This window comes from Lepus europaeus, chromosome 1 (genome assembly GCF_033115175.1).
Source record: "Lepus europaeus isolate LE1 chromosome 1, mLepTim1.pri, whole genome shotgun sequence".
Classification (NCBI taxonomy): domain Eukaryota; kingdom Metazoa; phylum Chordata; class Mammalia; order Lagomorpha; family Leporidae; genus Lepus; species Lepus europaeus.
In genome coordinates this window covers 176,477,997-177,013,110 of record NC_084827.1, presented here as the reverse complement: position 1 = coordinate 177,013,110, position 535,114 = coordinate 176,477,997, and the positions used below count along the sequence as shown (strand labels likewise).

General features: G+C 51.5%; 8 protein-coding genes and 2 pseudogenes across 13 annotated transcripts; 3 read left to right on the top strand and 7 right to left on the bottom strand.

Moving 5' to 3' along the window:
- The first annotated feature begins 25,947 nt into the window (after positions 1 to 25,947).
- Positions 25,948 to 32,124, top strand: ECEL1 (endothelin converting enzyme like 1). Of its 2 annotated transcripts, none has more exons than XM_062202466.1 (17): positions 25,948 to 26,733; positions 27,094 to 27,162; positions 27,246 to 27,356; positions 27,433 to 27,525; positions 27,670 to 27,794; positions 28,397 to 28,619; positions 29,039 to 29,137; positions 29,369 to 29,443; positions 29,704 to 29,801; positions 29,961 to 30,019; positions 30,090 to 30,141; positions 30,509 to 30,576; positions 30,684 to 30,808; positions 31,132 to 31,197; positions 31,559 to 31,654; positions 31,847 to 31,923; positions 32,025 to 32,124. In XM_062202466.1, exons 1-17 carry the CDS (start codon positions 25,948 to 25,950, stop codon positions 32,122 to 32,124), a joined length of 2,322 nt encoding a protein of 773 aa, XP_062058450.1. The 2 variants fall into 2 exon arrangements, with proteins under 2 accessions (XP_062058450.1, XP_062058447.1); XM_062202463.1 differs by having other exon boundaries at positions 29,704 to 29,807.
- Positions 32,125 to 53,113: 20,989 nt separating this feature from the next.
- Positions 53,114 to 55,928, bottom strand: LOC133763689 (intestinal-type alkaline phosphatase-like). Its single transcript, XM_062197480.1, has 11 exons — positions 55,856 to 55,928; positions 55,643 to 55,759; positions 55,421 to 55,536; positions 55,083 to 55,257; positions 54,837 to 55,009; positions 54,475 to 54,609; positions 54,315 to 54,387; positions 54,074 to 54,208; positions 53,801 to 53,992; positions 53,471 to 53,587; positions 53,114 to 53,394 (listed from the first exon to the last, which is right to left on the bottom strand). The coding sequence occupies exons 1-11, from the start codon at positions 55,926 to 55,928 to the stop codon at positions 53,114 to 53,116; spliced, it is 1,587 nt and encodes a 528-aa protein (XP_062053464.1).
- Positions 55,929 to 66,812: 10,884 nt separating this feature from the next.
- Positions 66,813 to 69,601, bottom strand: LOC133763678 (intestinal-type alkaline phosphatase-like). Its single transcript, XM_062197474.1, has 10 exons — positions 69,349 to 69,601; positions 69,130 to 69,245; positions 68,797 to 68,971; positions 68,551 to 68,723; positions 68,192 to 68,326; positions 68,032 to 68,104; positions 67,791 to 67,925; positions 67,520 to 67,711; positions 67,191 to 67,307; positions 66,813 to 67,111 (listed from the first exon to the last, which is right to left on the bottom strand). Exons 1-10 carry the CDS (start codon positions 69,599 to 69,601, stop codon positions 66,813 to 66,815), a joined length of 1,668 nt encoding a protein of 555 aa, XP_062053458.1.
- A 7,280-nt stretch (positions 69,602 to 76,881) lies between these two features.
- LOC133768021 (intestinal-type alkaline phosphatase-like) lies at positions 76,882 to 82,094 on the bottom strand. Of its 2 annotated transcripts, XM_062202455.1 has the most exons (12): positions 81,835 to 81,895; positions 79,764 to 79,903; positions 79,561 to 79,677; positions 79,360 to 79,475; positions 79,026 to 79,200; positions 78,780 to 78,952; positions 78,421 to 78,555; positions 78,261 to 78,333; positions 78,021 to 78,155; positions 77,748 to 77,939; positions 77,402 to 77,518; positions 76,882 to 77,315 (listed from the first exon to the last, which is right to left on the bottom strand). In XM_062202455.1, exons 2-12 carry the CDS (start codon positions 79,840 to 79,842, stop codon positions 77,014 to 77,016), a joined length of 1,614 nt encoding a protein of 537 aa, XP_062058439.1. In that variant the 5' UTR covers positions 79,843 to 79,903; positions 81,835 to 81,895; the 3' UTR covers positions 76,882 to 77,013. The 2 variants fall into 2 exon arrangements, with proteins under 2 accessions (XP_062058439.1, XP_062058442.1); XM_062202458.1 differs by lacking the exon at positions 79,764 to 79,903 and having other exon boundaries at positions 81,835 to 82,094.
- A 5,706-nt stretch (positions 82,095 to 87,800) lies between these two features.
- LOC133768011 (intestinal-type alkaline phosphatase-like) lies at positions 87,801 to 90,615 on the bottom strand. Its single transcript, XM_062202450.1, has 11 exons — positions 90,537 to 90,615; positions 90,341 to 90,457; positions 90,140 to 90,255; positions 89,803 to 89,977; positions 89,557 to 89,729; positions 89,198 to 89,332; positions 89,038 to 89,110; positions 88,799 to 88,933; positions 88,526 to 88,717; positions 88,188 to 88,304; positions 87,801 to 88,102 (listed from the first exon to the last, which is right to left on the bottom strand). The coding sequence occupies exons 1-11, from the start codon at positions 90,613 to 90,615 to the stop codon at positions 87,801 to 87,803; spliced, it is 1,614 nt and encodes a 537-aa protein (XP_062058434.1).
- Positions 90,616 to 98,085: 7,470 nt separating this feature from the next.
- LOC133768000 (intestinal-type alkaline phosphatase-like) lies at positions 98,086 to 101,028 on the bottom strand (annotated as a pseudogene).
- Positions 101,029 to 108,870: 7,842 nt separating this feature from the next.
- Positions 108,871 to 113,202, bottom strand: LOC133767983 (intestinal-type alkaline phosphatase-like). Of its 2 annotated transcripts, none has more exons than XM_062202442.1 (12): positions 113,187 to 113,202; positions 111,743 to 111,882; positions 111,542 to 111,658; positions 111,341 to 111,456; positions 111,001 to 111,175; positions 110,755 to 110,927; positions 110,396 to 110,530; positions 110,236 to 110,308; positions 109,994 to 110,128; positions 109,721 to 109,912; positions 109,383 to 109,499; positions 108,871 to 109,296 (listed from the first exon to the last, which is right to left on the bottom strand). In XM_062202442.1, the coding sequence occupies exons 2-12, from the start codon at positions 111,819 to 111,821 to the stop codon at positions 108,995 to 108,997; spliced, it is 1,614 nt and encodes a 537-aa protein (XP_062058426.1). In that variant the 5' UTR covers positions 111,822 to 111,882; positions 113,187 to 113,202; the 3' UTR covers positions 108,871 to 108,994. The 2 variants fall into 2 exon arrangements, with proteins under 2 accessions (XP_062058426.1, XP_062058430.1); XM_062202446.1 differs by lacking the exon at positions 113,187 to 113,202 and adding an exon at positions 112,196 to 112,219.
- Positions 113,203 to 122,709: 9,507 nt separating this feature from the next.
- On the bottom strand, positions 122,710 to 518,218 carry DIS3L2 (DIS3 like 3'-5' exoribonuclease 2). Of its 3 annotated transcripts, XM_062193445.1 has the most exons (22): positions 518,166 to 518,218; positions 506,916 to 507,087; positions 462,392 to 462,526; positions 461,708 to 461,865; positions 451,673 to 451,726; positions 445,200 to 445,301; positions 374,390 to 374,624; positions 342,441 to 342,541; positions 336,611 to 336,858; positions 307,907 to 308,080; positions 260,007 to 260,086; positions 225,012 to 225,124; positions 207,684 to 207,791; positions 190,628 to 190,861; positions 156,640 to 156,719; positions 129,168 to 129,351; positions 128,602 to 128,688; positions 126,204 to 126,351; positions 125,823 to 125,953; positions 125,629 to 125,733; positions 124,485 to 124,586; positions 122,710 to 123,165 (listed from the first exon to the last, which is right to left on the bottom strand). In XM_062193445.1, exons 3-22 carry the CDS (start codon positions 462,441 to 462,443, stop codon positions 123,016 to 123,018), a joined length of 2,646 nt encoding a protein of 881 aa, XP_062049429.1. In that variant the 5' UTR covers positions 462,444 to 462,526; positions 506,916 to 507,087; positions 518,166 to 518,218; the 3' UTR covers positions 122,710 to 123,015. The 3 variants fall into 3 exon arrangements, with proteins under 3 accessions (XP_062049429.1, XP_062049437.1, XP_062049432.1); XM_062193453.1 differs by lacking the exon at positions 207,684 to 207,791; XM_062193448.1 differs by lacking the exon at positions 506,916 to 507,087 and having other exon boundaries at positions 518,166 to 518,209.
- On the top strand, positions 308,956 to 309,545 carry LOC133767975 (COP9 signalosome complex subunit 8-like). Its single transcript, XM_062202431.1, has one exon. The coding sequence runs from the start codon at positions 309,066 to 309,068 to the stop codon at positions 309,543 to 309,545; it is 480 nt and encodes a 159-aa protein (XP_062058415.1). The 5' UTR covers positions 308,956 to 309,065.
- On the top strand, positions 509,371 to 510,457 carry LOC133763667 (sorting nexin-2-like; annotated as a pseudogene).
- Positions 518,219 to 535,114: the final 16,896 nt, after the last annotated feature.

Here is a 535,114-nt window from a genome sequence, read left to right as displayed (position 1 = left end):
TCCCGAAGCTCTGTCTGCAGCTTCTCGCATCCCAGCCAAGGGAGAAAGGCCTGGAACAACCCCCACCCCCACCCCAGGGTCCAGGGCCACTTCTGGGGTTGGGCATGGGCGAATCCAGCCTCTCCAGCCTGGAACCCTCAGCTGCCTGGCTCCTGCCATGGCTGATGGGGAGGAGGACAGAGGGAGCAAGCCGCCCCGCTCCACCCCTGCTGCCTGGGCCTCCGCTGCTCCTCATGGCGGCGGAGGGGGTGGTGAGGAGCTCCTTGAGGTACAGTCAAGGGGGCTGGCAAGAGGGAGAGACTGGCGGTTCAGGGCCCAGCTGGACGTTGGCTTAGCTGGAGGCTTGGCTGGTCAGCCAGGGGCTCCTGGGGCGGTGGTTGAGAGGGGGCTCCCGCACGCCCACTCTCCTGGTCCCTAAGTTTGCCAATGTTACCTGTGTCTGCCCGCTGGCTTGAGAGCCGGTGCTGAGTGTGCGGGAGGCCAGTGGCTTCAGGCTTTGGGGGACCCCAGGCGTGTGGAGGGGACACGTGACTGCACCAGCCGCATGCTGCTACGGCAGGCGGGACTGGCCACGTGATTTGCAGGGGCCCCTCATGCAACCATCACGAAGAATTTTAAGACAGTGGGAGCAGAGCATCAGGCCGGGTGCAGGGCCTGGCTGGGCAGGGCTGTGTGTGCAGGGGAGCGCTGAGAGAGGCCCCACAGGGTGCCCCGTTCCTGCCAGCAGCTGTGGTTCTGGGCACCCCCTGGCCCAGGTAGATCAGCATCCCAGTGTCCCTTCCCCAACATCAAAGAAGCCCAGGGTCAAGGGGCGACCCCTTCTCACCCTCCCACCCACAGCTCCCACAGCTCTGCCAAGCTAGGGCAGGGGGACAAGAGCTGTGAACCAGGCTGGAGACTGGTGCTGTCGGGTCGGCACCCAGATGGTTGTAGCCCCGGGGAGGAGGCGACTCAGGACCTGCCTGACTTGGGGCAGGGGCAGTCCCGGAGGGAAAGGGCTCTCCGATGGGCACAGGGAGGGCTGTGTCGTTTCCGGTCCGTCTCCCAGTCTTAGGGATTCCCCCGAGAGCTGATTGCACCACTTGTAGCTATGAGTTCGGTCACTTGTCAGGGCTCAATTCCTGCCTCCTGGCTCTTCACCAGCAACCTGCCCCTCCGCAGCGCTGGGGTCCCCCTAGCCTGCCAGCTCCCTCTCATGGAGTGCTGGCGCCCAAGGCCCAGGCCTGTGCTGCCGCCAGCTCTCATGATTTTTTAAAAAAAGATTGATTTATTATTTATTTGAAAGTAAGAGTTACAGAGAGGGGGAGAGAAAGATAAAGAAAGAGGGGGAGAGAGATCTTCCATCTGCTGGTTCATGCTCCTGATGGCTGCAACAGCCAGGGCTTGGCCAGGCCAAAGCCAGGAGTTTCCTTTGGGTCTCCCACGTGGGTGCAGAGGCCCAAGTACTAGGGCCATTTTTGGCTGCTTTCCCAGGTGACTTTGCAGGAAGCTGGATTGGAAGTGGAGCAGCTGGGACAGGAGCTAGCACCCATATGGGATGCTAGCATTGCAGGCAGCTGCTTTATCTGCTATGCCATAGTGCTGGCCCCTCCCTCTTCTAATTTTTAAAGTTTTTATAGGGGCTGGCATTGTGGCATAGCAGGTAAAGCCATCACCTGTGATGCCAGCATCCCATATGGGCGCAGGTTCAAGATCTGGCTGCTCCATTTCCCATCCAGCTCCCTGCTAATGGCCTGGGAAAGCAGTGGAAAATGGCCCATGTCCTTGGGCCCCAGCACCCATGTGGGAGACCCAGATGAAGCTCCTGGCTCCTGGCTTTGGCCTGGCCCAACCCTGACCGTTGTGGCCATCTGGGGAGTGAACCAGCAGATGGAAGATCTCTGTTTCTATCTCTTCCTCTCTCTGTGTAACTCTGACTTTCAAAGACATCTTTTAAAAAAGTTTTCACAAAGCCTGTGACACATCAAAGTGGGAGGTCAGGTGGACGTCAGGGTCTCGTGGACGAGAGGCCACTGGAGCTGTGACTCAGAGCCCAGGCCTGGGGATCTGAGTGTCGTCCTGTGTGAGTCACTTCCTGTCATGAGCTGAACTGTGTGCCCAGAGAGGTCCCTGCAGCCCTAACCCCCAGTCGCCCACATGGCTTTGGATTTGGAAGCCGAGTTGGAGCAGACGTAATTAGTTAGCCAAAGCCACACGGGGTGAGGTGGGCGACTCAGGGACAGGGACACACAGACAGCTCCTGAGACAACACGGGCAGGAGCTGCTAAGGAGCTGCAGGGGTGGCCAGCGAGAGGCAGGCAGGGCGCCCTGCAGAGAGCATGGCCTACGCACGCAGCCTGGATGCCGACCTTCTGGGCTCCAGAACCGCTGTGGTTTGGAGCTACACCGTTTGTGGTCAGAGGTGAAGGCCGCCCCGGGAGATGACACCAGTTCTCTCTCAATGTCACGTTCAAGTCAGGAAATGGATCATCTGGGGGAGGGGCAGGCTTGCCCCTCTGCCGAGGGCACCTGTGCTGGTCCTGGGTCCCCACGTGGTGCGCGCAGGGCGCTGTTTGCTGCATGAACGTGGGGAGGGCATTGAGGGCTCCCTGGGGTGTGTGTGGCCTGACCCTCGGGGGATGTCTGGGTGGGGCCTTCCTCATGGCTCACCCATCCCCCTGCATTGGCTAGCTTCCCCGCCCCCACCTCGGGCTGAACTTGACTTTGGGAGGACAGGGAGGGGTGTTGCCTGGGGATGGGGGGGTGCTAGATCTGGGACTGCCCCTGGCGAGGGCCCACGGGAGTGGGGTGGCCTGGGGACATGCAAGTGAGGCTCTCCGGGGCTAGCAAGACCCCGCCCCCTACCACCCCAACATCCTGGGCGGGGTCACCAACAAGGATGCATCCAGACCCCATCGAGGCCCCTGAAGCCCGGCCACTACACTCACGAGGAAAAGGCAAGCTGCTTCTCGTTGGGTCTGCTCCTCCTCCTCCTCCTCCTCCTCTCTGTCTTCCTTTATCTCCCCTGGTCTCCCATCACAAAGCTTTCCCTTCTCTCAATCTGGCTTTAACTGTGTTTCTTCCAAATTTGCTAACTTGACCATTTCCCTTATTTTTCTTTCTTTTTAAAAGATTTATTTATGGGGACGGTGCTATGGTGTAGAAGGTTAAGCCTCCATCTACTGCGCCAGCATCCAGTATAGGTGCCGGTTCAAGTCCCGGCTGCTCCACTTCCAATCCAGCTCCCTGCTAATGCACTTGGGGAAGCAGTAGAAGATAGGCCAAGTGCTTGGACCCCTGCACCCATGTGGGAGACCTGGAGGAAGCTCCTGGCTCCTGGCTTTGGATCAGCCCAGCTCTGGTCTTTGCGGCCATTTGGGGGGTGAACTGGCGGATGGAAGATCTTTGTCTCTCCCTCTCTCTCTGTAACTTTGCCTTTCAAAGAAAATAAATAAATCTTTAAAAAACAAAACTCCAGGGCTGGTGCTGTGATGTAGTGGGTGAAGCTCCCGGCATCCCATCTGGGTGCCCCTTTGAATCCCGGCTGCTCTACTTCCAATCCAGCTCCTTGCTGGATGCACCTGGGAAAGCAGCACAAATGGCCCAAGTGTCTGGGCCCCTGCACCCACGTGGAAGACCTGGATGAAGCTCGTGGCTCCTGGCTTTGGCCTGTCATAGCTCCAGCTATAACAGTCATTTGGGGAGTGAACCAGTGGATGGAAAATCTCTGTCTCGCCTTCTCTCTCTGCACCTCTGTCTTTCAAATAAATAAATCAATAATTTTTTTTTTTTAAAGAAAGGCAGAATTACAGAGAGAGAGGGAGAGACAGAGATTTTCCATCCACTCCCCAGATGACTGCAATAGCCAGGGCTGGGCTAGGCCGAAGCCAGGAGCCAGGAGCTTCCTCCAGGTCTTCCACGTGGGTGCAGGGGCCCAAATGCTTGGGCCGTTTTCTGCTGCTTTCCCAGGCACATTAGCAGGGAGCTGGATTAGAAGCAGAGCTGCCGGACTTGAACGGGTACTCATGTGGGATGCCAGAGCTGTAGGTGGCGGCTTAACCTCAGACTCGGACCCTGACCCCTTCCAAGCCTGCTGTGGTCTTCAGGAGTGCCCCCCTCCCGCAGGTTCTCCCCATCACTCCCTCCTGTTGTCGCCTTCGGCGCTCCTCGTCACCAGGTGAGCTGCTAAGTGGCCCGCGATGAAGGCGCTGAGCCAGCGTCAGCTGCTTCTCCACAGCCCCGCGCCCCTTGTGTCCTTCTGCTGACACGAGCTACAGTTAGACTTAGGAAAATACAGCAAAAGTGTCACGAGGGCGCCTACTTCCAGCGCGATTTCCTTCCTCCCATGTCGCATCGGTGCACAAAGAGGCTTCCAGAAATGGCGTCACGCGCTCGCGATGGCTTCATTTTGAGGCGGAGATTTATTCTGCCTCCGGGTTGCCTTTTGCTTTCTCGTTGCTTTGCTTGAATTGTTTAAGAGCAGCGGGCAGCACTGGCACCGCCACAAGCCACAGCCTCCCAATGCCGTGTTCCACCCAGTAAGGGCCGGCGGACGTCCCAAGCTCCAAGAACAAAGTCGGTTTCGTGTTCCTTGATGCACGACAATGCGTTAAGCCTTCATGATAACGGTTTCAGGCCCTGATGTCAGACCCATCTTACAGGTGGGGAACTTGAGTGACATGGCCGAGGCCACACTGCCCGACACTGGAGCAGAAGAGCTAGGACAGGGTTCTGCCTGCTGTGGAGGCACGGCTCTGACCACTGCCCAACTTCGCCACCGGCGCCCCCAGCCCTCCCGAGTGCTATCCCTGCAGGGATGGTGGAAGGTGGAAGGTTCTGGAAATGAGAGGGTGGGAGGCGAGGTTCTGCTCCTCTTCCGGGGCTGTGGATGGCAGGAGGGGGAGGTAGAACAGTTGAGATGGTGTCTGAGCCCAGGGGTCTGCAGGGGAAAGAGGAGAAACTCGGTCCACCGGTGCCCGCAAAACCTCTCCAGCGCCCCTTCTGCCTCCAGACTGGCTCAACCCCTCGGGGCCCTGAGGTCTGGGGGGCCTGGTGGGGGCGCCCCCAGGTGCCATGCGCAGAGTCGCATGTGCCAGTCGCAGTGGTACGTGTGCCGGGGCTGCCCCTCTGCAGGGCCAGCCACCCCCGACCCTGCTGGGCACGTCCAGTCCCCTGTGCAGAGCTCCAGGGCAGGGCCGAGGAAGCAGAGCGAGCTGTGGAGGGTGCAGGGCCAGTGCAGGAGGCCAATAAATCCCCCAAGGCAATTACAGCGGTGAGTGAGGCATAAACAAGGCGCCATGCCTGCCGCAGCCAGCCCTCCCCTGCACGCACGTGTACGGGCGTGCGCGCGCACACACACACACACACAGAAGCTGGCCCATCTGCAGGGTAATGGCTTTGCGACAGTGCGAGCACAGCACCAGAGGCAGCTCAGTGGGCGGGGCAGGCTGGGGGCAGGTGTGGGCTGGGCCAGCGGGAGGCCAAGGGCAGGGGCAGGTGCCCACAGGCTAGGATCTGGCCTCCTGGGCACCTGCAGGGGTGGCAGGCACGCGTGGGGGCTGCAGAGGGAGGGCCAGGTGGACCTGAAAACAAGGCGAAGTGTGCAGCTCCTCGCCCCCAGGCCCTGACCCCAGGGCTGTGTCCTGTCCAGTCCTAGGCTGCTGCACCTGGAGGCCTAGGCAGGCGCAGAGGGTGATGGGAGATGAAAGGGAGCCCAGGAAGGAGGACCCGTGTGCGGGGCGCAGCGCGACGGGGTGGCTGGGTCTGCATGAGTTGATTGTTGCTCTCTGTGACTGTCATGGGATCAGGACTGGGCTGGCCAGCAGGGCTGGGGAGGAGAGGGCTCAGGGAGACCATGGCTTCCTTCCCACGGTCGGGAACCGTGGAACGAACCACCACCCGCATCCTCAGAGGAGACCCCCAAGTGCCTGTGTTAGGCTGAACAGAAGGGGCTAATGTCTCCCCAAGCCCTCTTAGCCAGCCAGCTTTGGTAGGGGCAGCCAAACTCCTGCACAGAAATCGGGCAAGCCGGAGCTCTTGGGCTCCTCGGGACCCCGAGGCTCCCCGTGCGATGGGGGTGGGGCTGGTCCCTGGGGTCCCTGGGGTCCCCGGCTGGTGAGCGGAGCCCGTGAGCCTGACATTAAAGCCGGGGCTCCATGACTCTGGCAGCAGCAGAGCGTTCTGCCCACCTGCAGGCACACCCAGATTGCATTTGCCGAAATAAATTGCTGGAGAAAATAAATCCTGTACACATGATTAATGGGAGGCAGAGAGGCAGCAGCCACCACGAGGAGCCGCTGGGGAACGGAGTGACAGGCGCAGAGCCAGCGCAGCCGCGGGGCCTCCGGGAGAGGGTTCTGGCAACTGCTCGGTCACCAGGGTCATTGTGGCCCTGGCACTGCACGGCAAAAGGGGGCCAGGGACGTGCGCCAGCCCCCAGCTTGGCTCCGCACCACTGAGGGGGCTGCCCTGGGGGCTGGTCCTGAGCTTGGTGCTTTGACTTGGTCCTAACCACCCCTCTGGCAACTGGGAGACCAGCCCACCCCACCCTGCACCGGGCCGGAGTAGGGAAGAAACAAAGCCAGGGGCTCACATGGGATGCCAGCGCTGTAGGTGGTGGCTTAACCTCGAACTCGGACCCTGACCCCTGAAGAGGGTTAGGAGGTGGAGGAAAGGATTTCTTGACTGAACAGCTGTGAGCCCTGGAGCAAATCGCTTCCTGTCCCCGGGCCTCAGTTTTCTATTCTGATAAATGGGACTGACAGCTGTGTCTTCTCCGTAAGGTCACTGAGAGGCTCGGGGAGACCACTGGGCAGAGCACTTATCAGGGTGGCAGGTGTGCAGGGAGCCGTGCCCGGCCACAAGGCCACCGCCAGCAGCCATGTCGCACCGGATCTGTGCTGGGACTGTGTGCAACCCCTGTCCTGATGGAACCCACGGGCTCCACGGAGGCAGCAAACGTTGACGCCCTGGGGTGGAGAAACACTCTGAGTGCTGGGGCCAGGGGCGGGCTTGTTTAAAACCTGGAGCTCAGAGCAGATCCCTGGGGACGGAGGGCACTGGACACAGGTGAGTTTGTGGCAAAACCCAGAAGCCTGACGGTGCACTTGCTGGGAGCGTCTCGCTCACTGCTTGTGGGAGTGTCCAGTGGTATCCGCCCGGTGAGGGGCCGTGGAGATCACTCCCCAGACACGCACTGGAATGGCACCCCAAAGTCTTCAACCAGTGCTCCTAAAGGGGCCAGTGCTGTCCTCCCACGCCGGGGCCGTTTGTCCGGCAGGTCTGGACAAGAACAAGCTTGTTGACACACGGACAAGGACGTCCAGGCAACACCGTTAGTGAGAGCGAGAGAGGCAGCCACCATAGCGCCAGCGTAGGCACGCATCCAGGGAGGACAGGGCTCAATGAACGCCGTGCAACAGTGCGATGGAATAGTATGCAGCCCTGAAAAGGACCCAGGAGTCTCCTGTGAGCTGCAGAATTGAACGAAGACACCAAGAGCGGTGGGTATAGTGTGCTACCCTTAGGTTTTGTAAGACAGGAGAAAAAATAAGAACACATATTCTGATTTTCTCTTGAAGACTAATCACAAAATTAAAGTAGCCAGCTAGAGGTCAGGGGTGGGGGAGGAGCTGTGTGTGTGCAGACTGCGGGAGCGGGAGGGACTTACCACGAATTGCCTCGTTCTTGAATCACAAGGGCGTATCATCCACAAAAAATTAAAACACGTGCGTGTGTATTTCAGAGGCTTGGTTTCTTCCTCTAGGGCAGGGGGCTCACGAGTGGCCTCCCAGCTCGGGACTGACAGCTGGAGGGGACGCCCACTCCGAGCTGACCAGGGGCCCGGCCTGGGTTCACCTGGGAACCTTGTAGGCCCGGGGGTGGGGGGAAGTGAGCAGTCTGGCCCAGGGCCCGGAGTCCTAGGGTGGGGACTGAGGGTGTGACCAGTCTTGGTGGGACTCCACCATCCGGGCAGGGGGCTGGTGGCCCAGGCTTGCAGCACTGGGCCCGGGAGAAAGAAGGGGTCACTTTAGCAAGGACCGCAGCCTCTGCCCATCGTGTCCCGAGGAAGCCCCTCCTCCTGATGGCCTGGCAGGGTCCCCAGGCCTACGGGGCCGAGCAGGCGCGGAGCGCCCCCTGGTGGCGCTGGGTTAGAGTCGCGGGAGGGCTGGGACAGCGCGGGACCACATTCCAGAAGCCCAGGAGGCCTGGAGGGAGTGAGAAGGGGGCCGGCCACAACCAAAGGATCAGAGCCTGGTGATTCAGAAGTAGGCCCTGGGGGCAGCGCCTGTGGCTACCGGGTGAGACCCCAGCCCAGGGCTGTGGGAGTCGGGTTCAGGAGCAGCCCCTCCACCTGTGACAAGCCCCCGGCCCCCGCTCAGGTCTACCCAGCAGTGCTCTGCTGCAGGTTCTCCTGGGCTGGGGGGGGGGGGGCAAGCCTATTGCTTTTGCTGCCCCCCCCCCCCGCCCCATCTCCCACATCCCAAAGCTGCCCGCCTTGTTTCCAAATCCCCGCTTCCCGTCCCAGCAGCTGGCCTGGGGCAGCTTGGCTCGTGTGTGCCATCGGTTCCATGGTTTTCAGGACCCCTTTATTCAAAAATTAAGAATTTCTTTGCTATTTCCTATTTATTTGAAAGACAGGCAGACAGGCAGAGATTTGCCGGTTCATTTCCCAAATGCCTGCGACAGCCAGGGCCGGGCCAGGTCAGGGCCAGGAGGAGCCTGGAGTTTGGTCTGAGTCCCCCATGTGGTGGCAGGGGTCAAGGACTTGAGCCAGCACCTGCTGCCTCCCAGGGTGCAGACAAGCGGAGGCTGGAGGAGGAAGTGGAGCCGGGGCTCAAACCCAGGCACTCCCATATGAGATGGGCACATCCTAACCGCTCTACCAAGAGCCAGCCCCGGTTACTCAGAATTTCACGGCGACAACAAGGCTGCAAGCCAAGTGTGGGCAGCACCCAGGAAGCTGGGGGAGGGGCAGGTGGTGGAGGCAGCTGGGCCCCCACTGTCCATCCTAGGGGTGGGATCTGGGGCTCCCCTGACCTCATGGCTGTATCTGAGCACCTCTCTGGGGGCTCCCACATGTGCAGGACAGTCAGGGAGGGCTTCAGAGCAGAGGGCCGGGGTATCTGGCCGGCCTCCGTGGGCTTGATGAAGTGCATCCATGCTCTACTGAACCCCACTGCAGGCCCACTTTGCAGATGAAGAAACTGAGGCATGGAGAAGCCAACAGCTGGACCAGGAGAGTTAGGATTCGCAGGCCTGTGCAGGAACCACTGGGAGAAAAGGAGGGGGAGGGGATCTGCTTATACCTGCCTGGGGAAAGTCAGAGTGACAGTGACTTGGGGAGAGATGGAGGCATTTGCAAGTGGCAGGGGTAGTGCACAAGGGAAGCCTGGTCATCACCCCTTGCTCTATGGATGGGTGAGGCAGGGAGCTCACACCCCCTGCTCTGAGCCACAGAGCAGAGTGGGGCCCGGCTGGGATTTGAACCCAGGCAGGCAGGAAGGGGTCTGCTCTGTGGGCCACCTCTGAGCAGGCAGGGGAGCAGGCTGCCTGTAGCTGGCCGGAGCCCATCCTAGCCCCGCTCTGCTCTTGCAGGCCCTGTCTCCGGGTGCTTCGGTCTCCCAGAGACCCCCGCCCCCTGCCTCTGCTAGCCTTGCAAGGCCAGACCCAGGCTGGGGGCGTCCAGGCTGCATCGTGGTGGGGCTCGCAGAGCAGAATGGGAGCTTAGGCTGGCTCTGGCTCCCCTCCCTGGGGATCAAGCAGGGGGCTGTCAAGGGGCCAGCCTTGGAGGACGGGGGACCTGGCCCCACGGGTGGCTGTCCTGGCCAGCCTGGGCCCCTGTGGACCCTGTGTGCAGGGTCTGCTCTCGGGCCTGTTCCCCTCTCTCCAAGTCTTTGTGTCTCTGCCCCCCGCCCACCTGTGTCTCCACCAGCCCTGCAGTGAGCCCCTGTCCCTCCCTCCCTCCCTCTCCACTCTATGTCTCTGTAGCTGGGCACCTCTGGGGCCCGTCTGCCTCCTCCCCCCTCTGAGACCCTCACCCCATGTGGAAGCCCCCGGCCTCTTCCTCGGCAAGGCTCCTTCCCTCTCCAAGCTCTTCCCGGCCTTCGGGGCTGGTGGGGGGAGCACACTTCCCGGCGTCGCGCCTAATATCTTAATGCAAGGCCATCACTCAGGCGGAGCCCAGGCAGGGCAGGCCGCTGCCCTCCTCGTTTGTCATCCAGAGTGATGCGTCCGCGTCGTCCCTCTGGGATCAGATTAAGGGACTGACGGGCGGGGTGAGCGGATTTAGCTGCCGCCCCCACCCCCGCCTCTTGGCTCCCAGAGCTGAGGGGGAGGCCTGGGGCCCCAGGGTCCTGCTTGTCACCCCCTCCTCCTGCAGACCCTGGCAAGGAGTGAGAGGTGCTGGGAGGCTTTTCTCCTGAGACAGGGAGAGAGGGGACAGGGGCTGGGGTCCACGCAGCCTGGACCCCAGGGCACTGGCGAGCACTTACGCACACTATGAACAGCTGACACTGTGGGTGGGCTTAGCCTGCCGGCCCTGCGCTCACTTATTCAATTCTTACAGAAAGCCCCCGAGGTAGGTACCAGTTCTGGCCCGGTGTGCCGGAGCTCTGAGAGGCTAAGCCACTTTCCCGGGGTCACACAGCTGGGGGAGTCTAGGTGTCTGGCACAGCTTGGTGTCTGGGAGGGGAGGGGCGAGGCTCATTCCCATTTTGCAGGTGAGAATACTGAGATCCAGAGCCCTCTGGCACGGCTCCGGGCCCCACCACGGTCCTGTCCTCTCTCTCGTGTTCCGGGACAAAGGCCGGCTCAGCTCTGCCATCTGCAGTTCATAAGAAGAGCGGGAGGCTCTCTGGCCTGTGTTTGCCTGCCGATCTCATCTTTGGGATCTCCCCAGGGCTCTTACTTTGCAAGGGCAGTGTCCCGGATAACGCACCATCAGGCCACCTCTCTCTGGCCTTGTCACTGTCACCTGCCACCACCTGGACCCAGGGTCTGAACCAAGAGCTGTCTCTATAGGAGGGGCAGCGAAGGGGCCAGGGAGCCCACCCAGAGCTTCCTGTCGCTGCCTGGACATCAACTCTTCCCACTTTCCACATCAGCCCGTTCCCATAGTAACCACTAGCTTTCTGTCTCCTAGCAACCAAGTGGTCCCCCGAGGGGGAGGCACTGTAGTGGAGATGGGCTGACATGGAGGCCGGAGCAGTTGGGTTCACATCCCAGCTCTGCAGCATCATCGCTGTGAGTGAGGTCTTTGGCAAGTCACTGGACCTCTCTGGACCTCCACTTTCCCATCTGTGAAATGGGAATGAGACTGTTCAAGGATAAGGATGCAAGACTGAATGGACAAACCATGGAACTCTGAAGACCACGCAACAGTGTGGGAGTCATGAGGGCCAGGGAGTGAACCCTGGGTTCAGATGGGAGCCCTGGGGTGCATGAGCCCCCGCATCAAGAACTCCATCCTGGCCCCTCCTTCGGGTGGCCACAGTGGCTACCCTTTAAGTGGGCATCTTTGTGGAGCAGCTCTGGGGTGAGATTACAGCGTGCTGGCTCCCAGAATCTGGTACCCTGCCCTTAACTGTACCCGCTGCGGCAGGGACTTTTCTTACTTCCGGGGTCAGGTGTGGAGAGGTCAGAGGTCAGAGAGGTGGAGTCAGGCCCAGGGTCTCCAGCTGGTCACATCTTTCCCGGGCTGTCTCTGTGGGCGGGGAAGGAAGGGTGGGGGCAGAGGGAGGAGGTGACCAAGGATGGAGGGAGGCAGGGACCCACTGCGGAGGAGCCCCGAGGACCGGGGATGGGGCCTGGACCAGAGCCAGAGCGCCACCCCCACCCCGGGGGGCAGTGGAGGGAAGGGGACAGGGAGGGGAGCCAGTCGCCTTTCCCAGCATCTGGGGGCGGAGGCGATGGCTCATGGGAAGGGGCTCCACGGGAGAGGCATGGGGAGGAGGAGCTGCGCCCGGAGCCCGCGGCTGGGGAGGGGGTTCCGGCGCCCTGGTGGGAGCCGCCCCGCCCTCCTCGCCAAGCCTCTCCCGGAGGTCGCCCAGCCCCAGGCCTCGGCCACACCGCGGAGGGTGGACATGGACCCGTATTCAGACAGCCCCGTTCCCCGCCCCCAGTCTAGGCGAGACCCCCGTCCCCTCCCCCGCCCAGCCCCTCCCGGGGGGGGGGCGGGATAGAGGTCGCTGCGGCAGCTCGGGCTGCTGATTCAATTAACTAATTCCCGACAAGACAGATGTGCAATTGCGCTTCGCCAGCCGTCAGGCTGAGATGGAACATCTCGCGGGCGTGGGGCGGACACGCGCGGGGGCGGGGCAGTGACGTCACAGCACGGCGGCTGACGTCATGGGCACCGGGTGGGGTGTCCCGCAGTGACCTGCCCTCCGCCCCCAGGTCTTGAGCAGTGAGTGTGCGTTTCGTGAGCACACCTGTGTCTTTTGCCCTCGGGGGGGGAGTGTCTCCCCTGGGGCCGGTGGTTTGGCCCAACTAGGCTGACTCCCAGGGTCTGGCGCCCCTGCTCGCCCCCCCTCCCGCCCCCGGCGGGGCCCGGGTCTCTTACCTCGGCGGTGGCTTCTGCGGGGCGCGCACGGTTCCAGGTCCCGCCAGTCCTGCGCACACGCGCCTGCCCAGGGGCCCGGGCAACGCCTTGCAGAAGCTTGGGGAAGCCTCAGCTGGCCCGCAGCCAGGCTCCTGGGCCTCCCAAGGAGCAGGAGGGCCAGGGCCAGGTTGGGGAAGGGGCCGGGGAGGGGGGAGGGAGCCTTGTCAAGGACACCAGCAAGGGAAGAGAAAAAAAAAAAGATGAAGTAGAAGAAATAAAATCAAAAGGCTTTTAAGGCTGCTCTCCCCAAGTAGTTGATGTCTTGGCTGCGATTGCCAGCAATGAAATATTGTCCTCTCTGATCGCTTAATGCACTGAGCCCCGCAGCCCTCTCCCCCTGCCCGCGGCACTGCCTCCCCTCCCCCCACAGCCGCCCCTCCCCTCCTTCAGGCAGGCCTGCCTCCCTGCCCCCAGAAGGTCCCACCGGAAAGAAACAGCTGGTGCCCACTTCCAGCCTAGCACTGACCGCCCTCCCCCCACACACCGCTTGGCTGGGAGGGGAGGACCCAGCTGTGCCTGGGACCCCTGCCCAAGCCTGGCAGTCCTGTGCCCAGGGCTCTGGGGATCTTCAAGGTGTGACATCACCCCCGCCAGAGGAGCAGGAAATGAGGTCCCCGCTCCCCGGCTGTGGCTGGTGAGCGGGCGGGGGGGGGGGTGCCCCAGCCAAGGCATCCTGAGGGGCTGGTGCTGGGGCCGCGCTGCTGGGCCGGGTGTGGTGCCAGCGGGGATGGGTGCAGGAGGGTGTCCTGGCCTTGTGTTCAGCCTGAGCTGGGATGAGGTCAAAGGCTGGCTGGACGCCTCCGCTCCCATTCCAGCGCCAGCACTTGCTGGCTCCGTGACCTTGGGCGAGCGTGGAGCCGCCGTGCCCGCTTCCACACCGGGAAGGATGGAGCAAATAACAGAAGCGGCCTCGCAGGGTTGTTGGAGGATTAAAGAGAAAATATATGCAAAGTGCTTAGCACAGGCCCAGAGCACAGGAGGGGCCGTAATGGGGCTAATTATCTCCCTAATCTCCCCAATGGCTCCACCCCCTCCTGCCCCGCCAGGAGGAGCCCGACTGGGAGCAGGGCCCAGGGCCCCTTCTCCTCCTGGCCTCCTCCTCTTCCTCCCCCTCTCTCACCCTGGCTCCCACACCCACCCTGCCCCCAGAACCGTTCACTCTGCGAGCCTGTCAGGGCCGCCAAATTGGCCAAATCTCCGTAATGCTAAAAAATTGGTCCATTAGCTGCCAGGGAACATTGACAGGAGGGGGGAGCAGTAAGCACTGCCACAGCTGTGCCAGGGGCCGGGGAGGGGGCAGGGATCCCTGAGGAGCCCGCCTTGCTGTGCCTGTGTGTGCCTGAGTGTGCACCTGTGGCCGGGGCACACTCACAGCATCACTGCGTGTAAACCCCACGGCGGCCCTGAGCGGGTGGCCTCTCTTACTCCCATGTTACAGATCAGAAAACTGAGGCTCAGGGGCAAGGGCTCCAGCAGGGTGGCTCCGAGTGTCCCAGAGAATCTCACCCCTGGGCTGAGATCCCACTGGCTTCCCCCAAACCCTCTTCCTAGATGCCCCAGTGACCTCCAAACCTGCCATGAACCCTGATCCCGAGGTCTCTGCCCTCCATCCCTGCGCGGGGCTTGGCCCTGGGAGCCTTTCTCACTGCACCGGGGCAGCCAGCCTAGGAAGGCTCACCTGCGAGGTACCAGCCAGTGGCTTCTCCGAGGGCAGAGATGGTGGGTATGGGGAGGAGGTCAGCAGGTGCCTGGGTGTGCAGGGGTGGAAAGCTCAGGGCTTTGGGGGCCCCCGGCTTCCTTAGACAAGGCCCGCTCACACCCCCATTTCCTGACTTCTGCCCTCCTCCTAGGGGATCAAATTTAGACCTCAGACAGCTGAGGTCCTCAACACCATTGTCTGCACCTGTGGCTTAGAGAGGCCTGGTGGCCTGCTCACGGTGGCGTTCGCTGGTGCCAGGATTTCCTCCAGGCTGGGCTCACTCCAGCCCTGGGAAGCCACCTCGCTGGGTGTAGCATCCATCAGGGGGCAGGTGCAATCCTGAGAATGTTTTCAGTCATTCTTTCACCCCTAGGGCTGGCACTGGGCACTGGGGACACAGAGATGAACAATGCCAGGGCTGCTGCCTGCAGCTCGGGCAGCCCCTACCCACTCCCACAGACCCACAGGGTCCCACCCCTCACTCCAGGTCCGGTCAGCAACCCCTGCCTCTCGCCCTCTCCCTGGCTGCCTCCCTACCTTCCTGCATCTCCTTCTCCCCACATCAGCCCAGGTTTGCTGAGTGGTGAGGTCACCACCCCTGCCTTTAAGAGGTGAGCATCTGGAGTAATGGGTTAAAGCCACTGCCTGCAGCGCCAGCATCCCACATGGGCGCCAGTTCAAGTCCCGGCTGCTCCACTTCCAGTCCAGCTCCCTGCTAATGTGCCTGGGAAAGTGGCAGAGGATGGCCCAAGTCCTTGAGCCCCTGCACCCATGTGGGAGACCTGGAAGAAGCTCCTGGCTCCTGGCTTTGGATCGGCCCAGCTCTGACTATTGTAGCCATCAGGTAGGGAGCTGGGTACCTGGCAGGTCCCTGAGATGCGGCAGGTCCCTCCATGTGTGATCAGCTCTTCAAGGCAAGTGCCCTGGGCTGGGTCCAGGGGTAAGGGAGGCTGAAGGGAGGGAGGTTGGTAGGCTGGGGAGAGAATCTCTTCTCTTGGCCATACCTGTCCTGTGTCCTGAGAGGTCCCCAAGAGCCCAGCTGGGCTACTTAGTGCTCTGACTGCAGGTGCCCATCACTAAGGTGATGGTGTCTGCAGATGGCACCTTTGGGACGTGACCAGGTCATGTCAGGACAGGTCAGGGCAGGACGAGTGTCCTTCCAAGGGGAGACACAACACAGCTGGGGTCCTCTCTGTTCTCCACCAGGCAAGGCTACGCCCTGGGATGCAGAACGTGACCTTGACACGACACCTTGACCTCCTCGGCCTTCAGCCTGCAGAACCTGGAGCAATGGTACAGCAGCCCCACATGGTCCTGCCCTCGGCCTGGTGAGGCAGCCCCCAGAGCCAGTGGGGCCCTGGAAAGCGAGGCTTGAGGGAGGTGGGGCAGCCTGGCCTCCCCTGGGCTGGAGCCAGAGTGGCCATTCAGCTTCTCACGTCCTGGTGGCTTGCGCAGCTTCTGCAAATCTCAGCCCAGGGGAGGCTCGGTCAGACTGGCAGCTCAGAAGTGGCTGGCTCCAGAGGACTCCCCGAGCGCTCTCCAACTTCCTTTCCCCCTCATGTGTGGTGGCTGTGACCTTGACCCCGGGGTTTCAAGCAGTTGAGGTCCGGGTCCTGCCTCGGCTCCCCACCGGCTCTGAGACCTGGGGTCTGCTCTTCCTTTGTAAGCCTTGGCTTGTCCCTCTGCACATGGCAGGGTGATAACACGGAGCTCTCGGCGAAGGTGGTGCTGGTGGAGGGTGACAGCGGCGTGATGGTGGAGAAGGGGAGGATGAGGAAGATGAGGGTGAGAGGAAGCTGGCGAGGCAGGAGTTTGGAGCGGGAGGGGCTGCTCAGTGGACCCAGTGCCTGTCCCACTCCAGCCTGACTCTGGCTGGCGTGAGTCTGAGCTCTCACACCTTTGGGAAATGTTTGTGAATCGCCAGAGACTGGTCAGCAGGGGGCCATGGGTGCGCCCAGGGGAGGTGGACACTGCACAGCCATCAGCAGGGGTCCCAGGGCTGTGGCCGTTCCCACGGGGCTCCCAGGAGGGTCTGAGGAAGGCTGTGGACTCTGGCAGACTCTGCAGGAGGGGCCGAGGCATGGGCTGGAGGGCAGATTGACCCAGCATGTCCATGGTGGGGTTAGACCCCTTCCAACCCAGCTCCCTCTCTGACCGGCTGAGGGTGTTGGCCATTGCTTCGTCTCTCAGAGTCACAGCTTTGTCACCGTCCCGCCACACAGGACAATAATTGGCTGTGCAAACTGAGTGGTCAGCGGATGCACCTGCCTTGAAGAGGTGGCCCCGAGATGTCCCTGACTCCATCAGCGTGGGCTTCCTGCGCTCTGGTGGGCTTGCCCTCACTCAGGATGCCCTGGGGCTGCCCAGGCACTGGGCTGGGGGCCCCTGGCAGGTGGTCTGGGCTCGGATGTCCGACCCGCCCGACCCTCTATGAGCCTAGGCGCCCGGCTCTCTGCTGCCCCCGCCTCACAGCCCCCTCGCTCCCGCTCCACAGGCTGGCGAGAGCTCTGACGTGTGAAATAAAAAGGGATTTTAATTACCTCTCAGCAAAACAGCAATTAGAGAGAATCACAGCACAACAGCCGTCCCCTCCTCCACTCCCCCGCCAGGCCTGCCTCCTGCCCTCCGCTGGCCCCCGCCCATGCTGAGGCGGGATGGCACCGAGGCCCTGGCCCTGGGTCTGGCATGGGTGAGCCCGGCTCCGTGCTGGGGAGGGGCCGGTGCAGGGCACCAAGAGCTGTGCTGGGGCAGCCCCTCAGAGGTCAGCTGCCGGTCCACCGAGCAGGGCCACCTTGGGGGTGGCTGGTAGCCCGTCCTTGGGTTCCGAGGGCACCATAGGACTAGGCATCCATTTCGGGTCCCGAGCACGTGACGGGCACACGTGGACGCTGGGTGTACGCGGAAACCTGTCAGCAGCCTGGAGCAGCCGGCGCAGCCTCAGCCCGAGCTACCCTGCGCAGGCTTTTAGAATAATTGCCTGTGACCCGGAGCACTTCCTCCCCGCAGCGGCCACCCCCCGCCCCAGGCCCCTGCTGCTGGGGTCACAGCGCTGTGGTCTGCAGAGCCGGAGGCACCTGTGTGGCGTTCAGGGAGGGGCCTGGGAGGGCAGGAGGGGTGTCCCCACGGGTGGCCCGAGGCTGGGGGCGGTGGTGGTGGTGGGTGGCTGATTGAAGCGGTAATTGTAGGCAGCAGGCCCTGGCTAATGCGTGTTATGATTAAGCCCCATTACCGAGGGAGGCAGCTCGAGCGTGGGGGCGGGGGCGGGGGGCGGGGAGCCTGCTGGGGGGATTGACAGCCTTTCTCATGGGGAGGGGAGCCAGTGGCCACTGCCACCTGTGCAGTCCCCCCTCCCCCCCGCCCGCCCCAGAGCTGCAGCGGTAGGAGCCTCCTGAGGTGGGAGGGGGCCACAGACACATGTGCCTGCGCTAGGCAGCGGCTGCAGGCCTCCACCCAGTGGCCTGCCCCGGGGAGCAGCAGCTCTCTGGCCATTAACCCTGGGTGCCGGTGGCGGTGAATGCTGCCAGTTCACTGCAGGGGATCATCATCACGGTGGCAGGAGTCACTCTGGCTGTGACTGGACGGCTAGCATTGGGGTCCCAGTCCCTCCCTAGGGCCGCAGGTGCCACAGACGCCAGTGAGGTGCCCTGCGTCCCTGGCTGTGGGTGAGGGCAGATCAGCCCGCTGCTCCCCTGCAACGTGTGCAGGGGGAACAGGCCTCAGCTTTGGTCCTCTCGGAGGCTCAGAGTAGGTACGCGGCTTTCCCAAGGACACACAGCAAGGGGTGGGTCAGACCCTGTGCTGCCCTCAGCTTGGCCACCCAGCAGCTGTGAGGGTCACTCTCTTGGCATTAGCTGCCTCCTCTGTAAGGCAGGGTAAGACAGTACCACTCCTCGGATTGCTGTGGTGATGGCACGGTGATGGCTTGGCCTGGGAGGCCGTACTAGCTCGTCCTTGTGGTCGGAGGAGGGCCCCTGGGATTCCTGGCCCCGGTGAGCCATGCCCTTTTCCCCATTATTGGACTGAGCACGGATCTGGGCACTGTGAGGGAGGGGTCTTGGGGCTGTAATTAACCTTCCAAACCGGTGGACCTTAGCAAAGGGAGATTGTTGGGTCTGGCCTGACCTAATCACCCTTGCAGAGCGTGTGCCCGGCTGGTGGCCTTGGGGAAGACAGAGATGGCCGCACAGGGAGGATTTGGTGGGGGCGGGTGTCTGCTGGCTCTGCAGACAGAGGGCAACAAGGCGAGGGGTGCGGGCAGCCTGCAGGAGTGGAGACTGGCTCTGCCATTGCAGGACCCCGGGCCCAGGAGCACCACGGCCCTGGCTGACTCCTGGATCCTGCTCACGGAGACCTGCGCAGAGACTCTTGGCACAGGTGCCTGGCCCACTGGCCTGCAGAAGCTGGGTGCGCCGCACCTTACCAGGGTGGGCCGAGGGGTGCCCAGGTGTCACAGTCATGCCCGAATCTGGAAGTCTTTTCCCAGAGTCCCCAGTCTCAGCTTAAGGACTCTCTGACAATGGCCCCAGATCACACGCAGTCTAGAGGGAGGCCCCCAGAGCCCCTCCGTCTCCCATGCCCCTGCAGTCCCGCACTCCCCTGTGAGGGACAATTAGTGGCTTGGCTTTAATTAGCTAACGATCCCCTTCAGCTCCAATCACTTGAAATGATGACAGCGCAATGGGGGAGGGGACCTGGGCCCAGCAAAGCTGTGAGCAGAAGAGGCCCTTCAGGTCCTGTTGGCTTCTCGGCCATGGCAAGCCCCAGCTGTGGGCCGCGGTGACCCTGGGAGGAGGGTGCTGTGGCCCTGGGGTCCGCGATCCCACTCCATGCAGCCCAGGTGGCCTTGTCTGCAGCAGAAGCTGAGCTGCCTGTGTCATGCCTGTCCATCAAATGGCTAGAGCAGGCCTCAGACCCTCCACCCCCTCCCTCCTGGCCCCCATGGCCACCGCCCCATGGGGTTCTGCCAGCCTGGCCCCCACCTTGACTTTCAGCCTTGGGGGTCAAGGCTGGGTAGGAAGGATGAGGCCGCAGGAACAGCTGGGGGACATTATCGTGACCATACAGTCACCAAGTAATGTCCAGGGGACAGAAGCACTGTGCAGGATGTACCCCGCACAGCAGGCACAAAACCCCAGGGTCTCCTCAGATGGGGAGATCCAGGAAGGGTTTTTGAGAGCGGGGGTATCCAAGGCCCCAGCTGCAAGCTCTAAGATTGCTCCCAAGGTCTCTGGGCAAAGCCAGCCATGGCTCCTGCCCTGTGCTGGCCCGGATCGGCACCCCCAGCACAGTTCTTGGCCTGAGAGAACAGTGTGGGGTGGGGGTGGGGTGGCAGTTCTGAGCTGCCTTTACCTGGGTTTCACCCGTGCACCTGGGGAGCTGTCCTTTGGTCCGTTAGCTCACGGTGTGCATGTCCCTGAGACCGTGAGTGCCACAGACGTGGGCTCAGATCTCAGCCCCAGAACTCCTGAGCTGAGTGACTTCCTTCCCTGCTCTGGGCCCCAGTTTCCCCTCTGAACTGGAGCCAACCACAGGGTGCACTCGGGGGGCCTCCGGCAGCACTGGGTGTGGAGGAGCAGGTGGAGGGGTCAGTCTAGGGCCTGGCACTCGGGGGCTGCTTCCTGCATTGTTCCAATGGCGGCCCCTCCAGCCCTGTGCACCTCCCAGGGCTGTGCCCCAGGCTCCGGGCTGGGTACGAGCTGCAGGGACAGGGACAGCCACCCAGCAGCCGCTCAGCTGGGGAGCCGCATAGCCCTGCAGCCTGCCCATCAGGATGGCCCTAGATGGACCCAAAGGAAGGACACAGGGCCGGAGACCAGGCCCTTGGACCACGTGGATGGCTTGAACCCAGGCATGGAGGCTGAGGAGGAAAAGGCAAGGAGCTTGGGGGCCAGAAGCTGGGCTCAGACCATGGGGCCTCAGAAGCCAGGGGTTCACAGGGGAATGAGGCAGAGGGGCAAGCTTGCAGTGGTACCCTGGACAAGGCAGGAAGAGGGACTGAAGGCCCAGGGCTGGAGCCAGGAAACAGATGAGAGGCTGGGATGCTGGCCACAGAGAGGACTCAAGGAATTGCTGGGGAGGTTCAGGTACCACCAGGTACAGCTGGGACCAGGGCCATGACACCTGCACACAGCAACTCAAGAATGGGGGAGGCAGGGCGGGGCTGGAGATGACCATGAGAGGCGGGGCTTCCGAATGAGGGTCTGGAAGAAAGACAGGTATGGGCGAGAGGACCCAAGTGTCCCTAGGTGGAGGATGACGACCCTGCAGGTGGGGGACCCCAGCAGGGGCCTCTGGGTGCTGATGGAGGAAGCTCCTCCAGACAGACAGCCACGTGGGGAGGCAGGGCCCTAAACCCCAGGGGTCCACGTGGGCCTGCATGATCTGATCCCACAGCCTGGGGAGAGCTGGGGAAGGAGGGACTTCACAGTCATCCTCGGCACACCTGCGTGGCTTGAACCTTTACAAACAAGAACATGGTCCGGGAGCCCAGAGCCGGATCAGCGCGAGCTGCCGTGGCTGCGAGAGGAGGCTGCCTTCCTCCTCTCCTCCTCCTCCTCGAGCCATACCTCCCCTGGGAGCGGGAAGCCGCAGCCCCCGCAGGAGGGAGGTGAAAAATAAAAAAACAAACACACACACACACACAAACAAGAACATGGTATGTGCAATAAAACCCTGATCTAAAGATTGGGAGGAGATTCCAGACAGGAGGCTGGGGTGGGCCATGGGAGTAAGGGGTGCAGGGGAGTGTAGGAGCAGCCCCTTCCCATTATCCCAAATGGGCCCCAGAGCACAGGAGAAGAGGCCTGGGCAGGGTCACAGGTGGGTGCTGTGCCTGGTACGCAGCCTGGCACTGGGGGATACCATGGTGGGGCAGGGGAATTCCCACAACCTGATCACAGCTGTCCCCCGAGTTTTTCCTACACACCCCTGCAGGGCTCTGGAAGGGTTGTGGGCTGTGCAGATGCAGGAAGAACAGGGCCCTCACCAGGGCAGACCCCAGCATCTGGACAGTGGCGACCCAGGGAGGATGAACTCCCAGCCTGTGGCCAGAGGGAGGGGCTGCCCCTGCGTGGCCCAGACGGATGACTGGGCTGATGGAGGACGTGGCAGACAGCCGGAACAGCAAGTGCTAAGGCCCTGAGGTGTGAGAGGGCCAGCGAGGTTCTGGGAAGTGAAAGTAGATCGGAGTGACCGGAGGAAAGAGGCGGTGGGGGCGGGGGGCAGAGATTGGGAAGGGCAGAGAAAGACGAGGAAGGCAGAGGGAGGGCTCTGGGAGCTGGAGGCCAGGGCAGCTGTCCAGAGTGCAGGGGGCATGGCAAGGCGTCAGGGCCAGGCAGAGAAGCCCAGCTGGGGGTCTGCACAGGGTGGAGGAGACGCGAGTCCAGCCCGGTGAAAATCAGGCATGGGCCAGGCCAGGGAGCCCAGCAGCTGCCCAGGGCCCCCGGCAAGGGCTCAGGCAGGACCGATGGGCACTGCTCAGCCCAACTGGCCACAGCACTAGGGTGAGAGGCAGCACAGGAATTTTGGGGGAGGGCCCAGGTCTGCAGAGGGCACCCGGCTTTCCAAGCAGTGCCTGAGTCAGCATCGCCATGACTGCCCGGCCTTCCTCCACCCCTCCCTGCCACCCTGGCCACTTGGGAGAGTCATTTCATTTCTCAAATTAAACATCCATTTGGTGCTCTGAATAATAGATGGGATGAGTCCCCAGAGGAGGGTGGGAAGCTGGGGTGGGGAGTGTTTTCCAGGCAAGGAGGGTATCTGTTGGGATGGGGTGGGGGTTGGTGGCACAGGGGGCGGCCAGGGGATGTCCCAGGGCTGCCTGTCGGCCCCCACATGTGAAGCAGGGCTGGGGCTTCCTCCCCGCGCACGTGCAGCCCAGAGCACAGCAGGTGGTGTGAGCACGCAGGGCCACAGCGGGACTGGCCCAGCTCCCATCAGCAGCCCTCCCGCAGGGCGGGGCCCAGGGCGCCTCACTTGATCAATACTCAGCTGTCCAGGGACACTAGCTGAGCACTGCTGCTCCCAGGCTGCGCCCTCCCCGGAACCCAGGCCTGCTGGTCCTGCGCAGGGTGGCTGGGGTCTGCCCACGGGGAGGAGACGGGGGTCAGCTCCTGAATTCCTCCCCCTGCCCCTCGCTCCCCCTTGAGCCTGTTCCCTCCCCTCCGAGGAAGATCTGGCCACAGCTCCTGCACTGGGCTGGGTGCATCTGGGCACACTGAGATCTGCCATTCTCTTGCTCATCAGTCAAGGGGTGGCACGGGCAGGTGGGGCGGGGGAGCCCTGGAAACCTCAAGAAGTATGGGAGCTAAAGGCCAGACCCCCGGCACCCTCCCACTAACCCCTCCCTCTGAGAAGGGGTACGAGAGCGAAGAGAAGGTGGGTCTTGGCCCCTCCTCCCCCTTTAGAAATTTTGAGAAGTAGACACACACACACACAGTTCCCAACAGCCGAGGGTTGGCCAGGGCCAAAGCCCTGAGCCAGGAACTCAATCCGGGTCTCCCAGCTGGGTGACAGGAACCCAGCTACTTGAACCATCACGGCTGCCTCCCAGGGTCTGAGCAAGAAGCCGGAGTCAGGAGTCGAAGTCGGCATCCAGGCACTCTGGTGTGGGGCCCAGCCATCTTAACTGCCCGGCTGAAGGCCTGCCCATCACAGCTTTGTTGGATTGACACATGGTTATAGTATTTATGGGCTACTACGTGTTGTTTCCATACATGTAAACATTGTGCTATGATTCAAATGGCCCCTTGGTGGGCAGGACTGACAGCCCAATCCTAGTGCAACTCCAGTTGGCGCTGGTGGCTGCCTGGGGGCCTGGGTGTCGGGATGGGGGTTTGGGTGTGGGGGCTGAGACTCTAAACAGAGCCAATAAGATGGAGCAGGGCAGGCTGGGGGCCAGGCTGGGAGGCAGCGGCACGGCAGCAGGTGCAGAGCAATTGGGTCTGGGAGAGGCATGGCCAGCAGAGGGGTCCAAGAGCTGGCCTGGGAGGGCAGGGAGCGAGGAGAGGCTGAGAGCCTGTGTCCCCCATCCCCTCCCCGGGGCCGGCACAGGACAGTCCCCAGGGAAGCGTGTGTGCCTCCGCGCTCTGCTGTCGGAACCGAGACAATATCCATTTTTATATTTCTTGGAAATTTCACGGCATTCATTTCGGGGAAAATAAAAGCTGTCATTGCTGGAGAAATGATACCAATCAGGGCCTGAAAAGGCTGCAAAATTACCCTCCTGGAGCCGGAACGTGGAGGGGGAAAATGCAGATTAAAAGCACAAAGAGCCACTTTGCCACCGCCCTGCCCTCCCCTCCCCCACAAGGAATCACCACATTTTGCGTAATTTCATCTCTCCTCAGTAGAATTAATTGAGCACAAGCAGAATGTATGGGACAGAGCAGGACCTCGGGAGGCAGAGAGAATCCGGAGTGGGGAGACGCACAGACAGGAGACAGGAAGTCCCTGTCCCAGCAGCCAAGGGGTTGAGCAGCCCAGGGGAGGGGACAGGACTATGGGTCTGTCCTTTGAGTCTCCTCCTTGTCCTGTGTTTTCTCGGAGGGACCCCATGGCTGTCATAAGCAGTGTTTAAGGTCTTTCCTGCCGGCTGGAGCTGTGAGGCCTGGGAGCGCCCAGTTAGGGACACACAACGGAGAGGGAGTGGGCAGGCTCCGGCTGGGGCTGGAAGGCAAGAAGAGCATCACTCGCCCAAGAACCCCACATTCTGGTTCATGTGGGCCAGGACCCGGGGGTACAGAGGTGCAGACAGGCAAGTTCAGCTGCAAGAAGGGAGTGAGTGGACAAATCCAGTCTCCCTACCCAGCCTCTCCTGTCCCTCAATTCACACAAACGGGGCCCCTGATGAAGCCCAGGCCTGTCTGAGCCCCAGGCTGCTTGGGGCACAGGGCGCCCCCTCCCCGTCTGCAGCAGCAGGGAGGACCTCACTCCTTCCTCTCTGCTCTTTCCTCCCTACCTGGGCCGGGGGCTTCCCGGGCAGCGGTGCCAGGGCCGGCCAAGGAGGGAGGGGCACAGTTTCAGCCTGAGCCTCTTCTCCAAGCCTTCACCCTCCCTCTCCGCCAGAAGCGGGGTGAAGGGTGCATGGCCAACCAGGACCTCGGACAGGGCTCAATGGCGGGCAGGCGTTCACAGGACAAGGGAGCGCCCCACGGCGGGCCCGCTCTGCGACAGCCACGGAGCCGGGCGGATGCGGGCGCTCAGCGCCGCCCCACACCCTTCGAGGGAGTCCTCCAGGGCGGTGCCCAGTCCGGAGGGCCCACGCGCCTCCTGCGCTCCTGCTGGAGGCCCGGTAGCTGGCTGCGAGTAGGGGGCACCGGAATAGAGGGGGATCCCCCTCCAGGGAGCAGCGGCTGCGCCGGCTCCTCCCGGAACGCGGCTGGGCCGGGAGTCCCCGAGCGCGAAGCCTGCGCACGCCCCTCGGGAGCCGGGCTCCGCAGCAGCATCCCCACCTCCGCGCCGCCGCCGAGCTGACAGGTAGCCGGGAGGGAAGCCGGGGAAGGAGGGGCGCGGGGGCGGGCGGAGGAGGGTGGAGCCGCCGGCGCGCCCCCTCCCCCGGGGCCGGCGGGCGGCGCGGCGCGGCGGCAGAGAAGGCGGCGGGCGCACCGAGACAGCGGCGCCCGCCCCGCTCCGCTGCGGCTGCGGCTCCGGCCCCAGCCCGGGCCCGACCGGCTCCGGCCCCGCCCGGCCTGGGCGCGCACCTCCCGGTAAGTGGCCCCCGAGTTCGCCGCCGCCGCGGCCACCGCCGCCGCGCCGCGCCGCCCGGCTTTGTCTGCGTCCTCTCGGCTCCAGCTTCAGCTGCGACTGCGGGCTCGGCTCTTGGGCTCCGAGGACTGCGCGGACCGGCGTGGCGAGCGAGGCTCGGAGCCCCGGGTTCGAGGCGCACCCTGCATTCTTGCTGAGTGTAGGGGGTGAAACTTCGCCCAAGTTTGGATTCCGGGAAGAACCTGTTGAAGGCGGGAGTGGCCCAGGGCGGGGAAGGGGCTGGGGACCGGACCGGTCTTGGTTCTCCGTACGGATCAGCGAGGAGGGTTTGTCTCCCGGACGCTGCGCCGCGAGGCGCGCGCGGTTTAAGAAAAGCGCCGGTGGCATTCGGGCGGCCGATCAGAAAACGCCAGGGACTGGACGAGGTTGGTCCTGCGGACTCCGCCAGGACAAAGTGTGGTTCTTCGGCCGCGGACTCCAGCATCTGGGTCCAGTGCGGAGAGCTGGAAGCAGTCTAGGGGCCGCTTAGACGCGCCCCTGACCGCACCTCTTCTGCGCTCTTTGTCCTCCCCGACCCGGGACAATCCTGGACGAGGGAGGAGGAAGAGGCGTTCCGCGAAGGCCTACTACGTGCTCGAATCCGTGCCCTGCGCTCTCTTGCTTCCCACCAGGGCCCCTCCCGCGCCGCAGAGCGCACGTGTGGGTAGAAGGCGGGACTGTGCGGGGACGTGGTGGCCACTCTGAGCCTTCCTGGGCGGAAGGAGGTCAGACAAAAGCCCAGTCCGCGGCGCCCCTCCTCGCCCCGTTGGTGGTCGCCGTCGGGCTGCAGCGTCTCTCTGAGCCGGCCTCTGCCCTTCCCGCAGCGGCGACCCCAGGGCCATGCGGACGCCCGAAAGGAGGCCGGCGGCTCGGCGTCTGCTGTAGCCCAGGTGGCCAGCGCCCGCTCAGCGGCGGCCTGGGAGCCATGGAGGCCCCGTATTCGATGACGGCGCACTACGACGAATTCCAGGAGGTCAAGTACGTGAGCCGCTGCGGCGCGGGGGGCTCGCGCGGGACCTCGCTGCCCCCAGGCTTCCCGCTGGGAGCGGGCAGAGGCGCCGCCGGGGCCCGGGCCGGGCTGCCGCGCTGGAACCGGCGCGAGGTGTGCCTGCTGTCGGGGCTGGTGTTCGCCGCCGGCCTGTGCGCCATCCTGGCCGCCATGCTGGCGCTCAAGTACCTGGGCCCGGGCGCGGGGGGCGGCGCCGCCTGTGCCGAGGGCTGCCCGGAGCGCAAGGCCTTCGCGCGCGCCGCCCGCTTCCTGGCCGCCAACCTGGACGCCAGCATCGACCCGTGCCAGGACTTCTACTCGTTCGCGTGCGGCGGCTGGCTGCGGCGCCACGCCATCCCCGACGACAAGCTCACCTACGGCACCATCGCGGCCATCGGGGAGCAGAACGAGGAGCGCCTGCGGCGCCTGCTGGCGCGGCCCGCGGGCGGCCCGGGCGGCGCGGCCCAGCGCAAGGTGCGCGCCTTCTTCCGCTCGTGCCTCGACATGCGCGAGATCGAGCGGCTCGGGCCGCGGCCCATGCTCGAGGTCATTGAGGACTGCGGCGGCTGGGACCTGGGCGGCGCGCCCGAGCGCCCGGGGCCGGCCGCGCGCTGGGACCTGAACCGGCTGCTGTACAAGGCGCAGGGCGTGTACAGCGCGGCCGCGCTCTTCTCGCTCACCGTCAGCCTGGACGACAGGAACTCCTCGCGCTACGTCATCCGGGCAAGTGGCCGCGGGGACCTGGGGCGCGCGCCTGGGCGGCCGGCGCGGAGGGGAGGGATGCCCACGGGCAGGGCGCCGCAATTTCCCGGTCCTCGGGCAGCTGGGGCCCCAGCTCTCCGCGCAGGGCTGTGAGTGCCTGGGCCTGGCGAAGAAAGTGGGGGCTTTACGGGATGGGGATGGCACCCCCTGCAGCCTCAGGCACGCCCCTCAGGGAAGGGCTTGCACAGCTTCTCTGGAAGAGCGGCTGGGGTCTGTGCGCTCCTGGGGTTGGGACAACGGTGCCTGGCCTGTCCACGCTCCAGGCATCTGAGTGGGGATCCAGTCTGTTGGGGTGACCCCGGCCCCCGTCTCCCTCCCCAGATTGACCAGGACGGGCTCACCCTGCCGGAGAGGACCCTGTACCTGGCTCAGGATGAGGAGAGTGAGAAGGTGGGGCTGGGCTGGGGTGCAGGGAGGGCCTGGGCCCCGGGGGGCGGGGTCCCCAGGCTGAGCAGCGCCCGGTCCTGGTGCAGGTCCTGGCAGCCTACAGGGTGTTCATGGAGCGCCTGCTCCGCCTGCTGGGAGCAGACGAAGTGGAGCGGAAGGCCCAGGAGATCCTGCAGCTGGAGCAGCGCTTGGCCAATGTGAGAGGGGCTGGGCCTCCTGGGCTGGGGGAGGGGATCAGGGCCTGGGTGGGTGAGCTGTACGACCCTCCCCTAGATCACCGTGTCCGAGTACGACGACCTTCGCAGAGACGTCAGCTCTGTGTACAACAAGGTGACGCTGGGGCAGCTGCAGAAGATCACCCCCCATGTGAGTGGCAGCCCCTGGTGGCCAGCAGGGGGAGGGGACGCTGGCCCCCACGCCCCAGGGGCGGGCAAGGCCTTTGGTGGCCCCGGGCTCCCGTGTACCCTCACTGCTTCTCCCCGGCCCCCGTGGCCCTGTTCCGGCCCCCAGCTGCGGTGGAAGTGGCTGCTGGACCAGATCTTCCAGGAGGACTTCTCGGAGGACGAGGAGGTGGTGTTGCTGGCCACGGACTACATGCAGCAGGTGTCCCAGCTCATCCGCTCCACACCCCGCAGGTTCGCCGCACACCCCCGCCGCCCCTGGAGCTGGCTGCTGGGCGAGCGTGGCGCTTCCACCCGCACGTCTGTGCAGCAGCCTCCGTGAGGGGGGCAGGCCGGAGCGCTGGAGTAGGAGTCTGGATCCCTTGTTCTGACCGTGGCCCTGTTGATTTCCCTATGGGACCCGGGGCGGGGCTGTGAGCTTCCTCACCTGGGGAGGTTAAGGCTGAGTGAACATGGCTGTCAGAGAGGAGACCTGTGGCCACAGGTCTGCTGCTCCAGGGCCTGCCTGGGGGAGGAACGGAGGCCTTTCAAGGCCAGCTCTGAGGTCACGGTCACCCTGGAGAGCCTGCTTTTCCCTCCCATAGCTCGTGATGAAATGATGCTGGCCCTAAACCCTCAGTCGCAGGGCTCTGCTTGTAGCAGGAGCCGTGCTGTGTGTGATTTGAGCACAGGATACTTCAGATCTGCCTCTGCATAGCCAGGATGACCACGTGCACGTCCTTTGTGGGCGCTGGGTCCGACCCTCAGCAGGCGGCACGGGGTGGGCCAGGCGGTACCCAGTCTGGCCCTCGTTCATGGCTGTCCGCACCCTTCCCCCTGCTCCTCCTGGCCCCCAGGATCCTGCACAACTACCTGGTGTGGCGCGTGGTGGTCGTCCTGAGTGAGCACTTGTCCTCGCCATTCCGCGAGGCTCTGCACGAGCTGGCCCGGGAGATGGAGGGCAGCGACAAGCCCCAGGAGCTGGCCCGTGTGTGCCTGGGCCAGGCCAACCGCCACTTCGGCATGGCACTTGGCGCTCTCTTTGTCCATGAGCACTTTTCAGCGGCCAGCAAGGCCAAGGTCAGGCTGCCCTGGGTTTAGGGTGGGGGTGGGGGTGGGGTTGCTGCGCTGGGTGTGGTGTCCTCTGCTGGTCTTGGTCCTTGGATGGGAAGCACCATACACCTGCCTGCAGGTGGGGGCCCCAGGCTCAGCCCCTCTGAGGTTACTGCTGCTCCTCACCAGGCTTCCACCTCCGCAGGTAGAAGCTGCAGGTGATTTTCCCACCAACCACTGGGCACCTCCTTGGTCATGCTCAGTACTAGGAGGCACAGATTAGAGTGCAGGGCCTGGTTCCCACCTCTGAAGTCTCCCCTTTGCACGCAGCACCAAGCCCCAGGCTTCAGCTCTGGCACTATCATGGGGCAGCCCCCTTTGTGCTGGGCGCCGGGAGTCCAGAGCCTTCTTGGTTGACCTGTGACCCCTTACCTCTGACCCGGCAGGTGCAGCAGCTGGTGGAAGACATCAAGTACATCTTGGGCCAGCGCCTGGAGGAGCTGGACTGGATGGATGCTGAGACCAAGGCGGCTGCTCGGGCCAAGGTGAGCTGGGACCTGGGCCCACTGGTTGGTCCCACAAACATTTCTTGAGCACCTACTGAGTGTCAGATGCTGGGGAGAACGGGAGACAAGGTGCCTGTGGGAAGCTGACATCACCTGGCCTGCTCTCCTGCACCTGGCCTCCTGGGCTGGCTGAGAGCCTCTTTCCCTTAGTGGCTTGGGGAGCCATCTCCCCAGGCCCTGGGCCACTCGCACCCTCCCTGTGCTCCACAGCTGCAGTATATGATGGTGATGGTTGGCTACCCAGACTTCCTGCTGAAACCCGAGGCTGTGGACAAGGAGTATGAGGTGGGCCGCATCCCCCGCTCTCTACCCGGGGTTCACTGGCCAGGCTTCCCTGGGGCCCTGGCCCAGACCCGGGTCTGCCACGTGGGTGGCAGGGACCCAGCCACTTGAACCATCACCTCCCAGTGTGCACATTAATGGGAATCTGGAATCAGAGTGGAGCGGGACTCAAAGCTAGGCATTCCGGCAGGCATGTGGGCCCCCACGCTGTGTGGTAACTGTGGACCAATGCCTGCTTCCCCCCGCCTCCCCCCGCCCTGTAGTTTGAAGTCCACGAGAAGACCTACTTCAAGAACATCTTGAACAGCATCCGCTTCAGCATCCAGCTGTCCGTCAAGAAGATCCGGCAGGAGGTGGACAAGTCCACGTGGGTGCCTGGCCCTGAGCTGGGGGTTGGGGGCGGGACATGGGGAGAGGCCGTGTTGTCAGGGGAGGGCTGCGGCTGGGCCCTGGGGCAGCCGTCAGACAGGTGGAGGCTAGGGTCTGTGGGCACCTGGCCGACCCCAGCCTCCCTCCTCAGGTGGCTGCTGCCCCCCCAGGCCCTCAATGCCTACTACCTACCCAACAAGAACCAGATGGGTGAGTCTCGCCCTGCAGGGGTGGCTCCCACAAGTGGACGGGCCTCCCCCTGACCACGCTTTCCCCACAGTGTTCCCGGCAGGCATCCTACAGCCCACGTTGTATGACCCGGATTTCCCGCAGTGAGTACAGGACAGGGCCGAGGGCTGGGCCAGCCGTGTCTGGGACAGGGGTGGGCTGGGGTTCAAACTGCCCCAGCACTGGGCAGGGTCATGACGGCTACAGACCCTGGGTCCCTGTGGTCCCACCTCATTCTTGGTTAAATTAGAAAGGGGGGGAGTTCCTTGTATGAGGAAGTGGAACAGGCCCCGTGCGCCCATGGGCGCCTCTTCCTCTCCTGCCCCACCTGCCCTATGTGAGTGTTTCCTAAAGCTCTGGACAGGTACCCACGGGGACACTGAGGCTCCCGGAGCCTCCTGGGCCTGGGCAGCAGCGCGGGGCTCCCAGAGGGGAGGATGCAGGCCCCTGACGCAGCTGTCATGCCCCCAGGTCTCTGAACTACGGGGGCATCGGCACCATCATCGGCCACGAGCTGACCCACGGCTACGATGACTGGGGTGAGGCCCGGGAGGGCCTGGGCGCTGGCTCAGGGAGGAGGGGCGGCAAGGGGACCGAGTGCTCTGGAGGGAGGCCGGTCTCAGCCGCCCGCCCGGGGTGTTCGCAGGGGGCCAGTACGACCGCTCAGGGAACCTGCTGCACTGGTGGACCGAGGCCTCCTACAGCCGCTTTCTGCGCAAAGCTGAGTGCATTGTGCGCCTCTACGATAACTTCACAGTCTACAACCAGCGGGTGAGGCCCTGCCCCTCCTGCCTGCACCTGGTGCCCCTCAGAGCTGGCTGGGCGTGGAGCGAGAGCAAGACACCCACGGGTGTCTGAGTGAATGCAGGTCCCCGCCCCTGTGCCCGGGGCTCCCGCACATGCTTACCTGGACATGGGAAGGGGGCAGAGGGACTCACCTGGTACAGGAGTGCCAGGCAGGGGCAGGGGGCAGGAGCCCCCCTCAAAGTCTCTGGGAAAGGAAGGAGGGGGAGGCAGGGGGCAGGGACCCCCGGGAGCCAGGCCCGAGGGAGGCCAGCCAGACCCCATGTGTCCCCTGGCTTCCTTTCTCGCAGGTGAATGGGAAACACACGCTTGGCGAGAACATTGCGGACATGGGCGGCCTCAAGCTGGCCTACTATGTGAGCTGCCCTGCCTGGCCCCGGGCCCTGTTGGGGGACGGAGGGGGCTGTTGAAGACCCCAGGCTAGAGGCATGGCCGCCCCTCCCTGCCCATCCTTTCTGAGCTCTGGCCTAGAGTGCTGTGGGGCCTTGGCTGGTCACAAGGTCCAGCAGAAGAGGGAGGATCCATAGGCCTCACCTCATCTTTGCCAAGAGAGCAGGGAAGGCTGCCTGGAGGGGGTGGCACTGGCCAGGCAGGGATATGCAGCACAGTAGGTGGTATGCAGGGTGGGGGCTGCGGAGGGAGGGGCTGATGGGTGATGGAGAGAGGGCAGCACACGGGGCAGGGTGGGCTCAGCAGCTCCGCACCCTGCACCCCCAGGCCTATCAGAAGTGGGTGCGGGAACACGGCCCAGAGCACCCGCTGCACCGGCTCAAGTACACGCACAACCAGCTCTTCTTCATCGCCTTCGCTCAGGTGGGCAGGGGAGTGGGGGCCCAGGGGGCCCAGCCCTCTCTTGCCCTTTCTCTTGTGGCCAGCCCGTCTCCCATCACGTGTCCCCTCGAAGGTGATGGCCCCGTGGGCTGTGGCACTGGGGTGGGAAGATGGACGGTAGACACCTGGCTTCACCGCGCGCTCTCCTCCCCTCCACCCGCCTCTGCGGCCCAGAACTGGTGCATCAAGCGCCGGTCGCAGTCCATCTACCTGCAGGTGCTCACCGACAAGCACGCACCTGAGCACTACAGGTACGCCTGCCTGCCTCCCTGGGCCTCCGCTGTCAGCGCGGGCAGCTGGGGTGGCCTGGCCGCTGGGCCCCACACCGTGGGCGTCTCTCCCTTCACCCCAGGGTCCTGGGCAGTGTATCCCAGTTTGAGGAGTTCGGCCGGGCCTTCCACTGTCCTAAGGACTCGCCCATGAACCCTGCCCACAAGTGCTCCGTGTGGTGAGCCTGGCCGCCCGCCCGCCCGCCTGCACGTCCCCACCGCCCACCCCGCACGAATTGCCGGCTGCCGGGCAGGCATGCACCTGCTGCCGGGCCCATCCTGGCCCCGCCACCTCCCCAGCCCCTCTGGGACCTGGCCCCGTGCTGTCCCTCTCTCCAGGGAGCACAGTGGGGACACACTGGGGCTGCCCCACCCCCAGGCTCGGCTCCAGGAAGCCAGAGCCCCTGGCCAGGCTGCAGGGTGCAGGCCCTGGCTTCCCTGTGTGTGCTGCTGAGTCTGGTCAATAAAGCCACTGTACTGTCGCCTCGGCCTCTTCCAGGGTCCCCAGAGCAGGGGGGCTGCAGGGGCCCCTCCGGGGGAGGCTCAGGCCCATGGCCCGAGAGGGGACCTTCCTGATGCCTTCTGGGCACGCTGGCCAAGCCGCCTCTGTCCCACCTCCCTGAGCGCCTCTGTCTTTCTCACAGCCACCCGTTCCTCCCTGGCCAGGCCTCCTGCCCTGGGTCTTTGCACCTGGTGCTAGGGCCCCAGCGGGCCTGGTGGCCCAGTGACCTGCATTTCAGGGTGGCCCTGGGACCTTGGGAGTCGAAAGCAGCAGTTTTTGCCACATCTTACAAGGCCAGGCCTCGGCCTCCCCTCCCCCCTCTGAGAACGTGGGTTCAGGCCTCTCTGTGATGGCGTCTCCTGAGGCCTGGGGTGTGGGCTCCCAGAGTGAGTGGTGGAAGGGGAACTGTCCTGGCTGGGCAAGGCCGCCCACCCCACACTGCGCTGGTGTGGAGGGCTCAGCCGGGCAGCCCCACCGGGGGACCCGGGCACCTGCCTCCCTCCCGGGTGTGTCACCCTCCCTGAGCAGGGCAGCCCCACTGGGGGACCCGGGCACCTGCCTTCCTCCCGGGTGTGTCACCCTCCCTGAGCACTGCTGGGAAGGCCTGGGCCCGTTGGCACAGCGCAGCCCGGGGCCGCGGTCATGTCCAGAGACGTCTGCCCCAGGAGCTCCTGCTGCTGCTTCATGAGCCCCTGTTGTCTGAGGAGGGCCTGGGGCCGAAGGAGACCCCCCCAGGGGTGGCCAGTCTGGGAGGGCCCCTGTCGGCCTGTGCTGCTCCGAGGCCCCTGGCCATGGCTTTGGGGGCACACTCCTTACAGGTGGGGCCTGTGAGGTGCAGGCCCCATGGAGGCGCAGTTTCTGGATGCTTCCTCCAGCCTGGGCACCTGTGATGTCCCTTGGGCAGCTGGAACAGAGGGGTTTTCTGCTGTCACCTGGGCCCTCCCCCACCTGGGTGGGGCCTGGCGGCTCGGGCTCTCCATGCCCATTTCTCAGCCCTGCATCCCCAGCACCCCCTGCCCCCCTCTCCTCCCAGGTCCCCTGAGGGGACCCAGCTGCACCCACAGTAGATCTCTCCTGTCCCCCTGCTGGCTCAGGGAGGGGGCGCTGGGTGAGGCCCGAATACCAGGAGTCAGCCCCGCTCCCGGCCACCTGTGCCTGCTGCCGATGCCAGTGGCCTCGGTGCAGGGAGAGGACCCCGCTCCTGGATGCCAGGCTGGTGCAGAGCACGTGGCCTGAGGCCCAGCGTCATTGTGCATCACCCAGGATCTCCCGAGCTGCTCTTCGGTTGAGCACTGGGAGTGGCTGGGGCCGCTGCCCAGCACAGGGCCCCACTGCCAGCCGCGGCACGACACAGATGTGTGTAGCTCGAGTCTCCTGGAGGCTGAGTGTCGGCTGCCTGGCTCTGGACGCGTGTGGGGAAACACGCAGTGCTGACGGCATTCGCTCCTTTGTCCACCAGGCCCAGCGGCCACAGGTGGCAGTGTGTGGCCTCCGCGAGTCCCGCCCCCAGCTGCAGGTGGCAGTGTGTGGCCTCCGCGAGTCCCGCCCCCGGCGAGCAGGGAGGGGCACGGCACAGCTGCGGGGCGGTGGGGCCGGCTCTGCCCTCCCATGTGGTGGGCATCCTCCGCGCGAGGCTCCTGGCAGGATGACGGAGAGCGCGGTCCAGCTAAGCGTTTAGCGGTGGGCAAATCTAGGAGCAAGAGCGGGACCCACCCGGACCCACCCCCTCCAACCCCGGCCCCCACCTGTGTGTCTGCGTGCCGTGCGCTAGCTGTGCCTGGGTCCTCAGAGGCTGGCTGGGCCCCTGCTCTCGCTGCAGTCCGCCATCCTCCACAGCTTTGCCACCAGGCTGTGAGCCTAGAGGGAACCCATCAAGAAACAGCCGGCCACAGATGAGGGGTGAAGGGCCTGTCCGCCCTGCCCCCTGCGACCACTGATCCACAGGAGCGCCCCTGCTGCTGCCTCCATGGTCCGCCGCCAGACAGAGACCCCTCCCCAATATGGGCCCCCAGCAGATCCCTCAGAGCCAAGGATGCCACATGCCCCCCGCAGCCTGGCCGCTCCGTGGGAGTCACCTGTGTGCCGACTGGGGCAGGACCCGAGGCCTGCCAGGGGCCTGGGCTGGTCTCATTCAGCAGCCCTGAGATTTCTGGGGAGCCCAGGAAGGGGTCTAGGGCGCCAGGTGCCACCCAGCAGGGCCGAACCCCAGGCCGGCCTAACCAGGTCAGTGGACTTGGGGCCCAGTGTCTCCCATGCCGCCGGTGGCTGGTTTGGTGCTGACCTGGGTGTCTGGTGCCCTTGGCCCCAGGAGCCGGGGCGTGGGAAGGCCCTGCCTACCAGCATTCTCAAAGACAGCCCAGTCCTCTACAGGCAAACTCCTCTGAGGAGGGGGCTGCCCAGCCCACCTGGCCTCCTCGCGCCTCCTTGCCGGGGGGCCGGCCCTTTCCCGCCCTCTGCAGCACCCCGATTCTTTCCCTCTTGGGGAGCCACCCACACAGGCTTTGCTGAAGTTCTGGGCACGGCCATCCTGCCCCGTGCTGCGATCTGTGGCCTCTCCCTCCTCCCCCAGAGCCTCCCTCCTTCCCCAGGGAGCCTTGAGAAACTCATTTACTTTGCTTTATTAAAAGGAGCAATTTCCGCTCCTCCCGCTGGCTCCAAGCTTCCTCGGAGGCTGAGCACTGTCTCTGGCCCCCGCCCCCACCCCCACCCCCACCCCGGGACAGGGCAGGGGAGGGACAGAACCAGAGTGTGCCCGTGAGACTACAGAGGGCAGATCTGTGTTCACAGACATGAATCACGGCTCCTCCCCGCTCTCACGAGGCAGACGGGACGGCGGTCCGGCTGTGAGTGAGTGGGCACGTTCTCCTTGCGGGGGTCGCAGGACACAGGCTGCAGGGGTGTGAGCTGAGACCCCGGGGCTGGGGGCCCAGCAGCCAGCCCTCCCAGCTCCGGGTCACTGCAGGACGATGGATCCACAAGGGGCGGGCCCTGGGAGTGTTTTACAGGGAGAAATGCAAGCCACCAATCGGGCTTATTTATTTATCCGTCCCTTATAGGATAGACTGCTTCGGGGCAGCGAGGCGTGCAGCGCCTCCTCCCAGAGGAAGCCCTTGCTCCGTGCGCTCACTTGTCGTTGTACTTGGAGTCCATGGATTCGGACGGCACATGGCTGCCCGAGCCCTTGGCGGCTGCGCCAAGGAGAGCAGCCCTTCTGATGTGCACACTGCCCCTTGCCGGCGAAACTGCGGGGGGCATCCCCAAGCCCCCTTCCCCTCGGGGACAACTTGAGCTGTTATCTAGCCTTGGCCAGCCCTGGTCTGCAGATTAATTTAATAATTAATTAAATTATTTGGAAAGCAGAGAGAGAGAGAGAGATCTCCCACCTGCTGGTTCACTCCCCAAATGACCATAACAGCCAGGGCTCCAGGCCAAAGCCAGGAGCCAGGAGTTTCTTTTGGGTCTCCCACGTGGGTGCAGGGGCCCATGTGCTTGGACCATCTTCTACTGCTTTCCCAGGCAAGGTAGCAGGGAGCTGGATTGGAAGAGGAACAGCTGGGACATGAACCAGCGCCCGTATGGGACGCCAGTGAGGCAGGCAGTGGGTTAACCCACTGCACCACAGCGCCACCCCCTCCCTGGTCCTAATGATACAGATTCCACACCCCGCTGTCTCCCCCTCCTGGCCCCCATAGCTCTACTCCATTTGGTCCAAGGCGAGCCGCAGGCTCCGGCCTTCACAGGAAGTTTCTCACCTGCAGGCCAGGACCCCTCTTTGTCCCTTCAGCTAACAGGGCTTGGGGCTCCTCTCGGGGCCTCTCTCTGCCTTCAATTGTGACCCATTTTACCCCCACCCCCGGCTCAGATCACCCCAGCAGACGGTGCACTGGGCTGCTGTAGCAGACATAACCAAACCCACGGAGCATCACAGTGGATGCTGCCTCCTGCCTGCCCTCCCCCGCCTGCTACCCTGGGGGCAGGGTTTGAGGTGTCCAGAGGGCTGTAGGGGTCACTGGGTCCAGGTCCCAGCCCGGCAAAGCCCAGCACGAGCTCCTCAGCGACCTCAGAGGTGGTCCAGGTTCCGCCCGGGAGCCGGGAGCCTCTGATTCTGGCCTGGCAGCAGCTCAGACCCCAGGTCGCTGTCACACTGCGCCGTTAAGCCCCATCTCTCCACGGCTACACTTTGCATAAATAATAAAACAGCCTCCCTCCTCCTGGGGGACCGGCTGTGGGAACGCTGCCAGGGACGTGCGTGGAGAGGTGTGAGGGCAGCTCCCACAGGGAGAACCTTCATCCCACCAGAGGAATCCCTGCCGGGGGTGGGGGTGGAGGTGGAGACCCCATGCTGGCTGACAACGACAAGTGTACAAATCTAGTGAGCTAAGACAGGGCCAGAGCAGAGCACAGGGACCCGGGTGCTCCCTGTTAAGGGTGAGTGGTGGCTTCACCGTCTAGGGCGGGCCGGAAGTGTCCTCCTGCCACGTGATTGGCTCCTGGGCACCATGCCAAGGGCATCTGCCAAGACCGGCGTGCTCGGTGGCAAGGAGCTGCTCCTTGGCGTTGTGGATGGGTGCTGGTGCTGGGAACAGCTGCGTCAGAGGGTCCTGGGGCCACCTTTCATGTGAGGATGAGGTTGTAAACCCTGCGTAGCCTCTGCAGGTCCGGGTTTGGGGGTTCCTATAGGGCAACATCCTAGCATGCAGATGCTGCTCCCCAGGGGGGCCGATGTCAAGGTCAGGAGACAGACGCACCTGGTGTCCTGAGTCCTCATGAGAGGCTATGAGGCAGCGTGTCTGTGTCCACCAATCTCGACCCTTCCTGTACCAGCCCTCTGCCTCCGAGCCAGGTGGGGCAGGGCCTCCAAGGGCTCCAAGAGTCCCCAGGGTCTGGGACCGAGCAGATGGTGCCCTCCAGGGCCCCTGCCCAGCTCCAAGCTCTGCAGGGAGTGAGGTGCCCACCGTCACAGGACTCTGCCTGAGCGTCCTGCCCGGGGCCAAGCACGCCTGGCTGCACCTGGCCCTTGGGCTTTGGTTAAAGAGACATCAGGCCTCCTGAGTGCTGGGCTCCCCACACCCCATGTCCCCTTCACACCCGGCCCCAGCACCGAGCACCGAGCAGCAGGCACTTAGGTGGGAGAACACGCTCCTCATATTTGTTCTGACGCCCCTTCAGCCAGGCAGCCCCACCCCCGGGGTTCTCAGATGTCCCAGGGGAAACGAACGGGGTGCCACAGGCCCGGGGCTCACGCGCACCTTCCGGTAGATTGAGACCTGCTGGAGCTTCCGGTGTCTGCCTAAGTGGATTATGGGTTACGCGATCTAGTTGTAACCAAGCTAATCCTCCACCGTGGTCAAGTGGCTTACAGAGAGAGAAACCACAAATCGCGCTCCCCACGCACGGCCCCGGGAGCAGCAGCCCAAGTGGCAGGGCTGCCGGTCACCAACCCTGTTACAGACCTGGCGAGAAGTCAGCCCTAAACACGCAAACCAAACCATTGGGAGCGGCCCCCTGCATTGCTCAGTGGCACCTCGGCTGCCTGTTTCTTGAGCAACGGCGTGGAATGCTGACGGCTAAGCAGGGCTTTTAAAAACCAAGCGTTCAGAACACAAAGACAAATCCTCGCCTTTTTTTTTTTTTCTCCCAGCGATGTTTGAAGTTCCACGCTTTTCAATCGGAGCTGTTTGCTACTTCCCTAAGCAATGATAAACATTTGGGAAGCTCTTTTAAAGTTTCTTGCATCAGACGAAAAACACCTAGCCGCAGGCGAGCACTCGGTCTCTCTGCCGCGGTAAGATGGCAGAAACAATGGACGGTGAGTGATCTGTTCACTCACCGAGAGCCATTTCTTTGTCAGCAAATACGGCTGGAAGATGGAGAGGGAACGCTGCCGGAGCTCGGACGAAGCGGGTGTCAGAGCTGCGGCCGGTGTGGGAGGTTTGCCGAGAGTACAGATGCTCCCCGCACGCCTCAGCTTAAGGTATTTGCGGGTTCTCTTCTGATGATGAAATGCACAAACTCTTTTTTTTTGTTTTGTTTTGGTGAGGCACTAAAGGAAAGAGATAGAGCAGATCCATTGCCAACGGTGTCTGGTTTAATAAAAACGTCGCATGGAGGAGACGGTGCAGGGATACCTGCTCAGAAAGGATCTTTTAAGTCCATTTCCCATCCAGTTTAAAAGCAATTAGAAAATGTGGGGCCAGCGCTGTGGTGCAGTAGGTTAATCCTCTGCCTGTGATGCCGGTTCTAGACCCAGCTGCTCCTCTTCTGATCCAGCTCTCTGCTGTGGCCTGGGAAAACACTAGAAGATGACCCAAGTCCTTGGGCCCCTGCACCCACATGGGAGACCAGGAAGAAGCTCCTGGCTCTTGGCTTTGGATCGGCACAGCTCTGGCCATTGCGGCCATTGAGGGAATGAACCAGTGGATGGAAGACCTCTCTCTCTTTGTCTCTCACTCTGTTACTCTACCTCTCAAAAAAATAAATAATAAGAAAAAAATGTATTTGAAAGGCAGATAGAGGGAGCGAGAGAGAGAGAAAGGGGGGGCAGACTCCCCCAAATGCCCACAGCAGCCAGGGCTGGGCCAGGTGGAAGCAAGGAGCCAGGAAAGCCATTCTGGTCTCATGTGGGTGAGTCGTGGTCCGCTGCCTCCCAGGCACAGTAGCAGGAGGCTGGATCAGAAGCAGAGGAGCAGGGGCTCAGATAGGAGCTCTGCTGTGGCTGTGGCCGTTCTGCATGGCGGCTACAACTCTGGCCCCGCTCACGTTTTTTGGGGGGGTGACAAAAGCTGCCAGTTTTAGGCACTGCACACAGCGCTTAACAAAGGAAACACATGTTCCCTTACCCTGCCTCTTCAAGCTAAAGATAGCCTTTTAATAATACCAATACTAATACTAATACAATAATAATACTAACAATAATAGAGACGGGGAAAGTAACTGTCTTTGCAGGAAAACCCAGGGCAAGGGAGCATACCTTTGGAGACAGATGTTTGAAAACGTTTTCATTGACACTTACGCGGGGCCAGCGGTGCTTCTGAGTGATGATGCCCTCACCCTGAGACCAGAAGCTGGCCGCTCAGGGCTCTTGTCTTCGCCCCACGAAGAGTTCAGATGTGAGACAGCGGTGGTCAGTGAGGCAGCCCAGTTCATAGGGAGAAATAAAGAAGACAGGGCAGCTGCGAGGCCAGGCTGGCATCTCGGCAGAGGGCCGAGCGCGCAGCCTGCATCAGCCCAGGGTTGTCAGGGACCGGGGGGTGGGGCCCTGTTTCTTCTCCCCTGCTCCCTCTTCTGGGAAATTGTGTGGATGTGGCAGTCTGAAAATCCTCCCAGGACCGTACCGTGTGGTGTTATCAGACCTAACAGCCCCTTGGCACCTGCAGGGGGCGCCCCTGAGCTGCCCCAGGGAGAGGGCTGGGAGCCGGCTACCAGGGTCTCACAGGAGAGCAGGTGTAATGGCTGCTCTGCCTTCAGGGCTTGCCTCCTCTTTTCTTTGCACAAAAACTCATTTTATTTTTCCTTTTCTAAAAAATTTATTTGAGATGCAGAGCTAGAGACAGAGAGAGGGAGAGACAGAGAGGAACATCTTCCATCCGCTGGTTCACTCTCCCAAATGGCTGCAATGGCCGGAGCTGCACCAACCTGCAGTCAGGAGCCTGGAGCTTCTTCTGGGTCTCCCATGAGGGTGCAGGGACCCAAGGACCTGCTGCATTCCCAGGCCATAGCAGGGAGCTGGATCGGAAGAGGAGCAGCTGGGACTTGAACCGGTGCCCATGTGGGATGCTGGCACTGCAGGTGGAGGCTTTACCCGCTATGCTGTAGCGCTAGCCCCGGTCCTTGGTTTCTGAACACATTTATAAAACACACACATGCAGCAACTTCCCATTTATTTGGAAAAAAAAAAAAGACCTAGCTAATTGACAAAAGGGCATACAAAAAATTACAGCTATGTTTCATTTCATCGGTGGATGGCATTTAGGACAGATGTGATGGCCCGGGAATGCCCAGCTGATGACACCTGATTGTATTCTGCTCCCACAGCTTTGTGACAGCCACTAAACCCAGAATTGAAATAAACAGGCCTTCCCACTGATGTCTTACGGCGTTAGATCAAGATTTTAGCAAATAAGAAAGCATGTTCAATCATTACTATTTCTAGTGAGAGCAGAATGGTTTTTTTGTACCTTCGTAAATGAACAAATAAATTTGCAATACTGCAAAATTGGCTGAAAAGCGTGGTGGATTTCACCTTTCTATAATTCTTCCAAATGTTCTCTCGGAGGCAGGTGAGCAGAGCTATGTTGGAAGGAGTGCTCCAGAACGTGTTCAGGTGGGGGTGAGAAACGGCGGGGGTGCACACCTGTTTCCTAGCTCCCATTTGCACCCTCCTCTACAAAAAAGGAAAAACCCCTAGGTTCTGTTCCCAGCAGCGGGTTGGGGGCGGGGGGGCCTGGCTATGTTCTGCCCCAGGGCTGGACCCATCAAAGCCTGGAGTTCACACCCTAGTCCATGGAGTTCAAACTCCTTCCCACCCCACCTCCCACCCCTCCTTATCCCTGAGGCTCCGCTCCCCAAGTGCTGGCAGCAGGGCCAGGGCAGAGCCTCTTCCGGTCTCCCACGTGGGTGCAGGGGCCCAGGCACTTGGTCCATCCTCCGCTGCTTTCCCAGGCCACAGCAGAGAGCTGGATCCGAAGTGGGCAGCTGGGACTCGAACCGGTGTGCATATGGGATGCCATCATGGCATTGTTTACTTTTTTATTGCTGTCTCTGGCAGGAGAACGGAGGCGTCCAGAGGGCCAGGGGCCAGGGGCTGCCCTGGGCTGCACCCCATGGGGCTGAGTCTCCTTCCTCCATGAGCCCTGCGGGGCTCCTCCGAGGGGAAGCGGGGAGCGATGCCGGCCAGGACGGAGTCGCGGTTCCAGAGGTTCCGGCCCCTGCAGCCTCCCAGGCCAGTAGGGTTGGTTGCCAGGGGTGGGGATGGGGGTGGCGCTCATTTGAACTTCCCCTGTGTGCGCCAGGGACGGGCGTGGTACCCCGCGGGGCGCCTGTCGGGACCGGGACTTTGAGATGAGGGAGTCGGAACCACGACCCGGGGAGGCTGGGCACCGTGGGGTGGGAGCCGGGCGTGGGGCCGCGTGGGTCAGGGCGTCCCCGCCGGCCATGGCAGGGAGGGGCGCGCGGCGCTGGTGCGGCCGCCAGGGGGCGGTTGGGAGCAGTCGGTATAGGGCTCTAGGACCCTGCGCTATGTAGTGCTGCAACAGGTGCGCCTGCGGCCCGCGGGCCAGCACCTCCACGTCCTCGGATGACACGGGCCGGTTCGCGGGGTCCCTGCAGGAGCGCGGCGGTCACGGGGTGACCTCCTCTTCCTGTGGTCACCCCCCATCCCCAGCCAGACCGCCAGGGGCACTCACTGCTCTGGCCTCTCAGTGCATAGCCTGGGCCGTTGCCATACAGGATGGAAATGTAGTTCTTACCGTCCTGGGCCTTGTCCTGGGCCAGCCCTGCAGGGGGAGGGGTGGACACTTGCGGTCGCGCTGACCACAGTGTCAGGCCGGGTCCTGGGTGCCACGCACCTGCACCTGTTGCCTCTGCCCCGGCCGAACCCTCACGAGGACCCTGAGAAGCAGGTGCTCATACAACTCCCGTTAGACTGGTGGGGGAGCAGGGCCGGGGACCGTCCACCCCCGTGAGTGCAGCAGCCCCCGACAGGTGGAGGCTGACCCTTGACCCTGAGCCTCCCACCCTTTCCTGCTCTGGGGTGGGGCTGCCCCTCACCCTCTGCGAGGAGGAAGAAGCCGAGGGGGTTGCGGCTCAGCAGGTGCACAGCGGCCTCCGTCATCTCCATCAGGGAGGGGTGCTGTGGGCTGGGAACTCCCCTGGCAGGGTCGCCCAGCCTTGCGGCCACTCCCTGAGATGGGCTTCTGGTCTGTCTGTTGTCGGGGAGGAGGTGCCTGGACCTCTGGGGCGCCTGCAGCTTGGTCACCCACTGGCCACTTGTGTCCTGGTAGACACCAGGCTCTGTGCTGCCCAGGCTCGGTCCCAGCTCCCAGCAGGGAGCCCACCGCAGGCACGGGAGCAGCAGGACAGGCAGAGCCGGGTCCACCCCGTCACCAGCTGCTGCTGACCGTGGGGAGGATGACGCTGCCCACCCCTGCCCTCCGGATCCACAGCCCCCTCCCTGTGGCCCCTGTGCTCAGGGAGGGCCGGCAGGTGCTGGGACCAATGCTGGTGACCAGGTGACAGTGGCGGCACACGAGGGATCTCGGGGAACAGAGTCCTGCTTTCCTGCAGAGAGGGCGCATGACCCCGTCCTTCTTGTGGGGAGAGTGGGGTCACAGCGCCTGCTCCTTGTGACCCACTCGCCACCCATGGCACGTGGGGGCTCGGGCACTGCTGACCTGACGTCCACACACATCCTGCTCCCACTGCTCACCCAGTCCTTGCCCGCCTGCCCCCAGAGCCCCGGGGCTCAAGGCTCAGCAGCTCCTGGCCCTAGAGGTCTGTGAGATGCGGCACTTAGCCCAGCGCTCCTGGAGCTCAGTGGCCCATTGGGCACAGACGGGAGGGGGACCCAGCGTGTTCTCAGGGTGCAGGCGAGGGCGCTGGTGGCAGGGACAGAGGCAGAGCCCTCGCTGTTCTCTGTCAGCACAGTGTGTGTGCGTCTGTCCCCATTCCTGTTGCCACCATGGGATGCTGGGAACCAGGCTCCCCACTGCCTGGGGCCCATGCTGCTGACCACACAGACAGCCTGGGTAGAGCAGCTCCAGCCCTGGGGGTCCCAGAACCAAGACAGCATGGATGTGGGGGTGTCGTGGTCCTTAGAGGGGTGTTTGGTGGAGCTGGTACATCTGAGAACCCCAAAGCTTCAGGGCACACATGGGGTGCAGCCTGGGGTCCCCGGGCTTCGCCCTGGGCCACGTCACTCACTCTCACACCAGGAGTCCTGACCTGCCCCAGGGCCACCACCAGCTGGGCATCTGGGCTTAGAGAGGCTGCCAGCTGGCAGGAAGGCCCTGTGAGAGCAGGGTGAGCAGAGGGAGCCCATTGCAGCTGCCCTGGAGACTGAGGTCTGGGAGGGGTGCGGAGTCCTCAGAGGCTCCTGGGCTGGTGCAGCTGCCCCCACCCCCAGTGCCCCCAGCCGGAGGAGGCCTGGCCCCTAGGGGAGGCCAGCCTCCCTGGGGGTCTCAGAGGCAAGTGTGGAATTGTTTGAAGGGGCCGGTTTCATTCGGTTGCAGTCTTTCCTCTCCTTGCTGGCTCCTCCCTGGAGCCCACTCATCATGGCCACTCCCCAGTGCCCCTGGTTCTTCGGCCACTCTGTCAGTCCTTGCTGTCAGCTATCCAATCTGCTGGCCTGAGCCTGTCCCTTACAGCTTCTCCACCCAGGAGATAAACAGGGCGATGACTGTGGGGCAAGGCGTCCAAACAATGTGGCATAACCCGCCCGGGCGCTGTGACAGATGCCACGATGAAGAGTCGGAAAACTGACTTGCTGAAGGAGTTGGTAAAAGGAGCTGGTGGCGGGGTGCAGTGGCTTAAGCCGTCACTTGCGATGCCAGCACCCCTGCTGGAGCACTGCTTGGAGTCCTGGCTGCTCTGCTTTCTATCCAGCGCCCTGCTAATGCGCCTGGGAAAGGTGCGCAAGGCGGCCCAGGCACTTGGGCACCTGCACCCATGTGGGAGATCAGGGTGTGGTTCCCGACTCCTGGCTTCAGTTTGGCTCAGACCTGGCTGTTGTGGACATTTGGGGTGTGAACCATTGGATGGAAGATCGATCTCTCTCTCTCTCTGTCTCCCTCTGTGTCACTCTCGCTCCTCTTTCTTGTTCACTCTCTGTCATTCTGCCTTTTTTTTTTTTTAAAGATTTATTTTATTTATTTGAAAGACAGAGTTACAGAGAGAGGAAGAGACAGAGAGAGAGAGAGCAAGCTCTTCCATCCGCTGGTTCACTCCCCAGATAGCTGCAAGGGCTAGAGCTATGCTGATCCGAAGGTAGGAGCCAGGAGCTTCTTCTGGGTCTCCCATGTAGGTGCAGGGGCCCAAAGACTTGGGCCATCTTCTACTGCTCTCCCAGGTCATAGCAGAGAGCTGGATGGGAAGTGGAGCAGGTGGGACTTGAACCAGCGCCCATATGGGATGCCGGCACTGCAGGCACTGGCTATACCACAGTGCTGGCCCCACATGGGGTGTGTTTCTTTAGCCACCTGAACTCCCTGGCCCCAATCCTAAGTCAGAGCAATAGTGGGGGCTCTGTGTGCGCCATTCACCCCTGGGCTCTGCCCGGAACCCGTCACGAATGTTACAAACACTGGCTGGGTTAGAGAGTGGTCTGTCTCTCTGTGCTCATTTATGTATTTCAGAGAGAAAGAGAAGGAGAGGGAGAGGGAGAAGGAGAGGGAGAGGGAGAGGGAGAGAGCGAGCGAGGATGCGCTAGGCTGAAGCTGAGAGCCACAGTGCAGTACAGTCCAGGTCTCCCAGGTGGGCGGCAGGAACCCAGCGCTCACTGCTGCCTGCAAGCTCTGCATTAGCAGGAAGGTGGATCGGGAGCCGGAGCCGGGGACGGAACCCAGGCCCTGCGTGTGGGACAGGAGCGCCCTAACTGCTAGGCCAAATGCTCACTCCCAAAGGAGCCTGTTTTTAGTTATTCCAACAAGTCTTTTTTGTTTGTTTGTTTTTGAACAGGCAGAGTTAGACAGTGAGAGAGAGAGACAGAGAGACAGGTCTTCCTTCCGTTGGTTCACCCCGCAAATGGCCGCTACGGCCGGCGCTGTGCCGATCCGAAGCCAGGAGCCAGGTGCTTCTCCTGGTCTCCCATGCGGGTGCAGAGCCCAAGCACTTGGGCCATCCTCCACTGCACTCCTGGGCCATAGCAGAGAGCTGGCCTGGAAGAGGGCAACCAGGACAGAATCCGGCACCCCGATCAGGACTAGAACCTGGGGTGCCGGCGCCACAGGTGGAGGATTAGCCTAGTGAGCCAAGGCGCCGCCCCCCCCCCCCCCTTTTTAAGAAGAAATTTATACCTGTAAAGTGAATCCCTATTGGGAGCTTCTCTCTCTCCGCTCCCTAATTTCCTAGAAACTTCTACAAAGGGGAAGGCAGAGACTTGGACTGGCACAGCCAGCCTCACCTAAGGCTGATTTGTCTTGACTCCCACCTTTGACCTCTCTGGGTCCAGGCAGAGATTGGTTTTTATGCCTGAAAACCAAGTCCGTGTCTTGGAGATGTAAAATTCCTCCTTTGCGGTCTGTGGAAATGTGGTGATTTCTTAACTGTCATTGAGGAATACAGACTGTCAGCAGAAAATAAACAAACAAACAAAGGAACTGCTGGAAGGGAAACCTGAAAAGCCCCCTCCGTAAAAGGCTGTAAAACGGCTTTCCCCACCTGAGCAGGTGACATACTGGTCCCGTTTGCTAGCGACCTGGCTGGCTTGCGAGTCTCCAGTGACCAAACCTGGCACGTGGCCCAAGTTTTGAAGCAAAGGCTGATGCTGGGCTTCGATTGCGTAAGTCTGGCTTTTTGGTTACTGGAGTGAAATAGCCGAGGCAGGCTGACTTTCTAAAGAAAAGAAGTTCCTCTAGCTCACAGCTCTGCCCTGGCGCTGGCATGGCCTCACGGTGGATGCAGGAGCCCTGGAAAGCAGGAGAAACCATTTCAGAGAGCTGGGAGCCAGAGAGAGACTGAGCTAAGCACCTCCCAGGAGGCCCCACCTCTTAAAGGCCGACTAGCGAACCAAGGGCCAGCCCCGCACAACGCAGCCCCCTGGAGCCAAACCACAGCCGTGGCAGAAAATGTGTGCACAGATCATGCGTATGTGGTACTTTTCTACTTCTGCTCCAACATACGGAGTGGAATTATTCTCACTTAAAGACAAAAGAAAACAAAGTGCTTACCTAAAGTATTATCTCAGAAAAACAGAAACTAATCCAGTTGTCTTTCAGTTCGGGTGACTTGCATAAACAAGCCCATTTGAAGATTATACAATAAAATAAAAACAGGAGTGTTTTCCGGAATTAGCTGCAATGTAGGCATGCCTCCCCTTATTGCCTGCAGCCACTGGCCAGACAGGCTTGTTAGCTCTTAGCTTACGGCCATAAAACCATAAATCCCACTTCAGAGCAAGCAGAACAATGTGTCAATTGCATGCCAGTCACGGGAGGAAAAAGTAAGGAGCGGAGCCATGTTCAACTTCTCAGCGGGTTTGCTTCTGTGATTTTTGAAAAAGATTTATTTATGTATTATTTGAAAGTCAGAGTTACAGAGAGAGGAGAGGCAGAGAGAGAGAGTCTTCCATCCGATGGTTCACTCTCCAATTGGCCACTACAGCCGGAGCCAGGCCAATCCAAAGCCGGGAGCCAGGAGCTTCTTCTGGGTCTCCCACATGGGTGCAGGGGTCCAAGGACTCGGACCATTTTCTGCTGCTTTTCCAGGTCACAGCAGAGAGCTGGATCAGAAGAGGAGCAGCTGGGACTAGAACCAGCGCCCATATGGGATGCTGGCACTGCAGGCGGCGGCTTTGCCTGCTACACCACAGTGCCGGCCCTAGCTTCTGGAGTTTTCTGATGCCTGCCTGATATGTCAGCCAAGTTATGTGGGAATTTTCCTGAGCAACTACGGGCCTAACGTATTTGTTTTCAAGAAGGTTCATGCAAGGGACTCTGGTAATGAAAAGTTCTGCTCCCTTTAAGACCACAGCAGGGGACTGGGTGAGTGTCCCCCGATGTCCCCTGGTTCCTGAGAAGCTAAGCCACCATGGAGCAGTGCACGAGCTAACGACTGCCATCAAAATGCGTTGGCAGAGCTTCCGGCCACGTCAGTGCTGAGATTCTGGGGGTGTGCCAGGCCAATGTGAGGGACACCTGGGCAGCCGCCGGGTCCCTCCCGCATCCGGACAGCTGCACGCCACAACTCATCGCAGGCCAGAGTCGAGCAAAGATGGGGGGAGATATTGGCGGGAATGACAGTTTTCAAATGGCTGAGATAGCTTAGCGACATTTGGCTGGTGGAACCCACAATCCTGGGGCGACGCCGATGACCGCAGGTAGTAATTTCTCCACTGGCTTGGCCCATTTGAACATTTCCAAATGAGCTTCACTTGGCTGCCACCTTCAGTGGGGCCCCAGTGTGGTCCCCAAGCCAATGCTGTGACGGCAGCCAAGCAGCTGGAAAGTGTCGCTCCTTTATGGGCTGACCCCAGAGAAAGCTCCTGGTCAAGGAGCTGATCTTAGTGGGCAAGTTGTAAAGTTGTTAAATAAGGTATGTGGACAGCAATGGCGTCGCGCGTCCCTGTCACGCTCCTTCTCCTGGAAAGGTTGAAAGGACAAATGTATTTTCTTTTTTTTTTTTTTTTTTTTTTTTTTTTTGACAGGCAGAGTGGATAGTGAGAGAGAGAGAGACAGAGAGAAAGGTCTTCCTTTTTGCCGTTGGTTCACCCTCCAATGGCCTCTGCGGCCAGTGCTTCATGCTGATCCGAAGCCAGGAGCCAGGTGCTTCTCCTGGTCTCCCATGCGGGTGCAGGGCCCAAGCACTTGGGCCATCCTCCACTGCCTTCCCGGGCCATAGCAGAGAGCTGGCCTGAAAGAGGGGCAACCGGGATAGAATCTGGCGCCCCAACCGGGACTAGAACCCCGTGTGCTGGCGCCGCAAGGTGGAGGATTAGCCTGTTAAGCCACGGCACTGGTGGACAAATGTATTTTCAAACAAAACTGGTGGGGCCGATGCTGCGGTGCAGGGAGCTAAGCTGCCACCGGCAATGCCAGCGTCCCACATCGGAGCTCCGCTTCTGATCCAGTTTCCAGCTCGCTAACGTGTCTGGGAAAACAGCAGAGAATGGCTCAGATCCGTGGGCCCCTGCCACCCACGTCGGAGGCACAGATGGAACTCCAGGCTCCTGGTTTTGGACATTGCAGGCCATCTGGGGAGTGAACCAGAGGATGGAAGAACTCTCTCTCTCTCTCTCTCTCTTTCTCTCTTTCTCTCTGTTTCTCCTTCAGGTAAATAAATAAATCTTAATCAAATCAAAGCAGCAAAGTTAATTGAATCAAGTGGATCGTCTTGGCCAAAGTACTTGGGTGGCTTATGTATTGTTTCCACTCTTAGTTCCCCTGGATGCCACTTCAAGGGATACGTGGGTGGGGGGGGGGCTGGCTATGTGGCATAGTAGGCTAATCTGGTGCCTGTGGCACCAGCATCCCACGTGGGCACTGATTCGAGACCCAGCTGCTCCACTTTTGATGCAGCTCTTTGCTATGGCCTGGGAAAGCCATGGAAGATGACCCAAGTCCTTGGGGCCCTGCACCCACGTGGGAGACCCAGAAGAAGCTCCTGGCTCCTGGCTTCAGATGGGCCCAGCTTGGGCCATAGTGGCCACTTGGGGAGTGAACCAGCAGATGGAAGACCTCTCTCTCTCTCTGTAATTCTACCTCTCAAGTAAATTATAAATCTTTTTTTTTTTTAAAGAATTTCTTTTGAGAGAGAGAGAAAGGACACCCAAGACATGAAAGTCTATGAGCCAGGTATTGAGGGTGCCGCCCCCACGGCGGTGACTGACAGCAGCGCTGAGACCCCAGGAAGAGCAGTTCCATTAAACCCGATTCGGCCAGAGGGCGATGCCGCCTTCCTGGTCAAGTCCTGACCCAAGAAACCGCAGCAGGGGGAACACAGAACCCGGCTTAGCACGAGCCTGGATGGAACCCAGGAGGCTGCCTGCGGGCCTCCCTCTCGGCTCCAGTCCCGCAACGCCGCCGCTGCCCGCGCGGCCCGTCGGAGTGCCCCGAACCTGTTCTGAGGACTGCGGACAGGAAGCTGTCCCTGCGCGCGAGCGCCGCCACATCGGGGGAGCAGCGGGGCTGCGACGGGCAAGCGATCGAGGCCCGAGGGAAACGTTCCCGCTCGCGTCGCCGCGGGCTGTGCAGCAGCCGGGTCTCAGCTGCTGAGAGCCGGCCCGGAGGCAGGGCCCGGCTGGACGCACCCCCAGCCTCTCGCGGGGATGCCTGGGCTCCCCGGCCCCGCGCGGAGGGCTGAAGGCGGGTTCAGGGCCCGGGCGGAGGGGGTCCCTGTCCGCACCTCTTCCTCCAGCCGCCGCCCTTTCCCGCTCGCCACCTGTGCGGGGCAGCTGGAGGCCACCCGAGCTTCCTCTTCCAGAGCTCGCCTCCAGCGTTGCGCGCTTCCCCGCCCCGTCTGGCCGCAGCGCCTCTCTGAACCCGCCTCTGCCCTTCCCGCAGCGGAGAACCGACGCCCGCAAGGAGGCCGGCGGCAGCCCCGCATTCCACGGGGGCGCACCACGACGAGAACCCGGAGGTCGAGGACCCGAGCCACTGGGACAGGCGCGAGGGTGCCCGCCGCCTGCCGCCCCCCCGGGCCCCGCATCGACCCGTGCCAGGACTCGCGTGCGGCGGCCAGGACTCGCGTGCGGCGGCTGGCTGCCGCGCCAGGCCACCGCACCGTCGCGGCCGTGGGCGAGCGGAGCGAGGAGCGCCTGCGGTGCGTGCGGGCTGCGGTGGCGCGGCCCAGGGCGAGGTGCGCGCCCGCTTCCGCTAGTGCGCGACGCGGGGTCCCAGACCTGGGAGGCGCGCGGGGACCTGAACTCTGCTGTGCAGGGCCCAGGGCGTGTGCAGCGCGGCTGCGCTCTTCTCGCTCGCGGTCAGCCTGCAGGACAGAGTGTGCACGCCGTAGCATCCGTGGGAGCGGCCACGGAGACCCGGGGCACGCGCACAGGCGGCCGGCGCGGAGGGAGGATGCGCGCACTGGGAGTGCTTGGAGCCCGCCTGATGCCCGGGCACCATCCCGCCGCCAGCGCTCTGGGTGGCGCGGAAAGTGAGGACTTGGAGGGGGGCCTAGGGGAACGGCTTCCCTTGCAGCCCCAAGCTTCGCCCTCAGGGAAGGGAAGCTTTGTCCAGCAAGGAGGGGTTGGAGTCTGTGCCCTCCAGGGCCTTGTGACAATGACGTCCTTTCTCCAGGCATCTGGGTGGGATTCAGTTGGGGTGACCCCTGCTGGCCTCCATCTCTCTCCCAGATTGACCAGGACGGGCTCACCCTGCCAGAGAGGACCCTGTACCTGGCTCAGGGTGAGGAGAGTGAGAAGGTGGGGCTTGGGCTGGGGTGCAGGGAGGGCCTGGGCCCGGGCTGCGTGTGTCCCCAGCCTGAGCAGGGGCCTGGGTGGTTGAGCCGTACGACCCTCCCCTAGATCACCGTGTCCGAGTACGACGACCTTCGCAGAGACGTCAGCTCTGTGTACAACAAGGTGACGCTGAGGCAGCTGCAGAAGATCACCCCCCATGTGAGTGGCAGCCCCTGGTGGCCAGCAGGGGGAGGGGACCCTGGCCCCCACGCCCCAGGGGCGGGCAAGGCCTTTGGTGGCCCCGGGCTCCCGTGTACCCTCACTGCTTCTCCTGGGCCCCCGTGGCCCTGTTCCGGCCCCCAGCTGCGGTGGAAGTGGCTGCTGGACCAGATCTTCCAGGAGGACTTCTCGGAGGACGAGGAGGTGGTGTTGCTGGCCACGGACTACATGCAGCAGGTGTCCCAGCTCATCCACTCCACACCCCGCAGGTTCGCCGCACACCCCCGCCGCCCCCGGAGCTGGCTGCTGGGCGAGCGTGGCGCTTCCACCAGCACGTCCGTGCAGCAGCCTCCGTGAGGGGGGCAGGCCGGAGCACTGGAGTAGGAGTATGGATCCCTTGTTCTGACTGTGGCCCTGTTGATTTCCCTGTGGGACCCGGGGCGGGGCTGTGAGCTTCCTCACCTGGGGAGAGCTCGGCTGGGCGTGGCTGTCAGAAGTGTGCCCGCAGCTGCGTGGGCAAGGCCACCATGGGCAGGGCCTCAGAAGGAAAGAGGACTGTCAAGGCCAGCCGTGAGGGACACTTACCCCTGAGTGTCCACTGTCCCTCTCCGTGGAAAGTGGCGGGATGATGCTGGGCCTGTCCCCCAGCCACAGCCATCTGCAGCAGCAGGGATGTGTCGTGTGTCAGAAGCTCACGGGGCTGCCACTTCAGCCTCCCCACACCAGGGATGACTGCTCACACCTCCCTTGTGGGCTCAGGGTCCAAGCCTATACCAGGAGCCCCTTGGAGGGCAGGTGGTACCCCGGGGGGACCCATATGCATGACCGCCTAGCAGACCACAAGGATCGTCTGGACCCATGAGCCTATCCAGCTGCCTGGGGGTGGGGGTGGGGGTGGGGGTGGGGGTCATCCTGAGCCGCACTTGTCCGGCAGTGTGTAAGCTGCTGCCTGAGCTGGACCAGGAGGGGGGGCAGGGACAGCGCCAGGCCAGCTGGGTCGGCCTGGACCAGGTCAGCTGCCACATGGGCAAGCTGTGCCCTTTGTCCTTGGGCACTTCCCAGCCCCAGCGGAGCCCAGGTGAGCTGGGCTGGGGTGAAGGGATGGGAGCAGGTGCCCAATGGGTGTGGAGCCCTCACATAATCTCTGTCCAAGACGGGGACCCCACCCACTCCCCCTGCAGGTGGGGCCAGGTCTCGGCTTAGGGCTGAGTCTTCTCTGAGGCCCCAGGCTGCCCCTCAGTAGGTCTCCTCCTCCAGGAAGCCCACCTGGTGTGTGAAGGCTCTGTTCACCCTTCCCGGATCAGCTCAGAGGAAGGGACTGGGGATGTGGGGATGCTGCTGGCTGTGGGGGCTTCCCCTTCCTGACCGGGAGCTGAAGGCCTGGTGCAGGCCCCCCTCTTTAAGCCGGGCCTTGGCACTGCGGATCTTCCCATGTCCTGTCATCTGAGGGACCCCAGATGCCCCGTGCCCCACACTAGTGAGGGTGTTCCTTCTAGAAGGTAGTCCTGGCGCTGGATTGTACCTGGGTTTATTTTCTTGCTGCTCCGTGTCTCCCAGGAGAGTGGGGGTCCCAGTGGGCAGGGAACCTTCTGTCTCAGAGACCCATGGCAGAGCCCTGCAGGCCTGGGGAGGGGCCAAGGGCTGCTCTGGGCACCACCCTGCACCTGCAGCTTCCTGGGTTTGCTCTGGACGCCCTGGCCTGGACGGCCATTTCTGGGCAAGAAGGGGAGGGACTGGGCCTCCCTCCCTGAGGCCAGTGAGGGGCAGCCAGACAGTGCACCAGAGCCTGCTGGGATCCAGGCACATCATGGCTGGTGCAGGGTGGCGGGACCCTGCCACTCCCGGGTACCTGCCATTATCCTGCTGGTTTGCCCAGGACGGGAGAGGTGCAGGGATCAGGCCCTCGGTTGCCAGAGTGCCCTGAGCAGGTTGTGGCTGCACCGTGTCGTATGGGAGGGTGGAGATGGGGTGCTATGAGCACAGTCCAGTGACTGCAGTGGGGGGAGGCCCACAGCAGCCCCCAGGGGTGTCAGGGCCTAAGGCTGCAGGGTGCCCACAGTTCTGCCCATTGAATGACAGCAGGGCAAGGAGGGAAGGACCATTAGGAGGGAGTCCGGGTTAGCGGCCAGAGTGAAGGGGGCCGTAGCACCCATGGGTGGTGGAGCTGGGGGGGTCAGCCTTGAGGGTAGGAGGGAGGGGGCTGGGGACTTTGAGCTCCGGGTCTGGGACACACCAACTGCGAGGGGCACAGGAGCCCACACTGGGGACCCTGGGATCCAAGCTGGTGGCCAGTGAAGACCACATGGTGGTGGTGGTGCAGGGTGAGGGGCCCAAGAGCCACACTGGGCGCTGTGGGGTGTCAGCCTGGCATGCGGCTGCGTAGCTCAGGGTGCAGCAGCTGCTCACAGCAGCAGCAAGAGGGTTGCGGCCAACACTGTCAGCCAGGGCCCTGCGGATGGCCCGGGGCGTGCCCCACTGTTGATGTCAACAGGGGGCGTCACATCGCAGTCAGTGTAGGGCTCCAGGCAGGCGGCGAGGGCCATGACGTGCGCGATGTAGCTCTGCTCCTGCACGCCGTGCAGCAGGTGCGCCTGCGGCCCGCGCGCAAACACAGCCACGTCCTCACCGCCGTGGGTCTCAGACAGCAGGGGCACGGCTGACTGCTGCAGGTACCCGGGGTCGCCTGAGGAGGGTGGTGGTTAGGGGCGGCCACGCCTTTGAGCGGTGACCCCATTGCTCCCAGACCCATCAGCACTCACTGGTCTCGTTCTGGGTGACACTGGGCCGGACACCATTGCTGACAACGTAGCCTGGGCCATTGCCATACAGAATGGAGGTGTAGGTCTTCAGGTCCATGGCCAAGCTGGGGGCCAGCCCTGCAGGGGGAGGGGTGGACCCTTAAAGTCGCACTGACAGCAGTGTCAGGCCGTGGCCTGGGTGCCCCACACCTGCACCTGTAGCTTCTGCCCCGGCCGAACCCTCACAAGAAGCAGGTGCTCATACAGCTCCCGTTAGACTGGTGGGGGAGTGGGGGCGGGGAGCGTCCACCCCCCTGAGTGCAGCAGAACCTGACAGGGTCCCTGGCCTACCGAAGATGGAGCTGCCCCTCAGTGTGTAGCCCCCGAAGCTGAAGACGTGGGAGTGGTCGGCGGTGACCAGGGTCAGCGTGTCCTGCTCCCTGGTGAGCTGGCCCGCCCTCTCAATGGCAGAGTCGAACATGACGGCCTCAGTGAGCGCCCGAAAAGCATTGCTTGCGTGGTGACCGTGGTCGATGCGGCCCCCTGCAGGACAGACAGGTGGAGGCTGACCCTTGACCCTGAGCCTCCCACCGTCCTCTGCTCTGGGGTGGGGCTGCCCCTCACCCTCCACGAAGAGGTAGAAGCCGCGGGGGTTCCGGTTCAGCAGGTGCAGTGCGGCCTCAGTCATCTCCAACAGGGAGGGGTCCTGCTCAGGGTCTCGCTGGGTCTCATATTTCATGTCTGAAGGCTCAAAGAGGCCTGAGGGACAAAGGCTGGGTGAGGGCCAGCAGGGGGCGCCGTGGGAGGGGCACATCGGGGGTTTCAGGGGGTCGGGGCTGCCAGGGCAGGAGGTGGGGGCCGTTACCCATGAGGTGGGTCACGCTGGAATCCTGAGTCGCCTGCAGGAGCTCTGCACGGTTCCACACGTACCGGGCCCCCTGGAGGGACACAGCCAGACCTCAGCCCAGGCCTGACACCCCAGCCCCGCCCTCCTCCTGCTGGGCCCCGCCCCTACCGCCCCTCACCTGGTGCTTTGTCAGCCACTCCTCCACCAGGTTCCGCCCATCCAACCTGGTCCCGGTCTGGCTGGGGTCAGTTGGGTACTCAGGGTCTGGGGTCCCACTGGGAAACATGTACTTGCGGCCCCCACCCAGGATCACCTGTGGCCAGCATCAGGGCAGGTGAGTGTGCAGCTGGGCTGGAAATGCCCCTTCCACATGGATGGTCTACCTTCCCGTGCCAGGTCTTGAGAATGGGCCATTCTAGGCTGGGTCTTCTACCCTATCCCCCCTGCTGCCCCACCCAAAGGCCCTGGCAGGGCGGGGAGTTCAGGCTGCCTGGCCTGTGACCCGTGGGTGCCCCGCCCCTCCCCAGGAACGAGGCGCACGTCGATGTCCATGTTGGAGATGAGCTGCATGGCGATGTCCTGGCAGCCCTCCTGCCGCGCCGAGGCAGGCATGTTGGCGTCCGAGTACCAGTCGCGGTTCACTGTGTGTGCGTAGGTGCCAGCTGGCGAGGCGTGCTGCACCCGTGTGGTGGTCACCACCCCCACGGACTTCCCTGAGGGAGGCACAGGTCAGCGTGGGGCCCAGGTGTCTCCCCTTCCCCATCCCACGCCGTGTGCCCAGCCCACCTGCCATCTTGGCTCTGTACATCACCGAGAGCACCTTGTTGCCCTGGGTTGTGTTGCATTGGTTGTAGCGGGCGGCTGCGCTCAGGCCGATGGTCCCGTAGTTAGCCTTGACCCCGCACAAGTAGGCTGTGGCTGTGCCAGCGCTGTCGGGCACCTGTCTGTCCACGTTGTATGTCTGCAGAGACCGAGACGGAGACCCCCCCCCAGCTCTGCTGAGACCTGTCCCCAGTGCCCCCAGTCCCTCCCTGACCCCAGCACCCAGGTCTCGCCCTCTTGCCTGGCTCCCTGCCCAACCCTCAGGCCTCTCTTGTGTGGCACTCAGGTGGCCCAGCCCTTACCTTGGACAGAGCCAGGTATGGGAAGTGGTCCATGGCCAGGGGCGTCTCGGGTCCCAGGTTGCCATTCATCTGCCCCTTCAGGATCCGCGCAGCTGTCACCGTGGGCACGCCCATCCCTGGATGATCAGGGCCCCATCAGTCCCCGGGGCTGACCCTACCCATGATGGCTGCAGTGCCTGGGCTGGGAGGGAGGGCTCTGGGGTACACGGTGCTGCCTCTTACCATCTCCCAGGAAGAGGATGAGGTTCTTGGCGGCCGTCTGGATGGGCTGCAGCTTCTTGGCGTTGGTCAGTGCCTCATTTGCCTTTTTGTTCCAGAAATCTGGGTTCTCTTCTTCCTCTGGTGGTGGAAGGGAAGCTAGGTCAAGCGGTGGTGGCGGGGGCCGGGGTGGGGGGCAGCAGGCTGCATGGGGGCGGGGTGCTCCGGGCTCCTTACCCGGGATGACGCCCAGGGCAGGCTGAGGCCTCAGGCCCAGCAGCAGCACCGACAGCAGCCAGGCCCCCTGCATGTCTGGATGGCTGCAGGGTGGCCGGGCCGGGTCACCAGGCTTCCCCGGACCGCACGCGCTGCCTGCCCTTAAGTACAGGAGGACTTTGTCCTGGGGTGTGAAGGTGCCACGTCCTTCCCCGTGCCCCTGGTAGACACCCCACCCACCCCTCCCCTTTGATCTGTAGCCCTAGTCATTGCTTCTCACGTGCTGAGGCTGGGCCATAAGGAACACCCAGGAAGCAGAGTTTTGATTGTTTCGGGTGCACTGGTCTAGCTGAGCTGTGTTGTGTATGTGTATACGTGCAACCCAGGGTAAGCGTGTACACACACACACACACACACACACCCCTGTGCTTATCACACCTTGACTCTGGGGACAGTCCAGGGCCAGGCCAGGAGTGGGTGGGGTCTATCGGATCAGCCTTGTGCAGGAGAACTTGACCCCTGTTCCCTGACTCAGGCAGAGGAGCCCAGGGAGGGTCTGTGCGCTCACAGCGCTGATCCTGGCCCCAGTGCGGCCTGTGATAAGGAGCTCAGAGCCTCGGTGGCCTCAGGCTGGGTTCAAAGTATCCCTCCTGTGTCCAGCGGAGGGACAGCAGGGGCAGAGCAGGAGGGACGCGCACACGTGTCAGAGCATGGCCGCGTGCACACATGGACACGGCCCTCTCCTGCAGGCCAGCATCGCCCAGCCCTGCCCCAGGCCCCAGCCCAGGTGAGCCTTGAGCCCACCATGCTAAGTGAGGTCAGCCAGTCACCCAGGACCAATCCTGATAGCTCCACCCACAGGGGGCCCAAGAGCAGCCTGGGCAGGGCAGCTCTGGCCTGGGAGTCCTTGAAAGAACCGAGACAGCATGGATGTGGGGGTGTCGTGGGCCTTAGAGGGGTGTTTGGTGGAGCTGGTACATCTGAGAACCCCAAAGCTCCAGGGCACACATGGGGTGCAGCCTGGTGTCCCCGGGCTTCTCCCTGGGCCACGACACTCACTTTCACACCAGCAGTCCTGACCTGCCCCAGGGCCACCACCAGCTGGGCATCTGGGCTTAGAGAGGCTGCCGAGCTGGCAAGAAGGCCCTGTGAGAGCAGGGTGAGCAGAGGGAGCCCATTGCAGCTGCCCTGGAGACTGAGGTCTGGGAGGGAGTGCGGAGTCCTCAGAGGCTCCTGGGCTGGTGCAGCTGTCCCCACCCCCAGTGCCCCCAGCCGGAGGAGGCACTGGCCCCTAGGGGAGGCCAGCCTCCCTGGGGGTCTCAGAGGCAAGCGTGGAATTGTTTGAAGGGGCCGGTTTCATTCGGTTGCAGTCTTTCCTCTCCTTGCTGGCTCCTCCCTGGAGCCCCCCATCACGGCCACTCCCCAGTGCCCCTGGTCCTTGTCAGTGCTTGCGGTCAGGTTTCAGATCTGTCCGACTTGAGCCTGTCCCCTACTGCTTTTCCACACAGGCGGTAGCCACACATGACAGTGACCTTGGGGAAGGGAAGAGAGCTCTCCACACATCGCAGCCTGGAGCTGCAGGAGCTGTCCCACGCTGGGCAAATGGCCTTGGGGATTGTGGCGCCCCTGCTGAGTGTGCCCAGGGTGCCAGCACCCGCGGGTGCGAATGGCAGCAGAGTCTGCAGCATCGTCATGAGTGGAAGTCTACAAGGCAGTGGGCATGCCGGGGCTTGCGGGTAACGCGACAGCCTGGGTTTGGCCCTGAGGACTGAGGGCTCCTGGCCACACTGCGCCGTGGCGTGAGGCTGGCAGTAACGAAGTCCTTGTGTGGGTTGTTTTCTCGGTGCATAAAAAGTTTAATTTGTATTGTAGTCTTTTTGTTGTGCAATAGCATTATGCCTGCCCAAAGCACTTTGCATACCTTAATTCTCAAATACTTTATTACTGAAAAGTGCTAACAGCCATTCGAGCCTTCAGGGACTTGGGATGTTCTTGGCAGGCGAGGGTTTGCTTGCTGACTTCTCCGGGTGGTGGTTACCGAAGACTGGTGTGGCGAGAGCAATTTTCAAACTAAGACAAATTGAAGCTAAAAGAGAAATTGGTGGGGTTGCTGTAAAGACGTGGCAGCCTAGTCTGCCATTTGTGAGGCTGGCGTCCCTAGCAGAGTGCTGCCTCGAGTCCTGGCTGCTGTGTTCGGATCCAGCTTCCTGCTATGGCCTGGGAAAGCCCAAGAAGACGGCCCACGTGCTGGGGCCCCTGCACCCGCATGGGAGACCAGCGTGGAGTTCCTGGCTCGTGGCTTTGGCTTAACCCAGCCCCAGCTGTGTCAACCATTGGGGAAAGAACCAAAGGATGGTAGCACGTTCTCTCTCTCTCCCTCATCATTCTGCCTTTTGTATAAACAAATCTTTAAAAAATGTGGTTAGTACATATTGGAAGCAGAGGGAGTTAGAGCTCTGATTTGCTGGTTTACTCCCCAAATGCCCTCGCTGGGCAGGACCGGGCCCTGGGTGCTGGGAACCCAAACACTTGAGTCCTCACCATTGGATCAGGGCCAAGACTGGAGTGCGCGCTCTGCTGCGGGCCTGGGGCGCGCGCCTGACCCCGAGGCCGCCCCGCCCATGCCGTCTTCCTTGTTGAACACTTCTCGAGGCAGAGGCGTGGTGCCATTTGCAGGGTGGGGGTTTGCACACAACGGGACTTAGCGAGGTGGAGGTAGTCCTGTTCCCCCGGCTGCCTGCGACAGCCCCTCAGGGATGGTTCTGCTCCAGTCTGCCAGGTGGGTGACAACGTAGCCCTGTGCTGCTGAGGTATGAACTGCAAACTTTGGTCAAGTTAGAAAGTCAACAAACCACTCAAAAATATATCAAAACAAAATGAGAACCCCCGAGGTCATTCGTGGGGTGCGTGGCGCGTCCCCAGGTGGGGTCCTCCTGAAACCGAGTCCTCTGCCCCAGGTGAGAGGCGGCCCCTCTGCGGCTCAGGTTTGACCGCGGGCTCCCAGCCAGCATCGGCTTCACACTGCATTTATTTTAAAGGTTTATTTATCATTTATGTGAAAGGCAGAGTGACAGAAAGAAGAGACAGAGAGAGCGGGATATTTATGAAATCCACTGGTTCACTCCTCAAATGGCTGCAACAGTCAAGGTTGAGCCAGGCTAAAGCCAGGAGCCTGGAACTCCATCCGGGGCTCCCACAGGGGTGACAGGGGCCCAAGGACCTGGGCGCTCCTCTGCTGCCCTCCCAGGCGCATTAGCAGGGAGCCAGATCGGAAGTGGAGAAGTGGGACTAAGCTGGCGCTCCTCTATGGGATGCTGGCAGTGCAGGCTGTGGCTACACCTGCTGCAGCACCACGCCCGGCCCAGGCTCCCCCTGTAGCTCTGGTTCTCTTGCTGTCTGCAGGGCATCGGCAGTGACTGCCGCCACTGAAGCCTTGAACACTTCGCAGTCGTCCACCTGTGCTGGAATCCACTCTTCCCAGCTCCCACTCAGACACCGTGACCTCCTGCCGTGAAACACAGGATGCTGTCCAGATCGCTGAATGCCTTCCAGGAGGTTTCCATTCACCGGGCCATTTCCATCAGAGGAGCCACTGCACACGGCCACATGCATTTCTTGCACGCCGTCCTGCCGGGGCTGCTGCGTGGATCCTGGAAACTGTTCATCTCGCACTGGTATTGAGCTGGGATGTAAGGATGGGACTGGTTTCTTGTGAGCAGCGGGTCTCAACGGTGGGCTTCCAGTGGTCAGTGAACCGTGCTGTCAACCTGATGTCCCATTGTCAGAGCACGGGCACAGGAGACAGCGCCGCTCTCACGGGCCCTGGGGGTTTTCAGAGCAGCCCCCGAGGGCTGCCTTTCCCGTAGCCACAGCTGCAGCGGCCCCTAACCTGAGTGGGCCCCCGGCCTTGGAGCTTCAAGGCCAGACGCTGGCTTCTCCTCTCCGGCTGTGAGAGCCCCGCCTGGCACCTCCTCCCTCCCTGCAAAAGGCTGCTTTGCGTGCATGGGAAGTCTGTTGGGCGAAGGCCCCAGCCTCCGTGCGCTCGGCTGGACCTGTGGGGCTCCAGGCGCCAGCACTGCCTGTCCCCCTGCACTCGGATGTTGTGGAGACGACCCTGTTCCTGACTCCCCAGGCCGCCAACCCCTCCTCCCGCTGGGCAGCGAGGCTGTCTGCCGTGTTCCTGCGTGGCCGTGGGCACGGCCCAGTCTCCTTCCAGAACTTTTCCTTTGCGTTCAGAGCTTGGCTGCTGGGGGCAAGAGGCCCAGCATTGGCTTCACTCGTGCCCTCCCCACTCCCCTCTATCGTGTCCGGTGCTTGGTCTCAGCTGGACATTTGGGCCTCCTCCTTCCCCCTTGAACACTCACCAGCCATTGTAGGGTGGCTCCTGGCCTGATTTCAGGGTCGCTGTGTCTCAGGAGGACGGGGAGGCCCAAGGAAAAGGGGCGAGGCAGGGAGGGGTGTCACTGGAGCAGACAGGGACGTACAACATGGATGGATTCTCTGGGTGCAGCTTGTGGCACCCCAAAACAAATTACCATAGCAACATCAGAGATGAGTGAGCACAGACCCCTGACAGAGGTACAAGAGGGCACAGGTGTGAAATGGGGCAGGAAGTACCCAGATGGGACACAGGGACACAAGCTGATGGGAGAATGGCACCAACAGCCGTGACGGACGTGGGGCTGCCACAAATCTGCAATTAGCGGAAAAGCCCATCTTTTGCCAGGGCAGTAAACTGAGGGGCAATGAGGCAAGGCGTGCCTGCCCACGGATGTCACAAACAGGCAATGCAGTGGGAAATGTTTGGCCAACATAGCAAGATAAGGCGTTATAACAATGTAGTGCGTCTAGGATGGCATTCTCCTCACGGACAGGAAGTTTAACACAGGCACAACCAAGCTCCAGGAGTTATAGGGGCTCCAAAGAGAGCAGACAGGGAGCCGGCACCAGCGAAGGCATCTCTGCCTACGATGCTGTCCTACCCTGCGCCGGCTGGAGCCCTCTGCTAGGGGCTGATCCAATCGCAAACCATTCTCTGCTCCAGGAAACTTGGCTGAATTTAACCTGGCTCAGGGCTTTCTTTCCAGCACTATGCAAAAATGCCGCGGCTCCCTTTGGGGATGAGGGAAAGGAGGCAAGGACAGGGGTGGGGAACCCTGGCCAGAAGTTGTCTTTGGATTGGGGTGCTGGCTGCTTTCGTGGGCAATTCTGTAACTGTGCTTTATGCTCCGTGCACCACTCTGGATCGATCCACCTAAGGAAGAAGGAAACTGGGAGAAAGAACGAACCGGCCCAGAGGAGGGGCTTCTGTCCCCGTCTCCCATCCTCATCTCAGCCAAGGTGCCCACGTGGGAAGCGCCTGGATTCCCAAAGTGCAGCTTCCAGAGAGTTTAAGGCAGAAGGGGCCATGTTTACCTGCCATGCAAACAAGACATCAAATAGCTAACACGGGTTAGATGGGTGGCATTGGTGGCTTTGTATAGAGAGGAAGTGAGACCTGAACGTCCTAGAGCTTAACACAAGCTCTAGGACCTGTGGCGGAGCAAGCAGGCTGTCCCGGAGGTTGGCACCTGGACGCAGGACTTCCCGGCCCCCCGCACCCTGAGCTAACCAAACCTATATCATTGGAACACTGCCCGGTCTCAGGCATTTTATTAACACATCCCCTAGTGGTGCCACTCCCTTTCAGCGAAGACCAAGCACACGTCATTCTGAGCCTGCACGCCACGGGGTCCAAGGACAATGGGAAATTGCTTCTTTTTTTTTTTTTTTAAGATTTATTTATTTATTTGAGAGGTTGAGTTACAGACAGAGAGAGGAAGAGAAAGAAAGGTTTTCCACCCTCTGGTTCACTCCCCAAATGGTCTCAAAGGGCCAGAATGGGGCTGATCCAGAGCCAGGAGCCAGGAGCTTCTTCTGGGTCTCCCATGCAGGTGCAGGGGCCCAAGGACTTTAGCCATCATCCACTACCCTCCCAGGGCAGAAGCAGGGAGCTGGATGCGAAGAAGAGCAGCCGGGACTTGAACTGGCGCCCACATGGGAAGCTGGTGCCACAGGCAGAGGCTTAGCCTACTAGGCCACACCCGGGCTCCATGCTGCTTGTTCATTAGGAGCACCCACTTGCCTCCCCTTTGTGCGAGAGGTGGCGATCTTCCATTTCTTAGAATTTCCTTTTCTAAGAAATGTAAGGAAAAACTGAGCTTGTTCACAAAAATTTTGTAAAAAATGTGCAGGCAGTACGGCACTATGGCAAAAACACGTGAGGGGGCGGCACCCACTCCTGAGTTGAGAAACACGGTCTTAGAGCTTCCACAGAGCTCAGCGTCACTCACCGGCATGCCCGGGTGCCCTGCGGAGTGTCACCGCTCAGGTTGTAATCTCCCCCTGTGTGAAAGGGGAAATGGTAGAGCCCACCTCCCAGGGCTGTGGTGGGGGCTTCAGCCTGAGGACTCTGCAGGGTCAGTGCCGGCAGGGGAGGAGGAGACGAGGAGGTGAAACCCTGGTCTTTGAAATGAACACATTTTAGGGGCCGGCACTGTGGCATAGCGGGTAAAGCCGCCACCTGCAGTGCCAGTTCGAGTCCCAGCTGCTCCACTTCCAATCCAGCTCTCTGCTATGGCCTGGGAAAGCAGTTGAAGGTGACCCAAGCCCTTGGGCCACTGCACCTGCGTGGGAGACCTGGAAGAAGCACCTGGCTCCTGGCTTCAGATCAGCGCAGCTCCAGTTGTTGCTGACAATTGGGGAGTGAACAAGTGGATGGAAGACCTCTTTCTCCTCTCTCTCTCTCTCTCTCTTTCTCTCTCTCTCTCTCCCTCTCCATCTCCTTCTCTCTCTGTGTAACTCTGGCTTTCAAGTAAAATAAATAAATCTTAAAAAAAAATAAAGCAATAAATGCATTTTAAAAGGGGGAGCATCATGTAAGAAACTAATCCCCAGTGCGGTCTGTGTAGCCGGGCCTGTCAGTCCCACCTCCAGGAAGGGCTGTCCACACCTTCCCTTCCACGCACTTGGGGTGGAACAGGGGAGGGAGGAGGCACCCTGCCCCACATCCCTGCAGGGGGCTGCAGCCGGTGCCCCCGGGTCTCAGCCTGCGAGTGACAGGGCTCCGAGGGGCCAAGGAAGAAGGGACGCCCAGCCAGTGGGCCCGGAGGTGAGCAGGACCAAAGAGGTAGAGGCCAGACTGCTGGTGGCTTGCTGGGACGTCTGCCCATGGAGGCGTGGCTGAGGGCGATCTTGTTCTTGTCTCACGTGGAAGGATTAATCCCACGCTGACAAGCCGCTCAGGAAAGCAAGATTGACTAAGAAACCTCCCAGCTCAGCGGACAGGAGGGGCTTCCAAGGGAGGAGTTCCAGGCAGCTGTCAGAGCTGGCTGTGTTATACACAAGCGGCTCTCTAATCGCGGCCCCTTTCTGAAAAGTACAGATTTAACCAATCCAAGAGAGAGGCAGAATAACAACCAATCAGGGGCAGGGATAACTACCAATCAGGGAACGGAAAGCGCATGCTAATGAGGCACACCATGCCACCCATCAGGGACCTGACACTGGAGTAGCCCGTTTTGCACAGAAGTGTGCGGAGTGGGAATGTGTCTACAGCCTCAGCATCTGAAGACGACTTGGGGCGTCCCCGGCTGCCTCGCGCTTCCCTCAGGGCGCCTGCACAGTCACATCCCGCGTTCCTTTCTCTCCTTGCCAGGGGTCCCTGCACCCCTAGCAGAGGCGCCCCCCGCAGCACCGCTTTCCCCAGCCTCCACTGCCAACTGCGGGCGCACACCTGGCCTTGGGCGCACACCTGGCCTTGGTTCCCGGGGTGGGCCTGAGCGGGGAGAGCCGCCACTCTGAGCTCCCTCTTCCCTCCCTGCGGAAGGAGGCCAGGCAACAGGCCCTGGGGGCACCAGGCTGCCTCCAGCCTCAGGACCCAGGCCTGCGCCCCTGCACGGGCCGCTCCAGGCGGCCATGGGGCTGCAGCGCCTCTCTGAGCGACCTCGGTCCCACGCGGACAGCGGTAAGGAGGTCGGCGGTCTCCCCGTGTAGGATGACTGCGCGCGCTGGCGAAGTCCAGGAAATCGCTTGGCGCGGGGCGTGGGGCACAGCCGATGCAGGGTGTTTGTCGTTGGGGCTGGCGCTTACACACCTGGGCCCGGGCGCGGGGGCGGGACTGCCTGTGCCGGAGGTTGCCCCCAGCGCACGGCGTTTGCGCCCGCTGCCTGCTTCCCGGCCGCCAACCCAGGCCCCGCATGGACCGGTGCCAGGACTCGGACTCCTTCGCGTGCGGCGGCCCTCTGTGGCGCCATGGCATCGCCGCCGCCGAGCTCACCCACTGCACCGTCGCGGCCGTGGGCGAGCGGAGCGAGGAGCGCCTGCGGTGCGTGCGGGCTGGCGAGGCCCAGGGCAAGGTGCGCGCCCGCTTCTGCTAGCGCCAGGACTGGTGCGAGATGCGGGGTTTAAGCGGGCTGTGAGGGCCTGGCCCTGGGAGGCGCGCGGGGACCTGAACCCTGCTGTGCAAGGCCCAGGGCGCGTGCAGTGCGGCTGCGCTCTTCTCGCTCGCGGTCAGCCTGCAGGACAGAGTGTGCGCGCTGTGGCATCCGTGGGAGTGGCCGCGGGGACCCTGGGCGCGCGCACGTGTGGCCGGCGCCGAGGGAGAGGGAAGCACGCAGCAGGTGTCGCCCCCTGTTCCATAGAGCTGCGTAAATTGCAATTTCCCAGGCCTGGGCCCCAAAATCCGGGTCCCAGCTACAGGTTAAGGCTTTTTGAGTCTGGGTCGGCAGGCACGACCCTCAGGGAAGGGGCTTTGCGCTCCTTCTCTGGACTGAGGGCGTGGCTGGGGTTTGTGCGCTCCTGGGGTTGGGACAACGGTGCCTGGCCTGTCCACGCTCCAGGCATCTGGGTGGGGATCCAGTCTGTTGGGGTGACCCCGGCCCCCGTCTCCCTCCCCAGATTGACCAGGACGGGCTCACCCTGCCGGAGAGGACCCTGTACCTGGCTCAGGATGAGGAGAGTGAGAAGGTGGGGCTGGGCTGGGGTGCAGGGAGGGCCTGGGCCCCGGGGGGCAGGGTCCCCAGGCTGAGCAGCGCCCGGTCCTGGTGCAGGTCCTGGCAGCCTACAGGGTGTTCATGGAGCGCCTGCTCCGCCTGCTGGGAGCAGAGGAAGTAGAGCGGAAGGCCCAGGAGATCCTGCAGCTGGAGCAGCGCTTGGCCAACATGAGAGGGGCTGGGCCTCCTGGGCTGGGGGAGGGGATCAGGGCCTGGGTGGGTGAGCTGTACGACCCTCCCCTAGATCACCGTGTCCGAGTACGACGACCTTCGCAGAGACGTCAGCTCTGTGTACAACAAGGTGACGCTGGGGCAGCTGCAGGAGACCCCCACCCCGCCCCCGTGAGTGTGACCAGGCCTGGAGGGCAGGCAGGCTGAGGTGGGCACTATGGCTGCGTGGAGAGCATTTGGTTCCCTGGTCACCTGTGTGTAGGGGTCACCAGGGGGAGGGAGGCCGGGGGAGGACTGGACACCCAGGATCAGCCTCTCCCTGCTTGGAATGACTTCTCAGGCCTCGTGTGTGGGTGCTGGGACAGAATCAGTCTGGGGCCCCATGGTGCGTGGGCAGTCCCGACCACATCTGTGCGCAAACCTGCTGTGTTGCCTGGCCCGGTGTCCCACATAGTGACCTTGGGGGGGGGGTGGCAGTCATCCCGAGCTGCACCTGTCTCTGCATTGTGTGAGCTGCTGCCTGAACTGGACCAGGAGTGGGGGGGCAGGGACAGCGCCAGGCCAGCTGGGTCGGCCTGGACCAGGTCAGCTGCCACATGGGCAAGCTGTGCCTTCTGTCCTTGGGCACTTCCCAGCCCCAGCGGAGCCCAGGTGAGTTGGGCCGGGGTGTAGGGATGGGAGCAGGTGCCGAACTGGGCGTGGGGCCCTCATGTCATCTCTGTCCAAGATGGGGACCCTCACACTCCCCCTGCAGGTGGGGCCTGGTCTCGGCTTAGGGCTGAGTCTTCTCTGAGGCCCCAGGCTGCCCCTCAGTAGGTCTCCTCCTCCAGGAAGCCCACCTGGTATGTGAAGGCTCTGTCCACCCTTCCCGGATCAGCTCAGAGGAAGGGACTGGGGATGTGGGGGATGCTGCTGGCTGTGGGGGCTTCCCCTTCCTGACTGGAGCTGATGGCCTGGTGCAGCCCCCCCCCCCCCTTCAAGCCAGGCCTTGGCACTGCTGTTCTTCCTGTCTTTTCTCAACCATGAGACCCCAGATGCCCCGTGCCCCACACTAGTGAGGGTGTTCCTTCTAGAAGGTAGTCCTGGCGCTGGATTGTACCTGGGTTTATTTTCTTGCTGCTCCGTGTCTCCCAGGAGAGTGGGGGTCCCAGTGGGCAGGGAACCTTCTGTCTCAGAGACCCATGGCAGAGCCCTGCAGGCCTGGGGAGGGGCCAAGGGCTGCTCTGGGCACCACCCTGCACCTGCAGCTTCCTGGGTTTGCTCTGGACGCCCTGGCCTGGATGGCCATTTCTGGGCAGGTAAGAACAGGACTGGGTTGCACTATGTTGTATGAGAGGGTGGAGAGTGTGTGGTTTGAACCCCCTTGTTTCTTGGGGGGTACCCAGCTATGAGCACAGTCCAGTGACTGAGAGGGAGAAAGGCCCACAGTAGCCTCTGGGGGTGTCATGGCCTAAGGTTGCAGAGTGCTCCACAGTATGCCCACTGAGTGACAGCCGGGCAAGGAGGGGAGGAACCTCTTGGAAAGAAATTGAGTTAACACCCAGAGTGAAGGGGGGCGGGTAGCATCCCTGGGTGGTGGAGCTGAGGGGTCAGCCTTGGGGGTGGAAAGGGGCTGGGGGCTTTTCAGATCTGCATCTGGGAGACACTACACAGGGACAGGACCAGGAGCTCACGCTGGGGACCCTGGGTGGGAGCCAAGCTAGGGGTGGGGAAGGCCTCATGTTGGAGGTGCAGGGAACAAGGGGTGGGGGCCCAAGAGCTCCACACTGGGCGGGTCAGGGCACAGCAGCGACCCCCAGCGACCGCAGCAGGGTCTTGTCCAGCAGCGGCAGCGAGGGTCCCGAGGTCGGCTCCAGGCACTCGGCGTTGGTGCTGCTGTCAGGGGGCAGCAGGCCGCAGTCGCTGTAGGGCTCCAGGCAGGCAGCGAAGGCCATGACGTGCGCGACGTAGCTCTGCTCCTGCACGCCATGCACCAGGTGCGCCTGCGGCCCGCGCGCAAACACAGCCACGTCCTCGCCGCCGTGGGTCTCGGACGACAGGGGCACGGCTGACTGCTGCCGGTACCCGGGATCCTCTGCGGGAGTGTGGTGGTCACAGGACGGCCACCTCTTCCTGTGTCACCCCCCCACAGCCAGGCACCCGGCGGCACTCACGGCTCTCATCCTCGGTGACATCCGGCCGTTCACCATTGCTGACCGCGTAGCCTGGGCCGTTGCCATACAGGATGGAGGTGTATCTCTTGCCGTCCTTGGCCTTGTCCGGGGCCAGCCCTGCAGCGGGAGGGGTGGACCCTTAAAGTCGCACTGACAGCAGTGTCAGGCCAGATCCTGGGTGCCGCACGCACCCACCTGTTGCCTCTGCCTTGGCAGAACCCTCACAAGAAGCAGGTGCTCTTACGGCTCCCGTTAGACTGGTGGGGGAGTGGGGGCGGGACCATCCACCCCCATGAGTGCAGCAGCCCCTGACAGGGTCCCCGGCCTACCGAAGATGGAGCAGCCCCTCCATGGGTAGCCCCCAAAGGTAAAGACGTGGGAGTGGTCGGCGGTGACCAGGGTCAGTGTGTCCTGCTCGCTGGTGAGCTGGCCCGCCCTCTCAATGGCAGAGTCGAACATGACGGCCTCAGTGAGTGCCCGATAAGCAATGCCTTCATGGTGACCTTGGTCGATGCGGCCCCCTGCAGGACACAGGTGGAGGCTGACCCTTGACCCTGAGCCTCCCACCGTCCTCTGCTCTGGGGTGGGGCCGCCCCTCACCCTCCACGAAGAGGTAGAAGCCGCAGGGGTTCCGGCTCAGCAGGTGCACAGCGGCCTCGGTCATCTCCAACAGGGAGGGGTCCTGCTCAGGGTCTCGCTCGGTCTCATATTTCATGTCTGAAGGCTCAAAGAGGCCTGAGGGACAAAGGCTGGGTGAGGGCCAGCAGGGGGCGCCGTGGGAGGGCACATCGGGGGTTTCAGGGGGTTGGGGGCTGCCAGGGCAGGAGGTGGGGGCTGTTACCCATGAGGTGGGTCACGCTGGAATCCTGAGTCGCCTGCAGGAGCTCTGCACGGTTCCACACGTACCGGGCCCCCTGGAGGGACACAGCCAGACCTCAGCCCAGGCCTGACACCCCAGCCCCGCCCTCCTCCTGCTGGGCCCCGCCCCTGCCGCCCCTCACCTGGTGCTTTGTCAGCCACTCCTCCACCAGGTTCTGCCCATCCAACCTGGTCCCGGTCTGGCTGGGGTCATTTGGGTACTCAGGGTCTGGGGTCCCCCTGGGAAACATGTACTTGCGGCCCCCACCCAGGATCACCTGTGGCCAGCAACAGGGCAAGTTGGTTGTCAGCCGGGCTGGAAATGCCCCTCCCACCCTCCCACTCCTGCTCCCACCAGGTCTTGAGAATGGGCCATTCTAGCCTGGGTCTTCTACCCTATCCCCCCTGCTGCCCCACCCAAAGGCCCTGGCAGGGCGGGGAGTTCAGGCTGCCTGGCCTGTGGCCCATGGGTGCCCCGCCCCTCCCCAGGAAGGAGGCGCACGTCGATGTCCATGTTGGAGATGAGCTGCGTGGCGATGTCCTGGCAGCCCTCCTGCCGCGCCGAGGCAGGCATGTCGGCGTCCGAGTACCAGTTGCGGTTCACCGTGTGTGCGTAGGTGCCCGCTGGTGAGGCGTGCTGCACCCGCATGGTGGTCACCACCCCCACAGACTTCCCTGAGGGAGGCACAGGTCAGCGTGGGGCCCAGGTGTCTCCCCTTCCCTATCCCACGCCATGTGCCCAACCCACCTGCCATCTTGGCCCTGTACATCACCGAGAGCACCTCATTGCCCCAGGTTGTGTTGCACTGGTTGTAGCAGGCGGCTGCGCTCAGGCCGATGGTCCTGTAGTTAGCCTTGACCCCGCACAAGTAGGCTGTGGCTGTGCCAGCGCTGTCAGGCACCTGTCTGTCCACGTTGTATGTCTGCAGAGACCGAGACGGAGAACGGAGACCCCCCCAGCTCTGCTGAGACCTGTCCCCAGTGCCCCCAGTCCCTCCCTGCCCGAGCGCTCAGGTCTCGCCCTCCTGCCCGGCTCCCTGTCCCACCCTCAGCCCTCTGCTGAGGGTGGCCCAGCCCTTACCTTGGACAGAGCCAGGTATGGGAAGTGGTCCATGGCCAGGGGCGTCTCGGGTCCCAGGTTGCCGTTCATCTGCCCCTTCAGGATCCGTGTGGCTGTCACCGTGGGCACGCCCATCCCTGGATGATCAGGGCCCCATCAGTCCCCGGGGCTGACCCTGCCCGCGATGGCTGCCGTGCCCGGGCTGGGAGGGCTGTGGGGTGCACGGGTGCTGCCTCTCACCGTCTCCCAGGAAGAGGATGAGGTTCTTGGCGGCCGTCTGCTTGGCTTGCTGCTCCTTGGCGGCATCCAGGGCTTCCCTGCCTTTTTGATACCAGAACTCTGGGTCCTTCTCCTCCTCTGGGGGTGGGTGGCAGTAGGCTGTGTTGGGGCAGGCTGCTCGGGGCTCCTTCCCCGGGATGACGCCCAGGGCAGGCTGAGGCCTCAGGCCCAGCAGCAGCAGCGGCAGCACCAACAGCAGCCAGGCCCCCTGCATGTCTGGATGGTTGCAGGGTGTTTGTGCCAGGACACAGGCTTCCCCCAACAGCACGTGCTGACTGCCCTTAAATAAGGCAGGAGCAGGACTTTGTGCCAGGGTGTGAGGGACCCATGTCCTTCCCCGTGCCCCTGGCAGACACCCCACTCCACCCCACCCCTCCCCTCCCCTTTGATCTGTAGCCCTAGTCGCTGAGGGAACGGCAGGTTGCTTCTCACATGCCGGGCTGGGCCGTGAGGAACACCCAGGAAGATGTTTTGGTTGTTTCTGGTCATCTGGGCGAGCTGAGCCTGTGTGTGTGTGTGTGCGACCCAGAGTAAGTGTGCACACACAAACACCTGTGCTTAGCACACGACAAAGTTGGGGACAGTCCTGGGCCAGGCCAGGAGTGGGTGGGGTCTATCGGATCAGCCTTGTGCAGGAGAACTTGACCCCTGTTCCCTGACTCAGGTGGAGCCCAGGAAGGGTCTGTGCGATCACAGCGCTGATCCTGGCCCCAGTGCGGCCTGTGATAAGGAGCTCAGAGCCTCGGTGGCCTCAGGCTGGGTTCAAAGTATCCCTCCTGTGTCCAGCGGAGGGACAGCAGGGGCAGAGCAGGAGGGACGTGCACACGTGTCAGAGCATGGCCGCGTGCACACACGGACACGGCCCTCACCTGCAGGCCAGCATCGCCCAGCCCTGCCCCAGGCCCCAGCCCAGGTGAGCCTTGAGCCCACCATGCTAAGTGAGGTCAGCCAGTCACCCAGGACCAATCCTGATGGCTCCACCCACAGGGGGCCCAGAGCCATCCCACTGCCAGTGAAGGGAGTGGAGCGGGGCTGCCAGGCCTGGGCGGGGGATGGGCTGATGCGGTTCCTGGGCTGTGCTAGATGGAAGAGCAGGGGGTCTGTGCCCAACCGTGGCCATGAACTTAGCTCTTCTGAGCCACACCTTGGATGTGGCCAAGAGGGGTCCTTGCATGTCCTGTGTCTTTTCCCCAATTCAGGCTCGTTTCAAGGAAGAAATGCCTCCCCCAAGCCATGCCCAGCACTGCCCACCCCAGCAGTTCTTCCCCCCCTCAGGCCTCGGCACCTGAGCCCCAGGCAGGGCCCCTGACCCAGAGCCCCTCAGATCCGCCTGTGCCGCCTCACTGCCCGCCACGCCCACATGCCCTCCCCAGGCAGGGCCTCCTGGGTCTCCCTGCCTGTGCCCACCACGCTGCCTGCTGGTGACCTGCAGCTCTCGGGGAGCCCCTCCCCCTCTGTTATTCATCCATGTCCCTGCTGGCTGGGCTGCTGTGCCAGGAACAACCTGACTAAAGGTCGGGGAGCCTGGTGCTGGGCTGGCCTGCACTGCTCATGGGTTCTGTGCGCGTCTAAAGGTTCCCGACTCCACGGCCCACGGTCGGCCGGAGGACAGCCCGGGCAGTCACCACTCCCCTTGCCCGCCTTTTAAAGCTGAACTCTGGTGCGGCTGTGGGTCCTGTGCCGTCGTGAGCAGCAGGACAGGAGCTGCCTGCAGGCCGTGCCCAGTGCCCACCTCCACTGATGGAGCCGGCACCCATGGCCCTGGTGTGCACCTGCTCATTGGCCAGTGTGGCAGGGATCTCTACTACACTGTCACCTGGTTCAGTCTGAGACTGCCCCCGTGTGCAGGACCCTGAACAGCTCCGCCCCACAGGATCCCTTCAGAACCCCTCCCCGACCTCTGTCCCTGACCACTGTCAATCAAGATCCTCCCTCCCCCTCGCTATTACCTCAGCGCCATCACGCACCTGTAAGCCTTGTGTCCAGCTCCCCCCAACACACACACAACCCTGGAGCCTCACCAGGCGGGGCCAGTGGTTGGCTGCTCTGTGCAGCTGAGTGGGCGTCCATGAACCGGCCGGGACCGTGCGCTTCTCCGTGCCCTGCAGTAGCTCTGCCCGGTGGAGCTAGAAGGCTTGTGGGCTCTGATGAGCGCAGCTGAAGGTGACGTTCACACACAGCTGTCCCCCGGGGGCATGGTGTCACCCCAACCTGATGTACCCCGGAGTGCACTTGCTGAGTGTCACGGCGGGGACCAGGACAGAGCCACGTGCAGGGTGGCTGTGCCGTCCTCCATGTCCACCGCAGCGTGGGAGTGACCCAGCTCCCCCTCCTGGCACCGTGTCCGGTTGTAGCCACTCTGATCGCTTGTTGCCTGACGTCCCAGAATGCTCTTGTTCCAATGACCTTATCTGAGTAGCAGCCTCCCTCTCACCTGGTGCTGGTGAGCTTCAGCACGTGCCCAACGGGGCTGGAGACCCCACACTCCTCGTGTCACCTGCAGGAGCACAGGAGGTTTCTCCACCTGCCTGCACGGGGCCACCTGGCCCCTGGCCTGAGTCACCTGACCAGGATGTCACGTGGCCCCACCCCTTCCCAGGGCTCAGGGTGATAGACAGCAAGCTCTGGAGTGGGTCAGAGCCGAGGACCCTCCTTCCGTGTGGCTGGGAACTCCCACGGCCACCGTGAATGGACGGCTTAAAGGACCACTCTCTGGGTGGCTCCCGGGCTGTGTGTCCTGTGGGGAGAGAGGCCTGGGTCTATGGATGTTCTCAGTGTCCCAGTGAGGGCACTGGTGACAGGGGCCAGAGGCAGAGCCCTCACCATTCTCTGTCAGCAGTGTGTGGCATCTGTCCGGTCAGGTGATGGGACCAGGCCCCGCCCTCCCTGACACCCATGGTCCTACTGAGACAGCCTGGGAGGGGCAGCCCAGCCTCAGGATGCCTCAAAGGAACTGAGAAAAGCATGGGGGTGGTGGGTCAGGGTTCAGGCGGACACCTGTGTGAGCAGAGTACATTAGGATCGGAAAGGCAGGCACACATCGGGGTGCAGACGGGAGCCCTGGCGTGGCACTGGGCCACGTCACAAGAAATCTCTACCTGCCCCCAGGCTTGCACCTGCCAGGCATCCGGGCCCAGAGAGAAGCTGCCAAGCTCAGAGGCAGGCCCCCAACAAGAGGGTTGTAGTGTGTGCTGCTGACCCATCACGGGCTGGGCACCAAAGACTGGCATGGCTGGCTCACCTGCCACTCGTGGCTCTGGCATCAGAGCACGGTTCCAGCCCCTGGCCATGGTGCTCCAGATCCGGTTCCCTGCTAATGTGCCTGGGAAAGCAGTAGAAGATGGCCCACGTGGGAGACCTGGATGGAGCTCCTGGCTCCTGGCTTTGGCTTGGCCCAGCTCTGGCTTTTGTGTCCATTTAGGAAGTAAACCAGAAGATGGAAGGCATTTCTGTCTCTTCTCTCTGTGTGCCTGTCACTGTCCAATAAGTGACGCTTACAAAAAAAAAAGAGTAGTTAATATATTTTGGAAACAGAGATGGCCGGTGCCGCAGCTCAATAGGCTAATCCTCTGCCTGCAGCTCCGGCACACCGGGTTCTAGTCCCGGTCGGGGTGCTGGATTCTGTCCCGGACGCCCCTCTTCCAGCCCAGCTCTCTGCTGTGGCCTGGGAGTGCAGTCGAGGATGGCCCAAGTGCTTGGGCCCTGCACCCACATGGGAGACCAGGAGAAGCACCTGGCTCCTGGCTTCGGATCAGTGCGGTGTGCCTGTCGCAGCAGCCATTGTGGGGTGAACCAATGGAAAGAAGACCTTTCTCTCTGTCTCTCTCTCTCACTGTCCACTCTGCCTGTCTGAAAAAAAAAAAAAAGAGAGAGAGAGAGAGAGAGAGATAAAAGAAAAAAGAAAGAGAGAGAGGGAGTTAGAGAGAGAACTCTCATTTGCTTCACGCTCCAAATGCCCACGGTGGGAGGGACTGGGCCGGGGCTCAATCTGGGTGCTGGGAACCCAAGCCAGGTCTCGCGCACGCGTGGCCAGAACCCTAGCACTTGAGTCCTCACCATCTCACCATTGGATCAGGGCCAGGGCCAAGACGGGAACGCGGGCGCTCTGCGGAGGGCCTGACCCCGAGGCCGCCCCGCCCATGCGGTCTTCCTTGTTGAACACTTCTGGAGGCAGAGGCGTGGTGCCTATGCTGGGTGGGGTTTTGCCCACAAAAGGGACTTAGCGAGGTGGAGGTAGTCCTGTCCCCCCGGCTGCTCGCGCTGCACCAGCACCCGAACCCCCGAGGTCATTCGCGGGGTGCGCGGCGCGTCCCCAGGTGGGGTCCTCCTGAAACCGAGTCCTCTGCCCCAGGTGAGAGGCGGCCCCTCTGTGGCTCAGGTTTGACCACGGGCTCCCAGCCAGTCGCAGGCTTGAGGTGGACAGGTGCGGGACCCAGGGGCTCCAGGCGGCGCCCATGCTCCAACTCAGGGCGCCTGGGGCGGAGCCGGCAGCTGTGTGAGGCTGCGGGCGTGCAGCACCATGCAGGACTGTACTGTGCCCAGTGCTCCCTGTGCGGACCGCAGGATGCGGCGCCGAGGGCAGCGCGTGGCCAGGGCAGCAGCGCCTGGTGTCCGGCGGCTCCGCGGGAGCCGCAGTGGCCCAGGTTTGGAGCAGAGGGAGAGAGCCCTGGGGCTGCCCTGGCTCCCAGGCCCAAACCCTGCCAGTGACTCTGCAGGCAGAGGACCTGAGGATGGACAGGGCCCGGGAAGGGCGCCCCCTGCAGCCCGAGGCCCGGCACTCGCGGGAGGGGTTCCCGCAGTTCCTCTGGAAGAAGGGGCTGGGTGTGGGTGCTGTTAGGGCGGTGACAGAGGTGCCTGGCGTGGCCATTCTTTGGCCTTTGGGTGGGAATTCAGTGAGTTCGGGTGCCCTCTTGTGGCTGAACGATGAAGGCCCCCTCTGTTCTCGTCTCGGTCGGAGATGTCCAGCAGACAGGGCCAGTGAACAGAGAGAGACCTGGCCAGCAGTCAGGAGGGGCCTGCAAGACAGGAGTTGCTGAAGAAGCCTGCCAGTGCTGGCTCTTTTATACACAAAGTGGCCCCCTCTGATTGGCCCCTTTCTGAAAGTGAGCACAGATTAAACCAATCAGGGGAAGAGACCAACAACCCAACAGAAGGCAGGGATAACGAACGACTAATCAGGAGGCCAGAATGACAACCAATCCTTGTTTTTTTTACAAGACATGAAAACTTTGTTTGCAAAAAGAAATGTATTTTACATAAATCTACAACACAGAATTCAAACGTAGAAAAGATAAACTATATCCGGGACACGGCCATCAGCACAGCCCCTGAGGGAGCCGTGGCCACCAGAGCCAGAGCCGGAACCTGGGTCCCCCGCACCCCTACCTCTCCCAGGCGCAGTCCCAGGGGCCTGACAGTGGGGTCGGCTGCCCCACGGCCTCCACGGCCCAAGCCCTGCCCATCCCGGCCTCCACCCAGGCTGAGGTGGCTGGGATGCACCGCGGGCCCAGCCAGGAGCCAAGCTTCCTGGAGCTGCCCCATCACAGCGGCCCTCACTGCACAGGTGTCGGCGAGCAAACCCGGGCTGGAGCCCGGAGCCGACGGCAGGCTCCCGCGGCCGCTGAGCACCGAGCCTCGTCCCGGGAGGTACCCCTGCCCCTAGAGCCCTGCTACACCAGACTCAGGCGCTGGCGTCTCCCCCAGCACCAGGAGCAGCACCAAGCCCGCGCTTGGAGGAGACCCTTGCACTCCCGTTCCCTGCCACGGGGCTGGCCGCACCCCCAGAGAGACCACGCGGCACCCCCTCACCCAGGCCTCTCCGCAAAGCAAAGCCCACACAGGGGATGCAGCTGCCCCAGGGGACAGAGCCCAGGGGGCTGGGCTGGCCAGGGCTGCAGGAAAGGAGGGGCCAGGGCGGCGGCAGGGCATGGTCGCAGCAGGTGCACTGGGCAATGAATATAGCAAGAAAGGCACAGGACGATTACAGAAAGACACAGCTCACGAGAAACTGAATTTCACCCTTTGAGACAAACGAGAACTTTGGACAACCCGTCCTAAGGACAGAATAACACCCAGACAGGGAACCGAGAGTGGACACTAAGGGGGCCACACTGGGTGAGAAATTGGAGTAGCCTGTCTTGCACGGAAGTGTGCAGTACTCAGGTGTCTTGAACAGACTCAACACCATCTGACTGTTACAGATGCCACCTGGGGTGACAAACTCCCTCCCTCAAGCGGGCACCAGAGACAGTGGAGCATCCAGAGCAGTGTGTGAACCCCAGGAGGCTCCGCTGGGGTCGCCTCCTGAGAACCGAGCATCCAGCCCCAGTACCTCCCGATACCTCCAGGGTCAGCAGCATCGCCCCTCAGCTGTTACAGCGCTGGTGCGTTTGAGTTGCAGCCTGCGTGACTTTGGGCCGCACGTCGAGTGGTCGCTGGGTCCGGTGTGTTTATGAAAGAGGTACCTGGGGCAGATTTGGGACTGGAGTTCCAGAAGCAGAGCTCAGGACACCGTCCCTCCCTAGACAAGCTGACCGGCACAGCGGCTTCACCAGATGATAGGGAGCAGTCACGTTTCAAGGTCAGTGTCGGGTCCACTTTCCTTCCTTTGTCTCTGGCTCCAGGTATGTGTCCTCTCGGAGATTACAATTGAGTAGTTTTTCCCAGTCTCCTGTCTCCTACCCTGGAGAGATCTTGGGGATCACACCCTGTGTTTTCAGCTGTGCCGGCCACACCCCAAACAAGGACCTTCCCAGAGATGTCAGCTCAGTGTCCAAGCTGCAGCTGCAGGAGACCCCCCTGCCCGGTGACTGTGACCAGGCCTGGAGGGCAGGCAGGGTGAGGTGGGCACTTTGGCTGGACACCTGCTGTGTTGTCTGGCCCCGGTGTCCCACATAGTGACCTGGGAGGGCGGGGGGCGGTCATCCCGAGCTGCACCTGTCCCGGCATTATGTGAGCTGCTGCCTGAGCTGGACCAGGAGTGGGGGGGTAGGGACACCGCCAGGCCAGCTGGGTCAGTCTGGACATAGTCAGCTGCCCCATGGGCAAGCTGTGCCCTCTGTCCTTGGGCACTTCCCAGGGCCAGCGGAGCCCAGGTGAGGTGGGCCGGGATGTAGGGGTGGGGAGCAGCCTCCTGGTCTAGCGGGGCTCCTGCAGGCTGGACAGAAGCTGGGCGTGCTGAGCCTCCCAATGTGCCTGTATGGGATCCCGGGGTGGAGCCAGGCAGGGTGGGCTGTGGCTAAGGGTGGGCCTGTGGGGCTGGGGGCTGCTTGGCCAAGCAGTGCTAGAACTGGGGCTGACTGGGTGGCCCAAGGCGAACACTCCCCTGGGGTGCGCATGGCTGCAGATGGAGTGGGAGGTGGTGCTCCAGAGAGCTGATGGTGTGGGTGTCCCGGCCTCCACCTCCCAGGTACCCTGCAGTCCCGCCCAAAGAGGGGTCGCAAGGCTGGAGGCAAGGAGAAGCAAGGCTGGAGGAAAGGCTTTATTGCAGGAGAAGTGTGGGAGGGGCCCGGAGGTGGCAGGCCAGGCAGGGACAGGACTGAGGACATCCTGGTGGCCCAGGAGGGAACCCCTTGGGGGGTGGGCGCAGGAGCCCCGCACTGGACCCTGTGGTGGGAGCCAGGCGGGTCAGGGCGCCGCCGCCCCCAGCAGGAACAGCTGCAGCAACATCCCCGCCAGCATCAGAAGCCAGGGTCCCGCGGCTGGCCCCGGGCTGGCGGAGTTGGTGTGGCCGCCGGGGGGCAGCAGGGCACAGTCGGTGTAGGGCTCCAGGCAGGCGGCGAAGGCCATGACATGGGCGAGGTAGCTCTGCTCCTGCACACCATGCACCAGGTGCGCCTGCGGCCCGCACGCCAGCACAGCCACGTCCTCGCCGGCGTGGGTCTCTGACGACAGGGGCACGGCTGACTGCTGCAGGTACTCGGGGTCCCCTGCAAGAGCACGGCGGTCACAAGGCAGCCTGCTCTTGTGTGCTCACCCCACCCAGCCCCCAGCCAGCCCCTTCCGCAGCACTCACTGCTCTGGCTCTCGTTCACGTCCCTGCGGCTGCCGCCTCTCACCGCATAGCCTGGGCCGTTGCCATACAGGATGGAGGTGTAGTTCTTGCCGTCCTGGGCCTTGCCCTGGGCCAGCCCTGCGGGGGGGGGGGGGGGGGGGTGGACACTTGAGGTCTCGCTGACAGCAGTGTCAGTCTGGATCCTGGTGCCACGAGCCTGCACCTGTTGCCTCTGTCCCGGCCGAACCCTCACGAGGACCCTGAGAAGCAGGTGCTCATACAGCTCCCGTTAGACTGGTGGGGGAGCAGGGGCGGGGACCGTCCACCCCCCTGAGTGCAGCAGAACCTGACAGGGTCCCCGGCCTACCGAAGATGGAGCTGCCCCTCAGTGTGTAGCCCCCGAAGCTGAAGACGTGGGAGTGGTCGGCGGTGACCAGGGTCAGCGTGTCCTGCTCGCTGGTGAGCTGGCCCGCCCTCTCAATGGCAGAGTCGAACATGATGGTCTCAGTGAGCGCCCGAAAAGCATTGCTTGCGTGGTGACCGTGATCGATGCGGCCCCCTGCAGGACAGACAGGTGGAGGCTGACCCTTGACCCTGAGCCTCCCACCCTCCTCTGCTCTGGGGTGGGGCCGGCCCTCACCCTCCACGAAGAGGTAGAAGCCGCAGGGGTTCCGGTTCAGCAGGTGCAGTGCGGCCTCGGTCATCTCCAACAGGGAGGGGTCCTGCTCAGGGTCTCGCTCGGTCTCATATTTCATGTCCCAGGGCTCAAAGAGGCCTGAGGGACAAAGGCTGGGTGAGGGCCAGCAGGGGGCGCCGTGGGAGGGGCACATCGGGGGTTTTCAGGGGGTCGGGGGCTGCCAGGGCGGGGGGGGGGCGTTACCCATGAGGTGTGTCACGCTGGAATCCTGAGTCGCCTGCAGGAGCTCTGCACGGTTCCACACGTACCGGGCCCCCTGGAGTGACACAGCCAGACCTCAGCCCAGGCCTGACACCCCAGCCCCGCCCTCCTCCTGCTGGGCTCCGCCCCTGCCGCCCCTCACCTGGTGCTTTGTCAGCCACTCCTCCACCAGGTTCCGCCCATCCAACCTGGTCCCGGTCTGGCTGGAGTCAGTTGGGTACTCAGGGTCAGGGGTCCCCCTGGGAAACATGTACTTGCGGCCCCCACCCAGGATCACCTGTGGCCAGCAACAGGGCAAGTTGGTTGTCAGCCGGGCTGGAAATGCCCCTCCCACCCTCCCACTCCTGCTCCCACCAGGTCTTGAGAATGGGCCATTCTAGGCTGGGTCTTCTACCCTATCCCCCCTGCTGCCCCACCCAAAGGCCCTGGTAGGGCGGGGAGTTCAGGCTGCCTGGCCTGTGGCCCGTGGGTGCCCCGCCCCTCCCCAGGAAGGAGGCGCACGTCGATGTCCATGTTGGAGATGAGCTGCATGGCGATGTCCTGGCAGCCCTCCTGCCGCGCCGAGGCAGGCATGTCGGCGTCCGAGTACCAGTCGCGGTTCACCGTGTGTGCGTAGGTGCCCGCTGGCGAGGCGTGCTGCACCCGTGTGGTGGTCACCACCCCCACGGACTTCCCTGAGGGAGGCACAGGTCAGCGTGGGGCCCGGGTGTCTCCCCTTCCCCATCCCACGCCGTGTGCCCAGCCCACCTGCCTTCTTGGCCCTGTACATCACCGAGAGCACCTCGTTGCCCCAGGTTGTGTTGCACTGGTCGTAGCGGGCGGCTGCGCTCAGGCCGATAGTCCTGTAGTTAGCCTTGACCCCGCACAAGTAGGCTGTGGCTGTGCCAGCGCTGTCGGGCACCTGTCTGTCCACGCTGTATGTCTGCAGAGACCGAGACGGAGAACGGAGACCCCCCCAGCTCTGCTGAGACCTGTCCCCAGTGCCCCCAGTCCCTCCCTGACCCCAGCGCCCAGGTCTCGCCCTCCTGCCCGGCTCCCTGTCCCACCCTCAGCCCTCTGCTGAGGGTGGCCCAGCCCTTACCTTGGACAGAGCCAGGTAGGGGAAGTGGTCCATGGCCAGGGGTGTCTCAGGTCCCAGGTTGCCAGTCATCTGCCCCTTCAGGATCCGTGCGGCCGTCACCGTGGAAACCCCCATCCCTAAGTGAACAGGGCCCCATCAGTGCCCCGTGGCCGTGGCGCCCAGGCTGGGAGGGCCGTGGGGTGCACGGGTGCTTCCTCTCACCGTCTCCCAGGAAGAAGATGAGGTTCTTGGCGGCCGTCTGGCTAGGCAGTAGCGTCCTGGCAGTGGCCAGGGCCTCCTTGGCCTTTTGGTTCCAAAAGTTGGGGTCCTCTTCTTCCTCTGGTGGGGAGAGGGAGGCAAGGTTAGCCGCCGGGGGGGGGGGGGGCAGCAGGCTGTGTGGGGGCAGGGCGCTCCGGGCTCCTTACCCGGGATGACGCCCAGGGCAGGCTGAGGCCTGGGGCCCAGCAGCAGCAGCAGCACCGACAGCAGCCAGGCCCCCTGCATGTCTGGATGGCGGTGGTGTGACCAGGTCGAGACGCCAGGCTCCAGGGACTGCAGGAGCTGCCTGGGTTTAAATGGCGGAGGGCTTTTCCCCAGGAGCCACCGCACCCACCCCTCCCCGTGACCTTGGGTGCTGCTGGTGGGGGAGAGACTGGGTGTGGTGCGCTGCCTGGGGCAGGGTCCTGACAAAGAAGGACCCAGTCTGAAGCAGACTTGGAGAGGACGCCCTCGGGGAGAGGCGCGGCCCCACCCCTCCACCCCCAGTGCCGCAGGGACCTATAACTCAGCGCTGACACCTGCTTGTGCAGGATTTGTTGGGGGACAGCTCCCCTGGGCTCCATCACAGCTTCTGAAGGGAGGTGTGTCAGCCTTGCTCACCTGGGGCTGGGAGCCTGGCTTTGCCCCCTGGATGACGAGCGCCCTAGAAATGGGAGAAGGAGGCACCAGGGAGCGCCCGGCGCCCTCTCCGCTTTCGACCAGGATTATCCGAGCCACGTGGCACCCAGGAAGCTGGACCAATGTGTCTGTGGGGTGGTGATGCCACTAGCGGGGCCCCACTGTCTGCTCTCAAGGCAGGCGCACGGGCTGGGTCCTTCCAAGGGGTAGAGGGCTGTGTGCTTGAACTTCTCCCTGACTCAGGTGGAGCCCAGGGAGGGTCTGTGCGCTCACAGCGCTGATCCTGGCCCCAGTGCGGCCTGTGATAAGGAGCTCAGAGCCTCGGTGGCCTCAGGCTGGGTTCAAAGTATCCCTCCTGTGTCCAGCAGAGGGACAGCAGGGTCAGAGAAGGAGGGACGCACACACGTGTCAGAGCATGGCCCTGTGCACACATGGACACGGTCCTCACCTGCAGGCCAGCATCGCCCAGCCCTGCCCCAGGCCCCAGCCCAGGTGAGCCTTGAGCCCACCATGCTAAGTGAGGTCAGCCGGTCACCCAGGACGCATCCTGATGGCTCCACCCACAGGGGGCCCAGAGCCATCCCACTGCCAGTGAAGGGAGTGGAGCGGGGCTGCCAGGCCTGGGCGGGGGATGGGCTGATGCGGTTCCTGGGCTGTGCTAGATGGAAGAGCAGGGGGTCTGTGCCCAACCGTGGCCATGAACTTAGCTCTTCTGAGCCACACCTTGGATGTGGCCAAGAGGGGTCCTTGCATGTCCTGTGTCTTTTCTGCCGTGCAGCCTCGTTTCAAGGAAGAAATGCCTCCCCCAAGCCGAGCCCAGCACCGCCCACCCCAGCAGTTCTTCCCCCCCTCAGGCCTCCACACCTGAGCCCCAGGCAGGGCCCCTGACCCAGAGCCCCTCAGATCCGCCTGTGCCGCCTCACTGCCCGCCACGCCCACATGCCCTCCCCAGGCAGGGCCTCCTGCGTCTCCCTGCCTGTGCCCACCATGCAGCCTGCTGGTGACCTGCAGCTCTCGGGGAGCCCCTCCCCCTCTGTTATTGATCCATGTCCCTGCTGGCTGGGCTGCTGTGCCAGGAACAACCTGACTAAAGGTCGGGGAGCCTGGTGCTGGGCTGGCCTGCACTGCTCATGGGTTCTGTGTGAGGCTAAAGGTTCCTAACTCCATGGCCCACGGTCGGCCGGAGGACAGCCCGGGCAGTCACCACTCCCCTTGCCCGCCTTTTAAAGCTGAACTCTGGTGCGGCTGTGGGTCCTGTGCCGTCGTGAGCAGCAGGGCAGGTGCTACCACAGGCCGTGCCCAGTGCCCACCTCCACTGGTGGAGCCGGCACCCATGGCCCTGGTGTGCACCTGCTCATTGGCCAGTGTGGTGGGGATCTCTACTACACTGTCACCTGGCTCAGTCTGAGACTGCCCCGCATGCAGGACCCTGAATGGCTCTGCCCCACAGGATCCCTTCAGAACCCCTCCCCCGACCTCTGTCCCTGACCGCTGTCAATCAAGATCCTCCCTGCCCCTCGCTATTACCTCAGCGCCATCACGCACCTGTAAGCCTTGGTCCAGCTTCCCCCCACCACACACACAACCCTGGAGCCTCACCAGGCGGGGCCAGTGGTTGGCTGCTCTGTGCAGCTGAGTGGGCGTCCATGGGACCAGCCAGGACCGTGCGCTTCTCCGTGCCCCGCGTATCTCCGCCCGGTGGATCTAGAAGGCTGTGGGCTCTGATGAGCGCAGCTGAAGGTGACGTTCACACACAGCTGTCCCCCGTGGGCATGGTGTCACCCCAACCTGATGTACCCCGGAGTGCACTTGCTGAGTGTCACGGCGGGGACCAAGCCAGGCACAGAGCCACGTGCAGGGTGGCTGTGCCGTCCTCCATGTCCACCGCAGCGTGGGAGTGACCCAGCTCCCCCTCCTGGCCTGCAGTGGGTGTTGGCACCGTGTCCGGTTGTAGCCACTCTGATCGCTTGTTGCCTGACGTCCCAGAATGCTCTTGTTCCGATGACCTTATCTGAGTAGCAGCCTCCCTCTCACCTGGCGCTGGTGAGCTTTAGCACCCGCCCAGTGGGGCTGGAGACCTCACACAGCTCGCGTCACCTGTAGGAGCACAGGAGGTTTCTCCACCTGCCTGCATGGGGCCACCTGGCCCCTGGCCTGAGTCACCTGACCAGGATGTCATGTAGCCCCACCCCTTCCCAGGGCTCAGGGTGATAGACAGCAAGCTCTGGAGTGGGTCGGAGCCAGGACCCCTCCTTCCGTGTGGCTGGGAAGTCCCACGGCCACCGTGAATGGACGGCTTAAAGGACCACTCTCTGGGTGGCTCCCGGGCTGTGTGTCCTGTGGGGAGAGAGGCCTGGGTCTGTGGATGTTCTCAGTGTCCCAGTGAGGGCACTGGTGACAGGGGACAGAGTCAGAGCCCTCACCATTCTCTGTCAGCAGTGTGTGGCATCTGTCCGGTCAGGTGATGGGACCAGGCCCCGCCCTCCCTGACACCCATGGTCCTACTGAGACAGCCTGGGAGGGGCAGCCCAGCCTCAGGATCCCTCAAAGGAACTGAGAAAAGCATGGGGTGGGAGGGTCAGGGTTCAGGCGGACACTAGTGTGAGCGGAGTACATTAGGATCTGAAAGGCGGGCACACATCGGGGTGCAGACGGGAGTCCTGGCGTGGCACTGGGCCACGTCACAAGAAATCTCTACCTGCCCCCAGGCTTGCACCTGCCGGGCGTACAGGCTCAGAGAGAAGAAGCCAAGCTCAGAGGCAGGCCCCCAACAAGAGGGTTGTAGTGTGTGCTGCTGACCCATCACGGGCTGGGCACCAAAGACTGGCATGGCTGGCTCACCTGCCACTCGTGGCTCTGGCATCAGAGCACGGTCCCAGCCCCTGGACACGGTGCTCCAGATCCGGTTCCCTGCTAATGTGCCTGGGAAAGCAGTAGAAGATGGCCCACGCGGGAGACCTGGATGGAGCTCCTGGCTCCTGGCTTTGGCTTGGCCCAGCTCTGGCTTTTGTGTCCATTTAGGAAGTAAACCAGAAGATGGAAGGCATTTCTGTCTCTTCTCTCTGTGTGCCTGTCACTGTCCAATAAGTGACGCATACCAAAAAAGAAAAAAAAGTAGTTAATGTATTTTGGAAACAGAGATGGCCGGTGCCGCAGCTCAATAGGCTAATCCTCTGCCTGCAGCTCTAGCACCCGGGGTTCTAGTCCCGGTCGGGGTGCTGGATTCTGTCCCGGGTGCCCCTCTTCCAGCCCAGCTCTCTGCTGTGGCCTGGGAGTGCAGTGGAGGATGGCCCAAGTGCTTGGGCCCTGCACCCCATGGGAGACCAGGAGGAAGCACCTAGTTCCTGGATTCGGATCAGCGCGATGGGCCAGTCACAGCAGCGATTGTGGGGTGAACCAATGGAAAGAAGACCTTTCTCTCTGTCTCTCTCTCTCGCTGTCCACTCTGCCTGTCCAAAAAAAAAAAAAAAAGGCCGGCGCCACGGCTCAATAGGCTAATACTCCATCTTGCGGCGCCGGCATACCGGGGTCTAGTCCCGGTCGGGGCACCAATCCTGTCCCGGTTGCCCCTCTTCCAATCCAGCTCTCTGCTGTGGCCCGGGAGTGCAGTCGAGGATGGCCCAAGTGCTTGGGCCCTGCACCCACATGGGAGACCAGGAGAAGCACCTGGCTCCTGGCTTCAGATCAACGCAATGCGCCGGCGCCGGTGGCCATTGGAGGGTGAACCAATGGCAAAGGAAGACCTTTCTCTCTGTCTCTCTCTCTCTCTCACTGTCCACTCTGTCTGTCAAAAAAAAAAAAAAAAAAAGAGAGAGAGAGAGAGATAAAAGAAAAAAGAAAGAGAGAGAGGGAGTTAGAGAGAGAACTCTCATTTGCTTCACGCTCCAAATGCCCACGGTGGGAGGGACTGGGCCGGGGCTCAATCTGGGTGCTGGGAACCCAAGCCAGGTCTCGCGCACGCGTGGCCAGAACCCTAGCACTTGAGTCCTCACCATCCTCACCATTGGATCAGGGCCAGGGCCAAGACGGGAACGCGGGCGCTCTGAGGAGTGCCTGACCCCGAGGCCGCCCCGCCCATGCGGTCTTCCTTGTTGAACACTTCTGGAGGCAGAGGCGCGGTGCCTATGCTGGGTGGGGTTTTGCGCACAACGGGACTTTTCGAGGTGGAGGTAGTCCTGTCCCCCCGGCTGCTCGCGCTGCACCAGCACCCGAACCCCCGAGGTCATTCGCGGGGTGCGCGGCGCGTCCCCGGGTGGGGTCCTCCTGAAACCGAGTCCTCTGCCCCAGGTGAGAGGCGGCCCCTCTGCGGCTCAGGTTTGACCGCGGGCTCCCAGCCAGTCCCAGGCTTGTCCTGGACAGGTGCAGGGCCCAGGGGCTCCAGGCGGCGCCCATGCTCCAACTCAGGGCGCCTGGGGCGGATCCGGAGGCTGTGTGATGCTTGGGGTGTGCAGCACCATGCAGGGCTGTACTGTGCCCAGTGCTCCCTGTGCCGACTGCATGGTACGGCTCGAGGGAAGCCCATAGCAAGGTCAGCAGCGCCCGGTGTCTGGCGGCTCCGCGGGAGCCGCAGTGGCCCAGGTTTGGAGCAGAGGGAGAGAGCCCTGGGGCTGCCCTGGCTCCCAGGCCGAAACCCTGCCAGTGACTCTGCAGGCAGAGGACCTGAGGATGGACAGGGCCCGGGAAGGGCGCCCCCTGCAGCCCGAGGCCCGGCACTCGCGGGAGGGGTTCCCGCAGTTTCTCTGGAAGAAGGGGCTGGGTGTGGGTGAGTTAGGGCGGTGACAGAGGTGCCTGGCATGGCCATTCTTTGGGCCTTTGGGTGGGAATTCAGTGAGTTCGGGTGCCCTCTTGTGGCTGAACGATGAAGGCCCCCTCTGTTCTCGTCTCGGGTCGGAGATGTCCAGCAGACAGGGCCAGTGAACAGAGAGAGACCTGGCCAGCAGTCAGGAGGGGCCTGCAAGACAGGAGTTGCTGAAGAAGCCTGCCAGTGCTGGCTCTTTTATACACAAAGTGGCCCCCTCTGATTGGCCCCTTTCTGAAAGTGAGCACAGATTAAACCAATCAGGGGAAGAGACCAACAACCCAACAGAAGGCAGGGATAATGAACGACTAATCAGGAGGCCAGAATGACAACCAATCCTTGTTTTTTTTTTACAAGACATGAAAACTTTGTTTGCAAAAAGAAATGTATTTTACATAAATCTACAACACAGAATTCAAACGTAGAAAAAATAAACTATATCCGGACACGGCCATCAGCACAGCCCCTGAGGGAGCCGCGGCCACCAGAGCCAGAGCCGGAACCTGGGTCCCCCGCACCCCACCTCTCCCGGGCACAGTCCCAGGGGCCTGACAGCGGGGTCGGCTGCCCCACGACCTCCACGGCCCAAGCCCTGCACGTCCCGGCCTCCACCCAGGCTGAGGCGGCTGGGATGCACCGCGGGCCCAGCCATGAGCCAGGCTTCCTGGAGCTGCTCCATCACAACGGCCCTCACTGCACAGGTGTCGGCGAGCAAACCCGGGCTGGAGCCCGGAGCCGACAGCAGGCTCCCGTGGCCGCTGAGCACCGAGCCTCGTCCCGGGAGGTACCCCTGCCCCTAGAGCCCTGCTACACCAGACTCAGGCGCTGGCGTCTCCCCCAGCACCAGGAGCAGCACCAAGCCCGCGCTTGGAGGAGACCCTTCCACTCCCGTTCCCCGCCACGGGGCTGGCCGCGCCCCCAGAGAGACCACGCGGCACCCCTTCACCCAGGCCTCTCCGCAAAGCAAAGCCCACACAGGAGATGCAGCTGCCCCAGGGGACAGAGCCCAGGGGGCCGGGCTGGCCAGGGCTGCAGGAAGGGAGGGGCCGGGGCGGCGGGGCGTGGTCACAGCAGGTGCACTGGGCAATGAATATAGCAAGAAAGGCACAGGATGATTACAGAAAGACACAGCTCACGAGAAACTGAATTTCACCCTTTGAGACAAACGAGAACTTTGGACAACCAGTCCTAAGGACAGAATAACACCCGGACAGGGAACTGAGATTGGATGCCAAGGGGGCTACACTGGGTGAGAAATTGGAGTAGCCTGTCTTGCACGGAAGTGTGCAGTACTCAGGTCTCTTGAGCAGACTCAACACCATCTGACTGTTACAGATGCCACCTGGGGTGGCAAACTCCCTCCCTCAAGCGGGCACCAGAGACAGTGGAGCATCCAGAGCAGTGTGTGAACCCCAGGAGGCTCCGCTGGGGTCGCCTCCTGAGAACCGAGCATCCAGCCCCAGTACCTCCCGATACCTCCAGGGTCAGCAGCATCGCCCCTCAGCTGTTACAGCGCTGGTGCGTTTGAGTTGCAGCCTGCGTGACTTTGGGCCGCACGTCGAGTGGTCGCTGGGTCCGGTGTGTTTATGAAAGAGGTACCTGGGGCAGATTTGGGACTGGAGTTCCAGAAGCAGAGCTCAGGACACCGTCCCTCCCTAGACAAGCTGACCGGGCACAGCGGCTTCACCAGATGATAGGGAGCAGTCGCGTTTCAAGGTCAGTGTCGGGTCCACTTTCCTTCCTTTGTCTCTGGCTCCAGCTGTGTGTCCTCTCGGAGATTACAATTGAGTAGTTTTTCCCAGTCTCCTGTCTCCTACCCTGGGGAGATCTTGGGGATCACACCCTGTGTTTTCAGCTGTGCCGGCCACACCCCGTACAAGGACCTTCCCAGAGATGTCAGCTCAGTGTCCAAGCTGCAGCTGCAGGAGACCCCCCTGCCCTGTGACTTCGACCAGGCCTGGAGGGCAGGCAGGGTGAGGTGGGCACTTTGGCTGGACACCTGCTGTGTTGTCTGGCCCCGGTGTCCCACATAGTGACCTGGGAGGGCGGGGGGCGGTCATCCCGAGCTGCACCTGTCCCGGCATTATGTGAGCTGCTGCCTGAGCTGGACCAGGAGTGGGGGTGGGGGGGCAGGGACACCGCCAGGCCAGCTGGGTCAGTCTGGACATAGTCTGCTGCCACATGGGCAAGCTGTGCCCTCTGTCCTTGGGCACTTCCCAGGGCCAGCGGAGCCCAGGTGAGGTGGGCCGGAGTAGGGGTGAGGGGCAGCCTCCTGGTCTAGCGGGGCTCCTGCAGGCTGGCTGGAAGCTGGGCGTGCTGAGCCTCCCAATGTGCCTGTATGGGATCCCGGGGTGGAGCCAGGCAGGGTGGGCTGTGGCTAAGGGCGGGCCTGTGGGGCTGGGGGCTGCTTGGCCAAGTAGTGCTAGAACTGGGGCTGACTGGGTGGCCCAAGGCGATCACTCCCCTGGGGTGCGCATGGCTGCAGATGGAGTGGGAGGTGGTGCTCCAGAGAGCTGATGGTGTGGGTGTCCCGGCCTCCACCTCCTAGGTACCCTGCAGTCCCGCCCAAAGAGGGGTCACGTGGCCAGGAGGCAAGGAGAAGCAAGGCTGGAGGCAAGGTTTTATTGCAGGAGAAGTGTGGGAGGGGCCTGGAGGTGGCAGGCCAGGCAGGGACAGGACTGAGGACATCCTGGTGGCCCAGGAGGGAACCCCTTGGGGAGTGGGCGCAGGAGCCCCGCACTGGACCCTGTGGTGGGAGCCGGGCGGGTCAGGACGCCGCCGCCCCCAGCAGGAACAGCTGCAGCAACATCCCCGCCAGCATCAGAAGCCAGGGTCCCGCGGCCGGCCCCGGGCTGGCGGAGTTGGTGTGGCCGCCAGGGGGCATGAGGCCGCAGTTGGTGTAGGGCTCCAGGCAGGCGGCGAAGGCCATGACATGGGCGAGGTAGCTCTGCTCCTGCACACCGTGCACCAGGTGCGCCTGCGGCCCGCGCGCCAGCACAGCCACGTCCTCGCCGGCGTGGGTCTCGGACGACAGGGGCACGGCTGACTGCTGCAGGTACTCGGGGTCCCCTGCAAGAGCACGGCGGTCACAAGGCAGCCTGCTCTTGTGTGCTCACCCCACCCAGCCCCCAGCCAGCCCCCCCGCGGCACTCACTGCTCTGGCTCTCGTTCACGTCCCTGCGGCTGCCGCCTGTCACCGCATAGCCTGGGCCGTTGCCATACAGGATGGAGGTGTAGTTCTTGCCGTCCTGGGCCTTGTCCTGGGCCAGCCCTGCAGGGGGAGGGGTGGACACTTGAGGTCTCGCTGACCACAGTGTCAGGCTGGATCCTGGTGCCACGCGCCTGCACCTGCTGCCTCTGTCCCGGCCGAACCCTCACGAGGACCCTGAGAAGCAGGTGCTCATACAGCTCCCGTTAGACTGGTGGGGGAGCGGGGGCGGGGACCGTCCACCCCCCTGAGTGCAGCAGAACCTGACAGGGTCCCCGACCTACCGAAGATGGAGCTGCCCCTCAGTGTGTAGCCCCCAAAGCTGAAGACGTGGGAGTGGTCGGCGGTGACCAGGGTCAGCGTGTCCTGCTCGCTGGTGAGCTGGCCCGCCCTCTCAATGGCAGAGTCGAACATGATGGTCTCAGTGAGCGCCCGAAAAGCATTGCTTGCGTGGTGACCGTGGTCGATGCGGCCCCCTGCAGGACAGACAGGTGGAGGCTGACCCTTGACCCTGAGCCTCCCACCCTCCTCTGCTCTGGGGTGGGGCCGGCCCTCACCCTCCACGAAGAGGTAGAAGCCGCGGGGGTTCCGGTTCAGGAGGTGCAGTGCGGCCTCGGTCATCTCCAACAGGGAGGGGTCCTGCTCAGGGTCTCGCTCGGTCTCATATTTCATTTCCCAGGGCTCAAAGAGGCCTGAGGGACAAAGGCTGGGTGAGGGCCAGCAGGGGGCGCCATGGGAGGGGCACATCGGGGGTTTCAGGGGGTCGGGGGCTGCCAGGGCGGGGGGGGGCCGTTACCCATGAGGTGGGTCACGCTGGAATCCTGAGTCGCCTGCAGGAGCTCTGCACGGTTCCACACGTACCGGGCCCCCTGGAGGGACACAGCCAGACCTCAGCCCAGGCCTGACACCCCAGCCCCACCCTCCTCCTGCTGGGCCCCGCCCCTGCCGCCCCTCACCTGGTGCTTTGTCAGCCACTCCTCCACCAGGTTCTGCCCATCCAACCTGGTCCCGGTCTGGCTGGGGTCATTTGGGTACTCAGGGTCTGGGGTCCCCCTGGGAAACATGTACTTGCGGCCCCCACCCAGGATCACCTGTGGCCAGCAACAGGGCAAGTTGGTTGTCAGCCGGGCTGGAAATACCCCTCCCACCCTCCCACTCCTGCTCCCACCAGGTCTTGAGAATGGGCCATTCTAGCCTGGGTCTTCTACCCTATCCCCCCTGCTGCCCCAGCCAAAGACCCTGGCAGGGCGGGGAGTTCAGGCTGCCTGGCCTGTGGCCCATGGGTGCCCCGCCCCTCCCCAGGAACGAGGCGCACATCGATGTCCATGTTGGAGATGAGCTGCGTGGCGATGTCCTGGCAGCCCTCCTGCCGCGCCGAGGCAGGCATGTCGGCGTCCGAGTACCAGTCGCGGTTCACCGTGTGTGCGTAGGTGCCAGCTGGCGAGGCGTCCTGCACCCGTGTGGTGGTCACCACTCCCACGGACTTCCCTGAGGGAGGCACAGGTCAGCGTGGGGCTCAGGTGTCGCCCCTTCCCCATCCCACGCCATGTGCCCAGCCCACCTGCCTTCTTGGCCCTGTACATCACCGAGAGCACCTCGTTGCCCCAGGTTGTGTTGCACTGGTCGTAGCGGGCGGCTGCGCTCAGGCCGATGGTCCCGTAGTTAGCCTTGACCCCGCACAAGTAGGCTGTGGCTGTGCCAGCGCTGTCGGGCACCTGTCTGTCCACGCTGTATGTCTGCAGAGACCGAGACGGAGAACGGAGCCCCCCCCCCCAGCTCTGCTGAGACCTGTCCCCAGTGCCCCCAGTCCCTCCCTGACCCCAGCGCCCAGGTCTCGCCCTCCTGCCCGGCTCCCTGCCCAACCCTCAGCCCTCTGCTGAGGGTGGCCCAGCCCTTACCTTGGATAGAGCCAGGTAGGGGAAGTGGTCCATGGCCAGGGGTGTCTCAGGTCCCAGGTTGCCAGTCATCTGCCCCTTCAGGATCCGCGCGGCCGTCACCGTGGAAACCCCCATCCCTAAGTGAACAGGGCCCCATCAGTGCCCCGTGGCCGTGGTGCCTGGGCTGGGAGGGCCGTGGGGTGCACGGGTGCTGCCTCTCACCGTCTCCCAGGAAGAGGATGAGGTTCTTGGCGGCCGTCTGGCTAGGCAGTTGTTTCCTGGCAGTGGCCAGGGCCTCCTTGGCCTTTTGGTTCCAAAAGTTGGGGTCCTCTTCTTCCTCTGGTGGGGAGAGGGAGGCAAGGTCAGCCTGGGCGGGGGCAACTGTCTGTGTGGGGGCAGGGCGCTCCGGGCTCCTTACCCGGGATGACGCCCAGGGCAGGCTGAGGCCTGGGGCCCAGCAGCAGCAGCAGCACCGACAGCAGCCAGGCCCCCTGCATGTCTGGATGGCGGTGGTGTGACCAGGTCGAGACACCAGGCTCCAGGGACTGCAGGCGCTGCCTGGGTTTAAATGGCGGAGGGCTTTTCCCCAGGAGCCACCGCACCTGCCCCTCCCCGTGACCTTGGGTGCTGCTGGTGGGGGAGAGACTGGGTGTGGCGCGCTGCCTGGGGCAGTGTCCTGACAAAGAAGGACCCAGTCTGAAGCAGATTTGGAAAGGACGCCCTCGGGGAGAGGAGCGGCCCCACCCCTCCACCCCCAGTGCAGCAGGGACCTATAACTCAGCGCTGACACCTGCTTGTGCAGGATTTGTTGGGGGACAGCTCCCCTGGGCTCCATCACAGCTTCTGAAGGGAGGTGTGTCAGCCTTGCTCACCTGGGGCTGGGAGCCTGGTTTCTAGCGCCCTAGAAATGGGAGAAGGAGGCACCAGGGAGCGCCCGGCGCCCTCTCTGCTTTCGACCAGGATTATCCGAGCCACGTGGCACCCAGGAAGCTGGACCAATGTGTCTGTGGGGTGGTGATGCCACTAGCGGGGCCCCACTGTCTGCTCTCATGGCAGGCGCACGGGCTGGGTCCTTCCAAGGGGTAGAGGGCTGTGTGCTTGAACTCAGGCAGAGGAGCCCAGGGAGGGTCTGTGCGCTCACAGCGCTGATCCTGGCCCCAGTGCGGCCTGTGATAAGGAGCTCAGAGCCTCGGTGGCCTCAGGCTGGGTTCAAAGTATCCCTCCTGTGTCCAGCGGAGGGACAGCAGGGTCAGAGCAGGAGGGGACGCACACACGTGTCAGAGCATGGCAGCGTGCACACATGGACACGGCCCTCACCTGCAGGCCAGCATTGCCCAGCCCTGCCCCAGGCCCCAGCCCAGGTGAGCCTTGAGCCCACCATGCTAAGTGAGGTCAGCCAGTCACCCAGGACGAATCCTGATGGCTCCACCCACAGGGGGCCCAGAGCCATCCCACTGCCAGTGAAGGGAGTGGAGCGGGGCTGCCAGGCCTGGGCGGGGGATGGGCGGATGCGGTTCCTGGGCTGTGCTAGATGGAAAAGCAGGGGGTCTGTGCCCAACCGTGGCCATGAACTTAGCTCTTCTGAGCCACACCTTGGATGTGGCCAAGAGGGGTCCTTGCATGTCCTGTGTCTTTTCCCCAATTCAGGCTCGTTTCAAGGAAGAAATGCCTCCCCCAAGCCATGCCCAGCACTGCCCACCCCAGCAGTTCTTCCCCCCCTCAGGCCTCGGCACCTGAGCCCCAGGCAGGGCCCCTGACCCAGAGCCCCTCAGATCCGCCTGTGCCGCCTCACTGCCCGCCACGCCCACATGCCCTCCCCAGGCAGGGCCTCCTGGGTCTCCCTGCCTGTGCCCACCACGCTGCCTGCTGGTGACCTGCAGCTCTCGGGGAGCCCCTCCCCCTCTGTTATTCATCCATGTCCCTGCTGGCTGGGCTGCTGTGCCAGGAACAACCTGACTAAAGGTCAGGGAGCCTGGTGCTGGGCTGGCCTGCACTGCTCATGGGTTCTGTGCGAGGCTAAAGGTTCCCGACTCCACGGCCCACGGTCGGCCGGAGGACAGCCCGGGCAGTCACCACTCCCCTTGCCCGCCTTTTAAAGCTGAACTCTGGTGCGGCTGTGGGTCCTGTGCCGTCGTGAGCAGCAGGGCAGGTGCTACCACAGGCTGTGCCCAGTGCCCACCTCCACTGGTGGAGCCGGCACCCATGGCCCTGGTGTGCACCTGCTCATTGGCCAGTGTGGCGGGGATCTCTACTACACTGTCACCTGGCTCAGTCTGAGACTGCCCCCGCGTGCAGGACCCTGAACGGCTCTGCCCCACAGGATCCCTTCAGAACCCCTCCCCCGACCTCTGTCCCTGACCGCTGTCAATCAAGATCCTCCCTCCCCCTCGCTATTACCTCAGCGCCATCACGCACCTGTAAGCCTTGTGTCCAGCTCCCCCCACCACACACAACCCTGGAGCCTCACCAGACGGGGCCAGTGGTTGGCTGCTCTGTGCAGCTGAGTGGGCGTCCATGGGACCGGCCTGGACCATGCGCTTCTCCGTGAACCGCAGTAGCTCTGCCCAGTGGATCTAGAAGGCTGTGGGCTCTGATGAGTGCAGCTGAAGGTGACGTTCACACACAGCTGTCCCCTGTGGGCATGGTGTCACCCCAACCTGATGGACCCCGGAGTGCACTTGCTGAGTGTCACGGCGGGGACCAAGACAGGCACAGAGCCACGTGCAGGGTGGCTGTGCCGTCCTCCATGTCCACCGCAGCGTGGGAGTGACCCAACTCCCCCTCCTGGCCTGCACTGGGTGTTGGCACCGTGTCCGGTTGTAGCCACTCTGATCGCTTGTTGCCTGACGTCCCAGAATGCTCTTGTTTCGATGACCTATCTGAGTAGCAGCCTCCCTCTCACCTTGCGCTGGTGAGCTTTAGCACACGCCCAGTGGGGCTGGAGACCCCCACACAGCTCGCGTCACCTGTAGGAGCACAGGAGGTTTCTCCACCTGCCTGCACGGGGCCACCTGGTCCCTGGCCTGAGTCACCTGACCAGGATGTCATGTAGCCCCACCCCTTCCCAGGGCTCAGGGTGATAGACAGCAAGCTCTGGAGTGTGTCGGAGCCGAGGACCCCTCCTTCCGTGTGGCTGGGAACTCCCACAGCCACCGTGAATGGACGGCTTAAAGGACCACTCTCTGGGTGGCTCCCGGGCTGTGTGTCCTGTGGGGAGAGAGGCCTGGGTCTGTGGACGTTCTCAGGGTCCCAGTGAGGGCACTGGTGACAGGGGACAGAGTCAGAGCCCTCACCATTCTCTGTCAGCAGTGTGTGGCATCTGTCCGGTCAGGTGATGGGACCAGGCCCCGCCCTCCCTGACACCCATGGTCCTACTGAGACAGCCTGGGAGGGGCAGCCCAGCCTCAGGATCTCTCAAAGGAACTGAGAAAAGCATGGGTGGGGGGGTCAGGGTTCAGGCAGACACTCGTGTGAGCAGAGTACATTAGGATCTGAAAGGCGGGCACACATCGGGGTGCAGCCGGGAGTCCTGGCGTGGCACTGGGCCACGTCACCAGAAATCTCTACCTGCCCCCAGGCTTGCACCTGCCTGGCATCCGGGCCCAGAGAGAAGCTGCCAAGCTCAGAGGCAGGCCCCCAACAAGAGGGTTGTAGTGTGTGCTGCTGACCCATCATGGGCTGGGCACCAAAGACTGGCGTGGCTGGCTCACCTGCCACTCGTGGCTCTGGCATCAGAGCACGGTCCCAGCCCCTGGCCACGGTGCTCCAGATCCGGTTCCCTGCTAATGTGCCTGGGAAAGCAGTAGAAGATGGCCCACGTGGGAGACCTGGATGGAGCTCCTGGCTCCTGGCTTTGGCTTGGCCCAGCTCTGGCTTTTGTGTCCATTTAGGAAGTAAACCAGAAGATGGAAGGCATTTCTGTCTCTTCTCTCTGTGTGCCTGTCACTGTCCAATAAGTGACGCTTACAAAAAAAAAAAAAAAAGTAGTTAATGTATTTTGGAAACAGAGATGGCCGGTGCCGCAGCTCAATAGGCTAATCCTCTGCCTGCAGCTCTAGCACCCGGGGTTCTAGTCCCGGTCAGGGCGCTGGATTCTGTCCCGGACGCCCCTCTTCCAGCCCAGCTCTCTGCTGTGGCCCAGGAGTGCAGTGGAGGATGGCCCAAGTGCTTGGGCCCTGCACCCACATGGGAGACCAGGAGAAGCACCTGGCTCCTGGCTTCGGATCAGTGCGGTGCGCCGGCCGCAGCCGCCATTGTGGGGTGAACCAATGGAAAGAAGACCTTTCTCTCTGTCTCTCTCTCTCTCACTGTCCACTCTGCCTGTCAAAAAAAAAAAAAAAAGAGAGAGAGAGAGAGAAAAGAAAAAAGAAACAGAGAGAGGGATTTAGAGAGAGAACTCTCATTTGCTTCACGCTCCAAATGCCCACGGTGGGAGGGACTGGGCCGGGGCTCAATCTGGGTGCTGGGAACCCAAGCCAGGTCTCGCGCACGCGTGGCCAGAACCCTAGCACTTGAGTCCTCACCATCTCACCATTGGATCAGGGCCAGGGCCAAGACGGGAACGCGGGCGCTCTGAGGAGTGCCTGACCCCGAGGCCGCCCCGCCCATGCGGTCTTCCTTGTTGAACACTTCTCCAGGCAGAGGCGTGGTGCCTAACTGGGTGGGGTTTTGCCCACAAAAGGGAGGTAGTCCTGTCCCCCTGGCTGCCTGCGCTGCACCAGCACCCGAACCCCCGAGGTCATTCGCGGGGTGCGTGGTGCATCCCCAGGTGGGGTCCTCCTGAAACCGAGTCCTCTGCCCCAGGTGAGAGGCGGCCCCTCTGCGGCTCAGGTTTGACCGCGGGCTCCCAGCCAGTCCCAGGCTTGAGGTGGACAGGTGCGGGGCCCAGGGGCTCCAGGCGGCGCCCATGCTCCAACTCACCGCGCCTGGAGCAGAGCGGGTGGCTATGTGAGGCTGCGAGCGTGCAGCACCGCGCAAGGGCTGTACTGTGCCCAGTGCTCCCTGTGCTGACCGCACGGTGCGGCGCCGAGGGCAGCGCGTGCCCAGGGCAGCAGCGCCCGGTGTCCGGCGGCTCCGCGGGAGCCGCAGTGGCCCAGGTTTGGAGCAGAGGGAGAGAGCCCTGGGGCTGCCCTGGCTCCCAGGCCCAAACCCTGCCAGTGACTCTGCAGGCAGAGGACCTGAGGATGGACAGGGCCCGGGAAGGGCGCCCCCTGCAGCCCGAGGCCGGGCACTCGCGGGAGGGGTTCCCGCAGTTCCTCTGGAAGAAGGGGCTGGGTGTGGGTGCTGTTAGGGCGGTGACAGAGGTGCCTGGCATGGCCATTCTTTGGCCTTTGGGTGGGAATTCAGTGAGTTCGGGTGCCCTCTTGTGGCTGAACGATGAAGGCCCCTCTGTTCTCGTCTCGGGTCGGAGATGTCCAGCAGACAGGGGCAGTGAACAGAGAGAGACCTGGCCAGCAGTCAGGAGGGGCCTGCAAGACAGGAGTTGCTGAAGAAGCCTGCCAGTGCTGGCTCTTTTATACACAAAGTGGCCCCCTCTGATTGGCCCCTTTCTGAAAGTGAGCACAGATTAAACCAATCAGGGGAAGAGACCAACAACCCAACAGAAGGCAGGGATAATGAACGACTAATCAGGAGGCCAGAATGACAACCAATCCTTGTTTTTTTTTACAAGACATGAAAACTTTGTGTGCAAAAAGAAATGTATTTTACATAAATCTACAACACAGAATTCAAACGTAGAAAAAATAAACTATATCCGGACACGGCCATCAGCACAGCCCCTGAGGGAGCCGCGGCCACCAGAGCCAGAGCCGGAACCTGGGTCCCCCGCACCCCACCTCTCCCGGGCACAGTCCCAGGGGCCTGACAGCGGGGTCGGCTGCCCCACTGCCTCCACGGCCCAAGCTCTTCGCGTCCCGGCCTCCACCCAGGCTGAGGCGGCTGGGATGTACCGCGGGCCCAGCCATGAGCCAGGCTTCCTGGAGCTGCTCCATCACAGCAGCCCTCACTGCACAGGTGTCAGCGAGCAAACCCGGGCTGGAGCCCGGAGCCGACGGCAGGCTCCCGCGGCCGCTGAGCACCGAGCCTCGTCCCGGGAGGTACCCCTGCCCCTAGAGCCCTGCTACACCAGACTCAGGCGCTGGCGTCTCCCCAGCACCAGGAGCAGCACCAAGCCCGCGCTTGGAGGAGACCCTTCCACTCCCGTTCCCCGCCACGGGGCTGGCCGCACCCCCAGAGAGACCACGCTGCACCCTCACACGCAGGCCTCTCTGCAAAGCAAAGCCCACACAGGGGATGCAGCTGCCCCAGGGGACAGAGCCCAGGGGGCCGGGCTGGCCAGGGCTGCAGGAAGGGAGGGGCCGGGGCGGCGGGGCGTGGTCACAGCAGGTGCACTGGGCAATGAATATAGCAAGAAAGGCACAGGATGATTACAGAAAGACACAGCTCACGAGAAACTGAATTTCACCCTTTGAGACAAACGAGAACTTTGGACAACCAGTCCTAAGGACAGAATAACACCTGGACAGGGAACTGAGATTGGATGCCAAGGGGGCCACACTGGGTGAGAAATTGGAGTAGCCTGTCTTGCACGGAAGTGTGCAGTACTCAGGTCTCTTGAGCAGACTCAACACCATCTGACTGTTACAGATGCCACCTGGGGTGGCAAACTCCCTCCCTCAAGCGGGCACCAGAGACAGTGGAGCATCCAGAGCAGTGTGTGAACCCCAGGAGGCTCCGCTGGGGTCGCCTCCTGAGAACCGAGCATCCAGCCCCAGTACCTCCCGATACCTCCAGGGTCAGCAGCATCGCCCCTCAGCTGTTACAGCGCTGGTGCGTTTGAGTTGCAGCCTGCGTGACTTTGGGCCGCACGTCGAGTGGTCGCTGGGTCCGGTGTGTTTATGAAAGAGGTACCTGGGGCAGATTTGGGACTGGAGTTCCAGAAGCAGAGCTCAGGACACCGTCCCTCCCTAGACAAGCTGACCGGCACAGCGGCTTCACCAGATGATAGGGAGCAGTCGCGTTTCAAGGTCAGTGTCGGGTCCACTTTCCTTCCTTTGTCTCTGGCTCCAGCTATGTGTCCTCTCGGAGATTACAATTGTGTAGTTTTTCCCAGTCTCCTGTCTCCTACCCTGGGGAGATCTTGGGGATCACACCCTGTGTTTTCAGCTGTGCCGGCCACACCCCGTACAAGGACCTTCCCAGAGATGTCAGCTCAGTGTCCAAGCTGCAGCTGCAGGAGACCCCCCTGCCCTGTGACTTCGACCAGGCCTGGAGGGCAGGCAGGGTGAGGTGGGCACTTTGGCTGGACACCTGCTGTGTTGTCTGGCCCCGGTGTCCCACATAGTGACCTGGGAGGGCGGGGGGCGGTCATCCCGAGCTGCACCTGTCCCGGCATTATGTGAGCTGCTGCCTGAGCTGGACCAGGAGTGGGGGTAGGAGTGGGGGTGGGGGGGCAGGGACAGTGCCAGGCCAACTGGGTCAGTCTGGACATAGTCTGCTGCCCCATGGGCAAGCTGTGCCCTCTGTCCTTGGGCACTTCCCAGCCCCAGCGGAGCCCAGGTGAGGTGGGCCGGAGTAGGGGTGAGGGGCAGCCTCCTGGTCTAGCGGGGCTCCTGCAGGCTGGCTGGAAGCTGGGCGTGCTGAGCCTCCCAATGTGCCTGTATGGGATCCCGGGGTGGAGCCAGGCAGGGTGGGCTGTGGCTAAGGGTGGGCCTGTGGGGCTGGGGGCTGCTTGGCCAAGCAGTGCTAGAACTGGGGCTGACTGGGTGGCCCAAGGCGAACACTCCCCTGGGGTGCGCATGGCTGCAGATGGAGTGGGAGGTGGTGCTCCAGAGAGCTGATGGTGTGGGTGTCCCGGCCTCCACCTCCCAGGTACCCTGCAGTCCCGCCCAAAGAGGGGTCGCATGGCCAGGAGGCAAGGAGAAGCAAGGCTGGAGGCAAGGCTTTATTGCAGGAGAAGTGTGGGAGGGGCCCGGAGGTGGCAGGCCAGGCAGGGACAGGACTGAGGACATCCTGATGGCCCAGGAGGGAACCCCTTGGGGGGTGGGCGCAGGAGCCCCGCACTGGACCCTGTGGTGGGAGCCGGGCGGGTCAGGGCGCCGCCGCCCCCAGCAGGAACAGCTGCAGCAACATCCCCGCCAGCATCAGAAGCCAGGGGCCCGCGGCTGGCCCCGGGCTGGCGGAGTTGGTGTGGCCGCCGGGGGGCAGCAGGGCACAGTCGGTGTAGGGCTCCAGGCAGGCGGCGAAGGCCATGACATGGGCGAGGTAGCTCTGCTCCTGCACACCATGCACCAGGTGCGCCTGCGGCCCGCGCGCCAGCACAGCCACGTCCTCGCCGGCGTGGGTCTCGGACGACAGGGGCACGGCTGACTGCTGCAGGTACTCGGGGTCCCCTGCAAGAGCACGGCGGTCACAAGGCAGCCTGCTCTTGTGTGCTCACCCCACCCAGCCCCCAGCCAGCCCCTTCCGCAGCACTCACTGCTCTGGCTCTCGTTCACGTCCCTGCGGCTGCCGCCTCTCACCGCGTAGCCTGGGCCGTTGCCATACAGGATGGAGGTGTAGTTCTTGCCGTCCTGGGCCTTGTCCTGGGCCAGCCCTGCAGGGGGAGGGGTGGACACTTGAGGTCTCGCTGACAGCAGTGTCAGGCTGGATCCTGGTGCCACGCGCCTGCACCTGCTGCCTCTGTCCCGGCCGAACCCTCACGAGGACCCTGAGAAGCAGGTGCTCATACAGCTCCCGTTAGACTGGTGGGGGAGCGGGGGCGGGGACCGTCCACCCCCCTGAGTGCAGCAGAACCTGACAGGGTCCCCGGCCTACCGAAGATGGAGCTGCCCCTCAGTGTGTAGCCCCCAAAGGTGAAGACGTGGGAGTGGTCGGCGGTGACCAGGGTCAGCGTGTCCTGCTCGCTGGTGAGCTGGCCCGCCCTCTCAATGGCAGAGTCGAACATGATGGTCTCAGTGAGCGCCCGAAAAGCATTGCTTGCGTGGTGACCGTGGTCGATGCGGCCCCCTGCAGGACAGACAGGTGGAGGCTGACCCTTGACCCTGAGCCTCCCACCCTCCTCTGCTCTGGGGTGGGGCCGGCCCTCACCCTCCACGAAGAGGTAGAAGCCGCGGGGGTTCCGGTTCAGCAGGTGCACAGCGGCCTCGGTCATCTCCAACAGGGAGGGGTCCTGCTCAGGGTCTCGCTCGGTCTCATATTTCATTTCCCAGGGCTCAAAGAGGCCTGAGGGACAAAGGCTGGGTGAGGGCCAGCAGGGGGCGCCATGAGAGGGGCACATCGGGGGTTTCAGGGGGTCGGGGGCTGCCAGGGCAGAGGGGGGGGCTGTTACCCATGAGGTGGGTCACGCTGGAATCCTGAGTCGCCTGCAGGAGCTCTGCACGGTTCCACACGTACCGGGCCCCCTGGAGGGACACAGCCAGACCTCAGCCCAGGCCTGACACCCCAGCCCCGCCCTCCTCCTGCTGGGCCCCGCCCCTGCCGCCCCTCACCTGGTGCTTTGTCAGCCACTCCTCCACCAGGTTCCGCCCATCCAACCTGGTCCCGTTCTGGCTGGGGTCAGTTGGGTACTCAGGGTCTGGGGTACCCCTGGGAAACATGTACTTGCGGCCCCCACCCAGGATCACCTGTGGCCAGCAACAGGGCAAGTTGGTTGTCAGCAGGGCTGGAAATGCCCCTCCCACCCTCCCACTCCTGCTCCCACCAGGTCTTGAGAATGGGCCATTCTAGGCTGGGTCTTCTACCCTATCCCCCCTGCTGCCCCACCCAAAGTCCCTGGCAGGGCGGGGAGTTCAGGCTGCCTGGCCTGTGGCCCGTGGGTGCCCCGCCCCTCCCCAGGAACGAGGCGCACGTCGATGTCCATGTTGGAGATGAGCTGCGTGGCGATGTCCTGGCAGCCCTCCTGCCGCGCCGAGGCAGGCATGTCGGCGTCCGAGTACCAGTCGCGGTTCACCGTGTGTGCGTAGGTGCCAGCTGGCGAGGCGTCCTGCACCCGTGTGGTGGTCACCACTCACACGGACTTCCCTGAGGGAGGCACAGGTCAGCGTGGGGCTCAGGTGTCTCCCCTTCCCCATCCCACGCCGTGTGCCCAGCCCACCTGCCTTCTTGGCCCTGTACATCACCGAGAGCACCTCGTTGCCCCAGGTTGTGTTGCACTGGTCGTAGCGGGCGGCTGCGCTCAGGCCGATGGTCCTGTAGTTAGCCTTGACCCCGCACAAGTAGGCTGTGGCTGTGCCAGCGCTGTCGGGCACCTGTCTGTCCACGCTGTATGTCTGCAGAGACCGAGACGGAGCCCCCCCCCAGCTCTGCTGAGACCTGTCCCCAGTGCCCCCAGTCCCTCCCTGACCCCAGCGCCCAGGTCTCGCCCTCCTGCCCGGCTCCCTGCCCCACCCTCAGCCCTCTGCTGAGGGTGGCCCAGCCCTTACCTTGGACAGAGCCAGGTAGGGGAAGTGGTCCATGGCCAGGGGTGTCTCAGGTCCCAGGTTGCCAGTCATCTGCCCCTTCAGGATCCGTGCGGCCGTCACCGTGGAAACCCCCATCCCTAAGTGAACAGGGCCCCATCAGTGCCCCGTGGCCGTGGTGCCTGGGCTGGGAGGGCCGTGGGGTGCACGGGTGCTGCCTCTCACCATCTCCCAGGAAGAGGATGAGGTTCTTGGCGGCCGTCTGGCTAGGCAGTTGTTTCCTGGCAGTGGCCAGGGCCTCCTTGGCCTTTTGGTTCCAAAAGTTGGGGTCCTCTTCTTCCTCTGGTGGGGAGAGGGAGGCAAGGTCAGCCGCCGGGGGGGGGGGGGGGGGGAGCAGGCTGTGTGGGGGCAGGGCGCTCCGGGCTCCTTACCCGGGATGACGCCCAGGGCAGGCTGAGGCCTGGGGCCCAGCAGCAGCAGCAGCACCGACAGCAGCCAGGCCCCCTGCATGTCTGGATGGCGGTGTTGTGACCAGGTCGAGACGCCAGGCTCCAGGGACTGCAGGAGCTGCCTGGGTTTAAATGGCGGAGGGCTTTTCCCCAGGAGCCACCGCACCCACCCCTCCCCGTGACCTTGGGTGCTGCTGGTGGGGGAGAGACTGGGTGTGGTGCGCTGCCTGGGGCAGGGTCCTGACAAAGAAGGACCCAGTCTGAAGCAGACATGGAGAGGACGCCCTCGGGGAGAGGCGCGGCCCCACCCCTCCACCCCCAGTGCCGCAGGGACCTATAACTCAGCGCTGACACCTGCTTGTGCAGGATTTGTTGGGGGACAGCTCCCCTGGGCTCCATCACAGCTTCTGAAGGGAGGTGTGTCAGCCTTGCTCACCTGGGGCTGGGAGCCTGGCTTTGCCCCCTGGATGACGAGCGCCCTAGAAATGGGAGAAGGAGGCACCAGGGAGCGCCCGGCGCCCTCTCCGCTTTCGACCAGGATTATCCGAGCCACGTGGCACCCAGGAAGCTGGACCAATGTGTCTGTGGGGTGGTGATGCCACTAGCGGGGCCCCACTGTCTGCTCTCATGGCAGGCGCACGGGCTGGGTCCTTCCAAGGGGTAGAGGGCTGTGTGCTTGAACTTCTCCCTGACTCAGGTGGAGCCCAGGGAGGGTCTGTGCGCTCACAGCACTGATCCTGGCCCCAGTGCGGCCTGTGATAAGGAGCTCAGAGCCTCGGTGGCCTCAGGCTGGGTTCAAAGTATCCCTCCTGTGTCCAGCAGAGGGACAGCAGGGTCAGAGAAGGAGGGACGCACACACGTGTCAGAGCATGGCCCTGTGCACACATGGACACGGTCCTCACCTGCAGGCCAGCATCGCCCAGCCCTGCCCCAGGCCCCAGCCCAGGTGAGCCTTGAGCCCACCATGCTAAGTGAGGTCAGCCGGTCACCCAGGACGCATCCTGATGGCTCCACCCACAGGGGGCCCAGAGCCATCCCACAGCCAGTGAAGGGAGTGGAGCGGGGCTGCCAGGCCTGGGCGGGGGATGGGCTGATGCGGTTCCTGGGCTGTGCTAGATGGAAGAGCAGGGGGTCTGTGCCCAACCGTGGCCATGAACTTAGCTCTTCTGAGCCACACCTTGGATGTGGCCAAGAGGGGTCCTTGCATGTCCTGTGTCTTTTCTGCCGTGCAGCCTCGTTTCAAGGAAGAAATGCCTCCCCCAAGCCGAGCCCAGCACCGCCCACCCCAGCAGTTCTTCCCCCCCTCAGGCCTCGGCACCTGAGCCCCAGGCAGGGCCCCTGACCCAGAGCCCCTCAGATCCGCCTGTGCCGCCTCACTGCCCGCCACGCCCACATGCCCTCCCCAGGCAGGGCCTCCTGCGTCTCCCTGCCTGTGCCCACCATGCAGCCTGCTGGTGACCTGCAGCTCTCGGGGAGCCCCTCCCCCTCTGTTATTCATCCATGTCCCTGCTGGCTGGGCTGCTGTGCCAGGAACAACCTGACTAAAGGTCGGGGAGCCTGGTGCTGGGCTGGCCTGCACTGCTCATGGGTTCTGTGTGAGGCTAAAGGTTCCTAACTCCATGGCCCACGGTCGGCCGGAGGACAGCCCGGGCAGTCACCACTCCCCTTGCCCGCCTTTTAAAGCTGAACTCTGGTGCGGCTGTGGGTCCTGTGCCGTCGTGAGCAGCAGGGCAGGTGCTACCACAGGCTGTGCCCAGTGCCCACCTCCACTGGTGGAGCCGGCACCCATGGCCCTGGTGTGCACCTGCTCATTGGCCAGTGTGGTGGGGATCTCTACTACACTGTCACCTGGCTCAGTCTGAGACTGCCCCCGCGTGCAGCAGCCTGAACGGCTCCGCCCCACAGGATCCCTTCAGAACCCCTCCCCCGACCTCTGTCCCTGACCGCTGTCAATCAAGATCCTCCCTGCCCCTCGCTATTACCTCAGCGCCATCACGCACCTGTAAGCCTTGTGTCCAGCTTCCCCCAACGCACACACAACCCTGGAGCCTCACCAGGCGGGGCCAGTGGTTGGCTGCTCTGTGCAGCTGAGTGGGCGTCCATGGGACCAGCCAGGACCGTGCGCTTCTCCGTGCCCCGCGTATCTCCGCCCGGTGGATCTAGAAGGCTGTGGGCTCTGATGAGCGCAGCTGAAGGTGACGTTCACACACAGCTGTCCCCCGTGGGCATGGTGTCACCCCAACCTGATGTACCCCGGAGTGCACTTGCTGAGTGTCACGGCGGGGACCAAGCCAGGCACAGAGCCACGTGCAGGGTGGCTGTGCCGTCCTCCATGTCCACCGCAGCGTGGGAGTGACCCAGCTCCCCCTCCTGGCCTGCAGTGGGTGTTGGCACCGTGTCCGGTTGTAGCCACTCTGATCGCTTGTTGCCTGACGTCCCAGAATGCTCTTGTTCCGATGACCTTATCTGAGTAGCAGCCTCCCTCTCACCTGGCGCTGGTGAGCTTTAGCACCCGCCCAGTGGGGCTGGAGACCTCACACAGCTCGCGTCACCTGTAGGAGCACAGGAGGTTTCTCCACCTGCCTGCATGGGGCCACCTGGCCCCTGGCCTGAGTCACCTGACCAGGATGTCATGTAGCCCCACCCCTTCCCAGGGCTCAGGGTGATAGACAGCAAGCTCTGGAGTGGGTCGGAGCCAGGACCCCTCCTTCCGTGTGGCTGGGAAGTCCCACGGCCACCGTGAATGGACGGCTTAAAGGACCACTCTCTGGGTGGCTCCCGGGCTGTGTGTCCTGTGGGGAGAGAGGCCTGGGTCTGTGGATGTTCTCAGTGTCCCAGTGAGGGCACTGGTGACAGGGGACAGAGTCAGAGCCCTCACCATTCTCTGTCAGCAGTGTGTGGCATCTGTCCGGTCAGGTGATGGGACCAGGCCCCGCCCTCCCTGACACCCATGGTCCTACTGAGACAGCCTGGGAGGGGCAGCCCAGCCTCAGGATCCCTCAAAGGAACTGAGAAAAGCATGGGGTGGGGGGGTCAGGGTTCAGGCGGACACTCGTGTGAGCGGAGTACATTAGGATCTGAAAGGCGGGCACACATCGGGGTGCAGACGGGAGTCCTGGCGTGGCACTGGGCCACGTCACAAGAAATCTCTACCTGCCCCCAGGCTTGCACCTGCCGGGCGTACAGGCTCAGAGAGAAGAAGCCAAGCTCAGAGGCAGGCCCCCAACAAGAGGGTTGTAGTGTGTGCTGCTGACCCATCACGGGCTGGGCACCAAAGACTGGCGTGGCTGGCTCACCTGCCACTCGTGGCTCTGGCATCAGAGCACGGTCCCAGCCCCTGGACACGGTGCTCCAGATCCGGTTCCCTGCTAATGTGCCTGGGAAAGCAGTAGAAGATGGCCCACGCGGGAGACCTGGATGGAGCTCCTGGCTCCTGGCTTTGGCTTGGCCCAGCTCTGGCTTTTGTGTCCATTTAGGAAGTAAACCAGAAGATGGAAGGCATTTCTGTCTCTTCTCTCTGTGTGCCTGTCACTGTCCAATAAGTGACGCATACCAAAAAAGAAAAAAAAGTAGTTAATGTATTTTGGAAACAGAGATGGCCGGTGCCGCAGCTCAATAGGCTAATCCTCTGCCTGCAGCTCTAGCACCCGGGGTTCTAGTCCCGGTCGGGGTGCTGGATTCTGTCCCGGGTGCCCCTCTTCCAGCCCAGCTCTCTGCTGTGGCCTGGGAGTGCAGTGGAGGATGGCCCAAGTGCTTGGGCCCTGCACCCCATGGGAGACCAGGAGGAAGCACCTAGTTCCTGGATTCGGATCAGCGCGATGGGCCAGTCACAGCAGCGATTGTGGGGTGAACCAATGGAAAGAAGACCTTTCTCTCTGTCTCTCTCTCTCGCTGTCCACTCTGCCTGTCCAAAAAAAAGAAAAGGCCGGCGCCACGGCTCAATAGGCTAATACTCCATCTTGCGGCGCCGGCACTCCGGGGTCTAGTCCCGGTCGGGGCACCAATCCTGTCCCGGTTGCCCCTCTTCCAATCCAGCTCTCTGCTGTGGCCCGGGAGTGCAGTCGAGGATGGCCCAAGTGCTTGGGCCCTGCACCCACATGGGAGACCAGGAGAAGCACCTGGCTCCTGGCTTCAGATCAGCGCAATGCGCCGGCGCCGGTGGCCATTGGAGGGTGAACCAATGGCAAAGGAAGACCTTTCTCTCTGTCTCTCTCTCTCTCTCACTGTCCACTCTGTCTGTCAAAAAAAAAAAAAAAAAAAAAAGAGAGAGAGAGAGAGAGAGAGAGATAAAAGAAAAAAGAAAGAGAGAGAGGGAGTTAGAGAGAGAACTCTCATTTGCTTCACGCTCCAAATGCCCACGGTGGGAGGGACTGGGCCGGGGCTCAATCTGGGTGCTGGGAACCCAAGCCAGGTCTCGCGCACGCGTGGCCAGAACCCTAGCACTTGAGTCCTCACCATCCTCACCATTGGATCAGGGCCAGGCCCAAGACGGGAACGCAGGCGCTCTGAGGAGTGCCTGACCCCGAGGCCGCCCCGCCCATGCGGTCTTCCTTGTTGAACACTTCTGGAGGCAGAGGCGTGGTGCCTATGCTGGGTGGGGTTTTGCGCACAACGGGACTTTTCGAGGTGGAGGTAGTCCTGTCCCCCCGGCTGCTCGCGCTGCACCAGCACCCGAACCCCCGAGGTCATTCGCGGGGTGCGCGGCGCGTCCCCGGGTGGGGTCCTCCTGAAACCGAGTCCTCTGCCCCAGGTGAGAGGCGGCCCCTCTGCGGCTCAGGTTTGACCGCGGGCTCCCAGCCAGTCCCAGGCTTGTCCTGGACAGGTGCAGGGCCCAGGGGCTCCAGGCGGCGCCCATGCTCCAACTCAGGGCACCTGGGGCGGATCCGGAGGCTGTGTGATGCTTGGGGCGTGCAGCACCATGCAGGGCTGTACTGTGCCCAGTGCTCCCTGTGCCGACTGCATGGTACGGCTCGAGGGAAGCCCATAGCAAGGTCAGCAGCGCCCGGTGTCTGGCGGCTCCGCGGGAGCCGCAGTGGCCCAGGTTTGGAGCAGAGGGAGAGAGCCCTGGGGCTGCCCTGGCTCCCAGGCTGAAACCCTGCCAGTGACTCTGCAGGCAGAGGACCTGAGGATGGACAGGACCCGGGAAGGGCGCCCCCTGCAGCCCGAGGCCGGGCACTCGCGGGAGGGGTTCCCGCAGTTCCTCTGGAAGAAGGGGCTGGGTGTGGGTGCTGTTAGGGCGGTGACAGAGGTGCCTGGCATGGCCATTCTTTGGCCTTTGGGTGGGAATTCAGTGAGTTCGGGTGCCCTCTTGTGGCTGAACGATGAAGGCCCCTCTGTTCTCGTCTCGGGTCGGAGATGTCCAGCAGACAGGGGCAGTGAACAGAGAGAGACCTGGCCAGCAGTCAGGAGGGGCCTGCAAGACAGGAGTTGCTGAAGAAGCCTGCCAGTGCTGGCTCTTTTATACACAAAGTGGCCCCCTCTGATTGGCCCCTTTCTGAAAGTGAGCACAGATTAAACCAATCAGGGGAAGAGAACAACAACCCAACAGAAGGCAGGGATAATGAATGACTAATCAGGAGGCCAGAATGACAACCAATCCTTGTTTTTTTTACAAGACATGAAAACTTTGTTTGCAAAAAGAAATGTATTTTACATAAATCTACAACACAGAATTCAAACGTAGAAAAAATAAACTATATCCGGACACGGCCATCAGCACAGCCCCTGAGGGAGCCCCGGCCACCAGAGCCAGAGCCGGAACCTGGGTCCCCCGCACCCCACCTCTCCCGGGCACAGTCCCAGGGGCCTGACAGCGGGGTCGGCTGCCCCACGGCCTCCACGGCCCAAGCCCTGCACGTCCCGGCCTCCACCCAGGCTGAGGCGGCTGGGATGCACCGCGGGCCCAGCCATGAGCCAGGCTTCCTGGAGCTGCTCCATCACAGTGGCCCTCACTGCACAGGTGTCGGCGAGCAAACCCGGGCTGGAGCCCGGAGCCGACAGCAGGCTCCCGCGGCCGCTGAGCACCGAGCCTCGTCCCGGGAGGTACCCCTGCCCCTAGAGCCCTGCTACACCAGACTCAGGCGCTGGCGTCTCCCCCAGCACCAGGAGCAGCACCAAGCCCGCGCTTGGAGGAGACCCTTCCACTCCCGTTCCCCGCCACGGGGCTGGCCGCGCCCCTAGAGAGACCATGCGGCACCCTCACACCCAGGGCTCTCTGCAAAGCAAAGCCCACACAGGGGATGCAGCTGCCCCAGGGGACAGAGCCCAGGGGGCCGGGCTGGCCAGGGCTGCAGGAAGGGAGGGGCCGGGGCGGCGGGGCGTGGTCACAGCAGGTGCACTGGGCAATGAATATAGCAAGAAAGGCACAGGATGATTACAGAAAGACACAGCTCACGAGAAACTGAATTTCACCCTTTGAGACAAACGAGAACTTTGGACAACCAGTCCTAAGGACAGAATAACACCCGGACAGGGAACTGAGATTGGATGCCAAGGGGGCTACACTGGGTGAGAAATTGGAGTAGCCTGTCTTGCACGGAAGTGTGCAGTACTCAGGTCTCTTGAGCAGACTCAACACCATCTGACTGTTACAGATGCCACCTGGGGTGGCAAACTCCCTCCCTCAAGCGGGCACCAGAGACAGTGGAGCATCCAGAGCAGTGTGTGAACCCCAGGAGGCTCCGCTGGGGTCGCCTCCTGAGAACCGAGCATCCAGCCCCAGTACCTCCCGATACCTCCAGGGTCAGCAGCATCGCCCCTCAGCTGTTACAGCGCTGGTGCGTTTGAGTTGCAGCCTGCGTGACTTTGGGCCGCACGTCGAGTGGTCGCTGGGTCCGGTGTGTTTATGAAAGAGGTACCTGGGGCAGATTTGGGACTGGAGTTCCAGAAGCAGAGCTCAGGACACCGTCCCTCCCTAGACAAGCTGACCGGGCACAGCGGCTTCACCAGATGATAGGGAGCAGTCGCGTTTCAAGGTCAGTGTCGGGTCCACTTTCCTTCCTTTGTCTCTGGCTCCAGCTGTGTGTCCTCTCGGAGATTACAATTGAGTAGTTTTTCCCAGTCTCCTGTCTCCTACCCTGGGGAGATCTTGGGGATCACACCCTGTGTTTTCAGCTGTGCCGGCCACACCCCGTACAAGGACCTTCCCAGAGATGTCAGCTCAGTGTCCAAGCTGCAGCTGCAGGAGACCCCCCTGCCCGGTGACTGCGACCAGGCCTGGAGGGCAGGCAGGGTGAGGTGGGCACTTTGGCTGGACACCTGCTGTGTTGTCTGGCCCCGGTGTCCCACATAGTGACCTGGGAGGGCGGGGGGCGGTCATCCCGAGCTGCACCTGTCCCGGCATTATGTGAGCTGCTGCCTGAGCTGGACCAGGAGTGGGGGTGGGGGGGCAGGGACACCGCCAGGCCAGCTGGGTCAGTCTGGACATAGTCAGCTGCCCCATGGGCAAGCTGTGCCCTTTGTCCTTGGGCTCTTCCCAGCCACAGCAGAGCCCAGGTGAGGTGGGCCGGGATGTAGGGGTGGGGAGCAGCCTCCTGGTCTAGCGGGGCTCCTGCAGGCTGGCCAGAAGCTGGGCGTGCTGAGCCTCCCAATGTGCCTGTATGGGATCCCGGGGTGGAGCCAGGCAGGGTGGGCTGTGGCTAAGGGTGGGCCTGTGGGGCTGGGGGCTGCTTGGCCAAGCAGTGCTAGAACTGGGGCTGACTGGGTGGCCCAAGGCGAACACTCCCCTGGGGTGCGCATGGCTGCAGATGGAGTGGGAGGTGGTGCTCCAGAGAGCTGATGGTGTGGGTGTCCCGGCCTCCACCTCCCAGGTACCCTGCAGTCCCGCCCAAAGAGGGGTCGCATGGCCAGGAGGCAAGGAGAAGCAAGGCTGGAGGCAAGGCTTTATTGCAGGAGAAGTGTGGGAGGGGCCCGGAGGTGGCAGGCCAGGCAGGGACAGGACTGAGGACATCCTGATGGCCCAGGAGGGAACCCCTTGGGGGGTGGGCGCAGGAGCCCCGCACTGGACCCTGTGGTGGGAGCCGGGCGGGTCAGGGCGCCGCCGCCCCCAGCAGGAACAGCTGCAGCAACATCCCCGCCAGCATCAGAAGCCAGGGGCCCGCGGCTGGCCCCGGGCTGGCGGAGTTGGTGTGGCCGCCGGGGGGCAGCAGGGCACAGTCGGTGTAGGGCTCCAGGCAGGCGGCGAAGGCCATGACATGGGCGAGGTAGCTCTGCTCCTGCACACCATGCACCAGGTGCGCCTGCGGCCCGCGCGCCAGCACAGCCACGTCCTCGCCGGCGTGGGTCTCGGACGACAGGGGCACGGCTGACTGCTGCAGGTACTCGGGGTCCCCTGCAAGAGCACGGCGGTCACAAGGCAGCCTGCTCTTGTGTGCTCACCCCACCCAGCCCCCAGCCAGCCCCTTCCGCAGCACTCACTGCTCTGGCTCTCGTTCACGTCCCTGCGGCTGCCGCCTCTCACCGCGTAGCCTGGGCCGTTGCCATACAGGATGGAGGTGTAGTTCTTGCCGTCCTGGGCCTTGTCCTGGGCCAGCCCTGCAGGGGGAGGGGTGGACACTTGAGGTCTCGCTGACAGCAGTGTCAGGCTGGATCCTGGTGCCACGCGCCTGCACCTGCTGCCTCTGTCCCGGCCGAACCCTCACGAGGACCCTGAGAAGCAGGTGCTCATACAGCTCCCGTTAGACTGGTGGGGGAGCGGGGGCGGGGACCGTCCACCCCCCTGAGTGCAGCAGAACCTGACAGGGTCCCCGGCCTACCGAAGATGGAGCTGCCCCTCAGTGTGTAGCCCCCAAAGGTGAAGACGTGGGAGTGGTCGGCGGTGACCAGGGTCAGCGTGTCCTGCTCGCTGGTGAGCTGGCCCGCCCTCTCAATGGCAGAGTCGAACATGATGGTCTCAGTGAGCGCCCGAAAAGCATTGCTTGCGTGGTGACCGTGGTCGATGCGGCCCCCTGCAGGACAGACAGGTGGAGGCTGACCCTTGACTCTGAGCCTCCCACCGTCCTCTGCTCTGGGGTGGGGCCGGCCCTCACCCTCCACGAAGAGGTAGAAGCCGCGGGGGTTCCGGTTCAGCAGGTGCAGTGCGGCCTCGGTCATCTCCAACAGGGAGGGGTCCTGCTCAGGGTCTCGCTCGGTCTCATATTTCATGTCCCAGGGCTCAAAGAGGCCTGAGGGACAAAGGCTGGGTGAGGGCCAGCAGGGGGCGCCGTGGGAGGGGCACATCGGGGGTTTCAGGGGGTCGGGGGCTGCCAGGGCAGAGGGGGGGGGCCGTTACCCATGAGGTGGGTCACGCTGGAATCCTGAGTCGCCTGCAGGAGCTCTGCACGGTTCCACACGTACCGGGCCCCCTGGAGGGACACAGCCAGACCTCAGCCCAGGCCTGACACCCCAGCCCCGCCCTCCTCCTGCTGGGCCCCGCCCCTGCTGCCCCTCACCTGGTGCTTTGTCAGCCACTCCTCCACCAGGTTCCGCCCATCCAACCTGGTCCCGGTCTGGCTGGAGTCAGTTGGGTACTCAGGGTCTGGGGTCCCCCTGGGAAACATGTACTTGCGGCCCCCACCCAGGATCACCTGTGGCCAGCAACAGGGCAAGTTGGTTGTCAGCAGGGCTGGAAATGCCCCTCCCACCCTCCCACTCCTGCTCCCACCAGGTCTTGAGAATGGGCCATTCTAGGCTGGGTCTTCTACCCTATCCCCCCTGCTGCCCCACCCAAAGGCCCTGGTAGGGCGGGGAGTTCAGGCTGCCTGGCCTGTGGCCCGTGGGTGCCCCGCCCCTCCCCAGGAACGAGGCGCACGTCGATGTCCATGTTGGAGATGAGCTGCGTGGCGATGTCCTGGCAGCCCTCCTGCCGCGCCGAGGCAGGCATGTCGGCGTCCGAGTACCAGTCGCGGTTCACCGTGTGTGCGTAGGTGCCAGCTGGCGAGGCGTGCTGCACCCGTGTGGTGGTCACCACCCCCACGGACTTCCCTGAGGGAGGCACAGGTCAGCGTGGGGCCCGGGTGTCTCCCCTTCCCCATCCCACGCCGTGTGCCCAGCCCACCTGCCTTCTTGGCCCTGTACATCACCGAGAGCACCTCGTTGCCCCAGGTTGTGTTGCACTGGTCGTAGTTGGCGGCTGCGCTCAGGCCGATGGTCCTGTAGTTAGCCTTGACCCCGCACAAGTAGGCTGTGGCTGTGCCAGCGCTGTCGGGCACCTGTCTGTCCACGTTGTATGTCTGCAGAGACCGAGACGGAGAACGGAGACCCCCCCCCCCCCAGCTCTGCTGAGACCTGTCCCCAGTGCCCCCAGTCCCTCCCTGACCCCAGCGCCCAGGTCTCGCCCTCCTGCCCGGCTCCCTGCCCCACCCTCAGCCCTCTGCTGAGGGTGGCCCAGCCCTTACCTTGGACAGAGCCAGGTAGGGGAAGTGGTCCATGGCCAGGGGTGTCTCAGGTCCCAGGTTGCCAGTCATCTGCCCCTTCAGGATCCGTGCGGCCGTCACCGTGGAAACCCCCATCCCTAAGTGAACAGGGCCCCATCAGTGCCCCGTGGCCGTGGCGCCCAGGCTGGGAGGGCCGTGGGGTGCACGGGTGCTTCCTCTCACCATCTCCCAGGAAGAGGATGAGGTTCTTGGCGGCCGTCTGGCTAGGCAGTAGCTTCCTGGCAGTGGCCAGGGCCTCCTTGGCCTTTTGGTTCCAAAAGTTGGGGTCCTCTTCTTCCTCTGGTGGGGAGAGGGAGGCAAGGTCAGCCGCCGGGGGGGGGGGGCAGCAGGCTGTGTGGGGGCAGGGCGCTCCGGGCTCCTTACCCGGGATGACGCCCAGGGCAGGCTGAGGCCTGGGGCCCAGCAGCAGCAGCAGCACCGACAGCAGCCAGGCCCCCTGCATGTCTGGATGGCGGTGGTGTGACCAGGTCGAGACGCCAGGCTCCAGGGACTGCAGGCGCTGCCTGGGTTAAATGGCAGAGGGCTTTTCCCCAGGAGCCACCGCACCCACCCCTCCCCGTGACCTTGGGTGCTGCTGGTGGGGGAGAGACTGGGTGTGGTGCGCTGCCTGGGGCAGGGTCCTGACAAAGAAGGACCCAGTCTGAAGCAGACTTGGAGAGGACGCCCTCGGGTAGGGGAGCGGCCCCACCCCTCCACCCCCAGTGCCGCAGGGACCTATAACTCAGCGCTGACACCTGCTTGTGCAGGATTTGTTGGGGGACAGCTCCCCTGGGCTCCATCACAGCTTCTGAAGGGAGGTGTGTCAGTCTTGCTCACCTGGGGCTGGGAGCCTGGTTTCTAGCGCCCTAGAAATGGGAGAAGGAGGCACCAGGGAGCGCCCGGCGCCCTCTCCGCTTTCGACCAGGATTATCCGAGCCACGTGGCACCCAGGAAGCTGGACCAATGTGTCTGTGGGGTGGTGATGCCACTAGCGGGGCCCCACTGTCTGCTCTCATGGCAGGCGCACGGGCTGGGTCCTTCCAAGGGGTAGAGGGCTGTGTGCTTGAACTTCTCCCTGACTCAGGTGGAGCCCAGGGAGGGTCTGTGCGCTCACAGCGCTGATCCTGGCCCCAGTGCGGCCTGTGATAAGGAGCTCAGAGCCTCGGTGGCCTCAGGCTGGGTTCAAAGTATCCCTCCTGTGTCCAGCAGAGGGACAGCAGGGGCAGAGCAGGAGGGGACGCACACACGTGTCAGAGCATGGCCGCGTGCACACATGGACACGGCCCTCACCTACAGGCCAGCATCGCCCAGCCCTGCCCCAGGCCCCAGCCCAGGTGAGCCTTGAGCCCACCATGCTAAGTGAGGTCAGCCAGTCACCCAGGACGAATCCTGATGGCTCCACCCACAGGGGGCCCAGAGCCATCCCACTGCCAGTGAAGGGAGTGGAGCGGGGCTGCCAGGCCTGGGCGGGGGATGGGCGGATGCGGTTCCTGGGCTGTGCTAGATGGAAGAGCAGGGGGTCTGTGCCCAACCGTGGCCATGAACTTAGCTCTTCTGAGCCACACCTTGGATGTGGCCAAGAGGGGTCCTTGCATGTCCTGTGTCTTTTCCCCAATGCAGCCTCGTCTCAAGGAAGAAATGCCTCCCCCAAGCCGTGCCCAGCACTGCCCACCCCAGCAGTTCTTCCCCCCCTCAGGCCTCCACACCTGAGCCCCAGGCAGGGCCCCTGACCCAGAGCCCCTCAGATCCTTCTGTGCCGCCTCACTGCCCGCCACGCCCACATGCCCTCCCCAGGCAGGGCCTCCTGGGTCTCCCTGCCTGTGCCCACCATGCAGCCTGCTGGTGACCTGCAGCTCTCGGGGAGCCCCTCCCGCGGGAGCCCCCTGCCTGTGTGACTCACCCTGTGGCTCCTCTGTCTCCAGCCCTGGCTGCTGTGCCAGGAACATTCCTGACTGAAGGTCAGGAGCCTGGCTGACGGGCAGGCCTCTGGGCCACTCGCCGGCTCGTTCGCGGGTCTAAAGGTTCTGGACTCCAGTCAGTCATGAGCCGGAAAACTTGGCAGTCACCCCTGCCGCCCCTTTAGAGGTGGGCTCTGGTGGGGCTGTGGATCCTGTGCCGTGGTGAGCAGCAGGTCGGCGCTGAGTGCACTCGGTGCCCAGTGCCCCACGCTGCTGGATCCGGCTCCCGCGGCCTCCTTGGCCTGGGTCCGCCAGGGTCTCCTGTGCTGTCACCTGGCTCAGGCCTGACAGCGCCCTGATGTCCAGACCCTGAATGGCTCCACCCCACAGGTCCCTTTTCATTTTTTAAAGAGTTATGTGAGAGGCTAAAAGAAAGAGCCCCTCCATCTGTTGGTTCCCTCCCCAAGTGGCTGCAGCAGCCAGGGCTGGGCCAAGCCAAAGGCAGGAGGCAGGAGCTCCAGCTGGGCCTCACCCGCGGTTGGCAGGGGCCCGAGCACTGCGGCCATCATCTGTTGCTTCCCCAGGGGGATAGGCTGAAAGCCGCATTCAAACAGAGAAGCTGGGACTTGGATCCTCATGCTGATAGAGGATGTGGGCGTGCCAAATGGCATTCTATCCCGCTGTGCCACAGTGCCATCCCCCAAATTCTCTTTAAACCCCTGCCTCCCCCCACTTCTGTCCCTAACCCCTGGCAATGAAGATCCCCCCATCCCCACTGCCATTTCATTGGATCAGCGCCATCACACACCTGTAAACCTTGTGCCCAGCCTCTCCCAACACCCCCTGGGACATCACCAGGCAGGGCCAATGCTTGGCTGCTCTGTGCAGCTGAGTCAGTATCCACAGGACCGGGCAGGGGACCGCGTGCTTCTCCCTGCCCCGCGGCAGCACCGCTCAGCGGATCTCGAAGCTTTTTTTGAATATTTATTTATTTGAGAGGCAGAGTTACAGAGAGAGGGAGAGACAGAGAGAGAGAGAGGTGTTCCATCTGCTGGTTTAGTCCCCAACTGGCTGCAATAGCCAGGGCTAGCCCAGGCTGAAGCCAGGAGCCAAGAGCTTTTTCCAGGTCTCCCACATGAGTGTAGGGGCCCAAGGATTTGGTTCATCCTCTGCTGTTTTCCGAGGCAGAGAGCTGGATCAGAAGTGGAGCAGCTGCGACTTGAACTGGCGTCCATATGGGATGCCAACACTGCAGGTAGAGGCTCAACCCACTTTGCCACAGCACCGACCCCCAAATGAACATATTTTAATTCTGCTTCTCGTGAACTTTTTAAAATTACAGATTTATTTATTTGAAAGTCAGAGTTACAGAGAAAGAGAGAGCAAGCGTGAGCAATCTTCCATTTGCTGGTTCTTTTTCTATGATTTATTTATTTGAAGGGCTGAATGGCAGAGGAGAGAGAGCGGGCTTCCGTCTTCATGTTTACCACTGGTTCACTCCATATGCCTGTGACAGCTGGGGCTGGGCTAGGGCTGCGGCCAGGAGCCAGACCTCCATCCAGGTCCCACGTGGGAGACAGGGGCCCAGGTACTCCGCTCATCCTCCCCTGCTCGCCTGGGCACAACGCAGGGAGCTGGGCTGGAAGCAGAGGCGAGACTGGAACTCCGATATGGGATGTGGGCATCCAAGGAGTCAGCTCATCCCACGGCACCACAAGGCTGGCTCCCCTGGGAGCTATCTGTCCTCCCTTCGTATGTGTATTTCCAAAGTGTGGCAATTTGGGCAGGGTGGGGGTGTTTCCACTGCTGTCCTGACAAGATATTACACAGTATGAGAGAGGGAGAGAGACACAGAGTGTTCCACCTGCTGACTCACTCCACAGATGGCCGCAACAGCCAGGGCTGGGCCAGGAGCCGGGAACTCCATCCAGGTCTCCCACGTGGGTGGCAGAGACCCAAGCACTAGGGCCATCTTCCGCTGCTTTCCCAGGCACATCTGCAGGGTGCTGGAGCGGAAGCAGAGCAGCCGAGTCTTCCAAGGGCGTTCACCTGGATCGCCCGCTGTGTTAGGGCACCGGACCTCCACCCCCACTCCCACCCCCACCCCAGGCCCTCTGTCTTCTTCCACTCCTCTGATCCTGTCCAGGAAGGAATCTCAGTGGTGCCTGGAATGTCTCCAGTCCCGCCCTCGTGCAAGCAGATAACTCGAGGCTGGGGGGAGGGGCTGGTGGGCGTCAGGAGCTCAGGAGGAATGGCCAGCACCTTTTGTTTATCCTAAGACCCGGCAGGCTTCCTCTTGTAGGGAATTTAAGAAAAAGTGGGCTATCCGAAGGGCAGAAATAAAGACAGGCAGTACCCAGGTAGGGAAACACGATGATGGCGGTGACACGCGAGTTACACGGGAGCCCTGGTGGCTGGGAGGTGGTGCTGTCTCTCACCCTGGAGAAGGTTCTGGGCAGGGAGTGGCGGTTATTCCGCGGTTGGGACGAGGGCTGGAGTTCGCACAGGACCGAGGTGAGGCTGCAGATCTCTTGTAAGGTAATCTCTCTTTGACCTTTGGTGAGTTTGTGTGGTTTGGGTTTGTTTGTTTAATGTTCAGAAATCCATTTTTGGGAGGGAATGATCCATTCAACTATTTTCCTTAAAAAATGGTGCTTTCCTCAACCAAGCTCATAAACGGTGCTGTGTTCATGTTCAGAAGTTGCAGCTTGCTCAGTCGGGAACCCAGTTGACTGGAGTCTGAACAAGCAACAAACTCTCACCCTCAGGGCAGCCAGGGGTCAAGGTGTCCCCAGGGGTCAAGGCGCAGAATACAAGTGAGACTGCTGACCTGACCGGGGTGGGGGAGTGGGGGGGGGGGGTCCTTGCTCAAAGCACTTTGCAGCCCAAGCGGCTCTAGCTTGGTGGAACCACCCACCTGCCAGCCCACCCCTGCCAGGGCTATACCCCTGCTGGCCTCAGCCCCTGTCACCTCTGTGGGGACCAGGAGAGTGGGCAGCTCAGGGCCAGGACCGAAATCTATTTAATTTCTTTTTTGTTGTGTTTTTAGTTTTTTTTTTTTTTTTTGACAGGCAGAGTGGATAGTGAGAGAGAGACAGAGAGAAAGGTCTTCCTTTTGCCGTTGGTTCACCCTCCAATGGCCGCCGTGGCCGGCGTACCACGCTGATCCAAAGCCAGGAGCCAGGTGCTTCTCCTGGTCTCCCATGGGGTGCAGGGCCCAAGGACTTGGGCCATCCTCCACTGCCTTCCCGGGCCATAGCAGAGAGCTGGCCTGGAAGAGGGGCAACCGGGATAGAATCCGGTGCCCCGACTGGGACTAGAACCCGGTGTGCCGGTGCCACAAGGCAGAGGATTAGCCTAGTGAGCCGTGGCACCGGCCCGTTTTTAGTTTTTAAGATTTATTTTATTCACCTGTTTGAAAGGCACAGTGACAGAGCGGTCTTCCATCGATGGTTCACTCCCCAAAGAGCCACAAGGGCCAGGGCACTGCCAAGGCCAAAGTCGGGAGCCAGGAACTCCATCCGGGTCTCCCACATGGGTAGCAGGGGCCAAGCCCTTGGGACATCTTCAGCTGCTCTCCCAGCACATTAGCAGGGAACTGGATCAGAAGTGGAGCAGCCCGGACTCGAACCGGTGCCCAGATGCCAGCGATACGAGCAGTGGGTTAACCCACTGCACCACAGCACTGGCCATGGCTTCAGTCACCTCACCCCTAGCCTCACTCCACTGAGCCCTGGAAAGCACGCACACCTCGTGGGCCGTGTCCCAGGGACGGTGCCCATTCCCGACCGGCTGCCTCCCCGATGGGCGGCTGCCTCCTGGCTCGGCAGCTGCCCACCCCAGCCTCCAGGCTCCGGGTCCCACCGAGGCAGCGGGAGATTTGTTGGTGCCGGGCTGCCTCGGACGTAAGCAGGACCCGCCCCGCCACGTGGCACCTGAGTGGAGCGGCAGTGCCAGGCTGCCTGTCCTTGGGAATTTTTCTTGGTTGCTATGATGATGGGCTGTTTAATATGCCCTTTGCTGAGTGTACAAGAAGGCTTTTAAACCAATTTAAGATCCATTCCTGCTAAGGAGAAATATTTATTTTTTTACTTCTATGCAGGTTCCACTTGGATGTAGGGTAAAGCAGTGGACAGATCTATATGGTTTGTTAAAAGAAATCAAGTCAAACCCAAACCAGCAGCTCCGGCTCCCTCCATGAGTCCATCTTGGAGACAATCAGATGTCTCCTCGTGTTGTTAGGCGGGAAGTCAGATACGAGCGTGTGTGTGTGTGTGTGTGTGTTTGTGTGTGTGACAAAGGCACATCTCAAAGTCATCCTGATAACCTTTCAGGGGCAGCCCAGAGTTCGAATCCTGCCCTGCCCTGCCCCCTCCTACCTGCCAGGTGGGGATCCCCGCCCCTTCTGCCTGACAATCTCCCAGGTGCAGCCCAGTATCTGCATCTCAAACACCCTGCTCTGGATCCCCACTCTCCAGGGGGTCCTGCTCACCCTTCCTCTGAACCAAGGACGGCGCCAGCTAGGCTTCCTCCTGTCTGATACCTTCAGGGGAAAACTCAGATAGGAGCTGCTTAATATTTACAGCCATAAAATCCTTTGTTTCAGGAGGAGATGTGTGAAGACAGAGACCCATCTCCTTAACCCCCCAACCCCACCCCCCCACCTCAACCGGACTGCGCGCTCAGCCCTCTGCCTCTCTGCTGAGCCGCCCGTCTGGCCTGCCCAGGTGTGCTCTCTCCACTCAGCCATGTAACCCCGCTCTCCCCCAGTCTGAGCGACTGGGCTCTCTCAGGTTCTGTCTGGAGAGGTGCCCATCCGTCCTTACGGATGTCCCTGCCCTAATAAACCTTGCTACTTCTACTTTCCACTACTCTGTCTCACGCTTGAATTCTTTCTTGCCATTCTCCGGTAACAGTATTTTGATGTTTATCACTTTTTCTAAATAATAAAATTCTTGATTTTTAAGTTTTAAGTGTTATCTATTAATGCTTATTATAGTCTCTTGTTATGTCACGAACTCCTCCCCCCCCCAACCCCATCACACTGCAGTGTGGACGGGGCCCCACAGGGCCAGCTGTGTGTGCTGGGTGTGGACGGGGCCCACGGGGCCAGCTGTGTGTGCTGGGTGTGGATGGGGCCCACGGGGACAGCTCTGTGTGCTGGGTAAGGATGGGCCCCACGGGGACAGCTCTGTGTGCTGAGTGTGGACGGGGCCCACGGGGACATCTCTGTGTGTGCTGGGTGAGGACGGGGCCCACGGGGACAGCTCTGTGTGCTGGGCGTGGACGGGGCCCACGGGGACAGCTCTGTGTGCTGAGCGAGGACGGGGCCCACGGGGACAGCTCTGTGTGCTGGGTGAGGACGGGCCCACGGGGACAGCTCTGTGTGCTGGGAGAGGCCCCAGCCAGGGTGCCTTGTGACTGGTGGCTCGGTCACATGGCTGGCACACTGGGGGTGGCTCTCGGCAGCTGGCTGTGAGCCAGGCAGGCTCCTCTCCAGTGGGCTTCACCCCATAGCCGCCCAGGCCTCCTCACGGCTGGGTCACTTCTGCTGGCCTGTGTGAGCCCAGCAGCCACAGGACCTGTCCTGAGTCGGGGGAGGGGCACAGATCCCATTTCCCGGCAGGGGGTAGGGGAGGAAGTCAGAGTTACACAGAGATGGGGGGGGTGGGTGGAGGGAGAAATCTTCCATTTTCTGGTTCACTCCCCAGATGGCTGCACTGGTCAGGGCTGGGCCAGGCTGAAGCCAGGAGCCAGGAGCTTCTTCTGGGTCTCCCATGTGGGTGCAGGGGCCCAAGCACTTGGACCATCTTCTATTGCTTTCCCAGGCATTAGCAGGGAGCAGGATCAGAAGTGGAGCAGCCGGGACTTGACCCAGTGTCCACATGGGGTGGTGGTTTAATCCGCCACGCCACAGTGCCAGCCCCTGTCGCCATCTCTAAGTCACACGGTCCCTGGAGGAGTGCGGGCATTCAGCCCTGCTCTCACCTCACCGACTGCACCCCTGCCCAGGCTCCACCTCCCAGCATGGTGTGGCCTCACTCAGGCCCCGCCTGATGACCGTGAGCGCCACTGCTGGGGCCAGGAGTCAACTGTGAGGGGTCAGGCCCCCTGCCCTGCACTGCTGCGCCCGGGGTGGACATCCTCTGTCCCGAGCGCTATCCCAGTCCTAGGCAATCCGTCAGTTTCTCAGGTTCCCCCAGGCTCCCCTGCTGCAGCCCTGCTGCCTGTCTGTCCTTTCTCCATTTATGCCTCATCGTGGTGGGGTACAGCCTCCTGAGAGCCAGGGCATGGCACACAATTTTTTTTTTTAAAGATTTATTTATTTGTTTATTTGAAATGCAGAGCCAGGGAGGGGCAGAGACAAGACTTCCGTCCACTGGTCACTCTCCAGATGGCTGCAACAGCCAGGGCCGGGCCAGGCCAAACCCAGGAGCCAAAAACTTCATCCGGGTCTCCCACGTGGGTGCAGAGCCCGAGCACCTGGGCCTTCTTCTACTGCTTCCCCAGGTGCATTAGCAGGGGTGTGGATCAGAAGTGAGGCAGGGGCTGTGGTGTGGTGTAGGGGGTATAGCCGCCGCCCACGATGTTTTGAGTCCTGGTTGCTCCACTTTTTTTTTAGTTTTTTAAAATTTATTTGAAAGGCTTACAGAGAGGAGGAGAGAGAGAGAGAGAGAGAGAGAGAGAGAGAGAGAGAGAGAGAGAGAGAGATCCTCCATCCTCTGGTTCATTCCTCAACTGGCCAGAATGGCCGGAACTGCGCCGATCCTAAGCCAGGAGCCAGGACCTTCTTCTGGGTCTCCCACGAGGTGCAGGGCCCAAGCACTTGGGCCATTTTCCACTGCTTTCCCAGGCCATAGCAGAGAGCTGGATCAGAAGTGGAACAGGGGCCGGCGCTGTGGTGCAGCGGGTTAACGCCCTGGCCTGCAGCACCAGCATCCCATATGGGTGCCGGTTTGAGACCTGGCTGCTCCTCTTTCAATCCAGCGCTCTGCTGTGGCCTGGGAAAGCAGTAGAAGATGGCCCAAGTCCTTGGGCCCCTGCACCCACATGGGAGACCTGGAAGAAGCTCCTGGCTCCTGGCTTTGGATCGGCTTAGCTCCAACTGTTGCAGCCAATTGGAGAGTGAACCAGCAGATGGAACACCCCTCTCGCTCTCTCTGTAACTCCCCCAAGAGAGGGGGGGGGCCTAGCCGAGACTGTGTTCTGTTTCTTTCAGGAGCAGGTGCTGGCCGGGTTACTTCATCACAAAGACGACCAGAAGTTCCAATCGCCCAGGGAGCTTGTGCATCCAGACTCCCTGTGGGGTCAGCCGGCTTGGTTGGGGGACCTCTGGGGTCAGAGTATTCATTCTTCCTTTGGGACGGCAGAGCCCAGCCCATCTCTGGCCTGGCCAAGGGTGCCCAAGGGCTCGCTGGGCAAAGGGGACCGAGGTGGCAGCATCTGTCAGGCCTGGCAGCCCCAGCGCAGGGACCCCGCATGGGGAGAGGCACCCGTGCTGGGCTCTGCAGAATGAGGGTGGGGTCGAGGGTACGGCCGCCTCCTGCCCTGGCACCAGCTGCTGTCGTGGCTGCCCTCTCTCTGCACCCAGCCCAGGGGGCCTGGGGTTGTCAGTCCCCGAGGTCGCGGGGTAGGCCGGGTGGACTCCAGCTGTGGATCCAGCTTTCTCGGGGCTGGTACCCAGGGGCCACTCCGACAGGGCCCTCCTCTCCCTGCTGCCTCCGGGGGGCAGTGGAAGCAGGTGGGCAGTTCCTGAATTCTCTGCTCAGACACCTGCAGGGGTAACTTCCGGCCGCCACACCCCGTCCCAGGGCCAGCTGCATGGCCCTGGCTCCCTCACCCACGAAGCTCCCCCTGGCCACAAGGGACAGCTCCCCCCAGGCCTGCAGGTCCCCTCCTGTGGTGTTTACTTCCGGCCCCCTGCCTTCTCCCGGTCTTCCCTCTTCCTGCCGTGCTCTGGGTCCCCCAGGGGCAGACCACCCACCGTGGCCTTTGAGCCACTCTTGTCCCCGCAGGAGCCCAACCTCAGGGCAGTGCTGTCCCAGGGCTCTGCTGCACTGAGCCCATTTGCTCGATGGCTGGCACCCATCCCCAGGCGCCTTTCAGGCCCTTCCTCACTGGCCTCCCACGTGCTCTGGGGGCACCTGGCGCCGTCTTCCCCTGCGGCTTCTCACCCCTCCTGCCCCGGTCTGGGTCCCTGAAGCCAGCATCCTGCAGGCGACACTCTTGCCCAGGGTGATCCAGGTCCTGAGGAGGCCGGGGACGCCGCCCACCGCTCCTGCAAGGGCCGCCTCTGCCCCTCTGTGAAGTCAGAAGTCTCTCAGCCTCCAGGCCCCCCAGCCCCTTGTCACCAGGCGCGGTGATTTGTGTCTGAGCTGCCTCCCTGCGCCCTGTGCCCACGCTTTGGCCAGACTCCCGCACAAGGCTCGGGGCGGCTGGAGGAAGGAGTCCTCTCCACTCTGTGTCCACCCTCCAGTCCCCTTAGCGTGGGGCCACACAAGGCGCTGTTCCGCGCCTGGAAGCCATGGACACCAACGCCCGGCATTAGATTGAGTCATGATGATCACTGGAGGAATCAACCAAGACAAAGACTCGGCCTCGGGCCACCAGCTTTGGTCCAAAGCCCATGTGCAGTGGGTGGGATGAGGGCAGGCACACTCCGCCCCCACCCTGTGGCTGTGTGGGCGTGGCTTCCACCTGTGTCACATGGGGAGGCCGGCTCAGCTCTCTGCACTTTAGGGCATCGCAGTTGGGCGAGCCCAGCACGTGTCCTCAGTGCCCAGGCTCTGCGGGCACCAGGCGCAGCCCAGGGCCAACAACTCAGAGGCTGGGGCGGGGAGGGGGCGGTGGCCCGGCGACGCCCTGGGCTCTGGGGCGGGGGCTGGGAGGGTAGCAGGTGGCCGGCTGCCTGAGCTGGCTGTGGCCCTGCAGGACCAAGGCAAGGACCTGAGGGCGGGCAGAGCCCCCGCCCAGGCCGGGCGGCAGGACAGCGGCGCTGTGGCACACCCTCACTCCAGCCCCTGCACGACGTCCTCCAGGACGGCGCTGGGTCTCCTTTGAAGAACGTCCACTGTGAACACTCAGATGAGCCGGCAACCCCGGGGCTCCCCAGGTGCGGGGAAGGCGTGCCCGTCCCCGCTCCCCTGGGCGCCAGCGCGGGGCCAGGCCTGGTGGTGCTGAGGCACGGACTTGGGTCATGGGGTGCAGACGGCCCTCTGTGCTGGGTGGCAGGGTGGGCTCTGTCGTCCGGGACCTACTCCGCCACGTGGGGCCGGGCTGGGTGCAGCCACAGGCGTGGGCGGCCGGCCTCTGCGTACGATCAGCTGTCATAGCCAGGAGGCGTGGCTGGCACCAACCTGCCAGGGGGCGGCGGCGGGGGGGGGGGTGCCCAGCCGGGTCTCGCCCCTGGGGCACGGGCCGCCTGGCCGCCCCCGGTCACACCGGACAGCGTTTCACACTTGATTTTATTCCATGACACTGATTCGCTGAGGGCCCTTTCCCGGGCAGGGGCGGGCAGGGCCGCCTGGGAGAGGGGGCTGGCCTCCAGGGGGACCCAGGAAGTGCCGGCCTCTGTCCAGCCCCACCCTTCCCCTCCAGTTCATTAAAAAAAAAAAAAAAAAAAAACTGAGCTGCAAAATAAAATAAAACAGAAAAATAAAAATTAAAACAAACCCCTGAGTTGATTAAAACCAAATAAAAAGTCCCCTTTGGTGTGAAAAGGTCCCGTCCTGTAGGCCAGTGGGCGGGGCGGCTGGCAGCTCAGTCCTCCTCCTCCTGGTCGGCCTGGGCTCCCTCGCCCCGTGGCCCCAGGCAGCCCTCGGCGCCGGGCCGCTTCAGGATGGCGCTGTACTTGAGGGCCGCGGCCTCGGCCTGCAGCACCACCTCCACCAGGCTGAACACCGTGATGACCTGCGGCAGAGCGGGGCGGGGACGCGGGGGACGCGAGCTGTGGTCAGGGCCCAGTGTGGTCAGGTGCCCGTGTGCCTGCCTGTGAGGCGGAGCTGCGCCAGCACTAAGGCCACAGTGCGGGACACACGGGGAGACATGTGGCCTGAGAGGGCCGGGGTGGGCTCTGGGACAAGGCTCTCTGCGGCCTCTGGGGAACACACTTTCATCAGGTGCCCAAAAGGACCCCCCAGTGAGGAAGCCCTGCGCGAGGGGCAGGTGGTGTCGGAAGGCAGGACCGCAGGAGCCCGCAGGGCTGGGGACACTGCGGGTGCACCTGGGGGCAGGAGGAGGACGGGGACACAGAGGGGCTGGGGGGACACAGCGGGCGCCCCTGGGGGGCAGGAGGACGGGACATGGCAGGGCTGGGGGGACCCTGCGGGCGCCCCTGGGGGCAGGAGGACAGGGCACGGCGGGGCTGGGGAGACCCTGCGGGCCACGCCTAGGGGCAGGAGGACAGGGCACGGCAGGGCTGGGGAGACACAGCGGGGCTGGGGAGACCCTGTGGACACCCCTGGGGGCGGGAGGACGGGACACAGCAGGGCTGGGGGGAAACAGCAGGGCTGGGGAGACCCTGTGGGCACCCCTGGGGGCGGGAGGATGGGGCACAGCAGGGCTGGGGGGACCCTGCGGGCCACGCCTAGGGGCAGGAGGACGGGGCACAGCTGGGCTGGGGGGACCCTGCGGGCGCCCCTGGGGGCAGGAGGACGGGACACGGCAGGGCTGGGGGGACACAGCGGGGCTGGGGGGACCCTGTGGGCCACACCTAGGGGCAGGAGGACGGGGCACGGCTGGGCTGGGGGGACACAGCGGGGCTGGGGGGACCCTGCGGGCCACACCTAGGGGCAGGAGGACGGGGCACGGCTGGGCTGGGGGGACACAGCGGGGCTGGGGGGACCCTGTGGGCCACACCTAGGGGCAGGAGGACGGGGCACGGCTGGGCTGGGGGGACACAGCAGGGCTGGGGAGACCCTGTGGGCACCCCTGGGGGCGGGAGGATGGGGCACAGCGGGGCTGGGGGGACCCTGCGGGCCATGCCTAGGGGCAGGAGGACAGGGCACGGAGGGGCTGGGGAAACACAACGGGGCTGGGGCTCTTTATAAGGGGACGCAGAGGGGCTGGGGGGACACAGCGGGCGCCCCTGGGGGGCAGGAGGACGGGACACGGCAAGGCTGGGGGGACCCTGCGGGCGCCCCTGGGGGCAGGAGGACGGGACACGGCAGGGCTGGGGGGACCCTGCGGGCGCCCCTGGGGGCAGGAGGACGGGGCATGGCGGGGCTGACCTGCTGCACCGGCTCCTGCTCGGGCTCCTCTGGCTCCCAGACGAGAGTGAGCTCCGGCTTCTTGCCCACCTTCTGGAAGTGGTGGGAGCGCAGGGCCAGGGCCTGGGAGTGCACAAGAGCACCTCAGCCTCAGGCTCCGGCACCGCCTCCGTGCCGTCCCCCTGGGTCACCCCTGGACAGCTGGAGGGAGCTCCCTGCCCTGTGCTCCCAGCCTGGCCTTTGCCCTCTTGGCCACCAGCCAGCATCAGGGAGGCCCTGCCAGGCCACCGTCCACGGGGGGCGGGACCTGAGGGTGACCAAGCCCTGAGGGGCAGGGCTGCTCTGGGGGTCCTGCGTGCAGGGGCCAGGCGGCTGGCGGCCCTGGCGTGGGGTGTGGAGGCTGCGGGGCTGTGCCCCCTGCTGGTGCTGGCTGTTAGCACCGGCCGGCCGAGGCTGGGCTGACCGAGCGCTGACCTGGACCTGAACTTCCCTCGGCTCAGTGGGCCCAGATTGCATCCAGCTGCCCGGGCTTTCTCTCGTCGACTCGATCTTATTAAGTCACCTCGGTTCCGTGCCGCGTGCTGCGCTGTGCCCTCTTGAGCACTCTGGCCATCGGGAAATTCAGTGCCGGGGCCAGGGGCCAGGTGGGGACCCGCTGACCGCAGGGCCGGCCGCCACCGAGTCCCCTTGGCTGCTGGGGCAGGGGCTGAGGCGGGGCCAGACCTTGGCCTGCTCTTCGGGGACCCGGCTTCCAGAGCGGCCCTGGACCACCCTCTGACCTTTCTCTCCTCCCTCGAGTTTCTGTAAAACACCCAGGCTTGCAGGCCCTGCCTGTGTCCCTGAGCGTCCGTGTCCTGAGGAGGACCAGGCCTGACCTTGGCCTGCAGCCGCCTCCCAGGTGGGCCCTGCTGGGCATCTGGGCAGTGCCCGTCGGTGAGCCTGCTGTGAGGGAAGGGGGGTGGCCAGGGCTCCAAGCCTGCGGCCACTCTGTGCCAGTGTGGGCCACAGCTGAGTGAGGGGCTCAGCGTCCCGGCAGCGTGGGCAGGGATGGCAGAGACCTGTCTGTTCGCCCACTCTCCATGCAAGTCTGCCAGCCGCAGGCCGCCCTGGGCTGGAGCATGGCCGGGGCTTCGCCCGTGGAGCCCGCCCTGCCCCCTGCACTCACGTTACAGTAGATGCGCTTCTGCACCCCGTAGCGTAGCACCAGCACGTCAAAAGCTTGGTTCAGGACACCCATGACCATGGCCTCCGACTCCAGGGGGCCACACTCCTGCGGGCACAGGGCTCCAGCTGAGAGCAGGTGCGAGGTGGGCCGGGGTGGGAGTGGGGGGAGGGGAGGGCGCCCGGCCGGCGGCTGACCTTGACCAGGACAGCGAAGAAGAGGTTGGTGCTGAGCTCCTGCACACGCTTGGCCGCCATGCGCCGATCGTTGCAGTGGTTGGCCTGCTTCTGCAGAGCCTCGGGCTCCACGTCGGGCAGCTCCCTGCAGCCTGGGAAGACGGGTGTGGGGGGTGGAGGGTGTGTGTGTCCCTGGCAGGGTGCTGGGTGTGTGGCCCAGAGCAGAGGAAGGTGGCTTGCTAGGGGCGGGGCCCTGCTTCTGCCTCTGTCCAGGCTGTGCAGAGAGCCCCGCTCTGGCTTCCCCAGCACCGTGCCCAGAGGGCCAGTCTCCAGGCCTCCTTGGGCACAATGGCACTCACTCTGGGGGCAGATTCAGGCTGCCTGGCCCCAGCGTGCCCTTACCTAGTGTGGCCGCCAGGAGGCGGTGCACGATGACGTCGGGGAAGCGGCGGATGGGGGAGGTGAAGTGCGTGTAGAGCGGTACGTTGAGGGCGTAGTGCCGGAACTGCTCCTGGTCCTGCAGCGTCCCCGAGCAGAAGTACAGCGCCATCTGGGGACGCGGGACCCAGGTCTCAGAGGCAGGCCTGGTGGGTGCTGGGAAGCCCAGAACCTGGCCAGGGGCAGACCCAGGGCAGGTCGACCCAGCGGCTGCTGGCAGCTCGGCAAAGCCGGGCAGGTCCTCAGGGGCAGCAGCCATACCGCACATGGGAGCCAGGAGCTGCGGCAAGGCTGGGCAGGGCCAAGGGGTACGCAGGCCCCCTCCTGCTGAGGACACGGACGGTGGTGGCAGCACTGAGAAAGCCCAGGCAGCCCCACCTCTGCTTGAAACAGGGCTGCTGGGGGGCCCCTGTCTCTCGTCCCTAATGGGACATCACGTCCTGCAGGCTGGCGCTCGCTAGGGCGCGTCACTGCCGGGTTCCAGGACAGGTGTGGGCTGTCCCTCCAGCGTAGGACGAAGGAGGACAGGCTCGCCCGTGGCCATGCTGGCCCACGTGGGGGCTCAGGAGGCTGCAGGTCTCTGATGATGCCAAGGCTAGTGCTGGAGTGGAAGACCTCCACCCCACCCTGAGCAAAGCAGCAGCCGGCTCCCGGGCCTCTTCCTTGGGCCCAGGCCCAGGGCCTTGCCTGGGGCGTGGCCAACATCTCCTTGGCTCTGACCTCTGCCTGGCTGAAGGCTACACTTGCACCCCAGTACCTGTGTCCCCCAATTCTTCACCCCACACCAGCCAAGGCGGCAGGTTGCTGGGCTGTCAGCCTCCGCTCACCCTGTTCCTGACTGCCTGGCCTTCCCTGGAGCTGACACAGAGACCTGAGTTCAAACGGCCTCCGACCAGGCAGGCGCCAGGATGAGGGTGCAGGGAGCATGCCCGGCTTCTGCAGGGCCCAGCACACAGGGCCTGAGCCGTGGCCTGGGCCAAGTCCCTGAAGCTGTGCTCTCAGGTCCCCGAGCCGCGCCGGGGAGCAAGAGAACAGATTTCCCAAGATCCCCCTCCCCTCTCCCTCACACTCACGCCCTCCTGTGCGCTTGGCCAAACAGCCCGGAGGGCTCAGGTTTCTCTGCATCTTGGCCCTGGAGTCCAGGGCGCAGCTGGTGGCGACCCGCTCGGCTCCCTAACTCTGCTTCCCTTCCAGCCCCTGCTGGGCTCTGGGTTATGTCTGGGGCAAGTCACAGGGGAGGTGGACGCAGCCTCCACTCCCAGCCATGTTGGGGCTTTGTTTTCAGCGATGGCCCAGTTCCCCAGATGAGCTGGGGTGAGGAGGCAAAGGCCCTGGCTAGCGGAGGTGTCTCGGGACGGTGGGATGGGAGGGGACCGCGGCTTTCCCACCGGGACCAGCTGTCCCTGGAATAGCCCGGGTCCTGTTTCAGCAGCTCACTGGGGCCCCAGGCCTCTCCCTTCTGTGCTGGCTGCCACCACCCTGTCTGATCCCAGCTCTGCCCCGTCCACAGGGCTGGCAGAGGTGGGCAGGATACCTGGGTCACTCCCCACCATCAGATTCCTGGGCAAAGGTGGCTTCTGAGGGCACTGGCCCGAGAAGTCCAGTCCTTTCCAGCCAGGGAGCTCCAGGGCGGGCTGGCCCTTGGATGTGGAGGCTTCCAGAGACTGGGGACAGGACGCCGAGGCCCTGGGAGGGCACTGCCCAGGGGCTGCTGGGTCTTCTCTGCCAGCCCTGCAGGAGCCGGACAGCGGCTGGGAGGGCGAGGTGGCCACGCACAGCCCCTCTGCTGTGGGCGTTCCCGGGGCGTGGTCGGGGCAGACCAGGGACTGGGGACGGGGAAGGGCAGCCAGGCCTAAACGGCCCCGATGGTCCCATTCCTAGCAAAGCTAGGAGGCATCAAGAAGTCAGCTGGGGCGGCTGAGGCCATGGGATTCTCACAAACAGACCGGATGTGCTGAGTGCTGAGCGCTGGAAAGCTCCTCGTCACTCCTCTGGGCTGGGCTGGGCCCACAGCTGGCCCCGTCACCGCCTGTAGCTCCTGCCGACTGCTGGAGTCGCCCCATCCCCAGGGCACTGGGCCAGGAGCAAGCCCACCGCCGACCCCATTCTCTCCCACACAGTGAGAGGCAGGTGCCACAGGCTGGGCACAGCTGCTCCCTGAACCCCGTTGTCCCCTCTGGGGTCCCTGGTCAACCTCAGGTCTATCTGGCAGGAGGCAGCAAGGCAGGCTCTCACGGCGCTGCCTGGGGACGTCCCACTCTCCCCATAGTGCTCTGCTTCCCCAGAGGGGGCAACCCTCTCCCCCCTGCCAGGTCCCCGGGCACAGACGTGTGTGGGGAGGCCGGGGGTGAGGGCCCCTTACCTGCATGGGCCGGGAGTACATGTTGGTGAGCACCTCCTTCCGGGCCAGGGAGTACTTGTCATCGCCAAATGTTTTGGTCAAACTTTTCTAGAAGCAAACCCCAGAAACCGGTGTGAGGATGGTCAGGCTTGGGGAGAGGCTGGTTGGGGGGGGGGTCAGTGGGGGACTCAGCCCGCAGCCGTGGCCCACCCTGGGCCTGAGGCCTGCCCCTCCACGTCCAGCTGGCTGGCTGGACAGGCTGGTTTCGCTGTGCCCACCCCCAGGCTCAGAGCTTGGGTGGGAAGGGTCAGTCTCTCCTGTGGATGACCCTCAGCCCCAGGAGGCCAAGCTCCAGGCAGAAAGTGCCTAAAACCACTGCCACAGGAACACTCTGGCTTTCAGGATCCTGGCTCCCATGCCAAAGCCTGGGGGCCCAAGCCCAGCTCAGCCCTGGCCCCAGGACCCCTGCCCACAGCCCGTGCCCCTCCCCCCCAAGGCCTCCCCCCCCCCCCCAGTGAGAGCTGGCCTGGTGGGGGCGGAGCAGGCCCTGGCCTTGGCCCCCTGCCGCCCCGCGTGCTGGCACTCACGTTGAGGGCGCCCGCCGAGCTGACGTCCACGGAGAGTCCCATCTGCTCGCAGAACTCCACCAGGTCACTGAGCATCTTGGTCTGGGGTGGAGGGTGCCGGCGCAGGAGGGCCCGGTCGGGGAAGGCCCGGTGGATCTTGTGGGCCACCGCCATGTTGGCCAGGAGCATGAACTCCTCCACGAGCCTGCAGGCACAGCAGGGCGCAGGTGACTTTCCTATCTCTCCTCCTGCCAGGCTCTCTAGTGCCGGGCGGGGGTCAGCGTAAAGAGCCCCGCCCCCCAGCCACCCCACCAGGTTTGTCACCATGGTGCTTCCTCTCCCAGCCCTGCTCTCGGCCTCCCTGGGGCCACTCGGCCTCCTGGTTTGCAGCCTGCATGCGGGCTCCCCTGCTGGCTGGTGGCGCCTGTCTCAGTGCCCACATCGGGCCCCTGCTCGTGTGTTCAGCGGGACCTGCAGGATGATTAGACTCCCGGCACCCTTGGGGCTGCCCAGGGCCTGTGCGGGGCTCCCTGGGGTGCGCGGCAGTGAGGGGGAGCCCTGGGGGGCTGTCCCGTGTGGCACGGCAGCCTCCAGAGGAGGGTTTCTGAGTGGCAGGAGACAGGGACAGCCAGAGGGCACACGCTGTCGGGGTCAGAAAGCAGAGGGCACACACTGTCAGGGTCAGAAGGCCAGAAGAGCGACCCTTCTCGGAGCTCGCTCGCTCTCAATGGCTTCACTTGAGCTTAAGAATCGGCATTAAGTATGAACGGACGTGGCAAGGAGCAGGTAGAGGGGCGGGACGGATGGGAGACGGCGGGAGTGGGCCAGCCCGCATCACACAGCCCCGAGCTCAGCCCCTGACCCGCTACTGGGGCGGGAGACCATGCACTGCTTTCCCCACCTGGGGTTCCCTTGGCAGGACCCCTGAGTCACACACTCGTAGAAGAGCTGGCGCCTCGGGGCCGGCGCTGTGGCTCAGCAGGTAAAGCCTCCGCCTGTGACACTGGTATCCCATTTGGCACCAGAGGTGTCCTGGCTACTCCACTTCTGGTCCAGCTCTCTGCTATGCCCTGGGGAAGCAGCAGAAGATGGCCCAAGTGCTTGGGCCCCTGCACCCATGTGGGAGACCAGGAAGAAGCTCCTGGCTCTGGCCTGACCCAGCCCTAACCATTGTGGTCCTCTGGGGACTGAACCAGTGACTGGAAAATCTCTCTCTCTCTCTCTCTCTCTGCCTTTCAAATAAATAAAATAAATCTGAACAAAAACAGCTGGTGCCTCTGGGAAGGGGGCTCAAGTGCCTCTTGGTGCCTGGTGGTGGGGACATGCTGTGTGGGCAATCCTGCTCCCTGGGGAGACAGGGGCCTAGGGGACCTGGCCAGCTCAGGGGACACTCGCCCCTCCTCCCTTCACAGGCTGCAGCAGAGGCAAGGGAGGACGCTCTGTGGCCTGGAGGTGTGCGTGGTTCTGCGGGGTCAACCCTGGGATCTGGCCAAGCTCTAGGGAGGAAAAGAAGCCACCACAAGGGGTGCCTCAGCCTTGGCTCTGCCCCGCCCTGGGTGGGGGGGGCCTCAGCCTTGGCTCCGCCCTGTCCAGGGTGGGGAGGCCTCAGCCTTGGCTCCGCCCCACCCTGGGTGGGGAGGCCCTCAGCCTTGGCTCCGCCCTGTCCAGGGTGGGGAGGCCTCAGCCTTGGCTCCGCCCCACCCCGGGTGGGGGGGCCCTCAGCCTTGGCTCCACCCCGTCCTTGGCTCTGCCCCGGGTCGGGGTGGGGTGGGGCCCTCAGCCTTGGCTCCGCCCCGCCCTGGGTGGGGGGGCCTCAGCCTTGGCTCCGCCCCACCCCGGGTGGGGGGACCTCTCAGCCTTGGCTCTGCCCCGCCCTGGCGCTCCCTGGGGCGCAGCCGTCTCCTGGAGGAGCCCTCCCAGAACGTTGGCCCTGTACACTCGGCGTGGGGACGGCTTTAGGGGGCCCACGGCCCATAGCAGGTAGGGTCAGTTTGGCCACGTGACTGCAGGGGTCAGGTCCCAGCTGGCCCTTACGCCACGCGGGAGCCCCAGCATGTGCAGTAACAGCCTTCCAGCTGGCCGCCTGCACGCCACCGCCCAGTGTCCCCGTGCCCACCACCTCCTGTGGAAAACCCTGGGGTTCAAGCACCTTAACCAAGTACCACGTCTTCTGAGATGAGTCTGGATCCGCCTCCACCACGTTCTCGCTGTGGGACCCAGAGCAAGTCCCAGCCCCTCCTGAGCCTCCTCCCTACACCGAAGGCAGGGCTAGCAGCAGCACCTGGCCAAAGGGCTGCGCTGGGCTACGCAGAGATGACAGACCCCTGCCCTCACGTCCAGGCACTCTGTCCCTGGGGTCTCGCCAGCAATGTGATTCTCACCCCGCCACTTCCCAGCCTTGCTGAAGTCCTGCCCAGCCCTGTCGGTCACCCGTGTCACAAACCAGCACCGCTGGACTCTGCTGAGTGGTTTTCATACCAGATCCTGGCGACCTGAGAGGAGCCCCAGGCTCTGCGGGAGGAAGCGAAACACGCCTGATTGCGTGAGTGCCCCAGGTTTCCGCATCTGTGCCCTCACCCACCGGACAAACACTACCAAGTGCAGGCCCGCTCCTGGCCCTTCCTCCCCACGCAGTCAGGAATCCCTGCGTCAGCAACACAGTCTGTCCCTGGGCTGAAGATGGAGCACCTGTGACCTCAGGGCTGACCCAGGCTGCACTTGGTGAGCCAGGCCGGCAGGTGGCAGCACGGGTCCACAGCAGCAGCACTGCTGCCCCCTCCCCCCCGCAATGGCCAGAGGAGCCTCCCCAGCAGAGCCAAGTGCCCATGGTCTCCCGTAAGGACAAGTACAAGGACAGGAGGGAAGAGACAGGGAGATCCCCCCCACCCCGCCCAAGCCAGGAGCCCAGCTAGTGACAACAGATCCCAGGCAAGCCACTTTTCCAGGGACTCCGCTCCATCCCTGGGCCACAGTCACACAGGGCCACAGTCACTGAACGTCTCAACGGAGAAAAAAATATATGTGCTTGTTAACCCTGAAAACAAAACCTGCTTTAGCAGGTCCCGCGGAGTGTCTGGGTCTTCACCTGTCTCTGCATGCCCGTGCCCCCTGCCGCCGTGGGCTGGGAGTTAAGAGCAGCCGGTGGAGCTCTCTCCCGGTCTGGAGGAATCAAGCCTAACTCCAAGCGCCCGTGTCACCAGCAGGGGAGCAGGGGACGGCTGATTCCCGGGAGCTGACAAGGCTCATTACTGATCTAGGACAGCGGGGGACCATTTCCCCACAGCCCAGCCGTCCTTCCAGTTCTGCCCCCGCAGGTGGGAGAGGGAGGTGCGCAGAGGCAGGGCCTGGCCAGCGCCTGGGCAGTCAGGCCTTCAGAAGCCGGAAAGCGGGTCCCCAGGGCAGCTGGGGGGCAAGAGGGCCGAGCACAGCCACGCCGCCAGAAGTTCCACTTGGTTCCACTGAGTTCAGGCTTCACTCCCCCCCCCCCCCCCAAGTCGGTTCTGAGCACCACAGCAGGGAGAACAGGTCTGAGCAGCCAGAGGGTGGGCGTCACTGCTCCCTTCAGGGGACAGCAAAGGGTCTCTCTCCAGGCTCACAGCCTGGATTTCCTGGGTCAATTCCCTGGGCAGGCCAGCAGGGGGCCCCCAGCGCCTGCGTTCTGCAGGACCTGGGACGTGGCACCAGCAGCTTAGAACCCAGGAACTTGTGGGCAGGAAAGAGCTTACAGTTTATAAACTATGGCCCTGCAGCCCAGGGCCCAGGGGTCTCTGGGCTCCTATTCACTGGTTCTTCCTTAGCCAAAGCTAGCATGGGGGCTGAGGAAAGCAAACGGGTTCTGAGTCAGTGCAGTGTGACGGGGCGGGGGGTCCTGATGGCTGACCCCCTACTGCCTCCCTCTTTTGGGGACTATGTGCACAGGCCCAACGTCCAAACCTCAGATGACACTCACGCTGTCCGGGGTGGTTAGGGCACGCTGAGGGGAGCCAATGCCACGCCCTGGGGCGGAAGGGACGCCAGGCCCGTGTAGGGGCGGAGCCTGCCTCTGGCTTTGCTCCCTTGGTCTTGGCACCTGCCCTCAGTCGGAAGACCCTCCTGCCCCGGTCACAGCACGCGCAGGTATGAGATCACGCAGGCCTACTGGGGAGCGGGTTCTGGGCTCAGCCACGGCCTGACAACTGCTCTCAACAGGGGTTTAGACGTGGCCGCTGGCCAGGATCACCTTCCAGAACTGCAAGCTAAGCCCTCAGAGATGGAGCTGGAGCCTCCATCGCAGCTTGGCATCTGCTGAGCATCTGGGGCCGTGAGCCTCCAGGGCCCCACAACTCTGGAGGTCGGGGGTAGGGCTGTGCTGTGACAGACGGCTGGGTGGCACGGCCAGAGCCAAGGGCACAGGATCCTGGCACTCACTCCACCTGCAGCATCTCCTACCAGTGCTCTGGGCCCCAGGGGGCTGTGGGGAGACTGGGGTGGGAGAAGGGCAGGTGTGAGGGGCTCAGCAAAGCTCTGGCCCCACTGTGGTAGACAGCAAGAGATGGGCGGACGGATACACACACGTGAACACACATGCATGTGTACACACACACGGCAAAGACAGCTTTCCAGAACTGTGTTTCCCAACGTGCATTATTATTTAAAGAACCAAAGCTAGGTATACCTGAAGTGCTGGCCATTATCCACCACCTTGAAGATACTAAGTGCGCCCTGACCTCCCAGAGTGACTGGATGCAGGTCCCTGCACCGCCATGCCATCTGGAGAGGCAGGAGAGACCAGTGGTTACTCCCCAGCAGCTGGTCTGCAACCCCACTCTGCACTTGCTGCGTGGATTCAGACACGTTTCTGAACATTTCTGAATTCATCTGAGAGGGAGGGAAGCAACGTGCTAGTGCCTGGTCATAAGCAAACATCTTACATCTATCGTGTGCGACTGGCCCGAGTGTCTCAACTCTAGGACTTGGGCTAAATCCTCAGCCCCAGCAAGGTTTCTAGAAGCTTCTCCTGCCTGCCCACAACGCCACCCCCCACCCAGGATTCCATCTCTTCACCTACAACCCTCTCTTCCTTCTTCACACCATACCCGGTCCTGTCCCCTCCCGCCGGGCACTGAGGTCCAGGCCCCCTCTGTTCTCTCCCCCTCCCACCCCTAAATTCTCATGGCCCTCCTGGCTTTGGGCCTTCGCACAGCTGCTCCCGTGGCCTGGCATCTCGGGCTGCTGTCTTCCCACTTCTCTTCCCTGGGTGGCTCATCCTCCCAGAGGCAGGCTAAGGGCCACCCTGGCTGCTTCCTTGGAATCTCCTCTGTGCCCCATCCCAGAATTTGGCCCCCCGGACCAGGCGCTCTGCCTCCTGCCCATTCTGATGCTGTGGACTCTGGCAGAATGAAGGCTGCTGGGACGGCACCCAGGCTCCAGTGCGCCAGTCGGGAGGGCTGGGGGCCCGGCGCTCACCTGTACGCTCCTGATGCCCACTGACAGTTGGAAGGACTGAGCCCGTCTCAAACCTGGCTGAGGTTGCTTCCTGCTCTCTCCGCCCCACCCCCCATGCTGGACCAAGCACACGTCTCCAAACAGGATCGGGGCAGGGTTACTGAAAACCCCAGAGCCAGCAGGCTCCGCCCGTCAGGGCCCGTCGCTGTTTGTTCTCGCACTCACTTTCAAACCTCTGCATGCTGCTGTGGCCTCACTGCCACAGCCCTTCCAATCACGTGCACCTGCTGCCCTGGGTGGGGGATCCTCAAGGGAAACAGGCCCCCTACCCCAAAACACACATGCGGCAGTCTGTGTGCCCTCGGTGGCACCCTGGCACTGCTGCCACCACAGCGCCCCAGGAGAGGGTGTCCAGGTACAAGAGAAAGGCCAAGAGCTGGCAAGGGGCAGGGAAATGTCTCACACGGAAGGGATGAACCAGCAACAGCGTGCAGGCACAGAACCAAGGGCAGCAGGCACGTTTGGAAAATGACTTGGGGGCCAGCCCGCCCTGGGAAGAGTGGGGAGGGCGTAGGGAGGGATCACAGGGGCCTGGGCCGCCTGGGCCAGGAGCTGGACTTCGTGTGTGCCAGGGAAGCTGTGCACAAGGGACGGACATTCAAAGGGATGTTAAGCAAGACACAGTGACGGAGCCAGGGGCCAGAGGCAGGGCTCAGCTGGGGATGGCTCCAGCCTGAGGCTTGCAGATGGGCAGGAGGTGGAGGTAGGGCTGGAAGGACACAAGGGGCTCCCCAGGCAGAGGGGAGCTTCCGGGCAGGGGGTACGGGAGTGCACTGTGTTGTGAGAGGCTGAGGCGAGGCAGGGGGTCACAGGCCCGGGAAGGGCCACTGGAGGTGGCAGGTGGCCCTGCAGAAGCGGGGGCAGGGGAGGCTCTGGAGACAGCGGCACAGTCAGTCCACGTAGGCTGAGGAGGGCCTAGGGGAGGCTTCCTGGCTGCTGTTCAAGTGTTCCGAGGACCTGAAGGTCTCAGAGGCTGAGACGCCATCACCGACGGTCTGCTGGCTGCCAGCATCAGGAGGCGGCTCCCACTGGGGAGCGAGGCCCGCTGGGGCCCGGCCACGTCAGCAAAGGCTGCTGTCTCCTGACTGTGCCCCAGGGGCGCCGGCCACAGACCCTGTGTTCCCTGCGCCTCTCGCTCGGCCGTCTGAGATGAGGACAGGATGGGCAAGCCTGTGGACCTGGGCACAGGAGAGACGAGACAGGAAGCTTTGGTCCCGCCAGGTCCCACAGGGACCACCTCACCATGGCCTTCCGCAGGGACAGCTCCCGGGAGCAAAGGCGTGGTTCCCACTCAGGGCAGCTCTGTCCCCTCAGCTGGGCACAGTCCCCAGCCCTAGAACTCAGCAGCTCCAGAGGAGCAGAGGGAGTGGGCCTGGTCGTGGGCTCTCCTAAGGCCTGGCCATGGTGCCGAGGGCGGGCCTGCTCCTGCTGCAGCCTTCGCACTCCCTGCCCTGGCTGTTGTCTCCTCTGCACTGGGCCTCTGACGATGCTGCCTATCCTGATGCACTCCACCAGCGAAATGGCCCTGCCATGCCCAGAGCTCTCAGCTCAGGGCCCACCCAGGCCAGGGTAGGGCAGCGTAGCTGGTGCCCAGACCCGAGGCTGCCTCCATTCTCCAGAGAGCGGAGCCCAGTGTGATACAAGAACAGCCTCTTCGGTCCTCAGCCACCGGGGCCCTGTCACAACTCTGGGGTCTCATGCTAATGAGTTAGGCCTCTCACAGAGACTGTTCAATTAGCTGGAGGGGAGAACTGCTCACCTGGATATTTGATAAGAATTGCTCCCAGGGGCCGGCGTGTGGTGTAGTGGGTAAAGCTGCCGCCTGCAGTGACAGCATACCATATGGGCGCCGGTTCGAGTCCCGGCTGCTCTACTTCCAATCCAGCTCTCTGCTATGGCCTGGGAAGGCAGTGGAAGATGCCCAAGTCCTTGGGCCCCTGCACCCACATGGGAGACCTGGAAGAAGCTCTTGGCTCCCAGCTTCGGATTGGCACAGCCCCGGCCATTGCGGTCGACTGGGGAGTGAACCAGTGGATGGAAGACCTTTCTCTCTCTGTCTCTCCTTCTCTCTCTGTGTAACTCTGAATTTCAAATAATTAAATCTTTTAAAAAAAACGAATTGCTTCCAGCTGGGCTCAAATGCACTTCTTCCAAAGAGCAAATTTTCTCCACGTGGGTACCTCCTCTCTGGGGGCTTGGGAGCCCTGGGGTGGAGGCAGCTGCTGGGCCTGTCACAGGACTGTGCGGCCCCTTCTCCTGGACTGAGCAGCCCATGGGGGACCCGCTGCTCTCCCTGCGGCCCCAACCTGAGTGCAGTGCGGTGGCAAAGCGCCAGGGCTCCCGGCAGCAGGGTGGGAGGGGCACCACACCGTGGGCTGCAGGGGATGGGAGACTTTCAAAGATCTTTGTTGTAGCTTTCTCCTGGGCCAGGCCAGGGTGGAGCTGGTGGCCTGGGAGCTGGAAAGTGCAGGCCTGCAGGGAGGGGGCTGCAGGCAGAACCTGGGGGGCCTCAGAGGAACCGACTGCTGGGCGCCCACCCACAGCTGCGCCATGCGCTCTGCTGCAGGCCTCCAGGCCAAGGGTGCTGTGGCCGCGGAGCCAACCGCAGGTCACAGCTCGGGCCTCTCGCTGACCCCTCTCCCCCCGGGCTTGCTGCAACCTGCTGAACGGTTGGACATTCCCACGAAACCACAGGGAAATGAATGGGGCCGAGTTCACAGGCCTGGAAAACCCCAGAGGAGCAGGCCTCTGGAGCCAGACATAACAGGCCCTGCGGGTGAGCCGGAGCCAGGTTTCCTATTCCGCGAGGCCCAGTCCACCCTTGCTATAGGTCCGGCAGGCGGGGCCCTGCCGCAGCAGGCACGTCTCAGCTGCTTGCTTTTCTAGCACGAAAGGAAGTCTCCAGAGGCTAGCCCTGGGTCCCAGCGAAGGCAGGCCCAGCGGCTGTGGGAGGGAGGGGCAGAGCGCAGAAACCCTTTGTCAGCGTAAAGCTAGCTGGGAGCCCCGCCTGGGGAGCCTCGCTCCCCTCCCAGGCCCCGCTCCCTGCACGGAGGCGCAGGGCAGGAGCAGCGGCAGCGTGGGCTGCACGGCCTTGGGGAGCGGGGCAGTTGGGGCCCGCGGGCTCCTTGATGGTGCTGACACATACACCTTCTCCAGCGCCAGCTTCTGCCCAAGTAGAACTGGCCCCGCAGCAGAGCCGGCGTGGCCAGCCATCGCGCAGAGCACGCCGGGCCCCCCAGTGGCTCTGCTGCCCTCCTCGGGCTGGCGTTCCCTTTCATGCCACAGAGGCTGCTGGCTCTGTAGCCCTGGACCAAAACCAGCTTGGATAAGCCGGGGTGGGGGCACCTCTGCCCTCCCTGACCTCAGGAGGGATCGACTTTAATTTTCCAATTAGGCTCTGGATGCTAAGATATCCAAGGGAGAAGAGTGCTGTGGATGCACAGTCTCTATCTCGCTCACACACACACACACACACACATGCACATACAACAAAGACAGCTAGGTAAGAGAGAGGAAGTTGGTGCTGTCCCCACACGCTTAGCTGGAAGTGTGACCCCCCCCCCCCCACTACCTAGACTCTGCCAACGGGCAAGTGACGAGCAGCCCCCTGGCTTCTCCCTGGAAACTGGGCTGCTTTGCACTGCACGAACCGCACACTTCGCACACCTCTGAAAGCTGCTCTCGTGCCCACAGCTGCAGGGGAGCAGGTGCCCCCAGCCACGCGGCCACTGAAGGTAGCAAGGAAACAACTGTGACTGGCCCCAGCCAGGCTCTGCGCGTTTTCTCATTCACTCCCACAGATCCTCCCCGGGGAAGGGCGCTCTGTAAAGTCGCAGAAGGTGACCGTGTGGCTCTCCTGCCGCAGCTCGGTCACTGGACATGGTCTCCTGACATGGCCTTTGGGACTCTTGGCTCTGTTCTCCACCTCCAACCTTTGCTGGGGAAGGGGCTGCCAGGGTAGCTGCAACCCATGCTTGCCTGATAAGTAGAGGAAAAGCCAGTGGGTTTACAGGGTTTTCTGGAATGGGCAAAGGGGAGTTCTACAGGTGAGTAGCGGTTCCTAAGCCATCGACAGGGGCTCTGGACTCCGCGCCATTCCAGGGCAGGTGCTTCCTCCCAGCCAGGCTCTGGCAAGCCCAGGGGTGTGGCACCTGCACATCTGTGAAGTGACTTGCCTTCCAAGGAGACAGCTGCTCTGCTGGGATTCAAGAGTACCCAGGAAGGGACTGGAGGGTCCCCTTCTGGAAAGCACGAAGCTTCCATGCAGGGCACACATGATCAGGGCCTGCAGAGGCCATGGGGAACCTCGTGAGTGGACCACTTGGGACGGCAGGGCTGGGGGAGGCTTGGCTCACGGAGCGGCCCTGGCGTGAGTGCAGCGAGCTGCTGTGGGCTGTGGCAATCAGCAGGAGAGCCCCCATGAGGGTTCCTTAATCTGCACTGGCTCCAACCCCAAGCCACAGCCTTACTTCCTGTCTGCACCTGTGCCAAGGCTGGGGCAAGGCAGGAGAGGTGGCGGAGCAGGGAGAGCGTGCACTGGCGTGGGACACGGTCAGGGCTGCTGGAGCCGGCAGAGCAGCCAGGGAAGCTCTTGGCCCCACTGTTCACAGACTGTCCGGCTCTGACCTGGCACCTGTGGGGCTTCTCGTCACTTGCCCGTTGGATGTGGCTACATAGCGAAGATGGGGTCACACTTCCAGCTAAGTGTGTGGGGGCAGCACCAGCTTCCTCAAACAGCATAGCTCGTGAAGCCTTCTGGGAAACCATCAGCGCTCCTCCGTTCTTCCCAACTCACAAGGCCAAGCTGAGGGTCACAGCCAGAGGCGCTACATGGTTGAGACCCGGGGGACTGGAGCCAGGGTGCTGATGGGAGGTTCTCCTTCTCCCTGCTTCACTGCACTCTGCTCAAATCCAGCCCAGAGGGGCCAAGCGAGGCGTGCTCACATACCTCCTCCATGGCGCCTCTCGGGCCTGGCCACGTCCTCGCTCGCACAGCGCAGTCTTGGCGTCGGGGTCCCACCCGTCCACACCTGTGATTACCTCACTCGAGGAGGTGGGCACAGGGTTTCTCACTAGCACCGGACCCAGGACCGTGCTGACGGGGCACTCACCACAGGGCCTGCCCCTGAGGCCATGCAGGCACCCGGGGTGGGGGGCGGGGCATCTGTGGTGGTCTGCCACAGTGCCACCATCCTTCCTCCTCTGACGGGCAAAGGCCACAGCAGAACAGAGTGGAGGTCACTAAGCTCCACCTGGCTCTTCACCTGCAGGGCAACTTCTGGGATGGGGGGCAGAGCCTGTCCACAGGGCTGCTGCCCACCCATGTCTGAGGCTGGGCACACTGGGCAGGCCAGCATGCATGGCCACTTCGGGCATGGTTGGGCTGGCTCACTGTCATAACCCTGGAAGCCTTATATATAGACTCTTGCTTGTCCTCTGCCTCTCTCCTGCTGCTTGGTGGGACAAAGAGGGCAGAAACAGGACTTGGCCCCATGCCCTCGGCTCGCAGGGAGAGGCTCCCTCCCGTCTCTGGGGCTCAGCCTGTCTCATGAGCCTGTCTCATGATGAGCACCGACACCCAGGGTTACTGCGTGGGTTTCCTCTGAGGAGCTGAGGGTGCAGGCACCGCCTCCTTCACCCTCCACCCAGGGAAACGGCCGGGCCGCTGGCTCACGGGGGACGGGCAGGGTGTCCATGGGGTGGCCAAGGCAGCAGGGCGGGGAAAACCCCACACCTGAAAACCTGTCTTGGGAGCTGCTGAGAGCCCTGGGCAACCTCACACAGGCCTTCCAGTCTGTTCCAAAAGGAAGCTTTCTCCCTGAACTTGGAGGCAAAGAGCCTGGCACTCTTCATGTTGTCCCCTGGTGAGACCCATACTGGCAGAGTCCTGTAGGTCAGCCCCTTGCCCATGGCCCTCAGAGGGCACCTGGCTGTCATACAGAGGCTGTGGCCCCATGGCCCCTGTGTGCCCTGGCTGAGCTCTTCCACAGCACATGACCTTGACCTTCTGGGCCCCCGGGTCCTCCTGGAGGCCATCCACTAGGCTCTGCTGGGGGTCTCTGTGCTCACCATGCCTGCGCCCACCTTCTCAGCTCAAGGGTGTTTTGGGGTTTAGGGCACCAAGTCCCCTCCCAGCAACCCAGGCCTGGGGGCTGACGCCAGCCCAGAACTCACGAGTGAGTCTGGATGGTTTCTCCCGAGGCCACTTTTCCTCTGCAGACCACAGCCCTGGGGCGGGGAGCACGGGGCCAGGCCCTGCCCATCGCAGGGTTCTCGTGGTACTGATGAAATGTCCGGGGAGCCAATGTGGCTTCCAGAGACGCGGCTTGGTTGGTGCCCCACAGAAAATGTGGAACGAAAAACAAAACCTATTTGGGGGGCAGAGGCAGAGCCCCCCAGAAATAAGGGAATGGAGTGGCAGGGACAGCTCCACATCCTCCCTGCTGCCGGGCAGGCAGGTGGACTTGGCAGAGAGCGCCCAGGGCAGCTTCTGTGGGCCCGGCGGGAACGTGGAATCCGCCCTGGCTCGTGTCCGCTCTCATCGAATCCCCCAGGGGCAGCGGGGTGACGGGGCTCACGTGTCAACTACCTGAGGAATGAATCACCTCGCCAACGGCAGCTCCCCCAGTGCAAACCCCAAAGCCGGCAGATCACAAAAACTCGCCTCTGTGCTGCCGCGCTGCCCCCTGAGCTGGCACCTGCCGCATCTCCTGCTGGCAAGTGAGGTGGAGCCGGGCAGAGCTCTTAGTTACGGGGTTTCTAAAACACTGGCCCATGGTTTTATGAACGAGGTCAGGGTGGTTTAGGAAGGTGTGCTCCCGGCACAGCGGTCTGGCTCCCCCTACATCTCTGGGGACCTGCTACAGACACACACAGGCAGGTCCGGATGGCACGGAGGTGCCCAGCTCTGCCCCCAGCTGCAGCACCATGAAGGTGGTAATGACGCCAGCAAGGACACCGCTGGCTTCCGTCCGCGTGCCTGGCCCTGCGTCTCTGACCGCTGAAAGCTCCCGCCACGGCGGCACATATGAGACTTCAGCCCTCTCCCAGGCACCGCCCTCCACTCTCAATTACAACCAAGGCCAGATGATCTAAAAGTGGCCCCAAGTCCCCCCAGGCGAGCTGGGTCAAAGCTAATCAGATGGTGATGCCAGGGAAGGCCAGAGCCAGCCTGTGCCTGGGGGCTGGGGGCTGCGCTCCGCGTCAGGTCGGGCAGGCAAGGCTGTAGAGGGGAGTCCGGTGTGGCCAGGGCTTAGCGACGCTCAAGGAAAGCTCTCCTGGCACCTGGGGTGCGGACCTGCCACCGCCTCAGGAGATTCTTCACAGGCGGTTCGGGCCGGGCCAGGCCGGAGGACCAGCTGCGGCCCTCCAGGCCCCCCTCTGGGGGAGGGAGGAGACCCCGCTCAGCCCCTGCAGGGCCCTGGGCTCCCTCTCACAGTCAGCCCTCAACTCTCGCCTATGCCCTCTGGTGAGCAGCATGTACGGCCCCCGCCAGCCAGCAGAGCTTCGTGAAACTCAAGCCCGCTCCATAGCTGCCACCTCTGGGAGCGGCCGAGCTACTGCCACACGGTCATCTGCAGCAGCGGGGAGGTGGCCCTGGCCTCCCAGGGCATGTCCAGCGGGGAGGTGGCCCTGGCCTCCCAGGGCACGTCCAATGGCTGGGTGCGGGTCAGGCAAGTGCATGACAGGCCCGCCTCCCAGGGACTCCCAGGGACCAGTGTCCTTAGACTACACCATCTGCCAGGGCAGAGAGAGTTCTGAGGAGGGCGGGGCTGTGAGTGTGGTGGGAGGCCCATGGCCCCTGTGCTGCGTCTGGGACACTCCTAGAGTTTCAAGGAGAGAGGGTCAGGGCAGGCGGGAGAGCCGCTCTCCTTCTGCCTGGGACCCTCAGGGGCCCTGTCCGTCCAGCCAAGCCCAAGAACCTGGCTGGGGGCTGGCCGGGCCTCTTCTCTCTGGGCTCCTGTCCCTGGACCCCACCCTGCCTCCTTCTCACAGAGCACTTGCCTCCTGGGTGGGCTGGGGCTTCCCGGGTCTTCCCCTCTGCAGGGCCCCTCACCGATGCCCCTGATGAGAGGAGGGCTGCCTTGGCTTTCCCACATGGGTGGGCATATCACTGCTCTCCTCTGTCCCCTACCTCATGAGTATTGCTTTAACCTGTCTTTCCCAATGGCCAGTGGGCCTCGGGGGAGCAGCTAGGTCGCTCTCATCCCTGGTGCAGAACCAGCCTTTAGCAGGCGACCGGCAGGGTTTGCTGAGCAAGCAAAGGAACGATGTTTGCGTCTGGCCAGGAAAGCACTGGGCACACAGTCCCAGCGCACGCGGTCCAAGGGGAGACGTTCTGGGCCCCTTCCCGAGTGCTGGGGAATCTCCAGGGGTTGCTCTAAGTTTGGCAGTGGGAGAGGACCCATCTAGCAGGTGCCACATTTCTGCACACAGGGTTTCCTAGGGATTCCCATGGTTCCTGGCTGGAGGCCAGCTTTACTGGGGCATTGACCAGTGCTAACCTTGGGGCTCCATGGAGGCCCGGCCCGGCTGGGAAGCATGGACAAGGAGGGCACGGCCCCCAGGCAGCAGCATACTGCTGTTTCTGTCTCGCTGAGGTCAACAGGGAAGGCAGGGAGTTGTCACGCAGGCCGCCTTCTGGTCTGCTCTGGCCTCTGCCCTGTGCCCTCACGGAGCTGTCCTGGAGATGAGCACAGCTCAGCCGAGAGAAGTTCTGCAGGGCCTGGCGTGTGCTTAGCCATCCCATAAACATCAGTTACCAGCATCACCCTGGAAATGCTCTGCGTTCCACTTTGGTGACAAGAGTCTGGGGTGACTAAAACCCAGAGCAGGAAGGGGAAGAACAAATGCCCAGGCAGTGGCTGAGCAGCCCCCGTGTCCCCGACCTCACACAGGCTGGGACAGAGATGCTGGCCTCTCCCCGGGCACGGGGCTCGCATCAGCCGGCTCCCGCCCTGCAGCTTCCCAAGCAGTCTCTGCACCCTGGGCAGCAGATCCCGCCGAGCACCAAGCGCTCGCCACCCTCTCCCCAAAAAACGTTCCCACTGCGTGGCAAGAAGCTGGTGGGCTCTCCCAGGGTCACAAACCGCGAGGCCCAACAGGTGCTGGCGGCTCCTGGGAGACAGGGCTGTGCTAGCGACGCCAGAGTTAAGTCCGATGACACGCAAGGCCAGGGAATATGCCAGAAAAAAGCCTCAAGGCGTAAAAGTTCCTTCTGCCCCCAGAGCAGAGCACTGAAGAATCCCAGGGTGGCTGCCCAGCATGCAGACGGCGTGAGCAGCTACCCATTCGCTATCCACACTGGCGACGTTAAGGAGAAGTAGGTTTAGATCCGACTGGCGGCCTGTAAGAACCAAGGCAGAATGCCATAGTGTGAAAGGCACCCAGACAAGCCAGCCAGTCCCACGGAATAAGCGCAGTGCCATCTTGCTCATCTGGGACTCATGGGAACTCTGCAGAAACAGGAGACGGGCAGTAGTGCAGATGGCACGTGGCCGCTGCACACAGTGGGCCAGCAAGGGTGCCGCTGGCTTCCTGTGCACAGCAGAAGAGAAGTGACCACCAGCCCTGACAGCCAAGGGTAGACCAAGATGGATGGGCGGGGCCTTGGAAACACTTGGAAAGCACAGAGCAGAGGCAGGCGGCATAGGGGAGTGTGGGGACCTCAGAGAGAACCCTTCTGTCACAACGGAAACGTTTTGAATAATCCTAAATTATTTAAAAACAGGGCTACATTATGTCTGTCTGACACCATTAAAGTACAATGTATAAATTTAAGTTTTAGGGTGCTGGCACTCTGGTATAGCAGGCAAAGACACTGCCTGCACTGCTGGCATCCCATATGTGTGCAGGTTCAAGTCCCAGCTGCTCTACTTCCCATCCAGCTCTCTGCTATGGCCTGGGAAATCAGCAGAGGATGGCCCAAGTGCTTGGGCCCTGCACCTGCATGGGAAACCCAGAAGAAGCTCTTGGCTCCTGGCTTCAGATTGGCCCAGCTCCGGCCATTGTGGCCTTCTAGGGAGTGGACCAGAGGATGGAAGACCTCTCTCCCTCTCTCTCTGTCTCTCTAATAAATAAATAAATCTTCTAAAAAATTAAGCTTTAGGTGCTTAGAAGAATAGATCTTCCATGTATAGACATGGATCTGTGAATATTTCCCTGTATATCAATCTTTTTTTAAAAGAAATTATTTATGTATTCGAAAGGCAGAGCTAAGAGAGAGAGACATCTTGCAATCACTGATTCATTCATCAAACAGTTTCGACAGCCAGGGCTGGTCCAGGCCATAGCCAGGCCCCTGAACCTACATCTGGGCCTCCCATGTGGATGGCAGATGCACAAGCACTTGGGCCATGTCTGGGGCTTCCCCAGGCAATCAGCAGGGACTCGGAACGGGTGCCACGTGGGATGCTGGTGTTGCAGGCGGTGGCCTAAATCACTGTGCCACAATGCCAGCCACTGAAGACTCACGTGGTTGTACAGTGACTGCAGCTGGTCTGCCGTGAGGAAGCAGAGGGTGGTCTGGGCACAGCCACAGGGTGCTCAGAGCAGGGAGCTCGGGAGGACGAGTGTGGCACCCCTGCCCCAGGCCTGCCTCAGGCTCGGATTCTTCTAGATGGCCCAAAGGTCCCAGATGATGAGAACCTGCTCCCGACCCCGCTCAGCACAGCCCACTCTCGTGCTTGGTGCCTACTCCCTGCTGGGCCCCTGGGCCTGGGGAGCAGACCTCTGCTCGTCCTCCACCTAGAGCCTGGCCCAGTGGTGCCTGGCACATCTTTGGGGCGGGCATGTGGTCACACGGGTCGGCCTTGCCCTGCTGTGTGGGCTTTCAGAGCTCGGTGAGCTCTCTCCCCAGCTGGGTGCCCGCCACCAGGGGACAGCAGTCAATGAGTTCAATTCTTCCTCCGTAACTGGAGCAGGTGCTCGGGCACGGATAAGCTCTGTCTGCCATCAGGCACGGCTTCCCTCCCAGCCGCAATGCCCCGGAGAGCTGGGGAGTGGCAGTGAGGATGGGCACAGCCAGCAGCCCAGCGAGCCCAGCACGTTCTGGTCCCCTGCCAGGCAGTGCAGGAGGCAACACCTTTCCGGAGGCTCAGACCCAACCTGCAGTCCTATGGCCCAACTCTCGGGGGGCCTGGGCTCTGGGTGTCCTGGACCCAGGAGAGGGCGCTGACGCAGAGGCACTTGCTGCATTGGCCTGAGGCCCCGCCCATCACACGTCCTGTCGCCATACGCTCATCAAGTACCAGGGCCTCTTCTAGGTCTCCCTGGAGTCCTGCGACCGAGCAAGCCTCCTTGGGTTTAAAACCGCTTGGCAGAGCCATGGGTTTGTAGAGGCTGACAGTGACCTGAGAGCAGTCTTCCCCCAGGGAGCAGATGCTGGTCTGCAGATGGGCAAATACCCAGAGCAGAGCAAGGACATGGGCCGTGCCAGAAGATTCCAGAAAAGGTACAGATGTGGTGAAAGCAGGCCGACTCGCACCGCCCTCTGTCACTGGTAAGAGCATGTCACCACGCGCTATAAAGCATCTGGAAAACAGCCCCAAACACAACACAAGCGAAGGCTCCGAGCCATGCTGGCTTGCTGCAGTCCCAGGAGCTCCCAGAACCGAGGAGCCGACTGGAGGGATGGCAACGTCACACAGAGGAAATTCAGCCTGAGAAAGAAACTGCCGCTTGCTGCGCTGCCCTGTGTGAAATGAACCCCAGAGCGTTTACTCAACTGCAAGGTCACTGGGTGTTTTGAGGGTTTCGTTTCGAGTCCCGGGTGTCCCAGAAGTGTCTGTTTTGTGGGGCAATCTCTAGAGTGCTTCCTTGGGGCTGCAAAGGGAGGCAGTGAGAATACCAGGGGAGGGGGCACTCCCAGGCCCGGGAAGCTCCGTCCCGTCCCAGGGGCCGTCTGGGTCTCTACCTCTCGGTGCCCCCTATCCTCTCTCTAAGTCTCAGTGTAGCTGTATGGGTATCATGACCCTTAAAGGGGGACAGACAGCTTAAAAAAACACGGTCCTCTCCTGCAGCCTGAACAGCCAGAGCAGGGGGGAAACCGTCAACCCCACACCTACCCCGGGGCACCAGCCAGCAGGAGACACACTGGCAGCCCAGATGTGAGGAGAGCAGCAGGTGCAGCCCCTCGGGGTCGCAGGCGGAGGCCTCTCAGTTGGAGATCCCCGGCTGCCCAGCTCCTCCCATGGCAATGGAAACCAGAGGAAGGTGGGCCTGGGCAGATGACAGGGGCAGGAGGAGATGTGGGGAAGGGGTTGTGGAAGAAAGGACCGGGGCTGGTAAACCTGTGGAGTTCAGCGACTCCCCTCAGGGACACCCTGGACAGCAGTGGGATTCCTGTGACCTTGGGGCTACACAGTCCCCATTCTCCCCAGAAGTCAGGGTGCAGCAGGAAGAGCCTGGGCGCTGGCGTCAGACAGCTCTGGTTGAACCCCTGGACATCTGCACAGTTCAGCCATGAGATCCTTCCGTAAAGTGGACTGGGCAACCCCCACCCCCACCCCTGCCAACACACACAAGGTTAAATAAGGACAAGCAGGTGTCTCGTCACAACAGAAGTTCCTTTTCTTTCAAACTGCCTACCCCCAGCCCATAAACCACTGCCATGCTTCAAAGTATTCCAACTCATGCTGCAAACTCGTCTTGGGGAAAAATCACATCAAGCATACACCAAAGCGAATGTCAGTGACTATCTTCGTAATCTGAAAGGAGTTTGTGGGAACTGCTCTTCTGTGAGGTCAGGAACAAGAAACGGATGTCAGCTAGGACTACTTCCACTGAGCACCGCACACCACAATAAGGCAGGAAACACAAATACATCGTAAGAGAGCTGGAAGAGAATTAAATGCTAAAATTGTCAAACTCTACAGATGACACCACTTGGTGTAGAGAATCAGAAAGAATCTACAAATTATTTGAATTTAATAAATAAATTAAACAAGATCCCTGGATACAAGATCAATAAAAGTAGATTGTATTTCATTATATTGCAACAGAGAAAATGAAATTCATAAATACCATTTAAAATAGTATCATAAATTAAACACCATAGAGCAAACCTAATCTAGACGAACAAGACCTCACACAGAAAATTATAAACATTATTATTTAAAGATTAATTTATCTATTTGAGAGGCAGAGTTACAGAGAGAGAAGGAGAGACAGAGGGAGAGAGATCTTCCATCTGTTGGTTCACTCCCCAAATGGCCACAATAACCAGGGCTGGGCCAGGCCAAAGCCAGGAGCCAGGAGCTTTTTCCGGGTCTCCTATGTGGGTGCAGGGGCCCAAGGACCTGGGCCATCCTCTACTGCTTTTCCAGACACACCAGCAGGGAGCTGGATTGGAAGTGGAGCAGCTGGGACTTGAACAGGAACCATATAGGATGCTGGTGCTGCAGGCTGTGGTTTTACCCGCTATGCCACAATGCCAGCCCCTATACAATATTATTGAGAAAGCTAGAGGAGAGCTAAATAGAGGGATACACCATGTCTGTGGGGTAGAATATTCAAAATATAAAGTACCAAATTTTCTCACCCTGATTTATAGGTGCAAAGCAATCTCAGTATAAATCGGATGAGGTCTGTGCATGTATACTGCAGCTGACAACATGACTTTTAATTTTATTATTATTTTCTGACAATCTGATTCTTAAGTGTGTATGGAAATGGAAAGGGCAAAGAATAGCCATGTGCTCTTTACAGCAGAGCAAATGGAAAGTGTAGCTCTACCGGATGTTAGGTACAAAATTAAGACAGCATGGTGCAGGCATGAGGACAGACGTGCAGGGGAAAGTGTAGGGGCTGCTACAGTGGGTTACACAGCTGCTGGTTAAGCCACCACTTGCAGCATCCCACATCGGAGCGCTGGCTCAAATCCTGGCTGCTCGGCTTCCAGTCCAGCTTCCTGCTTGCTAATGTGCCTGGGAAAGCAGCAGAGGATGGCCCACGTTCCTTGGGTACTTGCTACCCACGTGGGAGACCTGGATGGAGTTCCTGGCCCCTAGCTTGGACTTGGCCCAGCCCTGGCCACTGTGGCCATTTGGGAACTGAATCAGTGGAAGATCTCACCCTCCTCTCTGCTCTTCTGTCACTCTGTCAAATCAAACTAGCATTTTTTTTTTAATAGATACATAGATCATAAAAACTGAACGGAGTATAGAAACTGACCAATGTGTAGATGGGCACTTTTTTTTTTTTTTTTTTTTTTTTTTTTTTTTTTTTTTTTTTACAAAGGTGCACTGTGGAACACTGGAAAAAGCTTTTCAATAAATGATGACAGGTTAGTCAGATATCCATATGGAAAAAAAACGAAGTTTGCTGTTCCACATTTAAAAAAAACAAAACTCTGGGTAGATTCTTCTAGAAGATACTGTGGGAAAATGTCCTCATGATTCTGATACAGGTGGAGATTTTTAAAATGGGATACAAAAAGCACTTAACCCCATAATAAAGACTGAGACCTCGAACTCCATTAAAATTGAGCATTTCTGCTCGTGAAAACAATACCAAAGAGTGAAAAAAGCAGGCTGCTGGGTGGAGGAAGACACTTGTACATGAACAATCAACAAACGATTCATACCCAGAATGGAGAAGACGAGAACTGAAGAAGAAAAGCAGAAAACCCGCAGGAAGGCAGGCGAGGGATGGCACAGCAGGTTAAGCCATTGCTTAGAACACCCGCATCCCGTCTTGGAGCGCTGTCTCGAGCCCTGACTGCTCTCTTCTGATCCAGCTTCCTGTTAATGCACCTGGGAAAGCAGCAGAGGATGGCACACGTACTTGGGTTCCTGGACCACACATGGGAGGCCCAGATGAAGCTCCGGCTCCTGGTTTTGGCAGAGACCAGCCCCAGCTGTTGTAGGTGCTTGGGAGAATAAATCAGCAGACGGAAGATTTCTCTGTCTCTTTGCCTCTCAAATAAATAATTAAAAAAAAAAAAAAAACAGACAAGCAGGGGGTGGCGCTGTGGCATAGTGGGTAAAGCCGCCTGCAGTGCCAACATCCCATATGGGCGCCGGTTCGAGTCTCGGCTGCTCTACTTCCAATCCAGCTCTCTGCTATGGCCTGGGAAAGCAGTAGAAGATGGCCCAAGTCCTTGGGTCCCTGCATCTGTGTCGGAGACCTGGCAGAAGCTCCTGGCTTCTGGCTTTGGATCGGCGAAGTTCTGGCTGTTGTAGCCATCTGAAGAGTGAACCAACAGATGGAAGACTCCTCAATCTCTTCCCCCACCCCCGCCTCTCTGTAACTTGGATTTTCAAATAAAAAAAATTTATTTAAAAACCAGGTAAGCAGGCTCGAGGTTTGAGGCGATCCTCTGCCGAGTAGCCATGGAACACACGGACTCCCCTGCGTTGCTGGTGGAGTTGCTATGACTGGGTACGTGTATTCCCAGGTCTATCACACGAAAGAAACACACACACCCATGCACCAAGGGACATGCATGAGAAGTTATTTCTAGTAACTGCAAACTGGAAATAGCCTACATGTCGACTGGATTAATGCCAGCTGCATAAATTGTAGTGTGTTCATACAGAGGAAAGTCTTACAGCAATGGAAATGAATGGATGAAAGCTAGGTGAAAAAATGGGTGCATTCTCTCACATACATAACACAGAGAGAAAAAACACAAGACTGAGCCATCTCATTCACATCAAGTTCAAGGCCAGTGTTACACTGGTGGTATCCTTTTTGGATGAAAGGGACACACGGGAGACCCCTGGGGCTGCCACATGCTATTCCTTGACCTGGGTGTTCTCCCCTTCTAATACTCCCTTGAATTAGAATCTTACGACGTGTACACTATCCTCTGTGCACGTCAGAGTCCAACACCAAGTCTGGGATGGGCATTTTGTGCAGCAGTTAAGACACTACCCGGGCTGCCTGTGCCCCGTATCAGAGACCCTGGGTCTCAGAGCTAACTTGGCTCAGATTCCAACTTCCTGCTAATGTGCAAGTGCTTGGGTCCCTGCCACACATGTGAAAAATTGGATGCTCTTCCTGGCTCCTGGCTTTGGCCTGGCCTAGCCCTGGCTGCTGTGGTCATTTACGGAGTGAACCAGTGGATGGAAGATCTCTCTTTCTCTGTTTTCTCTCTCTCTGCCTTTCAAATAAATAAAAAAAATCTTTAACAAAAATGAGTTTATTGCAAAAATCTATTTCCCACTGTGCACACCACAAAGAATGCAGTGGAGCTGGGAAGTGGCACTCCTGGTGGAGGCAGGGCCCAGCGTGCCCGTGGGTGCCAGCCGCAGAGGGCTGTGGTCAGCAGCCTCCCATCTCGGGGGCTCCCACGCGTCCTCGCTCTGATCAGTTCAGGCCTCAGAGAGCCAGTGGGACTGAGGGCTGGCAGTTTCTGTGAACGGCTGGGCACCGAGGCTGGCAGCTGGAGAACCTCTGCTGAGGCAACTCAGGGCCTGAAAATGCACCTTCAGGCTGCACCCTCCCAGTGTTCCTGGGAGGGGGGAAAGGGTGCACGGCTGATAAGGACCCCTCCTGAGGCTGGGCAGCTGTGGCCTGGAAGGTGCGGTCAGCCCCACGGCAGGCAGCTGTGCCACCCAGTCTGCTCCTGGGCCCTCAGAGCAGCACGGTGCCACTCGTGTGTGGCTGCTCTGCATATCTTGTGGCTGAGAAGGTGTCCCAGGGAGAAGCCAGCTGGACTGGCCTCTTACTCACGGCTTGCCTTTAGCCAGGCCCCTCTCAGGGTCCCTGTGGTCATTGTGCTACAGTGGGTTGCACCGGGGGGGTGGTCTGGGGTGGCTGCGAGGAACAGGTGGAGGACAGAGCTGGGCACCGCCTCCCCACCGTCCCAGCGGCACATGGCCGTGGACAGGGCCTGGCACAAAGTGCCAGCTCAGCTGCTTGGAGACCTGCTGGGACGCCGGTGCGTCACTGGGCGCTGCTGTGAGCACCGGGGAACCCAGAGCCACAGCATCTACAGGGACACCCCGTGCAGAAGGCTAACGGCAAACCCAGGGCCCTGAACAGCAAACTGCAAGGCCCCATCAGCCCTCCTTCCCTGGCAGGCCAGCCACGCCCCCGTGCTGGAAGGCCTGCTGAGGTCTCTCCCACCTGCCTTCCAGGAGTCAGCGCAGCAGGGTCTGATGGGGGCGTGCTGGGTCTGCAGAGGGAGGAAGAGGCAACGGCAGGCTCCCTTCACCCGTGGGAGATGCGTTCCAAGATCCCCAGGGGATGGTTCTGAACACTGACCTCTACAGGATTCTCTTATACATACAACTCTATGATAGAGTTTAATTTATAAATCAGGCAAAGTAAAAGATTAACAATGATAACTGTTAAACAGAATTATTCTAACAATATTCTGTAATAAACTGCCAGCGATGCCACTTGCACATTTTGGGGCCATCATCATTACTATTATTTTTTAAGATTTATTTATTTATTTGAAAGGCAGAGTGACAGAGAAAGTGGGAGACCTTCCCTCCGCTGGATCACTCCCCAAATGCCTGCAACAGCCAGGAGCCAGGACCTCCATCCACGTCTCCCACATGGGAGGCAGGAGCTCAAGCACTAAGGCCCTCATCAGCTGCTTCCCAGACCCATCGGCGGGAAGCTGGATCAGAGGCAGAGCAGCTGGGATGCAAACTGGCGCTCTGATGGGGGATGTGAGTGTCCCCAGTGGCAGCTTAACCCACTGTGCCACAACACCTGCCCATCTGAACATGAGCACTGTGACCCCACAGCAGTCAGTCTGATGGCCAAGATGGCAACCGGGTGACTGATGGGCAGGTAGCGGACAGAGCGTGGATCCGGCGGACAAGGGAAGACTGCATGCTGGGAAGGACAAATGCAATTGAAAATCTGTTTATTTCTGGAATTTTCCATTTCATAGGTTCAGACTGTGAATGATCACAGGAAACCAAGGAGAGTGAAAATGTGGGGTGGGGGGGACTAAGGTATACACACAGAGAGAGAACTGGCTAGCGAGATTCGAGGGGCTCAGTCACGGGGCCAGGAACCTGGGCAACACTTCATCGATGGGGTGTTTGCAGGGATGCAAGTTTTAACGTCCTGGCAGACTAGGGAAGGGTGCAAGCTGATAGGGGTTAGCTATCCCTCGGGATGCCAGCTTCCCACACTGCGTCCCAGCCTCCTGCCGATGCGTCCTGGGAGGCAGTGGGTGATGACTCCGGGGCTTGGGTCTCTGCTGCCCAAAGCTCTGACTTTGGCTGCCTGGTACAGCCCCGGCTGCTGTGAGCATCATGACACATGGACAGTCTCCTTCTCTGTCTCCTCTCTCTCTGTGTCGATCTGCCTCTCGAACAGAGGAACATGAACAAACATTTCTTTTTAACGGCCGAGGGTGGAAGTGAAGGCTGAGCCCGAAGTGCCCTGGGAGACAGCAGAGGGAAGGATCAAGAGGCCGAGAGCAGGGGCTGCTCTGGAGGGGACCCAGCAGAGGGAGCCCACGGGACCCAGGGCCCGCACAGGCTCCTCTGCCATGTGCTGGTGAGAGGCAGGCGGGTGGGGTGTTTCCCCCGCAGGCCCAGGGGACAGCAGGACCGGGAGTCCCAGAGCTGGGCTTGCTGGCACCCACAGGGTGAGGCAGCCTGAGGTCAGAGAGGCCGGGGTGGTGAACAAGGTCCCCCCCCCCCCGCCCTGTCAGTGACAGCTGCTGCCAGGACTTCTTGGACTCTGTACAACCAGGGACCAGCAGATGGCAGGAGCCAGGTGCTCCACCCAGCTCTCCTACGGAGTGGCAGGGACCCACGTACTTGGGCCATCTGCTGCTGCTTTCCCGGGAACATTCGCAGGAGCTGATCAGAAGCGGAGCAGCCGGGACTCAAATCGACACTCTGATATGGGATGCTAGTGTCTCAAGAGGAAGTTTTACTCTCTAGGCCACGATGCTGGGCCCAGGCTAATAGTTTTGGCAATGCCTGTTTCAACGGCCAAAACAAGTTATTTAGGTAGGCAGGAAGAAACAAAAGATTGTGTTTTGCTACTTAAGCTATTAATGTGTCCCAAGAGTGACCAACAGGTAGAGGAGGGAGCCATGAGCCTCACAAGAGACTGCCAGGATCTGCAGGGACACCTGACACGCTGGCAGCTGCTGGCCTCAGTGGGCTGGACCAGGGTGTGGCACCTGCCAGTGGGGAGGAGGAGTGGGCACCCCAAGGCCAGGGCGTGCGTCTCAGGCAGGCACTAAGTACAACCACAGCAGTTATTATGAGGTGCCCCAAACTTATGTGGCCGCACCCCACACCACCTCACACCACCTGCAGGCACCCCCAGGTCCAGATGGCGAGCCGCACCGTGGAGGGCACCAGGGCCTGCCACGGGCGGGGCCAGCTGAACATCGGCTTGCGGCGACAAGGTGGGAGTTCCTTCCTTCAGGCCAGGCTGCCCACCCACCCGGGGTCCAGAGGGTCTGAAAAGCCCCAAATTTGCCAGACAGAGCCCTTGGAGCAGGCCTGCCTGGAAGAGGCTGAGATGAGCACGCCCTCCAGCCCTGTGAAAATAGTGGACTTCTCAGACCCCAGGTCTTTCACATGTGTTTTAACCTGCACGGTTCAGCAGCATCTTGACCGGTTTTACAATGAGAAGTGACCTGGTGAGGCCCGGGCCCAGGGCTGGTGAGCCGTGAGCATGCAGCGGGCAGGAGTTCCCCTCGCTGTCGGCTCCACAGCTCACACGCCTGCAGCCACACCTGGCTTCCACGCGTTACTCTGACAAATGTGACGGTCTTGGTGATTGTCACCACGCTTCACTCTTGGGCAAAAAATGGCAGGCACTTAATGTAAACGCCGCGATCATTACTCCGCTTAGAGCTAAGCCACGTTTATACAGCCTCTCCCGTCCAGGTTAGTCCTAACCAACCACGGAGACAGCGCTCCCCACTTCAGGTTCACGGAACCTCATCCCCCAAGGATCCGAGCCGCCTCCCGCCACGGCTCCCCTCTGCGAGGACACACTCAGGTCTCCTCTGCCTCCCTTCAATCAAGCGTCGCTTTCCAGGTACTGGGCCAAGCACTAATGGCACTGAAACAAACAAAATGAAGCCCTGCGCTCGGGGCCCTGCCTGGTGAAGGCAGCGGACAGGAAACCAATGTCTCGGGTGGCACAGGACCCTGGGGAAGGCACATCTGACTCCGCTTTGCTGAGGGTGACCAGGGGCGGAGTTTTTGGTTGAGCATGGAAGGACAGTAGGGGTTACTGCACACAGGCCAGGGCCGTGAGAGGCTCGTACACCAGCCTCTGCCCTGGCCCCCACGCCGCCGGTGCTGCCATAACGCGTGGATGCAGCCCTGCTGGCGGGAGGAAACGGGCAGCCAGGAGCTGAATGTGCCACTCGGAGGACACGACCACACTCCCAGTGGACATTCCGTGCGCTCAGTGGCAACGACGCACTCTAGGGGACCTTCATTCGTACTCACCGGGTTTTGTTTGTCTTTTTCCATTTGAGGGAAGAAGACAGTGAGAGAGAGAGAGAGGGAGAGAGAGAGAGAGAGGGAGGATGAGCATGCAAGAGCTCCCATCTGTTTGCTCACTCTCCAAACATCCTCTCAGGTTCAAAGACATCGCCAAGATGTTGTCATGGACCCCTGAACTGCCGCGAAGCAGGGCTGCTGCCCTTGTCTGCAATATTTTTTGCAAAGAGCAGAGCCTCCGGCCAGAACTGGAGTCTGTGACACTGCTGGGTCTCAAGATCTCTTTCTGCTGCCACAACCTGCGAGCACGGAGCTGCCATCCACGAAGCTCCAGCAGGCACCCCCAGGACGGCGCTGCCTGGGAGAGGGGCAGGAGGGCGGCCGTGCAGCTCACGGCTTGCATTTCCCCTTCTCCCCTGCAGCGTCTGCCTGGGAACCCAGGGACGTGTCCCCCTCGATCCCTGGACCCTGGTGAAACACAGCCCTGCTTGTCTGCTGTATTCGGGGTTAGGAGAAGCTGGCCGAATGAACAGACTTTGGCACTGTCTTCCAGAGACAGGGCCATGCCGAGGAGGAATGTGGCACCGCAGGATGCTTGGTCAAGCTCTCCTGTGAGTTACTGGTGGGAACAGGGCTCACATGACAGCAACACACGAAGCCCAACGATGATAGAGCAGAGAGCGGGTCCCAAGGGCACCCAGTAACCTGTCTTCTCCCCACAGCAGAGCAAGAGTCCCCGAGCAAGAACTAGGTCTCTTCTGGAAGGTGCCGTCCAAGGCTGCCCGCACGTGCAGACCACTTTCCTGCCCCTGGACACAATGAAGCCACCTAGATATTTAAACAAGGCCCAGGTCTGAAGACCCAGAAAGGAAGGTCGCTGACTGGGTGTCCAAGCTGGATGACAGCTCGGGGCAGGTGTCTCTCTCACCTGTTCTCCTGGACCCTGACACTGACAGTGCGGCCATTCTCTCACGGCCAGGCCAAGGTCCCTGCGGTGAATTCCTCTACTGCCCTGGGCTTCAGGTTCTGCAAATAACGTAAGAACACTCCGAGGCTGCTGGGCGGATTAAGCGGGATTAGGAACGTAAACTCCCCAGCACTGTGCTCAGGGACAGCTGCCACCAGCAGCGGCGTTGTCATCACGAGGGCCAGTCACCCACCACACATCACCGTCCCACAAAGAAGCCACAGCCGAGGAGGTGACGGAAGGGCAGGGAGGCTAGAAAACTGTGCCCGGGCTACCTGTCTGTCTGCAGTGGCCACTAGTCTGTGTTTCTGCAGATGCTCAGACGTCTCCCAGCTTCAAATTCCCAAGGGAGCCAATCACAACAAAACCCGTAATCACAGGCACAGGCAGAGCTCAGGAGCCGGGGGCGGCGAGGACTTGAGACTGGGAGGGGACAGGTGGGCCCGGAACACGGCGAGAGCCTGGGCAGGGGTCTCTCTGGAGCACACCTCTAACACGTGCAACTCCTGCACGAGTGCCTCAGCTCCCGCCCATGTGGCTTGGTGCAGCTGTTTCCTAGTTGGGGGCCAGAGCGCGACCCCTCGGTGTGGGAACGCACACAGCACCCGCCCGGCGCGGCATGGTGACACTCGGCCACCGCGTGGCTTACTTGTTGCTGTCGCGGTACTCGTAGACATGGCATCCTTGGGGCATTCCAGTCTCATGGTCCAGGGTGAAGGCAAGCTTTAGCTAAATAAAGAGAGGAGAAAAAAGTAAGTTTGGGGCTGCATGCTCTATTCATGCCAACAGCTGATTACAAACAAGACAAACCAAACCAAAACAAAATCAAGTAAGCAAAACTACGCTCCGTCCAGCAAACGTGTGCAGAGCCTGGGCCTCCTACCTGGGAGGAGCCCACGTGTGATGGGGACCCTGTTGTCACTGGGGACGGCTATTAGGACTCCCTGTGTTCACACAGCATGCGGTGAGCACGTATGGAGCACCTGCTCCGTGCCAGACGCTGAGCTGGCTGAGGGGAAGGGGCGGCTGTCCTGCAGCTGGCGGTGTCCATCAACACCGCACGTGAGTATGCAGCTCTCCAGAACTCGGAAGGACAGGAAAGCAGGAAAGCTCCCCGGGTCTCTGCAAAAGGAAGAAACAACCTGACCCGGGCAGACTGGCGACGAGGGAAGGGGGAGGAGGCTACCTAGACCACGGGAGCAGGGACCTCCTGGGCACGGAGCACAGCACACACAGGCCCCGGGGCAGAAACTGCGAGAACTGTAGGATGGCTGGTGACACGAGACCCTAACAGATACAGGGGACGGGGCGCATGGCCAGGCAGAAGACACACGGCCTTCTTGGCCATGTCAGATTCTGGCGTTCACCTCAATGGCGAAGCCAAGCCTCTGACCTGCTCTAAGGAAGAGGTGGATGGTGTGATCCAAGTCTGTCTTCCGGCTACTGTGCAGATAGCAGCTGACTGAGTGGGGGGCAGGACAGGGGCTCAGGAGGAGGCACGGGGCAGTCAGGGAGAGTGGTGATGGGCTGGGGCTGCAGGCTGCACAGACACGGACACTCGAGACCCGTTTCCGAAGCAGCAGGACAGGCCGATGGGTTTGACCCCGGGGCAGTGAGGGCAGACAGGAGGACTTCAAGCATGGTTCACATTTTGATTTGGACACCCAGGCAGGCGGATGTTGCACTGCCAAGGGGGAAGACTGCCTGTGGGGTGTGTGGGGAGTCAGAAGTTTGACTGTGGACGTGGGAAGGGTGAGGCGCTCCTTCCTGACCAGGAGCAGGAACTGGGGGAGTCATGGTTTCCTGCTGGATCGGGCGGGGCAGCACTCAGGTGAGGCTCAGGGGGGCGCACGACCTCCACAGTGTGCAAGGAGGTCTTGCGTGGCCTGCAGGAGCGGAGGGCCTGGGTGCAGCTTTCACAGCTCCAAACGGGGAGCCAAGGACTCTAGCTACAACCTCACTGGGTTTTTAAATCACCAGGGAACTTTTAACTAAAATTAACTGCACATTAGGAGGATACACTGTTCCCGTGGTTGTTTTTTTAACTGCAAGGCTGTCAACCCAGCTAATGATCTGCATCATTGGATGCCGGGCGGCTTTTCTCTTCCCTAGAGGCAAAGGCGCTCACAGGAATGGGCTGTCCTCTTGCTGACCCAGATGAAAACACAAAGCCAGAAAACCTTCTTTACCATCATGAAGCCAGAGACTCCAGCGAAGGCACGTTTTCCCTGCAGAGTACTGCTTGCGAGTCCTCAGACCTCTCTCGGTAAAACAAGAAGCAGTTCACTTTTACAACCTATCAGGTGTCATCTTTCTCTTTGCCTCCCTCTTTGCACCTGAGCTCTGACCTACATTCATTCTTTTCTTTCAAAAGTCTGCATTGCTTAGAAATTTTCTTATCAAGTTATGGATTCATATCCGAGGATGGATTGATGGCTCAACAGATTATTAGAAATGTCTGTCTCTCTCTCTCTCACTATCCACTCTGCCTGTCAAAAAAAAAAAAAAAAAAAAAAAAGGAAAGAAAAAGAAATGTAGGAGGCCGAATTTTACTTGCAAATAGGTGCTATTTATTGGAAGGACTCCAGAAGACTGGCGCTAACGGAAAGTTAAAGGAACTGTCAGGTGTGGAATAGCAGGTGGCTGTTAAATGGTTTATGAAGAATCTTCATGAACCTGGGGAAATATCTGGGATGATGAGACAGAGCAGGACACACTTTTGATTACACACCATGAAAACTACGTGAAAAGGCACGGAGACCGCACAGAAGAAAGACTGGAAGGAAAGAGAGGAAAATGACACAGCAGCTACCGTGAGGTGTGCTAGCTCAGGACCCCTTTACTGTCTTCGTGCTTTATAACTCGCCATGAAAAGCACGCATTGCATTGGGCAAAAGACTAACGCTACCGGGGTCAGCACGGTAGTACGGCGGGTAAAGTCCCAGCCTGTGGCTGGGCAAGGCTGAAGCCAGGAGCCAGGAACTCCATCCAGGTCTCCCAAGTACTTGGGCCATCTGCTGCTGCTTTTCCTGCTGCACGTTAGCAGGGAGCTGGATCGGAAGCGGAGCAACCAGAACTTGAGCCGGTGCTCTGACATGGGCAGCTGGAGACACAAGTTGCAGCCTAATCCCCCATGCGACAACGCTGGCCCCTGACTGGTATTTTTACTTCCTTGCAGAATTGTGAGTCCTCTGGGGTCTCCCGAGGTTCTTGGTCCCTGTTCCCACTACTGCTGGTCTTAGACGGCTATCTTCTTCATGTCCCCCTGGCCAGTAGACACAAGAATGTAGTGTTGGGTGTCGGCCAGTATCCAAGTACACTTCCTGCTCCCTTATCAAGCAAGGGGGTGCTGGTCTGAGAGGGCTGCGCCCCCAAGCCGGTGCCAGGATGTGAGGGAGTTGAGCAGGCAAAGCAGCTGTGAGCAGAGAGGAGGAGCCGTGGCAATTCCAGAGCACAAGACCGTTCTACTCTGACAGGCAGGTGGACGCTGGGCTGGAGGAGAGAGACAGTCTGCAGAAGAGCAGGCCTCGCAGGGCAGCGGGGCCGGGAGTGTTGGGAGAAAGCAGAGACACGACCAGCGAGACATGGAAGTGCACACACTTTAAACTCCACGCCGGTGACATCTGGAACGTGCCTCCCAGTCCCTGTCGTCCCCAGATCTCCCAGGACTGAGAGAGGAGCACGTGCTGAGATGGAAGCCACGGCCTCAGTCAGCCAGGCACTGTAGGGAGCCCTTCAGGGTTGAGCAGGACGAGTCTTCCCAACACTCATGCCCTCGTCTACAGGCTGACGTCTTAATGTTGCTTGTTGGTGGATTACGGGAGGAGAGCTGACCTCACTGTGGTGTCTAGGAGATGGATCTGGTGGTCTCTGGGTTGCTGGGGGAGTGTCCTCAGTGGCTGGTTCTCATGAGAGAGCTGATTGAGCTCAAGTTCTGTCTAGCTGTTCTTGCTTCCTGGTTTACCAGGTGATCATTCTGCACCTGCCATGCCCAGTCTCCAGCAGGTACCAGACAGTGGGGCTGCCCGATCTGAACTACACCCTCCAAGCTACGAGCCCACAAAAACTTACTCCTTCCCAAGAAGCCCCTCCTGGGGGATTTCGGTTACAGTAACAAAAAGCTGACTAACCCAGAAGCATAATTCCAGGGGGTTTTTCCAAGTCAGGAACCTGGGCACACACTATCAGTACTTGTGAGGCAGGAGAGGCGGGCTGGGTGGACCAGCACGGGGGAGCACCCATATCCACTGACCGGAAAACTACGTACTGCAACGATCACTTGGATCAGGTGTCACTACTTCCTTCGATGGATGAGGAAGTGGAGGGTCCAGCATTACAGGCCTGGGGATGGCCTGGGGGTAAAGTCCGCAGGAGTGGGTGCGGTCAGAGACGACACTGGGGATTGTCTGCTTTGGGCAGCAGGGTAGATGGTGCTGAAACTCCCCCAGCAAAGAGGAACAGCAAGTTTGGCGACTCAGTTTGGCACTGCGGATTTTAAGGTGCCTGGGAGGCATCTAGTGGGCATGATTGCTGTTAGGCAGCGGAAATTTACAAGGCTGTAATCTGGAGGCACAAGTTTGGGAGCCTGTAGATAGTAAGATGGTGACTGGAGCTTGTTACAGGGAAGGAAATTGTCCAGAGAATGCACAGAATAAAAACAGGATCTTGGTCAGAATTCTGGGAACACCTGGATTTAAGAGCTGGACAGTGGAGGTGGAGGAGGAGTGGCCCTGGAGTTCTGAGTTACGACAGGATGGAAGCCAAGGGGAGGACATACCTTAAGGAGGAAGCGGTCAGCAGCTGTCCATCTTTCTAAGAAGTCAAGTGGGAGAGGACCAAGCAACCAAAACAGGGAGCCCCGGGGCAGAGCAGGAGCAGAGATCAGCACGCGAGGGATGAAATGACCGCACACTACTCTTGCAGCAAACTGACAGGGCGAGGAGATGGGGTGGGGTCAGACGCTAGGGCGTGGGACCGAAAGGGGGTGAATTTGCAGCTCCCAACAGCAAGGAGGCACCACAGTGGCTGGGCAGCGTGAGGGGTGGGAGAATGAGAGGGGAGACAGAGAGATGGCTGAAGAGCCGGGGCCTCTGGAATCCAACACACGGGAGGAGAGCCCTTCTCCACGTGGGGAGGAGGCGTGGCCAGGGAGGCAGAGAGACCTGCAGACTCGGCAGGGGGGATTTGCAATGTCCTAGTGAGATTTTTGGTTTTTCCTGAGAATTAAGAGGTCAAATTATCTGTAAGGAATGGAGAATTTAGGTTCTGGCACTGTGGCGCAGCAGGTTAAGCCTCTGTCTGCAATGCCAGCATCCCATATGGACGCCGGTTCATGTCCTGGCTGCCCATTTCCGATCCAGCTCCTTGCTAATGGCCTGCGAAAAGCAGCAGAAGACGGCCCAAGAGCTTGGGCCCTTGCCACCCACGTGGGAGCCCTGAAGGAAGCTCCTGGCACCTGGCTTCAGCTTGGCCCAGTCCTGGCCGTTGTGGCCATCTGGGGAGTGAACCAGGGATGGAAGATCCTCTCTCTCTCTCTTTCTCTCTCCCTTTCTTCTCTGTAACTTTGACTTTCAAATAAATAAGTAAATCTTAAAAAAAATAAAAAGAAGTGGAGAATTCTGTGAGGCAAGAAGTGGAAGGTTGAGGATAGCGACGAAGGTCTGACGTGGCTTCTCTGGAGCAAAGGGCCAGCAGGTGGCCAGGGAAGGGCCTGCGGCTGCCAGAGAGCATTAGGGACCCACGGAGGCCAAGGCTCTGCAGTCACTGGAGGCACCACTGGCCAGCTGTTGGCTTTATCTGTCCACCTGACAGAGTGCTCCACAGCTGACTGACGCCCGGGACAGGGTGAGGGCAGAATCACGGGGCAAGGGAGTGCAGACCCAACACAGCAACAGATGGGCCAGGGCAGCTGAGGGGACCAGGAAGAAACTGAACATGGGAGGGCCTGACTGGGGAACGCTGAAGGGTCTGGGTGGCAGACGTCTTGTAAGGAGCCAGAATGAACGGAGCCACCTTCCGTCCTCGGCATCTTTAAGCGTGTGAGCTTATCTAACCCTCACAACAGCCCTGCAAGGTTGGTTCCTGCCCCACACCCCACCCCACCTCAGAGGGATTCCAGGATCTGGGCCAAGTTAGCAAGTCTGTGGCAGAACGAAGTGTGGTGCATGCTGCTAACCACAGGCTGCACCGGCTTCCCAGGCGTCTGAGGTCAAGGACAGGAGCCGTGGGCAAGCTGGAGACTGAGTGGGCAGCAGGCTGTGTGTCTGACTCTGGGGAGGGATGGTCACCCACAAGATCCTAGAAGGGAAGTGGTAGGGGCTCCGGGGTGAGGGCGGAGACGGCAGACCTGCTGTGAGAGGTTTGAAACTCGTCCAGGAAGATGACAGAGTCTCCCAGATACACTAAACCGCAGCTGTGCACGTAGGTGCCTACGACGTGCACGGTTCAGTGCACTGACGACGGGTCCAGCTGGTCCCTGGAGCAGGCATGGATGCACAGTAGCAGGCATGCCCTCCTTCCTAATGACACCCTAGCTTCGGTCAGCTAGTCAGCCCAACCTCTAGCTGCAGGCCTGAACCTGGCTGCTCACAGGTCATCCCAGCTGACCTTCAGGGAGTGACTGGAAACAAGCCAATCAGTGCCTAGCCTTTCCCGCCCTGGGACCTGGTTCCGGAATGGACACGTGTGCCCACCAAGGCCAGCGAGTGATTAGAGGACGCGTCTGAGTGCTTTGGTGTGAGGCCACAGCCGCCGCAGCCAGCCTGCTACCAGCCTGGGAACGGAGCAGAACCACAAGACCGCAGGAAAGGAGAGCCAGGCTCCCCGGAGGCAGGTCTGGCCCCTGCTGCCTGCGACCCTGCTGTCCTTCTGTCGCTGCTCATCGCTTCTCCTGAGGCCACTGATACCTCACACGTCCACCCAGGCCTTGGCTCTGCTCCCCTAACGCCCTCTCCACCACGAAGCTGAGCCTCCTTCCTACAACACAAACCCCACAGAACGCCTCCCTCCTTCTAGCTTTTGATGGCTTCCTGCCGTAGGCAATACCAAGATGACTCGACGCAGACAGGTTGGCTGCTCACGTGAACGGGTGTGGACTGTGACGGAGGGCCGGCTGGGTGCCTGTGTGCTGAGGCTGTGTCCATCAGCGACCCTTGGGATAGACACAGGAGTCCCCAAGGCCAGGGCGGGCTCAGGGACCCTGAGTGAGCTCACTGGACAGCTCACTGCCTGAGCCTGGATGAGCTCTCTTCTACCTGGGTGGCCTTCCTCCTGCTGCCCGTCTCCACGAGCCTGCCCCCCTGTCCTGTCCCTCCGAGACCAGCTGTGCCCCTGTGCTCTCTGTGCCTCCTTTCCCTTCCGGAAGCAATTCTGCCTCACAGCTGTCCACCCCCCCAGAGCCCGTGCCCCTAGCTGGGCGGCAGCAGCTCAGATACAATCAGTAGCAGCAGCGGGTCCATCGTGTCAGAGTCCCCCCACAGTGCTTCTGGGATGGCCAGGTCACAGGCAGGCCTACTGGCTGCCACCTCTGCCTGCGTGGTGGCTCTAGCCAAGGCTCAGCTTGGAAAGTTAGCCGGCAGACGGACGGCCACTCAGGGCCTTCACAGGCTCTGTCCCGTCCAGGGGCAGCCACCACACCAAGCAGAAGAGCCCACTCTGCCCGCTTTCCCTGGGAATGGGCTTCCCTGGGTGGATAGTTTCCAAATGCACGCCTCTCCCAGTACCGGGTGAAGGCGGAAGGAAGCTGTGGGCCCAGGGCGGCAGTCACAGGCCACGCTTGCCCTCTGCCAGCAGAGGGAGGAAGCCTTGAAATGGGGCCAGGGAGAGGCAAGGCTTTCGCGGCAACAGAGAACAGGCCACCCTCCACGGGGCAGAAGATGGAAGTCTGCTGCCAAGAGCTCAGGCTGAGAGGCCCCCCGGAGGGGCAGGCCTTGGGCAGTCAGAACACAGGACATCTACTGAGATGCCCTCTGGCCTGGGCCTCCTGCTCCAGGGAATGGCCTCAGGGGGCCGCAGGCATGAGCGCTAGCAGCTGGAGTCGAAGGGGTCAGGACCCCTGCGAGGGGAGGCCCTTCCTCCAGGTTCCGTGGGAGCATCAGGGGCAGGCCTCCTGCGGCCCCTCTGGGCTCTGTGGGTGGGGTGGCCACAGGGGAGGCAAAGCGCCGCTCGCTGAGGACTGGGGAGGCCTCTGCAGGGGCCTCAGGTATTGCCGCTAGGATGACACTGCAGAGAGATCTTACGGGAGGAATGATGTCCCAGGCTAGGCAGGGGGACGGGGGATGTGGTCACTGAGTTTAACTACTAAAAGATATGTGGCTTACTTTGGCTCTCAGCCCAGAGAAGCAAGCAGGCCAGGTTATGTTCACTGTAAGCCACAAAGAGTGATGGGACGAGACAGGAAAGGGTGGCCAAGCATGTGGGCCAGGCGTCCCTTGGGCCAGGGAGCAGGACAGTCTTCGTTCACTCAGGCTCATGGCTGGCCCACCCACACAGCCACACCCCCCTGGAGAACATCACACGCAGGTCACCGGGCACAACGCGACCTCGGTTAAGGTGCTTTTGAAAACTCTTGGCCTGACCTCGGGAGGGCCGAACGTGAGGTTAAAGCTTAGGAATTCCATGCCATGTGCACAATGGCTCCAAGACGACCTCTCCTGGGCAGCTGGCTCTCTCTGCCCCTGTCCTGGAAGGCACTGGTGGCTCCGGCAGGACGGGTGGCTGGTGGTCTCTGCAAGCTGCTCTAGGTTGGAGCAGGGGGCGCAGGCGTCCAGCTGACAGCCCCTCGCGGGGGTGTCCTGGGAGAGGCCGCTGGTCAGAGTCAGTGTCGGTTCTTTGGCCGCAGCTGCTCCAGTTCAGCCCAACACGGGTTCTCTGGGAGGCCTGTGAGCTTTGCTTCAATCTGCTAGCTATTAGGACTCAGGTTCACGCACAGGGCAAGGACCAGCCTGGGAAGCCTCCAGCCTCCCCAGGGCCGACTCTTCCCTCCAGGGCACTGGCCTTGCAGGGTGTCCAACTCTTCCCCGAGCCGAAAGTGGCCGATGCCACCAGAGGGTAACCATTCCGGGGACACCATTCCTGGTCTACTTAAAAAAAGAACAGAGGCGCGAGGTCTACCTGGAGCTCTGGTTTTGTAATTGCAAAATCGTATTAGAAGGAAGTCTTCACATTCTCCGAGGTGATCTTGAGTTTTTCTTCCTTAGTTTTCATTGTTTGGTTTGGATTTCCTAAGCATTATTTCTTTTTTTCCATCTCCTCTTTGCTTTCTTTTATAAGACAAAGATGCTGTGGACTTTGCTTTAACTTGGTTAACAGCGATTCTATGGCCATGTATTGAATTTCTTTCTCCTAAGTCCACTGAAGTCTTTTTGGACTTGGAGAGAGCTTTTTAAGAAAGAACTTGCTCATTCAGCAGGATTTTCCTCCCCACCCCAAGCTCTGGTTCTGACCTGGAAAAAATAAGAGTGAGAAAGAGCAAGAGAATCCTGCAGTCCTGACGCTCAACTTCATAAACCACAAAAAAGGACCTCGCTCCAGTAACGTAATCACGGAGATTTCTGGCACCTTGGCCTTTCAAGAAAAATACATCCATCCGCTGGCACAGGGACCCCTCAAACTAAATCCTGTTCAGCATGGAGTTCCCGATTCATTAGTGCTGGAAGGGCTACGGCGCGGCTGGCGCGCCCACCGACGACGCCCCCCCGCGGTACCGCGTGGGAGCCCGCAGCTGTGTTTTCACTTAAGGCCACTTCTCCCGACTCCACGGCACCTTGTTCCAGAGGCTTGCTCTAGTCTCATTAAGGTTAAAAGTGACAGCACAAGGACTCTCCAATGCCAAGCTCTACTTGCTCAGAAGACAAGCCATTGGCCCCAGGGCTATGGTCAGCTGCTCCTGGGTGAGGAGGGGCCGGTCCCGGACGAGGAGAGCCCGTCAGCCGCCCTTCTCTCTTCTGAGGGCTGCTGCACTGCTCACCGGCAAGACAGGCCAGCAGGGCTCCGCTGTGCTGTCCCACAGGACCTGCCCTCGTTACTGGGTGAGGCCAGCAGCTCTTACGGCGGAATGGTAGCCCTCAGGGCCCTGCAGCTTGCTGACCAGGCCTTCCCTGGTCCCTGGGCCAGGTGCTTGCCTCTCAAACGCCTGAGCAACTTGACCACAGTGAGCGCGGAACATGACGAGCAAGAGTGCGCAGGTCACGTGCCGCCAGCCCTAGCCATCTGCTCACCCTCTGGGGCATCTGGGAGGGTCTTTACGACCAAAGAGGGCGACTGTGTGGGAACTTTACCACATCGGACCCAGTTCTGTGCAGCACTCTGGGCCTCAGGCCAACCTCTGTTCGGGGCTGGAGTGGCTCAGGCCTGTTTCCACGGGGAAGTGTCCGTGCTGGCTGTGGGGACTGCACAGAGGTGGCTGTGTGCCTGGGCCAGTTACTGTCTAGGACTCCTGGTAGACTCTGTCTGCTCTGCCGTCTACGCATCTACTCCCTAAAGCCTGCAGTCCCACCCCAAGCAGCGGAGAACGCCCAGGCCCAGTGCTCCCTGGTCCTCCGGCTCGGCTCTCTCTGTGCTCTCGGCACGGCTTGGGCATCAGATGAGCACCAGGACGGTGGCACCCGCAAGCAGATGAGCTTGCTCGTCAGCAGCCTGGCCTCCTCAAACATCTCTTAATCTCCCTCCAGTCACCAAAGGGCGTCTCCAGAAACAGCCTTGTCAAATCTTGTTCTTTAATGAACAAAACATTAACAAAATGGACGGCAGACATGAAAGACAAAAACTTACTCTTATCATAAATGCAAAAGCTGTCCACTATAACGTCTAATGTCCCCAAGAACAGTCTCACATGACACACTTTTAAAAAAAAATTTATTGATTGATTTGAAAGTCAGAGTTACACAGAAAGAGAAGGAGAGGCAGAGAGAGAGAGAGAGAGAGAGAGAGAGAGAGAGAGTGTGTCTTCCATCTGTTGGGTCACTCCCCAGCTGGCTGCAATAGCCAGAGCTCGGCTGATCTGAAGCCAGGAGCCAAGAGCTTCTTCTGGGTCTTCCACATGGGTGCAGGGGTCCAAGCATGGCCCATCTTCTACTGTTTTCCCAGGCCATAGCAGAGAGCTGGATTGGAAGTGGAGCAGCCAGGATTCTAAACAGTGCCCATATGGGATGCCGGCACTGCAGGCGGTGGCTTTACCCGCTACGCCACAGTGCTGGCCTCGACACTGTTTTAATGCTGGGAAAGATTCCCCAGCTTCCAGTGGGTGAAGCTGCTGTAGGAAACAACCTCATGTGGGCTGATGTTGTGGCCCAGCAGGTTAAACATCCCACATGGGCGCTGGTTCATATCTCGGCTGCTCCACTTCCAATCCGGCTCCCTGCTAATGCACCTGGGAAAGCAGTGGAAGATGGCCCAAGCGCCTGGGCTCCAGCATCCATGTGGGAGGCCTGGATGGAGGTCCAGGCTTCTGGCTTTGGCCTGGTGCAGCACCGGGCTACTGCAGCCACTTGAGGAATGAACCAGCAGGTAGAAAGCCTCTCTCTCTTTCCCGCTTCCTCGCTGTAACCCTACCTTTCAAATAAATAAATAAATAAATATTTTTTAAAAAGAAAAGGAAGGAATCAGCCTATAAAACCTTTCCCCCGTGCCAGGCAGGACCCCGTGCCCACCTGACACGTGCCCTGCTACTCCCGTCTCCTCTCCCAGATTCTGACTTTGTCTCTCAACTGTATTCCCCCTGCTGCCTTTTTCTTTGGCTGTAAACTTCCTGCAGAATCTTTCTGGAAATAGATGCGGGTTTACACCAATACAGCACATTTCTTCAAAATATTAGCCAAATATGCAGAAGGCTAGGAGATGCCGGGCAGTGTGAGTACAGCCTGCCTGAACAATGGTCATGACGGGAGAACTCCGTTCACGGAAGACAGACAATGGGACCTTCCCATGCAACCCTCAGAGCCAGTGATGGGGCTGGCTCTGGTCTTGAGAAAACAGAACAGAATGATCTTCCAGGGAATTGGCCTCAGTTTTCAGGGACTTGAGGAGTTGGGAGTTATATAAGCCAAGCTGGGAGCCAACAGCACTGGCCCAGTGTCTGCTCTCTCCCGGACCACAGATGGTGGTGGGCTTGTGACGACCCTCGGCGGGAGCCTCCACCTGTGCAATGGAGCCGGGTTTCTCCGTGGTGGGCGCTGTGGTGTGTCTTATGGATGCAATGTGAGAGCCTTTCCAGGCTTACCAGAAGAAAGTGCCCACGATAAGCCCCTGCTCTACATGTGCAGGGAAGGTCTGGGCTTCGGAAGAACCAGTGTGCACATCCCGTTTGAGCGGCGAGTGACAGTGAAGAATTCCCCTACGTACATCAGGCTGTCTCGGGTGGGCGGGGACAGCTGTCCAAGTTCACGGGCTGCATCCATGCTGATTCTGCCTCCTTCCTCTCAGACAAGGTCAACCGTCAGGACAACACACCCCAGGACAACAGTGCCATCGTCAGTCCTTCCGCCACACTGCCTGCCCCCTGCTCTGCAGCGTGGGTCAGCAGGCAGCAATGGGTTGGATGTACCTCCTGGCCAAAGGACTCCTGTCTTCTGCCACTGCTTAGTGGGCTGTCCAGCACATCGGGAGGCGGCACCTTGAAGGCCCGTACCTGGGGTTACCCGAGGTTCCTACCCCATCTGAGAGAACTGCTTGCATCTCACTCTGCTTCTTGGTGAAACAACTCATCCGTCCATGACATGCTGTTCTAACTGTGGTGCAAACCAAGGAACACAAGTGCATAGCAGAGTTTAAAGACGGGACAGACAGAAATTTACAGTGGAGAGGAAATGCAGAGACTAAATTGTTTAAAGAGGTCTGTGGAGGGAATGAGCAAGGGCCAGGATCCAGGAAGGGGGGAAACAGTCAGGCTTTCTCCTTGCCTGGCTAACTGTGAAAACTCGGCTTTGGGACAGAGCATCCTTGGATAATCTCACATGGCTGAAAATCACTTAAACTGGACATAATGGCAAATGTTAAAAAAATAAGCTTCACAATAATCTTAGAGGAACATTTTCATTAAGCAGAAACTTGTTTTTCCTCTCCCCTCCATGCACTCTCTCCGGGGCTCTGGGGCTGCGTCTCTGGGGACAGCCAGAGGTTCTCCAAGGCTAACGTGCTGGCCACATCTAGATTTAACTTTCTGCTCATTGCACTAGACAAGTTCTTCTTCTAGCATCCTTAGAAGTTCCTACTTGAGGAGATGGCTTGTTCTGCTTGTGAACACACACACGTTTCAGAAACAACGGACGGGGGCCGGCACTGTGGTATAGCAGGGGGGCCACCGCCAGTGACGCCGGCATCCCACATAGGCACCAGTTTTGTCCTGACCACGCCACCTCTGATCCAGCTCCCTGCTAATGTGCCTGGGAAAATAGCAGAAGATGGCCCAAGCCTTGGGCCCCTGCACCCATGTGGGAGACATGGATGAAGCTCCTGGCTCCTGGCTTCAGTCTGGCCCAGCATTGGCTGTTCTGGCCATCTGAGTAGACCAGCAGATGGAAGACCTCTATCTCTCACTCCCTCTCTCTCTGTAATTCTGACTTTCTAATGGATAAATACATCTTTAAAAAATAAAACAAAAAAACCCAAAACCAAGTGACGCTAGAAGGCCGCTGAACAAGGAAGGTGGGAGGTGGCCTCTCAGGCTGCCTGGTTTTGAACTCGGTGACCTGTGTAACCTCAAGTTGTCTCATTCGTGTGCTTTAGTTTCCTTCTCTCTACAATGCAAATAACAACAGTACCGCTTCACAGGGCCATGGTGAAAATTAAACAAGGAAAAAACACACGAGAACAGTGACCACACACACAAGAACAGTGTCCATACACGAGAACAGAACCACACACACACAGAGAACAGAACCACAAACACAGAGAACAGCACCACACACAGAGAACAGCACCACACACACAGAGAGAACAGCACACACACACACAGAGAACAGTACCACACACAGAGAGAACAGCACCACACACAGAGAACGGCACCCACACACAGAGAACAGCACCCACACACAGAGAACAGTACCACACACAGAGAGAACAGCACCACACACAGAGAGAACAGCACCCACACACAGAGAACGGCATCATACACAGAGAACAGCACCACACACAGAGAACAGCACCACACACACACAAAGAACAGCACACACACACAGAGAGAACAGTACCACACACAGAGAGAACAGCACCCACACACAGAGAACAGCACCCACACACAGAGAACAGCACCACACACACAGAGAACAGTACCACACACAGAGAACAGCACCACACACAGAGAGAACAGCACCCACACACAGAGAACGGCATCATACACAGAGAACAGCACCCACACACAGAGAACAGCACCCACACACAGAGAACAGCACCCACACACAGAGAGAACAGCACCACACACAGAGAACAGCACCACACACACAGAGAACGGCATCATACACAGAGAACAGCACCACACACAGAGAGAACAGCACCCACACACAGAGAACAGCACCACACACACAGAGAACGGCATCATACACAGAGAACAGCACCACACACAGAGAGAACAGTACCACACACACAGAGAACGGCACCACACACACAGAGAACAGCACCACACACAGAGAACAGCACCCACACACAGAGAACAGTACCACACACACAGAGAACAGCACCACACACAGAGAACAGCACCCACATACACAGAGAACAGTACCACACACAGAGAGAACAGTACCACATACACAGAGAACAGCACCACACACTGAGAACAGCACCACACACAGAGAATAGCACCACACACACAGAGAACAGCACCCACACACAGAGAACAGCACCACACACAGAGAACGGCACCACACACACAGAGAACAGCACCACACACAGAGAGAACAGTACCACACACAGTGAGAACAGTACCACAACAGAGAACAACACCCACACACAGAGAACAGCACCCACACACACAGAGAACAGGACCACACACACAGAGAACAGCACCACACACAGAGAACAGCACCCATACACACAGAGAACAGTACCACACACAGAGAACAGCACCACACACAGAGAGAACAGTACCACATACACAGAGAACAGCACCACATACACAGAGAACAGCACCCACATACACAGAGAACAGTACCACACACAGAGAACAGCACCACACACACAGAGAACAGCACCACACACAGAGAACGGCACCACACACACAGAGAACAGCACCCACACACACAGAGAACAGCACCACACACACAGAGAACAGCACCACACACACAGAGAACAGCACCACACACAGAGAACAGCACCACATACAGAGAACAGCACCACACACACAGAGAACAGCACCCATACAGAGAACAGTACCACACACAGAGAACAGCACCACACACAGAGAGAACAGTACCACATACACAGAGAACAGCACCACATACACAGAGAACAGCACCCACATACACAGAGAACAGTACCACACACAGAGAGAACAGCACCCGCACACAGAGAGAACAGCACCACACACACAGAGAACAGCACCACACACAGAGAACAGCACCACACACAGAGAACAGCACCACACACACAGAGAATGGCACCACACACACAGAGAACAGCACCACACACAGAGAACAGCACCACACACACAGAGAAGAGCACCCACATACAGAGAGAACAGTACCACACACAGAGAACAGCACCACACACAGAGAACAGCACCACACACAGAGAAGAGCACCCACATACAGAGAGAACAGTACCACACACACAGAGAACAGCACCACACACAGAGAATAGCACCACACACACAGAGAACAGCACCACACACAGAGAACAGCACCCACATACAGAGAGAACAGTACCACACACACAGAGAACAGCACCACACACAGAGAATAGCACCACACACACAGAGAACAGCACCACACACAGAGAACAGCACCACACACACAGAGAACAGCACCACACACAGAGAACGGCACCACACACAGAGAACAGCACCACACACAGAGAACGGCACCACACACAGAGAACGGCACCACACACACAGAAGCGCGCCCGCCTGCCGTAACACGCAGTGACGTGCCTGGCCACGCCGTCAGCACGAGGGGCATGGTGCACTGAGGATGCTGATGGAGACTCAGCTCTTGCAGATACGCTTGCTCTGCAACCTCAGGACTGCCACCACTGTCACCTGAGCACTCGGTGGCAGGAGGCTGCCCAGGGCGCAGGAGGACACAGCACGTCCAGCCTTGGCTTGCGGGCCTCGGCAGCCCTGGGCTGCACTGACAAGGGCTCAGAGTGTCACCGGCATGCCTGATCTGATTCCCGGGCGACTGCGTCTCCGGGGCTGCTCGGGCCGCGGGGTTCGGGGAGGGTGGGTGCCTCCGGATAAGGCTCTCACTTCTCAAAAGAAAGTTCCCGTGCCCTGCCAGGCTGGCAGGTGTGCCTCGGCACCGGCAGCGACTTGTCTGTTCATCTCCACTCGGGAAGAGGCCACGGCGGCCTGCCAGAGTGTGGCAGGGGACTGGCTTTGACGGTGCAGATACAGGAGATAGCTTCTACCATGCTCGGATTCCTGTCATTTCTTCCCGAGTCGGAACATGTCTCAGCCGGATATCTTCTTAACTGTCATAGATCCCAGCTAGACTGTACACTCCAGTTGATCGCTGCTGGGATCACGAGGCCTTTATTAAATAAAGGCTTTAGACGAAGCTAACTCAGGACACCGCGTTGAGCGCTGGGAAGCAGGGGTTCCGTGCCCAACAGGTGCGGCACCTGAACGGGCAAGTGTCAGGGAACAGAGGCCCCGAGCGGGTAGTGTCTTGCTTGCCTGAGGTCAGGCAACACGTAATTCCACACTTGGCAGCCTGCACCTCCCCCAGGGCCCCACCTGCAGACAAGGGCCCTGTGCTGGAACTGGGACCTCCCACAGCTGCCCTCTCGCCCCCTCTAGATCCTGACAGAGCGCAGTACTAGCCCTTGGTGTGTGGGCCTTCTTGGGGCTCACCGGCAGTAGGGTGGGCTCTCCTTCTGAACACTGCAACTTGAGGCCAGCAGTCGAGGGGGCACAGGGAGGCTGGGCCGGAGCAGCGTGTCTGGGAGGGCCTGCGAGAGGCAATGCAGGCATGGCAGCTGGCAGGACTGGGAGAAAGCTCGACAGAGAGAGGGCTGGCTCCCCTTGTGGCTGGCATAGCTGTCACGCAGCTAGCTAGTCAAAGGAACAGAACTACAGCCAAGGGCTTCTTTCTCTCAGGGTCTGAACAAGGCTACAACAGGAAATGATAGTAAAAAAAAATGCTGGGTACCAGGGCTGCTATTATGGTTAAACTGCAGCCAGCATCTCATATGGGTGCCAGTTCCAGTCCCAGCTGCTCCACTTCCAATCCAGCTCCCTGCTAGTGCGCCTGGAAAGCCGCGGAAGATGGCCTGAATACTTGGGCCTCTGCCACCCATGTGGGAGACCTGGATGAAGCTTCAGGGTCCTGGCTTCAGCCTGGCCCAGCCCCAGCCACTGTGGCCATCTGGGGAGTGAACCAGTGGATGGAAAAATCTCTGCTCCTCCCTATTTTTCTGTAACTTTGACCATCAAATAAAATAAATAAATCTGTAAAAGAAATACTGAGTAGCAGGAATAAAGAAAAAAACTGAAGAAAAATTAACACAGAACCTGTATTAATAGGACTCATATAACCCTTTTCTATTACCTACATCATGGGCCCCTATCTGTGATTTATCTGTAACATGAAAGGCTCAAAAGCCTATTACCTAAGGTTCCCCATAGCACATGGGCGTTCATGAGCCCCTTGCTCAGCACCGGGCCTCACCCAGGGAGAAGGGCCAGGGAAAGGCTGACCAGGCTCCAGGATGAGCAAGCCGCACTGACCCTGACCCTGTGGGTGCTCAGAGAAGCACAAGGGGGAGGCAGACTCTGTGTGTGTGTGTGTGTGTGTGTGTGGATGTGGGGGTGGGGGTGGGCAAGCGTTTCAGCACTGCCAGGGCAGGGGTGGGGCCCATCACGCCTCCCCAGCACCTGCCCGAGTAGCTGGCAAAGCAGGTACTCAGGACATAGCTACTGGGAGGAAAAGCGACCGACAGCAGAGAAGGAAGCCCCTCTGTCCCAGGAGCGGGTAGCAGATGGACTAGCAAGTGAAGAGTGTAAGGGGGCCAGGAGAAGGCGATGTGGAGGATGGGAAGAGAACTTGCTGAGACCGAGCAGCGGGCTCCCCTGCCCCCGCAGCCGTGCTGGCCGGATGCAGTTACTGTTCCCACTTCACCGCTGGACCTGGGGCTCAGGAACGCTGCGAACTTGCTCCAGGTCTCCCATCTGCAGCCCTGGGACCTGAGCCCAGGGGCCCTGACTTTCCCATAGACGCCGGAGCCTCTGTTTACCTCCCACACATGCTGACACCCGGACCCTCTTCCAGGCAGAGCAGAGCCTGGAATGACTGCTCCCTCCTAGCGAGCAGCTCCAGAGCCGAGGGAAAACAGGAAACAACCAACGCTTCTTATCCTGGGTACCTGCAGAGTCAGACTGCGAGCCTGCACAGGCGGGTCCCCGCCCCAACACCCACTTTCTGGCGTGTATCAAACCCGGGTCACCGACACCGGCATAACGTACGTCTAGACCATTTTGCTCATACAAGGGGACCGATGTAACTGCCCCCACCGGGCCACCCTGTTTCCTCGCACCACTCCTAACTCCTGACACCACCTATCTACTCTCCTTCCTTTTCAACCTGTCAGTTCAAGAATAATCCAGAATTAGAGACACACAACACTTTAAATAGCTCTTAAAAGCTATCCTGAGATGAGCCTTTTCTTTCAGATAGGTGGAAGAATATAAAATAAATCAACACCCAACAAGAGAAATGAAGAGCTATCCCACTGCCAGTTCTGCCGCCCTCAGCTACATGATTTTTGGCCAGGAACCTAACCCCGAGTCTCAGTTTCTCCATCTGTAAAAATGGGTATAAGGGCTGAAGGAGTAAACGAGGTAACATGTGAAAGTACTTGGCACCCGGAAAAGCACTCAATAAATCCTGGCTATTTGTTATTATTAATCAAAAGCCAAGGAAGCCTGTGTGCACCAGGCTGTACACGGTCACAGACGAATGAGGAAATGACCAGGCCAGCCCTCAAATGACCCCAGGTCCTTCTTCCCAAGACTCCAATGTGGAAACAACCTGGGGACTTTTCAAAGGCGCTTCCAACAGGCTCCTCATGGTGTGGCCTCATGAGAACGAGCAGCTACCCCCACGCCAGACTCACGGGGAGGGGGGCAGAATTCTGAAGGCAGGAATGACGGCCAAGTGCTCCGCTTCTCCTGGGCAGTCTTGGGAGCGCCAGCCTGGTGCAGGGGCCCCCAGCAGCCCAGTGCGATCAGAGAAGGGGCCAGAGCCAAAGAGGCAGGGGTCAGACGAGTGATCGAATTAGGTGCTGCATGGGTACTCCACAAAGCCCAGCATCACTCAAAGCCTGCCCGTGACGGGGACAATGGCCCGCGCTGCCCACCAGGTCACCTTTATCACGACTAGCTATGGAAATCCGAGAAAATCTCCCCAAAAACCACATATGCAAAGACTCCATTATAGAGTCGGGAGAGCACTCGACTTTGAACCTTTCAGGAGCTGGGAACCCAGCATAAATGCTGGCTATATCTTAAGCAGTATGCCCAAGGCCCATTGAAAATGGGACAAAACCGGGCATTCAGGATCCTTGATGATTTATTGAAAGTAGCATTGTCTGTGCTCTGCATGGCACCAGCAGGGGTGGGACGGAGGGCACTCCTCCTGACGGCAGGGTCAGCCCATGTGTCTCCTGTTCCCTCGGATTTTTCAACTCCCCTGGGCTGCATTCACTCGCCCCGTTTTGCTCCTTTGAAGTTATAGAATACGGCCTCATCTATCACTGACATGTTGGGTTTCAAAAGGACTGGGAGTGAATTCACTCTTTTTCTTCTTTTCTCAACAAACAAGAAGGGCTCAGCTGGGAAGAGAGAGCAGGATTGGTAAGGCGGGTGGGGGACTCACAGGATGAGCGATGGCCGTCTTCCCCCAGCTCCGTGCAAGCCACTGGGTTTGGAGGGAAGGAGCGCTCGTGGTGGGCCACGCACTGGTCCCAAGACCCTGGGGGGCTCCCTGGAACCATCTTCACCTCGCTCGCCAAGCCTGCTTGCTGAACGGGGGAGGTACAGGCGGTCATCTGTGGCAGCGGGGGAGGTGCACAGGCTTCTGTGCCCAGCCGCTTCCCGAGTCCCTCTACTGGGCTGGCCCCAGTGCACCTCCGGTTCCCAAGTGACACGTGCCCTCCTGTCTAGGGGGTGTGGTGGCCCTGCATCCCCCAGCTGCCCATGCAAAAACTCAGGGGTCCCCAGACGTCCCTCTCCCTTTCGTGGCTCTGCCTCCATGCCTCAGTGCGTCTCTCGTATGTCCCTTTCTGTCAGCTGATGGACCTCGGGCAAGGCTTCAAGCCAGCATCTCACCTGGATGATGGCCGCAGCTGTCCCTGGCTTCCTGCATGCCCACTGGTGCCCCTGCCCGCACAGACTCCAGGAGCCGCCATGTGTAAAGCGGCTGAGCAGTGCAGGGAGAGCAAAGGCGGCCCTGAGACTGGTCCCGGCTCCAGCTCCCACAGCATCTCCTCCACCTCCGCGACAGCCACGGCCCAGCGCTGCACCGCCCAGAACACGACCAAACCCCTGCTCAGCCTCGGCCTGCTCTCGCCGCCCTCCGGGATCTTCTTCTTCTTTTTTTTTTTTCTTCCCATTAAGATTCACTTTAACTAACTTTATATACAGAAGACCAACTCTATACTAAGCAAAGATTTCCACACTTTGCACCCACATAGACACATGAAGTATAAAGTACTATTTGAAAACAAGTTTTACAGTTAATTCTCATGGTATAACTCGTTTAAAGACAGAGGTCCGACATGGGGAGTAAGTGCACAGTGACTCCTGTTGTTGATTTAACAACTGACACTCTTATTTATGACATTAGTGGTCACCCTAGGCTCTTTTTTTTTTTTTTTTTGACAGGCAGAGTGGACAGTGAGAGAGAGAGAGAGAGAGAGAGAGAGAAAGGTCTTCCTTTTGCCGTTGGTTCACCTTCCAATGGCCGCTGTGGCCGGTGCACCGCGCCTATCTGAAGGCAGGAGCCAGGTGCTTCTCCTGGTCTCCCATGCGGGTGCAGGGCCCAAGCACTTGGGCCATCCTCCACTACACTCCTGGGCCACAGCAGAGAGCTGGCCTGGAAGAGGGGCAACCGGGACAGAATCCAGAGCCCCAACCAGGACTAGAACCTGGTGTGCCGGCGCCGTAGGCGGAGGATTAGCCTATTGAGCCGTGGTGCCGGCCACCCTAGGCTCTTGACATGAGCTGCCAAGGCTATGGAAGCCTCCTCAGGGACCTTCTGCCTCCCTCCCATTAACTTAGCACACACCACACTCTGGGCCATGTGTGTCTCTCTTTTTCTTTCTTTTTTAAATGTTTATTAATTTATTTTCATCTTCTTGAAAGGCAGGGCGGCGGGACAGAGAAAGAAAAATTTTCCATCCACTATTTATTCCTCAAATGTCCACACTAGCCCTGGCTGGGCCAGGCCAAAGCTGGGAACCCAGAACCCCATCTGAGTCTCCCCCGTGGGTGACAGGGCCCAGGGAGCGTGGGTGACAGGGCCCAGGGAGCCGAGCGAGCCCTCATCTGCTGTCTCCCAGGATGCCTTAGCAGGAAGCTGGAATGGAAGCGGTGCAGCTGGCACTCAACCAGGCACTCTGACAGAGGTGGCCGCTGTGTCACAAAGCCTGCCCCTGGTGGCTGACACAGCTGAGCGCCCGCGGCGTTTGCTGGATACTTCTGCCGCAGCGCAGTTTCCCACGGCAGGCCTCTACTTAGCTTGGCTGAGGCTGGTCATTTCACAGATTTCTATCAAACATCAGCTGCACATCCTTCCCAGGCAAGCGATCCTTGGCCTCTGCCCCGCCTCAGGCTGTCTTCCCACCACACCACGCTCCAGCTGTTCTGAGGAGAACCCCGCTCCAGCGGCAGTCACAATGAGCGGGCTGCCCGGTTGACTGTGAGTTCAGAGCCTCCCGGAGAGGAGGCTGAAGCTGGATCGGGTGAGTCACTGACACGGGGCTTTGCGTGTAATCAGCAAAGCCCTGTGCTGGCACCGCGCGCCATCCTGATTCCGTGCAACACTGGCAAGGCAGACTCATCCACAAAGCTGAGAGGCTGTTCTCTTTTCATCCTACACCCTCTTTACAAAAGATACAATCTTCACTTTATGCCAAAGCCTAAGCCAGAGGAGAAGCCCGGTATCTGTTGCAGAGCCACCGCCGGGCAATTTCCGAGGCAGACGCCTCCTTTCCAGATGGCTCCTGGAGGGCACCGCGCCTGGCAGGGCTCCCAGCGCTGACGTGGTCCCACTGCGCAGGTGGGCCTGACTCTGCCGCGAACACTGTCTTCCAAAAAAGAACCTTCTGGGCCTGTGAGAACTGTGTTCTCAGGAAAAGAGAAACTGAAGGTAAAGGCCAGAACTATAAAACTCCTAGAAGAAGATATGGGAGAGAACCCCTGGGGCCCTTGGTCATGAGTTCTTAGATGATGGTGAGAGCAGAATCCCTAAAAGAAAACTTGCTAAATGAGACTCTGTCCACATTCAAAACTTCTCCTTTTGAAAAGAGGAGAAAAAGATAAGTGAGGGAGAAGGAAGAGCTAAGGGAATGGAGAGACGAGACAAAGCTGAAGGGAATATTTGCAAATCAAGTATCTGGTAGAGGACTCATTTGTAAGAGATATATATTATGATATATTTATATATATACATATACTTATATATCTAAAAAACTCGCAAAACTCAGTAAGATAAGAAACCAAAAACTCAATTAAAAAATTATCAGAAATCAGAAAGACTTGCACTTGCAGAGAGCAAACTTGCACCCAAAAAGCTGCCCAGCATCACCACTCATTAGGGAAATTCACGTGAAAACCACGAGGAAGCACCACCACCACCTATCTGAATGGCTAAAAAAACAAAGGAAAAACTGATAGTGCCTGGTGCATCGCAGTGCAGTGGGATTACCACTCTGGAAAACAGTGATGTCCCAGCATCTACCTGGGCATCTTCTCAAGCAAGACGAGAACGTAAAGGCCATCCAGAAGCCTGTCTGTAGATGCAACGTTTATCATATTGCCCAAAACTGAAAACAAGCCAACCCCCCTTCCATCGGCAACTGGATAAGTAAACCACACACAGCTGTACAACGGGGCGCCGCCGTGCAGTGAGAGGGGGTGAGCGTCACACCCCAACCACCTGAGTGGACCTCACACATGTGTGCACGCTGCGTGACAGAGCCAGACTCACAAGCCTGCTGGCTGAATGCCTCCATTTCCATGACATTCTAGAAACGCCAACTGCAGAGACAGAAAACAGGCTAGCGGGCACCAGGGGTCAAGGGCTGGGGCAGAGGCTGACTACACAGGGGCGCACAGACTCCTCCGGGGCGATGGAAGTGTTCCCTGCGGTGACTGAGGGTGCTTGCAGAACCGTGCACCAAAAGACTGAGGCTCCCTGGACGGGGCTGCCCCTCGGCAGGGGAAGGAGTGCCTCTGGCTCAGTGTGGCCGCTGGGTCCGGTGCTGAAGGTGTTAGGACAGCACACACGAGGGACATGCCAGAGAGAGGGCGGAGAGTGACTGAATCCACCAACAGGGAGATAAATGCAAGTCAAGACAGTCAGAAAACTCCACTGTCGGGGCGGCGCTCTGGTGCAGTAGGTTAAGCCACCGTCTGCAGCACCGGCATCCCACATGGGTGCTGGTTCGAGTGCCGACTGCTCCACTTCCGATCCAGCTCCCTGCTAATGTGCCTGGGAAAGCAGCAGAGGATGGCCCAAGTGCTTGGGCCCCTGCACCCGTGCGGGAGACCTGGAAGAAGCTGCTGGCTCCTGGGCTTTGGCCTGGCACAGCGCTGGTTATTGAGGCCATTTAGAAAGTGACCCAGTGGATGAAAGAACTCTCTCCTCTCTCTTCTCTCCCTCTCCCACTGTAACTCTGGATTTCAAAAAAAATACATCTTTTAAAAAAGAAAACTCTATTTTCACATTAACAAAGGATAAACAAACCCACAAGGACCACATATGCTGTTTCCCTCAGAGGAAACCCAGAGCAGGGGAAGCTTTATTACCGTTATGCTAATTCACAAGTAATCTGAGAGCAAAAAGCTCTGTAAGTACACACTCTCTGTTTACACAGAGGGATGTTACATTTGACCAGTGGCTATGTTTTATATATGAAATCTCCCATCCAGTAATTCAAATACATTTTCCAAAATTTATTCTGTTTCATTTATTTAAGAGAGAGAGAGAGAGAGAAAGAGAGAGAGAGAGAAAAAAGGCTGGAGACCTCCCATCTACTGGTTAACTCCCCTGCTGGGCCTGGCAGAAGCCAGGAGCCAGGAGCACAGCCCAGGTCCAGGCTCTGGACTGGGGGCCTGAGCTCCGTGGATGGGGGGAGGTCCACTTGCAGCGGGCTCCGGGTGGGGTGGGGAGGGGCAGGGAAGGAGACAGGAGGAAGCTCGGGGCTCACTGGAAGTGGGGTACGTCTCTAAAAGGGGCCCCCAGAGGGTGAGAGGCATTAGGATCGGATGTGGGAACCCAGTAGTTCTCAGTGGTATGAGATAAAACAAAAGCAGAAAAAAGCAAGACAATTAAATAGTTTCTCACCACACTAAACCAAGTCAGCGTAAGACTGGTGGGACCCACAAGCTGCTGCCTGTGACGCCGGCATCCCATACGGGCGTCGACTTGAGTCCCGGCTGCTCCGCTTCCCATCCAGCTCCCTGCTAATGGCCTGGGAAAGCAGCGGAGGATGGCCCACGTCCTTGGGAGATCTGGACAAAGCTGCTGGCTTCAGTTTGGCCCAGCCCTGGCTGTTGCAGTCATTTGGGAAGTGAACCAGTGGATAGAAGAGTTCTCTATCTTTCCCTCTCTCTATGTAACTCTACCTTTCAAATAAATAAAATATATCTTTAGAAGGACATAAAAAAAGAGACTGCTCCAGGGGCTAGTGCTGTGTCATAGTAGGTAAAGTGGGTCAATCCCATATGGGCGCCGGCTCGAGTCCCAGCTGCTCTGCTTCCAATCCAGCGCTCGGCTATGGCCTGGGAAAGCAGTGGAAGGTGACCCAAGTCCTTGGGCCCCTGTACCAGCCTGGGAGACTCAAAAGAATCTCCTGGCTCCTGGCTCCTGGCTCTGGATCAGCACAGTTCTGGCCATTGCGACCATCTGGGAAGTGAACCAGTGGATGTAAGATCTCTGTCTCTCTCAGTCTTTCCTTCTCTGTGTAACTCTTTCAAATAAATAAATAAATAAATAAATCTTTAGGAAAAAAAGAGAGACTGCTCCATATTATAAAATTGTGTCTTTTCTTGCTTTGGTGCTAAAATGTTTTCATTTATAAAATACTGGACATAGTAGATGGTAATTGATTTTTTTCAAGAAAATGTCTTGGCTCAGCAAAATAAAAGGCTAGCAACTATGTATCGTGCTCCCAAAATACTTGGGGGAAATCTTATTGGTCCACTCCACCTGCGGGTTCCTGAGTGACACAGTGTAGCAGCAAGCGGGGAGCTTGGCCCAGCAGCTGAGCGCAGGACACACAGCAACAGAGCAGGGTCCTGCCTGAGAAACAGCCCCCAGCTCACTGAACAATAAAAATCAAAGTCACCTGGGCCGGCCCCAAGCAGCAGTCATGGTTGAAATTTAAGGATCAGCTGCAAGGCTTCCCTTTCTCCAATGCAGATTTCACTAACGTCAAAGAATTCCATGTCTCTTATGTAGCTGCTTGGCTCCTGCTCGAGTGACGTGGGGTGTGACATGGGGGCAGGGCAACGACATGCAGCGTGTCCTGAGAATGGACAGGGCAGAGCCCGGGCACGATCAGCCCCAAAGGCAGGCTCCCAGGGCCAAGTTCCGTCCATCTGTCAGGCCGCTAACTTGAACGACTGCCTCTCTCAGGGAACACGGGTGCTGGCTGTGGCCTGCTCGACCCCCCGAGGGTTCTTATAAGTCATCTGGTCAGCGTGGGAGCCTTTGTCTCACTGCGCTGCCCCTGGAGATGCCAGCGCTCATCTGGGCACACTCTCAACTCCATCTGGGAACGGAGTTATCTGCCTTTCTCAGCCCAGCAGAACTAACAGAGTGGCTCCGTCTTATGGAAATTACCTCCATCCAAAGCGAGCCGTGCGCTGATCAGCATTTTGCGGGGGGAGCACTAGGCTGGGGGTCCCTCCTTGCCACACAAGTCAATTCCATCACTGTCACCAGGCTGGGGCATAGTGCCTAATGGTCCCCACCCCAAGAGTATCTTCTCGATTCTACTGCCCCAACCCCACCTTCCATGCTAGGCGCGAGTGCCTCCCTTCCCTGGTGGTACACTGGGGGTCTCTGTGCTGACCCTGGGAGAGCACCCTCTGCTAGGATCCCCTGACAGGGCAGAGCTTGGTCTGGGGTGCGGAAGCTTCCTGCTCCTCACACCTGTTCAAGCAGCTGCACCTTGAGAGAGTCCTTGCTACACCTTGTGCTACAGCTTGGATGCCCTGGCAAGTCCTCTAGGGCCCAAGCATTTGGATCACCTGCCTGATACAAAGGGTGTCCAGCGCTCTTCTATAAATACACTTCTCTTCTGGAGCCACCGCCCCGTCCTCGAACACGGCTCGCAGCACCTGTTTACAAAGGCCAGTGTGTGCGTCGAAGCTGAAGACCCTGAGACGCCTGATTACAAACTGGCACTTTACAGGGGCTGAGTACACAAGACGAATGCCATGCTGTCTTTCTGTCTGAGGGACTCTCAGTCCTACAGGAGACAGGGAGCAAATGGAAGATGACAGGACAGGGCGACAATGTGACAAAGACAGCTGACAGGTACAAAGGAAGTGCTGGGTACAAACGCAAACCTCTCCACCGAGGACGTGGGAGTTTGGTGCCCAGGATGCTGAAGGCTGGGACAGGTGAACCAGTGACACAACATGCTACACGGTCAGGGTGGAGAGAGTAAAGTCGTTTTTTTTTTTTTTTTTTTTTTCTGTAAGAAACGAGGCTGGAAAGAGGTTTGCAGAAAGAACCAGGAGGCAGGCAGGAAGCTTCTGGAAGCGGGGTAGGAGCCAAGTTTGCTTTCTAGAGTTGTTTAAAAGCAGCCCTCAGTGCCCCACGGGGCTGAGCGCAGCCACTGTGATGGGAAGCAGAGGTGCTGGCTGCGGGCGGACGGAAGGGCCCCTGCAGCCAGTTCATGCCAGGCCCGCGCCCGCAGAGCCAGACTGCTAGAAGGTGTGGCTCTCTCTCCCTGGCCACTTCCTACTCCTTCATCGCCCCAGCCAGAGCTGTTCTCTACCTTAACTGCCTCGGGCCTCATTCAAGCTCCCTCCGCTAACAGAGCAGTAACAGAGGGAACACCTGCCTCTCAGCTGGACCTGTGTGCCTATTTCTCAGGGGACCAGAACTCCAGGAGAGCGGCTGGGCACGGCGAACTCCCTGCGCATCGCAGGTGGTCCTCTTCCTCACTTCCACACGGCCTGGCTCAAGCCTCACCTCCCACCTCCACTCGGCCTGACACACGGGGGCTCTGCCATTCTGTGGGCCCTGGCAGCAAGGACCCCGCTCACTTTGGTCTCCCTTGTGTTTCCTGCAGGGACCCAACCAGAGCTCCTGCCAAGTTCACTCCTGGGGGACTCGACAAGCACCTGTCTGGTGAGCGCCGGCGAGCAGGTCCCGACCTGCAGTTTTTGGCAGCGTCCAGAACTACGCTACCTGGATTCCTTCTGAGTGTTGAATTGTGAGTAAATGACCACGTGCCACGATGAGCCTGGGATTACAACAATCAGGCGCTCGCAGCGTGAGTCTGGCACTGCCTGACACACGTTTTATGTCTACGTTAACAAGCCACGGACAGTGGTCAGCTCCCGGAAGTGGCTCCCATCAATGACTTACGTACAGCCAGGTCAGGTTTTCCAGTCGGTGTCTCGTTCATGCCCTTGGGTACATAAACAAGGACCATCTTCCTCGATTCCCCGTGACACTGAAGCACAGAAACTAGATCTCTCTCTCTGGCAACATAAGATCCCACGGCCCCCATGCTGGAACTCCTGCGCTCCCTTGGTCTCCCCAAAGCCGGCGGTGCACTGACCCCTCCCGACCCGTGCCTGCTCCCGAGGCTGCCCTCGTTAGAATGGGCACTGCCGAGCAGCCCGGGACAGCACAGACTCTTGGCTGTTGGGTTTATGTGAGGAATGAGATGCACAGATTTATATGAGACTTTGCTAGTATCACTAGTCTGAAATTGGCCACTGGGAAAAACAGGCAAATCGGCAGATTCATAAATATTCTTCTGCCCTGGCTGACTCTGGGAACACCTCTACGCTGTCAGCCCTGAGCTTCCCGGAGGAGGCTTCCTGCCCTGCTTGTCATGGCCCTAAAGAGAGGCGTGGCAACTCTCCCGGGAGCACGGAAGACACGGAGTGACTGCTTTCTTTAGCCTTAATTCAGCCGAATTTCCTGTAGTTACTCCTGTCGGGCCGACTGAAACAGGGAGCGAGAAGACCTCTGACCCGGAGAACGGAATGAGCCCGCACACAGCCATTCCCTGATCAGCAACTTGCCCCTGTGTTTAAGACCAGGGAGTGTGCCTGAACTCACCACACCACACCAGGCAAAGACACAACAGCAGGAGCAGGACTCCTCGGTTCTTCTTCGTTTTTTAAAGAATTACTTTTTTTTTTAATCTGAAAGACAGATTGATGGAGTGAGGGGAGAGAGAATGAGACAGAGAGAGAGAAAGATCTCCGACCCACTAGTTCACTCTCCAAATGGCCTCGACGGTCAGATCTGGGCCAGGCTGAACCCAGGAGCGAGAAACTCCACCCTGGTCTCCCATGTGGGTGGCAAGGGCCCGCGCTCCTGGGTCATCATCTGCTGCTTTTACAGGCCCGTTAGCAGGAAGCTGGACTGAAAACCAGGGAGCCAGGACTCAAACCAGCATTCTGACATGAGATGCTAGAGTCGCCAGCAGTGGCTTAATCCACAGTGCCATGTCCCACAGTGCCACGTCCCACAGCGCCACATCCCGCAGTGCCACTCCCAAAGTGCCACGTCCCACAGCGCCACGTCCCGCAGTGCCACTCCCAAAGTGCCATGTCCCACAGCGCCACATCCCACAGTGCCACATCCCACAGCACCACATCCCACAGCACCACATCCCACAGTGCCACGTCCCACAGCACCACGTCCCACAGCGCCACATCCCGCAGTGCCACGTCCCACAGTGCCACAACACTGGCCCCGGCCTATTGCTGCTCAGTTCTTTTGTTTGGCTCAGCAGTCTGGACTGCTCATCTCTTGAGAGCTCCTGCACAAGCGGCCTTCAAAATGTTCATGGAAAGTGCACATTACGAAGAGCTATGCATTTTGTACCAAAATAAACTAAAGTCCCTTTGTTAATATAGAGAAAGGACGGAATCAGATTCAATGAAACATGGCATTGGGGACAGGCGGTGGCAGCAATGCCAGCCAGCTTCCTCAGAGCCCTGTTTGGCTGGCCGTGACCGGTCCACACCAGCAATGTGCCTACATCTCTGCAGTGGGCTGGGAGGGAGTGGTGGCACCAGACACCCCTGAGAAGAGGCAGCCCAGCCTGCAGAGGTGGGAAACGAGAGCCATGTTCTTTTTGCTTCGTGCTGATGAAAGCACCCTGCCTGTCCCTGGGGTAAGGGACCTGGTGGCGCTACGCAGATCCACCCCTCCACTTCCAGGGTAAGGGACCTGGTGGCGCTACGCAGATCCACCACTCCACTTCCAGGGTAAGGGACCTGGTGGCGCTATGCAGATTCATCCCTCCACTTCCAGGGACTGTACCTGCTAAGCACGGCACCGATCAAAGAAATAACTAACTGCAGGGAACCCTCCGGCAAGCTAACTTAGCCTGGCTCCCCCAGGAAGTGGGGTTAAGAGCTCGCTGGCAACAGGGCTGGCTGCTTGCTGGTCATTCAGGCTAAGGCCAGCCAAGTGTGGCCCAAAGGCCAGCCCTGAGCCAAGGTGGGTTTTTACATTCTGAAATGGTTGAAAAGTAACCAAAGGAAGAGTACACTTTGTGACAGGAGTGCGGTCGGAGCTCAGTGTCCTTGACCGGAAGACAGCCATTTGTACTCATACGGCCTGAGCAGCGGGCAGGCGGCATGGCCCACAAAGCCTAGACGATGTACTCCGGCCCTTCACAGAGGACGTCTGCCAACACCTGGCTCAAAGGCTGGGCTGGGTGAAGGCCATACAGAACAGCATTCCAGGGTATTTAAAAGTAATTCCATTGATAAGACTATTGCTACAGGGGCTGGTGTGGTGGTGTAGTGGGTAAAGCTGCCATGATGCCAACATTCCGTGTGTTCACTGTTTGTGTTCTAGTTGTTCTACTTCCAACGCAGCTCCCTGCTAATGGCCTGGGAAAAGCAGTGGAACATGGCCTTGGGTCCCTGCACTCACATGGGAGACCCGGATGGAGCTCCTGGCTCCTAGCTTCTGCCTGGCCCAGCCCTGGCTGAAGTGGCCATCTGGGGAGAGAACCAGTGGATGGAAAATCTCTTTCTCTCTTTCTGTAGCTTTGACTTTCAAATAAATAAATAATTAAAAATACATTATTGTTCCAATCAAGTCCACCCAAAGAAACTGTCAGAAGTTTGGGCTTCAAAACTGCCAAGCAGGAGTCCAATAAGGTGCAGCCGGGAATTCAGGAAAGGCTACCCGAGGAGACAGCGCGGTCAGGTTTTCTCCCTGCGGGCCCCAGGAGCCCTCATCCAGAGTGGTCTCAGCATGAGCACTGACACGCCACACAGGAGGCGGCCGGGAGGAAGCCCTGGAAGCAGCGGCTGTAGCTTCCTGACATGCGCAAATCCTCCCGAGATGCTCCTCTGCTGGGGCTCTACTTGCAGCCCCACCCCCGCCCTGCCAGCCTTGTGGAAGGCAGTGGCTATGCGGGAACCCCCAGCGGAGCCGGCATCTTGTCTTCACAGCACAGCCGGGCAGCCTCGCCTTCCAGGACAGGAAGCTGCCCCAGGGCGGCCTTTGTGTCCTGCCCTCCCAGGTGTGTCAGTCGGGCTCGAGCGGCCGAGAACCAGGGCACATCCCCGTGCTGAGGCCCCAGATTCGGGTGTGCTTACAAACCGTTCTCATCACCCTGACTACAAACACAAAGACCAAACCGGAGAGATGAGAGTTAAAATAACAACAAGAGACGTGCTTCCGTGAAGAGGGTGCTTTGAGGGGACTGGTGCTGGACTTGTCCAGCTGACGGCCCCAAGGAGGCAGCTGGTGCCTGCGCTCACTTCCAGCCAGCAAAGGAGGACCTGCTCCGAGCCAGGTGAGAGGCCCTGGGGCTGGTACTCCTGCCCCAAAGGCGCCGCGTCTCCATCCGTTTCCCATTGCAGCACGGCAGAACTTGCTAACATCTGACAACACATGGGAGCAGCAGACAAAACTGCTAGTAGGTGGTCCCCAGGGGCCTGGAGCTGGCCCAGGCTGTCCCGAGGGTGGCTTACAACCTGGCCCAGGCCGTCCCAAGGGTGGCCCACAGCCTCCAACCTGAGCGAGACAGTGTTCTTGCCTGCAAACGCCCAGTGGCCAGGCTGCCCCATGTTTCTGAGATGGCCACGGCCCGTGGACCGGGGACCCACGTACACCAGCACCACACACTCCACCCTCACTCCTTCTGCAGGGCATCATGGTGGACTGACTTCTTGTGGTCTAGCAGAGGTGACATGAACGTGTCCCCACTCAGAGACCAAGCTCTCACTGGGGCCAGCCGAGACACAGACAGTTTTTAGGACTGCCACCGAAACCACGGACGCAGCAAACGGAGGCAAACGAAGTGACAGTGGGCCGCCGGGAAAGCACAGAGCAGAGGTGGGTTTTTGTGAGGGCAAAGCAGGCGGAGGGAGGGGCACAAACGCAGGGATTCTCAGTGGGGCCATTCGGCTGATTTATGAAGGACTGCACCAGCGTGCTTGGCCGCGCAGCCTCGCGGGCTCCTCCAGCCGAGGCCGGGCCCCTACACTTGTTCTCCGGGGAACGGAGGAATCAACTCCAAGGATGCAAATCCGCTATTTTCAAGCCTTAATTAACTGGAACCTAATTAGACTTGTGAGGGCCGTATCTCCCCACTCCCCCACCCCGGCTCCCGTCTCTGCCACTTTAAGGGCAAACTTTCTCTCTTAGGTCAGCATGGTGTAAATGGAGACACAATGAACAAAGAACTACTTGGATTTCTTACATGTAAGCAACTCATTTAATCTTTGTGGGCCACAGCTTTCTAATTTATAACTTGAGAGGGCCAATGGGATGGAGATATGGAAAGCCACTTTTAGCAATCAAGTTCTAAGAGATGCCAACAGCGCACTATCTACCCATGGCAGGCAAACATTCCGCTGTCCTGATGGCCACACTCCTCCCTGGTGCACACTGAGATCACCTAACGCTCTTCTAATTCAGCTGAACTTGACATTACCCTGATGGGGTAAGGTCTCACTCAATGCGTCTGAGCAGCAGTGGGTCAGCTGTTGTGGAAGTCAGACAAAGAGGGGACTCCTACAGGAGACACATACACAACTAAATGTCGGTGTTTAACCTAATTTACAAAAACATACATGTATCCATGGCTTTTTTTTTTTTTTCCAAAAAGTAAGGCTTTGTAAAGCTAATATTTCCAGTCTTTTCTGATCAAGCACGCTCAACCCGTCATTACAGTCTATGTTTCTTTAAGAGAGAATGAGAACACAGACGTTCGTAAAGTGATTGAGTACATAATGCTTCCCCAATTTTACGACTTTCACAGTTGTCTCACCCACAGAACAGAAGACTCCTCCTTTCCAAAACAGTGAGCTTCGGTTTCCCCAAAACAGCACAGCCTTCTTCATCATGCTCACATTTGACCCAGCAATGGGAGAAGCTGCAGAACTCCTGCATGAGCCCAAGCAGGGGGGAAACAGACACGCTCCCCGGTAGGAGGGGGAGAGACGGGCACCAGAAGCCTGCGTGGTGAGCCGTAGGCACCGTGCTCTATAGCACCCAGGGTGAGCCTGGCTGGGGTGGCTGTGGTGCAACCAGGCACAGTATTCAAGAACACAGCCACTGAGGCTGGACCGGAAGAGCCGGTGAGGGAGGTCAGGGCTAGAGAGAGCTTGGCCATGTGAGCAGCTGGTTAGAACTCCTGAGAGTGCAGCAGTCCACTCACGGAAGGTGGGGGGGGTGGCAAGGAAGGGAGGGCAGACCCCAGGGCAAGTCAAGTCTGACCGGCAAGATGCTGTGGGAGATGCCCCAGCAGCTGGGCCTCTGCGGGCACAGCGAGACACGCAAGTCCAGGAAGCAAGAACTGCAGAGCAACCGTGCACTCCCGGGTCAGGCAGCCAGTGGCGAGTGAGGACTAGGGTGTTCACACCCCACCAAGCTCTCCTTGAAGGGAGGTGCCCCGGGGTCTCCCACGCCGCAGTCCCCCTTCCTCGGCCTGCTGTCTGCCTTAGCATCGACCCTGCATCTGACTCAGGCAGGCCTGCCCAGGCTACCAGAGCCCATACCAGGGAAGGAGTGGGAGAGACCCAGAAGCTACCCTGACTCTGCATGCCCAGGTACACAGGTGCACAGGTGAGCAGTCCCCGTGTGGCTTGCTCATTCCTGGGCCCAGGGTGGCACTTATCTGCAGGGCCTACGGAGATGCATTTGTACGTCAACGAGAAGGCTCTAGAGCAAGGCTGTCAGATCCTGGCAGGCTGAAGGCCTTGGCAAAGACGCTCTGGAGAGAAGCCCGAGGCCCAGGGTCTCATAAACAGCCCCATGAGCCAAGCCCACCTCGTTCTCCAGACATACGGAGATTCTTCCGCAGCACACAAAAATGACCAGGGAAGAAGAGTTTGACTAAGAAGTACAAATGAGAAAGAAAAAAAGCTGTCGCGACACAAACCAGGCTTCGCCCTGGGACGTCCTGATGACAAGCAGTGGAGAAGGAATTCCTGGAGCCAGATAGTCCCCCACGTGGAAGTGCAAGCACGGGGAGCGGCAGCGGCACCATCCCAAGCCGGTCAGCAGGGCTGTGCGACTTGAGAGCGCTCAGCATATTCCGGGCCCTTACTCGCTTCAGCCATCAACTGTCCAGTGCCCCAGCCCTCGCTGCTTCAGACATTCATCCGGAATTTGTAAGCCACTAGCTCTTTGGAAGACAGGGACAAGAAGCGATACTGTTTCTGGACGCCTCAGGTCAGACCCTGCTCAGGTGCCTCCGAGATCGCTGTGTCTTCCGTTTGCGTCCCCGGGGAAAGGGACGTGGGGCAGAAACTGCAGGGTCAAACCAGACAGGGCTCACCAGGGGGTTCTGGCCACACAGCACCCCCCGCCCGCACACACACACCATCCCTCGCCTTGGTGCCGTGCACCTGTGGCATCTGCAGGGTGGGTAGCAGTCTGGATCTACCTGCCTCACAGAGTCACAGAGCCCCGTGCTAGCAGCAGGAAGGAGGAGGGAAGAGGTGCCCCAGGCTGCCGTGCTGCCAGGCTTGCCCTCTGGGGCACAGGCACCGGTCTCCTCCGGGTCATGCCGCACACAAAAGCCCGACTGACCTGATCCAAGCGGAGCGCACCATCCGCGAAGCGCTGCCGGCGCAGCTTCTGCGCGATCCCGTGTAGGTTCAGCACAGCCTGGTGCACCTCCTCGCTGCTGTGCTCCGGGGAGATGGGGGGCAGCGCCGCCTCGGGGATCTTCTCAGCTGGGTTTTCGATCATGCTCTGTGCATGGTCATAGCTCAGTTTGGTGCAGGAGCGGATGATGGTCCGGCCAAACCACTCGTCAAGAATCTGCAAAGGGGGACAGCGTGTGAGGAGCTTTCCAGGTTGGTCTTCATTCGACCACTCATTCCCGCACCTGCACTCGCACAGAGCTCCATGGAGCCCTGACACAGCCTCCGGGAGCTTGGGCTCTACCAGGCCTTGGCTTCACAGGGTCCCCACAGGCAGCGACGGCAGGAGACGCATAGAGAAGGGTTGTGTGGGTGAGGGTCCACCAAAGTCAAAGTTGGGGGGAGAAGAAGGGACAACTACCTGAGAGGTGACAGATGGGGCTCCAGGGCCCGGTCAGGGCTCAGACGTGGGGAGTGGACAGAGAGAATGCAGGTGGAGAAGCCAGATGAAGGTAACACGAGGAAAGCAATTCTGGCTTGCTCTACCTGGGGCACCTGTGTGGGGACAGACACCTCGACTGGCAGGCTTCACCTCGGCATGGGGGCTGTCCTGTGCACTTATGAGGTGTGAGCTGCACCCCTGGGCTCTCACCACTGGATGCCAGCGGCACCTCTCTCCCAGCCCGAGCAGACAACCTGCGCGTCCCCGGGGGCACTCAGGCTTAGAGGTAGTGCTTGCTGAAGGAGGGGACCACTGGTGAGCTGCCATCTTGTTTCTTCAATTTTTCTGTACTTTCTATAGTTAGCATTTCTTTCTTTTCAAACAGAAATAAACCAATGTTAAAACATTCTGGGGACTCCTGAGTGGGAGGTGCAGGGAGAAGCCCAGGTGAGGCTACTGAGCAGGCACTCGGGGACACTGGGCGCCATGACATGAGGGGTGGGTGGGAGGGGGGAGGGTGAGGAAGAGCGTCAAGGCTGCATTCTCTCTCGCTTCCTCCATTTCAGGGGGCAAAAGAGAAGCCAGAGAAGAAAAATAGAATAAAGACAAGAGAGTTCAGACAGAGGAGAAAAAACCGGGAGTCCAGTGTCAGAGGGACTGGGGAAAAGAGCTTGAGAGACACACACACACAGAGAGAGAGAGAGAGAGAGAGAGAGAGAGGAGAGGGAGAGAACAGAGATCTTCTATCTGCTGATTTGCTCCCTAAATAGCTGCAATGGGAAGCCAGGAGCCAGGAACTCCGTCCAGGCCTCCCACGTGGTGGCAGGGTCTAAGCACTTGGATCATCTTCTGCTGTTTTTCCCGGGTATGTTAGTAGGGAGCTGGATAGGAAATGGAGCAGCCAGGACTCGAACCTGAGCTCAAACGGGATGCTGGAGTCACAGGTGGCAGCCTAACCCATGTGCCCAAGAAATGAAGTGACTTGTCCAAGGTCACGCCCCCAGAGATTGGCAAAGCTGGGATCTGAGCTGTCACGTGTGCCAGTCTGGGCAGCTCTGGGCTGCAGTGCAGGGGTGGAATCAGTGGCGACGGCTCCTGGAAGCATGGCAGCGGGGCCAGGCAGCTGAGGAAGCAGGGGAGAGGACTGCGCTGTTTGCAGGGCGAGGAGGAGAAGGTGGCCTGGAGACATGAGGGGCAGAGAGGCAGCTTGGGAGTGCTCACGTCACAGAGTCCCCATCCAGGTAGATGAGTGTGAGGCCAGGGAGAGGGAGGCTGAGAGCCCTTCTAGGTAGACAAGCGTGAGGCCAGGGAGAGAGAGGCCGAAGGCCCATCCAGGTAGGCGAGCAGGTGAGCGTAAGGCCAGGGAGAGGGAGGCTGGGTGGGGTCTGGGCCCGAGGCAAGTGCTTGGGAGACGATTCGCATCCTTCAGAGTAGAGCCTTGCAGCCTGGGCCTGCAGAATGCCCCTGCCTTGCTGTTCACTGGCCAGGCCACGCAGGTGCCGTCCACACAGCAAAGCCTCCAGGAAATGGGCTGCTAGCCTGGAAGGCCAGGGAGCCTCCTTGGGAACCCTCACCTTCCAAAAAGGAAGAATCCACATTCTCAGAATATGGCAGAGCAGTCCAGCCGCTCACTCTTTGTGGGGAGGGAGGTGGTAGTACAGAGAGCCGTAAAGAGTCTTGAATCTTTAAATGCACACTAATTTATTTAAAAAAAAATCTTAAAACTACACTTTCCAGATTATTCCAAGAATGACACCCCTATCCATTAACGTGCTCCTGAGTCCTCTGCCGGGCAAGCTGGCCCTGCACTTGGCTCTCTGGAGGCATCGTGTGCCCTGCAGGCACAGGCAGCTGAGCCAAGCCCAGGTACTGACCCGGTCCCGGGCGCGCCGCCGGCACAGGTGCCCAGAAGAGCTCCTTCCAGGCTGGTCCCGCTGGCACCACCCCACTTCCTGAGCGGAGCTGTTCCAGCCTCCCTGGGAACGACAGGGCCGTGACCTCTTCATTCTTGTGGTCTCACATGTTCCCCCTGGAGATTTAGCTTGTTTCCTTTTCCCCATCTCATTCCAAGCCCCGTCCCTCCTCCTCCCGTGCGTCCACGTCACGCGGGCCAGTCGGCACGCTCAGGAAACGCCAGGTTCCACCCTGCTTGGCGCCTCTCTCTCTGGCATACGCTCCACAGGTGGTCTTGCGCCTCGCCTCCCGCACCCAGGTGGAGGGTAAGGGGCTTCCTGGGGTCTGTGGCCTTTCTCTCTGTGCTGGTGGCAGGGCGGCCACTGCATCCGGAGCGGGCATCTGCCTTCCCGTAAATCAGCGGTCCAACAACTGCTCTAAAAAGCTCGTCAAAGCCCCGGGCCCTCCTGCTGAAATACTTAAGCACAAATTTTTGCAGCCAGTCCCAGGAGGTTCCCAGACATCCCCTGACCAGTGCCCGAGCCCAGGCCTCCTGGCTCTAAATGCACTTCTGCTGTTCCTTTTGACCCCTCTGGTGGCTGCGTCCTGACCAGGGGCCACTTCAAAAGCACCGTGGAAAACAGAAGACCAGGTTAGTATACTTTGCGGCAAGAGAATTCTGAAATCCATGTGTGTGTGCGCTCCTTGCCAGCCACTCCTCACCAACACGTGCTCACAGCCTATGCTGGCTGTGGGCTATCAGACTGAGCCCCTTTAAGAGTTTTCCCTGGGGCTGGTGCCGTGGCTCACTTGGTTAATCCTGCGCCAGCATCCCATATGGGTACTGGGTTCTAGTCCCGGCTGCTGCTCCTCTTCCAGTCCAGCTCTCTGCTATGGCCCAGGAAGGCAGTGGAGGATGGCCCAAGTGCTTGGGCCCAGCACCCACATGGGAGACCAGGAAGGGGCACCTGGCTCCTGGCTTTGGATCAGTGCAGGCTGTAGCGGCCATTTGGGGAGTGAACCAATGGAGGGAAGACCTTTTTCTCTGTCTCTTTCTCTCACTGTCTATAACTCTATCTGGCAAATAAATTAAAAAATAAAATAAAATAAAAGTTTTCCCTAATGGGAACCTCTGTTCTTGTCAATCAAAATAGATACCCCCTGTTAACGGTGCCGCACGGGAGCCCACAGAGCTGATAACAAGTTTCCTAAAGCTTCCCCTGATTCAGCCACCGCCCCAGTGCCTGCATCCCGGAGAATCTGTGCCAATCCAGCCTTCCTTACACACACAGAAAGGGCTGAGGCAGAAGCTGGCAGAGCCACCAGCAGCTTCCTGCTCCGTGACAGGGCCTCAGCCGCCAGCCTACTCGGCCTCAACACAATCGAGCACTTCTGCAGTCAGACCTCACTGAGGCACTACGAAGACTCTTCGGCCAGGAAAAGCCGGCCTGCACCACGGCTGTGTCAGGCCAGCAGAGACCAGAGCAGCCTCCCCAGAGAAGGGCGGCCGGCAAGCACCGAGCCACACGGAGGGGGACCCGGGCGCGGCCAGGCGTGCAGCATGGGAGGTGGGAGGAAGGCCTCTCTGGATGGAACACCTCATTAATTTCCAATTTGGAAACCGTGTTCACATCAACGCCCAGTCCACAACCGGGGCCAGTGGCAGAAGACAAAAGGACAAAGAGTTTTTCATGGAAAAAGTAAAAAAGCCACGAGGAGATTCATAAACAAACCCTTCAGAAAGAAGCTCATGCCCTTCCTCCTTCCTTTGCTTAATTACAGGATTTGGGCCGCTGCCTCCCGAGGCAGCGAGCTGCCTCCACACTCGGGCCACACTTACTCGAATGGCAGAGTAAATCCGGTGCCACCAGCGGCCGAACCACTACTGGGAAAAGCTGATCATGAGGCGCCTATCACAGCCACAAAGGCTTGGCATCCCAAGGCCTACTTTCTGGTCCCAGGTGAGACTGGCGATGCTACCACACCGTCAGTCTGTGTCCTCTCCCCCATTACCTTAATGTGTCTGGCAGGAGTGTGTTATTAAGCTCATCGTACCTTTGAGAAAACAGACGAGGGACTTGGCAACATCCACAACCGTCAAGTGGCAGCTGAGACCAGACCCAATTCTAAGGACTTAAGACTCAAAGTCCAGTGTTCCTTTTATTGTATTTCAGCTGAAGGCCATAGGTAGACAGATGAAGAACTAAAAGAAACCAAGTACACCCCAAATACATGTCAACTTCCTGTATTTTATAGACACAGAGGTATGAGAAATCATATCCTTTGAAAACTGCCCAGATCCATTCAGATGTGTCTTAAAATTGATGGTCTGAGAAATGCCTGTGCCTCATTAAGACATCTCTGCTTAAAAACTGCTAATGGGGCTAATTTATAATTTTAATTTAAAATCTAATTATATGCAAAATCCCTTCACAGCAGTCTTTATGTAAAATAGTTCCAAAAAACATTACTGGGGCAGGTGCTGTGGCACAGTGGGTTAAGCTGTTGCTTATAACACCGGCATCTCAAACTGGAGTGTTTGTGCGAGTTCCAACTGCTGGGCTTCCGATCCAACTTCCTGCTACTACGCCTGGAAAGGCAGCAGAGGACGGTCCAAGCACCTGCGGCCCTGGACACCCTATGGAGAACAGATGGAGTTCCTGGCTCCTGGCCTTGGCCTGACCTTGCCCTGACTGTTGTACCCATTTGGGGAGTGAACCAGCAGATGGAAGAAACTCTGCCTTTCAAATAAATCCTAAAAAAAAAAAAAAAAAAAGAAAAGAAAAGAAAAAGAAACAAGCAAAAAAACGTATTAAGAAGAAAGGAACATTTGCCTGATGGGAACGAAACCAGTGGGTTTCTGCCACTGCCCACAGCTATGGAGACAGGAGGGTCACCGCTGGGAGACAGCATGGCTTCGAGAGAGTCAGAGGTGCCAGGAAGGAGGCAAGGAGCTGGGCAGAAAGACAGGCTGGAAGGCGGCGGAGAGGCAGGTGGCACTGAAAGGGAGCCCCTGCCCCGTGCCTGATGGAGCCCTGGGCACTGTCTGGCCCGGTCTCTGTCTCCCCGCTTAGCTTACAGTTTCCATGTAAATCGACCCCTAACTGATTAACTCACTAACTTGAGGGAGTGGCCATGTATCTTCTCTACAGATGACATCCCGAGTTTTCCCAGGACCTGAGCAAGGAGTGAGTACCACCACCTGACCAGCCAGAGCCCACTCTACAAAACACCCAAACCGCAGCGTCACTGACCAGAGCACAGGTAGGAGCGCTGCGGGCCACAGGGGCTGCACAGGCTCCGACCACGCACCTCTCAACCCCAGCTTCCGTCTCGGAGGCCCTTCGTTCTGGATCCCTCCAGAAGCGCCCCCCTCAGACCTGCTACTTGTTCACTGACCTGGGCCCATGTTCAGATGTAAATCAAACCTACTGTCAGGAACAACAAAACGCAAGAGGAGAGCTGATGAGAAAGAATGTTCAGCTCTCTGCCCAGCCATCCTAGGCATGCTCAATGCCATGCCTGCTTTGGGCCGTGAGGGCAGAGAACACAGTGGAGTTCTTCCCAACGCTCCCCCATCCCAGCGTTGTCGCCACAGGCCTGAAATAAGACAATGCCGCTCCGCCTCTGGCAACGACTGAAGATGGGTGTTCTGGGAGCTTCTCCAGGATTCTCAGAATGCGTCTTTGAAGCTATTGTCTCCACCAGGAGCTGCCTGGGCAGTTTCTGCTCCGGTGTCATAGGATGAAACTGAACGCCCAACGGTGTCTTCCTTTGCCATTAACGAAGCCTACTTTACGTGACCCTGTTCACCAGCCTGGGCCCTGGGGTGCATGCAGACAAGATCCTCCAAGTTACCCAGGACCCCAGCAGTGATGGCTGAGAGGCCAGCAGCAGGGTGGGCCATGCAGCTCTGCAGGGATCATCCCAGGCAGGGGGCGGGGAGAGTGGGGGGCTGAAAGAAGCCCCTCAATCCCCAGCAAACGGCTTCGCAGCGCTGAGTCGCCTGCCACAGATGAAAATGCTTAGCAAGCGGAACAGCGCTCTAACTCCGCAGACCATAACCCAAAGAACTGTGGGAACGGACACGCACGTCACTCTAGGACACCCTTTCTGAGCATTTTTCTACTTAGAAAATTAGGAATGCACTCTGCTTCTAAGGACCTTACAATCTAGCAGGACAACGGACCTGCGCGCACCTGACTCGGCACCGGGAGGGTGACAGGTGTGCCACAGGGGCCTTGGGCGGGCGGATGCCTCTCTGGCCTGTGCACCTTCTCGTGGAGTCAGCAGCAAACCCTCTGGCTTCCCCGTCTCTACTTCCTGTTGGCAGGGGAGCTGATCTCCGGCCTAGGGTGGGGCTGGGCCTCCCACTGCTTTCTGGACCTGGCTCCAAAAGTCTGCCCGCCCTCCTTCCTCATCTCCAGCGTCACCTTCACTGTGTGCCCTCCAGCTCAGCCTGCGAACATATTCCAGTATGTCTCGTCTGCTATTAAAAAATCAAGGGGAGGCCGGCGCCGCGGCTCACTAGGCTAATCCTCCACCTTGCGGCGCCGGCAAACCGGGTTCTAGTCCCGGTCGGGGCACCGATCCTGTCCCGGTTGCCCCTCTTCCAGGCCAGCTCTCTGCTGTGGCCAGGGAGGGCAGTGGAGGATGGCCCAAGTGCTTGGGCCCTGCACCCCATGGGAGACCAGGAGAAGCACCTGGCTCCTGCCATCGGAACAGCGCAGTGCGCCGGCCGCAACGCGCCTACCGTGGCGGCCATTGGAGGGTGAACCAACGGCAAAAGGAAGACCTTTCTCTCTGTCTCTCTCTCACTGTCCACTCTGCCTGTCAAAAAATAAAATAAAATAAAAAATATTAAAAAAAATTTAAAAAAAATCAAGGGGAAAAAAATCTCAAAGATGATTTTCACTTTTTTTTTCATTACAGTAAGGGGGGTCTTCAAAAGTTAATGGAAAACATGTTTTATGAAAAAACTATGCTTGGCTTTCAAAGGATTTTACATCCCAACAGTTCATCTTTTAATTTTCCCTGCATGTTTTGAAGTATTTTTGTATGCACCCATTGTGGAAAACTTAAAAAATACAAGTAGGATAAGAGACAAGGGAAAAAATCACAACAATCCTTCATCAGAAGATAACCACTGTTTCTATTTCAGTGCTTGTTTTATTGGAATCTCTTTGGTATCTTGTCCAGTGTCTGAAGATGCAAATGTCTATGACTGGCTATGGAATCACACTGCGTTTAGCTGAACCCAAACGGTAAGCAGGATCCCTGTAGGCGGAGCTAACAGAAGGATCTTCAAGGAAGAGGAAGAGGCACATGGGAAATCTTGCCAGTGCGGCAACTCCTGTCAGGCCAACAAAACCCTTGGGTGTCAAGAGTGGAGACCAAGGGGCCAGCACTGTATTGTGTTAGGTTAAAGCCCTGGCCTGCAGTGCTGGCATCCCTTATGGGTGCCAGTTTGAGTCCTGGCTGCTTCACTTCCACTCCAGCTCTCTGCTATGGCCTGGGAAAGCAGTAGAAGATGGCCCAAGTCCTTGGACCCCTGCACCTGTGTGGGAGACCTCAAAGAAGCTCTTGGCTCCTGGCTTCGGATCAGCCCAGCTCTGGCCATTGCAGCCATTTGGGGAGTGAACCAGCAGATGGAAGACCAATCTCTCTCTCTCTCTCTGGGTCCACCTCTTTCTGTAGCTCTTTCAAAAAATAAAATAAAGCTTTAAAAAAAGAAAAAGAGTGGAGGCCGAGGGGCGAGAGGATGGGTGGTGGATCGCTACAGGCTGGAGGTGAGCTGGTGGGGACTGGACTTGTGGGACTAGCTATGACATGCTGTCAGAGGATGCTAAGCGACACTCGAAGTGGTCAGCTGACATCTCTGAAGAAACAGAATGGAGACCATGTAGAGTCTACCTCAGTGGCCCCAGGGGAAGATGGCGAGGCCTTGCACTTGGGTGATGACAGCGGTAACAGAAAACAGAGTCAGAAACGTTGGCCCTGGGGTGTGGTGGACACAAAGGGGCTACAGCTTGGTCTCACTGGCTCCGGGGATGCTGAAGCCATCAGAAGGTCTAGGGAACACAGGGCTTCGGCTCACCCCCGGATTTTCACTGCACGCCGAAGGGAAAAGGCTGAGGAAGGGCAGACAGGAAGTTTGCTGTGGAAGGCAGGACTTTCGCAGCTCAAGCTGGCTGGTCTGGCTCGTTTCCAAGAAAGAGAAACGAAAGTCATCTGGGAGAAGGCTTGGTCTTGAAGGGAAGACGAGTGGAAGGCTGGAGCCCAGGAGTGAAGATATGTGGAACAGCGACACCCCAATGGATAGAGATTCGGAAGGAGCCCGAGGCTCAGCTGACAGAAGCCTGGATAGGAACATCCCACAGTTCCCTTGCAATGTGCTGTTCTCAACAGAGGGAGTGGGCAGAGTGCCCTGGAGCTATGTGGGGCGGCAGAGACTTGGAGGACGTTAGAAGACGGAGGGAAGGAAGTCAACAAGCCAGCTTCTCCCAGGTGAGCCCGGTGGCTCCGGGATCAGACGGGAATCTGGCCTCTGGTGACCTTGGGGTCCATGCACTACCTGCAGAGAAGATGGGGAGAAAGAACAGGAGCAAAGCCCCCTGTATGGACTGTCTGGCTTTCACTCTGAGAAAGGACTAACTGCAGTTTTCATGGAGGAGAGACGAGACCCAATTTGGGGTTTAAAGGGGCTGTTCTGACCACTCTGGTGGTGGGTGGGCAGGTGAGGGTGGCGGGGAGCGAAGCTGAAATGGGGCAGGTAGAGCCGCTGGGAGAACAAGTGGGAGACCAGAGCTGGACACAGGTGCCAGCACCACTGGTAACAAGGAAGAGGGAAGATGAGTCTAGAGGTTCGCAGGAAGCAGAGGAGAAAGACCAGGGTGAAGACTACCCCCCGTGGAGAAGAAAAGTGAGCTCACGACGTTTGGCCTGAAACGGGTGGCACCAGGGAACACTCCGGGTGCTCCCTGGTCCTGGGCAGTCCCGGAAGGAATGCTGCAGGAGACAACTCGAGGCCAGCACTGTTACCAGAGGGACCCTTCCTCTGCTGTGCTATCTTGGACACTGCAACTCCAGGCCTCTAAAGTCTAAGGACTTCGTTACCAAGCCAGGTTCAGTCACTGGTTATGTCTCCCGAGGTGACCTCAGTTTAAGATCGGAGGGCAGGGCACTGAGCCCCGGTCTTTGGTGCGCAGGCCCTCAGGCTCCTAAAGTGCCTGACAGAAGAGCCAGTGGTGCTCAGGAGGGGACCAGGCTACTGTGCTGAACCAGCTGGGCTGTGGGTTTTGTGGATCATAGTTGTACTACAGAGAACAAAGTTTAGTTGGGTGAGTTTTTCCTTGTGACAAATGTCCAGGTGTATCTCTCACCTTCCTTCTTTTGGGTCTGTACTAGTATTTCTTTCTTTCTTTTTTAAGATTTATTTATTTGAAGGTCAGAGTTACACACAGAGAGACAGAGAGGCAGAGAGCAAGCATGGTCTTCCATCGGCTGATTCACTCCCCAATTGGCTGCAATGGCCAGAGCTGGGCAGATCCGAAGCCAGGAGCCAGGAGCTTCTTCCAGTTCTCCCACATGGGTGCAGGGGCCTAAGGACTTGGGCCATCATCTACTGCTTTCCCAGGCCATAACAGAGAGCTGGATCAGAAGTGGAGCAGGCTGGCGCTGTGGCTCACTAGGCTAATCCTCCACCTGCGGCGCCGGTACTCCACGTTCTAATCCCGGTTGGGGCGCCAGATTCTGTCCCGGCTGCTCCTCTTCCAGTCCAGCTCTCTGCTGTGGCATGGGAGGGCAGTGGAGGATGGCTCAAGTGCCTGGGCCCTGCACCCGCATGGAAGACCAGGAGGAGGCACCTGGCTCCTGATCGGCGCAGTGTGCCAGCCATAGCGACCATTTAGGGGGTGAACCAACAGAAGGAAGATCTTTCTCTCTGTTTCTCTCTAACTCTGCTTATCAAAAAAAAAAAAAAAAAAAAAAAAGTGGAGCAGCCAGGATGCTAACTGGCACCCATATGGGATGCCGGCCCCGCAGATGGTGGCTTTACCTGCTACGCCACAGCGCTGGCCCCCATGAATGTGCTTGATGGAGTGTAAAAGTTATGAATTTTATTTTGTCTTAACTCTTGAGTGCTAGTTGCTGTCAGAGATGCTGAATATAGAGGAAAAACATTTACGTAACCGAGTTGTGAACTGAGTTGACTGCCTTTTTAATGGAAACCACTTTCACTTACAGAAACAAGTAACACACAAACTACAGTCACTCAGACCTGGTGCTTGGCATTTCAAGTAAAACAATGGACACTGTGTATTGCCAGTGATAAAATGGGCTTTCACAAAAACTGGAATTCTTGGGAATCCTGTATCTGATACATGATGGTTTCCTAACATTTAAAACACCTGTATGATAGTATCAGCAGTGATATTAACATACGTGAATTTCTGATACAAAATATGAGGCCACATACAAAGCCAATATTTTCTAAATGATCAATATGTAATGTTAAAAATAATTCTGGGGGGGCAGACGCTGTGGCATAGCAGGTAAAGCCACTGCCTGCAGTGCCAGCATTCCATGTGGGCACCGGTTCAAGTCTAAGCTGCTCCACTTCTGATCCAGCTCTCTGCATTGGCCTGGGAAAGCAGTGGAAGATGGCCCAAGTTCTTGGGCCCCTGCACCCAGGTTGGGGACCCGGAAGAAGCTCCTGGCTCCTGGCCCTGGATCGGCCCAGCTCCAGCTGTTGCAGCCATTTGGGGAGTGAACCAGCAGATGCAAGATCTCTCTGCTTCTGCCTCTGCCTCTCTGTAGTCTTGCCTTTCAAATAAATAAATAAATCTGTTTAAAAAAAATCATGCCTGGGTAAGAGATCCATTAAAAATGGAAGCCAAGGACATTTAGTGCAGTGGTTAAGATGCTGCTCATCATGCCTGCATTCCATACTGCAGTACCTGGTTTGACCCCCGGCTCCTTCACTTCTGATCCAGCTTTTTGCTAATGAGTACCCTGAGAGGCAGCAGATGGTGACCCAAGTACTCAGGTCCCTGCCACCCATGTGACCCCAGCTGAGTTTAGGCTCCTGGCTTTGCCTGGCCCAGTCCTGGCTGATGTGGGCATTTGGGGAGTGAACTTGTGGCTGGAAGAGAAGCTGGAAGCTCTCTCTCTCTGCCATTCAATAAAATGAACATAAATTTTAAAAAATTTATGAGTTATTCTGGGCTTACATTTCTAAGGAAGGATGGAAAGAAAGGGAAGGAAGGAAGGAAGGAGAAGAGGAGAGGAGAGGAGAGGAGAGGAGAGGAGAGGAGAGGAGAGGAGAGAAGAGGGTGGGCATTGTGGCGTAGCAGGTAAAGCTACCGCTGGCATCCCACATCGGCATTGGTTCATGTCCTGGCTGCTCCATTTTCCTAATGGCCTGGGACAAGCAGCAGCAGATGGTCCAAGTGCTTGGGCCCCTGCCACCAATGTGGGAGACCCAGGTGAAGCTCCTGGCTTCAGCCTAGCTCAGCCCTGGCCATTCTGGCTGCTTGGGGAGTGAACCAGTGGATGGAAGACCTCTCTCTGTTTCTCCCTCTCTCTGTAACTCTTTCAAATAAACAAACAAAAAAAATTTTTTAAAGGAGAGAAACAAAAAAAGAGGGAAAGATTTAAGATAGATCAATGGATTGTTATGTACTCTAGTAAAACAAAAACAAAACAAAAAAACCAAACAGTTCAGTTGATACTGTATCAGTCTGCTAGGGTCACCGCTGCCAAATACCAGACTGGGCGACGTCAACAACAGACGCGCACTTCTTAACTCCCGGAGGCTGAACGTTCAAGGTCCAGCTGCCAGCCAAGGTGGCCCTCAGCAAGGGCTCTCTACCTGGAGCCAGCCAGGTGGCTCTTAGGCAGGGCTCTCTTCCTGGTGCTGCCAGCTTGGCTCAGGGCGGGCTCCCTTCCTGGCCCGCCATCCCCCTCACCGGGAGAAGAGCTCGGGGTGTGGTGTCTCTTCTCACGAGGACGTGACCTTCCAGGACCAGAGCCCTGCTCTCACGGTCTCGCTGCATCTTCGTTATCTCTTTACAGGCCCAGGCTCTAAACACAGTCGTGCTGGGGGCCGGTGCTTCAACACGTGCATTCTGGAGGGGAGGGCACGAACTTGGCCCATGGTTTCAGAGTCTAGGTTGGAATGAACTGACAAGAAACTATTTGTTGAATCTTTGTGTACCAGATGAGTACCTACAAGTACTTGGAAAAGTTATTAAAGTGCTTCTTTCTTTTCCAATTGCATATCAGTCTGAATTCAGACTGTTTTCATATACCTCAACCAAGAAAAAGTATTCCTATAGACTAAACGTACAAACACATATGAGGCTCCAACTTAGTATCTTCTTTATGACAGATAGATTTGTGGGATTAATAAACAAGTTTTTCTCCTATTTTTTTTTGTTAGGAAAATGTAGCTCTTTTTCAATAATGTTATAATAGGCTTAGTATTTTAATTGAAATAAGTGTTTAAATTTTCATCAGTTAAAATTTCTAATAGGATAAACAGCAGTAAATTTTAAAAATTTACTTATTTTCATCTTGTTTGAAAGGCAGAGAGAAAGAGAAAGATTTTCCATCTTCTGGTTTGCTCCCCAAATGCCTGAAAAACCTCAGAAGTGGGCCAGGCTAAAGCCAGGAGCCCAGAACTCCATCAGGATCCCGTCAGCTTGAGCCATCACCTGCTGTCTCCCACAATTATCAGGAAGTTGGGTCAGAAGGGAGCAACTAGGACTCCAACCAAGTGTTCCAATGTGGCCTGTGGGTGTCCCAGGTGGCCACTCTGACAATGCCCATCCCCTCAGCAATTTTTCAGTGTAACGAGTCCTGAGACCAAAGAGTTTGATAACTGTTGGTCTAAACCATCTCTCAAAAAACTCAGACACTTTAACTTAACATCAGATATTTTAACTATTTCATTTTCTCAAAGACTTCTCTCTTAGAACTATCTGATCTGCTCTAATTGGGGTCAACTGCCTTCTACCCCGTGTGTTACTTGGTGCCCTTGGAAATTTTTTCACCATCTTCCAGGGCAGGTGTTAGCAAATTATGGTCTGTGGGCCAAATCCAGCCTGTCAGCGGTTTTTAAATAAAGTTTTGTTGGAACATAGCCAAGCTCACTCCTTTACAGGATGTCTGTTTTCCTGCTACAGTGGACGAGTTCAGCAGTCACGGCAGAGACCACAGGGCCCATCGAGCTGGAAGTACTGACTATCTGGCTTTTCCCAGGAAGTTAGCTGACCCTTGATCTGGGTGGTTTCTCCACTTCCTTTCTAACTTGTTTCTGGGGTCCCATGACCTCCTCTTTCTTGATTTAGTCTTCATTTTGGTGAAGTGCACCCTCTGGCAGCATCCTGACTAAGGATGGATGATAGGTAGCATTTTATTTTATTTTATTTTATTTTTTGAGACTCTGCATGTCTGCAAATGTCTTTTTCTAATCTCACATTCTATGGGTGGCCTAGCTCACAGAACGTTACCAGGGAGATCATCGTCTCTCAGAAAACAGAAAGCTTTGTTCAATGTGAGCTAGCTTCTAGGGCGCAGGGGGCAATCCTGAAGTCACTTTGATTTATGACCTATTGTAGTTGGCTTCCCCCATTTCCTTCTTAGAAACCTATAGGCTTGGGGACTAGCATCCCATATGGATACTGGTTCATGTCCTGGCTGTTCCATTTCTGATCCAGATCCCTTCTAATGACCTGGGCAAAGCAGTGGAAGATGGCCCAAGTGCTTGGGCCCCTGCTACCCATGTGGGAGACCTGGATGAAGTTCCTGGCTTTGGCCTGGCCCAGCCCTGGCCATTGTAGACACCTGAGACTGAACCAGTGGATGGAAGATCTCTCTTTCTCTCCCTTTTCTCTGTGTAACTGTGCCTTTCAAATAAATAAATCTTTTATTTGTTTAAAAGACTTATTTATTTATTTGAAAGGCAGAGTTACAGAGAGAGAGAAGAGGCAAAGAGAGAGAGAGGTCTTCCATCTGCTGGTTTACTCCCTAACTGGCTGCAACGGCTGGAGCAGTGCTGATCTGAAGCCAGGAGCCAGGAACTTCTTCCCAGTCTCCCACACGGGTGCAGGGGCCCAAGGACTTGGGCCATGTTCTACTGCTTTCCTAGGCCATCGTAGAGAACTGGATTGGAAGTGAAGCAGCCAGGACTCAAACTGGCACCCATATTCGATGCCGGCACTGTAGGCGCCCACTTGACCCACTACGCCACAGCGCCGGCCCCATAAATCAATCTTTTAAAAAGATGAACCTGAGAGGCTCTTTCTGTCCCCAGTGTTGTGCAACTTTGGGACGATTTGCCGTGAAGATGTGTGCCCCGCTGTGCTGGGCGGAGGTTCCTGCCGTCTGGACAGCCCCATCCTCCAGGAAGGGGAAGTTCCCACCAGTGTTTCACTGACCATCCCTTCTGCCCTGCTTCTCTGCCCCCTGTTTCTGCAATCTCCTTGAACAGATGCTGGAGATCCTGGACTGGTCCTCTGCAGTTCTCATCTTTTCTATTGCTTTCTGGGACACTTCGACATGTTTCTTCTAGCCAGAACCTTGAATCCTCCTCATTTCTTCTCTCCTGTTTTTAATTTCTAAGAGCTCTTTTTTTTTTTTTCCCCCTTTTGGAATACTTCTTTAATAAAGTACCAGGGTCCTGTGATATACTCTCTTCAAAAAAGATGTGCTAAGAATATAAACGATAGTTTCTTCTCCCCGTTGAGTGTCTTTTGTCCCAATTTCCTCTTTCTGTTTACTTTGTCTTCCTACTTAAAAAAAAAAAAAAACACAAAAACTTTTATTTACTTGAGAGACACAGAAGATGGGGGTGGGGAGGAGAGCAAGTTTACTTCCCAAATGCCCACAGTGGCTGCAGCAGGGCTGGTGCTCAAACCAGGAGCCAGGAACTCAAGCCAGATCTCCCCACACGGGTGGCGGGACCCCAGCTCCCCGAGCCATCCCCGCTGCCTCCCAGGGTGCGCAATGGCAGGAAGCTGGAGTCAGGAGCCAGGGCCCGGTATGGAACCCAGGCACCCTGATGCGGGGCAGGGGCGACTGAACACTCGGCCAAATGCCGACCGTCTGCCCGTTTCCAGTTACAGGCTTTCCTCCTGGTTGTCTGTGCACACATCAGAGTGAACACTCAACAAGCCGCTACGTGAAAGCCTCCCAAGCTCTGCTGTGTGGGTGGTGCTCACCCCACGCAAGCTTTCCCGGAGGAGACAAAGCAAGGCTGCAGCTCCCCCAGCTCTTAGGGTTAGCATCTTCAAGTCTGACTCTTCCCCAGGATTCCTCAGAGCAAGACTTTCCTATCTCCTGACTGAAGGGGATGGGCTTGGCTACCAGAATCCTGAGGCCGGGTGGAAAGAGCTGGAACGCCTACCCTTCCATCCACCCACATCCACTGGGGCCCCGCCGCGTCCCCGAGCTCAGACTCCCCTCTATAGTCTGTGTGGAGGACACACTTCTGGTCTTCCGCTAAGCTACGGAGGGGCGATCTTTCACAATAAAACTTTGAGTGGGGCCGTCGTTAGCCCCGTCCTCGCTCCCCACGCCCGCGCCCGGCCTTCCTGCGCTCTGGTAGTCAGTTTTTGAGCTTCTTTTGAGGGCTCTGCTGTGTAAACCGGGCTGCTTCTTGGCCTTGCCCACTGCTGGCTCGGACTCGGCTTTCTCGGCACTGCTAAGTCAGTTACCACTCATCCATCTGCTACCCAGCGTCCAAAGTTTTGTTGCTGTTGTCTTCTCTCCCACTCTCTTTGTCCTTGCGGGTTTATGCCTTTTTTAAAAAAACCTCTTTACTGTTGTTTTAGTGAGGTTTTGGGAGGGAATGAAAGTAAATGTGGGTATTCGATCCTCCATCCTTATTTGGAACCTCCTGATAATTAAATATCTTTTTTACTTCCATTCAACAGTACAGCATAAACCTTCCCATGTTCTTCCAGTTTTTGCAACCAGCTTCAGCAGCTGCACGACGCTGCACGGAGTGGGTCCCGCGGCTTGCTTACTCACAGCCCTATTTCGGGATTTTTAGGGATGTTTCTGTTTGGGGGAGGGGACTGGCCTTTCTGGGAGTCACTTTCATCTGAGGAGTGACTGCCTGCTGACGCTCTTCCCCGTTCTCCTCTTGGGCTGTGGTTTCAGGCCTTTGTGCCTTACCTCTGGCGTGACCTTGCCAATCCCCCTTCTAACCTCCAGTCACCCTGCACGCTGCTGCCTTTCTCATGACACGTCAAAGGAAACCTGGCCTGCCACGCCCCCTGCGATGGGCCGCCGGATCCCAGCCACCTGGGCAGGCTCTCCCCACACCCAAACGCCCTCCTCTCACCAGGCCCTGCTCTCCTAACTGCACCTCGGGCTGCCCGGCCTGCCTCTGCCACTCCACATTCACCCTCCCCGAAACCCTGGCTCCTCTCCTACTTGGCGTGCCCCTGCACCTGATACAGACGGAAACAAGCAACTCAAGTGCACCGGGCAGTCTTGCCTTCTCGGTGAGGCTGACAGCCCCTCAGAGGCAGGCAGGGGCTCTCACATCTCTTCTCCAGGGTGCCTGCCCCTCGCCCCCGCCACCCTACCACCATGTTCCACCAGCCCACTGCCAGCACACGGCGCTGAGCAGAGAAAGCAACATGTAGGTTGTTACCTTGCCCTCTGGGGTCAGGGTCCAGATCACAGAGAAGGTCAGCTTGTCAGTCATGGGGTTGAGGCTGCACAGTTCCTCACACAGCAGCCGGGGAAGCATGGGGACCACCTGCAAACACAGGACAGGCCTATGAGTGCCTCTCTCCAACCCAGGCACAGGAGCAGCCCAGGGCCAGTCTGGTGGCCAGCTCAGGCTTCCACAGCAAGGTGGACACAGACGCAGCTCTGGTGCTTAAAGACTCCAGAAAGAACACTGTATCCCATGTTTTTAGCCGAGCCTTTGGAGTCAAATGAGCATGTGAGCCGGGAAAGTGAGAAGAGCTGGCGCTAGTGGGCAAGAGCACACACTGGAGCCGTGCAGCAGCTACGCGTACGTCACGCAGACGCTCTGAAGTCAAGAACGACTTGCTTTTTTGGAGGCAACTCCAGTGGCACCTCACTGAAAGACGACAGGCCACATTCTGAGAAACGGATCTGTAGGTGACCTCGCTGTTGTAAGAACACCTTAGAACGGACACACGTAAGCCGGGGGGACATGCAACCAGCATGTGGCGAGCTGCTCCTGGCCTAACTCGGCAGACTGTTTTACCCTTAGCTTGATTTTTGTAAGCAGGAGGACACACTAAAATGATGGTGAAAAGCATAGTACAGTTAATACATAAGCTAGCAACATAGCTGTTCATTAGCATGATCAGATATTATGCACTGTACACAGTTGGTGTGACACTTTCGTGAGCCTGGGAGGGCAGTAGGGTATGTTTACCCAGCATCGCCACAAACATGAATGATGTGATTGCGACGGCAATGCTGTCACTAGGCGATGGAATTTCCAGCCCCATCACAAGCTTATGGGACCAGCACCGTGTACGTGCTTGGTCTCCGGCACATGTCGTCTCATGGCATATTCTATTCCACTTGAACCACACGCTTAAGGACCCTTGGGCTGAATGTATATTCTTTTCAATTTTTTTTTAAAAGATTTACTTATTTATTTGAAAGGGAGAGTTACAGAGAGGGAGGGAGGGAGAGAGAGAGAGAGAGAGAGAGAGGGAGAGGGAGAGGTCTCTTCTATCTGCTGGTTCACTCCCCAAATGGCCGCAATGATCAGAGCTGGCCTGGGCTGAAGCCAGGAGCCAGGAGCTTCTTCCAGGTCTCCCACATGGGTGCAGAGGCCCAGGGACTTGGGCCATCCTCCAGGGCTTTCCCAGGTGTATTGGCAGGAAAATGGATCAGAAGTGGAGCAGCCAGGAATTGAACCGGTATCCATATGGGATGCTGGCACTGCAGATGCCCGCTTAACCTGCTGTGCCACAGTGTAGGGCCCTGGATGTATTCTCTCGACAGTGAAGCCATTGGCAAATCAGTGCTTTAGTAGGTGAACATACCACAGTTTATAAACTATCACACAGAAATGGGGTGAAGATCCAGGAGTTCAGGCTTCCTTGATGAACAGTGTGGTCAACAAGTCACCAGCTTTGCAGGGTTTTAAGCCTAAAGCATTTCTTCTTGCTGATATTTCTAACCTCACAGACTAACTCAACAGAACATCTTCAATAAAAACATTGTTTTCAACTTGGAATGACAACTTACAGTTGACTACCTGTTTCCTCTAAAATCCTAAAGATGAGATGAGAATCTACCTGCCCTGTCTGAAGGGACTGCAAATTCTCTGAACCTGTGCCTCCTACCCTATTTCTCGTGGTCAGTGGCATTGCCATCCACCCCATCTACCAAACCACAGCCATCAGCTTGCACACCCGCTTCCTCACCACACTTTCTCCAGGGCAGTGCTGGAACTCTCTGTCAGTTAAGTGACATAGGCACAAGGGGCAGCTGTGCCGTAATGGGGGTCAGTTCAGCTAATCAGATTTCCTTATTATCAAAACCAAAACCAACCCCAGTGGCTTCTTACTCTGGGTGAAGTGTCTACACCTGTCCCGTGCTTCAGGTCAGTGAGCATCTTTGCTATGTAAAAGGAAGTTCTAGAACGCATAGCCCCCACCTCTAACATAAAGTTAGTAACTATGGGGCCAGCACTGTGGTATAGCAGATAAAGCTGCCACCTGTGATGCCACTGTCCCCTATGGGCATCCGTTTGTGTCCCAGCTGCTCTGCTTCTGATCCAGCTCCTTGCTAATAGCCTGGGAAAAGCATAAGATGGCCCAAATGTTTGGGCCCCTGAGAGACCCGGAAGAAGTTCCCAGCTCCAGCTGTTGTGGCCATTTGGTAAGTGAACCAGTGAATGGAAGACCTCTCTCTGTCTCTGTCTTTCAAATAAATCTTTTTAGAAAACCTTTTTTTTTAAAGCTAGTAATTATTTGGCATTACTCTACAGGTTGCCGTATCCTTTACCACCTATGTAGAACCCATGGCTACTGCCAGCTTCTAGTAACAGCTTTGAGGGAACAATTGGCTTCGCAGTTTTTCTTATCTTCACTTTTGCAGCGTCAGTTCAGAGGACACTCTATTTTCTTGGCTAACTTAGTTAACAGCACAGTAAAATGTGATCTGTGCGTCAATACTTCCTTATACATGCTAAGGGGTTTACAAAATAATACATTTTCACTTGCATCAACATACTGTATAAAATGGAGAAATGCTGAGTATCACACAGTTGGAAGGTTGAATTACAACAGTGTCACATAGTTTCAGCCTTTGGATCATGTTCAGACTAACCCGTAACCCCCACTCCCATCCATATGTTGAGACCCTAACCCCAACGGGACCTGGAGATGGAGCCTCTGGGAGGTAATGAAGGCTGACAGAGGTGATGAGGGCGAGTGAGGCCCTGACCCGACAGCGCTGGTGCCTTCCTGAGAGGAAGGGAGATCACACACACTCCCTGTGACCCAGTGGGCCCAGAGCAAGGGCCCTGTGAGGACACAGCCATGCCCAAGCCAGGAAGACAGCGTTCACCAGGAACCGAACTGGCCAGCACCTTGATCCAGCATCCAACACTGAGAGAAAACACATTTCTGTTGCTTAAGCCCCACAGCCTGTGGCACATTGTTCCGGGAGCCCGGCCTGGGCTGGCCGGGGTGCGGGTGTGTGCCCCTGCAGCTTTCCCTGGGATGCGCTGTGAGATCATTGCACCAGCGGTGTCTTGGCAGCTGGCTGCTCACGCAGCTTGCTTGTTCCTGTATCAGTCCAGGACTTCACGCACTTTTCTTTTCTTTTTTTACAGACACTATTTCTTGGATTTGTTATAAATTTCTTGTAAGTGTTCAAGGCAGTGTTTACTTCAAGTCACAAAGCTGGGCATTTAATAACGTAACATAATTCCCAATTTCATGTGTTAGTGATTGTCAACCACTGCTACTTGGGCCTAAGCTGGACCCTGGAATGGAAAGAAAAACATTGATGGAAAAATTAGTGAAAGCCAACTAAGGTACGGGGCTGCACTCACAGTGACGCTTGGTGTCCGGTCCTGGAGTTGATACACGGAGCACGGTCCCATGAGAAGCTCACAGCGGGGCCCTCGGTGGGGGTTATGCGGGACCTCTCTATACTATCAAATTTTCCTGTAAATCTCTAAGTATTCCAAAATAAGAGCCTATTTTATTAAAAGCCATTGTTTTCATTAATCGCTCTTGTTGTAGTTTAAATACAAAACGCATTTATGCTAATGAAACCTGACTTGTTTTTATTTTTTAGAGTTTGGCATTAAGATTTTATTTGCGGCCGGTGCCACGGCTCAATAGGCTAATCCTCCGCCTGTGGCGCCAGCACACCGGGTTCTAGTCCCGGTCAGGGCGCTGGATTCTGTCCCAGTTGCCCCTCTTCCAGGTCAGCTCTCTGCTGTGGCCCGGGAGTGCAGTGGAGGATGGCCCAACTCCTTGGGCCCTGCATCCCATGGAAGACCAGGAGAAGCACCTGGCTCCTGCCATCGGATCAGCGAGATGCGCCGGCCACAGCGCGCCGGCCACGGTGGCCATTGGAGGGTGAACCAACGGCAAAAAGGACGACCTTTCTCTCTGTCTCTCTCTCTCTCGCTGTCCACTCTGTCAAAAAAAAAAAAAAAGATTTTATTTGCAAAAAGAGCTTCTTTGCTTCCCACTGGGGTCTAAAGCCACTGTGCGGGTGGGTGTGGTGCCCAGCAGCCCCTCACAGGAAACAGCAAAGGCTTTGGGTTGGGAGGCATGGGCTCTAATCCTGGGCTGCCACAAGTTCTGGGAAAATCTGAGCAACTTCATACCTCTCTGAGTGTTGGTTTTCTTAATAGATAAGAGTCAGTTCAGTGGCCAGCCCGGAAGGCCAGGTCCTGTGGCACTGGCTCAGCCTGACCCTTCAGTCTTGTGTGCGGGCCCTCCCCTCCCGCACGGCAAGCCAGCCGCATGCACAGGCCTTCCTGCTGCCCACCTGCCCTGGCTGCTCGCCGCTCCAGCTCTTGCACACGCTGTCCTCTCCTTATCTGGAACACCTTTCTGGATGTTTCCTCCATGGCAACCTTTTGCACATTCTTTTAGGTTCAGCTCATGGCCATGTGTAAGCCACTTATCCAGGCTTCGCAGGCAGGGTGTGTGCTGTCTGGGACACCTCCCTAGCGTTCGGGGCAGTCCCATTCTGTTAGCCACGGACTCCATCCTCCCTGCGACACTTCCGTGACACTGACCCCGCCGTGGCCTCCTTGTGGTTCAGGCGGAGAAACGACGACTCTACTGAAGTGCAGAAACCTCCAGAGCAGAACAAGAACAGGTGCTGCCCCATCCTCTGTCTGGCACCCAACACGCAGCAGACACTTTGCAGGTGAACATGTGGCCATCACCCAGGAAACAAATCACCCTTTTTTTTTTTTCTGTGTTTATCATCACATGAAACATCTTATGAAGCATTTAGTAGACTTCTACTTGAACATCTTCACATAGAAATTTCATAGGCAAAAAAAAATCATAGGCAGCTAGATTTTAAATTCAGGGAAAACTGGGGCTGGCGCTGTGGCACAGTGGGTTAAAGCCCCAGCTTGAAGGGCCTGCATCCCATACAGGCCCCAGTTGGAGTCCTGGCTGCTCCCCTTCCGATCCAGCTCTCTGCCATGGCCTGGGAAGATAGAAGATGGCCCAAGTCCTTGGCCCCTGCGAGGGAGACCTAGAAGAAGCTCCTGGTTCCTGACTTGGGATTGGCTCAGCTCTAGCCATTGTGGCCACTTGGGGAATAAACCAGTGGATGGAAGACCTCTCTTTCTCTTTCTCTCTTTCTCTCCATCCCTCTCTCCTTCCCTTTTTCTCTTTTTCTTTCTCTACCTCTCTGTAATTCTTTCAAATCAGTAAAAACAAATCTTTAAAAAAAAAGAATAATCTTCAAGGAATGCTGTCTTAATGAGAAAGCAGAAGACAGAATGGATGGACTATTAGATAATTTGGTTCTGATTTAAAAGAAAAACAAATAAATTCAGGGTAAACTGTTTTGGGTCCTCCCTTCTAAAACTACTGCCACATTTCTGTGGCTGCCCAGGTTATAAAAATTGGTGTCCTGTGTCTTATACAGAAGGCTGCATTTTACTATTCACACTACAGAGCGCAGACGCCAAGAACCTAAGTGCTCATGAAGAAGCTAAACAGTAAAAACTTTTTGGGCAGCATAATTCTATTTCATTTTTAAAGGACTTTTCCTTTGAAGAAACTTTCACCAGCCCTTGAGGCAGAATTCAGAGTAAGTCTTTGTGTCCACAGTGTTGTAAGTAGATGGCTATTCGCTGTGTTTCAAAGGAAAAGGAATTAGGAGGTTAGCATCACATTTGCGGTTTGGCACGGCACGGCTCTCATAAATCTGGCCGGTCCCGCGGGGCCACTGCGAATGTGCTCTCCTACAACCCCGGGCCCAGCAGGGATCCCCACATAGGAGGCCGGGGAGGCAGGCAGCCGCTGGTGGTGAGCTGCTCCTGCCATCCAGGTCCTCTTGCAGCAGGAGAGCCCTGACTGCACCAGGGCGCGACGCAGTGGCTACATAAGGCCTGCCACGCTCCCTGGAGGGGCCCCGAGCCAGGGCGAGAAGTGCACACCAGCTCGGGTCACTGGAAAAGAAAGGGCTCTCCAGGAGTTGAGAAACTGCTGGCCGTCCTTGTGCACCCCGACCCCCTTGACGTCTGCCCTAGTCGTGTCCTGTCCTGCCCATATCAGCTGTGCTGCTCAGCACGGGCCACGCGGACGGCTCCTTCCAAGTCTGCCAGCTCCTGCTTTCCACGTCCCCACCGTGCACGCTCCACGGGCCACGCGGATAGTTCCTTCCAAGTCTGCCAGCTCCTGCTTTCCACGTCCCCACCGTGCACGCTCCATGGGCCACGCGGATGGCTCCTTCCAAGTCTGCCAGCTCCTGCTTTCCACGTCCCCACCGTGCACACTCCACGGTCAGGCTCACAGGCGGCCTTTCCTGCTCTGTGATTCTCAGTGTAGCGCTGATGGAGAAATTGCTGGTGGCATGCAGCTGTGTCAGGAGCTCCCACGCGAGGTTCCCAGAGCACCAAGGGCTCCCCAACTTCCTTCTCATGCACCTTTCACTTCTCAATCCAATGCAACATATTTTAAGTACAAGAATTCCATATTCATTACAGAAATTTTAGGTGACACCAGACAGAATCACAACAATATAAACTTTGGAGGGCCCATCCCTTAGAACAGCCATGTTGGGACAGAACCTTTGTACTATGCACACCTGACTCTATGCAAGGGCAGCAGTGATCCACCTTCCGCAACTCAGAACAGTGGACACTCCAAGCGGCCTTTCCCAGACTCCTTTGCTCCGGCAGCTCCATGAATGCTGGTGCCCATCTTGAACCCTTCATTTCCTTTCTCCTCACTGCACACGCCTGCTGAGGCTCTCCCTCACTCCTGGGTTTGGACTGATATGTGAGGCCCCTGCGTGTCCATCTTTCTAGCCCTCCCTCTCTCAGGAAGCCTCTGGGCATGTTGTTTTGGCTTTCCACAGTGACTTCACACTCCAGCCGCAGAAGTCAAAGGCCGGGGGCCAGCGCTGTGGTGCAGCAGGTTAAAGCCCCAGTCTGAAGTGCCGGCATCCCACATGGCCGCCAGTTCAAGTCCTGGCTGTTCCACTTCCCATCCAGCTCTCTGCTATGGCCTGGGAAAGCAGTAGAAGATGGCCCAAGTCCTTGGGCCCCTGCACCTGCATGGGAAACCCAGAAGAAGTTCCTGGCTCCTGACTTCAGATTGGCTCAGCTCTGGTTGCTGTGGCCATTTGGGGAGTGAACCAGCGGATGCAAGACCTGTCTCTTTCTCTATCTCTACCTCTTTCTGTAATTCTTTCAAATAAATGAAAATAAATCTTAAATAAAGTAAGTCAAAGGCCAGCACTTTTCTCCTTCTCCTGCTCCTAGGTCTATCCGAACCAAGTTAAATAAGCAAATACCACCACCCCACCCAACAAAGAAAACCACTCCACCCACACCTCCCACCACCATCTCACAGAATTCAACTGAGGGGAACCGGTGACTCTTCCACTCCTCTCCCTGCTACATCCAATCCAGCAGTTCTCACATCCTAAATCTCTCAAACAAGCTTCTTCCTCTCCACCTTGCACTGTTCTCCTGTGGATGCCTCTTCTCTCTCGCATTCAATCTGTCCCCTAAACCAGGGGCAGAGTTCTGTAGCGGGAATTATTCTGGATAAGACTTCTTGCTTACTTTCCAGACTTCTGCATTGTCTCTCAATACATTCTGCCCGGGGAAAAATCTGCAATCCTATTTCTATTAGGACACGTTGCCTTTATCTCCCCTGTTGCTGATGAGCCAAATTCACTAACTGCATTTTTTATTGTTCTGTGGATGAGGGAGGCCCCAGTCAACTCCACTGGGCCCAAAGGGTCTTCAGTAAACTCTGGAGCCTCCATGTTCAAACCAGAGCTCCCAGGAAAAGCTGGCCTCTGTGCCCTACCTCCAAGGGCACAGCAAAGCCGCCACCAGGGAGCTGACTTCTCCCACCCTGTGCCTCCCCGTGTCTTGCTGTAGGCTGTGGATGGCCGGCATTGGGAAGGGAGTGCAACCTGGGGTCATCCAGCTGGCACTCGGCTGCAGACACTGACTGACCTGCTTCCCCTGGGCTCCAGGTAGACACCACCCCTGGGAAACTCTCTTTGAGCAAAACCTTCCTCTGGCTGCGGTGGCTACTCAAAGCCTCAACAGGATGCGGCTGGTACTGATGACAATTTCCCCATCTCTGGCCTCAGTGCTCTTCAACCACACACGTGCTAACGTGATTTTCCGTCTTGGTCAAGGGAGGCTGACTGCCTCACTCCCCTACCTGCCCCCACATCAGTCCACACACCTCAGCCTGCTGTCCCAGGCCTCTTTGTAATGTCACCTTGGCTCCCCTGCATCTCACACGCTGTGTTCGTCAGCTTCCTGTCATCACAGCACATACCTGAGAGAAGTTACTCATGCAGAAAAGCGTTTATGGCTCCTGCTTTCGGAGGTTCATAGACCAAGACTGGCTTGGCCATCTGGTGAGGCCAAAGAATGGCAAGAGCAGAGCGCGGAGGAAGGATCGTGTGGAGAGCCAGGGAGCCGACAGGGCTGCGGAGCCCAACTCAAGCTTTCTCACCAACCCTCTTCCAAGATTAACCTCCAAGGACATACTCCCCATGACCTGAGGACCTCCCACTGGGCCCGCCTCCTAAATAGTGTAACTGTAGTGAGTTCCGCCCTCTCAGTACCATCAATTCCCGACTTTGGGGTTTAACCACCTGCGTGACTTGGTGAGCCATATCCTCTTCAAACCATAGCCCACCCTGACAATGCCAGACTACACACTGTGCCTGCAATGCTCCATGGTTTTTCCTAGCCTCTGCCTAGAATGCCTTCCCTATCCTCTTTTGTTTACCTAGAAATTTTCTACTCCAAATTTTAAACATTGTTCAAACATCGACCGCCCTGTGAAGGCTTCTTGGCCCTTGCGAAAGAGACTCCTCTAATTCTACCAACCCAGGGAACCACACCTGTTCTCTTCTCCTGACACTTCCTCACCTTGAGAGAATTTCTGTCCCCACAGTGGCCCAGCCCCCCCGCTCTCCCAGGGCAAGGTCAGCATCCACGCATCTCATCTCTACGTCCCTGCAGCCTGGCACACAGCCAGTGCTCCTTACATGCCAAGTGGACAAAACCTGATGAGCACTTCTTCAGGGAGTGAAAAGGAAAAGGGGCAGGCTACTGGGCCAGGCCCAAATCAGCGTTCGGCAGGGCTTTAACAGCTGGCCATGGGAGAAAGGGACGCTGACGATAGCATGCGGACTTTCTAAGCATTCTGGACCCACGCTTGGGAGGCTTGAGAGAGACTGATCATCGGGTAGATACACCACTGCCCAGTGCAGCTGGGTGGGGGTACCAACAAGACTATAAAATCTTATATTAGCCTCCGAGAGCAGAAACATCTGCGCAAGCCACAGCGCGCGGGCTGGCCAAGTTCAGCAGCAGGTTAGCCAGGACAGCCCTGTGACCAGCAGAAAGGGCCACAGAGGGGAGGAATCAATCATCCAAGCAAGGAGGAAGGGGAGGGACGAGGGCAACACCAGCCAGATGCCCACGACCCCGGGCAGGCGGGGCGTTCTCGGCTCTCGGGAGGGCTGCAAGGGCCTCTCTGGCCCCTCTCGGCCAGGTCTTCGCTGGCTCCCCATCTGATCTCAGTGCTCATTGGCCTTCTCAGCCCAGATCTGCAGCCCGACAACGTGGTGAGTTTTTCTCCTTTTCTCTGAGGACTTCGAGGTTTTAACACCAAGATACACTCTGCTAGCTCCCCACTTCCACACTCAACCAACTTCAGGAAATAGACCACTCGGTTGCCAGCCAGTATCACTGTTTAAAGAGTTTTCTTTTTCATATCAACACTTCCATGAATTCAGAATTTGATCAACTCCTTGCTACACAGTTTGACATTAACAAAACATCAACACTCTGACAACCTGCTGGTGTCAGAAAGGAACATCTTAAAACTCTTTGGATTCTACATGGAGACAGGCTTCCAATCCCAATCTTTGATCTCTATTATAAAGCAGTACCAATAAAATATCATAGAGATTTATGGGTGAACTTTCATTTGAGCTGTTTCACACCTAAAATAACACAAGTACTTGGGCCAGAAGGCAGAAAATTTAGGTTTAGGTTTCAACTGTTTAGGTTTTCTTTTACTTTAAAAAAATTAATTCGCTTATTTTTTAAAAAAAGAACCTTAAAACTGCAATGACATTTCTTTTATCCCCAGAGAAGACGACTGAATACATTAACTGGGCAGATGCCACGTCCTCCTGAGGCCAGGTTGAGGCTTGGGCAGACAGTTGTCCCCTGTCATAACAGAACCACCTTTTGCCAGAAAGAAAAAGTGTTTTTTTCCCATGGGATTTAAAGATTACATAGACCCTACTTAAATTTACCTTCCCATCCAAATATACTCTAATATTAACAAAAGTTACCAAATACTTAATGCTATGAATAAAATCTTAACAAAGAACATTTCACTTCAAAGCTCAGCGAGATGGCTTTTGGCCCCCGGTCCATGTCATTGTCTACTGCCCGACTCCATGGGTATGCCCCAAATCCAGCTCAGATTACCATTCTGACATCAGTCACGCACTTAGAGGGCAGCCTCTGAACGAAGCCAGTGTCGCATTCCCTGAAGGTGGGAAATCAACCGGAACGCCCACCTCCATCCCCGTCCCCAACTGTTCCTCCGTGTGATGAAGTTGGGAAAAATGACTCTGCCAAATGAGAAAGCAGAGAATCTGGGGGTGTGTGTGTGGGGGGGGGGGCGGTGGGAAGCAGCTCGTCCAGCTTTTACAAAGACCTTTATAGACAAAGTAAAGTGAAAACAGCAGAAAAGTTCCTGGACACAGTCCTTTAAGAAACAAAAATAAGTAGGAAGAAAGGTCAGAGCAGCGGTTCAAAGGCATCCGAAGGCACAGCTGCTGCTGTCCAAGGTCGTGGGCTGGCTGCGCTCCCCACTGCCAGGCACAGGGCCCCTCCTCACCCGGCTCCCCACTTGCAGAACTCAGCAGCTAAAGCCCCACCTCCGCAGCCCTGGAGAGAAATTTTGGAACTATCACAATCACAAAAGCAGAGTGAAAGAACAGAAAAGGAAACGTGCTAATTAGCTATTTAACCCAATTGTATTATTATTTTTTTTTTTTGTCTTCTGATTTGGATTCATAATTCCTGGCTATGGAAGGAGAATGCTGTGGCTGGGCCAGAGGAAGTCACCTGCTTAGAAGAAGAACCTTTAACTGTCTCTAAGATGCTTAAATATTCAAATCCGAAGAGCAGAGTAACTTGATGTGGTCTTTAAAGTTCAAGAGCCTGCCACTTTACTTCTCTTTCCTCATGATATGACAGTTCTGAGATAAACAGGATTTCTGAGCTTCACCTTCCTTCTCAGTAAGAGGCCCTGTCCAGGCAATGGCTGGGTTTGGCGAGGACCGTTTAGGGCAGGAAGTGTAGATGGGATACCTCCGGCCAGAGGTCATGTACAAGGACTAAGCTAAGGAGCAGACACTTGGATTTCCATGTGGTTTCTTCACCTGTGCAGGATGGGTGTGTACACTAACGGCAGCCAAAGTGAAGTGGAGGTCACGACCCCCCACAAAAGCTTCAAACTAAAAAAAAAAAAAAAAAAAAAATTTAAGTATACCATATGTAGCCAAGTGCACAAAACATAAAAGTGGGTTTCATAAACTGAACACTCAGGTAATCAGCACCCACATCAAGACTCCCCCAAAGGGCACAGATTGGCTCTGCCTGTTTTTGAATTTGGTATCAGTGGAATTATACCACAAATACTCTATGTCTGGTTCCTTTCACAGCATCCCACTGTGTGAAGTGTTCATTCTACAGCTGATGGGCATCAAATAGTTTCTTTGGCTATTTTGAATAGTGCTCCAAAGAACATTCTTATATATGCTTTACACACACAAGCATACACACACACAATTTCTAATGGGTACATATCTAGAAGTAGAATTGCTAGTTCACAAATTTTTATATATATATATATATATATATATAAATTATAAAAAGTACTATCAACCAGTTTTTTGAAGTGGTTATATCATTTTGCCTTTCCCCAGCAGCAAAAGTTCTAATTACCCCAGATCCTCATGGATATTTGGTATTTTCTGTCTTTTCATTTTAGCCATATTCATGAGGTGGGCTCTGCATATTCATGAAGTGAGGGTTGGGTTCTCCATCTTTCTCATATCTTTCCCAGTAAAGCAAATGCCAGCTCCTACAGCATTTGAAGCTAGTTATTATGGCCAGGGATATTCAATAAAGGAGTGGAAAGGAGAAGGCCGTGCATATGGAACGTCACCACAAAGATTAGCCCTCTGGTATCTGGGGTGGGCACTGTGGTAGGCTGTAAGCCACTGCTTGGGACGCCTGCACCCCATGTCATGGTGCCTGGCTGAGTCCCAGCTACCATGCACTTTTAAATTTTTTTTTAAACTTTTATTTAATGACTATAAATTTCCAAAGTACAGCTTATGGATTACAATGGCTTCCCCTCCCCCCCCCCCATAACTTCCCTCCCAATTAATTTATTTCTTTGAAATGCAGGGTTACAGAGAGATAAGAGAGACCTTTCATCCACTGATTCATTCCCCAAATGGCCATGAATGGCTGGGGCTGGGCCAGGCTGAAGCCAGGAGCCAGGAAGTCCATCTGGGTCTCCCATGTGGGTGGCAGGGGTCTAAGCACTTGGGTCATCTTTTGCTGCCTTTCCAGGTGTGTTAGTAGGGAGCCGGATCAGAAGTGGAACAGCTGGGATTCAAACTGGTGCCCATATGGGATTCTGGCCTTACAGGCAGCAGGTTAACCTGCTGCACCTCAATGCCAGTCCCTACTCTGCACTTCTGACCCACCCTCCTGCTAATGCCTGGGAAGCTGTAGGAGATGGCCCAAGTACCTGGATTACTGGCATCCATGTGAGAGATCTGATTGGAGTTCCTGGCTCTGACTTGGCCTAGCCCACCCCCGGCTATTGTAGCCATTTGGGGAGTGAACCAGTGGATGGAAGACTTTTCTCTCTCTTCCCTTCCATCTCCGTCATGCAGCCTTTCACATAAATGCTAACTAAAATAAAATACTTAATAGTTTTTTCAAAAGTCCTACCTGGTTATAAGTAAAGGCCAGGAGGGCAACAAAAGTATCATTCAGGTCCACCAAAAACACAAACATAAACCAAAGGCCAGTGCTTTGGAGTTGTGTTCCAAGGAGTCCTTTACCCAGACAACAAGGGAACGGGACAGGTGTCTGTTTCAAGACCTCAGAGAGGAGGCTGGGAAGAACCCTAGCATGTTCATGTTCAGAGAGATCTGTGGGTCGTAGGTCCGTGCAGCATTCTTTTAGCTACCAGTGTCTACCCTACATAGACATCGTGAGGGATGGGGTCAAGCAGGAGTTCTTAAACTACAGTTGGGTTTAAACAGGCACAGACGTCGTTTGTTTGATACAAGCACAGTTTGGTATAGAGTTTCCCCTGTTCAGATGACGATACAGTTGGCCAGTCTCACTGAGTGGCCCCTCAAGGCTCTAGATCTTTCGGGCACCATTGTTCAAAGAGGTCACCTATTGCCTAGGGTGCCTACAACAGGGTTTGGATGACCGTGAAGCTTCTGACTTAGAATCTCACAGCTATAATCAACCCTGTCTTCCTTTCCACGCCACAGTCTCATTGCTGGCATGGCAGAAAACACGTACACGGTGGGTCTGACCACCTGGCCTAAGCTCCATACAAAGTTGAACCCCTGAAGAAATCATCTGTCCAGTCCTCCTGGAGCAATCGCAGCCAGGGTTTTGCTCAAATATTCTGGGTTGTAGTGGTCCATGTGGTACTGTCATGGGCCAGGGGAGAGAAGGACAGAAGGTGCTGGGCCTCCCCACAGGCCGCTGCAGGGATGACAGCGCTGGCTCTCATTTGGTACAAGACAGCCAATCTGGACCCGCTCCCTGGTGCACAGGATGCTGGCTATGGTGACCTCCACCACGGGCTGAAGACGTCACTGCCGCTTCTGGAGCTGAGCCAGATGGTGGAAGCCAAACGCGGGCCATGGGCAATGGTAACTTCGGTTCCTAAAGCACACAGCTACAGTGAAAGCCTAGAAGACTTCCTTCCAAGAGGACAACTGCTGGGGTAGACAGGTTGGAAATATGAGAGGAACTCTCAAGAACACTTGTTAAGTACCAGAAATCCTAGGAACTTTCAGATTTTCCTGGAGGACTTTTATCCTGGAATTGCCAATGCTTTTGTGGGCGCCATGCAGTAGGCACTTCGCTGTAACCAGAATCCCGGGATTCTACAACCTGGACCCTCTGGAGGTTGGCGTGAAGACCATGCTGGCATGAGCGGTCCAGGACTATGTGTGCAAGGAGGGGAAAGTCACAGGATCTGAACAAGTTTGGCCTGGGGAAACAAATGATGAGTCACCTGTGTGAGAACCTTTCTGTCCAGTCAAGACTCTGTGCTTTGACTAAGGGCAGATGGCTGGGGCACTCAAAGGTCAAAGGACTTCATGGTTTATTGGAAGTCCATCTCCCACATGCTGCCAGGCTGCCAGGGATGACTGGGGAAGGAGGTGCCCTAACTGTGTATCAGAGCTCAGACACAGAAGGTCCCGGGTCTGTGAGAACCGGGAGCACCTTGGGTGCTGGTCATGCTAAGCCGTGGCAATCCTGGCAAAAGCGGCCCCCACAGGAATGACGGAGAGGCTCTGACGCAAGCTGAGGTCTCCATCTGTACAGAGCCTTGGCATCAGGCTGCAAAACAAGGTGAAGCTGAGCACCCCCAAACCTGAAATCCAAAACGCTCCACAGCCCGAAACGTTCTGAACACTGGTAAAACACCACACGTGGAAAATCCCACAGCTGACCTCCTGTGACAAGTCTCAGTCAAAATACAGGTACCCTAAAAACATGGTATAAGTTACCTGCAGACCATGTAAAATAACACTTACATGAAACATGAAAGAATTTCGGGTTTGGGCTTGGGTTCTATCCCCAAAATAGCTATGAATCTGCGAATATTCCAAAGTCTGACTCCCGAAGGCACTTCTGGTCCCAAGCATTGCAGATGAGAGACACTCAGCCGTGCTAACACAGGCCCCAGGATGGCTATGCCCTGCCCTGTGGTGAACACAATCCTGCTGGTGCTGTCTTCACTGGGTTTCCGGGGCTGGGTGTGATGGGGAGGTGGTGGGGATAACAAAGGTGGCATGAGAGGGCCATGCAAGAGGCAGAACTGTCGTGCAGTGTCAGCCACAGGCTTCGGATCTCCAGCCGAGAAAAACAAAGCCAAACCACTCCTCTTCCGAAGGTTCCCCACTCCTGTTCTGCTGCCAGGATGAGACTCACCCTTCGCCAGGGCTGGGGCCAGGCACTGGCTTCACTGGGACCCTTGGGGTGGGGACACACCCAAGGGGAGCAGTGCAGACACCCGCAGCGGCCTGCCCTGACAGTGTCTAGACCAGAAACCACAAAAGGGCCAGCTGGTTCTGGGGAACACCAGGCACGGAGGGTCCAGGTGGCCAGAAGCTCAAGCTTCTCAAGCCCTTGTTTTGAAATGGGTGGGAGGAGGCAGAGGGGTCAGCGAGAGCTAAGCGGAAAGGAACACTGTCCTGCAGACACGTCACAGTGCTTGGGCCAGGATCTATAGGGTCCTAAAACTCAGGTGCTCGGAGCGCTGCCCAAGTTCCTATGTTGGTGGTTTCCTCAGACCTACAGCTAATCACCCACTAAATACCTCTGTCCAGGGCAGCCAACAGGGTCATTTCCTCCGGAGTTTGCAGAGGCAGCAGTCAGAGAGCCACAGTCCACCAGGACACGCTGCCTGCGAGGCCAGAGCTCACAGCCTGCTTTCTCCTTCTCTTAGCTGTGGAGGCTCACAGGTGGGCCGGCAGTGGGAGCTGCCACTTACTCTTTCCCTGCATGATGATGCCTGGAAGTCCCCAGAATGGAGGAAGTTTGGCACTTGGGCTCATCTTTCATCCTTGAAAAGATGGGACCAGGCAAAGGGTATGCAGCTCCCAGAGTGCCTAGGTATGTGTGTGGGCGTGGTGGGGATACACCTCTCACCTCAACACAGCTAATGAGCAAATACCAGAAGTCAATTCTAGCACACAGGGCTTGGGAGGAAGGAAGGCTCAAGTCAGCATAGGCAGAATCCAAAACTGGACCACTGGGTTCAAGGAAGCTAGACAGGAAGTGATAGTCAAGATACAGCCAAAGCACATGAGCCCAATCTCCAGTGACAGGAGGAGGAGACCAGAACCCAGCAGCACTCATGAACTACGGGGAAGGGGAGAAACCACTCGCGTGTGGCCATCGATTCACCACTGTCCCCAGGGCCTCCCGCAGTGCCCACCAGGCTCTCGGTACTCAGGAAGTGCTTGTCAGAGGAACAGACTCTCATGGTCGGCGGTGGGGACGTGCCAGGCATGGGTACCAGAACAGAAGGGACACTTGGAGGTGACTCCATCCAACTCCTGTATTTCATAGGGAAGTCTCTAGACACTTGATGACTTTCCATGTGTGCTGGGGTCAGGATTAGAGGAAAAGTCTAGACGCCCCCTGGGCTCCTTTGTTTTCCCATCTCAAGGACTCCAGTGGGTCAGGTCCAGGTCAGGGGTCAGGGGTCGAACTTGTTTCCTTAAAGGGCTAAAGCAAGTAGTACATTGTCATTCCACATGCTGCCATCCTGAGAACGCAGCCACAGACATGAGTGGGTGTGGCCAGTTCCCATTAAACTGTGCAAAACACGTGGCTAGGGTGGGCCGAGCTCACAGAGCCTGGGGTGAGGGTGGGCTCTCTTCAAGAGAACACACACAGTCTCAGGGCGAGCGCTTCTCCAAGGGGCAATGTCTTTAAGACCTTACTAGAGGCCGGCGCTGCGGCTCAATAGGCTAATCCTCTGCCTGCGGCGCCGGCACACCGGGTTCTAGTCCCAGTTGGGGCGCTGGAGTCTGTCCCAGTTGCCCCTCTTCCAGGCCAGCTCTCTGCTGTGGCCCGGGAGTGCAGTGGAGGATGGCCCAACTCCTTGGGCCCTGCACCCGCATGGGAGACCAGGAGAAGCACCTGGCTCCTGGCTTCGGATCAGCGCAGTGAACCAATGGCAAAGGAAGACCTTTCTCTCTCTGTCTCTCTCACTGTCCACTCTGCCTGTCAAAAAAAAAAAAAAAAAAAAGACCTTACTAGAAAAAAGATATGCAGTCAGGACTACTGGGCCTCGTGTTTTTTTTGTTGTTGTTGTTGATTTTTGAGAAAAGGGCAACAAACACGCAAAAAAGGAAGAAAACTAAATAGAAGCATTTTTTTTTAACTCTAAGAAACTGGAGACTGATTTTTTACCTTTTGAACCAAGTAGACACTTGTGGCTCTCTCGGCAGCGACTTTATCGAGTTCGGATCCCTCGGGAACAAAGTAGCTCACGTCGGCGATGTGCACTCCCACTTGGAAGTTACCTGCAGAAGCACAAGAAGGCCTGTCGGTCTGGCTGTCCCCAGGGAGTCCCCTCCGAGCATGCGTGGCAGTGCCAGTGCCAGTGGCCCGCAGGCCGTATCCCTTTCCTCAATACACACCAAACACGATGGCGCTCTGATCGTGGGTAAACAGGACTGACCATTTCTGATACCTCTCATCTCTGAGTGGACATCAGCAGACTTGTACAAGGAGACAGGGCTCACCCGGGATGACGAACAAACCCTTTCAGGCCACCGGCAGCAAGCGAATCCCCAGATCCTGCAGCCACTCTCTCGGAAAGCTGGGCCCTGTCCCCGTCCCCACTGGCCACTGCCTCATTCAGCCCCACGCCCGCTGCTGTAGTGGTTCTACACGTGTCTGTGACCTGTCACTCACGTCCCTGCGTGGTCTCACCCCAATCCACTCAGCCTCACGGCCCCGGCCCTCGTGGGCTCTGTATGCAGCTGTCCTGGGAAACCTCTTTCCCGCCCTGCACCTGTCTGACCTTACCACTGACTCCTGCTGAGCTCAAGCCTTCTCCAGCTCTGGGGATAATCTCCATGGGATCTGCCTCAATGGGATCGAAACCTCCTTCCTTTCTGGGTCCAGAGGAGTGGATTCTTGTGCCCTCCGTCTCCTCCACCCACACTGTTCCATCATCTCCTGCGCCCGAGGGTGCTCTCCTGGTCTGCCCCCAGAGCTCTGGTCCCCACAGATATCACCGTGCGCTGCCCTTGGCTCTGGTGCTCATTGTCGGCCTCTACAGTGTAAGCTCTAGCAGGTCAGGCCTTTGTGTAACTTTCACTGCTGTGCTCTCAGGGCCTGGAAGAGTGCCTAGCACAGAGAGGGCACTCAATACATCCTTCCTGAGCAAACGAACCAATGACTGGTTTGTTGGCCTGTGCTTTTTCCCTGACGAAAGGTTGACTCCCCCGCCCTCCGCCCTGCCTTGGGACTGCCCTTCCCTTCCCAGTGGAGCTGGCTTGCAGCTGGCCCTTCCCCTCTACCAGGTTGATTGGGGGGTGGCCAGTGAGCCAGTGGGTGGGGAGGTAGTTGGGTTATAAAGTAAAGATTTGTCTTTATCAGCATAGAAACCACCTATGAAATATAATATAAGTGAATACATATATGTACACATGCACACACACGCCTACACAAAACTTACATAAATGGGTGTGTGTGAAAAGCACGAAGTGGGTAGAATACAGAACAGGAGAACCCAGGGAAAGTGAGTGCGTGATGTGAAGGGAGTGTCAAGCGCAGACAGAAGCACCATGTGGACACACAAGCAGAGCTGCATTTGCTTGAACTGAAGTCTACACTCGTGCAGTTGCACAACACCCGGTCCCTATTGGCCCTGTTTGCTCTAGGCATACATATGACCCAAGGAGACTTATTCTGAGTCTGTTTGGGGGACTGACAGGGACTTCCAGAAAGACAGTCTCTCTGCTGGGGTCTCAGACACCAAGGACCACTTGAACCTGGAGCTGCCAGGAAACATCTTTGTCTCACAGTCATGACAGTATAGAAAATAAAAGGCTAAGAAATATAAGGGGGGCCGGAGCTATGGCGTAGTGGGTAAAGCCGTTGCCTGCAGTGTTGGCATCCCATGTGGGTGCTGATTCAAGTCCCAGCTGCTCTACCTCTGATCCAGCTCCCTGCTAATGCCCTGGGAAAGCGGTAGAAGATGGCCCAAGTCCTTGGGCCCCTGTACCCACGTGGGAGACCCAGAAGAAGATCCTGGCTCCTGGCTTCAGATTGGCACAGCTTCGGCCGTTGTGGCCATCTGGGGAGTGAACCACTGGATGGAGGACTTCTCTCTCTCTCTCTCTGTCTGCCTCTCTCTAATTCTTTCAAATAAATAAATAAATCTTTAAAAAAAAAATAGAAAGAAAGGAAGGAAGCATCCTGATGGCCTCGTTGCACGCTGGGGTCCAGGTGCACGGGAACCTTGTCTGCCTGTGGACTTGGCAGCTCATGAGCCAATCAACAACCTGCAGGCTGTGACTGAGAGCCCGGCTGACCCAGAAGAGCTTATTAACACATCACCACTTGCTCTCTTGGTTACCTGGGCGACGAGTCCTAATGTAACACACATTTTATCTGTGCATTCTGTAGCTCTTTGTTACCCTCCGATTTCTTCTGCACTGCGGGGTAACTCTCCCCTCAGCTTTTAGAATGGAGAGATGTTTAAACCTGAGGTGCTCAGGAAAGGGGTCAGGCAAGGAAACGAAGGGAAGACTCCTCACTCTTCATCTGCGCCGGCATTCAGAGCCCTCTCCAGGACACCCTTCGCGTTCTTCTGCACAATCCCGCGACGTTAAAACGTTAGGGAGAGCCGAAGGCCACCCAGGAGAGCCCGGCTGCTCTGCGGTAGGACCAGAAACCTGCTCCCCGCAGAGAAAGGGCTGCCAGCAGGGCTGAGAGAGACCAACGGCTCCAGGCTTGCCCCTCACTCCGACTGGCGCGTGGCTGTGTGGCTGGGTCACCGGGAACACAGAGACCTGCACTCGGGGAGGCGCTGGGGCCAGGGGGCTCCGACCGCTCAGCTTCCAGGTTTGGTATTTAAAATGTCTAAAACCAACACTCAGAGACGGTGAAACAAAGGGTCTGCGTTTGAAGTCTGAATTATAATATATTGGCTTCACAGGCAAATATTGTTGGAAGGAAAAGAGGATTATTACATCATGATATAAACCATCACTTCAAATTCAGTCTCTGTGTTGTTACTACACGTGAACTCTCTGTCCTCAGTCAAAATTGACAAACGGACAAAGGGTTCATGACAGGAGCTAAAACATGAAGGCAGCCAATCAACACACACCCAAGAGGCTGAGATTTCCCTCGGGACTCCCAGCACAGCCTCTGAACCAGCAAGGGGAGCGCTCGTACGCCCTGCCCTGGGCCTTGTTTATGCAAACCCTAAGTAAATATTTTATTCCATATATTGACACAACGTGAACTTGCAGAACCCTTGGAGCAGTGGCACCAAAGTTTTTATTTTATGAAAAGAAGAAACATAAATCCAAAAGCTTCTATAGTACACGCTGCCAAAATGTTTAGGAACAATTTGATGTTTTAAGAAAATACTGTCTGAGGCCCGCACTGTGAAGTAGAAGGTTAAGCCTCTGCCTGTAGCGGCCGGTATCCCATATGGGTGCCAGTTCGAGTCCCGGTTGCTCCACTTCCAATGCAGCTCCTTGCTAATGTGCCTGGGGAAGCAATAGAAGATGGCCCAAGTGCTTGGGCCCCTGCACCTGCGTGGGAGACCTGGAAGAAGCTCCTGGCTCCTGACTTCAGCTCAGCCCAGCTCTGGCTATTGGGTCCATTTGGGGAGTGAACCAGCAGATGGAAGACCTCTCTTGCTCTCACTCTCAATCTTTCTCCTTCTTTCTAGAATGTCTCTCTCTGCCTTTCAAATAAATAAATAAATCTTTTAAAAAAGGAAAATACTTTCTTTCATATAAAAATGTTCTTGTAATTAAAAAGAAATGAACTTTTCATCTGCTGGCGCTGAGAGCTGTGACTTGGAGAGCAGCAGAGGAGGAGTCCAGGGCTGCGTGTCTGGTCCCAGGATCCCCAGAGCCGATAAACACAGGAATCTCTGAGTCACACCGCTTCCTTCACTTCAGACACGAACAGAATCGAAAGCAGCAGCTGAGCTCAGGAACCATCCCTGGACGCCAGCCTCAGTCAGCGCAGCCACTTCCCACCGGGGTCTCTGCCAGTGGCCCCCAACACATCCTCGAGGGTGGGAGCGTTCATCTCCTCGAAGACACCTGTTTCTGAAGAGCTCGAGGGCTTTCTCCCACAGATCCGCGCTACGTGGAAAGGGAGTCTCTGGCTAACGACAGCCCTGGGCACCATCAGTGGCCACCGCTCCCTTCAAGAAGTCCCTGCTCTGCCACGCTAGCAGATACAGCCATGTGGTGACAATCAGAGGAAGGTTACCGAAGTGTTTGGGAGTGAGCTGAACTGCCATTGGTGAGCACATGTCAAAGTGTCTGTACTCTATGACAACTATATGAATGTAACATTAACAACTATGATCTTAACAATTATAATCGAGTTCCTAAATGTCCCCTCTGAGGCAAGGTTCCACACATGACCCCACTTTGACAACAGCCATGCAAACCATGTTGCACGGGTGAGTTATTTGAAACTCAGAACACTTCCAAGCCGCTTGTCCAGTTACCTGGCTAGTGTGTCATGGACGCCAGGTTCAAAAGCAGGCTGCGTTCAGAGCCTTTGCTCCTTTTGCGAACCCTCCCTTACACTGTCACTGTGGGCCACAGCTTAAAATTCCTCCCTGTCTCCTAGGACTCAGTGAAAGCCACAGTCTTGGCTTTGGATCCAGAAGTGCTGTCAGGGACTTTTCCCAGCCGTGTTCGCGGCCACACCCCTGTCCCTGCAGGCTCTTTTGCTTCCCACTGCCAACCTCCTTAACCACTTGTATTAGGGACTGATTACAGAACAACCACTAAGCCATTAACTCAAGTTCTATTTGGTTAGGGAGTAAGTCCTTAAAGGCCCACCAACTCCTTTATACATTCTAGCTTACCGCCTTCTGGCTGGTGACAGAGCTACTGTCTGACAATCACTAGCAAAGGCTTGTGCCAGCAGTTACCACTGCAAAGGCTGTCACCTATTACAGCTGGGGACATATCGGGCCTCTCTTACTGGAATGAGCCCAGAGCTTTCCGGGCATGGGTCACTTAAGCTCACCTTTCCCCACTGCTGAGAAGGGACAGTGGTGACAGAGGCTTTTCTTGCCCCCACTGGGACACTCCTCCCAGAACACACTACTACTTGTTGCAACAGACGAGGTGTTTGCGTCTCTGACCAGCCACGCAACTCCATTCATACTCTGGGACCTAATGCCCAGTGCGATGCTACTCAGAGGCAGGGCCTTCAGGCAGTCATTAGGCCATGAGGGCAGAGTGCTCACAAGTGGGATGCAGACCCCAGAGCTCCCTCACCCCTACGTTACGTAAGGACACAGAATGAGGAGTCATCTCTGAACCAGAGAGTGGCTCTCCCAGGACACAGGCTCTGTCAGTGCCTTGACCTTGAACTTCCCTGCCTCCAGAGCTGTGAGAATTAACACCTGCTGTTTCTAAGCCAGCCAGTCTGTGGCGTTCTATTGCAGCACTAAGAAACACATGATTCCTGGAAATCTCTCCGTCTAGGAAGTAGGAGAACGATGCTGCCAGATGCACTTAGTTAGCAAACAGTTAACTTTGTCCGGGTCGCGGACAACTTTGTAGGCTGCTGACTAGCAGCACCTGCAGCCTGAGGGCTTCTTCTTCCTTTGGCTCAGGGCCCCCTCCTCATGTCTGACCTCTGGGACTGCTTCTCCCAGCCCTGTCCCTTACATGTTGGTGTGCCAGCCTCCAAGCTCTCCCCCTGGACTCTCACTTGCTTCCAAGGGCCTACACAGCATTTCTGGGCTTTGGCCTTCTCACTCTATACCAACTAGCACAGAATCTCTGAGTTCCAGGTTGACACACACCAAGCGTCTACCGGGAACTGCCACTTAGCTGTCCCACAGACTCCTCACACACACATCCCTAAGTCCTTGCCCTTAGCAAAACCATTTCTCTCCCTGGCCAGGAAGTGGGATTACTACTAAATCAAGAAGTGGCATCACTGTTGCCCAAATCCAAAGGAAACCTGTGATGGATGGGTGGGCCTGTGTCAATCAATCATGCTGAACCCTACTGCTGTGGTCTGAATTTGTCCCCCCAAATTCATGTGTTAGAAACTTAATCCTCAAATTCCTATCTTAAGGGTATGTAGAGGAGGAGCCTGAGGGGTCCCCAGGGTGCTGGCCCTAGTGGCTTTATAGGAAGACGGAGGGACACCTGAGCCAGCACATTTGCCCTGTGATGCCCCGCACCGTGAGGCAGCAAGAAGGCCTCCTCCAGATGCCAGTGCCTTGTTCCTGGACTACCAAGTCTCCAGAACCATGAGCTAAATAAATCTCTATTAAATTACCCAATCTCTAGGATTTTGTCACAACATAAAAAGGACTAGAAAATGGACCTTCCAAACATCTCTCAAATCTGCCCACATCTCTTCCTGCCCACCTTGGCTAGGATGACCATTATTTCTTCTCTTCTTTCTGAAAAATTTATTTATTTGAGAGGCAGGGAGACAACGATGAGAGAGACAGTGAGCTCGTATCCACTGGCTCTCTCCCCAAATGCTGTAGCAGCTGAGGCTGGGTCAGGTAGAAGCTGGGAGCCAGAAACTCAACCCAGGTCTCACACAGGGGCAGCAGGAACCCCTCCTAGGGTCTGCATTAACAAGAAACCGGGGTCCAGAGCCAAGGCCGGGCACTCCGCAGTGGGATGTGGGCAGCTTCACCTCTGGGGTGAACACTGCCCCTCGCTGTGTCTTCTGCAGAGGTGGAGCTCCTCCTCCTGTTATCCCCGCTGGCTCTCAATCTCTGCTTCTGCACTGCAGGTGTGCTCCTTGCAAAACACAAATCTGGCTGTCAGCCCGCCACCCTGCCAAAGCTCACTGCCCGCCTCTGGTCCCTTCATCTCCTCTCTTCTACTCTTCCCCTGCACACTGCAGGTCTCCATTGCTACTCTGCAATGAGTTGACACCCACAAAGTTCCTCACAAAGTGGGACTGCTCTGGGCATGTGAGCTTTCCTGGTTCTCACTCCTTTTTATATATTTTAAAAGATGCATTTATTGGGGGGGGGGCGGTAGATCTTTTATTCACCAGTTTATTCCCCTAAATGGCTGCAATGGCCAGAGCTGGGCCAGGCCAAAGCCAGTAGCCAAGAACTCCTTTTGGGTCTCCCACATGGGTGGCAGTGGCCCAAGCACTTGTGCCATCCTCTGCTGCCTTCCCAGGCACATTGGCATGGAGCTAGATTGGAAGCAGAGCAATTGGGAAACGAACCAGTGCTCCAATATGGGATCCCAGCAGAACAGGGCACAGCTTAACCTGCTGGGCCACCGTGCAGGCCCGCAAAGCCCTCACATCTTAAATGCCAGCTGCCCCCCTGCTCCCCCCAAGTCACTGTGAAGGGACTGCCAGACCCACTCACACTGTGCTCCCTGCAGGGAGGGTGCTGCTCCTGTCTCTCTTCCCACCAGCTCCCGCTGAGTCTTCAGACCCCACCCAAAAGCACACCTCTGGGAGGCCTGCCCTGATGCCCTGCGTGAGGCTCAACCTCCTTCTGTGTCCTCTTACCAGCCACTGCCCCCACATCATCTACTGCATGTAGACCATGCCTCCCCACTCTCTGTAACTGGCTAACCATCCAGTGACTCCCTATTCTGTAACTGCCCCAACCATCCAGTGACTCCCCACTCTGTAACTGGCCCAACCACGTGCTGCCTCCCCACTCTCTGTAACTGGCCCAAGGGGCCACAAAAGGGCCACACACACAGCTGATGTTTGGTTGAAGGTCTGCTCCAGAATCCCTGTTGAAATTTAATAGCCATTGTCACAGTATACAAAGGTGTGGCCTTTAAGAGGTGATTAGGTTCAGGGGGTTCTGTCCTCATAAGTGAATGACGGCCGTTATTGCGGGAGAGGGTTAGGCACCCTGGGAGTTGGGTCTCTTCTGTCTGTCTGTGCACGGTGCTGAACTGTGCTTGTCATGTCAGATGCAGCATGAGCCCCTCACAGATGCTGGTGCCATGCCCTTGGACTCAGCCTCCAGAACATGAGCCAGACCAACTTCTGTTATCTATAAGTGACCCAGTCCATGGTATTCTGTGGTAGCAGCAGGAAACAGACTAAGACCATTGGTGCTTCCCATTTCCTGAATAAGAAAATAACAAAAAGTATGGAGCAGACTGGCCGAGACGCTGTGCTGAGACAGGCTGCAGACATACCTGGTCTACCCGCCTGGACAGGTGCCGGGCGCGCCCGACGCCAGGTCTACACAGAGAGCTTCCAGCCTCGGCTTGCACCCCACAGGTGACTTAGACATTGCTTCTTCCCAGCATACCCCACTCCATCTTCAAATAAAATGACGTAAATTTTTTTTTTTCTCTACAAAGTGAAATACGTCTCCCTAGAGTTTCCACCTGCTGGTTCCAGGTCCGGCTCCTGGGGTGCCCAGAACAAGCCCATCTGCTCACAGGACAGCAGGTGGCCCCCGGAGCATCGCTCCTGCAGGTTAAACACCCTCAGGGCTTGGCTCTGAGCCACACTGTCGTAGTCCTCAACACCTTCCTCCAGACACGTGTCCAATAACCACCTCCATTCACTCATGCACTCGGGAAATCTTGGCATGTTCCCACTGCGTGTCAGGCGTGGGAAGGCCCCTTCTCCTGAGGGGTGGAGACAGCTAACAAGCGAACACGTAGGACAAGAATACGTAACACAGTACAGAGGACCCTGGAGCAAACAACACGGGGTGGACCTACGCTGGATTTAATTTGGAGGGGAAGATCCCTCTGAGGAAACACACTGAGAGCTGAGGCTCTAACAGCACCATGTCCACGATGGCATCGGGCTGGAGAACAGCAAGAGCAAAGGGAAGGCTGGAAAGAGGGTGGAACTGAGGCAGGGAGGTGGGTGAGGCGGGGCCTGGATGATGGACATTGTAAGGAGGTGGGCGAGGCGGGGCCTGGATGATGGACATCACAGGGAGGTGGGTGAGGCGGGGCCTGGATGATGGACATCACAGGGAGGTGGGTGAGGCGGGGCCTGGATGATGGACATCGCAGGGAGGTGGGTGAGGCGCCGGCCTGGATGATGGACATCGTAGGGAGGTGGGTGAGGCGGGGCCTGGATGATGGACATCACAGGGAGGTGGGTGAGGCGGGGCCTGGATGATGGACATCACAGGGAGGTGGGTGAGGCGGGGCCTGGATGATGGACATCGCAGGGAGGTGGGTGAGGCGCCGGCCTGGATGATGGACATCGCAGGGAGGTGGGTGAGGCGGGGCCTGGATGATGGACATCACAGGGAGGTGGGTGAGGCGGGGCCTGGATGATGGACATCACAGGGAGGTGGGTGAGGCGGGGCCTGGATGATGGACATCACAGGGAGGTGGGTGAGGCGGGGCCTGGATGATGGACATCACAGGGAGGTGGGTGAGGCGGGGCCTGGATGATGGACATCACAGGGAGGTGGGTGAGGCGCCAGCCTGGATGACGGACATCGTACAGAAGTGGGTGAGGCGGGGCCTGGATGATGGACATCGTAGGGAGGTGGGTGAGGCACCGGCCTGGCAGACGTCATGTGGAATCAGGACGAAGCACTGAAGACTGAATCATCTGTAAGCGCCCCGAGAGACCCTGGAGAGCTGCCGATTGTGGAACAGCCCGCGTCACCCTCCGTGCACCCCCCCCCCCACATGCCTTGCTTCTGTCACTGCAGTCCACGTCACACTGAACTGAGAACGGGAGCCCGAGGAAGACGTCAGCTCCCAGGAGAGGTGCTCTCAGAGAGGTGACACGTGCGGTACACAGAGGCCGGTGACGAGGAGACCCATCACCTGCTGGACCCTGCCGGACACAGCACAGGCTGGGCTTCCCGTCCGTCAGACAGCTTCCGTCCAGTCGAGGAGGAGGACACGACGCTCTTGTCAGGTCATCCTCTTGACCCGTGGCCAGTTTCCCCAACTGCACGAGCACAGAGAGAGAGGGGGACAGGGAGAGACCTGCTCTGCGGGCTCAGGAAGCGTAATCCAGTCCAGTGGCATGGGGAAGGGAAACCTCCACCGTGCACACGGGGCCTGCAGCGAAGGGCCTCACTCAGCTCGTACAGCCAGGACGCTCAACCTGGCCTTAGTCCGGGCTCTCCGCATTTTCAGGACAGACACAATAGCTGGAAAACAATTGGGCTTGGATCACCTTGTGGCCGCACAATAAACTCTATGTTTTAGTCGGGGTAAGCAAATTCCCTCTGCGTTTGGTGGAAACACCGATTGGGTTGCTAGGTAAGAGGACGGCTCGGCTCTGACGTCTTCCAGTTCTGTGTGGTATTTCGTTATGTAATCTCACACAAGCGGTGACCACCGGTGCAGCATGCCAGGGCAGGACTCCACGGCCGTGACGCGGTCCTGGTTTGAGGATAGTTCATAAACTCGAAGGAGTCAAAGTTAAAAAAAATACAACAACTCTGGAACAAGCACATCTGAATGCAGCGCAAGATGTCTGTGCACGAGGAGGGGTGGGATGGGCCCTCCCAAGGCCAGGATTTGAAGTCTCTGGGGTTCGTTCTTCGTCTCTTTTCCTTTTGCCATCCAGCAAAGGGTTAACAAGGACCTTTAGCTTCAAACTCCTTAACTGGTGAGCTCACCTTCTGGAACACGGCAACACAGGAACCTTTTCCCTTCGTTACTGCAGAAGGCTCTATCAATCTGCAAGTACTCAGCTAAACTGCCCACACAGCGATTTTTGTCATGTTCAATCTAATTCTCAGGAATCTAAGTTTAAATTTATACGAACAGCATGGAAGAGGAACACCCAGGTAGCAAATTCCACTTCTCCCCTTCCAAATGATTTGAGCAATGGCCTCCTTCATTAACAGGAAAGAGGCTGCGGCGCTGGACATGGGAGGCTGGCACACTCAGCGTCTGGGAACTTGCAGGCGTCTCAGGAGCGGCTCAGGCTCGGGACAGGGGCTCCGAGGCGGGGGGCAGGGTCCTTCCTCAACGCCAAAAGACAGTGAAGCCTGAGGGGGGCAGCGGGGGGGTCAGCTCAGAGCTCGCAGGTCAAGGTGATGAGGGCTGGGGGCAGGAGCAGGGTGGGTAGGGTGGGATTGGCCATGGTTTCACAGTTGTAGGGGCTGGGTGCTGGGAACAAGGAGCATCATTATACTATTCTGCCTGCTTTTGTGCATGTTCAAAATTCGCCATCCAAAAGTTAAAAAAAAAAAAAAAAAGTTCGCAGAGTTGAAGCCAAGGAAAGAGAAAAGTTTAAAAAGGACAAATTCCGTTAAGTAAAACTAGCTACGGGCTTTAAAAGAAAGACAAGCCAACAGAGACAGAAGACTTCTGCTTAAAAGGAGCAGAATCAAGACGGCCGCAGCGGTGACTGGGGGGTGGGGACAGGAGGGCCGCTCTTGTCTGCGTTCTGCACGTGTGTGATGCTTGCCGTTGTCAGAGGGCGGAAAAAGCATGCTATAAAAAGTATGCAGGGAAAAAATGCAAACCTGGTCTAAAAAAATCTGGGAAGAAGCACATGAAGAGGGTAATGGTCTTTGAGCGATACATCTTTTCTTTTTGATGATATGTAGTTTCTAATTTTTCTATCATAAATGTGTCACTTAAACAGCCTTACATTTTTCAGATAAAACACAGCAACTCAATGCTGTGTCCAGCCCCAGTGGCTTCCTTAGCCTTTGATTCCCCAGCACACACCAGGAAACGGTCCCCCGGGGCCACCGGAGCCATGGGACAGGGGCAGTGAGAGGCCGCTGGCCACCCCAGCATGTTACAAGCAAGCTCTACAAGGGTGCCTCGGATACACATGCCGTAGCAGGCAGGGGGCATCCCTCCTCGGAACAGGAACCACCACGCTCATGCCAGAGACGGGACTCAGCTCGAGGCAGCCTGTGGCCCTGAGCACGGCTCTCATAGGCTTCTGTGTGGATGGTGAGCTGGGACCCCAGTCTTCTCCTGCCTGGGCTGAACGTTCTTCTGCCTGGCAAGGTCCGAAACAGAACCTTAGCAGATTTTCACACTCTGCTGTGAATTTTGTTTTAAAAAAATCCTATCTTTTATAGGATTAAGTGTCAAAGGGATCACATAAACAAGACTAGTGTCTGCTAATACTGATAGAATTAAAAAGGAGAGAATGATCCAACATGGTAAGCAGGATACACAGCAGACTCATAGAATGGCAGATGTCCTAAACAGCACTCTGGCCTCAGAATCAGCCCTTAAGGCATTCAGATCTGGCTAAAAAGCCCATGAGAGTTTCTCAGGCATGGAAAGCCAAGACACTGTGGTAAAAAAAAAAAAAATGATCTAAATGAAAGATCTCTGTGAGTGAGATCCCAGCAGAAGGAATGGGCCATCAAAGAAAGAGGTACCTTTCTCTGAAGGGAGGAGAGAACTTCCACTTTAACTATGGCCTTGTCTAAATAAGGTAGGAGTTTGTGAACTCAAGAGGCTTCCATAGCCTTGGCAGCTCATGACAAGAGCCTCAGGTGATTACTGACATCATAAATAAGAGTGTCAATTGTTAAACCAACAACGGGAGTCACTATGCACTTACTCCCCATGTAGGATCTCTGCCCTTAATGTGTTGTACTGTGAGAATTAATGGTAAAACTAGTACTCAAACAGTACTCTATACTTTGTGTTTCTGTGTGGGTGCAAACTGTTGAAATCTTTACTTAGTATATACTAAGTTGATCTTCTATATATAAAGATAATTAAAAATGAATCTTAATGAAGAATGGGATGGGAGAGGGAGTAGGAGATGGGATGGTTTGTGGGTGGGAGGGTGGTTATGGGGGGGGAAACTGCTATAATCCAAAAGTTGTACTTTGGAAATTTATATTTATTAAATAAAAGTTTAAAAAAATAATGAGTTGGTTAAAAAAATCCTATCTTTTAACAAGACATGGCAACTCATTACTCATAGCCAACTATTAAAGAGATGTACAAGTTTCAGCAAGTTCCAAAGAAATACAAATATCTACATGTATTGAAATTCTTATTCACTAAATGCTAACTATTATCACCTACTGCTTACTCTAGGCCCCGTCTTCCTTCCACCTGAAGTCAGCACAACTTCCACATCCACCTCGAGTCCTGGGGACGAACGCTCACTGCTTCACATCCTGGTGACAGAACTGCACACCCCATGGTTTTCCTCTCACTCTGGAGATTCTTGTGTGGGTTGGTGTTATTTCTCACCACATCCAAGTAGCTCTTCTTCAACCTCCATGGCTCAGTTTCATGAATTCATTTCTTTGCATGAAGGAGACACTGCTTTTGATTCTTGAAGACTTCACACATGTTAACAGGGCCCGCCTCGCCATGCACACATGCCCCTGGCACGGATGTAGCATGCTGGTGCCGTGCTGCCGCCTTGCTCACACACTTCATTTGTGTCCATTCATTCCGGCTGCCCATGCTGGGGTGGGTTTCTGATGAACACGTGAAGCCAGGGAGGTCACACAGCCTGGCACCACCAACCCCTGACTTTACGGGGACTGGCCCTGTGGTACCAGGTACTTGCTGAACTGATACCTGTTTCCTTCTCAACATCTATAAGCTACAAACACTCTCAACTGAATTCTGCTTTAAAGCAAGTAGAACAGAGTGTGGCTTTCAACATGACTGAAAGTGCTTCCTTTATGGAGACAACAAATATTTGTCAAAAATGAAAACTTTCCATGTATATTCTTGTAACTACTGGTCACTCCATTTCTGAACTACCCATATACCAATTACAGCTATAACTCAATTTTACAATTTTTTTTAATGTAAAGTATTTTTTTTGACAGGCAGAGTTAGACAGTAAGAGAGAGAGAGACAGAGAGAAAGGTCTTCCTTTGCCGTTGGTTCACCCCCCAAGTGGTTGTTATGGTCAGCGTGTTGTGGCCAGTGCGCTGCGCTGATCCAAAGCCAGGAGCCAGGTGCTTCCTCCTGGTCTCCCATGTGGGTGCAGGGCCCAAGCACTTGGGCCATCCTCCACTGCCTTCCCGGGCCATAGCAGAGAGCTGGACTGGAAGAGGAGCAACCGGGACAGAATCCTGCGCCCCGACAGGGACTAGAACCCAGTGTGCCAGCGCCGCAGGCAGAGGATTAGCCTAGTGAGCCACGGCACTGGCCGTAAAGTATTTTTAATTGCCAAATTTTCTAAGGAACTGCGTGCCAACTCTTTAATCATCAATTCTCTATGGATGGGAATCCTCTGTAAAAGTAGTATATGCTTTCTTTTCATATTAGCAGAATATGATTCATTATTAATAACTTAAGGTCGTGATATGAACGTGACTTTAGTATCTGCAATAGATGGTGACCCCATACGGCAGGGGAAGGTGTCCTGTCCTCAGGACAGACTCTCAAGTATACTTACCACCTCACTAAAATGGAGTTAGGCGTGTTCCAACATAATACTCCCAGGATAATCATAATACCAGTTCTCATTTACCGTACCTGGTGTATAAATACACTCAAATGTTTCTTGCCTAGTGAGAAATTTCCACAAAAGTTCTATCAGGTAGGGACTGTTACCATTGGCATTTTACAACGAAGACATTCAGATGCGGAGACGTTAAATGATTTGCTCAAGGCCGCAGAGTAAGTAAGTGGCAAAGCCAGGATCAGAAACGTCTGACTCTAGCATCAACGCTCTCGACTGCGCAGTACAGTCTGTTCCCAGCAAAGTCATCCTTCCCCTTCTTGTTTCATAATAGCTTTACTGAGAATAAATTCACATGCCATACAGTTCACTCAACTGAACGGTTTGTAGTATATCTGCAATGCTGTACAACTACCACCACAATCAATCACCCCCAAAGAACACCATACCTGTTTCATTCGTACCCTACTCCTCTCTGCCGCAGGCAACCACTAGCCTGTTTTTGTCTCTATAGATTTGCCTGTGCTGGACCTTTCACATAAGTGGAATTGCACAGCATGTTCTCTTGTGGCCATCATCTTCCACTATGCACAGTGTTCTCAAGTTTAGTAGTACTTCATCTCTTCTTATGGGTGAGCAATAGTACATTTTGGGGACACAAAACATTCATTTATCTGTTCATCAGCTGGCAGATATTTGAGTTGTTTCTACTTTTCGTGTACCCATTTACCTTTTAGAATAAACTTTTTGTGGAGGCATAACACATATAAGGTATAAAAGACCTAAGGATACAGCTCAATGAACTTTCACAAAGCGAATATATGGAGGTAAATACCACCCAATTCAAGGAATAGAATAGAAGAATCCCCGAAGCTTTTTTAGTGCCTCCTCCCAGGCTTGTCTTTCCAGTTGTTTATTTATTTATTACACACACACACACACACATACACACACACACCACACCACACACACATCCCATCTCCGGTTTCCCCCAAATGCCTGCAACAACTGTGGCCGGGCCAGCTCTGAGCAGGCACTGTGAATGAAGCTGAGTGGCAGGGACTCAGCCACACAGCTCTGCATTAGCAGGAAGCTAGAATTAGCAGTGGCCAGGCTCCCAGGTAGAAGAAGGCGTCTTAACCAGTAGGTTCAGTATCTAACCCCCTCCCCGTCTTTACATCCACCACAAAGCACTTCTTTTCTGATAGCTACAATCTAAAACCACAAATCAGTTTTGCCTTTTTATGTCCTACAGCATTTTTAGGGGGGAAGGTCTGTCTTCTGTTCAATGTTTTTGAGATTTAAAAATTTTTAAATTTGAAATTTTTTAAGATTTATTTACTTATTTGAAAGTCAGAATTACAGAGAGAGAGAGAGAGAGAGAGAGAGAGAGAGAGAGAGGTCTTCCATCTGCTGGTTCACTCCCCAGTTGGCCGCAATGATCAGAGCTGCGCCAATCCGAAGCCAGGAGCCAGGAGCTTCTTCTGGGTCTCCCACGTGGGTGCAGGGGCCCAAGCACTTGGGCCATCCTCTACTGCTTTCCCAGGCCACAGCAGGGAGCTGGATTGGAAGAGGAGCAGCCAGCACTCGAACAGGCACCCATATGGGATGCCGGTGCTTCAGGCCAGGGTGTTAACCCACTGTGCCACAGCACTGGCCCCTAAACTTGAGATTTTAAAATGTTCCTTGGGGCCAGTACTGTGGCATAGTAGGTTAGGCCTCTGCCTGCAGCACCAGCATCCCATTTGGGCACCAGTTTGAGTCCTGGCTGCTCCACTTCCAATCCAGCTCCCTATTGATGGCTTGGGGAAGCAGTGGAAGATTGCTCAAGCGCTTGGGGCTTTGCACCCACATGGGGGACCCAGAGGAAGCTTCTGGCTTCAGATTGGCCCAGCTCTGGCCATTGCAGCTATCTGGGGAGTGAACCAGTGGATGGAAGATCTCTCTCTCTCTCTCTGTCTCTCCCTCTGTTGGTAACTCTGCCTCTCAAATAAATAAATAAACCTTAAAATAAATAAATAATTGTTCCCTGCCTGCTACATAATATTCCGTTGTAAGAGTATACCACAATTTATTCAACCTGCTGCTGTTAGACACTGAGTTGTTTTCCGTCTTTTGCTACAATAAATAATGTTGCTATGACCATGCTTGTATATATGTACTCACTTGTATTTCTGCCTAAGAAAGAAGGGGCCAGCTCATGGAGTATGAATCTATTTAGCTTTATCACATAAGTGTATATAATGGAAGTGTAAGCTTTAACATGTTACACTGTGGAGAGTTCTAATTGCTCCACACCCTGTAACATTTAGGATTGATACTAACCCAGCAGTATCTTACTATGGTTTTAATTTCCATTTTCCTGTGGACTAAGTTTATTAAGCACCTTTTTATATATTCCTGACCACTGGCTATCTCTTTTATGAAGCTCCTGCTCAACTCTTCGGAGAGTCCTAGCAGGAGTTCTATGCTCTGTGTGTGTGTGTGCGTGTGTGTGCATACAAATATCTTCTCCCACTTTGGGGCTGTCTTTTTAACATTCTTTTTTTTTTTTTCTTTTTTCTTTTTTTTTTTTTGACAGGCAGAGTGGACAGTGAGAGAGAGACAGAGAGGAAGGTCTTCCTTTTGCCGTTGGTTCACTCTCCAATGGCCGCCGCGGTAGCGTGCTGCGGCCGGCGCACCGCGCCGATCCGATGGCAGGAGCCAGGTGCTTCTCCTGGTCTCCCATGCGGGTGCAGGGCCCAAGCACTTGGGCCATCCTCCACTGCACTCCCTGGCCAGGGCAGAGAGCTGGCCTGGAAGAGGGGCAACCGGGACAGGATCGGTGCCTCGACCGGGACTAGAACCCGGTGTGCCGGCGCCGCAAGGCGGAGGATTAGCCTAGTGAGCCGCGGCGCTGGCCTGTCTTTTTAACATTCTTAATAGGACCTTCCTATGGACATAAGTACTTAATTTTTTAGAATGTTTGTTTTTAACTTATTTGAAAGGCAGAAAGAGACAGAGACAAACAGAGACATTCCTTCCATTCACTGGTTTATTACCTCAGCAGGCCCACAGCAGCCAGGGTTAGGCCAGCAGAAGCCAGGGCTCAGGCATCAATCCAAGTCTCCTGCACAGGAGGCAGGGACCTAAGTCCTGGGGCAGCACCTGGGGCTTCCTAGGAAGAGCACTAGCAGGAGGCAGGGCTGGGACCTGAAGCCAGGAAAATGAGCTGCAGATCCCAAGCTGCACCCTCACTGCCATGTCAAGCGCCTCCCCCGGAAGTTCTGAATTGTAATGAACTGCCGCTCGGCAATCTCTTCCTTCAGGTTCCTGCTTTCTGTGCCCCCATATGATACTGCCTCCCCCAAGGTCATGGGCTTATCATATTACCTTCTGGAAATGCTAATTTTCTAAAAAAAATTTATTGATTGATTCAAAGGAAAAGGAGAGGGGGAAAGAGAGAGGAAGAGATAGATAGAGAGATAGAGAGAGAGAGCAAGAGAGAGCGTGCTTCTATCCACTGGTTCACTCCTCAAATGGCTGCAACAGCCGGGGCTGGGCTGATCCGAAGCCAGGAGATTCTTCCAGGTCTCCCATGTGGGTGCAGGGGCCCAACGCTTGGGCCATCTTCCACTGCTTTTCCAGGCAATGAGCAGGGAGTTTGGATTAGAAATGGAGCAGCCAGGACTCGAACTGGTGTCCATATGGGAAGCCAGCATCACAGGCGGCAGCTTTACCGGCTGTTATGCCACAGCACTGGGCCCAGAAGTGTTAATGTTTTACCTTTCACACATAGATCTATAAGTTACAAGGAATTTATTTTTATATATGGTGTGAAGTAGGGGATGAAAATCCGTTTTTTTCCCTCCCATAAGGATATCCAATACCATTTGACAAAATCATCTTTTCTGCACCACCCTTCAGTGACGTGTTTGCTGGAAAAAAAGGGGATCACACACATGTGGGGCTGTCTGTGGGTCTGTTCCCAAACAGTTCTGAGCAGAAGCTGCCCATGCGTTATTTCAGCATAACCCTTACCACACAGTACCGTGTCTACTTTCATCTTCCATTTGCGTATTGATAGTAACTTTCACTAGGCACTTGCTTTTTGTCTGGCACGGTTCTACTAAGCGCCAGGGGTTTTCTCACTGAATCTCCGCAGCCACTCTGAGTTAGGTATTCTTACTCCTGCCCTGTTTCACAGATCAGGGAATGTGTGGCACAGAGAAGGTAGTGGTCTCCTCGGGAGGAGAGACTGAACCTCCTCTCCTGTGCTGTCATGCGGTCGACTTGCGGAAAAACATCGGTAGCGTAGGCAACTTTGGGCAACTACTGCCAATAGCTTTAAAGTCATGTTGTATTTTTGCAACAACAGACACAAATGGAGCTTTGCACTTCTAGCTTTTCATAGCCTCCGTGATTTGGAGCTGGGAGACACCTGAAAAAACTGTCCAGTTTAAAGCACCATTTTATAGCTAACATGCACAGATTTCTGTGATGAGCAGAGGCAAAGATGGGACAGGAAGTCCGCTCTCTCGCTCACCTGCAGCGCGCTCTGGTCCAGCACGGCTGTCTCTCAGCAAGCACCAAGTGTGCCGGATCACCGAGACTTCTCCACCGGCCTCCAGGCTCACCTTGGTGCCAGACACTTGACGATGCCTGACTGGTGGGTGCCAGATTATCTTGGCCTTAATGAGCAAGGGAACTGGAACCAATCAGCAGGGCTGGAAGCAGATGAACAGGCCATGGCCCAAATTTGGTTTAACAAGGTGCACTGAGACATCCATGAAAAAAGAGAATTTCCAAAGTCCAGACCCCACAGAAATCAGGCTAGCAAGATTTGAATGGAACATAGGAATAAGACTTAGAAGGGTGGAGCTGTCTCTCCACTTAATCTTTCCACTTAGATCCTGTGTCCTCAAAACAGGAACTCTTGGCAAGCAGCCCAGAAGCCCACTTCCATGCCAGAGGCCTAGTATTACTCCTCGGTTATTTGGATTTTTTGAGTCAAGGTACAATTCATTTACAAATGATCATACATCAAGGACACTTAAAACTGTTCACTCACCAACGGCCCTGACGAAGGCGAGGACACGCGCTTCCTTGTGAGCGAATGGAGCTGCAGAATTTTCCACTCCCCCCCAGCTTCACTATCAAGGGCCCTCCTGTGAAAATAAGGCTTGTCTCAGATCAAGTACTTCAGTTGCCTGGGACATGCTGCAGGTCAGAATGTCCTCTGACACGAGATTGCAAGAGGAAAAAAAATCCCTGTTTCAAAAGCGGGATTAGGCGTGACTCTGCATGGAAGAGCAGTGCTCACAGCACTGGGTGTCATGAAGATGTCAGACAAAACCCAGAAATGTATCCAAGCGGAAAATTGCCCCGAAGTGGAATTTTTTTTTTTTCCAAGACCGACTGAAGAGTGATCGGGGTTTCCCTTTGAAACACAAAGGGCAGATTTTTAATTCTAACTTTTTGTTAAATTGAACAATGCACAGAGATCTGACTTTTAAGAAACATAAGACATTTGTTTTTCACAACTAACATTTTTTTTTTTTTAATTTGAAAGTCAGAGTTATATATAGAGAGAAGGAGAGGGGCAAAGAGAGAGGTCTTCCATCCGCTGGTTCACTCCCCAGTTGGTCGCAACAGCCAGAGCTGGGCTGATCTGAAGCCAGGAGCCAGGAGCTTCCTCCAGGTCTCCCATGCGGGTGCAGGGGCCCAAGGACTTAGCTCATCTTCTACTGCTTTCCCAGGCCACAGCAGAGAGCTGGATCGGAAGTGGAGCAGCCAGGACTCGAACCAGCGGCCACATGGGGTGCCAGCAGTGCAGGTGGCGGCCTCACCTGCCATGCCATGGCTAACATTAAACTTTCCTACTTAGGTTTGTACTACCTGTCACGGTGAGTGTTCAGTTTTTGGGTAGGGCACCACTTTGAAACACACAGCTTCACAAGTCAGCTCACGGAGGTGGAGGGACCTGAAAGAGTGACCAATAGGCAAAGAGAACATGGGGGGCTGAATCTGAGGAGCTTCTTTTACCTTTCTAGAATTTATCTATTTATTTGAAAGGCAGAATGAGAGAGAGAGAGGGAAGGAGGGAGGGAGGGAGGAAATGGGGGGTCTTCTATCTGCTGGTTCACTCCCCAAATGGCAACAACAGCCAGAGCTGGTCCAGGCCGAAGCCCCTGGGCCATCTTCTGCCGCTTTCTCAGGCACATTAGCAGGGAGCTGGATGGGAAATGGGGCAGCCGGGGCTCAAATGGGTGCGCGTGTGGATGGGATGGCAGCACTGCAGGTGGCAGCTTAGTTCACTGTGACACAACCCTGAAACCAAGAGTCTAAACTGAGATATCCTGTCTGAGATAAAGTCAAATTCCAAAAGTCTGCAGAGAGCCTGAAATCTAAGAACCATTGCAAGACTAGCAGCTGGGAAGGTGAGAACATGACAAGTTACGGTGAGAAGAGCGGGTGGCAAGAGTAGTGCAATACGGAGCCAGCCAGCACATGCCACACTGCTTCTGGGGTCCCTGCAGAACACCAAGGCTGTGTGCAGACACACACGAGGGGCCTTCTCCAGGTGTGTGGAAACCTGGGATTAAAAGCACAAGTTTATCTTGCTAATTGTGAAATCCAAGGATGTGCGGATTCTGTCACAATACACATTCCCCACATATTATGCAACAATACGTTTCACACCAAAATAAACTCATACTTTTAATTTCATTCGCTATGAACTCCTCAAGGTCCCCTTGTCTCCGTCCCCGTGGCCCTCCTGCAAGGCTTCGGGGTCCATGCACGGAAGGTCACTCTGCTCTCAGTCGCCTGCAGGAAGACTGACTGCAGATCCTTGTTCTCATCTGGTGTGCCAGGAGCCTCACATTCCATCTTTCTATCCTTTCTCAACTGGGGGGCTGGCAGGCCTGGGCTTCAAGGACTGCTAGATGTGGTGACCTCTACCATGCGCACTGAGAGGTGGGGGAGCACACGTAACAGAATGGTTTCTCCCATCACCTGAGAGCTGGCTGCTGGGCCAGCAGTGGGGGAGGCTGAGGGCTTGGTCTCCTGTTTACGGCAAAGCAGCTCTTAGGCTGCCGGAGCAGCGCACTGCGGCGTGCAGAGTTGGTCCTGGGCGTATTTCCCCAAAGGGACTGGATCTCCCTACCTCACCCCTTCGTGGGAAGGAGCAAGTCCTCGGACGGGAAATACAAAATCCAAAAATAGGTCCCAGGCCTCTTTGATGGGTAGAAGTTGAGGTGCTGCTCCGTGTGGGGACAGGTCAGGGCCCAGGAGAGACTGGATTTGGAAGGACTGGAAAGCAAGCCACTTGGGGTTTTCTGTTCCTCTCTGTTTATTTTCCTTTTGGTACCCTCTAGTCTTTAGTAAACTCCTGTTCCAAAGTTGGTCTGGCTTTGATTGTGCCTGAGGTACTAAGCAAAGGATCACGGGGTCACACTTGGACCAATATAGTAACAAGCACTGTCACCTCCTAAAGGTGGATGCCAGACAATGTCCTGTGGGTCAGCTGTCTGTCCCCGAGACTCCTTTCTGGAGGTCCCTGGCACTAAGAGCCCTGGAGTGATGCTTGGCTCACTGGTGGGGAGCCAGCTGCTCACAACAGGGCACTCTGAAGAGCAAAGTGGCTCCTGGATGGTATGAGAAAGCAGTGGGAATGGAAACGCTCCTTCCAAGGGAGGGAGTGACGTTTCAGATTCCATGTGGAAGACAACGGTAACTCAGCCATGAAGCGCTCGTTGCTATGGTTTCAATGGTTACGCAGGACTCTAAGCCCCCAAAGTCCTTTATGGTTCTAAGAGGGCTGAGAATTGCTCCAACTGTGGTGTTTAGCAGGTGGGCCTGGCAGGAGACACTCAGGTCACTGGGGCTGTGCCCTTGGAAGGGGGTTCTCACAGGCCGGTGGTCACAGAAGCGGGGTTGCTGTGTGGTCCTTCCTCCGCGCGGCTCCTCCAGTGCTCTGTGCCACTCTCACCGGGGCCAAGCCTGTGGGGCTGTCTGACCTTGGACTACGAGCCTCCAGAACCATGGGTCAAAACCAGCCTCCTTCCTCCCTAGGCGCTGGTCTTAGGTGTCTGCTTGGAGCAGTGAAAAGCTGACTCATGGGTGGCTTACTCACCCTTCAAATAATGAGCCCTAGCATCAAGTACACTCTGATTTATGCCATTCATCTGGCCACGGATCTTCGTGTGCAGGGTAAAATAAGGTATCTGATGATGCCAAACTTTAATTTTTGTTAAATGGTAGATGTGTAATGAGATGCACATTTAAAATGTCCAAATATGTTGAATTCTTGTTTAAAACGTTTTGCAACTACTTCTAATTTATTTTCATTGTTGATCTAAGAACATGATCTTCAGGATAACATTGATTTATTTTTTGATTTTTTTTCTTAATGGTTTAATTCAGTCTATTTATGAATGTTTTCTGTGTATTTGGGAACAATGTACATCCCCCAATTCTGGTTATTAGAGCAAATTTATTAATTGTGCTATTTAAATTTTCTATAATTTAACACATTTCTTGTCTTTTTAAAACATTATTTTTGGAGAAAGGAATAATACTTTAACCTACGATGATAAGGATGAATTTACCAATTTGTCCTTGTGTTTCTGTCGAGTGTTGTATATATTTGGAAGCTGTATTATCAGGTAACACGTGTTTAGAATTAGTATATTTGCCTGATGAATTGACCCTTCTAATCATAAATCAGTGATTCTCTTCACATTTAGTAATGCTTTTAACCTTAAAATCTGCTTTTCAAATATTAACACAAAATAGACTAGCTTTCTTTTGCTAACTTTATTACTGGCATATCTTTTCCCATCTCTACATTTCATCTTTGTGCCTGCATGTTCTAAACATGTCTGTTACAAACAGCAAATAACTAGATGTATACAGTGTGACAGCCCTTGCCTCTTCACTGTAGAGTTAAAGTTTTATATGATTATTTTGTGTCCTTAATATGTGCATTTTATTTGTCCTGCTTTCATATACATACACACACACTCACATACACACACATAAACACACATATTTTTTTCCTCCTGTCATGTTTTTTTTTTTTTTTTAGATTGAGGTATTTTTATTTGCTTGACTCTATACTTCTATTATTATTACATAAGAGATATTTGAAATGTTTTTGGAACATTGACACTAAAAATACAAAATGTATGATATAAAACATCAAAATAATGCTAGAACCGAGCATTAAAATGCATATCTACCTGCTTATATGCTCAGACTCTGCTCTGGAGTTAACTCACAGCATGCCCAAATGACTTTCAAACATTAACGGTTTTGGGAAGAAGATCTTTAGCTTGACAAACAGTACCCTGACAACTGAACTACGGATATGAGATATAAGAGCTCTCTGTGGTATTTTGTGCAAAGGCAGAAAAAAGAATCCCGGGCATTCCCATAGGTGAGTTCTGTTTTTCACTACAGCACTTGCAAAAGGCACGGCGGGGTCTAGCCATTTGTCTCGGCTACTTCTCTGGGGGGAAAAGTGGCATGGACTGTTGCAGCTGTAACAGATGTGCCCATGCGCTGGGTCATTACTGGGCCCACAGGCCATACAGTAACTCACACCTTCCCCTTAGCACTAAACACCTGCGAAGCTAACCTTTATTGGCTTGATTTTTATGTTAGATCAATTAAGAAAAAGAGGACTGGTTCTTACTTTATCGTCTTTATGGCTCCATCAGTGCTCATCTCTTCCATACGTGGGTCACAGTTTATGATCGCTATCATTTTCTTTACCTCTGAAGAAATTCTTTTAACATTCCTTGCAAGGTAGGTCTACTGGCAAACATTCTCTCATTTTTTATTGGAGAAAATGTTCTCCTTCACTTTAAAGTATTTCTTTAGTTAGTTAAGGTTTAGAGAGACAGAGAGAGGAAAATCAAGACACCAAAAGAAGACAGCTATGGAGAGCTCCCTGTGGTGCACCCCAAATGCCTTCAGCTGTCGGAGCTGGGCCAGGGTTGAAGCTAGGAGCTGGTAATGCAATCCTAGTCAACCACGTGGAGGACAAGAACCCAACTGCCTGGGCCATCACTGCTGCCTCCCAGGGTCAGCACCAGCAGGAAGCTGGAATCAGGAGCAGGAGCCAGAGCAAACCCAGCAGCTCTGACATGCAGTGTTCCAACCCCCTGGCTAAATGCCCGCTCCTCCTTCACTTGGAAGGATACAGAGTATGGAATTCAAGGTTGTTTTTTTTTCTCAATACTACATATTCTACTCCACGTCACTCTTTTCGGGGCGGGGGGGGGGGGGGTGGAACAGAGGCTTTATCACCAATGTTTTCTGTGAGAACAGCACTGTGTTCCTGGAGGCCTGACTCCCTGGGCGTGGGCCCTGCTCGGCTGGATCCCCCCAGTCTGACTCTCCGACTTGCTGCTCCAGCAGTGCGGTCCCAGCTCCAGTTTCCCTGCTGCCACGATGGCTGCTGTGTGGTTTCTGCTCACGAAGCTCCAAGGCTCTGCCAGTGCTGAGACTCTGGACCTGACGTCTCTGAGTCTTGGGGGCAGCAGGCCGCCCTGTGTGTCTTTCTCTCTCGTACAGACCCAAGGGAACTGCTGATTTTCTGGTCTGTTCGACTTTTTGCTTGTTTGGATGGTGGCTACTCCCCAAGATCCTTAATGTGTAGGATCAGAAATTTGACGTCTAGGCTCAAATATGAGAACCTGCTATTCTTTCAAGCATTGCTTTAGTTGCATCTCACAAATTTGATTATGCTATATTTGCAATGTGATTCAGGACAAACTATTTTCCAATCTCTCTTGGATTTCTTCTTTGATTCAGGGTTATTTAAAAATACTCGATACATTTCCAAATATATGTGGATTTAACAGCTATCTTAATAATCAAGATCTAATGTAGGATTTTTAACTTCTGTAAAAGTAAATGTATGACAACAACAGAACCAAACTAGGAGGAGGAAATGAAGGCACACTGACGCGAGATTCTCACACCGCACGTGAAGTGGTGCGATATTAGTTGGAGGCAGACCGTAAGGAGGGGAAGGGAAACATTAAGAGTTCTAGACTGAGTCAAGAACTGTGATACTCAGGGGACACCTGGCAGTGCGTGTGGACACTTCTGCTTGCACCATCTGGGGGCCTACGTCCTGGCACCCACTGTAGAAGAGCTAGAAATGCTGAGCACCCTTCAATCCAGGGGGCAGTCCCCCACAACAAGGAACTACCTGGCTTAAAATGTCAATGATGTCGAGCAACTTCGGTCTAGAGCAACCACTAAAGAAGCAAAATGAAGAAGTGCATATAAACACAAATAGAGAAGATAAAATGGAATTCACAAGAAAGCAGGAAAAGAAGAACACAAGGAACAAAGAACAGCTAGAAAACAGTGAGAGCACAGGCTTAAACACGACTATTCCTAAAGTCAAATTAAATGTAAGCAGTTAAAAATATGAATTAAAAGGCAGAGAAAGACTGGATAAAAAGCTGTCTATAGGAAACACACTTTAATGTAAAGAAACAGGTGCCAAGTCAAAGGATGGATTACAAATGCGTATCAGAACCCCTCTGCACACAATTTGGTCATAAAATCCAAAACAGGAAAAAAAAAAAAAGTTGAAGAAAGAGAAATGTGTAAAAGACAAAACAGAAAACCAGTCATGAGAAGGCAGAAGTGGCTACAATAATATCAAGTAGACGCTGGAGATAAAGGGGCGGGTGATCTGTGAAGATCTAACCCCCCTGCACTCTTCATTACGGAGCTCAGAGCAGACCACGGGAAAGCTCACAGAAACCACAGAGGAAGCCCACAGTTGCACCTGGAGGCTTCCACAGGCTCCTCTCAGTGGACAGAAGTGGTGAGGACCCAGAAGACTAGGTCATCTCGCTCGTCTATGCTGACACATACAACACGCAGTCCTCAACAACAAGGAGACGACATGGAACAGCACCAGGAAAAAACACACGCTGAGCCAAAACGCAAGCTTTGATACACTGAAAAGGAATGAGATAATAAATACACTCTCTGCCCATAACGGAATTATTTTAAAGGTTACTGTAGAAATTTTAAAATTTGTACTTAATAAATCCTAAGGTTTATCAGTAAATTTATCCTCCTCCCAAACAAGAAAAATGTTTTAATTCTTATCATTCCTTCCCAAGTTGTCAGTAGATTCTATTATCATCACATATTTAATTACCCCCTTTTTTTTAATCTTACAAGTTAGATATTGCTTTGTACGATCAATTTGTTTAAATATTTCCATGTTTACTATTGCTCCTGCTTGTCTTTCCAACCACCTTTCTTTGATTGTTTTCATTCTTCTTGGTGGTTAATTATCAATTTTTGGCTTTTAAAAAATGTCTTTATTAGAAGGTAGATTAGAGATTACACTGGCTGGAGGCTGAGGGATTATCACCTAATGATTCCAGAGATTTTGTTTAGGATGATGAAAAAGTTTTCAAGGGGCCAGCATTGTGGTGCAATGGTTAAGCTGTTGCCTGAATGCCAGCATCCCCTATGACACTAAGTTTGAGTTCCAGTTGCTCCAGTTCCAATCCCGCTACCTGCTAACATGCCTGGGAAAGCAATGAAGATGGATCAAGCACTTGGTTCCCTGCCACCCATGTGGGAGACCTGGATGGAGTTCCAGAATCCTGGCCCAGCTCTGCCTGTTGCAGCCATTTAGGGAATGAACCAGTAGATGGAAGCACACACACGCGCTCTCTGCCTTTCAAATAAATGAAGCTTTAAAAAAAAAAAAAAAAAAAAAACTTTTGGAAATAGTGGTGATGGTGGACAACATCGTGGATGTAATTAATGCTTAAAATGGCCAATTTTATGCTACATGTATCTATTTTACCACAGTAAAGTAATAATGTCTTTATTCAGCCTTCATTATTAAAATATCATTTTTGCTATACAAATAATTCTTAAATTGAATGTTTTATTCCCTTTCTCTGCACTTTGAGACATGTCCCCATCATTTTCTGGCTTCATTGATGCTACTGAGAGGTCAGCTTCAGTATGTCTTCTCTCTGGCTGATTTTCAGATATTCTTTAAATACAATGTACCTAGACCTGGATTTCATTTACTTATTCTGCCAAAACCTCATTGTGTTTTCAATTGTGAAGAGTCACACCTTTTATAGATTCTCAAACGTCATCAGTCATTATTTTCCCTTATTCCTGTTCTATTATTTCCTTCTAAAACTCTTAGACTTTCTGGGGGCAGGCATTGTCCACCACTTTGGACACCTGCACCCCAATAGCAATTGAGTCCCACCTCCATTTCCAATCCAGCTTCGAATTAACACAGCCTGGTAGGTGGTGTGTGAGACCCAAGTATTTAGGTTCCTGCCACCCAAGTGGGAGACCCACGCGGAGGTCCTGGCTCCTGGTTTTGGCCTGGCCCACCCTTGGCCATTGTGGCCATGTCAGGAGGTGAACCAGCAGATGAAAGATCTCTCTCTCTCTCTCTCTCTCTCTCTCTCTCCTTCTCTCTTTCAAATAAATAAATCTTAAAAAAAAAAAGAGAGAGAGAGAGAGAAACTCATACAAGAAAATCACAGGCAAGAAGATTGGCCCAGCATCCCAGCTCAGACACGGTGCGAGTATGAAGCAGAATCTGATACGAGTCTCACCCAGAGAAACGGAGTTGCTTCGGGACAGAGCGTGGAATAGGTTTATCTGTCAGGATTTAAGTAAGCCTAGAGGCAATCCACACGCTTAAGGGTAAAAGGATAACAGAAATAAAAAGGACAATGCAAGGCCCCAAGCAGGAAACAAGAGAGAAACACTGAAGTCACGCAATGGGTTGCCTGGCCATCTGGGACCAGATCACAGTCCACACAGGCGCAGGACGCAGATCGCCAAGGAACACCCTGCCCTGGGGAGAGGCAAGCAGAGGAACTTAATCCAGGAGTGACGATGTTTACTGCTGTGCTAGAGACATGGAGAAAGCGAGCTTGATAGGATCAAGTGGGAACAGGCCATTCTGCCAGGAGAAAGGGGAGCTCCGCGAGGTCTGGCACACTCTGGGGCAGGAGTTCATCTGACACCGCACAAGGCAGGGGGGGCAAGGCCTCGCAGGCAGAGGGCTGGGAGCAGGCAGAGGCCTGGAGGCAGGAGAGCTGGTGCACTGGCCAGACCCTGCCGGGTGTGCGCGTGTGCAGGGCGGGAAGTGGGAGGCGGGGGATGAGGCTGAGAACTCTCTCACAGGGCTCTGGTTACCAAAACCTTAGGAATGTGCACCTGAACCACGCTACAAGCGGAATGGTGACATGAACTGGTCCTCGTGTGTCGTGTGGAGGAAAGCTGATGTAGCAAGGCGGTGGGAAGATGGCGAGGAGGGGAGGAAGCCATCGACAAGGCCACAGCGACAGTCATGATTCCATTCTTCTCCAAAACCGCAGGCTGGCTGGGTGGCAGGGGATGCAGAAGACGTGGGCTCCGAGGGGCGGTCCTGTCGCCCTCCCTGCTCTCCCTCCAGCCGATCCCCCCCATGGCTCACTGCAGCCTCCGCTCCCACACACAGGAGGCTGATACTGAAGAGAAGCTCACTGTCCCCCTGATGGCGTCACAGGGTTCGCTCCCCGGCACACGTGAGCAGTGTTCACTACGGCTGCCCATCCAGTCCTCCACTGTCCCCACGACCCCACTCACCACCTCACAGCACAAGTGGAAGTGTCGGGGCCCAGTCCCAGGGCTGTGCCTCTCTGCATGCCTGGGCCCCACTTCCCACCTGCTTCTCCAAGACCTTGCAAAATGGTCTCTTGCTGAATTTCCTGTCATCCTCTCTCTCTCAATACAGAAACATGTCCATGCTCTACCATCTCCCTCCCTGCCCTTCCTACCACTCACAGCCTGGACGCCTAGGTGGTCTGCACCCGTGGTTTCCAGTTCCCGACACTCCGGGTCTCGGACGCTGGTCTCCACGAGGCCCTCTAGGCCACCCCAGCCAGCTGACCTGCCCAGCCCCAGCAGGCTGCTCTCTGGCTGCTCTGCTGGCCCCCCCTCTTCCCAGCCTCACAGCCTTGGTCATCACACTGACGGGGGGGCGTCACTGGAGGGGTCAGGCCCGGGCTGTCCTCTGGAACCGCGACCTCTCCCAAGGCTCTGTGCCCCAGGCCCATGCACTGATGACCCCAGAACTCCATCTCTTTACTTGCCCCTTGTTCCCACCTGGATGTCTCACAGGTCTTGCAGCCTCAACACATCCTTAACTGAACTTCCCGTCATTACCTCCAAACTGGCTCCCCTCAAGGGTTCCCGACTTTCCAAGTATGCAGGCCAGAGAGCAACCGAAAGGTCATCCGGGATTCCTCCCTTACTTCCAGTACCCGAGAGTTTACTGATTCACTCGTTTTACTCATTCATTCAACAAACATTCCATGTGCGCCAACAACGTGCCAACCACGAGTCACACAGTTGGCACGAGTTTCCCATGGAGCTAGGGAGACCCACAGCACGCAGGGGAGGGACAGGGGAGGCTGTGGCGACAGGGATTTCTGCTGAGCAGCCTGGCATGTCTGCGGACAAGGAGGCCATGAGGTGGAGAGTGGGGCAAGAGACGGACGGGCGACCCAGGCAGGGCGGGTTGCTGGAGAGAGCAGCAGGGCACAAAAAGGACCCTGGGCTTCTATCCTCAGCAGGACAGGTGTGGAGCAGGGACGAAGTGCACAAGGGCCATCCCTGCGTCAATGCCACAGAGGGGCAGGCACACTCGGAAGGCTCCCGCAGCTGTGATTCTCGCTCCGCTGCCTCGGCCTCGCCTGGGGAACCTGCTGCCTGCTGCCAAGGCCACCCTAGCAATGCGGCTCTCGCCCAGCCTCCTCACAGCCGAAGCCATCTCCCCCACCTGCAGACAGGATCTCACAGCCACCGTGATCGCCCTCCTGCACACAGGATCCCGACGCGCTCCAGTTTAAAACACTCTGCTCATCCTCAACCTTGGAGCCTAACTCCCACTCCTCACAGAGCCTGCAAGCCCCTTCCTGCCCCGCGTGCGCCTGGTCCCCACGTGTGGCCACCTGTCCTTCCCACTACTTCCATGGCCACAGTGGATGGCGGGTCGGAGGCTCGGCCTTCTGCTGGCATCTGCATTTGCCTTTGATGAGTCCTTGCCCCGACCCCATGAGTCCCTCCAGCCCCTGTATGTTTCCTGTTTCGCCTCTTTCCTCCCTGTGCAGACCTGAGTCTCCGTCATCCCCTGCGGCCTTCCCTCAGCCCTGCTGCTGCCTGGCGCTCGCTCGTCTCCAGCAAGACCTTCGGGGAGAGCGTTCACCCCTCACTCCTCAGCACCGTGTCCCCACCTGGCTCCCAGACACCTGTGCAGCGCTGGTGCTCTCGCTGGCTCTGACTCCACGGGCCCTCTAAGCCACGGGCTACCCTTCTCCTTTGCCTGGAGACTCTGCCTGCACTGCCCACTGCTTAACGCGCTTTGTGCTTGTGGGTCCCCTGCCTGGGAGACCCTTTCCTTGGGAAGCCACTCGGCAGAGTGTCTCACTTTCTCATCCATCCATTCATTCATTCACTTCTCTCCCGAATGTTTTTTGATATATTCACCAAGTTATTCAACTATCAACTATCTAAATTCATTTTCATTACCCCAAAAAGAAACCCCATCTGTCAGCAGTTTGGGTCCTTGGTCATTCCCATTCATTCGTTTCCAGGGCCTGGGTAGGATAACCCCACTGCACACAATGGCAAAGTGCACCTATGAGAAGCAGACTTCAGTTTCCTGTAGGTTCTGTTGGGAGCCCGGATCAACCAGAAGCTGAATAAAGGTCCCGACGTGTCTCTCTCAGACTCCAGGGCACTGCAAAGCAACAGCACTCACTCAACTGCACAGAGTGGGTAGCCACGACTCTGGCGCCGATTCTGTCCAGTTCAGAGGATCTGGCCTGAAGACAGCCCGTAGGCCCTGCCAGGCAGGAAGCCACATACGCAGACGTCGTAAAGGCAGAGGGATTCTGTGATGACATGTGAAATGGACTCACATCTCATAAGCCACAGGACGTGGGAGGTGCTTAGCAAAGGGCAGGCACACGATAACCGCTCTCTGGTGTCGGGGGGTGTCACGTAAGACACTAGGTTAGCTCTGCAGGGCCCCGAGGAGCATACACGAGAGTAGAGGGTAGAAAAGTACAGGAAGACAGCAGCATTTCAGATCGTTCCAGGGTAGGATTTCCCCAGTCAAGCAATCATAAGGCAGAATGAGTTGTCTTTAAGGTAGAAAGTTCAGCTGCAATCTGGATATTCAGTCAGTGGACGCTGTAGAAGTAATTCGAAAGCCAGAGGGTGATCTGACAGCTGTGGCATTCCCACACTGCAGTGCTGAGGTCAGCTGGGAGGTGTGTTGCAAGTGATCTGTTACAATCATAAAACACTGAAATGTGTGATTTACTGTCTCTAGGTTCTGGGTTATCATTACAGCACCACCGCTACTCACTTGCATTATTCAATATTTTCTTGAGAAAAAGGGAAAGACTCCACATGGCTGGGGCAGGCTCCCGGGAGCATTCTTCCTCTCACAAAAGTGGCGAGTCACCGTAGAACCTTCCCAAAGCAAAGACTCCACGAGGGGCGTTGCGATCTACTGGTGAACCGGCAGGGACTGTGTTCTGTGGGCTGATGGCCTAAGCTTTGTACCTAACAGCAGATAAGGGTAACAAGTCCTAGGAGTGCATCTGAACTCTACAGAAAGGACTGACTAGGATGCTTCTGTCTGTGTGTTCTATTATTCCAAGAATAGTCACTCGAGTGATTTCAACTGCACCAAAGGAAAACTTAACTTTTATTTCTTTATTTACTTATTTCGATTATTTGAGAGGCAGAGAGAGAGACAGACAGACTTGACAGAGAGAGCTCCCACCTACTGGCTCATTCACCAAATGCCTACAATAACTAAGGCTCCGTCAGGTCGAAGCGAGGAGTCAGGAACTTGATCCAGATCTCCAGTGTGGCTGGCAGGGCTCCAATTACGTGAGCCATCGCTTGTTGCTTCCTAAGGTCTCCGTGAGCTGGAGCTGGGACTCGAACCCAGGCACTCCAGGATGGGATGCAGACTTCCTGACTGGCATTTTAACCACTAGGCCAAGTGCCTATCCCAAGATTAACTTTTATACAGCAGTTTCTTTAAATAAAAAATGGTTATAGATGATATAAATATGCCCAGAAAATAAATATCACTTGCTCTTAGACACATTAAACACTTTTTCCTCTAAGCAAGAATCGACATGAACTGGTAACTAACAGAACTTGAACTTAGCCAACCTCACCCCCATCCAAACTGGAACCGACTTTCACTTTTCATCTCCCTGGATAAATGGCCCTGGCAGGAAGGGCTGTCACCAAGGCCAACTGTAGAAGTGCCACCACCACAACGCCTGACTGACTGACCCAGGCCTGCTCAGAGCCTTTCCTGACTCCTTTTCCATGTCTCCTTTCTGCGGCTCGGCCAAAAGGACAGATGTACGCTCTCTGCTGGAATGCACGGAAAACCAAGCAGGTGCAAGTCCCTGACCACCTGGGGCAGTGGGCTACTGGGCAGCCTGGGATTTCTGGCACCTCATAATTTTTTTATTACAAACTTTTTTTTCATTATAAAACTATTACTACCACTGTATAAAAATTTGGAAACTAGAGAAAAAGTAATTGTGACCCCATCATCCTAGTTAAATCATGTTGGCATTTTGGTGTGTTGCTAATACTTCTCCTTGGGGCTCTCTGTGTACAGCTGTATAGACTGCATTTGTTTAGCTTATTCATACTCTACCTTCTCTAAGGAGGATTTGCAGCACCTCCCATAAAGCTATGTCATCAGACAGATGGTTCCAAGCATTAGGCTACTCACAGAGCACAGCCATGGCCCCAGAGGGAAGCGGGGTCCACTCTACGAGCTCCTCTCCCCCTCCCCAGCATGGCCTCCTGACCTCCCTGCTGTCAATGCAGGGCTGCCATCTCCTCATCACTACATTGAGATCTTGGCACCACCTTGGACTCCTCACCCTCCATTTCAACATCCCTCTCCACCGACTCTTCATTATCGGTCACTCTCCCTTCCTCAGATCTGTCCCTCCCAGCCCCCACGAGACTGCCACCAGCTCCAGTCCGGTTTTCTCTCCACACCACCGCACTGTTTCTCTGACTCCTCCCCAGCCCCTGCTTTCTCTCCTTCCCTTCTTCTTGCACTGCCAAATGACTGTCCTCATTTTGACTGCTTTCCTGAACAATCTACTTGGCTTTCCACTGTCTAACAGACAAAGACGAGTCTTTGGTCTGAAATTTCTCCCTAGTCTACCTTTCCTGCCGTATGTTTTACCCTTTCCTCCACAAAACCTCTGCAGGCCCTCTCGTACCCCAGACACAAAGTCCCAGTGTGGGGAGTGAGTGGGACTGGACACGCACCTGCTCCCTAGCACCCCGCAGGCCAGCTGAGCTGTAGTAACAGGTAGCAGACTTAGCCTTCTGCCATGAACAACTACAGAGCTGGACAGAACAAATGGAGCAACAGGTTTCAAGCATCAGATCACTACCAGAGCAAAGCTGTGCCCCCCGCCCTTCCGCCTGGGGACAGTCTTCACACTGCAGCTCAGGGAGGGGCAGTCTGCGGAGAGCAGGCCTGCCCACACCTCCACATGCGGCAGAGCTTGCTCAGGACCCAAGAACCCGCCCTGTGTTTGCTTTGTGTAAACAGGTTGCTCCAATTCTGGGGTATAAAAATAGATACTTTCTCTAAAATTTCCATGGGGACTTTTCTCTCTTTATGCTTTACCTTCCTTTCAATTTTCCTTAATTGAAAATACCAAGTTGCTCTGCCCACAGTTAGACGGGGGGCTCCCACGGAAAGAAGACAAAACACATTTTTAGGCGGTGATGTGTTCTGTCTCTCAGCCTCCTCTTCACTAAGCTTCACTGCCTGTTCTAGGAGAGACGACATGACACACTGAACACACGGGAGACCTGGCTCATTGGCAGCTGTGAGCATCTTCGCATTGTGTTAAACCACCAGGCCCCTGGGCCATTAACTCTCCATGACACACTGAAACTGCAAGGGTGCAGATCCTCTGTGGGCAACTGGCAAAGCCATGTCAGTAACAAGGCCATCTCCAAGAGTGTCACCTCTGCAGACCCCATTGCACAGAGCGGCAGGAAACCGCCAGGGACTACAAGCAGAACACCTGGGGGACAGCAGCAGAGGGCTCGATAGGGTCTACTCTTCTTCCACCCTACACGCGCCCTCTGCAAGTCAGCTGCTGCTTCTCTTCCCCCGTTATAGTTTTCAAAGGCCACTGGCCCCAACCCTGCCTTTTCCTGCTTAGCAACATTCTCCAAGAACGCTTAAGGAGGCTCTACCAGTCTTCCTCTTGCAATAGGCTGGGTATTGAAGACCTACTGGGAGTAACCCAGAGTTCTCCAGCTCAGGCCAGGAGATACAGTTCGTAGGGCAGGTGTCCCTACCACCCATGTGGAGCATGCCCTGGGAGGTACCCCTGGCATCTCCCCAGTCTGGTGTTAAATTCAGGGAAAGAACTCTGTGCTCTCCAAGTACGGCCCATAGGAGCCTTCTTTCCACAATACCTTACATCCAAAATGGAACTAACCAAAGGGCCAAAGCCAGGAATTAGTTCTTCCGCCCTCACTTGCACCTTTTCAAGTCCCAAGACAGATCCCAGTACCAGGCCATTCCTCATTCCCACCCTCCCCAAGGTCAGCACAGGAACACAACCTGAAGGTCACACAGCTGTGAGGGATCAGAGGCCGCGGCAAGTTGAGGAATAAAGCAACCCAACGGCACACACCATGCTGTGTGGGGAGCACGGGCACGGGTATGCGGACTGCCTGCTAGCAGCAGCGGCACGGAAGCTGGCACCCTACCATCAGCGAGCGGCCTGCAGGAGAGGGCATCATCGAGGTCCCGGGCCGTTGATGGGTCAATGGTGAAGATACAGTCTTTTCTAGGAAAGATTGAGGACAGAATTAGCAATGGCACAAGTAATAGACACTTCACCCACTGCAGCACAGTGTTAAAGAACAGTTCATTTTGCAAATGTGCTCTGTTACCAAAGTGAAGAGTCACTTCTATGCTTTTATCTGAGAAGGGGCTCTTCAGGGAAACCGGAGGCAGAGGAGAGACCAATGGTGGGAGTCCTTCAGTCCCCTCCATGAACCGGCACCTACCTCTCCTTGACCTGGTGCAAACATGGGTGTGAGTGGGTGCAAAGGAGCACCTCCCATGGATGAGGCTCTCTTAGGAAAGCCAGGCGACAAGCAGGGCAAGTCCCTTTGGCCAATTACTGTCCCGCGCTCAGTTCTGACTCTTGCCCAGTGGCTGAAGGAGCCAGTTCTCCAAGGCTCTGCATGCAGGGGATTGTCTGCTCTTTCTACCTAAAAACATGGGGGTGTACCAAAGAGTGTCACCAGACTTGTGGCACAGGGAGATGGAACCCAAGAGTAAGAGTGGCAAAAAACTCTGGGCCATACTGCTAACTGTAATACCCTTACTTCTACATGGAGATAGCCCAAACCACAGTTTGTTTCCATCAAATCATACAGTTTACCCAAGTTCACATCATCTGGCACACCGTGCCCATTTAGCAAAGCACTGTACCCCTATGTTCACCTCACTCTGTATCTGCAGCTCTGGGACATTCTCCTTTTATCTTACAGTTTCCTCTAACATGCCCCACCCAGCTCGCCCAGAGCTGGGCAGCAGCTGTCCTTGGTTCTGCACACCACGCTTTCCCACCCAGGAACTGGCCTGGACACTGGCGTGTGCTGCAGTGACGGCCCTCCCACCCCCACGCCCTGCTCCCACTGGCCTCTTCCCAAGTTCTCCTCCATTCCACCCAGCACCAGCAGTGCTGCCATCACCGCTCCCGGATCACGGATGCTGCCAATGGCTACCCTGGGACTGACCACAAGGAGATAGGGCTCCTTCAAGACATCCCTTCTGGGGTGGCCTCTACTCAAAGCTTCCCCACAGCCCCCCGAGGCTGGGAGCAGCCAGGAAGCTCTCAGCTCAGGGCCTCTCTTGGCTGCCCCTTCCCTCACTCCTAGGAAACCCAGATGGCCCTCTCTGCTCTCACACCGATGCTTTCATCACCACAATACCTTGATTCTCAGGCAGTTTGTTCATTCTAAGATGCACCACCAATTCAATAATAGCTTTTTGGGAAAATAAAACTCTACCACATTAAAAACATACACTAATTTTAATGTACTTCAGCACTCCAGAAATCCCAAATGTTAAAAAGAAAATTTAAGTGGTAAGTGGATAGCCAAACAATGGAATGGTACTTAGCAAGGAAAAGGAAAAATTATTCATATAAACAACAACTTGCATGAAGGAATTTATATATGCAACAGCTTGAAAATGACTCTCAAAGATTAGGCTGAGTGAAAGAAGTCATTCTCGAAAGTTACAGATCATGGCTCCATCTACATGACACTCTCAAGACAAAATGACAGTGACAGCAGGTGAGTGTTGACAGGGCCTGGGACAGGGGTGACTTTGTGTGGGAAGGGGAGGTGAACTTTGCTGATCTTGACTGTGGTGGTGTTATACAATGTACACATGTCTTGAAATTCAAAGAACTGTATACCAAAGAAAGATCAAATTTACTGTTTGCTAATTTAAAAATAAAAAAACTTCAAATGAGGTTTTTGAATAAAGTAAAAAAATGGTGTTAAATATTCATTGTGTTAACTAAGGGATATTAAAATTAGGGATTTATCATTGCCCTTTATATTTTTTACAATTAAAAAAAATTGTCACTGCAAGTATTCCTTCTGTAAACAGAAAAACTGACACTGGATGACCTTCCTCAATTCAAGGACAATTTTCAGCAATTATAGAATGTTTAGGTGTCTTACAGGCATTGTTTACAATCCTTTGGCTAACATATCCAATGGCTTTGAAATGATGGCTCTGGCCAGACTATGTACCTCTGGCACACAGGGAAGGGATGAGAGTGCTGGGGTGCCAGCTCAGGCTGGGCGGTGGGCCCACTGTCCGGCTAAACGCTCCACAAAGCAGGGACACAAAGGCTGGAGTCTTGGGACAGGCAGCAACAGCTTCTGTTCTGCCACACGACAGGAGGCAGGCAAGAGCGCTGGAGGACAAGAACACCAAGGAACCTCGGAGTACGCGCCCAGGGGGTCTGCGTCTCCACTGCCTAGAGCACAGGTCGCCACCCAGAGCGATGGATGTCGACAGCGCGGCAACCGGTTCTACATGGGCGAGGATCTTGAACTTGGTTCACAAGGTAAAGAGGGAACTGCTTGCTCCTCGTTTCTTTTAGCATCCCCCATAAAACCAAGCCCAATGTTTTACATACACCAAGCACTCAATAAAAACACTGTGTAACTGGAGCCGAAATGTCAGCTGTGGTGATGGGAATGTTTTGTTTTTATTTTATTATAAATGACATCTTTTATTATAATGACATCCTGAGAAGCTGAAAGAATGCAGCCACACCCCCACCCCTGTCCTGCCCTAGCCCAAATCCAGGAAGAAAACTGCCAGATGGGTGCAGGTGGAGCCACGGTCCCTGGTCTGCTTCACTGGCTGACTGGTTACCTCTGTGAGGCTTTCTGTGGGTGCAGTGAAGGAAGCACAATGCCCCCTAAGACACTTCCAGCCTAAAACTGATGCAGCCACACACACACCGCAAGGCTCCACTGTCCGCTTACACATGTCGTCTTTAAGAGAGCCACCACAGCTCTCTAAGGACATCCTAGACTACCCTGCGAACACTCAGGCGGATTCTCTGCTCCCTTTTCCTTTTATCTGCTCTAAAACCATAAACCCAGACGTCTACATGAGAACTGGACCACGAGGAGCAGCACCCAGAAGGCTGCTCACCAGGAAGACAGGCCACGCAAGGACTTGATCAGAGGCCCCAACCCAGCCTGGCCTGTCACCCTGCTTGTAGATGGCCTGCAATCTAACAATGGTTTTTACATTTTTTAATGGCTGTAAAAACCAAGAATACTATTTTGTGATCTACAAAAATTGTATGAGGGGGCCGGTGCCGTGGCTCTCTTGGTTAATCCGCCACCTGCGGCGCCGGCAACCCATATGGGCGCCAGTTCTAGTCCCGGTTGCTCCTCTTCCAGTCTAGCTCTCTGCTGTGGCCTGGGAGTGCAGTGGAGGATGGCTCAAATGCTTCGGCCCTGCACCTGCATGGGAGACCAGAAGGAAGCATCTGGCTCCTGGCTTCGGATTGGCATAGCACTGGCCGTAGCAGCCATTTGGGGAGTGAACCAATGGAAGGAAGACCTTTCTCTCTGTCTCTCTTTCTCACTGTCTATAACTCTACCTGTCAAATAAATTAAAAAAAAAAAAAAAAAAAAAAAAAAAAAAAAAAAAAAAGAACGCTGCTCTGGCCAACAAGCCTGAGCACCCGCCAGGAGTCTTGAGTGTAAGCAGGGCTCCTAACATACCTTGTCTTGTTTAAAAAAAAAAAATTGTATGAAATCCAAATTTCAGAATCTAAAAGTAAAGTTTTATTGGAGCAGTCACACTGTTCCCAGGCCCTGCCAGGGTTAACCGGTTGTGACCAACAGCATGTCGGCCTTGAGAGTGTGTGCTGACCTCATGTGCCAAGTGAATGTTTTAAGTGTCTGTGATTGCCTCCATCTGGGAAGTGAGGTGAGGCTGATCTCTGAACTGGAGCACTGCTCAGAGCCTTTCACAGCTGCCAGCAGAAGACGCAGGTGCGCCAGCTCTGGGCGCCTCTGTCGTCAGCAACTCCCAGCAGCAAGCTCCTCAGGGAGGCACCTTGGGAGAAGGCCTGCACTGGGGCACTGGGACACCCTCCACAAGCCTCTGGTGCAGCGTCTGTCCTATCAGGGGCTGTGCCGCCAAGCCTGCCCCCAGCACTATACTGTTCACATCGGGGAAGCTCACGAGAGTAAGGCTCTCTGGGCTGGTGCTGTGGTGCAGCAAGTAAGGCAGTGGCCTGCAGTGCTGGCATCCCATATGGGCACCAGTTTGTGTCCTAGCTGCTCCATTTCTGATCCAGCTCCCTGCTAATGCACCTGGGAAAGCAGCAGAAGGTGGCCCAAGTGCTTGGGCCCCCGCATCAAGTGGGAGACCCAGATGAAGCTCCTGGCTCCTGGTTCCAGCCTGGCCCAGCCCTGGCTGTTGTGGCCATTTGGGGAGTGGAAGTCCTCTCTCTCTCTCTCTCTGCCTCTGCCTCTCTGCAACTCTGATTTTCAAATAAAATAAATAAGTCTCCCATAGGAGCGCTGATGGGGTGAGTTTATACGGTGCAAGGAATCCTCTTCCCTTGGCTGTGTCTTGTCTGTGTCTCATACACATGTGAATTTTATTCCTGATAAAGTCCCCTCCTTGTTTGACTGCTAGGAAACTCATAAAAACAACTACACCTTGCTTGCAGCAGATGTTACTTAGTCTGAATTTTGTGAACTAACCTTTATCCTGGATAAGTCTACTCTTTCTCTTCATATATCCCTTTTGCCCTGTATCCTAATTTAATACACAAATCACAGCCTTAAATTACTAAAGCCATCGGTGCAGGAGAAGACCACCAGAAAGCTCCTAGGACCCCAGAACCTGGGGGAAAGCAGGGCGTAAATGAACACGCATGTAGACTGAGGGATCACAGTGTTTCAGAACCATGTGTCGGGGAAGGTGGAAGGAAGACACAGACTACTGAGAGGACAAGCTCCTACACAGGGTGAAGCTCGGAGCGCTCCCGACAAGGATTTGTGCTGGAGCAGTGGCTGTGGAAAGTTGGGAGAAGCACGGGAACAGTGAGTGACCCTGACAAACCCCAGCCCTCAGCGCTGAGAGCCAGTGATTTAATCTGTTGTCATCGCCACGATTACGAATAGGCCACGATGCGGTGCCTGCGGCTCCTCTGGTCGTGGGCCACAGTGGCCGGCCGGGAGCTGCTGGCCTCAGCACTTGGGAGCCCAGCCCCCCACCCCGGGGCGGGGTTGGGGGCCACGGGGGCGGTGCACCAGGCAGCTGTTCACTCTGGTAACATGCTTGGGATTTTACTGGCTCCTTTTCTGGAAGGCTTTGGTCTCGCAACCTACAGGGAGCAGCCAGGCCTGCCAGCTTTCAGAACCTGCGAGAGCAAATATTTCAAGAGTTCCGCAACAATGGTTAGAAAGAAGCTAACCCTGACCCACAGAAAACACAGCGCTGGGTGGGGGAGGGAAAGGAGGAGGCTCCAGCTCATGAGGCTGCAGAATTCCAATTCAGAGCAACCGTTATGTAACCAAAACTTCTGGAGGCACGTGACTGAAGGGCTTAGAACTTTTTAAAGTGACAGAGAACTGCTTACTCAAAGCCATTGGTCCAGGAAAAGGAACACAGGAGGAATCACTAGAAGCTTCCTGCAATCCCTAAGACCTGGCAAGAGCCCCAGGGAGGAACAAAGGCCCAGAGAGGAAGCTCCTGTGCCACCTGCACTCCTCCGGGACCCTGCCTCCCCACCTCTCCCTCCGGACATCTCCTCCCCATCCTCTGAGCTGCAAATAGCCTTCATGTCTCCGCTCTGTCACCATGCACCTTGCTGGATTCTGGCCACAGCCTTGACCACAATCATGGAACCTTCTCCCCTCAGTCATGGCTGCTGCCAGACTAGTCACCTTAACGTCTGCAGCAACTCCTCATCAAGGCAAACAGAAATTCAGCAGAGGACTCACAGCTCTCCTGGACAGTCCCAATCTGTTCTCCCAATGTGCACCGCGTGTGCCAGAGTCTTCCTAAGCCCTCCAGGCTCTGAAACATTGTCTGTGCTGTTCTTATATGGGTCACTTATTCCAGCAGTCTCCAAGGTCTGAGCCCTGCCCAGCTTTTAAAAGACCTGGCCATTCTTTGTCACACTGAACCCAGGTGGCTCCTCAGCGTAGATGCTGTCTGTCCCCACCTTTCCCATCCACATCTGTGACCCGACCCTCCCTGGATGGCCCTGGCACACTGGTGGCTACTTATGGACATGTCTTACATGTCTTATGATGGTGACAGGCTGGGAGCCAGCCACCATCAGGGCTGGCTCTGACACGGGCCTGTCTCCGCAGCCCTTCCAACACACGGAAGGCACATATGTAATGAATAGTTGACGGATAGATGAATGAACAAGTGACCGAGGGCTCTCTCTAGCACTTTTCCATTCGATTTTGCCACTGTGTCTTGGGAAATGCATTTAGGATTAGAACTCATGACTTCCTGGCGGCTAATCCTGTGGTCACACCACAGTGTTATTGTTTCCAAGGGTGTCCTTTTCTGTCTTCATCCCATCTTCTTTTCTCATAAAACAGTGTTTTACAAACTGTGGTTCAGGGACCATTTCCAGATGCACAAAATTTACAGAGGCCCTCCTCTGTCCGTGACTCCTGGTCTGTCTCCTTGCTAGCAAGCAGTTCTGGTGGGGAGGATCTGGGTCAATGATGGTGAACGGAGGAAAAGGAATGGAAAAAATTTAAGAAATAATACTAAGAGGATAAAGAACAACATTTTCACTCCAACACCTTCTTAGATTAGATGGTATTACAGCTTACATAGAAACCAGAAATCTGAGGTAACTCGCAGCAGGAGAGACAGCTAAAGAACCGGCTCACTCATCCACAGAAGCGTGTCCCCAGGAGCACCAGTGTAGATGGGACATCTCAGGACAGTCAGATGCCGGATTCATCCTGGCCTCCACTTCACCGAGCTGAGGTCATCATTCCCCCAGATCCACCCTCCTTGCTTCGGGGGGCAGCCTTTCCTTTTCCTGATGGCGGCTGCAGATGTCTTAGTACTCTCGCTCAGTCCTACTGATGCAGCAGATGCGAGAGTGAGAGACACGAACCACAGATTCTGCACAAGAGACAAGGCGAAGGTCTACTCACACAGAGTCACCTTGGTGCGTCTGCCCTACTTCCCACCCCCACGCTCCACCCGGAGACGAAGGAACACAAATGAGGACATGCAGAGAGCAGCAAGAAAGGAAGCAGTGCTCCGGCTAGGCCTCTTACTTGAACGAAGGTTTTCAAGTTCCGTAAAGTTGTAGACTAAGTGTAGTTAGGAGGCTCCTCTGCTTACTAAAGGACAGTAACGAGATGAGACGCAATCAGAGCCAAGTGAAATAGTCGCGTCTGTTACTTCATTTACTCCCTTACTCAACGGACCTCTCACCATTCTGTGCCTCCTTCACACTTCCAAGAACAACAGACTAGAACAGACCCCCGGACAAGGCTGGCCCAGGACAGGGAGAGCGCAGATCAAGGCATGGGCCAGCAAAGCTATTTTTTCAAACACATAGAACACGCTCAAGTTAAATTTCTTCCCCACAATTTCCATTTGAAAAATGTTACACTTTTAGGAAATTTGAAAGAAAAGTAAAATAAACATTTGTATACCTCCCATCAAGATTCATCAAATGGTAACATTTCACCTTATTTGCTTTCTTTTTTTCCAAAGATTTATTTTATTCATTTTAAAGACAGATTTATAGAGACATAAGGAGAGAGAGAGAGAGAGAGAGAGAGAGAGAGAGAGAATATCTTCCATCTTCTGGCTCACTCCCGAAATGACTAAAATGGCTGGGGCTGGGCCACGTGGATGTCAGGAGCCAGGAGCTTCATCTGGGTCTCCCATGTGTGTCACAGGGACCCAAGCATTGGGCCATCTCCTGCTGCTTTTCCAGGTACATCAGCAGGGAGCTGGATCAAAAGTGCAGCAGCTGCGACTAGAACCGGTGCCCATATATGGTACGCAGGCACTGCACGTGGCGGCTTAAACCACTGTGCTACAATGCTGGCCTCTTCTTTCTTTTTTCTCGCTTAACCCCTCCCCTTCCATATGGCTAGCATTTTGTGTTTGCTGGTTTAAAACAATCTCAACTTCAGAAAAGTGCATTGCAGAGATCACAAAGTTTCAGCCTGGTACACTTCGGCACGTGTTTTTTATAGACCCACAGTTCTATCACCACAGCCCACGTGGTCAGCAACTCCCTCATCTACCCACAGAGAACATTCCAGTGTCTCTACCTTTCTGTTCTACTCCTGACCCAGATCTGGTCAAAGTTCACACATTGCATTTGGGAGGTACATCTCTTTTGCTGGCTTAATGTCCACTTATCATCTTTGCTTTGTTTTTAAAATAACATTTTTTTTTTGGAAAGTTCGGGCCAGTTGTCTTGAGGAATGAATCACGTTCCTGTTCTGCTTCAGGGAAGGAAGGCGAGACAGGAGGAGCCAAAAGTGGCAAAACCAATCTATTTTCTGGAAACAGAAAGTTAGGTTTAAAGGCTTGGCTAGATTTGGGGAGCACATTTTGGCTTGGCCAATTCACAAATGATGTGCGGACTTCATAAGGCATTCTTTCAGAAGGCACAAACTGTCAGCTCGCCCAGTTGATTAATTGGTTAAGGTGCTAATAGCCAGATCTGTTATTTTAAAGTTACCTTTTGCCCTTTGTAAAAAATCAGGTAAGTAATCTATGGAATGAGACTTCGGGATAAAAAGAATTGCTTTTGCCTTGCCCCCCCCCCCCCCCATTTTTTTAGGCCATTATGGATTCACTAATTTTTTTTAAATGTTACATTAATTACTAATGCTATTCTTTTTATTTAAAAATATTTATTTATTTATTTATTTATTGAAAGACAGAGTGACAGAGAAAGAGGAAGAGAGAGAGAGAGAGAGAGAGAGAGAGAGAGAGAGAGAGAAAGATCTTCCAACCACTGGTTCCTCCCCAAATGCCTGCAACAACCTTGGCTGGACTAGGATGAATCCAGGAACCAGAAACCCCACCTGTGTCTCCGACATGGGTGGCAGGGACTCATTACTTTGGTCACCATCTGCTGCCTCCCAGGCACATTAACAGGTGGCTGGGCTAGAAGTAGAGCAGCTGGGCTTGAACGAGGCACCGTGATACGGGAGGTGGGTATCCTAAGCAGCAGCTTAAGCACTGGGCCACAAAGCCCACTCACTACTACTTTCTGATATGTAAGTCATCCCAACTTAGGCTAGCAGGAGCCCTTTCCAGAGACCTCAGGTATCTGTGGGGTTTGCTCCCGTAAGTCTTTGAGTACTTCAGTATTTTTGGGCACAATAAGATGGTTCCATTTCACTTGGTACAATCCCTGCCCCAAACTTCTAACCGCCTGTTTCCCTAAGGAGCTCCACTTCTCGGTTGGTGGGCGATGGTACTGAGAAACTAAGATCAGGCATTAGAAAGACATGCTTATCACTTCTGCAGTGTTACTGCTCCTAGGCCTTTTCTGTGAGCTGGGTTTAATCATATGGAATTGTTGATATCTGACAATTTGTGGCCTAAAATCTGGCAATTTCTGTGGTTTATCTTAATATACTATTTGAAAATCATGTGTCAATACTGAGACCTCCAACTGAAATCTAACACCACAGGGCTCGTCCACATTTTCTCCCCCTCCATATTTATATATTCCTTTACCCAATGTGAGCCCCCATTTCCAAAATAGCCTTAGAATTACAACTCCAATACCATCAGCAACAATAAACCAATGAAGTTTAAGGTTTTCCTGAACTTTTTTTTTTTGACAGGCAGAGTGGACAGTGAGAGAGAGAGAGAGAGAAAGGCAGAGAGAAAGGTCTTCCTTTTCCGTTGTTTTACCCCCCAATGGCCGCCGCGGCCGGTGTGCTGCGGCCGGTGCACCGCGCTGATCTGAAGCCAGGAGCCAGGTGCCTCTCCTGGTCTCCCATGGGGGTGCAGGGCCCAAGCACTTGGGCCATCCTCCACTGCACTCCTGGGCCACAGCAGAGAGCTGGCCTGGAAGAGGGGCAACCGAGACAGAATCCAGTGCCCCGACCGGGACTAGAACCCGGTGAGCCAGTGCTGCAGGCGGAGGATTAACCTAGTGAGCCGTGGTGCTGGCCGGTTTTCCTGAACTTGTATCTTTGGAATATATTCTCTAAGGCTGTAGAGTTAGAGTATTCAAAAGTTCCTTGAATTCTTTTTTTCTTTAAGCCAGTTCACATTTATGATAAGTAACAATAAGAAAATCTTTTAAAGACTATCAGTATTGTATTACCAAGAGTGAGGTAATTTGCTCACAGGACATTTACAGAATTTGATATGCAAATCATGAATTTAGCAGTGAAAGTGAAAGAAGACACTGGTAATACAGGGGAAACCCAAAGAATCATTAGTGCTGCAAAGGGGAAGTGACAGCAGCAGGTCAAACAGTGCTAAGGCACAGAACAGACAGAATGCAAGGTGCGAGATCCAACTGGCCTGCGAGCCCCTCACGGGAGAACTGGGGGTGGCATGGGTGCTTTTTTTCTGTAGTATTGATGTCATACCTTTGACAAGCAGTACACTCATTTTTGTTTTAATTTTAGAAATTTTGCTTTTACCTCCTTTTATTTTAATGTTGAATATTTAAAACATTAGATGATTCAAAAGCTCAACTGTGTGTATACTCCGAAGTTTCACACCCATTTCTTCCTGCTACCCAGTTCCTACCTGTCCCCTGTAGATAACTGTTCCAATGTTTTCAGGTTTATACTTTCTATTTCTTTTTTTTTCAAAGATTTATTTATTTATTTGAAAGCCAGAGTTACACAGAGAGAGGAGAGGCAGAGAGACAGAGAGAGAGAGAGGGAGGGAGGGAGGGAGAGAGAGAGAGAGGTCTTCCATCTGATGGTTCACTCCCCAGATGGCCACAACGGCCAGAGCTGTGCCGATCCAAAGCCAGGAGCCAGGAGCTTTTTCCAGGTCTCCCATGTGGGTGCAGGGGCCCAAGGACTTGAGCCATCTTCTACTGCTTTCCCAGGTCACTGCAGAGAGCTGGATTGGAAGTGGAGCAGTTGGGACTAGAACCGCCGCCTATATGGGATGCCGGCACTTCAGGCCAGGGTGTTAACCCGCTGCGCCACAGCGCCGGCCCCTATACTTTCTATTTCTGTTTTACCTTTTGATGCAAGTATGCTTATCTTATTTTTCCTTCCTTTTTATATAAACAGTCAAATACTCTAAGTTCTGTTTTCATCTGGCTTTTTTTCCCCTCACTTAATAAGTCCTAGAACTCATTCCCCATGAGTTCAGGGACCAGAATCATAGATTCATTGGTGTTGGAAGGTCACCCTCACCCAAATGCCTCCACACCAACACCAATTAGGTCAGCGCACATCTGGAATACGTGGGGTGAGGAGCAGAGCAAGGAAGTAGAGTCCCCAGCTGCATTAGGCAGCCCCTCCATTCCAGACAGAAAGAACCTTCACACATGAACTGAAATCTGAATCAGAACTGTCAGAATTCTCAGATGTGGAATGGCCCTTTACAGCCACAAAGAATTAGCTGGCTCTTCTTATACCATACGGACCATCAAATGTGACTTTTCCCAAGAAACATGCCCATCCCTTTCTTTTCTAAATAGTTTAAAACCGTGTGTAACTGTAGCCCTTGTCATAAATTTCACTTATTGTTGTCAAGAACAATCATGTGGAACATCAACATGAAGAAAGAATGAGAGATCAAGAGAAAAGAAAGCCAGAATTCCTTTACCCAACAACTAGACTGTGGGCATCTACTGCTGTAGATGTTTTGGGGAGCGTCTGAGTGGAGACAAAGACTCCTACCCATTTGCACTCTAGTGGGGGAGGAGGCAGAGAATAAATAGCATTGAAATCAAGTGCGACAAGGGGCGGGTATCTGGCCCTGCTTCAAGTTGCACTTGGGACGCTCACGGCCCACATTGGAGAGCCTGGTTCAAACCCCAGCTCCTCTGCTTCTGAGCCCCCTTCTCACTCACGATTCTGGGAGGCAGCGGTGATGGTCACGTACTTCATGTGAGAGTCCCGGCTGGAGTTCTGGGCTCCTGGGGTTGGCCTGCCCAGCTCTGGCTGTTGTGGGCATTTGGGGAGTGAACCAGCAGATGGAGGATCTTTTTCTCTATCTTTGTGTCTTTCCCTCTCTGTTTGTATGTGTCTTTCTGCCTTTCAAATAAAATGAAAATAAACAAAAATGTTTTATAAAAAAATTTAAATTGTTTTATAAAAGGAAATAAATGCTATGGTGGGGAATAAAAAGAAACATTAGAATGGAGGCAGGGGACTGGAGAGCTGACACAATGAAAGCACCCTCATAAACAGCACAGTGAGGGTAAGCTTCAAAAAGAAGCCACGCGAAGATGACTCGGAGGTGGGGAGGAAGTGAGCCACAGCGAACCGTGGGGGAAGAAGGATGTGGGCACATGGCAGAGTCAGGGCAAAGGCCCCGAATCCGCCAAGCTGGTTTACCCGAAAACACTGAACTACTGGGCACAACTCGACCAAGAGAATTTGTAGGGAAAGGTGGCTTGGTCTCGGAACTCTTTTACTTCCTGTCCAGGAAGATTTAAATCTAGACATGCTGGTGTTCAGAACATGGCTCTATTTGCCCACAGGAATACTGCAGAATAGAGAAAGTCCCAATTGGAAGTGCTCTCCGAACATCTCTTTCTGCTTTTTCTCTGGCACGGCAGTTTTCCTATAATCCAGACTTAAACTATCAGATTGAGGTTATGTTAGGACAGGCTATAGGAATACTGACTGATACTAATTAAGTTTTAAAACTGGGTAAAAAGAAGTGACTATAAGTTTCCAGGAAGTGATCAAATAGGCAAGCCCCTAAATACAGAGTGTTAAGAGCCTAAACAGGAAAAGCTCTACACAAGCTCTACAGAATGTGCAAAATCTCCCAAGTCTAAACCAGGCAGAAGTCTTCAATATGTGGGAAATCCTGCTCTCATGAAAAACACTTTTCCTCTCTATCGCCTAGAAATGGCCTCTTGAGAAGATACAATATCATTTTGTGAATGGGGACATGGAGACTCAGAGATTCAGTGTCTTACCCCAAATCACAGAACTGCAGAACCGTGGCTTTGCTGGGGCTCAGAGAACATTGCTCCTAAGTGAAGGCTTCAGAAGTAGACGCGGAAGCAAAGCTACTCCCCGACCTTCTCCTGTCCCCAAGGCAAGCAACGGAAACTAGAATCCAACTCCTCAAGGCAGGCCACAGAATCCCAAACTTCTTTCCCCAGAGTCAGCCATAAAATCTAAAAAAATTAGCATGAACTCCCCCTCCCCCTTTCTGTGCAACAGCTGCCATAAAGAAATTCCTCGACCTACCTTGCTTGATTGTAGGTCATGAAATCCCCATTCCAGAAGGGGTCCTGTCCCATACCAGGGGAAGGAATGCTGTCCAGAGAGGCTGAGAGGAATCTAGACAGGCCTTGCTGGGGTCCCTCCTCAGGGGGTCAGTGTTACACCACACCTTTCTTACCCAATCATATTTCTGCATGTCGGCCATGCTTCACTGACCCTAAGTATAAAACTGGGTGTTTCACTCCAGGCCTTTGGATCTCCAGTCTGAAGGCTCTCATGCTATGTAGAACTACCATCAAATGAACTTGTTACGCTTTCTACTTGCTAACCTGTCTTCTATTTTGGGGTACTGGCCATGATCCTTTATGATGGCAGGAAAGGGAACACCCCCATTCTACACTTACAACTCAATGGGCCAGGAATTCACTAAAAGCAAAGGCGTTAAATAAATAAAGCTAGATGAAGTTCTCTTTCAATGGAAGTTGAGACTTCTCTGCTTCTACTCTGAGTTTCAGACTTTATCTTAAGATTTAAACACCCTGGAAGCACTTTTGGCTGAATAATTATCCCAAATCTCTTCAAGAGAAAGTTTCTCTACAGTTGACTAAGTTGACAATGACTTCATTTTAGTACTGCATCCAAATCTGACAACTTTCCACTCTGAACCTGAAAATCCACATACAGAGTTCTGGTATCAAGTTTCTTCAAATTGGATATTTCTTAATATGTCCGAGAGAGGCAAGTCCCAAGTACTTTCTTTTGGAAAGGGTATGCAGAGCTAGGAAAAAGGTAGCCAAGGAAAGAATATGCACGGATACATTTTCACTTAAATATACGACACTTGAAAATTTGCTTCACAATTTCCATAAGTGGCACAGTTAATAAGCAAAAATAAAACAGAAATTGTAACCAAATCTTATATGACTTTATCTAAAACGAAACACAATGGGATAAAGGCCAGAGTTTAACGGATTTAAATTCTAGTGGACAGAATCAAGAATAGTCACAAAGTCAAGGAATTAACTCTGTCTAGACATCTCTTGTAGATTTCTATTTGAGGAACAATATATATTTTTTTCTCATCCTTTGAATTCCCAAGCTAGGAATTCAGAACCTGCTGTTGAAAGGATCATCATCCTTAACTCGATCCATTTATCAGGCTCAGATGCAAATACAAGTGGTGAATGCATTTCAGCAGCCCTGGAGCTCCACAGAGGCTTCTCAGGGACCATGCTGAGCTCACGGGGGCAGGGTTAAGCCACCCCTATTTTTCAGATCTGAAAGCAGTTGTTCTGATATGAGAAGAATCATTACAATGGTGCCAGCTCCCTTCTATAAAAGCTATGCACATTTTCTGTACAACTGTATGACTGTTATGGCAACCATGAACATGGGACTATCATTCTTCAAGTTACACACTACCCACACTGGATTACCTACATTACCCAGAATGTCTTTTCAGAAAATGCTATGTGTCCTGTAGATGTGGAGGAGCAAGACAAAGTGGTCTTTTTCAAAGGGAGATTCCACAACACTGAATCTTTTAAAGGCCTTGCTCTTCAAGAATTCTAGGGCTTTCCTGTCAAGTCTTTTTATCCCATGGTCACCGGGAAGCCTCAAAATATTCCCACTGGAAGGCAGAACAACTCCCTGGAAAATGTATTTTCAAAATGGATTTTTGTTTTGTTTTGTTTTGATTAAGAGGATGATGTGGAAGAATGGTGTGAAAGGATCATGCCTGGGTCTTAACAGTCCTGGTGTGGTCCTGCAAAACACTGAGAATATTTACTAGAGTCTCAATTTACTGATGAATCAAATTTGCTGCTAAAAATAAATAACAACATGAATATATTTTAAAAACACCAAAATAAACTTCAGTTATACCTCAGGATGGTCAGGGATTCTAATACTACTTCGGCCAAAGTGAGCGGAACTTTGCAACTTTCAACAGAAAAGAAGTGTGAACTCTCTTCTCATCAAGTCTAGTCTTGCACGTCTTTTAAATATTCATTTTGGGCCAAAAATCTGTTGCACTGTTGAGAGCTAGTTCTATGGTTAAAAAAAAAAAAAGAGCAGACTGATGACAACTTTCTGGCTGATTTGAATATTAAACATTAAGATTTTGAGATGAAAACATGTTCATAATTACTGTTTGCTTCAGTTTTCAAACTAGATAGTGAATTAGATAGTGAAGCTCCGTGTGCTACTTCACTCTTCCAGCCTCAGGAGAGCAGGAGCCCCAAGGATCCCTCTGCCCGGCACCCACACGAGGGACCAATCTCCTGCAGAGAAAGGGCATTGTTTCTATCTCAGCCCAGTTCCCATTGCCCAGTCTTGGCCCTGACTTCACAATAACACCCTCGTTTTCACTCTTATGGAAGCAGCTCTCTCAAGCTGGACTCCAGTTTCCTCCCTTTCTTTCCTGCCTTCACCTCCTTTTAGCATTTGGCTACCAGGAAGATGAAGTCATCATGCTCCATTTTCTCAAGGATTTTCATTGGCATCCAACTATCTGTGCACTCCATTCCTCAACTTGGCATTCCACATCCTCCATGATCTGACTTCAAACTACTCCATTCTTATGGAATGTGACTTACCTTCATTAACAAGGGCATTTGGTAAATTAAATCTGCCCAAATACGCTGTCAGTGATTTGTATAAACTCATCATTCTTTTTTCTAGATTTTATTCTCTTTTAAGGAAAGGCTTGTTTCCCTCAACTATATATTTTTAAGTTCCAACAACATCTATTTCAGTATTCTGCAAATAGTAGAGATAAATTTATGGAGTTGAATCTCTAATTGGGTTCTTTCAACTCCAACCACTGGAATGGTCCACTCACCCTCTAACTTCATATTTACCAGAAGCACCAACATATTTGTGAGGGTGGAATCCACTCTGATGCCTTGGGACCTCCAAACAGGGCTTGGGAATATTATCTGAGAGAATTTGGGGGGGTTAGAACCAAAGTCCCAGAGGTAGATGAAAAGGAACAACAACAACAACAAAAAAAATGGTAAGAGAGAGACACATTTGAAGGCCAAAGGTAGTGCGAAATTTTTACTTCTCCGTTGACTTAGGCATCTGTAAAGCGATGTGCTTCAACAAGTATCAGAAAGAAAGGGGCAGTATGCTACCACGCATAATGAACACTGGACTGTGTGCCAAGCATGTACAGGTTACTACCCGAAACTCCACTACAACCTCATGACAAAGATACTGCTGTGTACCCTTTTTTAACTTAAAAGAAAGTAAGGCCTAGCCAAGGGAAAATTTGCCCAAAATTACACACCTAATAAGTGGCAGAATAAAGATTTAAACCAAATTGGTCTCTAAGATCTACATTATCCTACCTCACCCTTATGATATTAGAGTCATTTAAAAATTCCAGACTCCTGGAACAGAAAAATCATCATTGACATTCATCCATGAAGACAGGAGTAACACAGCTGTGGCAGACATTGGGTTGCCTGTCCTTACACTCACTCTCCCAAACTAGTATGTAACACTTGCCATAGAATTTGGAGGACATAGAAAGGGAGAGGGGGTTAAAGAGGACAGCTTGTGAGAGGAGGAGATGGGGGGTGTGGAGGGAGAGAGAAAGACATCTTTTGGTTGGATGGGCCAAGACAGCAACTTTGTAGCTGTGGATAACAGCCATCCCAATGAGGAGGAAGCAAAAAGGCTGCCCCGCGTGGAAGGCGAGAAGGAAGCAGACGTGCAGAGGGCCGGAGAGGCAGACACAGAGGAGGAAGTCTTTCGGAGCTTCCTGCCACACTGCAGGCCCTGGTTCCCTGCCCTCCAATTCTGGGAGACACCACAGGATCCTTAAAACAGATCCCCTTTCTGCTTACGAGAGCTACGGTGGTTTCTCTTGTTTGAGACCAAAACAGTCTTAATTAATGCAACATCTGTGGAAAGTTTCCTAGAATGACTAACTTGTCATGGCTTTCACAATGCTTTCTCACGAACAAAGCCATGACAGGAAGCTGCAGTCACTGCTCCCATACCATCCACTCCTGGGAGCACAGAAACCTCCCAGATGGAGGAAGATAGAGGGAGAGCATGGCAGAACATCAGTGTTAGGTTTCTACTTCAAAACCAACAGAAAATACGAGGACCGGCACTGAGGTACAGCAGGTTAAGCTGCCGACGGAGACGGCAGCATCTCATGAATGCTAGGTCCAGTCCTGGCTGCTGCACCTCCAACCCAGCTCCTTGCTAATGTGCCTGGGACAGCAGCAGAAGCTGGCCTGAGTGCCTGAGCCCCTGCCTCCCACACAGGAGACCTGATGGTGCCTGGCCCAGCCCCAGCCCCAGCCGCTACAGCCAGCTTTCAGTGGAAATAAGCTTGCTCTGTCTCTCCCTTTCTCTGTACCTCTGCCTTTCAACTAACTAACTAGCTCAAGGAAGGAAGGGAGGAAATACAGTTGCTTTTTGGACAGCAGAGAGTTGAAGAAAAAAGGTTCTAATTTCTATTTTCTCAAAATGAGGGAGAGAAATTATGAAGTGCTTTGGGTTGATTTTTTTTTTAATGTTTATCAAGGGCAAGGAGGTAGAGACATGAGAATGGGAAGAGCTCCCTGGATGGCAGACCTGAGATCTCAAGTTCCAGCCCTGCCCCGTCAGCCACGTGACCTGGGGCAAACGACTGCACTCGTCTGAACCAGTTCCTTCAGCTGTACAACAGCGACAAATATTACAGGGTTGTTCTAATGACTGAATAAGATTGTGTGTGTGTGTGTGTGTATATATTTATACAAAGGTGGAGGACAAGCACTCCATACGTGGTATGTGTTGGTGCATTAACAATATAAACCGTTTGAAAGCTTCAAACTTCTGTACATGTTAACTTTCCCCCGGATACTTTTTGCCAAACCCGAGGGAGATGATCCACTACTAGGGAAGAGATTTCTCTCGTTACTCCCCCTGTGTACCAGACGTCAGGAAAGAGAGGACAGGAGAGGGACTCGGCGAGTGCCTACTGCGGGCCCAGCACTGTTTTAGGGCTGACAGACATCGCAGAGTATGCTAGCGATTTAATATTTTCAAAAAAACTCCATTTCAAAAAGAAACGATTAAATATGACTATAGAAAAGGATAATTGAATACACATTTAAAGTATTGTTATGCTTGTGGGAACACTCCTATCCTAGGAATTCTAATTACATCTGTAAGACCACAGGAGAACTGTTGAAACAATCACAATTTGAAACTGTTGATTCTCCCATATATATAAACTTTGGTATAATTCCACTAGTCACCTCTCAGGCAAAAAGACTATGGGGTGACTCTGTATCTGAGTATTGAGAGTACATTAATTTAACAAGACCAACTTTTCTACCACACACAACAAACGAACGCCCTCCCTCGAAAATCACAAAAGAAGTCCATATACTTATTCACATAATGCTACGGTTGCTCAAATGGTTTTTGGAATTCTTTAAGAACTACTTTCTAAGCCAATTCATGAGCTTCACAAGAAAATCAGTTTTACTACTTTATAATTATACCTTTTTTTTAAAACTTGTATTATCCAACTTGATTACCCACCTGATTTACCACTCTTGGCTCTGAATTGACTGCGCTGTTTCCAAAAACCAAATCCACCCTCAAAAGATGAAGATTTGCCATTGTTGAAAATGTGCCTCAGGCTCTGAAGGCAATTTCCAAAGACGAGTCCAAAAATGTGTATGTCGTCCATGGCTCCTGCCCAGCGCCCGCCAGCAAGCTCAAACCTTCCCCATTCGCAAAAATAACTTCAGGACCCTGCTCTCACTCACCTCCTTGGCATACTGAAGTTCCTTAGATGTTTGCATTTAGATCCCCTCCTCTTCTTACTTTCCACCCACCCACTCCTCAGCTGACCATCATCCGGCTTTGGCTCCAGTCACTCCACAGAAACAGCAGGCAAAGACAAAGGAGAGGACTGGTGCCCCTCCCCGGTGGACCTGGCTCAGCAGGGCACAGAGCAGCTCACCCTTGCTTGGAACTTGTCACATGCTGTGCCTTTTTTTTTTTTTTTTAAACTTCTCTAATATCTGCCCAAGCCAATCAACCCCACCTTTCCCTAAGAAACTGCCCTTCCGAGCTCGGGCTTGCCCTGAGTCCACCGTTTGCTGTGATGCCTGTAGCTGCTGCTTCCATGTACCCGAAAGGCAGCTGCAGTCCACACTCCTCTTCCAAGTGCCTGGCCTATTTTCTTTCCTATCTCTTGTTCTCTCTTTTCATTATCCCAGGCCCAAAAGACCCAAATTTTACCCATTTTTCCCCTTCAAGAACTTTGTTATTATTTCCATTAATACATAATCTCAGATTCTCTTGAACTTCACCTTGGTCTATGGTTTTTGGCACAATTCAAGGGCCACGTAGACTGAGAGATCTTTGCAGAGACTAATATCAGTAACAGTGCTAACTGCTTTTTCATTTTTTAAAAATCTTACTCATCCTTCAAAGATCACCAAGTTCAAAAATCACCTGCTGGTTAAAGCTTCCAAGTTCTGCACTCTATATTAGTTGCTTTTTCATTTGTGTTCATCTGATGCCTTTAAAAAATATTTGAGGAATGGCATTTGGCCTAGTGGTCAGTTGTCACGGGCTTTGGGGAGTGAACCAATAGATGGGAACTCTCTCGGTCTGTTTCTCTCTCTCAGCCTGGCAAATAAATGTTTAAAAAATTTAAAAACTTGAACCTTTTATTATGAGATAATCATAGATTAACACACAGTTGTAAGAAGTAAAAGAGATGGCTGTATACCCTTCACCAAGTTTCCAATGATAAAATCTTTCGAAACCACAGCAGGATGCCAAAACCAGGATACTGACGTTGCTACAATGCACAGATCTTACTTAGATTTCCCTCTTCCCTGTACTCATCTGACTGCGTATGTTCTACACAGTTGTTATAGATGTAGGTTCTTTTGAACAGCACCATCATTTCAAGGATACCTCACTCACAGCCAACTGCTACCTGCTCCTTCTCCCCTAATCCCTGCCAACTACAAATCTGTTCTCAAGTTCTAAAATCTGTCTTTTCCAGATGGTATAGAAATGGAGCCACACAATACGTAGCACTTGCAATTGGCCTTTTTCATCCAGTGCAGTTTCCTGGAGATCTATTCAAGCTGACGTGTGGATCAAGAGCTCACTCCTGAGGAGCTCTGAGGACCATTCTATGACAGGACGTGCCACGGTCTATTTAGTCATTTGCCCACTGAAGGACATCTGAATTGTTTCCAGTATTTGGCTGAAATAAATAGAGCGGCTATGAAAATTCGTGTACAGGTTTTTGTGAGAACATAAGTTTTCATTTCTCTGGGATAAATGCCCAGGAGTGCAATTACTGGGTTGTATGGTGGTTGCGTTTAGTTTTTTAAGAAACTGCCAAAGTGTTTCCAGAGTGGCTGTGCTATTTTATATTTCCACCAGCGACGTGTGAGTGATCCACTTTCTCCACATCCTCACTAGCATTTGGTATTGCTCAGAACTTCTAACTTTGCCTTTTTCTTTTATTTAAAATAAAGTTATTTACTTATTTTCATTTTTATTTGAAAGGCAGAGAGACCCAGAGTCAGACAAAGACAGATCTTTCATCTGATGGATGACTCCCCAAATGTCTGCAACATGTAGGGCTTGGGTCAGGCCAAAACCAGGAGCCAGGAACTCCATCTGGGTCTCCCAGGTGTGTGGCAGGGAGTTAAGCACTTGAGCCACCATCTGCTCACAGGGTACACATTAGAAAGAAGCTGGATTGGAAGTGGGGGAACCGGGACTTGAGCCAGGCACTGCAATAAGGGAGTGGCCGTCCCGAGCAGTGACTTAACCACTGCCCTGAATGAGCATTTCCCCATGTCGACCTTTTATCTTATTTTAAAGACATCCTGTTAGGTGTGCACTGATAGCTCACTGTGGACTTGACCTATGTTCTCCAATGGTTAGTGAGACTAAACATCTTTTTATTCACTTGTCTGATACTTGTACATCCTTTCCAGCTCTGTTTTCTGACCATTTTCCAATTGGATTGCTTTCATAGAGCTGAGTTTTAAAGTTTCTCTATATACTGTAGATACTAGTTCTTTGTTGGATATGTATTTTACAAATATTTTCTCCCAGTCTGTAACTTATCTTTTTATTCTATTATTGGGACCTTTCACAAACAAAAACATTTTAATTTTCATGAGATCTATTCTACCAATCTAAGGTTTCATGCATTGTAGTTTTTATGTCAAAGTCTCAGAACTAGGGGCCAGTGCTGTGGCCTAAGCAGGTAGAGCTGCAGCCTGAGACGCTGGCACCCCATATGGGCATGGGGTTCTAGTCCAGGCTGCTCTACTTTCTGATCCAGATCCCTGCCTGTGTACCTGGGAAAGCAGTGGAGAGTGGCCCAAGTGCTTGGGCCCCTGCATGTATGTGGAGGCCCAGAAGAAGCGCCTAGCTCCTGGCTCTCATCTGGCCCAGCTCTGGCCATTGCAGCCATTTAGGGGATGAACCAAAGGATGGAAGACTTCTCTGTCTTTCCCTCTTTCTTTGTTACTCTACCTATCAAATAAAACAAATATAATCTTTAAAAAGTGATCAAAATCTCATAACTCCTTCTTACCTACTCTACATCTTGTAAGTATTCTTCTGTGCTATCTTCTTTTCTTTTAAAAATATTTAGTGGGGCCAGTGCTATGACATAGTGGGTAAAAGCCACCGCCTGCAGTGCCAGAATCCCGTATGGGTGCCAGTTTGAGTCCCAGCTGCTTGGTTTCCAATCCAGCTCCCTGCTAATGGCCTGGGAAAAGCAGTAAAAGATCACCCAAGTACCTGGGCCCCTGGACACATGTGGGAGACCTGGAAGAAGCTCCTGGCTCCTGGTTTCAGCCTAGCCCAGCCCTAGCCATTGCAGCCATTTGGGGATTGAACTAATGGATGGAAGATTCTCTCTCTGTCTCTCTCTCTCTCTGTCTCTCTCCTCTCTCCCACTGTAACACTTTCAAATAAATAAATAAAAATCTTTCAAAAATATTTAGTTATTTATTATAAATGGAGAGTAAGAGAGAGAGAAAGAGGCAAAGAGAGACCTTCCATCCGCTGGTTCACTCCCAATTATTAGCTACAACAGCCAGGGCTGGGCCAGGTTGAAGCCAGAAGCTAGGAACTCCACCAGGGACCCAAGCACTTGGGCCATCCTCTGCTGCCTTCCCTGCCACATGAGCAGGAGGCTGGATTGGAAGTGGAGCAGCCAGGACGTGAACTCCAACATGGGGTCAGCTTACCCACTGTGCCACAATGCTGGACCCTGTGCTCTTTTCTGTAAGGTTTACATGTTGACATTTTATGTTTAACTTCATTCTGAGTTCACTTTTGCATAGGGGTGAGATTTGGGTTGCATTGTCTCCATTTTTTGGACAGTACTGCTGTGAACATTTGTGATCAATTCTCTGGAATAGAATGTGGCAACTGTATGTTTAACTCTTTGAGAAACTGCAAAACTGTGTTCCAAAGTGGCTGCTTTACATTCTCAGCAGCCGTATGCGGTTCCAAGTTTTCTGCATCCTCAATCCCACGTGTTATCTCTGTGTGTGTGTGTATTAAAGTCATTCTAGAGGTGTACAAGGTATCTCATTTTAATTTGCATCTTCATTATGACCAACGGGGCATTTTTTTCATGTGCTTAATTGCTATTTGCATGCCTTCAAATTCTCTGCCCATTTTAAAATTTGTTTTTATTAAGTTATAAGAATTCTTTATATATTCTGGATGTCAACTTTTTTTCCAACTCTGAGGGTTGTTTTTTCACTTTCTGAATGGTGTCCTCCTTTGGAGCATAACAGTTTTAAATTTTGATCAAGTTCAAATTACCTATTTTTTTTTCTGTTGCCACTCATTCTTTGCCTTATACAAGATTATAAAGATTTACTCCCATGCTTTTTTCCAAAAAGATTTAAAGTTTTAGTTCCTACATTAAGGTCTATGAACCACTTTGAATTAATTTTTGTATAAGGTGGATTCACTTGTTTTGAATATTGAAGACGCCCTACATACCTGGAATAAAACACACTAGGTCATGGTTTGTAATTCCTTTCTATATACCGCTGGTTTCAATCAGCTAATATTTTGCTGAGTACTTTTACATCTGAGTTCAGACGGGTTCTTGGTCTATAGTTTTCTCTTTTATATAATCTTTGATTCTGATATCACAGTAATACTGGCTTCATGGAATGAGCTGGGAAGTGTTCACTCCTCTTCCGTTTTCTACACGTTAATGTGTAAAACTGGTGCTAATTCTTCCTTAAATGTTGTCCAGAATTCTTCATTGAAACCACTTGGGCCTGGAGATTTTCTTTTGGGGAGGCTTTAAATTATGAGTTCAATATTTTTAATAGTAGGAGTATACAAAATCCCTATTTCAGTGACTGAATTGTGATAGTTTGTAGTGTGAGGAATCGGCCCATTTCTTCTAAGTTGTTGAATGTGTGACCTTCTTGATAAACTGGCTGTAGTATTCCATTATGGCTTAGAAAAAACACTTATTTACGGGGGTTCCCCATGGCCGAATAGGGAAAAGACTGCTGATTTTGACCAGAGGCAGATAACAGAGGAAAAGTAGAGGACGTGTATTCCCAGGGGAGACTGGAGAGACATTTGCAGTTGGAATTCTACAGAAAGAAGAGGGACAGCACACACGTCTCCCGCAGCCTGGGGCTGCAGGGGATGCCAGCTGCTGAAAGCGAGCTGAGAGCAGAGGGCGGCAGCCAGCCAGTGCCACCGGTGACAGCGCCTGAGGGAGAACCTTGCAGACCACACTGACTGTGAGTCTGGCCAGAGCCCCCGGGGGCAGGGTACCCACCCAGTGCAGTGAAGGAAAGGCACATTTCTTTCTCCCCATCCCCCAGTGTGGGCATCCGGCAACCAGCAGGAGAAGGCACTATCCTGACACCAGTAGAGGCTGTGGGACTCACACACTTGCCCAGGGGATTTTACCAGAGGGAAAAACCCATGTTTCCTACTGACTTTGAGTCTGGCTGGGAGGGTTGACAGGGGGCTGGGAACCCACTTAGGATTCTGGGGGTGTACTCATCCTCAACCTATCACAGGCTCTGGGGCTCAAACTGCAGAGGTGGAGCACCCAAGGCAGCTGGCTCTGGGAACATCTCTGCTCTCTCCAGGGACGGGGCAGGCTGTGGGGTTGAGAGGGATTCTCTGCACCTGTGACTGGGGGAGCCTTGTCCACTGTGACTGTGGGACTCCTGTGACTGTACAATAGGGCGTGGGGTAGAGCTGGGCCCCTGGGCAATCACTGTGGCCACCATCAGAGGCTCAGAGCTCCCTGACAGCCTGGGAAGGGTCTCTGCAGTGTCCCACGCTCACAGATCCTTTGTGTGGTTCATGCGCCAGCATGGGTGAAGGCTGTACCCACCATGGGCTAACCCCACTGATCACCTTGGAAGAGAGGTGAGGGCTTGATTACACCAAGAGGTATCCTCCCCACAGCTGACAACAGAGGAGATCTCCCATGCCCAGCTTGGTGTCACCCTGGATTCTTGCCCCTCCCTGGAGCACTGGCAAGAGCTTCCTGGCCACACCCTGCACACACCTCTGGGTATTCACTGAAGGAGCACACACTCCACCAAAGCCAACAAGTATCTCTGTAAATGCCCAAAAATCAACACAGAACTACAAGAAACAAGAACAAGGAAGACAACATGACTTACCCAAAGGAACACAACACTTCAATATTAGAATGTGATAAAATGCCTAAAGAGGAATTCCAAAGAATGATCATAGGGTTACCGAGAGCAATGAGAAGGAAATTCATGACTTAAGAAATCCATATATGACATGGATGAAAAATCTTCCCATGAGATAGATTTTTAGGAGAACTCAAACTGAAGTGAAGAATTCAGTATGTCAAATAAAATATGTCAAATAAGAAATACAGTTGAAAGTCTTAACAGCAGACTTGATCACATAGAAGAGAGAACATCTGAGCTAGAAGACAAACCTTTGGAAATATCTTAGACCGAAAAAAATAAAAAGATGAAATTAGAAAAATTAGAGTTTGAGATTTATGGGATATAATCAAACGACCCAATATACAGGTCTTTGGAGTTTCTGAAGGTGTAGAAAGAGAGAATAGATTAGAAGGCCTATCAAGTGAAATAACAGAAAATTACCTTAATTTGGAGAAAAAAGGGACATCCAAGTACAGGAAGTACATAGAACTCCTAATAGACACGATGAGAAAAGATGTTCATCACAACACATGTTGTCAAACTTTCAACAGAAAAATATACAGAAAAGATTCTAAGATGTGCACAAGAGAAATGCCAGATCATGTTTAGAGGATCTTCAATTAGGCTGGCAGCTGACTTCTCATCAGAAACCCTACAGGCTGGGAGAGAATGAAGAGACATAGTCCAAGTCTCAAAAGAAAATAACCGTCACATCAGAATACTGTACCATGAAAAGCTCTCACTTATGAATGAAGGTGAAACAAAGGCCTTCCATAGCAAACAGAAATTGAAAGCCCAGCTCACAACAGCTAAGATACGGAAGCAATCCAGATGCCCATCAACCAACGACTAGATAAAGAAAATGTGGTATATATACACCAAAGAATACTCAGCCATAAAAAAAGAATGAAAACCTGTCTTTTGCAACAAAATGTATGCAACTAGAAATCATTATATTTAGTGAAATAAGCCAGTCCCAAAAAGAAAAATACCTATGTTTTCACTGATCTGTGGTAAATAATAGAGTACAAAGAAATGTAATGTATGTGAGTAAAACTGACATTTTGAGAACAGATTATTGTTTACAGCCCTTGTCTACTGTTGAGGAATGGTGTTTTTTTCTTCTCACTATTTGCTGAATTCTTTACTTAGTAGAGGTTCAATCTTATGATCATAAAATAAACTGAAAGTGTGTCATTATAGAAAAGAAAGGAAGGAGGCGGGAGGGTGGGAGAACAGGCAGGCTAGAGGGTGGGATGGGAAATACCACTATGTCTTTAAATCTGTATATATGAAATATGTGAAATTTGTTCACCTTATATAAATTAAAAAAGAAAGAAAGATTTATTTGTTTGAAAGGCATGAGAGAGAGGGAGAGAGAGCATTCTTTCATCTGCTGGCTCACTCTTCTCATGACTGCTACAGCTGGGGCTGGGCCAGGCCCAAACCAGAAGACTGGAACTCCATCTGGGTCGCCTACATGGGTGGCAGGGCCCAAGTACTTGAGGAGGGAGCGCTTATTTTAGTGGCTGTAGTACCTGTAGTGATGTCTCATCTCATTCCTAATATCATTTATATATTTAAATGTCAGCTTTTCCCAAGGATTTATCAATTCTATTAACACTTTCTGAAGAACCACCTTTTTGTTTCATTGATTTTTCTTTATGGTTTTTCCCAGTTCCAGGTTTTTGTGTGTTTTTTTTTTTTTTTTTTGACAGGCAGAGTGGACAGTGAGAGAGAGAGACAGAGAGAAAGGTCTTCCTTTTTGCCGTTGGTTCACCCTCCAATGGCCGCTGCAGCCAGCGCACCGCTCTGATCCGAAGCCAGGAGCCAGGTGCTTATCCTGGTCTCCCATTGGGTGCAGGGCCCAAGGACTTGGGCCATCCTCCACTGCCTTCCCGGGCCATAGCAGAGAGCTGGCCTGGAAGAGGGGCAACCGGGATAGAATCTGGCGCCCCGACCGGGACTAGAACCCGGTGTGCCGGCACCGTGAGGTGGAGGATTAGCCTGTTAAGCCACGGCGCCGGCCTCCCAGGTCCAGTTTTATTGATTTCTGTGATGCCTGCTTCCTTCTGCTTACCTGAGTTATCTTGTTCTTTTTCCAGGTTGCTAAGGTATGATCTTAAGGTAAGATCTCCCATCCACTGGTTTACTCCTCAAGCGCCCATGCCAGCTGAGCCAGGAATTCAATCTGGGTCTCCTATACGGATGGCAGGGACCCAAGTACTTGAGCTATTCCCTGCTGCGTGTTAGTAAGAAGCTAGAAGTGGGAGCACAGCTGGGACTGGGAACCGTAGGCACTGCAATACATGCGATGTGGGTATCCCCATGGCATCTTCACTGCTGCCCCAAAAGCTCGCCTCAAGTCCGCATTCTATACTTTATTTTCTGTTTGTTTCATCTTTTTCATTACTTTGTCTCTCTTTTATTATCTCCCTGTGTGTTAAACGCATATTTGTTTTTTGGATTCCATCCTGATGTATTTTCAGAGTTTTGAGCATATCATTTTGTACAGTTTTCTTAGTGGTTGCTCCAGGGACAATAAGATGTATACTTATCACAGTCTACTGGCACCAGCATTTTACCATTAGGGGCGAAGCGTAGAAAACTTAATTCTGCACTTAGGTTTCTTCAACCTCATCATTTCCAAACTAAATTGTTTTGTGTTAAATATTTTTTTCCATTTTCCCACATACATTGAGCACTATATTTGACAGTGTTATAATTTTTGCTTGAACCACAAAATATGATTTAAGAAACCCATAAGAAGGGTGGTTTATTATATTTGTCTCTATTTTTACTCATTCTGATGTTCTGTTTTAAAATTTAAAACTTGTCATTTTCTTTTTGTTAAGAGAACCTCCTTTAGCTATCCTTTATGGGCACGCTGGCGGGCAACAGATTCCTTTCCCTTTTCTTTGTCTAAGACGCTTTTATTTCCTCTTCATTTCTGAAGGATATTCTCACTGGATATAAGTTTATGACAGTTCTCTCGGTACTTGAAAAAGTCATTTCGACTTCCTTTTGGTTTCTATGGTTTCAAATGAGCAATCACTGTCACTCAAATTGGGTTTCTTCTATAAGTAATTCATAATTTCCCACTGCTTTGATAATTTTTCTCATATTTAGTTTTAAGAAATTTAACTCTTATGCTCTGGCATAAATCTCTTTGGCTTCATGTTGTTTGGGGTTTGCTCAGATACTGACCCTGCTGCCTCACATTCTTCATCCAGATTTGGGATGTTATCAATCATTTTTGAATACTTTTGCAGCCCCATTCACTCTCTCCCCTTTTTCTGGGCCTCCAGGGATAAAAATATTAGCCTTTTTGTAATTGTCCCCCAAGTCCCTGTTGTTCTGACTGGATAAATTCTGATCTGTCTTCAAGTTCACTAGTTCCAGCCTGTCACCTCTATTATAGTCTGTCAACTGAGCGTTTTAATTTAAATGATAGTATTTTTCACGTTTGTATTTTCTATTTGATTTTTTAAATTAAACTTCTCTTTACTGATCTTTTTAGTTTCTTCACTTGTTTCAAAAGAATTCAAAATTATTAAGGCATTTTGTAAAGTTGATTTAAAATCATTGCCAGATGATTACAATCTTATTCATCTTGTATTGGTGTCAATTGTCTTCACTTTCAATTGTAATTTTCCTGATTCTTGGTATGAGACATTTTGGACTGCATTATAAGCATCTTAGTTTTTATTTATAATTCAAAGAACTAGTTTGTTATTTTAAAAAAAAATCTGAAAAGCAGAAAGACAAAGAGACGGACAGAGAGGTCTCTTATCTACTGGTTCACTCCCCAAATGCCCACAACAGCCAGGGTTGGGCCAGGAGGAAGCCAGGGTCCTGGAACCCAATTTGAGTAGGTGGCAGGACCCAAGTCCTGGAGCTACCGCCTGCTGCCGCCCAGAGTGTGCATCAGGAGGAAGCAGGAGTTGGGAGCAGAGCCAGCACTTGAAACCAAGCACTCTGATGGGATGTGGGTGTTGCAAGTGGCATCTTTTTTTTTTTTTTTTTTTTAGATTTGAGAGGTAGAGTTACAGACACTGAGAGAGAGAGAGAGAGAGAGAGAGAGAGAGGTCTTCCTTCCATTGGTTCACTCCCCAAATGGCCATAACGGCTGGAGCTGTGCCAATCCAAAGCCAGGAGCCAGGGGCTTCTTCCTGGTCTCCCATGCGGGTGCAGGGACCCAAGCACTTGGGCCATCTTCTACTACTTTCCCAGGCCACAGCAGAGAGCTGGAGTTGAAGAAGAGCAGCTGGGACTAGAACCAGCACCCATATGGGATGCTGGCACTGCAGGCAGAGGATTAACCTACTGTGCCGTGGTGCCAGTCCCCCCAAGTGGCATCTTAAGGACCATACCAAACACCTGCTCCATCCTAGCATTTTGGATACTATGACTCTGATCCTCTTCCATCTGTTTTGGCAGGCAGTCTCCTATTGTTGTACAGCCCAGGGACAGGCAGGTGTGTGTGTTCAGCCCTGTGCTAGGCTCTGCTGCCACCAACAACAAAGTGGAACACTGACTCACAAGGCCTCACTCTGGCTGGGTAGGCCAAAGTTCACCCCTCTTTTTGGCTCTACTGATATCTTCCTTGAAAAGTGAGGACCAATTTCTATCATCTTAGTGCCTCCAAGGGCCCACTGCCTGCGTGACAAGAGAAAGCTGAAGTCTGATACACACTGCTTTGCTGCTACAGTTTGTGGGCAGAAGCTCAGCTCCCTGTTGACAACTGGGAGGGCAGTTAAGTGAGCGTCAGCTCACCCACACTTTAGTTATGCTGACAGGAGGGGGGCTCAGTTTGCAGCGGGTCCCATTGCCACCAGGGGGTTTCTCAAGACACCTGGTCCTGCTTCCTTCAGTTTCTCATCTCGCCACTGGAACCTGTGGGCGCTGCTCTTGTAAGGGCACCGCAGCACGGGTGCTATTGCAGCTCCACCCTCAGCTCTGCCAGCACTGTATGGGCAGGGGAATCTGAACACGAGATGCTCCCACTGGATGGGGCATGAGGCTCGCTCTGTGCCCGGTGCTGGTGACACCATCCCATGCCTGCTTCCACTCAGAAAGGGACAAAAGAACAACTCCTCTCTCGCTTCTGCTTACACTGCCCTGGCAGAGGGATCAGAGTGCTACAAGTCACTGCTGCTGCGCAGGGGACCATGAGCTCCTGCTCAAGTCCACTCACAGCTCCTACAGAGATGGGACTGTCACCTGCATGCGGCAGGCAGGAGGCGAGATGAACTCACTGCTGGGCCCACAGGCACCACCTGATGCTGCGATCAGAGCATCACTGCTCGATTTTGTAGAATAGGATAGTGGGGTGTGCACGTGTGTGCATGTGGTGATGTGTGCGCGTGTGTGTGTGATCTGCCAAAAAGACTTTTCTGTTGTTCAATCATCCCTTTCCTGGTCTTCTGGCTACAGGAGACAGGTTTTTCTTAGAGATGACTTTTTCTTGCTGTTTGGCCATTTCAGGCTGGGGACTTCTGCAGTACCCTGTCTGGGATACATGGGAGGCCACAGGAAAGCCAGGGAAGTTACTGCTGCATTGTTCGCTAAGTCTTATGATCCCCAGACAGCCAGCTTCTTTCCCCACCCTTCAGAATCATCTTGCACTTGCCGGCTGTGTCGTTTGAAGGAGGACCAGGCACACGGGTCTACTGTCTCTTGGCCAGAGATGGAAACTGCGCCTCTTCTTTTATTACAGTGGTTTTTAGCATTTTATTCTTTAGGGTGTTTCCCTACTTAATTCTCCCACAATCTTTGAAGGTACTCGCCTGTGTTTCTTATAAATATTCATTTTCCTAGGGATATCAGAAACAAGCAGGGGTGAGTCTAGCACTTACTACAAAACATATGGTGTGATGAATAAACAAAAACATAATCTACAAACTCCTGAACAAACCTTTACCTTCTCCCCCTTTCTTCCATAATATACACATTTCTCTGAATATATAATTTATTATATGTCATGTATTGAGGGTACACAGAAGTAGAAAAGAAGCACCCTTTCAGCAGGTCAGTCGCACACGGAGAGAAGGCTCATCTGAAGACTGAGATAATTGGACTGGCAGCCTCTTTGGATGAAATGAGAAGTGTCCTCATTTCTGGTGACGTGGGCTTGGCATACAGGTGCACTTCTGCACTTAAAATAGACCCTGCACTTGGAAACCCCCCTTAAGGGAGCTCCTGGTTACACACAGAGCTCAACTTAGGTTTCACTCTAGCCCTTCCCAGCCTCCAGAAAGGTGGAAAATAATATTCTTTAGAAGCCACCTGGCTTTTGGTAGATTTTCATAGCCACTGAAGAGGCAAACACATTATCACTGTGTCTTCTACCCTTTAAAGTGAGATTAAGAATAAAGGATGGGGGGGGTCAGTACTATGGCGTGGCAGGTAAAATAGCCACCTGCAATGCCTGCACCCCATTTGGGCACTGGTTTGAGTCCCAGTTGTTCCACTTCCAATACAGCTCCCTGATAATGCACCTGGGAAGGCAGCAGAAGATGGTCCAAGTGCTTGGGCCCCTGAACCCACATGGAAGACACGGAAGAAGCTCCTGGAGCCTGGCTTCAGACTGGTGCAGATCCAGCCATTGAGGTCATTTGGGGAGTGAACCAGCAGATGGAAGATCTTTCTGTCTCTTCCAACCCCCTGTCTTTCTGTAAACTCTACCTCTCAAATTAATAAATAAATCCCTAAAAAAGAATAAAAAAGAAAAGAAAAGAAGCACCCAGCTTTTGTTCTTGATGAGAACTTTGCTATCCACTGGGGAGATAGAGCCACACACAGCATATTACAGTAGTGCACGTCAAGTGAACAAGCTGTCAAGGGAGAGCAGAGCAGGGCTTACTAACACTTCCAGTGGAAGACAAAAACTTCACAACGGTTAAAATGGGCCTAGAAAATGGGTGACGTACAAGGCAAGGTGAGGGTAAGACATGGACCCAAGACAGAGTAAAACTTTGGGGAGAAAGGTGAAGGGCTGAATGCAGAACACGATACAGTACAGGAAGCTGAGAAATTTATTTCCTTCCTTTCTTATTATCAATAAAGGCGACTGGGGGCAGTGCTGTAGCACACTGGATAAAGCTGCTGCCTGCAGTGCCGGCATGACCACATGGGTGGCAGCTTGAGTCCCGGCTGCTCCACTTCCAATTCAGCTCCCTGCTAATGTGCCTGGGAAAGCAGCAGAAGATGGTCCAAGTCCTTGGGTCCTTTCACCCAGGGGAGACCTGGAAGAAACTCCTGGCTCCTGGCTTTGCCCAGCTCTAGCCGCTGTGGCCATCTGGGGAGAGAACCAGCGGATGGAAGCTCGCTCTCTCTCTCTGTTTCTGACTTTCCACCTTTCAAATGAATAAACGAATCTTAAAAGAATAAATAAAGGTGATTATTTTATTTTTTAACTTGCACTGATATGAGTCAGGCTACCCAACACTCCTTTCACTCTCTGTTAGGCTCCCTAGGAAGCTTATCCCTTTTCTAAAACTTTACAAGACACTGTCTTTTTCTCATCTCTTAGCCAGGCAAGAAAAGGGGAAGAGACTTGACAGTGACATCAGTGGGACTGGCAGAGTGCAGACCTCTGAAAAGCTTCTACTCCACATGAGCAACAACAGCACTGGTAAAAATAATCAAAATAAACTTTTCCATAATTATAGAAATTAACCAAATGTTTAAAACAATCTGAAATACAATTATTCAAGGAAAAATGGCTGAGTATCAATAAGAATGGTGCGCTTTTGTAAGGTTTTACTTGCTGCATTCCCAAGGCTCTCTCCTCAGCTCTGTTGTGGCCTTGAAAACCAACAGCCTCACAATCATGGTGAAAACAAGTGGTGGACCTGCCACCAGAGGGGACAGAACAGACATGAACTTAAACATAGCGTTCCAGGGAAATGTCGCTATTGACCTAGCAGTTCCCTGAAGATCCCCACTCACAGGGTTTGTTTAATTTGACCTGCGTCAGATTTCCTTTGGTGTGATCAGCCTTACAGCTTCAGGGGTCTGTGCTGAACACAATCATCAGTGTTGCCTTAACACTGCAGCTGTCTGAGATGATCACACCAGTGGAGCAAACAAAAAGTTGATCAAGAAAGTTAAAAGGAAAAGCTAAAGCATGAGATGTCCGTAGAGGGCTTTGAAAAGGTCTGAGATGGACTTAAGGAGCTAGATGGCTACATACGATCACTGGGTTGGACACATGAGACAGCCTTCAGCTCCCACTTTGTGCAGGCAGGAAGAGAAGGCTAAGGCAGAGCTATAAAGTGTGTGTTGAGCACTGAGGGTATGCCCGACACCCAACACACAGAGGCCTTCAACCAAGAATGGAAGACACTGTTCCAGATATCTAAGGAAATCTCTGCCCATTCATTAGCTGATCACTAAACTAGCCAAGCAAAACTTCAGTGGCCTCACACAGCAAAGAATGCAGGTTATTTTAGTCTATTTTGGCTGTTTTTAAAAAACACCACGAGCTGACTGGCTTATAAACAACAAGCATTTATTTCTCACAGATCTAGTTGGGAAGATTTGCATTTTGGTGTCTGGTGAGAGCTTTCTCCACACAGATGGCATCTTCTTGCTGTTTCCCCACCACAGTGCAAAGGATGAAGCTTCTCTCTTGGGTCTCTTTGATAAGGACAAAAATCCCATTCATGACAGCTTTACCCTCATAACCTTAAAATATCTCAGAGGTTTTTATCTCCTGATACTGTAACTTAGGAGTTAAGAGTTCAACATATAACTTGGCGGGGAGGGGGTGGGGGGAATAAGCATTTGGACCACAGCACAGGCTCTATAGAGTTCAGAAAAGTCAGAATGCAAACAGCTGCAAAAACAAACAACAATAACAAGAAATATTGGGAACAGGAGAGGCAAGATGATATCCAGAGTTGCCATAATATATTATTTAAGATATAAGAGATATATCATGCATACAGTAACCAAAGGGAGCTGTAGTAGTTAATCTGATAACAGACAGAATAGTAACAAGACAAAAAGTGTTACTAGAGACAAAGGAGGACAGTTTGTAATACTAATAGTGTCAACTCATCTAGAAACAAAACAATCATAAACATATATGTATTTAACAACAGAGCCACAAAATACTTGAAGCAAAAATTGGCAGAGATGAAGGGAGAAGCAGTCTAACCATAGCAGTTGGAGTCTTCAATACATAATTCTCCATAACAGAACAATCAGATAGAATATCAACAAGAAAACAGAAAGGTTGAACAAAGCTATCAGTCAACAAAATCTAACAAGCACAGATAGAATAGTCCATCCAATAATAACAAAATACATATTCTTTTCAAGAGCACATAGAACATCCTCTAGGCTACATAGCAATTTTCAAAAAATGTAAAAGGATTCAGGGCCGGTGCTATGGCTCATTAGGCTAATCCTCAGCCTGTGGCGCTGGCACACCGGGTTCTAGTCCCGGTCAGGACGCCAGATTCTGTCCCGGTTGGCCCGGGAAGGCAGTGGAGGATGGCCCAAGTGCTTGGGCCCTGCACCCCATGGGAGACCAGGAGAAGCACCTGGCTCCTGCCTTCTGATCAGCGTGGTGCGCCAGCCACAGAGCGCCAGCCGCAGCAGCCATTGGAGGGTGAACCAATGGCAAAGGAAGACCTTTCTCTCTGTCTCTCTCTCTCACTGTCCACTCTGCCTGTCAAAAAAAAAAAAAAAAAAAAAAAAAGGATTCAAATACTAAGTACACTCTGAAACCTAAATGGAATAGAATTAGATAATACCAACATAAGGAAACATCAGAAATTTACAAATGTGTGGAAATTAAACATACTCCTAAATAACCAAAGAATCACAGAAGAAAGATCTCAAAGGAAATTAGAAAATATTTTGAGATGAATGGAAATAAAAACACAATCTACCAAAATTATGGGATACAGCTAAAATAATGTTTAGAGCTGTAAATGCCTATCTAAAAAAAGTAGAAATATCTGAACTCAGTAACATAATCTCCCACCATAAGAAACTAGCTAAAAAAGAACAGACTAAACCCAAGCAAACAGAATAAATAAAATAATAAAGATTATAACATAAATAAATGAAACAGACAGTGGAAAAGTAAGACAGAAAATAGACAAAACTAAATGTTGGTTTTATAAAGAGATTAACAAAATTCAGAAATCTTGCGCTAAGCTGACCAAGAAGACAGAAGACTCAAACTACTGAATGCACAAATGAAAGAGCAGACATTATCAACCTTACAGAGATTTAAAAAAGAGAAAAAATTATAAAGGCGTATTATGACCAACTGTATTCCAACAAGTTAGATAACCAAGATGTAAAGGGCAAATTCCTGGAAAGTCACAAGTTACTGAAATTTAAGAAGAAATGGAAAAGTTTAATAGTTCACTTGTTATAACAAGTAAAGAGGTTGAATTAATAATCAAACAACTTCCCACAAAGAAAAGGTTAGGCCAGATGACTTTATGGTGAATTCTACTGAGCATTTAAAGAATCAACACCAATGCTTCACAAACTCATCCAAAATTCATCCTATGAGCCAGTACCATCTCTATACAAAATCAGACAAAAGTATCGCAAGAAAGATATCACAGATCAAGATCCCTTAGAATGCAGATGCAAAAATCCTCAGAAGGACACCAGCAAACCAAATCCAGCAACAAGAAAGAGTTTAACACCATGTCCAGGTGGTATTTGGCTCCAAATACAAGTTAATCAATGGAATATATTAATAAAGAACAAAAAACCCATGATCATCTCAACAGACACAGAAAAAAGCATTTGACAAAACCGAACACTCTTTCATGAGGAAAACACTCAACAAACTGGTTCGGAATACTTTGAACTCAGTGGAGGGCACTACCAAAACCTCAGCTCACATAGCAACTAGCACTGAAAGGCTGAAATGGTTTTCCCAAAGATCAGGAACAAGATGAGGAAATCCGCTTCCATAATTTCTATTCATCATTTGTAGTGATGGTTCTAGCTTGATCAACTGAATCAGGAAAAGAGATAAAAGGTATAAGATTGGAAAGGAAGAAGTCAAACTATCTTTATTTGTAGACAACGTGAACTTGTAAGCAAATGGAATTCTAACGTATCCTTTAGAAACTATGAGAGCTAGTATACACAAGTGCTGCAAAGTTATGGCTACACAAGACCTTTATGCAAACAAAGATTTATTTATTTATTTCAAAGACCAAGTTAGAGAGAGAAGAGAGACAGAGAGAGAGAGAGATCTTCCATACACTGGTTCACTCCCCAAATGGGCGCATCTGCCAAGCCTGGGTCAGGCAAAAGCCAGGAGCCTGGAACTCCATCCAGGTCTCCCATGTGGTTGGCAGGGGCCCAAGACTTGGGTCGTCTTCTGCTGCTCTCCCAGGACATCAGCAGGCAGTTGGATTGAAAGTGGAACAGCTGACACTTGAACTGGAGCTCATCTGGGATGCTGACATTGCAGGTGGTGGCTTAACCTGCTGTGCCACAATGCCGGGCCCCAACTATATTTCTAAACATCAGAAATGAATAATTTGAAAACTAAATTAAGAAAACTCAGGCTTGGCCTGGCCCTGGCCATTGTGGCCATCTGGGGAGTGAATAGGAAGATGGAAGATTTCTCTCTCTCTCTCTGACTCTCCTTATCTCTTTGTAACTATGCCTTTCAAATAAATAAATTCTAAAAAAGAAAACAATTTTATTTATAATAGCATCAAAAAGAAAAAACATACAGCTATAAATTTAATAGAAAAGTGTAAGACTTATTTAACTGAGAAACAGAAAATATCTTTGAAAGAAATTAAGTACTAATAAGTAGAAAAACACTGTATGTTCACGGGTCTAAGATGCAATATTGTTAAATTGGCGATACTCTTCCCAGATTCAATTTAATCCCTACCAAAAGCCTGGAAGCATTCTCCACCTAAAATTCACAGAGAAATTCAAAGGACCCAGAATAATGAAGAGAGCTGGAGAGGAAAAAAGCAAAGTTGGAAGACACAATTCTTAATTTCAAAACTTACTACAAAGTTAAGGTAATCTAGACAGTGTGGTACTAGAAAAAAGATAAACATATATCTCAATGGAACAGAGTTGAAAGTACAGAAATGAACTTGAACATGCATTTATGGTCAGTTGACTTCTGACAAGAGAGCCAAGATAATTCAATGGAGAAAGAATCCTTTTTTTTTTTTTTTTTTTTCCAACAACAGTTGTTTCCTGTGGTACTAAGACAACTGGATATATACATGCAAAAGGATGAAGTTGGACCTCCTACCTCATTCTGCTTAGAAAAAGTAACTAAAAATGGACCAGAAACATAAATGTAGTAACACTTTAAACCCCACAGAAGCAAACATTTGTGTAACTATTTATGATCTTTTAGCCAATGATTTCTTAGATATGATACCAAAAACATAAGCAACCTAAGAAGAAATAAAAAACTGGTCTTCATCAGTTTTAGAAACTTTTGTGCTTCTAAGAACACCATCAAGAAAGTGCAAGACAATACATAAATGGTAGAAAATATCTGTATATTATATATCTGATAAATCACTGTACTTGCAATATATAAACTATTCTTGTAACTCAAAAATAAAAAGATAATCCAACTTAAAAATAGGCAAAGTATCTGAACAGATATTTCTTCAAAGAGGATATACAAATGAATTTACTAAGCACATGAAAATGTGTTCAGCATCAGAAGTGGTTACAGAAATGCAAACCAAAATCATGATTGACAACACTTCACATCTACAAGGATGGCTATAGGGGCCAGCGCCGTGGCGCACTAGGTTAATCCTCCACCTGCGGCACCAGCATCCCATATGGGTGCCGGTTCTAGTCCCAGTTTCTCCTCTTCCAGTCTAGCTCTCTGCTGTGGCCTGGGATAGCAGTGGAGGATGGCCCAAGTCCTTGGGCACCTGCACCCACATGGGAGACCAGGAAGAAACTCCTGGCTCCTGGCTTCAGACAGGCATAGCTCCGGCCATTGTGGCCATTTGGAGAGTGAACCAACGGAAGGAAGACCTGTCTCTCTGCCTCTCTCTCTCTCACTGTCTGTAAACTCTACCTGTCAAATAAGTTAAAAAAAAAAAAAAAAAGGATGGCTATAAACACAAATAAGAAAAGTATTGATTAGGAAATAGAGCAGTGGGACCCTGACATATTGCTGGTCAAGTGTAAAATAGTGTTGCCATTTTGGAAAGTAGGTTGACCACATAATTAAGCAATTCCATTCCTAGGTATATATCCAAGAGAATTAAAATATATACATACACCAAAACCTGTACATAAATATTCATAGTAACATTATTTATACTAGTCAACAAGTATAATCAGCCCAAATGTCCATCAACTGATGAATAAACAAAATGAAGTTATTTTCGCACAACAGAATATTATTCGTATATACTACACTATGGACGAACCTTGGAAACACCACGTAAATAAAAGAAGCCAGCTACAGAAAGGCCACTTACTGTATGATTTCATTTATATGAAATGTTCACAAATGGGAAATCCATAAAGATTAAAAGTAGATTAGTGGTTGCTAGAAGCTAGGGGAGAAATGGGAATGGGAACTGACTGTTAATGGAATTTCTTTTAGTGGTGATGAAAATGTTCTGGAAGCAGACATTGGTGATGGCTGCACAATTCTGTGAATGTATAAGAAGCTGCTGAATTGTACAATTAAAATGGGTGAATTTTAAATACTGAAAAGACTGTGTCCTGACAATTATAGCAATCTCTGTATCTCATGTTACTCCAAATTCTAGGCCACTGATATAAAAAACAAAAACCACCTGTTTTCATACCCTTACTGTATAATTTCTAAACAGACTTTATTTAGAATATGTAGAAATCAGTCCACTTGCCCATGTATCCGTATTTCCACAAAATAAAAATATTTCTAGGGAATAAATTCCAGTATTATCTTCTCTGCCAATGGTATTTTTCCACCTGTTCACACAAAATTCAATAATCTTTGAATATTTGCCTTCTCTAAGAACAGTGCTATTTATCAACATAAATGTTATGGGCTGGCGAACTACTGAAGAATTAAAATTAAGAATGTCCAGTTGTGAATCTACTTTAGGATCCATTAATCCTTGTTACTATCTATGAGTTTCTTGCAAATTCATAAACAGTGAGTTGGGATTTACATAAAAGGACTAATATTGCCAGTAGTCTCAGATGACAATGACAGCTTCCCCCATTTGATGCCAAACTATTTAATCTTTCTTCCCTCCAGCTAAAGAAAATAGAATTCCCTTGGCAATGGAAAAACTGAGACTTCAAGTACAACCCTGCTAATAGATCCTTGGGGGGCAGCAGATGACAGCTCAAGTGCTTGGGCTCATGCCACTCACGTGGGAGACTGGGATGGACTTCCAAGCTCCTGGCTTCTGCCTGGTTGTTCCCAGCATTTGGGGAGTAAACCAGTTTGTGGAAGGTTTCTCCATACACTCCTTCCCACCACCCCCAACCCCAGCCCATACCTCTGCCTTTCAAGTAGACGAAAATACACAATAAAACCAAAAATACCACCTGCCTGGGCAGGCATTTGCCCTAGCAGTTAAGACATCCACTATATGAGAGTGACTGCATTTGACTCCTGGCTCCAGCTGCCTGCTGGTGTAGACCCCTGGAAGCAGTAGTGATGACTTAAGTACTTGGGTTCCTGCCACCCACATGGAAGACCTAGACTGAGTTTCCTAGCTCCGGGCTTTGATCGCAAGTCATTGTAGGGCTTTAGAAGGTGAACAAGATGGCAGCGAGGGATCACCCTCTCTCTCTCTCTCTCTCTCCGTCTCCTTGCCTCTCAAATAAATGCATTAATTTGAATAAAGTACAACTCTTGAATTTCCTGCATGATCAGGATGTAGGTCCAGGTAGGACACAGCCCTGTCTATTTCTCAGATAAACGTGGCAGACAGTCACTGGTGGATCAAGAACGAGATGGTTCTGAATATCTCAGAAACAGTATTTCCAAGAGTCATGCACTATTAGAACCAGAAGGGTTTGAAATATCTAGTTCAGCAATTTGCAAAGTGTGTTCTAAGGAGCACTAGCGGTATGAGATGATCCATGGGAGAAAGTCTCTAAGGGCTGTTAACCCACCGTTTTCCAAAAAATATCTGACCATGGAACTCCTTTTCTCCAAAATCCCTGTTAAAACTCTGAGGAACTCACAATCACCAACACTTCTGGGGAGCTCCAAAACTGGTGAAAATTGATTTTATAAATGATAAAAGTGCTCATCCTTCCCCCTCCTTGCAAATTTAACAATTTGCCCCAAATCATCAACTGGTCCCTGGGAGAGTCAGAGCTAACTTCCTGTGTTCCTGCTCCTGCCACACTGCTCTACCAGAGGAACCTTTTCCTAAATGGCAATTCAATCCTAATCGACTTCCTGGTAAACAGCAAGATCATTCGTCACTGAATGTCAGTTATGTTTGAAAGCTTTCCCACAAGAGAGCTGACCTGACAGAGGTTAGTGTTATGTGACTCTCCTCCCAGGCTGCTATTGCAAGGCTGGCTTTACCTGGAGTGAGAGGGAATTCTGTGTATCTGGAGCAGCTCCACCTTGAAGATATTTCAGTATTTCTCCCACAACACCCTTTCTGCACTCAGTATTTTTAGCTCATTGTTTTCTATCTTGGCAGCCGAGAAGCTGCAGTTTGTAATTTTACCTCCAGCTTCATATTTCTTCTTAAAAGTGAATACAATGTCCTGTTTATAATAATAAAATCACTGGTTGGCAGAACGACATTAAATGGAAAAGAGAGAGAGAGAAAGAGAGAGAGAGAGAGCGATTGGAAAATTTAGAGCAAGCAATTTTAAGTGCCAAGTTTCACATCTGTAATGGTCCGGCGGAGGTCACCAGGCTTCCTTTTTCTTGAGAGAATAGTGAAGTAGTAGATGCCTACAAGTTCTCTTGTAGAAAGTTACAGAAACCACCTGCACTTCAATGAAGCTCATGGTTTCGCTGAACAGCGACGTGACTCAACAGTCCACAGTAATACTAACTAGAGGGAAAACATAAAACTCAGCTTAGCATGGTATTTTCCACCTCCAATGTTTAGGCTTTCATTTTCCACTTTAATTAAGCTTTTAAGCTTTGGTTTCCTATTACAATTTAGCAACAAAGGAAACAAAACAGCGGGAACAAAATGAGAAATAAGTGGAGCCAGTCTCAGAAACAACAACCATGGGGTTTCCTGAGCTTCTGCAGCAACCCCTTGATGCAGTCGCCTTGGGCGCATTCTCTTGCTGACCCCCCAGGGTCTGCAGCAGCAGTGTTACTTGGTTCTCTTTTAACCTCAGATGCCCTGCTAAGGGGAGCAGCTGGGCTCCGCCATGCAAGCAGGGATTCTCCAGGGCCCGGAGCCAGACATCCAGAACAATGGTGATCCCAATCAGAACAGCCAGATTGCCCCTATGAGTGCACACAGCCTCACTTCTTGAAAATTGCTAACCAACCATTTTTCTTTTCAAAATAAACACTATTTCTCTCAACTTCAGTTTGCAAAATATTACCCCAATTCCATTGGACTAAAAAACTGGAATTTTACTGACATAATTGGATTATGAGGTTTAAAGATTGATGGAACTTTTCTCTTCCAAATATAATTGTTCAAATACCAAACCTAAACGAGTATGTAGAAATTCTTACGTCGCAGAGCCTGAGTAACACTGCAGGTACCGAGGCAGAGTGACCCAGGAGAAGGGATCGAGAAGCTCCAACCCATAGGACTTCCAAGCCCGGTTACAGAGGGCTCTGGGTGTCTTAGGGGACTACAGTGCTCTCGTGCAGCCAGGCCTATCACTAAAATGAAGAGGACATTGGTCACTTGAGTTCCCTCTAGGCCTGCTCACTTCTCGGACTGCAGCTCGGGAATCAATGACCTTGGCAGCTGATTCGTACCCACACTCTACACTCGCCATTCTCTGCTGAATCTGTCTCCCTGAAGAATAAGGGCTGTCATTAGCTGTCTTTGTATTTCCAGCAGCTAGCTCAGCACTTGGCGTTTATTACATATACACATATACAAACAATACAGTAAGTGTTTTAGAAGAGAAAAAGGAAGAAGAGGAATGAGATATAGAAAGTTTGGTTTTAGGAATAAATAACTTATTCAATTAATTTATTCAGTATAACACACATTTTTCAACGTGTGCTAGCTTTCAATATCAGTCCCTTTCTCTTTCCTAGAAAAATGAATATTGATTAGAAAAACAAACTCTGAAGTCACTGGACTCCTGGGCAGAGGACATTAATGATTACAAGTTCTTGCACCAATGCCCTTTCTCTCATTGTAATTCCACCTTTGACTGCTGCCTCACAAAGTCGACTTATGTTCTTGGGCCACAAGAACGAGAGCTCCATAAGGCAGTGCCACATTCGCTTTTGTTCACTGTCATAGCCCTAAAGCCCAGAGATGACACTCAATAAATATTCGTTCGCTGAAAAACTGGATAAATGTACCATGAGACTAGTCAAAGAAAAGGAAAAGGTAGTCAGACACAAACACTTCTGCCCACTTAGGGACTTCTCTCTGTGTGTATTTCTTACAGTAAGAAATAAGAAATGGATGGCGACTACATAAATACATGAATTAACGCAGGCACCCTCACTAACAGCATGGGTCATGCAGTAAGCAGGTGTATCAGAACAAAAGGCACAGACACTGTACTCTTGTTGGTTTTTATGCTTTCACTCAACTGCAAAGAATACTTGCCCATGGCCAGTTACATAAATTTGTGGATTTTTGTTTGTTTGTTTCAAAGATTTATCTATTTGAAAGGCAGAATTAGAGAGAGAGAGACCTTCCAACTGCTGGTTCACTCCCCAAACAGCTGCAAAAGCTAGGGCTGGTCCAGGCCAAAGCCGGGAGCCTGGAACTCCAAGGAATTGGGCCATCTTCTGCTGCTTTCCTAGACACATTAGCAGGGAGCTGGATTAGAAGTGGAGCAGCTGGAACTTGAAACAACACCCATATGGGATGCTGGCATCACAGATGGTGGCTTAACCTACTGCACCGCAATGTTGGTCCTGAATTTGTGTATGCTCTCTAGTTTTAGCTAAGCTAATTCTTACAAAATAGAAAAATGGCTAAAAAGATGACTGCTGTGGCACAGTAGGTTAATCCTCCACCTGCAGAGCCGGCATCCCATATGGGCACCGGTTCTAGTCCCCGGATGCTCCTCTTCCAGTCCAGCTCTCTGCTGTGGCCTGAGAAAGCAGTAGAAGATGGCCCAAGTCCTTGGGCCCCTGCACCCACATGGGAGACTGAGAAGAAATACCTGGCTACTGGCTTTGGATCGGCTCAGCTCCAGCCATTGCGGCCATTTGGGGAGTGAACCAATGGAAAGAAGACCTTTCTCTCTGTCTCTCCCCCTCACTGTCTGTAACTCTACCTCTCAAATAAAAAAAAAAAAATCTTAAAAAAAAATAAGAGATCTTATCTTAAAAAAATGACTGCAAAGAGCCACAGATTGAAGATAACATTAAAAAATAACACTAACCAGTAATACTACTAACACCAGAAAAATGATAAGCTGGCATTTATTTGCTATTAATATGAATCCATCTCTAGCCACAATATACTTCTAACAATGGCTGCTATCTACCTAGAAGATACATTAAAAATAAATGCACTCGGGCCAGCTCTGTGGCATAGTGGGTAAAGCCACAGCTTGCAGTGCCACAGCTTGCATAGCTCTGCTATGGCCCGGGAAAGCAGAAGATGGCCCAAATCCTTGGGCCCCTGCACCTGCATGGGAGACCTGGGAGAAGCTCCTAGCTCCTGACTTCAGATCGGCACAGCTCTGGCCGTTGCAGCCATCTGGGGAATGAACCAGCGGATGGAAGACCTTTCTTTCTCTGCCTCTCTGTAACTCTACCTTTCAAATAAATAAATCTTTTTTTAAAAATGCACTCAATGTGCTATCTACCTAGCAGATACTTTAAAAAATAAATGCGTGCAATCTATCCCTTCACGGTCAAAGTGCCCCTTAACAATGAGAATGACAGGTTACTGCATTTTGAGAATTGCCATATTCAGGTTTTACATTTTTTTCCTTGTCATGTGATTTGAAGCCTAAAATGCTGCAAGTATATACACACTCACTCATGTCCATACCCATTTTAAAAGATGCCAGTTGAAAATTAACCAAAGATTATGAACCCATTTTTTAAAAAGTCTAAAAATGCAGGATTTTTTCAATTAGTCCATGAGAACTGATTGATATCAGGCAAAACAGAAATTTATTAGCTGGATTTTAAAATGAATTGGAATACAACTGCTGAATAGAGCTGGAAATAAGTATGATTTGGTGAGCTTAGCTCGTGCCTTCTAAAGATAGGCTTTGTCAGGGGCGTAGCAGTTAAAGACGCCACTTGGGACACCCACGTCCTGTATCAGAGGGCCTGAGACCTTCCCAATCCCAACGTCCCTCTTCTGTGCACCCTAGAAGGTAGTCAGGGAGGGCTTCAGTATTTGGGGCCCTACTACAAACGTGGGAGACCCAGAATGAGTTCCCAGCTCCCGGCTTTGGCCCAGACCAGTCCCAGCTGTTGTGGGTACTTGGGGAGTGAACCAATGGATGGGAGACCTCTGTTTGCCTGTCTCTCCACATTTCTAAAAAATGTATCTTTGGGGTTGGTGCTGTGGCATAGTGGGTAAAGCTGCCGCCTGCAGTGCTGGCATCCCATACAGGCACCAGTTCAAGTCCCAGTTGCTCTACTTCTGATCCAGTTCTTTGCTATGGCCTAGAAAAGCAGTGGAGGACGGCCCAAGTCCTTGGGCCCCTGCACCTGTGTGGGAGACTTGGGAGAAGCTCCTGGCTCCTGGCTTTGGGTTGGCGCAGCTCTGGCTGTTGTGGCCAACTGGGGAGTGAACCAGCGGGTGGAACACCTGTTTCTGCCTCTCCTCTCTCACTATGTAACTCTAACTTTCAAATAAATAAATAAATCTTTTAAAAATGTATCTTTTTCAGTTACAATAACCATCAAAAATCAGGCCTTTGAATTTCCATATTATTACAAGTTGTGAATGCAAAATTTAAAACAAATGAATATTCAATCACATTGCTGTCAATAAAAGTAAAATTATTAATATAAACAGGGTTTTCTATACCTTTTCTAAGTGAAATTAAAATATTTAATAATTTATTTCATTCACACATCACTTTTGTTATTTTTCTAGTTTTACTCACATTTATATGTACATAATAGTAAAGTAGTAAATTCACTTATAATTTTAAAATAAAAACCGATGTATTAGTGGGAATGTATTTTCAACAAAGTTTAGAGATTACTAATTTAGGCATCAAGAAGAAGTTGAAAGATTTTAAATGAAAAGAAGTAAAGAAGTCTGATTTGAATTTTAGAAACCTAAACCTGAGGCTAAAAGGTAGGGGAAAAGTGTTCAGAGGTTAAAGCAATTTTAAAAACAATTCACATCACTATACTAAACATCAGAGGGTACATCACATCTGTCTCTACCTTTGGATCTTTCCACAAGGCACACAGGTACATTTTAGCAGAGACCTTCTGCAGAGTGAGGCCTTTCGTTCTGTAATCGAACCCAGAAGGCAATGAGGTCCAGAGAAATGGCAAGACGGAGCCGTGGAGGGGCACTTGTGGTGCTGGGCCTCGTGGCTGCTGAGATGTGCATGACTTATCTGCAGGCCCGGAGTCAGCCTAGAAAAGATCAAGGACTTCTCTTTTCTGAATCTGTATTCATAATTTTTAAACATTATAAAAATTATTTTTAAATAATTTGAATAAAGCAGTGCTACATAAATTAAAGTAAAATACTGTTCCCTACATCTTTACCCCTCCCTGATCCCACTTCCTGTGGTAAGCACTGCTGATAGATTTATTTCCTTTTAGAGGTTTTTCTATGCATATATACTTTTATAGGTGTACACGTATACACACGTGTATACAGGTGTATGTATACATATACGTGTATATGTATGTCTGTACATTTATAGTTTTTATGTTATTTCACTTTCCAAAAAACAGGCTCCTAGTCGTGGTTTTGAAATTCGTTTCTTTCACTTAACCATATATATGGTGGTCTTACATCTAGGAATGTCCACATGGATCTAGCTCCTTTTTTGCAGTGTCATGGGGGAATGCTGTGTCATATTTCACCTTGATTATTAAACCATTTCTTACTGATGGGCATGAGCAGGGCCTCCAACGTTTCACTTTTACAACAGACCAGCAGCGAACATTCTTGTACACTTCTCTGAGTGGGACAGACGCCTGGCAGTAGAGTGTCGGGGTGAAAAGCCAGGTACATTTACAATTTTGATAAGTACTGCAGACTGCTTATATTCAAAGGATAATTTCAGTCATTCATTCTGATCTTCTTATTAAATTTTTTTATAGCTTCCTAGGTTCAGAAAAGATCTCAACAAACAAGCTCCTGAATTTGTATATAAGAAAACAAAGATTCAGAAGGGTTAGGATTTGGGCCTGAGGTCTCTATGTATGAGCAGGAGTTCAGTGGAGGGTGGGCTTCCCACTGAAAGCTAGGACTGCCACTTGGGCTAACTGACTTCCCATTTGACGTGTTCTATTACAGGCACTAGCAGGAAAGGGGTCTAGCTATCATCTCCTTTTCCTTGTCCAGCAAGGAAAGTGAAACAAGACAGTAAATTCCGAAGGACGGCGAATGGGAGCAGAGGATCTCCCCAGACCAGGCCCAGTAACAGGCACCCAGAGCTGAAGGCATCGCGGGCTCAGGAGCATGCGGCCAGCGTGTGTGCTGCAAGAGGCTCTGACACGGGACAGCCTTAGAGGAAAACCGTCCACAGCCCCAGTGGTGTACGAAGGGTTTCTGGGTTCTAAATATCTCCATGTGGCATCCAAAATGAATGCCAGGACTGAAACCAAATTCTGAAGAGAAATATCAGAAAAGAACTAACATCCCACAACGAAGAAACGTCTTCAAAGAAGATGTTGTTATAAAAATACCACAAAAGTACTTTCCAACAAATTCCAGACCTAAAAGTAAAGCTTTAAAATGAGGCTCCAAGTACAAAAGACTCGACTCCCTTGCTGTGTGCCTGGAGAGGCCCATTTAAAGGAAGGCACTTCCAACCAGATAACACCCTGTCTGTGTTTGACCAGGCCTATGGAATTAGCAAGAAGAGAACAAAGCGCCAACTGAACGTTTTGGAATTAGAATGGTTTAGAAAAGGGGTTAGGTAGCTTCTCCCATCCAAGGCTAGATGGTAAATATCTTGGGCTTCACAGATCACATGGTCTCTGTTGCAAACATCCACCTCTGCACTTAAAATGCAAAACCTTCATAGGCAATATACAAACAAAAAAGCATGGCTATGTTCCAATGCAGTCTTATGGACACTGAAATTTGAATTTCATATAATTGTCATAAAATTATTCTTTTTTTAATTTAATTTATTTGACAGAGTTAGGCAGTGAGAGAGACAGAGAAAGGTCTTCCTTCCGTTGGTTCACCCCCCAAATGGCCACTACAGCTGGAACTATGCCAATCCAAAGCCAGGAGCCAGGAGCCTCCTCCTGGTCTCCCACACGGGTGCAGGCGCCCAAGCACTTGGGCCATCCTCCACTGTCTTCCTGGGGCCACAGCAGAGAGCTGGACTGGAAGAAGAGCAACCGGGACTAGAACCCGGCACCCATATGGGATGCCGGCCCTGCAGGCAGAGGATTAACCAAGTGAGCCACGGCGCCGGCCCATAAAATTATTCTTGTTTTAATTTTTTCCAATCATTTTAAAGTATCAAAACCATTCTTAGCTCCTGGGCTGTTTCAACAGGTAGTGGGCTTGATTTACCTTGTGGGCCATAATTTGCCAGCCTCTGGTACGAGAGCAGCTGCGATGGAAACACTGAGTCCCTAGGGGAGTTCACTTAGAAGGCAGAGGGTAGAGTTGCTCTTACGGAGCTTCCGGGCTTTACCTGAGGTCTCGTCTCTTGCTGAACTCCTCTGGCGGAACAGTCCAGGGCAGCCTTTGAGGGAGACATTCCAGAACTTCTGAAGAGAAATCAGAGAAATCCACACCATACTCTGTTAGGATTCCTTCTGTTTCAGGTTCGATTTCACCAGCCTGCCCAAGACTCTTAGCCAGCTGCCTGGTGGACAGAACAGAGAGGGAACAACTGGATTAGTGAACAAACAAAACACAAGCTCCCGTCCCCTCCCAGAAGGTGAGGTGTTAAGTCATGACCCGAGTGCAAGTTCACCTTTAGGAATTCTAACCCAGTAAACAGGACTGGAAGGCTTTTCTTGGGAGCCTCACAACTGTTCTTCCGAGAGAGGCTGAAACTGCTACCACTGAAGGCTTGTCCGTGCTTCCTCCTGTCAACGCCGTTAGAGACAATTCTGACCAACACCGTCTGTGTTCATCACTGCTCTGAGCGCCTACACCTCGAGTCACGCTCAGCGTGTGAGATCTGATATCCATTTTACTTTACAGTTCTACTAGTTTTTACCTTCCACATTAAAAAATTATTTTAATACAAAAGTAATAGATTTTCATTGTACAGAGGTTAGAAAACACAGAAATGCGTCATGAAGAAAACTAAAATTATCTAAAATCCAATCACCTAGAAACTACCATTCACATTTTAGGGTACTGCACTTCCTAGGACTGTCCTACACAGTTAGTAGGGCAGATCTCACCCCCTAGCTGTGGCTCATCTAGACTTAGCTCTCCACTGCAGAAGCACTGTCATGCCGCATGCGCATCACGTAGGAAACATGCTGACCCCCAGAAAGCACATCAAGATGTCTGGAATGGCGAGCAATGAGAAAAAAGAACAGATGTCTTGAAAATATCCAAGTACTTGAAAAATTAAACAGTGCATGAGTTTAAAAAAAAAAAACTGAAAAGATAAAGTGTTTTGAGCTACATGAAAACGCATCACTATCTGTGAGACGCAGGGCTGTCTGGAAGGCGCAGCAGTGAGATGAGCAGGCCAGTGGTGATGGCACAGATGTGTTCAGTTTCCGAACGCTCCTGCATCAGTGGGAGAGCCAGGAGCTCGAGGTTCCTGGAGGGACTGCTACGCCCCAGTGTATGGTCAGTTTCTAGCTTCATATTTACTCCATAATGACATGAACAGTGCACGCCATCTTTGGGAAAGAATACCACCTGCTATACAATCGGCAAATTCTGAACGTGGGGGAATTTGGTCCAGTAGAAGAAAGAATTCAGCAGAGGCATTTCCCTGGGATCTAAGCAACCATCAAGCTTACCAGGGGTCCGAGCTGGTGCAGCCAATCACGGAAGCACTGGGAGACGCGCTAAGGAGACAAGCCTTCACCCTGGTCTCCCAAGCATACACCTCAATAACTGCCAAAGACTGCACCTTGGTTGGGCTTTCTGTTGGGGCTGTGAAAGGCATCTCAGAGCAATGGTGGCTCCACAGAGCTGACTCCGCAACAAGGACGGTGCTGCCCAGAAAACCAGCTGCAGGGGCCCCAGACGTTTCCTTTAACAGACTGATTCTCTTATCGGAGCCTGCCCCAGCTCCTCCAGTTCCTAATGAGCAGCGGGTAGCCAGATTGACTGACGTGGCTATCCTTGAAAACTGATTTATCACGGAACTCAAGACCCACCTTCAGAAGCCTGTGTACTGACACACGGAGAAATGTAACACTTTTATTTTAATATATTTTATTTGAAAGGCAGAATTACAGCAGGGGGTGAGGGGAGGGAGAAACAGAGAGACTTTTCTTCCACTGGTTCATTCTCCAAATGGCCGCAAAGGCCAGGGCTGGACCAGGCTGAAGCCAGGAGTCAGGAGCTTCTCTGGGTCTCCCACGTGGGTGCAGGGGCTCCAGCAGCTGGGCCATCTTTCACAGCTTTCTCAGGTTTGTTAGCAAAGAGGTGGATCAGAAGTGGAGCAGACTCGAACCAGCACCCATGTGGAATGCACCAACAATGCCACGGTACCGGCCCCGACATTTGTATTTTAAATTTATTGGATTAAGCAACTCAGCATTCCTTACTGAGTTATGTGATAAAATACACATAAAATATAAAGTGTATATGTACACCTGTCCTCAAACACGCTGAATAGCCACTGAGATAATTCTCATTTTGAAATACTCAGCAATTTGGACGGACCTGTCAGTATTATGCAGTTTCTATTTCCTAGTGACTCAAAATGAGCTTCTTGCTTCACGCTGCCAGCTGTCTTCGCCCTACCCCAGCACACACCACACTCCCATCTGTACCACTGGCTGACGGTCACAGCAACTGACTGGAGTTTGTGACTGCAAGCACGGCCGTCTCTGGACTGATGGGAACTGTGACTCACCCACTCTTTGGAGAATACACTGTCTTTTCTCATTGCCTCCTGAGAATCAGTAATTTGGGATGCAGGAAAATAGCCAAGGGTCAAATAAACTGTTTCCTTAGTTTAAAAAAAATTGTGAGGAGCAGTTAATGGAATACTTTGAGGGAAATTTATAGCAGTAAGTCTTCAAACAAGAAAAGAAGAGGGGGCCCAGCTCTGTGGCATGCTGGGTAAAGCTGTTGCCTGAGACCTGGCATCCGATATGGGTGCCAGTTCAAGTCCCGGCTGCTCCACTTCCAATCCAGCTTCCTGTTAAAGTGCCTGGGAAAACAGTGGAAGATGGCATAAGTCCTTGCGTCCCTACACCCACATGGAAGACCCAGAGGAAGCTCCTGGATCCTGGCTTTGGCCTGGCCCAGCCTCAGCTATTGCGGCCATCTGGGGAATGAAACAGTGGGCACAAGTTCTTTTTTTTTTTTTTTAACTTTTATTTAATGAATATAAATTTCCAGTGTACAGCTTATGGATTACAATGGCTTCCCCCTCCCATAACTTCCCTCCCACCCACAACCCTCCCCTCTCCCGCTCCCTCTCCCCTTCCATTCACATCAAGATTCATTTTCAATTCTCTTTATATACAGAAGATCAATTTAGTATAAAGATTTCAAGTTTGCACCCACATAGAAACACAAAGTGAAACATACTGTTTGAGTACTAGCATTAAATCAAAATGTACAGCACATTAAGGACAGAGATCCCACATGAGGAGCAAGTGCACAAGTTCTATCTCTCTCTCTTTCTCTCTCTCTCTCTCTTTGTAACTCTGATTTTCAAGCAAATAAATACATCTTTAAAAAAGAGAGCTTTGGACCCTCCTTAGCCAGGTGAGCAAGGGGTTACCTCCAACACCCCTCTCTCAATCTTGTGGCAAACAGCACTGCAAGATTCCAGCTGGGGAGTAGGGAGGAAAAGTGACCTTAGGACTCTGCCTTGAGCCTCGTGGGGCCCACCGAGGTGGGACTCAGCATCAGATAACGCCCAAAGGCCTCCGAACTCACAGCAGTGCTGGCAAACTGAGTTCTAGGTTTGCCCCAGCATCAGGCACAGACCTGTAGGAACCAGTGGGATGGGTTTCTTTTGGCCTGCATCACTGCCAGCAACACAGAGGCCTGGAGTACATCATGCAGGGCCCAGTGACTGTGAGACTCGGGTGAGATCCAGCTTAGCATCAGCCTGAGCAGCCAAGGGACTGGCACCATCATCTCTCCCCCTCAATCTCCAGTACATAGTGAAGAGTAAGACATCCAGAACAGAGGAGAAGGCCAGGGAGGTGAACTCACAGCTTTGCCTTGAAGCTCAGAGCCAGTTCCAGTGCAGTGAGATCAGCAATAGATGGAGACCTCGGGCCCTATCGTCAAGCCAGTGCTTGCAGTCAGAGCCTCCAGGCCTGCTTGACTATCAGCAGAGACCTGCAGTCTGGCAGAATGGACAAGTGCTGTAGCCTCCATCACTCCCAGCCTTGTGCAGGTTTGGTATGTATCTGTAAGGCAGGGTAGGGCCCCGTGGCTGTGAGACTCAGGTGCAAACCAACTTAGTGTCAGCTTGGGCAAAGGACTGCCTTCATCACCCCTCCCCCAACTGTGAGCAGACAGCAAAGAACAACATTCCAGCTACTTGGAGTAGGGCATCAACGTGAGCAGAGGATTGCACCTTGGAACTGGCAAACAGAAACCACAAACTTGACAAACACTAATAGTCCTTGTCCCCTGACAAGACTCTGGACCTGCCCAGTCCTGTGGCCCCAGTTGAGGGACTTATCCAAGCCAGCATCACCTGTGGTTCCTCTCAGCAGCCATGGGCCACAAGGACACCTGGGTAGCAGGCAGCCCAGGGCAAGGCCCCATCCCAAGCTGAATTGGTCTTGGTGGACTGCAGGCCCAGTTGTAACCTAGCATTGCAGCATAGGTGACCACAGGACTGGTCACTTCATTCTTCCCCTCAGCCCTGACAGTATAACATAGAAAGAGTAACTGCTTAGGAAAAAAAAAGGTAGGTGGATGCCAAGATATTGCACAGAAACTTGGGACTGGCACTGTGCAGAGCTGCATACCGTTGATGGACTTCGGGCTGGCATTTTCATGACCCTGGATCCAACCATACAGGCTGCTACCAAGACTCGTGTACTGCTCCCAGGACTGAGAGCAACACGCCATGCCCCACTGCCATGCTTTCAATTGCAATGGAAGACTATATAAGACTATACTACAACATCCAACTGGAACCAATGGCAAAACAGCCTAACAAACCAACATCTGATGACACATCTCAGGAAACAGCTTTTTACCACGAAGGCTACTCATTAAAAGTGACAGAAATAACTAAACTGCCAGATATAAAAACATCAACACAGGGACACAGGAAATATAAAATAACAAGGAAAGGTGACACCCCCAAAGGGACACAATAAAGCTGATGAAGTATTCAAAAGAATGATTAAAGGATGCTTAAAAAATACAAGAGAATGCAAACAGTTGAATGGAATAACAAAAACAATGCATGATATTAATGAGAAATTCAACAAAGAGACAGAAATCTTGATCTCAATAAGTCAAATAAAAAATACATTGAAAGCCTCAATGATAGACTAGATCAAGAAGAAGCAATATCTGAAACTGAAGATAGGTCTTTTGAAATATCTCAGACAAAAGAAAAAATATAAAAAAAAAATGAAGACAGCCTCTGAGACCTTAAGGGCACCACTACACGAAGACATACTCAATGGTGGGAATCCCTGTGGGAGAAGAGAGGAACACGTACTCAATGAAACAAGACCTGAAAAGTCTCCCAACAGGAAGGCAGAAACATTTACGCACAGGAAGCTCATAGCACCCCAAACAGACATGAGCAGAAAGATCCTCACTACTAGAAAGAATGCTAAGATCTGCAAGAGAAAAGAATGGAGTCACACTGAAGGAGGCCCCCATTAGACTAACAACAGATTTTTCAGCAGAAACCTTACAAGCCTGAAGGGAATGGAATGATAAATTTCAAGTTCCAGAAGAAACAAACTACCAACCAAGAATACTATACCAGCAAAGCTATCCTTCATGAATGAAGTAGAAATACTTTCCAAGATAAGCAAAAACAGAAGGAATTCATCACCAGCAAACCAATGTTACAAAAGATGCTCAAGGCACTCCTACACACAGAAGAAAAAGAAAGATAACTACCATCTTGAAACATTTAAGAATATAAAACCTACTAGACAAAGAAAAAAAGGATATTCAAAATAACTAGGAAATTTTTTAAAAGAAAGGAGTAAGTCAATATAATCAATAATAACCTTGAATATAAATGGACTAAATTCCTCAATTAAAAGATACAAACTGGATGAATGGATTTTTTTAAAAAGAGCCAATGATAATGATATGATATTTCCCAGAAACTCACTTTACCAGTAAAGACATACAGACTGGGGCCAGCACTGTGGTGTAGTGGGTAAAGCTGCCACCTGCAGTGCCAGCATCCCATAGGTGCTGGCTTGAGTTCCAGGTGCTCCACTTCTGATCCAGCTATGGCCTGGGAAAGCAGTAGAAGATGGCCAAGGTGATTGGGCCCCTGCACCCACATGGAAGAACTGGAAGAAGCTCTTGGTTCCTGGCTTCAGATCAGCCCAGCTCTGGCTGTTACAGCCATCTGGGGAGTGAAGCAGCAGACGGAAGACCTCTCTCACTTTCTCTCTGCCTCTGCCCTAACTCCACCTTTCAAATAAATAAGTAAATCTTTAAAAAACAAAACAAAACAAAACAAAAAAAAACCCACGATATACAAAGACTGAAAGCTAAAGGATGAAAAAGATATCTCATGCAAACAGAAACCATAGACAAGCAGGAGTAGCTATACTAGACAAAACAGACTTTAAAACAAAAACTGTAAAGAGACAATGACAGTCAGTACATAATAAAGAGAAACCAATACAATAAGATATAAAAATTGTAAATGTATATGTAGCCAATGCCAGATCATTCAATTTTATAAAACAAACTTTATTAGATCTAAAGAGAGAGAGAGAGTGGCTGGCATTGTTTTAGTGGCCACCATATGGGTGCTGGTTTGAGTCCTGTGCTCCAATCCAGTCCCCTGCTGATGCATCTGGGAAGGTTTGGAATTACAGTAATGAGTCTGAGAATCCTTTTGATTGTTTGAGGTAGTTTGAGAGCAAACCTTATATGGAAACAACAACAACAAACTATATGCCAATATCCTTGATGAACAAAGATGCAAAGATTCTCAACAAAATATTGGCAACCTGGATCTGGCACTATGGCATAGTGGGTTAAGCTGCTGCCTACAACACCAGCATCCCATATGAGTTCCAGTCCTGGGTGTTCCACTTTCAATCCAGCTCCGTGCTAATGCACCTGGGAAAACAGTGGAAGATGGCCCAAGTACTTGGGTCCCATGCCCACTTCAGAGACCAGATGGAGTTCTAGGCTCCTGGCTTCAACCTGGCCCAGCCCTGGCCGTTGCAGCTATCTGGGGAGTGAACCAGTAGATGGAAGCTCTCACTCATGTACGCTCTCGCTCTCTATCTTTATAACTCTGCCTTTCAAATAAATAAATAAATCTTTTTAAGAAAAACCCTGGTAACTCAATCCAACAACACATCAAAAAGATCACTCACCACAGGTAGAAGATATCTCAGGGATAGTTCAACATATGCAAATCAATGTATGTAATATTTATATATCAATGGAGTGGATAAAAATCATATGATCATCTCAATAAATGCAGGAAAAGAATTGGGCAAAATTCAACATCTATTCCTGATAAAAACCCTGAACAGGAGCTAGCACTGTGGTGCAAGTGGGTTAAGCCACAACTAGGGACACCAGTATCCCGTATCAGAAGGCTGGTTCAAGTTCTGGCCACTCTGCTTCAGATCCACCTTCCTGCTCATGTGACTGGGAAAGCAGAGGACAATGGCACACGTAATTGAGTCCCTTTCCACCATGTGGAAGACCTGGACAGGTTCCAGGCTCCTGGCTTTGGCCTGTCCCAGTCCTGGCCTTAGTGGCCATTTGGAGATTGAACCAGTAGATACAAGATTTCTCTCTGTGTCCTCCCTCTTCTCTCAACAAATAGGTGTAGAAAGAACATATATTTTATATTATATAGAATATATATTCTTAGAATTTTATCTATGAACTACATTGAGTCTGCTGTCTTTGTAACTTGAGAATTGAAAAAAATAAAAATAAAAATACCAATGACAGGGGGCTAGTGCTGTGGCGTAGCAGGTTAAGCCTCTGTCTGTAGAGCCAGCATCCCATACAGGCACCAGTTTGAGTCCTGGCTGCTCCACTTCCCATCCAGCTCCCTGCTAATGTACCTGGGAAGGCAGCAGAAGATGGCCCAAGTCCTTGGGCCCCTGCACCCACGTGGGAGACCGGGAGGAAGCTCCTGGCTCCTAGCTTCAGACTGGCTCAGCCCTGGCTATTACAGCCATTTGGGGAGTGAACCAACAGATGGAAGATCTGTCTCTCTGTCTCACTTTCTCCCTCTATAACTCTGCCTTTCAAATAAATAAATAAATCTTTAAAAATGTATCAATGATATTCTTCACAGAATGAAAAAAACAATACTATGGAAACACAAAAGACCCTTAATAACCAAAGCAATCTTGAACAAAAAGAGGAGGCATCACAATGCCTAATTTTAAGACACACTGCAGAGTTAATTATAACTAAAATAGCATAAAAACATATATATCAGTGGAACTAAACATACACCCTAGAAAAGAATCCATGCATATAAAACCAACTGATTCTTGACAAAGGTACTAAAAATATATACTGGGAAAAGATCATTCTCTTCAGTAAATAGTGCTGAGAAAACTGGATATGCATATGCAGAAGACTGAACTAAGCCTCACCCTCCTGTTCTCACTCTATATAAAAATCAACTCAGAATGAATCAGACCTAAGACTTAAGACTATGAAACTACTAGAAGAAAACATAAGAGGAAAACTTTAAGACATCGGTATAGGACAATGAATTTTCGGACAAGACCCCAAAAGCAGAGGCACTAAAAGTGAAAACAGACAAATGGGATTATATCAAACTAAGAAGCTTCTGCACAGCAAAGGAAGCAATCAACAGAGTGAGGAGACAGCTAACAAAATGGGAGAAAATATTCGCAACTTAGGCATCTGACAAAGGATTAACATCCAAAATATGCAAGGAACTTTAAAAAATATAAGAAATGGGTAAAGGGGCTGGCGCCGCAGCTCAATAGGCTAATCCTCCACCTGCGGCACTGGCACACCGGGTTCTAGTCCCGGTCGGGGCGCCGGATTTTGTCCTGGTTGCTCCTCTTCCAGTCCAGCTCTATGCTGTGGCCCAGGAGTGCAGTGGAGGATGGCCCAGGTCCTTGGGCCCTGCAGCTGCATGGGAGACCAGGAGAAGTACCTGGCTCCTGGCTTCGGATCAGAGCAGTGCGCCGGCCAGAGCGGCCATTGTGGGGTGAACCAACAGAAAAAGGAAGACCTTTCTCTCTGTCTCTCTCTCTATCCACTCTGCCTGTCAAAAAAAATTTAAAAAAAAAAAAAGAATGGGTAAAGAGTCTGAACAGACATTTCACAAAAGAAACAAATGGCCAACAAATATAAGGAAATGCTCACTATCACTAGCCATTTCAAGTGAAATGCAGATCAAATCTAAAATGAACTAGTATATCACCCCAGTTATAATGAGCATTATCAGAAGGGAAAAAAGTCAATGCAGGCCATGGTGTGAAGAAATATTGTTGGGAATATAAATTAGTGGGATTGTTATGGAGAAGTTTGGAGTTTCTTCAGAAAAGTAAAAATAGATCACTCTATGACCCTCCTTCCTCTCCCACTTCTGGGCATGTATTTGAAGGAAATTAAATATGTCAAAGTGATACTTGCACTCCGCAATTTGCTGCACTATTCACAGTAGCCAGATAACAATTAACCTAGGAGCCCATCAATATATGAATAAAGAAATACTAAAAATATATACTGGCAATACTATTCCTCCACAAAAAAAGAATTAATTATTCAGCCATACACACACACACACACAAGTGAAATCCTGACATCTGCAGCAAGATGGATGAACTGTAGGTCATTACATTATGGCAAATAAGCCAGCCATGGAAAGACAAAGACTGCGTGTTCTCCTCCACATGTGGAAGTTAAAAAACAGTCACTCTGAACTCAAAATAGTGATTTCTAGAGCCTGGAAAGGGTGGGGGAATAATGAAATAGAGGGAGGTTGGGTAATGAGTACTAAAGTACAAATAGGTCTAAGTTAGAGGTTCTGTTGCTGTACAGCACAGAGGAGTGACCAGAGTTCACAATAAGGCATCATTTACTGTAAAAGGAACTGGAAGAGAGGAACTGGTAAGCTCCCAACATTAAAAAAAAAAAAATAGGAGGAATGGAAATGCTATCTGCTTGATTTGACCAGCTTACGCTGTGTTCATGTGTTCAAACATTGCATAGTACACCATGAAAATGTGTAAGAGAATAGGCATTTGGTCTAGCAGTTAAGAAAGCCACTGATTAAAACACCTGTGTCCTTGTTCTAACGCTGGCTACTGTGAACAGTGCTGCTATAAACACGGTGGTGCAGGTATCTCTTTAACTCACTGTGTCCAAGTCTTTTGGATATACACAGTAAGTGGCATTGCTGGATCATATGGCAAGTCTATTTCTAGTTTTTAAAGAAAACTGTTTTCCACTGTGGCTGCACCCTGTACACTCCCACCAACAGGGTACACATGTTCCCCTTTGTCCACATTCTCGCCAGCATCTTACTACTCTCTGTGTTTTAGATTTTGGCCATTCTAACAGGAGTGAGGTGATAGCTCACTGTGGTTTTGATTTGCAGTCCCCTGATGGCTAGTGATATTGAGCATTTATTCATATATTTGTTGGCCAGTATTTCTTCTTTTGAGAACTGTCCATTGAAGTTCTTTGCCCATTTCTCAACTGGATTGTTTTTTGTTGTTGTTGCTGAGTTTTTAAAGTTGCTGATATATTTGGGATATTATTCCTTTGTCAGATAGATGGCTTGCAAATGTTTTTTCCCATTCTGATGGATGTTTCCTCACTCTATTGATTGCTTCCTTTGTTGTGCAAAAGCTTCTGAGTTGGATATAGTCTCATCTGTTTTGTTTTGTTTTTGTTGTCTGTGCTTTGGGGGCCTTATCCAAGAAGTCATCCCCAACACCAATGTCCTGGAGTGTTTCCCCTCTGTTTTCTCCCAGGAAGTTTATAGTCTCAGGTCTTAAATTTAATCTTTGATCCATCTTGAGTTTTAAAGAAACACCTGTGTCCTTTATCAGAGTACCTGGGTTTGCTACCTGGTTCCAGCTTCTGACTTCAGCTTTCTGGTAATGCAAACCCTGGGAGGCAGTGATGATGGATCAAATAATTGTGATTCCTGCACTCAGCAGGAGACCTGAACTGAATTCCTGGTTCCTGCCTTCAAATTAGCACTGTCTGGCTGTTGTGAACACTTGGGGACTGAACCAATGGATGTGAGCTCTGTCTGTCTGTTTTTCGTCCTCTCAATTAAAAAAAAAAAAAACTTAAAAAATGTATAAATATTACATGTTAATCAAATAATTTTTTAATAATAAAAATATGGGAGGGAGCGCTGAGGCATAATGGGTAAAGCTGGTGCCTTCAGTGCAGGCATCCCATATCAGCACCAGTTGAGACCCGACTGCTACACTTCCAATCCAGCTCTCTGCTATGACCTGGGAGGGCAGTGGAAGATGGCCCAAGTCCTTGGGCCCCTGCACTGGCGTGGGAGACCCTGAGGAGGCTCCTGGCTCCTGGCTTCGGATCAGCACGGCTCTGGCCATTACGGCCATATGGGGAGTAAACCAGTGGATGGAGGATCTCTCTCTCTCTCTCTTTCTCTCTCTGTCTCTCCTTCTCTCTGTGTAGCTCTGACCTTCAAATAAATACATCTTTCAAAATATAATAATAAAAATATAATATCTTCAATCTCTGGCAGCTGCCATCTAAGACAGAAAGAAAAATTCAAAGGAAAAGTTATTATCTCATTGAATTTAGGGTCTCAGTAAGTCTCTTCAGTGAAAAGTGGGGATATTAATTAAAAAAGAGTATGATCCAGAGACCTAGACCATAGATAGATACATGAATGAATGTGTGTGTGTGTGTGCACACAGGAAGGTGTGATTATCTTTAGTGCCTAGTTCCAGCTAACCCTCCATTGTCCCATGTAGACATGAGAGCACCATACTCATTCTAAAGGTAGGTCTCTGAAAGACAGTGCAGCAGGAACCCTCTCCCAGTGGACAAAACTTCAGGCATTAGATTCACGGCCCACTGCTAAGGAAAGATGGCCTGAAAGGCAACATCTACAAGTTTAGCCAGATAGATAGAGACATGAAAGAAGGTTGGAGAAATGGTGACAAGGACATCTGGGGAAGGGGCGTGTGGATGAAACGGGCCTGCTGAAATGAGCCCACATGGGCTGTAACCATTATGTTCTTGTGGAGACAAGTGTCTGCCCTGAGAATGTCAGCAAGTCCTCCCCAATCCCTGGGGTGCTTACGGAATGGACAGAGGAACAAACCACAGGACAGCAGGGAACGGGCCCTGCAACATCACCTTCTTCTCACTCGCGCTGAGCTGGCTCCCAGCCTGGAGATGCCAGTTTACCAAGAACAGCAACCAACTCCAAGGCACTGATGCAGAACCACATCAGGAGGACCCACCAACCACCTGGAGCAGACTGCACCACTGAGCTCTTCTGCGATAGGGCAGTAATCTAATTCTGGTCGGCTTGTATAGATACCACAGCCCAAAGATTTATGAAATACCATTTAAAACATTCATGTTCTCTCACTCAACATTGTTTGGATCGAGGATTTCCCATTTTGGAAGAAGTAAAGCCCACAGAATTTACTGACTGGAATGGTTAACAGTCTACTGATTATGAAATCACAGGAACTAATTGGAAAGCAACACCTTGTGAGGGTGGAGTGCCTTCCTCCAGCATACAAAGTGGCCCAGAACTGGAGCCAGTGCCACAGTTTAAGAACCAAGGAGGCAGGAAAGGACTCGGGCCTTCTCACATCACACCTAAGACCCACACATCAAACTTTCAGTTCTGTCCTCAAAGTGCTCACTCCTGGAGTTGACCAGGTTTAATACTCCTGAGACATAAGAATGATTCCTCTGAATTAGAAATAGAATAAACAAACCATGACCAATAGAAAAAAGGTATAAAACATGCTATCTACTTCTTTCCTGAAAAAAATTATTTGTGATTCAAACCAGAGGAGAGATGACTCATAAGTGAGGATTTAAGAATGGCAAGTTGGGGGCCGGCGCTGTGGCGTAGCAGGTAAAGCCGCCACCTGCAGTGCCAACATCCCATATGGGTGCCAGTTAAGAGACCCAGCTGCTCCACTTCTGATCCAGCTCTCTGCTATGGCCTAGGAAAGCAGTAGAAGATGGCCCGACTCTTTGGGTCCCTGCACCCATGTGGGAGACCTGGAAGAGGCTCCTGGCTCCTGGCTCCGGATAAGTGCAGCCCCGGCCATTGTGGCCAACTGGGGAGTGAACCAGCAGATGGAAGACCTCTCTTTCTATCTGCCTCTCTTCTCTCTGTATAACTGACTTTCAAATAAATAAATAAATCTTTAAAAAAAGGAATGACAAGTTATAAGGAGGTTAACTGTGTACCATGTTGAGACAAAAGAGACTACCACTATTTGACCACCGTTAACCTATAAATCACAATTTCATATTAATCTTAATATTTAAAATTATATAAAAATAAACAAAATGGTAGAACTAACCATACATTAATCACAGTATCCATAGTTTCTAGAGATGTACAAACAATGAGGACTATCATGCACTGTTTATCAGAGAACACACCGACAGGAGAGGACACACATTCTATGTGGTAGGAATTTCAGCCAAAGTGTTTGTGAGGGAGACCTAGGAGACAGCAGCCATCCTGCCTTGTGAGCACACAGTGCTTATCCTGCAGGACACAACGTGGCCAAAAATGACTACCTCGTGCCTACAGTAGAGAAGGGCCTGGCATCCTGGACAGAGGGCATTTTACAACATCCAGCTTTTGAAAGCAAGGAAGAACTGATCATTTAAGATGGGGTCAGGAGGGAATCATCTAAATGTCCCATTAAAAATAAATAAATAAACAGCCAGCGCCTCGGCTCACTAGGCTAATCCTCCGCCTTGCGGCGCCGGCACACCGGGTTCTAGTCCCGGTCGGGGCACCGGATTCTAGCCCGGTTGCCCCTCTTCCAGGCCAGCTCTCTGCTGTGCCCCGGGAAGGCAGGGGAGGATGGCCCAAGTGCTTGGGTCCTGCACCCCATGGGAGACCAGGAGAAGCACCTGGCTCCTGCCTTCGGATCAGCGCGGCGCGCCGGCCGCAGCGCGCCAGCCGCGGCAGCCATTGGCGGGTGAACCAACGGCAAAAGGAAGACCTTTCTCTGTCTCTCTCTCTCACTGTCCATTTGCCTGTCCAAAAAAATAATAAATAAATAAATAAATAAACAAACAGCTCTTAAGTAACTGGACTGTTACCAACCATATGGGAGCCTCCAGCTCTTGGCTTTAGCCTACCCCACTCTGGGTCATTACAGGCGTTCAGGAAGCGAGTGAACCAAAGAATAGGATCTCTCTCTTTCTGTCTCTCTCCCCATCAGATAAATAATAAATTTTTAAAAATTTTAAGATCTTTTAAAACCCTACATATAAGAGTGAAGAAAGGAACAAGAACTGGCAGAAAGATAAAACATATGCTATATGGAAATGGCCACAGGAATGACAACCGTGACCAAAGACATTCACAAGAACTCAAACCTGATGAAAATACTGGTGCCATCAGACGAGAACTGGAAGCAAAGATGCAAGTGCAAGAGCAATAAATAAGTGACAAAAGGAAATAAAAACTAGGTTTCTGAGACTCAGGAAATCAGTAGAAAAGAACAAAAAAACCATCCTGGCAACAGAAATACACCGGAAGTAACTAACAAAGAACTGGCACTACTTAAAAACAGTAAGGATTCTAGAGAAAAATCTTAGAAAAAAGTTGAAAATGAAACCGGAAAGTATAAAGAGTTAAGAAGATTAAAGAGAAAACAGACAGAGTGAGAGGCAGATCAAGGAGATCCTCCACTGGCATAGCTGGTATTCCCAAAAGAAGGAACTAGCTGTGAGGAACAGAAACTATTTCCAAAGACATGGCTAAGACAGTTCTGAGACCTCAGAAAAACACTAATACAGAAAATGACCACTGAAACATATTCTAGTCAAACTACTGGATTTGAAAGGTAAAGATTTCAAATGCTAGAACGTGGGGCTAAAACATTTCTGAGAACCTCCGGGTAACAGGCCTTGGAGTTCGGAACAGCTATTCAGAGATGTCATGGGATGCCCGCGTCTCATGTGGAGGGCCCCAGGGACAGTGCCAGCCCTGCTTCCAATCCCAGCTTCCTACTGACAAGCCCCCTGGGGGGGCAGCAGGCGATGGCTCAGGTACGTGGGTCCCTGCCCCTCACAGGGAGATCCAGGCTGAGCTTTGGGCTCCTGGCTTCAGTCTGGGAAGTGAACCAATAGACGGAAGATCTCTCTATCTTTCAAATCAATAAAAATTAAATGAGTTAAGGAAGAAATCCAGACTAGAGGCTACATGGAGATGGAGAATTTTCCCACCAAGAAGGCAGTGCTGAGAGCTGGACGCACTTACACGCGGAGTGAAGGCTGCAGGGCAGGAGGACCAGGCCAGCACAGCAGGTGCTGACCCTCCGTTGTCAGAGCAAGTCCTGTCCGCCAGGCACCTTCACAGAAATGAAGGAGACAAACGCTTTTTTTCATCCATCATGTGGTGCTTTGTGTTCTGGCAAACTTTTTCACCAAGTTACACTCTGAACCCAAAGAACCTCAGGCTGTTCACTGACGTCAAAGCTGTGCTTCAGGTATGGCTTCCGGATGTGACCAACGGCTCCAAGCTTCAGAGGACATGTCCCCAGGGCTTTATTTAAATAAACTTATTAGAGATTTTCATTTAGAGATACATCTGATGGCACCGCAGCCTGGCCTGTTCGAAGGAGATAACATCTAACCAGTCGGCACGCTGGAAGAGCCCTGCTCACAGGGCCCCCGAGGCCCCCAGTGAGTCTGCTGCCTTTCTAAAAGCCAGAATACTGTGGGAGCTGAGCAAACGCAAACCTGCTGGGGAACTCACTCAGATGCTGTCTATCTGTCTTGCAGAAAGGGTTTGTTTTTGTCTCTTAAATTTAATTTCAGTGGAAATTTCATTTAAAACGGATCCTGAAGCAACATTCCCTTTCATGTGTATCTCTTCATATATAATCCAAATGGGACTTTGAATTGGTTTGCCTGCCTTCTATTCACTATCAGAAGCGAGGGCAACACTGCCTCCGAACAACTGCGATTCAGTGCTGCACTGAAGTGTCCGGTTGCTCATAAACAACACGGACCGGCCTGCCCTATGTTAGAAACCCTGGTTAAGTCTCCTCTGGGGACGCCCACGGCCCACGTCAGAGCCTGGGTTCGAGTCCTGCCTCTGCTTCCTGGGAGGCACCAGGGATGGCTCGGATACTTCCATCCTTGCATCCACGTGAGAGCCCCGGGCCTGGCTCCTGGCTTTGCTCTAACCAGCCCGCACCTGCTGCAGGCATCTGGGGAGTGAATGATGGAAAAAGATCTTCCTCCGTCTCTCTCTCTCTATCTCTCACCTTCCCTCCCTCTTTGTGGCTCTGCCTTTCAAATAAAAAGAAATAAACTCAATAAAAGAAAGAAATTATCTCAGCCAAGAAGAACTTGAGGAGACAAATACCATGTGGGACCCTGAAACACAAAAAGTACCTTAGTTTTCTTTTAAAAAAGTGGATAGCCATTACCAATTAATCAACATTGGTTCATTTAGCATATACGCAGAGCATACTAGTAGGCTAACAGAAGAGGAAACCAGTACTCAATCCTATCACTCTCTCAGTTATCATTCCTTTCTGGCACATGTCACCTCCTAGCTGTGTCACTGCCTCAGCCTGCTCCCTTCCTTAATCACAGAGAGGACCACCCAGCAGGAGAACAGCACTAAGAACTGTGTATCTCAGGTGCACACTACATGCTGGTGAAATGAAAATATGAAATAAGGCTTATAAAAAAGGATTAAATGAATGAATAAATTAATAGAGTTACAGAGAGAGAAAGAGAGAGAGACAGACCTCTCTGCTGATTCACTCCCCACATGGCCACAATGGCCAGGGCTAGGCCAGGCCAAAGCCAAGAGCCAGGAGCCAGGCTCTTCATCTGGGTCTCCTACATGGGTACAGAAGCCCAAGTACTTGGGCCATTTTCCCCTGCTTTTCCCAGACCATTAGGAGGGAGTCAGATCAGAAGTGGAGCAGCCAGGACAGAACCAGGGCCCGTGTGGGATGCCAGTGTGGCAGGTGGCAGATTAACTGGTGCGCCCCACTACTGGCCCCACAAATAAGACTTTGAATTTTGAAAAGAAGTATATTATTATTCTTTTTTGGGTTAAGATTTATTTATTTGAAGATTTTTTAAAAAAGATTTATTTATTTGAAAGACAGAGTTACAGAGAAAGACAGGTATCTTCTATCCACTGGTTTACTCCCCAAATGGCCACAACAGCCAGCGCTGGGCCAGGCCAAAGCCAGGAGCCAGGAGTTTCTTCCAGGTCTCCCACATGGGTAGCAGAGGCCAAGCACTTGGGTTATCTCCCACCAGTTTTCCCAGGCCTTAGCAGGGAGCTGGATTAGAAGCAGAACAGCCAGGACACAAACCAGCGCCATATGGGATGCTGACATTGCAGGCGCGGGCTTTTACCTGCTACAGTACAGTGCAGGCCCTGAAGTACATTATTCTTCCCTAAAGTTCCCAAAGAAAACTGAGATAATAAAAGTGAACAAAACCCAAAGACATGCATTTAGGTGAATTTTCAAGTGGTTTAACAATCAGCTACCATATTAGCAAAATTTACATGTCAAAATGTTAGGAACAAGAAAAAATACCTAATGCCATAGCTTTTATCCAAAGCTGAACTTATAATCAGTTATTATATAGTCAATACTTCTGCCCCAACTATGAGTTACTAGTTTAAAAAGATCAGAAAACAAAATAAAAGTTACAGGAATTAGAATGGAAGAAATAAATCTTTTATAACTTATCAATGATATGATTATCTACATAGAAAGTCCAAAAGAAAATACATCTAAAGAATTAAAATAAGGGGATTTGACAGGATGATTGGATATAGGATTAATATACAAAAATTTATTCTAATACTATATACCAGAAGAACTGAGAAAATGCAACTCAAATACCTGTTTCAGAAGATATCATTAATAAGATGAAAATACAACTCATAAACTTGAGAGAAGATACTTTGCTTATCCATGACTGTCAAAAAGATTACTTTCTAGGATATATTTTAACTCAAAAAAATTCAAAAGACAGTCCAATTAAAATGGTTCAAAGCACAAATGAATGCTAAAAGGAGAAAGTACAAGTTTAAGCATAACTACAATAATGGCACAGTCTCAAAAAAAAATCTCCCCAATTGAAACCTATGCTGTGGAATAGTAGGTTAAGCATCTGCCCATGGCACCAGCATCCCATATGCGTGCCAGTTCGAGTCCTGGCTGCTCCTCTTCCAATCCAGCTCCCTGCTGGTAGCCTGGGAAAGCAGAAGAAGATGGCCCAAGTGCTTGGGCCCCTGCACCTGTGTAGGAGACCAGGAAGAAGTTTCTGGTTCCTAGCTTCAGATCAGCTCAGCTCCAGCCTTTGCAGTCACTGGAGAGTGGACCAGTGGATAGAAGACCTCTCTCTCTCTTTCTGTCTGTAACTCTGCCACTCAAGTAAATAAATTTTCCCCCAAAGAACTTTTTATTTAAGTATTACAACCTTCATGCATTTCATAAGTACAACTTTAGGAATACAGTGATTCTTCCCACCATACCCACCCTCCCCCACCCTCCCCCACCCTCCCCCACCCTCCCCCACCCTCCTCTTCCCCTTCCCATTCCCAGTCCCATTCTCCATGAAGATTCATTTTCAATTACTTTATACACAGAAGTTTTACTCTCATAATACAACCCACTGAGGACAGAGGTCCTGCATTGAGAGTTAGTGCACAGTGACTCCTGTTGTTAATTTAACAATTAACACTCTTATGTATGATGTCAGTGATCACCCGAGGCTCTTGACATGAGCTGCCTAGGCTCTGGAAGCTTAATGAATAAACAAACTGTCAGTATTTAGACAGGCCATAAGCAAAGTGGAAGTTCTGTCCTCCCTTCAGAGAAAAGTACACCCTTCTTTGATGACCACTTCTTTCCACTGGGGTCTCACCCAGAGAAATCCTCATGTAGGACAATAAACAAATATTTAAAAAAAAAAAAAAACCCTCCCCCAAAATACACTATCATAATTACAGGATAAAAACAGTAAACTGAGGATACTAACAAATACACTTTTAGCCAGATGGCCACAGTTTTGACATCACTGGTAGTACACAATGCCCCTGACATGGCCGACATCTTCTGTGTGCTCTTCTCCAGTGACACCTAATGTCAATCTGAACATGAGAAAACATCAGACAAATCTAGATTGAATAAATAAAGCCAAATAGATAAATCCAAAAATCATGGACCAGTTCTTTTCAAAAGTGTCAAAGTATAAAACACAAGTAAAGACTGGCACTGTCACAAATCAGAGAGGCTACAGTGACATAAGAAACAACTGTAATATCAGAGCCTAGAACATATTCTGGAACAAAAAAAGGATGCTAGTGGAAAAATTAATGAGATCTGCATAAGTCCTACACTTTATTTAATAATATTCCAAGGTTAATTTCTTAGTTTTGATAAATACTCTATGATGGTCATGTACTATGGGAACTCTGCACTATTTCTGCAACTTCTGTACATCAAAATTATGTATGGCTGGTGTTGTGGCACAGCAGGTGAAGCTGCTGCCTGTGATACTGTCATCTCATAGGAACGCCGCTTCGAGTCCTAGCTACTCCATTTCCGATCCAGCTCCCTGCTAACATGCCTAATAACATGCCTGGGAAGGCAGCAGAAGATGGCCCAAGTGCTTGGGCCCTGCACCTGCATGGGAGATCTGGATGGAGTTCTAGGCTCCTGAATGGAGTTTCACTGTGGCCATTTGGGGGGTGAAGCAACAGACAGATGAGCTCTCTCGCTCTCTTTCTCTCCCTTTCTCTAACTCTGCCTTTCAAATAAATAAATAAATCTTTTTAAAAAATTACTGAAACAAAAAATTAGCTGCTAGGTTTTTTTCAAGAGAGGAAACTTATGACCATAAACATAAGAAAAGACGATCCATCTTATTATTAATTAGGAAAAAAGAAAATCACAACAATATACCACCTGACTGGCAGAAATTGAAGAGTTTTTAACATCGAGGACCGTAAGAATGTGAAGCAACAGAAACTCCTTACACTGCTACTAGGACTAAAAGTGGTACAATCACTGAAAAATGGTTTGGCTGTAAAGACAAATAAGCATGAGTGGGGGCCCAATAATTCCCTCTCAAGTAGAGTATAAGAGACTTCAGTTATTGCGCACTGGGATGGTTACAGGAACAGTACAGAATAGGAAAAACCTCAGTTCAACCCAAATGCCTACTGCTAGACAGACGATGGTATAGTTCAGGAAGCAGAACTACTACGCACTAAGATGAATGAAATACATTAACACACGAGGGAACTTCCCAGAGTTTGTGGAGAAACAGGACTAACAGGTAATGTGCATTTTCTACAGTCTTCTTAAAGTTCCCTTCTATATTAGAAATATATTATTAAGTGAAAAAATGCAGAAAGTCTTAGAAGAATATATGTAACATTTTTATAAGGTTCAAAAACAAGCACTAAATAACATGATTTAGATACAAATATTGACACATTACTTTTACAAAGTGTACTTCAGTTAGTGTATCTGAGTTATCTCCAGGGCAAACACCAGGGGTCAGGACAGAGAAAAACACAAACGGAACTTCGAAAGCACTGATGTTGATGTAGTTTTTACCTGGGATGATGATTTCATGGATTGGCTTTAATATCAAGTTTCAAAAATTATATGTTATACATATTCTTTTGTCTGTGAAACATACTTTGAAACTAAAGATAATAAATATTTTTTTATAATTTTTATAGATTTATTTACTTATTTGAAAGGCAGAGTTACAGAGAGGCAGAGGTTGAGAGAGAGAGAGAGATCTTCCATCTTCTGGTTCACTCCCCAAATGTCTGCAACAGTCAGGGCTGGGCAGGTCAAAGCCAGGTGCCAGGAGCTCCATCTGGGTCTCCTATGCAGGTGGAAGGACTCAGCAGTTGAGCCATCATGGGCTGCTGCCCAGGCAGAGTAGCAGGAAGATGGATGAGAAGCAGGGTAGCTATGCATCAAACCAGACACTGATGTGGGATTCTGATATACCAAACAGTGGCTGAACCCACTGTGCCACAATGCCTGCCCCAATAAATATATTTTTTTAATTAAAAAAATTTCTTTGCTAATGAGTATACATGAAAATGAAACTACACAATCACTCAGAGTCCTTCACACCTTCATGTACTCATAAAATTAATTTATCTTTACAACCACCAGTGAACATCATTGGCTTGGGAACTTCTTGAAAATGTACAAAATGTCTTGAGTTTAAATATACAATCTTAATTATATCAATGTCCTCATGTCCCAAGACAAACTGTAGGTGATGGGATCTCAACCATGTTTCAAAGGATCAAAAACAAAATTCAATATGATTTCTAAGATTGATATACTTACAAAAAACACATACTAATTAAATTCCTTTCCTTCCTCCCTTCTTACCTGTTGCCCCTCTCAGATACTGATAATTTGTCTCTGCAGAATAAGCTGACAGCCAGATTACCCAACATCAAACTTTTTAAAAAAGAAATTATTTTTTAAAAAAGATTTCATACAGCAAAAGAGTGATTAATGGAAGCCCACTGAAATTGATAAATATCTTTTTTGTTTTTTTAAGAATTACCTGAAAGGCAGAGTGACAAAGAGAGGAGAGCGGGACAAAGTGGTCTGTCATCTGCTAGTTCACTCCTTAAACGCTTGCAACATCTGGGGCTGGACCAGGCCAAAGCCAGGAACCAGGAACGCCATTCAGGCCTCCCATGTGGGTGTCAGGAACCCAAGCACTCAGGCTATTATTCTCTGCTTTCTCACGCGCGTTATCAAGGAGCTGTATTGGAAGCGGAACAGCTGGGACTCAAACCAGCACACTCGAGTGGATGCCAGCAGTGCAAGCAGGGGCTTAACACATGGTGCCACAATGCCAGCCCCATTAGAGAAATTTAAAATAACTACCACCTCAAACTCTTCTCACTCACCAGAGTGGCTCCATGAACACTATAACCATTCACAGTAAATGACATTACAACTGGGTCTTACTGTAAAATTAATCCTGATGGTGCTAAGACAACATTCTCAGCTTCCTACAGCTAGGCATCTACATAAACATTCTATGGACATAAGCATCAGATCCACCTTCCTGGATGATATACAGGTAAAACGTTTAATGAGAGAATGGCCCAGCTATAGGAAGAAGAAATTTTCACAACAAAGTCCTTCAAATTGTCCTGGTCACCTTTAAAGAAAATTAGTATTAGCGTTCTCAGCCACCCATCTTCTTTTCTCTACTATAATTCCTATAAAGTGTGGCCCTTAAAGGAGGCTGAATGCAGGTAAACAAAGCGATTGTCATTGCCATTGCCACCTTAAATAAATGCTCGCATGCAGGCTGGCTCAGATGTTGGAACCTCCACGCACACAGAATCAATGGTATCATATCCCCGAGATCTACAGGTGGGCAACAATCAAACATCAGTTACACCTAGAACAATATACAATGTCTTTGGCTATATATTTTATATATCAGTTTCCACAATCAAGAGAACAAGTTTTTTTCCTTCTTCTGCATCAGTATTATGACACAGCAAAGAAGGAAGGAGGACTGCAGGTCAAAGAGCAGGAAAAAGAAGGAAGGCTCAACAACACTGCGACGGGCAAAGGCCTTGAAGCTTGAGAACAAATTAATGCAGACACGCAGGGAGGAAAGAAGAGTGTCTAACTGGTGCAGGAGAAGGCTGACGGTCTCTAAGGCTCTCTTACTCTTTAGTAATATTTCCAAGGAGGCGCCCTAGAAATCACAGATGAAGATGATGACTTTGGCAGTGCGCTGTGCGGGAAGAATGACGTAGGACTGAGAGCCTGCACTAGGGCTGTCCCCCTCCACTGCCTTGCTCTGCTGTCCCTGCGGAAGAGGGAACTGCTTCCAAAGCTGAGCCCCGAGGCCAGCAGGTGGAGCCCAACAGTCACACACAGAAAGAGCCCCCTCCTCAGCCTGACCTCTGAGCATAGCCCCTGAAAGGACGCACAGACGCTGAGCGAGGTACTGCAGGTCTAGCACTGCACAGCCCAGCATCCTGCAGAGAGCGGGGACGGACAGGCTCCAGAAAGGTGCCATGCGGAAGACGGCAGAGCTCATTTTCAGTCTGCCATCCTGGAGGGAATGCTCCAGTGACACAAATTCTCGTTTATCTGCCAGTGTACTCACCATTTCATTTTCCTACTAAATACAACTTATGTATGTAATGTAACTTATGACCCCAACCTTAAATCATTTGTATCCCATAAATTAGTCAGTATCTGACAAAACTGAATAGTGAAAGTAATTGCATCCAGCAGCAACAAATACTTGACAACTGACCCTTATGGTGCAACGCTAGGAGATGGAGATACCAAGAAGGGTCCCCACCAGCCATCTCCTTCACTGTCGCTCACCCCAGCAATCAGAACCCCCTTCCCCTGCTTCTACCTTGCCCATCCATGGGCTCAATAGACGTGCTGTCCTTCTCCCTCATTTAAACTGGCGGTATTGCAATCCACCCTCTTGTCTCATTTTAACAGCCTCCCATTCAGAAGGCAACCTCATTTCAACCTCAGATTTCTCAGCCTTGGTGTACCTGCACTGTCCTGTTCATTTTCTCTCCTCTCTCACCCCGTAAAGCAACTGGAGTTTGCTAGATAAAATAATTATGTCGATTTGCTCTAGGTCAATTCATGTTACATATCTTCAGCGAGCCTTCAGAGTTGCGAAAAAACACTATTATGTTCCTAACAGTAGCTGCTATAAAACTTTTATTTTCTTCAAGATTTATACTTACAGATCTGAAAGGAAGAAATCATGACAAATTCTGGAGACAATGAGCATGGTAGCTGCACGCTCATGACATCTTGGAAAGCTGCAGCTGAAGCTGGGCTTTAGGACAGCAGATTTCACAAAGATCTGAGAAAATACAGGCGCCAATCCTCCTGCGACAGTTTCTGAAGGGAAAGGTGACTGAAGAGGGTTGGGAAGTTCGTAAAACTGTAAATCTGATTGCATAACTGCAAATCATTCCAGTGCGGAAGCCAATGTGGCTGTTAATTGCCTGGACGAGAGTGCAGGACTCAGTGTTAAAGTGCTCAATACGCTGTAGTGCATTACGAAAAGCAGTGACCCCTGAAAGACAGCAAGGGCTCTCCAAGCAAAGACTGCTCATGGGGTTTTGATAATACTGCAGGACTAAGAGTCACGAAGATGTGCTGATGTGATGTCCAGAGCCGTGAACAAGGTATAACTGAGATCTGTCGGGAAAATTCTCAGAACAAAAAGGAAAATAACTTTCTACTAACTAGAGGTCTCCCACACTGTACTACCCTTTGAGCGTCCCAGGAACGGAGGCATCACAGGGTGCCAGAGAAGCAATGCTCACAGCAAAGGGGAGGCCAAGAGCCATGGCCTCCTTACAAACATCTCCAAGGCTGCTGACATGTATTTTATTAAGTGTCCATTCTAGTCATTCTTTTAGTTAAATATCTACACCCACTAAGCTTGACATTATTGGGAGTGGGCATTTAGCCTAGTGGGTACAATGCCAGTTAAGATACCTGTGTCCCACATGGGAACTGCTGGGTTTGACACCTGGTTCTGGCTCCTGACTCCAACTTCCTGCCAGTGTGGACACTCAGAGGCAGCAGGGATGGCTCAAGTAGTTGACCTGCGACCTCAGCTGACTAGCCACCACACTTGCACTAGTATCCTTGTCCAAAAGGAGCTCATGGCCCCAGCAAACACTTAAATAAGCAAATGCAATCCAAACAGATGAGAGCTACGATAATGTATTGTAGAAGTTATAGGAACACCCAGAAGAAAGGCCCACAAGTCAGAGAGCATACTCTGAGTGGACAACCACATTGAGTTAGAAGTTGGGTAGTTTACCAAGCCACTGCTGTGAAAAAGTGTGGTGGGCAGAAGTTTGAAGCTCTTAACAAACACAGCTTAGGAAGAGGTACCCGTGAAGAACTCGGTGGGAGCTGAAGCTGTTCTCGGCGAATCGTGGTGAAATGCCGGCAGCATCTGGCCATTCACGCCCGTTTCTAATCAGGCATCACATGCAGGGGAACGTGCCCTCTTCGTCTCCCCTGGATATTCACACTCCTTCCGTTTTCTCCATTGCAGCCCCTTTATTTCCAGCCCTCCCATCGCACATCTGCTACAACAGCCTGTTACGGCGCTTTGCTGCCTGTCATGTCTCTTCCCACCCACTCCACACTCCCATCAGTGATCTTTAGCTGAGAGGCCTCTGGTTCTCTAGGAAACGATCCTGAAATTCCTCCCTCACCCACCTCTAAACTCCCAAAAATTTATTTTATGCCTCTGGAGGCACTTACAATACTCTACTTTGTGCTACTGTGAGAGCTCAAAGAGATAGGTCATTTGATTCATTCTTACTGCAGAGCCAAGTCCCACGGTCCTGCTAACTGGGAGATGGGCATGGAAGTCTGGATCCCTAACTCTGGTTAAAACCACTGACCAGGGAAAATACCTCTTAAGCTAGACCAATAAGATCTCTACCCTGGAAGTTCTGTGTTACGACCTGGACTTCAGCATGTGACCCGTGGAGGACTCGCTGTGAGCAGGTACATGGCTGCTGTGCAGAGAGAAGCAGAGAAACACAGCTCATGCGCAGCAAGAGGTGGCGAGATGATACCGTGCGGTGGACGAGCTGGTCAGGGTGAGAAGTGCGGTTCTTTGCTGCCGCGTCCTGTGTTTCTCGAGAGACCTCCTCCTGTTCCTGTTCTAGGGGGACCAGGAGTTTCTCGTGTTAATCCCCACTTTTATTTAAATTATTTCAAGTGGGCCTCCACTTCTTGAAATCAAATTTTCCCTACAACATTTATTTTCAAGTCTTCTGCATTAGATTATAGCTTCCTTGAGTAAAGGAATCATAGCTTGTTTTTTACCTTTGTATTTCTCAGATAGTACATGAGGCACAGTTGAACAAAACCTGTCTGATGAACTGAATCTAATACAGAAGAGGTAAGTAACTTTGGACTTGAAAAATTAGTAGCAATTCCACAGGCAGAAGAATTGCACTATTTTTAAGGGCAGAGCTTTAGGAAGAAGGAAGAAATTTCAGAAGGAAGCCATCATAGCTAACCTCAGGCCTCACGTACAGTGTATGTGGAAGCTGACTACACATATTTGCTCCTGGTCAAAGTCTGAAAAAAGCCAAGGGAGAAAACCTGGGCGGACAGGGAACAGCATACAACATGCTCTGATTGGGAAGCAGTGACCACGGTTTCTAAAGATCAGCAACTGCCAGCCAGAACACCACAGCAAGGCAACCCCAACCACACGACAGCTGCAGCCCTCCCATTCTTCACGTGACATGTGTCGTGTGGGACCCCAAAATGAAAACCTGCACACATATTCTTAAATTTGCTTTTTTCACAAGGATTTTAGAAAGCATATTTATTTATTTATTTATTTATTTTTATTTTAAAGTCAGAGTTACAGAGAGAAACAGAGACAGAGAGAATTCTTCCATCTGCTGGTCCACTCTTTAAACGGCCACAATGGCCAGGCCTGGGACAGGCATTAGCCAGGAGCCAGGAGCTTCATCCATGTCTCCCATGTGGGCGGCAGGAGCCAAGCACTCGGGCCATCTTCTGCTGCCTTTTCCAGGCACATAACAGGGAGTTGGATTGGAAGTGGAGCAGCCAGGACTGAAACCAGCACCCATATGGGATGCTGGCATCACAGGCAGCTGCTTATGCCAGCCCCAGCATGTTTCCTTACAGATCTCTTTTCAAGTCTTTATATTAAGACAATAGAAAAAACATAATCAATTTCCATCTATACATGATTATCTTCAAATGTTTTTATTTTGAAAACTATACGATTATCATTTTAAAGTATTCCTTCTTTCAATCTAGTGAATGTGTTTGCTGCTTTCCAAGGCCTGACTCCCTTTTTAGTGGCTGTTGTACTTATCCACAAGAAAAGGGTGCTCTGGTGAAGTCACAGCTCAGCTGTAGAAAGGGAACCTCTCAGGCCATTCAAGTAATAAGAGAAACTCACCCCACAGAGATTTCCTGACTCCACCCTTACAGCTTGAAAGCCAAGGAAGTAGTCCAATCAAGTGTGACAATGGCGCAGGACAGAGGGCAGATAAAGGACAAGGCTGGATTTCCTGGTTGGATGTGAAAGCCTTCCCTTCTCACCGCCAAACAGAACGCAGCAGCACAATCAAGAGGGGCCAGGCAGGGAAGCCATTATCAGGCCTTGCGATTTGATGGTGAGAAACTGGCAGGCCTGTGAGAAATATGTAGGCTCAAGGCTATGACGTCACTTTTGGATGAGATAGGCTTCAAGACGATGACCCTGCAGTCACACCACTGGAGAGCAACAAAGGAAGTGCAAGTGCTCCTGGGTGGCCCTGAGACCCTGTAACTCAACAATGCTCTTCATACAACTGGAAAAGCGGCATGGGCGGTGGTTCTTAAATGACGACGTGACTCACAGATTGGTCTTACAGTGTCAGGCATCAGAAGAGAAGCATAGAACAGGCCTGATAAAAGCAGCACACGGCGGCCATCATTTCAGTGTTCATTTCCTAACCTCAGGACCATCCCAGGAGGGTCCCAGTTAAATGACCAACAAATTAATCAATAAGAAAGTCACTATACTTGACTCAAAGCCAATCAAGATGACTGTTCTGGACTGTACAGCCTTATTTTCATTCCTGTGAAGCACAGACCAGACACTGCCCTTAATGAAAGCATCAAAATTGAGCTAAAATTTAATACTGCTCTTCTTTCAAAACAAATACCACGTGTAAGAAAAAACACAGGTGTAGCAATTGATCAGTTTCTTCAAATCAAAAAGCAATGGCCGGGGGCCGGCACTGTGGCATAGCGGTAAAGCCACTGCCTACAGTGCCAGCATCCTATATGGGCGCTGGTTCTAGTCCCAGCTGCTCCACTTCCGATCCAGCTCTCTGCAATGGCCTGGGAAAGCAGCAGAAGATGGCCCAAGTTCTTGGGCCCCTGCACTTACGTGGGAGACCTAGAAAAAGCTCTGGGCTGCTGGCTTCGGATCAGTGCAGCTCTGGCCATTGTCATCTGGGGAGTGAACCAGCAGATGGAAAACCTCTCTTTTTTCTCTTTCTCTTTCCCTCTCTTTCCCTCTCTCTCTCTCCCTCTCTCTCCCCCTCTCTCCTTCTCTCCCCCCCTTTCTCCCCCCTCTCCCCCTCTCTGCCTCTGCCTCTTTGTAACTCTGCCTTTCAAATAAAGAAATAAATCTTTAAACAAAAATGCAATGGCCACCCATTATGCACTGTATTGTATTTAGTGATTTCAGACAGCTTCCAGGAAAACATGCCAGCCTTCTGCTGCTAACTAGGTGATTCAGCTTTTAATGCCATAGGTAAAACCTCTGGTGTTAATCAAATACAGTAGATCAACACCAAAAGCACAACAATCAAACATAGCTTCAAATTCATATTTTAAGGCAAAGGAGCCTAGCATCCCTTAACCATGCCTGGACTTTTTATTACAGCACTGGCACCTGAAAACAGAGCACGAGCTATTTGATGCAACTCAAGTGTGGGGGTCATCCAGGACACCCCGGGAAATGAGAGGCTCAGAGCATACTTAGATTCACACCAAAAATGACTGCCTGGTAGTTCAAGAAACCTTTAGGTGACCAGTGGAGGTAGCAGCTGAGGGTAATTTCAAAAGAAAGAGGGCCAAAGTACACCAAGCACCGTGCTCTAATAGAGAACTAGCAACTGAAACACATACAACATTTTCCTACAGGCCACGGAAACTGAGCCCTGTCCACAGCCTGTGGTTGCTCACCAGGGGTCACCTACCCCAGGGCAAAGTTGCTGTCCTCCTTCCAGTCCACGATGCGGCAGATGAACAGCGTGTTGGCGTAATCCTTAGGCCGGCTCACAAAGTCCTGCGGACAGTCCTTGAGAGGCACGTAAACCCTAGGCACTCGGTGGTCTGCGGGAGAAAACAGGGCATACTTCCTGAACAGTTCACTGCTCTTATCAGCCAAGAGTCTGAGGACGCCGGTTGCAGCTCGGGAATGCTTTTTCTCCAAGATGTACACCACCTGAAAACACCAAAGACGGAATCAACATTGCTCACCGATGGAGCTGGGGGACACCTGGAAAAGTCAGCAGGATGGGCTCTGAGCAACCAGCTGGGTGCAGTAACTTTTGTGGGTCAAAATCCAGAGCCTCTACTTATCATGCGTCAACTTAAGCATCCTGTAAGCACACGCATGCAAGAAAACGCTCTGTAGCACGTGGATCAGTGAGACGAAAGTGCTTTGATAACCATGACCGAGGCTTACGAGGGTGCTGGGGATACCAGCGCGGAAGTACAGCTCCAGGGATTTGTTGCGCATCACATTTTTTCACTGGAATAATACCACCATCTTACATGAACCACACAGTGGTTGCTTTTTTTTGTTTTGTTTTTTTCCATTTAGTATTACTAGATGGATATAAATTGCTGTTCTTAATTATGCTTCCAACAAATGTAAAGGGAAATACTTAATCCTCCTTTTCTTTCCAAGATTAAACTCAGTCTCTCATTTTACCAGGTAAGACTCGGGCCACCACAGCACCGTGCACATTTCTACTTCTACCAAGAGAGAAGCATTCTAAAGAAAGTGAATCCTCTCCCTCGCCCTCTGGGCAAAGGCATTCTTCCCGCCTCTCTCCTCCCACACGGCAGATGCCTAGATGTGTGTGGTTTCGGTGCTTTGCTGGAATTACTTGCAATTCCAGACCCCGGAGCTAAGATTCAAGCTGCGCTGAGCCAGCCGCCCCTGTTGCTCGTGAATCCGTGTCCACATGGGCTGCGGCCTGTCTAGGAGCACCTTCAGCCCACTGAGTGTGCAACAGCTGCCTCCCAGTCATGTCTGCTACGGCCTCAGCACACCTGGCCTCTCACTCAATCAGTCCTACTGTACCTCTACTCTCTCCCTCCCAACTCCCCACCCTTCCTGGAAAACACCTTCCCATCTGGAAAAACTGCGGAAAACCTCGCTCAAGAACATACTGGGCTCGCCTCGCACGGGCTCGTCTGCTGTGAGAACCGAGCGCTCCAGCGCCTTGCTCTGCCTCCCACACACAGCCCTTAGGGAGCACCCAGGCTTTCCCGGGCTGCACTGCCACATCCAGCCATGCCGTCTTCTGGCTTCGTGCGTGTTTCTGTACTCATCTCATGCAGCCTGCCCCCTTCTTGGTCGTGTCCCCCACTGACCAGCCTCCTGGCTACTCTGTGATGTCTGGGTTAGTCTGCCTTTCTCAACGTCCTCCAGCCACCATCTTGTCTTCACAGGTGAGTCTTGTATCTCTTCCATGCCAGTGGCTTTCACCTCCATTCAATTTCAGCAACCCATCCTCATGGCCTCTCCTGGGTGTCATCTGGAACTGATATAATCCCAACACTGCTCAGGCTGATCCATCATGCAGCTCCCTTATCAGGCTTTTCCGCAGCAAGGCTTCCCAGGCCGTAACCATCTCCTGTTCTGTAAGTCTCTTAGCTCTATTTAAGCTGCGAATGCTTTCCTACTTCCCTGAGCCACCACATTTCATCAATTGCAGCCTGATTATCTATGCTGTCAAATGCCACATCCTTCTGTCCTTCCACTACTTCCAGCCTACAAATCCTCAGGCTTGACGCCATTCAGCCATTGGTCTCCCCTAACCTTCAACACAAACTGTCAAGTGGTTGCAAACGTCAACTGCTCAGCCACTGTAACATGTTAATGTTGACAACTTTTGCTAGGATCTCAGAACCTCTATGACATTTGTCTACCTGTCCCCAGTCAGTACAGTCTATTATTTTTTTTTTCTTTTTTAAGATTTATTTATTTGAAAGGCAGAGGCAGAGGTAGAGGCAGAGGCAGAGAGAAAGATCTTCAACCTGCTGGTTCACACCCCAAATGGCCACAATGACTGAAGCTGGGCCAATCTGAAGCCAGGAGCCAGGAGTGCTTCTGGGTCTCCCACGTGGGTACAGGGGCCCAAGGACTTGGGCCATCCTCTACTGCTTTCCCAGGCCATACAGAGACTTGGATCGGAAGTGGAGCAGCCAGGACTCAAACCAGCACCCACATGGGATGCAGGCACCGTAGGCGGCAGATTCACCCGCTATGCCATAGCGCTGGCCCCGTAGTCTATTCTTTCAGCCCACTCTTCTGACCCTTGCCTTCTGCAGCTCCAATTATATAAATGTTGAATCTTTTTTTTTTTTCCTCACAATTCCTGGAGGCTCTTTTTAAATGTTTTTTTACGTCTACTTTCCAGTGGTTGAGGTTGGGTCAGTTCCACTAATCTGCCCCGCACTGATTGTGTGCCGCATTGTCTTTATGCTACTCTTGAGCCCATCCAGCCAGTACTTTATTTGTTACTGAATTTTTCAGTTCTGTAACATCCATTTGGTCATTTTTTATGACTTCTATTCCTTTGCTGCAATTTCCTATTTTCTCAAGAGAAGTCTTAATTGCTTACTGAAGTTGTTTTTTGTTGTTGTTGTTTGGAGGACTGTTTAAAAGCAATTGTCCTTGAACTGCTAAAGTTCAGTACTGGAACTGGAATCAGTCGAATGTCTTTCTCACTCCTGTTGTGATTTTCCTCTTTGCTGGAATGGTGGGTAGTTTCTGATTGTGTCTAGATCTTCGGCAGTCATGTTAGGAGCCTCTGGGTCTCACTGAGATCTTCTGTATTAGAAGGCAGTAAGCCTGGTTGGGTTTAGCACGCAGGTCCTGGTCTGCACGGCTGTAGCTCCAGCACTATCTTGGTGTGGTTGGTTTGTAAGGTGCCACTGGCACTGCCTGTGGGGGTGGAAGGAACTTCCCCAGGCCAGGCCACCTAGTCTCCCTAACCACAGCCCAGGCAACCCTAGCTTGCAGGGCCAAAGAGGCTCCCCGTCCCGGGGTTTCCTGTTGTGGCGACACCTCCCTTCAATGCCACCGGCTGTCCACGGTCTCTGAGTGAAGGAGGAGGAGTCTGGGAGAACAGTGTGCTTCCCAAGCTGGGCTGTCTGTGGTAGCAAGATCCCTTCCACCAGTATTTTCAGCTCCCAGTGCCACTGGGTAGGAGGGGGAAGAGAGAGGCTTCCTAGGCCGGGCTGTCCCTGTGGTGGGACTGCCCCGTACTGGTGGAGGAGAGAAGTCTCAGACACTGGGGGGACAGGGAAGAAGACAGTCCCCCTGGTCACTTACTGTTATCAGGGTCTCAGTTAATTGCCTTTGCAGGTGCGGCCAGGGTGGTCTGATGTCTCTAGAAGGATTTCTGTTAGATCTGAATGGAATGAGTCCACCTGTGCCACCCTCTATGGCTAGCCTGGGACTCAGAAACCCTATATCACCTTCTGACAGTGGGAGCTGTAAAGTCTGCCATGATGTTGTTTCTCTCATCCTGGGGTTCCTAGTTAGCTTGGCTTCCTCTTTCCATTTTCCAGAATTATCCTGTGGTTACTTCTAGTTTCTCCCGGAGTTTACAGCTGTACTTCGTGGAAAGAGCAAAAATCAAGTCTATGCCATTTTCTCCAGCAGGAAGTCCCTGTTTCTTATTCTAACCGCTGACAGCACAAGAAATATATTGAGTAACCCGGCTTTACCTGGGGTTCCTATACTGTTAGTTGTCGTGGAAATAACTCTACCACAGCATAAGTTGTGCCTGCAAATGCTGCTTTTGTGTTGTAATTTTTGGTTGAGTTCATTAAGAAACATTATCTCAAAAAAGGGATGGGAGAATGGAGGGAAGGAGGGAGGGAGCAGGCAGGGCTGGGGCCACAGCACATCAGAGAACACAGTTCTAGAAACAGGCCCTCTACTCAGCTCTGGCTCACGTAGGGATGCAGTCTAGTGTTGCCAGATGTTTTCTCTTGGCAGAAAAAGTCAAAAGTCTAATTTTCATGTGAATACTCCTAACTAAACAAAACTGTAAAATGTTTATTAATTTGTATTTGAAAGGCAGGGGTGGAGGGGGTAAGGGGGGTGAGACCACCCCTCTTCTGGTTCGCTCCCTGAACACCCACAACAGTCAGGGCTGGGCAAGCTGAAGCCAGGAGCCAGGGACTCCATCTGGATCTCACATGGGTGTGGTTGAGCCATCACCTGCTGCCTCCCAGGTGCGTTACCAGAAACCTGGGCTGGAGGCAGAAGCAGAGTGGGACTCAGCCCCAGGTACTCTAATACAGGGTGCAGGTGTCCCAAGTAGCAGTTTAACCTGCTGGGCCACAATGTCCACCCCATAGTATTTTTTTTAAATGCAAGCTAGTCAAAAATTTTAAATACTGTACAGGTCAAATAAAACAGGATGAGGGGCTGGCGCTGTGGCATAGCGGGCAAAGCCACCACCTGCAGTGCCAGCATCCCATATGGGCGTCAGTGTAAGTCCCAGCTGCTCTACTTCTGATCCAGCTCTCTGCGAGGCCTGGGAAAGCCGTAGAAGATGGCCCAAGACCTTGGGCCCCTGCACCCACATGGGAGACCCAGAAGAAGCTCTTGGCTCCTGCCTTCGGACTGGCACAGCTCTGGCCGTTGCGGCCATTTGGGGAGTGAACCAGCGGATGGAAGACTTCTGTCTCTTTCTGCCTCTGCCTCTGCCTCTCTGTAACTCTGCCATTCAAATAAATAAATAAATCTTTAAAACAAAGAATGGTCCAGATCTAGCCATCATTACAACCCTGCTTGCCTAGCATGCTGCTTGCTACATGGTTAGTCCTCAAAATGTTCACTGACTAATAACTCAGATAGAGTGAGAACTAGGAGCAGGAGCAATGCATAGAGTGCGTCTAGAAGTTCCTCCTGGAGACACTCCAACCACCCTGCCGGCAGCACGGCCGCTCTGCACTCCTAGGTTAAAGGCCCTGACAGATGCCACTGGCAGCTGAAGCCTCATGTTGTGACGTCACTGTGTTCCCGGCCCTAGGCACATCTGCCACCCTGAGCTGTGCACATAGCTAGAGTGGGCCGTGTCTAACCCCACATCTGAATGCAAAATAATAAAACTCAAATGGAAAAACAATTACTTCTCTGACAAATAAACACTTTTGAAAAACTAAAAGATTCATTATGGGGACAGCTTAGTGGATAAGGTCACCGCCTGCAGTGCCAGCATCCCATACGGGTGCCGGTTTGAGTCCCGACTGCTCCACTTCTGATCCAGCTCCCTGCTAACGTGCCTGGGAAAGCAGCAGAAGATGGCCCTAGTGCTTAGCCCTTGCCACCTATGTGGGAGACCAGATGGAGTTCCAGCCTTGTCACTGCAGCCATCTGGGGGCGGGGGTGGTTGGGGGTGTAAACTAGCAAATGGATGATCTCTCTCTGTCTCTCTATTGCTCTGCCTTTCAAAACAATAAACAAATCTTTAAAAATAAATAACCCAAAGTGGAAATCACAGATGCTGCATTACAAGTCTGGTTTAAGCAAGGATGATAAACATACTCACACCCACAGAAAATGCACTGCCTTCATCCAAAGCAGGCAAATACGTACATTACTTACATGTTTAAAGTTAAAAAAAAAAATAGTCACTGTTTATGATCGTCACTTCTACTGACTTTCCTGGTCAACTGACAAAGTGCAGTCCTGACCAAATCACACGAGAGACATCACCCAGGAGCTCAGGTGACAGCCATGGGGACAAGTGGGGAAAATCTGTAGGTAACGACCTTTGCGGATCTCTGCAGCGACTTCTCTGACAAAGCTCTTGTGTCTTGTGATGAGGAAGTACTGTCGTCTTTTCTATCTGGCTCACCAGCGTCCTCTTTTCCTACATTGAAAAGAGAGGAAAACAGAAGAGGAGGAATCAACCCATTAGATCTACATCCATTAGGCATATAGACGGATGGGATTCTAAAATTGAGATCTGGAAAGTTTCTTGATGCCATTTACCCCGATACTCACTTTACGGAGGAGGAACCCATCAGGCCCACGGCGGTCAGGTGACTGGGCCAAGGCCAGTCATGCCACCCACCTGCATTAATGCTTACCCTGAGCACTTAACCTTAGCAGGTCACATCTGATCTCTTCGATATCATTCATAAGCTAAACATGACCCAAGTGGTGGGCATAAAACTTTGATAAATTAAATAGACTGTGTGCTGAAACACCAAAAAGCTGTATGTTAAATATTGCCCCAGCCCACAACGAAGAATAGAGATAGGTTAATTTATTATGCACATTTGAACAAAATAAAAATAAATGTTATCTTTAAAAGTGCTTTGGTACTGGGGCCGGCACTGAGGTCTAGTATGTTGACTCCACCTGCAGTAACAACATCCCATATGGGCGTCCCAAGAGGGCACCTGGCTGCTTCTCTTCCAATCCAGCTCCCTGCTGATGGCCTGGGAAGCCAGTAGAGGACGTCCCAAGAGCTTGGGCCCCTGTACCCACCTGGGAGACCCAGAGGAAGCTCCTGGCTCCTAGCTTTGGATCAGCCCAGCTCTGACCGTTGCGGCCATTTGGGGAATGAACCAGCAGATGGAAGACCTTACTCTGTCTTTTGCTCTCTATCTGTAACTCTGCCTCTCAAATAAATAAATAAATCTTTTAAAAAAAAAAAAAAGGTACATTGGTACCAAACATAACAAACAAAATGGTGGAAAATATATTATATTTATTAAATAAATAAATAAAAACACCCAACTCTGACTTTCCTGGCCTTTCTAAGTGACATTACATAAAGAGTAAAGTACTTAAAGTCTGTTTATGTTTAATTTCCTTCTCAGAAAAACTTATAAAATGCACATTCACCCAAGAAACTGAAGCCACATTTCCCCAGGAAGAGGCAGTTAGGCTGTGGACCAGAAGTATTAAAAACACTTATGAACAAAAGCAGCAAACAACACACTTCTGAACATTTAAAACTCTCTGTCTTCTTTCATACATTCAATTTCCCATACAAAATAGTCGTACCCAACTACAGCAGAGTTTCTGGATTGGGGGTCACAACCAGTTCGTGTGGCACCCACTCCAGAGCTAGGAGAGACGTGTACCTGTCATCATTTAGACACAGCCAGGGCCAACACAGATAAATAAATCCTTTTCAGGACTGGCTGCCTCTTAGCAAAGGTTCATCTGAAAGCCAGCTTTTACCACTCAGGGCGTACTCTGGAAACACTGGCATGATCTGACCCAAAGGGGCTGAAGAATGGTCAACTGTCTGCTTTTCCATCCTCGCTGAAATTTACCTACCGAACGACCTATCGACAGCTGATTCTTTATTCTTTGGTACAAGTAAAAGCCAAGACAAACTTTCCCATTGTAGATCAGCCTGTCCACTAGTAAAAGAAGGCCATCATTCAAGTCCACCTTTTATTTTCAACCCATGGTTCGGGATTCCAAAACCACCGGGTGCTTCCAGAACAGCTTTTTTATAATCTTGGGGAGGAAAAAACCCACACACATTGTTGATTTGTTGGTTCCATAACAAACCCTGCCAAATGTGTCCTGCAGGACAAGGTAATTCAGAAACAGAATAGGAGGCTAGGATTACCACAAACAAGTAAACGTGACTTACACATGCGATATCTGAGTTCTGGGTCACAAAAGCTGGCGGTCGGGACAGGGTAATGAATGGATTTTCCAGGCAAGCAGCTTTCTGGAACAGTCACTGATGGCTCCATCTCACAATGGTGATTACTTCAGATTCCATCCCAACAACAGCGAGCCTTCTGCCCCAAAGGTTATACCAGGTTACATCCAAAGACAGAGGGAGAGCCATGGAGGTGAGCCCAATCATGATTTGCAGGTAACATATCTGAACACTGCCTTTTCAAGTCTATATTCACAAGGATTTCCAAGCAGAAATAAGGTGTTGTTTAAAGTTACATTCTAATCAATTAAGCTAAAATTTATAGCCTTGCAGGTGAGAATCATAGATGCTGTGAATGAACAAAAAGGACCACAATGCCAAGCTGGAATGATGACTCACCTTAACACATTCCCAACGAAGATGCCCTGCCACACTGAACTGCAGAGGCACCAACTTAATGAGAGAATCAACTGTGCTATTTAATCCCAAGACCATTGATTTATTCACTTATTCCAAGTATTTCCTGAGTACTGGGCACTGAAGAGTCAGTGGTGAATGAAAGAAGCATGGTCCCAGCCCTTCTGGGGCACACAGGCTAACGAGGGGAAGACATTACACAAATAACTACTGGGTAAATATAAAATTATACACTGCGATCAGTGCTTAGAAGGAAAGAACAGTCAGTCCCAAGGGAGAAGGGGAAGGCATACATGATTTAGTTTAGAGGTGTGAGGATGTGACATTTAAGTTGAGACCCTGGATGGTGCGTCCATGAGTGAAGAGAGAGACAAAGGATCCCCAGTAGGGAATGGCACAGGGGAAGTGGTAACAGCTGGAAGCAAGTCACACAACCAAGGGCCCGAAGGACAGCCACGCAGCAGGAACACGATGGGCATGGCGGAGTGAGGCAGACAGCAGTCAAGTCATGCAGGGCCTTGCTGGAGAGAAGAATCTGGAATTTAAAACCCAATGGGAAGCCCTCTAAGGATATTGTGCAAGAGTGGCGTTGTCAGAGGCGAGATTAGAGCAGGCTAAGAGTGGATGTGGGAAGATCAGCTAAGGATTACTGCCATAGCCCAGGCATGAGAGGAAAGAGCTGTGATGTGGGCACTGGAGACAAAATTAAGATAACGCCTTGGAGTTGAGCTGTTAGATTTTGGTGGTAATTAGATATGGGGTTTAAGGATTATTAGATATAAGAAGTGAAAGGTTAGTTCTAGATTACTGACTTCTGTAGCTGGGTTGATAAAAAGATATCACTTAAGAACGACTTAAGAGAAAAGGGGGGGCCAGCGCCACGGCTCAGTAGGCTAATCCTCCGCCTTGCGGCGCCGGCACACCGGGTTCTAGTCCCGGTTGGGGCACCGATCCTGTCCCGGTTGCCCGTCTTCCAGGCCAGCTCTCTGCTGAGGCCAGGGTGTGCAGTGGAGAATGGCCCAAGTGCATGGGCCCTGCACCCCATGGGAGATCAGGAGAAGCACCTGGCTCCTGGCTTCGGATCAGCGCAGTGCGCCGGCCGCAGCGCACCAGCCGCAGCAGCCATTGGAGGGTGAACCAACGGCAAAGAAGACCTTTCTCTCTGTCTCTCTTTCTCACTGTCCACTCTGCCTGTCAAAAAAAAGAGAGAGAGAGAGAGAAAAGGGGGGGGGGGTGGAAACCGTGAGAGAGGGAGAGAGAAACAAAGAGAAAGAGAGACAGACAGACATAGCCTAGAGGAAGTCAAAAATCAAGAGTTCTAGGGGCCAGCATTGTGGCGCAATGGGTCAGTCTACCGCAGCGGAGGATGGCCCAAGTGCTTGAGCCCTTGCCACCTATGTGGAAGACACGGACGGAGGTCCTAGCTCCTGGCTTTGGCTTGGAACAGCCCCAGCTATTGTGACCATTTTGAAGTGAACCAGTGGATGGAATCAATCTCTCTCCTCTCTCTCTCTCTCTAATATATACATAATTTTTTAAAATGGCTCTATGAAGGTATTTAGAAAGTGAGGGAAGGGACAGTGTTGTGTCATAGTGGGTTAAGCCACTGCCTGCAAAGCCAGCATCCCATATGGGTGCTGATTTGAGTCCCAGCTGCTCTACTTCCAATCCAGCTCCCTGCTAATGTGCCTGGGAAAGCAGCAGAAGGTGGCCCAAGTGCTTGGGCCCTGCACCCATGTGAAGAGACCTGAATGAAGCTCGTAGCTTCAGCCTGGCCCAGCCTGGGCTGTTGCTACCATTTGGGAGGTAAACCAGGGAATGGAAGATCTCTCTCCCTCTCCCCCCCCCCTCCTTCTCTCCCTGTAACTCTGCCTTTCAAACAAATAAATAAATAAATCTTAAAAAAAAAAAAAAGTGAGGGAAAATGCACAGTAGGAAAACACCATGCATGAATTTCAATTTCTTTTTGTACTGAAATAAACTTGGCTCTCACTTTCGTCTCCCTGATCTTTCGGGAGCATCCTCCTGTGTCCGAGGCAGCAATTGCTGATGCTGGGCAAGCAGCTCAGCATGCAGATCTGGACCTCAGCGGACCTGGGCTGTGGCTTCAGACAAAAGCTATGTGCTGGGAGATGCAGCACGGGGTGAGGCCTTCTGGTTCAGTAATGCTAGAAACTGATCCCTATCAAAACTCTTCATCTAAAAGAGAAACATGGGTTCACTACTAATACAAGCAATTCTTCTAAATTCCCCCGAGAAATACTCTAGGAAGAAAGTCCAGGGAAATCCTAATCTGTTTCTACAGACTATCTCAAGTTTCTGGTTTGTTTTTGTTTTTTGTTTGTTTGTTTGTTTGTTTGTTTGTTTTTGGACAGGCAGAGTTAGACAGAGAAACAGACAGAGAGAAAGGTCTTCCTTCTGTTGGTTCACCCCACAAATGGCCACCACAGCCGGTGCACTGCGCCGGTCCAAAGCCAGGAGCCAGGTGCTTCCTCCTGGTCTCCCATGCAGGTGCAGGGCCCAAGCACTTGGGCCATCCTCCACTGCCCTCCCGGGCCACAGCAGAGAGCTGGACTGGAAGAGGAGCAACCGGGACAGAACCCGGCGCCTCAACCGCGACTAGAACCCGGGGTGCTGGCACTGCAGGTGGAGGATTAGCCTAGTGAACCGAGGCGCCGACTAAGTTTCTGTTTTAAACATTTATAAAGCAAAATGTCACGCCCTGCTGGAGTTGACACTGTCACCTGCACCTACCAAGTGCAAATCCAAACCCTCATTTTGGTAAGAAAAAGTATTCTTATTTGGTCATCTCCTATACAAACAACAGATTGAACAGTCCATGACTGAACACTTTACAATCAAATGTTTTCAAATGATTTAATTGTGATACTAAGTGGGCCAGTGGAAGAAAAAAGCAAGGAACTAGGGAAAAGGGTATGTTCCAATCTATTTGATTAAAAAAAGGGGCAAACTCTGACATGTCCAAGTTCATTCCATTTCTGAAGAAACGGCCCAAAAATTTACAATTTCCAAAGAGAATGCAGCAAAAACAGCAACACCTATTTGCAAACGCAAAGATGTCCCTATTGGATCTCTGAAAACCAATCGACTGGAAGAGCTAGGAGCCTCTCTTTCCGGGGAATGTAGCAAAGATAGCGCAAGTCCTCACAGAGGCCAGGTTAACGTACACTGGGCATAACCACTCGCTTGCTGCCAGCTTGCCAGGCAGCGAGGGCTGAGGGTCCTTCCAGCACCCATGGGCAGCCCGTGCAGGGGCAAGGCTCAGGAGGACATCACGGAGCTCCCGTCTTCAGCTCAGGCAAGTTCCTCACACCAAAGTAAAACCAAAGAGGGATGACGCAGGAGGCTTCCACAGCAGGTCTGCTGCATTACGGCATTTCATTCACACCACAGCCTCACACCCGTGTCAACTGTTATTCCAACTTCACCAAGACAACAGTGCCAGCAGAAGAGAGCACGCGAGGATGCTGATGCCGACTGTGGAGACTGGTCCTCCACTTGCGCACATACACACACGATGGGAAGGGTCACAAAAACCTGTACCGAGGCATTCTTTAAGGAATCCTGGGACTCCCTGAAATGCTGGCATCAGCCCAGTGAAAGTGTAAAGTACTTGTGGAACTTCAGGCACTGAAAATGACCCTGGCTCTTCTGTCCTAAGGAGCTCATGCAGGCAATTACATAACACACAGAGTGTTGGTAACTGTTAGCTATCAGGGTACCAGGGGCAATGAGAAGGGAGCCCAGCAGACTTGGCAGAGCAGCTGTCCCCAGAGCTGCAAACGGGAAAGCAGGGAAGGAACTGGCCAGGTGCCTGGGCCTGCAGAGCATTTCAGGAATGGAGAGGGAAGGTGCAGAGGCACACAACCCAGAGGGTGAAACGGGAGGAAGGCTTTGTGCATTAAACAGTTAAAGGGACCTGACCGTGAAAGTCTCATTTGATACTCTGAAGAATATGTATTTTATGCTTTAGGGATGGAAAACCATTCAAAATTTTGAGAATAACATAATCAAAATTAGATCTGAAGAGAAATCAATGGCCAAACTCTTGCTCCTTTGAAGATAACTTCCCCTCCCACACACAGCTGCTTTTAAGATTTTCTCTCTGCCTTTAATTTTACATAGTTTCCTCCTGACATATTCAAACCTGGATTTAAAAAACAAATTCTGGCCGGCGCCATGGCTTAACAGGCTAATCCTCCACCTTGTGGCGCCAGCACACCAGGTTCTAGTCCCGGTTGGGGCACCGGATTCTATCCTGGTTGCCCTTCTTCCAGGCCAGCTCTCTGCTATGGCCCGGGAAGGCAGTGGAGGATGGCCCAAGTCCTTGGGCCCTGCACCCGCATGGGAGACCAGGAGAAGCACCTGGCTCCTGGCTTCGGATCAGCGCCGTGCGCCGGCCGCAGCGACCATTGGAGGGTGAACCAACAGCAAAAAGGAAGACCTTTCTCTCTGTCTCTCTCTCTCACTATCCACTCTGCCTGTCAAAAACAAAAAAAAAACAAATTCTACTTGGAATCACTGGTCTCCTTAAATCAACAGCTGGATATCTCAACTGCTGTAATCTGAGTTATTGTCCTCAAATTTCATCTTTGCCCATTTTCTGCCTTATCTCCTTTCAGGGCCTAACTAAACTGACTGAAAACTTAACACTCTATTCACTGTTTCTTGCCCTCTCCTTTGCATTTTCTATTTGTCTCTTCGTGCTATACTCTAGATACTTTTTTCTTACTGTCTTCCAGTTTTTAATTTTCTCTTCAGCTTTATCTAATCTGCTGTTAAACATATCCACTAAGCTTTTCACTTCAAACTATTTAAAGAAATATTTTTCCTCATTGAGTTTTTTTTTAAAAAAAACTTTCATTTCGTGAATGTCTGTTTTAGAAATTTTTTGATTCCTTTTCCAACTTTCTATGTCACAATTCATAGCTGCCTATTTCTTGTATATAACTTAAAGTGCTTCTTTTGTTTCTTTAAACAGAGGAAGTGAATTTTTTAGACTATGATGATTTCAATATCTAATGACATTTTTGAATGATTACTTCTGTTGTGGGTTTTTAAATTTTTGTTTATTATTTGAAAGACAAAGTGAAACAGAGAGAGTAAGGAACAGAGAGACAGAGAGAAATCCTTCATCTGCTGGTTCACTACCCAGATTCCCAAAACAGCCAGGTCTGGGCCAGGACGAAGCCAGGAGACAGGAACTCCATCTGAGGGTCCCACCTTGGGGTGGCAGACATCCAAGTACTCGCACCATCATCTGTCGCCTTCCACACACATGAGCAGGAAGCTGGATCAGAAGCAGAGGCAGAACTTGATCCCACACATCCCGGATGTGGGATGCAGGTGTCCCAAGCAGCAGCTTAACTCACTGCACAACGCCCACCTTTGTTTGTGGTTTCTTGACTTGGAGTATGGGTTCCCTGGGTGCCTGCTCATATTCATGTGTTGGTCACTGAATAATCAGATCTTACACTGAAAACTTCCTCCTGATGGAATTTCCACTTGGTTCTGCCGGGCACTCAGAAGCAGCACTAGTCCTGAGATCCCTGAGGCTAACCCAGTTAGCATGGACCTGCATACAATCCCATATGAGAGCTGGTGTGTTTCAGACCTACATACAGCCCTTTTGGGTCCCAACTTCTTGTAAGCAATCTGGGCTTTGTTTTTATCCTTACAACCAGTGATCAAATCTGCAAGGTCACTTTGGTTCTCCACTCTGATGTTAGCCTGGATATGCCTGTCAGTTCCTTGATAATTTATGAAGATTTTCTTTAATCCAAATATTTTTAGTTATTTCTGTGGGAGGATGTGTCTGAATAACAGCCCACATTACTATCAGCAAAAAACCCCTAGAATTTACATTTTAGAAATACTTTCGGGTGGCAGTGTAGAGCACAGAGGAGGAATGGTGGTGAGGGCTAGGGGGTGCTGACCCTCACGTCAACACAAGCAGGAAGTTAGCAAAGAAGCATTATAGTAACAATGCCCATGCTGCACTGAGGCCGGAACCCAAGGAGAAGGCCAACAGAGAGGTGGCAGGCAGGGACTCTCATGTTTATTTTTCTCGCAGTCCCATGAAGGAAGATTTACTATTCTGAGTTTTAGAGAAAAACACTAAGAAATTCAAAAAAGTTAAGTAACCTATCCCAGGGTTCTTCCAAAAAGATAAGAGAGTGGGTGTCAGAACCCAGTCTAATTCCAAGTCCAAGCTCTTCCCATCACAATATGATGGAAGCTGGAAGAAAGTCGGGTACTCGTCTGCGGGTTCCAATGAGGAGGGGAAAGCTACAGAAAATTTCCTTAATTCATTCACAGGCAGACATTGAAGAATTTTAAATTTTAAAAGCTGTAAAGTGATAAGCAGTCATTTATATAATATCACTGCTTCCCTTCATAGGGTTGACAGATAGTAAGAGTTTTGGAGTCATGAAACCTAAATTCAAACCCAGATCCAGAGGTGGGTGCCTGGCAACGTGGTTAAGTTGTAGCTTGGGATGCTCACATCCCATATCAGAGTGCCTGGCTCAAGTCTCAGTTCCTCTGCTTCCATTCCAGTCCCCTGCTAATGTACACCATGGGAAGCGGCAGTACAAGGGTCCCTGCCACCCACGTGGCAGTGCTGGATGGAGTTCCAGGTTTCTGGCTTCAGCCTGGGCTATATCTGGATTTTGTGGGCATTTGAGGAGTAAATTGTCAGATACAAGATAAATAAAATAAATAAATACAAGCATACATAAACATTTTACAAAAAACTCATCTTACTACTGAGACCTTGAGCCACATGGTTTTGAATGTTACTTTTCCTCTCTGAATTTCCTACTCTGCAGATCAGGAAGTTTCCACGCGTTATGTTACAGGTAGCACCCTGGCACGTTAGCAAAAACCATTAGATTCTATTAATGTTGTTTTTGTTAGCTCTTCCAGTAAGTTTTCAGTGTATATAACCCTTTTACCTTGGGCACAAGTGATTGGAAAGGACTGGTATACTGGAAAATGGCAACATTAAAAAAACAGATCACATACCCTCATGTGTAAAACATAAACTCTAACCTATATTATAGGGTTAAAGGGAAGGTCAAATTGAATTAATGTGTGTAAGTATGCTATAATGGTCAGAACATAGTAAGTCAATGATTTCTATATATTTAAATTGCATACTCTCCTGTATGCCTGGTACTCGCTGTGCTGCATAAGAAGAGACAAGAGATGAAGCTATGTACAGGCAGAAGCCAGGTCAACGTTAAGGAGTTTGGATTTCTATGAAGGCAACAGGGGGAGCTAGAAAAGAATGGAGGTGGGAGACATACGACTTGTGCATGAAGAATCTTGCGCCGGTTTCTATATGGGAAACAGACCACAGAACAGTGGGACTGGAGGCAGGAAGACCAGGTAGCAGGTTACTGCAATGACGCAGACTAATGTCAGAGGGAATGAAGGTCTTGGATGGACAGGCATTTAAAAGGCAAAGCTGAAAAAGATTATTTAGATGCTTGTGGGGACTTAGTAAGGACGGGCAGCTACTTGAGGGAGAGTGAGGTGTGGAAAGTCTGCCTAACTTCCTTGTAATAGAGGCTCTCAAAGTATGGTTCCCTGGTCAGCAGTCATGTCACCAGGGAGAACATTCTCAGGCCCTACCCATGTCCGACAAACTCAGAACCCCTGAGAGCTGAGCCCCTGAACCCATATTTTAACAAGCCTTCTAGGTGTCTCTCACGTGGGAGCCATTGCTACAGATGGAGCAGCAATGAGACACCACAGAACAGACTTTGCAGGCCATCAGGTGGCACTGATGAGTCGGGGGACTGGCTGAGTTCCAGGGGTCAGCTATTAGATCTGGTGCTTAAAGGGAAGGTGTGGGGCTGGAAGCAGAAACGAGGGATTTGCCTGTAAAGAGGCAGCAAATGAATGAGCAGACTGGCTCCCTTAGAGGCTGTTCCAAATTAGAAGGGAAGAGAGCCTGGGGCAGAACAGTGAGGAGCACCAATATGTAAGCAAAGCAGAACTGGAAGAGGCTGCAGAGGAAACTGAGGTATGTTCAGAGAGGCAGGGAAAACAGGCTCAGGTGGGGTCGGAAAGCAAAGCAAGTCAGCAGGTACAGCATGGACATCAGTGTCGCCTTAGTGACAGGTCACAAGGGATCCTAGTGGGCTAATTTTAATGAAGGAAATGAAGTGAGGTCAGGGTGCTCTCTGTGCCCAGGAAGTCAAGAAGGAGGTAGGGTGAGGGTGTGAACAAGCTCAGGAAGTTTAGCTGGGAAGGGGTGGAACAGTACAGGGCGGTAGCCCTATAGAGAAAGAAATCATGACATAGTTTTAAATATTTTATTGTTTTAAGATAAAGGAGACTTGGACATGATTAACTGCTGATGGGCGGGAACAAGTAGAAGGTGTGGCTGCAGTGGCCACAATCAGGAAAGGCAGGTCCCTAGAAAGGAAGGGATGGGACCCACAGCCCGGGGAAAGCAGTAACCTCGGTCAGAAGGCCACAGAGACGCCCACTGCACTGCAGGGACCTGCGGGAGGCACAGGTCAGATGCAAGCCTTGCTTCCTCGGAAGCATCAAAGGCAAACGCTTTTGTCTGTGCCGGGAGATGGTGAACAGCCACTCCGTGCAGAGCTCCTCACCCCATCACTCCAGGAGACCCTAGAACACTGCATCCCAAAACAGTGGCCCTGAAAGGCAGGGGCGCTGAGATCAGCGCACTGAAAGGAAGCATCAGTAACTCGTCAGCAAGCCCGTCTTGTGTGCACACAATTGGCACTGTGTGAGGTGACTGACATACGTTACCACATTAATATCCGCCAACAGCCCAGGCAGGCGGAGATTATCATGCCAGTTTTAGAGATATGGGAAACGAGACTCAGAAAGATCAAATTACATTTCTGCTCGTGGTTGCCAGCCAGGAAGCGGCAGGGCCGGGAGTCAAATCTACGTCTCATGGGGGCCAGGGCTGTGGCACAGCAGGTTAAAGCCCTGGCCTGCTGCATGAGCATTCCATATGGGTACCGGTTCAGGTCCTGGCTGCTCACTTCTGATCCAGTTCTCTGCTAACACACCTGGGAAAGCAGTGGAGGACAGCCTATGTCCTTGGGCCCCTGCACCCATGTGGGAGACTCAGAGGAAGCTCCTGGCTCCTGGCTTCATATCGGCCCAGCTCTGGCTGTTGTGGCTGTTTGGGTAGTGAACCAGCAGATGGAAGACCTCTCTCTGTAACTGCCTTTCAAATAAATAAAATAAATCTTAAAAAAAAATATACGTCTCATGGACATCACCACCTCATCCCATTCTGCCACACTACCTTCAGGATCTGAACAGCAATGATGGAAATAGAGATGGAGAAAACAACACAAAAACACGGTATTTGAGAGACATGATTGAGCAATGAAGATACTGGCTGAAGAGACTGCTGTTTTGGACACGTTTTAGTTTGGGATGACAAAGGACATAAACATGGTGATGCCCTCTGCCCCATGCTAAAGATAACAGTTCTGATCTTAGGGTAGAGGCAGGTATAACATCAGTTAAGAGTAGACAGATGAACTGCGACTAGAGAAAGAAGCCCTCAAGATATTCACAGTGGTAAGATGAACACATGAATGAAAAGCAGCTGCTCCCAAGCAGTGCAGAGAAACATCCCTTCATTACCCAAGTTGCCTGCATTGTTCTAATTTGCAGACTGGTGAGAGACCCCGAGAGTATTCATTCTAATAGGATATGGCCACTCTCCTCACCAGGCTGAGTGAGTCAGAGGGGCCCTGGATGGTGGGGTCTTCTGACCCCAGCCTGCATGACTCCCAGGCCTTCTCACTGATTCCCATCCCCAGATGTTGACTGTATTAACCTCAACACCCCCTGCTTCTCGCCGAGCACTCTCTGCTCCACATCTTTCGTTGCCCGGGAGAAACAACTTTTAAATTTCTCTCTACTGAAGTTTTAATTGGCTTTTAGCCTCATGGCTCCCAAAAGACCCAAAACGCAGACACACATGCTTCTGCGCTTCCATCTACAGCTGGCTTTAACTTACTAACGCTGCCTCCCTCTCAGCAGATGAATGGTTCCTCCAAGCTGAAGCTGACTTCCACCTGAGTTCTTCTTAAAGGGCCCAAGCTGCACATCTTACTATGACGTGATCATTTCAAACCAGAAACACGGTGCTTCACAGAACCAGACTGGTGTTTCTTACCTACCTTCCAAGGACTAACCCTCCATTATAATGTTAACGTATAACGTTAACAATGTTATACGCTACCCTAGAGAGTTAAATAGAGGTTGGCCTCAAAGTATGGGGAGTTACACCAGAGGAACTGTGTCAGGTTTGGGGGTCTGCATGCGCAGCACAGTCACAATTTCACCCTATGGAACACCTCCAAGTGGGGTAATGAGATCCAGCCCATTGCTTGGGCAAAAGGGTAAGAATTAAAATTCTGCTTCCCCAGGAGCCAGTCCTCTTTTTCAGTTCATTTGCTGCGACCTGAAAATAGCAGGACCACAAAGTGATCATTACATGGGAAAAGAAACCAGACAACTTTAAAAAGAGGAATAAACTAATTTTTGCAGACAGCATCATTTCTGAAATCCATTGAACCCCCTGGGAAACAGAACAATGCACCACTCAAAAACAGCTAATGTCTGAAGCATCTTTGCTGGAAGATTGTTCCTCCTTAATAAAGTAACAAGTGCTAGCTCTGAATGCAAATCAGGCTAACACGGATGACTGCAGCCAGGTTATACGGACACAGATGAGTCACTGGTTTTGACGCCAAATTGGCAAATCCACAGGTTTTATAATGGATGCTACATGGCTGCCGCGGGGAGAAAGAACACAGTTACTAAACAGGGGCGCAACTGGTCTCATTTTTCGTTAGTTTTCAAAGAGGAGGAGGAAGGAGTGTCTTTTACAGAACAGTTGCTAAATACAATCCTACGTTCTGGAGGTTGCAAGTGGATTAAAGATGGGCAAAAACAGTCGCATGAGAGGAATAAAAAATATTCGACCATAAAAACACCGGAAATAAGCCAATCCCAAAAAGACAAATACCATATGTTTTCCCTGATCTGTGGTAAGCAATAGAGAACCAAAAATTTAATGTACAGAAGTGAAATTGACATTTTGAGCTTTGATGACTGTTTACAGCCCTTGTCTCTACTGTTGAGGAACAGTGTGTTTTTCTTCTTACTATTTGTTGAACTCCGTACTTAGTGCAGGGTTAATCTTACGAGTATAAAGTAAACTGAAAGTAGATCATTGTAAAAATTAAGAGAGTGAATAGGAAAGAAAGAAAGAGGAGGGAGGCTAGAGTGAGAAGTATAACTATGTTCCTAAATTCACATACATGAAATGTGTATACCTTAAATAAAATTTAAAATAATAATAAACCAGTCATGAAATGTAAATGGAAACAAAAGCAGCCACAGAGTAAAGTAACAAAAAGGAAGGATGGCACATTTTATGGAAGAAAGAAAGAAAGATTTGAGGAGGAAACACTTATAGCAGGCAGATTCTCAGACCAATATATCCCTGCCACTAGTCTTCTTGCCCTTGTACAATCTCTTCCCCTCGAGGGTGGGCAGGACCCATGACTTGCTTCAAAAAAAAATTCTTTATTTTGAAAGTCCGAGTTAGAGAGAGGGAGAGATCTCTATCTGCTGGTTCACTCCCCAGATGGCTGCAATGATCAGCACTGGCCCAGGCTAACGTCAAGAGTCAGAAGCTTCCTCTGGGTCTCCCATGTGGATGGCAGGGGCCCAAAAACATGGGCCATCTTCTGCTGCTTTTCCCCCGCCATCAGCAGGGAGCTGGATCTGAAGTGGAGCATCAAGGATACAAACCCCATATGGGATGCTGGTGTCACAGGTGGTGGCTTTACGTGCTACACCACAACATGGGGCCCCTGTGACTTGATTTTATCCAACAGAATACAGCAAAGATGAAAGGCTGTCACTTCTGGGCTAGACTGACAAGGCAAGCTGCCACACAGAGCGGCTCACGGAGTAAGCAGCCGAGGGCAGTCTCCAGCCAACAACCAGCAGGAAGCTGAGGTCCACAATCCAAAAACCCACAAGGAACTGAACCAGAACAATAACCACAGGAGCTCGAAAGCAGATCTCTCCCTAGCTGAGCCCGCCGATGACCAACACCTTGACTACAGCCTTCAGGAGCCCAGGGGAGCCACGCCCAGATTCCCGACTCAGTGACGGTGAGAACACCACCTTGTTGTCTTCAGCCACCAGGTGTGTGGCAGTTTGTTCCCCAGTGGGAGATAACTGATACATGTCTAAAATGAAGAATGGGAGGAGGTGGGGAGCGAGGTGGCAGTCATGGCAGGAAAGAGGAAGCACTGGCACACAGTACAGAGAGGGGAGAGAATGCTCAGGAACACACAGTCCTGATTTCCTGGACCCAAGGTCTGAGTGGGCAGGTGCAAGAGCAAAGGCTGGAGAGGCGCCAGGAGGCCCCTGGAGGGCGAGGGCAGCCAGAGAGCTGTCACAGCTCCTCACTGACACCATGTGGCCCAAGAACTTCTGCGGGAAGAGCCATGTGACACACACACTTGTTCTGTCAAGAGCAGCAGGCTTCAACAAGTGGTGTGGAGATGCCCATGACGGAATATGCTGTGCTTTACCCGTTTGGAGATGCCTTTCCTTCCATTACCTCATCCGATTCATACTCGAACCTGGGAAGTAGTCAAGGCAGGTATTTATGATGAAGGCTTTAATCAATAAGAGAAATGAATGAAGCACTAACAGCTAAGAATGACTGGCAGATCTCTTGCTCAGTGTTGTTTTCCTACTAACAGGGTTGCCTCATTGTGTTGGATCCCTCTTCCCTGGTAAAGAAGTGAACGGCACTCGCCAGACAGGTTTGCGTCCTGGCCCAGGGAGTACTCCTACCTGGAGCAGGAGGTGCCGTGAGGCCTGGGTGAACTTCAGAAACAAGGACTAGCAGATGAATTACCGAAGCAGGTAACAAAGGGGCTCTGGGTGAGGTCAGGTTAGAGCCCCCTGGACTTGAGCAGATAAGGCAGAGCTGACGGGATGGCCATCTGGGAGCCGGCCAGCTGGGAGATGAGACCGCACTGTGCAGCTGCGCTTTCCTGCAAGGGGCCAGCGGAAGCATGCACAGCACAGAGGGCTTGTTCCACTTAAAGGCACAGGAGACACAGCCACTTCGTAGTGTGTTCGGTTTGTTTTTCTTTTCTTTTAGTATTATCTGAACACCAGGAACAATTTTCATTATAAATATTAAATAAGATCTATCCTTACTGGTATATATTCCATAGCCACCATGTGGCAGTTGTCAGTCCCCTCTCCACACCTACAGCCACGTGACCCAGTTCCTATCCAAAGGCTGAACTGAATCTTCAACAGCATCTGACAGCCTCAACAGATGAAAACCAGCACTACTCTCTAAGTCTATATTAAGCAAAGACTTTCCTTGCCTCAATGTTGCCGCATGGTTTGAAAAACCTAACTGATCATTCTCAACAGAGAACAGGAATTGTTGAGAGTGATCCAAATGGGAACCAATGCCAGTAAGATGGACGTGCAGGCACACAGAACTCTGCACAGTGGCACCGAAAGGGTCTCCAGCCGGGGAAAATACGCAAAACCATGCAGAAGGGGGTTCTGCACTAAATCACAGAAATGGCTGCATCGCTCAGATGCGCAAGCCTGGCACATGTTGGCCAGAGGCAGGAAGAAGAAGAGCAACGTGATGGGTCCATCCTTCCTGGACTCTACAGACTCAAATGTCACTTCACACACAGATGGCCTGTGAGTCTTAGGTAGAGTGACGCGGCGATGACGACATGAATGGTTCAGCTCTCAGGCGCCTAGACAGACAATATATCCAATAAATTCCAAACTGCACTTTTCTCTTTCAGCTCATTCTTAGAAAATAATGGTTTCAGGAAAAAAATAACGGGGCTTTCCATGGATAAAGACGGATTTCAGGGAATTCTGAGAATGTCTTTTTAAATAAAAACAATCTTTGATCACCTGATACCCACTAAGCCAAAAAGAGATTCCTTCCTTTCTTGAAAATACCCATCACTTCCTTCTTTTCCCATGCACTTCTCTTCTAGATCTCTCAGAATCTTCGCTGCCCACTCCTGCCCTCCAAGCTTCCCCTATCTACTCTCAGCGTGTGTCCTGGTTTACAGAACAATGATCACTTTGGGTCATTCCACTCACAGTCCATCTACCTGACAGGTTCGGAACTTCCCAGAGCCTCACTGGATCACGTCCAAACGTGGATCTCTCACCTTCCCTCGTACAGGTCTACACTACTATTTCTAATCACCTAATACGTGTCACCATCTGAATGCCCTCTATCAAACTCAAATTCAGCACATGTGGCCTTCTCACCTGTGGCCTTTTCTTTTATCCACTTATGAGTGTCAGCAGCCATGTGATTGCTAAGGCAGAAATCAAGGTACTCTCACTGAATTCTCCTCTGCCTAAACCCTATAACCTGATCAGCCATCAAACTCTGTCAATTCTGCTTCTGACATGCCTCGCCAGCCTATTCCTTCTTCGGCATTTCAGCTGTCAGAGTGCCGGTCAGGTCTTCCGGCATCTCCAGTCTTCACAGGCCCCTGCCACACCCCATCTCTCCTCTCTTCCTGTAACAACCTTGGCTGACCCTCCGACACCCACAGCTCTGAGCAGCCATGGATGGTTCTTCAAAACCTCGCAGAGCAGTCACTGTTTCTAGAATGCTCTCCAGCTCCCCACAGGCACCCTGTTGTAGCCTCACTATAGCTATTACTCTGCCCACCATATCCCTCTGGGTTCTGTTGGAGCCAAAGAACATTCATCATTCTCTTTTTTCATCTGGTAAACCCTATTCATCTTACAAGGCCCAAGGATACACTGTCTTCTTATCTTCTCTTCCTCCCGCCTGCTATTACCCTGACCCCCTTGCTGTGCCTGCAAATCTGCTCACATCCTCTGCACGCCACTGCCTGTGTGAACAGCAGCTATGTTCCCTAAGAACTTGGTCTCCAGCCCTCAGGCTGTGCAAATACCTAATGAGTCCCTGGTCCATCAGTGTGTACCTTCTCCTCGGATCAAGAGTCCTCTCACAGTCTGATCAAGGCTTGTGGACAGGGCGGGCAGTATTTACCACTTTAGAAAGGGTGATTCCCACAGAAGAGTGCGGGGGCAGCCAGGACCCAGATACTGTCTGATACTGTCCCTCCTCGGAAGGCCCGAGTGCACCTCAAGGACAAGGACCTAGATTTTACTTTGTGGTCACTTTTCTTCCCCATCAAGTAACACAAGGCCCCGCTGTGCACACAGTGCACTCAGGGCCCTGTTCTTAGAGCTACAGAATAGAGCAGTGCCTACTTGTAAAGGAGAACTTGGGATCAGAGAATAGAAGTACTTTGCCCAAATTCACAGTCCACATCACCTTTGACCACATGGCCCTCTGTTAGCTACAAGACTTGTTCATGGAATGCCCATCAGAGACTCAAAAGCCCTTTTGTATCTACTTGGTTGCTCTTGGTTGAAATGACAGAAAACACAATTCAAACCTGTTTACATATCAAAGGTGACTCAGGAGCTCATGTAGTTGAAAGTGCAAAGAAAAGGCTGCAGGGTCTTGATCCAGGGGTCACTAGGCTATGGGCCACACGTTTGGGGGGGTCTTCACTCTTCTACTCACAATACTCAGCAAATCACAGAAAGCTGCCACCTGCAATTAGGTATAAATGTTTCCTAGTTCATATTCATCAGAAACCTCTCTTGCATCCTGCTTGGACTAGTTAGGTCACGGGCCTAGGGGAAGAGGCAACGGTATAAACCTGCAATGTCCAATAAAGTAGCCACTAACCACACGCAGCTATTCAAAATAAAATTAAATGCAAGGAAAACTTCAGTTCCTTGATCACGCCTGCACTACTTCAAGTGCTGAAGAGTCACGTGTAACTACTGACTGTATCTCAGAGAACACAGATTAGAGCATTCCCACAGCCGCAGAAAAGTTCTACTGGCATAAGGCAACTCAGTATATCAAAGCAACTTGGATAAGGCAACTAAGAACCAGCCCCGCAGACGGGGACAACTCCATGTACAAGGACTCTGAAGAATGAGCAGATATCCAGGTGAAAATCTACTTAAACAGGGGAAAGAGAAGGGAGGCAGTAGATAGAGGGTGGGCAACAAACAAGGCTCAATACAGGCTCGTTAGACGGAATCAAATTCATATGGCGTGATTTCTTCTTTAAAAATATAACCTATTGTAGAAGATGCCTGTGGCTATGTTCGCTGTTTTTCTTTTACGTTTCACTGTCTTCCTGGGGGACACTGGACAAGCCAAGTAACATCTCTGAGCCTTGTCTCCTCATCTGGAAAATAAACGGGAATGGTCTAGGCCAGTCGTAATCCTTAAGCACAGCACTTCTTTTTACAGTAGATTTTTGAAATTTCACTTTTTTTCTAGGATCTTGTACTTTGAGTATTTTGACTAACAAGCCTATCTATAGTCAATATGCTCACTTTTCTAAGAAAAATTAAGTATTAAATAGAGCTTCTAGTCAGCAAGAAAAGTTATTACACTGAACTGGTATCATCTGCACCAAAAGTGGTGGTCTCACTAAAATAAGATGTACTATTTTCATTGTTATGAAATATTTATAAATAATGTTAAGTGCTCCACCAAGAAGAGGACATGATCTTGTAGCACCCATCCATGGCCAGCACTGTGTTATTTCTATGGCAACACAGTATAACTGTAAACACATATGATCTTTGCATCCATACCTGTTCCACTAGCATGGCCTGGCCTCACCTGGAAAGTCCCAAATAGAGGGACGAGCGAATGGATGGGGAAGACTCCAAGGGTGAGCATGGAATAGGAAATGAGAGAGAGAGAAGTTCTTCCACGCTTTTTGCTGCTGGTCAGCCTAAGAAAAGTATAAAGGTAAGAGTACAACAGTGGACAAGAGGTCAGGACTGCCATGCCGAGAAGAGCAAGGGGACCCGGGGGAGGTGGCTCCACAGGTCTCACGCCCTCACTCAGCCGAGTGAGAGGGCAGGCTCCTGGAGTGACTGAAGAGTGAAGGACTTAGACACCTCTCCTTCTAGATCACCGGATGAACTGTGTTTTAAAGAAATCATTTCCTTTTATTTAAATTTCTGTTCCAATAATTTTGTGCTAAAAGTGCTAGCAAGAAAGCTGACAGGCATGTCTGCTCCCAGGGGTAGGAAGGGATGCAGTATATTCTATACGATTAATTACCTGTAATATTAGAAAAATGTTCTGACAACCAAGATCCCTAGGCCTGCTGATGTGTCAAGGAGAAACTAGCAAGTAGGCAGGAATGACTCCAGGATAAAAAAAATGGGAAGAGGAAGTGAAAAGGACAAGCCTGAAAAAGAACTGGGCAAGCTCCAGTTATATTTCAATAAAGAACAGATGTAATTATTGTTTCAAGATTTCTTACAATTCATCATGATTTTCTACTTCTGTTAACCCCTCTGCTTACCATGTATCTAATAACCAAAGGAAAGGAAAAGGAAAATTTCTTTAAAAAAAAAAACTCACAGTCCTCAAAAAATTAAACAAAGAGTTGCCATATGACCCAGCAATTTTACTCCCATCTATACACTCTGGATATTGAAAAAAAAAATTGAAAACAGGGACTCAGACAGGTACTTGCATATCAGTGTGCATGTCAGCATTGTTCCCTACTCAAGCAGGAAGGTGGAGACAACTCAAGTGTCCATCAGCATGGATGGATAAACAAAATGTCTATTCACACTGGCCTCGTATTCAGCCACGAACGATGTTGTAACACATGCTGCCACGTGGAGAAGCCTGACAGTAACAACAGAGTTTTTGTATAATTTTTCATAAAGTTGAAGGAAAAATTATAGGACAGCATGATATGGTCTCATTTTGTTTGAATTTTGCATATCATTTTAAAAACAGATATTTAAAGACTTCGTTAATTTTCCAAGAATTTCTTTTAACCCACTATTATTCAAATAATTTAAAGATCTTTACTCAACATTTTCTTTACTGAAATCTTGTGTGATACGTTGGAATTTTTAATGGGAAATGAAATTAGGACTTGCTGGAGAAAAATAATTACTACAGAAAAAAACTCAAAAGAAAATCACAGTTCTGGTAAGTTTTGAACAATAAGCAGTAAGGATTTTATGCTCCATAATACTTGGAGCCAAAGATCAAGAAGAAGCAACATCAGCTCTTGAAATCCATACTTGAAGTACTGACCAAGCAAATTCTTCGTTTTCAGCAAAGATTTTTAAATATACTGAAAAGCTGAACATGATATTCTGAGCACTCACTAATTCATGTACGGTTAACACGTTACTACATTTGTTCCCACTCTCTCAGTCCATGCATACACCCACCCACCCAATTATGGTTCTCTCCTCTCCACTACCCCTCCCCCAAAAGGAAGTTAAAGAGATTTGGATACTTCACCCCAAGCACTTCACTGAGCATCTCCCATATTTCCTATAAATCCACAATAACATTATCACACCTTAGTGTGATAAAAATCAATGCTAATTCCAAAATGTTATCTAATATCTAGTATAAACTTAAATTTTCCCAACTGTTATCACACAGGTACTGCCCACTAATCCAGACTTAATCAACACACATTATTTTTGGTTACATCTCTTTTGGCCTTTTTTCCTCTAAAACAGTCCATGCATGTATGTGCATTTCTGCCATGGAATCATCTAATTTGTTCCACTTTCCCCTATATTTTCAATATATTAGAAGTGAGGACTAGAGGCAGGGTGCAGGGGAAGCATGAGTACCACACAGATGATGTTACACAGCAACGCATTCCATCTAAGGTACCAACTGTCAGGTGTTTGTGTGTCCAGCTTATTTCAATTAATATAATGATCTCTAGTTCCATCCACCTTGCGGCAAATGTCAGCATCTCACTGCTTTTTGTGGCAGAAGCGTAATCCACTGCATGTGTACTGTATTTTATTTATCCACTTATCCGCTGATGGACACCTTGGTTGATTCTACATCTTAGCTACTGTGAATAGTGTTTCGGTGAACATGGGAATGCAGCTAACTTTTTCATATGCTGATTTCATTCCCATAGAACATACATCCAGAAGGGGGACAACGAGGTCATATGGTAGATCTGTTTTTAGTTTTCTGATGAAGTTCCATTCTCTTCTCCATGATAGCTGTGTTAATTGATAAGGGTTCATTTTCCTCCACAACCTTGCCAGCATTTGGTGCTTTTTTCTGTTGTCTAACAGCCATCCTAACTACAGTCAGATGATAACTCACTGTGGCTTTGAGCTTCATTTTCCTAATAGCCAGCGATACTGAGCATTTTTCGTGTATTTGCCAGCCATTTGTATTTCTTCTTCTGACAAATGTCTATTTAGATCCTTTGCCCATTTTCAAAATGGCGTGGTTGTTATTTTGTGGTTGAGTCTCCTGAGCTCCTCTTATATTCTGGATACTAACCCTTCGTCAGAGGAAAATCTGGAGGCATTTTCTTCCGTGCTCTTGGTTGTCTTTTCACTCTGTTCATTGTTTCTGAGCTTGATATGATCCCATTTGTCTATGTTTGCTTGTTTTGCCCATGCTTCTGGGGTCTTATCCAAAAAGTCACTGCCTGTGTCGATTTCTTGAAGTGTTTCCCCTGTTTCCTTTTAACAGTTCTACAGCTTCAGATCTCAAATTTAAACCTTTGACCCATGTTGAGCTGATTTTTGCAGGAGGGGGAGGTCTTGTTTCAATCTTTAGCTTATTGATGTTCAGTTTTCCCAGCATCACTTAGTGAAAAGACTGTCTCTTCTCCAACATACATTTTTAGCTTCTGGAAGCTTTTTCAAAATACCACTGCTCAGCCCCATCCCAAATCAGCCAGAATCATAACCTCTAAATTGTAGCCAGGCATTGATATGTTTAAAAAAAAAAAAAAACTGCCAGGGAAGTCTGAAGTGTATTACCAAGTGTGTAATTTTCTTTGTCTTGGGAATAAAAACTACTAGTACTCCTAAAATAGATACTATTAATATTCCTGAAATAGACATGAGGTGTGTTGAGAGGATTAACATAATCAGGCTTAATTACAAAGTGCTAAGACAAGACCAAGCACTTAAATCTTTAAAAATAATTATATATATATATGTAATATATATACATATATGTGTATTCTTACAATTTTTTTGTTTTTTAAATATTTATTTAGTTAGGGGCCAGTGCTGTAGTAGGCTAAGCCTCCTCCTGCAGTGCCAGCATCCCATATGGGTGCCAGTTTGGGTCTCAGCTGCTCCTCTTCCAATGTAGCTCTCTCTGCTTATGGCCTGGGAAAGAAGCTGAAAATGGCCCAAGTATTTGAGCCTCTGCTACCTACGTGGGAGACCTGGAAAAAGCTCCTGGCTCCTGGCTTCACATAGGCCCAGCTCCAGCTGTTGTTGCCATCCGGGGAGTGGACCAACAGATGGAAGACCTTACTCTCTGTCTTTCCCTCTTTCTGTCTGTTAACTCTACCTCTCAAATAAATAAATAAAACCTTAAAAGAGAGAGAGAGAGAGAGAGAGAGAGAGAGAGAGATTTATTTTAAAGTCAGAGTTACAGAGAGAGGGAGAAACACAGAGATCTTCCATCTGCCAGTTCACTCTTCACATGGCCTCAACAGCTAGGGCTGGGTCAGGCAGAAGCCAGGAACCAGGAGCTTCTTTCAGGTCTCCCATGTAGGTAGCAGGGACTCAAACACTTGGGCCATCCTCAGCTGCTTTTCCCAGCGAGGAACTGTATCAGAATTGAAACAGCCAGGACATGAACCAGCACTCATGTGGGATGCCAGCATCACAGGAGGCAGCTTTATCCACTATGCTACAGTCCCAGTCCCAACACATCTTTCTTTAAACGCACACAGTGTGCCCAAAAAGTTTATGGGAAACACTTCAAGACACTGGTGTAAGTGATGACTTCTTGGATAAGATCACCAAAGCCCAGGCAACAGAAGCTTCTGCAGAGCCAGTGAACAATCAAGTAGAGTGATGAGACATCCAACAGAACAGGAGAAAATATTTGCAAGCAATTTATTTGACAAAGGATTAATATCCAGAATATACTAGCAACTCAGGAGGAGAGAGAGGGAGAGGGAGGGGGAGAGGGAAACTCAACAAGAAAAAAAAATCTAGTTAAGAAATGGGCCAAAGACTTGGCATAGATAACTTTCAAAAGAAGATATACAAATAGCCAACAGATATGTGAAAATTTAATGTTCAATATCACTAGCCACAGTGAGCTATCACCTCACCCCCATCAGAACGGCTATTGTCCAAAAGACAGCAACGAATGCTGGCAAGGATGTGGAGAGGGAACTATTACACACTGCTGTGGAGAATGTAAATTAGTGCAGCCACTGTAGAAAACAGGATGAAGATTTCTTTAAAATCTAGAAAGAGACCTGCTAATATAATCCAGCAATTCTACCACTGGGTGTATAACCAAAAGTTATGAACTCATTGTATCAAAGAGATACTTGCTCCACGGTGCTTACAGCAGCGCTGTTCACAACAGCCAAAACACGGCATCAGCCAAGGTGTCCATCACAGGTGAGTGGATAAAGAAAATGTGGTACGACACACAATGGAATATTATTCAGGTATTTTTTAAAAAGAATGAAATTCCAGCACAAAGGCTAGACCAGGAGGACATAAGCTGAGTGAAATAAGCCAGACAAAGAAAGGTAATTACTGCATGTTCTCCCTTCTGTACCTGAGCTAAAATTTAAACAAGAAAAAGAAATGCCAGGATTTGAGCACAGTGTTTACTGTAAATACAGGGTTTTATCAAACTTTCTTTTAAATCTTTGTCAAACAAATTCATTGTAATTATATGTCACCACAGGATTAAAGATTTTGTGACTATTTTAAAATGCACTCTGCATAAGTGAAGTTGGACACCTTTTCATTTGATTATTGCTTATAGACCTTTGTCTATTTCCCTGCTCAAGTGAGGGCTTTTTATTTTTTATTTGTTGAGACCTTTACTTAGTAGAGTCATTAACCTTTGACAATTATTTACATTTAAAATGTTATCTCAAAAAATGTAACAATTAAAAAATAAGAAGAAAATAAAATTCTAGAGCAAAGAAAAAAACAGAATTAAAAGATAAGTTTATTTGGGTGCAATAAATTTTTGAAATCCATGCATACAAGAAGGCTCAAATGCATATTATGAAAAACTATAAATTTTTAAATAATAAATGAGTTTTTAAATCCCTTAAACATGAACTTCTTGAAGTACCTCATCTATGGAACATTCAGGAATATAGACCACTGTACTAGGCTCTTAAGCAAGTGTCAATAAATTATAAAGATTTAAGCATTACAGATACCCCATTCTTTGACCATAACACAATAAATTAAGCATCAAACAAAAAAGAATCACCAAAAAATTAGAAATTAAATAGTTTTAATAAATAACTAACCTGTACATCAAAATCTATAAAATACATATAAAGAAGTACTTAGAGAGACATTTATAGTTTTTAAATATTTCATTGGCAGCAAATTTTAAGAATAATAAGTCAAGTATTCAACAATAGGGTCTGGGAAATGAGTAAAGAGAAAGAGAAAGAAAAGCTCCCAAAATAAGGAACTAAGTAACAAAGTTAATGGCAAATATCAACGATACATAGAACAACGCCATCAACAATAAACAGAGAAAAATAACAAAAGCAAAAGCTTATTCTTTGAACATTAGTAAGATAAAAATACTTTTGACAATCAAGAGTTAAGAAAAAAGATTCAAATAATTAAAATATAGAATAAAAAGGGATGCAAAAGTACACATAACAAAGAATATTTTTAAAATAAAAATAATATTAAAGAGTATTAGGAATAGTTATTATGCTAATAAATCTGAGCAGATAAATTCTCACTAAATTATGCCAAAATTGGCAGAAGAAGAAATAGAGAACATGAACAGACCAATTAATATGAAAGAGATTAAAACAGCAAAGATCTTGCCCCCTGAAAAACAGCAGGTGCAGATAATTTTACAATGAGTTCTACCAAATTTTAAAGAACAGTTAATTCCCATTTTATACAATCTGTTTCAGAAAAATAGGAAACAGTCAAAAACTGACCAAAACATTTTATGAAGCTGTTACAAACTTGGTTATTTAAAAAATTGGATGAGGGGCAGGTGTTGTGGTGTAATAGGTTACACCTCTGCCTGCACGGCTGGCATCCCATGTGGGTGCCAGTTCTAGTCCCGGCTGTTCCACTTCTGATCCTGCTCCCTGCTAATGCACCTGGGAAAGCAGCAGACAATGGCCCAAGTGTTTGGGACACTGCACCCATGTGGGAGACCGGAAAGAATCTCCAAGCTCCTGATTTCCACCTGATCCAGCCCCAGCTGTTTCAGCCATTTGAGGAGTGAACCAGTAGATGGAAGATCGATCTCTCTCTCTTCTCTAACTCTGCCTTCTAAGTAAGTAAAAAATAAATCTTTCAAAAAAATTGGATAATAACAAGAAAATCACAGATGCATTTTAATGTGATATAAAAATTCTACACTAAACATTAAGTGAATCCAAATATATTTTAAAAATAAAAACATACCAAGATTAAATAATAATTATCCTAGGAATTCAAGGATGGCTCAATATCAGAAATAGAGAAGCCAGATGATAATCTCAATCAATGAAGAATGAGAGGCACAAAGTTCAGCAAAAGGCAAAACTGCAGACTTAATAAAAGACTACAAGGAAGAATATCTGTGGGAGCTAATAATAGGGAAGAATTGAACCCATAAAGCATGTGATTAACTTATCACATCAAAATTAAAGATTTTTCTTTAATGGAAGATACCACAGACAAAATAATAGTGAAAAGACTGCAAGAATGGGAGATTGTAATGGCTAAATTGGAAAGGTATTATAACAGAGAACAGGTAAGACATTCCTACAAAGCAACAAGAGTATAGTAACCCTGACAGAATAATGCTAATTTTATGAAAAGGCAATTGACAGAACTCAATCTAGACTACAGAAAATAGAAAGCTGGATACTCCTAACTGTTGGCAAGGATGCAAAGGCATAAAAATGACCACCACGGTTACACCAGTCACCATTTTGGCTAGGATCAAAGCCTCAGTTAATAAAGAATGGTTCCTCTACGTAACTTGTCCTCTGGGCATTTATTTCTTTGGGGGAATTCACAGCAGGAATGGGTACTCTAGCACAGGATTTAGGTCTCAGAACAGGGTAGGTCCAGGCCATCTACCTCTACCTGATATGACTGCGTCGTCTACCCAATCTCAAAGACAGGGAAGCAGAAATCCCCGCTGTAGCCTTCTATTAAACACAGTTCTGAACAAGGCTTTCCTTTCTTTAAAATCACATTTTTTAAATATTGACACAAAACATTATCTCAAAATTGTGGTTGATAGGAAACTGCTATATATTTCATTTTCAATATCATTTCTGAAGCAAACATTCCTGTCTTCTAGTTGCCCGAATCATCATTCTACACAGGAGAGATCAGGGCAAAGAAGAAACTTAGCTCTGAGAAAGAAGCTCTGGCAGAGAATCTGGGGGAAGGCTTCTTGGGTCTCAGCAACCCTAAAGTGCCATAGGGGGATGATCAGCTAAGCCAGCTTTTCTCAAAGGGCAATGCAATTACGTTTTATTCTAGGAGACAGCACAGAGAAACCCACGCACTGGAAGGGCCTGTCTTGGAAGATCCGCCTCCAGAGAGAACAAAGGGGTGTTCTTGACTCCCAAAGGTGACTTGGAAAGGCCCTAGAAGGAATGGTGATAGACTGAGTCACATCTCAGGAGGGATTAAGGATTCCACATGGATTCTCTTCAGACAACAACCAGGAGACAGAAGTGAAAAGGTCGACTCTAGACGTCAAACCCAAGCTCAGTCAGCAGGGTACTGGCAGAGGCTTGTCTCAGACCACGAAGCTGGAAAAGATCCCTGGCAGACCCTGCTGGGGCAGAGGGCAGGAAATGCACATCATAGCCTCATTAGGTCACGATCATCAGATGCAGAGGCCAAAACTGTTCTGACATTTGCTGGTGATGAAAGATACAGAGCTACTGTATCACTTGGCCATGACCATTTCTATTCTTTGGAGTATGCTAACCAAGCAACCATTAGCCACACACTTCTGAAGCCATTAATGCATTTGGTAACAAGGAAAACTTAACTGGGCTGTCCCCAGTCTCTACGCAGATGGAAAGGTGGTTAAAAACGCTGTTGCAAAGGACTATGAGACTCTCAAAGGGGCCCGGTCTTGGGCCCACCAGCTCTCAGCGGTGAGGAGGACGCAGATCCACACCATTCTCCTAAGAAAGGACAGTGAGGTCTTAGATGCATGTGTAGACCACTCCCAGGGAAACCAGTGCTTACCAGGAAGACATGTTTCCTGGAAACAAGGATAAACTCTGCACGCACATGCAACACGTGCTCTGGGTAAGAATCCTGATAAGAAAACAAAAAGTAACAAAAACACTTTCAGACATAGGCATGAACTGCATTGCTTAAGATGCTTGCAAATACAATACAAAGCAAAGAACCTTTCTAGAAGTCTTAGGAAAAGTTTATGGTGTTCCTAAGGTTATGGTTTGTTTCAATAACAATTTCAAAACCTTAAATGGTGCAAAAAGTACTAACATCTTAACTGTAACCAGATTTTATATTATCCTGAGCAAGAGAAGTTGGTTGAAATATCCTAAAAAACACTATGATTTTTAAAAGAGCAAATTGCAATTTTCCTAAATATCAAGAGGGCAAGAAATGAGAAACAGCCATGTGGTTTCACAAACTCTCTATTTAGAGGCTAGCAGGAAAGAGAAATCCGTACCAGATCCTGGGGGAAGGATTAAGGCTGTTCCTTCAGTCAGGGCTACTAAGAAAGCAGCATAAATAACAGTGGACTAGGAAGAACGTACAAAGAATATGAAAAAACCATGCACACGGTGGCCTTACGAAGCTCTCTATGATACTTACTTGTTCTAAGAAAGAGGGCAGGGAAGTATGGCAGAGGGCAAATAGAAAGCAGGTCTGGCATCATTTCCCAAAAGGCAGAGTGAACTGTTAGCACCCAACCTAAGCATCAATTCTCCTATCACTTCCATCCACCAATATTTCTCCACCCTACTATTTGCCTCAACCATGAATGAGAGATCAAGCCACCTTATCCCTTCAGTTTGGAGCCCCAGGAAAAAGAGGGTGCTGAGATCTGCCAAATTCAATTGCCAGAGCTTGGTTTCTACTTCTGAACCAAATACTCAATGCAATTTGGAAAAAAAAATTTTTAAAGACATAAAAATTGTACATATTTATGGGGTACTATGCGGTGTTTTGGTACAGCTATGCATTGTATAATGTCCAATCAGGATAAATATACTTCTTTTCCAAACTTAACAGTTCTTCATAGTGAAGACATCTAAAATCCTATCTTCTAGTTTGCTTGTTTATAGAGAAATGCACACAGTATACTGAAACATCCTGCTATGCAATGGGACCCCAGAACTTCTTACTTCTATCTAGCTATAACCCAATCCCCATTAATCACCTCTTCCCCTCGATTCATCTTAAAGTGAGGCTCTGCCTGACTTCCTCCTGTAGACATCTCTCTTCCTCGGTGGTCTTGCTGATGAAGGATTTGGCTACTTAGAGTCTTGGTTATTTCCCTCTCTTCTCCTTGAAAAGACACAACTCACAGTACTAATACTGTTATAATAACACATACGTACTTTAAGAAGAGTCATAGCATTCAACAACCTCAAAAGAAAAAAGCAGAAATATCAGAAGAATGATATTTCAAAGAATAGCACCCACATGAAATTGGAGAGCCCTGAACAGCAAAACTACAAGTTACCTACATACGTCATGACAAAGAGAGGCCTGGGGGCACAGTTCAGGGTAGGTAGTACCACCTGACAGGAAACAGTGGCCTCATCACTCAAAAAAACGTCAAAGTTGGAAAGTCATTCCAAATGAGAATTACTTGGCACCAAAAAGGTCAAGTGCTTTCAGAAGAGGCTCTCCAGCCCAGGTCACACGTACGATATTCTATGTTTTGATTTCCATCCATTGTTCGTAGCTTGTAACTCCTTCCCCAAGGCACGTCACAGAAAGTCTAACCCCCTCCCTTAGATCTGCTAAGCATGAAGGAATTCTCGGACCTACCTGTCTGACAGTGGGTGATAAGACCCCCATTTCAGAAGGGGCCCTGCCCATACGGGTGAGGAAGGAAGGCTGAAGAATCCCAACCAACAGGCCTTGCTGAATTTCCCCACCCCGTCTACCAGCACTTGATCGTGGCCGTTTTGTCCAGTTACATTTCAACACAGTCGTCCACACTTCAGTCACGCCTATGTGATGAAGTCTAAGAAATCCAGAAGGACAGGATTCAGAGAGCTCGAAGATAGCTGAACACATGGAGACCCTGCAGGGGGAGTGCCTCAGAGGGCATGGGGGCTCTGCACCCTCCCCACCCCACACTCTGTGCATCTCTTCATCTCTATCCTTTGGAGTACAACTCCTTCATAATAAACTGGCAAATGTGTTTCCCAGGGTTCTGTGAACTGCTTGAGCAAATTAACTGACCCAAGAAGGGGGTCACGGAAACCAGTCTATGGCCGCTGGATGGCAAACAGGTAAAACTGCCTGGGCCTTGCAACTGGTTTGGGGGAGGGGGCAGGCTTGAGGACCGAGCCCTCACCTGGGGGCCACGACGCTGACTCCAGGTAGCCAGCGTCAGAACGGACTCGCAGCAGAGGACGCCCCGCTGGGGTCCACCGCAGCACTGCTTGCTTGCTTGCCTGCCTGCTGGTGGGAAGAAAACCCAGCTTGGAGGCCACGGAAGTCTTCTGTGTTGATGACTGTGATGTGAGAGCGGAGTCTGCTTTCTGCTTCAGACTCTCCCATCCGCAGGGGAGGCACACGGGGTAATCCGTCTCCAGGTTCCTGCAGGAGAGTGAGGTGTGCGCGCCAGGCCCTGAAACAGGTTGTCTGCTCCACATCCTCCCTGAGTAATCGTCTGGCATTTCTTCGAGTCTTTCATGAAGACTGTGCCAGAAACTCCTTCCTGATAGCAAGCTCATTATCTAGTCAGCCTGGCCAGGACGGCACTGCTTCATCTTTTCCAGTTCATAGACTCATACAACTCAATTTGCTGGAAAATACACTCCTTACACCTAGAACTCTTAGCAACCTAGATGCTGAAATGCCCTAAGTATCAGTGCTCCCTTCCCTAATGGTCCCCAGAGCACAGAGTCAGGTAGGGCCCTGGGACACAGCTCTCAGAGCACAGAGTCAGGCAGGGCCCTGGGACACAGCTCTCAGAGCACAGAGTCAGGCAGGGCCCTGGGACACGGCTCTCAGAGCACACAGTCAGGCAGGGCCCTGGGACACGGCTCTCAGAGCACACAGTCAGGCAGGGCCCTGGGACATGGCTCCTCAGAGCACACAGTCAAGTAGGGCCCTGGGACACAGGTCTCAGAGCGCACAGTCAGGCAGGGCCCTCAGACACAGGTCTCAGAGTGCACGATCAGGTAGGGCCCTAGGACACAGGTCTCAGAGCACACGGTCAGGTAGGGCCCTTGGACACGGCTCTCAGAGCGCACAGTCAGGCAGGGCCCTCGGACACAGGTCTCAGAGTGCATGATCAGGTAGGGCCCTAGGACACAGGTCTCAGAGCACACGGTCAGGTAGGGCCCTAGGACACAGGTCTCAGAGCACACAGCCAGGCAGGGCCCTAGGACACAGGTCTCAGAGCACACAGTCAGGCAGGGCCCTCAGACACAGGTCTCAGAGCACACAGTCAGGGCCCTGGGACACAGGTCTCAGAGCACACGGTCAGGCAGGGCCCTCAGACACAGGTCTCAGAGCACACAGTCAGGGCCCTGGGACACAGGTCTCAGAGCACATGGTCAGGCAGGGCCCTCGGACACAGCTCTCAGAGCGCACAGTCAGGCAGGGCCCTTGGACACAAGTCTCAGAGCACACGGTCAGGCAGGGCCCTCGGACACAGGTCTCAGAGCACACAGTCAGGCAGGGCCCTCGGACACAGATCTCAGAGCACATGGTCAGGCAGGGCCCTCGGACACAGCTCCTTGCTGCTATGTCTCTGCTTTTTTTCTGCATCCAGAGGACTCATGGCTTATATTTTGATCAGAGAAAATGAAAAAGACTTTTATAAAGGCTTAGAATCCAAATACTTTCTACAGATAACTTGCAAAGTTCAAGGTGACCCACACTCACCATCAATGACAGAAGTACTTTTAGAACATACTGAATTACAGCAAAACAGAGGATAAAATAAAGGTCTTTTCATAAGGGTTTTAAAGAGTGGTCTAATTCTGCTCATGTCACCCATAGGTCCTAGGAGATTTTGAGGTTCACAGTCAACACAACTCCTGGCCTAGTGGGGAGGTGGCAGCAGCGACCATGGCTCACACCATCCAGTGGCACCTCTTCTGTCTCTTGTCATAGCCATAGCAAGAAGCTTGTCAAAGATTCCCCCCCTTCTCTAAAAACTGCCACAGCTCAGAATTTGGGCACAATTGTAACTGATTCTGTACCGCAGAGAGTGACTTCCAATACTTAAAAAACAATCAGGTACTAAAACAGCAGAACTGGACTCACCTTTTCCATGCACACAAACGGAGAGCTTCTTGACACCATCCAGCAGCGTATTTTGTGCGGTGCCGTGTCCATCTTCTGAGTCGCTGTCACCAAGATGGGCCTCTATGATGACATCAGGGCCGTCACTGCAGTCTTTGACGGACTGCTGCGGAAGGTGATGCCCACAGAGCTCCTCGGCAAGGTCGGCCTCGTAGGCACCTTCTGCTTCTTTGTCACTGCTTTCTGGTTTAATCACCTGGATGAAACAGAAAAGCCCTGCTCAGTCAGCGGGGCGAGTGGAGGAAAGAGCAGATTCTGTTTCCTAAGGAAAAAACTGCACCCTCAGAAGCCAATGACATTGGACACTGACCACATGTCTGAGAAAGGACTTTATTTTCCAGATGCAAACCAACCTATGGAGGTAATCAACCCAGCAACGCCAGACTGGCACTCGGCTTTCCCATCCTTCTGACCTACATTTCATCTCCTCTCTCCCAAAGGCCCTGAGTACCAGAAGCTCCAAGCTTCCTAAGGGTCCCTCATGTAGGAGCAATTAGTAGGTTAGGGAATCAAAGAGTCAGCAAAGAATGTCACTGTGCTCCCAAGAGAAATCACAAGACTGCACGGTGAAAAGGAAAAGGAAAACGAAGTGTAAGAGTTTATAAAATGTTCTCATAATTCTTTTTTGAGGCCTGAAATTCAGCTCACAGACTGCTGTACATTACCCTAGCAGTAACAATGAAGCAGATAGGAGAAAGAACCCAGAAGTCCACCTGTGGAGTAAGTGTGTCTTGTGACACTCACATGGCCACTCTCTTTGCCATCTACAAGCACTATATTAAAATATACCAGGTGGGGCTGGCGCCGCGGCTCACTAGGCTAATCCTCCGCCTGCAGCGCTGGCACTCCAGGTTCTACTCCCAGTTGGGGCGCCAGATTTTGTCCCAGTTGCTCCTCTTTCAGTCCAGCTCTCTGCTGTGGCCCGGGAGTGCAGTGGAGGATGGCCCAAGGGCTTGGACCTTGCACCCACATGGGAGACCAGGAGGAAGCACCTGGCTCCTGGCTTCAAATACCAGGTAGTGGGCCGGCACTGTGACGCAGCACATTAGGCTGCCATCTGAAGCGCTGGAGTCCCATATGTGTGCCAGCTCAAGCTTTGGCTGCTCCACTTCCAACCCAGCTCCCTGCTAATGCACCTGAGAAGAGCAGAAGATAGCCCCAGTTCTTGGGCTCCGCATCCACGTGGAGACCTGGAAGATGCTGCAAGCTCCTGGTTTTGTCCTGGCCCAGCCCTAGCCATTGTGGCCATTTGGAGAGTGAACTAGTAGATAGAAGATCTCTCTCTCTCTGTCTCTCCATCTCTGTAACTCCACCTTTCAAATAAGTAAATCTCTCTCTCTCTCTCTCTCTCTCTCTCTCTCTCTCTCTCACACACACACACACACACACACACACACACACGCATACCAGGCAGAGTTGAGTAACTGAAAAAAACCATGACCCTCTATGTAAATCTGCTGATCTACATTAGCAAAAAGGACATCAGCAGGTTTTGTAGGTCCTAGAGGTTACTTGGAACATCATATCCTTTTTTTTTTTAAAGAGTTTTTATTTAGTTTATTTAGTATTTTTTCTTTGTTGTTGTTCTAGTACTATTGGTTGAACTCTGTAATTAACACACAATTATTCTTAGGTGTTTAAATTTTAACTGAAAAGTGATCCCTGTTAAATATAACAGTGGGAATAAGAGAGGGAGGAGATGTACAATTGGGGACATGCTCAATCGGACTTGCCCCAAATGGTGGAGTTAGAAATGTGCCAGGGGATTCCAATACAATCCCATCAAGGTGGCATGTACCAATGCCATCTCACTGGTCCAAGTAATCAATTTCAGTTCACAATTGATCACACTGATAGGTCTAACAGTCAAAGGGATCACACAAACAAGACTAGTGTCTGCTAATACTAACTGATAGAATCAAAAAGGGAGAGAACGATCCATCATGGGAAGCGGGAGACACAGCAGACTCATAGAATGGCAGATGTCCTAAATAGCACTCTGGCCTCAGAATCAGCCCTTAAGGCATTCAGATATGGCTGAAGAGCCCATGAGAGTATTTTAGGCATGGAAAGCCAAGTCACTCTGGAAAAAAAAAAAAAAAGAAGAAGAAGAAGAAGACCTAAATGAAAGATCTCTGCAAGTGAGATCCCAGTGGAAAGAACGGGGCCATCAAAGAAGGAGGTACCTTTCTCTGAAGGGAGGAGAGAACTTCCACTTTGACTATGACCCTGTCGGAATAAGATCAAAGTCGGTGAACTCAAAGGCTTCCATAGCCTTGGCAACTCATGACTAGAGACTAGGGAGATTACTGACGCCATAAACAAGAGCATCAAATTGTTAAGTCAACAACAGGAGTCACTGTGTACTTACTTCTCATGTAGGATCTGTCCTTAATGTGTTGTCCAATGTGAAGTAATGCTATAACTAGTACTGAAACAGTATTTTACACTTTGTGTTTCTGTGTGGGTGCAAACTGATGAAATCTTTACTTAATATATACTAAATCAATCTTCTGTATATAAAGATAATTGAAAATGAATCTTGATGTGAATGGAATGGGAGAGGGAGCGGGAGATGGGAGGGGTGCAAGTGGGAGGGAAATTATGGGGGGGGGGGGAGAGCCATTGTAATCCATAAACTGTACTTTGGAAATTTATATTTACTAAATAAAAAAAAAAGCCAATAAAAAAAAAGAAGTTTTGATTTTTTTTTTAAAGATTTGTTATTTATTTGAAAGAGTTATAAAGAGAAGCAGAGACAGAGAGAGAGGTCTTCCATCCGCTGGTTTACTCCCCAGATGGCCACAACAGCCAGAGCTGCGCCGATCCGAAGCTAGGAGCCAGGAGCCTCCTCCAGATCTTCCCATGTGGGTGCAGGGACTCAAGGACTTGGGCCATCCTCCACTGCCTTCCCAGGCCACAGCAGATCGGAAGAGGAGCAGCCGAGACTAGAACCGGCGCCCACATGGGATGCTGGCACTTCAGGCCAGGGCTTTAACCTGCTGAGGAACAGCACTGGCCCCCCTCCCTTTTTTTTAAGGTTTATTTTATTTAATTGAAATGTAGAGTTACAGACAAAATGAGTGAGAGACAGAGAGACCTTCCATCTGCTGGTTCACTCCCTAAATGGCCATAATGGCCAGTGCTGGGCCAAGCTAAAGCCAGAAGCCAGGAGCTTCATTTGGGTTTCCCACATGGGTGCTGGGGCCCAAGTACTTGGGCCATCCTCTGCAGTTTTCCAAGGCACATTAGCAGGGAGCAGGAGCAGAAATGGAGCAGCCGGGACTTGAACTGGCACCCAAGTGGGTTGCCAGTGTGGCAGGTGGCGGCTTAACCCATTATGCAACATTGCTGGCCCCCATCACAACCTTTTAAAAATCTATCTCCAAATAATGGAAGACAGCCCAAGTGCTTGGGCCCTTGCACCCATGTGGGAGACCTGGAAGAAGCTCCTGACTCTTGGCTTCAGATCAGCCCAGCTGTGGCCCTTTGGGGAGTTAACCAGCAAATGGAAGATCAACCTCTTTGTCTCTCCCTCTCTCTGTCTATAACTACCTCCCAAAGAAATAAAATCTTTTAAAAATAAAAAAATATTTCCAGATAAAAAAATCTATACCAAATTTAAACATATAATTAAAATTAAAATGACCATGTAATTGTATATATATATTAAAAATTATTTTGGGGGCCAGTGCTGTGGCATAGCAAGTAAAGCTGCTGCCTGCAGTGCAGGCATCCACATGAGTAATGGTTTGAGACCTGGCTGCTCTACTTCCCATCCAGCTCCCTGCTACGGCCTAGGAAAGCAGTGGAAGATGGCCCAGGTCCTTGGGACCCTGCACCTGCAAGAGAGACCCAGAAGAAGCTCCTGGATTTGGACTGGCCCAGTTGTGGCCACTGCAGCCATTTGAGGAGTGAACCAGTAGATGGAAGACCTCTCTCTCTCTCTCTCTCTCTCTGCCTCTGCCTCTGCCTGCCTCTCTGTCACTCTGCCTTTCAAATAAATAAATCTTTAAAAAAAAATTTATTAATTGGGGCCAGCGCTGTGGTGCAGCAGATAAAGCTGCCGCATGCAGTGCCGGCATCCCATATGGGCACCGGTTTGAGTCCCAACTGCTCCACTTCTGATCCAGCTCTCTGCTATGGCCTGGGAAAGCAGTGGAAGATGGCCCAAGTCCTTGGGCCCCCGTACCTGCATGGGAGGCCTGGAAGAAGCTCCTGGCTCCTGGCTTCAGATCAGCACAGCTCCAACCATTGTGGCGAACTGGGGAGTGAACCAGCAGATCAAAGACCTCTCTCTCTCTCTCTCTCTCTCTCTCTCTCTCTCTCTGCCTCTCCTCTCTGTGTAACTCTTTCAAAAAAAAAAAAAAACTTTAAAAATAAATAAATAACTCTTTCCCAAAATGTCTTAATGTCATAGGTTCCAATTAACATAACCATCCCTACACACCCACTCAAAATACTCACTCAGACACCCATTTAGAATACCTACTCAGAAACCAAAGTAAAATGTTACAGCAAAATTCACAGAGTTACTCAATAATATATCCCCAAATTTTTTAAAAAACTGACTTCAAGAAAACATATTAGGGGCAAGCACCATGGCTCATTTGGTTAATCCTCCACCTGCGGCACCGGCAACCCATATGGGCGCCGGGTTCTAGTCCTGGTTGCTCCTCTTCCAATCCAGCTCTCTGCTGTGGCCCGGGAGTACAGTGGAGGATGGCCCAAGTGCTTGGGCCCTGCACCCGCATGGGAGACCAAGAAGAAGCACCTGGCTCCTGACTTCAGATTGGTGCATCGCCAGCCGTGGCAGCCATTTGGGGAGTGAACCAACGGAATGAACACCTTTCTCTCTGTGTCTCTCTCTCACTGTCTATAATTCTACCTGTCAAATAAAAAAAAATTTAAAAAAAGAAAACATATTAACAAAGACTCTTGTAAACAATGGTCAATTTCTGTGAGCAAAATTGTGATGTTTAAGAAAAAACTTTTTAACTTTTATTTGAGAGGCAGAGAATTAGACAACTACCATCCACTAGCTCACTCCTCTAAATATCCTCAATAAAAAAACCAAGCCGAGGCAGAAGCCTAGAATTCACTCCAGGTCTCCTACGTGGATAGCACAACCCAGCCAGCTAAACCATCATCACTGCCTCTTTAAGAAAGCTGGAGCCAGGAGCCAAGCTGAGCATTGGACCCTGCCTGGCACTCTAACGTGGGACATGGGTGCCCTAACCCTAACCACTAGCCTAATAACTGCCCCAATACAATTTTTTTTCATTTATTAAACTTTTATTTAATGAATATAAATTTCCAAAGTACAGCTTATGGGTTACAATGGCTTCCCCCCTCCCATAACTTCCCTCCCGCCCGCAACCCTCCCCTTTCCCGCTCCCTCTCCCCTTCCATTCACATCAAGATTCATTTTCAATTCTCTTTATATACAGAAGATCAGTTTAGTATATATTAGGTAAAGATTTCAACAGTTTGCCCCATATAGCAACACAAAGTGAAAAAAATACCGTTGGAGTACTAGTTATAGCATTAAATAACAGTGTACAGCACATTAAAGACAGAGATCCTACATAATATTTTTTAAAAATTAATTAATTTTCTATGCCATTTCCAATTTAACACCAGGTTGTTTTTTTTCATTTCCAATTATCTTTATATACAGAAGATCAATTCAGTATATAATTAGTAAAGACCTCATCAGTTTGTACCCACACAGAAATACAAAGTATAAAAATACTGTTTCAGTACTAGTTATAGCATCACTGCACATTACACAGCACATTAAGGACAGATCCCACATGGGGTCTAAGTACACAGTGACTTCTGTTGCTGACTTAACAATTTGACACTCCTGTTCATGGCGTCAGTAATCTCCCTAGGCTCTATTCATGAGTTGTCAGGGCTATGGAAGCCTTTAGAGTTCGCTGACTTTGATCTTATTCCGATAGGGTCATAGTCAAAGTGGAAGTTCTCTCCTCCCTTCAGAGAAAGGTACCTCCTTCTTTGATGGCCCCGTTCTTTCCACTGGGATCTCACTCACAGAGATCTTTCATTTAGGTTTTGTTTGGTTTTTTTTTTTTTTTTTTTTTTTTTTTTTTTTCCCATGGTATCTTGGCTTTCCATGCCTAAAATACTCTCATGGGCTCTTCAGCCAGATCCGAATGCCTTAAGGGCTGATTCTGAGGCCAGAGTGTTGTTTAGGACATCGAGCCCACCCAGGGACGTAGTTGAGCTCTTTTATTTTCAAGAAATTCAGTTTTGGCAGCGCCGCTGGTGTAGTGGTATCACGCAAGATTCTCAATACAATTTTTTAAAAACTTGGTTCTCAACCTTTAAATATATTTAATGAAATTTTCTTTGAATTTTTGCTATGTCTTGACCCTTGTCAGATTCATTTGCTCATTCACTATTTCCATAAGAAGTTTCCTTTCCTTTGACAGTTTAAAAAAAAAAAATGTTCACCTGGCTAGGCCAGCCATCTCCAGAAAGATCCCCTCACTCCCTTCCTGTAAGAGCACATGTGAGTAAGACAACAGCTAAGCTATGTATTGATAAGAGACTGGAAGACCAGCTAAGCTATGTATTGATAAGAGACTGGAAGACCAGCTAAGCTATGTATTGGTAAGAGACTGGAAGACCAGCTAGCCTACTGCTTTCTTCTGCATTATCCCCTGCAAACTTTAGGGAGAGAGGGGTTGGGGGCAGGCGGTGAGGGAAAATCACTGATAAGCAGGTGAAATGCAGCCTCCAAGAAAAGCATTATGCTAAGGATCAGGCCTCTAGTTTCTATGATATACTTATTTCTGCCACTAGTGTTTCACTAAAGATTGAGTTCCCATAGTTCATTTAGAAAATATTACAAGGGAACCAGAATTCTGACTTTTGAAGGCTGAACTATCTCACTATGAAAGGTGTTCTTTCTATGTGTGTATGTATATGTATATGTGTATGTGCATGGGGGAGAGATACACATACACACATGTACATATAAAATGGTAAATCTATAATGACCTTGATTCTGCCTGCCTACCTATTAATAATTATGCTTTGGCTCATGAACACAAAGTTCAAGGAAAAGTCAATAGCAAGAGGGGATCAGTGGCAAGTGGTAACCAGAGCACAGCATGCTGAATTGTACATTCCATTTAAAAACCCCCCAGGGGGGGCTTTCGGCACAGCAGTTATGACAACATTTAGGGGCTGGCACTGTGGCACAGCAGTTTAAAGCCCCAGTCTGCAGCGCCAGCATCTCATGTGGGTGCCAGTTCAAGTCCCGGCTGCTCCACTTCCGACCCAGCTCCCTGTTAATGTGCCTGGTAAAGCAGTGGAAGATGGCCCAAGTCCTGAAGCCCCTGCACCCACATGGGAAACCAAAAGAAGCGCTTGGCTCCTGGCTTTGGGCATTCTCAGCTCTGAGCTTTGTGGGCATTTTGGGAGTGAACCAGCTCTCTCTGTCTCTACCTCTCTCTGTAACTGTGTCTTTCAAATAAATAAATTAAATATTTTTTAAAAAAAGACATCATTTAGGACACCCACATCCCTAGGATCAAGTCCCTGCTACACTCCTGATTTCAGCTTCCTGCTAATGCATACCCTGGTAAGAAGCAGGTGATATCTCAGGTAATTGGGGTCTCTGTCACCCACATGGGAGAATAGGATTGAGTTCTGGGTTCCTGGCTTTGGCCTGGCCCAACACACATATGTGCGCGCAGGTGTGTACTCGCTCTCTCTCTCTCTCTCAAATAAATACAACTTGTTAGAAACCAACCCAGTTCTGACTTAATGTTAATCTCCATAGAACAGCTTAACTACATTCAGGAATTACTTTTTTTTACACTAAATTCACTTTTGAGTTACTAAAGCAAAAAACTACTGTCAAAGGACAAAACGAGTAAATCAAGTCATTTAAAACCATGTAATTAAATAATAAATTAACATATTGAATTTTAAAAGTATTTTTACTCTATTTGATTATCCCAGGACACATAACAGGACACAAGGCATGGGGCAGAGGGCACATGGTACAGCAGGTAAGGTGTCATCAGGGTCACTGGCATCCCATACTGGAGTACCTGGATTTCAGTCCTGGCTCCACTCCAGATTCTAGCTTCCTGCTAATGCACACCCTGGGAGGCAGCAGGTGATGGCTCAAGAAGTTTGAGTCCATGTGGAAGACTTGGATTGAATTTCCTGCTCCAGGCTTTGGTCTGGCTCAGTCCTGGCTGTTATAGGCATCTGGGAGTGAATTAGCAGATGCGAGATCTAGATTGCTTTCTCTTTCTTTCTCCTTCCTTCCCTCCCATCCCCTCTGCCTTCCAAATAAATTAAATTTAAAAAATTCAAGTGCACAGGGAAAACAGACAATCGAGAGATCACAAGACACCAAACCTGGGACCTCCTGAACCATTCCAGGTCACCTATTGGCTGAGTCAGAATAACACAAGTGTGGAACAGGAAACAGACAAGGTGAACCTGGAGCATCTTGTCTCACTGGGAAAGCAAGGAAGCTACCCAAGGCCACCAGAGGCTTCTCCAACGGACTTAGCAACCATCATGAAGGGACACTATCTGGTCAGCCTTGAAGAATTCTAAGCATTTATCCAACCTTTTCTGTAAAAACTGTATCTCAGGATAACCAAGAGTTAGTTTCAGTCAACTAAATTGGGAAGGAATAAAACTTTCAGTATCACCATTTCTCCATCCCTACTGAAATAATGAATTCAAAAGATGACCATCAGTGGTGGCCAAAACCATGAAGTCATAAGGTGACAGGGAGGGAGTTTTATAATAGACCAGAGTAGAAATATTTGAACCCAATGAGCAATAGGAATATCATAAAGAGAACCAAAGTGCCTCTTGACTCACTATACTACCTGAGCATTTCCAATCCAAAGCTAGGACAGAATGTGCTAAAGTTTTAGGTTTGGGAGCATTTCAGATTTCAAACCAGGGACCAACCAGTACTGTGTATGCAAATATTCCCAAATCTGAAACACTCGAGTAATAGATATTCAACCTGTAACAGGAAGGTCAAGTCACTACCAATGAAGTGTTATCTTTTTCCTCAAAACAGAACCCCAACCTAGGAACTACAGGGAACAGAGGGAAATATTAAATAGTGCTATAGTGCTATACTCAATAAAATTCATAATGTGGGAAAAATGACACGACAAGTGACAGCTTTGCCAACAAATAAACTGCAAGGAAAATATGAGCGGGAGGAGAGGCGGGTAAACCTCTACCTTTAGAAACTGTCACGGAGGGACAGGCCTTTGGCCTACCTGTTAAGATGCCCACGTCCCGTCTCGGATTGTGTGGGTTCAACCCCCGGCTTTGGCTCCGGACTCCAGCTTCCTGCTAATGCAGACCCTGGGAGGCAGTGGGGATGGTTTAAATAACTGGGTTTCTGCTCCTCTGTGGAGACCTGGACCGAGCTCCTGGCCGCCAGCTTTGGCCAAGCCCAAGCACAGCTACTACAAGCATTTGGGGGAGTGAACTAGTGGGTTTTCTCTCCCTCTCTCTCTCTTCCTTCATCTCTCTACCTCTCAAACATACAAACAAATACTTATTTTTAAAAAACAATACTGGATCTCAAGCAAAGGCTATATGTGGGCTCTATTTGGATACTGATTCTAGCTTACCAACTGTGTTTTTAGGACAGAACAGGGGTGAGGCGTTTGGCTTAGTGGTTCAGATTCCTGGAGCCCACACCAGAACACCTGGGTTTAGTACCCACTTCCAGCTCCTGATCCTACCTTCCTGTTAGAACGAACCCTGGGCAGGTATCAGCGAGAGTTCAAGTAGTCAGGTTTCTGCCGTTCACACAGGAGACCTGGGCTGAGTTCCCAGTCCCAGTTTTGAGCCCTGGGCCACTCAAAGCATTTAGGAGAATTAACCAGAATATGAGATTCTCACCTTCTCTCTCTCGCTCTCTCTCTCTCTCTCTCTTTAATAAATTAGTAAATACCTTTTTCCTAAAAAATTAAAGAAGAAGAAGAAAGAACTAGAGAAATGTAAATACTGACTAGATAGTGAATGTCATTAATTGTGATGATGCTTCTTAAAAATCTCTAACTTTTGGAGATAATGGAAGCGATTAAGGATGAAATGATGGATCTATCTAGGTTCACTCCACAGGTGAGTCCACCCAGTCCCATGGCACTAACTCCAACGTGAACTGCCTAGCCTCCGTCTTTCCCCTCACTTGCAGACTTAAGTCCACTGCCCCCGACACCTTCATCTGTTGCCAGCTGGGTGTCCCAAACCACAGAACCCTGGGTTCTCACCGAACCTGCTCCTCAGCCAGCACTACATCTCTCAGTTCAAACTGCACCGTCAGCCCAGACTCCACACGCAATCCCTCAGAGAACCCACGGGCCCTTCCTTGAAATGGATCTTATGCCATTCCTTCATATTACCCAATCCAAGCAGCCTCCATCACCCTGCCGAGCTACTGCAGTAACTGAGCTCCTGATTTCCATGGGAACCAATGCAGCTGGATTAACCCTTCTGAAACACCAATCAGATCATGTTGCTCTCCCAACAGCTTCCCAAGCTCCTTCCCTGGCCATGCCACAAGGCCTTATCACGTCTGGTCATATCTAGCTTCCATCATCAGCTTCTGCTTCTGCAAATCATACCCCTATCTTAGAGAACTCCTTGCTATCCTAGAAGGCTAAGACCTTCTCTCATGGGGCCTCGTCCTCACCACCCCTTATCTGGAAGCTTCCTGCCTGCCTGTTCATAGGACTTGCCCCTCTTTCTGTTCAGAATTCTGCTCAAATATCCACTCCTCAAATGAGATTCCTTGACCACAAAAGATAGCCCCACCTGGCTGTCACTTCTCTGTGTAGCCTGCTTTATTTTTCATCATTGCATTCAACTACTATCTGAAAACACATTATCTATTTACTTTCTGCCTCCACAACTAAAGGTTTCATGAGCCAAGAGACTATTTTTTTTTTAATGTTTACATTGTCTTTTCATCTACTTGGAAGGCAGAACCAGCAAGAGACAGAGAAAGCTCCTTCATTTACTGGTTTACTCCCCAAATGCCCTCCCCGAACAGCAAGGGCTGGGCCAGGCTGAAGACCTGGAACTCCACCCAGGTCTCCCACCTGTGTGACAGGGGCACAAGCACTTGAGCCATCATCTGCTGCCTCCCAGGGCGCATTAGCAGGAAGCTGGACTGGAAGCAGGACAGTCAGGACTCAAACCGTACGGGATGTGGGTGTCACAAGGCAGCTTAACCCTCAGCACCACAATGTCTACCCCTATTTTATTCAATATACATTCTGAGAGTTGAGAACAAATAGCCACTCAAATACGTTTTGCCATTCAAATAGTTTCTGAAGGAATGAATGAAATGACAAGTAGGAAACAGTACATTCATAGTCTGATTTCCCAATAAACTCAATAAACTGCACACTCCATGGAGCAGCCACGGCTAGGCTTGATATGCAGTAGACACTTACATGTTTTGAATAAAGAACCAGAGATGGGGGCCAGCATTGTGGCACAGCAGGTAAAGCTCCCTATTACTTGCAATGCTAGCATCCCTTAGGGGCACCAGTTCATGTCCTGGATGCTCTAATTCCAATCCAGCTCCCTGCTGATGGCCTGAGAAAAGTAGCAGAAGATGGTCCAAGTATTTGAGCCCCTGCCACCCATGTGGGAGACTCAGATGAAGTTCTTGGCTCCTGGCTTCAGCCTGGCCCAGCTCTGGTCATTGTGGTCATTTGGGGAGTGAACCAGTGGATGGAAGATCTCTCTGTCTCTCCCTCTCTGTAACTCTGCCTTTCAAATAAATAAATCAATCTAAAAAATGCAAAACTTTAAAAAATAATACATGAGAAAATTAAATGTACTTTTAGTAAATAATATTTATGAGAAAATATGTAGGGAAATATATTTTAAACATACACAAAGAACAGAAAAAAAAAACATAAATTCAATTCCACTATAATTAATGCTTCCTTTTACCCTATGGACCATATGAGAAATTTTCAAAAATAAACTGTAGAAGTGCTCATATCCAGAATATATAAAGCACTATAGATAAATGTAAGACAATAATCCAATAGAAAAACGAGGAAAAGGCTTCAAGACACTTGAAGATGTCAAACAGCCAACAGACAGAGAGGGGTTCGCCTCCTTAGTCATCACAGAAACACAAACGGAAGTCACTCCCAGCGATCACTGCAAGCCCGCAGATGGGCAGGCACGGGAACTTCAAACGTTAGCAAGAATGCACAGCAACGCTCTGCTGGCCTGGGTGCGATGAGGCCCAGTCCCTGCAGAACAGATCAGGACTGTGAGGCCAGTGGAAAAGGGGTCCTCCGGACTCGAGCCTGGCTCGTTCGGCTCCACTGCTCTGCCTCCGTCCCCAAGCGCAGACTCAAACAAAGGGGGCTCACGAAGAGGAGTCAGTGACACAACGAGGCTTTACTGACAACTGTGAATACGGGAATCATAATAAACGCCAAGTTTCCTATTGTAACTTCTCACATTTGTTCTTCACGATCTTTTCTGTAGTTCTCTACACACGATGGGCCTGGGCCATGCACACGAGAATAACTACCCCCATCTCCTGGAGGAGCAAACAGGTTCAGACCATCTTACACTACTCAGTGGCAGAGCTGGGACCCACATACAGGTCTGGGCTCTGACGGCAGTGCTTAGTCCTGGCTGCTCTGCAGGAATCTCCTGCAGGAGCTGAAGACCTCAGTGCCACACTTGTACCTCCCGCTGCTGACATCCACTGCACACAGTGCCCTGCCTGGTGAGTTCGCAATCAAACGCGAGGTCCAGCTCCTCCGTGAGTGCTTCCTCCCTAACCTCCCTCTCTGCCTGCTTCCACACCACTGCTGGTCCCTGGCAATCCTCTCACTGTAGGGCCCCTCAAACAGGCTATCTGTCATCGATTTATTTGTATATTTCTTGATTCCACCAGACAGTAAAATATGTCACATTGATTTTTCTATTTCCCAGGCTCTCACAACGCTTGGTACATAAAACACACTGAATAAGTAGTGGTCCCTTTCCTCTTCTTCTGAAAAGGATGAGAAGACTTGAACCAGCTGTAAAAGAAGCATTTGCAATAAATAATAAGAAATGAATATGATAATTACCAAGCAGCTAAATCAAAATGTATGCCCACATGATGCTACATGATACTGCAGCGTTCTCCATTAATACAATGTGTCTGGAAACCAAGAAACAGTCAATAGTTATTTTATCAAAATGGAAACTTAACCATAAGGCACAAATATAAATAAATGCAAGTGTATAAAATTAGAAGACAGTAAAATGAATACATGTTTCTAAAATAACTCTAGGCCTCTTCATGTCTAAATTATAATTCTAGATTTCAATATAAGCTACACTGAAGCCAAAAAGTTCACTGTTCTCCAATCTGAAGAGCCTTGGCAAGGAAAGTCTCAAGAGTCCAGACAGCGAAGAGGAAGCCCAGATCTGACAACAACTGACAGGGCCACTTCTACATCCTTCCAGAACTGCACAGTGGCGCGCCCCTCAGAACAGGACGGGGGAAACATCTACACCGTGTAGCAAATCTCATCAACTGCAAACAGCAATTCACCCTCAGCGACATCGAGAGGAAGAACTGGTCTGATCTGCTTTAGACTTTCCTTTCCTTTCTTTGAAAATTAACATTCTTACTTCAAAATCAAGGAACAAACAGGAAAGTCTCTATAACGAAAAAAATTCCAGTAGATTCCTAAATAAAAATGTAACATTTCTAGTATGCTGCTTTACCCAAACTCCAAGCATGAAACATTTTACACTTTCCCTGTTTACTGATGTAGAAAAATCCTTCCTTGAATGCAAAGGCCAGCTGTGAAGAGGGTTAAAATTCTAAAGTCTTATACAAAGAGCAAGTCTGTATTAGCCCTGGAAACCCCTGTTTCAGCAAATAAACCCTAGTGCATTCCCCTCGGATGGGGGCTACTATCAGCTTGGCACAACAGAGCATCTCCTGGAATGGCAGACTGCTGTCCACAGGCCGTCCCGCTGAGAGGCGTTGGAGCCCAGCGTCCAGCGCAGGTTCTGTGCACAGGAGACGACGCCTGGCCCAGCCCGGCACCTGAGCCCCTCATTCATCACGAAAGCACCCCGTGAAGTCCAGCTAGGAGCTGCTCTGCGTTTCTCGGCTCCTCCGGCTGGCCTGAAGTGACAGCAATCACTTGCCACACATGTTTTAACAAACTTCCAAATCCCTTAATGGCACACTTGGGACAAAGTATAATACACTGTTCAGGAAATACCTTGGAGCCAAGAAAAGCAACTGCTATTCCACAGGGAGCTCTTGATGAGGCTTGCCAGTGAGCTCTTTCATTCTGAAATACGGCCACGGACAGTACCACCTTAAAGACGTGTGTACAGACATCCTCACGGGCACGTGTGTTTGGGGGAACTTTATTTGCCTAGGCAGCTCATCCTACAGTGCCTTTTATCTGGTAAGAAGAACAGAACAAACCATCTCCGTGCCTCCAGTTACCCAGGCCAAACCCCTGTGCTTCCCTTACCGACCGACTGAACACTTGCTTTCCCATCTCACCTCACCCGAGTACTGTCCTCTCTCCAGTACCCGCCCACATCCCACCCAGCAGCTCATCCTGTCAGCTCCGTCAGTGTTCCTCCACCTGGTTCAGTCTCGGTCTTCTCGCACGTACACACAGGCAGGAGCCTCCTGTGGGGTCTCAGTCTACCTCCAAAACAGTGGTCAGAGCAAGCCTACCGAATATAAGTCAAATGATGTCCACTCTCAGCTCCAACCCGCTGTGCCATTTTTACCTCAATCAGAGCTAAAGCCAAAATCCTAACTATGACACACAGGCCCTGCCTGGTCTGTATCCCTGCACCCCGCTCCCTCCAACCTCACCTCCCATGAGCCTCCACCTCAGACTCTTTGCTACTCTTTTGGCACAGTTGACACACACTGCTGCTTCCCAAGACGTCCACGTGACAGCTCCCTCACTTGGGCCGTCCTGTTTAAAATCCCAAACCCCCATCCCTCAAATTCATAATTCTCTTTCTTATTTATTTTCTCCTCAGCACTTATCACACTATTAAGCATGCTACATACAAATAGAGCACTGGATTTAATATCATTATGTCTTTTCCAGTAGAACACAAGCTCCATTAAGCAGGAGATGACTTTCCTGTTTGGTCACTGCTATACACCCAAAATGTAATACAGTACCTAACATACAGTAGGTGCTTCATACATATTTGTGAATAAATGAATACTGACAAAAGCCATAAAGTCAAAACACAGTAACAGAGTCCTCCACCCACCCAACCCCCTAAACACACAGAGACACAAATGTAATACAGTACCTGACATACAGTAGGTGCTTCATACATATTTGTGAATAAATGAATACTGACAAATGCCATAAAGTCAAAACACAGTAACAGAGTCCTCCACCCACCCAACCCCCTAAACACACAGAGACACAAATGTAATACAGTACCTGACATACAGTAGGTGCTTCATACATATTTGTGAATAAATGAATACTGACAAATGCCATAAAGTCAAAACACAATAACAGAGTCCTCCACCCACCCAACCCCCTAAACACACACAGACACAAATGGCACCATGCAGTACACAACACTAGCTAAAATTTTCAGCAGTCCACCTTTCCAACTCCCAACAGCCTCTTGCCTTTTCCATTGACCAAACAATGATACAGATTGCTGCTTACTTACAAAGTAGCTCTGTCCAAGCAACCCACCCTCAAGAGCAAGGTCCCAAAGTGCAAGAGCTCAGCAGATCACCTTCAGCCCTAGAAAAAGGACCCGCAACAGCCCCAAATTCAGAGCACAGGGTCATTTTACATCGCAGTAACGCTGGAGTGGTGTGGAACCTCCTGTGAGGTGCAAAGTTTGTTAGAAACACTCCCTCACTGGAACAGCACAGTAGTTTCTTAGTACCTAGGGTATTTCCTGCCCCCATCTTCAAACTGAAGACATGGAGAATTGTGCAAGGTACGTGGCTTGAGCAGCCACACAGCAGGCCTGGTGTCCTGCCCATCTGTCTTATACCATGCTGGTGCTACCGACCTCTGCTCTCTCTCGGGATGTCTGAAGGCTACATCACACTCGGAAACCCTACAGCAGTGACTCTCAGTGGGTGACAGGAGGCAACAGCAGTATGCAGAACATCTTCGCTTTAAAGGGCCCTCGTGAAGACGGGAGTGGTAAGACGGAGAACTAATCCCTTTACTTTCTTCTTCCTTCTTCCCTAAGCTCTGCGCAGCATCTCCTTGGCAAGTCCGCCTTAACGAACATCCTCCACCTCAACCCCAGAGTCCTGTCCCTCGGAGCAGTCCCCGCTCCCGTCCTCTTCCTCCCAACACCACTACCACTGTCTTTGAGAGCATTCAAGCTTAACGCCGCATCGGACCCTGTTCGCTGCAAACACACCAGTCACCAAATCCTTCCCTTGGCTTTCCGCGAGCCCTCTCACATCTCCACAAGTTCAGTGCCACCATCCTACACATCCTGAGAAGTAAAATCAGATGGCATCACCTCCCACTCGAGAACCTTCCTTGGACTTCTCTTTCCTGGAGAAGCTCCTTCTTCGCGCTTTGGCTTGCTACGTGAACCCGGTGACTGTGCCGTGTGCACTGACCTTCTGGACTCACTGTCATCGTGCCTGCCATTTCTCACCACCGCAGCCATTCACAGGCCATGGCAAACTCTCGTGGCTAAATCACACCAGCTCAAGGAGACGTTTCTAACAACCTGAGCACCAGGATCGCGCTCCATTCTACTCCTCTGAAATTGAGAAAGGAAAACCAAGCGACTCTCTCTCCGAACACGGTTTAAATGGGCTTTAACTATTTTAGGGGGAAAAAAAAGAGCACCTAGAGAAATGATCTGCTGTGTGCCAAGGAGCCTCCAGCACGCACACCAGGCTTGGACCAGAGGACGGCAGAGTGCAGGGGTCTGCAGGTCAGGCTCTAGGGCCTTTGACACCTGACACTGCTCCTAGGGGATCACAGGGTTTCTTTTCTTTTTTTTTTTTTTTAAGATCTATTTATTTATTTTAAAGTCAGAGTTACATAGAGAGAGAAGGAGACGTAGAGAAAGAGAGAGAGGTCTTTCATCTGCTGGTTCACTCCCCAATTGGCCGCAACGGCCAAAGCTGCACCAATCCGAAGCCAGGAGCCAGGAGTTTCTTCTGGGTCTCCCACGTGAGTGCAGGGGCCCAAGGACTTGGGCCACCCTCTACTGCTTTCCCAGGCCATAGCAGAGAGCTGGGTCGAAAGTGGAGCAGCCCAGACTTGAACCGGCGCCGATATGGGATGTTGGCACTGCAGGCGGCAGCTTTACCCACTACGCCACACTGCCGGCCTCCACAAGGCTTCAAACAGTTATGGGTGCCCGTCACATGCACCTCGCCCTCCTCTGCATGCCCCATGGCAACTAACTAACCACAGTGTCACTGCCGAGACCAGACTCCAGCTCCCTGGCACTGAGGAAGCTGGGAGCAGCCATGCTTCCACTTGGAGGAAACCGAACACAGCACGACCCAAGATTTATAGAATAATCTCAGGAGCAAAGCGATAAATATTTTTGATGCCAAAAACGAGCAGAGAGGTAGCAAAGAAAATTAGGAATTGGGTAGAATATATCATCAAGCTCTAAAGCTCAGGAACAAAGAAACAAATAAGAAAACTGGGACAGTTAAGCCCCATGGAAGAATTTCCAACAAAGGATTAGACCACTACTTTAACAGAGTTTATGGAAGGAAGAGATACTTATCGAGATTTAGAAAAACAATATATACATATACCTAGAACACAGGTGGGTTGCTCTTTCTTTAAATCTTAATCTTTACTGCATTTTTATTTAAGTCACTAAAACATACTCGATGTATTACGAATGCTGAAAGGGACAGAAAACCCAGCTTGAATAGGCTGTCTTGTTAAGTAACTTATCAGCTTACGTAACGGAGTCGATCTGACCAGTGAGTGCATGTGTGTGCACGCACACGTGTGTGTGTCTCAGCTCAGCTTCCTTCAACACGGGCTCCATTTCCAGCATGGTTCCTCTCACGGAGAAGGGTGAAGGACAAGAATGTCAGTTACTCCAAAGTGACATCCCATCCCCTTAGAGATGCCACTGAAAAACACACAAGTGCTAGCAGAGGTGCTCTGAAAGACGTCCCGGGATTAGGCCTGCTGGGCTGCTCCGGGCCACACACCCTCCCTGTATCCATCACAGTGCGGGAAGTGGACCAGACTGAACTCCCAGTATATGAGGGAAGGGAACAATTCTTCCACCTAATAAAAGACAACGCTGAAGTCTCCTCAGAACTGCTCATGGTAGCGTTCTTTGAAAGACGATTCTTTGTGTTTTTATTCATGGTAAAAGTCTCCTAATGCAATTTCCAACTACTTGCCTGAACCAATTATCCCCTTCTTACAATCAAGACACTTTTGGATGAAGAATCAAAGCAGGGATGTGACATTATTCTGGAAAGAAAATAACCTGAAATGTTTAAGTGCCTTGTCAAAATAAAGTTCATTTGTATTTGAAGTGTCTGTGTGTTCAGACACGGAGCTCCACCGCCTCAGCTCAGGCTCCTTCACATCACGCCGACCTCCAGCAAAATGGAGGTCACATCCGAAAGCCAACTCAGTATTCTGGCCTTCAGCATCAAGTGAGCTCAATTTGCAGACCATTTCAGAGAAGCCATCAGTACACAATGACGAACTATCAGAACAAGGGACATTCGGGATACCGACACACGGGCCACGGTCCCAGAGCCTGGAGATATTCCACAGAGCTAATTTACAGTGAAGAAACCAACTACACAGTAACCTGCAAAATCAGATAACACTTGAACTGCTCACCCTTGTAAACAAGCATACTTCAAAAAGTTCATGCCGGCGCCGTGGCTTAACAGGCTAATCCTCTGCCTTGCGGCGCCGGCACACCAGGTTCTAGTCCCGGTTGGGGTGCCGGATTCTATCCCGGTTGCCCCTCTTCCAGGCCAGCTCTCTGCTATGGCCCAGGAAGGCAGTGGAGGATGGCCCAAGTCCTTGGGCCCCTGCACCCGCTTGGGAGACCAGGAGAAGCACCTGGCTCCTGGCTTCGGATCAGCGAGATGCGCCAGCCGTGGCAGCCATTGGAGGGTGAACCAACGGCAAAAGGAAGACCTTTCTCTCTGTCTCTCTCACTATTCACTCTGCCTGTCTGCCTGTCAAAAAAAAAAAAAAAAAAAGTTCATGGCGCAGTAGGTTAATCCTCCGCCTGCGGTGCCGGCATCCCACATGAGCGCCGGTTCTAGTCCTGGCTGCTCCTCTTCCAGTCCGGCTCTCTGCTGTGGCCTGGGAAAGCAGTAGAAGATGGTCCAAGTGCTTGGACCGCTGCACCCACATGGGAGACCTGGGAAGAAGCTCCTGGCTCCTGGCTTCAGATCAGCGCAGCTCCAGCTGTCACAGCCAATTGGGGAGTGAATCATTGGATGGAAGACCTATCTCTCTCTCCTTCTCTCTGCCTCTCCTCTCTTTGTGTAACTCTTTCAAATAAATAAATAAATCTTTTAAAAAATAATAATGTTTATAATGGAAAAGAAGGGCTAAAAATAATTAGCTACACGTCCCCTTTAAAAATGGGCAGAGGAGCATAAGAGGATAATTTAACCCAAAACTAAGTAGAAAGATCTAATATATTTATGAGAGAAAATCAAGTTATTTGAAGAGACTATAAAAGTGGGAAACCTTCCACTAGACTAAGGAAAAAGAAAAATGGAGCACACAGATTACTCATATCAGCAATAAAAGAGTGACAGTAACTAGAAATCCTAGGGACATTAAAAGGATGATATAACTATTATGAACAGTTTTGTGTCAAAACAGTCTACAACTTACATGAAATGGACAAATTTCCTGAATGAAACAAATTACCAAAATGGACACAAGAAGAAATATAAAATGTGAACAACTTTCAGTATCTGTTACCAGTAAGAAAAGTGTCAAAAATATTTTAGTGTCATATTTACAAAATGATTGTACCAAATAGCAATGAAAAAAAACCTAAGCTAGAAAAGAATACTTCAAGCCCAGATGGTTTTATTAGCCACATCTATCAAATAATACCAATTATAGAAGTGGCAAATTAATATTCTTATTAGCATACATGTTGATACAAAAGTGATTAACAAAGCAAACCAAGAAAGGAAGGTTAATTTAACATTCGTACAAACATGTAATCCAGGGTGGATATGTGGCACAGCAGCTAACGTGCCTGGTCGCACTCTCATTCTGTACCAGAATGTCTGGGTTTGAGTCTGGGCTCTGCTTCCAATTCTAGCTCCCTGTCAACGCCACCCAGGAGGCACACACCACCTGGGAGGCTCAGATTCAGTTCTGGGCACCTGGCCTCGGCCTGGTCCAGCTCTGCTGTTGCAGGCATTGAGAGAATGAATCAGAAGATGGGAACTCTCTCTCTCTCTCAAATAAAATATAAATAATTAATTCAATTAAAATCATATAATTCAGGGCCGGCACTGTGGCATAGCAGGTAAAGCCGCTGCCTGCAGTGCCGGCATCCCATATGAGCACCGGTTCGAGTCCCAGCTGCTCCACTTCTGATCCAGCTCCCTGCTATGGCATGGGAAAGCAGTAGAAGACAGCGCAAGCCCTTGGGCCCCTGCACCCACGTGGGAGACCCAGAAGAAGTTCCTGGCTCCTGGCTTCGGATTGGCAAAGCTCCGGCTGTTGCAACCCATTGGGGAGTGAGCCAGAGGATGGAAGACCTCTTTCACTCTCTCTGCCTCTCTTACTCTCTCTGTGTAACTCTTTCAAATAAATAAATACATTTTTTTTAAAAATCATATAATTCAATATATTATCCTCACAATAGATACAGAAAAATCATTTGACATAATTCAACTTCCATTCATGATAAAATTTCACTAGACTGTAATGATATTTCTTCAGTTTAATAAAGGACATATAGGAAAAACCTAAAGCTAATACAATTGATATTTTTAAAAAAATAGAATGCTTTTCCCATAAGACCAGGAACAAGGCAAGAAAGTTCATTCTCACTACTTCTGTTCAACGCTATAGTAACAGCTTCTTTTAAGGCATATAGATTGGAATGGAAAAAGTAAAAGTTTTATTTACCAACAGCATGATATACATGGGGTCTTCAAAACATTCATGGAAAATGCATATTACAGTAAACTGAAAGCTGATATTTGTAAAAATTAAGAGTGGAATAGGAAAGAGAGGAGAAAGAGTTGGAGCATGGGTTGGGGAAGGGACCATGGGAAATATTACTATGTTCCTAAATCTGTATATACGAAATACATGAAGTAAGAAAAAAGAAAATTCATACTCTTAAAAAAACTGTTTATGAATTTCAGATTTTCTGCATCAAAATAAATTCTCCTTCTCTCATTCTCTTTCAATCTCTTTCTCCCTCTCTCCCTCTCTCTCTCTCTGCCTCTCCATCTCTGTAACTCTTTCAAATAAACAAATAAATCTTCAGAAAAAGAAATTCTGAAGGGCATCCTGCATCAGAAGTAAACATCATGAAAACACATTACACCACCAAATACACTGACTGAGGAGGTAGAATCATTAACGAATCAACAAAACCACAGGTCTTAGTTCTTATCTACCAATATTGACCTTCAATATCAATGGATCAAATTCACCAACCAGAAGACTTAGGTTGGCTGAATGGATAAAAAGCCATGATTCCACTATAAGCTGCCTACAAAAAACTTACATGACAAACAAAAATACACACAGACTGAAAGTGAAGTGTTGGAAAAAGATATTCAGACAAATGGAAACCAAAAGCAAGCAGGTGTAGCTAGTCTGATATCAGATAAAACAGACTTCAAACCAAAAACCGTAAAAAGAGATAAAGAGGGGCTGGCACTGTGGTGCAGAAGGTTAAAGCCCCAGCCTACAGTGCCAGGATCCCATATGGGAACCAGTTTGATTCCTAGCTGCTCCACTTTTGATCCACCTTCCTGCTAATATGCCTGGGAAAGCAGTGGAAGACAGCCCAAGTGCTTGGGCCCCTGCACCCACCTGGGAGACAGGAAAAAGTTCCTGGCTCCTGGTTTTGGACTGGCTCAGCTCTGGCCATTGCGGCCATTTGAAGAGTGAACCAGCAGATGGAGGACGTCTCTCTGTCTCTACCTCTCTCTATAACACTTTCAAATAAATAAATCTTTAAAAAAAGAGAGAGAGAGATAAAGAAGGACATTATATTTTGATAAAAGATTCAATTCAGCAAGACATAATGATCATAAATATATATGACCCAACACAGGACCACCCAAATATATGCAGAAAATATTATTTTTTTTTAATTTTATTTAAGTTATACAAGCTTCAGGTAAAAGATAAATTTAGGAAGATAGTGCTACTTCCCACCCACCCTTCCCTCCCACCCATGCTCCAACCCTTCTTCCTCCTCTGCCTCCCATCCCCACTCTTAATTTTTACAAAGATCGACTTTCAGTTCACTTAATGATTGCAGAGTTAACCCTACACCAAGTAAAGAGTTCAACAAATAGCATGAAGAAGAAAGCACTGCTCCTCAACAGAAGAAACAAGGGATGTAAACAAGCATTGAATCTCAAAATGTCCATTTCATTACAACATATTACCTAGAAAATACTATTTTTGACCTAAAGGGAGAAATAGACTCCAATACAATAATAGTGGGAGACTTAAACACCTCATTTTCATCAATGGACAGATCACCCAGACAAAAAAAAAAATAATAGAGATATATCAGAATTGAAGCATACTAGCGCGCAAATGGACCTGACAAACATTTATAGGATATGTCACCTAACACGTACAGAATACACATTCATCCCATCAGCACATGGAACCCTTTCTAGAACAGATCACAGATTAGGCCACAAATCCAGTCTAAGCAAATCTAAAAAGACTGAAATCACACCATGTAACTTCTCAGACCACAGAGGAATGAAACTAGAAATCAACAAGAACAACAGAAAGCTCATAAATGCTTGGAAATTAAACAACATGCTACTGAATGATCAATGGGTTACTGAAGAAATTAAAAAGAAAATCAAAAACTTTCTTGAAATAAATAAAAATGAAAACACAACATATCAAAACCTGTAGGATATAGCAAAAGCAGTATGAAGATGGAAGTTTACAGCATTAAGTGCTTACATTTAAAAAAAGAGAAATGACTCAAATTAAAGATCTAATGATGCATCTTGAAGACCTAGAAAAACAAGAACAAACTAAACCAAAAATCAGTAGGAGGCGAGAAATAATAAGATCACAGCAGAAATAAATGACATTAAAACTTTTTAAAAAAACTACAAAATATCAACAAAGAGTTGGATTTTTGAGAAGAGAAAAAAAGATAAACCTTTAATAAAGAGAAAAAACTCACATAAATAAAATTAGAGATGAAAAAGCAGACATTATAGCTGACACCACTGAAATGCTAAGGATCATAAGAAACTACTATGGAAAACTATATGATAATAAACTGAAAAACTTCTAAGAAATGGATAAATTCCGAGGTTCATATAACCTACCAAGATTAAATCAAGAAGATACAGACAATCTAAAGAAACCAATACCAGGCAATGCGTTTGAAGCAGTAATCAAAAGTCTTCCATCAAGGAAAAGTCCAGGATTTGATGGCTTCACTACCAATCTCTACAAAACTTTCAAAGAGGAAGCTACTCCAGTACTCTTCAAACTATTCCAAAATACTGAATAGGATGGAATTCTGCCAAACTTTTCAAGAAGCCAACATTATTTTGAGACCAAAACCAAAGACACAACACAGAAAGAAAACTGCAGACCTGTATCCTTAACGAACACAGATGCAAAGATTCGCAACAAAATATCAGTAAACTGAATTCAAACCACATCAAAAAGATCATACATCGATCAAGTGGGATTTATCTCAGAAATGCAAGGGTGGTTCAACACTTACAAATCAATAAATGCCATAAATCACATCAATACAGTAAAGAACAAAAACCATATGGTATAGCAGGTAAATCCACAGCTAGCAGCATTGGTACCCCATGTGAGCACTGGTTCAAGTCTTGGCTGCTCCATTTCCGATCCAGCTCTCTGCTAATGCACCTCAGAAAGCAGTGGAAGATGGCCCAAGTGCTTGGGCCCCTGCACCCATGTGGGAGATCCAGAAGAAGCTCCTGGCTCCTGGCTTCAGATCGGTCCAGCTCTGGCCATTGCAGCCATTTGGGGAGTGAACCAGCAGATCTTTCTCTCTGTCTCTCCCTCTCTTTGTCTTTAACTCTACGCTTCAAATAAATAAATAAAATCTTTCTTAAAAAGTTATACTACAATAGTTTTAATGATCTGTGATTACTTTAAAATCCATTGTATATGGATGCAATGGTCATTTTTTCCATTCAGTTACTGTTTATAGCCATTATCTATGTTCCTACTAAACTGGGGTCTTTTGCTTTTTACTTGTTAAACTTCTTATATGGTGAAGTATTAAGTCTTTTTATTATAATGTAATTTTAAAATATGTTATCTCAAAAACTAAAATAAAAAAGAAAGGGAGAAGCACAGAGGGTGGGAGGGAGACGGGGGAGTGAGGGAATATCACTATGTTCTTAAAACTGCATCTACACACTGAATCGGTTAAAAACTAATTGAAAATTAAATTTTAAAATTTAAAAAAAAAAAGAATGACGAGGACATGTCAAGATGACACAGGAGCCAAGCTGAGGGGCTTCAGAAGCAGGTGAGATCTGGAACCATTTGGACAAAATAATGATACTAACAGATTACTCCTCCATAAGTAGTGACAGGAACAGCTCACCCCCCTCAGAAGTGACTTAACTCTTTTCCAAAGTGCAGCTCTACACAAACATACCCACTTTCCAGGAACCGTGGAGTCAGACATTTGCTCGATAGGGAGACAATGCTTTCTCCCTCCAAGACACACATGATCACTTCCACGCCTGATTCCAGCCTGGAGAGCGAATGGGTCAGGACAACAAGCACAGCCTAAAACTGGCCCTGGCTGGGATACAGAAGAAAAGCTCGCAGCAGAGATGCTCCGGAGGCAGCAGTGTGCCTCGGTCTCTGACCAAGGCAGGCTCTCCTCACGTCCGCACAGCACCCTTGGCAGCTGAACACACTGACCATGAATCTAACGCACGTTCCCTGACTAAACAATGACCTGGACTTAAGGTATTTTCTTTCAGAAAGAAACGAATGCTGTTTTGTTTTATAAGCAGGAGAGAGTTTCCACTGTGAAGGTGGTGGTGGTTGTCTCCACTCTGCTCAGCACCAAGTGTGGTCCAACACCGTTACTTCCGAGAATATGTGGGTGCAGGGCAGGAAGCATGTCCTTCACGAAGGACTTCCTTCTCCATGAAGACTGCACAGAACCCAATGCCATTTCCAATTCTTGTTTCACATAAAGTCACATCTCATTTCAAACCGCCAAGACATCAGACGCTCCCACGGGCTCAATACTCGTGACCTGCACATCGAGACTCGGAAGTGACACAACAGAGGGAGCTCCTGGCAGCTCCCAGGCAAGTCAAATCACACTTCCAAAAGTTCTCTGGGTGCAATCTGCACACGAGATTTAACTCTGAAGAAAAAGTAGAAAAGAAACCTGGCCATATGCAGTAGATCTGTGTGTGTGTGCGTGTCCTCACCATAATACCAAAGGAAGGAGCTGTCTGTGTTGTGGCTGATCTTCTCAAGCCAGGACCTGCCCAGAGATTTGGGAAGATGGTTGCATTAGCAAGACACCTCCAGCTTTGCTGGCTGAGCCTCCCATGCACAGGAAACACGTCTCTGCTTTCCTATTAGCACTTTCTTACTTGCTCTGCAGAGAGCAAAGCCAGGTACTGAACAGAAAGCCAGTTTTTGGCCAGCGCCACGGCTCAATAGGCTAATCCTCCGCCTTGCAGCGCCGGCACACTGGGTTCTAGTCCCGGTCAGGGCGCTGGATTCTGTCCCGGTTGCCCCTCTTCCAGGCCAGCTCTCTGCTGTGGCCAGGGAGTGCAGTGGAGGATGGCCCAAGTGCTTGGGCCCTGCACCCCATGGGAGACCAGGAGAAGCACCTGGCTCCTGCCTTCGGATCAGCACGATGCGCCGGCCACAGCGCGCCTACCGCAGCGGCCAATGGAGGGTGAACCAACGGCAAAAGGAAGACCTTTTTCTCTGTCTCTCTCTCTCTCACTGTCCACTCTGCCTGTCAAAAAAAAAAAAAAAGAAAGAAAGCCAGTTTTCAACAACTAAATTCAAAGACACAAAAGTGCCCCAAACTACTTATCAAAATGAGTTGCTAAAAATCTGTGGCATACTGGGCAAAGCCACTGCCTATAGTGCCAGTATCCTATACGGGCACTGGTTCAAGTCCTGACTGCTCCACTTTCAATCCAGTTCTCTGTTATGGCTTAGGAAAGTACCTGGATCCCTGTACCCCCATGGGAGACCTCGAAGAAGCTGCTGGCTCCTTGGCTTTGGGCTTGGCCAAGCCCTGGCCATTGTGCCACTGTGGCCATTTGGGGGTGAGCCAGAAGATGGAAGACCTCTCTTCTCTCTCCCTCTCTCTGCCTCCGCCTCTCTATAACTCTGTATTTCAAATAAATAAATAAATCTTTAAAAAAAAATTTTTTTTAATCTCTTTGTTAAAAAGTTTTTCCAAGGTTACCTAAGATTTGGGGCATAGGCTGGGCATGGTGGTTCCATTATTTTTGATATTTCAGCCAGCGGTGACCCTTCTGATGGCAGAATAGCAGTTTTTTAAACATTTTCTAAGAGCACAAATGTAGAAATACATTCTTCATACTGCTTTATTTGAACCATTTCGAAAGCTGACATCTTTCCCTTGCTTTGATAGAAGTATAAAAAAATGAGTTCAATGTAAGCTGGTTCTGTCATTTAACCTCAGTTTATGCTGTTGCAAAAATTCTTCTTAAAATTATCCCGGGCAGAGATTTTTGTATACAAAGTATCAGCCAAGAACAAATTTTTACAGCTGACTTCTAAGCCCTTTTAAATTGCATTTTATAATGGAAACACTGACAGATATTCTACCCTAGAAGCACTATTTTAATATTTCTAGCTTTTCCAAAATACAATACTATGAACTAAGATCAGAGATGTAAAAAGAAAGTCATTAAGTTATAATTATTTTTAAAAATAGGCATAAATAAAAATGTGTTTTGTGGATCAAACATGCTACATGCATCCACCTGCTATAACTATTACATTCAATTCTGCAAACGCTTTCTCAAACTACGAGTCAGTATTGAATTGGGGGAAAGCTTATCCCAAGGTATCTTTTTTTTTTAATCCCAGGATTTTTTTTTTATGATTACTGATTGACAAACTTGGCTTTATACCTATTTACCTGTATAGAGTCTGGTTCCCATTTCCACAATTAGAAGCAGTGGCATTATCTCACTTCGTATTGATTCCAGGAGGAAGGTTATAAAATAGCACGAGCTCTGGAAAACTTAGAGCAATAGGAAAGCATTTATGGCAAGTAAGTACTCAAAGAAAATCCATGACAAGGACATCGCAGGGCATGGCACAAAGACCAGCACAGCAGACATTCGTGGCTGGATGTGCTTCTACCCCCAGATTCTAACTGACTCTCCTTACCCGCACAGGGATCTAACCACATCCAGGAGAGCAACTCCACAACCAGCAGCATGTTCTTCTGTCCTCTGGCTTCCAAAAGCTCCAAGACACAAGCACCTGCACACAGAAGTGGAGACCCTGGCACTGCTCCCAAGAGCTCACTGGAAATATATCCCAGTTTCATCACCTTTAAAATAAGGAAGCCAGGCTGGAAAAATCTTTACATCTCCAGCTGCAAAACTCATTGCCTCTCAGAAAAAAACTGCTACATAATAAAATGTAAAATATAGGGGCAGCACTGAGGCACAGCAGGCTAAGCTACTGCCTTCAGTGCCAGCATTCCAAAAGGGTGACGGTTCAAGTCCCGGCTGCTCCACTTCTAATCTAGCTCCCTGCCAATCTGCCTGGGAAAAGCAGAGGAAGCTGGCTCAAGTGCTTGGGCTCCTGCATCCACGTGAGAGATCCAGAAGAAGCTCCTGGCTCCAGCCTTCGGCCTGGCCCAAAGTTGGTCATTTCAGCCATCTGGGGAGTGAACCAGAAGATGCAAGCTCTCTCTATCCCACTGTCTCTCCTCTCCCTCTCTCTCTAACTTTGCCTTTCAAATAAATAAATAAATCATTAAGAAAAAAGAAATAAAATGTAAAATATAAACTACATGTCAATAAAAGCAAGGATGGAAAGTGAGTATATTTTTTCTTTAAAAAAAAAAAGAAAGAGTTGCTTTATTTACTTGAAAGGCAGAGTTACAGAGAGAGGTAGAGACAGAAAGACGTCTTCCATCCACTGGTTCACTCCCCAGGTGGCCACAATGGCCAGAGCTGAACCAATCTGAAGCTAGGAGTCTCTTCTGGATCTCCCACATAGGTACAGGGGACCAAGGACTTGGGCCATCTCCCACTGCTTTTTACGTAAATACTTTTAGTCAACATAATTCTTTTTATTTACACACAGAAAAGTACATAAGTCAAGAATGCATAGTATGAATTTTTACAAAGTAAAGACAACCACAAAACTATTATCAAGAAGAAAGAGATTACCAATGTGTAAGTTTTCTATGATGTACAAAAACTGACCACAAGCTTAGCAGCTGAAAACACACACGTTTATAATCTCACAGCATCTGTATGTCAGGAGTCCTGCATGGGTTGGCTGGGTCCTCCATTGAGGATCTCACAAGGCTGTAGCCAAGGCGTTGGGCAGCTGGGGCTGATCTCTCTTCTATGGTTTAAAGGTCAGAGTCTTTACATAAGCTTATGATTGTTGTCAAAATTCATTTCTTTGCAGCTCTAGAATTCATGGCAGCCTGCTTCTTTAAGGCCAGCAAGACAATATCTGTAAGTTCTAGCCCTGCTGTAATGGGTTCACCTGACGAGGACAAGGAGAATCCTATTTGTGCTTAACTTAAAGTAGTTGATTAGGGACTTCAATGACATGTGCAAAATCTCTTTTCCTCTGCAAAATAATGCAACTTAGAGGAATGCCACCCCTCATAGTCACAGGCCCAGCCACACTGCAGGGAGGGTGATACACAGCATGTTTGTCAACGCAGGGAACTCTCCAGGCCCATCTCAGAGTCCTGCCGACCAGAGCCGAGGCCCCGGAAACTGTTCTCCTGCCCCTTGCAGTTACTGGCCCTTGCACAATAAATCTTACGTAGCAAAACCAAAGACTATTTCTGCAAGATCACAGTTGGAATCATAAACATTCTTGTGCCTGGTTAAGAGTTGAACTTCTTTGTTGCACGTGGCTATCATTCACCCATTCTCTCCATGATCATATTCTGTTACACACATGCACCACAGGAAAGAGCGCTGCTCTGCTCCTAACGGAAATGTGGGTGCTTCCAGTCTGCAGTTGTGTATATACTGGTGCTCTGCAGACCCTGAACATGTTTTTGGCTCTCAAGCATACCCATTTCTGTCGGGTATGGGCCTCGGGATGGAAGTTCTGTCACAGAATATTTGCAGCATTAGCAGATGATACTGAGCAGTTTCCCAAAGAGGCTGTGTACATGCCTGATGTTGCTGTGCTCCTGATAAGCAAGTTCTCATTGCGCTACACCTCACCAACCCCTAGTATTTTTTTGCCTTTTTCCACTCAGTCCTTCAGGCAGGTGCAAAGTAGCACTACTAATGCTTTGGACTTGCACTTCATCTGATGACCAGGGAGGCAACTTTCCATAAGCTTCTTTCCATTTCAATTGCCAGTGCTAGTTAAACACTGGACTTCATAGATGCAAAATTGCAAGTACTCTGAAGATATTCTCTTCTTGCAGAAAACTTTTTTTTTTTTTTTTTTTTGGACAAGCAGTGTGGACAGTGAGAGAGAGACAGAGAGAAAGGTCTTCCTTTGCCGTTGGTTCATCCTCCAATGGCCGTCGCGGCCAGCGCGCTGTGGCCGGCGCATCGCGCTGATCCGAAGCCAGGAGCCAAGTGCTTCTCCTGGTCTCCCATGCGGGTACAGGGCCCAAGCACTTAGGCCATCCTCCACTGTACTCCCGGGCCACAGCAGAGAGCTGGCCCGGAAGATGGGCAACCAGGACAGAATCCTGCGCCCCGACCAGGACTAGAACCCAGTGTGCCGGCGCCGTAGGCGGAGGATTAGCCTAGTGAGCCACGGCGCCAGCTAAGATTAACTTTTCTTTTAGCAGACAGTAAGATAGAGATGGACCCTTCCTGTTGCAATCAGAAACCAAAATGTTTTGAGGGTGGATTTTCTGCTTTTTTTAAAAAAGTATATAGCAACAGGCCAGCACCATGGCTCACTGGGCTAATCCTCTACCTGCAGCACCGGCACCCCAGGTTCTAGTCCCGGTTGGGGCGATGGATCCTGTCCCGGTTGCTCCTCTTCCAGTCCAGCTCTCTGCTGTGGCCCAGGAAGGCAGTGGAGGATGGTCCAAGTGCTTGGGCCCTGCACCCGCATGGGAGACCAGGAGGAAGCACCTGGCTCCTGATCGGCGCAGCGGCCATTTGGGGGGTGAACCAACAGAAAGGAAGACCTTTCTCTCTCTCTGTCTCACTGTCTCTGCCTGTCCAAAAAAACAAAAGTATATAGCATCAGCCAAATATCTGCAATGTGGCTGGAAATTCTAGGACACAAAACACATGCAATATGATACATGAATCCTAATTAAATAGCAGACCAAGAGCTCATGGAAGGTATAATATACAAGACTGGAAGCAATTTGAGCAGCTCCTAAGCTACAGATGTTCTTCCTTATAAATGTTTGTATGAATTCTACCTCGGGTTTTTTTTTCCCCCTCCAGAAATCCTGATCCCTCTATTTGCAGAAATTCCTAGACAATCTTCCCTGCTAGGATGGACATTTGGCACAGGAGTTAAGCTGCTGTTTGGGGCGGCACCCACACCCCATACTGGAGAGCATGGTTTGAGTACCAGCTCCACCACTTCCAGTCCAGCTTCCCACGAATGCACACCCTGGGAGGTAGTGGATGATGGCTCAAGTATTTGGGTCCCTGGCAATCACAAGAGAGACCTGTTTGCAATTTCTGGCTCCTGTCTTTCAACAAGCTGTTGCAGGTATTTGGGGGAGTGAACAAGTGGATGGGAGATCTAGCTCTCTTTGTCTCTCTGTTTTTCAAATAAAAAATAAAGAAATACTCTTTTATTTTTATTTTTTAAAGATTTATTTATTTGACAGGCAGCATTACAAAGAGGCAGAGGCAGAAACAGAGAGAGAGGTCTTCCATCCACTGGTTCAATCATCAGATGGCCTCAACGGCCAGAGCTGGGCCAATCCAAAGCCAGAAACCAGGAGCTTCTTCCAGGTCTCCCACATGGGTGCAGTGGCCTAAGGTCTTAGGCCATCTTCCATTGCTTTCCCAGGCCATGGAAGAGAGCTGGATGAGAAGTAGAGCAGCCAGGACTCGAACCAGCACCCATACGCGATGTCAGCACTGCAAGCGGTGGCTTCTCCTGCTACGCCACAGCACCGGCCCAAGAAATAACCTCTTAAAAAAGAAAGAAAACCCTCTCCACACATGCGTACAGGCACACATACACAACCTGCGTCTCAATTCACATAGGGATCCAAGATGATGGCCTAAAGAAGGAGCAGGCATGCAGTTTCTTTGCAACAGTGTATACCAGTGGGAAGCTTCAAGGCAAAATGGAAAGAAAGGAAAATAAAATAAAGGCAAATTCTTATCTTTTACTTCAAAACTCAAAAAAGGTGCCAAATACGTCCAAAATGAATGAGTCTGGGGAAGTCATTTAATTGATCTATGACCAAAAAAAAAAAAAAAAAAAAAAAAAAAACACCAAAAAACAAAAAACAAAAAAAAACCACCACATATAATACTATAACTGCTTTTGCTTTTCTTTTTTAAAAAATTATTTATTCTTATGTACTTGAGAGACAGAGAGAGAAAGAAACAGAGATCTCCAATCCACTGGTTCACTTTCCAAATGCCTACAACAGCTGAGGCTGGCCCAGGCCAAAGCCAGAAGCCAGGAAATGAATCCGGGTCTTTCAAGAGGTGACAAAGACCCAACTACTTGTGCCTCAGCAGGATGCTGGAATTGGAAGCAGAGCTGGGACTCAAATCCTCTGACACGGGATGCGGGCATCCCAAGCAATACATCTTGGCCAAATGCCCACCCCCTTGACTGCTTTTCTTTTTCTAAATAAATGTAGCTATTTCTGCTAAAAGAACTGAATTTTCTTTTCAAATAAAAAAAAGGTAAAAAGCACTTTGAGCTTTTGAATGTGTTAAAGCAGTGTACAAATGTTAAGATACTGGTTACGTCTCCTTATGGATCTTAAACCACAAAACTTAGGTTTTGAAAATGGGTCCCCATGGTCCCCTTAGGCTAACAGATGACACAAATGCTCCCTGAGGACAGCAAGTGATCTGTTATGTTCTGTGCTACATTCTCCTACCTGACACACAGTACATGTCCAAAACAACAGCTGTTCAATGAACTACCAGTCGGACACTAGGACTGTGATATTATGATATAATAAAAAACTGGTATTTGGTCTTCCTCCTCAGTTCCTGGCAACAGAGCTCCTAAAACACCTGGAATTTCCTAAGTGCCAGGAGTGAAAGGAGTATCTTCTGATCGTCATAATAAGCCCATTTCAAACATCTCAGCTTATGCTAGGATGGGGACTCTCAGGAGGATGGGAGCTGGCTGCAGAGTCAGCCATGGGACTGGAGGGCGGAAACTTGCAGAAAAACTGTTCATGAGTATTCTTTGTTCATCTGTTCATGAGTATTCTTTGTAATATCCTTGATGGTAAACTGGTAAATGCGAGTAAATGTTTCCCTGACTCTTGTGGGTCATTTTAGCAAATTACTGAACCAGAAGAGGCGGTCATTGGGAGCAACACTTTATAGCCAGTCAAAAGCACAGGAAGCCCACAGTAAAACTGGCGTCTGAGGCGGTGGGAGGCAGTTGTGTGGGATAAGACCTTAACCTATAGGGTCTCTCTGCAAACTGGTTAGTTAGCATCAGCCTTCAGTTTAATTGTATGACAACCAGTAAGTATCTGCAACAAATCAGAGAACTCAGAAAATCTACACATTTGGAATCAGATGTCACGAGTGATAGAAAAGCAGCTTCCTTTCAGACATATAAATGCCCTCTTTGCCTTTATTTATTTTATTACAAAAGGCATACATGTAAACTACTTTTCAATAATCTAATAACAAAACCGTATCAGTCCATTTTGTGCTGTTAATAGCAGTACCACAGACTGGATGAGATACAAAGAAAAGTTTACGCTAGCTCATGGTTCTCATCCAAGGTCAAAGGGACACATCTGGTGATGGCCTCATTGCTAGCAGAGTCGTGCACAGGAGGTCACGTGGTAGAGGCAGAGAGCATACATGTATCTGTACCTCTTTTCTGGTCTCCCTGCCTCTTCTCATAAAGTCACCAGTACTCAATTATGGGGCCACACTCTGATGACCTTATCTAATCCTAATCACCTCCCAAAAGCTCGTCCTCCAAACACCAGCGTCAGGCTGTTTCTACCCTCTTACTAGCTCACAATGGAGATGGAACTCCAGCATGAGTTTTGGAGAGAACAAACCAAACTCAGACATAACAACAACTGGCAAGGCATTTTCTAAGTTCTGTACAGCCTGGGGGGATGGAGAGGGGGGGACGTGCCGTGAAAATGGAAGAAGGAACAAAAACCCAGATTCAAGAATTTCCTCTTTTTCTTTTGATTTAGGGGCTGACTTCTCTCCTATGGCCAAGCATGGTCCTTCGTGAATTAAATAAATATGCTCTGGCCTGTTTAGGAATGAGCACATAAATAATGGAAAAGGAATACTACAGTGTAGCCCATCTTACAAAAAAAACCTATACCTGCAATGTACAGTGTTTACAAAGGGACTAGGGGCTCATGCTGTGGCACAGTAGGTACACTTCCGCCTGGGGTGTCGGCATCCCATATGGGCACCAGTTTCCGTCCCAGCTGTTCCTTTTCTGACCCCACTCTCCGTCTGCAGCCAGGGAAAGGAGTGAAAGAGGGCCCAGGTACTCAGGCCCCTGTACTTGCAGGGGAGACCCGGAAAAAACTCCTGGCTCCTGGATTCCGATGGCTTAGCTCTGGCTGTTGTGGCCATTTAGGGAGTAAACCAGCGGAAGGAAGACCTTTGTCTTTGTCTGTCTGACTCTAACTCTGCCTCTGAAATAAATAAATAAATAAATAAATAAATAAATAAATAAATAAATAAATAACATTTCCTAAGAGTGCCTGTCATACAATCAATGCTGCTTACTGTGGTCAGTAGCAGCATATAGTGGGAGTCATTCATAACAGGCAATACAAACACCACCCAGAAGAAAATATCAAATACCCTTGGACTGTGAACAGAGACAATACAAGGGGCTCTGTAACCGAATGAGAAATAGTGAAAGGTTTTTCAATTGAATAAAATTGGCAGAGTTGAGGAGCAGTTGTGAAGATTCCAAGGAAAGGTTTCTCAGGGGCAGAAACCAGTGAAACTGGGCTAGAAAGATGAGAGGGGAGAGAAGGGGCTGAGAAGGGGCTGGCACTGTGGCACAGCAGGTAAAGCCATCACCTGTGACACCAGCATCCCATATGGGTGCTGATTTGAGTCCTGGCTGCTCCACTTCTAATCCAGCTAACACTTAATGGCATGGGAAAAGCATCAGAAGATAGCCCAAGTGCTTGGGCCCCTGCCACCTACATGGGAGATCTAGAAGAAGCTCCTAGCTCCTTGCTTTGGCCTGGCCCAGTACTGATCATTGCAGCCATTTGGGGAGTGAACAAGTGGACGGAAGATCCCTCTCTCTCTCTGTCTCTCCCTCTCTGTAACTCTGATTTTCAAAATAAGTAAATAAACCTTTAAAAGATATATGTATATATGCAGAGAGGTACAGCAAAGGACATGGCGTTTGCAAGAATACACATATATAATATATAATAATAATATAAATATATAATAAAATAATTAATGTAATAATATATAACTTACATGAAGCAGCTGCTTCATGGTACTCAATTCATGCAATGTGTGAGGCCTAAGGCTAAGGTTTGCTGAAAGAAACAGAGCTGACCAAGAGGGCACAGGGCACTGTGGAAAGCCTCTAAGTCACACAGAAGAATAAGAATGTAACTGGTCCCAAGAGGCTGCGAGACTGGAGCGTGACTTGATGTTTGCTGAGAAACAGGCGACCGACAGCGTCTGAGGCCTCCGGGAGGAAACAGCGTCCAGGAACACTGCAAACTACAACCCAACACATTTAACTCTGAACTAAAAGACATTACGGTGGAAAGAAACCCAAAATGCTCTGTAAACAATAACGAAGAAACATTACGGAAGACATGACCAATCAGCATATCTACTATCTGGTACGCAGGGAAGACATGACCAATCAGTGTGTCTACTATCTGATACGCAGGGAAGACATGACCAATCAGTGTGTCTACTATCTGATACGAGGGAAGACATGGACAATCAGCGTGTCTACTATCTGATACGAGGGAAGACATGGACAATCAGCGTATCTACTATCTGATACGAGGGAAGACATGGACAATCAGCGTATCTACTATCTGATACGAGGGAAGACATGGACAATCAGCGTATCTACTATCTGATACGAGGGAAGACATGGACAATCAGCGTGTCTACTATCTGATACGAGGGAAGACATGGACAATCAGCGTGTCTACTATCTGATACGAGGGAAGACATGGACAATCAGCGCGTCTACTATCTGATACGAGGGAAGACATGGACAATCAGCGCGTCTACTATCTGATACGAGGGAAGACATGGACAATCAGCGCGTCTACTATCTGATACGAGGGAAGACATGGACAATCAGCGCGTCTACTGTCTGATACGAGGGAAGACATGGACAATCAGCGCGTCTACTGTCTGATACGAGGGAAGACATGGACAATCAGCGCGTCTACTGTCTGATACGAGGGAAGACATGGACAATCAGCGCGTCTACTGTCTGATACGAGGGAAGACATGGACAATCAGCGCGTCTACTGTCTGATACGAGGGAAGACATGGACAATCAGCGCGACTACTATCTGATACGAGGGAAGACATGGACAATCAGCGTGACTACTATCTGATACGAGGGAAGACATGGACAATCAGCGTGTCTACTATCTGATACGAGGGAAGACATGGACAATCAGCGCGTCTACTATCTGATACGAGGGAAGACATGGACAATCAGCGCGTCTACTATCTGATACGAGGGAAGACATGGACAATCAGCGTGTCTACTATCTGATACGAGGGAAGACATGGACAATCAGCGTGTCTACTATCTGATACGAGGGAAGACATGGACAATCAGCGTGTCTACTATCTGATACGAGGGAAGACATGGACAATCAGCGTGTCTACTATCTGATACGAGGGAAGACATGGACAATCAGCGTGTCTACTATCTGATACGAGGGAAGACATGGACAATCAGCGTGTCTACTATCTGATACGAGGGAAGACATGGACAATCAGCGCGTCTACTATCTGATACGAGGGAAGACATGGACAATCAGCGCGTCTACTATCTGATACGAGGGAAGACATGGACAATCAGCGTGTCTACTATCTGATACGAGGGAAGACATGACCAATCAGCGTGTCTACTGTCTGATACGAGGGAAGACATGGACAATCAGCGTGTCTACTGTCTGATACGAGGGAAGACATGGACAATCAGCGTGTCTACTGTCTGATACGAGGGAAGACATGGACAATCAGCGTGTCTACTGTCTGATACGAGGGAAGACATGGACAATCAGCGTGTCTACTATCTGATACGAGGGAAGACATGAACAATCAGCGTGTCTACTATCTGATACGAGGGAGAAATGAACAATCAGCGTGTCTACTATCTGATACGAGGGGATTACACCCAGCTCCAGGTACAGCCGTGCAGCAAACTGGCTTCTCGATCTACTGCCCTGTTTTCTCCTCCAATCACAGTTAGTTCTTAAGAAAACAAACTTCTGCTTCCTAAGATGAAGAAAAGTCAGTGAATTCATTGTGCTTTTTGTCTTCCTGGTCATAAACTTTTACATCAAAAGAAACAGGACCAGATGCTTTTCTCATGCGTGGAAATATGGAGCTGTTCAGCAAGCAGGCATTCCCTGTCTACCCTGTGCCAGGTGTCTGGCAGCTGCATGGATGAGAAGGAAGATGGAAGAACGAAGCCTTCACTTTAAAGCATCCGCTGCTTGCCAGACCCTATTCCAGAACACGTCACCTCATTAATCCGTACCAAAAACTTACTCGATTTGCAGGTGAGTGCCTAGAGCTCAGGGCCAGTAAGTAGAAGATCTAGGATCTGGACCCCAATCTGCCTTGAAAAGCCCGTGTTCACGTAGGAGGAGCTCCCATAAACATACAGCTCCCTGGTCTGACATTCCCGCTCCCCTGAGTTTTTTCTTGGCAAACTCTCCTTTCACACTGCAACCCAAATGTCACCTACCCAAGAAATTTTAAGAACCTCTCCCCCACACTGAGCCCTGGCAGCTCTTGGAATCAGCACACAGCAGGGTGGCTGCTCTGTTTCAGATCTGATTTCCCATTGGCTCAAAACAGAATCAAGGCCAGTCAAAGTGTGTTCATCTTTGGATCCTTAGGACCTAGGCCTGCACCAGGTACAAAGTAGCCAATAAAAAAATGCTGAGTAGACAAATGGACAATGGAATTATCCAGACTGAAGTAACAGATTAACCTATGACAGTACATAAAGGCTTATATGGAAGACAATATAAAGAAAAGATGACTCATAGCAGAAGCTTGGGTAATGTCTAAAACCAGGCAGAGGAAAGAGAGATCAGTAAGAAAGAACATACAGGGTCCGGCCGGCACTGTGGCACAGCAGGTTGACATCCTGGCCTGAAGCGCCGCATCCGATATGGATGCTGGTTCTAGTCCCGACTGCTCCTCTTCCTATCCAGCTCTCTGCTATGGCCGGGGAAAGCAGTAGAAGATGGCCCAAGTCCTTGGGCCCCTGCACCCATGTGGGAGGCCCAAAGAAGGTTCCTGGCTCCTGGCTTTGGATCGGCTTAACTCCAGCCGACGTGGCCATCTGGGGAGTGAACCAACGGAAGGAAGACCTTTCTGTCTGTCTCTTCTCTCACTGTCTGTGGCTCTAACTCTCAAATCTTTTAAAAATAAATAAATAAAAACAAAATTCCAAACTTGATAATTCATAAAAACGGACGCTCATTCTCTCACATTGTGGAGCCTAATGCCAAATGGATACAATTTTGCTGCATCCACACATGATGAAAAGCAGAGGGGCAAGAATGAGCAAGGCCATCCCCACAAATCCTTTCAACAGTGACATTAACCTGTCCTCTCATAACCTAAACGTCTTCCACAAGGATCTCTGACACTGTTACACTGGAGATTAAGTTTCTAACACATGAATTTTGGGGGACACATTCTGTGGTAGAGTCCACAGAAACCAACAATAATTTTCCTAACTTTGGCCTAATAACTGGTAATACCACTTTAAGAATTTAATTTAAGGGGCCGGCACTGTGGCACAGTGGGTTAAAGCCCTGGCCTAAAACACCAGTATCCCATATGGGCACCAGTTCTAGTCCCGGCTGCTCCTCTTCCGATCCAGCCCTCTGCTGTGGTCTGGGAAGGCAGTGGAGGATGGTCCAAGTCCTTGGGCCCCTGCACCCTCGTGGGAGACCCAGAAAAAGCTCCTACCTTCGGATCAGCGCAGCTCTGACCATTGCGGCCATCTGGGGAGCGAACCAGTGGATGGAAGCCCCCTTTCTCTGTCTCTACCTCTCTCCGTAACTCTGTCTTTCAAATAAATAAAATAAATCTTTTTAAAAAAATTTAATTTAGGAAAAAAAATCTCATGTTTAAAGATGGCCCTTGCCATATTAGTTAACTTTTAAAATTATGAACAACTGCAATGTCCTTCAACATAAGAAGCATCTGCTAACCATACACCAGCCTGGAGCAGGTACTGGCTCAGCAGTGCAGACATCTGTCGGGACACCCGCACCCCACACCGGAGGACACCAGTAGGACCAGCAGCTCCAGCTTCCTGCTAACACAGACCCCAGGAGGCAGTGGTGACAGCTTAAGCAACTGGCTTCTTTCCATTCACATGGGAGACCCTGGATCAAATTTCCAGCTCCCAGCTCTGGCCATGGCTCCTTGCTGGGGCCATTGTGGTCATCTGGGCAATGACTCATCAGATGGGAGCTCTCTCTGTCTGTCTCTCAAATAAATAAATAGGTAAATCTTTTTAAATAAATATACAATTATCCATTCAAACGTTCTGAATGTATTCTGTATGTTAAAGAATTACATAATAAAGTGAGATGATTATGGTACATAAAAAGTTCACAATACTGAACTATCTGTGTATATGAGGGGTTTTCAAAAAGTTCATGGAAAATGTGTATAATGAAAAACTTATGCAAATATTTTTTTTTAACAGGCAGAGTAGATAGTGAGAGAGAGAGAGAGTCAGAGAGAAAGGTCTTCCTTTGCCGTTGGTTCACCCTCCAATGGCCACCGCGGCTGGCGCACTGCAGCCGGCACACTGCGCTGATCCGAAGGCAGGAGCCAGGTGCTTCTCCTGGTCTCCCTTGGGGTGCAGGGCCCAAGCACTTGGGCCATCCTCCACTGCACTCCCTGGCCACAGCAGAGAGCTGGCCTGGAAGAGGGGCAACCGGGACAGAATCCGGTGCCCTGACCGGGACTAGAACCCGGTGCACCGTTGCCACAAGGCGGAGGATTAGCCTAGTGAGCCGCGGCGCCAGCCTAAGATTTTTTTAAAAATTTCAATTCCATTTCCTGTGAACTTTTTGAAGTACTCTAATTTATATATGATATGAAAATTAGAAACAGCATATGAGCATTTTTAAAAGTATGTAACAATGATGCAAAATGCTAATAGGACAACAGTCCTGTATTAGGTGATTATCCTAATCTATTTCCTAAACTGTATTCAGTAACACACTATTTCTACAATAATCAACTTCTTTCAACAACAGCAACAAAAATAATGCAGGCATATACAACTCTTTAGTGCCCAAAATATTTTTAAGAGGGAACTTTTGATGCTCCAAAAATAACTTGTAAAATACCAAGCAAAATGTCATCAATTCACAGGCCAAGTGACGGAGGGGTTCCATTGTGAAATGTTCAAATGTGAAAAGGAACAGGAGCAACCTAGCGATTGTTCATAGAGTGGGCTAAATAGCAAAGAACACAGGTAATTTCAGGGCTTATGTATACACTCACCATATTAGTTCTTTATGACGTGGAAAAGTTGGGGGACAGTGCATTTTTAGTGATCCACATTAAAAATTTATTTTTGTTAGACATGTAGTCAACATCTGACTCAGTAATTCCACTCTTAGACATACACTCAAAAGAGCTGAGAACATTTACTCACATTAACACTTGACATGAAAGTTCACAGCAGCATTATTCATAACAGCCAAGATAGAAACAACTCAGCTGTGCGTCGAGTGAGGGAGGCGAACCACCACGGGGCAGGATTCAGCCACGACGGAGGAGGAAGTGCTGGGCTGTACTACAGCAGAGGTGAGCCTTGGAAACATGACGCTAAGGGAAGGAACCCAATCACAAAGGGACCAATACCGAGTGATTTCATTTCTATGAAATGCCCAGAATAGAGAAAAGCACACACAGAGAATAGACTGGGGCCACCTGGGTCCGCGGGCAGGAGAACGGGGAAGAACTGCGGAATGGGTAGAGAGCTTCCTGTGGGGGTGATGGAAATGTTCCAGAACTGCACAGTGGTGACGGCCTACACAGCACTGCGAATGCCCCAAAACCACCGAAGTGTATACTTTAAAAAGGTTAAAATGGTGAATTTTACATTAAGTGAATTTTATCTCAATTTTTTTTAAATTTTGCATCAGTTTTGGTATAATCTAATCTTCTCATATTAAAGTGATGAAAATGTCAGAATGAAAATCTAATCTCAATTGTATATAATAAATCATTCTGACAATATGAGAGCCTCATTTATTTAAAATAAATCTTTTAATTTTTTCAAAGATTATTTATTTATTTATTTGACAGGCAGAGTTACAGACAGTGAGAGAGAGAGAAACAGAGAAAGGTCTTCCTTCCATTGATTCAATCCCCAAATGGCCAACACGGCTGGTGCTGTGCCGTTCCGAAGCCAGGAGCCAGGTGCTTCCTCCTGGTCTCCGACGAGGGTACAGGCGCCCAAGCACTTGGGCCATCCTCCACTGTACTCCCGGGCCACAACAGAGAGCTGGCCTGGAAGAGGAGCAGCTGGGACTAGAACCCAGAGCCCATATGGGAAGGCAGTGCCACAGGCGGAGGATTAACCTAGTGAGCCATGGCGCCAGCCCCTAAAATAAATCTTTTTTTAAACCTCAAACAGCCACTGAAAGCTACAGGCTGCTTTTCTTTGAATTTGTCTCTTCCAGTTCTTTAGCATTTCAGTTTTGCTTTTCAATCCCGCTTGATACAATACACACAATATTGCAATACCATAGGGCAGACAGAAAAACAGTAACACTCAGTTATTAAGATGGACCTCATGTTGCAAACTGTTTCAAGACACAAAACTGTGCATAGCAAAATGACTTTTCAATATGTCTTGCTGTTTACTTTCCCAACAGATTTCAAAGTGTGAAGAGAACTATCAAAAGAGGATCTCAGTTAGTGGTTCAGGAAAAGAAATAGGAAACTGGTGTCATCACAAACATGTATGAAACACAAGGTAACAGGCAATTCTCCAGGAAGAGGTGAGCAGAACTGAAAGCTGACAGAGCAGACCTGAAAGCTGACAGAGCAGACATGACTGTTTGAACTAAATATTAAAATGACCTCCCAAAAACGGGGCGGAGGCAGGTTACAGACATCTAGGATTCAGAGCAGGTTAGGCTCTCTTCTCCATCCATCTTCCCTACTCTTCACATGGGCAACGCTTTCCCACTAATGCTTCATTCCACCCAGACCTCTTCAGAGAGCATTCCCTGGCCCTCTGCAGGCTAGGTGGGCATCCCCACTGTGCACGCCCATGGCACCCGGGACGCCCCTGCCTTTATCGCTGTGTGCTCCTCCATTCAGGAGGCTTTCTCAGAGGAGTTAGGCCCTTCCACACTAAAGCAGCTCTTTGTGTCATGAATTAACCCTTTGCTTCTGGAATGGCACTAGTGCCTCAAGTCAAAGTCTACGTTCTGTGGCTTAGAAGCAGAGCGGAACCTGTCCAGCTTTCCCTTACCATACTCCTGAGATCTGTGCCTGCCTCACACGAGGCACTCAAAAAATGTAAGTGCAATGGGGGAGAGCTGCCTAAGTGGACCAGCCCCTCCCTTGCCAACAGCCTATGGTGTACAGCACTTGTCCCAGTCACTCTCATTTTCTATGTTCCAATGTCAGAAGTCTCCCAGGTTCCTGACCCTGAACTCACTTCCTGTCTGTAGCCACAGTCATCCCTTTGAACCACGCTTGGTCACTTGCCTCAAGCACTGACCTTAGCTGACTTATTACTGTCCTCCTCCACTGACAATTTTTCCAGGGACACAAATGGTCCTGGTTTGTTTTAAAAGGGGAACTACTTATCTTTTCTCTGATCATTGCAAACACATCATGCTACTGCCTTCTCCAGTGAATGTCAAAAAGGCCTGAAACCCAGGGCAGAGCCCAGGGACACTGTGTGTGAAGCTGAACATCGGCAGGACGGGGAAAGAGCCCTGTCCAGCAAGTGATGGCAGACAACGCGCTCCCTATTCAATGTCCACTGCCGCCAGAAGAAAAACTACCTTGACCTTCATCTGCAAGACCCACTTCTGACCTGATCAACAAAGATCATTACTACAGTAAATACACCTAACATTCTTAATAGGCTGCAAAGTTCGATGTTCACACTAATTATTAAAGAAAAAACTCTAAAAAGCACAAAATATAAAATCCAGTCAACTAATTTCCAAGAACTCACAGAGACTCCTTACCCTTTTCTGTTAAAATTGGAAGACTCTGTTCTCTTTGTATTAATAGCACATTAACAAGAAAAAAATAAAGTATCAGATGGTAAAGAAAAAATAATAATTGTAAAGAGAAATAACTAAATAAAATTAGAAGACTCAAGAACTCCAAGCTTGAATTACTGAGATGGACTCAGAACAGTAAATTTCCCAATTAGCTTGCACGCTGGTTAGCATGAGAACAAGATGTCTGTGTCCAGGCTTATCCCGTTCCTGGAGGCAGGAGCAGGATTCTTCCTGAGGTCTAAGCAGGCCCCTAGAACAGCAGCTGGCAAACTACAGCTCTCAGGTCAGATCCAGCTTTGTAAATAATGTTCTATTTTCATAAAGTTTTGCTGGAACGTTAGCTGTGCTTATTCATTTACAAACAATCTGTGGCTGCTTTTGTGCTATAATGGTAGAATTGATTACTTACAACAGAAAACATAGATATAGTCCACAGAACCTAAACAGTTTGCTATCTGGCCCTTTACAGAAAAAGTGTGCCACTTCCTGCTTCAGAAGTTTCTTGTGCCCCCCAAAACACCACAGAAACATCTTCTACTGGCCAACTGTCGCAATGCTTTGCTCTTTTTTTTTTTAAACTTTTATTTAATGAATATAAATTTCCAGTGTACAGCTTATGGATTACAATGGCTTCCCCCTCCCCATAACTTCCCTCCCACCCGCAACCCTCCCCTCTCCCTCTCCCCTTCCGTTTGCATCAAGATTCATTTTCAATTCTCTTTATATACAGAAGATCAATTTAGTATAAAGATTTCAACAGTTTGCACCCACATAGAAACACAAAGTGAAACATACTGTTTGAGTACTAGTTATAGCATTAAATCAAAATGTACAGCACATTAAGGACAGAGATCCCACATGAGGAGCAAGTGCACAGTGGCTCCTGTTGTTGACCCAACAACTTGACACTCTAGTTTATGGTGCCAGTAACCACCCTAGGCTGTCGTCATGAGTTGCCAAGGCTATGGAAGCCTTCCAAGTTTGCCAACTCTGATCATATTTAGACAAGGTCATAAAAGACAGAGTGAGGATAGTAACCAATGATCCTAAGAGTGGCATTTACCAGGTTTGAACAATTATACAGCATTAAGTGGGGAAGAGGACCATCAGTACACACAGGTTGGGAGTAGAGCCATTGGAGGTAGAGTAGAGGTTATGATTACAAATGAATGAGGCCCAAGTACGCTAGACAGGGTCTAGAAAAAAAGACAGAGTCATTATTAGAGGAGCTAAGAAAGGTGCTGTCTAAGCTACAACTAAGTTTTCTGATTGAGAGGCAAATAGAACCTGATAGAAGGGGCTTGATAATAATCTGTTGGGCTTTAGGCCTTGCAAGTTAAGAGGCCCAGACCTATCTATCTCTTCACATGGGGTACATCCCAAGGGAGGGGTGAACCTCCTAGGGGAAGGCACTCTGTTGACTTTCATTACTTAGCTGGCCTGGGAGGAGAGCTGGCCAGGTAAAGGCAGGGGGCATCTCTAACAAGAAATTTACAGTTCTGCCTGCAATGTTGCTGACCCTACTTGACCATCCCCTCAGCTGCAGTGGTCACTTTGGAAGTTGGGCTGAGTGAAGGGCTTTTCAGCTTAGAGCCAATAAGATCTGTGGCTCTGACCTGGGCATCCTTCGACTCCAGGGCAGGTCCATTTCCAGTGATCCAACTCTTGGCAGAGCTGCCAGGGCTCTTCACAAGCTGACTTCTGCTGAAGCCCAGGCTTACCACTTTGAAAGCCACTGCAGTGGACTGGCCTGTTGGGTCTCCTTGAGGGCAGATCACTGTACAGATCAGCCATTAATAGGCCTGCCACCCATTGCTTCTGATGCCGAGCTTTCTTTTCCTCCTGGTTTGTGTTAAAGCAGACCAGAGGATGCAAGTCAAGGGAGTGCCCAAGTCCCATCTCTAATCTTCAGTGGCCTGAACTACAAGTCTATAGTCACAGGCATGTTCTGTAGTAGTTTTTTTTTTTTTTTTAATTTTTTTAGACAGGCAGAGTGGACAGTGAGAGAGAGAGACAGAGAGAAAGGTCTTCCTTTTGCTGTTGGTTCACCCTCCAATGGCCGCCGCGGTAGGCGCGCTGTGGCCAGCGCACCGCACTGATCCGATGGCAGGAGCCAGGTGCTTCTCCTGGTCTCCCATGGGGTGCAGGACCCAAGCACTTGGGCCATCCTCCACTGCACTCCCTGGCCACAGCAGAGAGCTGGCCTGGAAGAGGGGCAACCGGGACAGGATCGGTGCCCCGACCGGGACTAGAACCCGGTGTGCCGGCGCCGCAAGGCGGAGGATTAGCCTAGTGAGCCGCGTCGCCGGCCTGTAGTAGTTTTTCTAAGGTAAACAATGCCCATGAGGAAAATTATATTCTCACTTTAAAACTTTCTTTCCCTTTGGTCTGAAAGGGAGGTTTTTTCTACTTACTGTATACTTGGCTGATGGCGAAGTGAATCTAGCTATGAGATTATTATTTAAGTTCTTATTTTGGCTATGCTATTACAGAAAAATGTTAGCCATCTCTTTTATAAGGTCTAAAGATTAAATTGTGCGTCCTACAGATTCCTTCATAATAGAATTAGTTTCCTACCTTGAAGAGAATAGAGAAATGAAAGAACAAGTTGGGCTTAGAATAGAGAAATGAGGGAGCAAGTCCTAGATCGCTTGCTGACAATAGCAATATCACATGAATACTTAGCAAACAGTTTCAACCATTAGATAACAGCTTAAGAAAACATTCACCAGAAAGTCCAATGCCTTCTATAAATTTTAAGAATCATGTATTTGAAAACACCTCTTAAATATCTAACATGGTGTAGTTTGTTTACCAGTAAACTTAAGCACAACCATCTAAAATGTTTTTAGTTTCTTTCTACCAACAAGTTTAAAACATATGATACACAAATTCAGGTCACACAAATTAAAATGTATCTTTGATTGATTTTAGCAGCTTAAATTTATGGACAATCTTATCTATAAGCCATTTAAAATAAAACTCTTAATAAAATTTCCCCATGTGGACATACAATATGTACACACATATAATATAGCATAATAGACCAATACATCAATTTTAATAATAGCTTTTAAAATCTTTAACTCTTTTTGTAGATTGCCAATTGATTTGAATTGCTTTTTGTTTTTAGTAACCTCAGTTAACCATACTTTCTCTCAGTTGGTACTGTTAATACATTATTGGCTTCATCTGTTTACAGAGCCATCCCAAAGTACTGAACACAATAGAAGTAGCTGGAAAAAGTCCATAGGAACCGATAGGAGGACAGCTAAACACAGAACCAACAACGCTTTAGTTTTATGAGCAGCAAATCATATATAACTGTGGATGACAAAAGACTTTAAGTCGCCATGTTTAAAATTATAAACTCATCAACCAACAAGAGGCACTTGCTTACTTCACAGTATTTTTGAAAGCACCTGTAGGATTTTACAAGTATTTAACCCTTTAGGCCTCTGGGGCTTTCTCATTAAGGTAACTATCATGTCTAGTAACACAAGATCATTAGACTTTTTAATTCTCAAACATTTGTATTAATAGCGTTTTCCATTATAGAAACTTAAAGTTTGGTACCACATCACATCTTGACAGTACTTCTAATATAATCCAAATAGCCTGATTAGTTGGTGTCTCTATAAGATGAGAGACATAGGTCCTTCGATTTTTTCAGTTGGGCCCAAACTGGAAAAACCAAAGTCCAGGATTTACTGGAAATTTTAGAGACCAGATTGTTTGAAACTTTGATTTTTTGAATGCCTGTCAAGAATGCCAAGAAGGCTCAAAATCCAAAATATCTGGTTGAAATAAGATTCCTTAAAATCATGACATAATATAGACCAAATTTGATCAGTTACAGGCGATTATTCAAATCTTTGAAAATAAGCACATATTTAAATAACCCATAGCTCTTAATAAAAATTCAGCTGTTTTTGAACGATTAGAATTTAACAGACATCAAGAGAACATAGTAGATTACTTTAACACATTACTTTAACAGAGCATCAGAGTTTAATTCTATGTCAAAGAGAAATTGAGCTTCCTGTGATCTTTTGCTGTGAGGTTTCCTTCCTTTACCTTCTTTCATATTGGTGACCATGGTTCTGTGTTTCTGTGTGTAACACATCTTTAAGCATCTTTTGCAGGGCAGGATGAGTGGCAACAAATTCTTTCAGTTTCTGTTTGCTATGAAAAGTCTTAATTTCACCTTCAATCACAAATGAGAGCTTTGCAGGATATAGTATTCTGGGCTGGCAGTTTTTCTCTCTTAGTACCTGGGCTATGTCTCGCCATTCCCTTCTAGCTTGTAGGGTTTCTGATGAGAAGTCTGCTGTGAGTCTAATTGGAGATCCTTTAAGAGTAATCTGACGTTTCTCTCTTGCACATTTTAGGATCCTTTCTTTATGTTTCACTGTGGTGAGTTTGATTACAACATGTCGTGATGAGGACCTCTTTTGGTCATGTTTATTAGGGGTTCTATAAGCTTCCTGTACTAAGATGCCTCTGTCCTTCTCCAAACCTGGGAAATTTTCTGCTAGTATCTCACTGAAAATGCCTTCTAATCCTTTCTCCCTCTCCATGCCTTCAGGAACTCCTAGAACCCGAATGTTGGGTTTTTTAATAGTATCCTGTAGATTCCCAACAATATTTTTTAGATTTCTAATTTCTTCTACTTTTCTTTGGTTTGCCTGTTTCCTTTCCTGTTCTCTGTCTTCTAAGTCTGATATTCTCTCTTCTGCTTCGCCCATTCTGTTTTTAAGGCTCTCTAATGTGTTTGTCATTTGATCTATTGAATTCTTCATTTCATTATGATTTCTCGTCACTATCACAGTTTCTTGTTCTACTAATTGTTTCATTTCATTTTGATTCCTCCTTAATATTTCATTTTCACGAGAGAGATTTTCTATCTTGTCCATTAAGGATTTCTGTAGTTCAAGAATTTGTTTTTGAGAACTTCTTAATGTTCTTATCAATTTTTTGAGATCCGCTTCTTGCATTGCTTCTATCTCATCATCTTCATAATCTTGAATTGGGGTGACTTTTTCATTTGGGGCGTCATAGTGTCTTCCTTGTTCTTGTTACCTCGGTTTTTGCGTTTGTTGTTTGGCATGTTGGAGATATTTGGTTTCTTCACTGTGGTGTTTTTTCTTGTTACACTATGGCTCTACATTAAGTGGACTGTCTGCTTTCGGTGGAGCCTTAGAGGCTTGAGATGAGTGTGGACTGAGAGCTGTGTTTGGTTCCTCAGGGTTGAGGGTGTGTCAAAGATGACACTCCCAGGTTAGGTGTGGTAAATCTCTCTTTTTTTGATTCAAAAGGGAAGTAATTCCGCACAGATGAACGTAATTGGAGGTAGTTAGGCAAATGATATACCCACAGGAGCAAGAGATCAGAAGCTCTTTCCCAAGGACCACACAGGGAATCTCTGCTGCCCTCAGTGTGGGCTCCAATTCTCCTGCAGTCTCCCACTGGGTTGCCAAGTTAGATCCTAATCTCCTGTTATTTCACCCCTCCCCCCAGAGTCAGGTTTTTCTGCTAGGCTCAGGGCTGGTGCAGACCTGAGGTCGCCCTGCTTATGACGTATGTCCAAAATGGCACCTGCTCTTTGTCTTGCTCGCCTTTGAGGGGTGAGCGGAGAGGGAGAAACTCGTGTCCGTATCAGTCACTTTTTTTTTTTTTCCTCTCTCTCTTCTAGTTAGCCTGGTGAACTTTTCCCCACGGAGTTTCAAGCCTCATTCCCTCTAGTTTTCTCTTTCCACTTGCCCGCTGGTGTCTTGGGCTATTGAGGTTCGGCTCACCTCGCGTTCCAGCGCTGGTGTGTTGAGTCTGCCGCTGGTGTCCCAAACTTGGGCTCCCACGCTCTCCACACAGGTCCACAGTGAATCACTAGTTCCAGAAGAGTTTCCTCTGCTGTTTTTTCCCCTACTCTTCCTTGACCCTGCAGTATCTCCACTTTTATTAACCTGTCTCTCCCCCGGACTAATAGTGTGCTCCCTTCCTATTCCGACATCTTGCCGCTCCTCCCGAGATGACTCTGCAATGCCTTTGCTCTTAAAACCTGAGCTGGCTTTCCCTGCAGCCTGTGCCTGTTTGCGCTTGAGTTCTATGCACTGCTTAGTCATTCCCAACTTCTAGCATTTCATCTAGTTCATTCTCAGTGCTCTGTTAACACTCAAATTCTGATTTTTGATCTATGTTATGATTTTCCTAATCAAATTAAGTAACTTGGTATAAATCAGAATTTTTCAAAAAGATAGACTACTTGAGCAATAATCTCCATCTCAAATTCTTCCTCTAGGAAACTTGTTTTAAGATACCTATCTAGGGGCCGGCACCGTGGCTCACTCGGTTAATCCTCCGCCTGCAGTGCCAGCATCCCATATGGGAGCCAGGTTCTAGTCCCAGTTGCTCCTCTTCCAGTCCAGCTCTCTGCTGTGGCCCTGGAGTGCAGTGGAAGATGGTCCAAGTGCTTGGGCCCCTGCACCCACATGGGAGACCAGGAGGAAGCACCTGGCTCCTGGCTTCAGATCTGAGCAGTGCCAGCTGTGGCAGCCATTTGGGGAGTGAACCGACGAAAGGAAGACCTTTCTATCTCTGTCTCTCACTGTCTATAACTCTACCTGTCAAAAAAAAAAAAAAAAAAAAAGATACCTATCTAAATTGGAAATTCTCCCACAGCAAGACAACAGTCACCACCATCTCTGTGTCTCCTATTCCTGAATCACCGCCTTCCTTGGTCTCCTTCATGTACTCTTGCACTCACTATGGATGGTGACTGCCTTCTCCATCCCACTAAAACTGCTGATCAGCATCACAGATGGCTTCCTATTAACCAGGTTTAACTTCTCTGGAAAACTTCACCCTAGGTCTGTGGGAAACGGTGCACTTCCTCCTCCTCCAGGCATTCCCTGACTCGATTTCAGGCACAACGTCCCCTCCTGGGATTCCTCCTTCCTCTTGGCCATCACTTCTTAGTCTCCATCCACAAACCCATTAAGTTAGGATGCTACTCAGGTCCATCCTCATCCATATCCTCTCATTTCTCCATAGGACATCTAGATATTGAAGTCCCCCGAATCTCTGCCTCCAGCCAAGATCACAATCCTGAGCTCCCAAACCTATTTACCTTCTAGTTGTCTTTCTAGACTTATATACCCCCAGACATCTCAAACTCAACATGTCCACATGAAGCCGTCCTCCCACTCTCATCTCTGCCCCTGCTCTCCCTCCTAGATTCTATCCTAGTAAATGGAACCACCATCCCCTCAGTTACCTGGGTCTAAAGTGTAACCATTATCCATCCTAGCTTCTTCCTTCCTCCTGACCGCCTATATCCAACCACCATTAAACAGTTTATCTCCTTGCATTTCACACAGCCATTATGACTTCAGCAATCCTCACTGAGACTCTCTTAATGAATAAATCAGTCAGTCCCCCGCCAGTTTTTCCCCTTTCCTTTAAATCGTCCAGCCTGGGTCAAGCATTTGGAGCAGTGGTTAAGACGCCACTTGGTACAACCCATAGAAGAGTGAGCTTTTCGAGTCTGGCCTCCTGCACTTCTGACCCAGTGTCCTGCTAATGCAGACCCTGGGAAGCAGCAGATGGTGGCTCAAATACGCAGGCTCCTGCCACCCCTGTGGAAGACCTGGGTTGAGTTCCAGGCTCCTGGCTTCAGCCTGGCCCAACCCTGGCTGATGCAGGCATTTGGGGAGTAAACCAGTAGACGGATGATCTCTCTCTCTCTGTCTCTCTGTCACTCTTTTTCCGTCTTCCTGATTTTCAAATAAAATGAAAATAAATTTTAAAACTTAAACCTCGGGGTCGGCACTGTGGTGTAGCAGGTAAGGCCACCACCTGCAGTGCTGGCATCCCATGTGGGCACCGCTTCAGGTCCCGGCTGCCCCACTTCCAATCCAGCTTTCTGCTATGGCTTGGGAAAGCAGTGAAAAGTGGCCCAAGTCCTTGGGCCCCTGCACTTGCATGGGAGACCCAGGGGAAGCTCCTGGCTTCTGGCTTCGGATCAGCTACAGCCATTGTGGCCATCTGGGGAGTGAACCAACAGATGGAGGACCTCTCTCTTTCTCTCTGCCTCTGCCTCTTGTCACTCTGCCTTTCAAATAAATAAGTAAATCTTTAAAAAAAAAAAAAAAACCTTAAACCCTTCACCTCACCACCAGAATGATACTCTAATATGCAAATCTGATTCGCCACCCTTCCTCAAAAGTCCCCACGTGGCTTCCCAGCGCCACATGCTAACAGCTGAATTCCCTTCCCCAGCAGGACATTGCACGATGTGACCCCAGCACCCACAGCAGCCTCTCTGTTTACCAGCCTGGCCCACCTCTTGACACTGCATATCCCAATCTTACATTTTAAGCTCCAAATACTAAAACATCTATAGTTTTCCAAATCAACAATGTTTTCTCAAGGCTCCATGCCTTTGTATACAATATGTCTGCCTCTGTACATAATATTGCCTAAATTAAACAGTTTTTATATACACACACACCCTAATTCATAACTAGTACTATAAGACACAGGATGAAATAGATCAACTGCAATATTTTTAATAAAAATTGTTCAAACGAGCATTTGAACAATTCTAATAACAAATAACATCATCACAAAATTATTATGATACTTTTTTTAGTTTATAAATACAAATAAATGGCAGTATATTTCCTTAAAACATAGCTTTCTGCCTTTCACTTGTAAAAACTGCAATATAGCACCACTGACTTAATTCAAAGACCAACAAATGTACTTTCTATCACTTCTGTCTCCCAATGCACTTTAAACCAAGAATTACGTACCTGAGAGTGATCTGAAAGACCATCTAGACCATTTCTGTGTGCTTCTGAATTCTGTTTTAATTAGTGGGGATTCATCTGTAGTAAGTGATGTAGAAACTTTTGCCTTTTCTATGCTTTTCAGATGGCTAGTCAGGAATTCAACATATAATGAACCTAATTAATCCAGTGAAATAGTAATTAGCAACGTCTGCCAGCTACATCGCACTGTCCCTGCTTGCAGACACCCAGAAGGTTCGCACTTCTTGGCCCTCTTGTGGCTGAGCAGGGGCAGGTGACTCACTCTGGCCAATGTGCTATGAGCAGAACTGACTCCATCACATCAAAATCAAGGGTTTTCAATGTTGCCCTCTCAGCTCTTTCCTTTTGTCTCCAAAACAGGGACTGTTTCTGATGGCCTCTGTTCCATCCAGTCTGAGTGCTCGAGCGAAGCTAACGCAAAGCCAAGCCCCTAGATGATCTGCATCAGTAAACCACGTCCATCTCCTCCCACAGCACACCGTGCCTCCACACAACTACTGGATGATTCAAATGATGATTCAAAGAGACACACACTGAGACACCAACACTGTATGTCATATTTTATGTCTGCTACAAGTAAATGTTAACAGCGGTAAACTCAAGAGCTAGGAATAGTACACTTGAGTTAGTACTGATCTTGGCCAAACTATGACTCTTCATCCTCATTTCTAAGAATGACAGTAGTCATATCTGACATTTCTCCAGTACTTACAATGTGCCATCTTTGCTGTAAGCATTTTATCTATATTAACTCATTCATTACAATCAATGTGAATTTCATCAAGCCAACTCCATGGAGTTAAGGAGGAATAAAGTAGTTTTCTAGCAAGTAATCTTGAAACATTAATTGGTAGTTTCCCAGAACAAATAAGCTACTCTGTCCTTAAATGATACATTCCTATTTCAGACATTTCAATTTGAATTACAGAGATCTGAAGGCATGTTTAAAACAGGCAAGAACCTGAAGTATCTGATCCCAGAGCTGGCAATAATGAAGAAGAAAAGATGATTGTTAAAAATAGGCTTGTGTATATAACAATCTCAGGAAAATCTGATCATGATGGTAGATACAACTAACCTATCATACACCTCCGGGTGGAGGCTCTAAAGACTGCCTTCCATCATTAAGTACCTTCCAACTCCTTTTTGGGCCTGCCATGCAGGCCAGGAAACCAAACAATTCTAAGAAATCCTAATTCCACTGGAATTGAGAACAATCCAAAATGATAGTGGTTATATAAGAGATTGGATTAAACATAATCTAGTATGATGGGTGCATATTTAAAGAAGAACTTGGAAGACAAAACTTTAAAACAATCCCTGGAAGAAAAAGACAGTTGTCAAAGGAAACAATTTACTGTACTAGACCAATTTCATGTGAACATAAGGAGGTTTGGAACAACCACTGAAAATCAGGGATTAAATGGGTGCTTTGATTTTTTTGTTTGTTTAATTTAGAACAAGAGTATCCACTCCTATAAGTACTTCCTTTATTCTTTCAAACTCAAGTTCTTTCTTTCTGTGCCAATCTCTTCCAAAATACTCATCTACACTTCTATTATTCCCTTGCTAAAGAATTAGTATCTCTGTACAAAACTAAGTTCTTGGTAACTACATAGCAAACATGTTAGCAAATACAGAATAACTGTCCCTGCTTCTCAACTGCCCCCCTTAAATCGTACAAATTTTGCTCTGCTACAAGGAAAATAATCCTGTCTCAAAAGGAACTTAGATTTACCTAGCAAAGTGCTTGATTAATTTATTCCTACTTTATACTCAGTACAATGTACGTACTCAACAAACAGATGTGGGACAAGTGAAGGGGCTCCCTACTATTACAGGTTTCCAGTAAGTATATATCAATATGTTGAGTAGATTCTAACCCATATTACTAAATTAAAAAATTTAATTTAAAAGTGAAGCAAAGAGACAGTGAGCTCCCACTGGTGCCCACAACAGCCAGGCTGGAATGGGGCTGGAGCCAGGAGACAGGAGCACAATCCAGGTCACCCACAAGGATGGCAAAAGCCTCATATCTCTTGAGTAAGCACCACTGACTCCCAGGGTCTGCATCAGGAGGGAGCTGGGAATCAGTGTGGAAGATGGGCACTCTGATATGCTATGCAGGCTTGTGAAAGTCTTATTGTATATTAAATGTTGAGTAAAAAAGAATATAGGGACAAGGTTCCAATTAGTATAGATTCTACTTGAAATGTATCTCTTTAGCTAGTTTGTCTCCTTACACCGTTTTACCTAACTTAATATATACGCTTGTCATTCACCTTTACTCTGACTTTCTCTGGGCCAATCACTGTGGCTGCATTAACTAAGCTGCTCTCTGTAGTTCCCAGTCATGCAAGGCAGTACTGTAGGCATTATGTAGACATCCTGGGCTCCTCCTGTGGATGGGCTTAGCTATTAACCCTCCCTCTGGATCCAAGACACCAGAGCTGAATCGTGGACACTCCAGTCTCCTCTGGTATAACAAAACAACAACAACAAAGTCCACAATTCTGGTCTCAGAATTGGTCATCTGCTTTGGTTTCTGCTCCCAGTTGGACTCTAGCCAATTCTGGCTCAAAGATCAAATCCTTTCCATGACTCCCAGCTCACTAGTCATCTCTACCATTGTGCTTGTTATAAGGCAGTCCCACATGTCTGGAAGTAGAGCTCTGTTCCAAAGCCCCACAAGGACCCACTTCTTTCACCATGATAATCACCTACAAGCTTTCTGAAAACCTGGGGCACTTGCATTTTGAATCTGCTGCAAATGAGCCAGGATGACACCTGCTCCGTAACCCCACTGACTCCTGAGCAGCAGGATCTGACCTCGCAGTTGGGTCAGCTCTCTCAGCATCAGATCCACTGTCTAGGGCAGATGTCTGATAAGGTTCTGACTCATTCCCAATACCTGCCTCCATAATCCCCTGAGAAGCTGTCACAACTCTCCAGGCCCAAGATTCAGCCACTAGAATTCTCTAGGCCTTTGGTCATTTCAACCAATAGAGTTATGTTTCTTTTAATTACATGGCAACTTAGAATGCTACATGATGCTAAAATATACACTGACTTTTCTAATTTATGTCGATTTTTATGATACCTGGTAATATCCACCTACAAATCAAATAACTCTCTTCTTGATGTCTCTGGAATAACAAAGACCAATGAGGTCACGAAATCGGGAGATACAAACTTGAATCCCAGCTCTGTCACTCTCTAGTGACATGTTCCGTAAATAAGTAAAATGCCCAAGCAAAGCCTGTTTTCTCATTCAAAAAATTGGGAAAGAGATAACAGAAGACTAAAGAATATTTAGTGGAAGGACTGGCTATAGGACCTGGTACACAGCAAGTACCAAACGTTCGCAATCATCGCCAGCAGCCACAGTATTGCATTAGTGTCACAGGGAAGGGAAATACAAACTTGTTATGATCCACAAAAAGACGAAGCACAAGGTTGTGTAATGGGTCTGGGAGATGAACCTGATGAGAGTAAAGATAGAAAAATAAAAAGAGAGAGAATGGGAGGAAATAGCGAAGATCAAATAACTAGCAAATAGCAGAGTTTACAGAGCAGAGAACAGAACTCCATGAGCCTCTGTAAAAGGGGGCCAAGGACTTTGATCTCCCTGGCAGGGGCAAAAGTAGAGGCCTCACTTTGCCCTCTGAAGGGCCACTGTAGAGAAGTGACAACAGAATAAATAAGAGAAAAAGGAGTACACATGTACTAACACGCACAGGAGAAGAAAACTCACAGCACAGGCGGCACACATCAAGTCTGAGCCTCAAAGAAAAGGTCAGCTAGCTGACGCTTACACACCCCCTTGCTGGGGAAGAGGGAGCAGGAGTGCAGGCCATCGTAGAGGGATCATAAAGCATTGTTAGAGCAGAAGAATGGGCCCAGAAGAACCAACAATGGCCTGGGCAAAGCTCCTCTAAGTGCCAGCTATGATGTTTGACGTTCAGACTTCGCTGGAATTTCAGTAAAAAGGCTGAAACCAATGATGTTCCTCTTTTGATGGGTCTGGTCAGGAGATACGGGAACTTTGCTGAAAGCCTGCTCTGGGAAAGCAAAAACAAAGGAAGGTCAAAGGGACCTGAATCTCGGGCAGTTCTGTAAGACTTCTCAGGACGTCAAAGCACCAGTATTTGGGACAGCCTTCTCTGAGCCCCAGCACCCTTGAGGGCAGGACCTTGAGCCTGGGTTGGAATGCCCTACTCTCTCCAGCAGCGGGGAGAGGAAGCAGAGGGGCTGCAGCAGGGGCCAGTGGTGTGGCAGGAGGACAAGCCCTCCATCCCTAGGATCCTCCCTGAAACCTTCAAATTTTCAAACTCTCCTGCCAAGTCATTGCCAGACCAAGTCATTCCCATCCTAAGGTAAAACAAAACCTCTCTCCTTCTTTATCCCTATCCTTCAAACCTTATTTAAAGTGTAACCTCCTCTCTGAAGCTTTCCCCAGTTGTCTCAGATACAGGACTTTGGTGCTCTCATAGCAATGTTTTTCTGTTGCCATCCTGCAAACAGTACCCTAATTGCTTCCATCCCCTTTTCAATCAGCCCACGGGTTCCTTAAGCCCAAAACCTGGGGCCTAGTGAGGTTCTTATCTGCAGGATCTAGTACAGGGCAGGAGGCTGGGAGGTAAGAAGCCGTGGGTACCTGCACTGCTCCAGGCAGATTCATCAAGGTCAATGTTTCCTAACCATCTGCGGAGAGTTTCTCCTTGAAAACCAAAGCAAAAGGACAGTAAGCTAAAAGTCGAGAAATCTAGACAACATTGATTTTGCCAAGAATCTCTCGAGTCCTCAAACAAACCACTCCCACAGGACCTCAGTTTCCCACTGACAAACGGAAGAAACCATCATGTCCCCTCGACTATGCTTCATTACATACCCGAAATAAACAGAGACACAAAGTGTGCAAGAGTTCTGAGATTTAAGTTGTTATATAAGAGCAAATTATTTTTTATTATTTCCTCACAGCTTGATACTTCTACAGCTATCTATTTTGCCAAAAAACATGCTGTGAAATAAATTGACTATTTCCTACCATAACTAAAGAATTGTTGTTTTTTCTAAAATCCCAAAGGCCCTGTGGTTTACATGCCCAAGAGAGGTGAGCTCAACAAGCATGAAGAAGCAACAACAAATAATCCAATGAATTCACATTTGTTCACACCACTGACTGCGGATTCCTTTGATAAAAATATACTTTTGTACTAACAAACCTATAAGACAACTGGCCAGCATGCTTGCACAGATTTATATGCTACACGTCAGGGATTCTTGATGACAATCTGAATATTCTCTTCTCTCTAGTTTGACTCTGTTGCCAACAATTGTCATAGGTGGGCTACAGTCAACAGAGCTCTCACTTCAGAATGGCAAGAGAAATACTCTAATGGAGCCTAAGAGACAAACCTAACCGTGTTGATTTTCATATAAAAAGCCACTGGGGGCGCAGCCACTGTGAAGACCCTCGGGAAAGGGGGTGAATAAAGAGCCTAAGGCTGTCTGGGGCAGTCTTCTGTGTTCAAACCCTCTGAAAGCTGAAGAGGGTCCTGCGGAGCACCAACATAGCCCCTGCAAGTCATTTCCCCTTACCCTCTTACCAGCAATCCTGGCCAGTCCAGGCCTGCCTCCATGCCCAGGCCATCTCTACTCTTTAGAGTGCTGCCAACAGAGAGCAAGGATCCAGTCCCTCAGGGGGACTTCTTTTTAAGTGTTGACTTGAAAGGAAGAGACAGACAGAGACCGCCCATCTGCTGGTTCACACCCCAGAGGAATTCAATCCAGGTCTCCCACATGGGCAGCAGGGACCCAACTTCTGGAGCCATCACCTGCTGTGTGCCAGGGATGCCATCAGCAGGAAGCTGGGATTGGGAGCAGAGCCAGGACTCAAACGCAGGCGCTGCAATACAGAATGTGGGCATCTCAAACAACAGCTCTATGGCTGCCCGAAAAACCAGCTCCTGCGGGGTCGTCTGCGGCCCAGTCACAACTGCTAGGGTCCACAATTCTCACTCAGCTACCTCCTGCCAAAGCTAACTCAGATCCAGGGGCCAAAGCAGAGGCTTTCACTGTCCCTCCTCCCTTAGAGGAGAGCCTGGTTACTCAAAATGTGGTCCCTGAACCACTGGCACTAGTGTTGCCTAGGAACTTCTCAGAAATGTAGAATTTCAGGCACCAACACAGACCTACAGAATGAGACTGTGCAATTTGACAAAATCCCCAGGCAAATCATTTTCAAGTTAAAGACAAACTCCAGTCTATAGGACTGGCCCCAGTTTTGTTTTGTTTTTTTTTTTGTTTGTTTGTTTTTTTTTTTTTTGACAGGCAGAGTGGACAGTGAGAGAGAGAGAGAGAGACAGAGAGAAAGGTCTTCCTTTGCCGTTGGTTCACCCTCTAATGGCCGCCGCGGTAGCGCGCTGCGGCCGGCGCACCGCGCTGTTCTGATGGCAGGAGCCAGGTGCTTCTCCTGGTCTCCCATGGGGTGCAGAGCCCAAACACTTGGGCCATCCTCCACTGCACTCCCTGGCCACAGCAGAGAGCTGGCCTGGAAGAGGGGCAACCGGGACAGGTTCGGTGCCCCGACCGGGACTAGAACCCGGTGTGCCGGCGCCGCAAGGCGGAGGATTAGCCTGTTGAGCCACGGCGCCGGCCGGCCCCAGTTCTAATGAGGTATCCTAACTAGGAAAAAGCTACTCTCAAATTTGCAAACCTCTCTCCAGAATACCACCTCTTCTCCATGTTCTGCCATCTCTTCTCCATGCTCAGAAATACTGCATGGCCTGCTAAGAGCCTCTATTTCCCTTGGCCTCCCTGCCTAGAATCTCCAGGCCGTGGGCCGGCGCCATGGCTCACTTGCCTAATCCTCCGCCTGCAGCACCGGCAACCCAGGTTCTACTCCTGGATTCTGTCCCGGTTTCTCCTCTTCCATTCCAGCTCTCTGCTGTGGCCCAGGAGTGCAGTGGAGGATGCCCCAGGTCCTTGGGCCCTGCACCTGGATCCTGGCTTCGGATCAGCACAGCACGCTGGCCACAACACGCCGGCCATAGTGGCCACTTTGGGGGTGAACCAATGGAAAAAGGAAGACCTTTCTCTCTGTCTGTCTGTCTCTCTCTCTCTCACTGACTATCAAAAAAAAAAAAAAAAAAGAATCTCCAGGCTGTGCATTCCCACACAGGACTTCTTGATGAGATACCTGGCCCATGTGCCAGGTAGGCGTAACCTCCAAAGGCAAAGGGCTCCAATGCACCACTGACCCACCTGACCTTGGGCTCTCCGAAGGAAACTGTCAGAGGTTTCTCTGTGGCTCGGCTCTACTACAGTGTCCGAGGCCCAAGGGAACACAGAAATCATAAGAGCACACCACGGAGGAGCACGACAAATCACAGCAGGTAGACTGTCCACATCCCGATTCCAGAGGACCGATTTCACGGAACACCCCCTTTCCTGCGTAAGGGCGTACTGACCCTTCCCAGGAAGCCTCCTCTTGCCAGGCAGCAAGACAGTTCTGATGAAGCAAACCAGGTAGATCAGAGCTGCCTTCTAGAATCACACAGGGGGAAGCACTGTGAGAGTGAAGGCTTGCTGACCCCCAGTCAAGAGACCTCTGCCCCTACAGCCATGGCTGGCATCAGCCTCTTCTCTAAGCCAGGAATCCGGCTAGCAGTGTGCTCCACAGGGGGAGGGGCTTCTCTATACCCTCCTGACTGGGACTTGAAATGGCAGCTTGCCCAAGTACTCTTCTCTAGCTATGGCCTCTGCCTTTAAATACCACATATCTGCCCACACATCCCAAATTACATCTCCAGATTCACTCTCTCCATGGAACTCTAGACTCATTTGTGCAAACATCTTGTTTGTTCATTTTCAGTATTTTTTGCAGTTTTATTGAGGTACTAGTAACAAACAGTAAACTCCATGTATTTAAATATGCAGGGTGATCAGTTCTGAATACATAAATGAGCAATGATGAAACACAAAGCCATTAAAATAACAAACATTGGGGCCGGCGCTGTGGTGTAACGGGTAAGGCTGCTGCCTGCAGTGCCAGCATCCCATATGGGCGCCAGTTCAAGTCCCAGCTGCTCCACTTCTAATCCAGCTATCTGCTGTGGCTTGGGAAAGCAGTGGAGGATGGCCTGAGTCCTTGGCCCCCTGCACCCACATGAGAGACCTGGAGGAAGCTCCTGGCTCCTGGCTTTGGATTGGCGCAGCTCCAGCCGTTGTGGCCAGTTGGGGAGTGAACCAGCAGATGGAGGACCTCTTTCTCTCTCTCTCCCTCTGTCTCTCCTTCTCTCTGTGTAGCTCTGATTTTAAAATAAATGAATAAGTAAATCTTTAAAAAAAAGATAACAAACATGTCCACCACTGGCCAAGGTTGCCTTAGGCCCCTTGGTAATCCATTCATCTGCCTCTTGTAGCTATTAACTTGTTTGCAACTGTTAAGTTTTATAATAAATATAATTACATAATATATTCTATTTTGCATGGTTTCTTTTACTCATCATCATTATTTTGAGATTCACTCATATTGTTGCATGTGTCAATTTTCTTTATTGCTGAATTGAAATGTATTCTCAAAATCGGTTTACCCATTCACATGCTGACAGAGAGTTAGGTTGTTTGCACATTGGGGTTATTAATAAAGCTGCTATGAATATTTATCTAAAGCATTCCGTAGGCAAGTACTTTCATTTTGCTAAACAAAATGGAATTGCTGGGTCATATGTTGGGTGTGTGCCTTTTTTTCAGTTTATTAAAAAGGCAGACAAAGAGAGAGAGAGATCATCCACTGGCTCACTCCCCAAATTATCTGCAACAACTGTGGTGGGCCAGGCTGAAGCCAGGAACTGGGAACTCCATTGAGATCTCCCACGTGGGCAGCAGGGACGATCCACGTCAGCCTTTAGCACTGCCTCCAGGGTTCTGGAGCAGGAAGCTGGACTCAGGAGTGGAGCCAGTGTTCAAACTCAGGAACTCGACAGAGGACACGGTGTTCTAGCCGGCCTCTGAACCACCACCCCAGGTGCCTGACCCTACTGAACTTTTTCTTTTTCTTTTTCTTTTGTAAGATTTTATTTATTTATTTGATTGGTAGTAGAGTTACAGACAGAAAGGTCTTCTATCTGCTGGTTCACTCTCCAAATGGCCACAACAGCCAGAGCTGAGCCAACCCGAAGCCAGGAGCCAGAAGCTTCTTTCCAGGTCTCCTACAGGGGTGCAGGGGCCCAAGCACTTGGACCATCTTCTGCTGCTTTCCCAGGCCATCAGCAGGGAGCTGGATCAGAAAAGGAGCAGCTAGGCCTCAAACCAGCACTCATATGGGATGCTGGCGCCGCAGGCACACGCTTATCCTACCTTGCCACAGTGCCAGACCCGTGGGAAGGATTTCGACAGGCAGATCCCATTGAGATTATCCCAAGAGTTGGAGAAGGCTTGAGCTAAGCAGAAGTCTGAATTAGGTAAGGTAAGACAGGTGCAGGGGAGGGAAAGAGGTTTCTCATGACTGCTTTCCCAGACGCGTTAGCAGGGAGCTGGATTGGAAGTGTAGCCTCTGGGACTCAAACGGCCCCTACCATCCACATGGGAGACCCTGATGGAGTTCTGAGTTCCTGCCTTCAATCTGCCCAGTCCCAGCTGTTGTGGTCATCTGGGGAGTGAACCAGTGACAGGAAGATATCTCTTTCTCTCTCTCTGCCTCTCCCTCTCTCTCTAACTCTTCCTTTCGAATAAACAAACAAATCACTTAAAAAAAAAAAAACTGCCAAATTATTTTCCAAAGTGACTGTATCATTTATATTCTTACCAGCAGTGTACAAGAGTTCTAGCTACTCCATATCCTTGCCAACACGGAGTTATGGTCATTAACTTTCATGGTCATTAACTTTAGCTATTCTAATGGGTCTGTAGTGAGATCTTACACTTTCAATTCGAGTTTCCTAAATGACTAATTACGTTTAGCATCTTTTCACATGCTTATTTCCCATCCATAGATATTCTTTAGTGAAGTATCTCTTTGCTATGGTTTGTCCCCATGAAAACTCAGGGTGAAGCAACAGTGTTGGGAGTAGAGCCTTGTAAAAGGTGTTCAGGTCACAGGTGCTAAGTCCTTATTAAAAAATGAATGCCATCTCTCAGGAGGGAGATCTCACTCCTGAGACTGGCTTAGGAAATAAGAGCAGGTTGTTGTAAAGCAAGGTTCCTCCATGTGTTTTGCCTTTTGCTGGCACCCACCTTCTGCTTTTCCATCCACACACAAGGAGCGGCTCAGGGCCCACAGTGGGAGCCAAGCAGACGCAGGAGTCTGATCTTAGAAGTCTAGCCTCCGAAACTGTGAGCTAAAGAAACTTCTATTCTTTCTAAATTATTCAGTCTCAGCTATTCTGTTATAGCAACAAAAAACAGATTAAGACATTGCTCAAATGTTTAATGCATTCTGTAATTGGGTTGTTTATTAATGAGGCACAAGATTTTTTATATTCTAAAGTCCTCAAGCAGATAAAATGTTTTGCAAATATTTTCTCTTCACCCCATGACTCATCTTTTCATTAGCATTGTCTATTGAACAGTGAAAGTTTGATTTTGATGAAGTCAAACTTAGATATTTTTCTTTCATGTTTCATTTTTTGTGATACTTTAGAAATATTTGCAAAATTTAAGTTCACTAAAATTTTCTCCTATATTTTCTTCTAGAAAGTTTATAATTTTTACACAGTTAGTGCTACAATTCACTTCAAGTTATAATATCTGTATATAACAAAGGTAAGGCATAGAAATGCATTTTCTTTCATATATCTACACACTGTTACCGCACTTTTTATTTATTTATTTTATTTGAAAGGCAAACACAGACAAGGATCTTGCATCCACTGATTCAGCCCTGAAATGCTCACAACTGCTAGGTTGGACCTGGCTGAAGCCAGGAGCCAGGAACTCACCCAGGTCTCCCATATGAGGACAGGACCCTTCCACTTGAGGCATCACCCGCTGCCTTCTGAGGTGTGTAACAGCAGGAAACTAGAATCAGAGGCAATCCCGAGACCTGAACACAGGCACTCCAAACGGGACGCGGGAATCCCAAGCCCGCAGCCCCTGTTATTGAAGAGACACCCTTATTCCATTGAATTGCCTTACCACCTTTGTAGAAAATCAACCATTTGTGCCGGCGCTGTAGCACAGCGGGTTAACACCCTGGCCTGAAGCGCCGACATCCCATATGGGCGCCAGTTCTAGTCCTGGCTGCTCTACTTTCGATCCAGCTCTCTGCTATGGCCTGGGAAAGCAGCAGAAGATGACCCAAGTCCTTGGGCCCCTGCACCTTCGTGGGAGACCCAGAAGAAGCTCCTGGCTCCTGGTTTCAGATCGGCACAGCTCTGGCCATTGCGGCCAATTGGGGAGTAAACCATTGGATGGAAGACCTTGCTCTCTTCCTCTCTCTCTCTCTCTCTCTCTGCCTCTCCTTCTCTTTCTATGTAACTCTGACTTTCAGATAAATAAATAAATCTTTAAAAAAAAATAAAGAAAATCAACCATTTATGTATGGGTCGGTTTCTGGATTCCCTATTCTGTTCCATTAATCTGTATGTCTACCCTAAAGCTAATACCACTTTTTTTTTTTTTTTTTTTTTTTTTTTTTTTGAGCCTGGTATTTCTTACCACTTTCTCTCACTAATGTTTTACGGATTGGGCATGTCTTCCACATTTTTGGCAAGTTTATCACTAAGTATTCCATGTTTATTTTCCTATTGCAAACAGGCCCACTGCTTTATTACTAGTGTAAAGAGCTACAATAGTCCTTTACACGTCCACCTTCGACCCTGCAACATCGTCAAACTCACTTTTGATTTCTACTAGGTTTTTTTTGGTAGATTCCGCAGGAGTTTCTACATAGAAATCATTTAGAGAATAAGGCAATATGACTTCCTTTTTCTAGTATAGATGAGTTTTTTCCCTCCTGACATTTTGTACTGGCTAGAATTTCCAGAATAATGTTGAATAAAAGGGATGAGAAGGGACATTCTTACCTTATTTCTAACACTGAAGAAAAGCATTCAGTCTCTCATCATTAGGGATGATGTTAGTTCTAAGTATTTCCTAAATGTTCTTTATTGGGTTGAGAAACTGAACTTCTATTCCTAGTTTGCTGTAAGTTTTCATCACAAATGGCTGTGCAGTTTTGTCCAATGCATTTTCTGCATCAACTGAAACGACATTTGCATCATTTGTTTTACATGCAGAGAGAGAGAGAGATGGACAGAGAACTCCCATTTGCTGCTTTACTTTCCAAATGCTCTCAACAGCCAGTGCCAGGCCTAGTCAAAGGTGGGAGTCAGGATCTCAATCCAGGTTTCCCATGTGGGTGGTAGGAACCCAATGACTTGCCCCAGTGCCACTGCCTTCCAGTGCCTGTTTTAGCAGGAAGCTGGAATCAGAGCTGGAGCTACAGATCACACCCAGGCAATCCAATCTGGGATGCAGAGGTTGTAACCAGTGTCTCAACCACTAGGCCAAATGCCCATCCATGAAATGATGTTTGAGGGGAATCTGTTATTACATTTAGTCTGTTAATATGGTAAATTACATTGATTGCTTTTCAAATATTAAACCAAGCTGGCATTCCTGGGATAAACTTCAATTACTCATATTATCTTTTTATAGGTTTTTGGATTCTATTGTAAAAATTTTGTTAAAGAATTTTTGGGGGCTGGCACTGTGGCATAGCAGGTAAAGCTGTCTGTCTGTACCACTGGTATCCAATGAGGGCGCCAGTTCAAGTCCTGGCTGCCCCACTTTCAATCCAGCTCCCTGCTGGTGTGCCTCTGAAGGCAGCAGAGTATGGCCTAAGTGTCTGGGGCCCTGCCACCCACGTGGGAGACCCAGAAAAAGTTCCTGGCTCTTGGCTTTGGTCTGGCCCAGCCCTGACCATTATGGCCATTTGAGAAGTGAACCAGTAGATAGAAGAGATTTTCTCTCTCTCTCTCTCTCTCTCTCTCTCTCTCTCCTCTCTTCTCTCTTCTCTCTCTCTCTTTCTGTAGTTGAGCCTTTAAAATAAATAAAATTAATCTTTAAAAAAAAAACATTAATTTCACCTCTGTGGTAAGCATTTCTCTGTAACTTTTTTCCTTACAATGTTTTTTCCTGATTTTGCAATTAAGACAATGCTGGCCTCACATAATAAGATGGAAAAGGCTTTTCCTCTTGCATTTTCCCTAAGTGTTTATGTAAAACCAAGATTATTTCTTCCTTAAATATTTAGAATTCACCAGCAAGTTAAACAGCCTAGGTCTCCATATTTTCTCATTTCTCTACTAATATGCCTAAAAAGAATTTAAAACTTAACACAGGAGCCGGTGCTGTGGTGGAGCGGGTTAACACCCTGGTCTGAAGCACAGGCATCCCATATGGGCGCCGGTTCGAGACCCGGCTGCTCAACTTCCCATCCAGCTCTCTGCTGTGGCCTGGGAAAGCACTGGAGGATGGCCCAAGTTCTTGGGCCCCTGCACCCACGTGGGAGACCCAGAGGAAGTTCCTAGCTCCTGGCTTTGGATCTGCAGCTTCAGCTGTTGCGGCCAATTGGAGAGTGAACCATCGGATGGAAGACCTCTCTCCTCTCTCTCTGTAACTCTGACTCTCAAATAAATAAATAATTCTTAAAAAATAAAATAAAATTGGCCGTCACCGTGGCTTAACAGGCTAATCCTCCGCCTTGCGGCGCCGGCACACCAGGTTCTAGTCCCGGTTGGGGCGCCAGATTCTATCCCAGTTGCCCCTCTTCCAGGCCAGCTCTCTGCTATGGCCCGGGAAGACAGTGGAGGATGGCCCAAGTTCTTGGGCCCTACACCCGCATGGGAGACTGGGAGAAGCACCTGACTCCTGGCTTCGGATCAGCGCCGTGCGCCGGCTGCAGCGGCCATTGGAGGGTGAACCAACGGCAAAAGGAAGACCTTTCTCTCTGTCTCTCTCTCTCACTATCCACTCTGCCTGTCAAAAAAAATAAATAAATAAAATAAAATAAAACTTAACACAGACAAGCATAACTAATAATGTTTATACCAAAATATGCTCTACTACTTTCCATTTTAATTAACAATACCATATTCATCCTTTTTTGCTTAAACCAAAATCTTAACAGTTATCACCCATTCATCCTTTGACTCATCCTAGTCTTCTAATTCTCTTCAGTTCCTATCAGTTCTACTTTCAGAATATATTTACTGGGGGCCGGCGCTATGGTACAGAGGGTTAACACCCTGGCCTGCAGCGCCAGCATCTCACAGGCGCCGGTTCAAGACCTGGCTGCTCCACTTCCAATCCAGCACTCTGCTATGGCCTGGGAAAGCAGTAGAAGATGGCTCAAGTCCTTGGGCCCCTGCACCCACGTGGGAGACCTGGAAGAAGCTCCGAGCTCCTGGCTTCAGATCTGCACAGCTCTGGCCATTGCAGCCAACTAGGGAGTCAACCAGCAGATGGAAGACCTCTCTACCTCTCTCTCTACCTCTCTCTCTCTCTCTCGCTCCCTCCCTCCCTCCCTCTCCTCTCTGTGTAACTCTTTCAAATAAATAAATGAATAAATATTTTTTAAAAAGAATATATTTACTGTCATGATCTTTTATAAAGCCTCCTAACTGGCCACTCCAATATACAATTGTCCCCACTACAGTCTGTTCTCCTAAAGCGGCTAGAGTGATTTCTGACTAAACACAATACATTTATATATTAACTATAAAACAGAAAAACAACAGGCTGCATCTGAAGCCTAAATGCATTGACTGTGCGAGTGCTAATCTATCTCTATAAATTCTTTCTTCCTTCTTTCTCTCTCTCTCTCTTTCTTTTTTCTTTCTTATTTGAAAGTCAGAGTTACAGTCTAGAGAGAAGGAAAGAGTGATCTTTCATCTACTGGTTCACTCCCCAGATGGCCTCAATGGCCAAGGCTGGGGCAAGGCCAAAGCCAGGAGCCAAGAGCTTTATTCAGGTCTCCCATGTAGGTGGCAAGGGCCCAAATACTTCGGCCATCTTCCACTTCCCAGGCCATTAGCAGGGAGCTGGATTGGAAGTGGAGCAGCTGGGTCACAAATCAGTGCTCATATTGGATGCTGGTTTTGCAGACGGCAGCCTCACCCACGATGCCACAACACCAGACCCTCTAAAAATTCTTCACTATCTAACTAGGTCCAGTGACACAGGAATTCATAAAATTGGACCTCTAGGGGAAAATTCAACTTTGTTGCATTGAGTATTACAGGAAGAACAGATTTTTACCCAGGAATCAAAGGTACGAAGGCAGAAGTAAGAATACCCAGGCCTTCTAGATCTGGACAATAACAAACACCTTCACCCTAAGACAGCAAGTGTCAAAGCTTGGTCCACAACATATCCCACCCACCTTCTGAGGCCTCTTACCCAAAGCAAGGGCACTTCTCGGATTACACTAAGAGAGACTTGCCAGTCTTACTACAAAAGGGGTGTGGACACAGGAAATAATGCAACAGATGGATTCATTTGTTTACTCCGGCCATCTCCTGCATACAGCCAAGTGCAGTAAGGACACCAGGCAATTTGGTCTTGCTCTTTTAAGCAATCCCATCTACTTCTGCAGAGATAAACGGGTACTGCACAGTATGCTCTCCATTCCTACCCTCCAATCAGCCAACACCTCATACCTTTTCTGCTCTGCCCTGGACCCACCCAACTTTCTACCCATTCCTCTGCTGCTTCCTCTACACGCTCCTATTTCTTCACTCTCACCCCTTGTCCTCTCTTTGGCTCTTCTTGACTAAAATGCTGGCTCTTCACTTCCTCAAATGCTCCCTAGGAACTCTCCCTCTGGTTTGACCTGGAGCTAATGCACACCCCTTGTCTTCTTGGACCTGGTGAAGAATGCACTAGATGATGTTTTTGAGAGAACAGGAAGTAAGCTAAATCAACCTGCATTCCTAGGCCCTGGAACCAACCCTGAGCTGTGCTTTCAAAAGCAAAAGGGAGATTATATCCACAACTGGCAGCAGCTGGGGTTAGGAGTGGGGAGGTGGGGCTGGACTAGGGAAGTTCACATTCATTTTTTAAAAATTAATTAATTAAAAAAAAAAAACCCTGCACTTAACTTCACAGCATTCACTAAACTTATAATGCAATCTGTGGGGCCAGCCGGCATTGTGGCGCAGCAGGGTTAAGCTGCCGCAGCTGCAACACCAGCACCCCATGCCTGCTGGCTGCAGTCCTCACTGCAGTCCCAGTTGCTCTGCTTCTAATCCCATCCCCTGCCAATGCAACTGAGAGGGCAGTGGAGGATGGCCCAAGTACCTGCGCCCTTGCACCCACATGAGAAACCTGGATGAAGATCCTGGCTTCAGCCTAGTCCAGCCCCAGCTGTTGTGATCATTTGGGGAGTGAACCAGCAGATGGAAAATTTTCTCTTTCTCTCCCTCTCTCTCTAACTCTGCCATTCAAATAAATAAATAAATCTTTTTTTAAAAAGTTGTATAAGGGTGATGAGTATCTGTCTCTTCCCATCTGCAGCCTGCACTAGACTGTAAGCTCCATAAAGAGAACTATGTCCACCTGCTCATGACTAAACCCTGTACCCTACGATTACCTGGCACAGAGCTGTAACTCAATTACTCCAGCCCTATGATTTATGCTCAACAGAGCTCTGAGATGACAAGGAACTGCTCACATCAATCTATCCTGGAAAAGTTAACAACGAGCACTTCTTGAGCTCCTAACAGTCTATTTGAGGAAGCGCTCTTCGATTTGTACGTGAGTTATCAGTTAATCCCCAGGACAAACCCACTAGGTAGATACTATGGTTATTCTCATTTAATCCCCAGGACAAACCCATTAGGTAGATACTATGGTTATTCTCATTTAATCCCCAGGACAAACCCATTAGGTAGATACTATGGTTATTCTCATTTTACAAATGAAGCCTTTGAGGCAGAGAGGTCATATAATTTGCCCAACGTTACCCATATGAAGGCAGAGATGAGACTCACACCCATGGAGCCTGGCTTAAAGCCCACACTGCCAATCACTACACTAAACCATCTCTCACTGAAGGAGACATCAAATTCTTGAGTGCCAATGAACTGAGCCAAATAATACAAACGAAATGAAAACAAATTCAGGCCTAGATATACCAATTATCAGTTCCACAAGACAATTCAAAGAAATTGCTACCATAAACCATTCCAATGTCTAGCCCTTACCATTAGTTAAAATAACAATTAAAAACTAATACCAGGGGCCGGCACTGTGATTAAAGCCCCGGCCTGCAGTGCCGGCATCCCACATGGGCACCGGTTTGAGTCCGGCTGCCCCACTCCCATCCAGCTCTCTGCTAATGAGCCTGGGAAAGCAGTATAAGACAGCCCAAGTCCTTGGTCCCCCGCACCCACATAGGAGACCCAGAAGAAGGTCCTGGCTCCTGGCTTTGGATCAGCCCAGCTCCAGCCCTTGCAGCTATTTGAGGAGTAAACCAGCGGATAAAAAAATCTGTCTCTCTCTGTCTCTATTTCTCTCTGTAACTCTTCCAAAAAAATAAAATAAATCTAAAAAAAAAAAAAACTAATACCAGAGTTGACATTTGACCCGGTGGTCAAGCCACTCGTCGGGACGCCTGTGTTCCACATCAGAGGACCTGGGCTCTGTCCCAGCTGAGCTTCTGATTCCAGTCTCCTGCTGATGTCGAGCCCAGGAAGCAGCAGTGGTGACTCAAGTCCTTGGATTCCTGCCACTCACACAGCAGCCACAGCTTCAGCCACCTGGTCACTGCAGGCATTTGGGGAATAAACCAGTATATGGGAGCTCCCTTGCTCTCTCTCTCTCTCTCTGTGCCTCTTTAAATAAACAAATAAATAAATAAGGCCACATCTTCTTTAATTAATAAGATACAGATAGATACTGAAATCCAGAATATTCTGTGTTAAAAACATTTTTCTGCCCAATCACCAAACTAGGTCCAACAGGGCTAGACGGGTACTGGCTGGGTTTGCCAACAGAAGCAGCACAGATGTGTGAAGACTGCCCCTGGCCCCATGGCTTTGTCTTTCCAGATCTCCCAGCACAGCACATGGGAAAATAATATCCCCCAAGCTTTTCTTCTACCCAAAAGAATGCCAAAAGCCCAACACAAGGCATGTGACAAGAGAGAGATGACTGGAGATACAGATGACTCAAATTATTAGATGTCTGTCCAAAAAAAAAAGGCCGGTGCCGTGGCTCACTAGGCTGATCCTCCGCCTTGCAGCACCGGCACACCGGGTTCTAGTCCCGGTTGGGGCGCCAGATTCTATCCCGGTTGCCCCTCTTCCAGGCCAGCTCTCTGCTGTGGCCCACCCGGAAAGGCAGTGAAGGATGGCCCAAGTGCCCAAGTGCTTGGGCCCTGCACCCACATGGGAGACCAGGAGGAGGCACCTAGCTCCTGGCTTCGGATCAGCACAGCACCGGCCATAGCAGCCATTTGGGGGTGAACCAATGGAAGGAAGATCTGTCTCTCTCTCTCACTGTCTAACTCTGCCTGTTAAAAAAAAAAAAAAAAAAAAGATGTCTGTCCAACAGATGCCTCTAAGCCCAAGCATTCAATGGCCTACTTCCAAGGTAACATCCAGTTTTAACACAGGCCCGGGGGGGGGGGGGGGGGGGGTGTCTACGACTCTTGGTTTTTGATGCCTTATTGGCATACCAAAGAAATGCGAAAGGCCCTAAGAAGTCTATAATGAGACAAGGAAAATGCAACTCACCTTCCACTGCTCCTCGGGAAGTAGTTTCACCACCACCACATCTCCATTTAAGGCTCTGTTTCGAGCAACAACCCCATCAATGAAAATGTCTCGATCACCATCCTGGGTTGGAGAAAGACATAAAATAATAGCTTACCAAAGCTAGCAAGCAAAAATTACTTACTGGATTTGAAATTTCTAGACCCTATGATCTGTCCACTGACTTAACAGGAACACAGGTACACAGCCATACATACACCTGAAGGGAAACACACACACACGCTATGCAAGTTAGCAGAATTATAAAAATCACCAACTAAGCAAAGGATCTACTACAGCAAGGCCAAAAACAAATAAATGAAAACCCAGAAAGCAAAAACTTGACACTGTATGCATTTATATCTGAAAGGAGAAAGGACTACTAAGTTATTTGTAGGTTTTCCTTTTTTGTTTTAAATAAACCATGCTGGTACCTTTTTAAAAAGATGTTTTTTACGTATCAAGGAATGGTTAAAAAATACAAAGCACACAAGAAAGCAGAAGAGAAACAACATGATCTCCCAAAACACAACTGAGAGCAAGGGCAACAACCAGTTCTAGGATTTGGGTTCTCTACCAAGAAAACAGCAGTCACCCTACCCCTCGGGAAAGTGGCAGAGAGAACAAACTGTGGCTGTTTTCATTGCGAGTGAAGCAGAAGGCAAACAAGCCAAGAGGCATAACATGAGGTTCAAAAAGCGTCTTCACTCTCCAGCCACTTCCTGGCGTAGGAGCCGGGCGAACACCGGACCGGGAACCCTAGGTGCACATATCTTCATCCTCATCCTCACCCTCAGGTGCAGAAACAACTCACTCAGCAGTGTGGCACCCAGGGAACTCCCTAGTCGGCTTCTAACTTAAAAGAAGTGCCAGAGTCGTTGCAAGAAGCCAAATCACTTTGCAAAAACACTTAAATGGAAAGATAGCTAAGGAGAACACAGGACTTCATAGTCAGGTTCTGCGAGAAAATGAAGTATTTCAGAACATTTCACCAGAAGTATGTACCCTCATTCTTTTATTCTTCCAAACTTTACACTAAGTGCTCTTCTTCAGAGGACATGGAGAGGTAAACTGTTTTTCTTATAGGAGATGACAACAAAAGGATCTGAAAATCACACTCAGGTTTCCCTGAGAGACTTAAGAGGTAAGATCTAGCACTCAACAGACTGAGCCAGTGATTATGGAATTAGAGTTCAAGTTCAAATTAGCATTCCAAAATCACCGACCCCGCTCCCCCAAAAAAAGGCATTTTTTTCACTCACTACTTTTTATGGTTTCCAATTACAAACATTTCAAGATTTTTCAGAACAATTTTTCTGTTCAACCTCCACTCTAGCTGTGGGCTGGCAGCCGTGTCCTGCAGAGCCTGCCAAACCTGACACCACCTAGTCTCTAAGGAACAGCTACCACGCTAGCCCCCAAGAATCACCAAGGCTGATTCTGTGACACGATTCCTAGAGAAATGAGGAGAGACAGCTCAGAAAGAGACGAGGACAACTCAAGTGCAGTGCGTCATCCTCCCCTGCTGCTCTCTGCAGTGGAGAAAGCAATGGGATCTCTGGAACGAGAGACCCGGATGGAGGTCATCCTAACCTATTCTCATCTGTCAAACACGAGCAATGAAATGTCTCTTTCACAACCACCCTTTGGCAGCTCAGGGAGTTAAGATGCTAAGACGAATATCGTCCTCTTCCTATCCCAAGAAGGAAAGAAAGTGGGGCTAGCTGACCCCAGACAACACACCAGTCCCCAGGCACTGTGTCGTATTCAGCTCCTCCTTGACTCATTAGAAGCCTCCAGCTATTGCTGAATGTCCTATCTGAAAGCTACCAAACTCAGGAACTGCTCCACACCAGGAGGCTGAGTCAGCTCTCTTAACTACCTTGAAGGCCAAGGAGTTCAATTCTTTATTTGGATGCCAGAAGACTTGATCTATGCATCAAAAAGAACACATTAAAAAGAAAGAAAAATGGATGATGAACATTCCTAGAGAAACTCTAAAGAGACCTGGGAATAATCTAATGAAACACTCACAGGGAGGACAACCCAGTGTATCACAGTGGTCAGAGCATCCTCCCTCAGTGGAATAGCTCCCTGTGGACCAGGAATAAATTCTGCAGCTGTACAAAGGGTGCCTCCCACGACAAGAGGCATTAAAACGTTACCGAACCTCTTGGACCAATTTAATGCAGAATAGAAACTGTGCTTTAAAAAAAAAAAAAAACAACCAAGAAACAGATTTTTACATCTGGTCCTTTTCTCCTCATTATTCTACCCACAAAAAAAGGATAAAAAGGCATCTCAATAGTATCACTTTATCTTAGTCATGTGATTTTATTCTAATTTTTTTTTAAGAACTTCAGGAGACAAGCAGTTACACAAAAGTGATTCATTTGTCATTAAAAAAAAAAAAAATCTACTTTCTACCAGTAGAAAGTACAATGAACCTAAGTTTCCCAAAACAAAGTTTTGATTATTCCTGATGGGCAGTTCACTATTCTTAGCCTGCTGACTTACATACACATTTTGGCAGAGCTAATGACACTATAAATTCACAACCATTTTTAAAATCGAGGAGAGTAAACCTAAATGATCAAATCTCTGTTTTAGGCTCTCTAAAAACTTGGGAATTTTTGAGGTGGTGAGAAACATTAGACAAGACTTAAATCACCCCACCTTTTAAAAATAAAGAACATCTATTTCCTACTACAGGAGCTGAGGCCACATCTTCTTTATACGGACTCCTGTCTTTGTTCTCCCAGCTCAATAGAGCACAAGTAACATCCAGGCCCTGGTTCCCACATCCCACTTCCTGGTCTGCCAGGCGCCATTCTGCCAGTTCACACAGGTTCACACTCTATGAAGTACCCATACTCAGAAACCCAGACCACTGGTGACTATGGGGTTTAACCTCTGGGAAATAAATCGCCTCCACTATGGACCCCTTCAATTACTTTCTATAACACTTCTGAAAACTGAAAATGATCCCAAACCCACAAAACAAGAATGCAAAACTGTTCCAGTGTCTAAAACTAGAGTACCCACAAACACTTGCAATGGGCCTCGAAAGTGGTTGTTCCAGACTGTTCTTAATTCCCTAGACGGAATTATTTACTATATTCTTCTCTCTCTGAAACAACCTTACTACTCCACCAGCGGCCTGACAAAGGAATAAACAGGGCACAGCCAATCCTAATTCCACACTGTCTGAAACTTTCTAAGTAGGACATGCTAGGAATACACTTTCAAGCACAACAACCATGAGCCACTGCAGCATCACTAACTTGCTTTGCCTCCTAGCCCTCCTTGAACAAGCCAGAAGTAAACCACGGAGATCCTTCACTGAAAATGTAAATCACACACCCTGAACTTGCAGGAACCTAACCAGGCCCCAGGCCCCGCATTCTTGAGGACCTCTTGCCTGGCTCTGCTCCAGCCACATCATCCCCATTAGGCAAGGAGTGCTCCTCTGGAGTAAGCAGCCCCAACCCCACTTCCAGGGCACCCCCTGGACTTGGCAGCTGGCTGAAGGGCAAGTGTTTCTCAGAGGGCAGGATGTGTGCATGCAAGGGCCCTCACTGTAACAGAGCAACCCAGATAGGTCAGGGAGCCAGGATGGGGAAGGGAACAGGGCCAGGCCAGAGGTGGACCCCCCTCCACGTAGCCGCATTTCTGTATGGAGCTCCAAGGAAGCTGAGAATTCTACACTTGAACCCAGGTATGGGAGCTGTACTTGGCAAGAAATACACTTTGGGGGCCAGCGCCATGGCTCACTTGGCTAATCCTCCACCTGCAGCGCCGGCACCCCGGGTTCTAGTCCCAGTTGGGGCGCCAGTTCTGTCCCGGTTGCTCCTCTTCCAGTCCACCACTCTGCTGTGGCCCGGGAAGGCAGTGGAGGATGGCCCAGGTCCTTGGGCCCCTGCACCCACATTGGAGACCAGGAGGAGGCACCTGGCTCCTGGCTTCAGATCGGCGCAGCGCACCAGCCATAGCAGCCATTTGTGGGGTGAATCAATGGAAGGAAGACCTTTCTCTCTGTCTCTCTCTCTCTCACTGTCTAAGTCTGCCTGTCTAATTAAAAAAAAAGAGAGAGAGAGAGAAAGAGAAATACACTTTGTCACGGGGGCCAGTGCTGTGGTGTAGTGGGTAAAGCCGCCACTTGCAGTGCTGGCATCCTATATGGGTGCTGGTTCAAGACCCAGCTGCTCCACTTCCTATTCAGCTCTCTGCTATGGCCTGGGAAAGCAGTAGAAAATGGCCTAAACCCTTGGGCCCCTGCACCCATGTGGGAGACCCAGAAGAACCTCCTGGCTCCTGGCCCGGATCAGTGCAGCTCTGGCCAATTGGAGAGTGAACCAGTAGATGGAAGACCTCTCTCTGTCTCTGCCTCACCTTCTCTCTCTGTGTAACTCTAACTTTCAAGTAAAACAAATAAATCTTAAAAGAAAAAAAAAGAAGAAATATGCTTTGTCATGAAACACCTTTTACTTAACAGTTGATTAGTTTGATTTATACCTTCTCAGTGTTTGATATTAGGCACATGTATCTCCTTTTGTGCATTTGTCCGAGACCCCACACTTGTTAGGAGCCAACCTAACAGAGAATCAACCTGCGGAAATTCAACACTGGGTACTCAGGGGAGAGAGAAAGCAAGCAGCACAGTTGTCAGGATGCTGTAGTTTTCCTTCTCATTCCAGTTAACGAGAGCGAAACTTGGCATGCCTTAGAGATGAGAGGCTTGGGATCCCCTCAGTTCCCAGGTGCTTCTTGGGACGAACTCCGTACTACCTTGAGTGTGGCTGTCATCTTTAAAAATGCCCATTCTTCACACACTAGGATTCCTAATACAATCAAGCTCCTCCAACTGGAATGCCACCGGACAAACAATCGTTCTTTCCAATGTAAGGAAAACACTGCTTACGCAAGCGTCTCAGAGGTGCTTCATCTGTCCCCAGCACGGCAACTTCCTGAAAGATTTGCATGGGCAATTCTGATGATTCCTACACGCGATGTTCTGAGCAAGCTGAAATCGAACACCCATGTAAACTGCACTTTCTCCATCCGATGGGACTGCTCCTGCAGCTACATTGTGACCTTAAAGCTGACCCTCAATGCTACCCTCCAAGCACTGGGCTCAGCATATATACCATGTTCTGTCACACAGACAAAAGAATAGGACTCAGAGAAAATAACGGGACATGCGATACTTTTTCACTGGCCCAACAGGGTAAGACTTGGATATAAATGTGAATTCTTGACTTCTGGAGGGCAGAGGAAAAAAAGGCTATTGTAACAATAACAGCGGTAATGCCGATGGAGTGCCTGACTAAACTTGTCACTTAACATAATGAAATAAGGGTATCCCACTTCTTTTCTTTTTTTTTTTTTTTTTTATTTTTTTTTATTTTTTTTATTTTTGACAGGCAGAGTGGACAGTGAGAGAGAGAGAGACAGAGAGAAAGGTCTTCCTTTGCCGTTGGTTCACCCTCTAATGGCCGCCGCGGTAGCGCGCTGCGGCCGGCGCACCGCGCTGTTCCGATGGCAGGAGCCAGGTGCTTCTCCTGGTCTCCCATGGGGTGCAGGGCCCAAACACTTGGGCCATCCTCCACTGCACTCCCTGGCCACAGCAGAGAGCTGGCCTGGAAGAGGGGCAACCGGGACAGGATCGGTGCCCCGACCGGGACTAGAACCCGGTGTGCCGGCGCCGCAAGGCGGAGGATTAGCCTGTTGAGCCACGGCGCCGGCCTGTATCCCACTTCTTTACCTCTGAGTAGACATTTGTCTCTATGGTCTCATCCACTGTGAAAAGAAAATGTAGCTATCCTAGTTACCCTCCTGGAAAGTGACGTGGGGACTCAAGGACACTGCTCTTCAGCTTTACATAACTGAGCCTTTCCAGGGACCTGCTAACCATGTGTCAGAGCGAACTCGCTTTAAGTGGAGAGAGCCTCTAAAAATGAGTCACGAAAACAAGAGAGTCTGAAGACTCTGTACCAAGTCCTATCACCTGCATAGAAGGGAGCTGAGAAACGATGACCAAGAAGAAAACAGCAGTGCACGATATTCGTGGACAAATGTTCACTTTAGCTCATGTAGTAGATCGAAAGTGGATAGCATATTTGTTTAAGAAAGATTAACTTAAATCAGTGGAAAAAACCATAAATCCTTTTAAGCCATAAACCAAGGGCATCCAGTTACACGAACTGGTGGGTAGTCCGCCTGGGTCCAGCTGCTCTCTGCAGCCTCCCTTTCATCTGGCAGTTGATGGTAAGACTGGCAGAAGGGGTTGTGAACCAAAAGCAAATTTTGTTTATTGACGTTTGAAACAAATCCTTGCCCATCCTCAGTTTTGTTTTACTACTCTGCTTTTTAGCTAGAATATATGATTTCAGTTTCAGAGCTCATCGACAAAATTAACCGTGACATTAGGTTTATTATAAAGTTACTGAACTTACCGGGGAAGGAATGAAGGCTTCATGAAACTTCTTTGGATTAATTCTCAATATACCCTTTAAAACAAAAAGTAATATCTGTAAATATCTAGCAATATACATTTATGATTTTTCCATATGTACGTTATTCTCCAATAAGTTTTTTAATTAGACAGTTTGATCTAGAAAATAAGCTAGATGCCTAAGAATTATTCATACAATGCATGAAACATGATTATGTTGATGTCCGTAATCCAGGGTTCCATCAAAAACTGACAGCCCAGACTGGCACTCTACAGTGAACAGGCAGAGGTGAGACACCAGTTTGCACATGAGCAGCAAAACGGCACCTCATGGGATTTTAGATGCCCCTCTATGCTTGTCTTCAAACGTAAATCTTGATTTTAAGAACAAGGTTACCCAGGGATTACACACGCTCATTACATAATAGCCTTTTCTACTCTTCCAGTTCCAATTCCTTTCTATGACTGTTTCTATAACAATTTTCAAAGTGATACAAGTTGATTTCCAACACAGATACTTAGCCTCAAAGGACTGGATGCATATGTTTTACTCTGGCTCCTCCCCAGAGCCCAATGAGTAAATTCTAAAGTCCATAACCAGCTCTTAACACAAACGGGAATCCTGGCTCCAACAGCCAGGCCACCCAGTCTGCCTTCAACTTCATATTATTCCACTGCCAAATCAGAGTCTGCTTCTACTTATGCACAGGGCACAGGTGGGGGCAGTCTTCAATAGCAGGCCAGTATTTTAGGCCTGTGCAGGAAGCTGTAACCCTCCTCACGTTCCAGCTGCACTCCCGAGCCTCTGGAGCACACGGATATCTTAAGAAAGTATTTTAAATAATATTCTCCTCCTAAAATGTTCAAATACAAAGATACATAACAAACAAAATAGGTGAGAGCATACAATCAAACCAAAAATTGTTTCTTTCTTTCACTGGTATACCATGTTTAGATTTCAAAATGTCCACGCCACAGTATACAACTTCACTAACAACCCAAATAGACTACTGCAAACGACCATTCAGTCCTAACTCAACAGTTACTGATCCAATGCTGACTATGTTCAAGACCCTAAGAAAGACAATGTGGGAGAAAGAATGACAACTAAGCCTGGCCCTTGTTTTAAAGGAAACCATGAAAAAGTCCTCAGTGAGGGTAGAGCTTACTTTCACCTGGAGTACCAGGAAGGGCTCCAGGGGTGGTATCTGACCTTGGCCTCGACAAAGAGCAAACTTCACAAAAAGTCAGAAGGGAAGGAGAGAAGATGACACTGTGCTAGCAAATGTGGGTAAGAGGGCACACACTCCCCATCTGACCATAACTCTGTTTATGGTACAGAAGGGCAAGACAGGGAAACAAGACTGGCAAAGCCTTCTAAGGCGTCCACCTGGCAAATTCACTTCTGGTAGAGCTGCTGTTTCTTGTTGGAGGAAGGGTGGATAAAACTTATATTTATCCTGCACTCACTCAACAAAGTTGTGGTTAAAGACTGGCTGGCAGGCCAGCACCCCGGGTTCTAGTCCCCATTGGGGCGCCGGTTCTGTCCCGGTTGCTCCTCTTCTAGTCCACCTCTCTGCTGTGGCCCACCCGGGAAGGCAGTGGAGGATGGCCCAAGTGCTTGGGCCCTGCACCCACATGGGAGACCAGGAGAAGCGCCTGGCTCCTGGCTTCGGATCGGCACAGCACGCTGGCCATAGCGGCCACTTGGGGGGTGAACCAACGGAAAAAGGAAGACCTTTCTCTCTCTCTCTCTCTCACTGTCTAACTCTGCCTGTAAGAAAAAAAGAAAGAAAGAAAGAAAGAAAGAAAGAAAGAAAGAAAGAAAGAAAGAAAGAAAGAAAGAAAGAAAGAAAGAAAGAAAGAAAGAGAGAAAGAGAGAAAGAAAGAAAAGACTGGCTGGCAGGTTCGTGTTCAGTGCTGGGGACACAATGGACAGTGATAATAGCCAGTGTCTACCTGCACAGAGCTTACAGCCTAGTGAGGGGAAGAAACTCCAAACAAATGAGACTAAATTCACTGCAATTCAACCTTAACAATTTCACTTTCTGATTCCAAGAACTATTCCGGCCTACGCTTTTGTTTGTATGTATGTATGTATGTATTTAAATTTGAAAAGCAGAGAGACAGAGCACCCACCCACCAGCCTATTCCTCAAGTGCCTGCAACAGCAAAGTTTTGAGCCAGGAACTGAATCCAGATCTCCCACATGGGTGGCAGGAACCCAACCATCTGAGTCATTACCACTGCCTCCCAGGGTCCACATCAGCAGGAAGCAAGCTGGAGTCAGGAGCCAGAGCCAAGAATCAAACCAAGGAACTCTTGACGTGGAACACAGGGGGTCTTAAGCAGTGGTCTAACTATGAGGCCAAATGCCCCAACCTTCCTTTTTTTTAAATTCCTATTCTTTTTTCATCCCTGATAGCTCAGTGTGAGGTCAGCACACAAAGAAGCAAACGCATGAGAATGACCCCAGCTTTGGAAGTGCCTTTAATTACACAGTACTTAGAGAGGCCAAGGCTGGACTCAGGGGAAGGAGTAGGTTGCCGAATGCTGCATCTAGGCTGTACTTCAAAGAAAAGATATTAGCAGGACCTTAAAGATTTTATTCTCAATTCTCTATTTCAGGCTTTCTGCTACATAAAAGCGCATAGGGAGGGAAAGAAGTCTTGTGCCAGAACAGCATTTGTCAAGTTGACGGGCACGTAGCTCTCAAGAACTAGAGCCCAGGAGCAGGGCCTTGAGACAGTGCAGATCACATAAAGGGCAACTCTAGCAGAGCCCACAGCAGACCGGAGTCGTGCGTGCAGCCTGACAGAGCCTGCTCCCACTGCAGCCTCGCAAGAAACCGTCTGTTAACCAAGAGATGTCCAGCAGGTGCTCGGACTCACTCCAGACAGAAGCCTGAGACTCATTTACATCTTTCCAGAACCATCACAAAACCTGACCTAATTCCCCAACTCCCATGCTCTTCCTCAAACCTTCCCTGGGCCTGGAATTGATCCGTGAGGCTCCTATATCCCCACCCCCCACCCCACCTCTGCCCCTCTCTGACTGTTCCTACACTCCCTGGCTCCTTGGAAGCCTGGCTGCCCTTGATGTGGTCACTTCCCTTGAGTACTCTCAGAGGATCCATTTTCTCCATACACAAGCTCAGGAGTCAGTGGGAGACTGTCTTCTCGCTTCTCCTACTGTGGCTTAAAACATTTTTTTCCTCATTCTCATTCAAAAACCCCAGATCCTCAGAAGTTCCCATCAGTAACACCTGCTATACTCCTTGGTGCTGTCATCTTCAAACGCTCTGGTCATGGCTCTAATTCACTAATATTCTAACTTGCAGCTCACTGCCTCACTTCCACCCCCAACTCCCATAAACATTCTGGGATTTCAGGTCTTTATCAATGCCACCCTAGCCTGTTTCTCTAGCTACCTTTTCCTCCAGCCACTCTCTCGCACGTCCTCAGCCTGTATCCTGTCATCACCACAATTACACAACCTCCCAAAAAGAAAAATCAAGCATCATGCAGCTTCCACCCTTCCAGGTCACTTACAGCCAAAACCTCAATTCATCCATTTTTTATTTCACTAAGACCTCCAACCCACAGCGTGGACCACACTATTCAGTGACCTCTCTGTGGTCACCCACCTCGCTGGCCATCTGGTTGCAAGTATACCATTATCTCTTGTCCTTGCACACTTCGGCCTTAGATTCCCTTTCTCTTATTCTCAACAAGCAAAACACCCCCTCTCAACTGACTCCAACTATGTGCCTTCTCTGAGCCTACACACAAGGATCCAAATGGCATTGTATTTGTCTTGGTATTTGTTATATATCTGTCTTGGGGTATTTTGTTATAGACACACACACACACACACACACACAGAGGCACAAATAATATACTTGGCAATTACAAGCATGTCTTATTTGGCTGAAAATGTTGAAGAATGCTTAAAACTGCAGAATTTCACATAAAAATGTGCATTTTCAAATTTTCTTGAAAAGTCATTAAGACCTAACAGGGGCGGACAGCTACCCCCACCCCGGGCAGCAACCAGGTGAGCTGAGTGACAGTGGCTCCCTGACGGTACCAGAAGCAACCTCAGGCTCCACTTACGCAGGTGAACTGCGGGCCACACACTGCTTCCAGAGCGGGCTCTCTGTGCGCTGATTCGGCTCTCATGACAACCTACCAGGCAGATGTCACTGTCCGCTCTTTCCCAGATGAGGACACTGAGGCACTCAGAGGTTAAGCGGACTGTCCACGTTCACACGGTCCGCCTGGCTCCAGAGTCCACGCTCTGAACTACTAAGGCCTGCTTCTGTCTGCCAGGTCAGCAGGGCTCTTCACGTGTTCATACCATCTGCCTTACCTGTCCCCCCTAATCAGCACCACATCCCAACCCTCAATCTCCCTATCTTGGCTAATGGCAACATCATCTACACAGCTGCTCAACTCAAAGCCTCAGGCGGCATCCTGGACTCCTTCCCTGGTGTCCCCTTCCCTACTAATCCGGCCTTAGTCACGTCAGTTCCAGCACTACACCCATCTGTTTCTCCCCTCCTGCACAGCCACCACTCTCGTCCACCACTGCTGCTTTTCTTGCCTGGTTTACTCTGACAGCTCCCTATATGGTCTCCCAGTTGCCATCCTAGTCTATTCATTTCACAATAGCCAGAGAGATGTTTTTTAAAGCATGGAACAGAAAGTTTCCTTCTCCTGCTTAATATCTTTCAGTGACTTTACACCATTTTTTGAATAAAATTCAACTCTCCAACACAGCCTACAGACCTTACCTGACTTGGCTGCTGTCTCTCAAATCTATCCCCATATTATAATTCCTTTGCTAACTTTGTTTCAACAGGCTTCCTTTTTGTTCCTCAAAAATACCAAGCCTTGGGGCAGGTGTTGGTACAACAGGTTAAACCACTGCTTATCAAAGTGCCTGGGATCAAGTCCCATCTCCACTTCCGATGTTTCCTGCTAATGTACACTCCAGGAGATAGCAGATGACGATGGTCCAAGGACTTGGGACCCCACCACCCATGAGGGAAACTTGAATGGAGTTTCTGGCTCCTGGCTTCAGCCCAGCCCAGTCCCATTTGTCTGTCTGATGGCTGTCAATTTGTCTGTCTCTGTCACTCGGCCATCAAATAAACTTAACAACACGCCACGCCCTCTGCCTGCAGTTCTTTCACTAGCTGGGTCTCTGCTCAGATTCTTTTCCCAGTTCTTCAAACGGTTGAGTCGTGCGCTCCCTCCCTTTAGATCACAATTCAGAGATAACTGCCTCACACGGCCTTCCCCTAACCACCTCTTGGGAAGTGGCTCCTTCTCATTATTCTCTTTCTCACCCATTACGAATGCTCACTCTACAGCTTCTTTCTCTAGTCGTTTCCCTTACCTCCCCAGTGACTTGCCTGTCTTGCTCATGGTATATACTTGGCACTTACCAATCCATCAAGAAGTATTTGTTGAATTAGTTAACTAATTAATATCTATAGAATTGAAGTTCTCCCTGACCCTTGGTGTTAGTATTACGAACAGCATCTCTTCCCTTCTAAGAGAATGAGTGCTCAATTGGACTGTCAGCTGCACTCACACTCAATATTGTCTAGCTGACTTCAGCCTTAATAGAGAGGTCCTAGAAATCGGCCCACCCTGTCCTCTCTTCCTGAACTAGGATTTCCTTAAAGGCCCAGTAACAACCTCACACCACTATTCTATCCTAGGAGGTCCCGTGACATCGTGCCTCAGGCAGCTCTGGGGGCTCAGCCTGAACTTCATTTGGCCAAAGCATCAACATCTGGGACCTCGAGCTGCCAGATCTACCATCTGCATACCCACGTCTCCCTGGTCATGCCAAACAGAGCCCCTAGGCATGTCTGTCCCACGCTCTCATCTCCCCCAACAGCTCCTCTGCAAGCCTCCCGACGCTATACCTATGGAGGGAGAAATGGCATACACTCTTTAGTTGAGTATTTATTTATTTAAAAAAAAAAAAAAAGAACTTCAAAACTACATGGACACGATCAAGTGTTATTGCTGGTTAGTTTCCAACACAAAAAAAGAGATTTCTTGGATCACTGTGGTCTCCTCTCCCTCACATACAGCAAAACACTAATGAAATGTTAAATTATTAGTCAAGGTATTCGAAACAATGAAAATGTTACTCTATTCCTATGGAAAAAAACCCTTACTGGTTCCCAATGAAAGCTTTTTCTCTGGACAAGGAAAAGAAAAAGAGGTCACAATATAATTACGTTTGAATGCAAAAATTAACAAATGCTTCTAAGTATATCCGATACGCTTGCTTTTCTCCAACAGCATCAGAATGTCCTCTCTCGTCAAGCATTTTACCTTAGCGCAGCTAGGCCTGAACCTAGAAAGTTTCTATCAGGAAGCAGATGGAGCCGCTCCCTGCCTAAGGAAACCTTATTTACAGTGTTGTGTATTTCACACGCTGACCTCATATCTGGAACCCATTCCTCTCCCCATCTGCAGAGAACAACTGTTCTCATATGTGGGGGGAGGCCCTGGCTACAGAGCCTCATGATGTCACAGGCCAGGAGGAATCACTTACAAACTCATGGGAATAGGAGTTCTTACATTGATCAAATTTTTGTTTGGTTTTGTTTTAATGTCAACAAAGTCACTTCAAAAGCAAAAACTAAAAGGGAGCTCACAGTAGAATGACTATAGTTAATAATGTACTGTATATTTCAAAAATGCTAGAAGAAAGGATTTGGAATGCTTTTACCACAAAGAAATGACAAATGTCTGAAAAGATAGATATATACTGATTTGAATATTACACAGTGTATATATATATTTTTTACACTGTGTAATATATATGTATATATTCAAAGCAGTATATATATGTACATATATACATACGTGTATGTGTGTGTATATATATGTATATATGTGTGTGTGTGTGTATGTATATATAAACTTTAGGGAAAAAAGGCAGAGAGGCAGATGAAGAGAGATCTTCCACATGCTGCTTCACTCCCCAGGCTAGCCCAGCCTGAAGCAAGGAACCCGGAACTCCCACCCCTGGGAGACAGCAGATGATGGCTCAAATGGTTGAGTCCCTGCCACTCACAGGAGAGACTTGTGTTGAGTTCCCTGGCCCATCCCCAGTCATCATAGGCATTTGAGAGGTTAAACCTCAAATAGGTGGGAGCTTTCTCTGTCTACCTCTCGCTCTCTCTCTTTTTTTTCTCTCTCTACTTCTCAAATAAATAAAATAAATACATTTTTAAAAATTCAGTATTTTGATCTTTTATTCAGTGAGGAAGTATATATTTGCTGTAAATCTATTAAGCGTCAATCAAATGCCAGGCTCTAGAATAGCCTGTGGAATAAGACACAACCCTGCCATCAAGGAAGTAATCTGCCGGCGCCGCAGCTCACTAGGCTAATCCTCCGCCTGCGGCGCCGGCACACCAGGTTCTAGTCCCGGTCGGTGCGCCGGATTCTGTCCCGGTTGCCCCTCTTCCAGGCCAGCTCTCTGCTGTGGCCTGGGAGTGCAGTGGAGGATGGCCCAGGTGCTTGGGCCTGCACCCCATGGGAGACCAAGAGAGGCACCTGGCTCCTGGCTTCGGATCAGCGCAGTGAACCGGCCGCGGCGGCCATTGGAGGGTGAACCAATGGTAAAGGAAGACCTTTCTCTCTGTCCACTCTGCCTGTCAAAAAAAAAAAAAAAAAAAAAAAGGAAGTAATCTATTTAGGGAAACATAAAAGCCAAGAAATGGTAATTGGCTTCAGGTGTAAACAAGTAAGCTGGCTTTGGAAAGCAATTTTTCCAACCAACTCTGCTGAGAGAATTAAAGTGAGCCTCTCAAAAAGGGTAACATCTAAGTAAGGACTTAAAGGGCAGGCCCAATTATATCCAGACAGTGCGAGAAAAGAACCAAGAAGAGCATGTGCAAGGTCACAGGGGAATCAAAGAACATAGCTTTTAGACAAGAGTGGCAGGAAATGAGAACAGGAGAGGCACCAAGGCAACAGGAAACAAGAGCAGAGCCAAGACACGTGTAGGCAGTATAGGGCCTGAGTGATGAAGAGCAACGAATGAATGAATGGACGGACAAACAGCCAAACGCAGTTTCAAATCTCCTGAGAGGCCTTGCCAAAGAGATCCAGAGGAATCTTAAAAAAATCCAATACTTCATAGTACTCCTAGAATCATAAAAATCAGCTCATTTATTAAAAGAATTTTCTAGAAATCAGCATTGTGGCACAGTGGGTTAAGCTACCGCTTGCAACACTAGCATCCCATATCAGAGTGCCAGTTCAAGTCTTTTTTTTTTTTTTTTTTTTGGACAGGCAGAGTTAGACAGTGAGAGAGAGAGAGAGACAGAGTGAAAGGTCTTCCTTCCGTTGGTTCACCCCCCAAAATGGCCGCTGCGGCTGGTGCACTGCGCCAATCCGAAGCCAGGAGCCAGGTGCCTCCTCCTGGTCTCCCATGCAGGTGCAGGACCCAAGCACTTGGGACATCCTCCACTGCCTTCCCGGGCTACAGCAAAGAGCTGGACTGGAAGAGGAGCAACCAGGACAGAATCCGGCGCTCCAACCAGGAGTAGAACCTGGGTTGCCAGCGCCGCAGGCAGACGATTAGCCAAGTGAGCCGCGGCGCTGGCCAGTTCAAGTCTTGACTACTCCGCTTCCAATCTAGTTACCTGCTAATTCACCTGGAAAAGTAAAATATGGCCCAAGCTCTTGGGTCCCTGCCATCCATGAGGGAGACCTGGATGGAGGTTCCTGGCTCCTTGGTTTTGGCTTGGCCAAAACATAGCCCTGGCTGCTGTGGCCATCTGAGGCGTAAACCAGTGGATGGAAGACTTCTCTCTGTCTCTCCCTGTCTCTCTGTTGCTTTGCCTTTCAAATAAATAAATGAATCTTTTTTAAAAGTTTCTATTTTCTATTCGAGAGTCTGTATCAACCACATGTGCACAGGTAAATATGGAAAAGCGATAAGGAAGAAGAGAAGATATTTCTGTTAGCTGGTTGAGTGTGCCTAACGCAGAAGCTAGGCTCTCAGAATGAGGCAGCATAGTAAGTGATACCTCTATTCACGAACCTAAGAATGGTGAAACAGACCCAATCCGAGGATATCTGGCCCTCCCTCCTTCTCCAGCCTCATTCCCCACAACCTACCTTGTATTTCATGCTCATGAGAGCCCATGCTGACTTACTCTCCACTGTTTCACAAGGTCATGTTTTCCCAAGTGCATGATCTCTCCTTGCCTCATCCAACAGACCCAACGTGCCATCCTTCAATACCTTCTCCAGAACAGCAGGCAACACGGCTCCCAAGGTTCCTCCCAACGTTCTCCCCACACACCTCTGGTCAGCCTTTCCCCTGAGCACCTGCCGTTCTAACCCAGATCCTCTGTCCACATGGCTGCCTCCCCACACTGCGCTACAAGCTGCAAGCACAGACACAGACAGAGAGACTCATTCACCCTCCTCTCCACGCCGCACGCTCCTAACTACCACTGGGCCTGGCTCCCCACCAAGGTCCACCAGAAGCCCACCCAACAAGCTACTGCACCTATTTTGTACACCAGCATCGTCTGTTGCTGTTTACTGTTTCCTTTCCAACTTGATCTGGTTATCTCCATCAACTGGCATCCACAGGCCTGGGCAAACTGAACTACTCAGTGTTTCACAGATCAAAACCCGAGTTCCCATTTCTGCCTCAGACGCTCACACTGATCCCTCCATTTGTAGACCTTTCTTTTCTGCCTTCACTTATTCCAACTGCACCACCCCATGACCTGGTTCAAACCTACCCCTTCCAATAAAGCATTGCTAGGGCAACCCTAGCGAGAAATAACGGCCCCTCCGCTCCAACATCAGAGCACTGTGCCAGCCCCGGTGCCGTGGTGCTCATCACCTCCGCCTGTGCTGTAGGCTGAAGCAGCGGTAAGCCCTGCACCTGCTGTGTCATCGGCTCCCTCAAAGCCTGCAGCACAGGAGAGGCTTCCTGGGGTAGAGTCACCCCAGCAGGGTACAGCCCTCAGCACCTGGATCAGTGTTCCTCTCTTCAAGCCTTCTGAGACGTCCTCCTTGGACAGGTAGGTTTCAAATACGCTCTTTTTCTTCCCGCGCGTGGACTTGTTCTTTGACTTTCTGTCACCTGGGGAAGCGCCACCGCCACGTGGGCTAACCACAGAGGACACACCTAGAAACAAGAGGCAGCAATCAACTCTTTATCCAGTCAAACATCTCTGCAGTTTTAAAACTGGAAATAGTAAGCATTTATTATTATTATTATTATTACTTAGAATGATCAACAAGAAAATGAAATTTTCTGATGGTGATTTAGAAGTCACACAAAAGAGAGAAAATGGGTAAAGAAACATGCATAAAATGTATACAGATGAGACCTGAGTTTTAAATCAACATAACATGCATTGAACATAAGCTGAGTAATGGGCTCATTTGTTTTGCTATTTATAAGTATTTTAAAAATAGGAATTACTAAAAGACTATCATTTTTCTGGAGGAAATTTAACAGGTGTATTCAATTTAACAATAAATTAAGACAACAAGAAACCACATCTAATTCTGGAACAAGTAACACAGTAGAATGTTTAACAGTTCACCAAAACAATTACAGTCCCCTCGTCCTACAATCTGCCCCCTCCACACCCGCTCCACTTGGATTCCAGCTCCACGTGCAGGGTCACTCCAGGTCCCTTTGCTACCTCTGGGAGTGCCCAGGGCCCGCAGGTTCAGCCTGTAGTCAGGATGGCTCATTCCTGCTTCCCAGGTCGCCTCTTCTCTCCAGATCCAGGGGAGCTTCCACTGTTCACTGCCTGGGGCAGCTCAGGAGGCACTGGCTGAAACCAAAGAGAGACTGGTGACCGGAGAGCAGTTAACCTGTGTCCTCTCGGAATGCAGTACTTTGCTGTACCCAGATGCACTTGGAGCGTGGAGGCACCATGGTACCCTCTGCATGTGGCTGTCACAAGCTCCTGGGCAGTTAGCCAAGCATACCGTGCGTCCCAAGTTTCTCTGCAAGCTCTTCATCCTCACAGGTACCACTGGGTGGCCCCTCTGGGCCAAATCTACTAAAAATCTCCACACATGGGGCAATGAGATAGAAAAATAATGAATTATGCAGTTGTACCCAGCTTGTAAGATACACAAACATGGGAGAAAGTGTGACTTGAAAAATAATACAAAAATACGGAGTCTAAAAGCTGTAATTCAATAGGCACTAAACTAGAGCTTGAGATGTAGCATTTACTAAGCTTAACCTTGGACAAATGATTGATATCTATGAAGCTCCAAGTAAGATAATCCCTTACAATCCATCAACAGAACATAATTCATTGCCTCATCATTGATGCCAAAGCGATACAGGGAATCCCAGGTGTTTCCCAAGCATTCTACACACAGCAGTACCACAGTTCAATGTCTAGTCCCCTACTCTTACCTGCCATCACCTCAAACCAGCTGTCTGATCAGAAGCTCGGGCGGCTAATTCTACGGAAGACAAGAGCAGCAGCCTGGCTCAGCAGAGAGGAATGCGGGGCCCTCCTGCTGGACCCATTCTTCCCCCTGGATACTGATCGCATCATTGTGACTTCTATTCTCTAGTCTCTGCTGGCCACCAGCCCAGGAGTCAAGCCTGTGCTTGCACACTTCCAAAATCCTGGTAGGCAGCCTGCTTTTCCATAAGATGGATCAAGATGTCATGCTGAACACTGGCTTCCATTTCCTGTTTCCCACAAATCTCCTTCACCAAAATGATGTAATGTACCTTTAAACTGGAATGAATACTAACTCAGGAGAGGAGAAGTGACACAGACAAAGGGTAACAGGCCACTTAGTGACACAAAAGCAATTCAGAGATAAAAGTTAACCCAGTTCTAGGAGGGACGAGAAAGACGAGAAAGACGGCCTTCCATAAATAGCAAGGGGGAGGGGAAGGCAGACAGGCAACCAGACTGTCAGAGGGCTTACCCAGAAACGCACTCACACTCCTGACTTCAGCCCGTTCTCTGCACGGCACTAGCCCAGATGTAAGGGAGGAATGAATGCTGAAATAATGACCCAAGCTGGGGAGCAGTAAGCACCATGGCTGTAAAGGAGGTGTAAGCGCACACATCATGGCAGGCAAACAGCACCTCCCGGCCAGGAGTCTGAGAGAACTTTAGGCAAGAGTGAGACAAGCACACTCAGGCAAAAGAAACACACACAGAGACACAAATAAAAACACAGGCAAAGTGTTGTGACATTAACTCCATTTAGCCAAAGTCCAGCCTATATGAAGAGAGACAGTGTGACAAGAAATTAAAACAAGTTGGAAAAAATAAATCTTTTAAAAAAGAAGGGGGGGGGGTGGCCAGCACTGTGGCTAAAGCCCCAGTCTGCAGCACCAGCATCCCATATGGACGACAGTTCTATTCCCAGCTGCTCCACTTCCAATCCAGCTCTCTGATATGGCTTGGGAAAGCAGTAGAAGATGGCCCAAGTACTTGGGCCCCTGCACCCACATGGGAGAGCCAGAAGAAGCTCCTGGCTCATAGCTTCAGATCGGCTTAGCTCTGGCCATTGCAGCCAATTGGGGAGTGAACCAGTGTCTTCCATCTGCTCTCTCCCTCCGTTTCTACCTCTCTGTTTCTTTAAAAAAAAAAAAGATTTATGTTATTCATTTAAAAGACAGAGTTACAGAGAGAGAGAGGTCTTCCATTCCATTGGTTCACTCCCCAAATGACCGCAACAGCCAGAGCAGAGCTGATCCAAAGCCAGGAGCCAGGAGCTTCTTCTGGGTTTCCTACGTCGGTGCAGGAACCCAAGGACTTGGGCCATTTCTGCTTTCCCAGGCCATAGCAGAGAGCTGGATCGGAAGAGAAGCAACCAGGACACAAACCAGCGCCCATATGGGATGCCAATGCTGCAGGCTGGGGCATTAACCGGACGCGCCACAGAGCCGGCCCTTGTGACTCTTTCAAATAAATAAAAATTAAATCTTAAAAAAAAAAAAAAAAAAAAAAAAGTTGGACGGTCTAGAAAAGCAGCCTGCTTCTCAAAGGCACCAGGAGTTTCTGAAGTCTGAATGCGCAGAGAGAAGGACAACAGACTGGATTTGTGTTTCAGGACAAACCAGCCTAGCGCAGGAGTCAGAGATGTCAGGAATGGGGAGACACTAGGGGCAGCTGCATCCTAACAGAACCAGAAGGGACAGGGGAAGGCAACAGAGGAACTGCACTGGAGTTGTACGAGCAGACACTGAAGAGAGGGCCTTAACATGGCCCTACCTGAGACAAACTCACACTACCTGGCAACCAGGCAGATGTGGACGACAGCCAGGACATGGTGCTTGTATGTGGTCTGCAGCTAGGAGACAGGAACCTCCTACAACATCACTGCATCTTATCTCCACATATCTCCACATGGAATGATCATCCAAACTTGAAAACAGGCCCATAACATAGGGAGGGAAATTAGCCAGCCATCTGCATAATGACGATAACCCAAAATGTTCAAGAAAAGATGTGATTGCCAAGAGAAGGTACAGGGACCCAGAAGAGGGCTGCGATGGGGAACAAGCAAGCCCCTCCCTGTGAAATAGCTGCGAAGGCCCACTAACCCTGGAGAAGTCCTGGGCCCCACTCCCACCCTGACAAAAGGTGGGGAAGGGCAACTTAGGAACGCAAAGGAGAAGTAGAAATTATGGCGAAGCTATGGAGCAGCAAAAGAACCAAGAGTCAGGGGTTAAGAAAACAGGAGAAAAGAGGAGGACAGGTTCATGACCAGGTTTTCTCCCACTAGAGTAGGAACACGAGTGTTGCCAGCCTTGGGTGGGCCAGGGGCTGGGGGCAAGCAGCCAACAATTCAAAAACAACAGCCAGACTGAAAGCAGAGCACTACATACCGACCCTCACCCAGGCGGGACCTCCAAACTAAGGGAGCTACTGCCAGTTAGACCAGGGTGCAAGGACTCAACCCAGCTGTCCCGGGCCAGCAGCTTCCGCACTCTTCCTCAGAGAATACCCCAGTTTGTGTGACTTATGCCTCACCTGTTCCTCAGGCCTAGGAAGCCAGGTTGGTTCATCACTCCACACCATGGCTCCAAAGTAGCTGGGATAAAACGGTGTTCAACTGCCCCTCTTTAAATGAAGAGACGAGCTTGTTTTCATGAATAAGCAGTGAGAACACCAAGCAGAGCAGGAGCATTTAGGGAACCACAATGAAACAAATCAGTAGGGGCCGCCGTGGCGCAGTAGGTTAATCCTCCACCTGCGGCGCCGGCATCCCATATGGGCGCCAGTTCTAGTCCCTGGATGCTCCTCTTCCAGTCCAGCTCTTTGCTGTGGCCTGGGAAAGCAGCAGAAGATGGCCCGAGTACTTGGGCCCCTGCACCCGCATGGGAGACCGGGAGGAAGCACCTGGCTCCTGGCTTCGGATCGGCACAGCTCCAGCCGTTGCAGCCATTTGGGGAGTGAACCAACAGAAGGAAAACCTTTCTCTCTGTCTCTTCCCCTCTCACTGTCTGTAACTCTACCTCTCAAATAAATAAATAAAATCTTTCAAAAGTAAAAAGAAAAAAAATCAGTAAACAACAGAAGAACACAGACTCCAGGAAACAGAATTGGCAAGAAAAAGCAGACAACTAAGCAGGAAGACAAAGCTCACCAGAAGAATCAAAGCCACTGTGGCGTAGTGAGTGGGTAAAGCCACTGCCTGCAGTGCCAGCATCCCACATGGGCGCAGGTCCGGGTCCCGGCTGCTCCACTTCCGATCCAGCTCTCTACTATGGCTTGGGAAAGCAGTGGAAGATGGCCCAACTCCTTGGGCCCTTGCACCCACGTGGGAGACCTGGAGAAAGCTCCTGGCCCCTGGCTTCAGACAGGCTCAGCTCCAGCCACTGCAGCCATATGTGGAATGAACCAGAGAACAGAAGACCTTTCTCTCTGTCTCTCTATCTGTAACTCTACCTCTCAAATAAATAAAATCTTTTTTAAAAGACAAAAGAAACAAAACATTCACAATCCTTTTGGCTAGCTCTTTGGAAACTGAACACTACCATTATCAATAGTCACCCCACTGTCCAACAGAACACCAGAGCTTTCTTCTCCCATCTAACTACAACTCAGCACCCACTGACCAAACTCTCTCAACCCTCCCTTCCCCCTATACTCCTCAGCCTCTGGTAACCACTATTCTATACTCAACTACCATGCAATCAATTTTTTTAGATTCCCTCAAGGGGTTACTTCAAAAGATTTATGGAAGTAGAATTTAAAAATCTATTTTGGTGAGCAACATTTTTAAACCCATGCACGTTTTTGGATACTACACGTTGCCCATGAACTTCTTGAGGACCCTCATATAAATGAGATCAGGTGGTGTTTGCCTCTCTGTTGCTGGCTTATTTCCCTTCACGCAATGACTTCCAGCTCCAGCCATGTGTTTGCAAACACCAGGATTTCATCCTTCTTTATGGCTGAATACTGTTCCATTGTGCACACACACCACACTGTCTTCACCAACCAGAAATTTCACATGGAGAACAAAGGAATGAGATGGCCAAAGAGCTAAGAGGTTATCCTGACCTTCTGATCTGGAAGACTGCACATGCACGAGACTGCAAATACGGAGCAGACAGATGAGCGGTCCACAGCAAGCTACTCGTCCTGGAGGAACGTGCAGCCTTGCAAAGACAGAAAGTAAAACCCTAGGCACCCAGTAACTTCCAGAACTTTGGATGCCCAGGCCTCACAAGAACCGCTGACAAAGGGTAGGATTCTCACTGTTTAAAGGAACTTTATGCAACCTTTGACCAAGTATAGGCTGACCACCAAGAGACGCTAAATCAGGAGCACCTATCTGAAAGGCAGGCTAAAAAAAAAAAGACAGGAAGAACTGAGCAGAGACAAGGTCAGCCACACATTGTAAGAGAAACTGACTCCAGCCAAGTCACTAAATAAAAGGAGCAACCCCTTTAAACCTTGGGAGGGTTAGAAGGGGAATCAAAATATAAGAAATATTATCAAAAATGTCCAACCAAGAAAACTAAAAAAAAAATTAAAATTAAAAAAACTAGCATATGCAAATAAATAGAAAAGTATAACCCATACAGAGAAAAAAAAAAAAAAAGCAGTTGCAATAAAAACTGTCTCTAAGGGCCAGCATTGTCACAGAGTGGGTAAAGCCGCCACCTGTAACACCAGCATCCCATATGGGCACTTGTTCGTGTCCCAGCTGCTCTCTGCTAATGGCCTGGGAAAAGCTGCAGAAGATGGCCCAAGTGTTTGGGGGCCCCTGCCATTCATGTGGGAGACTGGATAAAGCTCCCAGTTCCCAGCTTCATCCTGGCTCAGTCCAGGCTGTTGCAGCCATTTGAGGAGCGAACCAGCAGATGGAAGCTTGCTCGATTTCTTTGTCTCTCTCTCTGTCTCTCTGTCTGTGTGTGTGTGTGTGTGTGTGAGTGTTCCTCTCTATATATAACTCTTTCAAATAAACCTTACCTGCACAATTTCTGTAATAACAATTTAAGGCCTGGTACGTTAATAACATCTCCCAATCAGGATTTTCATTCACTTCTACCAAATAACTAAGACAAAATGACAAATTACCTCAATCTCCTATCAGAGTCTAGAAGTATTCAAGGTGGAGCTATAAAGATCTATCGGCAACCAATTCACCCCTTCTTCCAGTCTGTAGCCCTTCAGAATCCAATCTCAAATGGTAGTGATTCACCAGGACCACCCCACCCCCACCCCACCCCCACCTCCCCACACACACATTAGCGGGGACTGAATTCCAGTCCTTATCCCTGTAGCCTTAAGAAGCTACCCAATGCACTGCTGGGCTTTTCAGTTGATTCCTCCAAAACCCAGCAAACCTCCACTGGACAGAAAAGCCCCAAATACCAGCCTTATTCCCAAAGCTTTTACTCTCTTAGATAGTCACTCTCTTATTACCTCTGAAGCAGGTTTTGGGGGATGAGTAATGAAAGGAGTCTTTGGCCAACTTTCCTAGTTGCCTGAAGGAAGATTAGATTCCTGCTATTTCCTATGCCACAACACAGGCTGGAAGCATCAATGCCACCCTTAACTCTCTCATTCTCAGTCAATGCTTCAATGCCCAACTCCCTTCTATTGGGACGCACCATTCTTCCTGACAAAACTTCTCTACATGAGCACCTATCCTCTCTTTCGTTCCTGTATTAGAGGGGGAAAGCCTCTACATATTCATAAGCTAACCTCCTCAACGTGTTTTCCATCTTGTTCATATCTATCTGCTGCAGAACCTCCCACACCCATTATTCTCCTCATAGCTGCAATCCCAACAAGCCAAGGGCTGGCCCTACTCCCCTTCTGCCCACTTCAAGCTACCAGTGCCCATTCCATTTTTCTCATCCCCATCCTTGCCAAAGTTTAAAATTTTAGTCTGTTCTCATAACCTCTATTTCTTCCACGACATACCCTTTAGTCTACCTCGCAACATGACTTCTGCCCTCGTCTCTACGATGAAATAAAGCTTTCAGTATTCCTAGAGAGCAAGTTCCTCATTGCTTAAGGGCACACTCTGTTGTGCAGCATGTCAGTGGCCAGCCCTCTGGACCACAGACTCCCCACTCTTGGTTTCCAGCACAGTAAGATCTCCTGGCTCCTCTGTCGTTCTGCAGTTCTCAGGTTTCCTTGCTGACTTCCCTGCTGTCACTTAGCTCCTAAGTTTCTACCATTCACAAGGGTCTGTCTTAATACTTACCTCACTCTCGGTTAAAGAGTTAAAGCACATCTCCACCCCTGCTTCCAAAGCTCTTCTTTATTTCCAACTTCCTGCTGAGTCATACTGGCAAGCACTCTGAATGCAACATGTTTCTAATTCTACTTATTATTCTCCTCAAGCTATATTTTCCACCTGCATATCACATCCAGATTAATGACATCATTATCATCCCTAAGGAGCAAACAGTAGTCATTTAATCTTTCTCTCCATTAACAGCCTATTACAAATTTTGTCTGTACTACCTACAAAATGTGTCCTAAATAGATTCCTTCCTACCCACGTTGATCGCACTGTCTGAATTCTGCAATAACCAGAATTCAGACATAAAGATGACAACAGTTTTAGGTTTTTCAACCACTAATTTCTCTTCTTCAATCCATGTTTTACCTAAAAGACAAAAGATATCTTAAAAAGGACAAGATATCTTTCCAAAACTCGGGCTTCTTCACTGTAACTCTAACCCACCTTTCCAGTCTCTTACTAAAACTGTTACCAATACTAAAACTGTTTCCAATACTAAAACTGTTTTCAATTTCACACCAGGTAAATTCCTGATGAAAATGTTAAGTTGGGAGAGCCCACGTGTGCAGTCAAAGCCTGAAAAATGAGTTTAAGACAAACTGAGTTGACAACTAAAAACTCTGAAAAAAATAAATTAGAACTCTGTAGATTCTGAAGATTAAACCAATGGAGCAGATTGTTGAGAGAACTGGAAATCTGAGAAGTGACTGGCACTGGGGTGAAGCTTTGCACCAAGGGGAGGCCCCATCACAAGAGCGGAACAGTGCAGGAACCTAAGAGAGAAATCCCAGAAGCTATCTGGCAGCAGGAAATGGAGAGATGTGGGCAGCTAGAGATGGTGGCCAGCAGCCAGCCAGGAGAGGCAAGAGCCATCCCTCCCAGGGGTCCAGGCTTAACTCTCAAGTCTGAACCTAACAGGGCCCGAGGCTAACTGGCAGTGAAATAAAAAAGAAACCTGACATTCCCCAGAGGAATTTAACAGAATTCAAGATTTACACAAGGGGCCAGCCCTGTGGCGTAGTGGGTAAAGCTGCCGCCTGCAGTGCCAGCATCCCTTATGGATGCCAATTCAAGTCCCGGCTGCTCCACTTCCCATCCAGCTCTCTGCTATGGCCTGGGAAAGCAGAAGATGACCCAAGTCCTTGGGCCCCTGCACCCATGTGGGAGACCCAGAGGAAACTCCAGGCTTCTGGCTTCAGATCAGCGCAGCTCCAGCCATTGTAGCCAACTGGGGAGTAAACCAGCAGATGGAAGACTTTCTCTTTCTCTCTCTCTCTTCCTCTGCCTCTCTGTTAACTCTGCCTTTCAAATAAATAAATCATTTTAAAAAAAAAAAAAAAGAGCTGAAAGAAAAAACTTCCAATTCTGAATTCTATGCCCAACAAAAATATTCTTCATGAAGCAAAATAAAGATATGCATCAGATGAAGGAGAAAACGCATCACCAGTAGAACTACTATTAAAAAAAAAAAAAATAGTAAAGAAAGCTCTTTGGCCCAAATGGATACCAGAGCAAACACTGGATTTTCAGGAATGAATGTTAGGTGTTAGAAATATGGCTACCTTCTTACAACTGCACCAATGAAATACATGAAATCCGTTCTCTTAGAATGTTCCAACATGGGAAGCAGTCCACATAGCAGACACATAGAATGACAAACGCCCTAAACAGCACTCTGACCTCAGAATCAGCCCTTAAGGAATTCAGATCTGGCAGAAAAGCCCATGAGAGCATTTCAGGTATGGAAAGCCAAGACACTGTGGCAAAAAATGATCTACATGAAGGATCTGTGTGAGTGAGGTCCCAGTGGAAAGAAGGGGCCATCAAAGAGAAATGTACTTTTCTCTGAAGGGAGGAGAGAACTTCCACTTTGATTATGGCCCTAAGTACTAACAGAGTTTGCGGACTCAAGAGGCTTCCATAGCCTTGGCAGCTCATGACAAGAGCCTCAGGTGATCACTGACATTATAAACAAGAGTGTCAGTTGTTAAATCAACAACAAGAGTCACTGTGCAATTACTCCCCATGTCAGACCTCTGTCTTTAATGAGTTGCACCATGAGAATTAACTGTAAAACTTGTTCTCAAACAGTGCTTGATACTTCGTGTGTCTGTGTGGGTACAAACTGTGGAAATCTTTACTTAGTATAGAGTTGGTCTTCTGTATATAAAGTTAATTAAAAACAAATCTTAATGAAGAATTGGATGGGAGAGGGAGTAGGAGGTGGGATAGGAGTGGGGGTGGGAGGGTAGGTACAGGGGGAAGAACTGTTATATTCCTAAAGCAGTACCCATGAAATTTGTATTCATTAAATAAAAGCTTTCTTAAAAAAAAAAATCTGTTCTATTTATATTAATAAAAAGAAGAAACAGGAAATAGTTAGTGTACGTAAACTATACTTTAATAAAGTAGTAAAAGAAATTGAGGAGGGGCCAGCACTGTTGCGTAGCAGGTAAAGCTGCCACCTGCAGTGCCAGCATCCCATATGGGCACCGGTCAAGACCTGGCTGCTCTACTTCCGATCCAGTGCTCTGCTGTGGCCTGGGAGAGCAGTGGAAGATGGCCCAGGTCCTTGGGTCCCTGCACCCATGTGGGAGACCTGGAAGAAGCTCCTGGCTCCTGGCTTGCGGCCAACTGAAGAGTGAATCAGCAGATAGAAGACCTCTCTCTCTCTCTCTCTCTCTCTGCCTCTCCTCCTCTCTCTGTGTAACTCTGACTTTCAAATAAATTAAAAAATCCTTAAAAAAAAGAAATTAAGGAAAATTATTTTTTGTTCTGTTTTGTTTCATCCCTCCCTACCCTCCGCAAAGAAACCTTTTATTTAAAGAATACAGACTTCATGCGTTCCAGAAGTACAACTTTAGGAATATAGTGATTCTTCCCACCATACCCACCCTCCCACCCACTCTCCTACCCCTCCTCCTCCTCCCAATCCCATTCCCAGTCCCATTCTCCACTAAGATTCATTTTCAATTAACTTTATACACAGAAGACCAACTCTACTAAGAGTTCAACAATTTGCACGGAAAAAAAAAAAAAAAAACCTGTTCCTCAACAGTCAAAAGAAGGGCTGTTCAAAGTCATTGCATCTTGAAGTTAATTTCACTTTTTTTTTTTTTTTTAGAAACAATTAACTTTAAAGAAACACCCAAGAATGATACATCTTTTGAGAGCATTTAGACATAATTATACTACAACTCATTGAGGACTGCATGGGAAGTTAGTGCACAGTGACTCTTGTTGTTAATTTAACAATTGACATGGCCAGTGCCCTTCAATAGGCTGATCCTCCACCTGCGGCACCGGCACACCGGGTTCTGGTCCCAGTCGCGGCACTGGATTCTGTCCCGGTTGCTCCTCTTCCTGTCCAGCTCTCTACTGTGGCCCGGGAGTGCAGTGGAGGATGGCCCAAGTCCTTGGGCCCTGCACCCACATGGGAGACCAGGAGAAGCACCTGGCTCCTGGCTTCGGATCAGCTCGGTGTGCTTGCCGCAGCACGCCGGCCGTAGCAGCCACTGGGGGGTGAACCAACGGAAAAAAGGAAGACCTTTCTCTCCGTCTCTCTCACTATCCACTCTGCCTGTCCAAAAAAAAAAAAAAAAGGAAAAAAATAACAATTAACAGTCTTATGTATGACATCAGTGATCACCCAAGGCTCTTGCCTTGAGCTGCCTAGGCTCTAAATCCACAAACTCCATCAGTATTTAGACAAGGCCATACGCAAAATGGAAGTTCTCTCCTCCCTTCAGAGAAAGGATCTCCTTCTTTGATGACCACTTCTAGGAAAATTACTTCTAACCTATAATTCTATATGCAATCAAACTAGCAATCAAGCATGGAGGGAGTACAATAAAGATATTCTCACAAGTATAGGCCCTAAAAATTTCACTTATTCTTTCTTACAAAGCTACTAAAGCATGCGCTCCACCATGATGACAGAGTATAGGAAAGAATGATATGGGATACAATGAGGAGACCCAGCACAAAAGAAGAGCAAAGGAATTTTCCAAGATGACAGAGAAAGGAGATCGGATGATGGCAAATGTATATCAGACATAGGGGCAACCTTGAAATTGGAGGACAGTGGTCGAGATAAGAGCAGTGCCAACAGATCGAGTACTATCACAAAGATCCCTGCTACCAAAGTATTGTCTTTAAAAAAAATTTTTTTTGAAAGGCAGAGTGACAGAGAGAAAAAGACAGAGGAACAGAGAGAGAGAGAGAGAGAGAGAGAGAGAGAGAGAGAGAGCCTCCATCCACTGGTTCATTCTTCAATTGGCTACAACGGCCAAGGCTGAGCCATGCTAAAGCCAGGACTCAGGAGCTTCATCTGGGTCTCCCACCTGGTGGCAGGGTCCCAAGTTCTTGGGCTCTCCTTTGTTGCCTTCCTAGGTGCACGAGCAGGGATCGGATTGGAAGCAGAGTAGCTGTGACTTGAACCAGCACTCCAATAAGGGATGCTGGAGTCACAGGCAGCACCACAATGCCAGCCCCTTGATTGCCTTTTTAATACAAGTCAGAATGCCTGGGTTAGCTTTGCTCAGTTCTTGGTTTAATTTGACTAAATCTGTGGAAGTTCCTACCTTCCCCTCCGGTATCTTGATTGACCTGAGGTCACTTATTTCACCACACAGAAGTGTTCTACTTTGATTCTGAGCTTACAAATTCACTACAAGACAGAAGACTTGTATTATGTTCCCTTTTATGGCAAAGAAGAAAAAGTTAAAATTACACATACATGTATATCCATTTATGCAAAAAAGATGCACAAGACAGAAAATTAAAAACTGATGGGATTGGTTACCTACAGGGAGTATGTGGCAACAGGGTGAACAGGAAGCACGTGAAAACAATGGATGGGGAAAGCACGTCACTGGGTGTGCCTTTCCGTCCCCTTCAATTACTCAAAAAGCACATACAATAAGATGGAGGGGAAGAGTCTAAAATGTAATTAAATGTAAACAAATGATCCTCACTATATTTAAAACAACAAACACTGGTGAAAAGTTGAGAAAGATACAAATAGAATGCTACCCTATGTTGATAAATTGAAATAATTAACATTGTTAGAATGTACTCACTAGCCAAAACAATCTATAGACTCAACACAACCTCTACCAAAATTCCGATGACATTTTTAACAACAAAAAAAAAAAGTCCTAAAGTTCACACTGAACCATAAAAGACCCCAAGTAGCCAAAACAATGTTGAGCAAAAAGAACAAAACAGGGAGCAGGCATTTAGCCTAGCAGTTAAGACACTTGCAACCCACGTCAGGGTGCCTGGGTGTGATTCCAGCTCTGGTTCCCAATTCCCACTTCCCGCTAATCTGACAGTGGGAGGCAATGGTGATGACCCCAGCAGCTAGTCGCTGTTACCCATGTGGGAGACCCAGATGGAGTTCCCAGCCCCCGGCTTCACTTCCAATTCTAGTTTCCTGCAAAGCACATCCTGAGAGGCAGCAAGTGATGGTTCAAGTACTGGGGTTCCTGCCACCTACATTGGAGACCTAGATTGAGTTCTGAGCTCCTGGCTTCAGCCTAGCTCAGATCTAGCCATTGTAGACACTTGAGGAGCAAACCAGGAGTTAAAAGATTCTCTCTCTCTCTCTCTCCCCCTAATTTTGTAATAAAACAAACATAAATAAAATTTAAATTAATTACACCACCTAAAAAGAAAAAAGCATTACCATACTCTATACCATTTAAAAAAACAGAATTACCATATCTATACATTCAAAGGAAATGAAATCAGTTTGTCGAACAGGTATTTGTACTCTCAAATTCACTGCAGCATTATTCACAGCATCCGAGACATAAAACCAACCTAAATATCCATCAACGGACAGATGAATAAAGAAAATATAGATACACAACAGAATACCATTCAATCTTTAAAAAGAAGGAAACCCTCTTACTTACAACACCATAGTGAACCTGGAGGACATTCCGTTAAGTACAGGCCATGCACAGAAAAACAAATACCACATGATCTCACTTAAAGGTGGAATCTAAAAAAGTTGAACTCCTGTGGTGGTTAACCAGGGGCTGAGGGAGATGCCCTGGGAGGGGAGGAGGAAACACGGGTGAGAGCAAACTGTTCCGTGAGACAGAGGAATGCCTTCAAAGGGTGCACTGAGCACCATCTGACAGTTGATAATGCACACACCACGTGCCTGAAATCGCTAGAGGAGCAGATCTGCAGTGCTCTCACCACCAAGGAAAGTCCCATGTGTGTTTTTAACAAAGATGCTAATTAGATTGACTTAGTCATTTTACAACATACACCTATATCAAACATCACATTGTACACCATAAATATGTATTACTTTTACTTGTCAACTAAAAATAAATAAATAAATAAATAACAATACTCTGAGGACTGGAGGGGAAGGGACGGACAAGGATTAGACACCAACCCAAGTAGCTCTCAAGTACCATATTTAAATCAACCCGAAGGCTAAAGACAAAAAAGAAGTGTAAATAAAATTAAACTCCAGTTACCGCATTTGTTTTTCACATAGGTATGGGTTAGCAATTCTAGAACTACTCTCTACGTATAAGAATACTTCAAAAAGTTCATGCAAAATGGAATTAAAAGATAAGCATCCCTTGGAAGAAACAAACTTTGGAATCCATGCAGTTTTTCATAATATGCATATCCCATGACTTCCTAAAGATTCCTCATATTCTAGGATTGAACAAATAAGTAAATAACATTCAGATGCCAGCCAGGTTTTTCAATGTTGGAGAAAAAAAATATACAAATACGGAAAGTAGAGGGTAGGAGAGTGGGATGGATCATTTCATTCATGAAATCTGTTCCCTTTATATAAATTTAAAAATAGGGAAAAAAAGAAAGTTGAGGGTAAGGGTAACTGGAAACAGGACTCATGTACGTCAATGGTTTATAATATATGCATTTTTTTCTTAGATTCCATAGCTTTTTCTGCTCAGAAGGCCCAGAATCAATGACATTCCAGTAGCAAGGAGTAAATCTAGAACCCAGATCTCAGTTTCTAAATACCACTCACCAAGAAAGTGAAGCAAAGCTCCTTAGAAAACCTGCCAATTCTGAGATTGGGTAGGAAAGTACAAATATGAACTGTAAAGAGGAGCTGGCAAATTAAAGCCCACAGGCCAAATCTCGTCAGCCACCCGTTTTTCTAACCAAACTTTCACTGGAGCATGGTCACAGTCATTCCTTTACAAATCGTCTATATCTGCTTCTCGCTGCAAAGGCAGAGGTAAGAGGTTGTAATGAAGAACGTACAGCCCACAAAACTGAAAATATTTACAATCTGGCCACTTACAGAACGAGCTTGCCAAGCCCTGGCCTAGAGTATCTGGTTGTTCCAGAAAATAAGGAAATACTCAAAAAATGATGGGGACATGTCAAAATTTCACAGGAGCAAGTTGAAAAAGCTCCTACTGGCCAAACACATGACCATTTTTTAAAAACCGATTACAATCCATTAAATAAAATAAGAACCTAAGAGCTCATACTGATGAAAGGCCAAAAATAAATAAATAAATAGATAGATAAATAAAGGAAGCTCTTTTTTTTTCCATTTGACAGACAGAGTTAGACAGTGAGAGAGAAAGAAGAGAAAGGTCTTCCTTCCGTTGGTTCACCCCCAAATGGCCGCTACGGCCGGAGCTATGCCAGTCCAAAGCCAGGATCCAGGTGCTTTCTCCTGGTCTCCCATGTGGGTGCAGGGGCCCAAGCACTTGGATCATCCTACACTGCCTTCCCGGGCCACAGCAGAGAGCTGGACTGGACGAGGAGCAACCGGGACTAGAACCCAGCACCCATGTGGGATGCTGGCGCCACAGGCGGAGGATTAACCACGTGAGCCGTGGTGCCGGCTCCGGAAGCTCTTCTTTACTAGCAGAATGCTCACTAGTGAACGTTGGAAAAAATGATGGAATTAGAATTACTGTTGACAATCAAGCATCGCCACAAGAATTAATAATCATCAATGGATTCTGACACTAATGGGTGAAAGTTGGAGGAGTAACAGAATATTAAATAGTCCCATATTATCCTCGCAGACATTTAGTAAATACAAAGAGAAAAATCCTGTCCCGCCAGTGGAGAAATCCAGCAGACCCACTTCCCCCACGCGATGACAGTGACCACTTGTAATGGAGCAACTCAACATCACAGCCTCCTGACAGCATGGAGGGAAACAAACTGTCCCTTTGGAAACATTAGTTTCAAAAACTCAAACTGAGAAACTTGCTACAAAATAAATGGCCTGTAATCAAAAAAACTTCAAATTCATGAAAGGCAAAACTGTCCCAGATTAAAGGACACTGATAATACACAACAGCTCTTTTCACATAAACAACACAACAGGGAAATCTGAGTAACATCTATAGATTAGTTAAGGGACTACATACATCAATGCTGCTTTCCTGATTTTGATCATTGTACAATAATTACAAAAAAGATGGCTTTGTTTTAAATGTTTGCAATTAGCCGGCGCTGTGGCTCACTAGGCTAATCCTCTGCCTTGCGGCACCGGCACACCGGGTTCTAGTCCCGGTCGGGGCACCGATCCTGTCCCGGTTGCCCCTCTTCCAGGCCAGCTCTCTGCTGTGGCCAGGGAGTGCAGTGGAGGATGGCCCAAGTGCTTGGGCCCTGCACCCCATGGGAGACCAGGAGAAGCACCTGGCTCCTGCCATCGGACCAGCGCGGTGCGCCGGCCGCAGCGCGCCAACCGCGGCGGCCATTGGAGGGTGAACCAACGGCAAAAGGAAGACCTTTCTCTCTGACTCTCTCTCTCACTGTCCACTCTGCCTGTCAAAAAAAATAATAATAATAAAATAAAATAAAATAAAAAATAAAAAAAAATGTTTGCAATTTACTCCCAAACAACTCCAAAAAAGAAGGCAAGCAGAGAGAGTGATAATACAATGTCGACAGTAGGGATCTGGAGAAAACTAGGGTAATTCTTTGCTCCATTCTTGCAACTTTCCTGTAGATCTGAAATTATATGGTTTTTAAAAGAATTCAAGTCTTTTAATTATAGAATCATTCCTGTTTTGTTCAATTACATTTTTATTCAAGCTAAAGAACATTCCCAACAACTGACAATATAACAATTTAAAAACACCCCTTACATGAACTACAAATGATGCATTATATAAAAGTTCAAATAATCAATTAAAGGAGATGTGAGCTACACGACTATTCCGTCCTGTCTCATATGTGCCAAACAGATTTATTAGCTGCAAGCTCAAATAAAGTGATCTCAAATGAGAGTTATGTCAGTAAAAACACCGCCTCCTAACAGGTCAGAAGTGACTTTACTCACTTATATTTTAGCAAATATTTTGAGGATTTAAAAGATTAAATGTCCTGAAAAGGACAACAGCCCAGCACTTTTGACAAACACAGCTGTTGGCTAAAGCTCTTGAGAAAAGAAAAGCTCTGGAACAGAAACCAGTTGTAGCAAACAGATAATGGGTATAAAATATTAAGCAAATTTGTAATCCTTTACTATTATCTCGCTAATAGCTCACTTGTTTCTAAGTATGTGCTTCACTTCTACATGCTGGACCCTCCTCAGGGCTTGGGCACGGGGGAATAAACACAACTGAAGCGGTGCCTATTTTCACGGCACTTACAATCTAGGGAAAGCAGACAGACGAAAACCAAGCACACAGCTAGCAAGGCCGTGAGGCAGAGCAGTGAGACAGTGACCACAAGATGGGAAGGGGGCCTTACTTTCCCTTGGGGGTTAGGAAAAGCCTCTAGAGCAAAGACAACACCTGAAGCTGTCAGGCATGGGTAGGGAGGAGTCCCGCCTTCCAGGCACAAGGCAGAACAGTGCAAGGACAACACAAGAAGAGCAATGAGCACATCCAAAGAACTTTTTTAAGAAGTTTCAATATCTAGTAGATGATAGCAAAGAATAACCCACGCTGTTTTAGGGGTAGTAACAGCACTGTATTATGAAAATGCTCATCCTGCACAGTGAGATACGTATCTGTGCATAAATGACATCAAGGATTTCTTTAAAATAGTTCAGCAAAAGAAATAAAAAGAGATGGGGCAGATGTTACACCTAGCAATTGGGCTGCCCTGCTAATGCACGCCAGGGGAGGCAAAGGTGATGACTAAAGCAGTTGGGCTCCTGCCACCCATGCGAGAGCTGGACTGAGCTCCTGCCTCCCAGCTTCAACCCTCACTCTCCCAGATGTTGGGGCATCTGGTGGGAGGGTGAACTGGTAGATGAGAACGCTTGCACATTCTCTCTCTCCCTCTCAAATAAAATAAGAACAGAACATTTTTGTGGAGGTGAGCATTTGGTGTAGCAAACGTCACTTGGGATACCCACTACCATATCAGAGTGCTTGGATCCAAGTCCTGGCTCCATGCTCCATAGTTCCCTGTTAACGCACACCCTGGGAGACAGCAGGTGATGGCTCAAGTAGCTGGGTGCCTGCCACCCACAGGAGAGACCTGGATTTAATTCCTGGTTCCTGGCTTCAGTCTTGCCCTGCCCCCAGCTGTTGTAAGCACTGGGGGAGTGAATCAGCAGCTGGAATATCCTTGTCTGTCTCTTTGCCACTCAAATAAATAAAATTTTAATTGTTTTAAAGTTCATGGACACTTGAAGTAAAAGGTGTTTATTTCTAAAAAGTAATGAATAAGGCAAAAGTTCTTCAATTGAGGTGAAGAATAAATAGGGTTGGATGCACTATTCTATTTTGCATGTTTTAAATGTTTTGTAATTATTTTTAGAAATTCTGCATAATAAAAATACATGGTAAAACTGGTAACACTGGGGCTGGCACTGCGGCGTAACAGGTAAAGCCACCACCTGCAGTGCTGGCAACCCATTTGGGCACCAGTTCGAGTCTTGGCTGTTCCACTTCCAATCCAGCTCTCTGTTATGGCCTGGGAAAGCAATGGAAGATGGCTCAAGTCCTTGGGTCCCTGACCCCACGTGGGAGACCTGGAAGAAGCTCCTGGCTCCTGGCTTTGGATTGGCACACCTCCAGCCATGGCAGCCATCCAGGAAGTGAACCAGTGGATGAAAGACCTCTCTCTGCCTCTCCTTCTCTGTGTAACTCTTTCAAATAAATAAATCTTAAAAAAAAAAAAGGTAACACTTTATATCTTCTTTCTTTAATACCTCAGCTCAACTTAATAGTTCTATCTTCCAATATCTCACTTGAAGAGACATAGGTCTACACTGGACAGGTACTATACTCTCTTTCTCTGACAGATAAAGCTAATCTATCTAAGGCAAGATCAGAACCCAGAGAGTTTGAAATAAAAGAACAAAAACAACCACACATTGATAAACAACAAGGTCTTCTTCCTGAGACACATGGGAACTGCCAGGACCAAGGATCATCCTCCCAGACATTAAAAAACACAGTGGGCTTCTCCTTCTTCCCCTCCATTCCACGGAGACTGCTCTGGCAAAGATCTCCTGGTTGTGAAATCCCTCTGGCAGTTTTCTTGATCTCACTGGACCTTGCTGTAGCAGTTGACACTCTTCTTGAACCTCTTCTTCCTTGGCAAATGTGACATCAGTACTAAAATGCCCACGTCCCTTCATTCTAAGGACAAGTGGCACATCCACAGTCCTGCCTGAAAGATAAGAGCAACTTTTGTCCCAAGAGACCTGAAGAAACCAGGAATAAATCCCTCCTGAAACCTGATAATCTCTCAAACATCTTTTTCTGGTAACATAGTGGAGGCAAAATTCTAAAAAGCCTTCTGATGGCAAATCACTACAACTGATGAGCGAACTATTGCCAACTTCTTTGACAACGCACAGTTGAACTCTCGAGAAAGAAGAGGAAATCCCCAGGAGCTAAAAATCAAGTGGGAGCCAGAAACCAGAAAAGGTAGATGCAGAGGCTGCAGAGTGCATACAAAGAAGTAAAAGGAAACAAACACAACTGAAAAGACAACTCTTCAAAGAAGTCAATCACACCCTTCAAGGTACAAAGTAACTAATATGGGTGGGTAACATTAGTTAATGTACCACAGTATTTCCTCTCAATTTTTTTTTTTTTTTTTTTTTTTTACAGGCAGAGTGGACAGTGAGAGAGAGAGACAGAGAGAAAGGTCTTCCTTTGCCGTTGGTTCACCCCCCAGTGGCCGCTACGGCCGGGGCACTGCGGCAAGCGCACCGAGCTGATCCGAAGCCAGGAGCCAGGTGCTTCTCCTGGTCTCCCATGGGGTGCAGGGCCCAAGCACTTGGGCTATCCTCCACTGCACTCCTGGGCCACAGCAGAGAGCTGGCCTGGAATAGGGGCAACCGGGACAGAATCCAGCGCGCCAACAGGGACTAGAACCCGGTGTGCCGGTGCCGCAAGGCAGAGGAGGATTAGCCTATTGAGCCATGGCGCCAGCCTCCTCTCAATTTTTACAATTACATTGGATGGTAAAAGCAAAGTATGATTGTATCTGATGTGCTTCTCAATGTATATACAAGAGATACTTGAGACAACGAATTATGCAGCAGGAGGGAAAAGAGACATAAATGGAGGTCAGGTTCCTATATTTCACTTCAAGTGGTATATGTTGCTGTTAGTAGCAGACTATGATACAGTAAAGATGTCAAATCTCCCTAACAGTGACTAATTCAACACAATTCGTACAAAACTCCCAACATATTTTGTAGAGAGAAATTAGCTTATCTTAAAACTTACAAGAAGGCCGGCGCCATGGCTTAACAAGCTAATCCTCCGCCTTGCGGCGCCGGCACACCAGGTTCTAGTTCCAGTTGGGGAGCCGGATTCTAGCCTGGTTGCCCCTCTTCCAGGCCAGCTCTCTGCTGTGGCCCGGGAAGGCAGTGGAGGATGGCCCAAGAGCTTGGGCCCTGCACCCCATGGGAGACCAGGAGAAGCACTTGGCTCCTGGCTTCGGATCAGCGAGATGCGCCGGCCACAGCAGCCATTGGAGGGTGAACCAACGGCAAAAAGGAAGACCTTTCTCTCTGTCTCTCTCTCTCTCTCACTATCCACTCTGCCTGTTTAAAAAAAAAAAAAAACAACAACTTACATGAAAATGCAACGGAACTAGATTAAAAAATGAATGTACAAAAAAAAAAAAGAGAGAGAGAGAATAAACTTGGAAGAATCACCGTATCCAATTTGAAGCAATATAGTTATACCTCTCAATATAAAGTGGTAAATTCAGAGGGAACAACAGAGAGCCCAGAAAAGCCTTATACAAATGTATTGACCTGGCTTCTGACACAGGAGCAAAAATAATTCAAAGAGGAAAAGCCTTTTTAACAAACACTGCTGAGACAACTGGACATCAATAAACAAAAACAAACAAACAAACAAAACACTGGCCTAAACCTCACATATCATACAAAAATTAATTCAAAATGGATCCCAGATCCAACGTGAAATAACCAAACTTTTAGAAGAGAATTTAAGACAAAAGTTTCACAAGCTGGGATTAGGTGAAGAATTATTAGCACATGACACAAAAAAGCATGATCCATAAAGAAGAAAAGTGGATAAATGTTTATTTTTTCATTTCTAGAACATCACTGAATGACAATTTAAGATATTCTTACTCAAAATGTTGACCATTATGTGGCTAACACTGTGGTGTAGCGGGTTAAGCTGCTGCCTGCGAAACCAGCATCCCATTTGAATTCCTTGTTGGAGTCCTGGCTTGCTCCACTTCTGATCCAGGTTCCTGCCAATGTGCTGAGAAAGCAGCAGAGGATGGCCCAAGTACTTCAGTCCCTGCACCTATGTGGAAGACCAGGATGAAGTTCCTGGCTCCTGGCTTCAGCCTGGCTCAGCCCTGGCTGTTATGGCCATTCAGGAAGTGAACCAGCACTTTCTCTCTCTCTTTCTCTTTCTCTCTCTCTTTCTCTCTCCCTCCCTCCCTTCATTCATGATTCTGCCTTTCAAGTAAATAAAATAAATCTTTTTTAAAAAAATGTTGAACATTAGAGTTCTTCCAAGAAAACCAAAGAATAATTAGAATCTGAGTTCTCTGTTTGAGCCTTAAGTAGTAAAATGGAGGCCGGCATTCCGGTGTGACAGGTAAAGCGGCTGCCTGTGTCACTGACATCCTGTATGGGCACTGATTCAAGTCCTGGCTGCTCCACTTCCAATCCAGCTCCCTGCAAATGGAACTGGAAAATCAGCAGAAGATGATCCAAGTCCTTGGGCCCTTGGATCCACGTGGGAGAACCAGATGAAGCTCCTGGCTCCTGGCTATGGACCAGCCTAGCTCAGATCATTGTGGCCACTTGTGGAGTGAACCACTGGATGAAAGATTTCTCTGCCTCTGTCTCTGTCTCTCCTTTCTCTGTAAACTATGCCTTTCAAATAAATAAACAATTTTTTTTAAAAAAAGGTACTAAAATGGATGGGGGGGTTGCTTATATATAATGTCACCTTAATGAAAGGCATTGGGTGACCACCATATACCTAACATTCTAGGATCTGTGTGAAAATCTCTAGGGAACTCACTGTTGCAGACCCTTAGGGCTAATTGTTGGGCTCCTGGGCTTGATCAAGGGTTACTGATAAAGAAAATGATCAGAAGGATGATGTTGTACCATCTTAAAGTCTAACCTCCAACAGCTTCTCTAACTTACAAGGACTATAATTCTTGGTGGAATCTGGGTTTACATAGCTTTAAGTTTTAAAAGCATTATATTAAAAAAAGCAATGAACAGATTTAGATTGTGATTTTATTCATTTGCACAATCCAATCTTCTACTGCTTTCCCAGGCCATAGCAGAGAGCTGGATCGAAAGAGGAGCAGCCGGGACTCAAACCCGCGTCCATATGGGATGCCGGCACTGCATACAGGGCAGCCAGTAAGTGAGTGATATTCACTAGGGTTGGCCTATAGCATCACTACCTAACCAGTAAAGACAGAATCATCTTGATGCTCTTGTAGTACCAGAGTTGTGATCATAAATCATACAGTAACAAATGTAAACTCTGCAATGAGGCAGCACACAAGAGCAAAACTGAAAGACATTACCTAGGGTCTTCTCAAAGATGAGCTATGCTACCAAGTAAGTCCCCAAAACGTTATGAGGCAGAAACTGCTTCATTTTTCAACAAGTACCTTCATTTCTCATGCGCATTTTGTACAAGATTTTATTATGAATTAAATCTCGTGTTTCTCCCTCACATTTCCATTACCATGATTAAAGTCATCCACAGGATGATCAAGTTGCAACAAATAAGATTACTTTTTATGCTTTAAAGACTTACATATCAATTGGCATTTTCAATCTCTTGAAATTTACTGTAACCTCTCTTTTTTGGGAAAAATGTACAAAATTTTGGGGACAATTTGTAGATAAAGAGGCAAAAAGCTCAAGTCAAAGTTAAGCAAAACAAGCACCTTCAGAAACAAGAAATCTGTCTCTACCCAGCCAGAGAAGGAAGGAACCGAGAGAGAAACTAGTGAAAAAGAACAGTTACTAAACAAAATTCTCACCTTTTTCTAGAAAACCGGAATCTAAAGCAGTACAAGAAGATCCCCACTGATGCCAGAATGTCTTGTTAAAGGGGGGAGGGGCGTTAGTTCACAACATGTTAGACAATGGGCTCCTCTGTTTAACTCCACATTGAGTGAGTGGCCGCACTGGACTCTGTCTGCTGTGAGTAAACCAAGGCAACAGATTCTCTCCTCTGCAGCAGTTCGAGGACAGCACTCCAGCACCACTGAAAAAGCCCCCCACCCCGAAGGCTGTGGAAAGCGTGACCTCTATTTCACATTCCTACCATCAAATAGTCGGGGGTGGGGGGCTCGCTTTCGATTCCGGAAATGGAATGTAGCACAGTGGGGTAAGCCGTCACTCGAGATGCCCACCTCCCCGTCAGAGTGCCTGGTTCAAGTCCCAGCTGCTCTGCTTCTAATCAGCTTCCTGCTAATATACTTAGAAAGGCAGCAGACACAACCCAAGTATCTGGGTGTCTGCCACCAAGGTGTAAGACCAAGATGTGGTTCCAGGCTCCTGTCTTTTGCCTGACCCAATCCTGACTGCTACAGCCATTTAGGGATGGAGGATCACTCAATCAATCAATCAATCTCTCTCTCTCTCTCTCTCTCTCTCCCCCCCCCATCTCACCCTCTGTCATTCTGCCTTTCAAATAAGCAAATAAATATTTAACATATACATACGTGTATGTGTGCACATACAAAGGAAGCTGTAAGGAACTCCCATATGCACATCATCAAATTCAACAACAGTTAATCACCATTGCTATTTCATTATCCCTCCCATGCACAAACACAGATGCACAAACACATACTACTTACACTGAAGCAGTTGGGAAGCACAGAAGCACTTTTTAATCTCCTTTAAAAGTTCTTAATTCAGGTCATAATAGCAAAACGCTGTATGAGGGGACTTCAGAAAGTTCATGAACATGGAATTAGAAGATAAGCTGCAGGGATGAGGGGTGGCACACATTGTATATAGTACAGGTTCAGCCTGGGCTACCCACAGCCACAGTTCCTCTGCTAAGGCAGAGAATAGCAGATGGGGCCCCACTACTCAGGTCCAGGCCACCCACGTGGGAGACCCGGACTGAAATCCAGATCCCTGGTTTCAGTCTGGCCTATCCTCAGCTACCACAGGCGTTTGAGAAGCTAACCAGCAGACGGAGGATGGATCAATCTCTCAGCTTTTCAAATAAATACATGAATAAATACATGTGCTATAAATTATTTTTTAATGAGGGCAAGTGTTTAGCCTGGCAGCTGAAATACAGGTTGGGACACCCACATGCTACACTGGAGCACCTGGGTCTGATTTCCGATTCCAGTTCCTGACTTCAGTTTCTTGCAAGAGCAAACCCTAGGAGGCAGCAGGTAACAGATCAAGTAGTTGAGTTCCTGCCAATCACACAGAAGACCCGGATTTGAGTTTCTGTCTCCTGGCTTCAACCCTGGCCTGGCTGGGGCCCTTACAGGCGAGTGGTAAATAGGATACACTGTATGTGTGTGTGTGTGTGTCTGCCTCTCGATTAAAAAAAATTATGAAGCAAAACTAAACTAAATACCATGTAATCCTATTATCTCAGCACAACCAGTTAATATTTAAAAGAAGAAAGAAAAAAAAAAAGCCTGGGTTGGTATTTACAACACCTATGCACCATACTGGAGTGCCTGGGTTGGTATTTACAACACCTGTGCACCATACCGGAGTGCCTGGGTTGGTATTTACAATACCTGTGCACCATACTGGAGTGCCGGGTTGGTATTTACAATACCTGTGCACCATACCGGAGTGCCTGGGTTGGTATTTACAATACCTGTGCACCATACTGGAGTGCCTGGGTTGGTATTCACAATACCTGTGCACCATACTGGAGTGCCTAAGTTGGTATTCACAATACCTGTGCACCATACTGGAGTGCCTGGGTTGGTATTCACAATACCTGTGCACCATACCGGAGTGCCTGGGTTGGTATTTACAATACCTGTGCACCATACTAGAGTACCTGGGTTGGTATTTACAATACCTGTGCACCATACCGGAGTGCCTGGGTTGGTATTTACAATACCTGTGCACCATACTGGAGTGCCTGGGTTGGTATTCACAATACCTGTGCACCATACTGGAGTGCCTGGGTTGGTATTCACAATACCTGTGCACCATACTGGAGTGCCTGGGTTGGTATTTACAATACCTATGCACCATACTGGAGTGCCTAAGTTGGTATTCACAATACCTGTGCACCATACTGGAGTGCCTGGGTTGGTATTTACAATACCTATGCACCATACTGGAGTGCCTGGGTTGGTATTTACAACACCTGTGCACCATACTGGAGTGCCTGGGTTGGTATTCACAATACCTGTGCACCATACTGGAGTGCCTGGGTTGGTATTCACAACACCTATGCACCATACTGGAGTGCCTGGGTTGGTATTTACAATACCTGTGCACCATACTGGAGTGCCTGGGTTGGTATTTACAATACCTGTGCACCATACTGGAGTGCCTGGGTTGGTATTTACAACACCTGTGCACCATACTGGAGTGCCTGGGTTGGTATTCACAATACCTATGCACCATACTGGAGTGCCTGGGTTGGTATTTACAACACCTGTGCACCATACCGGAGTGCCTGGGTTGGTATTTATAATACCTGTGCACCATACCGGAGTGCCTGGGTTGGTATTTACAATACCTGTGCACCATACCGGAGTGCCTGGGTTGGTATTTACAATACCTGTGCACCATACCGGAGTGCCTGGGTTGGTATTCACAATACCTGTGCACCATACCGGAGTGCCTGGGTTGGTATTCACAATACCTGTGCACCATACTGGAGTGCCTGGGTTGGTATTCACAACACCTGTGCACCATACTGGAGTGCCTGGGTTGGTATTCACAACACCTGTGCACCATACTGGAGTGCCTGGGTTGGTATTCACAACACCTGTGCACCATACTGGAGTGCCTGGGTTGGTATTCACAATACCTATGCACCATACTGGAGTGCCTGGGTTGGTATTTACAACACCTGTGCACCATACTGGAGTGCCTGGGTTGGTATTTACAATACCTGTGCACCATACTGGAGTGCCTGGGTTGGTATTCACAATACCTGTGCACCATACTGGAGTGCCTGGGTTGGTATTTACAATACCTGTGCACCATACTGGAGTGCCTGGGTTGGTATTCACAACACCTGTGCACCATACTGGAGTGCCTGGGTTGGTATTCACAACACCTATGCACCATACTGGAGTGCCTGGGTTGGTATTTACAACACCTGTGCACCATACCGGAGTGCCTGGGTTGGTATTTACAATACCTGTGCACCATACCGGAGTGCCTGGGTTGGTATTTACAATACCTGTGCACCATACTGGAGTGCCTGGGTTGGTATTTACAATACCTATGCACCATACCGGAGTGCCTGGGTTGGTATTTACAATACCTGTGCACCATACCGGAGTGCCTGGGTTGGTATTTACAACACCTGTGCACCATACTGGAGTGCCTGGGTTGGTATTCACAACACCTGTGCACCATACTGGAGTGCCTGGGTTGGTATTCACAACACCTGTGCACCATACCGGAGTGCCTGGGTTGGTATTCACAATACCTGTGCACCATACCGGAGTGCCTGGGTTGGTATTTACAATACCTGTGCACCATACTGGAGTGCCTGGGTTGGTATTTACAACACCTGTGCACCATACTGGAGTGCCTGGGTTGGTATTCACAATACCTGTGCACCATACTGGAGTGCCTGGGTTGGTATTCACAATACCTGTGCACCATACTGGAGTGCCTGGGTTGGTATTCACAATACCTGTGCACCATACTGGAGTGCCTGGGTTGGTATTCACAATACCTGTGCACCATACTGGAGTGCCTGGGTTGGTATTTACAACACCTGTGCACCATACTGGAGTGCCTGGGTTGGTATTTACAATACCTATGCACCATACTGGAGTGCCTAAGTTGGTATTCACAATACCTGTGCACCATACTGGAGTGCCTGGGTTGGTATTTACAATACCTATGCACCATACTGGAGTGCCTGGGTTGGTATTTACAACACCTGTGCACCATACTGGAGTGCCTGGGTTGGTATTTACAATACCTATGCACCATACTGGAGTGCCTAAGTTGGTATTCACAATACCTATGCACCATACTGGAGTGCCTGGGTTGGTATTCACAATACCTATGCACCATACTGGAGTGCCTGGGTTGGTATTTACAACACCTGTGCACCATACTGGAGTGCCTGGGTTTGATTCCTGGCTCCAGCTTCTGAGTCCAGCTTCCTACGATTGCAGATTCTGGGTGGCAGTAGTGTTTGCTCAAGAAAGTGGGTTCCGGCAGTCCACATGAGAGATCTGAATTGAGGTCCCAGCTCCTGGCTTCAGCTAGCCCAGTCTCAGCCACTGTGGACATTTTGGGAGTGAACTACCAGATGAGAACATTCTCTCACTCTCTCTCCATCTCACTGCCTCTCAAATATATATATATATATATACACACATATACACACATATATACATATATATATACACACACATATATATGTATATAAATATACACATATACACACACATATATATACACACGCACACATATGTATATAAATATACATATATACACACATATTTTACTGTCAGCTATGTTATTACTTTATTTCTGGAAAAGTGTTGCTATGTGTACTACCCTCAAGGCTGAAGCCCACAAACATCTGGAATTTACTACCCACTACTTCAGCCCCAGGCGAGGAAAGGCCTTGCTAAGAACCATATTCCTGCCTACACCAGCAGGTCCATGTCATATCTTGCAGAACACTCCCAAAGGAAGACATGAAAACCACAGGTAGTTCACCGTCCCCTCAAAGTCAGAGAATCTTGTGTTCCTCAAGGAACTTGGAGGAAGAGAGGACATAAAATTCTAAATGGCAAAATGGCTAAGACAGTAACTCTAGAGCCCAGGCAGAGAAGGGGAGAGCTGGGCGACTCCTGAGCCAACTGCCGATGTTGAGTCTGGTCTGTCAGCGAGGCACACCGTACTGAGGGACCCGGAGGGGCCCCATCAGGACGACCGACAGGAGCTTCCCTTCTGTGGAGAAGCTATGTTCCATGGCTCGGTGTAAGTTTGACAACTGGCAACTCCAGGGTGTTTAGGGTTTTTTTTTTTTTTTTTAAGATTTATTTATTTATTTGAAAGTCAGAGTTACACACAGAGAGAGAAGAAGAGGCAGAGAGAGAGAGAGAAAGTATGCGAGAAAGAGAGGTCTTCCATCCACTGGTTCACTCTCCAATTGGCTGCAACAGCTGGAGCTGCGCTGATCTGAAGCAAGGAACTTCTTCCAGGTCTCCCACACAGGTGCAGGGGCCTAAGCACTTGGGCCTCCTTCTACTGCTTTCCCAGGCCATAGCAGAGAGCTGGATCAGAAGTGGGAAGTGGAGCAGTCAGGACTCAAACTAGTGCCCATGTAGGATGCCAGCACTGCAGGCAGCAGCTTTACCTGCTATGCCACAGCCTGGGCCCCTCAGCTTTCAAAATTACATTTCCAAGACCAAAAAATAACAAACTACCACTCACAAAGGGCATCACCACATATTAACAGTTTACATCTTCAGGTTGACACCAAAGAAATAGGACAATCCATGGAGGAAGAAAAAAAACCAACTCCTAAAATACAACCATGACAGACCTGTGGCAATTCTCCCAACTGCTTCAAAACAGAAGTCAAAACACACTGAAGGGAGCACGGCAGGAAATCAGCTGGGCCTCAGCGGACACCAGGGAGCTCCAGTTTCCCAGGGTTCCCTCTGCCTCCTGAGCAGAGGTCAGAAGGCACCACCTCAGCACCACAGCCAGGTTCAGAACTTCAGGATTATTTCTGTCAAGTTGCAAATGTTCAACTTGTCATTTTTGGAAGCGCTCCACCACTAAGATCATGCTGCCTCTAGAGGCACACTAAATATAAAACATGGATTCATGCAGGCCCTTGAAGATTCCCACAGCAACTGTGATCTCAGGAAACCCACTCGCATGTATTCTCTATTAGTGTACATGGTAGTGACCTCAACAGAAACTTAGAATAAGACACGTTGTAATATCCACATCTAATTACAAACAAAAACCAAACCTCCCAGACAGATGATTAGAAAACTGCTTCTCTGCAGAGAGGTGGGGCTCTTTCTCTAAGACAAGGAATGCAAGATAGGACCAAGCACTGAGGGAAGTCCTGGGAAAAGCACGCTTACCTGGACTGAAAGACACAGGCAGCCGGCGCCCGGCTCACTAGGCTAATCCTCCGCCTTGCGGCGCCGGCACACCGGGTTCTAGTCCCGGTCGGGGCACTGATCCTGTCCCGGTTGCTCCTCTTCCAGGCCAGCTCTCTGCTGTGGCCAGGAGTGCAGTGGAGGATGGCCCAAGTGCTTGGGCCCTGCACCCCATGGGAGACCAGGAGAAGCACCTGGCTCCTGCCATCGGATCAGCGCGGTGCGCCGGCCGCAGCGCGCTACCGCGGCGGCCATTGGAGGGTGAACCAATGGCAAAAGGAAGACCTTTCTCTCTGTCTCTCTCTCACTGTCTACTCTGCCTGTCCAAAAAAAAAAAAAAAGACACAGGCAACAACGTAACGGGGTTGCTCTAAACACTCAGTCCTCGTGTGCAAGACACCCACCTGCTTGACGTCTAAAACTTCATTTCAGATATTTATTCCTTTCAAAAAGTATCATAAATGCTAATCAGATGAAGAATAGGCTCAATTTTAGCTCCAACTTAGAGCAACAGATGAAATACCAGAAGTCATTCCGAAATGGATAGTCTACTATACTATACAATATACTACTATACAATACTTACTTGTGTCAGCTAATATAGAAAAAGGTTTCCTTGGTTCTTAGTCCAAGATTTAAACACCAATTTCTGGAGGGCCAAGTGCTCCTGCTATAAGCAAAAAGATTAATGGAAGACAGCAGAGTTCAGCGGCTAAGAGGCTTCCAGAGTCAAAGCAGCAGGTCTGAATCCAGGCTCTGCAACTTCAGAGCCGCAACCTGGCCATGCCATTCAACCTCGCTTTGCCTCAATTTCATCATATAAAGAAGCCAATAATAATAAAACACACTTGCAGAGCTGTCTTAAGCACAAAATGAGGTCATATCCTGTCCTAGAAGGAGAGAGGAGGGGAGAGGTGCCAGGAAGTGCACTGCTGTCAACTGACATAATTGCTAATACATGGCAAACATGAGCAAAATTGTACTCACGTTAATTCATTATTGCACTGATAACTTTTTCATGGGTTTGTAGGAAAATATCCTTATTCTTAGAAAAACTCATTAGTGACAATGTACACAATTCACTGTCAAGTAATTCAAGAAAAACATTCACTTATATTTGTTGTGTGTATGGAAAGACAGGGACCCAGAGGGAGAGAAGGGAGGGAGGGGGGGAGGGAGAGAGGGAGGAGGAGAGAGAGAGGGGGAGAGAGAGAATAAACAGAGAATAAATGGGACAAAATCTAAGGATATATGTACTCTTGACATTTATCCCTGAGCAAGAAAACTTACATTACACAAAAACCTGCACATAAACGTCCATGGCAGCTTTGTCCATAATAAGCCAAACACTAAAAACAACCCAGCTGTCCTTCAACAGATCAACGTTTAAACCAGCCACGACGTACCCACACCAGGGAGTACTGCTCAGCAAGAAAAATGAACAAACTCTAACACATGAAACAACCTGGATGAAGCTCCAGGGAATGAATTACACTGAGTGAAAAAAAGCCAATATCAAAACATGGACAGTACATGATTCCATTGATATAGCACGCTTGAAATGACAGTTATAGAGAAGAGTTTAGTGGTGATCTGGGGTTTACGAGAGCGAGGAAGGGAAATGACTATGGCTATAGAAAGGAAGCACAAAGGATCTCTGCAATGGAAACATTCTGCATCTTGACTGTGGGAGCCGCCAAACAAATCTACACACACACACACACACACACACACGAGAGCGAGGCAAACAGCTAAAACCAAACACAGAGTATAGGTGGTAAATTGGGAATAGGTGGGTCAAATTTTCTGGCTGCAATACTGTTCTAGAGTCATACCAGAGAAAACTTGGTATGGGGTATACAGGATCTCTCTTAATCCCTATAACATCATGTGATTCTACAAGTCCCTCAAAGTAAACAATTTAATTTAAAAATAGAGTTTATAAAGAAAAAAGTTAAAAGAGAAAATTAGCAACAGAACATAACTTATAAATAATACTAGAGCACTCTTTAGAATGGGAAAATGCTTCCAGCTATTAGAGGATCTGTAATTCAATACTGTGTTAAAGGAGTTAACCACTGTGGGGCGGGCTGCTGTGGTGTAGCAGGCCATATGGACGCCAGTTCGAGTCCCAACTGCTCCACTTCCGATCCAGCTCTCTGATGTGGCCTGGGAAAGCAGTAGAGGAAGGCCCAAGTACTTGGGCCCCTGCATCCACATGAGAGACCCGGAAGGAGGCTCCTGGCTCCTAGCTTAAGATCAGCGCAGCTCTGGCCATTGCGGCCAACTAGGCAGCGGATGGAAGACCTCTCTATCTCTCTCTCTACCTCTGCCTCTCTATAACTCTGCCTTTCAAATAAATAAATAAATCTTTTTTAAAAAGTTAACCATTGCTACATTTTATTTTTTAAAAGATTTTATTTATTTGATAGGTAGAGTTACAGACAGTGAGAGAGACAGAGAGAAAGGTCTTCCTTCCATTGGTTCACTCCCCAAATCGCCACAACAGCCGGAGCCACGCTGATCCAAAGCCAGGAGCCAGGTGCTTCTTCCAGGTCTCCCACGTGGGTGCAGGGGCCCAAGGACTTGGACCATCCTCTACTGCTTTCCCAGGCCACAGCAGAGAGCTGGACTGGAAGAGAAGTAGCCAGGACTAGAACCGGCACCCATATTGGATGCCGGCGCCACAGGTGGAGGATTAACCTAGTGTGCCACAGAGCCAGCCCCCTATTGCTACATTTTAACAAGTGACAAAAATACTAGAAAAAAAAAATAAAAGTGATCAATTAAAAATGAAATCCCCATAACTGAGAAATATGATGCAACCAATTAAAAAAGCATTAGTATAAAGGTTCAAGTGTCCAAATATAATATACAAAAATTAATAGCCTTCTTACAACCCAGTAAAGTCAATTAGAAAAATGTGTATAATAGAGAACTTTATTCCCTCCATGTGTGCGCGTGTGTGTGTGTGTGTGTATTCAATCTTTAGGCATTGTGGTGCAACAGGCTAAACTGTGGCTTGGCGATAACCACACTCCATATCAGAATACAAGTTTGAGTCCAGCTATTCTGCTTCCAACCCAACAGCTTCGTAATGTGCCCAGGAAGCAGCACATGGCGTAAGGAATGGGTCCCCGCTACTCATGAAGAAGATCATACGGAGTTCCTGGCTCTTGCATTCAGCCTGGCCCAGGCCCAGCTGTTGGGGCCATTTGGGGAATCAATCAACAGATAAAAGATCACCCTCTATCTCTGCCACTCTGCCTTTCAAACAAATAAATAAATGTTTAAAAATAAGGTCCACGTAAATTATGGACAATTCTTTCAATATTTAAAAAAAATTTCCCAGGATATAATGATTATTCAATAAGCTTCTCCAAAGCAACATGTTCTCCAATTCTCTGCCACTGAGCAACTTATTTTCTTCTAAGATTGAAGGCTTCTCATCTCTTATCCACACTTCACCTTAGAAACCAAAGACTGAAAAGTAGGTCGCAAACCACTTCCCAATCCCTCAAGTCCTTACAGATGATCCAGATGATCGTCACTTGCAGGGAACTGGCTTCAGGATCCCTCAGGGACACCAAATTCCAGTCGCTCGTATAAAATGGTGCAGTATTTCCATGTAACCTACGCATATCCTCCCACAGGCTTTACCTCTGGAGTATTGTATCTGACAGTCCTCTAGACTACTTGTAATTCCTAATATAATATCAATGCATAGAAAAAGTTGCTGTATTGTATTGTTTAGGGAATAATGACAAGAAAAAAGTCTGTACATGTTCAGTACAGACGCAATTTTCTTTTGCAAATATTTCAATCTGCAGTTAGCTGAATCCTGGAATGCAGAACCCACAAAACAGAGGGCCAAATGTACTCTGAACAAGTCTAAGCCAGTTGTTAAGGATGAAAATCCAAGGTTTCTTCCAGCTTGGAATCTCCATCTTGCCAGGAGCTATCCAGAACCCCTTTAATTAGCACTGGGAGACGCTACGTGTGTGTTTGTCCAGTCTTAGAACCATCCCTTCGTGAGGCTTCTCTCTCCCATAATTCCAAGTTCCCTAGAGCAGAAACCCCATTCAGTCTACTCATTTCTAGGCAGGGCCTCTCACGTCAGCTATTGGTTTCACACTAGAGCTGATTCTGCACCATGGTCAGCCCAATCCATCTCCTCCAGGTAGATGTGCTGTGCATAAGAGCACATCCTACCTAACTTTCCACTCAGGGCAGTTTCCACTCTTTACACAGAAACAGGTTTCTCAGGGCCGGTGCTGTGGCTTAGTGAGTGAAGCCGCCGCTTGCACTGCGGGCATCCCATATGGACACCAGTTCAAAATCCAGCTGCTCCGGCCAGCGCCACGGCTCGTTAGGCTAATCCTCCGCCTGCAGCGCCGGCACACCGGGTTCTAGTCCCGGTCGAGGCGCTGGATTCTGTCCCGGTCACTCCTCTTCCTGTCCAGCTCTCTGCTGTGGCCCAGGAGTGCAGTGGAGGATGGCCCAAGTCCTTGGGCACTGCACCCGCATGGGAGACCAGGAGAAGCACCTGGCTCCTGGCTTCGGATCAGCGCGGTGTGCCGGCCACAGCGGCCATTGGGGGGTAAAACAACAGAAAAGGAAGACCTTTCTCTCTGTCTCTCTCTCACTGTCCACTCTGCCTGTCAAAAAAAAAAAAAAAAAAATCCAGCTGCTCCACTACCAATCCAGTTCCCTGTTATGGCCTGAGAAAGCAGTAGAAGATGGCCAAGTACTTGAGCCCCTGCACCCACATGGGAGAGCCAGAAAAAGCTCTTGGCTCCTGGCTTCAGATCAGCCCATTGCCGCCATTTGGGGAGTGAACTAGTGGATGGAGATCTCTCCCTCTCTCTCTCTCTGTCTCTGTCTCTGTCTCTCTGTAACTCTGCCTTTCAAACAAATAAATAAATGTTAAAAAACAAAAATGTTTCCTATATATGAGAAACACACTCAGTAAAGAAGTAAAAATAGAAAAGTAACTTATTTTAATAATACTATGGGGCCGGGGCTGTGGCACAGCAGGTTAACACCCTGGTCTGAAGCACCGGCATCCCATGTGGGCACCAGTTCAAGACCTGGTTGCTTTCCCAGGCCCATTAGCAGGAAGCTGGATCAGAAGTGGAGCAGCTGGGACTCGAACGGGTGCCTAAATGGGATGCTGGTGCTGCAACCCACTGCACCACAGTGCTGGCCCCTATATGTATCATTTTATCTTAAAGTAATTCATACTCAGACAGACACCATATGTTTTACCTAATACCTAGTAGAGTACCTGAAGTGTAATGTATTGGAATGAAATGGACATTCTGAAGTTTGATGACTGTTTGCAGCCCTCGTCTCTTCTGCTGAGGAACAGTTTTATGTCTTCATACTATTTGTTGAACTCTTTTGTTTAGTGTAGGGTTAACTTTACAAACATTAAGTAAACTGAAAGTAGATCTTTATAAAACTTAAGAGTGGGGATGGGAGGGGGAGGAGGAAGAAGGGTTGGAGTGTGGGCAGGAAGGAGGGTAGCGTGGAAAGTATCACTCTGTCCCTAAATCTGTGTATGTGAAATGCATGAAACTTAAATAAAATTTTAAAAATAAATTTTTTGTTTCTTGTAAGAAACAAAAAATATTTGCTAAATTGTGTGCTTGAAATCTCCTGTAATCCTACTTTCTAGAAAGAGCTAATTCTTGTGATTGTATCTAAATAGATGTTTCATTTGTTCTTGCTACTCTTCATCTGCAGGCCAACACCATGATATTTCGTCTGAGAATTTAACTCAGTGCTGTGCCTGAGTGCAGGGGCCCAAGGACTTGGGCCATCTTCTACTGCTTTCCCACCCACATGGGAGACCCAGAAAGAAGCTCTTGGCTCCTGGCTTTGGATCTGCTCAGCTCCAGCTGCTGTGGCCATTTGCAGAATGAACTAACAGATGGAAGACCTCTCTCTCTCTCTCTCTCTCTAACTCTTTCAAATAAATAAAAAAATAAATCTTTTTTTTTTTTTTTTTGACAGGCAGAGTGGACAGTGAGAGAGAGACAGAGAGAAAGGTCTTCCTTTTGCCGTTGGTTCACCCTCCAATGGCCGCCGCGGTAGCGCGCTGCGGCCAGCGCACTGCGCTGATCCGATGGCAGGAGCCAGGTACTTATCCTGGTCTCCCATGGGGTGCAGGGCCCAAGCACTTGGGCCATCCTCCATTGCACTCCCTGGCCACAGCAGAGAGCTGGCCTGGAAGAGGGGCATCCGGGACAGGATCAGTGCCCCGACCGGGACTAGAACCCGGTGTGCCGGCGCCACAAGGCGGAGGATTAGCCTAGTGAGCCGCGGCGCCGGCCAAAAAATAAATCTTTAAAAAAGTTGGCCGGCGCTCTCTGCTGTGGCCAGGGAGTGCAATGGAGGATGGCCCAAGTGCTTGGGCCCTGCACCCCATGGGAGACCAGGATAAGTACCTGGCTCCTGCCATCGGATCAGCGCAGTGCGCTGGCCGCAGCGCGCTACCGCGGCGGCCATTGGAGGGTGAACCAACGGCAAAAGGAAGACCTTTCTCTCTATCTCTCTCTGTCCACTCTGCCTGTCAAAAAATAAAAAATAAAAAATAATAATAATAATAATAATAATAATAAAAAAGACACACATACACAAAAATGGAAATCTTTAACTCCAGTCAATGATACAATAATGGGTTCTATTTAGATTTGTCAATAAAAATGACCGTGCCTTTTCCACAATCTATTTCGTCCAATGTGTTGAAAGGAGAGATGCTAAGCGAAGATTTCACACAGTTTAAGAACACCCACTCTCCTTTCCTAGAACCTGCTCCTGCAGGGTCAGCCACATTCTAGTCACCAGCACCTGGGTGTGGCCCGCCCCCAGGAACAGGGAAGCTGCGCCAGAGGACTTCCCGTGACCACAAATGTCCCCAGTGCTCACTTCTTTTCTCTGAGAAACTGATCACTCTGTAGAATTTCTCAGTGTAACAGTGGAAACACTGCAATGACTAACATAACTGCAATTGGGGATGCCGCAGTTGTCTCACAGCTGGCACAATCAAGACTTAAAAGACTTCCTGGGGCAGGCATCTGGCCTGGAGTTAAAACGCTGGTTAGGACTGCCGTGTGCCCCATCAGCGAGCCGCAGTGTGATGCCAGCTCCAGCTCCGGATTCTAGCTCTGCAATGCGGACCCTGGGAAGCAGCAGTAATGGCTCAAGTAACTGGGTTCCTGCCTCCCATGTGGAAGACCTGAACTGAGCTCCTGGCTTCAGCTTGACCCAGTCCTGGCCACGGTGGGCATCTGGGGAGTTAACCAGTGGGTAGGAGCGCCTTATCTGTTTTTCTGCCCCTTGGATAAATAAATTATAAATGATTTTTCTTGTGACAGGTGACACTGGGAAAAGATAGCATATTTGGACCTTAAAACAAGTAAAAACGACAGTAGGAGAAAAGAATGGAGAAGAGAAGCAGCCTGGAAACCAAGATCCCAAAGACTTATACAACCCTCGAGTCAGTGTGTGACAGGGCCACTAACACACAGACCTGTAGCTGTATCCAGAGCATGTTCAAAATTCAAGTCCCAAGCCTCACCACAGACTACTGAAACAGGCTCTGGAAGGCCCTAGAATCTATGTCTGTCTGTCTCTCTCTCTCTCATTAAATATTGCAAGACTACACTGAGAGTCCAGGACTGAACCTTCCATAGAAGCACACTTCCAGGAGACGTCCTTCCAAGCCCTCTCAGCCAAACTTGCAAGGACCCTGGTGTAAGGACTCCACAACACCCAGCTTTGGCATTGTCACCTCAGGTAATCTCAATGTCACCATTTATGAAACAAGAGGGGATGCTCTCATGTCTAAATACATCTAATTCTTTCTGTAGTCTCGACTTCTCATGGAAGAGATCCAGTTGGATAAACAAATGGAAAGAACAGAACCACAGTGTTCTATTAAATTAACAGAAAGAAATTTTCTCTCTGCAAGGTCACCAAAAGGAAGCCTTCCCTGATAATGCAACCAAAAAAAAAAAAAAACTCATGGTTTTCAGCTGGGGCAATTTTGCTCCCCCACCCCCACTCCAGGACATCTGGCAATGTCAGAAGAAACATCTGGCTGTCACAGAGGGGAGGGCACGACAGCATCTAAAGGGTAAAGACCAGGGATGCTGCTAAACTTCCTACGGACAGCCCTTTCCCCCAGCAAACAACCGTCCCTTCTAAAACGTCAACAGTGGGGCAGGCGTTGTACTGCAGTGGGTTAAGCCACTGCTTGGGACACCCACATCCTACACCAGAGCCTGCTTACACCACTTCCAATCCAGCTTCCCGCTGAAGCATTCTGGGAGGCAGCAGGCAGCAGGCACTCGAGTGTTTTGAGTCCCTGATATCTGGGAAACCGAGATGGAGTTCCAGGCTGGTTGGCTTCAGTTTGCCTCATGCCTGGCTGTTGGGGCATGTGGAGAGTGAACCCGCAGATGGAAGATATTCATTCATATTCTCTCTCTCTTTCATATGAACTAAAAGTAAAATTTTTTAAATATCAATAGTGGGAGCCAGCATTGTAGCTTAGTGGCCTAAGCCTCTGTCTGCAGCGCCGGCATCCCATAGGGGTGCTGGTTCATATCCTGGCTGCTCCTCTTTCGATCCAGCTCTCTGCTATGGCCTGGGAAAGCAGTAGAAGATGGCCCAAGTCCTTGGGTCCCTGCACATGTTGGAGATCCGGAAGAAGCTCCTGGCTTCGGATCAACCCAGCTCCAGTGAACCAGAAGATAGAAAACCTTTCTCTCTATCTCTCCCTCTTTCTGTAACTCTACCTCTCAAATAAATAAAAATTTTTAAAAAATAAAATGTCAACTGTGCTGAAGTTAGGAAACTCTGATCTATGACTGTCTATTAGTATGTTCCTACTCCAGCAAATTGTTCTATTTCGTTCATAGTTCTTACATTGTACTTATGACCTAAAATAACGTTTGGCCATTTATTTGTATACTTGCATCTTCTCCCCATCTCCTCCTTCTACGCTCCATGAGGACAGGAACCTTGTCAAAGTGGTGAGAACAGGAGTGGCACATGGCAAAATTCAATGAATCTTTGCTGAATAATGAAAACTTGGGGGCCAGCCTTGCAGCACAGCAGGTTAAGTAGCCACTTACAATACCAGCACCCCACATCAGACTGCCCAAATTCCTGCTGCTACACTTCCAATCCAGCTCCCTGATAATGTGCCTAGGAAGGCAGTAGAAAATGGCTCAAGTACCTGGGCCCCTGCCACCCACAAGGGACACCCAAATGTTGTTCCAGGCTCTTGGCTTCAGCCTGGCCCAACTCCAGTCATTGTAGCCATTTGGAGAAGTAACCAACAGATGGAAGATAGCGCTCTCTCTCGCGCACGCGCGCGCGCTCACTCGCTCGCTCTCTCTCTCTCACACACACACACACACACACACTGACACAGACACACACACACACTCTCTCTCTCTCTCACTTTCATTCTCCTTTCCTTCCACCCTTCCCCCTCTCTCTGTCACTCTTTTTTTTAAGATTTTTTTTTTAAAGATTTATTTTGAGAGGGAGGGACAGAGAGGGATCTTCCATCTGCTGGTTCACTCCCCAGATGGTTACAATAAACAGCACTGGGCCAGGCCAAAGTCAGGAGCCAAGAGTTTTATCCAGATCTACATGTGGCTGGCAGGGCCCAAACACTTGGGCCATTTTCCACTGCTTATCCCAGGCCATCAGCAGGGAGCTGGATCAGAAATAGAGCAGCTGAGACTTGAACCAGTGCCCATATGGGATGCCAGCATTGCAGGCGCAGCTCCACCAGCTATATCACAACACTGGCTATACTCAGCCTTTCAAATAAATAAATAAATTTAAAAAAAAAAAAGGAATGAAAGCATAAACAAGCAGGAAATCAGCATCAGGAAACAAAATAATGGAACTGACTACACTCTGACCAAAGACAAAAACCAGTGAAAAATACCTGTCATTTGTCACAGATTGAATTGTGCACTCCCAAAAATTCATAGGCTAAAGTCTAAATCTCAAAGTAATTCAGAATGTGACCTTAATAAGAACCAGGGCTGGGGCCAGCGTTGTGGTGTAGCTCGTTATCCGAGGAGACCGCAATGCCGGCTTTCACAGGGATGCCAGTTAATGTTCCAGCGACTCCACTTCCGATCTAGCCCCATGCTAGCAGCCTGGGAAACGCAGCACAAGATGCCCTAAGTGTTTGGGCCCCATGTAGGAGACCCAGAAGAAGCTCCTGTTCCTGGCTTTAGCCTGGCTCAGCCCTGGCTGTTGTGGTCATCTGGAAGGGAAGGAAGAAACAGGGTTGTTGCAGATATAATTAGTTAAGATAAAGTCTGGGGTAGGGCAGGTACCTGTTCTAGTATGATTGATGTCCTTATAAAAAGAGAGAATACGGATACAGACACAAAGAAAGGCAATGTCATCTGCAAATGAGGGTAGAGATCAAGATAATGCATCTACAAGTTAAAAAATGCCAAAGAGTCCACCAACCAGCAGAGGCTAGGGGAGACATGGAAGAGGCTCTCGTCACAGCCTTCAGGGCAGGCAGTGTGGTGAAGCAGGCAAATCCAAAGCCTGCAATTCCGGCATCCCACACATGGGCCAGCCGCTCCACTTCCCATGCTAATGGCCTGGAAGAAACAGTGGAAGATGGCCCAAGTATCTGGGCCCCTGCCACCCACATGGGAGACCCAGATGAAGCTCTTGGCTCCTGGCTTTGGCCTAACCTGGCCCAGACCTGACTGTTGTGACCATCTGGGGAGTCAATCAGCAGATGGACAATCAATGCCCCCTCTCTCTCTCCCTCTCCCTCTCCCACTCTTCTCCCTCTGTAACTCTGCCTGTCAAATAAATAACTAAATATATAAAAAAAAAAAAAAAGCAGGAGTCCACCATGCCGACACCTTGATACCAGACTTCCAGCCTCCAGGACTGTGAGACACCAAGTTTCTGTTGCCTGAGACATCTGGTCTGTGGTAGAGAGGGGCCCCCATAACCATGGGGTCCATGTCACAGATTCAACCACCTGTGGACAGAACATGTTCAGGAAATAAGCCAGCATCTGTACTGAGCACACAGACTTCCCTCAACAGAGAAGCACAACCATTTACACGGAACTTACATCACGGAAGGTATTACAAGTAATCTAGAGATGATGTAAAGTATACAGCAGGATGTGTGTAATTATAAGCAAATAGTGGGCCACTGTATATAAGCGGCATTCATGGGGGGTCCAGGAACCCACCCCACATAGATACTAAAGGAAGACTACACTTAGGTACAGCAGCCCTGGCAACTAACACAGCACTACAAGCAGACAAATGACATTCAGCAAGAATTCCTTTCCAATATCTCAAACAACATTCCAAGAAAACCAGAAGAGTCTAAACATCCATGATGAAAAGTCTTAAGTAGAGCCTGATAAATAAAAACAGATTAAAGTCAGAAAGTTTGATTAAAAAAACTACTTGTCTTTCAATTTAGTTTTCAAATGAGTTTACCAATGATTGTCATTGAAAGAAGCCTGAATAAAAAGCTAAGAAAAAAATGTGAATTTATATTTAGAGTATGATAAAATGGCACTTCAGTTCAATGGAAAAAAATTTCTCACTAAATGGTACTAAACAATGGTCAACTAACTATATATAGGAAAGAAATAAACTACATCTTTATCCTTTACCTACTTCACACCAAACTTGACAAAGAAGCAACTATGGGGGCCAGCATTGTGGTGTAGCCAATAAAGCTGCCACCTCCAATGCCAGCATCCCATATGGGCACCGGTTCAAGTTCTGGCTGTTCCACTTCTGATCCAGCTCCCTGTGATGGCCTGGGAAAAGCATCGGAGGATGGCCCAGGTGCTTGGGACCCTGCCACCCACGTGGGAGACCTGGAAGAAGCTTCTGGCTTTGACCTAGCCCAGCCCTGGCCATTACAGGCCAGGAGTGAACCAACAAATGGAAGATATCTCTCCCTCTTTCTCTCACGATGACTTTCAAATAAACAAAATCTTTTTTTAAAATAGTGATTATATTTCATAAAATATATAACAATGAAAAAGACTAATAGACTTAATTGCAAAACTTAAAATATGTAAGTACTGAACACATACTATATCACAAACAAATGTGAAGGCAGATGTCTTGCCTCCCATGTTTAAGGAACTATTCCAAAACATAGAATGGGAGGAAAAACTCAGTAACATGCTGCTAGCTAACCACATTCTAGCATACAAAGCCAAACAGGAAAAGACATTTAAAAAACAAAAAATATAGACCAATCTCACTTAAGAATGTAGATGCAAAAATCCTATAAAGCACTCGCAAACTGAATCCTCACAGCATATTTATATCTACACTCGAACAAGGTATATTCTTAAGAGAATAGATTAATAACAAGTTACTGTGTAGGGGCAAGTAGACAACAAATGTCCTAAAAGATTATGACAAAATTTTTCACCAATTAGTATAAACAACATCTAAAAAATTAATAAAGCACATAGCTTGCATAATTTTTAAAAATGTATCTATGAGAAACAGCAGATATCATACTTAATAGTATAATGTTATTGGCATTCCCATTAAAGCTAAGTCAAGATACCACTTACAACTGTGCTAGCGTGGTCCTAGCCAACATAATCAGAAAGTGAAATAAGGAGAATAAATATTGGAAACGAGACTATGCTTTCCTCATTTACAAACAATATGGCTGCTTTTCTAAAACACCTAAAATGATATATTCAAATTATTACGATGAGTGAGATTTCAGCAAGAGTAACAGAAAGAGCAGATTCAAAATCAAGAAATAAATTATGAATAACATACCTATAAGCCAACAATAATAAATTTTAAAATTTAATAAGAAAAAAGATCAATTTTAAATAGTACTCAAACTCACAAAATGCTTGGGAATAAAGTTAATAAGATATTAAGATCTAATTTAAAATTTAAAGTAACTTTTAAAAAATGTTTTCTAAATGAACAGAACTGAAGGTCATTATGTTAAATGAAATAAGCCAGACACATAAAGATAAATACAACATGTTCTCTCTCATATGCACAAGTTTAAAATAAAAAAATGGAGCTGTGGCACAGTGAGTTAAGCCATGCTAGAGACACTGGCATCCCATATTGGAGAGCTAGAGTTCCAGCTGCTCTACTTCCAATCCAGCTCCCTGCTAACACACCATGGAAGACAGGAGATGGCCCAAGTATTTGGGACCTTGCCACACATGTGGGAGACCAGGATAGAGTTCCTGGCTCTTGGCTTCCACCTGGCCCAGCACCAGTTGTTACAGCCATTTGGGGAGTGAACCAGCAGATGGAAGACCTCTCCCTCTCCCTCTCCCTCCCTCCCTCTCTCTCTCTCTCTCTCTCTCTCTCTCTCTCTCTCTCTCTGTGTCTGTCACTATTCATTTGAAAGTCACAGGGAAAAAGGGAGAGATCTTCCATCTGCTGGTTCATTTCCCAGATGGCTGCAGTGGCTGGGGCTAGGCCAGCTGAAGCCAAGAGCCAAGAGCCAGGAGCTTTTTCTAGGTCTCCTATGCAGGTGGCAGGAGCCCAAGCACGTGGGCCATTTTCCAGTGCTTTTTCAAGCCATTAGCAGGGAGCTACATCAGAAGCTGGATCACGACATGAACTGGTGCCCACAGGATGCTAATATCACAGACAGCAGTTTTACCCACTACACCACAATGGTGGCCCCTCGAATCAATCTTTAAAAAAAAAAAAATTTAATAACCTAGACCTAGAAAAGAGGCTGGGAAAGATGGGGGAACTGGGGATAGAGGGACATCAGGTAACAGGTTAACACAGACAGATGGGGCCAGCATTCCAGCGCGGCAGGTAAACCATCCCTTCTCACTCCAGTATTCCCCATATCAGAGCACCAGTTTGAGTATCAGCTGCTCTGCTTCTGATCCAGCTCCCTGCTAAAGCACCTTGGAAAGCCCAGGAAGATGGCCCAACTATTTGGGCCTCTGGGAGATCCAGATGGAATTCCAGGCTCCCAGCTATTGCGGCCATTTGAAGAGCAAATTAGCAGATGGAAGCTTTCTATCTCTGTCTGTCTGTCTGTCTGTCTCTCTCTCTCTCTCTCTCTCTGCCTCTCTACCTTCAAATAAACAAATCTTTTAAAAAAAACAGAAGTAGTAAGTACTGGCATTTCACAGCACAGTGAGGTGACTATAGTTCATAATAAATTACATTTACCTTATAAATAATTGGAAGAGAGAAGCTAGTAGATTCCAAACGAAAAGAAAAGGAAATGGAAAAACTAACTCCCTGATTTGATCAGGCAACTAATTAACAGGTACAGGGTTTTCTTTTGTGGTGATGAAAATGTTTTGGAACCAGAGAGAGGTGGTGGTTGCACAACAGTGCACAGTAAAATGTCATGTGTTACTGAAACAAAAATACCTAAGGATGGGTAATGTACAAAGAAAAGACATTTATCAGGCTCACAATTAGCTTGGAGTCCAAATTCAAGTGACCATAGCTGGCGGCCTCTTGTGCCTCACAACACAGCGGATGACACCACCACAGGAGCACACACTGGAGGGACCAGGAGTGTGTGCAGCAGAGAGTCCGCAGGGCTGTCAGGCCTGCTTGTAACAGCTGGCTGTCTCTGGACTTCCCGTAAGACTGGAATGTCCTTGTAGACTGCAAACATCCCTCCAGAAAAGCATTAACCCCTCTTAAAGGCCCCGCTACCTCAATACTGTTCCATTGGAGAATTAAGCCTCAACACCAGTTTTGGTTGGTCCTGTTACTATGTATACCTTACACATATTTTGCATACATAATTCTGTAAGTTCTCAGTGTTTAACATAAAAACACCATAATCTAAAAACAAATTAGTTAAGACTGTAAGGCTCACACAAACTTTTAATCTCTGCCACTGAAAACCTGCTAGGTTCCATAACGTCCTTCTAAAGTAGTTTCCAGGTAGGAATTAGCAAAAATCCTTCATTTTCACCTTTGCTTCTGAAGTTGCAATTAGCAAGGAATTCACGGGGGCAGGGAGGGAATACAACACAGGGCACTGGGGCCGGTGCTGTGGTGCCGCAGATTAAAGACCCAGCCTTCAGCGCCGGCATCCCATATGGGCGCCGGTTTGAGTCCTGGCTGCTCCTCTTCCAGTCCAGCTCTCTGCTATGGCCTGGGAAAGCAGCAGAAGATGGCCCAAATGCTTGGGCCCCTGCACCTACTTGGGAGACCCGGAAGAAGCTCCTGGCTTCATGATCAGGCCATTTCGGTCATTTGGGGAATGAACCAGCAGAATGGAAGACCTCTCTCTCTCTGGCTCTACCTCTCTCTGTAACTCTTTCAAGTAAATAAAATAAAGAAAAAAAATAAAAACAGGGCACTGCACTCTGCTCAAACTCAAACCCTGCCAATCACTTCAGGGAGCTCTGGCAAAGACAATCCTTGCCAGAACGCAAAAATAAAAAGGGTTATATTAAAAGGACTGCAGGAAGAATGATGCAATTTTAACAGTAAGATTTTTCTTCCCGTTAATTATTTTTTAACTGACTGAAATTCATTGAAACCTCAGCTCTCAATTCCTTTGAGACACAAAGATTACAGTGAGTCCAGTGGCGCACCTGCAGTGTCAGAGCCAGTTCTGCACATGGTGGGCAACTGTGAGTCCAAGGCCAATGCCCCCCTTGCTCCTACTCACCAGCCAGAAGTAAGAGTCCCAGAGAATGAGGCCTGGGCTCCGAAGCACGACACTATCATCGGAGCATTTCTTTCATTACAGCAGTACAAGACCACACGATGGCCCTTAAGCTGAAGCTGGATTCTGGATGCCCGAGGAAGTGCAATACTCTTTGGGTATGGTAAGTTTATGGCTGAAACAATCAAAAAATTAATTGGCATAAGGTATGCTGATGTCTTTGGAAGGAATTTTATGAACACAGGATTTAAGACTTCTTATAAAATAAACAACACAAGTATTAATGAGGTAGAACTAAGAATACTACAGTAAGAAAATGTTATCAAGTACTAAACCTGTGAGTTAATCATGTTCAAAATTCTACTAAGTAATGAAAATGGGGAAATTACCTACAGTAGTTCTTTAGTCAATGTGTGTGCATATGTGCGTGTGTGAAAGAGAGACAGAGAGAATGAAAATGTAGAAATATTTGGAAAACATAGTAAAGGACAGCAAAATAGTAATTACTAGAACTGTATTAGATAGTTTCCAGAAGCTAGAGGAAAAACATGTTAAGAAACATAGAAAATTGAAAAAAGATCCAATTCAATCTTCTGGATTATTTTAGAGATAAAAATTATGATGTCTGAGAAGAAAAATACATCAGATGTGACTAACAGCAGATGAGACACGGGAAGAAAAAAAAAAACTAGTGAACTTGAACATGCAGCAATAGAAACTACCTAAAAAGAAACAAAAAAAGAAAAAAGAAAAATGAACAGAGCGCATCAGTAACCCACAGGACAATTTTAAGCCATCTGTTATACTTGTATGTATAACTGAGATCTACAAAAGAGAGGAGGGGGTCAAGAAAAAATATTGGAAGAAGTGATAGTCAAAAATTTTCTAAGTTTGATGAAAACTATAAAATCAAAATATAAGAAATTCAAGGATACCAATCAAAAAAAAAAAAAAGCTATACCATGATACATCATTTCAATTTGCCTAAAATCAGTTTAAAAAAAAAAACTTGGGGCCGGCACTGTGTCGTAGTGGGTAAAGACACTGCCTGCAGTGCCAGCATCCCATTTGAGTACCAGTTCCAGGCCCGGCTGCTCCACTTCCAATCCAGCTCTCCGCTATGGCCTGGGAAAGCAGTAGAAGATGGCCCAGGTCCTTGGCCCCTGCACCCACATGGGAGATTAGGAAGAAGCCCCAGGCTCCTGGCTTCGGATAAGCCCAGCTCATGCCATTACAGCCAATTGGGGAATGAACCAGCATATGGAAGACCTCCCTTTCTCTCTCTCTCTCTCTCTCTCTCTCTCTCTCTCTGTGTGTGTGTGTGTGTGTGTAACTCTGAGTTTCAAATAAATCTTTTTTAAAAATCTTAGAAGCAGCCAGATAAAAGAGAAACATGAAGTACAGTGAAAGAGATAAGGATGCTAGCAGGCTTCTTGCCAAAAGCAAGTGGCATAGAAGACGATGGATTAGGAGTTGGCATCACGGCACAAGGGGTTAAGCTGCCACCTGCAACGTCAGCATCCAATATAGGCGCCAGTTCAAGTCCCAGCTCCTCCACTTCTGATCCAGTTCCCTACTAATGACTTGGGGAAGCAGCAGAAGATGGTCCAAGGTGTTGGACCCCTGCTACCCATGTGAGAGACCAGAAGAAGCTCCTCCTGGTTTCGGCATGGCCCACCCCTGACCACTGTGGCCACTTGGGAAGTGAACCAGAGAATGAAAGGTCTCTTCCTCTCTCTCTCTTTTTTTTTTAATTTAAAGGTTTATTTTATTTATTTGAAAGAGTTACAGAGAGAGAGAGAGAGAGAGGTCTTCCATCTGCTGGTTCACTCCCCAGGTGGTCGCAATGGCCGGAGCTGCGCCTATCTGAAGCCAGGAGCCAGGAGCTTCCTCCGGGTCTCCCACGTGGGTGCAGGTGCCCAAGGACTTGGGCCTTCTTCTACTGCTTTCCCAGGCCACAGCAGAGAGCTGGATCAGAAGAGGAGCAGCTAGGACTAGAACTGGCGCCCATATGGGATGCTGGCGCTTCAGGCCAGGGCTTTAACCTGGTGCGCTACAGCGCCGGCCCCATCCCTCTCTCTCTCTTTGTAACTCTGATTTTCAACTAAATAAAATAAATCGTAAAAAAAAAAAATGAAGCAGCATCTATATAACAATGATAGGGAAAAACTGTCAGTCTAGGATTCTTTATACAGTATATACACCTTTCAAAAACAAAAACAAAATACAAACTTTTTTAGACATTTGAAAGCTGAAGTAATCATCATTGCCATGTCTGTATTTCCAGAAACATTACAAGATCTTCAAAGGAATGAAGAACACCAGAAAAAGTAACTAATCACATGGGTAAATATAAAGGTTTCATTTTTATCACTATAAATAATAATAATGTGTACGTAATCAGAAACAAGGGGACATCATACAGATTCTACAGACTTCAACACACTAAGAGAACATTATGAGTAGAAACACACCAGAGCCAGCTGACCCTCCTGCAGCAGGCATCCGTGCAAACCCCAACGGCCCTAAACCTACAGAGGCTGTCTAGGTGATGACACAGAAGATCTCCGGCCGAAGCCACAGAAGTTTCTCTGAGCAGCCCAGAAAGAGGACCTATCCTCTCCTGCAGTCACGCTGGTCACCTCTACTGTGCTCACTGCTAGAACGGACAACTATGCCCGTTCCAGGGAGAAGACTGAAGAAGCAAATGGAGATATCTTTGAGAGAAATTGAGGTATCGATCCAGAAAAGGATGGGGTGGCATGAATTCCTACACGGCATACAGAGTAACAACTAACATTTCTCTTTCCATGTTCAGGAAGAATGAATTTTCAGCCCAAAGATCTGGTGACTTTCTTGGTTTGCACAGCAAATTAGCAAGCAACTATTTCCATGTCAGCAACGCTGTGCACCCACTCCAGGTAAGAATATAGTAAGCATGCCCCAGGCCAAAGTGGGCAAAGAAGATTCATCATCCACTGAGTTTGTAGACAAACTGAGAGCAGCTCAGTTTTCAAAGAGCAGTAAAACATCCGGCTTTACTACAGCATCCTGATTTAGGGCCGTTCTTGGAAAGCTGAAAGCTACCTAAAGTGACTCATATACAGGATCTGAATGGAGCAGGAACACGGAGGATGGTGACCAAGGCTGCTGACTGTCAACACATGACAATCAAGATGGATGAATCGGATGCATGCTTTGAAGAAAAGCACAGCCACTGGAGAATCTGGATCAGCAACCGAGGCAGCCTCACGCCAGTGCTGAAGCCTTGGTCGTCAGAGGGAGGAGTGCGGCCACCTTCCCTAGAAGTGCTGCTGCGTCAGGAATTCTGAGGGTCTCACCGCTTCATCTACAGCTTTGTCGCAGCTCTCAGAGGACCAGTTCCATCCAGAGCTGCCTCATGTGCTTCAGAACGAGTTACTGACCACATTCATCCTATTCCTGTAGTCAAAGTTGTTTGACCACTCAGTGAAGTGCTGGCGAAATGGGAAGACACTCAAATCTCTGCTCAAAAGGAAACAACACAAAACAGGCCAATGGGATGATCCCTAACAAACCAGGTAAAACACAGCAAGCTGGGGCTAGTGCTGTGGCATGGTGGGCAAAGCTGCCGCCTGCAGTGCCGGCATCCCCTATAGGTGCCAGTTCCAGTCCCAGCTGCTCCACTTCCAATCTAGCTCTCTGCTATGGCCTGGGAAAGCAGTAGAAGATGGCCCAGATGCTTGGGCCCCTGCACCCACGTGGGAGACCCAGAAGAAGCTCCTGGCTCCTGGCTTCGGGTCGGCGCAGCTCTGGCCATTGCAGCCAACTGGGGAGTGAACCAGCGGATGGAAGACCTCTCTCTCTCTCTCTCTCTCTCTCTCTCTCTCTCTCTCTGCCTCTCCTTCTGTGTGTAACTCGTTCAAATAAATAAATAAATCTTAAAAAAAAAAAAAAACACAGAGTAAGCTAAAAATGAGATGAGAATGGGAGCAAAAGCACAACCAGGAGAAAGAGATTTTGCACAGCTGACTGGAAAAAAGTGGTAAGAGTTGAAAAAGAATGAGCAAAGGATTTTAAAACTATTATCAAGTGCTTAGAATCATTAGTATAATGCAGAAATAGATGATAAAATTCTGGGAGGCATTCCTACCTGAAGCCAAATTATTCCTGTTAAGACCACATTGGAGAGGCCAGCACTGGGGCACAGTAGGTTAGCTGCAGCGCCAGCACTCTATATGGGTGCCAGTTTGTGTCCAGGATGCTCCACTTCCAATACAGCTCTGTGCTAATGGAGAAAGCAGTGGAAGATGGTTCAAGTGCTTGGGCCCTGCACCCACGTGGGAGACCCAGAAGAAGCTCCCAGCTCCTGGCTTTGGATCAGCACAGCTCCAGCCACTGCAGCCATTTGGGGAGTGAACCAGCAGATGGAAGACCTGTCTCTCTTCCCTCTCTCTGTCTGTAACTCTGCCTCTCAAATAAATTAATCTTTAAAAAAATAAAAATAAAAACACCTTGGGTGTTTGTACCAGTTACGCTGAATTCCACAGCAGACTCATTTAAAACCATATACTTAAACCACTATATATTTTATGAATCACGTATGATTTTATATAAATACTTTTGCTGAACTAGACACTACTGTGTCTTATATACTTGCACTAAAAAGGGCACTTTCCAGAAAATTTTACAATATTCTATTACAATATGTTCTATACTACATTTTACCTGCTTTGTAAAGTGAATTTTCAATGCATTGATTAATGTTCACTTACAAAATTCCTGTACAGAATTTTCTTTTTCAACTTAATATTTTTTCGAGATAACATTTTAATTTTTATTGCAAAAGCTTAATGGCTCTACTGAATAAAGAGTTCAACAAATAAAAAGTGAAAGACCAAAGGTCAGCAGGAAAATAGGCAAGGTCTATAAACAACAATCAAATGAAAAGATGTTCAGCTTCACTCATAAGTTTTAAAGTAGTCATGAAATCATTAATACTATAGTAGTCTATAACTCCTTTCAATTTGTTTGACAAATATTTAAAACAAGGTTTAACAAAATACTGTCAAAACAGATACACATAGATTTTTCTTCTTTTTTATTTCTTAATTTTAGATCCCACATATAGGAAGAACATGCAGTATCTGTCTTTCTGTGACTGGCTTATTTCATTCAATATGATGATCTCTAGCTCCCAACCATTTTGCTGCAAATGACAGAATTTCATTCTTTTGTATAGCTGAATAGTATTCCCGAGAGAGAGAGACAGAGAGAGAGTATACACATTTTCTTTATCCACTCATCTGATGACGGGCCCCTTGACTGATTCCATATTTTGGCTGTTGTGAACAGTGCTGCTGTAAACGAGGTAAAGCACAGATTCTTTGATACAATGAGTTCATATCTTTCGGAAATATATCCAGTAGTGGGACTGCTGATTATATGGCAAGTCTACTTCTAGCCTTTTTGGGTTTTTTTAGATTTACTTATTTTTATTTGAAAGTCAGAGTAACAGAGAGAGAGAAAGAGAAAGAGACTGATCAATCGTCCATCTGCTGGTTCACTCCCCAGATGGCCACACTGGCCAGGGTTGCATCAGACCAAAGCCAGGAGCTTCTTTCAGGTCTCCCTCATGAGTTGCTGGGGCCCAAACACTTGGGCCATCTTCCACTGCTTTTCCCAGGCTGTTACCAGGGAGCTGGATCGGAAGCAGAACAGCCAGGACTCGAAACAACACCTATATAGGATGCCAGCATTGCAGGTGGCAATTTTACCTGTTATGCCACACACCAGCCTCTACTTCTAGCTTTTTTAAGAAAACTCCAGGGGCCAGCATTCTGGTATAATGAGTTAAGCCTGCATCCCATATGAGTGCTGGTTTGAGTCCTGGCTGTTCCACTTCCAATCCAGCTCCCTGCTAACACACACGAGAAAGCAGCAGCAGATGGCCCAAGTCCTTGGATCTCTGCACCCACGTAGGAGACCCAGATAGAATTCCAGGCTCCTGGCTTTGGCCTGGCCTACCCCTAGCTTGTTGTAGCCATTTAGGGAATAGACCAACGGATGGAAGATCTCTCTCTCCCCCTCTTTCTCTCTCTCTCTCTCTCTCTCTCTCTCTCTGTGTGTGTGTATGTGTCTGTGTCTACCTCTGTAACTAACTCTGCCTTTCAAATAAACAAATAGGTGTTAGCATTGTGGCACAGTGGGTACCAGCTTCCTGCGACGCCAGCATCCCATATGGGCACTGGTTCAAGACCCAGCTGCTCCACGTCCAATCCAGCTCTCTGCTAATGTGCCTGGGAAAGCAGAAAATGATGACCCAAGTGCTTGGGCCCCTGCACCCACACAGGAGACCCAGAAGAAGCTCTGGACCTTTGGCTTTGGCCTGGCCCAGCCCAGCTATTGCGGCCATTTCGAGGGTGAATCAGCAGATGGAAGAGTCTCTATCTCTCCCTATCTCTACCTTTCAAACACATAAATAAATCGTAGAGAGGAAAGGGCCAGCACAACAGCTCACTAGGCTAATCCTCTGCCTGCGGCGCCAGCACACCAGGTTCTAGTCCCAGTTGGGGCGCCGGATTCCGTCCCAGTTGCTCCTCTTCCAGTCCAGCTCTCTGCTGTGTCCCAGGAAGGCAGTGGAGGATGTCCCAAGTGCTTGGGCCCTGCACCCGCATGGGAGACCAGGAGGAAGCACCTGGCTCCTGGCTCCAGATCGCCACAGCACGCCGGCCGTAGCAGCCATTTGGGGGATGAACCAACGGAAGGAAGACCTTTTTCTCTGTCTCTCTCTCTCTCACTGTCTAACTCTGCCTGTCAAAAAAAAGAAAAAGGGGGAGAGAGAGAAGAAAAAAAAAAACAAATCTTTAAAAGAAAAAAAGAAATATCCATATTGTTTTTCACAGTGGCTGCACTAATTTACATTACCACCCACAGTGTAAAAGAGTTACCCTATACAGAAATCACAATTTGGTGATTACAGTAACAAAATGATATTCCTTTTGGGGAAAATAAAGTAGCTGGATTAACAACTGACTAAACTTGACCAATTCTAGCTTCAACATAATTAGGCACATAACAGCAACCCTAGGACATCAAGTTCTTGCTGTGATTCTAAATAAAATGCTTTCTAGCTGAAAAATCCTTGTCAAATCCTTCTACTTCAGGTGACATGACAAAAAGGAGCATCTTCCACAGTCCTACTACCTGCCTCATTCTAATAAGGATCCTAAGGCTAGACCTAAATTTCCCCAACATCACTGACAGTGGAAGAGATGGCTGGACCTCAGGGACCTGTCTACCTATTCCAAGCACATAGCTTTATTTGTAATGTGATCAATGGTATTTCTCTTCCCATAAAAAAAATTACTATTGGGGAAAAAAAGATTTTGAAGGTTAAAAATAAGAGAACATTCTAGTAACTGGATTCTAGAAGGTAGATTATGGGGCTGGGGTTGTGATGCAGCAGGTTAAATCAACACTTGAGATCCCAATATCCCATATCGGAGCATGGCTTCTAGTCCCAGCTGCTCCACTTCAGATCCAGCTCCCTGCTAATGTGCCCAGGAAAGCAGCAGAGGACGGCCCCAGTGCTTGGACTCCTGCTACTCATGTGGGAGACCTGGATGTGGCCACCTAGAGAGTGAACTAGTGGATAAATGATATATCTCTCTTTCTATTAATCTATCTCTCTCTCTCTCTCGCTCGCTCTTGCTCTCTGTCTTTCAAATAAATAGTGGTTTTTTGTTTGTTTGTTTGTTTGTTTTTTAAAGGAAGTGGATCATACAGCATCACAAGCAACCAAAGCCTGGAATAAAGGGGCAAAAAAAGTTTACAAATCTTTCACACACAAGAAAATGGTTCATCACACTTCTTTTGAACTTAGAATATTGGGCAATCTCAAAAGCATTTCCAGCCCAACATCCAAAATCAACTGGTCCTGAAGGCATTCTGAGAGGAGCACTATAATCTGTGGTAAAAATTATTCAGAATATTTAGCAGCAAAAAAAAAAAAAAAAAATCAAAAGCATAAATCTTTGCCTCAAAATAAATCAATCAACCTAAGAGGTGTCATGCATTAGGACTTTTTATTCTGAAGGCTCTTCATGGGACTTTCATCAAAATTTCACGGGAAGCCAAGAACACGGGTCATGAACGACTGCATGCACTACCGAAGGCGTCAGGAAAGGGGAGACGGCTCAGCCCGGTCACAGAGGGAACGAAGTATTCAACTGCAGAAGGCCCAAGGTAAATCTGACCGTCAAAGGTTGAATGAGACGCCGTTCCGATTTCAGGTACAGCAATCTTTCAGGCAATCAAAGTCCTGAGGACAAGCGATCAACAAACATTCCCTGAGCACACAGCATTCCTGGGGATGAAGGACCGGGGACATGGAAGTCAGTGTCCATGCATCCACGGCCTCTGCAGTCTAACCAAATACAGCTGTAAATCACGAGGAAGCAGAAGCAGAAAAGGCCCGGGAAGTCATCCCGACTGCCCCCTCACTGCGCAACTGCGCCCGGCCAATCACTGACACCTGGACAGGACTCGGCGGTCCGCTCCAGAACAGAGGGTGGACAGGATGACTTCTCGGCCTCTTCCACTCTGGGCGTATGCAGACAAGTTCAAAACGTGGGGAGGAGCCCCATCCTTTGAGAACTGGTAGGACCTGAACTGCAGGAGAGAAGGAAGACACCAGGGAAGGAGCGTGAGGGTCAATGCGCAGGTTGATGTGACACCAGCTATGTGAGACACAGGGCAGTCTAAATGGTGGCAACAAAGCAGAAGGGCGGCTGCCCGCAGCTGCAGGGGTGGGGGAGGACTTGCTAAGGAGTACGGAGTTTGTTCTCCAAGATGAAAAAACTCTGGAGACCACTACCCAATAAGGTAAATGTACCTAACACCACTGAAACTAGAAGACAATGAGGATTCTGCACGAACTTCTCTGAAGCCCTTTCGTGTACTTAAATGGTTCAGGTTTTTCAATCACAATTTAGAAGCAAAGGGGGGACAGGGAAGAGTCACAGAAAGTGGTGCCCTAGTGCCCTAGCGATTACACTAACGACCAATCCTGCTCCCCAAAATTCCTTTTCTACCAAAAAAAAAAAAAAAAAAGACAAATCTTGCTAGTAGGACACGGAGGGTTCTCCAACTACAACACAACACAGGGAGCACATTGAAGAAATAAGGGATTTTAGAAAACAACACAGGTACTAAGAGCGGCAGAAACACGAAGCACGCTATTCAAACACAATCTAATTGTTCATCCCTACGCAAAATCCAACCCATGTCCCCACGTGAAAGCCCAGTGGGGCTTCTCTGATCTCAGGGGTACAGCCCTGGCCCGCACTGCAGCCGCCCACCTGATTCTCCCTCATCCTTCCACTCCTATGGAAGCCGCAGGTCCTCTCTCCAGACCCGGCTGTTTGCTCTGACGGGCCCATTCTTCCTTTCTTGTGCATCCAGTGTCACTCCTGTGGCTCCCTAACTAAACACTCATCAGGGCCACAGCTTTACACGTGCAGGCGTTTACCGGAATACCATCTGCTGAGGTCAACGACCACACCTTCCCTTACTCTCCCCCTCTCCAAAGCCAAGCACAGTGCCTAGGACCACCTAGGCACTCAGACAGCTGTGGAGTCAATGAATACGCCAACACTGAACCTGCAAGAAAGTAACAAAACTTAGGGTCCCCTAATGCCCAAAACTTGAGTCTAAAATCCCTATCAAACTAAGAAACAAGAGAGTCAATTCAGATGTGTATCCAAGGGGCTCGGCCCTCCTATGTCTCCAGGCAGACACTAAGCATCGCAGGCCAGTAGCCTTAACCACACACAGACACATCCCAAAGACAAAACAGTGCCCAGCTGCCAGCTAACTGTTGCTCTCTGCTATTTCCTGACAGAAACTGGCACTCGGGAAATACCAAAGAGCAGCATTTCCAAGACTCTTCAGCATGTACGAGACGGGAACTAATCTTACTTACACTGTATTTCATCCAAACATAAGAACAACTACAGAAGCAAAGAGAAGCATCGCCAAGTGACAAAGTCCCCTGTATGATCTTGGGTCCCACACAGGAAAAATGCTGTAAAGATCTGTACTGAGCGCTCGCAAGGCACAGAGCTGACATCAAACGGCCTTACGAGCTTTAAAGGAGGACTTCAAGATGCCACGTGAATCTACTTCCCAAACCCTCAAGTCTAAACAAAAAGAAATAATGCGAGACGCAGTCTTCCCCCACTACAAAGACAAATTTCGCCCATGGAGACAAATTCAGTCCCATTTAATCCATAACCGAATACCTGAAAACCCCAATACAAGCTGCTCTGTCCACCTGCTCTGACGCACTGTGGCACCCATTGTCTACACCGCATACTCTGCATTCGAACGAGTGCCATGCTATTGCTTTCCTAACACTTGGGGGGGGGGGGGTGGAATGCAGGCTCTTCTTCTACCATGTCCCCCAACTGCATACAACAGTCGATGCTTAACAAACAGTGACCTGAAATGGAATCACACGGCTTTGGATGATGGATGTGGGGTCTAATCTGCAATTTGTTCCTAAATGTCACTCGTGCTTTAGCTCCATCATCCCGGGATTAAGAATAATTTCGCTAGGCAACAACGTTCAGGTTAGGCTTACGGTGTCCTCGCTGGCTCCCCTACAAATTCACTCTAGGAAGGGTCTCGGGGCCTCGGGGTCTTTTCAAGCCCAAAGCGGGGGCAAACACGTGCCCCCTCTTCCTTCCACTTTCCCTCGAAACCAGCCCCAGGGAGACGACACAGGATCCGAGACACCGACCACACCCCGCTCACGACCGCAGGGCTAGTTTCCCGGAAGAGGGTCGAGCTAAAGGGGCCCTCGAGTCAGGATAAAGGGAGCGCGAGGCGCGGGCAGGTGTCCGGCGTTGTCATCAGGCGGTGCCGTCGGCCAGCCCGAACACCTCGCTCAGGACTCGGCGTCCACAGGTGCCCCGAGCCTGGGGCCGCCCCTCTACAGCCTCAGGCTCTGCGTCGCGCACCCCACGGGCCACCCCGGGAGGGGGCGGAGGGCTGGCCGGGCCCGGACCGGGCCTGCCCAGACAGACCCGCCAGGCTCGGGGGGCGTGGGGCGGGCATGGCGACGTCGGGGCCGGGCAGCGACGCGGGAGGCGGAGGACGCCCGCCCCGGGCCGCCGCCGCAGGTGCCCAGCCCCGCGCCTCGGAGCCCCGGGGAGCCGGCCTCGAGGTGGGTCCCGAATATAGAGGGGGACGGGGCGGGGAGGGCCTCACCGTCGCTCCCGGGAGGCCAGCGCCGCCGCGGTCCCGCAGTTGCTAAGGAGAATGCGCTTCCGGGTCAGGGGCGCGGCGTTCGCGAGAGCGACGGTGGCCGGTTGGGGCCAAAGCGCCTAGCGTGGGCCGAGTGCGCGGCGGCGGGGCCGGGCGGGCTGGACTGCCCGACCCCGGCTGACTGTGGTCCGCCGTGCCAGCCACCGCTTCTCGCCCTGGCCTGTCCCGCAGACGCCTCCAGCCCTGAAGCTGCTCGAGGCCGGGAGCCCCTGGGTGTCGCCGCGCGGGCCCCTTTCCTGTTACAAGGTTCGCTCGTTTTTCCACTGGACACCTGCTCAGAGCCTAGTGCCCGCCGGCAGAGCGAATACAGAGGTGGCCCACCCAGGTGTGGTCCCTGACCCCGAAGGCGCGGGCTGGTGGCCGAGCAGGCAGAGAAAAGGTGATGTTGGAGGGTAGGAGTTGGTGGTCCAGGTCACAGAGCTGGCGCAGTGGAGAACCCTACCAAAACCGCGGAGTGGCCTGTCCGGCCAAGTGTGTGCACAGAGAATGGCTGAGGGTGCAACCAAGGAAGCCCCAATATTAGAGGTGCGTGCGGAGGTAAAGGAACCCTCCCGGAGCAGGCCGAATGTTCTGGAGAGCAGGAGAGGTAACCATTGCCACGTGCTCCATAGAGCAGGTGTCCAGCGTCGGTGACCATAGGGAAGTCCCCAGCCAGGAGTACAGTGTCAGAGTCCACAGTGGCTTGAATCCAGGCGCGCGCGGGGGGGGGGGGGGGGCACCGCGTGTTCCCTGAGGGCCAGGGTGGTGGGCAGACGGGTCTCATGTGGACAGGAGCCCGAATTTCTGCTCCAGGTTCTTGTCTCACACAGAGACAAGAATTCCAAGCTGAGACATGGGAAGGTGCCCAAGTAGGACAGGATTTATTGAAAATGAGAGAAAACGTACAATCATGCGTGCGTGTGGGCCGCCCCACACGGAGAACTGCCCATCACGCGTGGGCCGAGGGTTGCCTAGAGAGAGAAGCCTGAATAACACCCCAGCGGTGATGAGCAGTGAAATGGGCTCTTCCCCATTCTCAGCCTCTCTTCTGAGGGGGGGGGGGGGGTGGCTCTACCTGTGTGGGAATTTTAGGATGCTTCCTTCTTTTCCACATGGAGCTTAATTTTCCTATTTTCATGGTGTCCCCCCTTTCTGGGTTCCAGGGGAAACAGGTGCATCCTGGGAAAGGGGATGTTTTGACTGACGGGTCCTTCCAGCTCAGTCAGACCACACTCGCTGCCCAGGGACGCCATGCAGGTCCAGCAGAGCCGCCTCCCCCTCACAGACTGTGATCCGAGGCGTGTTCCCTGTGGCTCAGTCCCTTCTTCATCAGGGTGCCTGTTCCCATCTGCTTTGACGGGAACAGTGGCAGGACAGCCGGAAGCTCGCTGTTGTAATATGGACTACCACCCAAAAGTCATACTGAGAACTGCAGTGTCTTCTCCATCGGGGGGAGTTTCTGTAGTCCAAGAGGTTTCTCCAGGTCGCTGATTTGTATTTCTGGGCAGAGCGAGGGAGGGATTTTAGGAGACTCCGCCAGACGCCTTTGGGCCACCCTCCACATGTTCCATGTTAAACTGGGGAAGAGATACATTAAATTGTTCCTGAATTTCTTAGCACTTTAAAAAACATCAACATAGTATTAAGCAAATTTCAGGATCCCCCTACCAATAACTAGGAGATCCTTGAAGGAGGACAGTGCTCAACTTTGCTTCTACAATGCCTGCCACACACATAGGCCTCGATCAAGTTTAAAGAATAAATGGGGGTTGGCACTGTGGTGTAGCGGGTTAAACTGCCGCCTGCAGTGCCGGCATCCCATTTGGGCACCAGTTCAAGACTCGGGTGCCCCACTTCCAATCAAGCTCACTGCTATGGCCTGGGAAAGCAGTGGAAGATGGCCCAGACACTTGGGCCCCTGCACCCACGTGGGAGACCCAGAAGAAGCTCCTGGCCCCTGGCTTCAGATCAGCACAGCTCCGGCCATTGCAGCCAATTGGGGAGTGAACCATTGGATGGAAGACCTCTCTCTCTCTCTCTCTCTCTCTCTCTCTCTGCCTCTCCTTCTCTTTCTGTGTAACTCTTTCAAATAAATACAAAAAAGAAGAAATGAACTCAGTGACCTTTGGTTTTAATGCTTGAACAGACCCTTCCAGAGCTCTCGGGAGACTGTGATGCAGGCAGGACGTGTCCATCCTGGAGGATGGAGGAAGCCCAGCCGGAGGTGCAGGGCCCAGTGATTCAGCAGGGAGCAAAGGGACCACTGGGCGGGGGGGACCCAGAAGGAGAGAACACAGCATTGAAAGAATACCATCTGGTTTTTCAGGACTAGAAATGGGGTCTGATCAGCTAGAGGCTGGAACAGGAGAGCAGAGGAAGGAGGGCTGAGACTCGTTCTCCAGCGCGACAGCGGCTCTCACTCTGAGTGGACGTCGGGCAGAGAGTGTGACCTTGCTGGTGTGAAGGCTGCAGGTTTGGGGCAGACGTTTTCCCGTGCGCGCTCAGTGGCATGGACCCAAGATTCCTCGCATGGGCTGGAGGCAGACCACAACACCCTCTGGAGTACACGGAGTAAGCGGTTTGCACTGTCAGCCTGCCTCCAATCCACAACTTCAGTATATTCCCAGCATAGCAGGCATTAGAATGTTCTTTGTAAGACTTTATTTACTCGAGAGGTAGAGTTACAGAGAGGAGGGTCTTCCAGCCACTGGTTCACTCCCCAAGTGGCTACAACGGCCCGAGCTGGGCTGATCAGGAACCAGGAGATTGTTCTGGGTCTCCCACCACACAAGTGCCGAGCCCCAAGCACTTAGGCCATCTTCCGCTGCTTTCCCAGGCCATCAGCAGAGAGCTAGAATGGAAAAGGAGCAGCTGGGATACAAACCGGTGCCCGTAAGGGATGCCAGCTGCGCAGGTGGAGGCTAAGCCTACCATGCCACAACATTGGCCCCTATGATGTTCTTTGAACATCTACCCACAGTATGTGTGACCAGCTATCCATGGAAGTAAACCAGCTCTCTAGAGTCCCTTGGAAGGGGACTAATGGCATATCTGAGGACTCTGCTCTCGTGATTTGATCGCCTCCCAACACCATCACATTGGAGGTTAGAATGTCAACACGTACAGTGAGGTGGGGGCGGGGAGGCACAAACATACAGTCTACAACAGGGCCTAGGTGTGATTCCAGCCAAGTAGGGTGCGGGTGGGATTAGTAGGATGCAGTTTGGGACAGGAGAGCTGATGAATTGTCTTGTGGACAGAGAGTCAAAGTCGAGATAGAAAAGGGGAGACTCCAGCAGGTGAGGTTGGTGGAGCCCGGCACACGGCCTCTGTTCTGAAGTTCTGTGTTCCCATTGGAGGGTCGAGGTAGTTTGTTAGCCGTTTCTCACCTGGAGTTCTGGGAGATTTCAGTGGTGCCTCAGGAGGTGGAAGTTTCTTACTGTTACTGACGGGCATATCTTTTAAAAAAAAAAAAAAGATTTATTTTATTTATTTGAAAGAGTTACAGAGAGAGGTAGAGACAGAGAGAGAGGACTTCCATCCTCTGGTTCACTGCCCAGATGGCCACAACAGCTGGAGCTGTGCCGATCCCAAGCCAGGAGCCAGGAGCTTCTCTAGGTCTTCCCATGTGGGTGCAGGAGCCCAAGGACTTGGGCCATCTTCTACTGCTTTCCCAGGCCACAGCAGAGAGCTGGATTGGAAGAGGAGCATCCGGGACTAGAACCGGCACCCATACAGGATGCTGGCACTTCAGGCCAGGGCTTTAACCCACTTCTCCACAGCCCCGGCCCCGGCATATCTTTAGAGAACTGTGTGGAATTGTGGGTGGACTCTGTACTTCCAGAGCAGCCCAGCCACAGAAGGTTCCAGCTCATGTGCTTTGTCTGACGGTCTTTGGATGACAGATGGCCAGTTAATGATGCAAAGTCTCTTGAGAGATGCCCCCAGGACCCCGAATCTGAGGATCAGCTCAGAATCACTGTGCCCTGCTGTGGAATAAGCATATGAAACAAGCCACGTGCTTCCTCCAGCAGAGGGACTCCAGGCAGAGCTGCCCGCGTCTGCCGTAACAAAGGACCGCAGACTGAGAGTTTATTCCTCGAGGTTCTGGAGGCTGGAGTCCAAGGTCAGGGCAAGGTGAGCACCCACCTGCTGGTTCTCCTCTTGCCCCAGTGAGGAAGAGGCCAGCTAGGTCTCAGGGAAGTGCTAATCCCATCCTGAGGGCTCCTCCCTGGGAGCCACTTGCCTTTCACAGGCTCCACCCTCCAAGGGTTCAACATGGGAATCTGGGAGAGACACAGCTTCTCAGTCCCCATCAGTCTTTGTGAAGTCCAAGCTTTCTGGGCTTAGGAGCTACAGACAGTGAGAGCTGTCCCAGGCCTTTCCAGTGCCAGGCTGACCCTGACTCTCAACCACTTTCACCCTAACCCGGTCCTCCCCAGGGAACCCTTGGGGGAGTCACTCCTGAGCACACTGTCCCTCATCACCACACCCTCACCCTAGGGAGAAAGACCTGGGTTATCTCCTTCCCATGCCCAACCCCACCACCACCAATGGCAGTGAAAGAAGCAACAACCAACAGAAAGTGTTGCAGCCTCCTAGATGAGCCCCGGTGATAAAGGTGGGCTGCTTGGACACTCGCATGTGAGTGCAAGACACAGTGAGGACCAGGTCTCGTACCACGAGCATCTCGGGATAAGCTAGAAGCAGCTGATTGACAACACGACTGGATGTCCTGGCGTGTGCTAATTCTATCGGAAAGGAAGTAAAAGCCAATGAAAACATCGTGAAATACAGTAACAAAAACCTCACGTAGAAAGGCACGTATTCCAAGAACCAACGGGAGGCTGGGACGTGACACTGGGAGACCCCAGCCCCAGCTGTGGGATGCATGGAGGTGCCAGGAGCCTGGTCTTCACCCGTGTGCGCTGAGAAGGCCCCAAGCTGAGAGTGCTGGGGTGAGCACAGACATCGTGTCATTGCCAGATCCGTCCTCGGCCAACACCAAAGTAGCCCAGCCCCACCACCGTCTCCGTCTTTTGATATTTGACTATAGTCTTTGTTCTTACCTCACTTTAAGTTTCTAAAAATACATTTTCTTTTTCTCCTATGTTTACAGAATTTTGTATTTTTACTTATTTTCATTTTCTTTTAAACACAGAGATCTTCCATCTGCTGGTTCACTCTCCAGATGCCTGTGGTAGCCAGGAACAGTAGGCCAAAGCCAGGGGCCTGCAACTGTGTCTGGGTCTCCTGTGTTTCTCTTTTAAAATCTAAATTTTGTCTCTTAGGTCTTAGCCTCTTTCTCTTTTTCTTTCCAGTTCCGATTTAAGAAGTTACCTTTTTAAATATTTTAATTGTATTTTTCAGGATTTATCAAATTTTTTAATCAAACATTTTAGGATTTCCTCTTTTTTCATTTCACATATACTATAGAAAACTCTCATTTACAGTGTTGTCCTATTTCTGAATCTCCCCACATTTTCAGTTTTTATTGTATTATTTTTTTCCAAGATTTATGTATTTATTTGAAGCATAGAGTTACAGAGAGATAGGGAGAGACAGAGAGATCTTTCATCCACTGGCTCATTCTTCAGATGGCCGCTGAAGCCTGGGGCCAGGAACTTCTTCCAGATCTACCACGTTGGTTTGCAGGGGCCCAAACATTTGGGCCACCTTCCACTGTTTTCCCAGGCCGTTTGCAGGGAGCTGGATTGGAAATAGAGCAGCTTGGACACAAACCGGCACCCATACAGGATGCCAGTGCTGCAGGAGGTGACTTAACCCGCTAACCGCAATGCTGGCCTCTGGAGTAATTTCTACACTCATCATCCTTGTTTAAACTTTATCTTCTACCTTCCATCTTGCATATTCTTCCTGATTTTTGAACTTTCTCTCTCAATCATAGATATGTCTTCCCAGCTGCAAGTAGCATCTAGTAGAGTGGCATCTTCATGAGAAGGGGTAGGCGTTTGGCACAGTCCTTACAACACCGCTTAGGATGCCTGCATCATCCTCACTAGCACGGGCACCTGTTACTCTTGCCCTGTGGCAGGTACCATGCCCTACCAAGCCACTCTTCTGGTACTCTCGCTTCCCAACAGACCTCCACTTTTCTTTTTCCAAATATCATCCCTTCTCTAAGGAGCCACATACTGTGTGTGTGTGTGCGTTGAAATGTCAGAGAAAATTTTCAATGAATTACAAGTCTGTTTTCTCCCTATGCATTGCTTAACACTCATTGACTGAGTGTCCACATTGGGTGAGTCTAGAGAGAAGATTTCTGATTGGCTCAAACCAGCCCAGGAATTGGGTTGGGGCCAATCAGCTGAGCCAGAGAGCTGCTCAGGTCCATACCTTAGGGGCTAGGTAGGCGTTTGTGGTGTGGAGTGTTTGTGTGTGTCAGGGAATGGATTTGGAAGCAGGCAATTTCAGTGAAAGGGGCAGTAATATTCAGAAAGGTCCTGGAAGGGACAGACGTGTGGAGGGTTGGGCCGCCACGTGGGAGTGTTGTTTGAGTCCCGCCTACTACCAATCCAGCTTCCTGCTGATATGCTCCCTGGGAGGCTGCAGCTGAGGGCTCAAATAGTCGGGTCTACATGGGAGGCCCAGGTTGAGTTCCAGGCTTCTGGCTTCAGCATGGCCCAGCCCCAGTCATTGAGTCACTGCACACATTCGGGGAGTGAGCCAGTGGCTGGAAGAATCAATCTCTCTCTCTCTCTCTCTCTCTCTCAGTCTCTATCTTTCTCTCCCCTTCCTCCCTCCCTCCCTTTAAAATAAATGAAAATAATTTTTAATGCAGAATTCTTGGTTTGATCTTAGACCCACTGAATCAGAATTTTAAAAAAATTAGAGAGAAAGTTTTCAGAATGCCAAGACAAAACCAAGAGCATTTGATTAAAGAGAAATTGGAGATGAATAAATGAACAAAAAAGTGCCATATCCATGTATAAGAAAGAAAATTATTTTTAAGATGGAACAGGTATGAAAACTGAGCACAGGATGTTTGAGTTAGGTAAGTGAATACATAGTAAAACCCCAGGAAACCAGGTTGTTCACAAAATCTTACATTTGATCTCAAATTTCAAAAAAAAAAAAAAAAAAAAAAAACAGCATCCCATAGAAATCCTATGTTAAGTTAAAGAGAAAACAAAGAATCTTACTAACTCAGAAAAACACCGGATAACACAATTAAAACAATTATAAGATTACATGTAAATGGACTAAATTCTCCTATTTAAAAAACGGCATCACAGACTGGATTAAAAAAGACAAAATCCACACTTAGGCAGTATATAAAAGCATATTTTAAAAAAAACAGAGGATGGTTCAAAAGCCTGGATCAGATAAATCACACGTGCACACAAGCAGCTGTAGCGTGTCTCAGCTTGACTGACCAAACTGTTCATCCCAGGATTCTGCCTACCTGGGCATGCCTAGAACACCGGTGGGAGGGTCCACAAGAGGCCTATTTGCATGAGAGGCCAGCCCCTCTAGGGACCCTCTGGGGTTTCTTCTACAGCCAAGGCCCAGGAGAGAACCAAGAACACAAGTCAGTCTGATCCTGGGGAGAGCAGCAGCACAGAGGCCTCTGGTGTGGGACAGCCCTGCTCTGATCCACCCCATGGAGCAGCCGGGGAAGGCGCTGGCACAGGCTCAGCAGCACGCCGTTCACCGGCCTCCAGCAGTTCTGCCCTGCCTGCACCTCGAGGCCTCGGCTCCTGCTCCCGCAGACGGAAGTGCTGGGAGACCGCTCCCAAAAGGGAAAATCGGGAAGTCACTTTCTTGAGTGCACACTTCACTGCCACAAAAACTCGTTGCAATCTCGAAGACAGAACTGTTCTATTTGGGTACAAAGAGATTTCAGAGAGAGAAAGCCAGTGTACCTCGTATATGCACGTGAACAGACAAGAGTGGAAGAAATATTCTATACTGGAAAAACTGGGTTGAAAAGGCAACACTGAATATGGGGACACTGTTTTGAAAACAAGTGGGGAAAAAAAAAAGATACCAAGTACGCAGTTAAACTGTATTGGAGGGGCCAATGCTTTGGCGTGGCAGGTAAGGCTGTCTGCCGCCTGCAGTGCTGGCATCCCATATGGACACTGGTTCGAGTCCCAGCTGCTCCACTTCTGATCTAGCTCTCTGCTGTGGCCTGGGAAGGCAGTAGAAGATGGCTCAAGTCCTTGGGCCCCTGCACTCGTGTGGGAGAACTGGAAGAAGTTCCTGGCTCCTGGCTTTGGATCTGCCCAGCTCTGGCCATTGTGGCCATTTGGGGAATGAACAAGCAGATAGAAGACCTCTCTCTCTCTTTCTCTCCCTCCACCTCTGCCTCCCTGTAGCTCTGCCTTTCAAATAAATAAACGAACCTTTAAAAAAAATTATACTGAAGAAAATTTTATATCCCTTATTCCTATAGTAACAAAAAGAAAAAGTTGTATGTCTACATTTTTAAAGATGTACAAACTTTAAAATATACATATAAAATCAATTAGAAAGGAGAACATGAGCCGGCGCCGCGGCTCACTAGGCTAATCCTCCGCCTTGCGGCACCGGCACACCGGGTTCTAGTCCCGGTTGGGGCACCGGTCCTGTCCCGGATGCCCCTCTTCCAGGCCAGCTCTCTGCTGTGGCCAGGGAGTGCAGTGGAGGATGGCCCAAGTCCTTGGGCCCTGCACCCCATGGGAGACCAGGAGAAGCACCTGGCTCCTGCCATCGGATCAGTGCGGTGCGCCGGCCGCAGCGCGCCAACCACGGCGGCCATTGGAGGGTGAACCAACGGCAAAAGGAAGACCTTTCTCTCTATCTCTCTCTCTCCCTGTCCACTCTGCCTGTCAAAAAAAAAAAAAGGAGAACATGTTCAACTTGCAAAACAGATACAAATTAACTAATATTAATGAACCAGTAAAATAACCAATTAAATACTCAATACAAGAGAAAAAATTCATAAAAACTATGTAAGCACAAAGTTTTCAACTAAGTACTATTCAAAGTTAAACAGGAAGAAAGGAAATGAAGAATTTCAGATAAAAGTAACACAAGAAGGGAAAAACAGAACCAGGAAAGATTGATAAAAGGGAAAGTTTGGGCCGGCGCCGTGGCTCAACAGGCTAATCCTCCGCCTTGCGGCGCCGGCACACCGGGTTCTAGTCCCGGTCAGGGCACCGATCCTGTCCCGGTTGCCCCTCTTCCAGGCCAGCTCTCTGCTGTGGCCAGGGAGTGCAGTGGAGGATGGCCCAAGTGTTTGGGCTCTGCACCCCATGGGAGACCAGGATAAGCACCTGGCTCCTGCCATCGGAACAGCGCGGTGCGCCGGCCGCAGCGCGCTACCGCGGCGGCCATTGGAGGGTGAACCAATGGCAAAGGAAGACCTTTCTCTCTGTCTCTCTCTCTCTCTCTCACTGTCCACTCTGCCTGTCAAAAAAAAAAAAAAAAAAAAAAAAAAAAAAAAGGGAAAGTTTGAGGGAGAAATAGAAAATTTAAGTGACTTTTTTTGGAAAAAGGCATTTAGATTTGACAATGTTGTCATTAACATTTTTAATATTAAATAAATAAAACCCCAATTAATTTTGTAAAGCAAATACAGTCATTACCTACTTACAAAAATAATATACTAACAATTGAAATCTTTTACATTTATAATAATTTTCTACCTTTGCATACTCATTTTCATTTTATTCTATTTTTCCAGTGCCGTGTACTATTTTTAATTTTTAGGTTGTATTTGAAAGGCAGAGGAAGATCTCTCATCCACTGGTTTACTCCCCACAAGCCTGCAGTGACCCGGGCTGGGCGAGGCCGAAGCCAGAGGCCCAGAACTGAATCCAGAGCTCCCCTGTTTGTGGCAAGAACTCAGTTACTTGAGCTGTCATCTGCTACCTCCCACGGTCCACACTGGCAGGCAGCTGCAGTCAGTAGTGTGCCAGGAATGGAGCCTAGGTACTCTCTTGTGGGTGTGGGCATCTTAACCAACAGGCCAAACACCCACCTCAGGAGACCACTCTTGGAGGCTGGCATCGTGGCACAGTGGGTTAGGCCGCTGCTCGGGACTCCCACATCCCATACCAGAGTGCGAGTTCTAGTCCTGGCTACTCTGCTTCTGATTCAGCTCCCTGCTACTGTGCCTGGAAAGTAGCAGGTGATGGCTCAAGTGCTTGAGTCCCTGCCACCCTTGTTGGGAGACCCGGATAGAGTTCCTGGTTCCTGAATGTGGCTTGACCCAGCCCCAGCTGTTGGAGTCATTTGGGAAGTGAATCAGCAGATGGAAGATCAATTCCCTCTCTCTCCCCCCCTCCCCCCTCTCGCTCTCTCTCTTTGTCTCTGTCTCTTCCTCTCTATCTGACACTCTACCTTTCAAATAAATAAATCTATTACTCTATTTTTGATTTATTTTTCCCAAATAAACCTTTTATTTAAGGAATACAAATTTCATAAGTCAACTTTAGAAATATAGTGATTCTTCCCACTATACCCGCCCTCCCACCCCACCTCCTCCCTCTCCCATTCCCAGTCCCATTCTCCACTGATTAATTTTCAATTAACTTTATACACAAAAGACCAACTCTATACTACGTAGAGAGCTCAACAGTTTGTATACACACTCACAAATCTATCACTTTTAATGAACAATTCTTTGCAAGCCATTTTGTTCAACCAACTGATAGTGCTCAAAGGTAGGATATAGAACAGATTTGGGGACAAGATAGTGCTTTGATGGAAGGCTGAATTCTGGGTAATGAAATGGTTCTGAAGTTGATCGAGGGATGGTAGCACAACTCTGATGAATGCCCTAGGCTTTCTGACGCTGGGTGCTCCCGCTTCCCACAGTTCTGAGGCTGACCCCTCCTCCCATTCCCCTTCCCCCAGAACACAAAGCTGATGTTTGGGGTAGAGCTGGTGAGACGGCAGCTCAGTAGACTGAAGTAGACAAGCTAGGCTCAGATCTGTCGGGATCTGTGTGTCTATGAGAATTTGTTAAAATTCATCCAAGCATGCCTCAAGGGATATTGCCCTTCCTCTCACCTCCTCGACATATGGTCAGTAAATTAAACAGATTCTCATCTGAGTCTATGAGACTTGCCCGTGGACGGCCCCTGGGCAGCCCAACAGGCAGACAGGCAGACCCTGGTGAGAGACGAGAGACAGTGTGCGAAACAAACCCATCTGCCCTCGCCCTAACTCATTATTGCTTTCTCTGTCTTGGGAGGAAACCTAATTCGAGCCATCAAGTATCCACAGTGTGAATTTCAGCAGGCTTTGGATGACCCTTGGAGGCTGCTTGTTGAAGTTTTATGGAAGGGTCTGGATCGCCAGGCAGTTTGAATACACACACAGCAGACCGCTGGTACGCCTTTGCCAACCTCCCAAACATGCAAGACACGGAAATGGTGCTCATGAGTGCAAACTCTGCAGGCAGATTTCCTGGGCTGGAATCCTGGATCTGCCCGGCCTAGGTGACCTTGGGCAAGTTCCTCAACTCCATTGTGCCTCTGTTTCTTCATCTATACAATGGGGATGAAAACATCTATTAGGATTAAGTAAGTTAATAACTAGTGGCTTAGTAAACACTTGAAATGGAAGCTAAGCAGTATATGGACGTACAGTAAGAACTATATAGGTATTTTTTTAACATTTATTCATTTATTTGTATGAAAGGCAGAAAGAGAGGGTTTCCATCTGCTGGTTCACTCCCCTAGTAGCTACAATGAGCAGGGCTGGGCCGGGCCGAAGCCGGAGCCTGGAACTCCCTCCAGGTCTCCTACATGGGTGCAGGGGCCCAAGCACTTGGACCATCTTCCACTGCCTTCCCAGGTGTGTTAACAGGGAGCTGGAGCTGAAGCAAAGCAGTTGGGACCCAAACCGGGGCTCTGATGGGAGATGCTGGTATCACAGGCAGCGACTTAACCCACTGCACCACAACACCAGCCCCTAAGAGGATAAGTTGTTCATGTGGACACATTATATGCCCCTGGCATTCTAATTGCAATTAAACATAGGATTTGAATGAAAAAAAAATCCAAAATGTTACAAGATTGTTTGGATTTTATTGTTGTTTGAATTTTTAAGAAGCCTCTTACAGGATGACTGTAACAGACCGAAGGCCCGCGTTGGCGATGGTCTAGGGAAATTGGAGCCCTCCGCCACTGATGCTGAGCATGTATGGTGCAGCCACGTTAGACAGCTGCTCAGTAAGTTAAATAAAAACTTAAACCACAGGGGTTTAAGCTGCTGGCCACAACGCCAGAATCCCATGTGGGTGCCGGTTGGAGTCTCGGCTGCCCTGCTTCCAAAAACAGCTCCTTTCTAATGCACCTGCAAAAGCAGGAACATGGTCCAAGCGCTTGAGTCCCTGCACCCACGTAGGAGACCTGAACGAAGCGCCAGGCTCCTGGCTTTGACCTGACGCAGCCCCAGCCATTGCAGCCACTGGGGAGTGAATCAGCAGATAGAAGATCTGTCTCTCCCTCTCTGTGTTAACTGTGCCTTTCAAATAAATAAATAAATCTCGAAAAAAAAATATTGTCATGTGACCAGCAGTTCTGCACATGGTATATCCTCAAGAACATGAAAACACATGTTCACACAGCAGCACTGTTCACAAGAACACAAGACAACCTAAACGTACACGATATGTTGGCCTCCCCATACAATGGGATATTATTTAGTTATATAAAGAAATGAAGCACTGATAAATGCTACACCCGCAATACATGTTGAAAACATCATGGTTAGTAAAAGCAGTCAGAAACATAAGGGCCCACATTCTGTGGTTCTGCTCCTATGACCTGTCCAGAGCGGGAAGATCTGTAGACACAGAAGGCAGGTTGCCCGTATCTGCGCCAGGCCTGGGGATGGGGGCTGACGGCTGTGGAGGACGGGGCTGCTTTGCAGGGTGAACTGAATGGCACTGAATTCTACATTTTAAACAGGGGAATTATCCAAAGATGTGGTAAAAAAAAAAATAGGGTCCTGCTTCATTTCAAAACAAGTAAAAGGGACCCAATGTTGTAGCACGATGGGTCACGCTGTTGCCTACGTCGGCATCCCATATTGGAGAGCTGCTTCGGAGCCCAGGTGCTCTGCTTCTGATCCAGCTCCCTGCTAATGTTCCTGAAAAAGCACCAGCAGACGGCCCAAGCGCTCGGGTTTCTGCCACCCACCTGGGAGACCCAGATGGAGTTCTGGCTTCTGGCTTCAGCCTGGCCCAGTCCTGGGTGTACAGCATTTGAGGAGTGAATCAACAGATGAAAGATTCTCTCTCTTTCTCTCTCTCTGCCTCTCTTCCTCTCTCTCTATCTCTCTATCTCCATCTCCATCTCTCTCTCTCCATCTCCAGCTCTATCTCTCTCTTAATGTGTCACTCTGCCTTTCAAATAAATAAAAATAAATCTTTAAATTAAAAAAAGTCAAAAAGCATGTAAGTTAATTTACTACATCCCTCCACCTGTTGTAGTTCTGATTCTTACATGAAATATGACACAAAAATTATTCACTCTGACCTTTAATGTAGGATTTGAAGCAAATTATTGAAGCTGCTTCAACAAATTTAGGGAGGGTGATTCTGTTGAGTGAAGTGACTTTATCCTTTCTTCAGATGTAAACTTGTCCAAAGCATTGCCTTCTAAGAAAAATTTGAGGGGCTGGCATTGTGGTGTAGTGGGTTAAGCAGCCACCTGCAGTGCCATCATCCCATATGGGCACCAGTTCAAGTCCCTGCTGCTCCACTTCCGCCCCAGCCCCTGCTAATGGCCAGTGGAGGATGGCCCAAGTGCTTGGGACCCTGCCACCCATGTGAGAGACCTAGATGAAGCTTCTGGCTCCTGGATTCAGCCTTATCCAGACCCAGCTGTTGCAGCCATTTGGGGAATGAGCCAGTGGATGAAACACCTGTCTCCTCTCTCTCTCTCTCTCTCTCTCTCTCTCTCTTCCTCTCTCCCCCCACCGTGTGTGTGTCTGTGTCTGTGTCTCTCTCTGTAACTCCGCCTTTCAAATAAATAAATTTTTTTTGACAGGCAGAGTTGGACAGTGAGAGAGAGAGACAGAAAGGTCTTCCTTCCGTTGGTTCACCCCTCAAATGGCCGCTGTGCCGATCTGAAGCCAGGAGTGCTTCCTCCTGGTCTCCCATGCGGGTGCAGGGCCCAAGCACTTGGGCCATCCTCCACTGCCTTCCTGGGCCACAGCAGAGAGCTGGCCTGGAAGAGGGGCAACCAGGACAGAATCCAGCACCCCGACCAGGACTAGAACCCGGCGTGCCAGCGCCGCAAGCGGAGGATTAGCCTAGTGAGCCGTGGCGCCGGCCAAATAAATAAAAATTTTTAAGTGTTCTTTCTCATGCTTGGTGTTGCGGAATGAAGGTTGTTTCCCAGGTCTGGGTGCTTGCAAGCAGCAGGGCTATGTTGGGCTTGGATGAGTCCCCCGAAACCTTGTGTTGGAAGCTTGACCCCCAGTGCAAGAGCGTTGGGAGGTGGGACTTAAAGGGAGTGGTCTACATCACGAGGACGCATGCCAGTTGCAGAAAGGCGTGAGGCTGTGAGCTCTCTGCCCCTCTGTCTCTCCTCTTGCACGCTCTCACTTTGGTGACCCGGCAAGAAGGCCGTCACCAGGTCAGCCCTTCCATCTCCGACTTCGCATCTGCTAGAACCATGAGCGAAACAAAATCCTGTTTATAAGTCGCCCAGTCGGCAGTGTTTGCTGGAGCAGCAGCCAATGGACGGAGACGGCCTCCTCTCTGTCACTTGGCCCTTCAGAGTCCTGTGTTGTGACGAGATGGCAGGTGCACGAGAGCATCCAACGTGCTGGCTAAAGCCTTCTCCTGGGCCCTGGGCTCCGGGGGCAGGGATCAGTGAGGATCTGAGCCCCATGTGCTCAGTCTGGGATTTGGACCGTAACCCCACAGGTTCCTGGCATGAGCTATTTGTGTTAAGAAGAGCGACACTGAGCTGACAGTGTCAGGCGGAAGAAACGCTGGATTCTACCCCTTTCTTACTAAATTGTTTTGGATAAGCTGGATGCTCACCCCCTTTGACTCCGCCCACAGAAGCTGCGCCATGGAAGAGGCAAAGGCAACAGGCTGCTGTGTTGTGGATTGGCTGCCGCGAGCCATCTGGGCTCAGGAAATCGCGAAGGCTGATACTTAAGTGCTGCCAGGAAAGCATGGCTAAACATCAGTAGCTTTCTTTTAAAAATCATTCTTTATGCATAAAACATGCCTTTTGAAAAATAAATAATAGTTTTATTGCACTATAACTCCCATACCATCCATTTCACCCACTTGAAGCAGACAATTCAATGGTGTTTGGTATAGTCATAGACCTGTGCAGCCACCACCACAATCAAATTCAGGGCTTTTCCGTTAGTCCAGAAGGAACCCTCAGAGCAACTGGCAATACTCCTTGTTTCTCCCAACACCTCAGCCCCGAGCAAACACCAATCCTCCTGGACAAAATTCCCCGACTGATAGCAGACTTGCAGGTAAACGACCAGACAAAAGAATGGCCAACATGAAATGACTGAGTCTGAGAGTGCGTTTTGTGAATTACTATAGCCCTGGAGGCTTCACTAGGAAATTAAATGCTCTATACTTTATCTGGTTTTTATTTAATGATTGTGGTAGGTGACTGGCAACACCTGCTTCAAGTTTTTCCATGTTAAAAAAGAAAACTGGATCCCTACCTCACACCTTAATAAATTCCAGATGGTTTGGAATAAAAAATGTATACATACAAAACTCAATAAAAGTACTAGGAAAAAAATAAGTGAATGTTTACTTAGTCTTGGGAGGTGAGGGGAGCCCTTCCTAAAAATAACACCAAAATGAGAAGTAATGGATTTGACTGTATAAAAAAAATTGAATTTCCATGTGGCCTTCACATATATTTAAAATTTAAAGCAGAACCCGAGAAATGGCATTTCACCCTGTGAGAAGCAAAGGGAGAATATTTCTGATATACAAATAACTCCTGAAAATCAGCTAGGAAAAAAGAATACTCCAGGGGCCAGTGCTGTGGCAAAGCGGGTTAATGCCCTGGCCTGAGGTGCCGGCATCCCAAATGGGCGCCGATTCTAGTCCCAGCTGCTTCTCTTCTGATCCAGCTCTCTGCTATGGCCTGGGAGAGCAGTAGACGATGGCCCAAGTCCTTAGGACCCTGCACCCAAGTGGGAGATCTGGAGGAAGCTCCTGGCTCCTGGCTTCGAATCCGCACAGCTCCGGCCATTGGGGCCATCTGGGGAGTGAACCAGCAGATGGAAGACCTCTCTCTCTGGCTCTACCTCTCTCTGTAACTCTTTCAAATAAATAAAATACATCTTTAAAAAAAAAAAAAAGAACACTCCAGTGGAAAAATGGATGATGGATATAAAGAGATAATAGACGGAGGTGTTTCCAATGGCCAGTAACCTCTGAGGGGATGTTCAGCCTCACCAGTAACCAAAAAAAGATTTAAAAGAAGGAGAAGACCCTACACACGTGGCCTGGGTGCTTTGCCTGCTCGCATCCTGGCCCATTTGGAAGAACTGGGGCTGCACACCTGCTCCACTGACTCCAGCTTCCTGCTAACACAGACCCCGCAGGCAGCAGCAATGGCTCAAGGAGCTGGGTTCCTGCCGCCCACGTGAGAGACATAGATGGCCCAGCCCTGGCCATGGTGGGCATCTGGGGAGCAAACCAACAGAGGAGAGCCCACTCTCAGCCTCTATCTCACCCTGCCCCGTCTCAAATAAATAGCAGTTTTGAAAAGGAATAAAAAAGAAAACCACACAACCCCATTACCACAAAACCCACTGGCCACCCATCCCACCACCAGGTGAAATTGGGAGGTGTGAGGGCAAGGCTTCTCCCCTGCTGGGAGAGGTCCTTCAGTGCAGTTTCCCAGGATAAACCGTCAGCACTGGCAGTCCTCATAAACACTCCTGGT

Excerpts from the sequence above, each read along its gene's own strand:
- LOC133768011 (XM_062202450.1), bottom strand. The coding sequence starts at position 90,615 with ATGCAGGGGGCCTGGCTGCTGTCGGTGCTGCTGCTGCTGCTGGGCCCC. Across the intron at positions 89,978-90,139 it reads CCTACCTGGCTCTATCCAAG|ACATACAGCGTGGACAGACA; the intron begins GTAAGGGCTGGG and ends CGGTCTCTGCAG. Across the intron at positions 88,103-88,187 it reads CGTGAACGAGAGCCAGAGCA|GGGACCCCGAGTACCTGCAG; the intron begins GTGAGTGCCGCG and ends GTGCTCTTGCAG.
- LOC133763678 (XM_062197474.1), bottom strand. The coding sequence starts at position 69,601 with ATGCAGGGGGCCTGGCTGCTGTTGGTGCTGCCGCTGCTGCTGCTGGGC. Across the intron at positions 67,712-67,790 it reads CTTCTACCTCTTCGTGGAGG|GGGGCCGCATCGACCAAGGT; the intron begins GTGAGGGGCGGC and ends TGTGTCCTGCAG. Across the intron at positions 67,308-67,519 it reads GAGGGGCTGCTCCATCTTCG|GGCTGGCCCCGGACAAGGCC; the intron begins GTAGGCCGGGGA and ends CTCCCGCTGCAG.
- DIS3L2 (XM_062193445.1), bottom strand. The coding sequence starts at position 462,443 with ATGAGCCATCCTGACTACAGGCTGAACCTGCGGGCCCTGGGCACTCCC. Across the intron at positions 461,866-462,391 it reads GGCCCTGGGCACTCCCAGAG|GTGTGTCCTCTGTGGTTAGC; the intron begins GTAGCAAAGGGA and ends TCTTGTTTCTAG. Across the intron at positions 190,862-207,683 it reads CCCTGACCCCAGAGGGCAAG|ATTCTTGACGAGTGGTTTGG; the intron begins GTAACAACCTAC and ends CCCCCTTTGCAG.
- LOC133767983 (XM_062202442.1), bottom strand. The coding sequence starts at position 111,821 with ATGCAGGGGGCCTGGCTGCTGTCGGTGCTGCTGCTGCTGCTGGGCCCC. Across the intron at positions 111,659-111,742 it reads TGCCCTGGGCGTCATCCCGG|AGGAAGAAGAGGACCCCAAC; the intron begins GTAAGGAGCCCG and ends TCTCCCCACCAG. Across the intron at positions 110,531-110,754 it reads TCTCCAACATGGACATCGAC|GTGATCCTGGGTGGGGGCCG; the intron begins GTGCGCCTCGTT and ends TGCTGGCCACAG.
- LOC133768021 (XM_062202455.1), bottom strand. The coding sequence starts at position 79,842 with ATGCAGGGGGCCTGGCTGCTGTCGGTGCTGCTGCTGCTGCTGGGCCCC. Across the intron at positions 79,476-79,560 it reads CATCTTCTTCCTGGGAGACG|GGATGGGGGTTTCCACGGTG; the intron begins GTGAGAGGAAGC and ends CTGTTCACTTAG. Across the intron at positions 77,519-77,747 it reads GAGGGGCAGCTCCATCTTCG|GGCTGGCCCAGGGCAAGGCC; the intron begins GTAGGCCGGGGA and ends CCCCCCCCGCAG.
- ECEL1 (XM_062202463.1), top strand. The coding sequence starts at position 25,948 with ATGGAGGCCCCGTATTCGATGACGGCGCACTACGACGAATTCCAGGAG. Across the intron at positions 27,795-28,396 it reads ATCCGCTCCACACCCCGCAG|GATCCTGCACAACTACCTGG; the intron begins GTTCGCCGCACA and ends CCTGGCCCCCAG. Across the intron at positions 29,444-29,703 it reads CTGTGGACAAGGAGTATGAG|TTTGAAGTCCACGAGAAGAC; the intron begins GTGGGCCGCATC and ends CCCGCCCTGTAG.
- LOC133767975 (XM_062202431.1), top strand. The coding sequence starts at position 309,066 with ATGAACAGTGCACGCCATCTTTGGGAAAGAATACCACCTGCTATACAA.
- LOC133763689 (XM_062197480.1), bottom strand. The coding sequence starts at position 55,928 with ATGCAGGGGGCCTGGCTGCTGTCGGTGCTGCTGCTGGGCCTGAGGCCT. Across the intron at positions 55,258-55,420 it reads CATACCTGGCTCTGTCCAAG|ACATACAACGTGGACAGACA; the intron begins GTAAGGGCTGGG and ends CGGTCTCTGCAG. Across the intron at positions 54,388-54,474 it reads AGTGGCTGACAAAGCACCAG|GGGGCCCGGTACGTGTGGAA; the intron begins GTGAGGGGCGGT and ends GTGTCCCTCCAG.